The sequence below is a fragment of the Platalea leucorodia genome, assembly GCF_965183815.1.
Source record: "Platalea leucorodia genome assembly, chromosome: 10".
In the NCBI taxonomy this organism is placed as follows: domain Eukaryota; kingdom Metazoa; phylum Chordata; class Aves; order Pelecaniformes; family Threskiornithidae; genus Platalea; species Platalea leucorodia.
This window is the reverse complement of record NC_138832.1, coordinates 9,668,168-10,244,883: the sequence shown is the minus strand read 5'-3', so window position 1 is coordinate 10,244,883 and position 576,716 is coordinate 9,668,168. Positions and strand designations below refer to the sequence as shown.

The following is a 576,716-nucleotide window of genomic DNA, read 5'->3' as shown; positions in this document are numbered from 1 at the left end:
GGGGTTGCTCTGCTCTTGCTGAACCCCAGTGCTGCCTCTCAGCACTCCTGCTCACCTGGCACTGGGGGTTATTTTTTTCTTTGGTCGGTTTTAGTTTTATAAAGAATGTATAAGCTATTGTCTTCTTTTGGGCTAAGACGCTATCTTCAATACAGAGAATCAAGTCATTTCTACATTTAAACTCCACTGCGGCAGCATGGTCGTATTGAGTCCCTTTACCAACAACAGCATTGCTTAATGGCTCCAGTGCAAATAGAGGTCCAAGAACAGACTTTGGAGTTGGTTGCAACAATAGAGTCACACTTTCATTCTGGACGTGATGAATGGTTTAGGCATGGTAGGCAGGAAAATAAAACCTGTCACTGGAAGACAGATGAGGGCAGCATTTCCCTGTAGTGTCGGGACATGCATGTTTCTCTCTGAATATGTTTTCATCTTATGTTGGCTGTTAGTGTCTAAGCTCCTTCTAGAGGAGCCTTGCCAAATGTTCTGGTTCTTCATAAGAAATTTGGGGGCCACATTGCTTGTGAGGTATACAGAGAGTATAGAAAAAACAGAGGTAGTCTTTGCAGCTCTGAGAACTCATTTATGTTAAAGAGGTTTGCTCCCTTTTCTAATGGTTTCTTTAGCATTGCTTGGTCTTTTGATTTTTTTTTTCTTTTTTTAAATAATTGTGTACAGTGAATAGTGTATTTGCTGTTTCCCTATTTTGTTTTGGTTTTTTTTGTTTTGTTTTGTTTTTTTTAAAGGGAGGAATGGCCACAGTAGCCAATGGGGAACTGTGGTGATGAAACAAAGTGCCATGGAAGTGGGCAAAGGTCCTGCTACTGTGTTTTTCCATGTTGATGCTGTTACCTCTTTCTCTCTTGATGTCTTCCTTGTGTCATGACCAGGCCGAGGATGTTATTTAAATGTCAGGACAGTCTGGGAAGTCTTTAGCTGATACTGTTGGTCCTGGAAGGGTTTCCCTAAAGAGCCAACTGTCGCCCTTGCACCTATCACCAGTGTATGCAGACCATGTGGCGGATCTCCTATTCCTCTTAGGATGTTTAGAGTTCAGTTGTGTCCTCTGGGCCAGATAGGAGCCACGGCTTTCCCATAGCCAGGGTTACTCCATAAGACCAAGGCAGCAGTGGGTAAAACTCCTCTCTCATCTCACTGCAGTGCTGCAATGGATGAGTTCATGGTTTACCTTTTGGAATTTTAGCTGAAAGTTGGATTCTCTGGTCCTGCTTAGCATGCGGCAGCACCGAGCTGGCACTCCTCCTGCTCGTCCGGAGTGCTAAGATTCATTAGCCTGCATTTATCAGCTCTTGCCAGGGAAATAGTGAATAATGAGGCCTGGTTCAGGTAATGAAATGATCTCCCTCTCACATCTGATTACATTGCTGCTTATTATTTCCTCGGTGTGTAATTTTGCTTCCCTGGAAACTTGTTTTGTAAACACTAATGACTGTGCAGTTATGGCCCAAAGTTAAACCTCCCAGCAGTGCTGCAGGAGCCTGGTGAGCCACGTGGCCTGGCTGCTTGTGTTACCGCATGTACTTCAATAGCTAATGAGAGGATGGAGACAGCCCCTGCCCCTTTGCTGGAAGGTACAAGAAACGGCACCAGGAAAGCTGCAACCCTTGGCATCCATCATGAGCAGCTTATACCCTTTGTTCAGGTATCAGTACTGTGATTTAGCCTAACTGCCCTTCTCTGGCATTGAGTTTCTCAGAGAGATACCTACCATGATCCCTCTCCATTTGTAATTTGTTAGCCAAGAAAAAGACATATTCCTCTCATTTCTTCCTTCATTCCTTTTCTTCTTGAGTAACTTTCCTGAGTAAGCAGAGCAGTGCAGGCTATTCCAGACATCTTATATGAGAATACTGAAACTGTTTTCTCTCCACAGGAATGACTTTGCTTATCCATCTTTGAATTTCATCTGCTTTTTCCACAACAGCGTCTGCTTGGCAGCCTGGAGTCACCCTAAGTTAAACAAATGCAGCCAGACATCCTCATCCTTAGCCCCAAAGAGATGACCTTGCTCTTTGTTTTCTGTGTGAACTTGGTGACACCTGAAAATGCAGGACAGCTTTGTGTTATTGTCGAAGAAGTAAAGTCCTGTTTATGTAGGATGTAATTTCTTTTTTTGCAGCTCCTGGCCCCTTGTAATCACTATATATCTTCTCAAGACCAGTCTCGCATTACCCTCCTCCTCATTATTTCTTTACCATACTACATAGGAGCGCCAGTAGCTGCCTGGAACTCCCTTGTGCAAGGCACTATACAAACAAGGAGCAGAGGAGTCACCAGCCCAAGTCTAAGCCCTACAGCGGCATGCATAAGCCAGTCCCCAAGAGTGCAGGCAGATGTAGCCAGTGGTTTGAACAAGGCACCAAGACAGCACGGTTTCACCAAAGCCCCTGGACCACTATGCAAAGCCCTGTGTGACAGGAGATTTTTACTCTCTGCCCTCTCCATGCTGCACTCAGGGGACCGTGCATCTTTTAGGAGATGCATTTCCCCGATCGTCTTTTTGGTCACATTAAAGCTGCTGGGAGTAAATCTCATCCTACAGGTAGGCTGTGTCTCACCCAGGAGTGTTTGGAAGAGTTTTATGGTCTCTTTAGAGGGATTGTCAAGACAGAGTTCATAAATTTGAGGAGGCATCTGGCCCTGTTATGGACTACTGCGGTGTGCATTGCTGGGACAAACCGTCCCCAGGGCAGTGCCTCCTCCTCTGTTACCCAGGATACATTCGCTCCTGTATTGATTGCGTACATATGCAGCCAGGCACTAAAAGGGGAAATTTGACCCCACAGTGCAGGGGCTTGTAAGGATCCCGGCAGGTTTGTTGGCCTGATCGATGGTACATGACTTCTCTGCAGGAGCTGAAAAAAATGTAAGTCATCCTTCTATTAAAACAAGTGTGGGGAAAAGACATTTCCACAAAGAATTGTTCACCCTTTTGAAATTAGGTTTCTTTTTTCCCTAAACTATTGACTAATGGACTGAAACATTTCTAAATGCATCTGTTTTTGAAGACAATGCCATTTTTCTCAGGAAAGAAAATCATTAAGTGACAAGTGAACAATGAGTCTGTCCTTGTCAGTGTGTTTCTCAGGCTCAGCTGGGGAAACAGGTGTGGAAAAGGTTTAAATTAAATGCTTCTCCAAACTCTGAGTCAAAATGTAAATTGTTAGGATTCTGATGGTTTTGTTTTTCTTTCAGGGTTTTGCACATTTTTGCTCTATGGTCCAATTGTGCATTATTCCAGAAATCAGAGGCCTGGTGCAAAGCTCATCGACGCATTAATTTCCTTGGTTGTAAAAGCTGTAATTTCATCACAGCACCCTGAACACCTTGGAGGATTTCCCGTGGGTCCTGGGATCTGGCTGCTTCTCCTGGACTTAGGCAGCCACCCCATGTTTCAGCCCATCGGTAGGCGGCTGTTGCAGGTGCCAAGTCACCCTGGGCTGGAGGTGACATGCCATTTCATTGCCTCTGTATGATCATCCCAAACCCTGCGAAAGGTCATACCGGGGCTTTGCCAGAGCAATGACTAACTTTTGTTTTGCTGGTGTGAGCTTTGTCCTTCTGTCACCAGCTGTTATAAACCCTGCACTTTGTACCCAGGGCATGTCAGACCCATCCCAGGTCCCTTTTTAGTATTTGTCTGCAGAGGTTAGCAACTCTAGGTTCAGCTCACAAGCTCCACTGAATCTGGCTCCTATTAAGACAATTCATAGCTGCATTCCTGTGTCCCACAAATATTCTATTGCATCTTAGCTAAAAACCTGGAGCCAGTGGAAGGGAACAAAGCCAGTGTGGCTTATGGGTCCTCTTGGCTACAGCAGTGCCCCTTGTTTGTAGGCATTTCCCGTTACCATCATGAGAAGTAAGAGTGGGTTCTTGTGCTGTTCCAGACATGAACACACCTTAAGCAGCAAAACATCCAGGCTGTTAATTGGGGTTTAACTCCCTTAAGAATAAATGCGCTTAATGGCAGAGAAGATCATATATAGAATCATATAGAATCATTAAGGTTGGAAAAGACCCTTAAGATCATTGAGTCCAACTGTTAACCTATCACTGCCAAGTCCACCACTAAACCATGTCCTCGAGCACCACGTCTACCCTTCTTTTAAATACCTCTAGGGATGGAGACTCAACCACTTCCCTGGGCAGCCTGTGCCAGTGCCTGACTGCCCTTTTGGTGAAGAAGTTTTTCCTAATATCCAAGCTAAATCTCCTCTGGCGCAGCTTGAGGCCGTTTCCTCTCATCCTATCACTTGTTACTAGGGAGAAGAGAGCGACCCCCACCTCGCTACAACCTCCTTTCAGTTGAATCTTCCTAGATAAGGATCATTTGGAGATCCTTATCCTTGCCATGTCTGGCACTTCTGCTCAGACCTGACACACCCGGGGCTAAATCCTGCTCATTGCTGTGTTAGTGGCAGACATAGAGAACAGTTCAGGTCTTTTTCACCTGGGGGAAATGGCTGCTCCTGTTGTAGAAAATACCAAGTGTGTTACATTAATTACCTTTCCCTATTAAGAGACTGATGCCAAAAGGCTCATATGGTATAAATTAGGCAAGATTGACCAGCATCAGTGGATTTTGTGGGTTTGGATTGGGTTTTTTTGGTTTTTTTTGTTTTTTTTTTTTTTAGTGGTGTGGCTTAGTGTCTTATTTATGGTTGCTAGGCAAGATTTTTCAAATGGTAGTGATACTGTCAAATTTCGAGGAATAGGGATAGCATTGGTAGAAAATGCAGGACCTTCCAGTAACTGGATAGAAGAGTCCTGATTTCATTTTTTTTAAAGCAAAGCTGAAGTTTAACACAGAAAGAGGGGAGAGACTCCTTCATTGTCACTGCTGTCTTTTAGTAAATGTCTTGTTTTATTGATAACACTCAAGATTACCAAAAAATGAGTCCGAGTGTCCTGAAGTGATTAAAGCCTCATGCTGGCACTTGGTTTCAGAGCTCTTTACAAACCCTCTGAGTCTGTTTTTGCTGTGAGATGCTGTAACTGTTCACTTGATTTGACTTGGCCGAGGTGAGAAATACTTAAGGAGCTTTTAGTTTCTTGGGATTTGCATTTGAGTTTCCTTAGGGTAGATGATTTTCCGATATGGGGAGTATGTGACTCACCTCCTGGAGAGAACTGGAGGCCTGGAGTGCTGCTCCCTGGGGACCTTGGAGAGGAGGGACAGGCTCTTGGGCTGGGAGTTTGCAGATGAGTGAGACATTTCAAAGCAATTTATTGCTCTTGCTGTGTTAAATTGCGCTGCTGGAGAATACACAGTTGTGTGGAGGAATATTTCCAGACTCACTTAGAATTTCATGAGCCACGGCCCATCCAGGATTGCTTGTTTATCTCGTCTAGAAAACAAGACAGAGCTCTGCTGCATATTTAATTAGATGGGGGAAGGCAAAGAATTTTAAGATAAGATAAGATAAGATTATCTTCTGCTCCTCATCACAGCCCTCATGTAAAAAGTTTGCAGGGCATGCAAAAAAAAGAGTGATGGTAAGTCATTTGGTTTTGAGGACACTGCACATGAAAACAGCTTTACAGAGTAATACTTCTCTCAGTTGAATACTCCTATGAATTCTTTTGTGTATATGACTAAAAAAAAATCGTTGTGCAATCTTATGAAAATTAACCGGTGAGGGAACCTGGGGCTTCTGGAGGAAAAACTCTTTCAGTCCTGTGGTTGTTGAAAGCAGAAAAAGAAGAATAGGTGAAGAGCACCTGAGTCCAACTTTCTCATTGCTGTAATAGGCTGACGATAATCAGGACTAAGGTACTGGGAATGACAGTATAAAGTCAGTCAGAAAGCAAAGAGCAATGGATTTTACATTGTGGCCTTTCAGTTCCAGTTCTGCAAAGGTTTTTGTGTACATTTAGGGAGGGGAGGATGACTGGCTGCTAGTCCTTGCTGCGGAGTCAGCTGCAAGAGCAGAGTCCGAGGTGGCTGAAGGGGTGTGAAGATGATGCAGAACCGGGATGGAGTCCTGTGAGGTTTTGTGTTCAGTTTTCCATCTTCAGTGCTGGCACCAGTGTGCAGCAAGTGTTACAACTACATATCACTCTCGCACAGAAAACAGAAATGTCAAGAGTCTGCACCACTACCACAGCAGCGACCCATCCTCTGCTCTCTCTGAGCTAGCCTGCTCCTTTGTAACTCAAAAACCTTCAGATCTGTGCTCTCCCCTTGCAGCGAGGGTCAGAGGAAGCCTGGAGGACGTCTGTACAGCTAGTCAGCGTGTGAGTTGTTATCTGTACTGTCCAGGGCTTGCTGAGGAGCTGGGGTCCTGCTCTCCTCCTGGCAGAAGGAGGTGGGAGGAGGATAAGATGGTGCTTTAAGCCTAGTTTTGCTAATTCTGCGTCTCTGAACAAGTTGTTACTACTATACAATAAACTCCCTGTCTGGGAGTTTAATGGTCATGAAATAATGGTTGCAGTCTGCTAATGAGTCACTGATGGGTATCAAGTGATGGATTGGTGAGGGGAGTGAACAAATGAGCCTCATGGGGATGTTTTGTAACCTGGGGAGTTGTGCATGTACTGGGCTAGGCACAGAACATCTCTAAGGAGGACGAAGGCCATCAGACTGCACACAAGGCTACCTTGGTGCTAGAGCATTCTGCACCTCTCTGCTGTTCAGGAAAGGGTTCAAGATGCTCTGGGCCAGAGGGAGATCCCCAGTGCACAAGGGAAAGCTTGATTTCCTAATGCAGTGGTGTATATAGCTTTTTATTAGCTTTCATGCAACACAGTAAAACTCACGCTGGCATTAAGCATTCATGGTGCCAGAGAAACAAGTATAATTCAGGAACAAGTTACTGTCTTTGTGGCTTCATGAGGACCTCTGTGTCTTTGCACTTCTAAATGCTGGCATAATAAATCCTGAAGTGCTTTTTTGCTCACAGCAGATGTGATTAATATGGCTGTTAGCTGGTGTGTCTTCTAGAGGAAACAATTGGCAACCCCTAGGTGGATAAGCACTGGAGGCCTGAAAACCCCAGGATTTTCTCTGCATTTCAGAAACTAAGACATAAAATACAAATGTTCTTCTTTTTCTCTTCAAATCCATACATACACAATGTAAAGACAGTCACTTTTGCAATAAACATTTTGCAGAGTGCCTGTTAAAGTGAAAATGCTCTGTGCAGCTGGAGTCCCTGTGGGGCTGGGCAGCTCCAAGCACAACATAAGTATCGCAGCAGCACGTCCCATCCGCTGCCCCCAGCCCCTCCTGCCCACCCAGCTTGGGGAGCGAGGGATGTCCAGGTGTACCATGCCTCTTTTCCACTCAGCAGCATTTCTGCAAGGTGAGAAGGGGGCCTGCAGGGATGCTCAGGGGTGCTGAGCCCTGTAAGCTTCATGCTATAAATGCACCTTTCCTCCTCTTCACACCCATCCTCCCCCAGGGAAATCCTGAGCAGGACACAAATATCCTCAGTGACTTTACCAACTTTCCCTTCTGCTTCTTCCAGCATAATCGCATCCACTGATTTCTGCTTGTTTGCAGCTGGAAGATCAAACCACCATTTATTTTCTGTATGGGTTCCTAATCTGGAAACTGATCTAATTTGCCTTACCAAATTATAAGCAAATTAAGCTAAACACATTGTGTTATGTCTGGATGCATTGTAGAGCTTTCATGAAAGAGGAAAAACACTGTCATTACTGCAAGTTTCTTCTTTCCTCAGTATCAATCACTTTGTGTTCTCAAAAAATATAAAACTTCTCTATAAATGGTAGAGTTTTTCCTTGGGGCCAGGAGCCCGGTAGCTGAAGCTGCATCTGTCTCACATCTTTCATCCTCTCAGCCCTTAAAGAACACCCTTGCCAACATCCCAAGCTCTATTCCCTTGCAGTCCCTCCCCTTGCTCTTAGACACACTTTGATTATCTGCAATATTGCATTTGATAGTATTACTAAATAGTACGGAAAATTTTCCTTTCAGCAACCGCCGCTTCCTTTTCAAATGGAATTTTTTTCCCTAATTGTAAATCAGCTTTAGAGCCTTGTATGTCTAAGGAGAGTAAATACCCCACTGCTCCAAATGAGACAAGTATTTTGCATTTCCATTTCCTGACCCATCAGGGAGAATTCTGTGCAAAACGCAGGAGAAATGTCAAAGTGATCCAACAGCATTGTTTTTGGTTCATTCTCTGGTTAGAACAGCTGATGTTATGGAAAACATCCAGCACTATCCAGACTTTGTGGAGACTGATTTCAAAGAGGGCAAATACTTTACAGGTACTGCTACATTTCAGTGACAATTTTACTGACTGACAAATACTGCATCACTGGGGATTTTTGACATAATTTCTTATTTTACTGATTTAAACCTGAAATATATCTGAAATATATTTCTTTGCCAGGAAAGTTTGCAGTCTGGATGTGAGATGGACTCCCCATCTGTATTTATAGCCACAAACATTGGCTTGAGTTTCCGTCCGCCAAACCACATTTATTCTGAGATAGGGGAAATGCTGCTCCTCTTCAAAAAGTCTGTTTAATATAACTGATTTGCAAGATTATTTTTTAGTTGAGAACAATTAAGAACTCTAACAGCTTAACTGGCTGTGATAATTAGCAGCCACTAAGCCTATCTTTGGGGAAATATAGCAAGCTGTCCTATTTTTGTCCTACCATAGTAAGGACTAAGAAAATAATGTATATACCCATTGCTCTCCTGAGAAGCTCTTTGGGTTGGAGAGCCTGGGGCAGAGCCCGGGCTGGGCGTTAGCTGCTGCGGCGGTGATCTCTGCCCGCCTAGCTCAGAAGGTGTGTCGTTTTGGTAAACACAGGCAATAAATTTAACTAGTCATCGTGACGCAAGCAAAAACTGTTGGCAGCCAGGGTAGAAATGCATGCTACTCCCTTCTTACAGGAAGGGGTAGTTTTATGTTATTAACTCGTAGAAGCAGCCTTCTGGCTCCTGCTGGTCCCCCTGTGCGCTCCCAGGCCGGTGTGGAGGCAGTGGCCCGGTGCCAGCCGGCGCGGGATGCTGGGGAGGCTGCTGGGGTGCAGCCCCGGGCTGTGGCGGCGGGCGGCTCGGCTGGTCCTGCACCCCGCCAGAGCTGTCAGCGACAAAGCGAAGGGCGCTCAGGACGCGGCTTTGCAGACGGCTAATCCAGGTGGGTAGAAAGGCTTTGGTTGCTGTTTCACGCTGCAGCATGGAGGGACCCTTGTATTTGCAGGAAAGGGTGAGAAAATGACCCTTTTCTCGTCTGTAGCTGTGTTACCGCAGTGCTGCATCTCCTGGGGTTACAAACGCTCCCAAGACATGGAGCAAACTGAGAGTTCTGATTAGCACGGTGCACAGGGATAAAGTTTTTTGTGTTAAATAGTCCTCCTCCTATGGCAGCAAATACAAACTGATACTTCATGTCAGGGAACCTGTTAATTTAAAAAAATAAATAAATCTTCCTCCTTGTACCCAGCTGCCAGGTTTCCAGAGGAGGACCGGTGTGCATCTCTGCACTTGCAGGGCTGGTGCAAGCGGCAGATTTGCACGCCTCTGCTCCCCCCGACACTCCCTGCCAGACTGCATCCACAACTGTACGTGCTGGCGGCAGGCAGTGCCCTGGCTTACCTGGCAGGCAGCAGGCATGGGCTGCTCCCATGTGGCCAAGCTCCCTGGCATGGAGATAGTTTCTCTTTTTAATCTGTACCACCACCTCCTTGGCCATGCCTTTGCAGAGTCCTCACCCTAGCGAGGCTGGGCTGCATGGGGCTGCCTGTGCTCCTGCAGGATGGCTGTGCCTCTCCAGCATGGGTCTTTGCCCTTGTCTTTCCTGGGGTGGACCCTGTCCTTGTAGTGATCCATCCTAATGCTTGCTGCAGATCCAATTCAGACACTTGCTGATATTTCAGATGTAGCTCTCCTGGTCTCACTGGCACTCTGTAAGAGAAATAGGAGAAGGAGGAGATTAAATTTACCTGGGGGTCTGAGTGCCAAGACTTACACCTGGGATTTTTCAGCCATTCACATGCTCTGGCATACATGAGCAGGCCTCAGACCAAGGCACTTAATGTAATTTCACCATCTCAACACAGGCAGGAAGAGATGCTCCTTGTGCCCTGTGCTGTAGCGGCAGTGATCTCCTTCCAAGCAAAGCACTAGCAATCCAGCAACAGCCAGGGAGTGCAAGACACCGAGACTGGGGGCATCTTCATGTCCATCCCTTCCTGCATGCCCTGGTCACCCACAGGGCATTTCTAAACACCAGTCCCACATTTGCAAGCACAGGGCACTGTAACCTAGCATCTTGGGTGCACCTACCTGGGTGTGTGAACAGTCCCAGCTACCTCATGATGCCCACCTGTACAGGTGTGCAATGCAAAAGCCAGGATTTGAGCTAGCCATTGCTTACCCTATTTTTGCAGGGTGTCCCTGCCACTGCCCTCGTCATGGCCCATCATTGGGCTTGTTTCCATCAAGAGGAGCCAGAGTCCCTTTCTCACTGTGCTCATGGTGACAGCATGCTAATGGTATCACCATGGTAGTCTGGTGGGGTGTAATGTATCATCATTAGAGTACAGTAATGTGGTACCCAGCTTGCATGAGAACGACTGCCAGCCTCCCACCAGGCTGTATTTTAACAGATCTCATCTCTCCATCACACTTTAAGGAGATGCTGTCGAGGAGTTATTAGCGCTGCTGGCAGTTTGTTTAACTCACTAGTTGGGCCATTTAAAAGCAAGATGCTAGCAGGGTGAGAGCGTGCTGCGGCCTTGGGTGACTTCAGTCCCACATCCTTTCCTCCCTTAATCAGGAAGGTTAGAAGAGATTTTTAGTTTAAAACCTACCTAAACTAAAGGAAAAAAAATAAGCAAAATGAAATAAGCTGCAAATGTAACAAAGCACCTCACACCGGCTGCTGAGTCCTTTTGACATTAGAAAGCACATTTGGCTCTCACAGAACAGAAAAGTGCCATTCTGAACTTTCAATCCTTTTCCCCCTGTAATGACTGCTTCTTTCCTCTTCCTTTCTTTAAGCTTAGCTCATTGTTTTCTTTTATAAAATCTCTTACAGGATACAAAGCTTTAAAAAATGACAGAAGGCCTACAAATTTTGATAAAAAGGTGTTAGTATGGGCAGGACGCTTTAAAAGGGAGGAGGACATTCCCAAGCACATATCGTAAGTAGACCTGTCTGAATGATGCTTTGGATGGGATTACCCAGACTTGTGCTCACATGGGGAGGGTTAGTGCTCCTCCTTGCTGACGAGGCCTGCTGCTACTGGTGTCCAAAAATAATCTGAAGTTTTGGGAATGTGAACTTTTTTTCATGCCCTGTGAAGTAAACTGGATTCACTTATTTTAGGTATCATAAGTTTCAGACTAAGCTGAAGTGTCTTTTGCAAGACAAGTGTCTTTGTAACTCAGAAGTCACCATGGTAAAATACCCACTTTGGATTTTTGCATGCTTTGCTAGTTTTTATTGACTAGCAATTAATAGTGCTGCATACATTTTAAAAAGAAGTTGGGGCTATACACAGCTTTGGTGACAGACATCTGCAACGAGTTCCTTACTGCTGGGCTATGGTTTCACCTCCTTGTCAAGGTATTTTGTTAAAGGATTGTCACTCAGTTTTGAGACCTAATGCTTCCTGACTTGTGACAGCCTGGGGGCTCCTCCAGCTGCCCTTCCCCTTGCAGGTGTAAGTAAATCCATGGCTGGATATGATTTCATGAACGACTTATTGCCACACTGCAGTCTCTTGCAAGCGTGAATTGTCAGATAAATGCCGTGAGTCACTCATGGAAGGTGGTGGAGATTTCCCAGCGACGGCTGTGGCTGTTCAGCTGCTTGGGAATACAACTCCGGATGGACAGCGCAGTTGTCTGCTCCAGCTCAGGCTCAGCCTCCCGCCACAGGCAGATGCTTGTGGGGCTGGTGCCAGCTGCCTGGCAGAGGGCTACGCCGCAGAGGGAAAGGGCTTCAAAGCACCACGTGCAGCTGGGATGGGGATGTGGCCACAGAACCAGTCACCACTTGCTGTGCCTCTTCACTGTATGAAAACTCTCTGTTGGTCTTAGCCAAAATGTCATGCATGTGCTTTTATTCCACTGAGGGTGGCATTGCCTGGCCCTGGTGGCACGGCCCCAGCGTCTCCTGGGCCTGTGCAGCACCCCATGCCCTGCAACACCCAAAGCTGGGCCCCTCGTAATTCCATTATCACAATGAAAAGATTTTCCTGTCCTTGTAATTTTTCAGGTGTTCACTCTCATATGCAATAAAAGAAGGCAAGAGAGCAGGACTTGTTATTCCTGTTGTTATTGATGACTCTTGGGAGCAGCAATACCCCACCTGTGTGGGAGGGTGGCTAAATCTTTCATCCATAGGCCAATTTTTTGAGTCCTCCTCTAAGCACTTGCAGAAAGAGAAGGCTGAAACACATTGTACATTAATAGGCAGTTGCTGGAAGACTTGAGGATTCATTACCCAGCTCCCCATGATCTCATTTCACACATGCTGCTGCAGGATGGAAACTCTGCTCTGTCCTCCACAGGTCTGAGGTCCTTGACGCAGCAAGGAACAGCGTCAGGATAAAGGTTTGCTACATCATGATTGCACTGACCTTGCTGGGCTGTTTGGCCATGGTAATCACAGGCAAAGAAGTAAGTATAGTTTCTGGGTGAAGTGAACCATACTTAATGTATGGTCTATGTACGCTCTCTTTGTAAATAAGTGCCTGTGTGACAGATAGGTTTGAGAATAAGTCCATGTAAGCAATATTTGCACAGGATCTGTATCACTCCATTCTCTGGAGGAGAGATTGGCATGGGGAAGCACAATTTGCTGGTTAATGTGTTCCTTCTGACCCACTTTACCATAAACCCGTGCAGTGCAATGCTCTGTATCATGGTATCTCAGCAAGAGGCCGGTCCAAAGGTTGTGGAGTAGCTCAGACAACATCAATAGTGCCTGGTCCTGCCCTGCATCCATGGGCCATGAGGCTCCTGTGGTCCTGCCTGCCTAGCCTGTGTGCCACCATGGCCACCAAGAGCTGTAACAATCACTTCTTCCCATCCCACTGGTGGGGAAGGAGGGTCTCCAGCCTGACTTGCATGTCCCAGCGCACCTGTAAACAATTTACAGTGTCATTTTCCTGCTAATCAGAGCTGCAGGTGCTAAAAATTTGGTAAAACAAGGAAACACATCAGCTTCTGTCACCACAAAATATCAAAAAGGACAGTGGGGTGTCAAAGCAAGTGGTGCAAATGTGGAGAAATTTAGTGGTGGGAACTGTGTGCTCACAATGATTTTCACCATTTGTTTTCAAGGCTGCTAAAAGGGATCACACGCTGCTGAGGATGAACATCGAAAAGAAGGCCAAATGGAGGGCTGAAGTGGAGAAAGATGAGGAGGCAGCTGTTGGGAAGCCACAATGATTGGGAACAGATTTATTTTAGCAACAGGAGAGAAGTGATTTGCACACATGGCATATGCACCTGTCTTCATTTAACTCTGGAGCTTTTTCACTGAAACTCTCAAGGCAAAGACTTCACTTCTTAAAAACTGCTCTGTACAAACTGGGAAACTTCTACGGAAACTCCAACAGCTGCTTTCTGTGGCCTCTGGTCTTTGGCACTGGGTTCTGCTGAAATACAGAAATCTCTTCTAAACTGGAAAGTGTGGGAAGGACGGATGCAGGACCCTCCAGCTCAGGATCAGCTTTTCGTGGTGCTGCTGGTGCATACTGGTGCATGGCCTTGGGGCTGTCTCCTCGCAGCCATGAAGGATGTGGCCCCACAGCAGAGAGCATCCCATTCTGTGCAATGCCTCTAGTGCAAACAGCCTTGGCCAAAGTGACCCAGAGCAGGGGGAAAAGAAGCCTGAAATACGTGTTGCAAGTGCAAAGAGGTCAATTGTCTCTACCTGTGAGCCTGCTGCCATCACTGTCCCCTCTCCCTCCCCAGCCCCTCGTGGGGTCCCATGGCCGGGGGAGAGAGGAGACATGAGCATGAAGAAAGGCTGGGAGGATGGAGGAGTGTGAGCAGACCCTGAGGACTGATTTGGGCCAAAAGGAGCTTTGGGCCAGAGGAGATGGCAGTGATGTGGAGTGGTAGCATGGGCATGTGGAGTGGTTTGGTTGCTGCTGGGCAGCCCGGGGAACCCGTGCCCGGCACAGGGAGCCTGGCCTGGAGGCACCTCTCGTCCTGTTGCACCTCACTGGTTTTTCATCTGCTTCCAGTCATTGTTATGAAAGTTAGCTAGCACTTGCTTAGTTGTGATTTTAGTCAGGAGTAATTGCTAATATATGGTTTGCTAAAACTGGATTCTTTTTAATCATCATAGTTCATTAATTCATAATAAAACAGCTGTCCAATTACATCTAAACCAAATGCATCTCTTCACAGCTTCATTTAAAGTGTCACCAAACACTCTGGGATGATGTTTACCAGATGGGAGACATCCTAATGAAATATTGAAAGTTTTGTTTTCCTGAAGTGATTAAACTTCAAGACAGGCCCCAGTTCATGCTTGTGGGCCCTGACGGTCTGAGCCTCCGTGCATCATTCGTAACCCAAGACCTGTAAGACAGGCTGGTGGAGCTGGATGCGCTGCATGGGGTGCCGAGGGCCATGGAGTGACAAAATCCAGCCGTCTCACCCTGGCTGCCATAGAACTTAACCACGTTCAGCCTTTGTGCAGTCTCCTGAGCATCACACCAAAGCTTGGCCTTTGCAAGGTTTATTACTCAGACCAGTTGCACTTGTGCTCCAGGGGAGTCTGGAAGTTCCTGCTTAGGTCTCTGGGGTTTATTGTGTCAAAAATCCTGTCCACTCATTGCTGGTGTGTCACTACACGAGCAAGCTGCTGGCGAGGATGGGCTGGGGCATTGGCAGGCGGTCAGCAGTCGTTGGGCTCTCGGACTCCATCTCCTGTGCCTGTGGTCATTGGGTAGCTTTTTCCCTCTGATGCTTCTTAGGAGCACTTTTCTCCACATTGCACACCCGTTTAGGATGAGGAGCGTGTGTGAGGGGGATATTATATCTGTCACAGCTCGGCATTTGCAGTCCTTGTTTCCAACTCGCAGCCCCATGCAGTACAATTCACCAAAAGTTATGTCTGCTCCCTGTAGTATTCCTCACAAAGCGCATCTCAGGGAAGTGAAAATAATGGTCTAGGACAAGCACAGAGTGAACGAGTCTCTGCTGAGAAGGCACTTTTGCCTGCACAGGTAATATGGGCTCTTTCATTTTACATGACCTGGTTTTCTTGATTAGCGCAATAAACCTCAAGAATTACCTCAAAGTTAATGTTCATTTGGGGATAAACTAAAACAGCTCTGGTCAGTCTCTTAGATTATTTTTTTTTAATTCTTAAATGGCTTCCATGTGCTCTTTTGAAGAAGGCATATGTAATGCTTAAAGGAACCCATTTCAATGCTTGTAAACAAACCCACATCCATGTTGTGAGCTTCTCTGACTTAAGCAGGAAAGGAGATGACCATACCCATATATAAAGAACAAGCAAATTAACTGTGACTTGTTCCACTCCTTGCTCTGCACTTCCCTCTGCCTGGGACAAAAAAACCTGCTTCAGGTGTGAGCTAATATCAAATCCTCTTAAACAGCCTGGGTCTCTGTTGCCTAGTGCATAAAGCTGCTGCATTACACATCGTCATTAAGAAAAAGGAAAAATCAATTCCTCCCACCTGAGCTACTGATGATGGGCCACTTCTGATTTTGGGCTCTCGCAGAGAGCTATGACTACTATACAGGGAATAATCCTTTCCCAGTCCTGGCTACGTGATTATTCATTTTAATATCATAATATTCTCCCCAAAATCAATCACACTAATCACTGGCTTGCACCCAGTCAGTGGCTGCTGGCACTGGTGTAGCGCAGCCTCAGCTGGAGCTGTCCTCTGTAGTAACTGGAGATGCCAGCAGAGGACATTGCACTGCTGATGCCTCTCCAACACTGGGACTTATCACTGCTTGTTAAAATCGGTTTCCATCTGTGTTCGCAAAGTTCTTTGACTCTTCTCTTGAAAAGCTTCTAATTAACACAGCTTCCTGAATGTATAATTGGCTAATCCTCACCACCTTGGGGTTGTGTGGGTTTTTTTTTACTTCCCCTCCCATCTATATTGCTTCAGTGTCACACCTCATCCCCCAGTCATTTAAAAAAGGGATGGGAGCTGTTATTAGGTAGGAGCTATTCTTCCCTTTTTAATAATGTGCCCTGTGTTTCCCCAGCCTGGCCCTGAGGACAATGTGAGGGGCTGGCTCCTCTCTGAGGCAGAGGATGGAGCTGTGAGTGTGCTGGTTTGCTGTGATGCTCGGGGAGACCAAGGGTGAATCCTTTCAACTCTCACCTCCTCGTTTACTGCTCTGTACAGGAGGAAAGAACACTTCCTCCCTTGCAGGATTTTTGCCATTTTAATGAACTTCTACATGGAAATGGTTAACAATGTGCTAGAGGCTGGTGCCATAGAGATTTGCATTATAATAACAATTACTGGGGAAGATTTTCCCTAGTAGCTGGAGTTGATCTAATTCTGTTTCCATTAAACTCAGTACTGTGGTTCCTCCTGGCTGTGAGTTAAGGTTATCATCCACCATTTTTTGAAGTCTCAGTGATTTGCAGAAACTCAGCTTCCCCAGGGAGCCAGGCTGCTGTGGGCCAGAGCTGGGTGCACTGAACTTTCTTCTGCTCAGTGGTGATCTCACCATTGATCAGATGGTGAGATCAAGCTCGTACGGGAGGCTCTGCATTGTGAGCATCCCAGTGCCTTGGAGAAAAGGTGTGAGATGGGAAAGTCTGAGCTCAGGAGATCTCACTCCCTTCCTTGCTCATTTTACCCCTTTTTTTTTGACCCTCTCAGGGGGTTTCTAGTGACACTTGATTTCTTTCCATCCACCTGCCCTGGGCAGCTCTTCTGGGATGCAGCAAGGCTGACGTGATCCTGCACTTGCAAAGGACTTTTTCCCTGGATGCAGATGAAATCTTGCCATTCAGAAAGATCTCATTTTAAAGACTTTCTTGTTCTTTCAGTGTTTAATCTCCCACCAACCTGGGAAACTGCTGCATATTTTAAGGCTGAATGCACCCAGCTTCAGCTTGCAGGAATTGGACATTGTCTTCAATATGGAATATAAAACATCCCATCTCGGCTCTTTCCTGTGTGTAACTAGTCATCCCTCAGTTATCGTTTGGAGATGGATTCCTGCTATGTTCAAAACATCTGTAGTTTCTAACCATTGCTTGGTGGGTATCACAGGCTTGCTGGCCAATTAAGTGATTGACCCTATAGTGACTATATTCCTGTATCAAGTGATTTACTACATTAGGACCCTCTTAATAAACAATCCAAATAGAATTTTTGTTTAGTTTAGCATAGAATCAATAATCTAGTACTCTTGCAGAAAGAAAGGACGTAAAAGCTTTCCAGACTGCTGACTACCCTGGAAAATTGAAAAGCACAGTGGTGATGCATCAGAAAGTTTTTCTCCTCTTTCTGTGCCCAAGGGGTCAGCACCTGTGGAAGCAGCATGGCCAGCCAGTGGCTGCAAATCTGCTTTTGCTCCTGGGACTGTCAAGGGTCAGTCCAAAGGAGCTTCAAGGTTGAAGGTCTCCTCTGGGTGAGATGCAATGATGGTTTGGATCTGTAAAGGGACCTGCTCCCTCTTACCACAAAGATCTTTCCAGCTTGGAGCAGCCTTATGCTTTCTGCTTTGCTCAGCATCACTGCGGCAAATAAACACTGGCTGCTGCTGGCCCACAGGTACCTGGGGCCCTCATGCCCATCATGATTTCAGAGATGGCTTAAACACCACTCTCCTGTTTGGATTTGGCACGAAGTCGTTCTAGCCTAGCAGGAAAGCAAGGCTAGTGTTCAATAATTTGAATTAATTAATGGATTATTCATTAATGCATTGAGGTAGCATTAAAGCAATTTTCCATGGTTAAGTAGTTTGATGATCATTAGTGCTGTATGATTTATTGCAAAACCTCTGTGACAGTCATATGGTAAGTAGGTAGCTCCTGAAGAGCTCTTAAAGGACCTTAATTTCTTTGCTCTGCATGGCATCTGGACACAAACCTCAATACTACATTGGTCTAGCTGGCTCCACACCTTGTCTGTGCATGAGACAAGCTTTCTACATGGAAATCTAAAGCTGGGATCTGATTCTTCCTCTGTAGCATTGCGCTTCCTCATGTAGGGACCTTGGGCTATTTGGGAAGGGACTGCTGTTAGCTGGGTGTGTGAGGGCTTGCCAGAGGGAGGAGGTCAGTCTGGAACAAGATTTCATAGGAAATAGTTGGGCTCGCTCATGATTTACCTATGCTCTGCCGGTGAGACTAGACCAGAAAATCCAGGGATTTGCATGCCAGTTTGTAATGCGCTTATCCCAGATGACGTGTGGTCCTGAGACTTTTTCTAAATGAAATGGAAACCAAAATAGCCCAAGGAATTAGTCATATGCTAATTACAATCATTCCTAATGGTTCATGTTTCTGTTTCTGCAGAACGTATGAATGCAAACACAACTCATGTGGTGCACCATGAATTGCACCACCGTTATGTTCCCTGGTAGCTATTTTATTGTTGTCTAAGCATTGTCCTGCAAAAATTTCTAACAGGGCTATAATCTTTACCAAAGATATCCATTAGGGCTGTAAAGATGTCATTAAAGCAATGCTGCTCCAGGGGGGATGGAACAATCTCCAGAATGCAGTTTCAGACTGTACTAAGGGGCTGGAGTAAACCTTCAAAGGTAGGCAGTTAAATATCCCAGCATTTCAGTGCTCTAAGCCCTATGAGAGGGCAATTTTACTTGACAAACAAACCTTAATGCAAAGCAAAAATACAACTATTGCGTATTGTTCTCTCCCACTCATTTCCTTTTTTCGTCTCCCAAGAGCCGTTGTGCAGGTGGCACAGGGGATGCTGTGAGCTGGGGACCGCTGGGCACCCGCTGCTGCGGCACAAGCCCACGCTCGGGCAGTGGGATGCTGTGGGGCTGCCAAGTGCTGCACAGTGAAACTCTGCAGGAATGAGCAAGGAGCTGCCTGTGCAGCTGCGGTATCTAATGTGCCAATTCCCACAGCCTCTCTGTAGCTGCTAATGTTTAGTGTTTGAGGACTTTTTAATCTACTTACCTCTTCTTGCCTTTGCTGAATGCACCAGAGAGGGATTTTGAGCTCATTTCAGGTGAAGTCCAGGTGTCTGTGGGCTTCCATGGGTGACAGCTGGATGTGCGAGTGTCTCCTGCTGCTGGGAGGACACAGGTGTCCTGCCAAGATGGGCTCTGAGAGTCACGGAGGAAACTGCACGGGGTGAGGAGCAGAGACAGCTGCTGCTCAAATGGCACTTTGCATACAGCTCTCCAAAGGCAGCTGATTCCCTCCTGGTGTCCTGTGCTCCGGGCCAAACTCTGACCTGGCACCTGGGTGCTCTGCAGCAGATGGTGCCATCCTCCCAAAAGTCAGGCTGTGAGAGCCCAGCTGCTCTGGGAGTCCCAGGGCAGCATCAGCTCAGCCAGCACAGGTGACAGCTGCAGTCCCACGACCCAGGGCTTTCACCTGCCCATGGGGTGACTGGGCTGGGAATGGGGTGCCTGGCTATGGGGGAGCAGAGCCGTGCATCCACCCCGCTGGCACATCCTTTCTCTGCTCAACCCACCAGCACAGGCAGTCCCTGTGGTTCATCGCCCTCCAGACTTTCCACAACACGTGAACTCTGCAATGTTCATCAGGTGGGATGCTGGCCTTCTTTTTAAGAAGTTCTTAATGTACAGTGACTACCTTAGGGCTGGTCTTCATTGGGAAGAACTAGGACGAAGTGTTCAGCAGAGCAGCTTGAGCCCAAGTATTTTATTTTGCTTCAATTAGCCAGAGAGAAATAATACTAATAATTAAAAAAAAAAAAAAAATCCTGGCAAAAGTGTGCCTGCACATGAGCCTGAGTCACCCATCTCCAGATCCACTTTCCGTGCACAAAGTTATGCGCCAGCCTGGAAAATGATTTGCAATATCCCTCAGGTTTTTTCCTTTACACATATATTTACATAAAGGAAAGTAAAAATCTATGCAGCTTACCTTTATCTCAAAAGTAGTTTTCCCTTGAGACAGAGTGAAATAGTGTGGCTGTCTCATCTGAAGAAGGAATGATGTGAATTTTGCTTTCTGCCCTGTGGAAAGAAGCTGAAAGTTTTGCACTGCGAAGAGGTAGCCAAGATTTTACTTCGCTACTGCTGCTGGGGGATCTAACCCCTGCCTTCCTCAGCAGCTCCCAAAGCACACCCCAAAGGCAGTCAGTGCCATGTCATCCCTTTTAGAGGTGGAGAAGTCTGCACCCCTGGGAGCCCTGCCCTGAGAGGGGGCAAGCGCAAGTGCGGGCTAGTACAGGCATCACCCCTTCATGGGCTTCTTTTGTTTTTAAAGCTGAGGACTTAGGATGAATGAGGTTTAAGGGCTGGAGTTTGGGGTGCTGGGAAGGGGTTCCCCATCACCCAGGGGCCTGGAGATGCTGCTGAGCTCTGCATAAGACCCTGCTGCGGTGGCCAGCCCCTGTGGGGCTTTCTGGGAGTGTACCAGAAAGGGTCTCACTAATGAGTGGTGATATTTAATACAGAAAGTTGTGGAGTGCAGAAATAGTCACAAACCTGGAAGGAGAGATGGGGAAACAGCCCAAGGGTGACACGAGAGAAGGGAGGGCTTCTCCCTGCTCTTCCTCTGACTCCCTCCTCCCTGTTAACAACGTTTTCATCAACAAGGAAAAGTGATTTGAGTTGCTTTTACACATCAGCCAGGGATCATGACCTGGAAATTAAGGCAGCCCCCCACGTGCACTCACACAGTAGTCGATGCAAGCTCAGCGCTTCCCGGCTAATGTGCTCCCTTGCTGCTCTGTATGCAGGCATATGTCTATAAACAGCAATAAAACCATGTACTTAACCAATAAAACAGGCATAGGAGCTCTGACATCCAGGCATCAGAGCTGAGATAACAGCTCTCTTGGAAACTAACCCTCCGCGTAGGATGAACCGTTATGATTTCTAACTGTACAGCTATTATCCTCCATTATCCCACCCGCTGTCTCGCTACCCTTGCTGGAGTGTGTGCTGTGTCATATGCCAGCTTTCAGCCCATGGTTAGTGTTCCCGAGTCCCCAGCACTGATCCCCCTGGATGCTGTGCGGCTGGGGCAACTCGGGTGCTCGCCAGCTTGCGGTGTTTGGCTGGGTGTTGCTGTTATTTGCTCAAGTATTGCTGAGCAAGAGATGAGTTGTGTTTGCAGGCTGGGCATCCCTGGCAAACCCGGTTCCCGCAGGGAAGGGCTCTGCAATGTGTGCACTGCTCATCACACACATCGTGCATCCTGACTAACAACATACTTATGCATTTTACCGACCGACTCGTGTATCGGCCAAGAAAGCATGAAGCTGAAGGGGAAACCTGTCTGCCTGCTGTAAAATGGTGTGTTTAGATCAACTGTGGGCTATTTATCTGGCTCCACCAGCCCAGGAGCAGTTTTACAGCACTGGTCTTCCAGAAGCGCAGGCTTTGCTCTGGAGAGATGGAGGAGCAGGTAACGGCTCGTGGTCTGAGAAGAGGGAGTCAGAAACACAAGTTCATGTAAACTACCCTGCTAAGAAGTGCAGACTTCTGCAGCTTTGAACCATGAGCTATTTGATGCTTAATTTTGGAAGCATAGACCAAGTGCCTCAGAAAAAGGAGGATTGCGTGGCGCACGTCTTGGTGTCACAGATGGTTTTTGTAATACAGGCAGGGAGCGAAGCATTGGGGGACCTTAGGGCTGGGCAGCTCGGTGCTGGGGTGGAAAACTCAGTGCCCATGTCTCTGCCTGCTGCTGGAGAGCAGGACGCAGCAGTGCTGGGTGCACTCACATGTGTGTTTAGTGCTACCATGCGTGCTCCAAATTTGCTGCTGTAAAAGCCGGTGACCCCTTCCCTGTGCTCCCGGCGGGGATGGCACGGCTGATGATCGTGGGGAGGAGAAGCAGCATCACTCTACGGGCTGTGCAAGGGCTGACCCGAGCGCAATACAGCCTGACGCAGGGCTGGCAGCACCTCCTGAACCTCTCCTGAGGCTGAGAGCATGAAAAAGCCTTGTGAGCCTCTGGACAGAGGGTTAGTGAAGTTTTTGTGGCTGAAGCACTCCTGCTTCACCCTAGCTGCCAGCTGTGCCTGGGCTTTGGTTTTGGGCACTGCTCTGAGCTAGTGCCCTGCCGCAAAACCAGGAATTGTGTCCCAAGGCTGCGTCTGATCCATAGCTCTGCCCCATCTCAGCCCACCCACATCAACCTGCCAAATACTCTGCTCTTAGCCAGGTGGCATACATGCAGGCCGTCAGCCCTTGGTCTGGGGTGGGATTTTCTGGTCGTCCTTGCTGGGGGGGCTGCGGTGGCCAGCTCAGAGCAAACCCACTCCTCTGGTGCACCTGCACCAACCTCCTTCTGGTGTCCCCTCCCAGTCTCTTGTGAGAGAGGAATGGAACTCGTAGCTACATTTTAAAATGCAAAACCACAGCCTGACATGTATGGAAAGTTAAACTTGGTGCAAGAACCACTTTAGAGACTCTGATTTTAATTGACTGGAGAATAGCTTTTAGCCTAGGTTGAAACTAGAGGCAGATTTGCATAACAATTGATCTAAAAGCTCCACTACCTCCCACAGCCAGAACAAGGAAACCTGTTTCTGTTCGGTTTTATGTTTTAAGTGCTTCTAACAATGGAGCAATTCAGTGTTTAAGTACAATTTGCAGGCTCTACAACAATGGCCTGCTGCAGAGAAAACTCCCTCCTGGCATTTCCTCATTGCTCAAGTTCTGCTCGGAGGCCTGAGCACATTTTAGTAAAAAATTTCTCCTCCCTTTGGCTTACCTTTCTGTTACTTGTTTAAGACTTAAGTAGTTCCAGAATATACTGGTTTAGTGTTGTTTTTTTTTTCTTCTTGTTGCAGAAAAAGCCATTAAGCCCAGATTCAACTTCATGCACACAAGCAAAATAGCTTTTATTAATGTCTTCAGCTGTGATGAGTGAAAACTCCAAGCTGTCAGCTCTAACTGCAGGAAGAGTCCCGACGCTGTGCTCAGGTTTTATATTAAAAAAGGATGAGAAACCACACGTCAACATGTCAGTGAAAAGCCCGTGAAAGTGAGAACACACAATACGTTGTTTATTAATGTTATGGCTCAGTCAAAATGTGAAAGCTGGCAAGTGAGGAGGAGAAAGTGGGCCTGAGCTGCTATCCAGTCAGGCTTTCCAGTCCCTGTTTGACTATTTTTTGTTCCTCTTTCACCTTTCCAAGTAGCAAGCTCAGGGTCCAGCCGAACGGCTGTTTATCTGCCTCCTTCCACCAGCAGATATCAGTGCCTCTCCTCACTTGGATTACCTCCACTGCTAAGCAAATCTCTTCTGTGATTTTCTGTGATCTCTCAGGTAACAAAATCCAGTTTCTGGGTGTGGAAAGAGACCTGCTGAGCAGGGCTGCCTGTCCAAAGAATGCACGTCTCATTTTTTTCTACCCAGAAGCTTCATCTCAGCAGAACGTGCTGTGTGGCTGGCTGGCTGGGGTTTTTGATGTTGGGTAGCCGTGCTGAGCAGATGGGCTGGAGCCATGCAGCCTGGGCCTTGCGTGTCCCCTCCCAGGTATTACAGCCCCCTGCCCGGGGTGTCAGCCACTGACCACGGCGCCCAGGTCCCACTGCGGTGGCAGAAGCTAAACCTGCCCTGCAGAGTAGGGCTGAAAGAGGGAAACTGCTGTTACTGGGTTATCCATTCTCCATGGGGGCAAACGTGAGATGGAGGTGGGTTGGGAAGTGCTTCCTACTTTCAGTAGTTCACCTTGACAGTGACACCTTGACTGGCTCTTGGCCAGCTGGGATTCGTGCTTGAATATGCAAAGATGTTTCCTCTCCGGCTTAATCCTGCAGCCTTGTTAATAATGAGTTTCCATTATGCAGTTGGACAGAGACTGAATCTAGTCCAGATTTGATCAGGGGTACAGGAAGACAGCACGCTCACACCTTGCAGAAGCTGCTATCTCCTCTGCCAGAAATTCAGCGTTTCTTTATTTTTAAAGTAAATCTCTGGTTGCCATGGTTTCAGGGAAGCATAGATCTCGCATTGCTGAGAGCCTCGAGCAACTGCATGAGAGGTGTGAAGCTCCCTGGCCCTGCCATGGGACTGATTTGGCCACTGGTTTCCATGTCAGTGTTGCTGCCTGGGCCACCTCCAGCCGCAGGGGTGCAGGGAGCAGGGTCCTCTGGCCCAGACCTCAGGAGACTTCCTTGGCTGTAGAGATCTTTCCAAGATCACACCTACTCCATATGGTTGCAATGCATGGATACAGGCCAGGTAGTTTACACCTTCAGAGAAATATGGCAATTTGGTTTAAGGAAGCCCTCCTGTGCCAAGACTCTGCCTACAGGTTTCAGCAGGACATGTAAAATCTATCCTCAGAGCTGGAACATTTTCCCACAGCTGTAGGTTTAGTGTTATAATCTTTTTTTTTCAGCCTATTTAGCATCCAGCTGTCAATCCGTACATCTTGTCTCAGATAAAGGATTTTGACCTTGGTTTATTTTACACCTGTGGGTGAAATCTTGTAGCCATTAGAGGCAGTTCATCTGTTACACACCCAAGGAACAGGCATTAGACAGTATTATTAGAAATACCATCACCTTTGGGGCATCCGGGAGGATTGCAAGTAGAAGCAGCACATCCAGGTGGCTTTCAGAGGGAGGCTGGCAGCTTAGGAAATGCCCTTGGAACCACTCCTGCCTTTGCTGTCGGCCAGCACTGTGCTGATTAATCACTTTTAAAGTTCAGTGAATTCATAATCTTGCTTGGAAATGTTGAGAAAGCAAATTTGCTCTGAACAGAAGGCAGTGAATGGGCTCTGAGGGTAGGACTTGCTCCCATTTTAAATAGGTCTTTGTTGGTGCAAAGCTGAGTTCATGTAGGATCCATAAGTGTCTCTATTTTTCCTTCCCTTGGCCTTTTTCCCTTTGAGGGAAGAAAATTTCTCCAGTTTTTCGCTGTTTTTACCTTTCAGTGAGAGTTTTGGAAATGAGGGATGGTTTCCTTCTCTTTCCAGCAGGGACATGCCAGGAGTGAAGTCAGAAGATCTTAGGAGGACAGGAGGGTTCTGCTCCTCATCTGCCTGCCCTGCCTAATCCATACTGGCCACTGGCATCAGCTTTGCAAGGGAATACCCGTCCTTTGACTGGCACACTTTTTTGGGTGCAGGAGTGACACAAACAAGAGCTGTAGTTATGATGAACAGATATAAAAGGGAAGAATTTGCCCCTTTGCACTTTCTTCTATGAGTAAATGGCAACACTTCAAACCCAGCATTTTTAAACTGTTCAGGAAAAATGGGAGCTCATAGAAAGAGAGGTGGATTCCTGCTTCTGTGTGGACCGGAGCCACCAAAACAACTCTTTCTATGGCATCAGCTCCTCCATCACCAGCAGAGTGAGTCCAAGAGGAAAAAATAGTCACGGAGGCAGGAAAAAAAATCCACATCTATTTTTTTCTTACCAAATTAAATGACCCGCACTGGGGTGTTTCTAACACTTCTAAATGGTTGACTGAAGGTCCAATTTATTTCCTGTCAGACTCTCACATGCTTCAGTGTGATGAGGACTGCCCTGCGAGCGCTGAGCAGCCTCTCCCCTCTCGGAGCTGGCGTCCCTGGTGCACCACGTGTGCTCTGCCCGTGTGAGCTGCTCTGGACGACGAGTTCCTCACCCGCATCCCAAAGCCCTGCTCATCAAATGTGCTGCTTGCCCTCACCCCCTGGACATTTATTAGGCTTTCGAGCTTGCAACTGCTCAGGCACTGGGTGCAGTTTTTGGTTTGTTTTGTTGTAGCTGTTATTAAATAACTGCTGTGTTTGCAGCTTGTTTGGGGCTCCCCATGGCTTCCAGCAAAGGCAATGCAGCATGAGCTGTCAATATGGGTAACTCTTTTTTCTCTCAGACATTCAGTGTAGCTCTGTTGCTGGTGTAAGGACACCATCTTGCTTCTGTTGCAGGTATATGGGCACATGAGGCAAGGAGGAAAGTTTGGAAATGGATAGAGGTGGCTTTCGTGATGTCAGGGTGAGGCTCCTTGCAGTCTGCACTGTAGTCTGGACAGAGAGAAGGCAGCCAGAATGCAGCTGTATTTCTGACAAAAGTCATTTCTGAAGCATTTGATGATTTTAATAGCTTTCAGTTAATGTGAGCAGATGAGGCTAAGCCAGGAAGGGCAGCCCAAAATGTGAGGCTTGCTGCTTTCCTAGGGAAAGCAGCCCAGTGCCAGGCTCCAGTGGGCAGCTGAGGTGCTGCAAACCAGCCAAGCTCTGCCAAATGCGATGCCGTGGGGCCATGCTGGCTGGTGGGGGCAGGTATTGGGGGCAACAACAGCTTATCTGGGTGAAGAAAAAACCAACTCACAGTGTGTCCCAGCCACACAGACCTGCTGCTGCTCCTCAGCTGGCTCAGATGGGCCAGGAGCTGGCTATCCCAGATCCCAGCAGGTTGCCTTTGACCATTCACCCTCCCATGCTCCACAGAGGTTTGTGGGTGTTTAAAATGCTCCATGGTGTGACTGAATAATCCCAGTGGTCACGAACCTCCCATCCCCAATCTGGATAGAGCTTGTAGATAAGATAGGTCTGGATAGACCCCGCTCCCACAGCTCCCAGCCTTCACCTGAGACTCCTGTACTGCATGGCAGGAGCAAGAGAATGTGCCTGAATGCCTCCATCAGCTTTTCAAACGTGTCTGAGCCCTGAAATCTGAAATTTGGCCAATAAAATACTCTCCAAAGAGCTGTGCAGAAGCTGAAGACCGCATATTGGTAAAAACAGCATCACTCTCCTGCATTGCACAGGGCCGCAATGCTGAGAGCTGAACAGCACATTATGGCATGCATAAAATTAGTGACATTGTGTTTTTGTTTCCTCCTTTGATTAGGAAAGCTTGTTGCAAGTGGTGTGTTTAAACAGATATTATGCAGGATGGCGATAACCAGTTTTAAGTCATTATACAAGCAGTTTAATTTGATGTTGCTCTATAAATAATCTAACTCTATTTGCATGCATATTTTGTTGACAGGAAGATAAAAACCATAATTCCTACAAACAACATAATGATGTTATATCAGTGGAAAAAAAGAGGAAAAATCTGCCTTTCAAAATGCAGTGGTTCAATCATTAAAAAATAGAACTTCATCAAATCCAGTAATATTTAAAAAAAAAAAAAAAAAACCAACAACAAAGTACACCTCCATCCCTGACCTCCATGGAAGGAGAGAAAAGACTCAACCATGGAAGTTGGAGAGAGTATGTTTTGCTTCATAGCTGAAAATACTGGCTGATGACAGTGTTTTCTGGATCAGATCATTACGTTGTTATAGAGGGTGGTATGTCCTGGTACATTTACTTAGATACATAAAGTAAACAATGTTTCTTGTCTATTCTTTGTAAGAAAGACTATCACATGCTTACAAAAGAAGAAAAGAAACAGTTTCATAGTTCGGTCAAGAGAATCTTTTAAAAGAGATTTCTCTTTGTTGTGAGTCCAAATGCAAATCTCTCAGCCCGCTGCTGTGACTTGCGAAGCTCAGGGGTCATGTTGCCCCAGCACAGCTGCCAGCATTGGCAAAGATCTGCTGCCAGAGCATGCCCTGCTACTGCAGGAGGTGGGCAAAGCTCACAGGGAGTGGAAATAAGAGCCTAGCTTTTACAGATGGCAAAGAAAAATCTTTTATTTGGAAGTTTCTTGACACCTGGCTTAAAACGTCTACATCATACAGCCTCTAAAAATTTCATCCCTCTTGCTGCTGTTTCGCGAGCAAAGCTTGGCAGATATAAACTTGTACCAAATAGGGTAAAATTAAGCTCTACTGGGAGTCTTTTAAGTGTTAAGAGCTGACAAATGTGCAGATCTTTGATATTGCTGTCTTGTGCAAGAGGCACCCAAAGAGTCAAGCTTCCTGGACAGCAGAGTGCAGAGAAGCGCATCCATCTCTTTCCAGGCCAAACAAGCAAAAAAATGACTTTTCCTGAAATTTTTCACTACATTTTACAAAACTGGCTGCTCTGGATGTTTACCCCCCTAGCATCTGCAGGGGGACCTGGGCACCTCCTCAGATCTCTCCCTGTGCATAAAGATGAATTTGTTGAGCTCACACAGTGTTTGCTGCCTTGCAGTGAAGTTTTCTGGTCAAGTTTCCCTGTTGAAGTCCCTGCTCGGTGGTGAGTGCAGGATCCCCAGGACAGGGCATCCTGGCCTTGAGAGCTAGCTTGATGCACTCATTAACCGTGTTTTGTGTGGAAGGAAACCTGGGGTGAGGCTTAGCTGTGCCCAGCCATGCTCACCTCAGGGCCACCTAACCTGGCCAACATTGCAATGATGGATTCTGTACAAAACAGCAAATTTGTCCTGCAGATCTGTCTGCCAGATCCCAAAAGCTTCACTACAAAGAGGTGACAGCAAAGAAGACTCATTCTCATCAACCATGAGACAGATGCTGTCAGCAATCCTTTAACTGCCTTCTAACTTTTACTTATTAAGAGTTAAGTGTTGTTTGAAAAAAAGAGAAGAGTGTAGCCTTCTCTCACGTTTTTGCTCACTCCGTTTCTTCTGAATGAAACATTAAAGCTTGCAGCTGGTGCTGACAGTTTGGAAGAGGGACTCTGCTTTTAGTGTTGGTCTATTAGGTCTGTTGTTTGTTCACTATTTATTACTCCTTAAGACTTTGCTTTAATTTAACAAACAATTTCATCCACCTGCAATAAAAAAAAAAAAAAAAACCAAACAAAAAAACCCAAACATTTCTTTTCCAAAGCCACATTTGCTAAGTCAGGGATGTATTGCCATTTTGTTGAGGCACAGCACTGGTAAAAAAAGTCATTGTATCTCTGGAGAACACACTTCATTCATTTCACAGCGTGTGGTTCTTGATTATCCAAGTTGTGTTTCTTAAGAAAAGATGCCTGTTGTTGGAAATAAGGTGTAATTTAGCAAATATTCTTCGCAGAAGTTAATAATCCGACCATTTTAGAGGCAGCACTTTTTGGATTTTACATCTCAGTTTTGAGGCTATGAGAAAGCTCAGGGTCTCTCATCAGTTCCTAAAAGACAAACCTAAAAGACATTTTCTTGACTTGGACAGAACCTCCATTTGTTGTCATCTCAAACAGCTGAAAGTTTTTCTACTCTCACATAACTTCTCTCTGCTTTTTCTTGTTGTTTTTAAAACAACAACAAATTCCTAATAAGGAACAAAAAGAATTGAGAATGAACAGCATAGAAGTTCAAGCTGGCTCCAAACAGAGAGTTGCCCAAGCAAGGAAGTCAGCAGGAACACCAGGAGGTGAATTTTTAGCATGCTTATAGCTTTTGCAAGGAATAATCTTAGAAATGTGAAATTACTAAGAGTTAATCCAGCTGAGAGTTTGTGTCCCAGTCAATTTATTGCTAGTCTTCTACAGAGGAAAATCCAGATGCCCATCTTATTGGTACCCGGCGCCTCTGTTTGCGTAACACTTGGTGTGAGGCAGCAGGTGGGACTGGCACGCATCACCGTGGCTCATGTGGGAGACTCTGCCTTACATTCATTAAATTAGATTTTTCCAAAGAGGAGCACACACAGAGTTGGCAGCAAGTCTGGGTTGGCTTTATGTCTTCCTGGATCAAGGACATTCTTCCAGACTGGTAAACAATGACACTTTCTCTGTGCTTCACTGAACACATCTGGGTATAGGGTTATTAAGCAAATGCCCTTTGATTCGCGATGGGGAATGGTAAGTAGCTCTCTATGGGTTTACTAAACAGCATGCTATGTAAGACAAGTAATAATTTATCAACATAGAGTATGCATTTACTGCACATCAGGATTTAAATTAAATTGGTGCCAGATCTGAAATAAAATATGAAAAGCAAACATATGAGAATAAAAACAGTTCTAGTACAAGGCTTCTGATCCCATGGGTGCAAAGATGGGAGATGTGAAGTACTATCCACTGCTACTTCCATCCACCCGGGAATGTTTCACTGACCCAGGGAGCCCAGGAGGTGTCTTATTGGCTCTGCCTTTTTTAGCAAGTGAATAATTGATGGGTTGTTTGTGAATGACATCCTTATGGTTGGTTGGATACCCAGTGAAATCTGTCTGAAGTGACGGTTGGAGACACTGGCAAGCTCTGGTCCATTCGCAGAGGAGCTGTGGTAGATAGAGCAGAAGTTCACGTGGCCTCCTTGGGGATGCCCAGGCAGACACATCGGGAAGTGTGGCTTCTTGGGCCAGTTTCACTGTTCTGGCAAGAACAGGCTTTTTCACAGCCAGAACAGAAACCTGCTGAGCACAGGCCAGCCAGCCCCTGTGTGCTGACCTCCCTGCCCTGCAGCATCCCCTGGCTGGCAAGTGTTTGCTCTGTTGCGCTCTCTCACTTCCATCACCAGCATTTTTCACTTCCTTTCCTGTTTTTCCAGCTGCTTATCACTTGTTCTTTTTCACGGCATTGCTGTGTTAGGCCCTTTTCTGTGGTGCACAAAATTCCCTTATTGTTTGTGTTTGTCTTTCTACCTGCAGCATTACGGTGCTTGAAAGGACTGTTGTAAAATCCTGCAGTTTTCATGAATTAAGTGAAGCAATGGGAAAGCAAACAAATCCAGGCATCTCAGAGCAATTGCCTGGCTTACAGCATTGCTTGGGCTTTGCAGTTCACTATCTGCTGGACATGGAGAGAGTCAGGCTCCTGAGGCAGACAGTGTTGGGTTTGGGGTTTTGCTGTCCTTGCAGGAGATTCCTTGAGTGTCTCCCAACAGGCACGTTGGACCTCTTTACCTTCAAATTTCTTGCTTGGCTGCTGAACTGATGGTCCCTTCCTGGTCCTCTCTGCTCAGCCAAGGTGCTCAGGGACACGGCAAATGGAAATCAGTTTGGCTGGGGAATGGGTGCCAAGGAGACTTTCCAAAGGAAGCAGAAATGCATGTGCAGACTCATGTTTCCCAGTCCAGGCCTCCAGCAAGCAGGGCTGTGTGTCATGCAGAGAGCATGCAGGGTTGTCTTCACCAGCAGGTCTGAAAGGCCTCCTTTATCCAAAATATCTGTGCTGTGTTGGACTTAGAGACATTGCTGTCTGATTTCTATAACTCATTTGTCTAACTCATTTATATGAATCACTTGATTTTGCTATAGGAACAAGTTTGTCTTCCTTCTTCCAGGTATTTTTCTATATAGCAGGAAGCTAAGCTCTCCAGTGTTTCAAGAACCACAAAACTAAATGGTGAAATATCCTTAAAGAGGTATGGCATTTCATTGACGAGAGAAAAAATACTTCCTTCAATTCGAATAGCTCCTGGCCCTTCTCTCTGGGCAGCGTTCATACCCACCATGCCTAGCACATGCAATCAGGATTACAGGTCCATGCAGGAGCAGCTCTCACTGCAGAGGTACATCCACAGATGTAGAAAGGAATTTGACTGGAGCCTTGTGCAAGGAGTGATGCAAAGAGGACTTCTGTCCCACCAGCTGCTGCTGCTTGGTCCTGCCTTCCTCCATCTCTGTAGCTCAGGACCATTCTGGCCGCTTCCCAGACCCCTTTGCATGTATCCAGTGGGCCCAAGCTCCAGCCCTGGCACAGTGGAGAATTAAAGACAACAAAACCCACACTTCAGGGGACTCGTGTAGGATACAGGAGGTGTGGAAGGCTTCTGGGGATGGATGTCAAAACTCAGGAAGCAGCCAAAACACACAAAGGCAAAGGGAGAAACAAAATTTAGGGAACTGAAGGGACATAGAGTCTCTCTGCATAAGCACAGCATGGGAAGGATTTATCCCAGCCTTGAATATGTCAGAGACTGAAATGCAAGGACGTTGCCTCGGTACAGCACTCTTCATCTGAGTACCTGAAACCACAGTCCAAAGCATGAACACATGGCTTTTATGTGCTTTATCCTGTCCCAGGATTTTCTGATGTTTCTAATAGCTGGTCCACATGTAACTTCCTCAAAACTGCAGATTACCAGTGCAAATCAAGTTGGCTCGAGTTCCTCATGTCAGTTGCAGACTTTTTTGATCAGAAAGTAGAATTTCACATCAGAGAAAACTGTAGCTTCAAATCTGGCATGCAGACAGGCAAGTCACTTCTTTGCAAAAGGACTAGATCCTGTGAAATAATATTAATCTGCTTTAATTGTTGTGCAGCTGGGTTAAGCCTTGCCTCATTATGTTACCATTAGGTGCATTAATATTTTTTGACAAAACTACATTAAAACAGTAGACTGATCTTGGGGTGCTGTGGAGACCATGCTGGCTTTCTAGAGTGCTTGGAAATGTTTTGTGTTTTGATGTGAAAGAAGATGACAGGAATGAGAGTCTATTAGACAGATGTCCTGTGTGGTACTGTGCCATTTGGTATATCATGTTTTCAGAGAGGGATTTGACATGGAGCATGGTATGATGGAAGGAGTCCATAACCAGGATAAGTCAGGACACAGTAACAATAAGACAAAAGATACACAAAATGAAAAGCTGCAAGTTCAAGTTACTTCAGATTTTTAATGGAAGATCTTTGATTTATAAAAAGTCCAAAGTCTAGAAAAGAAGGGTGTGGATATTCTTAATTTCAGCAGTTGTCTGTTCTCCTGCATGCATACATCTAACATTAAGTCTGAAAATCTGTCTCTCCACAATAACTATGCATACCAGAAATGTCCCCATATTGCAATTTTTTATATTGGGATGTCCTTACTGGCTGGATTTTAGCAAGTAGACCAGTCAGGTTTCCTAGGACAGGGCAGCCTGGGTGAAGGGTAGTCCTGGAAATCGGGGGAAGCTCAGCCTTGCAGAAAGCTCAGCTTTGCCTGGTAGTTACGGAGATAACTCAAAAAGCCAAAGTCACATGCAGGAAAAAATCATTATATTTTAAAATAATGTTATTTGAAGAGGGAGGACAGATTATTTGTACTTTTTTTTTTTTATATAACTTTCAGTCAGAGGAGGATGAGCTTGAGATCAGCCTTATTGCCACCATGGGGGATTTGGGACAGGCTCCCTGATTTCTTGGCTCTGAGATGTTTTGTTCCTGGCTCTGCTGTACGCTGCTGTAAGAACAGCAGCGACTGAACTCTAAGAGTACTTGCGAGTGGGTTTTAGCTCTCTTGACTTAGCCAAGGGAAGCCAACAAGGACTCAGCCTGCATTTTAATTACCACAGCATGAAAAGTGTGCAGCAGCGATCGGGTGGTTTCAGAGGAGATGAGACTGGTATTTGACAGGAGTCCACGACTTGTTCCTTGCTGTTGTGCGCAGAGCAGCTCTCCCCTCTCGTGCCGAGGACACCGATTGTACCCTCACTTCGTCTCTGGTTTCACTAATCATCTAGAAGCACTTTGTTAGCTGTTGTTTAGGGATGTAACTAAATATGGATCCAGCCTCTCATCTTCATGCAGTGACTCTAAAGATGGCCTTTAAAGTGTGATTTCTTATTGCAAAAACTCCTTGACTGGGTGGAGTTTTCCCTTGTGCTCTGTACCAGCTCAGAGCATCATTTGGGTTTCCTCCTATTATGGTTGTGATCCCCAGTTCAGGTGCCTTCAGCTTATTATTTACAATATCTCTGAGCACTCTGTTCAGTCTTGGGGGAAAAAAACCCAAAACTTCCCCTCATAACATCATCTTTGCTCCATTTCATCTTTTAAAAATTTACCTGACCAGCTGGGATCAAGGCTAGAATATTTCTAACATTCATTTCTCCTCTCAAGCAAAATCAAAGCTGCTGAACTCCACAGGGCTGGCTGCTGATTGAAGTGCAATCACTTCTAATCATTGCAGCCTGTGCACAATTGACTTCTGGCGCTTCTGAAAGCCAATGGCCAAAGCTGACCACAGAGCAGGGTGGAAAAGACTCATGGAGATGAGCACCAGGTGGCTTTGGCCCTCTGGCTCAGGAAGATTAGTGGGAAAATACAAGCAGCAGCTGATGGACTAAGGGAAGAGCTGCAAGGAACCAATTAGTATGAACCTCAGGCCCAGAGAGAAATGATGGTTGATGCTGGTGGGCAGGAGCTGGAGCAAGCAGGAGGGCACTGGGGGTGGAAAGGTAAGCGAGAAACAAGGGCGAAAAGAGAGGGGTACAACAGGAGCCCCTTTCCTGGGGAGGTGAAGGGACCCAGCTCTTTCTAAGGTTATTTGCTGTGTATGAATCAGCAGCTACCTCAGGTGCTGCTGGGTTTGCTCCACACCTTTTGTTTCAGGGTGAGCTTGAAGCACCCTTGTTTTAGGGAGGAGGACCCTTCCTTAAGGCAGTAGTTGAAGCAACACTCCCCAGCCCCAAAAGCATGGCTTTTCCCTTTGCTACCTTTTGGTGTCAGCTCGGCAGGGGGGCCAAACCTCTGCTTCTGGGCCCCCTTCTCTTCAGCTCTGTGCCATGCAGGGGCTTGCTGCACTTGAACCCCAGAGCCCTGGGATTTCAAAGGTGAGCAGGGACCTTAAGCCCCTCTCGGAAAGGCAGTGTCCAGTTTCATGGCAATGAAGACCTTGCACGGTGAAATGGGTGGATTTGGTGCAGCGGTGGAGGCTGGCAGGGTGCTAGGGGGACGCTGCCCAGCTGGCGCTGGAGGGCAGCCTCCTTCGGAGGAGAATTAGCTCCTATTAGAACTAAGCTTCAACTTAATTATTTTAGCTACACTGGGATAATTTCAATTAGCTCTTCACATCTGATGCTATCTCTCCTGTTTTGCTTAGGCAGCATTTGCCCTGATTTTTTTGCTCTTGTGCTAGAGTTTGCCGTGATTAAAAGTCTCGCCTGTTTTCTAGGTGCTTTGTATTTACGGTCTGTGTCTCATTGTTTATCAGATTGTTCAGGATGTTGAAACAACTTATTGGAAGCAGTTTCTTTTTGATTAAACCTCATCTGTAGCATGGAGGTTGGGCTATTTCTCTGCCTCTCTTATCGCACCAGAATCAACTCTCAGCCGGGCACATCGTCTCAGATGATTACAAACATTCTTATAAAGTCCTGTCCCCCCCTCCCCGTGGCAGTCGCCTAGCAACTGCATCCCTGTCATGTCACACGTGTGATGGAGCCAATGTGCAGGCAATATCTCTTCATTTGGGGGAAAAAGCGTGCTTTGAAAAGGAAGAAGGTTAAGTAGAGAAAGTGAGCTTTGGTGGAAGTGACTTGTTCCCCTGGGGTAAGACATATTTAAAAACTTCACCCAAAAATCTTCGCTGGGACTCAGGGTTGTCTTGTGCTGGTGATGGGAGAAGTAGCCTCCTCTTGAGCAGGTCACAGTCCCAGAAGGGCCTCGTGGATCTGTTCTCTGATCAGGAATGGGGCTGCTGACTCCCCATCCCCTGGTTTGTACTAAGGTTAAAAGAAAAAAAAAAAAAATTGTATTTGGTTTCCCTTCCTCACACCATCTACAGCTCTGGATGGCTGTACCTCCTCTCTTTGTCTTCCTTCTTTCCTTTATTTATTTAGTTCAATTTCTAGGCTGATGCGTGATGCTCTCATTTTTGTTTTTCTTTTTACATATGCATTAGCTGTATAATTACATGATTTAAGCCACTCTGCCATTCCTGCCCTGCTCTGAGGGGCCAGTTGTTACACAGATGGTTAGGATTCCTTTACCCCACAGAAAAGTGCTGTGTAGCAGCATCTGCTTTGATCTTTCATTGAGGACAGAAGATCTGCCTGTGTTGGGTTGGAGACCTCAGCTCACTTGTGGTTAGGCTAAAAAAACCCGGAGAATAACTAATCTCCCAAGTGACTGGAAATGTCAGAGAGATGTGGTAGTGTGATCTGAAGGATTGTCTCTGTTCAATATCAAAGTAAACTTGTGGTTGTCTTGTAATAATTAAAACCAGCTCAGCTAATCGATATGTCTCAGTTTATCTAACTCTTGCTCAAGTTCAGACTTTCTCTTTAATTAAACTTGCTTCAGTGACCTTTTATTCCTTTGCTTGCATCAATAACGCCATCCGTTTGCATATATTAATCCAATAGGAAGGATGCACTCAAGCCACCTGCATGGGAAATCTTGATTAAACAATTTTATGAGGAAAAGGCTGATTTGCCAGGAAGGTTCATGATGCATTTTCAAGAGAAAGACAGACTCAGCTGGGAGAAACTAGTTCAACTCCTTCACCGGAATCTAGAAGGGCGTTCGCAGGGAGTGTCCTGACTTCTGATACTATGGAATATTGTGTGTTTCCTCTGGTGATCTTCCATGGGGTCTCACTTTGTTTACTCCACAGCCAGATGCTCATTTGATATGGAGTCAGCAGGGATCCCCATTTACTATAAATCTTGTTCTAGCTATGCAGAATCTAAGACCACATATGGTTAAAGCTAAGTAGGTCCATATCCAAAACCACAGAGTAGTTTCAATACCACGTTGAGGGTGATCTACCAGATCACCAGACTGCTCTGACATGTCCCTTCTCTTCTGCTGCTTCTGGGAACTGCCCAGATTTGCAGACTGGGAATTTACCATCTGTTAATTCTTTGCCCTGTGTGAAACTGGATCAATCAGGAAACCCTTTGCTATGACTGTAGCAAATTTACATGTTAAATGCTTCCACAGTAAGAAGCTGAGTAATACAGATGACATTTTGTCTGGCTCTGGATTTGCAGCCTCTGTTGGTGCATGCCATCCTGAGATCTCTTGGCGTTACACAGAGATGTCTATTGGACTGTTTTATTTCCTTTCCCTAGTAAACATAGGCTAATCTTTCTTGAATGCACAGCTGGAGAATTTCTAATGGAAATAAGTCTGCTTCATGCGAGCCAACACAAAAATCCCAGTTCTACATCATGACCCGCTAACACAGACATGAGAGTTCAGAGTGTCTTAATAAAGCCAGTGGGGCTTTGGGCAGGGCTTAGTGCTGGACTGGTGCTCTTAGCTGGTAGGCAAGTTCATCATGCTGTGATTCATCCTGAAATGGGGAAAACAGCTGAACTTTTAAATGACAAGAGGGTGGGCAGCTTCGAATTGTTTAAAATCACTGTTGCATAGACTGTACGTGAAGCAAAACGAATGTGTTCATGTTATACATCCCCTGCCAATCTGCTCCCCAGCCCTTTGGTATTAAAGGTCACTGTGTACTCTGCAAAACTTATCAAAATCTTACTACATGATGTCTTTGTTTCAATCTACTCCTCCATCATTGCAAAGCCCAATTGAGGGAGGCTGCCTAGGAGTTGGTTATAATTTCTCTGCACCATCTGTCTCCTCACGGTTCAGGGAAGGAGGAGCGGAGCCCTGCATGCAGCTCTGTGCTGGCATGGCGAGGGGCTGGCAGGCAGCAAGGCTCTGCTTTGTGGGCACAGCCGGGGTTTCAAATGCCACTTCTGTCCCATGCTGGAACAAAATGAGAAATACAGTGGTATTTTTGACAGCAGGGGAGAGAGGCTGACCAATGCTAGAATGGCCAAAAGGCTGGTGAGTGGGATTTGCACCCAAAATGAGCATCAGCTGTTAGCTACTCCGAAGCAGGATGTTTCTGCTTGGGGTGATGTGGGATGTGGTGCTTCTCCCTTCCTCCCTTTCCTCTGCTGCTGCCCATCCTGCATTACAGCAACCACCCAAGGTCAGTTGAAAAGACCCTATTCTAGAGGCTTAATTGCAAAAACAATTTTGTAAAATGTTGACTTTAATGCATTTTTGATGAGGTGGGGGTGGGACACAGGACGTGTTGTCTGCAGAAGGCTGTCTTATTCTGCCTGCCCCTGACCTGCCATCCAAGATCTCCTAGTCCCTCTATTTTTAGATGCTCCTGAATGATCCATTATACAGTTTCCTAACCGACTGTCAGAACTGGAGTGGTTGCAGGTACCGACTGTCAGAGGACAGAGTTCATGCTGTGTCATGAAATGACTGGCTTTGATGCCTACAAAGTAATGAGAACTCTTTATTAGGTTGCTGGTATGGCATGTTTTATTTTGTATTTTTTTCTGAGTGTGCTTGCTGTGCTTAGCTCAACATCTAGGTCAGAAACAAGGGGCTGCTGTGCTGCCCTGCCTGGCTCTTCCCCCAGCTGCAGCCAGAGGCGTGCTGAAACTTGGGAATGGAGATTAGAGCCCCTGTTCCCCCACAGCAACTTGCAGGTCTGTCTTGATGCTGGCATACACCTTTCTAAGCTTCTCTAATGTACCTTCTGATACTATCACTCCCTTTTCAATGGGATCCAGCCAGATCGTGTGTTTTCCCCAAGGAAGGGCAATGTGGTTGTGTTAGGTCTGCTAGAAACATCTCTGTTTTTACAAAGCACTCAGTCTGCCCCTCTGTGCTTTTTTTGTTGCCTGTCAGGGCTTTCTTCTTCTTTCTTCCTCATTTTTGGGGGTCTTGAGAGCTTCAGTTCTGGAGTTTTTTATTTGTTTGGTTTTTTTTTTAACTAGATGTTTCTCCTGTTCTTAGGGTTTGGCCTTAGGTTTTAAGGTCTCAGCGAAGGTGGGGCTGTGCAGTGCTACGAAGTCAGGGGAGGTGCCACTCCTTGCAGGTTTGGATCTAAAACTGAGTATTTAAGAAGAAAGTTCCTGAATTTTTTTTTTTTTTAACCTTCTACCTGTATTTCTAAGCACTACAAGTCTTAGACAAAACAGCCAATTTCAGAGTGGTCACACTATGTTACATTATACTGAACTACAAAGTGACTTGGGTTTGGCCACGAGCAGGGTAAGAAAGGAAAAAAAGTATCAAAACATGTAAACTTCACAGTCCAAATGCATATTCCTATTACTCTGAATTTTGCTGTAAAATATATGCATCCTGTTGTGTTGTTTTGTCTACTTGGTTTAAGGTCCTCCAGACACCAAGACCATTTAGAAAACCCATGCAGTATTAAAAAAATCAGTACACTAATGCTGTATAACACTTACCTTCTCCATCTGAAGGCACAAGCATCCGTGTGCTATGTTCCCCTTTCTGGAGGCTCTTGCTATGAGCTATGCTAAAGATTTCCCGGTGCTTAAAGCTAAAGATAAAACTCAGGCTTTCAGGGAAGGTTCTGAAGAGATTATTATTTATTTATTATTAAAAGTCCATAAGTTAATTAGTAAGCATAAGTTAATTAGTAAGCAATTGGTTAATTGTCTCTTATAAGCAGCAGGGTTTTCAGCACGGAGTGGTGACCTGCTAGCAGTCCTGTCTTTCCCAGAAAGCACCCCCACCTCCCAAAAGCCAGAGCACTTTCCTTTCTGTAGAGTTTGGCAAAATGTTCATCTGCACAAGTTTAACAATGTTTCTGATACATTTGACAGAATATGAAACCTCGATGCTCCCACCTATAGAAAACCATTTCTAGGCAGTGCTGGCAGCTATAATAGGATGCAGCTGAGGGCAGAGGTCCCAGGGGAACTCATGCCACAACTAAATGCTTTTGAGCCCTAAGAGCATCTGCAATCACCTAAAAAGAGCACTGCATGCTCTCGTGGTAGCATCCATGTCCCCTGAGCCAGCACAGGCTGGGATCACCCCCATTCCTCATCAGAGCAGGCCTCCTTCACCCTACTGTGCCAAGGGCTCACCTTGCGCCCAGGCTCCATGGCAGCAAATAAACACATGGGTGCAAGGTCACTTGCTCCCTGCCAGGCTGCAGACAGTGCCTGAGCAGGCATGGGGGGTCACCATGTGCACCGAGGGTGTGCAGCAGAGCTAAGACCCAGCCGAGGCTCTGGCCATCTGGGGTTGCACTTTGACAGCAACAAGGTCAACCTCTGTTTCTGCAGCTCTGCATCAAGCAATCTGTTGTTGAGGTGACAAAAGATGAAATTCAGGGCTGCTCAGTTCTGCTTTCAGCTTGTTGAAAAGAAGCCTGAAGGGTGGAAGCCAAATGAAGCAAAGGCAAATAAAATATTTTATGTGAATATTTTCGTAAGCTCTTAGGGGGTTGAGGGCAGCATCTCCCGTATCCCTAGATAATGGGGTCCTGAGCTGCACTGACAATTACTGTGTGGGCATACACTGAAAACTGCACTGAGTTAGCTCAGTTGAAATATAAAACAAGGAGAGATGAGTACGGCTACTCTGAAAGCAAAAAGGAGGCTCAGTTTTGCATTGGTCTGGGCTGAGCTCCCCACTGCTGTTGTTTCCCTCATAAATATCAACATACAGAAGCTGGTATTTTGAGGAAAAGCTGTGAGCCTTTTCTTGAGGCTCCTCTGTGATGACATTAGGGTGGGGAAAAATCTAATGCATTAGAGCGATTCTGCTTGATCTCTTATGTCTGCTGAATTTCTGTTTATTTAGATCTGTAACTGTAGATACAGTGCACAAAGGACGCCTGCACAGCTTGGAGCAAAAGCCTTTTTGCTGCCAAAGGGAGGGGACCGGGGATCACAGCCGTTTGGCTGCGTGTAGGAGGATGTGAAATGCAACATTTGCACAGTGGTGTGTGGAAAGGCAGGTAATGGCCCCGTGGAATGAACTGGGTATCGACCGTTGAGGGAAAATAATTACTGGGTTTCCCATTTACATGAAATATCCTCTTTTCTATGTGTGCCAGTCGGGGGTTGGTAAAGCCACTGATTATATTTAGCAAAATTGTACATTTCTTACCTGGTTCTCTTTTCATTCTCTGCCTCCCCATTTTGACACTAAAATTAAAGCAGAGTAGGATCTTTTTTGTTATTGAATAGGAAAGCTGTAATTAACTAGTCCTTCATGGTTGCTTTTTATACTTGAGATCATTATAGGTAAGGCAAAGTCACATCTGTTCCTATGATACGCTGCCATGTTGTTGAACGCATAGGTAAATTTTGAACATTTTCCTATGAGAGTGCTAATTTAAGTGAAAGTTCCTGCAGCCATAGGCCTTTTTCTAAGCAGGGAGCTTCTATGCATGCATATATTTATGTATGTACTACCTTAATTATGCAACTCTACCTTGGTAGTTTGGTACTTAATTATAGGGGGTTTTTTGGTTTTGTTTTGGGTCGTAACCTCTTCTTTTCACTCTGGATCACCACCAGAAGTTTATTTGGTGCAATACCACTTCTCCTAATTACAGTCTTAAAAATCTTCATTTGTGTTACTGCAGAGGTAACTGTCCTCCTGTTAGAAAGGAGAAGAGATTCTTGGCATTTCTGTCCAGTAAATGCTGCTTGGATTGATCAAGCCATGCAAAACAAAACAAACAAACAAACAAACAAAAAAAAACCCCCAAAAAACCCCTAAAAATTAAATAGATTAAATGAAAAAATCCAGTTCAAAAAGCCCCTCCACTCCCAGAAGAAGTGGGAGGACTCAGTGAGTTTGTGGTTAACTTTAGATGACGGCAGTTTTGTAATCCTTATTATGAACCCTGGACCTCTTGTGTATGCGCCTTTCAGCTGCTCCCTCAAAAAAAAAAATTAAGAAGAAAAAAACACCAAAAGAATACTCACTTCCCAAGAGCATCAGAGTTTTTCTCTTTGGCTCAGGTCTGTGTTTCACCAGACTGCAGCAGAGCCAGGCACTGCACCCCAGGTGTAACCCATCCCACCCCACCCTCCTCCTCCCCCCCTCCTCCTCCCCCCCTCCTCCTTGCCTGTAGGGATCAGGGGAAAAATTTTAAAGAAATATCCACAGATCAATGAGAGCTGTTCAGAAATTTTTCAGTAGAATTCTGTTAGAAAATGCCTATATGTCAAAACCAATTTTTTTTTTTTTAATAGGTAAGAGCCTGTTTTGCTGAAGTAACTTTTGCAACGCTTTCCTCCCTCTAGTGCCAAAGGCCCTGGGGCACTGAGGGTGCGGGACAATCGCCAGACCCTTGAGCTCTGCTCCTTCTACAACAAGGAGACCCCAAAGCCTGCCAGTCATGGGAGGGAGGGGGGAAATTCCTATTTTCCCCCATGTTTGCAGCCAGTTTAATCCCAGGTGTCCTGATATATGCTGTGAGACACGGCAGCTGGAAAATCCAGGTCATTGCAACCTCAAAACTTCAGCCAAGGCTGTGCTGCCTCCTGAGCGTAGTTGCCAGTTGCTAATACTTAAATCTGCCAACTAATTTGTGAAGCCTTTAAAAGATGATTCTTGATCACAACCATTACAGATTTTCTCTTCCCAGAAAGCCGATCTCCTGGAGGGTGAAAAACAGAGCTGATTTATGGCTGCAGTTGGGGATGCCCTGACAGACTTGGCTGAGGTCAAGATGCCAAGTACTTGTCTCTTCTCTTTGGGTGGGTTATATCTTCCCTGCAGAGCTGAATTGGGTTTTGGTTGGCCAATGATGTAAAAACAGCCCCGATCTGGCCTCTGCTCTCTCTGGGCTGGGTGGTCACTGGTGCAATGATCTCGGTCAGTCAGCAGCGATGTTCAAGAGGCTTTTTGTTTGCTGCACTCACTGACACCAGGATTTGGGGTGCCTGTTCCAGGTTTCCTAGTACTCTAACAAGCTGCAGTGCAGTGTTTTGCAATGTTTTTTGAGGTTTGCATTGGCCCTTCCTAACTCCTTGTGTGGGACCTGTTCTCATTCTTGCTCAGACAAGCCCCGGATACAGAAGATGTGCTCACAGTACCATAGTGCCAGAGAAGTGTGCCCCTGGGACCTGGCAGCCGTGTGTCCAGGTGCCTGGCTGCCTCTTCATTAGAACTGCCAGGCACCAAATGTGCCTTTTGCAAAGGTTGTGAGACTTTCTTACAGGGCTTGGAAATGTGTGAACTGCCTCCCCTAAATAAGAAGGAGCTCTGAATGTATCAACCTGCTTCAGAGGAATGCCTGAGAGTGGTGCTGCATCTCCTCTGGGAGCAGGGTATTTGTGGGGGATGTTCTGTGCTGTGAATGGTGCCATTTGTCAGACCTGCAGTGCTCGGGCCACGTCTGGGCCTGGGGGGCTGTTATTTAACAGCAAACTGAGAAGGCTGCATTTCCTTTGAGGCTCTGTATGTGTGAGAGGGGGAGAGGCAGGACAGAACCGTGCAAATATGGGAAACAAGATCAGAAAAAGAGTTTCGTTGCCTGTATCGGGAATGATGAGTCCCTCTTACAGCTCTCTAGGGCTGATGGCCCAGCATGGCTGCCCCAGGTGCCATGCTCCTGCCCATCAGCTCGTGTGAGCAACAGCAGGGGCTGTTTTTTATTGCATGCAGCAGATACTGGGCAGTAGCACTACTTTATCTGACACCAAAGAACAGTTTGTAGCCTGGATGCAATTTCTGCCCTTCTCCCTGTGTCGTGGTTTAACCCCAGCCAGCAACTAAGCACCACGCAGCTGCTTGCTCACTCCCCACCAGTGGGATGGGGGAGAGAATCGGAAGGGTAAAAGGGAGGAAACTCGTGGGTTGAGATAAGAACAGTTTAATAATTGAAGTAAAATAAATTAGAACAGTTAAATAGGCAAAGCAAAAACCGTGCACGCAAACAAAACAAAGCAAGGAATTCATTCACTCCTTCCCATGGGCAGGCAGGTGTTCAGCCATCGCCAGGAAAGCAGGGCTCCATCACGCGTAATGGTTACTTGGGAAGACAAACGCCATCACGCCCAATGTCCCCCCTTCCTTCTTCTTCCCCCAGCTTATATACTGAGCATGATGTCATACGGTATGGAATAGCCCTTGGGCCAGTCTGGGTCAGCCCTCCCCCCGGCTGTGCCCCCTCCCAGCTTCTTGTGCACCCAGCAGAGTAGGGGAAGCTGAAAAGTCCTTGACCAGTGTGAGCGCCACTTAGCACCTATTCAGCAACAGCTTAGCACTACTTAGCAAGAACCGAAGCATCAGTGTATCATCGACATTGTTCTCATTCTAAACCCAAAACACAGCCCCATACCGGCTACTAAGATGAAAATTAACTCTATCCCAGCTGAAACCAGGACACCCTGCTAAATGTTTCTATTACACTGGTGTGGGGAAGAGGATCGCAAAGGAGAAATGTGAAGGGTTTTCTGCAGGGGAGGAAGAGAGGAGCCATTGCAGGTGAATGTCCTGTGTATTTGATGAACTTAAGGATGGAGGAGGCTGTATGTCTGCATGGGTTTGTAGTGCAGCAGGGACAGGACGGGCAGCTTTGTGCCTCCCTGGTTGGCACGGCACATGGGAGCCTGTGATGTTCCTGCTGTCTCTGCTGCTTCTGCATTGGCGCTTATTTGTGCATTGGTGACCTGAGCTCAGAAGTGGTTGCAGACAAAAGCTCCTGAGCTCTGGAATTGAGCAGCCAGTGTGAAGCTCTGTTGGGATCCTAAACTGCCAAACCCAACAGCCCCTTGCTCCCAAGCTCGCCAGGGTAAGAATGTTGCTCACTGAGCCTCCTGCTTGGCAGGAGCTGCTGCTCACACTCACACCTCGGCAGCCTCACGCTTGCTGTGGTGCAGAGCAGGAGGGATAAACGACCTTGACACTTGTTGACAGCTACTTCACAGATGCTGGCTGCCACTGAGCCGTGGTGCCACCAGCCGAGTGTGCCAGACGAGGGGCAGAGCCAGGTTGCGTGTCTGGGTGCTGCTCAGCGCCAGACCACCCTTTCCAAAGACCTTCTGGTACCGTTAGCTTACTGAATTGAGAGTTTTCTTTCTGGTGAATCGGGAGGCAGAAAGGAGCAATTCCTGCCCTTGTCTTTCCTCATGCCACAGTCTCGGGGCTTCTGTCTGTGTTTTTAAAACCAGGCACCCAAACAGCCTGGTGGCAAGCCGAGAGCCCTGCTGATGGGTCCAGCAAGCTCTCGGCGAGGTGCTGTGACACGGATGGCCGCGTTTGCTAATGCTGGCCATCCAATGTTAACTAGGTCATAAAAACGTCCGTGGGTTGGCTGTAATGAGTCTCCTAACGAGCTGCTATTTCAGTCCCTTCTCCAGTGACCGTATACGCAAGAAGGACTGCTTCACAAAGGCTGCGTTTATGAAAATGTTTTAGGGTTAGTAATCATTTTGTTCTGAGTGATGGCAATGGCTGTGAGCTGTGAAATGGTTCTTTGCTTTTTCAGGGGTTGTTTTGGTCAAACGTTTTCCTGTCATTTGGCATGAAGAGATGGCGTGCAGGATGGCTTAGGTTACACGCAGACAATTGCGCTGCTCTTCTTAGAGCTAGATAGTGGTAGGATAATAGACAGATATATTTTCACAGGTCTTTCTTACCCCCGTTCTCCTGGATGTATAAATCATAGCATTTTCTTTTGAGCATTTGCAGTTTAAAAAAAACCACAACACAACAACTTTCCGATGCAGTGCGAAGCTGTACTGAGATTTTTGCAACCTGGCTTAAAACTCTAAACAACCAAAAAGTCCAAGTGAAAATGGTAGAGACAGCATTTCCTAGGCAGAAAGTGGTGTGGGAATGTCTAAGGGAGCTCATTATTTAAGGAGGCGCTGCACATTAACAAATGTTTGCTAAAGTGGCCCTTCCCTTGAGATTACCCCTCCTGCCTTCCCACAGGGAATATTGCACGGTGGTGGTAGAGGGGACCATGACGGACATTGCGTGTCTGTTTGTGCTGCTCACTGGTTCATCTGAGCTCTCTCCGTCCTCCCCGTGGAGCTGTGGTCCTGTAGCTGATCTGCAACGTGGGTTTTGCTGTAGCAGTGCAGAACAATTGCCTGCAGCGTTGGCCCACCTTTCCACTCCCACCTGAGCAAACAGATTTCATGTTGTCAGAAGGGAAGGAGAAGCCAGATGCGCGTATGCTGAAACCTCTCATGAGCTTTGCTGGAGAGCTGACTTCCCCTAGACAGAGTGGCTAAACCCCAAAGTGGGGCAGTCTGAATTTAAGCACCTGATCCCAACTCAGCAATTTGGGAAGGAGCCCAAGAGGTGGAACTGAAACTCCCAGATTACCTGTTATGAGAGGAGCTATGCAACTTTCATAAAGGGCAACTGAGGACAAAGATGTTTCCCTGGTTTAGGTCATTGTTTTGCAAAACATTTTTTGTTGTTGATTTTGCAGAAGTTTTCATGCATATCAAGTTTGTTTCCATATCAAGGTCCAGAGGTGAGGTAGGTTTGATGGTGCATCCCTCCACTCCTGTTCCTGCTCCCTGGCTTGGGGCAGCATCACTCTCGAGCAATGTGAGCCATTGCAGACTGCCCCAAAAATGAGCCTTCTGCAGATACCATGCTCCTGGGTTCCTGTGCACAGCTTGGCCACATTTCTCTCCTATTGGCAATTGCCTTGTCCTACAAGCAGTGTGTGCCCAAGGAAAGCCAGGCTTCCTCCTTCCTTTCCTTCCACCTTGCACTACAGAGGGTTCCTCCCGCTATCTAAAATAATTGAAGCCCTAATTCAAGCCCAGTGAAACAAGTGGGGGTCTTTCTGCTGACTGCCTGACATCTGCCTGCTTTGGGTTGCTCTAGGTACTCCAGGGAACTCTTGGTTTCTACCCTCATTGCACCTTTCCCGGCCTTGGGCAATGCCTTGCTGTGCAGGGCTGCGATAACTAGACTTTAATGAAGCATGAGCTTGATTTCAGCGGGAACCGTGTCCCTTTGCACTGGAGCAAAGAGGAGGAAGCCTCGCTGTGACTGCCTGGGCAGACTAGCTGAAATGAGCTCCAGGTGGAACATAAAGTACCACCTATCCTGCAGGGGAGGTAGAAGAAAAAAAATAAAATCTTTGGCTCATTGAATTCAGTAGCTTTTGTTCTCGTGATTGTCCAGATTTGGAGCACGTGTAGATTCCTGAGGGATGGTAAATTAAACTCTGAAAAAATCCGTTCTTCAGAATGGCTCATAAAAAATATCTTTTGACAGGAGTGCAATTTCTGCTATTATTTAATTCTGTCTTTCTGTCCTTTGGAGCTAAATGATCAGCCAGATTATGTGCTGTGCTTCGTTACTTGAGAACATTGCAGCAACGAGCTGGAATAATGAGTGCGAAGCTGCATTCAGGTGGTAGCTGAAATTCTCAGAGCTTCAAAAGATCAGATTTATCAATGAGAAACACTGAAACATCCTTATTTAAGAAGAGTACATTTTCTAGGATGGTTCTGAGAATTACACCACAATCAGCTGACGGGCATAAAAAGAGATACAAAGCCTGAAGATGGACCGTGTGGTTCCCACTAATGCCATCTGAACTGTGTCTGTCTTGGCTGCCCTTTCTGGCAGTCAGCGTTTTGCAGTTCTCGTTTCCAACTCTTTATGCAAACAGCCAGATTTGCCTTTATGTATGAGAGAGAGATCTCTCCACTAGCAGTGAAAATAGAAATAACTGACATGCAGCAAAATGCGAAGAATGTAATCAACTTTGCAAGCTTTAAAATCCTTTCTGGAGGGGAGTAACAGTAGTACCCATCAAACTATTCTCATCTCTCGTAGCTTCCTAACATTAGGTTTCAGGCACCATGTAATCCACAAGAATAAGAACAATATCCATTTCAAATGCGCAAGGCTGCCAGGCAGCTTTTGTTCACATGAGCTATTGTGTAAGGAAAGATTCAGTTTGTCCTTATCTCCTGCATCTTCTCTGAGCTAAAGTATTGGCATCGCTTTTCCAAAAATACATTTTATCTGTGCAGAAATGAATTTAAATGTGTCTTGAAATGATTTTTTGTAAGTTGTCTTTCATGATAGACTTTCAAGAGTGTGATGAGCTAACTGGCTTTGTTCCCCTTCTTCAAAGTGACACTAAGAAACTTTTGGCTTCATCCAGAGATATCTTGTGACATTTGTGTTCTCTCACTGGGCATTTTGGACATAATTTTGTCCCTTCCTGGGTTAGTTCTGCTTTACTGAATCACTCAAAGATTATCACTTGCACGTTGTGGCCAGTATGACTCCTAATTCCCTGGTCTATAATTCCCACAAAATAATTGATTAACTTCTGATGTGTTCTGGATAATGTTGTCCTAAGTCTGGTTAAGTATCCTCAAAGCAATTTAGCAAGCCTTGCTGCCTTCACAGTATTAATGTTCTCTTAATGTAGCATTCTGATGATAAACCTTATTTTAAATAAATAAGCCCACAACACTGAGTATGCATTTTGATCAGACTAACACTGATCTCCCATGCATTAATATGAATGAGCAGGATTAGCATGGGAAAATTTGCAATTTCTCTGAGTGCTGGGAGTCTGAGCCAGACTAACAGTGTTAAAATTTTGCCTTGGCTTGTTCATCCTTAAAGGGGTTTTTTCCAAGTTATAACCAAGCATATAAACTCAGTCAAAGGCCAAGAGCATGGAATATATTTAAGAAGCTGAAATTCTAATGATGTAAGTTGGAGATGTGATAATTAGCAGGTATTTTTATTCTGAATTTCCTACATGCTTGGTTTGTGGGTTGTTGGTTTTTTATTTGTTTTTTCGTTTTGGGTTTTTGGGCGTATTTGGTTTTTTTTGTTTGGTTGGTTGGCTGGTTTTTTTTTTCCCTTTAATTGAAACACATATCCTGTGCTGCATGGGGCTGAAGTGTGGGATGCATGGGGAGGGTTGAGGGAGCAGTTCAGCTTGGAGACGAGGAGATGAAGCAGGAACTAATTGCCATCTTTATCCAAAGTGGGGGCGATAAGGAAAGAGCTAGGCTCATCTGGAAGGTACACAGCAAAGGGCCACGAGGCACCTTCCCACCTAATTTATTCTGTGGCTATGAATTAAGCAGATATTTGCATGCGCACCAGTGCCTCCAGATGCATTTTTAACATGGTTTACAAAACATCAGGAATGACAAATGGTCCCTGCCCCAAAAGGCAGTGGGAAGGAGGATGTGCTGGGTGTGATGTGCTGGGTGTGCTGCTCACAGCCAAGCTGTGACGCTTGTGATCTGTGAGCTTGTCCACCCCGGCCTGCAGAGGGGCTCCTGCAAGGGCATGGGCTTTCATGGGTACCTTGCTTTCATGGCCTGTTAGTTCATTTGGACTTACAACCCTTCTCCCAAATGGAGACATGAGGTAAGCTTCTGGAAACTGCAGTGACGAATGGCATTTTTTTTTTGCTTCTCTTTGAGACATCCTCCTCTAAAACTCTGAGCAGCTGCAGTCTCATTGCAACTTAATTGTAAGCTCTCTGGTGAGCCAAGCTCTCCTCTTTAGGTCATTGCAGTGAGGAAACAGCTTTATCGGAGCATCATCCATCAAGGATGAACACAATGTCGGGGACAGCTCAGAAGTGGAACAGGCTTCACTGGTGCAGCCGTATGAGTGTCACTGCACTTCCCACTGCCCTGACCCTGATTTATCAGGGGTTTCTTTGGCACTTGGGCCATAACACGCATGGAGCTGGAAACTGGAAGAAGACACCATGGATCATATTTGCTACCCAGACCTCTCCTTCCTCTGATTACTGCCATCTCCCTCTGAGCATGTTAACTTTTGTTATCAAATATACATCAAAGCATTGTATGCTGTTACCACCCACAAATATTCCCTATCGTTATTAAACAAATGAGATGCAACTGCCAGATCAAGTTAATGAGTGCCTAGCTGGAGAGAAGGAAAAAAAGAAAGAGTAGGAGAAATCTCTACTTTTTGGGGATCTTATTTACTGTGCTAGGGACACTGGGTAATTAGGACATGGATTTTCTTGACATACCATCTTAGACTGTGCTGTCAGAAAGCACATGTCTCCCTCGGGGTCTGGAGCAGGAGTGGAAACACGGAGGCAGACGCCAGGTCTGCCAGGAGGACTGGCTCTGCAGCAGGCTGGCTCTCTCAGCTCCCTGCCCAGGTGACTTTGACCTTTTATTTGTTGTTCTTAAGTTGTGATACTTCTTGTCTGCAGGATTGGGGCTGATCCCGGAGCTGAGGACGTGCCGGGGAGCAGGGCTGTGCCACCTTTCCCTCGAGGGAGCAGAGTGCAAGGGATTTAAAATCACTTCCAGGAATACTGAATCTGTATCTCCTATGGAGGCTAACCTCAGCAACGGGCTAGAGCTGCCTTAAACCAATATGTTATGATTTTACCACAACTGTGTCATTTTGACTTTCCACATGATTCTGCAGAACAATTTATATGCATATAGATATGAATAGATTCAACTCCTTAGGCTGTTGCTTGGAGCTTAAGCCACTAGAAAAATCCTATTTTCAGACAGAAACAACATGAGAACAAGAAAATTCAGAAACTGTGGGATCTGTTTTGGTACTCCTGAGGACTGAGAGTCCCAGCTCCTTTTTGGGAGGCTCCATGGTGGCCCTGCTTGTGCAGAGCCAGCAAAAAGGTGTCTCCCTCACTGATTTTTCCCCAGTGCAGAAGTTGCTGCCGACTTGCTTTCCTGCTCTTGGGAAGTGTTGGCTGCTGGGGATGGCTGTCTCCTCCAAACCCTGTTGCTTGCTCAGCCAGGAGAAGGCTAAAAGAGGGCTGTGTGGAGGAGGAGGGTGCATGTGGGATAGCTTTGCTCTTTCTTCCTTTCTGCCTGTCTGTGTTGGTGCATTTGGGTTTGCAGCAGCTCTTGTGGGTTCCAGGACTGCAGGGGAGTGGGCAAATGCTGCAATCTGTTAGCGAAGCCACTCTGAATGCTGTGTAATTCTCTCCATGGAGAAGTGAAATACTTACGGGCACCATTAAAGTGCTGGAGGCAGCAAGTATTTGTGACGCTGACCTCCCATGATTTTTTTTTTTTTTTTTTTTATTTTATGGTATTGCAGCATACAGTGAAATATCAGGCTCCCCGTGACACAGCAGCCCTGCACCTGGGGTAGCTGCCAGGCTGCTGCCTGCTGAAATGAGCCTTTGTGTTTGAAGGTAACCAATGTGACATATCCGGCCCCCTTTTCTTTTAAATGTTAATATAGTTTTGTAATTAAAGGGAAAATGCTGAGAAGCACAAAATGTGAGGCATTAATGGGTTGTTTTGCGGGAATTATTTGTTTGTTAGAGTGATGGGGGGCTCAGTCTGGAGGCACAGTGAGGTTTCTCCAATTGCTTTCATGCTGGGTCAGGGTTAAGCCCATGGTACCTCTGGCATTTGGGGACTGGAAATCTCCAGCATTTGGGTGAGTTAGCAGGTGGTTTTGTGCTAACACCCCTGGTGATGAGAAGTCAGACACCTGTAAAGATTGGGTGGGATTGAAGGGATAGAGGTACAGCAAAGATCCCGCATTGCCTCTGTGCTGAACTTTTCAAATCCGTGACTTTCGCAGAAATCCTGTGGGACAAAATTTCCGCCTTTTTGGTAGAGAATGGCCCTGCTGCAGAGGAGATAACGCTGACCCTGTGCCGCAATCCCTCCTTCACTTTCTGCAGACTCAGTCACTGTCCACAGATCGCTCAGGGGCTGTCCACAGATTTCCAGGCAAAGGGCACGAAAGGCAAATTTGCAGCTGCTGTGGGGACGAGCCAAGCATACAGTGATGCAGATTTACCAGTCAGGGTGGCAGGGCAGTTCCCAGCCGCTTGGGTCTGTTACAAGAATCTCTCTCTGTCCTCAGGACAATCCAAAATCATGGAGAAAACTTTGCTGGCAGATGCCCAGCTTTGCAATGGACTGACATTTCTGTGGGCTGTGGGGCTGCATCTTGTTCTTCCTCCCCCCTTGTTAGGACAGCTATAGTCTTGGTGGTTCGTTACGAGGGGCGTGTGTGTATACACAGCCAGAAAAAAGCGATTTGGGACACTTATTCAGACAGTGCAGTGTAAATTCAAGAAATTGGACCATGGGGTGAGAAAGCAAAGCCCTTGCTGAGTGCGAAGCCTAAGGAAAGAGGGAAGGCAGGTAATGACTCTGTTTCTGGGCACTGAATTCCTGCTGAAGAAGCAGAGCTGAAAGCATGCAAAGTGACCGTATCCAGGTGAAAAACCCTCCAGTTCTTCTTGGTTTTCTGGAAATGGCCTCATTCACTGATGACGTGAGGGTAGGGGAATTGCTCTGTCTGCCTTTCCCAAAGCTGAGATGGGTTAAGTGATACTTGATTGTAATTTTCAATTGCTCTAAATGTTAGTAATATTTGGAGGTAAGATGGTAAAATTTTTCAACACGGGTCTTGTAGGCAGCGAACTATAACAAATAGCAAATGATAACTATGTGACTAATACGAATTGACACAGGTAACTGTGCTAAAACTTGCCAAACTCTGAAATTTGTGAGCACTTCTAAAAGATCCGCAAGCCAGAATTGCCCTTGAGAAAAGCCGATCATGCTGCCACCCTCCCCTCCTCGGAAGAGCAGTGGAGCAAGGCAAAGAGCTCTGAGTACCTAGGAGTAGAAATCAGCTCAGTAGAGGCAGAAATTGCCTTTTTGAAGCGGCATTGACATCCAAGGAAGAAGTGAAACAGAGGATGCAGAGGGTCCCCACGGCAGGCAGAGCAGGAGAAATGCAGTGTGTGCTGGGCCCCATGCTCTGGTGTCTGGAGGTGTTTTGCTGTTTGATCTCCCTAGTCAAGGCTGCTGTTGGTTTGCTTCAGGCTGGGATTGAGGGTTTGTCTTGTATGAAGAGGAGGGCGGATTTCCCTGGGTTATAGCATATCATGTGAGTAGAGACTGTGCAAGGTCACACAGGGGCATTGCGGCAGAAAGGGGAATAAAACTGGGATCTCCTCAATCCCAGTACGACTGTGAGCAACAAAGAATGGGGGGGGGAAGGGCATAGAGATTTTCAAGTTGATTTGACATGGGAGTTATCCATATGCGCTAGGTTGCACAGCATGAGGAGTTACTACACCCCCAGTGTAACCAGTATGAAGCCCAATGGAGCAGCAGCCTGGGGCATCCCCCGTCCCTACTGTGCTCAAGCAGCAGAAAAAAACTCACAGCAAGAAGGGTTTGCATGCTGTAACCTTAAACACCTCCAGTCCTTCACCCATAGTGCCAGGCTGGGTTGTAGTGGGCTCTAAGTTAAGAAGCCCAATTTATACTTAGGTTTAATTTGAATTAAAACATGCTCTTTAGATTTCCACTGAGAATTCTCTGATACCTGATGTGGATCATGAAAGATTGGAAAGGGGTCTCATTTTAAGCATTTTTATATTTGTCAGTCATACTGACAAATTCTCCTAAGTTTTTGATGCATGGGCTCATAAAAGTAACTACCTACACAAATGTGAGATCTAAATCTCATCTGCTGGAGAGACTGGCAGAAATATTAATGATTTGAATGGGAGCGGCATCGGGCAGGTAGCTGGACTGTCGCTCTGGGGAGCACGCTGCTCAATGCCTATAATCTATAACTTGCATGTAACAATTTTGCTGCCAGGGCTTTGTGGATTAGGCATATGAAACCAATCAGTTTATATGATGCTGGCAAGATTTCTAGTCTAAATATGGTCACCCCAAAGTGATGTTGCTAGTAAGTGGCTTGTTTCTTTCTGGAGGATTTTAGAGGTAGGAATTTATTGGTTGCTGTCTGTACAAACTGCATCTCTGTTGGGAGGGTTTGCTGGTAAAGCAATACCAGAAAACCACCTCTGATAGTGGCAGATGAAGGTGGTAAGTGGATGAGGTAAAGCACTGGAAGCAGTAAAGACATACTCACTTTCCTACACTACTTATAAATTAATACAGCCAATGTCCTGTGAGGACTTCAGATGATTTCAGCTCATGAGCTCACATGGCATTAATCACTGAGCCTTTCTCCATGTCATCAATGTGTATTGCGGGAAGAATAACAGCGCTGTTAATCAGCCATCATTCTGCAGGAACCCAGAGCCTGGCTATTCAAGAGGGTGGATTTCCCCCCCGCCCCCCCGTCTTCAAAACTGCAATTAAACTATTGGAAGAACTGTAGGACAGTTCTCCTGCTGAGGAGCGGATATTTATGCTCTGAGAAGCTGCCCACAAATACTCTTAAGTAACTAACAAAAATAACCTACCCGGTTACTCTCTCATGGCTCCATTTCAGGAGGATTTCAATAATCTCTCATGACAGGCTCTAAACATGATTATCAAGACAGGAATAATGTCCTGTTTCAAATAATGTCCATTTCACTCCTGAATATAAAAATCTAAAGCTGCTGAGAGATAAGGAACATGTGGTGATTATGTAGTGAATCACTTTGCTACTGGAAAGATTTTGTTGTTAGGTTTGCAGACAGGAAATGTTTGTTTAGCTCCTTTGATCTGCAGATGCTGGGTTGTCTTGGAGTGGGAATAGCCATTTCTAGTTGCTTTAGAATTTCAAAAAGTGTTTGATCCAGAAAGGTATTAGAGAGAAATTCTCTGAGTTTCAAAGGGTATGGATAATACATCACATGCAGTAGGGGACACCACTGTTGTTCTCTGAAAGATTAGACAGGGCTATCTTAACATCATCGGGGAATTTTAAAACAGGCATTGAAATGTATTTGTTCTGTCACTTATGAGGAATATTTGATGAAGCTTGTTTGATTTGATTGTTTCACTACTGTGTGAGCTCGTTTATTTAATTATGGTATTGACCACTTTCTCATTGTATTGAATTTTAATAGTCCCAAGATTAATTAGATGTGCATAAAGAGCAGCTGCAAGAGATGTGAACCTTTTGTTCTGGATCTTTTTTTGTCCTGTTTTGAGAAGAAAGAGATGGGGGAGAACTGAGTGCAATCAAAATGTAGTCATGCTCTTGATTAACAACATAATTAGTTAAAATCTGAAAGTTTTGCAGGAAATATCTCCACTTGATATATAGGGCTCTGAACTGACTAGAGAGAAAGACAATGCTTTATTTTTTGGTTTTGCTTTATTATTTATAAATATGATTGAATGTTTTAATAACAAACCTGACTCTTTTCAATAGTAAAATAAGTAAATACTAAATAAGCAGCCAAACCAGGAAGCTATGTTGGTTTCATTGGTGTTATGCTGACCCTGAAAGGAAGGGTTTGGTCTCTACCTGCAGCTATTTTACAGCGAGCTTTGCTCTAGCTCTTTTAATGCACCCCCAGTCCAGAGTTTCACAGAGAAATTCAGAGGAAAAAGGGCTTTTTCCTGGGATCAGGACCTTCTCTTTAAAATGCTTCAGCTTAGGTGGACGCTTTTGATAGGCACAGATGGAGGAGGGATGGTGCAGGTGGGAGAGCGGCGACCTGGGGTGGCAGCGGCTGGCAGCAAGTGGGGATGTGCAGGAGGAGGTGGAGGAGGCCATTATCTTTTTAGCTAAGGGCTAAAATGGGTACCTGGCCTTTTTTACAAAAAAATATTGTTGGTTTGTTTTTTTTTTTTTTCCCAGTCCTATTTAGGAGTTAGAATTAGGGGAAAAAAAATCTCCCAGCCTATTGCTGGTAGGAAAAATCATGAGGCTTTTAATGAAGATTTTTCCAAAATGTCCTCCTGCTTTAGTGAAAACTTTATTGCCAATGAGCATTAGAAAACACCTATTTTCACACTGAGTGAAAATCATGTCTAACATTAAAAACAAAACAAACAAAATACATTGTAATTGCTATTTTTTTTAAACGGAATAAGCTTTAAAAAAATCCTTTGAAATTGTGGGATGGCATGAACACAATAACAATGAATCTGTATGATCTCACAAAATAAAATATACGTTCTTACTGTTCTGCAGGTGTATGCTTCAGGATTTAAGTATCTCCACTCCTAAATTCATCCTGTATAAACCCCTGAATTCTCCTGGTGCGTTTGCATGTTTGCAGTGCATTCCTTACAAGCTTTTCACCTGTCAGTTTTAACTTATCAAATTCCACTTAGCAGCACTGCTGAGAATCGTAAAAAACGGTAGACTAGAAAGCTAGCAAATTTATTTTGTTGTGCAAGTGAAACCATTAATTTCAAAGTCTAGGGGAAACCTGGCTCAGCTATAATTATTTCCCTGAAAATTTTGATCTTATTTTTTTAATGAAAAGTAGATTGATTTTTGTTCAGTACATTTTCAGTGCCCATAAATCCCTATTGTACATGAAGTACTACTTTGCAGAAGGAATTAATGGTATAGATTTCCTCCTTTCACCATTCTTACAACTCATAAATATGCAAAACTAAATTCCAGTAAGGAAATGATGATACTTGTATTAATAAATGTCTTTTCTGAGAGTAATTTTGAGTAAAACACCATCTTCATTGATTCACCTTGTAGATTTGCAAATCGGAAGAGAAAGTATTGCCATACCTCGCACAAGAGATTCCCTGGGGGACAGATCCACCCTTTTCCAGCAGGGGCCTGGGGAGGACAGGAGCGAGGGTTTGGGCTGAGGAAAAGCCACGCCAGTTTGATTCTGTTCTGGTGTTGTCGATACTTTGGTTTGAAGCCTTTTCTCTATCCCAATGTGCTGAACCACAACACAGAGGGCTTGTTCTATTTATGCTGAGCGTCTGATAATTAGAAATTAACTGTGCTTGCAGCTACTTCTTGGTGGGCTCATAAAAATTCCTTTTAACTCTGCACAGCCCTTCAGTATGCAAAAATTCTCCAGTGCACCATCTGCTCAGGGCTTCTGGACATCTGCAAGTTACCTCTCTGTGACAAGGATATCTGAGAGCTGTGCATCTTTAGCATCCGTAACTAGCCGAAACATTTCAAAGCCGACCACTGGTGAGAATGCAAAAGGGATTCTAGCACAAAATTAATGCATGCTATGAAATAAAATACAGGAACATACTTGCAACTGTTTACCTTCTGCTAAGCTTGTTGCTACTGAATTCATTCTGGAAATGTGATCATTTCATTCTGCTAAACCTGTAATTCATTCATGGGATGTGTTTTCAGAGCTTCAGATCATCTGAAAACACTTACTTTTCTTAATTTATCACCTGCTTTCCAAAAATCTTAATTTGTAATTTTTCTACTTTGCAATCAAAAACCTATTACTGAAGAAGCTGTCACTCAAAATTTCCTCCTTTCCTCTTGCGACGTGCATATTGGAAAACGAGTTCTCTGTCAAATGTGCTTGTGGAATTCACTGGGGCCAGTTCTGTTCCAGACCTGCTCCTACTTTCACAGCTGTAAAGCATGAGAAACTCCTCTGAATATTCACTGCAAATTATCTGATCAGCTGTTACCCAGTCTCCTGTTAGCAAAACCAGAATGTAACAACTGTTGGGTGGATTTACAGGCAGCTAAATAGCCTCTTCCTTAAATCCTTGTGCTCCCAAAAAGGAGAGTCATGTAATGCAAGAGCAGAGCTGAGATGAGGATGCCCTAACTATAAGGCACCGAAAGGCCACTGTTATACTTTCCTTTCATCAAGCAGAGAGAACAGATCATTTGAGTTCTGTAATCTGTTGCTGTTGATAGCTGACCTAATTTCTGAGTGCAGAAATGACTTAGTAGCAATCCCATCTCTTTGATAAAGGCAGTGAGTAGAAGTGGTGTGCTGTTGAATGGCCTCTGCCAAGAAGGTCAGCAAGTTCTTAAGGGAAAATGTTTGATAGATGCTATTAAATGTACAAGGCTTCTGCCTATTGCTTATCGACGGGTTCTAAAATGAAATGGTTTTCTCTCAAGCCTGAAGGCCATTTCTGATATGTGTCTTGGCACTAAACTCAGGATCACTTCAAATTAAATGCCAAGAGCAGAAATGAAAAATTAAAAATGTTCATATTCTGCAATTACAAAAAAACAAACAAATCAATAAAGGAAGCGCGTTTAATGAGACTTACAAATGTCAGAAAGCAACTTCAGGACACAGCCACATCCATGGGTGAGTAAGACTTTGCTCCATACATGCCCATATTGCACAGCTGATAGAGAGAAAAATTGAACCTCACTGACACCCTTTATCTATTTAAAATAATTGCTTCCAATACGTTGCAGGGGAAACAAAGTGGATGTATAATTAGACATCTCCCTTGGTGGAAAGTCAGTCTATAGGCTTGAATGTCTTTTTATTTTTAACATCCCCAATGCCATCTGGAGGTTATGCTAACCCCCAAAACTAAGACTCCCATTGATAAGACAGCTCTAGAGCAGCTTCAACAGGGGTGGGCCCTGAGGTTCAATTATTATGCCTGGTGTAATGTCATAACTCATTACTTCTCAGAAACATAAATTTATAATGTAATACAGCAGGCATAAATATTTTTGGCATTTGATGCGATGGGGATTAGAACACAATCAGAACAGAGCTGTACTTGGAGTGGCCTTTTTGGGAACATCGATGCGATGCCTGCTCATCAAGGGAGCAGCCAACTGCCGGACGTGGATGATTGCATTGCTTTGTGTCTCTGGGAGGTATTTTTCTCTGATCCTACAAGCTGTAAAAATAGCCCCCATGAGTCTGGGTTCAGACTTCGTGCCGTGTTTTCGTGTTCCATTAGTGAAATAGGAAATTTGCTATTACAGTATGGAAGGTAAAATAAGGTAGCACTTTTTGCTTTAATGTATTTGTATACACTTATATAGCATGTCCTGCAAAGCGTTACTTGGTTTTCTCTCTGTGTGTATACTACTCACCCCTAAACATCCAGCTATCCTGCTACCCATTAGAAGGAAACTATGTAATATGCTAGATTTAATCTTACTGTCACCATGCTGGATTCAGGAAATCCCAAGAGACCTCCGGAGATCCCTTGGATCTTGACTCTTCCCCTGGTACTCCCATGACAATGTAGCCTCCATTTCCTCTGCTTCTGCAGCTCTGTGTAGATGCTTATTGCGTGCAGCAGTAATGGGCATGGGACAGACAGCCTGAGGGACGGGGTCAGGCATGATCCAGTGCAAGTCGCCTGGCTGCAGAGTCTGTAGGGTCTGTACACAGCCTTCCTGCCTCTTGTGCCCCTCCGCTGATTTTTGTAGCAAGGAGCATTTGGAGCTGCAGTGTGTGGTATTCATGGGTCAGCTCACCTTCCTTTCAAATAAGACTGGTGACTTGGAAAGCCCTTATCAAGAGTGATAATGCATTCTGGAAGATGGATGGAGAAATTCTTGCTATGCATAATGTATGTTCTCCCCCAAGGACAAAGCTGAAAGTAGTTCTTGCAGGATGCTAATGATAGAGATGAGATGGAAATTACCACCTTGAATTCAGATCCATGGTGCCATTTAGCAGCTGGTAAACCCTGGAAGCTGGAAGGCTGGTGTTTCCTGGTGAATGCTGTGCTGAGTGCTGCCAGGCTGGGGTTTGGGAGCAGGACGGCTATAACGCAGTGTTTCAGCTAGCTGCGCATCTGGATTCAGCCCTCTCAGCACCTGGGACCTTCCCAGAGCTGCTGCAGCATTCTGGCAGTGCTGGCGGCGTCCGAGGCCAACGATCACCAGCGATCATTTGTGCAGGGAGGGGATGGCCATGGCTCCACATCTGTGCCCCTAGATCAAAACCACCGAGTATGTGATCTACAGGCCTTGGGACCAGATCCTAGCTTCATGTGACAGGGGTTGGCTGCTGAACTGAGGATATTGCATTGAAAAGGGTGTAAATCAGTGCAGGAGCAAAGGAGATTGTGGGAAAGGGTCATGAAAAAAATTAATGAAGCAGTAAGACCTGTTTTCTTTGGTGGCACTGGGAGGGCTGGTACATGAATGGGCTCACTGTGAGGCTGGCAATCAGCACCTGAGGCTTGCGACATGCCCCAGGGTCTATCATTTGAGACGTGGCTTAGTAATCAGCTTTCAAATGAATGCAGCTTTAAGTGCACTAAAAATACTCAGGGAAGGAGCACTTTTTCTGAGGCTTTTTGACAAATGTGCTCCTTCTGTTCAATGGTGTGTCTCGGCGACACATGCGGTTGTGTCTGAGCTCGTCTCTGATTTACCAAAACCTACCTGCCTCTTAGAGGCAGAACTTGCAAAAGGGTCCCTTCAAGCAAAGAATCTCAATATAGATGTTTGTGTGTCCAAATACATTCAGGACTACTTTCATCCATATATAACAGGTTTGAATTTGTCCCAAACATGTGATATGTAGAAAACAAAGATCCCCACACACATTTGCTTTCTTGGGAAGAGAATTATCCAGCGTAGCTGTAAGCCATCCTGGAAAAACGAGGTCATCATCTTCTGAATAACATTTATTGAGCTGCTGCTAGAGACAGAAATTTTTTGCTGTTAGGTGTAAAATGTCCTTAATGTCCCCACGTGCATAGGTGTTTGAACAGGAGCAGATGAACTGCTGAAAAACCTTTGGCTGCGCCACTTCAGTATATGTGAGATTCACACAGAACAGATTAACTGTGGGACCATGGAACAGGTTAGCAGATGGCCAGCAGAGCCTCTGGTATTATTCTGGGCTGGGAATCCTGCCTGATATGGATGCTCATGTGGATGATGAAATGGCAGAATGGTGCACTAGCATTTGATGCATGAGTGTGCAGCCATGGTATTGCATGGCTCCTGCCAGCAGCGCTGGTAAAATAGCAGGTTTAGATTGTATTCACACAAATGACCACATGAACAGACCTTCCCTGGGTTCATGTTAAATAAGTATAAAAGCACAAAGTGATTAGCTATTGGGAACTTCTGAGTTTCCCTGTCCTGAGATCAGAAGTAACCCTGGCTGTGGCCCTTCGTGTGTCTTGCTCTTGGGTGTTGCTTCTCCAGTGGCAGAGTCCCTCGTCTTCCTCCCTTGTCCCTGGCTGAGCTGCCACCCTGCAATCATGGGCCTGGCAGCGGGGTGCTGGCGATGTAGGCTCTGCTCCTGTTCCCTGGGTATATACAACCCCTGGGACCTCTCCCAGGTGTGTATATAAAACGTGGCACAGAAGGCTTTTGGCACCAGCAGGGAAGGCAAGAGCCTGCAGGTCAGCTCTGAAATGCTGGGTTTGCACTGCAGTAGGGAAGGTCATCATCAGATATGTGGAAAAATTTTTTAGTGGGCAGTGTAGTGAAGTACTTGAATAGTCTGCGGAGGTGGTTAAGGACAGATGAGACATATCTCATAGGCAGAGGTTCAGCTGATCCTGCCTGAGGCAAGAAAATGTATGAGCTGGACCTGCGAGGTGCCTTCCAGCCCTGTTCTCTGTGATTCGGCAGATCTGTCATTTAGGCTCACGCAGCATTGCCCAGGGCGCTCTGATGGCCCAATGGCTCTCAGCCCTTATGGGCCTCTGCACCGTGTTCCAACACCAGAGCGTCTGAGAGCTGAGCACTACATGTCACGCTCAGCCTGAGGGGGCTGCTCAGGTCGGAGATGCCTTGTAAGAGTAAATCCAGGAGGAATTTTCTATGCAAATAAGATGTCCAAGACTGAGCAGCATGGTGGCACCGTGTCCCTCAGCACAAGGGTAAATACCTGGCCTTGCCGTGCTTGCGCCGCAGTGCAAGGTGAGGGGATTATCACTATACTGAGCGGCACGGGGGCTGGCAGTCTCCAGCTTGCCTAAAGGGCAGCGTTTGAGCATGGTGGGTGGGACAGCATCTTTCTGATCCTATACCCAGAGAGCACCTCTGCGGGGCAAGAAGAGCACAATGTGCACAGTGAGATGCAACAGCTTGTTTTTGGAAAAACTGCAGGAGCCATAGACTGGCTGCCACTCTTTATGCTCGGTCACCAGGATGAACAACTCTACTTAGGAGTCAGCTTTTATCCTCAGAGTGGCTTGCCACATTGTGAATGGAATAGCTGATTTACTCCCACATAAGCATATGACTTCATGTGCCACAAAGCATCAATAAACACTAATTAGCCCACTTCATGTGCAGTGGTTTTAGACTGATTCCAAGGCCCATTTCCTTTGTCCCTTAGAAATCCTGTTCACGTCACCAGGACTCCTAGTCAAGGCACTTGGCATGCTGCAGCAGCCCCATCGAAATGGAGATTTACTCCAAACTCTACTGTTGTTGCCTGCACTGTGGAGTTAGCAATTCTCCTTGTATCACCCCAGGTTAGAAAGCCTTTTTAGTTGTCTTCTTAACTTCTATGGCAATAGAAATATGAATGTTCACTCTCCTCACCATGGTGGAAAGAGAAGTTGTATTGGGTTATTGAGAAATGCTGTATATGTGGTTGGGCTGTAATAAAAGAAAACTGCTCTTTCCAGGCTGCTTGGGTCCAAGACTTTGATCCATGTACTGGTTTTGGCTGGGATAGAGTTAATTTTCTTCATAGTAGCTAGTATGGGGCTATGTTTTGGATTTGTGCTGAAAAGTGTTGATAACACAGGGATGTTTTTGTTACTGCTGAGCAGGGCTTACACAGAGTCAAGGCCTTTTCACCCCACCCCACCAGCGAGGAGGCTGGGGATGCACAAGGAGTTGGGAGGGGACACAGCCGGGACAGCTGACCCCAACTGACCAAAGGGATATCCCACACCGTATGGCATCATGCTCAGTGTATAAAGCTGGGGGAAGAAGAAGGAAGGGGGGGACATTCGGAGTGATGGCATTTGTCTTCCCAAGTAACCTTTATGCATGATGGAGTCCTGGAGATGGCCGAACACCTCCCTGACAATGGGACATAGTGAATGAATTCCTTGTTTTGCTTTGCTTGTGTGCACGGCTTTTTCTTTACCGATTAAACTGTCTTTATCTCAACCTGTGAGTTTTCTCACTTCTACTCTTCCAATTCCCTCCCCCATCCCACCGGGGGATGAGGAGGCAGCGAATGGCTGTGTGGGGCTTAGTTGCTGGCTGGGGTTAAACCATGACGATCCAGCATTGCCATTCTGGAGAAATGACCTGTGTGGAAACTGAAATCTGCCTCCATGTGGTTTCCAAGCAGTCAGATCCATGGCTTGGGTGAGGGCTGAATGCTGTTCAATTCTTTGCTCTTCTTCTGGTGTTTGTTTTTGTGGACTTCAAGGTGCAGATGTAATTTTTTTTTTTTTTTTTTTTTTTTTGGTCATCAGCATTGCCAGAAGTAAAATAGCTTTTGATGAAATCACTGATTGAGGCAAGCGTGCTAAGACCAATGATAGGCTGATGCTGGCACCTAGATTCAATTTTACCTCCTATGAAATACAGATTTCATAAAATGCTCCATGACTTCTCTGAGCTTTTTCAATGTTCTTAAATCAGTTTTGAAAAAATATTTTACCTTCTTCAGCCAGCCAATTTTCTTGACTTTTTGACCTTTAAATTCAATCTGCTGTATCGAAAGTAGTTGGCACAGAATAAAAATACAATACTGGAAACTTAGCTGCCTTACAGAAACAATGGCAAAATCCTCCTTGCAGTACAAATCTGGAGCAAATTTAGTGGCTTTATGCCAGATCTGAACTGAAAGCAAAAGGGGGCTGTTTATTTTGATGCCAAATTATATATAAATGCTGTACAAATTGTGTCCTTGCAGAACATCGCTCTTTCTACAGACCAATATTTACGTGATGAATAGACTATATAGCAGAGATACTGGGGCTAGACTTTCAGGCATTTCTGCTGGAACTACTATGTAGCATGTTGGTATTTTAAAAGATGCTGCACTTGTAAGCCTTTGCATCTCATTGTTTTGTAATGGCGAATTTGCCATATTTCTACATAGTTATAAATGTGCCCACAAGGCCATAGTAATTAAATATATAATTAATAAAGCATTATGCAATTTAAAGTTGTGTTCAAACTGTAAGTGATGAGATATTACATTTCAGTGCTACTTTCATTAAAGATATTACAAGGAAAAAATCAGGTATCTACCAGTGAAAAGCCCTTGGCTACCTATTGGGAGAGGGATTGTGAATTTTATTGTCCATCTAATTACTTGGCTGAAGATTCTGAGATTTTTAAATCCCATATCCCACCCCAGTAAGGATGTTAGATATTGGTTCCTGGCCCAAATCCAAGCCAAAGAGTGAGTTTCTGCATACCAACATGCCCCTGCTGTTACAGCTGAATATACTTCTTGATGTTTTGCCCTGAAAATATTATGCAGTATTGCCTTTGCTCTCTGCTCCAGAGGCAGGTGATGCGACAGAGTACCTGAGCAATATAGCGAATGACATTTTGCCAGTCTGTCAGAGCCTCAGCCAGGGGACCCTGTTAGGTGCAGACTGGTGGCCTGAGGGTCTCCTAACTCCACCAACCCATTACCCCACTTTTATGGTCAGCAGGAGCTGAAGTGAACCTAGTGTGTAAAGGTGGGATGCTGTTGGGGGCTGGCTGCGAGCCTCCGTATCATCATCCAAAACATCAAGATCCTTTGGAAAAGCTCTGTAAGAACTGATGGGTAATACACATTGCAGGGGAAGCCCCTTAAGTGTTATTGAGAGCAAACCTTTGTCCTATTTTAAATTACATTTATTAATTATTTGTGCAATTTTGAGCTTGAAGACAAAATGGTAATGTGGGAAATGGCAGTGTCATGTGTGTGAGTGTTATATCAGCAGCTCAGAACTCCTCCAGGTCCATCCATGGACCAGGTACTGCACCCACGTGGGGAAACCTGCCGGGAACGACACTTTACCTGCCTTCGTGCTCCTTGAGTTCAGGGCAGGGCTTGCGTCTCATGTCTCATTGTCAAGGCAAATCTATGGGATTTTCTATGTAGAGCAGCACAAAATTCCGAGAAACTCAAAGCTAATTTATTTTGCCTTTTTTCCTGCACGTGGTGCGGGCATTGCAGTGAGGATCTGGTCATTTAAATTGTGGGGACCTGGAAGCCCCACCACGAGGTCTGCAGCCACCCTGCTGATTTATAAAGAAGCAAAAAAAATAGCAAACTAGGCAAAACAAGGTACGAGACAACAAATATTTCAGATTTTCCCTCCAACGAGTAGTAATTTATTGAACATTGAAAGCTCCTAATTAAGTATATAAAACAATCACTCCTTCTCCATCTCTCTCTTAATAAGGTTTCTAGAGCAAAGCAAAGGTGTGAAGTTGGTCAGGCTCTCCTCAGAGGATTAAGGCAAATTGTGTAAGTTATATTTAATTCAATTAATCTTTCCTGATAGGTCCTAAATCATGTCATCAATCTATTTGATTCCACAGGCATAATCCTTAACATGCAGCTGCCTTGCACAATAAGCCAGGGAGACACTCGGTTGCATTCAAGGGAAATAAATTTAATTATAAACACATCATACAGTCGAACATTTCCTGAATTTGGAATTCAATGTCTTGTCAGCCTTCCAGCCGAGAACACCATCAAACTTTTATAGGGAAGCAGACTCTGTCCTGAATTTATATGTACTGGCAAGCACCTTAACCAGAGGAAAGCACAAAAACCATGTTTTCGTTTTCTAACATTTTTAAATTTAAAGATGCTTTTGTCTTCAGTAGAACTATCCACAGTGTTAAATAAAACCAGGAGTACCGTTATTAGAACTTGTCAGAAAAGGGAGAAATACAAAAATCTACCCGGTCCAGAAGGCCACGGCATCGCAGTCAAAATAGAGAGTGCTGCAGAGGGACTGGAGGTGTGGGGGGGTGCCACAAGCCATTCCCAGCCCACATGCGTGGCCAGAAACTCAATCTCTTACTGTATTTAAAACCTGGGGCCTCCTTTTGGTGCTGGCTGTTACTCAGCAATTCTACCAAGGACCTTAAATGTGGGGCTGCTCTCGCTGTGATCGCTGTGGCTTCGTAAGTTGAGGTATACAGGGACCGGGAGTCACCCAGTGAGCCATGGCCTGCTGTGCAAAGACGGACAAGCACCCTGCTAAGAGGGGCATCGGGCTCTCTCGGGGGTGAAGAAGCCAAGCTCTGGGTGTCCACAGGAGGATCAGAGCTCCCCAGCTCTGATACAGCCCTTGCTGACCAGCAGAGTCCTGCTAACACTAATTAAGCACATCATGGGGCATCTGGATTTATTAGAACATGAATAACTCTGTTTTCCTCTTTTATTTACTTGTTACTATAACTCAGTATTGTCTCCTCAGCCATACAGATGCCCAGTTCTTTCTGGATTCCTCTAAGAGGAATGATTGATAGCTTTTTTTACCACATTATTTTTTTCAGCATAACCCCAAGTTATGCTAAATATTCCATAATTTATAATGGAATATTATATAACAGATGTTTTCAAGGAATTTTATGCTTTGGAAATTCTATGAAGGGCAGAAAAAAAATGTTGCAATCCCCGAAACATCCCCTTCCAATATTTTCTCACAATGTTCCAGTTAGGAAGTCAAAATTAGGTTTCATTTTGAGAAGTTATACTTCGAAGACTTAACAAAATGAAGTGTTTTCGTTGTTCCTCCAGTGTTAAAGTGAGAGTCCGGCAAAGGTGTGAGAGGCCGCTGCCTGCAGTTCCGAGGTGCTCACAGAGGCCGAGCAATGAGTTTTAGTGTTCTCAAAAGAAGTTGTCTGTTTTAGTGTATTATATATCATAAATGTATAATGGGGAAAACTGTTCTGCTAATAGCTTCATTTAGTTCAAAATAAATTTTTAATCTTCACTTTTTGCAGACTTAATTATTAAAGCCAGTTTCACACTAGTTGGGGTGTTTCACGCTAGCTTTGGCCCCTCTTGGGGAGATAAGATATATTTATTTACGTGGCAGTTTTCCAGTGACCTGCCAGCTCCCACCTACCAATTTAGCTTCTCCCATCTTCCATGGTTTGCATTTAGCTTGTTGTTTCTAATGTTGCAAGGATAAATAGGTTTCATTTATAACCAAACCGAAGTTGTTCTGGTCTCAAGGGCTTGTGGTTGCTTCCACATTGCCCTTTTTTTCGCTGCCTGTGTGGGACGTATCGGTGCGGTTTTGTGTTTTCTTTTCCTCAGGTGTCCTGCAGACTGTCTTGTAGTACTTTTTAATCCACTGAGACTGAGAAATTCTGAGCTGAGGAATAAGAGATCAGACATTTTCCTCCTGCCAGGGAGACGCTGTGAAGCCGATGCTGGGGGAAAGGCACAGGCTGCTCGGTGGGGCTGGGGGGGCTCAGCCCCGAGCCCCGGGGCAGTGGGGAGGCTCTGGGTTGTGGTCTGCCGCCTCCTGCACATGGGTAGGAAGGTGGCAGCTCCCATGCAATAACCCCACTGTGCCTACAGCACCGCTCCTGCCTCAGCAACAGAGAAAAGCCCTGAAACTATAAAAACAAGCAAGCACAGAAGCCCAGGGGCAAACCTCAGGGGAGGAGAAGGCCACGTTTTCTCTGGTGTGTAATACCTGCTGCATCACTTTCTCATACAGGCTACCAAACATTTTCTTTTCATATTACGTTTTAATTTAGGTTGACTGCTTTTTCTAAGTGCCCTTTAAATATGCTTATAATGCAGAGGAAGAGTAGGAAATAGAGAGAGGTAATTATCTGTTCAACCCTCCACTGCAACCTCATGCATGAACTAGAAAATCTCAATTTAAGTCAGAGGAAAGGAGAGCCCAAGCACTGATTATTGGCTCTCCTTAATATGTAGCATTAGTCAGGTACAGCTATCTCACCAGATATTTTGTTAATGGTTTCCCCACGCTTGCCTGGGGTGGTGGCAGGGCAGGTGTAGGAGAGCAGAAACCCACCCACGTGCGCTGCCCGCGCTGTGGAGGAGAGGCAGCCATGGCTGCTGAGCTGCATCAGGAGCCATTAATTTTAGATGACGTTTTTATCTGTGCAGGATTTTCATCAGGTAACCCTGAGACACCTTGCCAGCAAATTCAGCTGCTTCCAATTTCTATGTTTTGTTTTTATACACTCGGTAGCTTCCCAGGAAGAGTTAAGCTTTCACTGACAAAACACTCGGCAATATTCATCATACTTTTTACTAAAGGTTCTAGAAAAATTTTTGTTACTCAAATTCTAGGATATCTTTCATTTAGAAGAAACTAGATATTATTAATGAAAAGCAGGTGCCAAGTATTTTGATGATGGTTTGAAAGTGTTTTCTTAAGCATCTCAATGAAATGGTTATTGAATCTGTAGAAATATTTTCCACAGCTAATTTTTCTATCATCACAATTAATACAGAATATTTTTCCAAACTCTAGGTGATGTCTTTGCTGTTACAAGTGCATAAAGCTAAAGATAGCATATATTGAGGTAAAGATGTCACTGTTGTCTGTGCTTAACCTCTTAGACTATAATCTGTTTATCTTGAAAACAGCAAGGATGAGCAGGCAGGTCTTGCCAGGGATGGCAAGATATTGTCTGACAGTGCAGAAGCAAATGACCGTGGCTGCCTGGGGACATGCGTGCTGGAAGATGGCCCAGAAACTGGACACTGACCGCGGCTGCGGGCCACCGCGTCCCACGGAAGAGCAGGGTGATGGGCTCCTCGTGCACCGTCCTGTAATCTGTGGAGAGGAAAGCTGAGCTATCACGAGGGACTTCAGTCTGACTGACACATGGAGGTCTCAGACTGTCAGTGCTAAAACGTCCTTGAAATATTTTGTAATTATAGATGACAATCTCCTAACTCAAGAAGTGTTGCATTTGGCACAGGAGAAATCTGTATTTGACCTTCTCGTGATGGATAAAGAGGAAAGATATGTGTCTAAGAACTGAAAATGAGTGATTTGCCTGGGTACAATTAATTCTGTCTGGACTACACTGCCAAGGCCATCTTTACTTGCCTTCGTGATGGAGGGCAATTTGGTAACAGCAGGTGCTGCAGTGTAGTAGACTAACTATAATAAGATTCAGTGGAAACCGAAGCTAATTCAAACTGGAAAAAAAAAAAAAGCATTGCTTTTTCTGGAGTGAGGAAAATTAACTCGGGGAACAATTTGCAGAAGAGTTGTGGTCAAGTCGTTATTACAGGAAATTTTCCCAAACACGACCAGATTTTTCTCTCTGAAATCTATGCTCTGGTTCCCACAGCAATTGGACTCGCGGCAGGAATTAATGCAGGGTGGTGCTGCGGCCAGACGAGGCACTGTGTCAGGAGGGATAATCACAGCGGTCCCCTCCGGCTTGGCAATTTCTGAATCTCCATCCAAGTGGATATTTCACTCTCTTCTGCTTTTCCCTGTTTGCATTTAAAACAACGTATTTAGATGCAGTGATATGGCTTCTTTAGACAGAAATGATGTTAAGGAGAAACAAGAGCTGTAACAGAAGGGCGAATGTTTTCCTGGTGCTCCTTTGCACCCATGTGGTCCCTGAGAGGGTCTGTTCCCCTCTCAGTGCTGGGCTTATTTGGGGTGACAGATTTTGATTATGACATTGCCTTTGCAGGTGGTGGGTGCCTCGCACCCCCATGTTGTGCTGGGTAGGTGTAATCTGGCAGTGCCTGAAGGGCAAATTTGCATTCCTCCCCCCTATTTTTGGGCCACCCAGAGCCAAGGAAAATCCATCCAGGCCCTGAGTTTGGCAGCCAGGGTTGTGGCACGTGCCTAGAGCTGGTCCAGTGCCCAGAATGGACAAGCCTGGCTCTAAGGCTTCATTTTCAAGGTAACTTCTACAAGTTATCTTAGAGAGCTCAGGGAACAAATGCAGCTTTCCAGACCCCGGCACTTGCTTGGGCACAATCTTTGGCATGAGATTTCATCTTTATGTGTTTGGGGAGGTTGGGGGTCAGAGCAGCTAATCAAGGTTAAAATAGATCCAGGTGACAAATCTTCCAGCTTCAGTGGCCTTGCATTTAGGTGCAGCAGCAGAATTCTGACCCCTGATTTTGAGGGAAATGGGAGAGTTTTTGCCTTCAAGATTAACTTTGCTTTACTTGGCTAATACACCAAAGTCAGACTGGTAGGTATACTGTTATGTGTTGCTTGTGCTTTACTTATTGTTAACAACCCTGCCCTTTACGTCATGTAACATTACCACTCTCCTTGAGTTTATTTCTGCTCTCTCAGAGACAGCAACATGCCAGTTAGTGTCTTTACTGGTAATTGCTGCTTCAAAAAGGGTGAGAAGTCTGTCTTTCGGAGGGCTTCAAAGTACACAGGCAGACCTGATCTCCTCAGTGTGTGTTTAACAGGAAACTGCTCCACAGAGAAAACCCAAGGAGAGAAGACCACCAGGCTGGAGAATGGGCTTTGGTGGAAGTGGAAAAAAAGATGGAGAAAAGGAGTTTCAAATGGTATCAGCCATGGACATGAATCTGGGTGGAAGAAGTTGTGACTCAGCTTGTTCAAGAGGGGTAATACGTCTAAAATATTGATGTAGCTCTCTGCAGAGGGCAGTTTCTAATGGCTTTAGTGCTGGCCATCACCTGCTTCTTATCCTTAGAGGAGTTACCAGGGGTGATGGTGCACACATCATGCTACTTGTGGGAGGCAGATATGAAGACAACATTATTTTACTCTGCAACCTGGTAGGCAGGTTAGCCAGTGCGGCTGGGATCCTGATATGGCAGGAGGGAGAGGTATCTCCCCTGCCAAGGAGCAGGAGCAGGTCTCTGACTTGCTCCCGTCAGGTTAGATAAGCCAGCCTGTGAAAGGTGTCAGGCTGTGCCTCACAGGGGCCTGAGAAAAGCACAAATAGCTCTTCTGCAGTCAGAGGCAGCAAAACCCATGGTGTCATCACATACTTGGTTACAGTCACACGACTGCACACTGAGTCATCTGCAAGAAAACTGCCCAGCCGGTCTGCGTGGGGAGGGGTATAAATGTGCCTAAAAGGCTTCCCTCTATGCAAACAGTCAGCAGTAAACACTTGGTTTTTTTAGCAAGGATGAAGTGCAATCTAGTCACATTCTGCTGCATTAAATTAACATGACAGATTAGCTCACAGCAATACATCATTGCGGGGGAAGATGTCTGGAACGGCACTCTGGGAGCAAAGTTCTCTGCAAGTTCTGCAAAAGGTCACCCTTTGACCAGTAAAAGGCCATCCTTTGATCAGTTTTGAGTGAAGTCCTCTTTGTCCATGACCTTTTAGCCTAAAGACATCACACATAGTTAATTCCTCCTCCTCCATGCTCCATCCTGGTAATCTCATAGCAAGAGAAGGAGACATAAATCAACTCCTACCCCCTCCCAATGTATAATATGATTATCCCTCTGCTTGATAAGCCCCTGACTAGTCTGGAAAGAGGTGTGTGCAAAGGAAAAGATGCTTCTGAGAGGTAACCGAGCAGTACTGGTTTCAGGGCAGGGCTTTGCTCTGAGATGATTACCGATGGCGCAGCAGGGATGGAGAATTAGCTGCGAGGCAGTAGATTTGCCAGCTGATGGAGGCTATAATTAAGCATAACATCTGCACGTAGACGCTGCCAGAAGAGGCTTCCGAAAATACCTTCCAAAAAAGGCTTCCCCACCCACGAGGCAGGAGCTTTCTCCTGTGCTCCCCTTTGGAGTGAGCCCGGCTCTGAGCAGAGAGGGACTGGGGGAGCCCAGGCCCCATCACTGGTAACTCGGCACCACCCTGGCATGGGGTAGTGTTGGGGTCCATCCTCCCGGTCTCCTTTTCTGCTCCACCTTAGCAGCCGTAGCGAGCAAGCAGCTCTGTTTTCATCCCATTGGAAAACAAAAGAGCAGAGAGCACTGCTGTGATTATGGCCCTTTCCACTCCTCCACACCTCTGGAAATGGATCTTTATTAGCATTATTGTCAGTCATAATGAATTCATTTCCATTCCCATCACTAAAACAATTTTGGTGCCTGATAAGTCTGATTATTTTCACTTATATTCAGAGCTAATTGATTCCCTGTGTTTATTTTCTCAGGAGCAGAAAAAGCATCCATCGCTCACTGCTGAGCAGAAGCTTTCCCCACCCTCAGCCCTGCTCTTCCTCCACCGTGGTGTGGTCTCTCCTCTATTCTCCCGATCTGTTAGAGGCAGATGGAGACATTGTGCCTCTGTCTCAAGGGTGAGCTCCCTTTCTGCACAGCGCTGAGGGGCTGGTTGAGGGAGATGTGGGGAGGTGACATTTTTTTCGTACTGACACCCAGGTCCTCCAAGTGCTGCCAGTCCCAGCTCAAGGTATACAGGAGGAGCACAAATGCCCACCAACTTGTAGGAGAGCATTAATTAGCCCATAGGAGATGCACAGACCCTTGCTATTCTTTGCCTAGAAAGTTATCATGTGCAAGTCTTGGAGGAGGAAACTGAAGACAGGTCCAAGACATTGCCCCCAGGCAGCCAGCCTTGCAAATGGTGATTTCTCTTGGCAGGAGAAAACAAAGAGTGGATTTTGCCCTTGGATGTCTGTGTTTAGGAAAATGGTCTCGTTTCCTTACAACTCTTCCTTACACTTCTAAGTCCTTAAAACTCTTATAAATGCATAGATACGTAGAACAAAAAGAAGTGCCTTTTTATGTGTTTTCTATATAAGCAGGATAAGGCCTGAGTTTCCCCTTTCAGCTGAAAGGGTCAAAAAAGCCAGTGCCATGCTACAACCTCTTCAGGGAAAAGACTGGAATCGTATCTGAGGCTTTAATATTTGTCAGATGATGGTTTCTTATTTTTGTGTCAAAGAATAGGACAGAAATAAAAGGAGGAGCACATTCCTTTTAAAATCTAAAGGACAATATGTTGAATTTTACATTTCTATAGCAACATACGCATCGGTAATACGCACACAGGGAGCTGAAAAACAATTATAGCAATCTAATATTAGAGATCAAAAGTAAGGCAAAGCAGGGGAATCAAGCATGTAATTTGTTCATTGTTCATTTATCACACTCAACATGAATATTTCTGTATCTGAGACTCGGACTCAGGGGAATTACATCACACAATCATGGAGCCTTTCTTTGAAAAGAGCTTTTTATATTAAAAAACAAACAATAACAACAGCATTCTTCTAACAGATCACAGCTGAAGCAAAGCAGTTTTATTTTCAGCAATAGAAATTGGTTAAGAGAATTAGTGGCTGTCTGAGGCATCAAGCTGTGTGTGATAATGAGATGGGTTATAAATAATGTCATTAATTCACATGTCCTTCTAACACATGCCACTCCAGTTAACGTACAAATCCCAAATCCCACAATGCAAAATACACTGACCTCCTCATTAAAGTATCTAATGGCATGAAGCCTGGTTTGCACGTATCTGCTGTCTAGTGCTCTGCATCAGGAATAATTACAGGCAGCAATTCTGCTCTTGAGCTAAGAGGCCAGAAGTATTTCTGTCACCAGAAGACTTTCTTCGTGCCTCGTGTTGCCTTTTCCAAGTGTTGGGGTGTGTTACAGGGCAGCACGTCTCCTTGTGCCCTGCAAGGAGAGGCTGCCCTGGCACCAGTGTGGGGGGGCTCCAGCATCTTCCGAAACCTCTGTCTGTCTCGCAACATCCCTTGACATCTTGCTTCTGGGCCCCTAAAGCTAAATATACCTTCTTCATCCCTCTGCTTACTCCACTAGCAGTAACTTTTCTGCCAGGGAAGGGTCACTGCTGATGGCAGCTGGCATTTGTCTCTGTTGAAGGCTCAGAGGCGTTCCCGGGGCTGCTGAACAGCAGCATTTTCTGCAGGCTGTCCCCATCCCTTGCAGGCAGCCCCAGGTTTGTCACTTGTTGGAAAAGAAACACTCTTTATGGGGAGCAGAGATTGGGTGCTTGCTCTTCGTGGGGCTATACAGAAAGGGCCCAGCACCTCAGTGTGCATCATTGCTAGTGAACAGCCTTATACCAGAAGGAAAGGAAGAAGCAACCGGGTTTTTTTTAGTTTTTTTTTTTTTTTTTTTCACCATTTTTCAAATGGGCGTCTGGAGAAGTAAATGTACTTCTGGAAAGTGCCTGGAGAAAGCAGTTAGCTTCAACAGGGTCTGGAGTTTCCAGCGAATGCATCCTGCCTCACCTCTCTTAGGGTGCTCCGGGATGTCAGTGCCGCAGATGTGTGTACAGCTGGTGCAGCAACCGAAGGAAACCACCGTTGCAACCCACAAACTGGTCTTTTGTTCTCTGTCAGCATAACATGCAGCCTGAGTAATACTTGCCCTGTTTCCATATTAAGAGAGAAAATGTGCTGTGTGTTTTCAACAGGCAGGCAAACTACCTCTCTGCGGTATTATGGCTTTTGTCAGTGACAGTTTCCATGGTGTTCATGGCCTCTTTCTCAGTCTCAGAGTTAGCACAATTTCATTATCGCCAAAGATAGTGTTTAAATTTTGCCCATCTTGTTAATAAATTAAACCCTGGTAATTATGGGCATTCTAAATAATCTAATAAGGATGCTTCTGCTTTGATGGGGAGAGTTTAACTGTAAAAGCAATATTTATAATGTACTTATAGAAACTGTGATCAATAGGAATGACTTGTTTGGAGAGTAAAGGTCGTCTCTGGCCGCCGCAGCCAGAGTCCAGCCTCTTCTTGATGGGAAAGGAGCTACTGGTTTAAACACAGGAACCATTAAGCCAGTGGTCATTTCATCAAGGGATTCAGGGAATCTTTGGTTAAAGCTCTCCTTTCCCACTCCTGATGCCTTCCCCAGCTGATCTGGTCCCACTGCAGCTGCACTGGGCATGGCACTGCCCATGGGATGGAATGCTCTGTGGAGTGGGGATGGTGCATCTCCACTGGCCACCTATGTCACGGAGCTACAGTCTGGGTTTGTTGGGTTTTTTACCAGTGGCATCGCTGATTTTGATGTTGCTGAGTGGATCTGCACTGTAGCAGAGCATGGGGCTGTGTCAGAGAGGTTGTGCTGCTCAGCTGTCTCTAATGTAAAATATTCACAAGAGCTAGAGCTACGGTGGAGCAGGAGACTTGTGCTGTGTGTCCCTCTCGTGTGCTGGCTGCACTGCCGTGATTCAGCTGTGGCTTGGAAAACCCCATTCAGAATGAACTCTAATTAGCCTGGTTGTTGTTTGAAAGAGCTATTTAAAATGCATGCATGCATATGGGTTGGAGCAATAGGATGATGAACAGTAAGTGGGTTGAGCGCTGCCCCAAGTTGATGTATAAACATATGTTTTGGGGGATTTCATTCCTCAAGGCATCTTCCTAGAGGTCAAGCCACAGAACCAGAAAAACCTGAAGGACCTGCAGGGATTGAGGATGCTGCTTTCTTTCCAGTGACTTTCCTGGCACTGAATGCTGCATCCCTCCCGACAGAGAGCACAGGCTGTTCCTGCAGTGCCGGCACAGCCAGTCTTAAACCCTCCTGCACTGAGGGATCCTTGCTTTAGAGGGCAGTTACTGCAAAGCCTAATCCCACAGTCACTAGGTCACTGAAACACATCAGCATTTGCTTGTGCAGAGACATAAGGATCAAGCCCGTGTTGGAAAATCTCCCTGTCCAGGGTTTGAGGAGGAGGATTCTGCTCTGAGACTGCTTGCCAAGCCCAAATGCCCTGAAATCATGATATTGGCTTACAAATCATGCGATTTAGAAAGTAATATAGCTGGTGTAACTTCTTTTTTTTCCTTCTAGGATTTAAGTCTTCAGAGTGCACATATTCAGGCTTTATTTTGAGCCTTTCAGGGAAGCAAAGAAGACACTGAGATCTCTCTGTAATCACCTGCCTCCAGGAGCTGCAGCTCCACAGACGGTACCAGGTATCAGAAGAGCTGGCAAAATCAGAAGGGTTCAGAGCTGGCTTATCTGTCTGTGGTGGGTAACGTGTTTGCTGTAGTGACAGGGAAGTGTTACTGGTGTTGTGCAAGAATATTCTGTATAATTCCCAGGGCACACGTTCAAGAAAAGAAGCCAGAAATCCGTAGCAGAAATGTGGAGAACAGGGGTCCAGGTGCTTGGGCACCTCCAGGACTATGGGGTAGTCGGGGAAAATGGAGTGGAGAGGGAGCTGGACTGTGATTTTTTGGGCTGAGGAGCTAAAAGTCAACTCAAGTGGCTCCTCCAAAACCAGCCCAAAGTTGCAAAGAGCCAATGTCTATGAAACATCCATGGATGCGTCATTATGTAAAATTATTCCCTTTTGAATCTATGCTAAAATAATCTGGTTTTGTAATATGATGCTGCTGGCTAGGCAGCGCTGGCTCGCAATGTCTGTGCCAGCGTTTCTTGTTCGGTTTCTGCAGCACTGGGATGAAGATGAGTCTGCATGTTGGGCTTGGGACTAATGCCAGAAGAACTGATTTCATTCCTAGTCTGGCCTCAGCAGTTCCTCCATGGATTAGGTAAGCCATTCTGCTTTTCGGTGTTTGTAATCTGGTCCTGAGGATAGTGGACTTTGCCTTCATGACAGCCGTGGGCCTACCTTCATCCTCCACTATTGCTGTGAGAGCTGCCGGTCCTGGAAGTGGCATAAAACATATATAGCTTTTTCTGGAAGAAATTAAAAGTGGCTCTTTTATATTGGTAGATGTCACACTCCAACTGCCTTATAAATATAACTTTAATGCCTAAAAAATGTGATAATCACCTTTATACTTGCTTAATAGCATCACTTTAAAGTGAATTACCGACATCATATATTACATTCTTCCCCTACAGTAAATGGTCTCTCCCTGCTGTATTTTATTACTTATTGTAAATTCATTCAAGCAGTATATTTTGCTTTCAGCAAGGTACCCTCAGTTACTTTTTCTGTCCAGGATAAATTGAGATAAATTTTGCCTGTACCTGGGTTTTGCTCATGGCATCCATCTTTGCCCATGAAAAGTTACAGCTGGAGTTGAACAGGACTTGAGAAATGATAATATCATACTGCAGAAAGTTACAGATCACCAGTCCACAGTCAAGCTGTGTACAGAGGGCTCATTGAAGCAGCCAGGAATTTAATAGGAAGTGAAAAACATAAAGAAATGTGATGTATTCTCTAATGTTTATCCTGATAAAGTAATAAGTATATTACAAGAAAATGACACTAGTTATTTACCATGCCATCATAAGATTATACAGTAGCATATCACCCCAGGCACCATTGTTTGTCACTAATTACCATTTTTGCCCTTGGAGGTCTATGGATTTATTGCTAGAGCTATTGAAATGTGAATTATTTTTTTAGGGGGAAGGGGAGACTTAGAATAAAAGAGATCTCCATCCCTTTGCTGACAATTCTGTGCTCCCAAGGCTTAGCAAATCTCATAGCTATGGCCACTGTGTTGTCAAATTGAATAAAAACCATGAGGCTGGCACTGATCGCCTTCCTGCAGAAGCTGCAGAGCCCCTGTGAAAACCACTTGATGGAAGGCTCTGGTTTCACAGCCGTGGGAGTAAGATGTGACCCCAAGGTTGGTCGAGCTATGCAGTGGCTTTGGGGAGACCAGCCTGTGGCAATGAAATCTCCACCTTTGCATGCCTGTTAGGAAATCCTACTAGCTGCACCTAGATACAACACTTTTATGGGTACATCTAGCCTTTGGTTTGTGCTTCCACCTCTAGAAACCCCAGGATCGGTCCATGGCGGGGTCTGGTGGCTGTGTTGGGATGGATGTTGGCAGATACCCCATCCCACCCACCCTCCCTGCAAAGCAATACCTACTGTGGCTAGTCAGAGCAGTAGCTCAAACGCAGAGTTCATATGGATCGAAAAATAATAATTATTCAAGTCCCCCAGGTTACGGGGCTGCCCGCAGCCCTGGGACGGGTCTTCGGCACTCAGCATCCCAACCGCTTTTCCTGCAGCAGTGGAGATCGCAAACAGCAAAACTGTTCTCTCCTGCTCCCCTCCTGAACTGTCATCGTTCGCTCCTCACCAACATCAGGTATTTTATTTAAAAGTGTTTAAATATGCAAAGCTCATTTTGGATTTGTATTATTAGAATTTTTAAGCGGACAGGGGTGCAATTTTCTCATTACAAGGGAGAAATGTCACATTTTAGCTCAAAGTGAGTTTTCAGTGCGAGGTTACGGAACACAGGTAATGAAATATGCAGACTTTTAACAACAGCAGTGAAAGCCTGGCAGGGCTGCACGCTCTCAGGGAGGCAAACCTCTCTTGTCAGCTCAAATCCACGTGGCAGGGGAACGGAAACCTTCTGGGACCTTCTGCTCATCTTGTGGCAGAGTGGTTCAAAACATATTTTGGGGGATATTTCTGGACATTGCTGGAAATCCCATTCAAACCTGACTCTTTTTGAAGCCAAGCAGTGTGTTACAGCCTACTGTGTTTCCAGTTCCCTCCGTGGGGGCTCACAATACGTTTTGCTCTGCAAATTTCCCTTATTTTAGTATGGTACTGGTGAAAGGGCAGGGCAGCATGCTTAGAGGAGACCAGAGCACTTGTGGAAGGAGATGCCTGGGTTCTGCTGGGCTGTCTCTGTTGGTTAACCGCTGTAAAACCTCTGAAGTTAATTCTGTCCACGCACGCTGCTGAGAAGAGAGGAGCATTTCCTCTGGAGGTTTTAGCATTCTGTAAGTAAAATCAATTGATTTTTAGATCATGGGGCTGAGAGTTGAAAGCCAGTTGGGATGGATTTTGTTTAACTTCCCTATTTAAATAGCTCATGCTGTTTGAATACTTATACTTGCCTTTTTATTAGCTCACCCATGTTAGTGATTTGTATGTCTATATCTCGCCTCTTTGAAAAAAAATAAGCAGCTGGCACGTAGGGCTACAAATAGGTATTAGCCAGTGTCTGTTGTAGAAAGAGTCGATGTTATGGCCTCCTAACCCAAGCAGGGCTTGAAAACCTCAGATCATCAGGTGCTACTGGGTCATTTTGCCATTCTTGCCAGCCCTTCTCACTGCTGATTTCTCCTGTGGTCCATGTCTTTTGGGCTGTCAAGGGCACCAGGATCACCACTGGGCTGTTGTTACCTTGCAATAACCCTGCACACCGCTATAATAGCTAAGCTGTGAAGGGCAAGGTCACCTCTGATACTTGCAAAGCCAATTAGGACTTACAGAGCACTAAACTCAGATTTCTTCAAGCCATTTGATTTTATTGATCAGACACATTTTTATTTCCAGATTGCTCACTCTTGGGAACCATCCAGGTTTCATAGTGCGAAGGACTGTGTAAAATGTAATGATTCAGCACTCCCAGCGTGGCCTTCTGTGGATTTTGTTAACCTTGCAAGGTACATTTAAGATACAAGACAAGGACTGAAAAGCACCATTATATATCCGATGCTCTTCTGAAAGAGTTCTCCAATTTGCATTTCCCTCTTGTCCTCTTTGAAATCAAAACACATCCTTCACCTCTTTCTTGGTTAAATCCTAGGATTTTCCTGGAGGGGAGATTCCCAGCACGTAAGAGAGTTCAGCAATTCAGACAGTGCATGAACTGACACTTAACTAACTCTTCTTCCAAAAACTTCTGTACAGGTTGGTAAGTTTTTCCCTATGGCTAATGGGTCTCAGATCAGACAGGTGGCACTTCAGGAGAGAAGCTGGAGCTCACCCTTACCCACAGAAAGTGCAGCACAGCTACACGCTATCACTGCTTCTTCACCAGCCTTGTGAGTGCTGGCTTGGCTCCAGGCACATGCAGGCATTTCTTGGAGACTCTAGTGTGAGCAAAACAACTTTACTGGCAATTTAATGCCTTTTTGCACAGAAAAGATATATTCTTTTTGCCTCAACTGAATGAGAGGCTTAAAATCCTAAGAAAGGAAATACAGTGATTCTAAATCAATAGAGAGAAATATACAGTAAACACTTTAGAATGTTGTGCAATAAAAAGGGCCCTCATGCCTTATAAATACAGGCACTTAGCTTATCACGTGCATGCAGTCAGCCCTCCAGTATCCACAAGTTGCTCAAAAGGCACACAGCTGAGCAGGTCTGAAGCAACTGAAGTTGCCTTTGTATGTGTTTCTCCCACTCGGTGAGGTATCTTGGTGTCCTGGTTTCAGCTGGGATAGAGTTAATTTTCTTCTTAGTAGCTGGTATAGTGCTGTGTTTTGGATTTAGGATGAGAATAATGTTGATAACACACTGATGTTTTGGTTCTTGCTGACTAGAGTTTACACTAGTCAAGGACTTTTCAGCTTCTTGTGTTGTGCCAGGTGCATAAGAAGCTGGGAGGGAGCATAGCCGGGACAGCTGGCCCAGACTGGCCCAAGGGCTATTCCATACCATGTGACATCATGCTCAGTATATAAGCTGGGGGAAGAGGAAGGAAGGGGGGCACGTTTGGAGTGATGGCGTTTGTCTTCCCAAGTAACCATTACGCGTGATGGAGCCCTGCTTTCCTGAGGATGGCTGAACACCTGCCTGCCAATGGGAAGTAGTGAATGAATTCCTTGCTTTGCTTTTGCTTTACCTATTAAACTGTCTTTATCTCAACCCATGAGTTTTCTCACTTTTACTCTTCCGATTCTCTCCCTCATCTCACCGGAGGGGAGTGGGCGAGCGGCTGTGTGGTACATAGTTGCTGGCTGGGCTTAAACCATGACACTTGGACTGAGAATGACTCTGAGAAGAGTCGTTGTCATTGCCCTGGACCTGGGTGCACTGGAGGATGCAGGGCAGAGAAACCTGTGCTGGCTCTGCGCAGATCGGGCTTATGTTTAAATCCAGTGGCAGCCATTCTCGTTACTCTAAGTAACACAGAAATCTCTCTTACACTGCTGATGATACACAGGTTGCCTGGATATAGGGAGCAGCAGCAAAGATAGGTGGCTGTAGAGTGATGGTTAGAGCATCTTCGTGTGAGGGATCTGCAGAAATATCTGCAGAGCTGAGAGGGCTGAGCTATCTGCAGAGTTATTCTCCTAACCAAGCACACTGTGCCTTTGGGGCTTACAGGTTTTCCTTGCTGTATGGCCAAGTAGTCCTATAGTCCAGTGAAATTTGGCTGATGGAAATATGTGCTGTCACACTTCATTAGAGGATGGCCAGGGACAGGCACGGGGAGCAAAAGCTGGGCTGATTGCAAACACCTCGTTTCCTTCAGAAATCAGACTAGAAATCTTCCCAGCACACATAGGCTGGCTGTGAGCAGCTCTGAGTATATGCAAGATGAGAAGGTGGCCTGCAAAGTCAAACGAGCAGGATGCTGAGAGCTGCTATAGAACCTTTCCTCAGCAGCAGCCCAGCCTGAATTTTGTGGATTTTCATGGTTTTTCTTTTCAGTCTTCAGTTATCGTCTCCTCCTTTGAGGTTGTTACGGCTACAGCTGCTCAGCTCCCCTTCTTCAGCCCATGCGAGTTCGTCCCAGGGAAGCACCGAGCCAAGAACTTGCACAAGCCCAGCCAGGCGCTTGCAGGGCTGCTGCTGGCACTGGGCTGTCAGAGGCCCTCTGCAAGACCATGGGCCACCTCTCCTCTGGAAAAAGTACCACAGTGCCTTATATTTTGATGTGGGATATTGTATTTCTGTACATCACAGAAACATAGGAATTGGGTGTTTTGTTGAGTGGCAAGTACAAGCTGCGAATTACCACACTTTCCAAGTATTATTCCCCTGGCCTGGTCTACAAGCCAAAGAGGAACTGATCCAAACAGATTTCTCCCTTTTCTCGCCTGAGGCTCCCATTCCTCCTTCAAAACACTTTTTCAAATTTCTTTTGAGAAACAGTACTTCCAAATACGGTAGTAGAGAATATATAATGAAATATGAGATTTCTGTGGAATCCATCATATTGTCATGTTCTCAGTTCACCTCCTTGCCTTGGATTCCCTTTGTTCCCCCTCCATCCTCCCACCAGCCTCCCTGTTTGTTCTTTTTCCTTTTGACTGCCCACTTTCACATTCATTTTGGCTTTCCTTCAGTCTTTTAATGCTGTATGTATTCCTTGAATTTACTATAGTTTGACATTCTGTTTCATGAGTCACCACTGGGGATAGAGTTTGAAGCGGATCAAATCACACAAATTCTTACAGCTCCCTAAAACTAATTTGAATTCATGCTCTTTTTTTCCCCTGATAAACCTTTGGGATTCTTTCCTCCACACATTCCCCCCCAAAAGATGATGAAGTAAGTACATGCATTTATTGCATGTGGTGATGACTGTATGTTGGGGATGGCGGGGACTCACAACTTCTTTCCTTTTCCCTCTGCACGGGCGCTAAGCTAACACACCACTGAAAGTCTGAATCATGTCTCCTTCCTCAGAAGGTTTCTCTAATCCTTTTTTTTCCTAATTAATTTAACTCTATGACCCATGGTGAGGAAATTCAGTGGTAGCAAACTGAGTATGCATCCCCATTTACATCTTTCCTAGTGAAATCAATCCCCAGCACTTCTCTGGCCAAAAATAAAAATTACTTTTCCCCACCTTTTCTTCCACCATGCTTTATTGAACTTGTTTTCTCTAATACAGTAGGAATAATGCTGGTGCTTAGAGGAGTGCATGCTCACCAAACAACAACTAAATTCTCCATACAACTCCACTTCGCTTTGGTGTTTAATCACCTTCAGAAATTGTTCCTAAGCTTGTATATGCTACTAAGAACATTAGTCTTTAAATAACTTTTTGCTATGGTGGTGTGTGATGATTAGGTTGGCAAAGATTTCTGTTGTGGTGTCATCATAATTTTCATTAGTACAGTGAATTATGACAGCTTGTTCTCTGCTCAAATTGATGTGATTACTACTCTGAAACCCTGGCACATTTCACTAGCACCTGACATCTGGAAGAGAAAGGTGGGAGGCAAAGCAAGCTCTCAAAGTTGCTGCGTGATGCACACTGATGGTCTCCTCATTTGTTCCAGCAGCTGCTGCAGCCAAGGGTAACGGCCTTTGTTGGTCAGCAGAGCTAATGCAATTCTTGCAATGATAAAACAAATAGCTCTTGTGATTAGTGGTGGAAAATACCATCAAACGATGTGTTGTGCTGAATAGGCAGAGACTGGAATTAGCAGCACATCCCTATTTAAACTAAGGTAACATGTCAGAAGCAGGTGGATGAGTTGGAGAATTATTTTAAAAAGAACAGAAAGCATGCATCAAGTGTACATCAAATTGAAGGCCCGTATCAGAACAGAAATTATTGTTATAGCTTGTTAAATGGAAGATTGTTCTACCAGCAAAACTGTAAAGGGATGAATTTCTAGCTCATCTAACAAGGATAAACTCTAGCCCTTGCATGAGCACGGTCCCTGGCAGGCTGGTACTGCACAGGTGACGTTGCTTCTGCAGGAGCCATGCAGACGCAGAGCCTGGTGCAGCACACCTCTGCTTTGTGCCCGGCTGCAAAGGGGGAGACAGATGTACCTCCTCTTCTCTGGTATGGGCACAGCTCAGCTGGATGCTGCGACCACCACGGGAACAGCCACCACCTCATCCTTATTCTCCCTTTAGGGGAGGCCAGTGACACTGTCAGATCAGTTTTCACACCACAGCTGCCTGCAGGAGACCCTCAGCGTGGGATGGCAGCAAGGGCTGCCCAGTGAGGCCAGGGACACCCACGCTGGCCTGGCCACAGCTTTGCCCGTGACCCTCGACAGCCTGCAATTCCCCAGTGTGCATCCAATGCTGCTGATAAAAAATGATGCTGTGTCATGGTTTAACCCCAGCCAGCAGCTAAGTGCTACACGGCCGCTCACTCACTCCCCCCCCGCCAGTGGGATGGGGGAGAGAATGAGAAGAGTAAAAGTGAGAAAACTCGTGGGTTGAGGTAAAGACAGCGTAGACAAGACTGTCAGATTACTGCCTTGGCAGAATAATCTGCTCTGACACTGAGGAAACCACTGTATGGGTAAAACCGAGCCCTGAGCCAGCCAGGGACGCGCATGAGTGTGAAACACCAGTGCTGCCACTACAGGACCTGGGGACCCCTGGGTGTGCCACACGTGAGACACCGCTGCCCAGGGACTTGGCCAGCATCATGCATCTCCAAGCAAAGCCAAAGCGTCTTCATGCAACCTTTGTGCATGAGTTGCAACTATATGAAGCAAACCCTCAAAAACCCCAGTGGTGTGGTCTCCCTCACAGAAGGTATCTTGGGCTGCTGGTAGCAACCACGCCTGTGTCTGGCTGTGGTGCAAACACTGGGGAGGCTGCAAAGGGCCTTGGCAGTGCATCCTGCTCTTAGCAAAGTTGATGTGCTCTTAGCAAAAAACACACGCAACTTTCACAGCTCTACATCAAACTTTTCTTACAACAGAGTGAGGTCTTGTGGCTGCCATTATCAGAGAGATTTTCTGTACAGCTATGTATTAAACTTTTAAGAAGGTAACCAAACCCCATTAATCACTAGCATATTTCTTACTACTGTACTGGCCAAGGATTACTTCAATATTTATTTTAATGGATTGCTCAGTTATGAACGATTTTAAGGTTAAAGGTCTTGCAAGACTCTTTTTATAAGCTTTCTGAAATCTAATCCATCACTAATTTCCATATGTCTTGCACAGCACTAGGCTAATGTAATGCATCACCACATAAATCCCTCTCTGATAAAATTATCTGGGGTATTAAAAAAAATTCAAAACATTGTTCTTAACTACGAGTGCCTTTTTCAGATGTCTCACTAGTTGAGACATAAGCCTAGTGTTCAACATTTTTTTTCCTTAATGATAGCTGGTACAGGAAGTTGAAGATGACACCTGGCAGCTTAGATTTTCCATGCCAGCAAATGTCACAGACAGAAGTGGCATTTTTAATGACACCTCTTAATAGAGGACAACTAGCTTCCTACTCTTGTGTCCCCAGACTGAAGTTTTGGCCCCAGTTCCAGTGTTTTTCATCCCACAAGTAAACCTGCTTCATCTAGCACCATGTAAAACACTGACGTGACTGCTTTGCTCTGTCATCATTGATTTCCCAAAATAATTTTGGTATTCTCTACTACCCAGGATGTACAACCACCAGTCTAAGCATCAACAGTACTCTGCTTCTGATGTGCTGCAGATAGGTTGGTACAGAGCCGATGGAGCACAGCAGCAGCAGCATTGCCGTGTTGGTTATCCAGCCATGATCTCCAGCAAAGGAGATGACAGGGAACAGCATCATCTGACTAATTCTGTTACACACCACAACTGTATGCTGAGCTAAGACCAGACAGCTTTTCTCCTTCTCTATCCTTGAATTACTAAGAAATTTCCTATAAATAGTGGGAGAAGGGCAACATGAGATGCTAGGCCAGGTCTACCAAGGTGTATGCTATGTTAGGGGAAAGTTTGTGTCCAGATGCAGTCTAAGAGAGCAGGCAAAAATTTGATTTTTCCAAGAAGCATAAGGAAAGCTTGAAAATACAAGCCTGTTAGCACCTCACAAAGTCAATACAACACCTGCAAGAGTATAGAAGAGGAGATAAACAAACTGGAAAGGATGCCTTGTTAGTATGTTGGTAAAAAAATATGGTAATGGAAAAAGTCTCATATGTGGAGTCATATGCAATGATTGTGGCAAGAGAAATCGTTATATCAAAGCCTGCAGACAAGAAAACACAAGAAAAAAATATACACTACATTAAGCGAACAGTGATTCAGACACAGAGACCGTGGAAGCATCTGACATTACCCCAGCAAAACAGCAAAAATAAATTGTGTACATTAAGCTATCTTCAGATGCAAGAACTGGCCCCACGTGGCCTCACGCAGCCCCCCGGGAAGCAGCACGCTGAGGAGGAGCTGTGGGAGGTTACCTGCAGGCACTTTGAGTAACTTACCCAGGGATAAGTAAGTTCAATAGTCTGTAATGCAGCTGTATCACATCATCTGTACTATGCTAAAGCAGATTGGAAAGCAAAGCTGAGCCAGCAGTTCAGATTTAAAGGTGGCTGTAGAAAGCAAAGGCAGACATGAATTTACAGAGAAACCGAAGGCCTCAGAAAACATCTTTTAAGAGATTTTTGTTTTGTTTTAATCTAATACACCTGTCACCTTAAAGTCCTTGAATACCATCACCAGTACAGCTGCGCTGTACATGAAAGGAATACAAAATTCACCTTTGGCTGACTAAGTATCATCACCTATTCAAGGCTGCTCAGTGCTTCTGGGTGCTAAGGTATTTCAGGTATTTCTGAAATTATGAGATGCCCAGGCAGTCAGGCTCTTGACCTCAGCAGCACTGAAGGCAGTTACTTTCTGAAAATGAACTTTGTTGGGGCTTACAATAGGGACGAGTCTCCCCACAAGGTTATTTCATGCAAGTCCCACAACAATTCTTAAAATTGCAAGCTGCCAGCCAGGTTTCCCAAGCCAGTATGTTTCCAATAAGAAGTGCTTGTTTTATTTACAGGTTACCATTAGAGACAAGATTCGCATCACATTATTAAACTAATATTGCTGAGAATGATGTGACCAGAAAAGCTATTCATGCCTCATGGCCATAAATGGTTTATGCTGAGCCCACCTCCATCCCTTCCCCTGTACTGCCTTGTCTGTGCTGACATTTCTTTGTGAATATTTAAGGTAATGCCTGCTTTCATCTCTTGTTCAAAATCAAACACAAGCACACTGTAGAGCACGACGGGCAGTCACTATTCAGCACACAGCACACCAACATGCAATGAATGCTGGCAACAAATGGATGCAACAATGGTTTATTTGCTGAAAAGTAATGTTTGCAAGGCTGCATTGGGGTGTGGGTTGTATAACTCTCACCAACAAGCCTTTAAAACTTTACCTGGAAAGTGAATGCAAGTATTAGAACCCTGTTACAGCCTTCCCTTAGTTAAGTACAGGAATGTTCGATGAGGCTGGAGTTAAGTGGTGGTGGTGTGATCAAATGTGAAGGGTAGCTGGTTGGCTCAGCCTCTGGTGGGAGATTCACCATCCCAGAGCATGAGTGTGAGCAAGGGCTGAGCCTTTCGGAGAGCTTCCCTCCATCCCAGGATCTGTTCAGGAGTTTGTCTTTCCCAGAAGGGCAGCTCTGCTGCTGGAGTGCCGGCACAGCTAGCTGCATGTTAGCCAAAGAAATGACAGTAGAGCTCATTCCTCCACAAATGCACTGACCTTGCGTGACAGTGTTGGTAGCGAAAGACATTTCAAGACAGTCCTGAATAGGGACACCAGGTCATTTGTTCATTTTTTTTGAAACAACACCTCGCTGCCTGCAGAGCCATGTTTTATGCCACTTTTAAACCTTCTCAAGCAATCCATAAATATAAAGCAAATTCTGTGCAGCTATGTTAGTGTGTTCTTCTCATTGCGACCTCTTGGACATATTCCTGGCCTATGATCGGGCTGTCAAAAACACAGTAATCTTTCCTCAGTGCCTGCAGGGTTTGTGCTGCAGAGCTACCAGGAGATGCGCGTGATGTAGGAGGGACTGAGGCACTGGGGTTATTAATAGCACCTACCTTTGCCACGCAGCTTATTAGCAGAGCACCACACATGTGAAAGCAATCTCTGTCCTGCTTCTGCAGATCCTGGGTGAGGTATTGGAAACAATTCAGCCTGCAAAATAAGGACAGGCTTGAGGCAATGGGGCTGTCACACTCATGGGACACTCTGTCCTGCTGCATCCTCCCTCGTTCTGCCTGCTCTACCTGAAACCTCCCATGGACTTCGATGTACCCTGGGCTGAGTCATGGCTCTGCTCCCTCCTTGGGGATGAGGACTCTGCCAGAGCTGCACGGAAATGGGATTGCCTCAGGGTGTTCCTGAGAGCAGCAAGAAGGATGCTGAACACCCTCCAACTCCACATCTCCTCCCTCCCTGCACACCACATTTGCTTTGTCCCCATCCTCCAGCATCACTCTTGCACTGGGCTGAGTTTACGGCTCACCTTCGTCAGGATGCATGCCAGTGAAAGGGAGCGGGTTCTGCCAGCTTTCCAAAGCCTTTGTATGTTTTAGGCACTACAAGGAAATACCAATATTTAGGCAAAATACTGTAAGTGTGTCATCCCTCTCCCTCCATTTTCTTACCATAGCTCAAAGTCAGGTGGAAGCCCTGCTCCTTCCTCCTGGCTTGCTTTTCACTCTCTGTAAGTGGAAACTGGGGTGTCACAGGACCATTTGTGATGGAGGGAACGGCTCCTTTCCATCTCCCCATGCTTCCTTGGTTCATTTGTTGCAGTGACTCTTGCTTGGAGAGTGCTCCCCACATCTGAAAACCTCTCCCTGCTCTTCCCTGGAAACACCACTGTGAGTAGCTTTACCCATCACACAAATTACACCTGCCCCTTGCAAGATTTAGAGAGTTTTCATCACCTCTGGCAGTGTCAGAGCAACACCACAACAGCCACAGCTGCAGGCAAAGTCACCCAACTACTGCCCTTGGGCCATGTTGGGACGCAGACAGGAGCCATGCAGGTGACAGCCACGCTGAGACGAGGGACGTCCTTGTGTGCCATTGAGACCATGGGCTCTGGCTGTAACGTTACTGTCTGTTCAGAACATCCTCTAAATAAAATCCTGTGTATTGTTCACAATTTTTACATCTGGGAACTCTCCCGGGAAACCTCACATTATGCCTTTGGAAGAAAAGAAATACTGTAAGTGCTCCTAAGATTATAATTGATATAAACATCTCTATTGTGCAAACCCCTGAATATTCACTCACATGAAGTTGGGCTTTTGTTATATTCAGCTCCTGATTAAGGTGTTGGACTCTCCAGGATACTTCATACATGTATTTGGGAGCTAAATAATAACCTGCATCATTGCTGTACTTGCAAATATTCATTTCAATGTATATGGGAAATCACGTTCTTCAAAACACAAAAACAAAAGTTAGGGGGATTTTGTGGTCATACAGTTGAAATATGCATGTAGAAATAGCTGGAAAATGTTCTGGTGGTTGGTGTCAGCTTGTCTCCCTTTTAAGGGGAAATAGTGAAGCAAGTACAGGCCAGTTTGAACCTGCAGAGGATCTAACAAGATGTTGGTACTCAGCAGTAGAGTTTACAAAACAGTATGTTCTGTTTAACTTAAAAAAATGTTCATTGCAAGTGGTGATATAGTGAACCTACCAAAGAAGAAGGAGAATCCTTTACCCAAACGGTGATCAGACATTAGAACAGGCAACCTCCTCAGCTTCAGCGTGATTTATTCACAGTGCAACCTGCAAATCCTCTGTGCTGCTTTACTGGCATAAAAAGCCACCAAGTGATGAAGAGCTTTGGGAGAAACTGAGCAAGGCATACTGTGCCTTTCGGGGCCTCTCCCCATTGCTCACCAGTCCCTGGGCAGCAGCAGAGCTGGGTACCGCAGACCCCTGGCTCTGCTCCAGCTCAGCCTTTGCTGGCACCCTGCGCCATACAGCAAGGGAGAGCTGGTGCCAAAGAAAATGCACTGTAGCGCAGTCTGCTGGCAGCTTCTTCTCTCTATTACAACTGAGATGTGTGAAAAATATCCCTGTTTTTATTCACCGGAATGTTGGCAACAAAGCAGGGAATCTAGGGGAACATCACATGGGGAATAATGACAGGCTAAATGTTATTTTCATTACAGCGACATTAGCGTGATTAGAGAAGGTGGTCACAGTGCAAGAGGAATTTTCTGTCCTCACTCAGTTCTCCATCACTGGAGACATTAATCCAAAAACAAACCCACCCTTTCTTCCCAAAATCTTACTTGAATCTTTCAGTCTCCTTCCCTGCTTCAGTCTGCGAACCTTCAGCTTGCTGGCATGCTTCAGATGATTTTTAGAACATCATCAGATGGTAGCCATGGATAGTTAACACCCACGGATGTATTTTCTGTGCATAGGTTTCCCAGCACAGGGACCGTCTTCCTCACTACACACCACCTAAATACAGAAATCTTCACCTGTAAGATGGTCCCATGGTATTGTCAAGAGAAAGCAGCTTTTGAGTCTTGTTCTCTGCAGTCATACACCATGCTTCACATCCCTAAAGCATCTGCAAAATGGGGAGAGGTCTCCCCCTTTCAGAAAAGGGAAAAAGAAATCCTCTAATTCTGAAGGACAGAAAGACAAGGAGCGGGCAAGGGCAAATGGTGCCCAGAGAAATAATCACCCAAACTTAGGAAGCAAGAACCTTGAAGGAAACAGAAAATTGAGCTTGGATAATTTTCCAATTCATTAACTGTTGAAACAAAACAAGTTCCACATCTGGATCTGGCTTCATTAAATTGCAGGTTTGAGTCACATATTGACATCTTACTGCCTAAGCTCATCCATCGCTAACCAGATTAGGAAGCCCATCCTTTAGAGAGGCAGTCACTCAGCAGTGCTGTCCCATTGCAGACATGTCCATCAAGCAGCTCCAGGTTGCCCATCCGAGATTTACTACCAGCCTTTTGAACCCAGCTCTGCTTTTCAAAGCGACAGCAGCCCACATTACCTCATGCCCTGAAATCCTGGAGGTAAAACAAGCATCATCTGCCTGCACAGAGCTAGCATAGCTTAGAAATGCTGCTGCTCCTGCTCTTTGATCCCACTGAGATGGTCTGGAAATGCTGCACTGTGGCAACGCTGGGCGATGAGGAACAGACCCAGAGAACCAGGCTGCAACAGGATGGTTGGCTGTTAAATTGTACAGCACGTAATTGTCTCCGTGATTTCTGACAGCTCAAAAAGTTTGTGGCCAGGAGGGCCAAACAAAACAAAACAAAACAAAACAAAAAAAAAGGATACACACATTTAGTCACCCTCAGTCCATATTTAGGCACCTACATGCATTGCCCACTTTCCAGCTGGGACAGACAGGATTTTAGTTGCAAGGAGCTGAGATCAAGCTTAGCAGGATGCCCACAGATTTCAGCATCCCACACACTTAATACCCATGATTGTTACAACATAGCAACTAGTCTGTAATTAGTACAGACGTTGCCAGAGCTGCCTTTGTATTACTTATGAGTCATGCTACTAAAATATTCTTTATTCATTATCCAAGTCCTTTTCATTTCAGTGCCAGCCATTACCATGTTGCAGGCTACATAGGACTCTGTCAGGCTTGTCAAAGCCAAGTGCTTTCTGATAGGGATCTTCATATTTAATCTGACGAAGAATTACTTTACAAAAGAGCGAGATCAAACAGGTTCGTCTCTGCACAAAAGAAGAAAGAAAAACTTAAACGCGTCTCAAAGTAAGGGATTTTCTCCTTGTTGCTTCTCCAGGCAGACATCTACAGTTAGAAGAACCACTTTCAAACTTGGCTTAAATTGTTCTGTCAGTTAATTAAATATTTGTATTTTAATGCCTTTCTAGTTAACTAGTGAGGAAAAAGGCTCATGAAAAACTCAAACTCAATATGAAACTTTTTTTCATCTTTAATATAATATATGGAATAGAAAGGGGAAAATGTAGCTGAAATGTATTATGACAAGCAAATAAAAGTAATATCAGAAAATTCCTTTGGGCAGATTCTATTCTAGACCACTAGTATTTACTTTATTTTTTTATTCACCGTGTTATTAAATCACTGGGTTGGAAAGTCCTTGGGTCATTTCAAACCACTGTCTCATTGATTTCTTATTCCTAAAGCATCCTTAATATAGGTTTGTCATTAGATTGTCATCCCTCGATTTCCCTCGGCAGTGGGCTAATTGCCTAAATGTTCTTACTGTTGAAGAGGAACACTGACAGATTAATTCAGGCCTCAAGATCAGGTTTGTAAATAAATGAGTAGGTTAAAAAAAAAATAATCTGACATCATCAGAAAAGTTCCTATAAAAAACACGGTAGAGAATGAGTGCCTCGACTTTGTTTCCCAGCTTGCACGCAGCCAGCCGGATGCAGGGACTGCAGCACGGCAGGAGAGCATCCCGCCGGACAGCCGGGCCCTTGGGTGCTGAACTACTGCTGGTTTAAAGACTGTACATTTTGGTGCTTTAGATTGCATCTATTATTTCTTACTGCTGGAATGCAAGTTGCAGACAGAGGTGTCTCCCCTGAGTCTAATATTTTATGGGAAAAGTGTTTTTCTATTCAGTTCATTTCATAATCTCACCATGTTCTGCATTTCTAAAAGCTTTTAAAGTTTGTCTTGAGTGTCGCTATTCTTCTCAGATTTAGTTGTATACTTTAAAGACTTAGTTTTACCACAAAGTGGAATTCATTGCTTTATATTTAGGAAAATACACTCTCAAATGCGTCTGCTTCTGAAGTCAAAAGAGTAGCTTCGATTTATTTCTGAAGTTTCTTGAATCCCTTTTCAATGAGCATAAGGCCTTTGCCCTGCAAAAAGAAATCTCTACACTTTCCTGTTTAGTCAGTCTAACTGGTTAATGTCTTCTAACTTTATTCTTCTGCTTTTGTTTTCTACTCCTTTTTACTCCTTGCTAATTTACTTAGCATTTCTCTTTAGCCTTTGGAAACCTGCTGTATCTATGCTTCAAAGAGCAACCAGTCTCCCTCCCAGATCTGCACTAGAGCTGGAGCATTTTTTTCTGAGCCGTGCAAACACTGGAGAAGGGAAAAGGCCAACCCTGGTGCAACGTTGGACCAATGTAACAAGATTACTGATGCTAGTGATGCCTGAGACAGGCCTGTAACATGTTACTTGTGTCAGAGGAAATCAAACTGCAGTCAAGACTAATCTTTGAACTATTCAGTTTAGCAATCTAATTATTTCCCAATTAGAAAGGACATGGCAGAAATGCAGTACAGAATGCTATCAAGAAGACAGAAAGAAAACTTCCAAAGCATTAATCTAGAAATAAAATTAAATTTCTATTTTTAAGCCAAATCAAATTTTTTTCCCCATGTCATTCGTCTTCTTCCTTTCAATAAAAATCCCTGGGTCCATCCGTTTCTGAAAGCACAAAAGCTCGGCACTAGAGTGTACCTACTGCCTTCCAGGAGAAACCAAACTCAGTGGCATCGTTTCCTGCAAGCATTACAGACCCAGAAAAACACATCCATGTCTATATGGGGAATGGCACCAGCTCCTTCTCCCAGATCAAAACCCAGTGGCAGTGGCTTGCCAAGGAGCTGAAAAGGCTGGGCTCTATGCTGCACAGAAACAGATGGATGTGGATGACTTGGCCCACACTGGAAGAGCCCGAATTCACATCATGCAGGCTACCAAACATTGACACATTGCAGCGTGGACTGAGCAGGTTGAGGGTCATGTTTCTCACCTTGCTCCCATGCTGGGACCAGCCTGCATACAGAGAGGCTCTCTTCACCGCTGGGAACGTACCGCTGCATCAGTACAACAAGGAGGGACAGGACCAGAGCAACTGGGCTGATCCATCAGATGGGCAGCCAAAAAAGTGCTGCTTTTATTCAGCTTTTTTCTTCTCCCTTTTGCAAGTGCTTTTGACCCGTACTAAAAGCACATGTGCCTGGTTAAAGACCCAGCGGTCAATTTAGGGCATCAATACGCTTGAGCAAAGAGAGATAGGTAACTAAAAGGTTCAGCTGCAGGAATGATCACAGCTGCTGTTTCCAAATCATGGCTGAAGGAGTTTAAAATAATGGAAAATAATACAAAACTACTTTTGAGAGCCAGAGTAAGCTTTTCTATAGCACTAACAGACACTAAATTGTAAATTTCTTCATTAACTCATCTTGCTACAGAAGAAATGGGGTTTCAGAGGGAATTCAGAAATCATTTCTTCCACATGAAAAATTTGTGCACTTAATTTGTTGCAGTAAACCACCATTCTGAATGCTGAGGAGTTCTGTGTTAGCCAGATGATGAAACAGCATCTGCTTTAACTGCTTTTTTCTCCATTTAACTAGTAAAATATTTCCATTTCAATGATGAGATGAAAAGCACAGTGGAGAAAATCACAGAAGAAAAGAAATGCCCAGTTCTCTAACCAGGGCTTTAGAGTGAAATAGCTGATATTGCCAGATTCAGCACAAAGGAAAATGATGGAGAATTCTTTAACTTGTTACAATGAACAAATACAATAAGAGCGTTTTGGAGGAGCATATAGCACACAAGTGGGATTTCAAAACAACGTAAGAGACTTACAGATAGAGAGATACATCTCTTTCATTACCCAAACTGCTAGACTTGTCTTGGATCTAAAAACAAACATTGACAATGGAAGGATTTACAGACTCAGGAGTCTGAAATCTGCGTCTGGTTTCCATAGATTTCCAGGTATTCAGAATAAGAAGGTAATTGGAAACTACAGCCTCATAATTGTTGGCTCTGCACAGTGATAACATCTGCCCCATTGAAATGCCCCCCAGTAACACACGTGCAAGATGCAGCCTGTGTAGAAGGGGGATGGTGAGGTCAGTTTGAGCTCTCTCAGTACATTTCTGGTGCAGCATAAGACATATTAAGGATCCTGGCATTTTTTCCTTAAACAATATCCCAGATACTGGGCTTTGACCCTGCTCATTTCATGTAGAATACGCCTTTTTTTAACAAATTCTGAATAAAATATTATTAAAGACTTCTTCCAACTGCTCCTTCCTTTTCCCCTCCCTCCAAATATTCAGTTCTCATATATTATGTCCAACGCCTTACTGCATACAAAAATACGTTATTGAATTTGAAGTGAAATCAGAAGAGTTTTAATTGCTCAGAGTCTTGGGAGGCCCCAGCCCCATCTGCAGCAGGAATGCATTGAAGGATTCAGCCGCTGGATTAATCCCATGGCTCAATGGATGGATCCAAGGTTCACATTGATGAGGCTTGGAATAACCAGGTCACTGAGCCCAGAAGTCCTTACGGCCAGTGATGTCTGGCGTTGGGCTCTCCCCACAGATTTTTTACTGCAGGGTTTTTAGTGCAGTCCTCTTCCTTGCACTGAGGTCAGTGTTCAGTGCGTAATTGCCCCACTGCTGTTGCACTATGTGCAAGGGACCCATAGACCAAAATTATCAGGGAATAACTTAATTGTTGTGCCAAGGCTTTGAGAGCTGAGAAAATGGATGACTGCGGAGCATATTTCTTTTTCTTGCAACATTTTGGCAGAGTTCTGAGCACAGAAAAGGCACCATTCCCAACAACGATCAGAAGGGGCAACTGCTATCCACTATTTATTCTTCATGGTTAACACAATATTTCAGGCTTAGTCACAGAGTGGCAAGCTCTCTTGGCATTGCAGATGCTGTTTAGCTCTTCTCCCTAGTGCATGTAACACATGGAATTGGAGAACCAGCACTTACAAATGTTCACATATTAAAGATGTTATACAGAGAAGCAGTGAACATTAACGTGAGGGAGCCCTGACTGAATCCCCTGCTCCTTTGGGGGAGTTTCCAAAGCCTTTCTCTGCCTTTCAATATTTTATCTTGCTGGGAGATGGTGTCTCAGCAAGGTGCTTTGTACCGTTCTCTGGAGGAGTGAACTTTGTCCCTATAGGAAACTAGCCATAGATATCAGACAAAGTCGGCGTGCAGCTTTGTAGCTTCATTATCTGCTTTAGCAGCTACAAGTATCACAAGGAGAAATCATGGAGGGAAATGGATGTATGTCTATAAACGGCCAAAAAAGCAGAAGGCCGCATTGGGCAGAACTTTTTGCTGTAATTAGCAAAATATTGTTAAAAATTGGTTACCGAGCATACCCATCTGATCACTATTATAATTTCAAAACACCATCCTGGTTATACCCTGCACACTCTGCTTAGTAGCCGTCTCAAAGCACTCAGGATTTTCTCAGTAAGGAGAAATCAGAACATGCCAATTCATTTACTACAAGCTTTGCTGCGATCAAATTGCATCTACCCATCAGAGTTGCTTGAGTTACAGAAAGCACAAGATAGTGTCAGGGAAGAAAATATGTCCCTAGGAAAAAGTTACAGAAGTGATCTTGTTGGAAACAGCCGAGCAGCATGGATAATGGGAGTCCTCCTGAAATGTCAGCGGGTTGAGTGGGGAGTCTCAGACCAATGCTGGTACAGTTCAGCCACCTCTTGCCATTTAAATGTTACCACAACAATTCCTCTTAAGTTTCTAAATTGAAAAAATAATGAGCAGTACATAGAAATTAATCATTGGCTTGTACTGGGGAAGCAGCTAGCCAAAGTATAAAGGACCTTTACAGTGTCACAGAGATATTTTTGACATAGTAATGACTAGTGGGAAGGGTTTATGTTTGTCTCTGTTCTGCTGCCAGCCTAATCAGATCAGCACCACCAATAAAGCATATTTCCCTCTACCTGGGCTCGAGCTTGCAAATGTGTGTGCAGCTCAAGTCAGGGCAGAAAGAAAAAAACAGTTGCCCCCCACTGCTCTTCACAGGTTTCAGAAGAGGGATGACACCGACTTTTTAGGAAATCTAGGTTCAAATCCTGACAAAGCTCCACAGAGGCACGGGTGAATGGGGTGAGCCCACTGCTGAGCCCTGTTTCACCCGCCTTTGCTAAGCTTTGCCTATGCAGCGAGCAGCCGTTGTAGGGCCCTGCCCAGCTGTGCTTGTGCAGAGGAGCTCTAACCTCGGCATGGCCTTGCAGGAGTGGGGTGTCGGTGTGACCGATCCCACCTTCCTCGCTGTCCCTGGGCTGGACCAGTCCTGCTTGGGCATGCTCCAGGCAGACACACTGGCTTAAATTGTCTGTGCATGAAATTCCCAGCAGAGCTGATGGTTTTATTTTATTTTATTTCCCTAAACCACTGCTAAGACTGGTTTTATCAAGTACCTTTTGCTAGTCTAATAAAATACCGTTATCATTTATGAAGGAGAGCCAGATGCGCAGCAGATGAAGCTGTCCAGGAGAGCACTGGTGACAGCACTGCAGATGCACTTAGATGCAATCAATTTATGATAACAATGCTGAGCAAAGGAGCAGATGTGCCAATCTCCCAGCTTGGGTTTGGATACTGCATCTCCTGACACCTTTAATCCTCCTTCTCTCCGCCACGTTTAGCTGTGAATTTAGCCTGTCGCCAGGCTGAGGGTTACCCGACATAGACAGCAGCCACACCTTCCTCACCATGCACTGACGGTGAAGAGCAGGCGATGCTTCGGTGCACGTGTGGACAGGCTCCTGCCGTGCTTCGCTCAGTGAACAGATTAATTTTTTCTTGTTGCAGCCCTGAGACAGTTTACTCTTGCCTCCGTGTTGGGCTGGATGTCAGTTTGTATGACTACAGAAACTGGCTTACTGCAGAAAAGCAGGTATCATGCTGATTTTCTTTAAGTGTTCCTATGTGGCCTTTCATACAAAATATAAATTACCTAGTCCACTGCTTCCTTGACAAATACCTTTTCTAACCTTTTTATTGCACAGCTGTAAATATATCACTTGGTATGGTACATATAGAGCCTGCTCAGAGATCTTTCCACCAAAACAATCTTCAAAAAGTGGAATATTGACAAAATATGTGGTCTTTGAGGTAAGGTGTGGTGGCCAGCTGGTCTGAACCCACCACTTTTAGAGGAGGAACAGTCCCACAGAAATTCAGGAGTTTCAGAACAATCATGCTACCTTGGCTCAGTTTTCAAGAATACCTGGCTGCCCATAGTTTTTATTACACCTGAAGTTGGCAGTATGATGGACACCAAGGCTATATATTGTCTTATGGTAGTGGTAAAACTAAAAATTACACAATAAATACTGTATTTGTGAATTATGGCATTTCGACTGACTGTGAGTCAACTTTGTAAAAGCAACTAAACAGGCCACATCACACCTTTGGGTTTTTACCTAGTGAGGGTTCCTAACCCCAAGAGCTGCCCTGTGCACCATCCCTGACAGGGCCACACTCAACACCGCTCCTCGGCAGCTGGCTGGCCTTCGTATTTTCCAAACACCTGGATTTGCTCTCAGAGAAACTTAAACACAGCACCTCCAAGTTGCAGTGTGCTCAAAGGAGCCCCAGGGTGTGTGACACTTGCTGGGACCAAAACACCAGCAGGACATTCTGGCTCCATCTCCCTGCACATTTTGCTACAGCTCCGTCACCCAGGATTTCCCAAACACAGGGCTGTGATGTGGTCCCTTTGCACGCTCCCCCTCTTTCCACACTTGCTAGCCTGAAAGAGCCCTCTAATACGTATTCATTGAACTAAACCACCAGGCACCAACACCTTGGTAAAAGCTGCAGTTGATGCCTGAAAACAGGGAATCACCAATGCCATTAAGGGGATTTCATGTGCTTCATCATCGTTTCTGAAGAGGAAGCCGAGTTGTCTATTTAGATGTGTAACATTATGGGATCACGCATAGTGTATAACCCTACGGCAGCTGCCCCCTGACAACGTCACATTCATGAAGTCAAAGATCATTTTGCCTTTTGTGATACCTTACACTAGTCCTAAGCATAGGAAGAAGAAAAAAAAAATGCCTGTTTTGCACATCACTAGCTATTAGGCTATGTCCAGTTACATCACATCAGTTGACATAATGTAAACCAATGTAAGTAGATAAAATGTGACACAAATGTCATGTTGCATCAGATTTTAAAGGAGTTGGCAGCTTTTACACCATGGATGAAAAATACCAAGTTCAACCATCATACCTGTAGGCCTTCAGGATAAAGCAATGCTAGCCACCAACTGCAATCCATGTTTTCATATTCTAATGGCACATTTCTAGCTTATGAAATGACCATTTTTACTCTCTGTTATGCTCCTATTCCTTCCCAAAAGACATACAAACACAATGAGGGCTAACCTTGACAAAGCACGCATCAGCAGGGAATTCATCTACTGAAAAATGGATAAAACATAGAGCCTGTCTCAAAAAACCACCAAAATCAATAGCAACCTTTCTATTGATTCAAACAGGAAATGCATCAAGGTCTCCATGCCTCAGTAAATATTTTTGCTGTACAACTAATTTCCCATTAGAAGGAAAAGCATAGGTTTTTTGTAGGCTAGGGGGAAAAAAGCAGAGCAAATTTTATGTAACAGAGCAGAGAGTTTACAAATGAGAGGCAGCACTAGGTGATGTATCAAGTGCTAATACCATGTTTGGTTTTTTCAATGTTTGTTTTCTTCATTTTCCACTCACACAGAAACTTTACACTGAGGAAAGAGCGAGCCTGATGTTTGCACCAGCAAGAGCACCATGAATGACTCATGTACATGTCCCTCCTAGCTACAGCTGGCAGAGAAAACGTGGTACCTGGGCATCACGGAGCCCACTGGGCACTGGCCACCTTCTCACCCAGCTTCTGGAGCAGACATCAGCTCTGGGACCTTTGGAGCTCCCCTACTCCCTCTATACTAGTCATTTCAGGACTACACATCGTGTAGGAGCTACAGAGGAGCCTGACAGTCCTCTGCAGGAATTCCCCTGAGCCATGGCTGCAGCTTATAGCAATTACTTTCAGCCACCTGAGGGTATTTATCGTGCAGTGGCTTGGTAGGATTCTGCCTTTACAGCAGATTATTGACATGAGGCTGGAAACTCTTGTGCCACACTAATAAGATAATGCTCTGGTAACACAGTTGGTTAATAATATAAACAGAAGCCAAGTCAAAACTACAGAATTGCAGCCTGACAAAGGAAAGAAAATAGAAAACAGCCAGCATCAGCATTGCCTGCATTCCTCACATATCATCTGCTCACCAGCACGCTGCCTGCACACTGCAGCAGGGAGCCGCAGAAGCACGGGGAGGGCATGAGCTGGCTGAGGGATTCTGCTCCCCAAAAAACATCACCGGAATGGTTTTCTTACATGCTGATTTTCCTCCTCTCACAACATCATGTATACATCAGCAAAATTTCCCTTCCCTGGTTTGCATGTCTTAGTGCGAAAGAAAAAGGACAGGTATCCCTGCAGGGGTAGGGATGCTGAGGAGTGAGCTGAAAGTGCTTGTCAGAGGTGGCAGGGATTAGAAGGACACTGTCCAGGTTATGTGGTTGTCTATAAACTTTCAGTAACCTCCTTCTTGGCTTTGTGTCAATCACATAATAACGCTTCAGGACAGGAGCTGTGTTTAACACCCTTCTGCACATCAGATCTTGCTCTGCCACGCCACTCATTTTGCTATGAATCTTCCCTTTCTATTTGCTGAAAGCAAAGGCTCATCTCTTGCTTGCTTTTTTTTCCTGAAGGTTCTAATAGCTCCACTCCTCAGCCCAGTTCTGGGGGAAGAGAGCACACACAGGGAGATGCTGGGGGCAGAGGTGCAATTTGATAATTGTTGAAGTAATGTTCAACTAAGATTTTCCGTACATTACAAAAGGTATCTGTGCTCTTCTGCAGGCTCCCCGCAGTAGCTGCTGTGAAGGGCAGGCTGCACAGAAGAGAGACCACGTCGCTGAGGCCAGTACTGCCCGGTGAGAATTCGCCTTTTGTATGGAAACTCCGATAAAGGGCAGTTGAACAAATCAGACATTTTCTCTGAACTGAAAACATTTCTGGCTTATCCTCTTGATCCTTCAGATTGTTCTTCATCGTGTGCACGAGGGCAGTGCCTGTGGATGGACCCAAGCAAAGGTATTAATTGAATAATGAATCCAGCAGTTTACAGTAGACTAAGACTCAAATTGCAAAACGATTAATCTTAGAACCTGTTTATAAATGAAAAACAGGTATCTCAAGGCTGGTAACCTTTTAGAAACACCATGGTGACAGATTCTGCCTGACAGGTTTGATATGAATTTTGCCCGCTGTATAAATATTGATGGGTTTAATGCTTAGCATTGCAGACTTAACCTTCTTAGCAGGTGTTATTTCCAGATCTAGCGCTGTGCTGAGTGCAAGGTCCCCCCACCCCGGTGTGGCAATGATGCGGTGCAGTGCTCAAGGTGTTTAGAGTCATGAGTCCTAGAAAGGAAAAAGTTAATTGACAAGTGTTCACAAATGTTGTGTACTTGAGCGTCTCAGGAGAATTGCCCAATTAATATACTCTCAACCAAGCAGATTCAGGATCATTAAGAACGTCTAACGTGTTGAAGAAGGCATTGGGGAAGGCACACAACTGAACGAGGACTCGCATTGCCGTCGTCGTAATGGGTGAAATGAGCCACCCTGGCACTGCCACTATGTTTCCATATTCCCTACAGATCCCCTGGAGATCTCCATGATCAGGGTGAAAAGGAAGCAAAGAAGAGCAAGATTTCAATGTAAGTGTTTATGTTTAGACCCTGATCTTCTGACCAGCTCTTCTGAGAAGGTCTGTGTCCATAGAAGCTCAGAGCCCATCTCTCTCTGTGTCCATGGAAGCTCAGAGCCCATCTCCATCAGCCAGACATGTAATTTATAACTCCTTTTCTTCAATGTCAAAGCTAATTGCACAAAGGACATACAATACTGAGAAAGACTCAATTTTACTGACACTATGAAGGACTAAGGAAGTAAGACAGGAAAAGAATATTAAAAAATCGGTGCAAGGGTGTGCTTTGTTTTCTGGCTTCTTGATGACTCCTGTTTGTTTATTCCACGCGTACATCTCAGTTCACCTTTAAATAACTTAGCTGATGAAAGTTTATTCTCACTTTTAAAATAAAGAATGTTTTAATCTAATTGTTGGAGTTAATGAGCTGCCCTGCAAATTTTCTGTTTTGAACCAGAGCCACTCTCAGTTGGTCCTGCCAAACCAAATTCTTTGACCTAATTTCTAAGAATATATTCTCTCCTGAAAGCCGAACGCAGCTGCACCAATCCATATTGTCCAGCCTGCTGAAACTGGGTTTTTGTAATGAAAATATGCGGAGCCTTCAGCGACAGTGATGCAAATTAAGCTACTGTTTTTTTTTTTTTTTTTTGCCAAGGCTATTCTGAAATTCTGAGGTCAGTACTTACATGGCTTGGTGACAAGGGAATTAACTGCATAAAGATCAGGTGATATTAGAATGCAAAAAAAAGCTCACTGGGGAAAAATAGAAGCATTCAATAATGTATGAAGCATTGATATGCCATTGTTTAAAGTAAAAGACCTGCAATGCTATTTTTTTACTTTTACACTGACAAATGGAAACAAGAAAAAAAAGGACTTTGTGTCGTCTATTAACAAAAATTCTTTGAAAAAAATACGATCAGATCTCTATGATCTAACTTTTAAAGATGTATTGTACAGAATGAGATAAATGGCTATCATATTTTCACCGCCAGTTACCTGCAAACATGCAGATCATTTCCCCTTGCCTCTCCTTTCTGTTTAGGCTGCAAACCCACGTGTTGTGGAGTGTATCTCACTGTGACCTCTTGCCCGCACCATAAATCAATGGTAGTTTTGCTGCTGAGCTGCTGTGCTTAAATCAAGCCCTGTGTGTATTAATAAATATAAAATAACATAGCAGCTCGGTGCTGTAATCCTGACAGGACTCTGAGGAGGCTGTCATCAGAAGCATTGTAGCCTGGTAGCAATTGCACCCCAGCACTCAGGATTTGTACTTCCGCTCAGCACTGCCTACAGCAAGACTCCAGTTTGCTTCAACTAATGTAGATTAGGCCTGTTTAATCTCTCCTGGTGATATTTTTACATGCTATGTTTCAGGGGAGGTCGGTAGACGTGGTGCTTGAGGACATGGTTTAGTGGTGGACTTGGCAGTGACAGGTTAATGGTTGGACTCGATGATCTTAAGGGTCTTTTCCAACCTTAACGATTCTATGATTCTATGATACAGGGAGAATACATGATCAGCTTTCCTACAAGGGCTGATCTTGCAAACTCCTCATTCAGCGAGACCCAGGGGTACCCAGTGTAGAGCGAGCTCTGGCTGCACTAAACCAGGGATAAGAGGAGCATCTCAAAAAAGAGCTGTTTGCTGCCATGTCCCTAAATCTCTCTGAGCAGAGTTGGAGGCTGCGGCAGCACAAGCCCAGGCTGTCAAAGAGCAGAAATCACCGCTCTCCCAGCTCAGCACTTGCTTTAGACGCAATAACACATATGATGCCCAAGTCTGGTAAGATGCTGGAGCGATGAGGATTTCCAGGCAGAACTGCACCCCTGGGAGAGGACTGGCAGCAGCACCTTAAATACTTGCTGCAGAAACCAGGTTTCCTGGTTGAGCCATTTACCTCTTTCTGAAGATGCAAAGACGCAAAACAAATTTTGTCAATATAAACATCTCATGAAACATGGATGAAACCCTCTGTAGCTGTGTTCCCATCCATGCGTGCTGACACGTGGTAGGACAAGGCTCAGGCTGTGCTCCAGCTACGCCAAGCTCACCCACTGCCAAGGAGCCCAGCACAGTCACCCAAAAACACCACCCAGAATAATTCATGATTTGCTTGTGCTCTGCCTTGTCTCTCAGAAGTACTTTTTTCTGCTGAAAGTATACAAATATATTTAGTAAAACTGATATATCTTAGGACTAGAAACTTTGCAACTCTGTCATTGCTATTTGCTTCAGAGAGAGGATGTCTCTCTGAATCAGTGCAAAGAAGGGACTTTTCTATTTGATTCAGAAAATGGTATTTGTACATTTCAAAGAGAAATATTTAATAGTATTCAAATGGGCTAAAAATGTCACTGGAAGTTCTTGTCTAGATTTATAATTTTAAACCAAAATAGCTAAAAAGTCTTCCTTAATAAAACCAACAAAATAAGACAGCTTTGAAGGAAAACCAGACAGAACTGTGGTTCTATACAGCAGCAGAGATACATTCACAATTTGGAAGAAAGAAAATACCCAACTTATTTGCGCTCTTCTTTTTAAGCGAGAAAGAGTTTTCTGTCTCCGGCTGTAGAGCAGAGAGCTATTTCCAGTCCATCAAAGAGAGAAACTCGGCACAGACCTGGCCAGCCATGCAATCAATTTCCAATTTTTTTTTTTTTTTTCTGAAAGCAACATGCTTCTGTGAAGCTGCCTTTGTTCAATTTTTTCTTGGGTGAATGGTTTTGCATTAATAACAAGATTATCAGTAAAAGTTATGCACATACTGATTTCTCAGTGTCCTATGTATAACTATGGGATTGCTTTCCCTTCAAAGACAAGAGGTCGATAGTGAAAACTGTGGTGCATACATGATGGTCACCTGCTCTGATCACTAGAAGACAGAGCTGAGACGAGAGAGAAAAGATATGTTGGAAGAACCTGCACAGCTGTATAAGCCAGTAGACAATCTTAAGGATGTTGCTCAACTTGGATCAAGATAGCTGCCATTATTGCTTTAAATGGCAAGATTTGGTTAGGAAGATGCTGGGAAGATTTGCTTCCATATGCTGTCCATGATCCTGTTTGGATTTAGCTGATAGAAGCATCAGTGCTTGACGAAAGACCCCAGCGGCAGTCCTGAGGACCTACATTTCCTCCAACCAGAGCTACTCACCATGTACCAGCTGGAGAAGAGCTCTCCTGGCATATGGGACTGGCATGATGCTACAGCTGAAGTACTGCAGGCGAAGCAGCAGGTCTTGTCAAATCAATATCTTACTTTCATCCAGAGTCTAAGGACATATTCTGACCACTGCTATCTCATAGAATCATAGAATCGTTAAGGTTGGAAAAGACCCTTAAGATCATCGAGTCCAACCGTTAACCTAACACTGCCAAGTCCACCACTAAACCATGTCCTCGAGCACCACGTCTACCTGTCTTTTAAATACCTCCAGGGATGGAGACTTAACCACTTCCCTGGGCAGCCTGTTCCAGTGCCTGACTACCCTTTCAGTGAAGAAATTTTTCCTAATATCCAATCTAAAACTCCCCTGGCGCAGCTTGAGGCCACTTCCTCTCGTCCTATCGCTTGTTACTTGGGAGAAGAGACCGACCCCCACCTGGCTACAGCCTCCTTTCAGGTAGTTGTAGAGAGCAACAACGTCTTCCCTGAGCCTCCTCTTCTCCAGACTAAACAACCCCAGCTCCCTCAGCTGCTCCTCGTATGACTTGTGCTCCAGACCCTTCACCAGCTTTGTTGCCCTTCTTCAGACACGCTCCAGCTCCCTGGTCCTGCTGGCCACACTATTTCTGATACAAGCCAGGATGCTATTGGCCTTCTTGGCCACCTGAGCACACTGCTGGCTCATATTCAGCCAGCTGTCAACCAACAGCCCCAGGTTCTTTTCCACTGGGCAGCTCTCCAGCCACTCTTCCCCAAGCCTGTAGCATCACATGGGGTTGTCGTGACCCAAGTGCAGGACGCAGCACTCAGCCTTGTTGAACCTCATCCAGCTGGCCTCAGGCCATCAATCCAGCCTGTCCAGATCCCTCTGTAGGGCCTTCCTACCCTCCAGCAGATCAACACTCCCGGCCAACTTGGTGTCATCTGCAAACTTACTGAGAGTGCACTCGATCCCCTCATCCAGATGGTTGATAAAGATATTAAACAGAACTGGCCCCAATACTGATCCCTGGGGAACACCACTTGTGACTGGCCACCAACTGGATTTAACTCCATTTACCACAACTCTTTGGGCCTGGCCATCCAGCCAGATTTCTACCCAACGAAGAATATACTCATCAAGCCATGAGCAGCCAGTTTCTCCAGGAAAATGCTGTGGGAAGCCATGTCAAAGGCCTTACTAAAGTCCAGGTAGACAACATCCACAGCTTTTCCCTCACCCACTAAGCAGGTCACCTTGTCATAGAAGGAGGTCAGGTTAGTCAAGCAGGACCTGCCCTTCATAAACCTATGCTAACTGGGCCTGATCCCCTGGTTATCCCATGGCCACCGCATGATGGCACTCAGAATGATTCTGCTCCATAACCTTCCCCAGGACCAGGGAAGCCATCTCCATGGCTTCTCCTTATTCTTTTGGAAACAGCAGCACTGGTTTACCACCCTGCATCGCCTCCCCTTGGGAAACAGTGAGGTGTTTCTGCAGAACGGGGCCCATCATTAGCTTAAACTCTGCTGCAGGGCACAGCTCAGTCAATCCATTGAATTTTCGTGCACTCCCTCAAAAACCTCTGGGAAGCCTCAGGAAACTTAAATAATGTGAGGGCACTGAACGCTGAACCTACTCCCTTTATTTTTTGAGTTCAATCACTTTGTTTTTAGCTTCATCACCCAGTGGGTTGAAGAAGAGGGAAGTGGTGTTGGCAAGGTTTGCCTTGCAGCAGGGTGACAGCATGCGACAGGGAAGCGCTCCGATGCGTGGGCACGCTCCTCAGCAACATCCATTTTCTTCTTCTCGCTTCTTAGGGGCTCGGAGTCCTCCTGGGTCTGGGCATGCAGTGAGGCTGCATAAGAATAATTTGTTTGTACAGGGACTTGCAAGGAGTGAGAGGACCAGCAGGGTAAACCGCAAGAGAGAGCCAGGGGAGGAGAGTATTTCATGTATTGAGGTGATCTGGGCTGTGGTTTTGCTTCCCTACCCTTGCTGGAGAGAAGATACTGTAAGTGTTTGTATCAGTGGAGAAGAAAACCATGGCAACAGAAACTTAGTTCGTACTTTAATTTATTGCCATCGAGATATTTGCCAAGTGCCAACTCCCTGGGAAAAATGCATTTTTCATCAGTACTACACAGAAATTAGCATCAGAAGAATTAATGCACTTAATAACTGTCAAGGAACACTAAGAAATATGCCTGAGACATGAAGACAACTGTATTTATGAGTCCTTTCAACCTATAGCAAACATCAGCTAGCTGGATAAATGCCACTGCACGTTTGAATCATGATTTGGTGTCATTTTAAATTTAAGTGAAGCAAGGATTTTCTTTATTTAGCTAACGCTGGCAGTGACATAATGAATAAAGGGCACAAGCTCCTGTTTGTGTTGCAGATCTTTCAACCTTAAACCTAGAAGAAGGTGAAAGCATTTTTCAAACAGGTCAAGTCATAAGCAAAGGTGGCTATTTTGTACCCAGAGAAGAAGGGTCATGTAACAGAGATGGAACCAGTCAGACCCTTTAGCCAAACAGCCTTGGGACTCACCCCATCTCCTCCTCCTCAATTTTCCTCCTTCATCTAAGCAAGGAGCCGCTGAAGCCCTTGGCATTGCTGTGCAAGCACCTCCCAGCCAGGGGAGCTCTCATGAAGCCCGTGCAGCTAGCTGGCTGCTATTTCATAGGTGGCAAAGCAGCAACACAGAATATTTATGGGTGGCTATAGGAGATCCAGCGGTTAGTCTGCTGGGCTGAGTGCTCCCAAGCCCACTCTGATGCTCCGTTCCCTGGCTTAACTCCAAGGTTATCCTCCTGCTACCCCACAGTCCCCAACAGCACAACTTCTCTGCATCACTTTGGTATCTCCCCTCCCTCCATATCACAGCCTGCTAATTTGAAGTGACAGAAAACAAGCAACCAGCTGCCCAGAGCATCTCCAGGCTTTACGTCCTTATCTCGAGAGAGTCCATGTCTTGGTTTTGGCCCAGGGACAGAAAGTAGTAACTTTTTTCCCCAACACTAATGTTGAATCACAACTAATGCATTAAATGTACAACACACGGACTTCAAATACAATTAAGATGACTACAGGTACCATTCATATTTCTATGAATATTTTTGAAGGAATGTCAATCTCAGCTTTTTTTTTTTTCCCCAATATACTGCATCACCAACAGATAGCAATACCTACTGTCAGACACATACTGCAGAACTGAGAGTCCTGGGTTTTTAGGAGATTTGGGTTGTGATGGGCCTATTTTCCCATCTGAACAACAGCTTGTTCATACATTTCTAGAGGATGGTGTTTTCAGACATCTCCTGACCTGGAGACAGACTTCCTCCTCCAAATTATTAAACACCATTTGCTTACACTGAAGGCTGTATTGCTGTAATTCGTAGTGTCTGTCAGTCTGCAAGCTGGTAATAAACTGACCATTTTATTCAGCCTCATGGTTTTAGCAGGGAACAGTATTTAGTGCCACTACAAAATGGCATCTTTACTATGAGAAAAATAGCAACTGATTCATTGTTCAGCTGATAGGAGGAATTACCTCCATCGCTGTATGATTCATCTTGATTCATCCCACGCCTGGAATCATGAAGGAATAATTTAAAGTCAGCTCAATATATCGGTAAGCTCTAAACTAACTGCAGCCACTGGGCACCGCTATGGGCAGCTCAGGAAGGCCTGTGCTTGGTACACATTGCTGAGGGACAGAAGCAAAACATGAGGGTATCTATCTCAGCTGCAGAGTAACAGTACTGCAAAGGTGAAAGTATAGTTATAAAAATGGATGATGTTCCCTCACCCAAGGTTCATGGTGGAAAGCCAGCTCTCAAGGAAGAATGTAGAAAAAGAAGCAACCTGGAGAAAAGGACTCAAAATTTTATCGTAGACAAAGCAAGATCTGTGCAGGGGAAAAGAGTGACAAAAATTGAACTGTTACATGTGCTGACAGGACAAATAGGACAGGACATGGTAGATCATCCTAAAATAGTGCAAAGCCTGGTGCGTGCCTGCTTGCACGTAAGACAAGCAGAGGATAGGTAACAAAAGGAAAAGCATGCAAGCCAGAAGCAAATATGGGGAAAAGGGAGTTAGTTAGAAAAGCAGCAACACAAAGCAGATACTCCAGGAACCAGTAACACTGAAAAATGTAAGATAGGGATAACAAAAACAACAGCCAAGAAAATAACTCAAAGACCAGAAGGATTCGGGTCCCCTGATGGGATCAGGTAAGAGGGGTGACCTTATAGACAAATTGCAGAGTACTTATCTGCCACAGAGCACCATTTCTTTCAGGATCCTGCTATGGTCTGGACAAAGGGCTGCATGAGACAATAAGACAGTGTCTATTGTTCCCATGGCACAGCTTTCGCATGTCCAGAAACATGGGGTTTTCTAACACTGTTCTAGCACAGGCTAGAAATCACGCTGTGGTGCCAAGGGGAACACACACAGGGCAGCCCTATGGAATGGACCAGATTATTGATTCACTAAGTGAATACTCTGAAACACTGTAATTGCTGTCTGGGATGCATTATTGCAATATGAGGGTTTTAATGGAGAGTTAAGAGCAGTGCTGACCTTTAAATACCCTACACATTCTAAGGCTGCACTAGATGATTTTACACCAATTATTTATTAGCATTAGAAGTAAATGAGTTATTATCATTCATGAATTCTGTAACAGTCAATTTGTTTCTCTGCCCAGAGCCTTGAAGTGCCTATTTCACAATTTCTTAGAGATGTAACCATAGGAACTAAGTGGTTGCCAACATAAACCTTCATAATTAATGATGATAAGCTTTCACCCTATTGAGTGATACTGAAATGTATACACAGTCGATGAAATACACCTCAAGGGCCATGGGACCCTGAAGGCAGCAGTACATCAACTTACTGTATGTAACACTTACATACTGCCTAAGTGAGTACATTGGCTCAGCTGTGCATTTTTGAAACTCCCACACAGAAGCGTGCTGTGAAATGGAAGGCCAAGGCCGCAGATTTTCTGCCCTGGAAAGCAGAGATCCCTCTGAGCTGTAATAGAGAGCAAAGACACTGCCCCTGACCCTCTCCCTGAGCATCACAGAGGAATGGGAAATGGCAGTGGAGGGGGGGCACAGCCCCCCCAGGGACAGTGGGAGCAGCAGGGCCGTGCCAGGTCCCATGCCCTGGGTCACTGAAGGGTCATGCTCTGCCATGCAGTTTGGAGCAGCCCCCAGAGCTGAAGTTAACTCCCTTCCCATGGCGGAGTACTCACCTCACAGGAGGTATTTAGCTGTAGATACCCCCTGCAGGGCCAAGCACAAAGAAGCAGTCAAATAGCTTCTGTGGGTATCCTTCCCATCCCTGTCACACTGGGATGAATACTTCTGCTCTGTCCTCCTCCAAAGTTTTTTTCCTAAGCATCTAGTGCTGGAGGATAGGCAGCTCCACTGCAGGTGATCATCCTCCGGTGGGTGTGTGGGTTCCAAGCAATAACTTGGCTTTTCCCTAAGAACCTACACAGGGACATAAACACTCCACCCCTGGAGGTGATAATTTTATATACAAGGCCATGAAAGAATGCTTTTGCTCTTGCTTGCCTGCGACCAGCAAAGCACAAGACCTTCTCACAGTGAAAATTTTTCAGTAACCCCACAAATTAGGCTGGCAAACTGCTTTCTTGCAGAGGACGGGATAGTCACCAGAAGTGAGGCAGGGAGAAGTCAGACTTTTGCAGATTGAGCCTTGCACCATGGGTGCAGAAGGCTCAGCTGCGGATTGCCAGCTGGCCTGATCAGCCATGAGGACCGCCTGTTTGAATGCAGTTAAAAAATGCAGCCCAGCCAAGGTGCACTGCCCACTTGCAAACCGGCTCTGCAGTTACTAGCAGCAGATCACAATACTCATTGGGGGAAAAGGGGGAGAAACCTACAGGGTTGAGATGCCTGCAAGATTCCCGGTACACTTTGCTTAACAACAACTGCAGCAGCTCTCACCGAGCACAGCACAGGACAGTTCAGTGCAAACTGCACGGCCCAGACAAGATAGCAAGCGACAGCATGAGCTGAGAAGCAGTGCGTGTGCGCAGAGCCCGGGTCCAGCCCTGCTCCCCAGCCGGCTGGGCTGGGAGTGCTGGAGTCTCTTTTGAACTGCAGGCAAGATGCACGGGAGCTTTTGACTGTTGTGATAAAAGTCTCAGAGCATGTTTTGCAAGACATATTCATTTACTGCTTCAAGAGAAATATCTATAAGGATCAAATGTCCCTTAAAAACCAGAAACAAGATCCAGGTGACTTCCCACAGCATGTTAGTGTGGAAATTGGAGGCATCCTTGCAAATGCTTTGGGGTTTCATGAGGTGGCTCTATCATAAGAAGACATAAGAGACTTTCCCATTTTTGAGATTCTTCCTAGGGGATGCTGTAGAAGAAGATCTTGAGTGTGCTCCAGTTTCGGAGATGGAAACTGTTATTTGCCCACAAGGAAGTGGAGAACACAAGAACGGTCACTTGGGGCCTGACCAAAAGCGATCGGAGCCTCTGTGCTGCTGGGGAAGCTGCTTAGGGAGAGAGTGCAGGGCAGTGCAAGCAGCAGGTGAGGGGCTGCAGGGGTATCTCCCACCTTGCAGCATACAAGGAGCAAGGGGCTTCCTGAGCCGATGGGATCAGCCTTGTAAAGGACCAGAAATGAGAGCTGGCCATTTAAGTGTTTTCTGAAGGAAAACATCTGCAAATGGACACAGCAATAGCTTCCTTTCATCTTTGGGGAGTGCTACTACAGAGAAGTGAAGTGCTTCAAAGAGAGACAGTGTAGGCTGGGTACACTTCTGCACGTAGATATATACATACACATCAATTTCTATCTATCATCTAAGCTGTCTGTATACAGCACCTTGCATTAAAAAGCTCCCATTTTGCTTCTGTAGTGCAATAATCCTAACAATAAAGAAGCACGTTTGAATATTTGACTTAATTAAGTAAGATACACTGATCCTTTAAGCAGGTTATTGGTTATCTTGATCATCAGAAACACTCAGAATCCTCTATGTTTAAATGTATCTGTCTTCAGTTTGGTATAGATACACAGTCACTGGCAGATAACGTTGTCACACAAGATAATAAGCTCCTGCTGCTAGATAAACACTTAGAGGAAGATGCACATTTGAATTTTTATTCTGTTGGCTTTAATGAGATGCCATCAGCTCAAGTTTGGCCCCATATTTAGATATCATTAAGAGAAGCTCTATACAGTCATAACAACAATAAAAATGTTCCCAATAATTTTTAGAATAATTCTACTGGAAATAGGCTTTTCTTGCAAACACACGTTTCTTTGCAGACTTCATGCAGCATTGCGTTGGCAGATAAGAAACCACACACAGCAAGGAAAGAAACCACACACAGCGAGGATGGGACTGAGGGATCTTATGGAATGACCCAAGACTTGGCCCCCTCGTGGGGGCCAGGTGCCCCCCACAAGCAGAGATGCAGCCTGTGCACACATGGTAGCGATGTCCTCCGTCCAAAGCACCGGTGTCAGTCCATGACATGATGCTGGTGCACTTACATTTGGCATGGGCATAATGTACAAATCTGGCCACCTAGCCACACAGGCAGGAGAGGTTTGGGCTTGCTGAGAGCCCCCATTTACAGCGGTTTGAGCTCCTTCATGCTCTGGCACACAGGGCACTGTCCATTGCTCCCCAACAGCGGCTGCTCCCTGCAGTGACAAAAGGCTCAAACCAGCCAGGTTTACTGGTTTTCTTCTCTTTTTCTGCTTCATATGCTGCTGAATTCCAGCGTGTCCAGCTCCACATCCCTTTCTTGGTGACCTCTGAGGATTTTAAGATCTCCGAAACTCATTTTCTCCTTCATGTTCCAGCAGGGATAACTTGGAGGAATAATAATTTGCCCATATACATATATTTATATCCTATCATATTATACTCTAAACAACTGCCTCTGGGTACAAGAAAGCACATTAAAATGTATGCAAACTAAGTTAACAAATGTCAGCTAGAGGTCCCAAATACGAACTGTGCTTCTCAGCCCCCAGGCTAGAAATCTGAATAAACAGATGTTCTTTGCACTGTGCCCTGACGGTTAAACTTAACCTTTGTTAGACAAACAAAGGACACTGATATTCTTTTCTAAATAAGAAGGGTTGATGGCACAAATAATCGAGGCTTAGACCATTTGACATATTTTAGGTTAAGGATTTCAGCAGAGGAAGAGAAGTTATAATATTTCTAGGAGAGGAGAAGCAGACAGATTGTACACAATAAATCAATAAATCTAGAGGTCAGAGGCATCCACTGAGAGACACCATTGCCCTGTTTCCATACCTATTTCCTTTGCAGCCCAGGGTCCGTACCAGTTGGAGGGATGATCTCAAAGTCCCCTGGAGGAACAGCTCCCCTCCGACACCCTGCTCTTGGCAGGTACCCAGGTTCACTCAGAGCAAGACCCAAGTTTTCCTCTTTCACGTACCAGTGCATTAGGGCTTGAGATCTGGATGTAATTCTGCCAGAGATAAACCTTGTCAGAAATACTCTTATCCATAAGAAGAATTTCAAAAGCCAGACCCATGCCCATGTTGCAAAGACCCCAGCTCAAGTTCTGGGCTTAGCCCACTGGTTAACATCCATCTCTAAAGTCTGGTAGTTTTAGACAATCTCTACCTAAGTACCCAATCTCTTTTATGCATGCCTCTCCAAAGTCAATGCGTGTTAGCAGTATCCCGCCTAACACAGGTAACACTTAGACACAAGGTAAGAATGATATAACATTTCCAAAGACTATTGTCCTTATTAGCTCAATATGATGTTTACCTGGAAAGGTATGTCCAGCCAGGACTTTGTTAGATGCAGCATCTGTATCTCTCCTGAGCAGCACAGACTGGCTTGTACCAAGGTCACATCACTTCTGTGAGCTGCACAGTCAGTGAGATGGTGCCTCTGCGGGCTCTGAAACCTCCACACCTTTGAGAAAGGCAAAAACATCACAACCACAAACTCAGTTCCACCTAGCAAACACAAATTTATATAAAAATATGGTCATGTGCAGCTGCTACTCACATTTATATAGTTTGCATAGAAGTCATCATCTCTGAGCTCCTCTCTGTGCTTCTCCACACACAAGGGAACTGTTAAAGTCACGGATATGGAAAAAAGAAGAGAAGCTCTAAGCGCTTGGTGGTGCCTCTAGCTGATGGAGGAAAGGTTTACAGTCTAATACTCACAAAGAGCCTTAAAGAACAATTCCAGAACGACCTATAGAGAAAACTGTGCAACACTTTCCCATTAACATAAAAACTGAAGAGAAAGTTGGGGAGAATCCTAAACATTGTGTTGTTTTTTTCCCCTGGAAACAGGAAAACTAAATGTACTGAAAGACCATTTGCTTCGTCACAGGTTGGTCAGCAGGATTTCCTCTCTTTCTCGGGCTCTTTTTGGGCTTTGCAATATGAAATCAAGGCACAGGTTCTTCTTGCTTTTTTGGCTGAGTATCTGCATTGCTTCATATTTCTCTGGGCTGTGCTGCCTTTTCCTGCCTGTGCTTCTGTTCTGCTCTAACCTACCCTGGATGGCTTTATCTGTGGATTTTTTTTTTTTTTGTCATCTGAAAACTTTTAACCCATGTACATATCCATCTTTCCAGCACAGCAATAAATAACATGAATATGAGCAGTCCATGTTCCAGCTGTAAAGTGCTGTGTGTGGTAGAGGCTGCCTCCCACACTCGATTGCTTTAATTTACCCATTTTATTTCTCTTCACATAACTAAGTGAATTCTTTCTCTACCTGGGCCATGCTGGCTGACCTTGGAGATAATTTTTTTTAGTGGTTCTTTACAGGATGCTTCAAATTCTGCTGAATTAGTTCCAAATTTTCTCAAGGTCTACCAAAAGACATTCTTTTACTCTGTATTTGGCAAAGTGAGATAGGCTGCTTTATTCTACATGCCTGAATGCTCTGAAGTGAGACATGAGAACCTGCTGGAAAACAGAAACAAGTGGTCCAGCTTGGCACAGCCCTGATGGAACAGCAGCCCCGTCCTAATCTAAAGGAAGGTGTTTGGCGCATTCTCCTAGGAGCAGGGGAACAGTGTAGATTTAAAGACTATGTGGGCTTAGTTTTCATAGAGAACCAGAATAAAATATATACCCCACTGCTGCTCACCATGAGGGACTCTGTGGCCTGAGGCTGGCCAACCCTACGAGGGCAAGGGTTGCAGAGCCAGGAGAGCCATTAGGACAGTGACATTCCTTGCTGCTTTACTAAGATGAGTTACACGTCACTAACTAATCCATAATGACTCTCATGGACCACTGTTATGCAACAGAGGCCAATGAACATGATTTTTTAATGTTTTGCCATGTTGTTTCAAGAATAATGGATTCAGGTGCAGAGACAATGCCTTGTAAACTGTCTGCAATAAGATACTTCGTATTAGGAAAGTACAGAACTATGATTGTTGATCATCTAATTAAATTTCAGGCTAAGTTTGCTGTAATATGAGTTACTGATGTGTTCTGAGTGAATCACAAACATTTTGAAATAAGAGGGTAGTAAAACAACTGTGCACAATGATACAGAAAATAAAGGCCTTTTCCATGCCAATTGGAAATAAATCCACAGTTATTTAAATAAAGATATGAATTATTTATGGAACTTCTGTAGCACAAAGATGCTGATGCAGACACTATCATAACAGAGAATATAAAAGCAGAAACTAAATATGTGATTTAACTGCCAATAATTCTGTAACATGTCTAAAGAAATAGTACATTTCTTACTACAACAAGCTATTCCCCTCAATGGACACTAGACATGAGTTTTTCTATATTACATTCATGCAATCAACTGGACTACATTAATATCCTCATACTAAATATTTTCATCCTAAAGCTGAATCTTTGTTAATGTTATTGTACAGAGAAAGTATCTGTTGAATACATCCAGCCAGATCCAGTTTATTTCCATCATAAGCTTTACAACAGTTTTAATGGCTCCCACTGAAAAGTCAGCATTTTGCCAAATTTAAAAAAAAAAAGTTGAAAACAATTAAAAAATACAAATTTCATAGCCATTTTCCAAACAAACCTTCCTATAGTGAGGGCAATTATGCCTTTTAAAGCATAGCTTCCACTGTTCTGTTGTGAGTTGCACTTAAATAGGGACTGAACTCATCATCTCAACATTTAAACATCTGTAAATAGTCTAAATAGAGGACATTAGATCTGGATAAGAAATCTCTGCAAAAACATTCACTGATATTTTGTGCAAATTAGAGCTAACTCCATTTTGTACGTGACAGCATCAGCACTCTCTGCTCCTCACAAATGACCTGGAACGGTAGATATTTCTGCTAAATGGTGGCATTTTGGCTGCCTTGAGTGAAAGTTGAGGGAGTATGGCTGATGCAAAGTGTAGTTAAACATTGGTTAAAATCAGTAACGAGGCCTTGGTAGATTCAAAACAGAATCCATGGAAAAGAGTGTGAACCACACTACCTTGCTTCAGAGACCCACCGCTAGGGTTGTATTATTTCAATTATAAGCTGCCCTGCAGCTATTAATGAAAGAAATAAAATGATAACCTAGAGATATTGCACTTGCTGCATGTGTAGCATTAATGACGGTCTCGTCCCATCTCATCCCATCTGTAACAGGGCATAACTTAAATAATATCATTTTAAAACACAACTGGACTTCCTATTTTTAAGAGAGAGAATCGGTCCCCTGGTGCTCACGGGAAGGCAGAGCTGCCACACAGGAGCACAGCAGCTAAACATAATTTCCAGAGGAGCTCTTTAATTGACTGCACTTGTGGGAGATGCATCAAAATGTCCCAAAATGAGCACGTTGTTCCTTTTTTAATTTGCTGACAGTTTGCCCCCAGGTAAACCTCTAGCACACTAATAGTTTTTCTTGGCCAAAATAACCAATATAGATTTAGTATCTTTCTTTGCTAAATAAGAGAAACATTTACAATAGCTGCTGGCTAGAAAATTAACCAAGTGAACTCTTCAATTTGTCTGTCCCTGTCTGTCTCCCTCATTAATTTTTTATGGAAATCAAAGACTAATTCTGTCTCTCTGCTTGTAATCACATTCAAAACATGCTCATGACTCAGTAATCTGCTTATGAACATTGCCGTTCTCTGCAGTAACTCTGCAGACACCCACATTTGGGGCGGTCTGAATGCTCACACAGCTTGCAGTTGCCAACACGATTTTTTTTCCTTGCTGTTTTTGTCGTCTTAGACTCTCCCCTCCCTTATGAAAGCTAACAGGATGAACAGGAAACCCATCAAGCCAAAGTTAGCAGTCATAAGAAGCTATTCACCACACTGCAAAACCCTGGTAAGCAATTTCTGATGGCCTTATTCAAAAAGTGAAATTGCTGCTGGTGCCTTATCAAAACAAGCCCAGCCTGAAAGGCCAGATGTGAAATCCCACACTTATTATCTCAATGCAAGGGAAGTCTGATCCAAATTTGATATTTTGGCTTGAGTAAATGCAAATAGCACAGTTCCTCTGCATACAGAACATACTGTGGATGAGGGTTTATTTTAAAATTAAACTAGTTGCCAAGATGTTAACTTTCTGAGCTGTGTTCAGCATCATAATTACCTGCTTCAACCAGTAACCGGTTGCCTTCGTATAGCGGGGCCCATCTAGTTATTATTCCTCATTCTGCCCCAGTCAAAAAGCCTCTTGGGAGGAACTGTGAGCAGGTACCCATGTCACCTTCCCACCAGCTACTGGAATAAAAAGTGGCCAAGGTGAATTCACATTTAATGGCAATACCATAATTTGTGTGCTCCTCGATGAGAAGAGACAAAAGGCAGCGAGGAACAAAGGACAAGGAGCCGCTCCATGGGAGCACAAGGTACACAGCTGGGCTCATCATTGTTATCCTTTTAGCTGCATTTTGATGGCTTAGCAACACAGCTAATTTTACCTAAGAGAGAAATGTTGAAGCGAAGTGATAATACGTCCCTATTAAGCAAATGCACTTTTATTTATAGCTGGATTTTGGTTCACAAAAATAAAAGAGAGGAGCACAGAGCTTCTTTTCTATTTTTGTGTATAATCAGTATAAATGGTTTTCCACATTCAAAACATGCACCAAAATCAACTATCTTGCAGCATGCAGATTTTTTTCTGACTCTGTGGACAGCACAAAGACACTGTTAGGAGAGTTTGTAGCAAAATGATTTGAACATTTCTACTTAAAACCTTGCTCTGTACACAGCAAACATACATGTATGTATTGCAGAGAGCTCTGGTAGTGTATTATAATGTTCTCTCATGCTTCCTGCGATCATAGTCCCCAGAGCATAATATTTTGGAAGAAGCTAATTTGTCGTATCATCTAAAGAAAACAAGCACAGTCTTCCCAGCTCTGCTCACACAACAACGCATAAAATCAGAAAGGATTTCTTTATTCCTAAAGAATGAGGCATGAGTTGCCTAAAAATAAGCTTTGAGAAGCACGTGTAAATAAACACCACAAATATGAATGAGAGAGAATTCTAAATGAGACAGTTATTAGAGCCAGGGAGGCAAAGGAATAATGCAGCAACATGTGCCTTCTCTTCAAAACTAATTCTATTTGATTTGACATGTTCATTTTTGTGTGTTTACAGCTAGGCAGGGATTTGCTGAAGAGATGTGGTCATGGGGATGTGCAAGTGGGTCAGAATGACATGTTTCTGCAAGTTGAATCACATCGTTTTTTAACAATTACCTCCTGGAGAAAGTGTAAGGACCAAAACGTGCCACTGCCAGCTAAGCAAAACCTCTTCTGAAAGTTCTTGTGCAGAATGTACTGTACTTCTGCTTATTTACCCTGTTCCTTTGTTTTATTTTGCCAACTACAGTATTTCCATATTAATCTAGAGCATGCTCATTTTAGGCTTTAAAACTGGGTCAACACACCCAGAAAATTCACACCAAACTGCAGTTCCTGAGCACAGATAGGCAGAGTTGTCAAAATATTCTCATCACTGAGTAAATTTGTGCTTGGAGCAAAAACCAACAGCCTGGAAAACACAAGTGCCCTGAAAGCTATCAATTAGCCCTTACATCAGGATAAACTTGTGTCAAGAGGAAATTACTTCTATTTTTTGTGAAGAAATTCAGCTCTGCTCTGACTTACAGAAAAGGACAGCTTAGGAAAGACTCCACTTGCCTAAAGAAAAGCTACATTCTTGCTGTTTGAAAAGATCCTATAGGGAAGCTCCTATACCCTCTGTGGGCTATGATTTAATCTGAGCATCTTCTGAGATTTCAAGGATTTCCCATTCCTCATCAAGATGAAACAAAAATTCTTTCAGGAGATGCTTTCACAAAATCCATAAAGTCTCCCCAGAGCAACCCAAAGTTTCATGACTGGGGCAGCAATTTGGATGCTGGACTTTCCAAACAAACCCCTGGTCTAAGTCAGATGTAGTGGGGTGATAAAGCAGTTCTCCCAGCCCTTGTGCAATTGCCTGTCCAAGGCTATTTGCAATTTAGTGAAAATACTGGTTTTCAGGGAATGGATATTTTCCAAAGAAAATATGCCTCCAGACATCATATTGCATAAGGTGCTTGCAGTATCTTTAGATGAACCAGGCATTGCACCTCATCCCAGTGTGCCTGTCGGGCTGTTTGGCAGCTGGCTATAGTGTCAGGGCTGCAGATTCACGGGGATTTCTGACAGTATAGAGGGGTTTCTGCTCATACAGCCTGTGCTGTACTGGACCTTGCAGTTCCAACAGGGAAATTTAATTTGCCATGTATTGTTAATCTTGGTAACCCTGCTTATGGATCTGGCCGCATGACCAGGGACCCAGTATTTTTGGAAATGCGAATGACGTAGGAGACTAAAGAGCAGCCATAAGGGAAACCTCAGTGTTGGGTGTAGTATGAACTCTCATCTTTCTGGGGTCATCCAGATGAGAGCACCCAACACAAACTGTTCCAGTCCACCCCAAAGTCCACTGCTTTCAGCAAGGGTCACTGCTCCAGTGGGCTCTTCACCAGGGACACATGCCAAGCTAACAAAAGCTCTGTTGCCAGTGCATCCTATAGATTAAGTGTTTTTCAGTGAAACCAATTCTCCACAACAACCTGGATGTCAGAGAAATCCACCTTCCTACAAATACTCTGGAGGGCCCCCTTTTTCCCCATCTGGTCTCTCCTTGCTTACAGCCTTCTGCTCCCATAATAAGATGAATCAAAAATACTGAGATCTAACATAACTAAAGCTGCAGGAAGAATGCAACATTTTTTAAATTTTTGAAGTTTCTTTCATTTGCAATGGCTCAAATTGGACTTTCTTTTTTAAGCTTCTCTTACTGCCTCTAATTAAAGAATTATTTTTATTTGACTAACATATGCAGAGACATATTCCAGAAAACTGTACCTGAACCACATTTTTTTTCATTAACCTTAACAAAATTGACATCTGTTGGTTTTTTTTTTCTGATCTTTGGAACAGATCTAAGATAAGAAAATATGTAGAGGACTGTTATCCCAGGTTATACTTACCAACCGTGCTCCTCAGCCTCATATCAAACACAGAGCCAGATGGTAATAAGCAGGTGAGCTTCTCCCTTCCTGTAGGTATTCACACAGGCCTGTATGGGTAGTAATGAAGTTTACTTAGAGTGCGTGAATCTAATAGTGGGTGGTTCAGATGCAAAGATTAAACCTTTCATCTAAAAGGTAGGTAGAAACTTATTAAAGATGATTTCATTACCTCCAGTTATGGGAAGTGTATTACTAACTACTCTAAGTTATGCTTAGATGGAGAAAAGCATCTTGCTCATGATTCAAAACACGGCACCACAAGCTAAAAGGCAGAAATGTTGGCTCCACAGAATTCAACAGAAAAATTCCCATAGACTTGGGTGAAGCCAGGGCTTCCTCCCACAACATTGGCCACATCTCTGCCTTCCTGCGCTGACATTTTCCTGCTCTAGTATCACTTTTTCCTCTTCTTTTACATGACATTCTCCTAACTTAATCCTTCCTCCATTTATGATGTCTTTTATGATGTCTCTTTTCAAGGCACCACCTTATCCCAGTACATCTTAATCTGCTTCTCTTTCTTTTCTCTTTTCTTTTTGCATCTCTTTTGGAGCCACTGAAAAAAAATATAACCTTTATAGTGCAGTGTCTTCCCAGCCAAATGAGGCAAGAGAAATCAAAACCCACCTCCCTTTTCTCAACCAAGGACCTTTCAAGAGTTTTGGTCCTATGAGAAGACTGAACTCACAGACCTGAAATTTGCTCAGATGTTTTTTCCTAACTAGTCCTAATTTAGTGTTATTGCCTGTACATGGCTCCCAGTCCCAGTCCTGCTGGCCTAGTCTCCGAATAGCACTGCAAGACATTTCTGGTTGAATGTCACAGGGGCACCTCTGTCTTAGACTCCAATGGGATTTAATGAACAGGAAAATATCCCTTTTGAAACACATGATGGTTTTCAGGCTACTGCATGGAGTAAATATAAATTGAGTGCTCAAGACTGGCTGATTTAAAAAAAAAAAGTGTAATGGATAAAATAATTTCTAACAAGATAACATTTTCTAATAAGACATATAGTCCATCTCCAGTTTCAGTACTGCCAATATGGTGCTACATCTGTTAGTATGGCACATCGAATGGATGGTTCAGAAGAGTTCAGTCTTAAATTTGTAGGAAAAATGATGCTGTATGTATGTTCCAGTTCTTGTCTGTGTTAAACTCTCCATCTTGAGATATGCAACATTTACCAGCTTACACGTTTGACATTTCCTGCAGTCCTTGCTTTGACTGAGTGCCCATTCTCCTTCTGCTTTGGACTATTTCAGAGCCCCTTAACAAGGAAAAATAGAACTGACCAGGAAAATAAATTACTTTTTGAAGAAGATCACAGTAGTGCAGATATGTTTCTGAGTAAAAGGATTGAGAAAGGGGACAGCAATTGCAAACCATGTGCTTAAAAGTACCTGGACAAAGTGACTTTACATTACAAATTGGGCTTTGTGTTTATTCAAAGGCATCAATTTGTCTTGTGTCAATAATTAATTCAAGTAGTAGTTAATAATATTCAATAACATTTAATAGTTAATGCAATTAAAAATAATAAATATTATTATTAAATATTATTTATAAATATTATTTATATAAATATTATTTGAAATTATTTTAATATAAATATTAAATAATGAAAATCAGCAATAGTTACTAGTTAATTCAAGTCACCTATTTAATGTTTAAGGGACCCAAGGAAAAAGAACCTGTTTTCAAGACTACAACATCAATGAGCTATTGCAACATCACAGTATTTCCAGGGAAGAATTTGCACCAGAGCCAGAAAACTGCTCACCAGAAATTCATTACAAAGATTCAAAAACCCTCCTAGCCCACAGGCTGTATCATGTTATCAGTTCATACACAACCCTTTCCATTGATATCAGTGAGGATTACTGCTTTAAAACTCTCCTGAATTGTTCACTGGTAGAAATAACGAATCTTCTGCTGCTGACACTGTGAAGCTCTCCCAGACCAGTGGCATGACATAAAACTGAGCCCTGCGGTCTCTGCACAGGGGTGTGTGCACTGGGGACGAGGGCGGCTAAACACCTCCCCTTAGCCAGCCCCTAACCTACGTTGATAGCTAGAGCTTGTGATACCGAGGTCTATATTTTAGAGGCATGTTGGCCAGGTAATGCAATCCTAACACCTGTAGTATAGCATTGTTCTGTGTCTTTGTCAGAGCTTTGTAATGCATAGAAACAAGGCTTACTTACAAAACATCCCCCACTGAGAAGGGGCATGCCCCATTGGAAGCAGCTGGGGCTGCACAGCTCTATTGCAGAAAGTTTCCGTGCTGCCTGGGAGTGGGTAATTTTTTTAGCTACCCAAAAGGGTGATTTTAAAAAGTTAAACGTAAATTCCTAACTTTACACTGTTACCCAACAAAACAAGAGTGCAGCCCTCTCTGGTGCAATGACCAGCACAGCACTAACCTGATTTTTAAGGAAACATTCAGCATTCATCTCCTTTTGTCATTAGAGAAGGAAATGAGATGGGCCATGCACAGCTTTTACAGCTGCTAGTGATGAGCTTGGCAGGATAAGTTGGACCGAGTCCTCTCTCCCCAGACCTCAGAACAGGCTGGTGTATCTGTGCTCCAGCAAACTGCCCCGACCTGCCCTGGCATGGGGGCAGAGAGGTCTCAGGTGATGGGTTTCCCTTCCTCGCCTCCTCTGCAAATTCCCACTGGGTAAAAGCCACCTCCATAGACTCCCTCCCTGCCCCAAGTGCTCAGGTCAGACTCCTGTCTCTTGTACACGGCTCTGCAACAAAAAACCAAGAGAGCCAAGTGCCTCTTGCTGAAGAAAAATTTGCAAGAAGGAAGAGATTAATGTGGAACAGCTGCGCTATGGATTTTATGAATAATTTGCTGAAAATAAACTTTAATGGCAAATTAAGAACAGAGATTAGCTCTGCAGTTCTGTGTTCTCAGTGGGTAACTTGCTTGCACAAAAGTACACGACAAAACTTGGCACCACGAGCAGCTCAACTGTCGGTGTCTCCCCGGGAGCAAGGCAGCGATGGCCTGCCAGGGCTGCTGCCTGCTGGGGTGCGGGCAGGCGGCTGGCAGGGAGCTGCTTTCCCACAATCTGCTCGGCTCTGGGCAGGCTTTTGCTTTTGGGAGCTCTAAATGCAGTGAGCTCAGTCAAGAATAAAAAGGAGACGATGGCCAAGTGGATCGGCTCGGCTGCTCCTCTCCCCTCTGCATCGCTCCCAAGAGGTGATATAGTTTTGGGCAGTGGTTGAACGCTGTCGCCCATGGCAGGGAAGCCACTGACTCTGCCCATTTCAGCCTTCGCTCTCCTGGGTGGAACTATTTTCCCCTATTGCATTTGGGAGGGCATCACCAGTTCAGAGACCCAGTGGAACCAACACCAGGCCTTTCAGGTCTCTCCACCAATTTTGGTTCTCACCCCAGGTGCCATGGGGAGTCAATAACTAGCAGGCAGCGTGCACTCCACTGGCCTATTTGAATGCATTTTCTGAGCTCACCAAGAACTCAAGTTCTTCAGTTTACATCTCCTAAATACTCAGCAGCACAAAACCCCCATTCTCCCTCCTGCTTTCCCCTCTTGCCCAAGGTCTTTAGCCCCTTCCCCAGCAGCAGGGCATGGGGAAGGTGGGTTCAGTGGTGTGACAGCCCCTTCCCATAAGCAGCGGGATGCAATGTAAGGCACGCTCTGTCCAGCTCATGGCATCTCTGCTACCTCCAGCAATGCCCATTTCTAGGACCACACCTGGCTCAGTTTGCCCAGCAAAAGCCTTCCTGTTGGAGGCCACAATTTTGGATACAGCACCGTGGATGCAGAGCGTGCCAGCTCCCCTCCTGCTACCCCGTGCCCAGGGCCAGAGCACATGGGAGGTGCCTCCTCGGGGAGCACGGGGGCTCAGGTCCCTGGCTGGGAGGCAGGTGGAGGCTGTCCCCGTGGGAGGGAGGTTTCTCTGCTGCATGCCTGTGATCTGTGCATTAAACCCCTTGGCTCTATCATCAATTTCTCCCATAACAGCTGGGCACTGACAGCAAGAGGGATGAAAAGACCAAGTCATTCCTTCTCCTCTGAAAGGATAAAGGCCAATAAAAAATGGATATTGGCAGGCTGGCATGAATTACCATGCAGGCTGGCGTTCTGAAATGTCCCAGATTTGCCAACATGCCTGACTGCTTCATGGACATTGAATAACATGACCCCAAACACAACAGAAACCACTTGTGTCTGCAGAAATGATGGCAATTCATTTTGTGGTTCATTCAGCCAGCTCTGATCACTGCTTTTGCTTCAGTTGAGAAAAGGCATTAATCTGCCTAATTTTTTCTCTCTGTAATTCAGATCAGACAATCTCCATTTACTAAACGTGATTGATAAATGAATTAATTGCACAACATTCATTCCTGACACTAGTTCAGAACACGCAAACTCGAAATAAGTCACTAGGAACCCCTATATGTGGAAGGTAAATTATGGATCATTCAGGATATTTTCGAGCTCAGTACCAGGGGAGGATTGAAAGACTGTTTAACCTTGTCCACTCCAGTTCTTCCTCATCTCACACCCTCAGCAGCCATAAGAGATCACTGGAGTTGCACAGCCAGACACGAAGGCCTGATGTATTGCATCTGGCAGAAAAATTTTCCCCCATATTGCTTCATGCTTTTCTGAATTGTGTTCTTATTCCAACAAGCACAATAAGTCTTTTTTTTTTTTCCTTTTTGAAACAACAGTATCCAGCCAGCAAGTAAAACAAAAATGTTTTCTCTTCAGTGCTAAATTTTTGTCACTTTTTATGTTTGCTTGCTTGTTGAAAGAAAAAATTAGAAAGAATTAGAAGAATTACATAGTATATAACAGAAGAGAGAATCACTGGCAGGAGGCAGTGGTGGAAGGTTCCCAGCAGCAACCCAGGCTCACAAGGAAATGACACTTGCTCCTTTAGTAACCCACACAGGCACACAGGGCAGGTTGTGGTTGAGATACACCCTGATTAATGGAAAATTGTTCCTTAAAGCCGATGAATCACTCATCAGGAAACATGAAGCACATCCAGTTCCTTCCAAACAGGAGGACGTTTACTAGCTGCTCAATAAGCTTTATTACAGTATCTCCTACAAGTTTTATGCATGCAATCAAAGCATCTACATCAAGTTCTGCACATTTTAAACACCTCCATAAAACAATGTAATGACCTTCACAAAAAAGTTAATAAAGGGCAATAATAATCAAGTTTTACGTCAGTGAGGCACAAATATTAACCATATGCAGATTGCACTGACAAATCTGAAAGGAGCAGGCGGCATCCAGCGCTTTGCAGAGTCACCGGAGATACTGGGACCAGAGACAGCATCAGGAAAGACTCTGGTTGCCAGTCCTGCAAGACAAGACATGGGGTAGATATGCGTCTCGAGTGGGGAAACTAAATGCAAACATGTTCATAGACCCCCCCTTTAGAAATGAAATGAGCAAAGCCGTAATTCAAATGTCACTTAATTTTTATGACTTCAGCAGCCAAACAAATGCCCTTTCCCAGGATTGGTTAAAGCTCCTCTAATGGCATACAATTAGGAAAGGCATTTAATAAATCAATGCCACCCCCTGCACGCCTCAGGCTGACTGGCAGCTCCGTGCAGGTCCTTGCAAGCTGTCCTGCTGAGAGATGGAGCTGTGAGTGGTCAGGGGACACAGAAAGGACTGTCACGGTGAGGAGAGCAAAGCGGGTACAGCAGCTCTCTGCAGCACTGCCTCTGGCTTACTGCATGTTCCTGCTGAACAACCCTTCTCGCCCTGAGCCCATGCGGTCGATCTCTGGTGCAAAAGCCCAGCAAAGTGCTCCCTTTTTTTTAAGCCAGAATGATAGTATAAAGATGTACAGGTAATCCCACAGCTCCTCCACAAAAAAAGGCTTGATACACCACTGTATTTGCTGACTGTCTGCCACTACCCAGCAAAGGACCTGTATTCTCATGTCTTTGTGCATTTAATACATTGTGCATCTAACAGCAACATTTTGGCTGTTTTTCCTTGCACTGCACTACAAGCTCATCAACAAAATAAAAAGATCTACTTATTTTTTAAGTATTGATAAAGAAAACTAAAAAAACCCTGTCATTGCATGATTATCCCCTTCTTCATCCCTGTTCCTTCTCCCGTGCTCCGAGGATGCAGACATCCAACAGAGGAGGTGTCTGAGACAGAAACAGTTTACCTTCAGCACATTGCCATGACCAGGGCTGTGAGACCCTTGCCTCTCAGACCAGTGCTGAGACCACAAGAGGGATAAGTTTCAACAGCAGAAGCATCATCACATCAGACCACGAATCAGATTTAGCCTGCTTTATCTGTATACTCACAGCAATGCCACAGAGAGCATGCTACCAACCTCACAGACCCACCAAGGATCATCCCAGGGCCAAGCTGCTCTGTCCACATTAGAAGACAACATTTCACATGCATTTCTGCTCCTTCTGCATGTTGTCATGTGCAATCCAGCAGGAGCCCATAGGACTTAAATAGTTGGAGCAAGGCAAGCAAGGCATTGTCTCTCCTTCCTCTGCAGAGAAAAGGCAACCACCCGCCCCACCCCGCCCCATGGTGAGAATGCCCAAGGCAGTTTCTACCTCCATGCCTTTGATGGTATCAGCAGATCTATACAGTTCATGTCGGGGGCTGCAGAAGCAATCTGGCAGCATCAAGCCTGGGTTTTAGAGAAACAATTTCCCAGCCTGCCTCCAAGTCCAGCCCTTGCCCCACTTAAAGCTGAGTGAGAGGTGACACTTTGGAGTCACAGACTGGAGAGCAGTGCTTCCAGAGGCCACACCGCCTGCCATCGCAGCACAGTCACAATTGATTTTCCTTAGGGGTCTTCCATGCTGCTAGTTTGGTCCTATAATTACATTTCAAAACAAAGTTGCCTGTCAAGATGAAATCTGCTTTCCTGATGATGCTGATTTTCTCTTCCTTTCATATTGCAAAATAATAAAAATAGGATGAGAGAGTCTTTTTTTCCCCAGATCTCTTTTTTTCCATCTAGGCTACATAATTTTAACCTCCAAACTAGGTCAGCTCAGAGAGGGAGCATTTAATTTAATCTGTTACAGTGATTAACAAAGCTGTTTTATTGTCAAAGATTAAATGTGAAGGATTTACCAAAATACCAACCAGTTGGTGTAAATAGTTCCTAGATGGTGCTAAGAAAAAGCAGCCAGGATGCAGAGGAAGACTAAAGAAAAGAGCCTGACAGAAGCCCATCAGTTTGAAGCTCTGACATTTTGGGCATCTTATCACTCCCTGGGATTTGAAATTATGTTATCTCACCCATTAAAAAATTCAGCACATTCCACAGCACACATAATCCTAATGTACAACATCGGTGATGGGTCAAGGGTGAGGAAAGCCTTGTAGACTCCAAGATTAAATACAGCGGGTCTCATACCTTCTGTTGTTAACTTACATCTTTTTAAAATTAATCAGGCAGTGTAGCATCCAGCCCTTTAACATAAATAAAATTGGAAACAAAACCCTCTTCTCCCTCCCTCTTTTCCTGACACTTGTGCTACCTGAAGATACAACCCTCAGGGTGAGCAGTTTTGGGGGTGCTTGCGAACAAGTTCTGACATCTTTATTTTGGCTATAGAGCAATAAGCCTCAAGCATAAGACCACTGACTGGAGACATTTAAGCAGGCTTGGAGTCCTGGCTGGTGCAGAAGGCTGCCCATTATTACCGCTGTAATTTTGCTTTGGCATGGCTTCATTTTGGTTTGGCAGTCCTTGCTCTGTGGGCTGTTGTACTTTATTTTCTTACTTAAAAAGAAACACTCCCTGTCCCGTCTGTGGTCCTGAAGGGTCAGGTACAGTCACAGATGGACGGCACCTCTGCCTGCAGCCCTGCTCCCCACCAGGACCCTGCAGCCCCGGGGACGCTGTCCGTAAGGGAGCGCTGCCTGGAGCAGAGCACACACTCATTGTCTGCATCCTTGGTTCAGTTATGGTAATGGAGAAGCATTTTATTAGCCTTTTATTACCTTCATTAAGAGTCTCAGCAAGGGAAATGAGCATTCCTATGAAAAGCTTCACTATTGTGTCCAAGTCAGGAAAACACTTGTTGCAGCAGACTCCCATAGGTGTCTGTCCATGCCGCAATCTCCGGTCAGGAGCAGTATTTGCTGCCTTGTCTCGCTTGCTCTTCTGACTCTCCTCATTGCCTCAGCATGCCTGAAATGCTGGAACAAGTGTGCTGAGAAGAGCCTGGAGCCCAGTCTAGCTTGCTGTGAAACACACACCTCCATCGACTTCAACCGGAAAAGGAGCTGACCTTTAAATCTTGTGTTGCATTAGAATCATAGAATTGTTTAAGTTGGAAAAGACCTTTACGATCAAGTCCAACCGTTAACCTAGCACTGCCAAGCCCACCACTAAACCACGTCCCTAAGCACCACATCTACCTGTCTTTTAAATACCTCCAGGGATGGGGACCTAACCACTTCCCTGGGCAGCCTGTTCCAGAGCCTGACTGCCCTTTCAGTGAAGAAATTTTTCCTAATATCCAACCTAAACTTCCCCTGGCGCAGCTTGAGGCCTTTCCCTCTTGTCCTAGGCTTGGAGTAACTAAATAACTTTAGGCTTGGAATAATTCAGAGCTCTTTCTGTACAATGATTTTCAAGTACATTAATCACATACAACAATTCAGGGAGTTTTTGTATTAGTTCACTGCCTTCTTATTTCCCCAAATCCCTGGCAAATAATCTCCTCCACATTTGGTGGTGTCTGGAGTACAGATGCTCTTCAGGTGCTGTCCTCATTTCTTGCCAAGGAGTGGGGGATGTTTTACACCTTGCAGTCAGGGATTTTCCTACTTTTGCAGATATGTTCTGCAAAATCCTTAACTCCTTTTAGGACTAAAATTAAGCCTCCTTCATTGTGTGTTTAATTAACTTTTATTTGCTTGACATTTCATTTTTATTATTTTTAAGCAGTCTGAGGTTCTTGGCATTAAAAGCACATGTAAACTAATGCAACTGATAGACTATCTTCACAAAAGACTTTTTTCTATCATGCCACTAGGAATATTTTTTTGGGGAAAGAAAGCAGCTGCAAAAATTCACCTTGATTACCTTGGTACAACTGACACCATGCAAGGCTATAACAACAGGAGGGGAGAAAGTACCTGCTGAGAACACGTGGACACTACATCAGACACATTAATGCTTCTGGTTGAGCTCCTCCAGGTACCAGTAAGGGATTGGAGTGACTGCAGAATATTTATATTATTGGAAAGAAAACATTTATTTCCTGAGTATTTTAAAACCTGATTTTAGCCTGGTTTCCTAAGGGATCAAAGAAGAAAAAAATCTCTGAACTCCTCTGCCTGGTTACTTCCATGCTTCTCCTCCCTCCCTTCCCATTTGGGGCATTTTTAGGAAAGGACCTGGTGCCTCCAAGATGTGAAGCCTCTTCTGCCTGGGTGGACATCAGTGGCCACGCAGGAGCAGGAACAAGAGCCCGTCCTCACTCTGCGCACTGTGGAAAGGGAGCAGGGAGCAGCCGGGCTCTGCTAGCATTCACCATTCTCACCCAGGGCTCGCTCGAGAGGAAACCTTTCACTGCAACAACATCCCCTCCAGTGGTCCCATCAGCTTCTAGCCTGAGCACAAATGACCCAAATAAAACAAAGAAACAAAAAAATTAATCAACGTGAGGACTAAGCCTGAGGGGAGCACAAAATCCATTGCCTTTGATAATAATTTTTTACATATATATATATATATAAACACACGCACGCACATGTGAGAACTAGAGGAAGAGTTTAGGAGATATGTTGCGTATCATAAAAAAATTGAATCAATTAATATACTGGGCATTATCAAGACAACAGCTTGCTGAAGTGCTTTCATGAGAGTCAAGAAAAAAATACTACTTTTGCATTTACAGATCATCTCAACCCACAATGTTCCCCCTATCCATTTCAAAGAACTCATAATTCAGCAAAGAGAGGAAACCTGGCACTTACTGTGTATGAAATATTTTTGCAATGGCACAGTTGGTATATTGATTACAGTACTTCTTTTTAAATATTTTAACACAGTCTTTGGCTAATGGAGTATTTAATTAAAGGGAAATAAACATTAGTTTTCAATTTATGGTTAAGGAATGCCCTTACCAGTATGGGCTGCAGGATATGATCCTCACTGTCTTTGCAGATTTATCACTTGTACCAGACATGGAGGATATAAATAACATCAGCCTTAGACTGGTGGCACCTACTCAGTCTTCAACACTTCCTAATATTCTGTTGAAAAATCAGTGTTCTCTGAAACTTCTTCTCAGCAGAAATTAAAAATTGTTGGGAGATGAGCAATGTGGGTACAGTTGTCATTATCTAGCCATATAGACAACATAGTCTATTTGAATAATGATAAAGCCAACATGCTGTTTCCTGAGAATAGAAAATAATGTTTAATAAGCATCAGGTTTGCAAACACCCATTTTATTCCTGTTTTTTAAATTAATTTTTGCTTCTATTTCCTATAATCTGATGGATCCAAAGTGAAAAAATCAATTTGCAAATTCCACACCCTTACCAAAAAATGATATTCCAATCTGCATGGATGTGGAAAAGAAATATTCAAACGCGTCGCTGCAGACAAATGGGCCCTTTGGAGCCTTTGTTGCCAACACCTCCACTGAAATCAAACTAACTGTGGCCAACCAAACTTTTCTGCAGCCTGACAATAACTTCAGTCCTCACCAAACCCAGAGGAGAGACCTCAGAGATCAGGGATGCCTCCTCCCCAGCACAGCACTTGGGGCAGAAGATAGAGCTGAGCTCTTAGAAAAGAGACTTCAAAAAGCAACTTTGGGCAAGAGAGAAAATTGAGGATGATCAACCACAATGGGATTATCTTGGCCACTAATGGTATCTGAATGCAAACACATACTTACTTGTGGTTTTCACAACGTGACAAGGCTGACACAGGGAAGGGATATCCATGGTCTGAGGTGGCTCAGATATCCCCACATGGACCATAGAAAGGAGTCTGAGCCCTTCAGAGCTTCAGCCCTTCTCCGGTGGCTCAGATCCAGGCACCCACAGCTCCCTGTCCCTCTCCATCAAGGTGTCCCCACGAGGCAGCGTCCTTGCGCCAATGCTGAGGTGATCAGGCTGGGAAAGCTCAGAGCTGGAGAAAACTGAGGAAAGTGAAGAGTTACATAGGGTCAAGCCAGAAATGTCCACCTAAAAGACATAGCTGTTTGCTTTGAGGTTGTTCACCAAAAGATGGGAGCAGGAACCTCTTCTGAGGCACCCTTAAGCTTTGGGCATACTATTTAACAGTGTCACCATAACATTTTGAGGGCTGTCACCTGTCCCATGATTCACATGATGACATTACTACTTCTGCACTTTGAGATGTGGTTTTCACACAGCTGCCAGCAGTGTGGCCCAGGTGTCTGCAAATAATCTGGAGCTCTGTGCCTGCAATTCAAATTCTTCTTGTGCATTACCTTGCAATTGCCAACATTGATTTTCAAAGCTTGCCGTGCAGCATTAACCAGGAGCTGCTCTTTCTAAGGGATTTCTGCTGGTTGTTCTTCTCCTTTTCTTTATTTTTCTCCCCTCAAACAGACCTTTGGGAGAGAGCGCCTCAGCACAGAACTACTTTGTTTGGGTGCCAAACCCTCATCACAGCAGGGTATAGCCAGGAGCCTCGCATCCCTCTGCCAGAAAAACTCTTTGCTTTTCAGTAGCTTTCAACCCCCAGCATCCGTCTGGCAGCCAAAGGCAGGAAAGAGCAACCTTATTCCCACCCCAAAGCACTATTTTTCCCCCCTCCTCTGCAGGCTTCAACTCCACAAGTCGCATCCCATCTCACAGGCGTTACTCTGGTCCAGGTCTCTCCCCACAGTGCCTTCACACAACTGGCCTCCAATTTGTTGCTCTGGCTCCAAACATAGTTTTTAAAATCAAAAGGAAAGCCAAGGCACAGAGGGAGAACAAGCAACCCAGCTCTCAATCTGAGCGAGCCATGCAGCACAGCCAGCCTGCCCAGTCCTCGGCACCGTACGAGGGGACACGGCTCCCCCCATGCCTGCTGGCTCACCGCCCTCCTTTAGAGCAGATTAGGTATCCAGAAACAGAAGAGACTTTTTATTTGCTACTTCTCTGGAGAGCTCTTGAGTTGCTCTCTGAGCAGCACTCATTTAAGAGCTGGCATGGCAGCCATTCGATTTCTTTTTAAGCAATCAGCAGTGGAGGCAATTTTAGAAAAAGAACGTAATTCTTGTGAGAACAATTTCTGCCTGGGCAAATGCTGCTGTCAGCAGTGGCACAAAGAAAACCAGGAAAAGAAACTTCTGCCTCCCAGGAGGGGCGGGAACAGCAAAGGCTGCACCAGCGCACTGTGCCCCATGGCTTGTGATCTCCCCAGGACCGCAGCCATACTCACAGGACAAGTGAGCTACCCTGAGACATGGAGGTGGCATCTCATCCAACAAAGCCCACAATGTCCCACAGATCCTTCGCCTCTCAGAAAGCAAGCAGATTATTTGCCTTTCTTTTCTGCCTTTCTTTCATTGCCATTTCTTTCCTGGTTTTTCTTTCCCCAGCAAAGAAGCAAAACCTTCACAGCACTGCATCAAGTCAGAGGGTTTTACCCCTTGCACCATGGACCATTTTCAATCGTGCTGATTGCTCAGATGCCCTGGGGAACAGCTGGGTTGCGGAGCCCCCCAGGCTCCCTCTGAAGCACTTCTCTCGGGAACGAGAATCACACAGGGTAATTCGGCACTGTTTCTGCTCTAGTAGCACTTTCTTTCATGCTTTGAGACAAACACGCTGTTCCCTGTTTCACACCCCTCTCATTCATTTGCCATGTGCTGCTGGCTGAGAGTCCAGCAGAGCAGCTTGCTGGTGGAAAAGGTCTGGATGCAGCAAATAAACAGGATTTTAGATGATTAAATTATTGGGGGGTTAAGGGGAAATATATACATATAGTTATCCATTTTACTAATTCTTTCACATTATTTTTTATGAATACCTATACGCATGTTGAAAAAGAAGGAAAAGTAGAGACAAAAAAATGAAAACTGCAGGAAGGGCTGGGTGTGGTATTCATGACACAAGAAGGGACCGTGCCATGTGGCACCACGGAGAGAAGCAATACTAACAGCAGCATGAAGCCCAGCAAGCTCCTCCACTGGGGTCCTGCAACCCCCTGAACAAGCAGCCACAACAGGCGCTACCTGCAGAGCTGGAGCTGGCACTGCAGCTTTCTGAGAGATTTTAATCAAGCCACTGCAGCTATTTTCTAATAGAAACAATGCAAAGAGATTTTTAACCAACATATCCACCTGGGAAGGCACAGGGCAGGAAAGAAAAATTGCCCCTGCAGAATACACATGAATGCCCCAAGGGCATGGCCCCAGGGACTGGCCAGACCTTCTTGCACTTGCCAGAGACTCACTGACTAAGTAACCTAGTGCCATTTTTCTTTGCTTTCCTTATTTTCTGCTTTCATGACAGAAATCCCTAAAGGACAGAAGGTGAGGGGAGAAAGGAGAGGAGTTTGGCTCTGGTAGAACACTGATGTGCAGCAGCCCCATCCTATTCCTTCCTCAGGTTCATTCCTATCCCTTCATCACTTGACAGCTTCTGGCTATTATTAATTTCAGCAGGTAAAAGAGGACAGATTCTCCCTCCCCCTGTCCAAAAGCCTGACTTCTAAAAATCTGTGTAATGAGCTGAGAAAATAAACCTCAACATGTCACATGCAACTCTGATCTGGGCTATGCTGAAGAGAGCTCTGCCAATGGCAGTGTTTCTCCTAATAAAGTTTTGTAATGATGCATTTGCAGCAAAAATATATCAGGCCCCAGGAAAGAACTAAAACTGCTTAAATCAGAGTCTCAAAACATCCACATTTTCAAGGCTAATAGCTCTGAGAAATGGAGCACGCTGCACCATAGAGCAGACAAAAATGCCTGATTCACGAAGCCCGACAATGAAAACCAGTTTGCAATTTCCCTTTCCAAAGGGATTTGGAGATCTCACTCAGCAGAAAAGCCAGGGGAAAAAAAAAAAAAAAAACCAACAAACAACTTTAAGACCCTTTCTTTCCCCTTGAAATGCATGACTCTGGGGATCAGACGGCACCTGGATCCATCCAGCACCAGCAGCAGTCACTTGGTGGTTTGTGAACCCAATGGAGGCACAAGCCTTGCCCAGTCTGCAGGGACCACCGGGCTCTGGACCCTGTTTTGGCATATTTTGGTTGTGGAGATCTGCCCCCCATCCCCGGGCCCCCACATTTAGCAGATATACTCCTAAAACCACATTGGAGAATTGGAGTTTGCATAGCGTTTCCTCTCCCAGATGTCTCTGGGAACAAGGAGCGCTTTGGCAGGGCGTTTAAGAGGGGCTTTGCCTCTGCTTAGTGCCCTCATTAAGCTTATCAGTGAGTCCAGGAAAGATCTGGTATTTGCTTCAATCCTTCCCTTAGCACTCCAGGGGCTGAGGGAATTGGCATCTCATGCCAGGTTTGCACCAGGCTCTGCCAAGCTCTACTAGTGGTGGAATTTTTAAAAAATACACTTGCTTCTATCTGCCACATTTCGCTGCTGGCCAAATACGTAGCAGAGCTGCGTAGCGCCAGCATGAATTGCATTTGCCAATTGAGCTTATTTTGCTCGCTAAACAGCTTTGAAACTGTGTTTGTGTTTTTCTGCAGTGGCCAAATTTCTCAGCACATACAAAGCTGAATTCCCAGCTCCCAGCTCTGCCGGGGTGTGGGAGGGGGTCTGGCTCTGCAGACCCTGGGGCAGCCTGGGAAGCTCTCCCGCTCCTGCCTCTTGCACGGCTCCTCCATTCCCTGGCTTCCCTGCTTGTGCCGATGGGGAGAACTGACCTCAGATGGGTCGATTCGAGAGATGATTTTTCACACTGTGTATTTCATTTTGCAGTTTGTATCAGCTAAAAGCTGCCCTTCTTGCAGTTTTGAGAACTAAAATATTACCCAGCAAAAACCGAACATGACTCTCTGTTAATACAATCTAAAAGACATTATCTTTTTAAGGAAGGTTTCGAAGTGAAGATGTATTCTGGTTATAGCAGCAAAGACAGTTTTAATCAATGTTGAACAGTTCAGTTTCTCCCCTAACCCTTGATTAATGAGCATGAAATACCATCTACCTTATATCTACTCCCAAACACCTAAGTATGTTAAACAGCCTTTTGATTCTCTCCTGCTTTTTGAGTGTGCGTGAAGCTTCAGCTGAATCCAATTTGTACCATCAGCAACTGGAGTTATTCTGCATTTGTCACTGTTGGCATTACATTTCTCTTAACCGTAATGAGGTGACACTGAATTATAGAACTCTTTATACTGTTTTAATACTGTGATCATTCGGGTGTTATGAATCTGTAGGAATGTTAAGGCAGTTAAGCTATACATCTGCCCAGATGAAAAGTCAATAGTGTTTCCAAGGAATTTTTGACCGGGTAAATTTAATCACAGTTTAAGCCAGAAATGGCTCTCCTGCACCTCCCCTGCAGGCAGTCAGGAGGGTGTCTTCCAAGGGACTTGCTAAAACTTCTCAAATAAATCTCAGGTACCAGTGGGAGCAAGACAGGCATATGGAAAGCAGCTTTTGTCCAGAGACACTCAGGTCTAGCGAAGCCGTGCACTCACAGGCTGGCTAAAGACACCTCCCTGACAAATTTAGGATCCAGTGGCTTGCTGAAGGTGTAGGGTGAAGCCTTGCTAAACCCCATAAATGGATGCCCCTGACCCCAACAGCAACTACGTCCTCCCACCCACCTCCTTCCAGCTTCTTTCACGCTTTGGGCTTGTAGCAGCCTCAGGGTGCTCATCCCTGCTCTGGTCTTCAACCTATGACCCTCCTTTCCCTGGCACACATGAAGGGCCAGGCATTTGTCTTGGACCATACAGCCAAAACATCCTATCTACCAAAACAAATGCAAGATTTCTCCAGTGCAATTACAGTCTGGGCTAACCACAGTGTGCCCACAAAAGGGCTCCATGTAAGCCAAAAAAATCAAGAGCATTGTATTTCAACAGTCAAGAGATGTAGGCATGTTCCAGGGTAGAGACAGAATGAAACAGTGGACAGGCACAAACATCTGCATGAACCTCTGGCCACAGGCACAGCACATGCTGTACATTGAGCACGCACGCAGATGAATGGGGCCATTTTTAAATTTTGTGCCAAGAAGGAAATATGTGCTATCTTCTTACCTAGAGAAGAATGCAAATATTCATGATAAAGCATGAACGAAAAAACTACTAAATATTTTAATCAACTCAGTCACATGTGAAACAGAAGTAATTTTCTCCTCTCAGGGCCGCATGGATGAGTGCACACTTGCTGCCTGATGTAGCAGCGATCATCTATTTAGGCTGCTTTAGCTTAATAGCAAAAATTCAGCTCTTTTTGACTTGTGTGCTTAGGAAAGAAATTGATATACATTTTTTAAACCTTGAAGTAGAAAGAAGCTAGTAATAACCACAAAGAGGGGAAAAAAGAAGAGCATTCAGTGCAAAACACAGCCTAGGGTAATCCAGAATAGGTTTAAGAGTGTTTCCTCTCATATTGCCCATTTCTCTCACTCATTTAAAAATCTCTCTTTGAAGATCTCCACAGTCCTTCCTAAATCTTTGTGTTGCCTACATGATGGTTATGTTATTCCCTATCCAGATCATTAAAACAGGTGTTGAGCAGCATGGTACCTAGGGCAGAACCTCAAGGTCCTGCATGCCAACCTTTGCCGTGAAGAAAACCAGCTATTTCATCTCAACCTTTGCTTGCCATTTCTTTCTGAACTTTTGATGTGCATCTTTCACCCTGTGGGCTCTTCGTTTCTCCAGCACTCCCTTGCCAGCAGGGCTAAACACCAACTTCTGCCACAGTCCTTGTCCAACAGCAACCCAGGGAATGCTGGTCCCTACCACCCCAGATATTTTTCTCTATAAATAAAAACATTGCAGCTGCTTCCCTAGCTTTCTTACTGCTCTCATCTAGCTTTCTTTAATCTGTGCATGTATTTTCTAATATTTACCACGTGCACATGAACAAACAGTATCAGATCTTCTTTAAAAGCTTTAGTCTTTCTGTTAATCTAACTTGAGGTTTTTTTTGGTCTCGCCTGCCTTCCTACTCCCTTTCCATTGCCAAATAAAGAAAAAGAGCAAGCAGGAACCTGCCACCCATTAAACGATCTTGACAGCAGAGAGCCTGAAAACAGACAATCAATCCAAACGCAAACTACAGAATGCTTCATTTTCATCATCCTTCAGGCAAACCTCATTTGGTTCTTAATGGTAAATCTTAACTATTTAATCCATGAAACTAGTTAAGCAATTGATGAGAGAAGGAAAGCAGAGATAACAGGGAAAAAAATGTATTTTCAGATGGGATACAGAAAAGACCTAAAACATCCCTTAACTTTGAGCTGCTTTCAGAGGTGCTGTGCACAGTGAAGCCAGCTCAGCCCAGTTACTGCCCTGCCGCCCCCCAGCTCCGGGGACACCCCGTATCAGCCCGTAATGCTGCAGCAACAGTTTCCCTTTTCCGCAGTGCAAGGCACTGACTTGCACGTTTAACTGGCTGTTCCCCAGTGGAAAGGCCAACATGGAAAGCGAGCTTCTTGTCTAAGAAGAGGGTTTCCCTTTCATCTTAAAGACACACATCAGACTTTATGTTTTACCTGCCAGGATGGTAAAAAATTCCACTGCAGAATCACAGCTGCCAACAGCTTGAAACGAGCTTAGACACCCATGGGCAATTAGCAATTTTACATTCATTACCAGGTTCATGATTTGTCATATGACTTCTTTTTTTTTAATTCTCTCTTTATTAGTGAATTCAAGTACAGATAAAAAATGCAATGAAAACTAAAAAACAAAGCCAAACCAAACCAAACAAAACACTACAGGCTGCATTTAGAATAACCATAAACTGGATTTGTAGACCTCCATTTAGACAAGTGCTGGGCACAAATATTTGTCTAGACAAAGTGCACACAAACTTTCGTCATCTTGCTTTGCTGAGGATAGGAAGAGTGAGAATGTCACAGGTTATATTTCAATTACATTCACCCAGAGCTCACGTATGTCTTACCATTGTCACTAATTCAAATTTGCAGTATTACAATATAGATTGTAATAATAACTTAGACTGGAAAGTACTTCTGGAGTTTTCTAGTCCATCCTCTGCTCAAAGCAGGGCCAAATTCAGAGTTGGACAAGGTTTCTCAGGGTCACACACTCAGACAGAACATTTCCATTGGAAACCCTGTTTTGGGCTGTATTCAGACAACCATTTACAAGTTTCAGATGTGGCAGATGTATTACCAGTCCAAGTAGATTTTGCACCTCACTACTATGTTCTTAGCAAATTTCCATACAGGTTGAATAATAGAGCAGGGAGAAAGACATGACTGTCACCAACCAAGATGCTTTTTGCAGAGATGAGAAGAAACTCCACCTGAAATGGGTCTTGCCACAGAGCCTTTCAAAAGCAGTCCAAAAGAGACTTACATACCAGCAGGGGACCAGGCTTAATGCCCATCTCCATAAAAATACGTGAACCTGAAGGTATAGGCAATTAACTTCCATGCAAATGAGACATAACAGCAGCAAATTTTGGCTCAGTCTGCCTACTCCTGAAATCAGTCAGCGCTTTGCCATTGGCTTCACTGGCAGCAGGACCCAGATCTCAGTTCAATGTGAAGCTCGTTTTAATTCCCCAAAGCAGGCTGTGCTGCAGGCTGGGTGCCCTGTACCGGCCCCACGCACTCAAGCTCTAAAGCTGTGCCCAAGGCTGCCTGAGCCCCGGCGTGGGGACAGAGGGCAGTGCCACATGTGAATGCAGCACATCACAGACTGCTGGCCCTTTGCCCTGGTGCTCAGCATCACCTGGACCAGTTCAACCCCTCCTCGTGGGGTCTCCTAGGGGACTTACTGAGCCTCAGATGGAGGCCACGGAGTCCCTGCAATCCCCTGCCTGGGAACACATCATTATTGGCACCTGCATGGCAAATCCCAAAATGCACAAATACCCAAACCAAAGCAAAGCCCTTCATCCTTCAGATGGAAGAACAAAACCAAATGCATCACTTTTTCCATATTTATTTCCCATTTCCTTTGTATGTTTCTTCTTTGCCAATGTCTCCAAAGTCAGTTTTCCCTCTCAGATTTTGCAGCAATCCCAGTTCCCACCAACAGCAGCCAGACTGGCAGTCCACGAGAGAGGTGGGACTGAGAAAACTGAGCAACAAGCACATTTAGGGCTGTGCCTAAAACTGGATGTTTCCCTGGCAACATGGAGAACTTGGTACATCTCATGACTTGCAGCATGCACAGATTTCCTCACTGTAGCATCAGCCCAAGGAGCTCCAGGGAACTGGCTGGAAACAGTAATTCCTACAGCTGCCACAAGCATCCAGGCACCTCCAGCCCAGCACGGGTCAAGGCTCACTGCTATGCACTGAACAACATTTGGGGAGACACAGCCCCCCAGAAGGACCACGCAAAAGCCATTATGCTTTGTCCTAGCACACAACAATGCGATAAAATGAAGAAAAAATAGCAGCAAAGCACAGCTTAAATTCATTTCCACTTGAAAAAAATTATATATTTTACTTCAAGGGCTTTGAAACCACCAAGCAACTTGGCTTTTAGTAAAGCGAAGCCTGTGAGAAACAGAGACCCCAAATCCTAAAACTATACAAATGGAAAACACAGGCATGTCCTCGCTAGGAAAATTGCCCCAGTTCCCATAGCACAGCTGGAAGTGGGACGACATCTCCTGACCCAAGACAAACGACACAGAGGCCTTGCCCTTTGGTAATAGGTCCTGGCTTCCCAAGCTGTAGTGTCACAGGCAGTGGCAGTAAATGTGTATTTGGAGTCAGTGTTTGTAGGGAAAAATGCATGCAGTGCAACTAAATTAATTAGAAAACATAAGAACTGACATGATGATGTACAAGAAATGAACAAAAAGGAATCCAAAATCATCTCCTTTGCTGCTTCTCGCTGATGATGTTTTAGCGTATTGTTCTTCAATACAATTCAAATTATCAGCTGGTAGAACAATTATCTAACTAAAAGATTTAACCATGATTAAAGTCTAAACAGTCTGCTGAACAAACATGTACTCAGCCTCACTTGAACTGAATTTCAATTCCCTGCACGTTTAGTGCTTTACCTACGGATTTGTCTGGTGATCAGGCTAGCAGGGTACCAGGCAGCATCTCTTACCCTCTCACGCACAACTTACTTACAATTCATCGCATCATTACCAGGAGCACCAGCGCATTGGTTGCATTTCTTGGCCTGGTCCCATCCATGCAATTAGCTCATACCGTGTTCCAGGTTCCCATCTGTATGCAGTTTATTTCTCTCTGAGCGTAAAATCCAGGGAAGCCTAAAACCACGTTGGTATGTACACAAGACAAACTGCAACAAAACAACAGGGCACTCCAGCTATTTCTCTTAGAGGTACTGCAAAATCCCCCACCAATGCCTTTATGAATACATGCATTCAGCAGACGGAAATAGAGGTATAAGAGCACTGAAATTCCATTTTCAGATGAACAGCAAGAGCAGACAGTAGAGGGTAAGCAGGCAAAAATGTGTGTTTACTGTGCTGGGGAGAGGCAGCGCTCTTGGCTACACTTTAAGACGAGGGCAGCATCCCACAGCTAAGGGGATGCTCGCTTTTCCATGCCTGGGGCTGTTGCCTGCACTCACCTCATGCTGATGCAGCAGTATTGACTATTATTTCCATCCGCCCATAGCTCACAGCTGGGTTTTGGGGTTGTTTTTTTTAATTTTTGTTATTTTTTTCTGATAACTTGCAAATTAATGAAATATCAACAGAAAAACCTGGGGATTGCACAGAGAAAGGGAAGCAGTCTCACCTTTGCAGTAGGTGACAAAAAAGAGCACAAGGGCGATCAGCAGCACAGCAGGGCATCCAGGGCTCGATGGGCCTGCTTAAAAAGATGTTTTAGGGACCCAACCCTACTCTCACCACCTTTGTGATGCCAACCACACCCCAAGGACAGCAGGTCCCCTCTGCAAAGCCCCAGATGGTGGAGGGGTCTTAGCGATGTCAGCAGGAGATTGTCCAGAAGGTTGCCATTGATGTTCTGGAGTTTAAATTGTTGTTTTCATTAAAATAGAAATGGGCAGAGAAGTGTCCTGATTTCAGCCACACTCTGTTCATGTTGGGATTTTAAAAAGCATTTGTTTCAAGGAGTGTTTTCGTATGCAATGTGGTAACCTGTTTTAAGACAAAAAGCACTTTTTCAATAAAAAGCATTCTATAAATATATTTTTTTTAAAGTTCATATCACACAAAATTTAGAAGCTTTGATTTCATTCTGTTACAAGAAATTATATATTTATTAATTGAAACTGAACAATAGTTAGTGAAAGTAAGTTTCAGCTTCCTTTTATTAAGAAGATCCTTAATAATCAAACTGTGAATTCAGGAGACTTTGAAATGAGGTGGTATAAGCTGGATCCACTGCTCAGAATCAAAATCACTACGCTCACTTTACACACCGCACATCGCATGATTCTTTTGTTGCGTTGTTTGAAATTTGAACACCAACTCCATGTCTTATAAATCCTACTTTGCTTTGAGGTCATTCTAGCTGTTCATTTACCTGATACATTCACAACTTCTACGCAAGTGCTCTGCCATGATGAAAGGAAGAAAGAAGAAGGATCAAAGACAAATTTTCTCGTCCTTTGTACTCAGTAGCGTCCAAACAATTAGATATATTGTTTATGGAATAAAAACCTATTAAAGATACTAATTCCTTACTACTATAAACATGATAGAATATTATTACCCTTACATTAGTGCACTGATTCAAACAGGACACATCTGCAATAGCTGTAGCCAAGTATCATGTATTCAATACCCACATTTAATTTTTTCTTTTTATTTCATTATCAGTAAACAAATTACAGGATAAAAGTCTTATAAGTAGGCCACTATTATACACTAGTGAAAGGCAAACCTGAAATGTGTAAGCAGTGTGTTAATTGTATAGACTTAACAATGAGTGTTACTACAGGAGTAGCAACTTTTTCTAACTCTACTTAATTTGGTGACTAAAGCAGCACTCATGATGGCTCCATTAACTCAGTGCAAAGGACATGTGCCCATGTGTATTTTGCTCTTTACAGTGCAAAAAAATTAATCACATTAGAGGATCAATGAGTCGATAACAGGAATGACTATCTTCAGTTTTTAGCTAGATGAACTCAAAGACTTCTTTGTATTCTTATGGAGGTACAAGGAAACAATTGGCTTAACTGCACTTTGATAAAGTCATACAGTAATTTTTTGCTATTCTATTCAAAACTTGTTTTATAATACTTTTAAATTATTTTATGAAATTATCTTAACGAATACTATTAAATAAGAAATAAACTTCTGAAAATGCATGAGTGCATTTATATAAAATTATGTAGTACCGCAGAAATGAAGTGAGAAAACTTCAAGCCCTCAAAATTTTCCTTTCATTAATGATGGTGAAATCACTGTGAAGGGGTGAGAGCCACAATGCACCCCACTGGGATGGAGAATGGTGATGAAAAATCTTCCAGTCCCGTTATTACTGAGGCAGTTACAGCTGTGCTACATTTAAACCTTCAACTATCTAGAAAACACAGAACCATCTCCCAGAGCTAAAGCCCTGTGCTAAGGGGCTGTCAAGATGGGGCGGTACTTTCCAGCAGTCCAAGAAAAATCTAGAAAACTTCTTAGAGCTCCCATTAGAAACCGCAGCCCTCTGAGTTAGATCCAGATAATCACTGGTAGGTACGTAAACACCAGTGGCTCCCACAGAGCCTACATGCAGGTGTCCATGCATGCAAACTTAGAAATTGTATTCCTATTTTCAGTTTAAAATCTTTCAAATGATAAAGCTGAACAGGGCATTGGCACAGGCTGCCCGGGGAAGTGGTACAATCAGAGTCCCTGGAAGTATTCAAAAAACATGTGGATGTGGTGCTTTGGGACATGGTTTAGAGGTGGACCTGGCAGTTAGGTTAACAGGTTGGACTCGATGATCTCAGAGGTCCTTTCCAACCTTAATGATTTTATAATTCTATGACACAGTCAGGCATCTACTCAGGCAAGTTGCAGCTGGGAAGAAACCTTATACGCAGGTAAGTGCAGCACAGGTGTTTAAGTCAAAAGAAGACTGGCCAGGCAGCAAGTCTTTCTTCAAATGTCTTTTCACAGAGCCATCGTAAGACATTTAAACGGAAACTTATTCAGAGAGCAACAGAACTCCTAACAAATTTGGCAATGCCAAAACAGCCACACGCCCCAGCAAAGCCACGATGCCAGGAGCCACTCGGCACTGTCAGTGCCATGCAGGGCACCCAGCTTGGTTGTCAGAGCTGAAATGATGCAAGGATGTCACCCGCAGCCGAGGTGACATTGTTCTTCCCATAGAGAGGCTGCAACATCCCCCCATGCCAGCTAACAGCCCCCCACAGCAGCCACCACATTCAATCACCCGTTTCTGGAGGTCCCGCAGAGCTCTGCAGATCCCTTTGAAAAGGACCAATGCATTTTAACGGGCGATTTCTGCAGAAAGAGCCAGCCTGCCCAGCCGAGGCCTGAAGCAGAAAACAATTTCATAACGCTGTGTAATAAACAGCATCCTAATGAGCGATGGCAGAAGGAGACGAGAGCCAGCACTCCTCCTCGCCACACGCTAGCCTTCCCCAGTGAGGCAGACGCGGCTGACCTTTCCGTGGACAACAGGCGAATGAACCCATCAATTTATCTGCAATAAATGATAGAATGCATTAAATTGAGAGTTTTACAGCAGTGAAATGTCAATATACCAATAGGCACTAGTGACTTTGCATACAACTAAACAACACATTCATATCCAGAAAATGTCACTGTCTTGTGGCAAGAGCCGACAAGCGTTCAAAAGACATTTATTTAGGGACCCATGCAGCCATATATCACCACGCTCATCATCACCTGCTGCCGCACACGGTTCAGCCTAGGAAGACACCAGCAAAGAGCAGGGATAATGCACTGCTGAGGGCAATAAGAAATACAAATGCAACCTGGGCTTACTGCAGCTATTGGGCTAACTTTGAAGCGCTTTAGAAACTGTTCATGCCAACACAATGTTATGCCATGGGTGCATCAGCTGAAAACAGAGAAGATTAAACTGACAGTCTATATTCTGATTTATGCCATAAAAATGGCAGGGTCTTTATTCATTGGGCTTGATAAATAGTTATGCTGCTTGACTTTTTAATTAAATTCTGAAGACTATTTATTATATGACCATAAATTGTTTGTATAACTAGTTATGGTATTGAGGGATCTGAGAGCAAAGGCCAAATAAAATAAAAACTAATAAAAATGTATTTTTTTAACCATAAAATCAATAGTAATTTAAGCATACTAGGGGTCACAATTCTATTTGAGAAAGATTGATCATCTCACAGGAAGAATTTTTAAACATTTGGCTGGTTTCTTCCATTTTCCTAGAGTTGCTTTCTTTTGGAAAACCGACAGCAATATGTTGAAACATGTTGATTTTAAAATGGTGGGCTTTGAAAAATCACCCACATTTCCACATATCAGGCAAATGATGGAGGATATATATCTAAACAAAACTGCCCGTAAGCTTGCTAAGAAAGGTGAAACGCACCACGATGACATACTACATGTTCACATGCGGCAATAAAAATAATCTCTAATACCTATTTCCCCACATATTAATTCAATGCCAGGTAATAAAAATCAATACATCATAGAAGGGGATCTACAGGCACAATTATGGATCGGATTTTGTACTGCTGATATAAAAAAATCTGTTAACTGACAGTAATGTTAGGAGACTTTAGTGCCAGTTGGATGACAGAAAACTGCAAGGAAAAACTATAGCTGAAGGAAGCTAATTATGGAAAATCCTGTATAACATAACACTGAATGCAGAAGTGAGTATAGCTTCCAAACTTTTCTGCATTACAGATGTACAGATTTGTTTAGGTAGATATCCCAGAACAGTAAAGAGTACTGTGAGCATAAAAATGTTAAATTTCTGTAAAGAAAATAAGAAAGAGCAAGCTAGCACTGGTTGGGAATGCCTCCCTTTCCTTCAGCACATCCTGACACATACGCAGGGATCTTCCCCACAAGGACCATGTCTTGACAGACACAACAGGTTCAGTATAATTTCTTACTTATGATGTGCACAAGTAAATAGAAAGTGCTGGGGAGAACTTTACATCTTATGAAATATTAGACATGCAGGTCTAGGGCATGAAGCTTACAGGGTCTCAGCTCATTTAGTCTTTGAGAGGAACACTGAAATCATTACTGCACCTAAAGCCTGGAAGCTGTTATTTATGGGAACTGGATTTGAAAGCAAACCAGCTCAGAGCACTCACCTTTCCTTGTAACCCATTTCTTGGGTTTGTCTAATACTTTCTATTAGAAATGATGCCTGCCACCTACTTCTGAGAAGGTCTTACACCTCTGCCATTTGCTGCCAGACACTGAAATTCAGCGGAGAGAAAAGCCCCCAGCTAGGCAAGCGCTTTTTCTTGGGTTCATTCTGTTTGGGGCTGCTCATGTTCCTTCTGCTCCTGGTGCCAATAGCAATATTTTTTTGCAGCCTGTCAAAACAGTGATTAAATCCAAGACTGCAATCTAAAGTCAGGCCTCAGCAGCCCCAGAGAGCCTCAGCAGAGGCAGCCGGGTCCTGCCTGCACCAAGGGTTTCAGCAGGCACCTTGCACAGGGAGGGATGGGAAAGATGCAGGGACCGAGCCCAGCAGCACATCCCACCCACTCGGTGGGATTAATGTGCTCCTGGAACAAACCCATCTGAGGGCCTCGCTTCTCTGTGGGCACTGAACCAACAACACTGCACCTCATCCTCAACTCCCCTGTATGGCCCCCATGTGTTGCACTGCTTTTTACGGACTCCTGTCTGATCTATATTGCAACAGAGGAGCCCCAGCCCTGCCCAAGCAGTTTTCCCAGCTCACCCTCTGCGGGGAGGTGTCTGAGATGCAGAGGGGGGTGGCAGCAAGGCAGCATCCCCAATAGGGCATGAGGGAAGGAATACATTTGCCAGCTGAACCTTCTTCAGAAACGGGCAGAGGATGCTGCTGGTAGCTTGGAGGAGGGCTGCACAACAAGGCAGATGCAGAGATAGAAGTACTCAAAGGAATGTTAATTTACCAGCAGGCAGAGGCAAAACCTGCTACTGAGGAGATGATAGTGATTATCTGTGCATGAAAAGGAGGGTCTGGAGCATGTAAATGTCTAGAACACACCTTAGCAGCCTCTCATGACATGCCACCTGTGGCAAATTATGTGCCAAGAGCCCCAGTGCATATTGTAGCCCAGCCCTGGGTGCTGGGCGCACCCCGACCCCTTGGGCCCATGCATCAGCTCTGCACTGCTGCTCCTGCACTGAGATGCACATGAAAGCAAATCCACCTGGAGCAGATACCTTTTCCCAGGACACAATGCTCAAAACCCGCACCTACTCACTATCTCTCCAAGGTATTATTGCAGTAACAAAATAAAGCAGTAATTTGCTTTTGTGGAAAGCGAACTGTATTTTATTGCAACATCAGAAAGCATTGACTTCTGCAAAGATGAAAAAGCACCAGCCTAACAGAAAGTGATGCTGTAACTTCCTGAGCTTCTCTAATGTTTGAGATTCCTCTGGCAGAACCTGGTGAGAAAGCAAAGATTTTACATTATGCAGGCCATATTCTTTCACTAATATGTCTCAATCAAAGGCAAATTGATGCACTTCTAAATACTTTGAAGATATTTCTATATCCACACGCATTATTGTGTATCCTTCTCCTCCTTACAAACTTAATAGTGTCAATTAAGTTTAAAAAGTTGTGCAAGCTGGATCAGTGAGGCTTAAAAATGTTTTGGCTGATTAGGTTTGGAAAGATGCCTTGCTTTAAAAATATTTTCCTTGTCCCTGTGCGCAGAGCCAAAGGTGACTCCACTTGGCAGCATATTCCAGCTGAGCTCCAGATAAGTGGGCTGCTGGTACAACAGGAGCTCCTAGAGAAGATGCGCATTCAGATACTGCATAACTTCCTTTCCTCCCAGCCCGTTTCACATTCCTTACACATGCCAAGTCATGTTTGTGCATGCACAAAGTCCCACAGAGGGACTTTTCAGCACAAATCTTGAAGAATTTGCCCCTTACCACCTGCTACAGATGTTTAAAAGGATACATGCAAGCCAGGATTCCAAGAAAAGTGGGTGTAGAAACCCAGGACTCTCAGCATGCCAACTGGCAAAGCAACAAGGAAGGGTCATACATCTTGGCAAAAGCTCTGTGAAACATTTCATTTTCAATGTATTGGCATTTTCAAAGGAAAAAATGCTTCATCAGAATAGTCCCCTTTAGCTCTAATGTGAAGCCACACCATAATAGTTTGATTTGCAACAAATCGCTCAATAAAAAGTGCTGAGCTAGCAGGGCTGTTTGCCTGAAAGGTTATATGAAAGATTTGTACAAACACCATCAAAGATGAAATGACGTGTTAACTTCTGGATTATAACTAATCCCTCTGCAAATAATAATTTATTCAATCAATGAAATAAGATCAGTTACATTAACCTTGAAAGATCTAACAACAGCTACTCTCCAAGCTTCACATACACAGACGATGAGGTTTAGCACCAACAGTTCCCAGAATCTGTTTCCTCACTCTATTTTCATCATAAAACAGTGAAAAATATCCTCAGGCCTTTTTACAGTTTTGCTTACATGGAATGAAATAATATGGAAGCTAATTTTCTTCTCACATGCCCATGTTTATCTCAGGCTCAACTTCAGCAAAGTTGCTGTACTTCATGTAAACGTAAGTAAGAAAGCACAGAGGGATGCAATTTCTCTGTCCAGCACTATGGATTTTTAGGAAACCTAATTCAAAGTGCATACCGGAGTTGGGTCCTGGTTTCAGACACATGTACAATTTTTTCAGGTATCCAGGAGACCTTCCCAAACTCAGGCACCACCAGGTATCTCCAGCCAGACAACAGGTTTTGAACTCCTTATGCCCCCAAAACACCATGGATAAGGGACTCACGGTGTTTTCAGCATGTGCTGCTGAGCTGCAGGGCAGACGGGCAGAAAGCAGGGAGAGGGACTTATTTTATTTTATTCTCCCTATCATCCATAATTTAATTGCACCATCCAGTGTGGTGTATTTTTGTCTCAAGAATAATTCTGACCAGAGATAGCTTCCTATGGGAAGTGTCACACTGTGGTGTCCTTTGATTCATGCTGTGCTGCTGCTCCCGTGCAGGCGATGCTGTGCCTTCCTACGCTGCACCAAATGCCTGCAAAATGAGAGGCTTTGCAGCAATCCCAAGCTCGGCATGGCCATTTCTGGAGTGTGGCCATTCCTGGCACTGGAGCACTCCATAAGCACCAAATGGATGAGCACTGGGATCTTGGATATAACCCATCTTCATGTGAGCAGCATACACAGCTCTGTGACCTGGCTGGTGGGAAAGGCGAGGATATTCCCTCAGCCATCTCCTATTTCTGAGTCCTTGATTTTTTCTCAGAAGGGAAATTCAGAAAAATGAAACAGAAGAGGTGATTCAGATCCCCTGGCAGGTAAAAACAACAGGAACATCAGAGCTTTTTGCAAAGCCAGGTCCTACCCTGCCAGAGCTCCACAAGTGCTCCAGAGGAATACACCGACAACAGAAATTGCCAAGAAAGGATGGTTCAAGAAGAGCCACCGTCCAACTGGAAGGCAGCACAAAGCTGCGGTGTACTGCAGCCAATCTTCAGCTACACTCACAAAATTGCAAGAAGTCAGCTTTGCTCAGTATTCCTGTAAAGCAACAGCATTTAGCTACTGGCTATGAAGAGGCACCAGGATGGCAAGGTTTCCTGGAGAGCTGGAATTACTTGGGAAATGGTTGCCAAAGGCCAGATCCATAGAAGGGTTTGAGTGCTGGACTCCATCTTAAGCATGGTACCTGGTTGCCACAGGATGGTTTCTGCAACTGCTGCACGGTTACATACAGGATCTGCCTGCAAAGATGTGGAAGAAAAGCAGATGTCTCCTGTTGGCTAAGTCTTGGCTGCAGCATTCACATGCCCAGGTGCAAACTATAAATATGGAAAAATGTTGTATCTACAGGCTGGCAGCGCCCCTGGAGACAGGCAGCAGCTGAGCAGAGAGCAGAATTTCAGCACTGAAGTCCAAGTCCAAAGGCTCAGCTCTTGGGTGCTCAATCCAGCTCTGACTGAAGCCAAAAGGAAAGTTCATTTCAACGCACTGAGGAGCAATCTTTACTGGTGTTTATATTTCTAAATACATAATTAATATTTCTGAAAGATTCATTCTGGGAGCTCTGGAGAACAGCAACATCAGAAGAAAGCAGACTTGAAAAGAGAAAGGAGAGGCTGAGTCAATAACAAAGTGTCTTTATCATCCATATATTTAACAACTGCACCTTTCTGGGCTGTTTTTAAAAGAAATCACCCTCATTTGCTATCTGTGCATTTGTGAAACACCTTTACCCTGCAATCCTCTAGGAAAATAATTAAATTTAATAGAATCCACCCACGCTCTAAAGCTGAGATGGAAAGTACTTATATTTAATAGAAACTACAGCTTCTAAATGATTATGGTATTTAATTTGCATTCTCTTTGCTATTTTAACTGCAGCTTTATTAGCACAGCATTGTTGGCTGCAGTGTTTATCTTTTACCACCATTGTCATGATAAGAAAAACACAGAAAGCAGATTAAAAACAGGGAAAATATAAAAAGACAGAGCATGAGCAGAGTAGGCTGAACATTTGTGTTTGGGGAAAAAATATCTTAGATCTCTGCAAAGCTCAAATCCCCATTCACCCTCCCTGTGAGCTTCCAGGAAGAGAAAAGAAGATGTAGGATGTTGCTGGCTCATTTCCATACCAATTAAACATCCTTTTGCTTCGGCAGAGAGGGGCAGACAGTCAGCAGGTGAAAACAGCCCTCCAGCAAGCTGTGCACATTGGCACTGGTGGAAGAGGCTGCTCACAACCTGCCTGGTTCCTCCATCCTTAGATGGTGGGACCAGAAATTCCCTTTTCTCTCTCTGCTCTGTCCCTCTCAGGACCCACTAACCTTTGTGGGTTGGACCCGGTGCCAGATGTCTGTGTTTCTCCAGTTCAAATCCCCAGCCAGAAGATTACGCACGTCTGCACTGAGAGGATCGTCTTGAATTTCTGTTAATAAAATCATCACAAACATCAAGAGACAAGGTTGTAACGCTGGGCCCAGCGCACCCAGATCGTTTGGCAGAGGTGAATCGTGAATGGGTGAGAAGGGAGGTGGCCGATGGGGTCGGTGAGACAGGACCAGGTGGGTGCTCAAAGCCCCCCTGCCCTCCTGAACCCACAGCCCTGCTCCAGCCCCACCAGGCTCAGCCATGGGGGTTATTAGGAGTCTGAGGATAAATTGCAGAAGGGGAAAAGGTGAGCAGAAAAGACAACTTGATCACAGGCCCCACTAATCACTTCCTGCACTGGAACCAAAAGAGTATTCACCACTGAAGTGAATTATCACCCTGAATACAGGGTGATAATGATGCTATGCAAACTGAGCTGCAGCCTCAGCATCCACATTCCCCTTTGCTACCAGTTCCGTACCGTTCCCCAGATATTTTTTAGAACAGCTCTGCCAGCTCCCCAGCATGTTCTTCCTCCCTGTCCGAGTGCAGATGCACCTCTGCCTGCTTCTAGCAGCGTGGTGCCAGCCTTGTGCAATGCCTGTGGAGCTGCTAGATGAGGAATATGGATCAGGCCGCTTGCCTAGAAATCAGCACCATTCAGTGCTATGGAAAGGGCCATCATCCGTCGACATCCCCCAAGCCCTTCCCAGGCAGAGAGCAAGGAATGGATTTAAAGAGGGAAGTAGGGAAGACTCCAACACTCACCGCAGCATGAGACACTGGTGAAACACAATATTTTCAAGCAACCAGAGCACCCCAATAGCATTCACAGCTCAGGTACGCAGGAAGACCCATGTGCATGCAGCCAAAAGACTGTCCCTGTCCTGAATCCTGGTACAGGAGTCTGGTTAAAAAAGGAGGGAGACAAGAGGAAGCACTCTGGAGTTACTCAGCCCTTTGAATTTGAAGGAAACATGATACTGGACAAGCAAAATATCATATAGGAGCCTTATCTCTGCTGATTCTGCAAAATTAGTCATTAAATTCTCCTTCAACTTTGTCCGTAGGTGGGGATTTGCTCGGATTCATTTAGTCATCTTTGTTGCTTGCTGGATGGAGCAAGGAGCACCAGCTCAACTTTTTACAGATGTCACTGAGCTTATGGCCCCATGAAACCATGCTAAGCAGACAAGGCAAACAAAGCAAATATTATGTCTCCATTTCCTAAGAAATCAGATTCAAACTAAAAAGTAATAAAACTATCATGATTTTTTTTACTGGTTCTCTTTTTAACAGAAAAAAGTTACTACAGTGACTACTAACTAAAAGTTACTACTACTCTGTTTCTGATGAATGACAGACTTACTGGAAGAATAATGTGTCTGCTGATAAGATTTTGAGAGAAGGGACATGGGTTTTTTTGTTAACTGATGCTTTTGAAAATGTCAACCTTTTGCTCACTGCAGTCACGAGTTTAGACAGATCCCCACCAAAAAGCAAACTTTGATCCAGCATAACACCCACCAAACCTGGAGCAAAGCCAAGGATGCCTGCAATGACAGGAGAGCACTATGCCTCTATCCTGAGGTTCCTGCGCTGCAATACATACAAAACATTTCAGACAGCATAATTCAGATAATATTCCAGATAGCATAATTAATAACAATTGTTTTAATTAACCCTTGTCAAACACAGAACAAAGCACCGTAATACCAACACACCAAGGCTGGTGCAGGTTTTTTAAGATTTGCTCAACAGGTTGTCATCAACAGCTCTGTCCTGGCAGGAAATTCAAAGAGAGGAGGGTAACTGGAACATTGATGTAGAGACGCATGAGCCTGCAAGTATTAAATGAAAAACCTAGCAAAGAGCTTACTAGAAGGGGCAACAGAGGTTCAAACCAGAATTAGCCCTTATTGCCAACCGAGAACAGTTCTTCAATGGTTTCTCTGTGCTTACTGTATGTCTGTCTTCAGCCCTTCTCTAAATATATTCCATGTCATCTTGGAAGAAATATTACAAAGGAAAAGAGACCTTTAGTACTTGTACTCTTTCTTGTGAAAGGGCTGCTACCACCTCCACCTCCCTCTTAGATCTGCTACACAAAGTGGGTCTGCTGAGGGGGTTTGCATAGCAAAACTTCTTAAGATGATGATGGCAGAGCACAGAGCGCAGTGGGCGCACCCCTGGCCTTCACTTGGGAGCAGGAGAAAACGAGGTGCCTTCAGCTTTTGAAGTCTTTTAAGCAGGTCAGTTCTGATCAGACATCTGATCAGAGGCAGGCTGGCTACTCGGAAGTAGATTTTGTCAGAGATTACAATGCCAAAGAAATAAAATTTAAATACCCCATTTCAATTTAATTAATTGACTTGCAATTATCCAGCATAATTCATCCGCAGTTCTGCCAGGATGGGACACAGCATACATCAGCACACCAGAGACAGACACGTGGCCTCAGGAGCGCCCACACTGGCCCCAGTAACCCTCAGCGACTGAACTGGGACTCAGTCCTGTCAGAATGCAAACCTTGGGGAAATGCAAAAGGGTTCAAATCCTCATTGTGGCTCCTTTCCAGCATGCAATTTGAACACCGCAGACCGTTCGCAAGGGGTGTGCATGGTCAGGGTGGGTCCTACCGCCCATTTCTGACCTCTGGCAACGCACCAAATCACTCCACTGGCACGGATGACTGAGTCAAGCTGGGGGTTGCCATATGTGAAGATGATGTCTGGAAGGTACCTTTGATCCAGAAGAGGTGTTACAAAAGACCACATCCCGTTACACACCATTACCCCAGTTCTCAAATCACGGCTGCATCCATCAGGCTCCAGCTGTACTTTGCTCTTTTCTAGCAGCAGCTCAATAGTTTGTGTTCCCTTCAAGGTGAGCTCTTCCTTTAATTGTAATTTGACCGTGTCGGCATGTTTTTGTGCTCACATTCAAGTGAAGCTAATTTTACATGGCAATATGCCAGTTCAGGAAACCAATACGCAAATTCATAATTATTCATGCATAATTCAGGAATTATTTGCATACAGTAAACAGGCCATCATCCTGATGAAGTGTCAAATGATATAAAGTGCTAATGAAAGAAAGGAGAATAGACAAGAAGAGATCATGAGACCAAGAGACAGAGAAAGTGGGAGTGGAAATATATCCTCTAATGAACTTTTGGAAGTCTCTCCAGGCTCTTGTGCATGACAAGAGACACCCAAAACACCTTTAAGCGCAGCCCCAGGAGCCATCCCCTCTCCCACATTTGTGTCCAGGACAGTACAAACATTCCCAGCAAGCAAAGATACGTTTTCTGTGCGGCCCAGGGTTTATCTGGGTATAAATCAGATCTTTTGAATCAAACCAGAAATTATTTCTACCAAGACCTAGTCATTCAAAAGACCCATCAGTTGTTACAGGTGAAGAGTTTCATTGGTCAAGCATTGGAACAGGCTGCCTAGGGAAGTGGTTGAGTCTCCATCCCGGAGGTATTTAAAGAATGGATAGATATGGTGCTCAAAGACATGGTATAGATGGACTTGGCAGTAATAGGTTAACGGTTGGACTCGATGATCTTAAGGGTCTTTTCCAACCTTGACGATTCTATGATTCTATGATTCTACGATTATTAAAGGGTTCCTCGGCTGTCTCAGGAGGGTACCTATACTCTTATTATGTGTTATGTATGGTGAGATTATTTTAATCATTTCACTGCAAGAGCAAACATTTCCCACTCTCATTCAAGTCTCTCTTTCACGCTTATGCTGGGGTCTATGAGTGAGATGGAGTCCCTGCCTCCAGCAACTGCGAAAATATTCTATATTACTAAGAGTGCTTGCTAGCAACATGTTATTCACTGCGGAAGAAAGGGAGAAATGGATTCACACTCTGATACTCCGGCACTGGATTCATTGACATTGTTTCACAGTGAGTGTTACATCCAGTGGAGAGACCCAGCTCTTACTGAAAGCATGCTATTCGCAAGGAAAAACAATCAAAGGTTTTTGCTTACAGTAAATTTTTCCTTTTTAAATATGCAGACTTCATTATTATTACTTTGAGCTTTAAAATGTAAATATTTCAGAAAAGGGCTTTTAGCTTTCAAGATTCAGAACAAATGTGCCTTCCTTTTAATGTGTTTTTATGTAGATTAATATTTCTACCAAACCGTAGGTCTAAGTAGTTTCAATATTCATCTTAATAAAAACCTCAGAGAAAAATGTTGAAAATTGTTGTGAGAAGTACGCTTTTTAAAGACATTTTTCAATGTTTAATTTTAAAAACTTAATTTTTTAATCATAGTTGCTAATGAACAATTTGACAGCGCAAGGAACACCGCAAAAACAAATTAGAAAGCACGGTTCCTGTCCTGATTTACGGTGTATGACCCTGTTGCTTTGTGCACATTATAATTGGCATAAAATTAAATAGAAGTAATAATGTATTACACCTGGTAGTGACTCCTGCTAGACTGAATGAGGTCCAACCAGACTGTTTTAGGCTCACAGGGGCTATTGGACTTTCTAGCACTTTTTGTGCGTATGCGTTATTGGGTGGTTTATCATTGATCAGGTGTCATAAAAGACCTGACTTTGCTATCTGCTGCCACTGAAGTGGAAATCAGTGTTATCTACCCAGACTTGCTATAGATCTATTATACTTCCACTGAACTGAAAACATACCTATTATTAACGGAGGGGCAGTTGACATTGTCACTAAATACAGGTACCAAAACATTCATTATCTCTAAGCGTTTTGATTATATTACGGTTTGCTCATTTCTACTCTCACATCTCAGCAGCAGCCAGGCTGCATTCAGAGGACAAAAGGAGAGACAGGCTGTCTTTGTGTGCATTTTTGTTTGTTTGCTTGCTTTTTAAGCAGATAATATTGCCTCTCCACAAAACCTATTTACAATCAAGGCTTCAGTCTTTCTTTCTTCTTGGTATTTTTTTTTTTTTGCTTTCCCCGTGAATGGACGGCCAGGGGGAGCTGAGATAAATACATCGGCTGCAGTAACTCTTGAGAAGAGCTGACGATCAGCGCAGCTCGCTTTCACGCCGCTCTATGCATGATAAAAAGGATCTTTTCTGGTGAAGACGCTCTAGGAGAAAATGTTCTAAGCGTGGTGCACAGCGGAGAGAGAAGGAGGGAGACAAAGTCTGGAAAAGAAGGCAGGAGCACTTTGTGTCATAAGAAAAGATATAAGCTTGTCAGAATGAAAGACAGGCATTTTCAAAGTGCATAATTTCCAGAGAATTACATGGGATGTGGGTGGCTTCAAGGCTACAGCTCCTACTCTGCCACAGAGAGGTTTCAAGGTCAGAGTCTAATTTTATCCTGTGATATAACAGTCTGTATCACGAAGCTGCCGAGGCATGCCTGAACGCCTGTTGCCCAAAGCGATTAGCACCTCAGTTTCCTTGTTTCTCTGAAGCTGCAGACAGCGCGAGAACGGGGCAATTTGGGATCGCTCCGTGACTTTTCGCACGTCGGCCTCGTGAAGTGCGCGAGTGACAAGGTCGCAGCCACAAACACCGCTCCGAGCAGCAGCACAACCACCGTTGGTGGCTTTTAAGATGAGCTGAAGGTGATGAAGGGGAAGGAATGAAAGCAGAAAATCCTGCAGTGGACAGAAGCTATGGAAGATGGCATTTTTTTTTCCAGTTATCCCACAGAAGCCTCAGCTTGAAACTTAACCACTTCAGTGCAGGAACTAGAAGTGCAAGGCAGGGAGATAATATTAGCAGTGATTTTGTGCTCATGAATTCGAGAGTTAATCTCAAACGAGCTTGGAATTGTCCTGGGAGAAGCACTGGGATGAAATTTGATTTCAAGCAAACTTAACCAAAAAAAGAAAGCGAAGAAAAAGCAAATTAAATGCCAACGAGACAGACCTTGAGGAAGCTGACAAGGATGAACACTTTTTGATGTCTGATCCTCATAGAGGAAAGGAGGGTTTGACAGGTCCACAGGGCTGGGTGGTTATGACCTCTGGAAATTGATCCATTGGGATTCCTGGGATGGGCTCCCTGAGATCAGGGCAGGCAGAGACCTTCACATAAGTGGTTCCTGCCTTGGAGCACGCATGGGACAAAATGACTTTCTGCATTCCCTGCCAACCCTGCTATTCAATCACTTCTTAATATCCACAAATTCCCTCTAATTTCTCTATTGGCTTCTGTAAAGCATCCCAAAGAGACACAAGGAGCCCTGTGAAAGAAACTCTGGTAATGTTTTTTGGTGCTTAGAAGGCTTTGTCTGATTGTCTGGGGTATCTCATGATAACACGTTATTGTTCGTGTGCTTTCTAACAATGCATTGACAATCCTTGGGAGATACTGGTCCTGTCAGCCCTCAGAACTTTAAAAAAAAACAAACACAAAAATATCTTGATTCTGGGAGACTTACTGAACACCAGCAGAGAGATCAGCAAGCGGCTTGTGTTCACACACAATATGGATAGACCTAACTGAAAAGAAACAATCAATAATCCCCTTTACTCACATAAAAATGACTGCTATCAGCACATGAGCTAGGAGAGCTGTGTGGAGCAATTAGAAAGGAAAAAAAAGAAAAAAAAAAGAAAAAAAAGAAATAACTTCTCCCTTTGTTACTTTTCCTATAAATAACAGACACACATGCCAAAAATGAACACAATTTTTTTTTTTTTTCCACAAAAATAAACCTACAGATCGCAGGGCTGTGCAGAAAATGCTGGAGAGCTGAATACATCGCTGCAGCCCAGGGCTGCTGCTCTGCAATTGTCAGACAGAAAACATCAGGTTTTGCTGTCACCACTACTTCCAGGGCCAGCTCAAAACATGGTTAAACAGAAAAGCAAATTCTGCGAGGGTGGTCCCTTCCTAGGGAAACGCAGCCCATCGGGTGTGTGAGCACCCTCGGAGGGGTCTGCTCCGCGCACCCACAGCTGCCTGCTCAGCCCTGTGCTCGCAGCCTCCAGACACACGGGGGTTTTTTCATACCTTGCAAGCCCTTTCGCTGCTGTGAGCTTACCTGTAGCAATATTAAAGCGGTCTCCTAACGACAAGCTCAGAGACAGAATTTTCCTTGCCTACGCAAGATCACTGCCAATTCCACCCACCAAAAGTATTGACCGCTGCTGGGATGAGGTCACACCTGGAGCGGGGAGACAACAGAGAGCTGCAAATTGTAAAAGACAAATTAAGTCTCCATTGACAGTTCTGAGCACTAGCACAAAGAAAGCTTTTCCTCCCAGCATAAGGCTTTGTAAGACTTTGCTAGACTGAAAAGAAAAACAACACAAGGCGACAACAACCTTTGGGCAAAGGAAGAGCCAAGGATGAAGCTGCTGCATCTGTAACGGCCGGAGGAGGTGCAGGATGATGCTGTGGAAGCACCAATGGTGTCGAGAGCTGCGCGGCCACCTCTCACTTCTGCAGCACAGATGACAGAGATCAGCCCAGGTTTTTGGCTCTAACCGAGCTGGCACCAGCCACCAGCCCCCCAAGTTAGAGACCCAAGGCCATTGCAAACACTAAAGCATCTGGCAACTGCAAACCATAAATTCTCCTCTGAAACACTCTGTTAAAGCAAAAACTTCACTATCTTTCCAGCACAGCCTACATTTATTTTGCCTTGTACCTCACCTGGTATTTAGCTGTATTAAAATCAGCTTACTCTACACCAGTCCAGTGCTGACTATAAATCATGCTGCCGATGATTATAAATTCTTCATGTTGTTATTTTCAAAGTAGGAAAGATTCACAAGGTGGGAGAGTCTCTCCTGTAATCCTTTTACCTTAATCAACCAAGCTTGTAAACTTATTATAAAGAAAACAATCAGAAAGCCAGAATCAAATTTGTCTGACAAGGTTATCTTGCCCTCCTTTAATATTTTACTGGTTATGAAGTAGGATTTAAAATCAAGATGCCTTCAAGGTACCTTCACCACTAGCAGATGGCAGAAGTCGCAAGGCAAGAGCTGTAATTGAAAAATCAATAGCAGTCTCATCATTTACTGCCTCCTACATCGGTGCTGAAAAGAAAGAGAGGGGTGTCTGTTTGCTGATGTTGAGGGTACCCTTTTTCTCGTTTGATGCTCCTTGCCCATGGCCTCTGCGGAGGATGGCCACATCCCACTGCAGTTGTTTTGGAAATCTCAAAACTGCTCCGTTGTTTCCAGGACTGAAGCCAGGGGAAAATATATCACTTTGTCTGCTAATAAGTCCCCAGTCGCTTTTCTGTAATGCCTTTGGAGCCAATTCATGAGGATTGGCAGGGGAAGGGCACTTATCCTGGAACTGTGCCTTTTGCATCCCCTGACAAGTGACCAGGCTCAGCTCAGAATTTCTCTAACACTAAGGTGAATGCATGCAGAAAACCTGCGCTCCAAGAAGTGCTCCATGTGCATATGGGTTAGACCAATTTTAATCACATGCTCTCGCACTATTTTTCTCCCCCAGATTCCCAGGCTCATGCAGGACCAGCAGGACATGCTGCAGGGCTGGCTCATGATCCACACGTTTAGAAGGGAACTGTATTTGTAAACCATAAGGATAAGGTCAGACCTGCCTCATCCAGGCCTGCTTTCTAAAGTCTCAAATCCTTAGCAGCAACATGGAAAGCTATGGAATGAGTAGCAGTTTGCCAAGCTTTTCAGCAAGGGCTGAGACCAGCTGGCCTGGCTCAAAAAAGATGCAGAAGTACCCGAAGCACTGGCTGCGCTTTGGCTGCAGCGCTGCCCCCAGCCACAGGCTCCTGCATCTCTGCTTCTTGCAACCAAGTCCTACCTGCTGGCAGGCCACCAGTGCATTGCACAGCAGGCTGGAGGGGTGGGAAACCAGCCCCAGAAAAGGGGTACCAGCAAGCAGAGAGAGTAACATGTGGAAGGTAACAGGGCAAACGGTGCAGGGTTACAGGCAGCGTTCACTCAGGAGCAATTCTGGAAACATCCCACAGAGTGGATAAATGCCAGAGAAGAGCATTTTCCTTTAATGGCACCTTCATTTCTCTTTTATTGCATCTGAAGTATGCAATAAAAGGAAAAATATTTGAAGCCATAAACAGCCACAAGAAAACAGCCTGGCATCTCCTGAAATGCTCTGCAGAGCTGGACCCATGCAATTTCAGGAGTGAGCAGGGTGTTGGTACAAAGGAATAGTATCAATGGGCCCATGCTAGGGGAAACCTCATCCTCCCCTGAGATGTCCATGTGAATGAAAATCCCACACTGTCTACTCCTCACTTGTTCTGCTCCAGGACACTTGCCTGCAGGCTCCATGGTCATCGCTGGGGACCATGATGCTACCTGGGGAAGCGGAGCTGGTGGATAGACACGGGGGTGCCTGCAGTGGGACAGCCCCACAGCAGCACCATGTGTTGCAGGTCCCAGAGATGCACCAAGAAGAGATGATCCAGGACAAGGTCTGTGCCACCACGCTGCAGCATAAGGAATCAAAACAGCAAAATTTCACCCCCATGAACAGTAATAATGCAATAATTTCAGAGCACCCTTAACTGAACTGCACCTCACTGGCAAAATCTTGGCCCTATATCTGAAATACCAATGAAAATTGTTTTGGTTTGGTTGGTTGGTTTTTTTTTTTTAAGAAACTAATACGGTAGCAGAGATCCAGACTATGTGGGATGCTACGGAGCCCATCTAGGGGGTTAGGATATCTGCTCCAAGCAGTACGTGGAGCAGAGCTGCAGGATGGGAGCACTCTGTGCTGCAGATACTACAGCACAGCACCACCAAGGCTCAGAGGGACCAGAAAGCTCCAAAAGTGAAAGGTTTCAGATGTGACTCTCAGTTTCAGGAAGAGTCCGTGCTGAGCTCACTAGCTACTTGCAAGAACCTCATTTATACGAAAGACACAATAAGCAATTTCTCTGCCTATAGATGTGGGACACTGCTGCGTGCAAGGCATACCTGTTCTCTCCAGCTCAAGCAGATACACCTTCTGGACACATCATACACACTGCAGAGCTATAAAAGGCTTTTGATTTGGGGAAATTAAAGCCTGGCTCTGCTGTGTTAATGAGCAGTCATTATTTGAAGATGCTAGCACCAAAGTCAAGGGAGAGGGATCCTGGAGCAGGGTGAAAACAGAAAGGGATGTCAGGGAGAAGCACAGTTGCCTTCCCTTCGGAAGGAGGGTGCTCTCACCCAAAGGCTGCCACAGTATGTCCTGAAAAGCAGCTAAAATGAAAGAAGTTACCAGAGAAGGTAATGAGGACGTGGCTGAGCTGGAGATGGAGCAGCTACGACCCAGCATTTCCAATTCCCTGGCTCAGCTCTGCCTCGAGCACCGAAGATGCTCGCCGGCTCCAGAAAGAGGGAGCGGCTGCAGCCGGCTTGGCTGAGTACAGCAATTTGATTGGGGTGGCCCTGGTGCTGTGAAGTTTGATCTTCTCCCTCCTTTCAGCTGTACTCTCTCCTCATCCAGTCTGTGCAGGCTCTTGCTGCCATATTTTCCCCTTCCAGCAGCACTTTCAATAACAGGTAAATATCTGTTACCCAAAACTCCTTCTTCCTCCTACCCTTTATGCCAGGGGCTAGGGAAATCACAAGAAAATCAACCTGCAGTGAGCCAAAATGGAGGTGAAGTCCCTGGTGAGGAGCAGGGGCTTTGCGCCAGGTGCTCAGTGGGGTAGCCTCCAGCTCTTGCCCAAGCAAAGCAAGCAAGGAAGGGAAGGCAGGAGCAGGAGAGCCTTGCCCAGGGCGGGCATGGAGGCAGCAGGAGGGGTGGGAGAGCACGGAGGGGGCTGAGGAGAAGGTGGGCACCTACACCAGGGGTGGCCATGGAGAGGGCAGGTTACTCACTGGGGCTTTCTGGGAGAGCCCATCCAGCCGGGTTATTCAATCCTACTGATTTTTGCTGTTAGAAGAGCTTCATAAATCCAAGAAGGGAGCAAACAACATAATTAGCAAGCAAATTACACATCGCAACATGATGAAGAGTGAATAGGGGAGAGGTAACTCATTGAGATCTATCTCCCATTGGAGCAGGCTACATAAACAATTTCTCAGAAATTTATTACATCTGCATGAGTCAGAATTGGCTTGAAAGCAGGGAAAAAAGGTAAAAGTTCACCGAATCCTAATTGGCAACAAACATTTGATCAGCCTCAGAACTAGTATCATAACTACAGTGATATAAACAACACTGCCTTTCCTATAAAGTGTGTAGAAAGATGTTAAATAACATCTACTGCTGTTTTTAATTTAGTTGGATGCTGTAAAATAATGCCAAAGTAGGAAAAAAAAACCAAAAACCAAAAAAACAAAACAACCCAAAAGACCAATTTCCAGTACCCAAGTGTCAGTAACCAAGGACATGAAAGAGTTTAATAATATTTAGTGTAGACATGCATTATGCCATTGGTTGTCCAGCCAGCAGCACCTAATTGAGCTAAAATTATTCACTCTGTATATCTAATTAGAAGGCACAATCTCAAGGCTGTGATATAATCAGTCACTCAATGTCAGGCTTATATATGAGACACAGCTGATGACACTCGCTTGTGCATGGCATGGAGGAAATGCCAGTGCTGGCATTGCAGCTTTCATTTCCAGCAGATATTACTGTTTATGATAGCCTTGATCTTTTTGTCATAAATTTACAGATCCTACTGCTGCACACAGATATCACACGCTAAATCTATCAGAAAACATTACCCAGTATAGCTCTTGGCAACACCAACTCCGCTATGTCGACCAGCCAAAACAGGGCTCTAAATGAGGAGAACAACTTGGATCATATGTTTTACTAATTATGCACAAGCAGAAGACGTAAACAAGCTCCATTAAGATTATTATGCATGAGTTCATGTTTTTGCACAATTCACAAATTATAGATAACTGCTCTTCGCAGATAAATAATGTTGGAACAATAAAGCTGACATTTTGTGCCGAAGACTATGACTTCATTATGGCTTTCAGAGAAATTACCCTTAGATTTACGGTCTTATTAACCCATGACCCTGAAAAATGTCTGATGAGACTTGTTTATCATCCTAGTCTGGTGGCTGAAAACAGTCCTTTTCTTGATCCAGATGACTCAGTGCAGAAGCAATATGGCTCTGAACTGAATCCTTAACAAGGTGGTCTGAAAAAAACAGCCCCAACTGTGTACAAGCATGGGTGTCCCAGTATTACCTAGGAGAAAAGCTGTCTCAGGAGCATGAACATGTAGGATATCTTTCCTTTTCTGATTAAAATCAATCTTATACAAAATGGGAATGCTAAAAAAGACAAAACTTCTAGAAAGCATTTGTCCAGCAGTATCCGTGGATCACACCAAGCTCGCGATGCTCCTGCAGAACGATGCATGGAGCAGCTGTGGGGTCAGGACCAAGACACAGGGCTCCTGCAAGCAGCATCTCCACATCCTGGACAAACACAGCTCCAAATGCATAAAGCCGTGGCCTCTCCCTGGGGCTTAGATCACAATGAATATGTTGCTTTGCAATATCATTCCCCTTTTAAAGCCCTCCATCCCCAGCGTTTCTGGCTTCACTCCTAACTGCATGCTTGTTTGGGGTTTTCTATTGAAAAATGTCAGGAAGCGACTGCACTCAATTTCTCAGCACCTCTGTATTTTTTAACAGTGCATAATCAGATCAGGGCAGACTTGTGACTTTTTTCATTAACCATATTATTATTTTGATACTATTTTCTTCTGGATTGTTAGATAACAGGAATGCCTTTCTAACCCCATCTTACTCTGCAAATTGCTATAATTTGTACCTACTAAGCACTGGCCCAATGTCCAACACTAGAAGGAATAAAGTCGATATGAAGAGACTGCCTGTTTTTCTACAGTATCTCCTGGCAGAGCTAGAAGGAAAGTACCTCCCTGAGACGAGAGTAACACAGGAGAAGTACATCGTTTCAGCCAGCACTGCAGGTGGCTTTGTTGGAGGAGAGCAGCGGTCAGCAGGCTTCTTCCCTTGACTGGGCTTGTACACATGCAGGAAGCCTTAACTAACATTTGTTAGATTTGTAAATCCCTAAATGACCTTCATGTGTCTCTTTAAAATAGTTCTGAAGCACTGCCACATTCACCAACCTTTGTCATTTCCAAAATAATACTGAGAGCCTTTGCTTAAATTGGTGCATAAGAGCACCTTGTCCCAGCTGCTCCCTTCACACCTGAAGGGCTTTAAAAAGATAATTTGAGGATTTCTGCAGAAGTCTCATCGATCTTCCAAAACTGGCCACCACATGGGACACAACTGCTGTAATACTGAGTGCCCAGTGGACTGGACAGCAGAGCAAAATCCAGATAGACCCAACAAGACCTGGGCGTTAACCCAAAACTAACCCACACCTCCACGAGCTGCTGCTACCGTCAAGTCCGAACAAGCGTGTGCTTTCCTACGTATGTGTTCAGGCATTCGACTTTCAAATTCAGCTTGCTCAGGGGCTCCTGCTCTACGTAAAACTGCACCCAGACCCTGAACATAACGTTTGCTAGTGGCATCCGTGTTCTCCTTGACTATGACATTCATAGCTTTTAACTACAGGTATTTTAGAATTATATTAATGTCTCCTATATTATGTAAGGCAGATTAGAGTTCTGTTCCATTTAATCTTGCTCATCCATCATTTATTTAACTTTGCACATTGTCATTCAAAGCAAGCATTTTAAAATCAAGGCTCCATTAAACCTATTCAATTATCTGTTGTTCTGGGTAACTGTTATCACTAGGTGCAATAGCTTTTAATAACTGAAATAGAACACTATGAAAATAAAAATACAACTGTTAACCTTGAAGTATCCCCAGGTCCTCATTTTAAAGCAGCTCAGGCATTAATCCTACAACTTATAAATAAATGATTATTAAAAAAAGACTAGGAAAAGTTGTAGAAACAGACAACTAAGCAGTGTCTTCCATCATTGATTTTGCTTTTTTAAGCAGGTAGGTCTTTTTTCCATGCAGCACACAGAATGGCTTTGATGTTTTATGTAATGCTGTCGCTCACTGAAAGGCAACTTGGAGTTCAGCATAAAATTCAGACTGCACGGAGAGTCCAACCTCGCAGCTCCTGCACTCCTATTTATGAAATGTTTTATATTTAAGAGTATTAATACGGCTTGAAAACTCTGTTCAGAAGAGACACCATTGTGGTGACTCAGTCTTAATCATTTTGTAATTAGATGTCGGTTTAGTAACTTCAAAGTAAGGGGAAATACTGGTCTATTGCCATACTATTCTTACTCTATGTCATGCTTGCAAAAACTTCAAAGTATTTAAAAAAAACAGTCTGATTTCATACATAATTAGTTATGGAACTGATACTTCCAAACAGAAGCCTAAGAGAATAGCAACCCGCTTTCTAGCATTTGGCAAGGAACAAAACAAGGCAGAGACAACAGCAAGAATTAACCGATACCAGAAATAAACCTCCCTGCTTTCCAGGGTGGGAATGCTTGGGATCAGGCAAAGCACGTGGGCTGCGCATCTTTAGACTTCTCGTTTGTGCCAGGAAGTTAGTAAGGAAATCTTATGGACCAAAACACATGAAATGGTCAGAGATAGGTGTCTAGGTCCAGAAACACAGTTGAAACACGGAGGTGCAGAAAAGTAACATGCTCTAAGGGGAGATGCTCTCAGCCCAACTCTCTGGAGGCCAAGGGTACCTGGTACAGCAGCACCCAAAGTAGTTAATAACAAGGCAAAATTGCAAGACTGACTGTGAAATTTCATGATGCTTAGATACAGTCATTGGCTTTATCCAGGGACAAGCGTTAACCCAGGCCTCCTTGTTATCCTTCCTTTTCCTAATGCTGGCCAATACCACATCACCCAAATAGCCCATACCGCTCTTCCATGGACAGCAGCGCTTGCACAGCACAGCCTACCATCGCCTCTGCAGTTCTCTGGTGCAAAAATCAATGCAAACTGGTATGAAGGCATATTTTTTTCTGTTGCTCCTCCATCACAGCGCAGAGAACCAAAAAACTACCGTTGAAAAGATGTAAATATGAGATTAGATGAATTACAGGTGATATGAACAAGAGATGTATGTGGGTATTGACTAACCTTCTTGCTCAAAGTAATTATTGCAGGCTACAGCGAGGAAGCTGCAGTCTCCCAAATACTTTCAATCATCATATCTCATTGGCCTCCAGCCAGATCAGCCTGCAAGAATCTTTTCAGTCACACGATCCTATAAAAACCAATTTGGTTTCATAACGGTGATGAATCTGTCCTTTGACTAACCTTATTATTTTTGAGAGGACCCAGATCAGACAGCTTCAGATTTATCCATACATTTTCAGTGTTTCGTTAATCACTATTGCTTTATTGATGTCCTCATATTGGACAATTACCTCCATCCGAAGAACACTTGCTAATTGTCAATACTTGGGACGCTGGGCATTTGTGATAAATCTAATTAGGGGGACAGCATTTCTGTTGTTCTGTCAGAACGTAATAATCAGCTGTAAGACAACAGGATAAAAACAAGTGGAAAACAGAATAAAATGCCATGTGTTCTCATCCATGGGAAATCATGCCAGACCAACAGCACATCATTCCTTATAAGAAAACTACCTTGTTGGACCAGGGAAACGCACTTGTCCTCATCTATCCAGAGCACGGCAGTCGGTGAAATCTCCCTGTGTGAGTTACTGCTCGGAGGTGGAGCAGTTGGGAATTAACAGTAGGAACCAGCTCCGTGGGGACTGCCACCAGGCTGAAATGGGACTTCTCAGAGCAAAGGCACTATCAGTGATGACAATCCTGTTCATGGTGGCCATTAAGGATTGTGGTCCAAGAAGAAGCTGTGATGTTCAAGGAGCACGCCAAGCTCACGTTCAAGGCAATAGCTGTCTTACAGAGGAAGACGTAACACCAAACCTGTGTGAAGCTGCACTGTACTACCAGGTTTTTCTTTTCCTTTTTTTTAAACCTTGAAACAGTCAGCCTGAGAGTCAGAGAAAAGGTGGTGATATCAGGGGGACTAATACAGCTAAAGAGCAGAGTGTGCTGCAAAGAGACACGGCTCACCTCTGCTCTGCACCGGGCTGGTAATTACTGCCCCAGGCCCCTGGGAAGGGAAGCAATAAGAAACGTGTTTCATCTCCTGAAGAATCAAGATCGGGGGGGGGGGGGGGGGGAGAAATGTAATCAACAGTGCAATTTGCTTCTAATTCAGAAACTTTCGAGGTCTGCTGCTGCTGTGAAATAGTTTATAATGAAGCAATTTCTACCACCATGCTGAAGAGGAGAGACGTATGGGCCAGGAACAAATCGAAAGCCTCTCCACCAGAATCATCCCTCTTGAAGAGCCATCAGTATTGCTGCTGAAGTGTCTTCAGTGCATGTCACTTACCATTTATTACCCACACTGATGCCGTGCTAACCAGCCCTGCGCAGGTCGGTGTATCGCTGGCTCATCTCTGCTGTCTGTGCTGCGCTGAGCCTGGGGGCTCAGACGGCATTTGAGCTCCTCTGTGCAAGGAGATATGCAGGACACGGAGTATGAGACGCTCCCATTTGCCTCCTAGGAAAGCTTCACGTCTAAATAATCAAGCAGTAGAGGAAAAAGGGGTTTTATAATGCCAGCTGCTGAAGCCTGTGTTTGCAAAGCTTCTGCCCCATAGGGAACACTAGCAAGGGCTCAACTCGTGCGCCCACACAGCGGTGACAGCAACTCCTGCACCAAGCCAGGAGGGCTTGCAGTGACCTGCCTGTGGTCACCAAACCCTTGGAGGTTTGTAGGAGAGACCACTGGGGCTCAGGGGTGAGCAGAAGCAGTGGCACAGCCAGCTGCCAGGATGGGCACCCAGGGCTGAGGCTGCTGGTCCTGCCCCAGCACCGAGAAGGCTCGGCTGGGGCAGCTTCTGGACCACAGCATCCTGGTGAGGCAAGCTTAGCACTCACCCTAATGAGCTACCAATTACATCAACAAACAGCATTAATTTTAATGCTCTCCCATTTATGCCAGAGTCATTATACTTTCGCACTCCATTTACCTGACGGTGTCCGCGGAGACAAACAGCAGTACATTAAAGTACATTAAAGCCGTAGCATCTCCGTACCCCCATGAGCCCCAGGTTGGAGGACCAAAGCTCAGGCAGGAGCTCACTGAGACCCAGATGCAGCACGGGGGATGCAGAGGAGGGTGGACAGGCACCTCGGTCACTGCCACTGCTGGATTTCCCCAGGGCAGGATCAGTGCTTGGCTGATGGGAGGTGATGTTTTGCATCCAAAAACATCCCAATCCCTCTGCAACTGCAAGGCAGCTGACGGACCGGAGCAGGATCCCAAGTGGCAGCGTGCTGAGGCTGGGCACAGAAGCAGCCTCGGGCTCTTCCATGGGCAGGCAGAGCCGCCCAGCCACTGTCATTGAAGCACACGTGTGGTAGAGGATGTCTGCTCATCAGAAACTGCAGTTTTCACAGGAGAGAAAAAAAAAAAAACAGTTGACATTTTTCACTCTTTCCCATTGAATTTTTAAACTGAAAATACCACGATTTTCAAAGGAGGCCAAAAAGAAAAAAAATATATATTACAAGGCAGTGCATAAACAGAAAGTATTTCCACAGGATTTTTAAGCATTAAAAAGCTCTTATAAATATCTACGGAAAAATTACTGCTATTTTGGATCAGCTGTGGAGTCAGCATCGAGCAACAGATTTTGCTGAGCATCCGCTCCTCTAGAAACACTTCCCAGGATAGAAAGCAAAACCCCCCGACTTCTCAGCACACTCAATTTGCTAATTTTGTCCAAGGAAATCTACCCACCAAACCGATCCCTTCATGTTTTAGAGGGAGCGGTCCCAAGGAAGACCAACAGCACTGCAGACACTTTGGTCACCGATCAGCCCTTCCCAAGGCTGCACTACAGTGTATGTACAACACAGTGTACATACAATACAGTGTAGGTACCATATGGTGTACGTGGCCTGATCGGGGTCTGCCAGAGCCTTTCCCTTGCCAAATACACATTTTTAACCATTTTAATCCTGATACTGCCTGCAGCCCTCAGCGGTAACAAGGGGCTGAGACATGGGCAAAGCACGGAGGCAGCGACGAAGCCATTCACAAGGTGTTGGGGAGCACTGAACCCTCCCCGAGAGCCTCGGTGGGAGCTGAGCTCCTCCTTGGAACAAGCGATGGGAGTCAAACAGTGGGAGAAGTTTGGCGAACTTCTTCCAGCTGCCCAGAGGTGGTCAGCATCGCAGGCAGCTGCACTGAACTGGGGCTATCCTTAAAGAAAATCCAGCAGCGAGCACAGAGAACGAGACCCTTGAGAGAGGGTGGAACAAACTGCATGGCCATGGCTGTTGACTGACAAACAGCGGCTTATTACCTAACTAATGATCAATTAGTGTTAAAGGACGAGGCCTGTCCCATTTCATGAGCCAGCGGCAGCAGCACCTCCCTTCAGAGCCTGCGGCACCCGGGTGCACATGAAAAGGCCTTTCTTTATGGGAATTACTAGCAAAACCAGCAACCTCTCCCATGCAGACAGAATAATAATAATAAATAGTGGAACTAATGTGATTTGACCACATGTTTGGGTTTTTCCCCTTCCCTGGATAAAGCCCTTATATTATCATTTATTTATTAACATAAGCCCTTCTTGTAATTGGGATTAACCTCCTGCTTTGCACTGCTGGGAGCTGAACGGACACAAGGGACGTGAGTGCAGCACAGGGGACCCACGTCTGAAGGTACCCAGGGTTTTGTGCAAGCTGCAAGGACCGGAACCATTACCAAAATGGCACTGCTGGTCAGCGGGAGGAAAACAGCATCAGTGGTGTCCATGGATGGTGCTGGTAGCTGCAGTTTCACCCCCAAGGTTGGTGCTGCATCTTCTGGATGAAGACAAGCGATGCTCGCCTGGGCAGGGCATGATGCACCAGGATCAGTCAGCATTTGTCCTGAGCAGCTCCTCCAGGCTCGTCATCGCCCACACATTCTTCCACATTTTCTGCCTGTACCATAATTGAAAACAACTGCACTGCTGAGACACATCACCACATCGTCCACATGCAGATGCAAACACAGGGGAGAGAGCAACTTCCAAAACTACTGCAGATTTTGGACACAAAAACATTTTTGGGGATACAGTAAATCAGTATACAGTGACAAATCTCCCCATCTACTGATAAAGTTTCCTTCCAGTTAAATCAACGGAAATACCCAGAAAATAATTTAGTCCCAAGAGTTAGTTCATATTCAGCCAGACGGGACGAATGACAGTGTGGTTCCTCACTTGTTTGGTTGTTTTTTAACAAATTTATTGTCTGGACTTGAGTAATAATCCACCACCTGGACTCTTAGTAGAGTATTGATGTATTTTTGGTCCAGTCCTAAATCCGCTCAAGACAGAAGGACCATTTGTACTGACTTTGGAAGGTGTTGGTCAGGGCTCAGCTCCTGGAGGCTGTGCTGCCCCAGGCACAAGGCGCAGGGAAGGGGCTTTGGTGCTCGTCCGCTCGCCCGCCTGGACCGAAGCCAGCACCCACCGGTCCCAGCTACCGCTCTGCAGAGCGGGAGCTCCATTAAAACAACCAATTGGTTAAGGATTATACAAGCATACTTTTATTTTTTTTTATGTTTGCCAAAATTAGCTCTGTAAACTGTCAATGCCACAGAAGAGCTCTGCAAGGCAGGATATTTGTAAGGTTATTTTAAAGATTTTAAAATTGGGAAAGCGATTTAAAAAAAAATGGACTTCCAATTGAAAACTTTAAAGCCAGTTCACCAGCTAAATAATGCAAGGAAAACAAAAAATAATTTAAAATAAAGTTAGCAGGCCTTTAATACTACATTTATCCGACAAGCTAAATATAGCAGCATTAGACTAAAACACTGTCATCTTTAGTAGGCTTAAGTTTCGACAATTCATTTGCTATTTAGCATCTACATGAAATCACTCAACACCTTGATTTTTTGAAACAAAGACAAATAGTAAGTTTTTATCTGTGTAAAGAAGCCCAAATCATGGCAGGCTAAACGTAGAAAAGGAGAGTGAAACCAGAGAATGATGTAAAACATAATTAAAGACCTTTGGCTGCCGCAGAATTGAAAACCAATTAAAAACCTCTTTTTGCCTAGGAAAGTCCCAGAAGAAATTCCTAAATCTTAATTTGCTTCTGTCCTTATCTCCATTGTGACAGGTCTCTGAAGCCTCTTCTGCCAAGCCAGGAAGATAAGAGAAGCGAGCAGCAGCGCACAGGGTCTGCCTCCCCCTCCGCAGGCAGAGCCGGCTGGACCGTGATCTTTAATTATGGAGCACAATCAGATGCTCCATTAGAGAAAGGGCTTTTAAAACCCTATTTAAAAATTTATATACAAGCCTCGATACCTTGCTGCTAAGTATAGCCCTCGCAGACGACAAAGGATGATGTTCAGCCCAGGCCATGCCTCGAACCCACCTACTCCGGCCAGCAGTTTCAGCTGCTCTGAGCTCGAGCTGCTCTGGGTACACCGAGGAGGCAAACTGAAATTTTCAAGTTTATTAAAAAAAAAAAAAAAAATTACATTATAAGGATCAGCACATTTCTGTCCTGCTGCTTGGGGGTAGTGCCTCAGCACTTTGCCAGACACTTGATACCATTTTGTTTTATGCCTGCAGAGAATTATCAAGGAGACAGGCTGGGAACACTCAGAAAGCCTTTCTACAGGTTTATGTTTAATTTAAGAATCTAATCTAATTTCTTAGTAGCCTTTCCTTTTTGTTAAATTAACACTTAATTCCTTCTTTGCTATTTGAATGGATTCATATCTGTGGTCAGCCAGAGAAGATGAAATTGGAAAGTACAATTTTGGGGGTGTCATGCTGCATATGAGTAATGAGAACTATAGTGTTTTTTTACATAGATTTTGACTTTTTTTTTTTTTTTTTTTTAAATACCACTTTTTGTTCTGTGTGACAATCTCATTACAACCTGAGGTTTGAGATTCACAACCACGGCAAGTGCAGAGACCAGAGGTAACCAGAGGGCTCAGCTCTGCTCCCAGTTCCACCACTGGGACGACGTAGCCTGCCCACTGTGTACCCACTGGACACAGCAGTTGTCCTCCCGAGCATCGCCAACACACGGATCAGAAATGCCAGGCCATCGAGCCCCTCCGAAGCGTGATCTGGGAGCTGGTGTCGTGCCAGAGGGGGAGCATCCAAGGGCAGAGACGCTGCGGTGCCAGATGTGCCGGGGGCCCTACGCACCCTTGGAGTGATACAAAAGCACCTTTTCTCCTGCACATCTTTCCCTTTTGTTGAATGCTCCCTTACTCCTGTTACTGCACTTTTTTCCTTTACTTTTTTAGACCTCTAACATACTCTGTTTTCCTTCCCACCAAGCCAGACTCAATCATCTTCCCTGCCTCTGCTGAGCCACGCAGCCGGGTCAGCTCTCCCCACTGTGGGCAGCCAGTGACCCTGCTCACACCGTCCCTCTCACAAGCTCTAGTCTTCTCATCTGGAGGAGGGGAATAAAAATTTTCTTAGGAAAACCCTACAAGATGATGGACGACTGACCACTGCACTTTCCCCCTGGAGATCCCACAGGGGTTGCTTGAGCTGGCAGCTTGCTGGGATTTTCTTGTTTTAGTGTGTATCCACGAGCTTCTCAAAGAGCAGCTTGGGCAGTGCAGGTCCCTTCAGTATTTTTCCTGCTGAAGCCCCAGTCTCCATCCAAGTCACCAGCTGCAGAGAAGCAGCCTGCGCCTGTTCAGACACAAGGAAATATCACAGTGCTAGTATTTACCAGCAATTATGTAAAGCAAACTTGCACCTTGAGAACATATTGACATTATTTAAAACTTGTGCTCCCAGTGGCTTTGCTCCCTTTGCTTGTGCACGTCACGATGGAGGCTGCAGCGGATTGTTGCCTTGAGCGTGCCATGCCGGTGGGGCTCCGTTTCCTTCTTGCTCCCAGCCCCAGCGCTTTTGCTCCCCATGGACAGGGCTGGGTGCTCCCCTTTAGGTCCGCAGCTCCTGAAACAACTTACACATTTGCTCGCCCAGCTCAAAACCCTGAAAAAGAGCTGCTTTCTCCCATACAGGCACAACCTGCCAGGCCACACTGGGCACTGATCCTGCTGGAAACATCCCCTTTTTGCACAGGTGCCTTCCCCACATCCAGGTTTCTCAGTGCAGGAAGGAGGCGTCAGGGACTGCTTTGCTAGTGCCCGCCAAAGCAATGCCCACATGGCCTCAGGGCAGGGTAAGTGGCCCCCGGGTTTCCTGCAAGCTGCTGCCCAGAGAAGGGAAATTTCTGCCCCAGCAGGAGGGGATAGCAGCTATAACATGGGGGGACGCAGGGGAAGATGAGCAGCAGGGCCCAAAGACCACAGAGACATGTATCCCCTCTTGAGCAGATAAAAATCTCTGCAGAGAACCGGGTACCAACCTGGGCTCTTCCCCTGCACCCAAGGAAGAGGGTTTTCTGCTCATGCAGAGGTTCGCAGTCCCTGCCGCCGTCAGGGATATGCACACAGGGCTCACTGTGCAGGGACCTCACTGCACACATGAGCTCAGTGACACGGTGCCACTGCTGGCGACGTCCTCATGCGAGCGGTGCAGGCTGGGGCCCCTCCACACAGAGGCCAGGCAGCTGCCAATGTTTACTGGGCAGGTGCTGCTGTCTCAGAGCCCAATTCCTGAGCCAGAGGCAGCAATGTGTTGGCCATCAGCAACTCTCTTGCTCCTTCATAGGTGTTATGCACCGAGATGAGTTATGAGAGCTGGAAAACCTACCTGCCCTGGGGGCCAGCTTTAATTGCAGCATCTTGCCCCCAGGACAGGGGCCTCGGAGGGCAAAGCTTTTTCTCTCTGGGGACCAGCTGTGATCCTGAGCGCTCACCCTCTGGCATGCTGGGCAACGTGCTCCAGGGCTCCGGTCCTCCTTTTGCTTCAGGTAGGTGCGCTTGTCACCGCTTAGCATTTGCAACCAGCCCTCAAGGATCATTTCCGTGAATCAGGGCAATGAGTCATCTGATCGGTTTGCTTACCATGCCAGTGAGTTTTGCTGCTGCACTCCTTACATGAAAAAGGCAGCTTTAATTTGAGGAAGGCAGATTTAATCCTGCTGGAGGAGAAAAGCCATCAGGAGTTCATTTAGTGCAGTTCGGCAGGAGCTCTGCGTGTCAGCTCTCACGCCATCAGACGCTTAGTAAGAGGCAACTCCGATTAGGAATTAACCCATTTTGCAGTTACTGCTAAACCTCTGGGTTTAATTATTTTAAAGAAAGTACTTTAATCCCCATTGCTGGTCTTTCCCAGAGACCTCCCAGCCTCAAAACAGGGTCCTTTCTACAATGACAACTTCAGGACCTTCTCTAAGGTAGGCTGGATCCAGAGCTCAGGGGGCCCCAGGCCATCAGACCTACCCAGGTATCCCAAGACCATCAGCCTCAAGGGCTCTTCTACACATAGAGGTAGGCTTCCCCGCCCCCCCCCCCCCCTCCACTGGTACAGCTAAAGTTTATTTTTCTTTATGCCAAGCCTTTGTTCCTGAACAACAGACTGCCCTGAGAGAAGGATGGAGAGGGACTGTCTAGAGGTTTGTGTATTGTAAGGTCACAGCAGGCTTTCCCTGACGTAAGTCACTAATAGCATGGCTAGACACACTAAATGACATAAAAGTCTAGAGTGGACAATTAAATATAATTTCAGAGTGATACTTATCCTACTTGGAAAGAGCACCGGATTTACAATGTCTAATCCTTTGCAAAATGTCTGTATATTAAATAGCAATAGTTAATGCGACCACATATCCTCTTGGTAGTCTCGTTAGTCTATCCTCTTGCTAAAAATACTCCTGGTTTCTCTCTGGGAATACAGTAATTCTCATTAGCAAATCATGGTTAGTCTTATCTAATGCAACAGCACAGACTAATATACATGGAAAATACATCAAAGAAACTAAACGACGGCTTTATGCCTTTCTGAGTGGTAAAAATAGTCAAAGCAATCAGTTATTTTCTTGTGAGAATATAACAAAAAAAAAAAAACAAAACAAACCACTATACGCAAAAGCTAGCAATGATCTTGTGCATGTATAACTTAGACCATACACCTCATTGTGCTCAGACCATGCATCGTACCCACAGCTACATCCTTTCGTTCCCCTTATGGCATCTCTTGGAGGTCCTCAACACGAGCCACACCGACCTAGCAGGGTTATGTGCCAGATGGAAACAACAACTCACTGAAGTGCTCTACGTCTACGCCAGGCTCATTCTGGTTTCTTAAATCGTAGCTTTCCAGTGTCTCTTCATTACAAGAACTTGGCCTCCAAATTGCAGGCGGTTGCTTGTTGAATTTCTCCAAAGTAGGTGTTGCTTTCATATCATCCCCATAGAAATACTCCAGCGGGCAGGAAGAAGCATGAGCCCTGGGTTGCCCTTTCATACAAAGGCCTAATTTGCAAAAAAGAGTGTGTTTTACAGAAGCATTAAAGCAAACGACTGGGAATTCTCAAGGCTGTACAAAGCACCTCCCATGAAGCGTGCTGGTCACCGGACCCCGCTGTCAGACACTGGTTTGGGCTCAACCATTGCATAAATCGGTATCTGCCTTTCTCCCTCCCTGCCCCTCAAGGTCAGTTCCCTCATTTACCAGCAACTAGGCTGTTTGTTTAGATGACTTATAAGCAAGAGAAAGCACTAATTACCTTGCAAAATAGCATCCGGAAGACAAAAACAACCACACCCACGGGTTTATTTTTATTGTCATAAAGACTACCCATCAGCAAATAAATGTAATGATGCTTTTTGAAATACATGGCAACTCTCGGGGTGGGGAATATCAAAAAAGCCCCTCAGACTTACAGATTTTGCCTGGCAGTGGGACCCTCTGGGGATCTGGTTAGCAAATACCACTTTGCATACAAGAGCTTGTTTGCCTTCTCTGCTTCATTTAGCTTCTATATTGAGAAAACGAAGTGACCAAAGTAACATTCTCCAGAAGGCATCCAGTTTGGAGATCACCCACCCAAGCAGCACAGCTGAGCGAGGAGCAGCCAGTACCAACGGAGGCAGCCCGGGGCTGAATCCGGCCCCTGTTACAAACGGCAGCAGAGGCTGCGAGCGCCGGGGCCGAGCGCACCGGCGGCGAGCCTGGCTGCAGACGAGATGCTCCCTTGTCTGGAGGAAAGCTCTGCCCCGGGAGGGCGTTGAAGCTCTGGGGTTCCAGGCACCCCTGCAAAAGGCCATGCAGAAGGCCGGCGCGCTTCCCTGGCCTCCACCACCTTTAACTAGCAAAACCCTAAGAACCTATCAAACAGGCTGAAAAGTAAGCAGTATTTTTACTAAAATTGCTTTAAAAATCACTGTAGCTTTCATAAAACTCTCATTTTACCACTAATTTTATCACGTTGTTGTGGTTTTTAGCACAACAAAGCTCCCTCACTGCTTGGTGACAGCCATAAACAAAACTTGCACCACCCTGTGCCTGTAGTAAGGCTAGGAATACGCTCCAGGTTTTTTTTGTGAGCCTAAAATTACTCGAAATGGCTTTTCATCAAGACACATAAATCTGATCTGTGACCCGCACACAAACATCTCACATTGTTCCTCATCATTCACTGGAGCTGAAAGGGAGAGGGACTTTAAATGAACATTAAACATTGCATCTGAGTATTTAACAGTGCATCTTTTTCAGCTGAGGGAAGCCAGTTCCCCCATTACATCCTGCTTCTTTATCACTTTATTCAGCTGTGAACACACAATTTTTGGTGATAGATACTCTAATAAGTAACCAAAGTTACTTTTAATTAGTAAGCAAAGTTACTTTTACTGAATAAGTAAACTGTAAAGCTTTCTTGTGTGCCTACAGAATGTATTTTCTCTTATATTGTCTGCAATTATATTACCAGAGTCCTCCTATTACGCAAACCTGGTAAACGAAGCACAAAAATATCAGGCAATTTGAAAGGTCTGAATAGGACAAATGTTGCTGGTGAAATGGCTGGTGGGACTGTAGTTTCCAAGAACAAGTTGCCGCTAAACTACTGCACCTCTTTCCAGGGCCTTAATGATGGAAAGCAGAAGCAGGAGCTTGCTGAGAAGTGGCAAAGCATCCTACAGGCCACGAGAAGGAGCAGGGCTGAAACCACCACGGATTTGCCGCTGTAGTGCACATTTTACAACCGAATGTTGATGTATAAACCATCATCCACGATGGAACAAGCACTAAAAATGGAAGAAAGAACATTTAGCTGCTATTTAGCCGCTCAAGCTTTTTATTTAGCCGCTATTTAGCCACTCAAGCTTTTTATTTAGCCATTCAAGGTGGTTTGATTTTTTGTCTTTTTTTTTTTTCATAAACAATTCATCCCACTCCACCTTGACAGCTTGTTTACAATTTGTTTCTAGCCACAGACAGCTGACAGATGTGATGTGATTAGCAAGACAAGGCAGCCTAAATACAGAGCAGACAGCACAGCAGAAGACACGCAATGGGACTGCAAGCTACTTTGCACGCTTCAACATACCTTGAAGTTTTCATCTGAAAGTGGAGATGGGCATTAACCCCTGCAATACCAGGCAAGGTTACGTTTCAAAACCGACTGCACTGAGGAGCAGACCCAGTTTCTGATGAATTATAGAGGAAAAAGTTAGGTGGCTTTCTGTGGCTCGACTCTTTCAGACAAGAACATTTTCAGCTCAGTTCCACTATCGTTAGCAGAGTTACTAAAATAATTATTGCAGCTCAGCTTGTGCACTGGTGACCTTCTCCTTGATGCCACCTCCGCAGCGCTATGGTAACAGGAGCCCGCGACAGTCACTGCGGAGCGCCACAACTGCTCTGATCTGCAGGAGCAGAGGTGCCTGGGGGGAAACACTCCCCTCCAATATTCCGAGTTGTCAGATGTGAAGTCATCTGGGTATTTTCCGAGCAAAGGGGTAGGGACCAGGAAGAAGAGGAAAAACAAAGAAATCACCTAATAAACCCAAATAAGTACGTCTAAGTGGTAGTAAATTCAGATACCCAGGGTCTCCCTTACTAAGGTCTTGACATCGCACGCTTTGGCTTCTCAAAAAAACCCCAAGTAATACATCAAGAGAAGAAACCACTTTGCAGTCTTTTGACTGGGCCCTTTCAAAACATTACTCTCCAGTTTTGAAAGGCGCACGAAGCTATCCGATTCATACCTCAGCGTAATGCATCCGAGAGCACGCTGCCCAGGATCTGCAGACGAGGTCACGGGCCTGGTCAGACTGCTTTACTTACCAGTCTGGCTGAGGAACTTTACCTAAGACTGTCAAGTCACATGGATAAAGTCTTCAGTTAGTGAGCAGACACTGACAATTGAGCAAGGGGCATATCACCTTCTGCAAGAGCAGCACAGGTACCTTCAGGGGCTGATGGTTCACATCACACTGCAGCAACGCGCCGCATTTTGGCAGAGGCATTAACCAACAGGGACAAGCATCTCTTGGCTCGGAACACAGCTGGCTGAGATGCCACCACATTTTTTTAAGGAGTTACTCATCTGGAAGATGGGGAAGCCCTCTCACCCCATGTGTGGCAGTGCTATTTCAGCATGGCAACCCAGCCAGGTTGCAGCCACCTCCCGCACTTGAGCAGGGATGGCTCAAAGCCAGGAGAAGCAGCCTGTACCGCGTTAGACGTTTAATCTGTACCACACCAGGCTTTCAACCAGTTACTCCTGCAACGAACCCAGTTACTTGCAGCAATTCAAGAACTGTTTTCATAAAACAACCAGTGCTTCCTCATGAGGTTCTCCTATGCCTTCCATGTGTGGTCAATACAGCTACTTGACAGTGTAGTCTTTGCTGTTGACATCAAAGAGCTCTGAACCTGACCCATCATCTACCTTCAGGCAGATCACAAGATATTAGGGGTTTTGAGAAAGAAAACAATAAATAATACCAATAAACAGCCAGAGAAAACACGTACTTCAAACCTTAGATGATAACCAGCATCAGAAGAGTGTGATAAATTATTTGCTCCCATTTCATGCATAAGGGAACACAGACTTTCCAGGTGGCTTAAAAAAGGACAGGAAAGAGAAAGCTCTTCCTTTAGCAAACAGGAGAATTAGGAAAATAAAGATGTATCACACCCTCCTACCAAGACCCAGTCCCTGAACTCAGCTCATGGACAGCCAGGGCCAAGGGTGCCCCTCCAAGACTCTCATCCCGCTCTCCCCAGCAGCAGCGCTTGTTCCCGTGAAGCTGAAGAGCCGGGCTCTTGGGTGGTCACGTACCGCTGGAGACTCACCATGCTCCTGCTCTCAGGGCACTGCTTTTGCCCACCAGCAGCAACATTCGGGGCTTCTTCCAGCAGGTCCCTCCCACCACTCTCAGTGAACATCGTGCCAGCAAGAATTAGTAATATAGAGGAGTCTTTTGCCTGTTAGCTTTCATATTTGCATCTTACACATTGAGCATTCCTCTGTTTAACTTCAAGCCGTTTCCAATGGCTGAGTAGTAAGATGGACACAGGGTTTAATGGCTTGATACCGCAAAGTCAGCTCTGTGCGGGGCACGGGGAGGCGGAGAAGACTCAGAGCAGGGGCTTCTGTAAAAAGAAACTCCTGTAATTTTTAATTTGTTTGCTAATTGATAGGCTGATTTTATACTGCTCAAAATAGTAACTGCTATTTCCCTTCAGCCAGTGGACTGTTAATGAAACTGGAATTTGTCCCAGTGACCATATGGCACACGTCATCTCTATCAAGTTATCTAAATTCCAGAAAGTCCACATTTATAAGTGTATAAATATGGAAGAGGAAAATGAAATGTGATTCCTTAAGAAGTGCATTTTCTGGAGTAACCCCAAGCTGCAAGATGCAGCTGCTTGTTGAATGGCAGGGTTTCTCATGCTACATGGTGTTAATGGAAGACTAAAAAATTCATCTTAATTTGGAATAGACAGCAAAAATGAGGAGTGAGATGTAGAATATGCAACACCTTTTAAAACTCTCAGATCTCATGCCCGGTCTAATGCAAATGTATGTTTACTAATAGGATGGGTTTTCTCTGGGGAGGAAGCAAGGAGAGGGAAAGCAAACAGAGCTTTTTTCTCATCAGCATCACTAAGTACAGGACATACGCTTGGTGACACACGGAGGCCACAGTGACGTTCCTAACTGCTTAGCCTCTGCATGCCCCAACCTGCTTAGAGTAAGAGACAAAATATGAGAGAAGTATTTAAGGACTAAGCAGAAAATGGGGGGAAAAAAAACCCACCAACGCTCTCCAAAATCAGTGGCTGACGTGTGCTAAAACCGAGTGGTCTCATCTAGACATCCTCTTACAGTGACCTCTACACACAATGATTGCAGCTCAAGTTTGCCCTATGCTTTGGAGAGCCAAGATTCAAATTATTCCTATGAACAATCAAGGATTAACAAAAAAATATATATATCCTTCTTCCACGCTCTCAGATGAAGATATTTTCAGGACTCTGCTGTCTGCACCACACGATGGTCCTTGGCTTTGGGCGGCCGCTCTCGCGGTGGGGAGCAGACCTGTCTCCCGGGCAGGTGCATGGAAATGGGATTTGAGGCTTGCTGCCTCGGTGCAGATGTGTGTGCATTGTTATTCCACGGCATATGACAAAAGTCACAGCTCGGGGAATAACTCAAAGATGTTTGATTTTTTCCTTTCCCAGCACTGTGTCACTGCAGGCCAAATGGAAACCTCCTGGGTTATTAAACAAGATCAATTTGACAGGATGGTAAATCATAAAATTGTCCCAAATTGCAGAGGTGCTGACAGCATACACTATAATCTGGTTGGCACCTGATGTTTCGTTTTCTTTGTTTCTTCTTGCCACAGGAAGAAACATCCCCTCCTTAAATCTCTCCAGCGAAAAGCAGCAGCAGCAATGCCAAAAAGCCTGAATGATGAACCAAAACCTGGCGTTCCATGTCATCTTTGCTGGGTTCAAGTAAATGCAATAATGCTTTAGTAGTTAGACACAGAAAATGGCTTTAAAAATGGTTTTAAAAAAAACTCAAAAGAGTATCTTCTAATATTCTATATAATTTTAAAACATTATTCAGAATTGACTATAAAGAACACACCGTGACTTGAGGAACTAAGGCATCATTCATGTGATTACAGCAGAAAAGCGAGGCATTTGTTGTGTATGAGCACTTGAGAGGTCCCATACATGCACACGAAGTCAAATGTTAACAGTGTTGCACATCAACAGAAGCAATCTGTTTGGTTTGGGGACAGACTGGGGGATTTACTTAATTGTCTTTATTTACAGCAACAATCCTTCCATTGTGAATACCCTGAACTCCGACAAAACGTGCCTGAGGGACAGCAACTCCCCCTCCCCCCTCTAGAAACACAGGCTTTGAGACGTTGACTTTTCTTTCTTAACTGCAATTAAGCTGCTGCTTTGATTTTCCATCCAAGCTCCGTTCCCGTCCCTGGTGCAGGTTCTGTAGTTACCCAAGGTTGTTCTTTGAAGCTGGGCGAGCACCGCTCTCAAGGAGCCTTTGTGGGCAGAAAGGGAGCCTTTCGGGCAGTAAACCTCACAAGCCAGTGCTCTACCCAGCTCTTAGCACGGAGTACACACTCCCTATAAAACAACTACATAGAACTATTTCCAAAATTTATCTGAGAGTAAAATATTCCAACCTGAAGTTAATAAGCACAGGCCCAAATAATCTGCATGTAAATGTCTGATCCAGGGCAGGTCTGCTCTCCAAAGCAAATTATTTTTTCAGATTTATTCCATCGTTAAGAAAAGGGATGACCCCTCTTTACCATACCTAACGATGCAGCACAGGAGCCTGTGCCCATTAGCAGGAGTTCTACGACTTTGTAATATTTATTGACAGCTGTCAAAGGTTTGGGTAAAACCCTGGGAAGATACACTGGCAGGCACTGCGTAAGAAACATGGGGAGGGGACTCGGGTGATCAGCGGTGTGTTTATTTTGGTGCATAAAACACATGAAGGAAAATTATTTCCACACTTCTACGAAAAGAGTACAAGCAATGAAAAACAAATGGAAAAGAAGCCAAGCAACTGTTTTTACAATGATGTTGAACGAGGGAGGTAAAGGCAAAGTTGTTAATGCAACAGAGGCCAAGTATTTTGGAACAACACTGGATACGCGGGGACACAGGTTAAAATGGACCAATTTTAGCTTTTTCCTTCATTAATTGTCACTCTTCCATGAGCTAATGTTTAAAATCTTAAGTGTTGCTACAGTTCTTTTTCCCCACAGTGTTGTGCAGACAGATGAGAGTAAACAAGCTTGTGAGGTCTGGAAAGCCTGACCAAACCCTGACCCTCCCTCCTGCAATTTCCATATGGGCACAGAAGAAAGAAAGGGCAGAAGCAATGGCCAAGAAAGTAGTATTGCATACCAATGAGTTGCTGTATTTCTACCCCTTCCAGAGGACTCGGCAGCTCTGGTGCTCAGCCCTCCTTGAAAAAAGAATGAGGAGATTCTGGTGGTCTTTAGACACCAGGGTAACCAAAATTTTAGGTCAGCCCTAAGAGATTTGCCTCCTGCACACAGATTTTAACTGGGTTTGGGAATATTTGCTTGCAGGGCAGCAAGGGGCCGGTGGGAAATTAGATGTCAAAGCCATGGTCCTCATTCCACAGCTCCACATGATCCTTAGCAGGCCAGAGCCACGATGTACTTTAGACAGAAGAATCAAAGCTCAGATTTATTTTGGAACTCAACCAACGGGCAGTATGGAAGACAGGGGAGGTGCTTTTACGCTTGCCCAGAGATAACAGACCCCAGCCAGCGCAGAATGCTGCGGTCTAAGAGAGACCACCTGATGCCCACACAGCAACGGGCGAACCAAGAGCCCAAGCAGATATGAACAGCTGAGCTCTGGTTCACCTAAGCCATGTATGAATTATTTATAAGAAAAAAAAAAAATCACTTCAGACAGCCTGTGGGAGCTCAATGTCCAAATGAACCTCTGAACCATGCCAAACTCTAAAAAAAATGCCTTTTTCCTGCCTTGAATTCTAATTTTACTCCACAAATTTACTAGCTTTGTGTGTTTCCAGTCCCAAACACATTTTCATCTGAGATCTTTTCACATTACAAACTGAATTCTTCTAAACCCTTAGGAAACAGAGCTCCAAATAGAAAACTTTTTAATGAATATGTGGATAGCCTAACAGCATGTAGCTCAGGAAGAAACAACCGAACCTTTCACTCCCACTACAAGTTCAGAGAGGCATTACTCATTTCATGAATAAAAAGTGACAAACCCAAACAGCAGCAAGAAACACTCCCAAAAATGGGGAAAAAAACCAGCATTCAAGAGCCAAAATACACAGAGGAAGCGGCAATCCCCATTCCAGATCATCCCTTCTGGAATGTCAGCCATGCAGGGCCCCTGCTGTCGCACCACTCCCAGGTTATCTGGGCTGCATCTTCTACAAATCACCTGGCCATTAAATAACTCTGGAGGACTCCTGTGTATCACCGACGCTGGAATTCCTGACAAAAACTAGCCATGTCGCTTTAATGAGTAAGATACGTTGTGGAACAAATCCGCCACATTTTCCCCAGAACAGGTAATGAGCAGGTCCAGCAGAGCTGGACACCAAAAGATGGAGCCTATGGACTGAGAAAGGAAGTTCATCTCATGATGTGTAAAAGACTGGCAACAAAAACATGCAAACCAGTGCCAAAGTCATCCTAATTCCCTAGGTTGTTTTCAAAACTGTGATCACTTTTCCACAGCTGAATGGGTCCTGCAATACTCATGGGACCAAGAACTTTATCATTAAGCAAAGTATACATAACTCTGCATTTTAAGACTTTTTTCCTGACCACATCTGTACACAAAGAGCAATCATTCACATTTTAAATAAAAAACAAAAGAAAAAAAAAATTTGAGAAGCTACAGGTGCTGTGCAAGTAAAGAACACTTTCACAGAGCATGGAAAGCATAAAGTGCTATGTGAGATCCTGACTCACCCTCCAGACCTCTGGGTAACCTACGACTACACACAGCCTAAAACACCACGTAAGGTGCAAGCCAGGAGGAAATGGGACACCCACGACTCCTTCAACACACATGTACCTTTTACTAGGTTAAAATGGCTTATACATTTCCAAGTATGCACAAGCTGAATTATGATTACATTTATCAAAAGCACGTTACATACCAGCAGTGGGCTATTTTCCCCCTTGACGTGAGGTCCATGGCACTAAAAAAGCTTCAGCTTTATCGATTCTGGTTAGGAGCAGAGGAAGTAACAAAGATGTCAGCTACAAAAAGGAAGAATTAAAAAACTAGCAACCAGCAGAGTCAGACACCAATACAAAGATGAGGTAATTACCAGCTGGAGAGTAAATTAAGAAATAACAATTCTCTTAGGTAGCGTGAACTTTGCAAAAAAAAGTGCTCTGATCTTTCCAGGTCAGATAATCCCCAAATCTTTGACTATGAACTCCTCCAGACGTTTGTATTACACTTATTGCTGTGGCATCAAATTATTTTTTGATGTCCAACCAGCCCGTCAGATTAAGACTGTGAGCCTTTGGGGAGAATTTTATTTATCTGTATGCAAACTGCCCTAATCCAAGATTTGCATTATTCCGCTAAAGAATCAGACTATTGGTTTGAGCTTCTGACTGTTAGTAAAAAGCTTCTCCTTGAAGATTCCCCCCCTCAGGAACGGAACGGGTGATTTAAAAATAGCATCGGTGTGAGAAACAGTTCATTTTTGTCCTGAGAACAGGTTAAGACTCTCAGTGATTCTTCAGCACAGGGGAACTCCAGAGCCGCAGGCCGGGCCATCAGCTGCCTTCTGCTGCTCCAGTTCTCACCCCTTCAGGACAATTCCATTACCCCAAGGATGCCAAGACTGCAAATGCCCCAGGATAGGTTGGGTCCTGCCATGAACTGCTTTCCCTGGGCCAGACTCTTCAACTTCATACAACTTTCTAAGGGAAGGGGAACCACGGAAAACTGGACATCTGCAGATGATCAGCTCTTTGATGTGAACAGGGCAAAGAAACTTCAAATAATCTCAGCTTTCCCAGGTTTTCTTCCCCATCGTTCTTGTCCTATTTCAAAACACAGCGCAAGGGAAATGTCATCCCAGATGTCTCGAGTCATTCAGAGTGCTGTGTTTCTTTGCAGGGATATCAGCCGAGCCTTTTGACAAGTTGTATATGGAAGTGAGCACTTTTAGCATTTGCTGCTAATTGGGCACCAAAAAAAGCAAAGTCCAAAGGAATTCTGAGATTGCAGTGTGGGTCTGCCATCATCAGGAGAGGGCAGACAGCTCCAGCAGCTCTCCCTGCTAGCACACTAATGTAGTCTTATTCGCATCCAGGTCAATTATCTACTAATGGCTTTTTATCCAGACGCTTTTCTAATTTAGGTACTATAACTGCAAAAATGAAAGCATTCATGATTTATGAAAAAAGAGGTGGCTGCTTATCATCTGGACACTGCTGGCTCTAAATACTATGACAGGCTAACTCTTCATAAAAGCAGCCTTACTGAAAATGGAGATTGAATATCTGCTCTATCTATATGTACACCTACAGCTGTGGATTCAGAGATGGAAAGGGTTCATTAGGCTACGGTTAAGATAGATGTAATGAGCATCAAGCCATTTTACACTGCAGTAGAGAAGAAAATGGTTTGCAGTTTTTGGCAAATCTTTGATGTTTCCTTTTCCATCCTGGTGAGTAGACGTTAACTAATGCCATTATGAACATTTTAATCCAGAGGGAGACATAAGAAAAAACCTCAAAGATTAATTTGATTGAAGCACTACATTTAACCCACTATGCTATGTCCAACACTGATGACAAAATGACATTCAAAAAGAATTCTTCCACTTTAAGTAGAATAGATAGAGTCAATAAAAAAAAAAATATCTGTATGTTGTGGCCATATACCAGCTCCTGGGCTATTCTCAAGGCTCAGACACAAAACGCTGACATCCTGACTTCTAACCATCTCATAATGGTTAGAACCCACCCTAAGCTTTTTCCGAATGGAGAATAGCAGTGAAGATACCCACTTTTACACAGTGCATCTCCTCATCCCCAGCATACAGACAGCAGGCTGTATTTACATTATCCAAAAGGAGCTGGAACTACTTCAACTACTTTTTAGATTAATTAATAAATAATTAAAATAGAAATGGAATATGGATTTCAGGGGATTTAAACTCAAGCAGGCTCTAAAATCTGGTCTCTGAGCTGGAAAAAAAAATAGTAGCATGTGACACAAATGACTGATACGTACTTAAACGACAGAGCAACATTTTCCTATCTGGTGCTTTGCACAGCATTAGAAGAGTATTCTTAAGGTGATGAGTCAATTCGTCTTGACTGGCTACTTTCCTAGAGCATTCGCTGGTGCCACTATGAACATCTGTAACAACCTTGCACAGCTATGCAGAATTAAGATTATTATTTTTTTAAAGAGGAATTGCTTTTGATTTTAACCAAAACAATTATAAAACCTAAAGCTTACACATACATTTTGGTAGTGATCATTACTAGTAAACTGCATAAAGAATAAATATCAGTACTTCCAAAATTGACACCATAGTAATACTGCTGCTTGATGCATCAAGCAGGGACAAAATACAAATAACATAGTCCCAACAAAAGTCTATTAAGCTTTATGTGACTATTGGTAATAGGTAGCACAAGAAAATAAGCTGATTTAAACAGTTTTCCCCAAATGATGCCTCTCTGACTGTGTTCATTACCAAAACCGCTTGTAACATAGGATGGGAAGTTCAGAACAAGCGCGATGGTGTTAGCCTTCTATAAGCACTCAGAGCCGCAACTTGTCAGCAGTGCATTGTATTTTGGAGCAGATCAAGATTTCTGTAAATTTGCACGGCTGCACACATAAGCAGTAGTTCTCCAAGGACAAAAAAAAAAAAAAAAAAAAACAAAAAACCAACACTTTTGTCAGGCCTTAACAATAAAATGAACACATCAGGCCAATACAGTTTCTTAAAAGTAGGTAAAAAAATACCCATTCGTGATCACTTCTGCATTGGTTTCCTAGCAAATTAATCTATCCACACAGATATACGTAATGCTTATCCTGGAGACAGTGAGGCAGAGGAAGAAAACCAAATACATTAATGAGGTAGCTTAGACTGAATAGCTGCAGTTAAAAGTTTTATTGAACAAACGAAGGTAAAATGTGGTAGTCCAAGTTCACTGAGCAAAAGCAGCTCTCTCGCTGAAGCTGCACTTTGTGCTAAATAACCTTATTAACTGAGACTATACAGAGGACACGTTATGCAAGTTATCTCAACAGCAAAGGAGAAAAGTTAGATTAAATTTGATGTGATGGAACAATTTGGTCAAATTCAGTGGCTTAAGTTAATGTTTCTAGCCCTTATCTACCTATATTCAGTACAGGCATACAACAGAATATACAACTGCACTGAATTCCCATTTGTTAATAGTGTGTGCTCCCATGCAAGCGGAAGCCAATTCCTGAAAAAAACCAAATTAAAAAACCCAAACATTTTAAATCTTTTGTTTGAAGCATCACTCAACCGACTCAGGAAAAACACTCGATATATGTTATAAAAAAACTCCCGGCCTTTACAAGGTCTGCTTCCTGTATAATGGTAGTGTAGTATTTTAAAATTACTTTATTTCTCCCCTCTGCCTAAGAAACTTCATATGCTCTGAAAGCACCCACAAAGTCAGGTGGGCAAACCGATATGTCAAAAATACTCTGTGAAAAGAGGGAGGTAGCTCAGGCCCCTTGGCAACCTTCTGTCATAGTTCACATTGATGTGGTCTACCTCCCCTTGTCAGTCAAAAATGAAAGGAAAAAGGATTTCAACTATGAAATTTAGTGAAAGAATGTGTTCAATACAAAGTCTTCAAATTTGACTCATTGGGCTTCCAAATGTAAGCTATAAGGTACCTCACACCCAATACACAACATTAATAACGTACCTAGTTCATCCATTTTACAGACAATATCTTCTCATTTGTTAAACATTTGGCTCGGGTGAGTACATCTTTTTTTGTTAACCACTTGACAAACATTCTAGGTCAAACAAACAGCACAAATAATGTCAAAGTCTTTTTTTTTTTTCCAGTAATTGTACGAAATGCTGTAGGCTAAGCCTAACAGAAACTACTGAAGAAAAATAATAGACTCCATGATGCAGTGCAAAGGTGTTACTACAACATCATAAGTCAAGGGATGTTTCTAAGGTGCTGAAAGAGGAGATTCTCTAGACGGTGACCCTGTATTGTCCTCCGGTGGGAAAACAGTAAGAGTGCAAGCTCGAATGCCACCAAGTGATTCTGGAAGGTCAAATACTTTATGCCACTCATCTTTTTCTGGATCATATTTCTGAACTATTTCCACCATACACCGATTATTCCAAGAATATCCTCCAACAACATAGATTTTATTTTCAAAGACAGCAACCCCAACATCACTTTGCCCACGTAACATGGCAGCGATTGGAGTCCACTGGTCTAGAGTTGGTGAGTAATATTCACAGCTTAGAACATCATCATAATCACTCGTTCCTCTGAAGTGATTTCCACCAATAACATAGAGCTTGTCTCCTACAGTACACATGCAATGCAGACCTCTCACTGTCGTCATCGGAGCTTTCTGAGTCCATTTGTCTGTGTCAGGGTCAAAACACATAAGTTCCTTTTGGAAAGTATCATGGGTAATTCCCCCTAGAGAAATACAAACACATGTTAGAGCAATGCTCACCCTAATAAGCAATAAATAGCAGAAAAATACATTGTCGTGAATGAATTCACCCTTCCCTAAAACTTTTTCACATTAGCTTAGCTTACTATCACATACGTGCTCCATTTCAAATGACATTTTAAACGTACCTTGTTCCTTTAAATCCAAATACGGAAAGAAGCCTGTCTCATACAGTACTTCATTACATAAGATGATACCAGCAGATTAAAAGAACAAAAAATTGTTACCAATGCTTCGTTTTGGCAAAATTATTTCTTTGCTTACATTTGTTTAGTTTGCTAGTTTTGCTTCTCACCATCAAGAAAACAGGGATCCATTTCCCCTTCAAATTTTGATACTATGCTACTGTGTTTTAAGTGGTCCTATCACATAACAGCTTTCTTCAGAAAACTTTTTTCATCAACTTGAACTGAAGAGAGAGAGGACGCAGATTTCAAATATTTTTCTGTTAATAGATGCCTATGGTTCTCTCTATATTTACCTTCTCCATGGTTCCCTGCAAAAGCAGTTGGAGAGGCTTCAGGGGAAATCACAGGACAATTTCCCCCCAGTGGATGATATGTCCCACCTTTCCGCAAGGTCACCAGGCAGGTCAGAAAGCAGTCATACCAATTTCAGACACTGTAGGCTTATTAGCTATGGTTTAAGACCATAATGCAACTATATTTGAGGTGCTAAAAAATATGCAGAGAACACACTGCTACTGAACAACCTCCTGCTGGGCTAACCATTCAACATTGAATTATCACACTTGGATTATTAGCAGACAGAGATGGCACGGTGTCTACAGGAGTTATGCAAGGAAGTACGTAATTCTTCAGTTGGACAGTAAGAATTAAATACAGAAAAAAATAGGAGGACTCTCCGGCCCTGACATTTAATGAAAGCCATAGTAGTGGCAGGGCTTGGAAGCCTGTCAGGGAGAAGAGGCTTTAATGACAAAGGAACCATTCTTCACATTTTCGACCCCAAAAGTGTCTAGACTCACAGGGATATCTGAGAGGATAGGAGGAAAAGAAAAATCTGTGGGAAATACACAGCATCTACATGAAAAACACACAGCAGGGGGCATATACACATGCCACCTGCAGTAAAACAAGCAAAATGGGCAAAAAAAGTACAAGTAGCAGCAAAATGATTAGAAGCTAGCTTAATGGACTTGTTCATAGAAAAATAAGCAGCTGTACCTTATGGTAAATTTTAAAACAAATCTCTCGTAGTCTACTGGCACAAGGCCCCCTGATTCAAAATCCCCAAGGATCAATCTGCTCCAGTGCATCTCCCCACCAGTTCTTTACAGCTAAGCAACCTTGTCCCACCTCCTGCCCTGAATTTCAGCTTAGTTCTTAGAGGACATCCCTTAAAATCGCAGTAGGAGAACATCCATAGGTCTGCGATCTCTGTAGAGATCACTGACAGATTGAATCTTCCTTAAAAATTGAGCAGATACCAGCTTTTCAGAAAACCTATTGCTCCCAGTTTGGAAAAAAATGGAACGAAACTATAACCTCAGTGACATATAGGACTGAGCATATAAGAAATGAAAGACCAGTGAAAATACAGACATCATTCGTATATTGTGATTAACATGAAAACTTATCCCATTCCATTAGCTCAATGAAGGCAGATGTTCTTTACAGTATTAAAATTTCCAATGCCAAAATGTATCAGAGGATTTGTTTAATGGTTATTGCTATATAAATGCATATAAGTGGTGTCACCACAGAAAAATGTATTCTGACAGTTAAAGTGAATAACTACTTTGGAATTCAGAGCTGTCATTTACTATGTAAACGCGTAATATTATCTAAAATAATTTTCTCAGACTCTGCAGTATATCTGCTATTTGACTGGCTTCATATGACATTGCATCACTGCTTATACCACAGCAAACCTACTGCAACCAGAGACTAATTTTTATTGTCTCCCACTGAAATACAAGAAGTTAGATAAGTAATTGTTTCATACAGATGATATGATCGTAGGAATTATTTACCTGAAATATACATTAATCCCCCATACACAGTTCCAGCGTGACCATAGTGGGGTTCATTCATTTTTGCGACATAGCTCCATTCATTCATTCTGGGATTGTAACATTCCACAGTGGCTGTTTAAAACAAATGAGAATATAAAAATGTTGAAGCTAGCATGGCAGTTTGGTTTTGAGTACTGTTGCAGTGGCAGTAATATATTCATAAACAGAGGAAGCATCAATGAGAAACACTGTTCAGCTGAGAAAGCGTCAGGGGAATTATTGAGCATTATGTCGAGAGACAATACAGAAAAACCTCAAGCTTCGTGCCAGAGGAACAAAAAGGAAGAAAAAGCCCTCTTGCATCCTTGCCTTCCACTTGTCTCATTCCCATTCCTGCTTGACACAACACCTGCCCCGGCTCATGAACCCTGCCAGAGGTACAGCTCTGGGACATCAGAGAACATGGCAACGAAGCTGGGGGAATTCAGCTTTTCCACCCTTTCCTCTTGTACAACTCCCTTCAGTGTCTGCTGTAGAGAGATAGGGAATAAACTTAAAACCTATCTCAAAGAGGATCAATATATCTGGCAACCAGAACAGACCCATGTCTTCAGCAACATCCCACCCATGCGGAAAATGGGGCTAGATTTCCTTCTGGGAAATGCAAAATAGCATTGAAATGGTCCTATGCCCTCAAAAGGGGGCAGCAACTGTTGACCGATTTTCTGTTGTCTTACAATGTTTTATTAAGTACTTGCACAGCAATATACAGCACAACATATGCAAGTCACTAATTCAAACAGTTTACAAAAGACAAGCTTTAAAAAACACAAGACAAAACATCATTGAATCTCAAATGGAGAGAAGCAGCGCCTGTGTCGATACACAGCTCCATTTGTGCAGTTTTCTTTGTGAATTGGAATGTTAAAATGATCAAAGGATTTATCAAATCAGAAATCACAGAGGTTAGTACTAAGTTAAAAAGAAACCCAGAGCCCAGATGTCCTTGAAGAAAACATTTCTGAGAAGGAATCCTCTCTTCAAAGTGGGTTGGAAGAGATGTAGGGTTGCAGGAAAAGGGCTATGCAATAAGCACAGAGAATAGAAACAGAAAACAGATTTAATAATGGATCTAAGCAAGCTGTAGAGATTGGCAGCTTGAATACTACAATATGACCAGAGGGGCAAGACATCCTGAAAAAACCCTGTAATATAGTGACCTTACGATGCACAAAGCAATTATCAACAATTGTATTATCTTAAAGACAAATTAAATCTCATCTTAAATAATTAAAATTAAGAATCAATTTCTAGTGCTTGTTATGCAATGCTTAATCTCTGAAGAGAGATGTTTACGAACTATGTGTACAAAATTGAATCTGTCTTTGAAAGTGGCATTTTACTTGCTCTAGAACAGGCTTTTCATTCAATCAGGGGTAAAAAATCTGAGCCAGCTTTATGGTGACTTACAGTCCAAGATTACACATCAACTGAAAGAGACAAAAAAAAATTTAGAAGCTAAGAAACTTTCTGTTTTAAAGGCAGAAACTAGTTAGTGTTAGTATAAGCCTGCAGAATTAGCAGTACTGGCCAGGCCAGTAAAGTCCATCAGTCAGTAACACTCATACAGTGACTATAAGGTACCTCACCCTAACTCCAATCTGTCTCAAAAAAAAAAAAAAAAAAAAAAAAAAAAAAAAAAAAAAAAAAAATCCTTTGGAGCATTTTGGAAGAGTAAGGTCTCAGACTACCACCAAAAAATCCCTAGTCATGGAAAAATTTAGCAGGGACCAGACTACAGCGACCTTCTGAATTATATTTTAGCTGCTGTAAAATGCACAGCCTCCTTATTGCTGCAAAACAGGATGCTATTGTGTAATTCCGTGCAATTAGTATCTCAAGTAGACACACTCAAAATAGAAGCTTCCAGTTCCAGTGTCAGGAATACTGTTTGACAACCAGTCCAGCATCCTCTAAGGTTAAAAATAAAAAAATACAAAATTTAAAAAAAAAAAAATCCATATTGCACATAAGAATTGCTAAACCGTTACAGCACACTGGATTTTCTTCAGCTTTTCCCCACCCAGGAGCTGAAATTTAAATTTAAGAAATACAGAAAAGTGCTGGTCCAGAACATTAAGTTCATGACCAAGTCAAACACACTAAATTCCTGTTTCTTTCAAAGCAAATTATATACATTGATTCACAGGCATGAAATGATTAATTTCATATTCATGAAACTGTTTAAAAATAGTAATGAAAGCCTGAAATGCTTCTGGTTTTGTAAGAGTGCCTTGCACATGGACTCCCAGTTATGCCAGCCATCTCAGGGCTTTGGAAGATGGACAAAAAATAAAAAACTGATGCAAAGTAACTGAAGTCAAGTGTGCCTATACACTACTGTTGACATGCCAAATTTGTGATTTAAAAAACCTGCCCAATATGGGCAGGTTCTCAAGTTTATTCTAAGAGATGAGTCCTTCACTAAATACTTTTCTTACAATGTAGCCGCCTTGTTTCTGCATTTCCTACCTCAGCCCCTTGAGATGAGCCTCGAGCTGCCTCTCACATTACACACATGTATAGGTAGTTAAAAGTCTGCATAAGGAAAGGTACAAAGCAGCATTCAAGAATTCTTCTACAATGAAAATTTTTAAAGTCAGGCTTGATTATTTTTTTATTTTTCTAATAAAGTAAAAAATCTCTTGAAAAATTTTGGTATTTTTCCCATTTGATATCCTGCAGACTTTGTATATCCATCAAGGACTTACACAGCCCTAAAGCCAGTGAATACTGAAGACAGACTCTTGCCCAAATAAAGGTACAGGCACAAAGAATCAATTCCACAAATTATACCTAAAATTAAATTTGAGTTGTATTTCTGTGTGCTGCCATCTTGACAGCACATGCAGTATTTGCCCAATCCCCAAATAAACCCATGCTCTTTCTTGTATAAATGTATTCATCCATTCCAATATTCTTTTCTAAAAATGAAAGCTCCTTTCTACTCCGCTCTATTTAGCAATCAGAAGAAAACAAAGATGTGCAGAAATTTCAAGAACAGAGAAAAACAGATATGACATGCAAGTAATTATAGCTGTCCCAGTTCTACCCTGACAGCAGACCCTTCAGACCTGCTGTTCGCTGCTATGCTGCACCGAAATCATCGTTCTACTTGCTTTTACAAAGGCATCCTCTTTCCCATAGCACTTCCACTCTGTGCTGAGGTGAGGAACTTAAATTTCTAACACGCTAGAAGGACAGGAAGAGTGGAGTACGTGCAAAGCAATCGCAAAGCCAGCAGCAACCAGATTAACATGACATTCAACGCTGGACAACTCTTTATCTCACTCTGCACTACGGATTGCATTTCAGAGAGAAACCATAGCCAAAAGATCACTTTAGCAAGAGAAGACAAGACATGCAGAAATTGGTATACGTTACTGCCATCACTATCACCATGTTGTAAAGACATTAGTTATCTGAGAAAGGACGCTGTTGAGTCCAAGACCCCTCACTTTCTGATGTGGCTTCAAAATTCTCTCGAACATCACCAGTAGAACTAAAGTACCGTTTGACAGTATTTCAGACAGATCATTCCACCTCAAATCTCAAATCTAACATGCTCTAAAACAAAGCTAATTCTTTCCCAGCTGAAAAAAAACCCTGCTGTTCTGTTTGGTTGTTCTGCGTAGCTGTTTCCCTGTCTCCTTGCAAGGTCATTCCACTTTTCTCTCTTAACAAGATCTCCCTCTGCACTGAAAAGGAATAAAAATACACAAAATTTCAGCTATTAAAGGTGCCTGTTAATTTAAAAGAGGCATCAGGATGTTCTATACATCATCTCCAGACAGAGCATCGTTCACAAAACACTCAGATGAACTGCTGCTTTACTGAACCTAGGTATATATTCTATATACTATGAGACTGATGGATTCATTCTCCCAACAGCAGATTCAAATCAGGCTTTATTTATGTTTAACAGTGGAACTTCTGATCTGTTCATTACCATAATCCAGGGAAGACAGGCCTCATTTTAATAGAATTAAGCAATCTCAAAAAGACACAAAGCTTTGGCAGTCCCAAGGGATGCTCAGTCTGCACTCATTTTATAGTGCCATCTGTGATGCTATTTGAGGAGTATACAGATATTCACCCCTCCTCTGTCAGTAGCTTCTAATGTGTCTTGAGGTTTATTACAGCAGCACTTAGCAACTGTGTGTGATGTCCCAAACCCCAGGATCTTCATTTTGTTATAGTATTTCTATAATACAGCTTGCTTCTGTAGAACTCAAAGCTGACTTGGTTAAATTAAACAGAGCCCCGAGTAATTTTGTCCCTAGCATAGCAAGGAGCCACTTCAAAATAAGCTCCTATGCAAGAAGTCCTCCAGTTCACCCTTTGGTTTGATATTCACAGTACTACACAGTCAGCAAACAGCCCAACTGGGTAGCGATGCATATTTTTCTTCCTAACCAACACATTTAAAAAATATATGTTACATAGACTCACAAGGGAAGTTTTTACATAAACAAGGAGTTGTTTGAATTGAGGGCTAAGCATCATAGAGGGCACCTGGAAAATAAATGCCTTCCCACTTGTTGGGCAGGAGGTCAGAAGAACATGTAACTGTCCTGCCCTGGACTAGAAGTCTTCTCTTTCTGTCTTTACTGCAGCATGATGATGAAGGTATCAGTGAATATGTGGTTTAGTCACAACCCAACATCCCCTAAAGTGCTTAGGAAAAGCCCATATATAAACATCTCAAACTCCACTCAAGCCTATCAACAGCAGAGCCTGAAGTACCTGCAAAGTACCTAACTGCACAAGTTTTCTAATAGTTAAAGGCACAGCTTCTGCCATCACCATCAAGCACCACAACCGAACTCTTTCAAAAAAGAGCTACAAAAATCTATTCGTCTGAGAAGAGAAAACAGCACCCAGTGCTCTGCACAACAGCACAGCTGGGAATTACCAATGAGCTCTGCTTCATGACTATCTCTGTGAACCACGCCTGGTTTTCCCTTTGTCTCCTTTGCCAAAAACTCTTGCCTTTTGCACACCTGACTTCTCCAGGCTGGTCTCCTCCTTGTGCCGGAGTGCTGTTCTCCCTGCCTTCTGGGAAGATCTTTGGCAGGTGCCTGCTTTGGCATTTAAAAGGAACCAACCAGAATGATGCACAATCCTTCTAGGAGTGGTGCATGCTTCTGCACAGCCCTAGGCTGGTACAGGGTTAAAAAAATCTGAATTATAATTTCATAATTCGGCATGTTTCAAAGATACATTTACCATATTCCAATGAATGCACCACATACATGCAAATTCAGCTGTCCTTACAATGAACCGAACTTTTCTCAGTGGCGTGCACTGTTAAAACAGTAGCTATTTATTACTGCTGAAGCACATGCTATTGAGGTACAAAGTGGTATTTACAAAGTTCTCAGAAGAGTAAGCATTTGAAAACTGTTCTGGGAAGGCTTGATAGAGAGCCTCAAGAAAGTATAATTTTTATTCCAGTGAATGTCAGGGAAAAAAAAAAAATAAAGAAATTCATTTTAGTAACTTTAATCCTTTGGCCCTTTTCCATAGGAGCTGATCTTCCAGAAAGTTGAATTCAGGTTTGGGGAATTTTTCCTCTAACAACAGATTGAAATTAGTTTGAACCCAAGGGCAACTTCTTTAATACCTGTCCAACACACATTTGACCTTCTCTTCTATGAAAAGCTTGAGAGTCTTTCTCATCTGAAGAGAATGGGAAGTTTAAGCTGGATTTCATCTTTCAGCTGTCAAGGTTTATGAAAGAAACATGAAAATGAAAAGTGACTTGCCTCACAATTAACAAGAAAAGAAACTGAAGCCCCAAATCAAAGCATCAGACAGCTACAATATTTATTAGCATTTATAGAGTACTCTTCCCGCAGAATGATCCAATGACATTTTTCAGGTCTGCGTGGAAATCGCTGCAGCATTTTAATGATATCTTTACAGCAGAATTTTAGACAGGCAATAGATTTTGTATTTTAATTAAAGCTGCAGAAGAGTTGAGGTCAGCAGAACGATACTGCTTGATCTAATTTAAGAAAAACACTGAGCTTAAATTTAGCCTGCTGTACACACAGATTGCACTGGCTTAGTGACAGTATTATTTCATATTGATTTTGTTAGACTTGCAACTTTTTCACTGACATTCTTATAAACCTACTCTGTTTAGATGGTACTGTACACAAGGACAGCAATCTGATTATCTCCTATTAATTCATACCATTAGAAAATAGCTCAGTGAAGGTCAGGTTTTCTGATACTCAAGATAAAGATCAATACACATTAGTTTGTACATTTGGTCTTTTAGAGAGTATTAAGCTTGCTTTTAGAATGTATTTTCAGGTAGATAAAGTGACATGTAAGAAAAACTCTGAAAACCTCTGGATCTGCACCAGAAAATGGCTGCCTAGGGAAAACAAGTTATTGCAATAAAGTTTCCCATGTTTTTTTTGGAAACAGGAGGCATTTTTAAATGTCTCATTTCATCAGACATTAGAATGGATTTCAAAATTCTAGCAAAACCAGCCCAGTTTTGTGGAGTGGAAGCAACGCACTATGTGTTTCCTGAGAAAGTCTCCAATTTGATCATGAAACAGTGTGTATGTGAAGGACCGAGCTGCATTAATTAAAAAAAAAAAAAAATCACAGATGCTGCAGCACAAGTTAGGTTTTGTATTGTTTCAATTATACATGTTTCTCACTGCACTTGAAGATACCAGTGCATTTCTAAAAAAGTAAATCCTAAGAGCAAGAGATACTGCCACAAAGACTTGGCAAGACACGGTTAAGTATTGGGCTGAAAGCAGCAAACAAAATAATGAAATGTTACATCTGGTTTAGATATAATATTATGCTAAAATTCCAAGTATAATCACTGTAGAATTTCAATTTTAAAGCACAGACAAATTTACAATTGAGTGTGCGCTCCCAGACTTGACTGCAAATGCTAACCACTATGGCTTTGGAAAATGCAGTGGATTAATAGTCATGTATCCCTTAAGAGTGATACATGGGTGGGTTTGGTTTCTCAGCTTAAGTAATGATTTTTTTTGTGTTTAGTTGTGTTATATATATATACACACACACACGCTTATACAGGCAGACATACTTATTTCATGTTTGATGATAAAGACACTGGATATCACGCATCAGTACACAAGATACATGTATTTGGAAATTTTTTTGTGGAAGCCCTTCTAAAATTAACTGTGAATAGTATCCAGCCAAATTTCTCTATGCATTTGCAGTATTTCCAGAAAGAAGCTGCACACCAACAAATTCAACTGTTTCCTCTCTACCCATTCACAGGGCAGCGCAGTATTGCAAGGCCTAAAAAGCAAGGCAAGAAGCCATGCTTCAGGAGAAGCACTCACCTAGCTCACCCGCTGCATTTCGACCACCAACTGCATACAAATGTCCTTTGAGGGCACTTAGGTGGAAGAAGGTGCGCTTCTCATTTAAAGATGCGACTTGCATCCACTTGTTGTAGCGAGGATCAAACCTAAAGACTGTGTCAACCGCTGTCTTTCCTTTTGTGTCGTAATTGCTCTGGCCCCCAACTACGTAAAGAAAGTTTCCGATGACAGCGATGCCGTGCTGGTACCTTGGTGCATCCATGGGAGCTAAGGATTTCCATTCGTGGGCCTTTTCGTCATACATCCGTAACTCCTTGCTGACAACCAGCTGCTGCCTCAGCACTCCCCCCAACGTCACCAAGTGAGTACTGTCCGATCGAATGGCAGTTCTCTCCGACTGCATAACCGGTTGCATGTATGGCATCATTTGGTAATTGCTGGCTTCCAAAAGCAAGTTTACACAGGTGTTGTCAGTTCTCATGAAGTCCACTGTTTGAACATAGTTAATAAGATCCTGGGGCGTCATCAGTGGAAACCTGATGTTCTTCATTAGCTTTGCAGCGTACTCCATCCGAGGCTCCTCATATCGTAGCCAGCGACAAGCAGCCTTGAACAGTTCGAGTTCAGTGCAGTGCTTAAGGCTATTACTTGAAAGCACAAAGGCAAGACGTTCAAAGGGGAGTTTCACAAATTCACCAGTACTTAATAATGCGGGGAAGTTCTTCAGGATGAAATTATTAACATATTTATCCACTTCTGTGAGATTGTATGTGTTGGCAATTCGCCCAACCTCAACACAGTTTTCCAACGAAACCTATTAAGTAAACAGAAAGAGGAATCAAAACACTTTCTTAATTTGGTGTCTAAATGCTAATGTAGAATTTAAGGAATACTATAGAATCAGCAATAGTTCATCATTTCGCAATGCTCAAGGTGATTTACACATGAGCAAATAAATATTCAATGTGATGTATATATTCATGACTGCAAGGGGAGACCCAATGTATTCCTTATTTTGAAGAAAGAAATGAGACAACTACCAAGCAGATGGCATATATTAATTATGTCAAATACATTATACAATGATGATACATAGCAATTATACAGCACTTCATCTTTGAAAAGCTCTTGCAAACATCTTTGTAAGAAAGAAATGTGGAAAATACAGTGAAGGGAGAGGTGATCAGCCCAAGGTTACAGAGAATAATGCAAAAGTGGGTCTTGCCATTAGACGTTTTCTAACATTATTAAAATTGTATTGTCATAATGCAGCTAAAGCGAATGGCACAGCTACCTTGCCAATGCCACATATTTCAGACAATTTACGGTGTTCAATCCCATGAATACATTCCTTAGAAACGAACAAAATTGCATCTTTAGTAAATCAAGGTGGTGCTCTATTGGAACATGTTCAAAATTAAATACAGGTCATTGTCAAAAATAAGACAAAGGTAGTGATTTTTATAATATATATACCCACACTTTTTAAAAAAATGATGAATCTAGAAAGATTTCCCCTAGAAATACCCAGCACATGAAATGCTTTCACAGTATGGATCATACCCTAATTTCATTCAATACTTGAGTGACCATATCTTGGTAACCACATCTTCTACACTGTTTCTGCATCTATATTCCTTACATCTTTGGCTCCTAAATTTCTGAGGTCACTTGGGATCCAAGGCAGAGGAAGGAAGAAAGATGGGAGGGACGGGACATAACTTAGAGTGGGTCTCCAGTGAACGCGGCCAATTCATTTCAGCAAGCTCTACAGTACATAAGCAAAGCAAGTCAATTTTCAGATGCTTCTTGCTGAGAATTGCAGCTTTTTTGCATTCAATCCTTATTCTAAGCCAAGCTTCATTTACACATGGTTTCTAGTATCCGTGCATGTCAGTCCTACTCAATGTCGACAATTTCCACAATTTTGTGATTCTCATTATATTCGTAATGCCAAAAGAATTTAAGCTTCTGAATCTCATGGCTATTTTTAAAAAGATTATAAAGATTGAGGACTATGACCTGATTGCAGCCTAAGAATTCAAAAACCTTCAAATGACCTTCTGGTCATTACAGAGATTACAAGATTTTAATACTGTATAACTCAATCTGATCATTGCCCTTTAATACTAGACAATTCAAAAGTCTAATGAGTATGGGAATAGGAGATTTTTTTAATTCACTAGAAACTGATCTAACTTGTCCTAGAGTTAAGATCTGCAGTCATCAAAAGTTTTCATTCACACATCCTGAAATGCCTTCAATCAGTCAAAAGTTCCAAATCTTATTCTTCATCTCCAGGAACACTAATCCTGTAATCAGGTCCTATGTGCAAGATGACCGTGTGGCAGACTGTTGGGAGTTCTATTCTAAAAATATCTGTGCAAAATATACACAGAAATTATTTTTGTATTACAAGACAGACCACATTGCTAGCTGACGTGATTATATTTGGATATAAACAATGCCCTATAAAACATTCTCTGATCTTTAAGAAACATTTTTTCATATGAGAGTCAGTAGTGAACTAATTTGTGTACATTTCCTTTCAGGATTTTTAATTTACATAAATTAATTGCATAATGCAAGTAACAGCATACCTTAAATTAAGTAAATGAAACAGGACAGTCTTACTTCTAAGATTTCCTTCAGGCTGTACAATAAAAATAAAGCAATGGAAAAATCACCCTTAACAAACAGTTGGCTTACAGTATGCCACAAATCTTAACACTTGCTATACAGTTATTGTATTTAAGAACTACTTTGGAATACGTTTACTGACATCAAACTACAGAGATGCAGCAATTTCTCCATATCAAGGTAAGCAGACAAAGGTATTATTGCATACAGAAAAGGCATGCTTGAAGTCAAAAGATCAAAGCAAAAAAGGTACAGACTACGCACCGTTGGTACATGGTGTTCAGGTTGCAATGAAGTATCTAGAGCTATTGCAGAATGCATGCCGGTTATCAAGTGCCCAGCCTGCATCCAGCTGATGTACTATCATAACTATGTTACACTGTAAATCTATGCAATTGAATATATTCCCGGAATACTTACAGTTGAGAATTTTACTGACACGTTACGCACTGTTAATGACTGATGTACGCGACATCAACAGTTTCCAGTCACCCCCTAATTCTCGGAAAATTTACCTTATACTGCCTTAATTAATCCACTGGAACTGTACTGCACTCAGGGTTTTAGTTCATACTACGATTGCAAGTACTCCCCATTATGCTTATGAAATTGTGCACTTTGTTTGGCTTACTAACAAATTCCACCACTCGCCTCAAATCAGGGTACCACATTAAATATTTTCTTAAAGGCTACTTTCCTTGCCAAAAGTGCTATGACCAGTTTTACTGTGCTCTAAGATAACAATCAATGTACCAAGCTAAATTATATTGCAAAGATTTCACAGCCATAAAAATATATACTCTAGAGATTCTTAAATCCTGAGCCAAAAAATAATCCTTCAACAGAATGAAATGCAATAGTTACTTCTACTTAAATATTCAAAATTGGATGGCATTAAGTACAATAATGCTATTTAAACACTTAAGTACTTAAGTTACTCAAGTGTTGATTTAAAAAAAAAAACAAAACAGTTTGACTTATGCTATGGTACTTATGAGAGGTGTAGAAACCATTCTCTATGGAAGGCAGTCAGTCAGGAGCTCATCAACAGAAGGAACTGCTACTTCTGGAAATCCCACTGAAGTGAATGGGAGGAATGGAAATATCAGACAAAAATACAAGACTGATTGTACAGTGAATCCAGTAACTAGTAAAGATATTCACGCAGAACCAGCTAAAAGCCCTATCTGGACAAAGAGCTAAGCAACTTCATAAGTAGTCAAGAATTTTAGATAAACACTATTTTACTTGGGCTTTGACTACTGCGCAGAGCTGCTCATTCACATTACTCATTGTAATTGCTCGTTACAAAGCAGAAGTAAAGGTTCCAGAAAATACTAAAAAGCTTTTAAAAAACTAAAGGTCAAGCACAGCACAATGTTATTACAGCCTGAAAAACCAAATGGAAAAGCCAAAGCTTTTTTCTCAAGAAAGCAGTTGATTTAATTCTTTGAAATTTTGAAGCAATCACCCAAGCTCTGGTAAAAAACTTAACTGACTATAAAATACTACAAAACTGGACACAGAGCAAAATGATTGCAAGCATAAGAACCCTGGAGAACAACTCAGGAAAAACAGCATGCACAGAAAATCAAGTCCTCAAGCCCAGTACCCCAACATATTTCGGCACCTAACTCTCTGTTTCAATGACTGTTAGACACCGAAGTACTTAACATGGTGTTTCAAAGGGTCTAAGTTTAAAAGAGCTTATGTTCCCCTGAAGTCCTTAGTTTTTCTGTGGGTTCACATATACACAAGTCCAGAAATAACAGCACAGAAATTTGACCAGCTTGGAAAACAGAACCAATCGTACCACCACATTAGAAAAGGTGGATTTCTGGCGGCTGGCAGAGCCAGCCCCGGCGTTAGATCCCCCGCTCCCACAAGACTGAGACCGCCTTGCTCCATCCTCATTCATCCAAGTTCTTGTGACAAGACAGACTTCCAAATATTGAGACCCCAATATTTGACAGTTTGCTAGTTGTTACAAAAACGTAAAGCACAGAATTATAGAAGGAATAAAATTTTCTTATGCAGCTATATTAAGGTACAAAGACCTTAATTTTCAGTGTTTTGGAATGTTTTCTTTAATTACAGTATAACATCCCCTTCCCCATTACACTGTGATTTTCCCCTGAGTGCTGCAATTTACTTGGATAGGTTTCTCATCTTTCTCCATTTTGTATGCTGCTGCTACTCTTGCAAAAACATTACTGTGTGTCCTCTAGCACTCACTACTCTGAAAACATTTCCATGGCATTTTTATTAATTTTAATTACATTACGGCTCATTGAGATGTGAGCCTGGGAGTAGGCCTAGTCTATCATAGAGCTATAAATATTTAAAACCAATACTAAAAGACTGAAAACGTCTTAGGAAGTATTCCAGTGTTTCTCTGGGAGCCTGTTCGGCTGCAAAGATCACCAGAGCAATGGGCTACTTGACCGGGGGGGGTGTAAATGCAGAACAAGTAAAATAACACTTGCAAGTCAGCTACGAGTCAGAGACAACATACACCATTCTTTGAAGGTCCCACTATTTTTTACACGAATTAAGCTGTTACCTTAGGCTTATGTTTTTCTTTGTACCTATTCCCAATACCCTTTTATGAAGTAACACAGTTACATTGTGCTATACATAAACTGACTTCTATAATCTCTTTAATAATGGACTCCCTAGACAATTTAAAGACAATGAACTCTGGGAATGGTTACAGCAGCTCTCACATGCTGCTCTCAGCTAATCTTAGTAGAAATAAGATCAAGACTTGCTCAGAGAACTCATTTAAATTACTGAAATGCTACTTCAAGAATGAAGCGAAACTAGTATAATCTCTGTAAAGCTAAGATAGGGTAATTAAAAAGGAAAAACCCACCAAGTTTCCTCACCCAGACTTGTTCCTGTTCAAACAAATTCCAAAGAAAGTTCATTCAAAAATTCTTTATACAAGGATGCTGAGATCATAACTAGGCTAACAGCAAAAACTTAGTTTTGTACTTTCTCTACAGTTATACAATGAATGAGATGATGTTCCCTTAGACATCCATATAAAGGAAAATATTTAAGAAAAGAGATAAATTAAGAGAATGAATAAAGTCTTCCTGATTCTGAACCTCACTCTTTTCAAAATGTGTATCAAACAAGGTATTTCTTAAACCAAAATAGCGACTGACTCAACATCATAAGTGAAGGAACCTTCAGAAAACAAGCATTTCAAACAATGAAAAATAATCTTCCAAATAACACAATTTAAGATGAAAGAAGCTCTTTCCCTACAAAAGCAAAATAAACAAGCAGCTGCCCTACCCAGAAAGGGCAAATGGCAACACAGCATCCCTGGGGCTCACCTCCCATCGAAGGGAGGCTGCTCCAAATCCCCGATTCAAAAGAACACCAAGACCTTATTCCACGTTGGCATTTACAGCAACGACAACCCTGGAGAAGCAGACTGCATCATTTTGGAAGGTAAAAAAAACCCCAGAAACATAAAATAGGTGGTGTAGGACTTAAGAATATTAAGATTAATGAAACATTATCACAACACTCTTGGAGAACTGGCCAATTACAAAATATGCTAAAATTAAAACCAAAACAGTAACGTTATAGAGCCTAAACATCTCTAACGCTTTCCTTATGAAACAGATTGCTGTTATTAGCAGCTTGGAGTCCTCTTGCTTGCACAAATCCCAGTACACGTCTTCATTGGGGAGGTCGCATTTCTGAGCCTGTACGCTGAGAAGCAATGGGAATACCTGCTTCTTTATTTCTCAGAACGGACTATCAGAAAGCTGAATTCCAAATAATATTATAATTCACATAGAACACACCAGTTTCCCTGTTACAGGCAAAGTGAGATTTCTACTAAGGTATATAAGCAATTAACATTAACATCAGAAAACCTCCAGGAAAATAATGCCAAAGCGTCTCTCTCGGCAGAACTGCTTTGACAGCACAGCTCTTAACGGCTCTCTCATCTGCAACCCTGCAAAGCAGGTGCTCCCTATCGTTGGCAGGACAAAGAGTTATATTAATGCAAGACAGCAGGGCAAGAACTAGGAAAGCTACTGAAGCATCACATATTGGCATTGCTTATATACTGTGTTTAAGTTAGAAAACAGGTAACTGCACCCATATTTTGAGACAGCACTGTTTTAACTATAGAAATAAAGTTAACATAACTGAAGCATACAAAATGCGTGCAGTAAGTTGACTGTAACACTAGAACGAGTGCAGTCATGCCGTGAGACCCTGCAAGCTCTGATTTCTGAGATTTAAGAAGGATGTTCAAAAAATAAAACCTCTGAAAAACAACCCAACATGTGTATGTGAGCTATGCTTAATAAACAACAAGATTAAACAGAGCAGTATAAATCCAGTGCTTTTAACAAGAGGTTGGAGCCAGATAAATGAAGGGAGTGTTTTCATGTGACATCTCTTTACTTACATGCCTTTTCCCACCCATGAAGACAGAACCCATGAAAAAGCTTAGAAGAGGAGAAGCCAGCTACCACTTAACAAGCTGAATCCCTAACAGCTCTCTTGCCTTTGCAAAACCAGAAGTTTGTTTCTAATACAGAGAAAACTGCAAAACTGTTTGACATTCAACTTGAAGGGAGCGTGGCATTCTTGTCCAAAGCACAGCCTCGAAACAAAACAGGACACCAACTCTGAAGGAGGAAGGGAAGGAGGAGAAAAAAAGTTGTTATCAAAGTTCCCCCTCCACCCAGAGTGAGTTCAGGACCCAAGATTTTAATCTCTATAATAAATAAAACTCAGCAGGGAAACTCTAAACCATAGACAGACTGCATTGCATTGGAACTACAGTGTACTGCTTTGCAGGGCAAACTTTTTATTTGTTCCAACTGCACAAAAGCAACTGTGCTACAAGCTGCATACTACTACTTTTTTTAACTAACCATTATTAGTAGAAGAGGAGAAGGTTGCTACTTCGGGGGTTGGCTCTCCCCTGCTTACAAAAGCACTTATTTCAGTGATTGTGAAAAAAAAATATTTCCCAGTGGGTCATTTTTAATTCTAGCAAAATATGGCAATCAACATAACATCCTTGTAGCTACTTTTCTCATATAACCAACATTTCTGTAATATCCTTATTAGTCATCCCTTTAGAGGATAAATTATTCTAAAGGACTGTGACCAAGTTCACTGGTTTACACAGAAGATGTAATGGTCTCTGTGATGATCACTACAATTGTGGGCTTCATTCCTCAAAACAAAAAGGTTTCAAGAAAACATGTTCACAGACAGCAACAGCAGCTCACTCTTCTATTATTTTTTTCAGTTTAACTCACCAAGTAGCTTTCTTATGGAACGATATCGAGTGTGTGGGCATGAACTAAGAAATCCAGTAAGGAATCTGGGAACTATGATTCAATCATCACTGCTATCATCACTGCAATATGCTCAGGAATTAGAAGAATTTTAATGTGGTATAACATTTATATCAAACTCACACTGTACATAATACTTGGAAGAAAGAAGACTTGCAAGAAAACTATGAAGCAAACTCGTTCTCTGTGAATCCAAATTATGAATAATGGCAAATTTTAGACTTAACTTTGACTATTACATAGTCATTGTTCTTATGAAAAAAAAAAAAAAAACAAACCATACTGAGGCCTTAATCATTGTAAATGTGAAACATGTAGTAAGTCTTACCCCAGAGATAAGAAACACTTTACAGAAGTCCAAAACAGGTAAAATCTGCAAAAAACTGGCAGCTTCCAGAGTGTCCTGAAGGTTGTCCATGTTAAGGGAAAGTTTTGCAGTATAAATGAAATCAATGATCTTCTTTAGGCCTATTTTGTTCACACCGTGAAGCTTAATGCACATCAAATCCTGTTCCTTCATTCCTCCTGAAAAAGACACATAAGTAAGTTTACATGATCATATTGATTGGGTTGAAATAATTTCATAAACTTACCCAAAATTAAAATATAATTTAAAAGTTTAATCAAAAACCCATATGCAACAGTAGGCAGAGTACAACTACATAGAGTTGTTTGCAGTCCTGGGCTGATTCACACACAACACTGAACATGTGTCTGAGTGTCCAAACAAAGGCAATTTGGAGATAGCAGTCGGCATTATTTTAACAAAAACACCACCTGTGAACATAGCCTTGAAGTAATCACTTGCAGAAGCCATCATTGCTCTGTGAACAGGAAACACTTCGTCACCATCTCCTGGAACAAGCGTCACATCACAAAGCAAACCTTCCACGCGCAGTTGGTCAAAACCCTGCGAGAAGAGCACAATGCAAAGATTTGGGACAAGAGTAGAAGTGTCTTTCGTTTGCCTTATGTAAATACTTACTTACTTTATGTACACATGTACTGTAGTTCCAAAAAGTCACTAAGAAATAATTTGTCATCTTACAACCATTACCTCTAATATATTCAGTGATAATTATTCATTGGAAAACAAGCAGAATAATTATTATTTTCCAGAAATGGTTGAAGAATGCAAAGCACACTGGGCCTTAGGAAGTAGCTTTATTCTGCTAATTAACTTATTTTCAAGAAGGAGTTTGTTTTGTAACCTTGCACTCCAGCAATTGTTTCAGGTAGGGACTGATACCTTTTTTGGACCTACCCTTTCTGGATATACATACATTCTAGACATATTTCTGTTCCACATCAGGTTAAGTGCTTTGCAGCCTAAGAGGCTGCAAAATACAGGAGCCTCAAAGGAAAGCTGTCACCTGGATCTATGATTATCAAATTTATCACCAAAATTTACATGGCAAAAACTCTAAAATAAAATAAGCTCACGTTATATATCTGATCTTTTCTGAATTACTTATAATGTCTAAGTGTAATAAAAAAGAAAGTCAACTACAACAGCATCCTAGAGTAAGATTTTCCTCTAAAGATATGCCCGGTTGGGGATACCGGACAATGGGTAGAATACTCAACTCCTTCATGCACTGCAGAACAGAAGCTCAAACATAAAACAATTTCCTTCAACTGCGCATGTTTGATGTTTTTCTAGTACTAACAAGAATGTAAATATTGTCTTTTTAGATTTAACACTTAGAGATGTCTTTGCATCAGCCCACATGGTTTAAAATTTAAGGTATCTTAAAGCAAGGCTGTATTTTTAAAACTGCAAAGGTAAGTAGAAAAGAACATTCAAATCTGTCGCACAGAAAAGAACAGAGTGCAAATAAAAAAGTATTAGCTCCAATAACTTAGGCAATCTATTTAGGCAGCTGTATTGGGTTTGCGTGCTGAGATTTTGGTAGTGGTGGGGCTACAGGGGTGGCTTCTGTGAGAAGCTGCTAGAAGCTTCCCCTGTGTTCAACACAGCCAGCGCCAGCTGGCTCCAAGACGGACCGGCCGCTAGCCAAGGCTGAGCCCATCAGCGATGGTGGTAGTGCCTCTGGTATAGTGTATTTTGGGGGGGACCTGTGAACCCATGGAGAGAGAAGCCCACACTGGAGCAGGTTTGCTGGCAGGACTTGTGACCCTGCAGGGGTCTGTTCCTGAAGGACTGCACCCCGTGGAAGGGACCCACACTGGAGCAGTTCATGAAGAACTGCAGCCCGTGGGAAGGACTCAGGATGGAGAAGTTTGTGGAAGGGACCCCACACTGGAGCTGGGGAAGAGTGTGAGGAGTCCTCCCCCTGAGGAGGAAGGAGCGGCAGAGACAACGTGTGACGAACTGACCGCAGCCCCCATTCCCGTCCCCCTGCGCCACTGCGGGGAGGAGGTAGAGAAATTGGGAGTGAAGTTGAGCCTGGGAAGGGGGGGGAAGGTGTTTTAAGATTTAGTTTTTATTTCTCATTATCCTACTCTGATTTTGATTGGTAATAAATTACACTAATTTCCCCAAGTGTGTTTTGCCCGTGGCGGTAATTGCTGAGTGATCTCCCTGTCCTTATCTCAACCCATGAGCCTTTCGTTATATTTTCTCCCCTGTCCAGCTGAGAAGGGGAGTGATAGAGTGGCTTCGGTGGGCACCTGGCATCCAGCCAGGGTCAACCCACCACAGCAGCAAACCAAAAAACATAAGTGGCAGTTCCCCAAGGAGTCATGCCATACAGAAGTTATCTGCACTCCTGAGAAAGACTGCATTGGAAAGTAGCAGGAGATATGCAAGTTGTAAGCTTGACTGTGTACGGCATGTAAAAGCTCCAGCAGAAATGAAAAGATAAAATTACTTTACTTTTAAATTCTTAAAGCTTCAGAGAGGATAACATTTTTATCCATTAGATAATATTTTTATCCATTCTACCATATGGTAGTGCCATATAGTCAGACCAGCACAGGGTGGTACACTAAACCCGGCAGGGCTCTGCCATCTTAGGGATGTGAAGAAGGAGCATGGAGCTCTCCTCATTCCCATCCCTAAGGCAGCTTTCACACAGGAGATGGTACAAGTGTTTGCCTAACATAATTACATGATTATATTCAAGTGAGCTTCTTTGATACAGCTGTCACTTCATAGTTTAAATGATATTACCTCTTAGAAATTGAGAGTGGACAGGGATATAACCCAAGGAAAAGGTCAGGGTTTTTTTTTTTCCCAAGCTGTTGCTACAAGTCAAACCTTTAACTCACGGGAAAAGAAGTTACAAGCCATGCTTGCTTGTGGGCACTGCCAGCACAGCACACTAACATGCTTTTTTTTTTTTTGAAGCCTTTTAGGAATTACTAGTCTGATAAAGTCTATTGAGTGGAGACATTGTTCAGAGCAGCCAAAATTCTCAGTACAGATCAATACTGACACAAGAATATTTAATTACCTGTAATACCACAGAACTGTGAGTATTGCTGGTGAAAAATCTTGTGGTCCCTGTCTTCGAAGACTGTAGATGGGCAGAGATGCCCATATCGCTGCTACCAAGAGATACTTTCATATGAGGATCCTCCTCTTCCACCAGAGATCTAAGAATATTAGAACAAAGAAACCTTAAGACCAAACTCATTTTCATTCAGTGCTCTTGTGTATTAAAACCACAGTCTTCTGGGATGAAGTGTAACAGCGTAGAGGTTGTAAGTCAAAAATCAGCAGGCGACAGAATCAGTCCTTAGTGGTCCCCTTCAGCTAATCTACAAAAGTGAAGCATTAACAGTCTCTAAAACAGTGTCACTTCAAAAACTTCCTTTTCCGCTAATAATTTTTTCCTTTTCCTTCCACCCCCACCTCCCCGATTAAGACACTTGCCCACTATTTTATTTCTATGGGGGTTTCAAGTATTGTAGGATGCTTGCAGGGGTTTCATCCAGTTTTCAAAATCAAGTATCTTACCAGATGGCCAAGGAAAGCTAAAAGATTGAAACTCGAAGTGTAATATTAAAGTTCAGTAATTTCATTCTTATGGCTTGCATTATCTTGCTTAAGTATGAACATAATAATAGAAAATATACATAGTGGAATTTCAACCTGTAACTTTAAGCTATCTTTAGAAACACACAACTGGAAGAACTCCTTTAGGACATGATATCCAGTATTTCGCTACTGCAGGCAACCACTTCATAATTTTAATTTAAGATTTGTTAGCATGAAGTCAATACTTATGTTTTTGATTCTAAGCCATTACTGTCCAAATCTAGATAGGAAGGGCTAATTTTAGGTAGAACTGTTAAAGAATTACTGCACTATTATTAGCCTTCCATTTTAATCTTGAGATGTAAATTAAGTTTACATAAAGAGATATGCATATGAGTTTCTAACTACCCTAACCTGTGATTATTATAAAATGTAAATAAATTTCATCTCCAGAAATATTAACAATAACTAGTTCCTGTAATTTCTGTGATCTAATGTACTACCTATTAGCATGCATAGCTGTATAATGCATATATACACAATATTAATTAGCAAACACAAGCTGTTAATCCACAGATGAGGGCATCTTTATTATTAATAAAGACTCCATATTTCAAAAAAAGATTTGCAGCAGTTTGACATAATTGCTGCAAATCTCAGATACAAAAAGGTTTCCAAATTTTAAACGTGCAGGTTAAAACATTGGCCTCCAAGCTAGTTTCAGAAGTTACTTTAAATAAGTGACAAGAATGTGCTTAAATTCTGCCCCCCCCCCCCCTTTTGACTGCAATCACTATTAAGCAGAAATTTGGAATTTGAGGATGAAAAATAACTTTCATAATTTTTTCCCCAAAAAAGGTTTGTTTCTTTTTTAAAACAACATTTACTTCCACCTTCTTTGGTACACGGACTATGTAGAGCAGTTTCTGAAACTCACACAGTACCCTGCTAGCACTGATGTGCCTTGTTCAAACCCATGAGTACATAAGGTCAGCTACAAAAACATATTCAAAACAAATTCACCATTCAACAGCGTACATGGGTTTGAAACAGCGAGATTTTATGCACACAGACATAACAACAGATTGTAGGAACAGGGGTACATCTAAATAGCTTTGACTTCTAATGTAGCAACCCAATACTCAGACATTTGAAAAAAATTAATAAATGTGGATGTACTGCAGCATGCAAGAATTGTGTCATTTTTGAAACAGAATTATCTCTATTTTATAAAATAAATCCGGAGTGTCATTTAAATAAAGTTTTACAGGGTGTACCTTAGAAAGGTGCTCTCTAAACTACCTTTAGCATCCATCAAATGCATACAACACTGTAACACAGCAGCAAAGCAGTTGCTAGCTCATGACCCAAAATATTTTTGTTCACTTTGTTCTAGGGTGTTTTGGGGTTGTGGGGGGAGAGGGTTGTGGGGTTTTGTTTGTTTGTTTCAGTTTTAATACAATCACATCAAGGAAAGAGTCTAACATAATTTCAAAGGACATCCAATCTCTAAATTTGTACATGTCTTTAAGAAGAAATATAAAATAACACGGGGAGACTTGTAAGCGTGGGTGGGAAGAAACCGCAGATGCAACTAGCACGAATCTGACTGTATTTGTTCTTGAAAGATCGTCCTGAAATGTCAGATCAGATAGCCATCATATGAAAGGGCTTTTAAAAGACTTTCTCTAAACTCAGAAGAAAACAGAAGATGTACACATCAGTTGAAATCATTAGGAAAAGAAACGTACAAGTAAACCAACTTTCTTGGCTGTTTGGAGTGGGCTTTTTGCCATGTTTGCCACATACACCATGCTACTTTATTTCCTGACAGCTGCATACTTCGTAAGTTTTACAAATGAAGGCAAAGACCTTGACCATGATTCATTTATTCCAAGAACGGCAGTGATAATGGAAGAATTTTTCTGAATAGGACACATTACGTACAGCTTCCCAAGCTTCGTCCTAAGAGGTCCTCTATAGCATATGATGCCTTGTTACAACTGCACAGCCAACAGAGAGGACAATATATTTCAAAATATTTGCAATACTTAAGTATGCATTCGACACGCCAAGTGTGGCTATAAGCAGTTATTTCCCCTACCTGATTTTCAGTACATAATGGGCAGTTGTCTAATACCTATATCACACATAGAAGCTGAGCAGCTCACAACTTGATGCTCTTTTGCAGAAGAGATTTTCACTATTTCTCTTCCACATTTGCTGTTATGTATATGCAGGAACTTGCGTATGCGAATTAGACATTAAAAACTGCAAACTTCCACACTATAAAAATCCACCAGAACATAAATGTTACCATTCTAGTCTCAAACATTAACTTGGCTGCATATGACTCCACAAGAATAAACTTAAAGATAACCAAATTGTATTATTCCTATACTGGTTTTTGCTTTATATTTAAACAACTATGACGAATTTAAAAAAGAAGTGGTTTTGTTGTTTTGTTTCGGGGGCTTTTTTGTTGGTGGTGTGGGTTTGTTTTTGTTTTTTTTTTTTTTTTTTTTTTTTTTAAATACACCATGTTTTTTACCTACAGCTTAACACTGCAGGAAGGCAGAGTACCTCTCCCATCATGCAGAAAGCGACATTCAGGAGCTGGTTTTGGCAGAAGTTACAACGCAAGTCAGCAGTAAGACCTGGCAACAGCACACTGATCCCCTGAATCCCAGACTTGTGACATTCACCGAAAGGAAAAGAGCACTCCCGGAGCAACCAGAAATTATGAATTTGTCCTTGGCTTTGTACCAGTTTCAACATTTATCTTCACGCAATAAGAGAAAACGCTCTTTGTAATACAAACTCTTACATGCTGTGTTGATACTAATACACAAAGAACCAGCAAAACCCAAACACTATATCATATACAACAAGAGTAATTTCAAACTGTCCTGCAAAGAAATTTTAAACTGTTCAGAACATAACTTCTGTTTGGGGAGCTGTAAAGTGAATGTTCAGAAATAACTGCCATTCACACCCAGAACAGACGGGTAACACGCTTTATATGCAAACGAATTCCCAACAAAAACACAGTTAAGTACATCTGTCCTGTCTGGACGCTTACCAAAGGCGTTATTTACATTCATTAACACAGGTCTGCTAAGCACTCTAAATAATTAGATACTAATGAATGTAAACATATTGATTTTTTTACTTCATTGTAAGTACAGTATATCACAATTAAGCATACTACCAAAGAAGAAAGCTAATTCATTTTCTAATTAATTTTATTGTTCTGATCAATAGAAATCATTAAAGAAGAAGTGCAGCAGTAGCATTTTTAACCATAGTTTAAAAAAAAAAGTTGGAGACAGCTAGAACTACAATAACACATAGTGATAATTCACCACAAGTTGCTCTAAATGTGGATATTAACCCCACTTTCAATGCATACACTTGGTCTGGAGGGGGTTGAACCCCTGTGCGTTAAGAACAAGGGAACGGTGGAGTTTAATGTGAAATGAATATTAACATTGCAATAGCAAGGCGGAGGAGCTGCCTGACTCTTTCTGCAACCTCTGGGAAGCAGTGGCTCGCAATTCAGAGGGTATCGGAGGCTGTTGCTATCCCAGAATAAGCTGTCACTCAGCATCTTCTTTCTAACCTTACCTTGATTCTCTGAAGTACAGCATAGTTTTTTCCTAGCTACTGTAACCAAACGTGCTTTTCTCATGACTCCAAGTTAATCCTCCGCGTACTTCCAACTAGTATTTTTGTAGTGATGAAATATGGAGTGTGCATTATATGGATATTAATTATATATCTTAATTTCCTAACTTCCTGACAATTTTGAAGGAAGATAGCTTTGCTTTTTACCATTAAAGAGATGTAAAAGTTAAGTTTTCTTTCTGTAGATGACTGCCCACTAGATTTGCTTTCATTTATTTTCTCTCTAAAGATATTACTTTTAATCTTGTTCATCTGCTAAAAGGTACCTAGACACCCTCTTTGACAATCTGTGCAATTAGCAATTACTTTAGAACTAGAAAGAAGATCATAAGCCAAATGTTGAGCTATGGGGAAAAAAAAAAAAACAAAACAAAACAAAAAAAAAAAAAAAAAACCACACCGCAACAGTTCAAGACTCTTGCCAAGCTAATGTGAAGAAGCTATGCTGACTTTTTGGGTTTGCGTTTGTGGTTTATTTTTCATAGCGCAGGCAAAGGAAAACCATAGCTAAGCACCACCCTAGTGGAGAAAAAGCGCAAATGGAACAATTCAGTAGTAGTATTTAATATTTCATTGATTTGAAAGATACAAGTTCAGCGGCTTTTAAGTACTAGTCAGGTATATAATTCCCTACATCTTGTCACAACACAGGACAAAATGTAGTGGGGTAACAGCAAGAACACCTGACTTCTATTAATGAAAAGACAACTGGAAGGTGAAAATCATCTCTATGGGTCTTCATGAGTTTCTAGGTTTAATTGCTAGCACCCACACACAGAGAAGTGGCTTGAGTACATATCTAGACTGGCACAAACATTAGGGAGCTTAGTGTTTAAGAAGAATACTAAATATGCAATTTAAAAACGCACAGACTGACCAAAGTATTTACAGCATCCGTCCATTACTGCTCCCAATTCTGTATGCAATCTCTCTAGATTAAATGCAGTGAATTATGGAAACTGTGAACTGGCTTTAAAGGTTAAAACAGAAATTTGTATACAGCAGAAGAGCCACTAACCCTGTGACCAGGGCCAGGATACGAGACCCTGTAGTCACACCCAGAAGTTGAACCTTATTCACTCCATCCTTAGCTGACAGCTTGCTGACAAACATAGCTGTCCACACCTCTAGCATAATTGCCATTTGTACCTTCCTTCAAAATATGCTTTAAGTACTGGAACTTTCTAGCAAATACTGACAAATATTTTTTAACTGGCTGGAGTTACAACGTGATTCACAGAGGCAAATTGCTTTTTAAAGCACTTAGAAAATATTAACCTGTTAAAACAGTTCAGAGACATCCAGGTGACCCATGAAAGCAGGCATCTGTGGAAACCAAGACAAGTTTTACTGTCGATTAAAATATTCAAATACGGTGTTGCCATTTTGTATAGCACTCAGTGGCAGGAATGAAATAAAACAATATTCTGTTATGTTTTCTTCAGAAATTAAACTCATTCTGATGCAACAGAAACAAGGCAACTATGACTCTTAATGGGGATTTGTTCATTTCCATCAGTAAAGCACTGATCTGTTTGAAACTGTCAGAGCATAGTGCACAGTCTTTGAAAACAAAGTAAGGAGATCAGCCTACAGCTACAGATATTTTTGAGTGCGTGTTCTCTGATTTATTTAAAACCCACAGTCTTTACATAACTCAGCAAAAGCTTGCCAAAGCCATACTGGCCAGACAGTGAATTCTTAATTTGGTGAAGCTCAATAGCTTGTTTTTGAAAGGATTATAACCGTATTTTCTCTGTCAAATTACTGTCCAATGAACCATGACTGCAAGTGTTCTGGTCACTGGTAAATGGCATCTTCAGCAATCACTCCTGGCATGTGCCAGTGCTCTGGTATTCATCAGCAAAGAGCGAACCAGATTTCAATTTCGTATTAAGGTATTCTTATTACAAGATAAATCTTTACTATTTTATGATCTATCAAAAAAATCTGGTCTACGACAGGGCTATCCTATACTGCATGTATTTTGCTAACAAACCTATTAATGAAAAGGCCAGTGAAATACAATGAAAGTTTCATTTACTATTAGATCTAGAGTAATTATTTACTTTGTATGCATAATCTGCCAAAAAGTATTTTAGTATGCTTAGTCTGCCAAAAAGTCATTTAAGTATTGACTATCTTACTGTCTTCCCATTATGAACAGATGTTCCAGCTTCGTGACTAATGAATCTAGGAATTCCCCAAATTACATGGCCACCTAGGAGCTCGGTAAGCATAACTGATACGGCAGCATTGCATAAAGGAAAATCTCATAATGCTTCTGCTAAGAAATTCAAATATTAATATAATGTAGATGAACAAATTACACAACCATGGTATTTCACATTTCTTCCACTCTGTATCTTCTACGCATACAATTTCAGGAAAACCTTTATTGTGGCAAAGAAGTTGCTTTTACACTTGTCCTCCCCTAAAATAACACCTCATCTTTTTATTACCAGTTTTTAACAGGAGTTTCTGCCTTAATTCCTTTGTGGTATCAGTAACCGAGTAAAACTAGCCAGTTTTGTAATTTGTTAATGGTTTCTCATTACAAAAATACAGCAAAAGTTTCTATAGGAAACACAAGTTTACATTTTAAGATAGATACATGACTCCAGCTAGAAGAGAAAACAAAGACAAAAGGTCATTTTTGTTCCAATAGGTTGACAGAGCAAGTTAACTCCTCTCTTAACAGACCAACATGTTCAGCAAACTTCAGTTCTTGCTTTGGGGGCATACAGACTGCTGCTAAAGATCTGAAAATAGGATGAACACAACAACAGTGCTGGAAGGCAGGACCAAAATGACCTGTGATACATACAAAGCATTAGGAGATGAATCATGGCTTTTCTTTCTTTCATATTATGACCACTTGTCCCATGCCATCAGCTTCAGATATGACTGTTTTTACTGAGCAGTTTAAAGGCTGTATTTTTAATAGATAAACTAGAGGCTGATGATGTGACTAGAAACACTTTGCATTTATCAGGTTACCGCATTTCTTAAAAATGCCATTTTAATGCTGTTTACTTGAAAGGGGCCACCACAACCAGACGTCTGCAGACCTTTACCTCAAGTGAATTAACGCTGCATTTTAACTACTGTGGGTACGATTTTCAAAAGTAGCTACAGCAGCTAGTGCAGAATAACGCACACCTTGGGCAATGCTCTGATGTTTATGTTTGCCTATCTCGCTTTTTACACCTGACCTTGTTTATAGATTATAAGAACAGCAGTAACACTAAACAAATGATTAAATGTTCTGCTAACTTGATACTGAGCTCTTCTAAATCTCCACTCCAGGAGAAAGGCATAAAATAAAGCTTACTGTTTCTTGAATTAAAAAACAAATAGATGTTCCTATATCCATTTTCCACCTTTCCTCTTCACTAAGGGTTTTCTGTAAAAGGAGAACAGAAAAACAGGCTCTATATAGCAGAGCAAACCAGTGAGAAGTGGCACGTTACTTTCACAAGGCTCTGGCCAAGGGCAGCAGGAGAGGACATAGGGCTTCCAAACGCCCAAAATCAGCACGGAAGGACAAAGACCGTTTCTGGACACATGCTGATGAGCAGCAAGCAGAGGTAGGGAGGTCTCCAACTTGAACTGCTGTTTGGACACAGTTACAGCACGAGATGCTCATTGAAATGACCACATTAAGAAGGTGTCTAAAGGGGAAATTAAGTACCAAAGCAACGTAGCCTGAGCAGCTCTGCAAGCACAGTCACCAAAGGCAGCAGGGCCACGAGGGGACCACCACAAACTGACTTGAAGGACAGGGACACCAAACCTTGTTCAACCAGAGTCAGGCTCGAGGTAACCTACTTAAGCTATTCTAGAAGCAAAAGTTTTGAGGACTAGTGCATAAAAGTCAAGCCTTTAATCTTTTTTTTTTTTTTTTTTTTTTGAAAATACAGTCAAGTCTCTTCAGACACCAACACACAATCACCAACTTGACAAAAAGTTTCTGCCCAAGCACACAAGCCCGCAGTGCAAACAGAAACGAAGAAAGCTGTTAGAAGCACTCGGATGATTGAAGACACAATCGCTGTTCCAAACACCAATGGATCCGGGTGGAAAGGAGGACAACGCAGAAACAAGGGTAGTCCCAACATCACTTGAACCTTTTTGTATCACTTCAAAGTAAGGCCACGCTGTGACCAAGGGCAGCACAAAATTAGGTCCCACAGAGCCAGCAGAAGAGGACTGAGCACCATCACCAACCGTTGTGGTATGATTTCCCAAGGATACACGCACAGAAAACATTCTCCTCAAAATTCCCTCTTAAACAACTAAACTATCAGAGGTCTCAAGCTGTTTGCAGCATAATTACAGCCCGCTGGTTAATTCAAATTTGTTTTCCACAGAAACAAAGCAATATTTGGCTCAGTCATTGCTATAAAGCTTTTGTTCCTAACAGTATTTAGTCTCTCTGAGAGCCTCAGTATCACATCCACATTTATCTATTTGACAAAGGGTTTACATTCATTGAGCCATTTGTAGCTTAAATTTGCAGACTCAGATTGTTTAATGATGCTAAATTAGAAATGGTTCTCTAATGACTTTTTGCCAAAGTTGGTGTTAGGCTATTGATTCCTACTATTAAAAACTGGAAAAGCAAAGCAAATACACATGCTTTGTAGCTTTTCTACAGAAGCAGAACTACCTTATTTCCTTGATGTTCAAAAAGGTAAAATACAACAGTCACCCAGAGGTTTCACAGTTTAGGCTGGACTGACACTCCAGGTCCTATTCTCTGCCCTTTATATTTGGTCTTCAGTGTTCAAAAGGCAAGTCATAATTTTAGCTAGGCAGCTTAATGCTTCCTGTGCATTACAAAACACCTAAGAAAAATATTTTGCATGCACCAGCAGATTACAGTTCTACCCGATGTGTCTTTAAATCTTAGTTTTCATACACATAGAAATTGTTAAGTTTACAGAATGGTTCCTTAGAGACAAAAACCTATATATGTTTAAGGTGGCACCTGCACCTTCAAGATTCGGTCACAGAATATACATCGCACTGTATTCCTGTAACAGATTTAGAAACAACTCCTTTCCAGAGTCTTGGCACTTTTTTACCCTATATACTGCACAGAAAAATTTTGATTGCTTAAAAGCCAGCAAAAAAAAAAAGGAAACAATATTCTGACATTAGGGTTTGGTAATTAACCCCTGTTCTTTCTGCTGCCTAGGTCTGCTCTACCATTCCTCTTGCTTTGTCACTTCTCACAGTTGTTTTAGCGTTCCTTTATTACAATCTCCTGGGGAGAATGTAGGGGGGCATTAATTACTTTAAATCATAAAATATTTTCCCCTACATAATAAAGAGTTTAAATCTAAGCATGTCAGGTAACAGGTGTGGGTGACTTGTCCATCCCATGAAAAAACACATTTTTGCAACTTAGATATTGCAACAATCTCAGTCACTGCTGGACAAACTATTACAGCAATAATACAGATGTGCACTTCCACTTCAGTGTTACAGCTACACATTATTACACTACAATTCCCACTATTACCATTTAGAATAAACGTCTATTATTTTAAAAACCCAATATTCACCGTGTACTTTATGAAAATCCACAGGTATCCCCATCTAAACTTCAACAGAAAATACTGCATAACACTAGAAAAGCCAGCGGGTAGAAAGTGATTGCGCAAGAAGATTTTTTTCCCCAAGAAAAAGGAAATAGTGGCAAAGATGACAAACTGGCAGAACTGACATTCTGGCACAATAGACTGAGTAACATATTCAAGATAATTCAATAAAGATACTTTAGCATGTCACAACATAATGTCAATATTGCAACATCACACTGTATAAGGAGAATGTGATTTTGAGGACACATAAGCCACAACATCACCTATAAAGGTCTGCCCAGAAAAAATCACTAGTACTGGGAAACTTCATAAAAACTAGGTTTGGTTTTTTTTCCCTTTGTTTTTGCCAGTTTATTACTGCAATGAAATTTCACATTTTGAACTTACAATAATCTACTGAAATACCCGTTATGTAAAAAGCAAAAGTAAGATCAACAGGCACAAATAAGAACTCTATATATGAAATTGCTGGGATTAAAAGCAGTCTTCTATTTATAAGATATAAGCCCCTTCTATTCCCCACCCACCCAATTCATCTGTTTGCATGCATTGTCAGATTAGTTTAAAAAATATGTGGGGTGACCTGCACATTGACTTTCAACATGTTGAAATTTGAAATATCTAGGAAGTAATTGCCTAAAATGGAAACATTGCCAAAGACAGGCGAGTCTGTTTTGGTGTGAATACCACGTAGTCTGTCAAACGCTCAAGAACCCAACAAAAGGGTTTATTTACTAAAAATGACCAATGAAGACGGTAGAGACACATAGGGTGGCTCACAAAAGAGAACTGCCTAATGCAGATGATCTGATGAATTACGCATACGCACCTTTTCCCATTTAAGTATGTATCATTGGATAGAACAAATTCAAAGAGCTCATTGTAGAGCAAATCAGAGATTTGAAAGACAACACAAAAGCATTAACCTATATAACCTATATAAGCAGCTAAAACTAACACTGATTACTCCAGAGAATTAAGAATTTATTCTACTTTTCTGCACAGTAACTGATTGCCGTTACTGCAAAGCATTTCCTATCGGAGAAATTTCACAACCACATGACTCAGGACAGACAGAGTGCTGCAAACCCTTTGATAGCAATATATTTGGAACATAGCATTTGTTTAGATAGTTAGTTATTAGTCAGTTATTTATAAACATATGCAAAGGATAGTTTCCTTTTAAAATATCAACACACTATTCCACATAAAAGGATAGAAGGCACTAAGTTTGCAAATGGATTATTCTGCATTGTGTTTGTTTGTTTGTTTTCAATTTTACTTAATTCTAGACATGGCATATTGGAGACTAAAAACACTTAACTGAACGTTTAACTTTTCAGAAAACAGATAACAATCATTCTCACATGACATAGGGTTATAGAGTAATCCTATGTCATAGTATTTTTGAAAATAGTATTTTTGCATTGTTCAATTCTTTGTAGATGTCCATCATAGTACTTTAATCTCCAGAGTTTCCACAAATGTTTCTTCCATTCGTGTTAACAGAACATGTGCACAACTTTGGAAAACAATATAAATGACATTGCTAGTGTGAATCAGAAATAATTCTCTTCTTAGTTCTTCACGTATGAGATGATGCTGCCCGTGAACAATAATTGGGACACATATTCCTTTACACCTCAAAGCTGTTATATATAACCAAATTCTGAACTGTTCCTCACCCTCTCTGAAGTAGTGCTTCAATTCTTAACCTCTGCTTATGTCAGTCACTGTTTTTTGTTTGTTTTTAACATGTGGCCATCAATACATAGCTATGATACCAAGGAATACCACTTTTCCAACTCGGTATTATTCCCTTTGTCCTTTCTTCCGATTCACTTGCTGAAACTGCTCACCTGCCCACATAAATATATTAAGTCACCTAGGTCTCTGTCCCCACCTAGTCAACACAACCACAAATATGAATACCATTTCACTAGCAGAGAATAAACTTGCTGTAGCACCTTTCATGCTCATTTTGACAAAAGGAATCTATATTCTAAACCCCAACACCAGAAGTGTCATGAAAGAAAATGTAAAGCAGCTCGACAAAGGCATGCGCGTGCACATATATCTGCACACCCTTAACTCGTGCGCTAAGCCAGGCTGCATTACACCCACATATGTTGGTCACATGCCAGTACTCCAATTCTAATACTATCTAACTTCCCCTATGCAATGTCACTGGATCTCTCCATCAGCTTGGGGGAAAGCTCAAGCTACTCTGGACCAGTTCCACCAGAAGCCAGGGGATGGCTGCATTTCCCTTCAGAGGGACCCTTCGTCTTCCACGTTACGTGAGAAGTTACCTCTTGCAGTCAGGATATCCTGAAAATATCCCAAATAAATAACTGGTGGGAAACAAAACCACCAGCCAAGCGGCAGTGATTCACTGCTGCTCCTCTCCCATTGCCAGGAAAGCAGTACCAGACCCAGCAAAACCAGCAGACTTCCCAGTAACAGAACCACATCCTCGCCTACAAAGCCATCAGCTCAACCTCAGCAGGTCCTTTATTTCATGTACTACCCGGCCACAAGTTTCCCCGCAGCAGGGGACTCTCGGGGACGAGCTCTTTGTACTCATTCCCCACCTCAGCAACTACCGCAAACTTTTCAAGCAGAGACGGCAGCTAAACCGCCCCGGCTGCACAGCTCGCAGGACAGTTAACTGTTCGACAGCGGTACTTTGTACGTAGATGCCAGCTTCATCCAAGAAGCCAAATGTGCTTATAACCACCGGTCTCTCTCCCTCTTCGACAGAGGGAAACTAAGGCAGAGTTCAGGTATGAGGTACACAGAGCAAATAAAACACTAATAAAATCTATGTTTAACCTCTAGATAAGTTACCTGTAAACCATAAGCAGGATGAAGCTTTTAGGGTTAAGGTCAACTTTACTAGAAAAACCTGAAAAATTGGAATTTCATTTTAAGTACAAAAAAAAAATTCACCTTTAAGACCTCCCTACTGTACATTCCAAATTATACTACAAACCTATTTTAGAAGATTAAGATGTCAACTATTAAAGGGATTAAAAGCTCAATTATACCTTTGTATACTCTAGATCTAAAATATCAAGTACAGAAGTGTTCATCTGTGAATTCAAGAGTTTTATGGTCACTTATTTTACATCAATACATGTTCCATTTCACACGCTACTTATTCCTGAATCTTTTCTCAAAACACAAGCCTTTTGCCCGTGCGCAGAGTACTACTTATGAAAGAAAACTTATAAATATGAATGTGAAAAACATCAGATCACATAAAACAGTAGCAAATTTACTGTAATCTCTGCAATGAAGATAATGAATTCCATCACCTATTTTACTGGTCAACCTAAATGACAAGGTTTTTTTATCCGTTGATATATACTGCCTCATCAAATAGGTGCCATTTTGTAATGTTTCTCATTTTTTATAATAAAGTATATGAATAATTTTAATGTTAGATTTAAGAGTCCTGCTTATGTCAGGACTGTATGCCAGTGAAGAAATGTCCCCATAAACATTGGGGTACATTGACTCACTATAAAAAGATGATTAAGGCTGCTGATCACACATTTCTCATGCTCCAGATAAGCTCAGCATCATATAGTTGAGCATGATCACTAAATCTGTTCACATACTTTCAACACACTGACATAATCAGCTACACGATCCCCATCATAAAAGCCAGAGCACACACAGAGCTAGATTAGCAATTTAAAGGTGACACACAAAAGAAATGCTCAGTTTCAGCAGCAGATAGATCAGACTAGGCTATTTCTGATTTTTCTTGCATTTAATAAATACTATAGTTTAAAAAACAAAAATGTAACATACAACACTAAAGACAGCGTTTCCCTGAAATAGGTTCAAAAGCCTCACAACTCTTTTTTTAAATCATTATACTTTCTTTGTATTTAGCCATATTTTTTAAAAAGTCATAATAAGTAGCAATTTTTTGGAAACACCTTATTTCTGGTAGACTTAAACATATTTGATGCATTCAGTGAGTGAAAAGGCTGAAGCACTACCATGAAAATTAATCTTAAAATCGGAGCGTGCACAGCACAGGTTCTGTACAGCCAGGTTAGCTCCTTAAACCCCAGCCCTTCCGACCGAGAACAATAGTGACCACGCACACAGCCTTGTATTGTTTCAGCTCCACTCCTTATCAATGCAATTCTCAGCAACAACCAAAAAAGATGACATTTAGAGGACCTGTAAATACCTATTTCTTACAGCATGTCCCTACAGCAGCTGGAGCAAAAGCTTATCTGTAAAAAGACAATACAAGCTTTAAAAGTACCAATATTGTAGATATTAGGCTGGAATACTATTGGAAAGCAATAGTCTTTATAGTAATTTCCAGATAGGGAAGTCATCTACACTGCTACTTTTGCATTTTAAAGCAACTCTTCTTCATTTTCAAAAGAGCTGTGACCTTAAATAAAGGCAGAAGCAATTCAGCATCCTATGCTTAGTTTTATTTCACAGAAGGAAAAAAGCCACCTGTATATGCTAACACAGAACTCACAGCAACAAAAGGTGAACAAAAGCTCCATCAAGATTTGGCAAGACAAAGGCATATTGTTTCCATGTGTATTAAAATACTCTTTTCTGTGAAGCTACTTTACGTGGACAAACTGCATAACTATGTGAGTATTCAGATATGAATGATTTATATTTATGTTTTAAGCTTTTACTGTAACTTTGTAAAAAGACATTCAATTTGTATTAAGGCTAAGACTTTCAAGAATAAAACAAGACCAGAGCAGGATGATTTCTTTTATACAAGAACTTACACAAACAAAAGTGCAGTACAACACAGCAGGTGATTCCATGTTTAAATTCCAAGTGTACTAGTCAGGAGGAAATGTTAGCATAGACACTACAAAGAAAGCCTGCCTCAAAGCTTAACTTGGCAATTCAAGATCAGCGCTACAAATTAACAGCAACACGAACTTTTCAAATGAACATACACGATATTATTATGAATATGGCTTAATCTGCACAATTTCTCTATGTTTCAACAAAGAGGGAAAGACTCGACAACATCCATCATGAAACATCCAGGATAAAATCCGGGGGGGTCTACATAGAAAACAAGGTAAAATTCCGAGTGCCAATGTCATTTAATATATAACAGGGTATTTTGCCACAGGGTAGTCTCACGAAAGCAATCCCACCTTATTATCCTCATTTCTCTCACTTACATGTATGCTGGAGAAAGTGGCGATGACCTGGATGTTTTAAGCACAGGAACTGGGAATTTCCAGATAGCAGGAGAGCTCGTTTTCCATTTCAATGGCATGTTGTCACCACGGTACTACAATAACAGTAAACAGCGTTTCCATAACAGACTACCAACTAGGACTTCCATTCCACACACTACTGACACAGCAGTGGCTGCTGCGAAGGATGAGGAAATGATTCTGCCAATGCCCTTAAACCGATGCTTCCAATCTGTAAAACAGGGCTGCAAGGCATCTCCTTTTAAATCCTGCTGTCCCCTAAAGCAATATGATGATTCTATCCTTCTAACTCAACAATAGTGCCACCTCGTTAGGGAAGCGCTGACTGCAGTATATGGTTAAAAAAAAAAAAAAAAAAAAAAAAAGACTGCACTGTGCACACCAGCACAATGCAGCTTTATTTAATAAAAGCAGCTAATTTTTAAAGAACTGTTTCTGATGCTATTGTTCTGCCTTAACAGGGACACTGCAGCACTGTACTATATTCTCTTCCTATTAACCTCATTTCTGACCAATGGAAGCAGAAAAAAAAAAAATTGGGTTTCATATGAAAATGAAACAACATACCTACTCAGAATACACTTGTCATCCTCTGAACATTCTTCTTTTGAGCTGCAACAATACAAATGGGATATAAATCTCAGCATAGCCTTAGGCCACGGCTAATAGAGATCAGTGACTAAATTCAGCAGCCTGTTTTCCTCCTGTGCAAGCTCTGACCAAACAATACAAGAATGCCATTATGGAAAAAGCCCATTGCAAAAATCAGTCCTTCTAATCCATAGCTAGGAAGACAAAATAAAGCACAAATCGCTGCAGGTTTCTGCATGCTCTTCTAATAGCTTCTGGTTCAGGATGCTCTCATTTTCCTATTCTCATTTCCAAGGAGGATGAGCAAAATCTCATGCATTTTACAACATGCTATGGGAACACAAATATCACTCTGTCTTCTGCAGCAGAGAAGCAGAGAGTAGCACGCTGTTAATAGCAGTCCTGGTAGGGACGCTATCAACAACCTAATTCTGAACGCCCCCCCAGCAGCTCACAAATTGCCTGAAGAACTGACGAAGCAGACGGTCACGCAGGTGTCCGTCAGGGACCACTCTGCAACTCTCTGCCCCACTTGGTGACCTCCCAGGGCTGAGGACAGCAGGGAGTTTAGAAGGCAAAGCTATTAAAAAGGGAATGGAGAGTTTAATAGCATATTTTGCATAAGCAGAGCAGGTTTCTAGGGAAAATAAGGTACAGCTTCAACTATATTGACTCCCTTACAAGAAAAAAAATTTTTAAAAATCACTTTTAATGTATTACCACAGTAGACCAGAACAACAGTGTTTAAGATGTTCATTCTATAGATTTCAGAATAGTATTTGTACAGCATGACAATTTTTCTGTTCATGAGGACAGCTTAATCCTATCACAGAAAAGCCAACACCCTGTCACGCTACGCAGCAATAAAGAATAGAACCAGGGGCAGAATTTCTGTAAATTTAAATGTTTTAATAACATTTAGTAATACTCTGATATGTTTTTCATAAAGGTAAAAACTATATTGTTAAATTTATTTATGGGATGAAATTACCGGGGAATAATTGCTGCTTCTGATCATTATTATTGAAAATGTTTGCCCAAAATAGTTTTGGGCATTTGAAGCTGTTACCATAACCACAGGCAAGGAACTAAAATAACCCAGGATGATCAGAGCCGAGGATTAATTCAAAACCAGATGCACCTATTCGACAAACAAGTGAGGAGCTCTCTCCCACTTCTTTGAATAAGTTTTAAATTACACAGGAGCAGCATTAACACAGGCAACAACTTTCACAGAAACTGCTACGTGAATGCTGAACAGACATTTGGGTGTAGGACAACACTGCTTACATGCTATAAATATTAAGAAACACTAGCCCTGCAGAGAGCAAGTATGCAGTTTTAGCATAAAGAAGTCTTACTTTTAGTAAAAATTCACACATTTACATGCCAACAGCCATGCTTGTCTGCAGGCAGTGTTGCAGGCAATATTTACAGTCTCATACATATACATAACACCAGACGACTAGATCATGCCTTCTCTGCACTGAAGGCCTAAAGTTAAGTTGAGAGAGATGTTAGATAGCAGCTAGTATAACCACAAAGAAAAATATCACAATTTTGAATTCATACACTCGGTTTTGCTTTTGCATTTCCCATCATACAGAAACTGTCTTAAAATACAACAAGCAAATGCTGTTACTCCCTTCCTCAGTTGAGCGCACAGCCAGTGCAACCAACTGGTAACCGCTTTTAAAGTCTGTATCTCCCTGCTCTGCCAACCCCGAGGAGCCGATTACACATTTTATTTATTAACAGCAGCATTACTAATATAAAAGAATGAGGCTAAGGACAAGCAGTGGGCCACTTTTTCAAAAGTAACTCTTGAAATACCCTTTTGACCAGTAGAATAAAAGCCAGCTCAAGCCACACAGTCATTCCCAAGCATTGACTGGTGTTTAAGTCAACCAATGCACATCCAGAAAGCAGAGTTACTTTCCACTGCTGACCCCCACAAGATCATTCAGCATAGAGGGCAGCATTAGTGCTCAAATACCTGCTCTCCTTTGGGTACTTCTAGTCTCATTTATTTTTCCTTTAACTTACAAGCAACCTAATTAAAAACTCTACAAAAAAACCCAGTAGCAGTAAACTTAACATTTTTTTTAAAGTGTATGAATCCCAAGCACTGCCCAAATTCATCTCCGAACGTCCAGCACACACCACTTGATCAAACAGCCAATGCACAAAATACAGAACTGAAGGAAGTAGCGGTGCCAGGTACTCTAAAAATAGGTAAATGCTTTTCACTTGCAAAAGAAGAACCACATGAGAAATGAATCACCTATCTGCACATAAGGAGGAAAAAAAAAAAAAAAATCAAATACCATTTTCTTCCTGACAGTCAAAAATCGGTTGTTTATTCCCAGGGAAAAGATTACCTAAATGTATTCTATGCTTTACATAAACTATTCCTAAGACAAGAGAAAATCACAGTATATTATTCTGTTATTTTAATTAAGACTTCAAAAATAACAGTTTAGTTACACATTTAAAAATACGGGAAAAATAACCTGATCTCCTGGAGTGCATTGTACCAACTGAATATACTACATTTGCTGTTCTCACATTACATTGCTTTGCCACTCGTCCCCAAATTAACTGGTACTGAAGGCCAAAAGCAGCATTAAAGCTCTGTGCAGAATCCTGCTTGCCAAGGAAACAGTTATTCCTAGACAAGTGCTAGGAAAACACACCAAACCGGAGCACCAAACTGGAGATCTGCTTTTCTTTAAGTTTAAAACTCTTTTAAATGCTGAAGACCCATGATAACTGCACAGATTAAACAGCTTCTCGGGACCATTCAAGGGGCTTGTTTTTTGTATTTTTCTCACAAGCAAGTTCACATTCAAGATTAAAAGCATCTACCAGTTATAACTTGCTTAAAGTTATATTGTACTTAATATCTGAGTCTCTTACCTATCTTTTATTCTGTATACAAAAGATGAGAAAGAGGAAGTCTTTGGGTTTTAAGCAATCGTTTCCACGCTATTTCCAAAGCTGCTCAGAGCAGACTGGCAGCAATAACTGACAGGGTATCGAGCACTTCTGCAGAAAACTCCTCCATAAAGTAACTGAACAGGTGGCATAAGAAGAAAAAAAAAAAAAAAAGAAAATAAAAAGACCAAAGGCAAGATCCTAAGCTGCCATTTTACAGACCTGAGCTGTTAGCAAGGCCAGAAGCTATTGATTGAGGCTGTACAGCAGTGCAGCTCTGATCCCACAAAAAGAAGGTACATAGAGTGCTTGAAGGAACAAGGCATTTCTTATCGCTCTTCCTCCACCCCCCACCCCAAATCCTTCTTCATTATTGACCAACAAAGAAGATTTGGCCCCAAACGTGGGGAGCAGGCACGTAGCACCGTACTCTGCAAGCACGTGAACGAACCACAGACGGAACCACCCCTTGCAAGCGTGCTGATCACAGCACCTTTTCCTCTGCAAGCTTTCCCTGATCTTCAGGGTAGGAATGCAGCTAAAACCACTTCCCTTGAGATTCTCCTCCTTTTTCTTGTGATATTCTCTTCTTTCCTTTGTGCAACCTGAACGCCAAGCTGCTACCACGTTGTTTTGTACATACCGACTGTCAATACGTATGCCTTTGCTGCCTTTCACCTGCATTATAAAATACAAGTTCTTCTCTTACAGCCCAGGATGCTTACATTTCTGGGACATGTATACTTCCAACAAAACTTTTAAACCATCTCTGCATTTCCCATAAGACTTCCCCTCATGGTTGTTCAAAGAAGGAAAAGTCACAGGCAGAAAGGTGTATCGGAGCCCAGTGGCAACATAAAACTATACTAGTGTGAAAATATTTATTGTTAGCCTTGACATGAATTGTTGTAGGAAAACTAAGCAGAGTAAAAGTTAACTTCTAGACATGCCACTGGATTTTCATCAGTTCGCACAGATTGACTTTAACTTCTTATTTCAGCCCTGAAACTGTTAAAAACAAAACTAAAAAATATTTACTCGGTCAAGTGATTTGCTGCGGTTAAAAGATTTGCTGTTCCACTCTAACAAGCTGCTTACCTCCCTCCTTTTATTCATCTACTGAGCGTCGGAGGAACCCAAAGCACTAGGTGGAAATAGGGTTACGCTATATGGAAAATTTCTCAAGTCTTGCAAATCATTTCTAGCATGCCCTGAAAAGTCTTCTGCACTTCCAGAACCCCAGGCTTATTTTAGCCTTACAGAAGAGAAAAATGTTCAAACTTACAGTGACCATGCGATTTACGTCTCCCATTTTCATCTAGACATGTAAACAGAATGGTCTGAATATTTGTGTCACAAATATTACGTTTTCTAACATTAGACTATTTTTCTACTGATACAGTGTTTATTCATATAAGAAAAGGTGCCAACAGACAAAAATAGATGAAAATGGTGGTGTTAAGACCAGTAAACATCTTCAGACTTTTGAGATTTTTTTCCGAACACCTATGTTTTAAAAATTTATTGATTCAAAGCCATGTTTCCATTTTAAAACAGATACATATTATTATATGATGAAACCTCTATTATAGGATATTAGCACTAACAAAGCTCACTCCAAACTGAAGGCAGAAACTCAGTTTCACATCGGAAAGAATAGCTCCAGTCTTTTGCATATCTTACAACTACCAGCCCACTGAGCTGATGCATACTACTACGCAAGACCATTTTGATATAGAAGAAAATAAAACACAACCCCCAAAATCCAGTAAAATATTCACATCAAAGCCATAGAGCTCAAATGCAATAATCATTTCACATCGATGCTTCTCATGCCTATACCTCTGGCTTTTCAATCTATTAAACTACAGCTGTTCCAATTACTAGAAGAGAATAATTAAAAGATGGTGTTGACAGTACTGCCCTATATACAAGTCAGTTAATTAATACAATTTCTTTGACCATATATTATGAAAATATTCATACTGGTGAGGCTGCACCTTGAGTACTGTGTTCAGTTGGGCGCCTCACTACAAGAAGGACATGGAGGTGCTGGAGCATGGCCAGAGAAGGGCAACGAAGCTGGTGAAGGGTCTAGAGCACAAGTCTTATGAGGAGCGGCTGAGGGAGCTGGGGTTGTTTAGTCTGGAGAAGAGGAGGCTGAGGGGAGACCTCATCGCTCCCTACAACTGCCTGAAAGGAGGTTGTAGTCAGGTGGGGGTCGGTCTCTTCTCCCTACTAACAAGCCATAGGACAAGAGGCAACGGCCTCAAGCTGCGCCAGGGGAAGTTTAGGTTGGATATTAGGAAAAACTTCTTCACCAAAAGGGCAGTCAGGCACTGGCACAGGCTGCCCAGGGAGGGGGTTGGGTCCCCATCCCTGGAGGTATTTAAAAGACGGGCAGATGTGGTGCTTGAGGACATGGTTTAGGGGTGGACTTGGCAGTGATAGGTTAACAGTTGGACTCCATCTTAAGGGTCTTTTCCAACCTTAACGGTTCTATGATTCTATGATATCAAAATTCTTATGAAGGGAAAGCAAATCTCTGCCTAAAGAGGAATCTGAAGGAAACCAGTGCAGTTATGCCTGCAATCCCTTCACAGTGACACTGTAGCATTCCCCAAATATTGAAGTACAGAAAAAAATTGGCAATATATACCTTGCAATACTCTTATGGAAACTACAACTTTTCTAGAGACCTGAGGGATCTATCTTACAAAGAAAAAGTATTTCAATTAATTTTTTTAATTAAATAAGAAATAAGCTTTAAAATAGCTGAAGACAGTTCTGAGAATTACACATGTACTTTGACTTACTATCTACTACGTTGTTTCAAAGAAGCTTTTTTATAATTGGGGGGAAAAAAGCCCTCAGACACCAGATATAAGTTACAGCATCTTTTGGAAGCAACTGCACTGTAGATATCAAAACGCATGTGGCCTCATAAATGGAGCAGAGATGCTTACAAAATAGTTACTATCAAATATATTTAATTCTTTTAAATTGGGCTGATTGCTCAAGGAACAAGAAATAACCATAAATTGTAAAACAAAGGAGTGAGAGAAACTAGGTTTGTAGCCAACCCCTCCTGCTTTCAAAATGCTGGAAGCAGTACAGGTTCATGGCTCTATAGCAATATGTGTAGGGCTCTTTCTAAAATAGGAAAAAAAAAAAAAATCCCTAAATCTTTAAATATTAAGTTAAGCAGTCAGGGCATGTACCACATGTTTAACAAGAAGTACTGCAGTTTGCCATCCACCCACTCAGCACTTTTGCCTGTATAAATGAGGAAATTGCTGCAGTAACATTTTAGGATGCATCATTTCAGTGGCAATTATTTTTATACATAAATATACATATGCATACTATATATACGTATGTGTTCACATATACAGCATGTGTATATACACACACACAGACAATATCTATGCACTATACGTGTGTGTGTGTATATATATATATATATATATAAAAAAACCAAAATGTATACATATCTATCTATATATATGACAAATGTATTTTACCCTGCATCTGACACAGCCACTTCCCCTTACCTCCCAACACCTCAGTTAGGAAAGATTCAAGTTCTCACATGATTTTCAGACTACCAAAATGTACGTTCTTCAACAAACCAAAGAGGTAGTAGCAGTTGGCTGACTGAGAAGTAATCGGATTGAATAATGAGTTTCTCCATTACATACATTCTTCAAAAACCCACAATCCTGGTCCTTGCAAGTATCATTCATTAATGAGAAAAATGTCTTCATACTTGCCTAAGTATGAAATTTCTGAAATTATTCAGCAACACTAAACAGTTAAAAAAACCCACACTGTTTCCTATCAGGTCACAATCAGATATTTTTAAAACTATTTAAAAAAACATAACTTAGGTTAAATCTTAAGTCAGCTTCCCAGAAACTTGTGGGAAAAGGGGGACACACAAGAAATGAACAAACCTAATCCCTGTAGCATTTACACTTCTAATATTTAGAAGGGTTAATTTATTAAATTCTCTTTCAGGCACATTTTGTAACTACAGAGCCTCAGAAAAATATCAAATCTATTCCTAAGTGTGTGTTTCAGTCCATGAAAGTAGTTTTTATTTTATGCCACTTATGGATGTCCTGCATTTTCTTGTGTGTATTCTTGAAGAAGGCTTTGCTCTAAAATTGAGGTAAGATTTCTAGCAAGAAATCACTTCCAAGAATCAAGATGCACTGTTAACTAAATGAGAAGCTACAGGTTATAATATGGAAAAAAATAAAAATTCAGCTTTGCTTGGGCGAACTACTCTTACATAAAAGGCATTAGGTAAAATAAGGTCTTAAAACACTTAGTAGGAGGTAAAACCAAAGTGAGTTAATGAAGCTTTCCAACTTTTGATCTAAGCCCATGTACTCTGCTGACAACATACTAAGAAGAAATGCTTTTGAACTAACACAGATTTATTCAGAGAACTGTGCTCATCTTCCCCAGGTGATTATATTTAATAAATCACTACAGAAATCTGAATGCACAGTCACAGCAGCCAGACTGACCCTGCTGAAAATAATTGGTCTGAAGCAACAGTTAGTTTTATTAGGTCAAACTGTGAGCTACAAAGAATTTATTTCTAAACAACTTCTCCACAGCTGTTATGGTCTGTTGGCTGTGCAATTTATTTTAGTAAAGTATGCCTAAACACATTTACACATCTGACTCATATGATGCAAATATATTAAATAATTTGGTAATTAAAAGGAGGCTAGGACTGAGCACCAGCCACTAACAACTTCAGTATTTCCTGCACCGCAGACAGCAAACTGCAAATTACATTAGTCATGTGTTGATTAAAGTATTTTGAAAATATTCTTAGAATAAAAGTTTGTAGGCCTTTTCTTTCATTCTTCCACTATTTACATTGACTCTGTTAGTCATTTTGCATTCCCTAAACCTCATTGTCTTTATCCACTGGAGTGAGTTTTTGTGGTCCCGCACACCTACGCAAAGCAGTCCCTACTGAAAAGAGCAGGCATGGGGAGGCAAGAACAAAGCACATCGATCACTGCTCTTGTTGTGTGTTTCTGTAATGACTCAATTTCTTTAAAAGACAGAAAGATTAACTTTTTCTGGTCACAGGAATTCCCGCTGCCTGGTGACCTCTGATGGATTCAAGTCTGCTAACCCACAGTCCACAAAATTTCCAATGTGGGCAGGCTGACGTCTTTATCTGAAGGCCAGAGTCCCTCAGGGACGACTGACAGAACAAGATTGAAAAGGTTTCGAGAAAGATGCTGATGCTTCAAGTCCAGGTTGTCAGAAATTGCTGTGTGCAACCTGGGAGCCAACAAACAGTGGGAATGCATCTTCTAGGAGAAGACCTGAAGCTGCTGCACCATGCTGCCCATAGTCACTGCACTGCCGCTGGCTGGATTCCTTTAAGGAGTCACAAAAAAAAAAAAAAAAAAAAAAAAAGATACTTACATAGATTCATTCAATTTAATTATTTGCCATCAGCTAGTCTTAAGCATGTTAGTTACAAATTTTTATGAAACAGCAACTTGAAGTTCAGCTTGCCTTCACACACAAAGGCACGTGAAAGGCTTACACAGCAAAAAGTTCAGTTTCAAATTTATCACTAACATAAGTATTTCCCCTATTCAGTGTAAAAAAAAACAAAAAACGTATAATTTCTCTGTACTAGAAAAGGAGTTTCAAGCCCACAGATCATTCAAACTAAATGCCATGAGAACAGGTGGAATTAGTACCGAAGCTGGAACAGCTGAATGGGCCACATGGGACAAAGGGAGTCTTGTACTAAACCTCCATACTTCAAATTTCTTCGGGGGTTTTTTTGCCTATAAGCCAGAGGCTTATCAGGAATCAACTCCTCCCGCTTGACAAAGGTACATGTAGTCCAAAGACTCCTTCCCAAAAGACAACGTGGGGGAACTCCCTGGTTTGTTGGCTCAGGATCCTTCCTCCCTCAGCAAATCAAGGCAGTGATAAACCTCCACGCTAGCTGTTCCCAAAAGGGAGGCAAAAATTGAATAACCAGGTCTCATTTTGATGCTATTCCATTCCCAACAGCAGCAGTGAAAATTGACAAAAAAGGATAGTTTCCACAGGTTCTTTCATTTGGGAGCAGGCCAGGAGCAAAGACGCTGAAGATGTGTGTGCACACCTCAAGGAAGATTTATACCTCAATGATATCTCTAACCGTCCTTGCAGTTCTAAGTGCATGGAACAGCTTTAATTGCATAATTGGAAGACTTCTGCAGAACTGGATACTACCTCTTCAGAAGATATCTATTAATCTTCTATAGCAAAAAGATTTTCTGTAAATTCCCCCTGTTGACTGCTTTTATGCAAAGGACCCAAAAGGTGCAGCCTTTAACATTCAGCTGAACGGGGGTGTAGGGACGGTGTACAAGCAGTAAGTATGTTCATGCCACAGAATTAGCACAATCTTAGTGGTTATTAACATTTAATAAAAAAAATACATGAGACTTTCAAAACATATACCCTGATTACATTTATGTTTTTCCAGATGATAAAAAAAGAATGATCACAAAAATGACACTTCATGTTAAACAGTTCCATTTCTCTGAAAGACATCATCATATTCTATTTCTAATTCACCAAATGTCAAAATTCCCGTGTCTAAATTAAATTATAGAAAGAAAATTACAAACTGCTTTCTTCTCTAGCATCTATGAGAACATAAATTTAAAGAAAACTGTACATTTCCTAGCCAAAGTTTCAAAAGATGAGAGTTATTTATTTCATTCGAGTTTGTTATGGTGGGCAAACGTACAAGCTATGAATTAATTTCCAAAAGCAGATTTAAAGCGACAGTTTTAAGATATTCACTTAGCAGACTGGAACAACTTTGCAGTTACAACATCCCTATTTAGTGCCAACATAACTATCCGGATAATTTAGGATCAAATGACAACATACTGCTTTGCATAAAATAATTGTATATGGCAAGAAAAGTCTAAGCACGAGCTGATTTTAGAAAGGCCCACTGAAGAATGCTAATCTTATTTGGATTTTTAAAAACTATGAAATATTTAAACGAAATAAAGTTTCCTGATAACAAAACTTTATTTCATAAAATTTTTGGACCATTTTATAATACAGAGGACTGCCACACTGAACTTGAAATACCTGACTCCTAATGAAAATTGAGGTTCAGTGCTTTCACAAATGTCCATGTTGTGGGTTATACAGGTCCCACCGCTCAGCCATTTTACCAGTACTACCGTACACTTTAGGCAGTTTTCTACATCTTTATAGTGTCGTACATGTGACTGTATCACTCTGTCCCGGCAAACCACCTTTTGGAAATGCAGAACCGAAAAAAACTGGCGAAGCCCTGAGAAGGAGAGGGCAGCAGGGAGGTGGGTCGAGGGGCTCAGCCCAGGTGGCAGCCACCAAGAGCAGAGCTGCACCACTTCCCTTCCACCCGCCCTCCCGGCACTGCAGTCAGCAAAACAGAAAAGGGTCTAACAATTCTGCAAATAACACTAGACTTCTATGCAAAACAGTCACATCGCTCTCATTTCTGCTGCTCTAGTGAATCACAGCAGGCTCAGGAGAGACCGCGTTATAGAAAAAAAATATCAATAGATGAGCATGGCGTAGAGGTCCTTGGGTGAAATGGCATTGCACAGCTGTGATGTGCAAAAAGACGGTACAAAAAGTCAACTAATATTTGTATTTCAGCACCTCCTGCAGCTGCAGTCATCTACTTTTCTACAGCTGAAAAATCTCTTTTTGATGCATACGTATATAACACCAAACAACTGTGGTAACTTTGAGTTGGGACAAGCCTTTCTCTGAAATAAAAAGTTTAAAATAAACCAGTTGTAATTCAGGTGTTTGCCTGCCAGAGGGAGCTGAAGGAAAGAAAAAAAATCCCATCTATCTCAATGCTTCAAAAGTTTTCGTTCTGTCCTACACCAATTAATTTAACTATTCAGACAAAAAAAGGTTTTAATGCAAAATCAACCCCAGCTGTGTCTGGCACAAGTCACAGCCTCATCCCAAACAGGGCAACCCTGCACCAACACCCCCACTACCAAAACCTTGCCCATTACGCCCAATACACTCGCTCTACAAGTCCCCCTGGATCCTTGAATGGAAACAATACCTACCTTTGAGGTATATTTAAGTACTTTTTGATCCACACCATAGTGGAGATGACTGCCCCAGATATAGGCTTCTCTAGTAAGGAAAGCATCACATCTAATGCTTTATTACATCAACTTGTCATTAAATGCATGGCAACACTGCACAAAGACTAAGTTTCCAGTTTGCCAGAACACAATACATACTATGCTGAAAACAGATTTTCATTTAAATGCTTATTGGTCTTTTTTGCACACTCTTTCCACTTACTGCTTCTACCACTTAACATTGGTACACCTATAAATCTGCATGTGGCTAGAGTTGCTACAAAAAAAATATAATTTGTAAATTTATAATTTGTAAATTTGTAAACTATAATTTACAAGTTGCAGATTAATAATTCATTCTTGCATAGCACCAGCTAACCTGAAGAGCTTAAAACAGGCAGGAATTGGTCTCATTTTGCAAATTGGTAAAGCAAAATGTCTAAACAATGTGTTCATGGGAAACCGGGATTCTGTAAAACAGCTCAGGAAAGAATTCCAGCACACACATGATGGACAACCCCTTCTTTCTATCCTGCACTTCAGTTAAACTACTTCCAACAGCAAAAACTTTAGATCTAAAAGCCAGCATGAATCCCACCAGAGTTTTCACATTTTTAAAAAGAGCAGAATGAGTATACCATTAAATAGCTCCCTTAAAAGATTTAAGGGTAAACTGATCCAACTTTCCTTAGATCAAAATTTGACCAACAGCTTTAAAATAAGCTTAGTAGCATCCTGTGTATTTCTTGCAATCAAAACACTTTTAGGAAAATCAGTTATGCCACCTTCTGGTGTTCATAAGAACCGCTCTACAAGACAAATACTCATTTTCATAAATCTCCATTTTAAATGGGAAAAAACATAGCATAACCAGAAAACTCACTTGACATAGGACACTGACGCAAAATATGACTTTTTTTTAAGCTTCAGTTGATTTGTACAACATCATTAGCTTGGACTAGCTTGTGCCCAGCCTTAAAGTTCCTAAGCCTGCACTACCTGCTGACAAACGCAGCAACATTCCCTCACGTTACCTGGTTTGCGATAGGAGCTATTCTGCTCTTTGCCCCATCTCACCAGCTACAGCAATGGAACTGGGAAAGGTAGAGAGTGAAAAGGATGAGCAAACTTGTGAAATGGCTTCTGTACAAGGAACAACTTGTAGATTGGACTTAACAGCATGGAAGGCAGACAGACAAGAAGAAATACGTTAAGAGTCTATAGAGTCACAAAAAGCATGGTGAAGGTGAACAGGGAGTCATCATTCACCAGCTCTCCAACACAATAAAGAGAAAGCTTCAAATGAAACTAGCAGATGTCTGGTGAAAAAAAAATAAAGAGGAAACTTCTTCACGTAATATGCTTCAGCTATCACACCATCAGCTTTTCAGTAACCATTTCTTCTTACGACAGATTCACAGAAGCAACTGTGAAAAGCAATTAAAAAAAAGTGGTTTGTACTGAGAGGCACGGTAGGCAACTCAAGCAGAGTCACATAAAAGGCCAGCAGTCAAACTTCTTCACTTCACCTCCCACTACCAAAGCATCATTAATACTATAGTAGGACAAATGTATGGATATGCAAGAACAACTCTAAATACCCTTCCTTCTGTATTATACCTGGCTCTATGCAACATAACCTGTACTGCTAAGTACACAAGGAAGGATGAATTTAAGGTATGACTCCATTTCAAGAAATTTTTGATTGCTTCCAAGCTAAGCCTTCAATATAAAATTGTTTCTAGACATCAAAGTTCCACAGACAATTTCTCAGGCAGAAAAAGCAGTGCATCTTCAGTAAAGGAAGAAAGTAGGTATAGAACTAGGTATTAAATAACATTAAAAAAGAGTATGTGGATAACTGACTCCAAGCATGTCAAGTTTGATGCTCCACTGTTTCTTACAAGACATGCATATCTACCAATTCTCCAACTTTAGTCAAACTTTGACCTACAAATTAGGTATTTCTGGCCATAATTTTCCACTGTAACTTTGAACTACACAAGTTTAATTACATGAATTTAAAATGTAATTAGGAAGTTTGGTGTAGGTGTCGGACAAACCCAATGCCATGCTCAGGTACTTATGCACAAGTAGCAGAACCAACAGAAGACACAGCTGAAATACAAGGACATCTATAAGTGTCCCCACTTGCTCATGACACCTTCCCACAAGCCTTTGCATATTCTTGCAGCTATATATATTCAGCCCTTCGCAGTATGTGTCTCATTGTATAATCATTTTCTGATCTCTAAACAAAGCAAATCTTATGTTAAGCAAAGCTTTGCTCTAACGTGTTCTTACAATTAAGGGTTTTTTTATTCATTCTTAAATTCAGCATTTTGGTTTCTGGAGATGCTGTAATTATCATTTTGCCCACACAAGGCAGAATGATAATATGCAGAAGGCTATACACACACAAGAAGAACAAAACATTACTTTAATCACAAACACCACCAGAAGTCATGCTGCAACACCACTTTAGTTGCCTGAAAGATTTTCCAAGAACCTCAGAAATAACTAATATAACACCAAAGTTGCACAATAATACCTCAGAAGAATCATGATAGTAACTAAGACCAGGCGTAATGTGACTGCGGCCACCCGAACAAAGTCTTGCTGTATATTCCATTGCCTGGAAAATGCAACACTACCATCCCACATAATTAAGTGTTACAATAATCAAATTAAAAAAAAGAAGTCAAGCACTGACATCAGTCATGCCTGAACTGTTTCTGCCTGCCCATGTATTTACAGACATTTGTAACTGCCACTGAAGAGATTTCTGCAGTTTAGCAAACCTTAAACTGGAAGCAGTGATGGTGTCTAGCGATTCAAAGGCAATCTCAAATGAACTCAGCACTTTCATGACACTAAAACCCTTGAAAGCTGAAGCTTTTGAGGCCTTTCAATAGCATATACTGGAAACATGAAAAGGCGGCAAGATTAATTCTGGGGACACCTGGGACATCTCTGCTGAGCCAGCCATAGGCTGCTCCAAGTCCAAACGCACAGGATACAGCAGCCAGATTAGGAAGGGAGGAAGACAGGGCAATAAGCCAGATATTTATTCAACAGGGTCAGTACTGAACTTGAAGCAAAATGCAATTGGTAGCTCGATACAAGATGAACATTTGCCACAAGAGTCTCTGTAAACACCGAAATAAAAACTGTCCAGTGAAAAATAAACCTATGCAGGGAAAGCAACAGTTACAGCAACTACTGGACCACAGGAGTTTTACATAAACACTATTCCAGAAGAGCGTTCTTTCTTTAATGCTTCTCATCAAATTTCTGCAAACTTATGTTCTGGCTCATATCCTGAATCAAGCAACAACATGCACAAACATACCTTTTTCTGTTTGATTCTTTAGCTGAAGTAGAAACATAAGCAAACTACCACCACCTTGCTGCACAAAAAGCAGCTGCTGGGAAGAATTTTTTTTTTTAAAAAAACATGACAAAATTTTGCTGGGTCCTGAAATGCACTTTCAGGGATTTGGGAGGGAACAATGGCAATACCCAATTTAAGCACAAAATACTGATTTATTAAAAAGACCTCTTTGAAGACTACCAGGGATGTTAAATAATTACATTCAATAAAGAGTTAAGAAGAAGTTGTTCAGGATTCTTAGCCATCGTATCAAGCACCTCAACGTAAAATAACTAAATTCTAGTATTTGCAGATAAGCAGCCTATTTAAGATTATCTTTGATCAACACCCCAGAACAATGCACAAGGCCCAGCGTGACTAAGCTTTTACTTCACTGCTGTAATCTGATGAAAGCATACAGAATCCAAAGGGCACATATTCCATTCGGAAAAAGTGACGTTAAATACAATTATTGAGCTTTAGCTTTCAGTTGTTGAATGCACATAATAAATTCTTTTTAACAGCAAATTCCAGTAATGTGATTCAGTTCATTTACCCTCCTTCTCCCTCCCTTTTCTCCCAAATTCTGCATTGTAAATGGTCTTATAACCCAGTACGTTAACTGTCCAGAGAACAAGGCCATTCCTGTTCTTAAACAACACTCCTCATTACTCCTAACCCATGCATAGCAGACAGATGGCTGGTCTAACTTCAGATCAAGCCAGCACGCATCACGTAATTACTCCTCATCAGCCAACGTCTTTGTCACACCCCACTGAACAGCAGCAATGAAAAGGATGTCCGGTTTACAATGACAGGCCAGTGATGTCCTGGCAAAGCCCCTGAGCAAAACCCAAGACAGACTACTATGTATTTTATTATATGGGCCCAGCTCTAATTATCTGAAAACAGAACTGAACAGTCACATTGGTGCTCTAATTACTGGGGAGATGGAACAAGAGAGGAGAAAATCTCACTGTGAGAGCCAAGAGGAACCCAGACAATAGCCAAAGATGCTGCTCTAGCCAGGAGAGAACAGCTTTACAAAGCCTGCGAACTCCTCTGCTTCAGTTTTCATGTTCTGCTTTACTCCCACATTGCTCTGACTCACTCAAGTCACATCAATCCACATTTAAGCAACTGCAAACACAGCTTTGCTGTCCTTGTCCAGCTGGGGTACCGAGGAACTTGCTGACTTGTTGGTACACGACCTCTACGCGCTTGGGACAACAAAAATAAATTGAGAGCATCTGAAGATTTAACACATTCACTTCAAATTAAGTTTCGTTCCAGATCCTTGGCTGCTACACCTCCACCTACCTGGTTGTCAGCTTTGATACAACTAGCCTGTAACAGGTGAGCTGGAGCAGAAGAATGAACCTAGAAGTCTGGAATTTGGAACAGGGCAGTTGCACGCTGAAACGTTTGGAATCCAATGTCATAGAGCTGGATGTGACAACATAGCTTGGGAAGATGGAAGGAGATTAGCAAGATGCTCAGGTTTCAGAAGTGTCATAGGAAGGTCGGGCATAAATATACATACAATATTGTAACGAGGCAGAACAGTAGCAGTTCCAGCTGAAGGTTTTCTGTGACGGACATACTTCTACATTTTAACAACGCACTGTTATCTTCAGTTGTTAAATTTACTATTATCTGCAGGAATCATACTGATATCTGGATTTCAGATTTCAGTGTGCATCTATTTATGGGATTGGTAGTCACCAGGCTGTAGAAGAACATACTGTCTGAAAAATTGAATTGTTTCCCACAGCAGCATTCGCTGGTCCTGCAAGATACTTCTCTAATACCTCTGAAGATCATGTGAAAACTTAATAGTTGCTTCAGCTTTCACTGTCCAGGGTAAGACACTAATGCAAATATAACCTAGCACTTCTTATTTTTACAAGATATCCTTAACAACATTAGCAAGCTTGAAGTGCAGCTCATTAAAACAAATCAGTTTCAGATGCAAAACCTACTGATATCTCTCCATACAGTGAACACGCAAGCCAGACTGGGTACCCTGTTTTTCTAGCATAGTCTCCACCACTGTGCAATTATTTTAAGATATGCCCGATTTTGCATCCAAGTGAACTAAAATCTGAATCACAGACACATCCCAGATGTCGAAAGACAATGGAATCATCAGAAATGTATTGCCAAGCTGCACACATGAACATACACACGCAGAACACCTCTAGCATTAAAAAAAAGGAATATATAAGTGGGTTTTTTTGGATTGGCTGGGTTTTATAATGCAAGTTTTTTTGGTGTTCAGGTGTGGGGGGTTTTTTTCCCTTCAAGTAAGGCACAAATATACACATCCTTCAGTTGTGTTGAGGGGTTTTTTGTTCATTTGTTTTTAAATGTAGGAAGTACCGACAAAGTATTTAGCACCCACAAAGAAAGGTATACTTCCCTTTTCAAAATTAGGCGACTTCTTTTCTTATCAGCAAAATGAAATAAAACCGATCAGATCCACCCACAAAAAAGTTTTATGTTTTCTTCCCCTTTCTTTTATGAATAAAGAACAATGTAATTTTTCTATATTTGACTATATGGGAGGACATTGATTATAGCTGAATGTTAGCACTACAAGTATTTTCTGGGAGTAAAGAATTTAAAGATAGCATTGTTGCTTTTCAAGATGACAACTCTATTTCAAAAGTGTTTGGTTAGATGATCAGCTGCTAGCTAAGGCAGATTAAGCTGCATATTAAAATGATTCATTTTTTAAACAACAGGAGTTATTTAAGTTTTTGAATATTCTGTGTATTATCAATTTAAGAATTATGCCAGTCTGTACCCAAAAGTGATATACTCAGCTTAAATATAGGGTCACAATAGATAAATTATGTGCAGAAAGGGAGAATGCTATACATGCTATTTGAGCAGATTTTAGATTTAGGACTCTAAAGCACCTTACCATAAGCATAAAGCCACTTTGGATAAAGCCCCTCTTTTTAACTTGATGCATTCAAATAAACACCAACCTGAGCAGGGGAACAATTACTCATAACACTACACCCACCACTTGCCATCAAGAGAACAGTTCTAACCAATACACATCCACCCAAGCAACAGAAGATAGAGATATGGAAACAAAAGGGAAAAATGACAGTCAGCATGAGATTACATTACACCGCTAACAACACGTCACCAGTCGGAGAACTTTCCAGAGTTGTATCTTTTCTGCAAAAACTGCTCATGTGGTATTGAACACAGCACAAACCAGCCAGATGTTCCAAGCAGCTAGCCTAGTTTGCAAGCTTACCCATCCCATTAAAAGCAGTAGCCTTGCTTCCTTCAGAGAGAAAATAAACTACTGTAGATCCACACCTATTTGCTGCCCACATCGAGATCAAGTTGCAAACATTTCATGCGTCAAAGGCACCGCATTACAAATATACTAAAACTACATTTGGACAGATGTTAGGATCCAGAAGCCATGTATAGAGGGAGTTTAATTGCAACTAACCCAGAAAAATACCTGAACCAAAAACAAAAAACAGCTTTTAAATACACAAGAGGGTGTTACTACTTTGAACCACCATTCCTTTCTTTGGGGGGAGGAAACCAAACAAAAAACCTTTTAACAGTTAAATGCTACAATTTATTCATCAAGCCTGCACATAAATTTCTAGTCATACAAGAGCAACTTTTGTTTTTTATCAAATACTCCATCATCACAAAGAAAACATTACTTTTGACTAGTCAATATTGAAAAAAAAAACCTCCAGAGATTTTATTTAAATGCAAGTCAACATGAAAGCTGCGAGTTTTTACTTTATTAATACTTAAGTCATTTGGAGTGGTTGTTTAAAAAAAAAGTAATTTGGAAAGCTAAAAGCATTTACTGGAGAAAAACTTTTGACTGAAGAGGTTAATTCTTCCGCTGAGGTTAAGAAATCATTTCCTTCTAAACAAGCACAAACACTGTCACACGCCCCATGCTGAGACCAGATGTGACCAACACAAGTGTCCAATAAATGAGATAAGTAACTTGTCATCTCCTCAAAAAAAACACCTACTGGATTTTTTCCAGTTCTTTATTTTCTAACTTTAGCTCTTACATGAATATATTCAAAAGGCTTTATATGAAAATGCCAACATTCCCATTTCAAATGAAAACATACTTGTTCTAAAATATTCAAGTGCACATGCCTAAGAATGAAGGACGTAAATGCATCGACCTAATGAGAAGGGGAGAAAATACAGGTAATGCCACTGCTACCAACAGAGCATTTAGCATGACTGCTAAATAAAATCAAGTACAACAGAATAACTAGAGGGAGATAGGATGGAGTGAAGAAGTACTGTTTGGGATTACTAGAGACTAGAAGCTTTTGAAGATGGAGAGAACACATACATCATAATTCTGCTCTAAGGAAAGCTTTTATAATTTTTTCTTCAAGTTTCACGGCATTATTATTCATTAAACAGCCATTCTTCATGCTAGGCAGAAATGTGCCTGACCAAAACACTGCTAAAAGGCTGTATGCATTCACTGAGCGACAGCAGTATACAAGAATTTCACTCACACAGAAGTCTGAAAAGTGAAACTTGAGACCGAATAAGCTCGACACCATAAATGCATCCAGCAGACAAAAGGCACTTGTGTGCTTGTTTTAGGGGAGGGGGGGGGGAAAAAAAAAAAAAAAAAAAAAAAAAAGGCAGCAAATCTGTTGCTTCTAATCCAAGATCAAACATGTAGTGAAAAATCCCCCCGGAAGCGGAGAGCAGCATACTGATGAGTTTGATCATTCTTCAAGAATGATTTAGCTACTGCCAAAACATAACTTCAATAATTTAAACTGTTGTCCCATGAATTATCTGTTTAGACTGAGATCAAAGTACACAAGATCAGTCAATGAAACTACAGAAACAGCTCTATTAGATTTCTTTAGTCTAAACTTGCTAAAAAATAAGGTTGCTTAATGTCAATACAACCTTTGGAACAGAAATAATTGAGCATTTATTCTTACGAAGAATGCTCGAAACAGTTCTTTAAATATATTAATCTAGTTAAATGAAAGGTTTAAATGTCATTAACAATCAAAATGAAGAATGTGGAAGTCTTAAATGGCACTAACAGAAAATTGCTAGTCATGAACGATGCCATTTGATGCAGCAGTATTTTTCAACCACCTACAAGGGAAAACAAATCCTACCAACACTGTTCCCTTACTGAAACCCTCTTATTCATGCTGCTATATTGCATATAGCAGTGCAGAAAAGGACCCAATAGATCCCTGTCACATCCTCAGAAGAAAAAAAAAAAAATGAAATAAAAACTAACATTCTTGGCACAATGAAGCTCCTTTACAAAGGAATGCCAGAAACTTTTGTACCAGCAGCTATTTCATTACAAACTTAAGGCATCTAAGCTTATGTTTTCTTTTTTATTTAAGCATGAAGTTCCTAATTCAACTACAAAAAGCATGAAAACTAACAAAGGTATAGCACACATCTTAAAAGATTTACTACAGAAAGATACTGCCCTAGAAACATACTGATTTTTCTGGCTTCTTTGAAAGAATGAAACCAGTCCCGCCAACAAATTAATCAGATGAGACAAAACTACGATTACAGGTGTGCAAAGTACAGCACAAGATAAAAAGGTAAACAATTTTATTATGGCTTCCTGAAATCAGGTTCAGTTAGTTAAAACACAATTGTCCCTTTATTAAGAACTTTATTTCCAGAGAGGAAGACACTGAAATAAGGTTGCTGGAATTTTTCCTGGTACAAGGGGATCACCTCAACTCTTGCCCTAAATCTGTGGGTTTTCTTTCTAAATAAAAGAATAGGCACAAAAAGATTAAGTAGCAGGTAGAGTGTAATCAAGAAAGGCAGAATGGCTGATTTCAGTATATTTTAAGACAGAAATCCCCTTCCAGCCATGTCAGGAATGTTTTTAGCCCACTGAAAGATTTGATAAGTAACCGTTACTGCCTCCTTGTTCTAAAATTGGTCTTTGGATACCTAAAAGCAGATGCAAGGGCAGCTGGATAAACTAAATCAGAAAAAGCCACAGAAATCATGGATTAGAGCACCAGTAAGACTAAAGCTGGGGGGTTTGCTGCTTTGTTTGAAAATCAGAGAGTCCATTACTTGAGGAACAAATTAGCTTATAACTCACTAACTAGGTCCTTTTGTTTCTTAAAGGCATTTGCTAATTAGCTCTTCCAGAATTCCTCAGTTTTCCAGACGGGGAAAAAAGCCTTCCAGGCTGCCATCCTGAAGAAATCCCACTGACATCTCTGCAGGAATTCCGGCACTCGCAACATACCTGTCACGAAGCACTGCTGACACCTCCCCTCTGAGCACAGAATGATCCATGCCGCCCAGGTTAGTAACTCCCCTGTTGACCAAAGGAGATAAAATGTAATATGTAATTTTAGATGGGAGTAGCCACACTGAAGTGTGCTTAACATGGCAGAACACGTGAAGTTGCAGCAAATAGATGCCAAAGACCTGTGGAGTCCATCTTTTGGGGTTTTTTTTAATAAGAAAATTAGGGGTTTTGTTTGAAGAAATAATAACGAGCCACATTCTAAAATCTGTGCAGGCACAACAGTTTCTGCGTGCTGTCCATCTCCATACCACCTTTTGAGGTTTTTAGAGAAAGATGCCAAGGCTATCAACAGCAGAACTGACTCAAAAATAAATTCCATCAACTGAAAAAAGGAAAAACAATTGTGACAATATAAAAAGCGCCAATCTCAATGAAAAGCCTTTATCCCAATCCTCCCCAAACCTAGTGCACACAAACTCTTTCTGCATGAATTTACTATCTACTGCTCAGCTGCACGGCCTGTACTTCTGCTACTCCCTTGACTACCATAAACTTCAATTAGTCTTCTTTTGGCTTGCAAAGACAGGATCTAATCTAGGATGCTAATTTCTAATTAACTTGTCTTGTATTCATGTGTGCTTTATGAACAGAAGGAGAACATCTAGGAGGAAATATAATCATAGTATTCCGTTTCAGTGCAAGGACCAAAGCTTCAGCGCACCAAAGCTTCGCTGCTCCTTAACTGTTAAAAGTCTGAACAGACATGATAGCAGACTTGGGCCTAATTTGAAGCACAAACAGTAAATGAAGTGAGAAAATTGAATTGCTCTCTTATTTAATTTCTCATCTTTGTTCAACTTGGAGAAGAAAAGGTTGAGAGAGAAAAGGTCGACTCACAGGTTTCCAATACCTGAAATGTAGTTGTAGAGAAGATGGAGGTACTCCCTTCACAAGGATGCACTTATTTTTTCCTTTTTTCTTCGCTAAAAAAAAATCTTTCTTGAAAATGTGTTACGAATTTAATTACTTTCCAATGAAAAATCAACATTAAGTCACTTTTGTCACCACAAAGCATTCCAGACAAAGAAAATATTCTGTATTAAAAAAATAAAACTCACGGAACTTTACTAGTTTTTTTCTTTGCCAACAAAGCATCAAGAATGAAAATGAAATTCAAAAGTTGAATTAGGACTTCAGACATTTTAGTATTATGAAGCCTTGCGTGAATGTGACAATATTTGTATCAAAATAATCTCTTCATTTCTTCTTTTCTACCCACATACTACTTCAAGTCTTTGGACAAATCTACATTTATGCTTTTCATCTCGCCTGCAGTACTACATCATTAGGGATGTGCAATTTTGCCTGACTGGTAATTTGTTTCCTGGGGGGAGTAAAGAAAGAGTGTTTTGTTTGCAGGATCTTTTCCCTTGGCAAGAGATGGAAGATATAGGAAACACAAAGGGTGCTGTTTCTCTAAAGAACTTACACATTCAGGCTAGCAAGAGTCTTAAACAAATACAGTTACATTGATAAATCACTTTTATAAATTTAGGTCATCAAATCAATAGGGAAAAACTGGGAAAAAAGCCATCTTTCACAAGTGTATACTGCCTGTATAAAGAGTTACTGTCAAATATACAACAATTTTTTCCAGGATTATTTCTCCAACATCTTCAAGATGCAACCTTTTCTCCCTCGTTATCTACCCAGGTAAAATCCATCTTTCACAAAATTAAGTTATTCCAGTTTCAGAAAAGCTCCACATTTCTTAAACCTTTGAAACTTCTGCAATGCCTTCCTGCCTTATCCCTTCAGCCACGTTAATTTACTACAGCACATCCATCCAATACTCCTGCTTCTCTCACCACATGGAGCATGAAAAGCTGCTTTCTAATGCCCTTCAGGGCTCAGCTTTGCTGTTTTTGCAACATTTGTTCCCCTTAATTAGATCAACCTTTAGCAAGCCATCCAATAAGCACCTCTGGGTTTTCTTTCATGTGACCCCTTACGCACCTAGGTGCCTTAAAAAAAAAAAAAAGCAGCAATAAGTTCTCCTTCAAAACAACCACCAAGTTGGCAATGACACATGGCCCTTGACATTGCTCAGAGTGCTGATACACTGCAACTACTTCTTAGTCGCTCGGTTTGATTTTCTATAGATCTGCATCTGTACCTGCTCTCTTTTTGCACCCTGAGTTACAAGCACCTTGGGTGAAAGACGTTTTCTTCTATCTTTGTATCCCAGCATTGCTTCTGAGGTGAGTATTCAAACAACAAATTACCTAAAGGAGAGTTTCTGCAAATTAGATATTGAGCTGTACTTTTCACAGCATTTTCACATAGACACAAAATTAAGTAAAAGCATAGGATCATTAAATTGGAAAGAATAAAAGATCTAAACTCATTGCAGAATCAGTCCTTCATCTAGATGAAGTAAAAAATGAGAACTCTGCTTCACAGGAAAGTTCATAAATTTCTTCAATTTGTTAAATTTTTATTTTTTAGTTTAAAACATGAGACTGCATCCAGTAAGGTAGACTATCCGTAAGCCTTTGCAGCAGGAACCAGGAGCTCAAGGCTGACAGAGCACAGGTAAGCATTACAAGGGCAAGTAAGCAGCAATTGTTAAGGCAGCACTTCGCCTCTTGCAAACCCAGTACAAAAAGCAGATTATCTCTGCTCAAAAGCCACCAAAATTAAACATGACGAGAGAAGCAAGCTGATTGCCGAGAACTCTGCTAGCACGATAACAGCAGAGGCTCAGGCCTTTCCATCAGAGGCTATTATGATCCAGCTGCAAACACCCAGATGCAACATCTGTTGAGTCAGGGTTGCTTAGGAGCAAGTGTTAAAAAGGGCATCAGACAAACATTTTATAAAAGATTCCCCATGGATTTTTCGCTTTAATTGAAAAGACACTACGACAGTGTTCCTTACTACATTTTAAAAAAAAAAAAAATCAACATACCATTTCCAAAGCTATTCAGTTTTGGTTCCTTGAAGCAAAAGCAAGAGATTGTTGTTAAAAACAACAAACAAGTGGTGTGAAACTGTCCAAAGTCTAAAATTTAAGGAAGCTTCTGTTACTAAAAAACCAACACACTTCATATTGCACATAGGAGTTCATTAAAACTCAGCAGTAGGCATATGCTGGATCAGTTCAGACTTCCTGAAATGCCATTTACAAGCACCATAATTTCAGGTAAACCGCATATACTAAAAAGGAAGCGAGACTGTTTAATAGAACAGGATCCACTACACTGAACTCCATAACACAAAACCGTATTTAAAATCAGTGCAAGTCATTCTTGTTTTATGTAAATCATTCTACTGCAAAACTAGCTTGCACAGCACACAATAGAGCACCATTAAGGCAACGTATGCATCTGGCTTGTGAAAAATACACTCTAACATGCGGGATGCAAACTGGCAATGGAAATACTACTAATCTGCAGAGTATAAAGCCCCAGAAGATCTACTGCCTTGCCCTCATCATCCTAAAACATGTCCCAAAACAGTCCAGAAGGACGCCTGCACCACATGAGAATAAAAACTGTTTCACTGCATAACTACAGCAACCTTCAATAAGACATTGTACAGACAGCAAAATAAGCCTCTAGAGCTGTTACATGGGGAAAGAAAAACCTTTAGAGAGTCTTAATGCAATCAAACCTATAATCTCAACATCATTCAGCAATTTCAACCTCTGCATAACATTTGTAGGAGCACAATCATGCTTCTGTGCTCCTGAGCTAAAACAGGATTATTTCATTGCGTAAGTACACCGGCATCTGTGCCCTAACGGATCTTGGCTCTCAAGTCAGTCCGTGTTTTGGCAGTTATGGGCTTCCTAATTTGAACTCTGAGAGTGACAAGTCTGACAATACCAGAGTCATTGTTCAATTTCAAGGCAAGCACAGAGTGGAATTTTATATAAAGATTTATGTAACTAAAGTTTAAAACCAAACCTGTCTGCTTATACACTCATTAAGTGACATGCAGGATAAAAGCTGGACTTAAAAGCTCGGAGCGCACTTTCACTCAAACTCCAATCCACTAGTTTGCGTGAGCCACGAGTCACCATCAGAGATCCCTCCTCTCTTTGTACATTATTTCTATAGTTTATCTGAAGCAAATCAGCTACTCTTCCCACGCCAATGACCTTGACGATGACACTGCCTCCAACCTATACCCCTGTGTCTAGACTAACCCCTCAGCCTATCTGCTATGGCTTTGTAGCCGACAGCCTCACCAAGAGCAGAGACAGAGAGCTCTTCCCCACCAATACTTCACATCCAGTAGACCCCACAGACACGTCTCACCAGACTCTAGCAGAAGGGGCACCTCTTTCCACATCCACCATTTCAGATTGTATTTCAGGTTTTGGACAGTAAGCTGGGAAGAACCAGGCTGGCGAGTCCCACGCACCTAACACGCCTTAGAGGTGGCAGAAGGGTTCTCCCTTGCCCCCTTCCCTTCCATTCTTCAATGCCCTTATTTTACTGCCAGCAAAGTTAGCTTTTACCTGAAGATTTCCAAGGATGAAAAAACTACCCTGTTACACAGCATCACATTTCCGGCACTTGCAACATACCTGTCACAGGCTGCCCAGGGAAGGGGTTGAGTCTCCATCCCTGGAGGTATTTAAAAGACGGGTAGACATGGTGCTCGAGGACATGGTTTAGTGGTGGACTTGGCAGTGATAGGTTAACGGTTGGACTCGATGATCTTAAGGGTCTTTTCCAACCTTGACGATTCTATGATTCTATGATTCCCAAGACTGGGGCAGGGACCTGAAAGTCACCCATTTCCACAAGCAGCTGCATGTGACACCAGGTCAGGGCACTGTGCAAGACAGGCTCAACCCACTGCACTGAAAGTAAAGTAGCGGAAAGCAGAATTTTTGCAACGCTGAGATGCGTGTGTCAAAGCATTGTTTTGAATGAAATAGTCTTTTAACTTCAAGTTAGCTGATCAACTGTTTCATGCCTGGATTTGCACAATGAACCAAATGTAAACTCTCACATAATTATGGCAAGATGAAACAAACTTTTATCAAGCTTATTAACTGGTCCAAAAATATGCAATCGGTTTGATGTAAAAGTTTTCTCAAAACGTTTACATCCTTCTGTAAAGGACTTGCATTTCATCTGCATTTTTCATCCCTCATAAACCCTTTCTGCAATATAAGTCACCTATGGCTACAACTTCAGCATCTTAAAGCTCATTCATCGCCACCTACGCTTAATAAATCCACGCTGGTGAAACTGATTCCACCGACAAAAGTTTGATTAGATGAGCATTGCATTTAAAAAAAAAAAAAAAAAAAGGGCACACAGAAGCAATGCATCAAATATAAGTTAAAAAAAAACAACTGTATTATCTCCAATAAGACAACAGGACTCATGACATTTGGATCCCACTTTCTCCTCACTCGCGGTGAAAAAAATCCTGGTAAGAAACCAGCTGCTGACTGTCAGTTATTTTAAGAGCATAAAGCTTTATGTGGTTACTAAGATCAGGGAAGGCCAATGGAACATATTAGTCCATTCATGAGGAAACTGAATAGCTTAGATACAGCATGTCCCTTCGGTGTCCAACTTGTCACATACACCCCTAATCTACTGATTACCGAGGGCACAGCTCAAGTACCTATTACTATTGTACAAATTAGACTTACTCAGACATGGGCAGATGTCAAGTAGAACAAGGCACCCTCATTCAGCCTGTCAGGAAAAAAATCAGCATCGGGAATGGGCGTGCATCTCTGTTTTGGTTGAAGCACTTCATTTCTACAATTTTAAGTTAAATATTATCCAATATACTTATGAATTAATATCTTTTAAGTCTATGAATGTAGGAGTCAATACTACTAGGTGAAAAAGCTTTTATTGTACATTCTCACTTTATTAACAAAGCCACATTTGAACTTAATGGACTAAGTTGCAGTATATATTTTAAACCCTTTAAAGCTTGCTGCTTGAGCAAAGGTGAAACATTTTTCTACTTTTAACGAGAAATCCTGTACATTCAAAACTGCACAGTAATAAAGCATGATAAAAACTATAACAGGTAAACAGCTATTTCCATTGTACATCCCACAAACTTCATATAACTGCATAAATACCACTCGCAGAAAGACATACTACAGCACAGAGGTTAAAGCCAAGGTTATGATCATGTAGAACTGGGAAAAGAAACCAGTTCCTGCACCTCGGACTAAACTCTATTCAATTCATAAGCTATCCCATTATATCTTACCCATATTCGCCCTTGCAATATCCCATAAGAATTAACGAAACTAGCCACATAGATATTACCTGTTATCGCAGCTACTTACGCTGACACAGAGGAGTCTTAATGTAGGCAAATCCAGAAACACTGTTCACAGCGGGTGTCATTGGCTGTAAGCCTTATCCGCTCTCTGAAGTATCAGAGCACAACCTGACCCAGCCATATGCTGAAGACCATGAAAAGCTGACTGCTATGCAACTAAAAGGTCCTTAACAGCAACCATCTGTACAAATTCAATGCTAGCCCCACAAAATAACTGTCATGTAATTTTCAGAGCCTTTACTGAAAATTACCACACCAAAAGATAGTCAGCATCTGCAAATACACTCAAAGAAAAATGTATGTATTATCAGTAACTGTGGCATCACTATAAAAATATTTTAAGGTATGTAGACTGATACTTGGAACATTTATACCTAAACTATATTTCTTGTAAAAAAAAATAACAGTACAATCAAGTTCCAGTTTTATTAAGTTGATAATAACAAAGATATCTTATTTAAAAAAATAATGCAGTTATTTCTCAACTGCAAATTTTTCCAAGCTCTATAGAGTGATACCCAGCTGGCAAGTAAATACAACTGGAGTTGGCTAACACACTGTACCTGTCTAAAGCACATCAAACTTACGCAAGCCTGTACAGACCAGGTGGCCACACAACTTCTACTTCCTTCATTCACCCTTACACCTTCTAGAAAGCTACAGCTAGAGTTTAAAGAACGTTTTTATTTTTAAAGATAAAGATTTTTAGTTATGAAAAAGCTCCTTTGCCCTAAGGAAGCAGCCTGGAAAGCTGAAACAAAAGAATCCGAACCAAACCAAGTCTTTGGTGATATCCCCTCACCTCATTACTAACAGCAGAAATCTCTGTTGTTGAGTTTGGAGAATTTAAACAGGGACACTTTTAAAAACAGTGTTATCCACAAGGGAAGCAGCCTAGGGAAGTAGTAGACCCCTGCACAAGTCCTACCTGACTTACAGGGTCAGAGGTGGGACTGCCAAAAGATGACTGTCTCAGGGGCAGACCAGAGCAGTTCAAGGACCTGCAGAAGGAAGCTGTGCCCACGAGATCTAATCCAGGGACTCTGCTTGAGCCCTGACCAGAAGCTGAAAACAAGGAGAACAACGCGTGCCATGACTGAGAAATCAAATACTCCACTACTCTGGTTATCCACAAAAGGCATCACAGAACGCAATATTTTTATTTAAAATATTAATTATTATCCTTAAAAGTTATATTATTATTATTATTATTATTAAATAATATTCTGTATTATCACTACTACTCAGCCAACTGTGACAAAGCCTGCATGGACTTTGGCCACAAGAGAGTGATCTCAAGGTCACAGAGTAAATCAAACCAACACTGTATTTCCTGGGTAAGTCAGCTGGACCAGCACAAGGATTCCTCCTGTTGCTTCGTAAAGAATCCAGCACCTGGCCAGGACACCACTACAAAGAAACCCTCCCGCAGCCTTCCTGAACTGGCAAGCAGAGGCTGGAAGAAGCCAAGGGAAAGATGACTGCAAGCCAATATTATCTTGAAGCAGATTTTCTCTTGACTGAAAGCAAGACAGACTACCAGCCACTATTTGCAGGTGCCGAACCTCATCCCAGAATGAGGAAATTAAGCATGAACAACAATTTTTTTAAAGGAGTTACTAAACTACTAATCACAAAACCGTATCTAGGAAAATATGCAAAGGGCTCCAGGATGAGGGAAGCCTAAAAACCATTTTAAAACTTTTTTCTTATATCTAGGTAACAAAAAAGTCAAATCCCATGTAACAATCGAAACCAGCTCCTACCTAGGAGTTTAGTCAATGAGTAGGCTATTATAATAAAAGGATATTTTTCAATTAAAAAAAAGAAAAAAATTTCATGGTGTAGCATTAATACTACACATGCGAAAAAAAAATTTAGAAATCGAGGTGCCTGAGGTAAGACCAGCTCTTCTAACTTGAGCTCTTCGGTGCCAAGAAAAGCACTGAAGTTGTCCACAAAGGCACCATTCTCCTAGATAATTATCATTAGAACAAAGCAGTAGCTCCAGAGTATCAAAACTTATGGTTTAAAAGAAAGCACTCAAGACCACATTACTCGTACTATACTTAAAAAAAATAAGCACAAAGACTATCATGGAAAATCCTAAAATAACATGCTGCTTTAATTCTCAACTGTTACTGGAAATTTGGCAAAAAAGGGAAACACTGGGACTAATCGCCCCAAGGGGAAGAGCTGGCTGATGAGTCCACAGCACTAGAAACATAGTGTATTTATAGAGTCCATCTGACAAATAAGACATTGCATCACCTAATTACGATCATAAAAAATGCCCTTGTTTCCACAAAAGTAAATCCTTTAAGTACTTGTGTAGCTACAGTTATATTCTGACATAGAGGTTCTTCCTTTCCCGTAATATTTTGGGAGCGCAGTTTAACTGCATGCTCCCAGAACATTGTTGTGTTCCAGCAGACAGGAACTGAAAACTTTCAGGAAAGCTTCTATCGACTGCTACTATTCCCATCTTCTGTACAGCAAATATATCAGACTTCCAATCACAATTAGACAAAGACAATAAAGTGTTAATAACCTGTCATGTAGAATAGGTAGCACCTGTAAGCTTGACAGAAGAGCTTCTGTAAGTACAGAGTTAACCTTACTAAATAAAGTAATATATATATATATACATACGCATACACACATCCCCAATGTCAGGGCTTTTTACTAATGTCTAGAACAGCAGTCAACAGTAAAAGCCTTTGGTAGACTGATCACTGTAGAAAAGTTCGGCATCATGGTTAAACATTTATGAAACCATACATATTCTATTGCCCTGTCTTCCAGCTCTTTATTTCAACCATCAGCTTTGTCTGTGGTTTCCATGAAGGGCTCTGTATTCACAGCTTTCCAGAACCAAATGAAACTGTTAGGCAAATGGCACAGTTACTCTAAGTTAGGAAAAAAAAAATCCCACATTAGCATTTTGGGCTTTTTAGAACACACACAGCAGTTACTCACAAAGTGTCTCTCCACATCATCTCTGATAAGCGGAAATATCTCCTCTGTTCTTCATGCACCTGTAGTCAAACAGAAAAGAATTGAAGCAGAGTCACAGACAGACATCCCGAAATAGCATCTGCCTCTCAGATCCCACGGATTTTCACAAAACAAACCAAGATTCATTCCCAACATTCACACAAAATACGACTTTTTCCCCATTTGACTAACTTTCTCCAGTAAAATTACAGAGACAAAGGAGCACAAAAGAAAACTGCTTCTTGTTTGCATGTATTACACTGCTCTGTGCTGTGGAAACAAGGATGAATTATGAAAACTAATCAAGTGAACAGAGAGAGCACATGCCCTAGATTTTTCAAATAATCTCTTGGTTTAACCCAGTTGTTCCTGAGCCTGCCTATCCCATGAACAATTTACTAAAAAGGAAGCTGTGACTGATTAAAGCCACCTTTCATTTTAAGAGGGAAACAGCTCGAATTATTTATGTGCAAGACGTAATCACATTAATTTGTACAGAAGAGGCCAAAATTTTAATGAGTTCCATTTTTAAAGTCTAATATAGTTGATCAAAAACTCCTTGTTCAATTTTTTTTTATGTCTCAAGAGTACGATATCTTACAGCCATTAATCAAAGACTACAGACTATATTCGAGTCTGTGAACTCGTACTTCCACTTGAAGGGACAGTAATAAAGTTCATGAATCATAGAACTGTTAAGGTTGGAAAAGACCCTTAAGATCAAGTCCAACCGTTAACCCAGCACTGCCACGTCCCTGAGCACCACATCTCCCCGGCTTTTAAATACCTCCAGGGATGGAGACCCAACCCCTTCCCTGGGCAGCCTGTGCCAGTGCCTGACTGCCCTTTCAGGGAAGAAGTTTTTCATAATATCCAACCTAAACTTCCCCTGGTGCAGCTTGAGGCCGTTGCCTCTTGTCCTATGGCTTGTTACTTGGGTCACTGCAACATTGGGAAGTTGTAACATTGCAATTCGCTGACATCATTTAGCAGCAAACATTGCAAAATATAAACTACGCAATACCCCTGAAACAAGCCACACTTCTGATTTTTGGTCTTTTATATATTTTACATTGATAAACATAAGTGAAAGACAAAAAATTAGTAGCCTTATGAATTTGATATTTCTTTAAAGCAATTTACTGTTGATTCACAATCCAGAGCAGAAATTCCTATTTCTTAATTAATACTTAACATACAAAAGTAAATTAGTATTTTTAAATATGATCAGAAAACAGTAAATCTATGTAACAGATTTGAAGTCACAGGTCAGTTTACATATAACTGAAAACAGAAACTTCTGCAAATCATCCTCTCCCCTCCAATTGCTCTGTACCGTTACAAATAAAATCCTGACTTCAGAGAGTAGTTCACAAGCAATGCTAATTTAAGAGCCTGTCTACAATTTTATTTTGTTAAAGAAGATGTACTTATTTAGTGGAAAGAAATCGCACACAATATTTGTAAGCATGAATTACAAATTCAGTCAGTGCTTTGCAATACTTTAAACATGCCTAACAGAGACGGCATCAAACAGAATTGTTTAATAGCATCTGACTTGCCCACTGCCTCCCACTGATGCTAGAGCAGTGGTAGAATAAGGTGGTTCTTAACTCCTGGTGTTGCTGCACCTTGGGACATCCTCTTCTTTCAAATAAACTCCAGGTTTTCCTCTATTAAAGAAGTCTGCCGAGTAAATAGGATATGTTTTATCTATCCTGCATCATAAAACTAACATGTTCAAAAGGTACCATGTTCATCTCAACTGCTTTCCTACCATCATGCTCAGAAATAGTTACTCGCAAAGTCCTACGTGATGTGCAGCGTGGTTAATGTAATTAGGACAGATACTGCAGTCTCACTCCTTGTTTTACCATCCTGTGGGCATTGCACGGGCTGCTCTGATGAGGCAAATAAGCTACCCAACAGTACGAAGGGATCAAAAGACAGGTGGCCCTCAACTTCGCAAAACTCTAAGGTTGGGATTAAATTAATTCTAAGAAATAAATGAAGTTGGCCTCCTCTTGGGCAAGCGTACACTGCAGATGGGTTTGTGTATACAGTTAAGCATCTTCATTCCATACACCTGCTCAGTGAGGTCAAAACCATCCTCCTTTGATGTGGGCTTTTATAGGGTTGCTTATTTGTATGTATCAACTATACTGCTCACTCCAGCTTGCTTAAAGATTGGGAAGGAAACCTGACCTTTCAGCTATTAACTACACGTACATTTTTTTAATCCTTCCATTTCACGTAATTTCCCTAAACAGGTCACTCCAAGCCAACTTAGCCGCAGGTTTGTTAAAGTTTTTGGAGAAGCAACTGTTAGTAGCACACAGTAAATTCATGCTGTACCCAACAATACTGGACCTGAATTCCTGAAAAGATCAGTTTCATCTTCTTCCAGACACTGTTTAACACATTAGATGGGCCAAGCTATTTACATACGGTCAGTACTACCTCTAGTAACTTTAACCCTGTTGCCTAGTTTCAAATAAAAAGCCATTAAGAGTGACTTCAAAAATGAAATCCCTTCTATCTGTGTATCTCCTCCCCTCACCTGAAGGTTTCTCTGGGATGAGGTTTTAGCAGAACAGCTTATGTTATCCGCTCACATTACTCTGCTTGTGAAAGAAAGCTGAGCCAATTATACCACAACGTGAAAGCTGAATTTTTCTTTCTTTAAAATTTGGGGCTTTTTTTTTTTTTTTTTTTAAACCACTGCTGATGGGACAGATGAAACTACCTCTCTGGAGCTGTGTGGCTGGCTTGCAGTAGAAACTCATGAGAAATGCTACAGGTATTTTTTTTCCTGTACATAGGAGAAAACTAAAGATTATAAAAATGAATAGTGCAGGATGGGCAAGCTGATGCACAGAAGTTCTAAAAGTGGTAACCGGCGGATTTTCAGCAAGGGCATGAGGAATATTTACCAAGTCTCATTGCCACAGAAATTCAGATAGTTCAAATTCCGTGTTAAAAAGAAAACTTTTCATACTCATTTCATACGGAAAAGTTTTAGTTAACATTCAGCTTCAACAACAGAGCTGCTATCAACTTTTCCATCCTCTCACCATTGATTCCACATGCCCAACACACAAACACGACAAATTCACACCTCCACTTACAACTTCATGGCTACTCGCTATGTCCATGGAAAGCACAACTCTGATGGCCAGCACTAACTTGCCTCCCTCTGCCAGGCGCTGGGGGCTGAATTTCTCACTGCTGTGCAAGCCCCACGGATCTCTTTGGTTTGTGGTGTTTGCTCTTGTTGCTGTTGTTATATTTTGCCCTCATTCTTTCAGATATGCAAAAGCAAGTATATATATTTATGAATAATTATTAGTTTCCTATATAACCCGTTATATTTGTTTTAACGACCTTCAGCATGGGTTTAGAAAGATAATTTTAAAGGGGTGTGGTTAAGACCCATATAAAATTGATTAGCATTTCGCAGAGAAGTTAAACTACTTCTACTTCCAACTCCACAGAATAAATAAAAACAGTACATGTGTTGGTCATACGCCAGTGCACACAACTCCTATAGCGGACACCCTGTGAAACTATTTTATTTTTATGCCTATATTTCATCTTCTATCGGAATGCTCTAGATATTTCAGAGTTGACAGACAATGCACATGGCTTATATAGGTTACTTGTATCAATTACAGTCAGCTCTTCAGAAACAGCAAGTTAGTGACACAAGACATGTCAAAGTGTACAATAAAGTGTGCGGGGCACAGTCTAGGAAGCCATTAAATGAACAAGCCCATGCATCCTCAGTGGAAATCATAGGAGCATACAGTGAATATGAAAAAACCACTCGTCAGGTCAGAGGACCGACCTCAGCAAACTTGTCATTTCTACAGAAGGCAAGCTGTTTTCAAATGATGCTCAGAAATCACAAAGCCAGAAGATGCTGTGATTTAGCCTGACCCACAATGTTAACGCAGTCCTTTCTCTAGCACAGTAGCCAGTGAAAATCAAAACCATAACAAAACAGAACTGCTGAAAAACAGACTGTTGACTAAATCCACAGGGAGCAAGAGGCTAAATTCTAGCCTGGGAACACTAACGAAGGACACAGTTCCGAATTACACTTAGTCTGACCTAACTACCACTTGCCTACCCCGTGCTGAACCTAACAAACCAACCAGCTCTACATTTCAACAGAAAATGGCTGTGGGAGGGCAAGCGGTGCCCAGCCCAGCCAGTGCTGCCTCCCACCAGACCAGCAAGGCGATCCCACTCTCCGGGCGGCAGCCGCACATCCCCGGCACCCACTGAGCAACCCTGCGGCGAGCAGAAGAAAGCAGCTTTGTCTCTTTTAGCAGCAGCTGATTACATCGGACATTGAACCATGCTCTTAAAAGAGCTGCTTGCATCTCTAAATAAGGAGCAATAAGAGAATCTTTCTCTAAATACAGAGATGCCTAAAAAGGCATTTTTATCTTAGAAGTAGGATGTAGAATAGCCTGACATAGGCATTTTCAGCGTGAACTTTGTACACGTTTCTGGACCTTAGCATAGCCTCCCATTTTTTATAATGGGCAGAGCTGCATTACCTGAGAGCAGCATTAACATATATCAAGTATCAATAATCAATAATTGACAAGTAGAATCGTTAGTATTTTCCACCTACAAACTAGTAGTATATAAGTATTTAAACATTTTCAATAAAAATCAAGTCCATGCACAAAAGACACCCTGTATCTTAGACTACAGAAGATACAATTGAAGCTACCAATTTGCTTCAGTCAACCAAGGTACTGCATTTTGAAAAACTCAGTGTCATAAAGGAAGCCAATAAACTGTTGAAATACAACTCTAGGTAGAACAGATCTTATCCTAACGGAAATTTAGCAATTGCATTAAGTGAAGCAGTTTTATCCACCAAAAGCAATGCTACCAAGCTCATTAACTGCAGTTACATAATATCCTTTGTTAATGTAATTTACAAATAGGTTAAAAATTTTATTTGACCTATTTTAGGAACACAAAATAAACCAAGCTTCAGCATGTTCACACAAGCTTAGAAGTCTTTGGTACTATTTTATGTATAAAAAACAAGCTCCTCATTAGTATACTATTTCACTCATATAGCAAGAGAAAATAGGTCTCTGAAGATCGAACCATTAATACACTGCTTATAAATCACATCCAAGGAAGACACCTGCAGTTTAAAATGGCACCATAGGCAGCAGGAAAATGCTATGCCATATTGGATGCCCCTATATTATGCTCTCAAAATCAGGAGCTGCAGCAATTACAGCATAGAATAATCCAGCCCCAGGGAATGGGCATTTCTCCAGTTAGGTTGAGCCCTAACAAGACCAGCTCTACACACAGCGATCCTAGCCTGGGACCAATGGAGAGGGGGACAAGGAGGCAGCTGCAGATGACACGGCATAATGACAAGGAGTTTAAGGTGCCAACACGGGGAGGGAACAAGGAGGCAGCAGGGACCAGTGTCCCAAAACACCAGACAGCACAAGTGAGACAAGCCAGCTCCTGCCAGAGCCATGCAGACCTGACAGGTTAGTAACTCTCCTGAGTTCACACCGGCTTTGCTGCTTGGACAGCAGCAATGCTGGGTCTCTTCTGCCCTTGGCCCAAACATCTGCACCATCTCTTCATCCACAGCTGCAGCTCCAAGCATTGTTCAGAGCTGTGCATAGCACCCAGATGGTCTGGCAGTGGCAGCTGCCTAAAATGCTGTTGTCCTCCTACTGCTGCCACTACAGCCACAATCCGGAGCGGGTCCCTACTGATGACGATGCCCAAACTCCCGTTTGTGGGTGTCCAGACTATAAAGCAAGCACCTTCCATGCCACTCCTCTACTAAAGGCAATGTGGGCTTCTGCCTCCATGGTTATGACTGGAAGGAGGTTTTTAATCATTATCTCTCGAGAGCCCTGAAAGTACAGCGTTATGGCTCTTACCCTACATGGGTTGCTTCTGTTTGTCAGGAGCTCCATTCTGTGGAGTATATGCCACAGATTTAGAGGCATCAACTAAATACTGCTCTGGAAGGGTTAACGGAAAGGCCAGTTCATACCAGGCTGAAAACAAGTGATAACAACAGGGGGTGAAATCCTGTGAAGCTTCCTAGTAAAATAATGCACACTTCAGTAGACTGAAATCTTCCAGTCTTCAAAAGTGACTTTTGGATAGCCAGCATACATTACCCAACAATAAAAGCAAAAAAGGTCAGAACATTAAAGCCCACTTTCCAACTTTCTGCTGTAAAACCTTTTGGTACCCGTCTCCTATATCACGCACCAGAGTATCAGAGCCACCTGCTTCACTGAGAAACTAAATCCATGGTATTTCCTTAAGCTGCCATTCAAGTATCCATGTGACAAGCCACCTTGGAATCACTTTCCACTGAACTCCGAGCCTTCCCACCTGCTGTTACTCTCATCAGCCACATCCTTTACCTGCAGGCTTCATCTAAACCACATCCTTGGGAAAAAAAAAAATCTACATATGCAAATAAAGGCCTGGGAAAAATGCTTCCGGACCAAGTTAGTCAGCATGATTTCAAACACCAATCACCGTCAGCAAGCTTACTAATTCCAGACTGCTGTTAACAGGTGAAGGTGGAAGCTAGGGGAACACGAGGCTGCAGATCAACTTAAAGGCATTCGTTTTCCTTTGTTTTCCAACAGGTATTTTGACCATACCTTAAAAAGACACAACCACTGAACTGATAATTCAGGAAACACTAGGTCATGAGGCTATCCAGAGCACAACATAGCACACACCACTCAGTGGCTTATCAAAAGCCAAACAAATGACATGAGAGTTGAATAAGATGCGTTTCACATGTTAGCAATTTAGCTTATTACTTAGTAGCATATGAACATCTTCTAACACTACAGCATTAATAGCAAAGATGAGATTTGGATTTCCAGTGCTACTTGTCCTAGAAACAGACGTTAAGGACCTCCCAAACACAAGGACCTTGAACACCAGTACAACAGCAGTCCAGCTCTTTTGGCACCAATTACCACCTCAAAAGAAGAAGAGCCAGAGGAGAAGCCACACAACTTTTAGGTAACTGACTGGCAGGGAACAAAAAACTCAAGATTATTCTAGATGTCTCAACTTGTACCAAGAATAATTTCCATCCTTAAAATTCCTCTTAACTACACTGTACACGCGTGATTATTCTCTAACATTACATACATTTGTTCTCAACGCCACGAGAAATCACACGGTTTCGGTCTGAGCAAACCTGTGAACAGCAAAGTTCCCTGGCTTACCTTTCAGGCAGTGAAGCTTGCTAAATGGGACAGTTTAAAATGAATGAATGTTTTACCTCCAAGCAGCACAGCTTAAAATTGTTAGCTCAGTCTATCCATGATCAGAAAAAGTAAACTGAAGCTTTAGCTGCATTCTAGTAAGATTTCAAAGCCATTTAATAATCTACAAATATATACATTTGTCTTTTTCAGCTAAGCTGAACAAACTTCTCCAAAAGCTGAAAGCAGTCTTAACAGCATCTCCTTGTGTTGCATACACTATTTTGTACAAAGAACTAAACAGCTTCCTATGTCTTTATCAATTGTTCTAATAAATGACCTAAGGCTACACAATTTGATCCACAACAATTTAACAATTACAGTGTTTTCATCAAAGGAGAGTTATAAGATTTTCAAGATATTAACATTGCCTAACATTTCAAGTATATCAACTAGCTTTTGAAAGACGTGGGTAAAACACTGCTCCCATGGAAGAATTAAACATGACACAGCCAGAGAGTTCTACAAAAGAAAACGGAACATTTTTCATTTGAACATTTGCATGTTAAGCATTTAAACCACTGTGAAGAGTTTAGATACAAGAGTTTCCAAGAGCTGTTCATTTCCAATTGACTATATCCAAATCATGATATTTAACAATACAAAAGCCTTCTAATTTCTGTCCCGGTATAGGCTGACAAATAGCATCAACAGCGTCTGCTGAAAATTTACACTTTAGAAGCATGCTACTCACCCACACAGTCTCTCATAAGTCATCTATTTTATACTGGGAAAATTCATCAGAATAATTTTCAATGCATCAATTTAAGGATGCCTACTGCAACATCTGGAAAAGGCTATATAAAGAATACAGAGCATGTACATACATAAATATTTATTTATGTATCCTTCAAACTAGAAAGTTTCAGGCTACCAACAACACAAATATATGAATATTTTGATCAGCACTCAAGAATATCTTTAATGGTGTCTGCTTTCTTGGATACATGAACCATTTAATCAACGTCTATTAAATGCTAAGTTTCGTATAAGGAAAGCACCACACAGAAGTCAGATATGAAAGGTCAAACCAAAGACCTGTTTAGCCAAGCTACCTGCCTAACAGCAGTCAATTCAGGAGCAGCGCGAGTAAAACGACAGCTTCCTTCAGCCAGCGTTTCAGGGATTTCCTCCCACAAACTGCATCCAGAATGCAGTCTTTACCACTCCACAATTCACTTTTTACTTCCGCTAATTTGTCTAATCACATTTCAAACTAATTTGTGTTCAAGATATCCCGTGACAATGGAGTCTCGATATAATTATACACTACATAACAATGGAGTCGCACAATATAATTACACATTACAGGAAAGCATCTTTCAGCTACCACCTCAATAATTTCATAACGCACCACCCACAGAAGCCTTCCCACCACCAGTGTCACACTGGCTGCCGAGACTTCCCCAGCATTGCTTCCCAAAGAGTGCTCCCCTACTGAGCCACCCCTCCGACTTACTGTACTGCCTCTTTATTGCATGAAAAGCTGGGAGCACATGCACATTGAACTACACAATGTGTTGCCTAGTTATGTTAATTGAACAGGAACAGTTTCATTGGGCTTTAGCCATTAAAAAATAATTATTTGCATACACAAAGCATCTCAACTTTCTTACTGTTCATGGCAGGATCCCAGGGCTATGTTTCGCCATTCCCAAGTAGTCCAGGTTAATTTTGACATCTAGAACAAGGTTCAGGAAGAAAAAAAAAATTGTCACACAAGTTTGCACACTATTATTCACTGTAGATGTTATTTTAAAGAACTGCAGGGTACAGCATCTCCAACAGAGTTAACTATTGGCTTCTGCAGCTCTTTGAGCTCTATCTCCACTGTGAGTGGAAAATTGGATAGCACCACTTCTTGCCTGGAGGGAAAGTTCACATAACTCACTACAAATCTGTGGCATCCCGCTCTTTTCCATGTATACAGAGTATTTCATACACAATTCTGCAAGACCACAGCTTCAAATAAAAATCAATTTCGACAATAGTGAAGAAGAAAAAAAAGTCAGAGCTAATTTTTGCTTTTAAGCTAGTCAGACAGTCTCTCTGTATATGTCAGAAGCAGAGCCACCATTTTACGTAAAACACTAAATACATACAAGTCACAGGAGGTACAGAAGTCCTGACAGAAGTAATACCTTGCATCATGGTACTAAGCCAAGCATGCTTTTCATAAATTCACCCCACAGTTGCTATCACAGCAGGAAGCTATCTGACTGAGCTTGCAAAACGAGCACCCGTCACAACGGAGCTGAAATAGCACAAAATTACAGCAAAAGGTTTCACAGCCATTTGGAAGCCAGCTTACTGGCCAAAATGAACAACTGGAGAGCAGGATTTGGGAGGAGACACTGCTTTTCTTTTTAACGCTGCAAAGATAGCATGTCCAATTGAAAAGGAAAAAAGCAGCCAGTCACCCCAAAATGCAAAGAGCGATTAGCAGTATTGTCATTTGCAATGGCAGTCATTTTTTTTATTCTTTCTAACGTAAAGCAGAGTGAGGAAACGCTGGCAACAATGCTGCCAGCTTTCGCTTCCTCTCTGTTTCCTCTCAGAAAACGAGAAAATTGAACCATTACACTTGGCAACTCATATTCTCACATTCAGTTAGCACCAATAAGTGAGGGTCATTGGTATAATTCAATGAACGAACAATATTTTTTCAGTTACAAGCCCTTGCCAACCTAAAGTTATTCATCCAGTTAAAACAATACTAACAATAAAATCACATAGGAAACCACAAGTTAACCCATAGTAACAGATAAGAAACACTATAGGACATTCAAACTTCTTAACCAAAACAAAGGAGTTACCTGAAGATTAGAAAGGCTACTGCAGTCTTATTTCATGAAGCTTGCTTTCTTTTGATACTCCTCCTTGAAATGCGTCAAACTATTTTGCTTTTTATATACGCACATCTGCGCATGGCAGCCATCAGAAAGACCCATGTTCCAGAATTAAAATGTTAATGCGTCAGGAATGACAGACACCATTCATCAGAAAGCATCTTACACAGGTCATTTTGGTGAAGAAAGCCAGAAAGGCAAGAAGTTACAAAGTAGTTTCTGGTGGCAAGAAGCCCTCTAAAAGTGGGAGTAAGATCCAGGCTTCCCGCCATCCCCTGTCAGAGCCTTCTGCATAACCTGCATCTCTGCAAAGCCGTGTCAGGCTACTCCAGTGGCACACACAAGCGTTACACTGGAGGCCTTATGAAAGGCTCTCAGTAATGAAAATCTCAAACAATGTCAGACTTGTTAGACACATCTGGGATGGCACTGAAACAATAAAGTCAATACAAAGAGAGCGTTTTTTTCCCCCCAACCCACTCATTTTTTCTCCTCCCATTTCTTTTTCCACCATTATTTATTCTTGACTCCATGTTCGGGATTGTAAAGTGTTGCCATGCAACCTCTTCTCTTGCACATTTGCATTTTCAGGCCCAATTCCCTCCTACCATTAATTTTACTAATGAATAAGCAATCTGAACTAGTAATGGGAGCTGGTTATAACCATAGCGTGGACTTTTCTGCACGTGGGGAAGACAGGACACCATCACACAGCAACCCCACACCACGTCCCACAGCGCCCGCCAGCCTGGCAGGACCATCAGAAGAGTGCTAGCACTGCTGCCATGCCCTGCATCTCCATAAACCATGTCTAAATTTAACTACTACTTCTTCACTCTACACCAGCAGATCACTACAGCCTAACCAGAAAATGCACTCATTCCCTACGAGGATGATGAACTGGGATTCTCTTACTTCACCGATAATCGCAGGGTTATTTGTAGGGGAGAAGCCACATTTCTGCCGGTCGAGCAGCCTGTTAGCTTGTGAACCTCTGCTTGGATCTCCTCCTCTAGATACAGCTGTGCCCTGGAAGAGCTAGCACCCTCAGCTGCAGGTCCCTGCTCTCCGCCAGAAGGCTACCAGCTGAGCTGCTCTTAAGTACTGTCTAACCTATTTACTCAGATCAACCGATACAAAGAGTGATTATTTAGGCTGTTTAAACCACTCCAGCTTATTTTTGTTGGCATTCTGCAGACGAGCTCTCGTAATTGTCTAAGCTGCCAGAGGTAAGGTTTACAGCCCCCTTACTGAAATATTTTCTCCATCTACAAAACGGGAATGATGTCCAACAGCAAAACCAGACAAGAAGCCCCTGCCGGCATCCCAGAAGAAACTAGGGCTGTTGGCACACTCATCATCACCCAAGGAATGAATTTTAAAAGGAGAGCAAGTCTTGCTTATGTCTGCTCAGCTCTTTCCAGGGAAGTAATTTCACCTAGCTCTCAGAGAAGACATAACTCAGAGCTCCACACGCAGGGACAGCCACATGAGCACCAACAGTAACACAACATGCAAGCCTCTGCCTTTGAAGGAAGGCAAGAGATGCTGGTAAAATCCATCAAGTTGCCTTAAGGCTACAAGTTTTGAAAGACAAAAATGCTACCACCACAGGCTAAAGTTAGACTACACGCATACTAAAATGTTGCCAACAACGTTAACCATTTTTTTTATTCCGTTGTACACCGCCCCCCCCGCCGCCACACACAAACCCCCGAAAAATAACAGGTGGAAGAAAGACTACCGTAGCATAACAAGATTTGGGAACAGAAACTGCCTTTTTGTTCTGCACATGTAAAGCACTATCATACCAAGGTCCATCACTGTGGCTCCTAAATGCCATCAGGTATACAGATCAGCAAGAGCATTAAGAAAAAAAAATTAAAATTAAGATTGTGGTAGGAAAACAAAACCTCAGGGTCTCTATCTTCTTGCTAAAAGGAGATGCTAGGGGAGTTGTACCATGGTCCATTTAGAGCTTCACAGCAAACTCCTCCACGTATTCAACCTTTCATTAAGATAAGCTACTAAACCATTCCTGAAAAAGATTAGCCTATTTGCAAAGATACGGGCCAGGCTCTCTCGTAGCAAGCGATACTACCAACATCACTAAGATAACTGGTTGAGTTAATAACACTTCCACAAGCTCTAAGATAGCTGATAACATGGTCATCTCATTACTGCTGTCCTTTAAATAACCAAACTCCCTGTTTGGACATTAAGGACAAAATTTTCAGACTCAGGGGGAAAATCTGGTACCAAGTCTCACCTGGATTACAAACTCCCACACTATCCCTTCTACTATTAAAGATGTCAGTGTTTTATATTGCCCAAGTCTAATGAAGAAGAGAGACAGTGAGCACTTACACATTTACCGTTACTCCTCCGTGACAAATGTGAGCCGCCACAAGAGACCGCTCCGATTTGCATAGGCACTGAGGGAGCAATGTAAGGCAACTCGAGCAATCTAGTAAATTCAGATTCACTATTGCTGAATTATCTAGATTCATCCTTTGATTCTTTTGCAGCTCAAGTGTTTAATTCATAATTTCCAGTTTGAATGTGTAACCTTGCAAAGTCTTTAGTTTATATAAAATATCTCACAGGGCATATACCCTGATGGAAATACTTTAATTCCACTGTATAAAAACAAGCTTAGAAAAGCAAACACAAGAGCCCAGCTTAAATTTCTAGATATAACATCGCTGCTAAATTATAAATTCAACATTAAAGAGAACAAAACTGGTTACATTCTGTTCCTGTTAAAAGCTTCCAACACAAACAGGCAATAAAATATAGTTGTTAATAAGTGACAGAAATACAACCACATATGTATTTTGTAACTTCTAGTTGCTACTACTTAAAAAGTTACTCACTAGCAGGGAGCAGAAAGATGATCAGGGACGAGGGGGGAGGGCGGATAAACTATTAATACCAGTCTTCTACAACTCTGGCACCGTGGTGGATAATCAGCTTCTAAAAAAACATATATCTACAGAATACATGCCAACGTCTGTAGGATTCTAGTACCACTCACGGCTTTCTTTAAATAACGGATGTGCTACTCACTTCCTCTGTTCTATTCAGAATCTGTGGGCAGCCATAAACTTGCCCAGAACCATGCCTGTTTTGTAACGCAGAAGCTACTTCAGAGTCAGGCACCGAGAAGCCAAAAGTTGACAAGGCAGAAGAGCAACCCATTTCTCCCTCTTGGCTTCCACAGATAACATCTGTGAGCAGGATGCAGGCCAGTGTTTTGATTCCTCCAGAGCTGAGACAAAAGCTTTCCCCTACCTTACTGTAGTGCCGAATTCATGCTTTCACGTAAAGATTTTACTGAAAGCATGAATTTATGTGGATCATTCAGCTCCTACACAGGTGGAAAGCTAGCTGGAGAACCACAGTCCCAGGAACATCTCTTTAAAGACATCTGGAAACATGACTCGTTTGAAGTGGGAGCACCGCCCTGGTCCTGCTGCGTTGAGTTGGATGCTCCATCCCCAGCATCTGCTGGGAGCAGCAGTCCTGCTTTCCCTCCACTCACCCCCAGCCACACCATCCCTGCTTCCACCTGTGAGAGCAATAGCAAGCTGTAGCCACAGGGTGAGTTAGTAAACTGATAAAACATTACTGAGTGGGTTAGTTTCCCATGAGATAAGCAGCATGAAAGAAATCACCCTGCAATCACACAAGCATTAGCTCTGCCAAGGGAGCTGCAGCAGGAGATTGGGGCACAAGGCAGGACCACCCAGAGATGCATCAGAGGAGGTACCTGCAGCACCAAACTGCCTCCAAAGCTGCTAGCATCAGATTTTGCCCTCCAAGTGTGAATCTTCTGGTTAATTTTCAATCCGTAACAGGTTTATGAAGAAGTTTAAATTTTAAAAGAAATGTTTTTCATTTATTTCTTACAGAATTATTTAAATATGTAGAAAATATACAACAATGTATAACAGAAACAGAGCTTCAACTTTAGAGAGCTGGGTTTTGTGCCAGTACAGTAAAAACCTGCTGGATATTTCAGATCATCATCTTAACATACTGCTGGATATTTCACATTAGCATTATCAGATAAGGTCAGTTATTCAAAAGAATCAAAGTTCCCACGATGCTAAATGAAATGCATGTGGAACACATACAACTTGAAACGAGAACAGACCACTCACATGGAGATCCCAAAAAACAATCAGGAAAAAGGAACTGGATTGAAATTCATGTGTTTATCCTTGCTTTCTTCAGCCTACAGGATTCTCTCTAATATTTAATCATTATCACTCTCATACCTCACAAATTCTGCTTTATTTTTTTCATGACATGGAACCTCACCTTCCTCGTAACAACAGTTTGCACTTTACCAGATGGAGGTGCCATCAAGCTCGTTTACAATGTACCACCGTTTTCATTTGGCATGTTGCTAAATCCTGGTCTGCAATTTCTGAATGATACAGACTGCTAAAATTTGCCCTCTCAGTTTATTTTTCTTACCAAGAATAAAGGAACAAAGTCCTCCTCTGGCTTCCCTGGAAAGATGGAGATTTACATTAGTAACAGGACGAACACCTTGACATGCTCAGCACTGCAATAGCTGTTAAAATGTTCACTTTTAAGTCCTCGGAGCTAGGACAGGCACTCAAATCATCCCATCCCTGGTTTTAACCATGAGACCTGCACAACACATTCCCACATGCTTTGTACCGACTGTTTTTCTACTAGCAAGGTGGAACAGCTTAGACAGGACCTCCATCCTAAAGCAGCTTATACCTCCCACCTTCAGGCAAATAAAGAGACTTCCGAGAGGCAGGACAAACAAGTACGTACGCCAGCAGGCAGAAGGAGCCAAAGGAAGGTGTCTGACATCATGGGTAAATAGTCCTGCTGCTTTAACTATTGACAACCAGTTCTGCTTCTGGTCCCATCCACACCCGCACAAAAAAACATCAGGAGTTCTGCCCTGTCGATAGCCTTCCATGTGCACCACTGTCTGGGCATCCCTCCTTTCCCCTTGGAAAGGACCAGCAGCGCGCATAACCTGACAGTTCAGGTAGGCATGGGGCACCTGGTAAGACTGATGCCCTTTAACATGGAAATGGAAAAAGTTTTCCCCAAAATTTAAGCAACTACAAGTTGCAAAAGCTCCGAGAACTTCTTTGAAAGCAAAGCTGCCGTTCACCATCTATTTTCCTTTCTACTTTCACCTGTACATAAGCTTTCTCATATTTTAAATATTTCATATTAAAGAAACCAAGCAGAACAGCTTTAAAAATGGAGGGTGTGTTGGCACTGCCAAATCTCACACATTTCACAACTACAGAACACACCACCAAGCAGCTGCATCAATCACAAAGAAGAAGTTAAAACAAAAGCCCCAAGATATCACATGACCAGTGTCATTAGTATTTACAACAAAGCACTGTTTCCACAAAAGGAAACAAAATGACATATTTCCCACAGCAAGTTTAAAGCAAAAACACTGACAACACGAATCAGTAGCTGGTGCATTCTTCAAAAAATTAGGACATCTGATTCACTTAAAAACAGCTTCTCAAAATAGGCATGGAAGACATCAAATTCATTATAGGACACTGAACATGGGAAATCTTTTGAATTTTCTCATTGTTAGTCTTCTGAAACACATGGGCCAACTAAGCTCCTCTTGGGTTCCCTTCTTACCTCATCATCCAAAAGATATCTTCAAGAAACCCACTTCTGAAACACTCCTGTCACCCATACCAAGTCAGACATTGCAGTTCCCTGTATCTCCCGTCTCAATGCACTTACAGCTGAGTTCCCTTGTCAGATCCTTCTGACGCAGGCTATCCCCGCTATATGGCACAGGCACGCTTTCACTCCGAAACACGTACTACTGTGTAAAACCCTTACAGACAAGGTTTTATGAAAATAATTCAGATGAAACCGGCAAATTTATCAACTACCCTGAACTCCCACTGAAAGCATGTCTTTTCTTCCAGAGACTACTATCTAACATTGCTTAATTATTTCCTAGTTTTTCAAAGATACTTTGCTTAGGGATAACAAATATACTAAGAAAAGTTTCTTCTACACTACTGTTTTTAATTTATCCATAAAGTTCTAACCTCCCAATTTTAAGAAACTTGTTACATCACAAATAGTTAAAAAGAAAACCATAAAAATGTTTCCATCCAGTACTCTGACAATGCAATACAGCTGTGAGAATGAAAAAAGCTGAAAGTAGAGAACCTTGAAAGGAACGCAGAACATATGTTGCCCCATCTATTTAGGCTTTTACCTCCCACTCACGCTGACACCCATATACACTGTGCCAAATCTGTGATAAAGGTGGCTATCCCTGTGAACCTAGCCTGAGGCCATCAAAGTCAACTTTCACAAGCTATTAAGAGTCATTAAATAAGTTTTGTACTATTGATACAGTGAAACAGCCAAACACCAAATACGCTCTGAGGCTGCTCACTCTTAAAACAAATGCTTCATAATTGTTCAATTTTTGCCACAGTGCCGTTTCTCAGAAAGTTTTGCCAGCACAGATATATCAACTAAAAAAGTACAGAAAAAAAGCATCACAGATACTTCAGCAATATAACAACCATGAAAAAGCAGAGCATTTTTGACAGCTTTGCTTGTAGTGTTTGTGGAGGTGATATAGCAGTGCTAGCAGAAACACGCCTAGCAGAACACATTGCAGATTCATTTGGAGTCTCTGCCAACGTGTTTCTTCGTAGTGTGAACTCATTACCCCTTTCTGATAGCTGGGCCACACTAAGAACACAAGGCCCTTGAGGTAACATCATTGGAACTTTTAAATCAGACAGCGGAGATTATGACTTTCGATCCAGATATCCTGGGCTTGATCACCACTGTCAAAGAAACATATACAAGTATCATATTACACTGAGATACACTCAGCAGGAGATAGTTTGTTGATTTTTATTTTTTAAGGAACTCCAACATTTTTCTCAGCTTGTTGCAAAACAAAAGAAAAAAAAAAAACACATTTCAGGTTACTAGAATTCAGGGGGAAAAAGCAAGGCTCTACTTCGTACGCCCCATCCCACAGTGCTTCTAGCCAGTTCACGTGCCAGCACAAGAGCCCCTTCTGCAGCAGCTACATTTCACCTCCCCTCTGAGCCCCCTTAGAGATTAATGCAGGATTCATCACCAATCTCTCACACACCGCCTCTGTAGCGATATCAGCTGAACATACTCCCTTCTCCACTTCACCCCGCTCAGCCCGGCTTTGAGCCAGCCAAATCCTCACAGGCTGTTTGAGATGATCCTGGAGCTCATCATCTCCCCACAGCCATGCTGTCCTATCATTTCTGGGACCGCACTGCAAACCGGATCAGGGAGTCTGTGCATGATCCTTTTTTTCTAGCTGGGTAAGTTTGCTGATCTGCTTCATGCCTGGCATCACCAAAAGCTGTGCTGGTGACACAAGTTGCAGAATTCCCCAAGCCACCATTACTGCTACAGATTAGGTACAGCTGAACTACGGCCTCAGATGACTTTCAGTTTAGTGAATCTTTTACAGAAGAGCAGAAGAAACTCTTTAAAATTAAAAAAAAAGAAATGCTCACTGGGGCAAAGTCACTTTAATTCATTTTTGACACCTGGTGTCAAGCCAAGGCTCACTAGAAACAGTCTTGCTTCTTTGAAGCAGAGCAGCATGCTAATTTGTGCTGGCAGCTCACAATTTTTTGAACTTCAGAAGTGAAGGAAAACGTTTAGAAGCACAATTTTGAAAATCACAGAATCAAAGAGATCACAAGAAGTGCATTCAGGATAGCATTTAATCCTAGTTACTACTCAAACTTTTTTCTTTTTACTATCAACACTCTGCAGCGTATTCTAGTACTAAATGGGACTGCAGAACAGGCTTTACCATGAAATCAGAGAAGAGGGAAGAGTGCCCTGAAGGTTCTTCATTAGCATTATCTCTATGTGTAGCTCACTGGGGAAAGAATAAGGAAGACTCCTCTGTGGCATTCTATTCAAATGTATGGGCCATATTTAAGTGGGTAAGGAAGATATTTCTGGTGCAGGCTTCATAGCAGGTCCAAGTCAGCATCAGTTTCATTAACACTCAGAACATCCAAGCTAAAGAGCCCTCTGCCATACAGAACTGAAAAGGATGTGCACCTTGCATCTCCTGAATTACACAAAGGACCCGAGCCAAGACTCCAAGGGCTCTCAAGTTAACATCGCACTTTTCATACGGAGGCAAAAAGTCCTGAACAGTACCTAGCAAAACCAGAGCTTGGCCTAAATTCTATGCGAACGGGGAGAAGAGGAAACCGGCAAGTTAATTACAACCTAAAATTACATCCCATTTCTAATGGCTGCATCTCAGAACTAATCCCCAAAACTCCTTCCTGCACCCAGACCTCAACCAGCCTATTTAAAGACCAGGGAACAATAAAGAGCGATGAGCAGAAAGGGTGGGGGGAAGGAAGAAAACGATTACAGCGACTGCAAAACAATGCCTGGAAAAGGAGAGGTGAAGACACTTTTCCAGCGAGGCGCAGAGCCCACCGGCCCGCTCCCGAAGCAAGCCGCCGGCTCCGAGCCCCAGCCGGGCCGGGGCCGCCCTGTTCCCCGCCACCCCCCGGGGCCCCCGTCCTGCCCCCCCCCGCTGCCCGCCTCCCCTCCCGGCCGGCACCCCCAGGCTCGGCACGCTTTCGCTCTCCCCCCGCACACAACGCACCCCTCCCGCCTCCCCCCGCTGCCCGCTCCCGACTGCAAAGCCCACACTTTTTGTTTCACCCCCCCCACAAACCGGGCGCCCCCCGTTGCACCACGCCGGCCCCCCCTCTGCAGGGGCTCCCCCCCCCCCCCAGGTGCAACCGGGCACCCCCCGCTGCAACCACCGCTCCCTTCCCCCGCCCGGCAGGCACGGAGCCCCCTCCCCGCCGCCCCGGCCCCGCACCGCTCACAGAGGCCGGCCCCGCTCCCCCCGCCCCGGCCGGCCCGCGACCCCCGGCCGCACAGGCCCCGCAGGACACAGGGCCCCCGGTCCCAGCGGGACCCCGAAGCGGGGCAGAACCGGAGAGCGTCCCCGCGCACCCCTCTCACCTGCGGGCTGCGGCTGCCCGCCCGGCCCCGGCCGCGGGCCCCGCTCCGGAGCGCTCCCAAAGTCCCGAGCGCGGCCCGGGAGCGCGGCCCCGCTCCCCGCGCCCGCCCGCCGCCGCCTGGCCCCGCCCCCCGGCACAGCGCGTCACCGCCAACATGGCGGGGCGCGGGGCTTGCGCGCATGCGCCCGGGAGCGGCGGCGGGGGCGGGGGGCAACGCGCGGCAGGCGGGCGTAGAGAGGGTGGGCGTGTCCGGGGCGGGGCGGTGGCGGGGAGGGGCGGGGTTAGAGGAAGGGGGCGTGGTCTTGTGCCCGCGGGGCCGTGAGGGGGGCTCGAGGGAGGGAGGGAGGGCAGGATGGATGGAAGGAGGGAGGGAGGCAGGGAGGGAGGGAGAGAGGGAAACAGGGAGGAAGGGAGGGCAGGCTGGATGGAAGGAGGGATGGAGGGAGGGAAGGACGGATGGAGGGATGGAGGGAAGGAGGGAGGGAAGGACGGATGGAGGAAGGGAGGGAGGGAGGGATGGACAGAGGGAGGGAGGGAGGAAGGGAAGGACGGAGGGAGGGAGGGAGGGGCGGAGGGAGGGGCTGGGGAGCACAGGGGCAGGAGCTCTGCCAGCGGGGGCTGTCTCAAGGTGCATCAGGAGAGCTGCTGGAAGAGCAGGGAGGACAGCCAGAGGCACCGACGGTCCTTGGTGACTTAGTGAATGTGAGTGACAGATGTACAAAAACATCTCCTAGGGTTCTTCAGGGGATTAATTTGGGACCAGCATCACTAGCAAGAGAAAGGCCAACCCCAAGTTGCTCTCCTGACCATAGCGTTTGCTACTGGAAAGCTCAGAATTGCTTCACCTGCTCCTGGAACACTGCAGGATGGTAACCCTGAAGTGTCTTCACCATCTTCTTCCCTCTTTCATGTGGCTGCAGCTCTGATTTGGGAACTGTTGTTCCTCTGCCGTTCTGCCTGTATTGTTTCCCGTAAATACACCTTTAATTACTGAACGCCCAACATTCAGCAAATTTTTGACTGTAGGTAATGTTAGGGCAAATAATGCCTTAGCTAAACCCAGTCAACCCTAATGAAGTTATAGGAATTTCAGCAATGCAATTCAGGGCAGAACTTGATGGAAAACTAATTATGAAACCATAGGTAGCCTTCCAGCCAAGACTGCAACCATCTCCTCATAGCAGCTCTGTAACTTTAGCTTGGTAAATGCCCTTGGCTTGAGAGATGCCAGCTTTAACCCTAAAGGAAAGGTTAAATAACCTTTGTGACCATACCGCACCATTTGAGAGTTGCATATTTCCAACACTGCTTGCTTTTAAAGCTGTCTTTTATCTAGAAATTTTAAAAATTGGCTTATCAAAGCCAGCACATCACCTCTCTCAGAGGGAAAGAGATTCTGGTTAAGTAACTCTCTAACAGATCTTGCTATGGGCAGTTTCAGATTCACTTCTGTTCTCTTCACATCATTAACAGCAACTGAAGCAAATTCAGGAACAGAGAACCAACTCATTACTATGCTCAAGGTGACAAGGGACCCGGTATCTCATGTGCAGAAGAGAGCGGTTTTGTGTATATTTTTCTTACTTCTGCCCTTTAAAATGACCTCTTGCATGAGCCAGTGCCAATCTCGACTTCTCTTTACACAACTTTGGGAGGAACGCATCTCCGCTGAGAACAGACATGGACATAACGACATGCTGGATGTTTCAGAAATGTTCCCAGAGTAACTCGAGTCTTGGAATGTGCTCACTCACAATGTTTTACAAAAAGCAGGTTGTAATAGTCACCTTTTTACTTGTTTATTTCACCTTTTTACTTGTTTATTTCCATTAGAAAGTAAGTGAAATTTGCCATTTAAATAGACTGTAGCTATAAAACACTTGCCCCTCTAGATACAATGCTCTTGCAGCTCTTTTTACTCCCAAGGCAAGATGATGTCGGTAATGCACATTTAACATGGGCTCTTGTCCAAGTTTCAAACCAATCCCACACTTCTAACCACACAGAAACTTTCTGATCCTCTTTGCTTACTCACATGGCAGAAGGTGGTTTCTTTACAGCTCAGGTTCCATCTCATTTCACAGTTGAATATACCCACTTTTTTTGCTACGGACTTGGCAAACAAATTGAGTGCTAATAGTGCTCCAGTGTTCTTCTAATGGTTCCACCATGAAAACCAGGCAAGTTTTCCCAGGCTTTACCTGGGGGTTCTCAGCACCGAAACCCACGGACGTGCCTCTGGCAGCCCCCGGGAGATGACAGCCCACCTGGGCAGGGGAAAGCTGGAAAGCTCTGTTCAGCAGACCTAGGCTTTGTCACCAAGGATTTCTTATTGAAAATACATGTATTAGGGTCGCTCAAATGTTACTTTGTGGTTAATAAAATTGTTCTAAGCACACTTTTCTACAAAGCTTTGATGTCTATTAGGTATTTCTCCGCAAGAAATCCGCCTTAAATTTGCTGTAGACTGTGACAGGCATCTCACAGTATAAACACAACATAAGACAAATACACAAAATTACTAATATAAAGCAATTTACAAGGTAAGTTCTTTATACCTAACTTTACCACAAGACTGTAATCACAAGCATTTCCTATTAAAGTCTACTTACAGCATAGTTCCTTTCAAAACATCATTCAAAGTATTTATGCCCACAAATCTGACATTCGATAACTATACTGAACACAATTTACTGTGGCAATGTATGTTCTCAGCATCTAACAGCAGTATAAAGAATGAACAAAATTACCAGCTCAGACAGAGCATGTTTATACTCACCTCGCAACCATTTTGCATTGATATTACAGATTATATAGAGAGAACAATATCCATTAAGCAACAATATTTGCTGTTCAGAAATTTTACAGCTTGATTTTATCTAAAAAGAAAAGATAACACATACCAACCGCCACCTGAGCTAGGAACAATTCGCTCTGAACATTTGCCATAAATTATAATATATAACAGAACGTAAATTATAACATTATAACAGAACCTATTACGAAGCCGAACACAGAACTTGGGTAGAAGAGGAACTAAGCTCTATTAAGGTTCAATCGCTTGTGACGAGGTAGATTCACTGTTTGCAGTTCTGCAGATATTCACTTGTGAACTTAATTTGAGCATGTGAGGAGTTGCTGTGGGAGTACCCATAAACATCTATTTGCAGCAGCGTTTCTCCAGCTGTTTCGACTTGCGTCGCCTGCCAAAGTGAACTGTGCCAGCCATGGCCCCTTCTCCAAGTGCAATGCTGTAGATGGAGACGCATCTCTCCGCTTCCAGCTCTTGAAGCGAGCTTGTGTGCTGCATGAGCACTTTTTATGTCCTCTTACATTTTGCATGCTGCAGTTTAGAAAACAGTTACTTTCAGGATTTATACTTTATACTGAAAATGCCCTGTATCGGATAGATCTGCATATTCATGCCACAATAACAGCCTCAGAAAATTAAAATCATTCTAAAATGAGAGGCGAGGTGCATATTTGTCAAGCAGTAAACACTGAAAATATGTGATAAAAAATCATTCATTTTAAGTATTTTTAAAGCCCTTCACTTTCTCCCTCACCCACAGCTATAGACAGCTTGATTACAGCCACACACAGTGCATTTCCAAAGTTCCCTGACTACTCTGGTCCCTGCTAATGCACAGCAAATCCTACAGAGCAGGTTTTTCCAAGTCATTTTATTAACCTGGAGTAAAAAGTAACATCTGCTGAGTGCAGGCAGCCGGTTCATGGCTGTTCCCACAGGCTGGCATCTCATCCCGAAGGCTGGGATGTGCAGACGGAAGCTGCTCGGCAGCCGACCATCTGGAGCGGCTCCGTGAGTATTACTCCAGCCTCCAAGAGGGAGAAAGGGATTTCAGTAGCAATAAACCATATTTGCTGAGGCTGGGGAAGCCGCATAAAAAATCTTTTCAGAGCAGTGCGTACCTACGTCCTATTCTTGCTGTTTTCCCACAGTGCAAACTGGAAATTTCCCCAAGGAGGTTACCGAAATAAAAATCTCTAACGGGAGGTTCACTGTCCCAGCAGTGCTCTACCACGTTGTCCTACTCTATCTCTGCTTCCAACAGCACCCAGGAGGCACCAGCCGCTTTCCAGAACACCAGCAAGGAAAGCCTCTCCCATTTCCCAGACATTTCCTGCAAGGAAAGACGGCCTCTCTCCCTGCCCAGAGACAGAGACACTGTTCAACTTTGGGAGGCTCCAGAAAGAGAGAGTGCTGGTGTTTGTGGGGCTGTGAATGGGATTCCCTGGCTACTTGAAGAGCAGCAAGAGCTTTTGGTCCTGGCACCTTTGGTGTGGGAGGAATCCCTGGACGTTCGCAATTGCTGAGCTGGGCTCCAGCTGTACTCAGCGCCCCAGGGAGAGAGACACCCTTGCTGCCCACAGTGAAAAATGGAAACGCCAGCTTCCAGCCTCATGCTTTAGGGCAGAGAAATAGGTATTAGTTTCCACACCATCCCGGCGCTGGTAGGATGAGAGCCAGCTGAACCTCACCGAGCCATGCGAGAGAGCTGCAGGCAGCCCTCAAAAGAAAATTACACTAAAAGCGTATCAAAGCTCGGTGAAAAAGATACTTGAAATGTCTCTCCTTGCAGAGTCAGTGCTTTCACATTACACACATACCAGATATCAGAGTTTTTCCCTGTGCTTGGAAGAGGAAATAACTGCCTGGTGTGTGCTGGCACACATTAGCATTTTAAATTACAATTATAATACAGATAGACCCTGTGTGTGCAAGTCTTGACTTTCAACCTTTTTTCACCATCCACAGTCATTTCCACAAACGTGAAAATGAGGGCAAAACACCAGCCTAACGACTAATTTTTGTTGATACCACTTTTAATGTCTCGTTTCTCTTTGCCCTCCGTACAGTCTCCCACTGTGGAAATGACAATTATTGGGGCAGCAGAGAATCACAGGCTGTTTTGACACCCTGCCCTTCTTTCCAGGCAAAAACGCAGCAGAACAGGGAAGAAATCAGTGTAAATATCACTGCTCTTCTCAGAGAAACATTTCCAATGTAAATGGAGCATCTCACTCGAGAGATGCAGTCAAAATATTAACATATGTAGGAAGGGGGAATTATTTTGGCCACTGAGCATTAAAATTCATCATGTATGGGGAGAAAAAGCAAAAAAACATTCAGTGCACAATTGATCCAAACCTTAGGAGTCTGGGAAGATAAATGACGTGTGAAAGGAGTGGAAGGAAAGATGGGGAAATCAGAGGAGACTACTGCAGGGAGTGCAGTCAGTCCCTAACCAACACGCAGGCAGAAAGGAGGCCATCCAGTGCAAGCAGAGGTTTAAGTGCATCCTGAATTTGGATTGGTTGCAAAATTTAACATAGCAGCTACAAAGACAGTATCTGACCTAAATAAGCCACTTACATCTTTATATTGTCCGGTGCTACAATAACCTCTATAGTTTGAGAACACGAAGGACTAAAATAAAAGTAACACTGACATTTTAATCCTATTTTTTAAACTCATACATGATAGGATGGCCGATCAACTCATTCCTTTTAAGAAATACCAGTAGATCTTACCTGCTGTATCATGTCAACTTTGTATAAATGGGTGAAGTGAGGATCAGACAGTCCATCACTCCCTTTCGTCACCAGAGGTCCATTGCCCAGAGTATAAGTTATCACGGTGGACACACAAAACGTTTTACCCACTTTCTCTTGCAAATTCTTGTATGATTGCAACATTTACATTTGTAACAAGGACTTTCTCATCTTCAGTTGACTAAATTGTTTTGGAAGCCTTCCTTGGGCACATAAGCACTGACAAATAACAACCTTTACCAACTGCAGTCTGCCAGTCCCAGCCCGAAGTCTTCCCTTACCTCAAAGGATTTCACTCAAAGAAAATAAACAGCAGTGGAACTTGTCATTTCCTCCAAACTCATTTTGGAGTCTATCATGTTTTTCCTCCAGCTAATCTCAAGGAAGCAGAATTTTAGATGCAGAGGAATAGCTATTTTTGAAATAGACTGCTTTATGCTGTAAAATATTATAATAAAATATGACTGTCAAAAGACCTGTGAGTACTTTTCCTTATTGGCAGAAGTGAACCATCTGGGGAGCTGGGGAAGGCTGCAGGTTGTGCCCGAGAACTCAGTGCAGGACTCAGTCAAGACATTTCTTTAGTAATTCAGGTGTTCTTCCACAACAGCCTTCATTTATAAGTCATACAGGAATTTTCTTGTAAAGTCTTCCCTTGCTTGCTCTCTTTGCGATATATGTTTATAAAAAGGAGTGGGGCAGCGTAATATTTTAGTCATACTATTTCCCTACATTGCTCTTTTTCTTAATTTTGTATACGTGTTTTGAGACAGTCAGGAGGGAGGTGGAAATTTGAAGTTTGAGTCACAGATTTTCAGAAAGTCCAAAGTCTCAGCTATCTGGGTTTTTTTAAGCCAGCTTTGTATCTTCATCATCTCTTTTCCAAGGTTTGGCTTTTTCTCTAGCTTTTACTATCTTGGAAAAAAATAGCCAAATGTAATTCTTTTCCACTGTTAGGCAATAAGTGAAGTAGTGCAAGCAAGAAAATGCTTCCAACAAATGTCAGAGGAAAAAAGCAAAATACATTACTCAGCTTCAACTCTACACATTTCCAAAACACACTACAGCAGGGCTTTTAATATCATCCCCATCAATCTCCCTTTTTTTTTTAAATGTCTATACAGCAGAATGTACCAGCATTGAGCTTTGATGTGCTAGCATGGGGATGCTTTATGATTCATGAAATAATTACGTTCTCATTTACCATATACAAGTTTCAACAGCCAACAGAAATGCTGGGTTAATCAATGTCTTCTGCAAGTTCTCACTGTTCTTCTAGTTTGGGCAATAACGACACCACCACTTTTTGCACAGGATTACTAGTCACTGCAGATAACTACTGCCACCTCTGTAGACTATATTTTCCAGGGTAAACAGTCTATCATTGCGTACTTATATGCTTTTGTTCCCCGCTGGCAAATGGTACTAGCTCCCCTTGTATGACTGCAGGTCAGCTTTAAGAACGTGACAGGAATTAAAAAAAATATATTTTTTTTTCTCAAACTTCAGTAAAATCACCTTGCTTTTAACTCCTAAAACTGGTGACACAGGTCTTTCTTATCACAAAGAGCAAACGGGGAGCTCAACACTCCTCATCTTGCCAGGAATGCGGCAGGATAAAGATCACTTTCATCTTCCTTCCCATTCCCACAGGTGGGGATGGACAAGGAGCAAGTGCCAGCAGAGGAAACTGCTCCAGCCAACACAGTTCAACCAGGAGGCAGGAAAAGTGGCCTGTGCCAGACGGAGGGCTTATGTATACAATTCCCCCTGGAGCAATAGGGAGAGCAGTGGCTTTTGATGAGGCAATATAGCTGTGCGATACAGCACTGCACTGCTTTTTTGCTCAAGGCACATGGCACAATCCATATGCTAGCTTGGTGCCTGGGAATTTCCTTCCACATAGAAGAAAGCAATCCACCTCTCTTTCCTTGTAATTAGCACTAAGGATAGAGAATTTGGAACTCTAACAACCCCTGTATGTCTTAATAAATTATCATTTATCACTATGATATCAAAACAAGATACAAACTTCTGTCATATATTATTTTTACTATCACGAGAGAAGTATTGAAAGCCAGATTTTGCTTGCCTGTTGCAAACACTCACGCTGATCTCTGGAGCACTGCTCATGTGAAAAGTCAGAAGAGCCGACCGAAGTTGGTTATGACACAACCTAGCTGTGCCCTGGCAGAAGAGCTCCCTCGTACCTCCCCTTCAGCACAAAAGCGGTGCAAGCAACTGTATACTTCTATTCTCCAGAATGTAAGCTGCTAAGTGGGCTTTCTGCGGCAATCAATAGTTCTTATATCCAAGCAATCCATCTTTAGGTTCACTCCCAATTAAAGATCACAATGAATATAAAAGAAATTATTGATTGCTGTCAGAAAATACATTAACAAATCCATCTCCAAGCAAGAACAGCTCAATGGTTCCAAGTGGAGCAAATTTCGTAACTGTCAGTGATGTGGAAGGACTCCATTCATCAGCTGAGCTCACCCAGTAGTAAAGCAGCTTAGTACCTTCCGAGCTACTCCTAAACCTGGCCCGGGGAACAACGCGGGACTATTCAGTGGACATTTCCAAAAGCAACGCTTCAAAAATAAGTTTCAAGTTGCCACAGGATAAAATGTAGTGCCTCATCATGATATTCCCAAAAGCAAGGGAGCATATGTTAAACTCACGTGCTCTCCTGCCCTGAGGCAGATTTAGGCACATCTACTAAGGCTAAACTGCACTGCAGGACCAACAGTGAAGGGTTTATTTGCTAAGTTATTTCTTCAGAGATAAACAAATCATCATGAAATGTGCTTGCACCACTGAGATACTGCAGCGCGCACAATATCAGCAGAATCTAATGAAACCAGCTATCTCGTTACAGGGTATTTACTGCAGAAGCTGTATGGGTATAAATCCTGAGTTTTGAGTTGTGACTGCACTAAAAGTCTGTGCCCTTATCTTTCTGTCCAGCAAAAGGATATTGACTGTGGAGGGAAAACAAATAAGCCGTTCAGTCCAATACTTTAGCAACAGGGGAATATTTCAGCTACTTGTATACTGAATTGTTAAGATCGAGATTCATAAGACCAGAGAGGACAGAGGCAAATTTTAGAGACCCCCACTGAGCCTGAGTAAATGGCACAAGGAAGGCAAAACTCACAAACAAAAATACAACACGACACCCATCAGAAGAGAAATAACCTGAGCTCCTTGCAAGGTTCACAGCCCAGCTCCTGAACAGACGGATCGCTGTGCAAGCTGCTCCAGGATGTCTGTTCTGACCACCAAGATTTAGTCCCTTCATGAGCTTTCTAACCTGGGCTTCATTTAGTGAGACACGTTTGGCCAGAAACAACAGCAATCAGGCAGTAGGATCATGGTTTCACCAGTTCTACTCAATCTCCCATAAAATGTGTTGCCATGTAGAGGATGCATGAGCAAAAGTTCCTGCGTATATCAGCTCTGTATCTGTCGAAAGGGCACCCCAAATTTTGTGTGTGAGAAAGAGGGGCACAGTGACAAGGGTCAATGCTGACAGAAATCTTGATCGCTACCAGCCCTCCTTGCTGTGGCCCGATGCCTGTAAAACCCTGCTTGTTTTGTGGCTGGGGGGTGGCAGGGGAGATATTATTTTAATTTTAAAATGTGATTCTCTGTGTTTTGGCAGGAGTTCTCAGCAGCGTGCAATCCTCCTTTCAATGAGACAAAATCAATTACCATAAAGTGGGGGCTGTAAATTACAGGTCATCAGTATTGGCAGGGAAATTATAGGTGCTCGGCAGCACCGTAAATACTGGAGGTGAACCCGGCCAATTGCTTTTGAAACTCCTTATTTACTGCTGGCCCCAGCTGCAGGGTTGTGATGGCTGTAAACATTGCTCCTGAATAATGGGACCGGGAATCACACAGAACGTCTGTCTGTAGGCTACGGAGGCAAACCCATACACAAAACAGTGAAATGCAGTATCGAAAGTAACACAAACATATAGGGTGTCTGTGTCAGGGAAGCTGCACTTCATTTGGTTCAACACATCACTGAAAATAATTTCCATTAAACTATACAGCAAGCATTTTCCAAATATCCTTGAAAGGCTCCTGGAAATAGTTGCAAGCTCCTGATGAGGGAGCACAGCTACTGCTCCTCTTTGTGCCATTAAAACCAGAGGTGCAGAAGCAAGCCCGGATTGTCTTTTCTCCAGCGTTTTGTTGTCTGGGCTCCATGCCAGTGTTTTTTATGCAACAACTGGAGCCTGCACAGCTGGGAATTCAGGGGGGTTTGTGAGGCAGATATTCCATTTTCTTTCAGGCACCCTCGATATCTGCTCTTTAGCAATCCCTTCAGCGCCAGGGAGGGATCCTTAGGGAAGGTGTAATCCAGGTGGTCAGGCAGAGAGGGGAAAAGAAAACTGGTTCTACATTTCCCTTCAGGAGCAGAGGTTGCAACGTGCTCAGTCCACAGGCTGTGCCTTGCAGGCAGCCCTGTCGAGTCCGTGCTTAAAGATGCAGCTAATGATCCTTTGCCCTTTCATGGCCGAGCACAATCCCTTCACATCGCAGGTGCCTTCCCAAGGATGCTGATCACCCTGTCACGCCTAGGTGTATTTATCACATCCATTTTAGACCAAACCTCTGCCTCCCCTCCCCGCCTTGGCACACTTGCCACTATCCGGCGGACAGGCTCTTGCTGTTCCCTTCCACCCGTGTGCCCTGGGTACACCAGCGGCAACCCATTTTCCTTGCAGATGTGCACCCAGGGGGGATCAGACCCCACTGCGCATGGTTTCCAGCCTGCTGGGATGCTCAGAGCCACTCTGGGTCATGCAGGGCTGCCTGAAAATATTGATTACTTCATTCCTTTTTTTATTCAGGAAGGAATTTAGAGCACCTTTTAAACATATTTTTAATATCCAACTCCATTTCCTGGCCAGCCCGTGCGTCCCGGTGGGGTGATGCACCTCCTCTGTGACTCCTCCTGGCAGAGAGTCAGTTTATTCAAAAATGAAATGAGGATTCTCATTAAATAAGAAAAATCATGTCCATCCTCAGAGCTGCTCTGTCTCAAGGCATCATCGCTGAGCTGATTAACCCTTTGTTTGGTCTCCTTGCATGAACCGTTTTTATGCGGTGCCCCAGAGGCACCTCCCAAAGGCCCTGCACTTTTCAGGAGAAAAAAAGACATTCAGGTATTTCCAGTGGTTTTTGTTTTCATCAACAGACTTACCATTAAAAACACACATTTCTGACAGCAGAAACTTTCACTGGTCCCACCACATTATTGGCAAGGAAGCCTGAAAAGAGAAATAACTGCTCCTGCCTCACTGCATCCTTCATACTTGCCCGTGGTGCTGCTGATGCTCAGAAATACAGCAGGCGTCCTGGATGCTGCCTGCTTTTTATTAGGCAGCTCCTGAGGGGCGGTGAGGAATCACACTTTAATACAGTGCCTCTGAATTTTAATTGAATTGTAGCCTGCAGCTAAGAGGAAAGACATTAAAATCAAACTTCAGTGTTTCACTGTATCGTTGATGTTTCTCATGGTTTAACCCCAGCCAGCAACTAAGCCCCACAGAGCCGCTCGCTCAGTCCCCCCCGGTGGGATGGGGGAGAGAATCAGAAGAGTAGAAGTGACAAAACTCGTGGGTTGAGATAAAGACAGTTTAATAGGTAAAGCAAAAGCTGTGCACGCAAGCAAAGAAAAACAAGGAATTCATTCACTGCTTCCCATTGGCAGGCAGGGGTTCAGCCACCTCCAGGAAAGCAGGGCTCCGTCGTGCGTAATGGTTACTTGGGAAGACAAAATGCCATCACTCCAAACGTCCCCCCGTTCCTTCTTCTTCCCCCAGCTTTACATGCTGATCATGACGCCATACGGTATGGAATATCCCTTTGGTCAGTTGGGGTCAGCTGTCCCGGCTGTGTCCCCTCCCAACTCCTTGTGGCCCCCCAGCCTCCTCGCTGGTGGGGTGGGGTGAGAGGCAGAAAAGGCCTTGACTCTGTGTAAGCCCTGCTCAGCAGTAACAAAAACATCCCTGTGTTATCAACACTGCTTCCAGCACAAATCCAAAACACAGCCCCATACTAGCTACTATGAAGAAAATTAACTCTATCCCAGCCAAAACCAGCACAATGTTCCACCGCACCTCTGAAATAACTGATCGTCTCTATATATATTGTCTCTTTCTTCACCCATGGCTCTGCGAGCCCCCTCCAGCAGCCTGGTATGTCTTCCCAGGCAGGTCACAGAAACGTGGAGCGTGTCCCAGTGACACCCGCTCAAACCACTGACTGATGCTGACAGTGCTGGACCCCACGTATTTTCTATGTAAACTGTATTTTAATGAGGACTGCTGTAAGGATAAGGTTTTACAGATAATCCCTGAGTATAAAGAGGGATTGTGACAGCATAACCTGAATCTAAAAGAAAGGCACCTCTCTGAGGCTGTCTAAAGGAACAGCAACCTCTAGGTGGGAGGTTTTAGGCACTTCAGCTTACTGCTTTTCTTTCAGAACAGAAGGGCCAAAACGGTGCCTAGTTTTTTTCTAGCTAAAGAAGTCTAAGAAATCATCTCTCCCCATCACTTTCCAGCTAAAAGCCTCCACCAGTGTGGAGCCCCTGTTTAGCCAAAGCAGGACAGAAATCGGCATCGCTCCAGGGGAAGGGGTCTGGCCAGCAACGCGGGACGTCTGTCGTCAGTCCTGCTACGAAGTGTTGGCAGAAAAGCTTTTTCACAGAGCCACAGCCCTCCGCTCCCTTCTCGATGCCACAGATGGGAGGCAGCCTCCAGGCTGGCACCTCTGAAGTAGCCAGGGAGCGTGGACCACAGACAGACGCATATACACACTGCGGTTGCAGAAATCTCCTGCAGAAATCAAACAAAAAAATAAACATTAGATATGCTAAAAAGCATAATAAATAAATAGCACAGACCTCTTCAAAAAATATATGAGTCACTGTGCACTTTGTAGCTCCCCAAATCAATTGCTCTTTGAATATGATTCAGTGGCAGCTGAAAATTTATTTGATTTGAGTATATGCTGGCCCACTTAATTCATCCTGCCTGGGTTTTGCAGCGTGACTCTATCCTGGTGCTGCAAAAAACAAAGTAGGTATCAGAAACAAAAAGGTATTAGATACACTCATCCCCATGCCTGGCATTTTGGGGCATGCAGCACCCCAGAGACAAGAGCAGCGGGGATGCCCAGTCCCCAGCATCCCTGACAGCTTGCCGATGTGTGAGAGATGCCGGAGGTGGTGACCGTGGTGGTCAGTGGCGGCTCTGGCCCCTCCTGAGCAGCAATTTAATATAACCTCCTTCTGCTACAGCAACCGTACCCGCTCTGCTTCTTTTCTAGGCATGATTTAGTTCTCACCGCAAGTGCTATTGTTCTCAGTTACCGCATGTGTAGCACAAACACGGAAAATGTGGAGAGGAGGGTTGTAAAAGTTGCTGTTTTAGCTGGAACTCAACAAAAGAACAAGAAAAAACACAATCAGCGACACGGAGCAGCTATAAATGGACACACCCTTGCAAGAGTGGAGATCCAATAAACAAATATTTGAATATACTGACCTCCAAAATCAAAGTGCTAAAAATAGTCTCTAGCTTCTGTTTTTCAAAGGAAGACTATCCTGTTGCCAGAAAAGATTTCTCTAGTATTTGAGAGGAGAGGTTCACATCACACATCGCAGCTGACTTGAACCTGCTTCTCACCAGGAGCAACAGGAGACATTTGGGTTTTGCAGAAGCTGCTTCCCACAAGGCGTAATTGCAGTCACCGCACCACGTCCGTCCCCACTCTGTCCCCGTCCCCGTCCCCATGAACCGCAGCGGGAGGAGAGGGCCTCTCTCCTGCACTCCCAGCCACTTGCTGGGGCAGGCGAGAAGGAAGAGGAAGGGCTCTGGCAGCTCTGCTCACTGCAGAGGCAGCGCCTGGAAGGAACTGTCACGTTTTCCCTATGGAAAAGGTTGAGGTTTTTTCCCAAAGCTTTGAAACCATCTGCAGAGCAGGAATGTCCCCCTCCAGCCAGCCCTTGTCCATGTGAAATTGCGAGCACGGGTGCAAGATGGTGGTGCAGCGCAGCTGCCCATGTCACCTCCCGTGCAACGCATCGCTGCTGCTCCGCGGGGACGGACCTCATTTTTTCTTCCGGACAGTTTAACTGCCCAACATCATCAGTTAACCCCAGGGCACTTCTCCACTTGCACTTGAAGACTGTGCCTGCTATTTCAGACCTGAAGGGTGGGTGGTGTGTGCAAAAGTGTGTTGGTTTTTCCAGCTCTATCAATGTCACAAAAGAAACTGCGTCTTCAAGAAACTTGTCCCACTTCCATTCTCAAACCACCACAGCTCCAGGAGTGCCTCTGCTAAGCATTTTCTAGCCATTTTCCTGTTTTTCCTGTTTTTTCAGGGGGGGTTCTTGCTTTAAAGAAAGTCATAACAGTATAAGGAGCAACTTTACGTTAAAGAGCAAAACATCCTTAGTATGTCTTGCTTCACCATTGGAAGAGGAACCGTTTTCCTGGCTTAGCTCCAGGGATCCTATCCAGCAACCTACACAAAGATATTTCATAATTCATTTTGTATATTTTATGAGTCATTTAACATGCATGGAAGAGATGAACAAACAAGGGTCCACATGCCAATTCCTCAAAATACTCATGATGTAGAATATAAATATTATTTGTATAAAAGGAAAAAATAATAGTCCTAAGAAATGAGAGGCCACTGAGGAGCCTTGCACCACGGCGTGCCAGCTGGCTCATGGCTGGCTCCACTCCTCAAGGCGGTGAGGAGGGATTTAAGCCTTTCTGCCACTTCCAGCCAGTGGCACTGGGGTAGAAATTGCTCACGCTCCTGGGGCAGCATCTGGAGGCTGGCCCGAGCTCGCTCCCCCACTCTAGCGTGCTCAGGGGGTGCCCGCAAGCAACGATGACAGAACAAGGCTTGGATGTGGTCCTGGCTCACCCCAGCTCCGTGGAGGGGCCCCGGCACAGAGCATCTCCAAGGTCACGGTGGGAACGCCGTGAAGGGGAACCAGGGACAGCCAGGAAAGCCCCAGTTCCTCCCCGGGAGCCCCAAGATAAAACAGGCAGAATTTTACAGATCTTTAATAACGGTAGAGCAGCGTTTAATTGCAGCAATTAATATGGAGGGTAACAAAGGCACAAAGCAAAAGTGCAAAGGCACCGGTCTCTGGAGAGCAAACTGAGGCATTTGTGTTAATCATCCCGAAGGGCTCCCCACGCCTGCTCCGTTCGGTGGGAGCAGAGGACAAGTGACAGTCCAGGCTCCCCCTGCCCACAGGAGCCATTTCGGACCTTGGGGGACCCCAGAAGACTGAGCTGCGCTGTCCTGGGGACACGTGCCAGTGTCCCGCACGTTGCCTTTGGCCCTTGTGAGCATTTGCAAGCTGCAGGAGTAACAACTGACGCTAAAATTCAGCCAAGAAAAGCATCCCCACAAAAGAGGTGTTACTACCTGCACTGGAGTGCTGCACAACTGCAAAAAGCTGCTCTCTGCAATACTGTATCTTACTGGAAAAATTGTAAAGTGAGAAATGAAAAGAGACCGAGTATCATGATAGGGAAGAAAACATGACTGGCTGGGGAAAGGAAGTCTTTAGGAAGAGATACACAAAATGCAGCTGATGATAGAGGTCAACTGCTGTCCTGTGACAGCTTCTGGAGGCTATTGAGCAATGGGACCTACAACAAAAAGCACTGAAGGTCAGAAAAGAGATATTGAAATGCCGGGCAAGGAAACATGCGGAGAGAAAATGCAGGTTGATTATACACACGCAGAGGCGATGCCCAGTGCAGCGCAGACCACTGCCTCTGCCAGTGAACTCCTTCGAAGGGAGATGCAGGTCTGAGAAAAGGCGAGCAGAGATGGTTTCCACTGAGATGTGGTTACCTGCCGCTGCTGGCTAATCATCGAGAAGCTTTACAGACCATGCTGAGGCTTCTGCCAGGCATCGTTCTTGCTGCTGCTACTTCTGTAGCAGCCTTGACCTGTAAAAGGACATTTAAAATTATTTTTACAAAAGGTTTTTACTTTCTCTGCCACAGCTTTAGCTTTTGGGGTAATGCTCTCAAATAGGAATTCCTTGCATTTTTTTTTAAAGAAAATGGAGATAAAGTGCATAATCCAAGAAATAGAATAGACGTGGCCAACAGAAGCACAGAGAAGGCTACAGGAGGTGGACGCAGGCAGAAACATGGGTGCAGTGTGCCAGCCTCGAGCTTCTGCTCTGAAATGTGCCTTGGCCTCACTGAAACGTGCTGCCGCTGCCTCTGTCCCGCTCGTCTCGGGCACGCTTATGCCAACAGCCACAGGCATTAACGTGCTCCCTCGCTGCAGCCGTCCAGCAGCGCTGAGCTGCATCCATACTGGTTTTTTGCATCAATTTGAAGTGCTTTGTGTGACCCCCATGTCCTCTGCTCAGAGCAGCTGCCCCACTTCGAGGAGGATGGGGCATCGCCGGGGCTGGGCTCTGCCTGCTTTGGGCGTCTGCCTGGGGCTCGTGGGGAGCCGCGGGGAGGAGCGGTCCCTTTTCATTCTCCCATCAGCCTCGGACTGAGGTTCATTTGAACATACACATACCATCACAGAATGTAATTGCGTTTACATGCGTGAATGAATCTCATCAGTTTTGCTTATTATTTCAAGGCAGTTTTGCTTGCTTAAAGCTCTGTAGTTATTGTCTCCGCTGTAGAAGAGACAAAGCTATTGCTCTGTTCTCAGTCACAGCTATTTATATCTTGTAATAACACTCCTCAGGATACAAGGAAAGGTATGAAACCAATAGTGTAAAATTAGGACAAAGACACAACCTCCAGGGCCTTTCTGCTCAAACGCTGTCACTAACATTACCACCTTGCTTTTGTTTTCTCTGCTAGATTGCTCCCCTGCAATCTCTCAGGTAGATGCTCTTTAATTCTGTCTATTTAAGCTTAATTCAAAGCAAAAGGAGTCCGTGTCTTTGGGGAGATCAGTCCCACGTTCAGCACTAGACATGCTGACACCTCCAAGATGCCAGCAACAATAAATCTTTTAAGAGCCTCTAAATGCTGGGAAAATCAGAGGTAGCTCTTGCCAGCACTGGTCAGGTAACATGCCAGCCCTGCCGTTCATCGCAGCCGCCCTGGGTTGGACATGTCCGAGCCTCCTGGTCGGTGTGAAGCCATCCACTGGGGAGAGATTCCCCAGGAGAGCAAAGGGAAAAGAGACCCGTGGAAATCCAGCCACCTCTGAGCACTTGGCAGGTGCTTATTGGGCCTTTTTAAATGCTTCCTCTAACTTTAAAATCACAGCTTCTCTTTTCGGGAGTTTGTTGAGATATTACTTTGCTGCCCTCGGGATGTTTTTCCCTTAGCGAGTCCCTAAGGAGAAACTGGCTGACAAAAATAAGCACTTAGTGATTCTTTGGAAATCAGATGTGGACGCTATTCCCTTAAATCTCAGCTGCCAAAATGTATATATTTGTAGCATATATGTAGTTCCTTGTGCCTACTTGTATTCAGATGATTTTCTAGTTGTTTCCCCTGCTATTAAGCCCGTCTGCTGAAGTTTCACAAACATAACATCAGAGGACCCCACTCCTTCAAAAAAATTTCTGTGCTTAAACATGACTCATGTAACCAGATGTGCCACAGTGTGTTACGTGCATCCAGTGCTATTTTTATCCTTCTCTGTTTTCTTCAATGATTAAAGCTTTTATCATATAACCTGGCACTTCGAAAGGGCTGCTCGAGTTGGACACCGCAGTTCAGTGCTCCATTCCCCATTAATCTCTCCCTGACTGCAGGGAGATGCTGCCCTGAACGGTCTGGGCAGAGAGAGCCCTGCTTTGAGCCAAGCTGCAATGCTGCCTTCTCCGGGTTTTGTTTTGAGATGTGTCTCCTCTGGATGGGGATGAGCTGTCTGGGATGTCCTTCCAGGTCTCCTTGGGCCTGAAGGAAGCCATTTCAGCCCAGGACAGTTACAGGGATGTTCCCAGTCTGCCTTCACATCACGTCTGCCCACCAGTTGTGACCCCAACATCACTCACCATTGCTGTGTGCCAGCCAAACAGCTCCACAGCTGCCAGCCAGGACAGTGAACCGCAGCTCTTTTCCCTCCTCTCTTCCCTATATTTTTTTTCTTTCAGAACATATGCAAAGGGCGATTGAAATTGTACATGGTTTAAAAAAAAATCAATTACTTAATAAGGGTATCAGAAAAAAGTCAGTTTTTAAAAATGCAGCTATCATGTAAGGTTTTTAGAAAAACACATTAAAAAAAAAAGCTGTCAATATTTCAAACCCCAACGCTTGTGACCAAGAAGCACGGAGCGGAGCCATGGCTGTGCGTGTCCCTGTGCCTTGCCCCGTGTCCGCAGGGAGCGCGCCTGGGGCTGTCGTGCCAGGGCAGATGTGTCGCTCCTGAAGCCACCTACACCTCCCTGGTTTCTCCCATCGGCTCAGAGCTGCTGCCTCAGCACCCGGCTGCGGGAGGGGGGTGCATTGGATCTAGATAACAAATACGCCTTGTTCAACAAACATTTGACTAGAAATGTAGACAGCATAATCAAGATACCCATCTGCTTCAGAAAAGGCTTCTGAGGAGTTAAGTTACACCCTTGCTACGTCATATATCCAATTATAATTCAGCTGCCTCCCCTGGGAATTAGCATAGAAGCTAATCACTACGTAAACTGCAGAATGTGTGGGAAATTGTCTTTTATCAGCACCAGTGTTCCCCCTGGGAATGGGAGGGTTCAGGCACCGGTATGCAAGGTCCTCCCTACAGCAATGCCGCCCGCTGCTCTTGGCTGCTGGGTGTTTTGGGGCTTGGGGAAAGCAGCTTGGCCCAGGGTTTTCCCTATCCCAAGCCCCATGGGGTGGACACCGCAGACCCCTGACATGGCTGTGGTCTAAGGCCAGGTCTGCTCCTCGCTGTGGGTGGTAAAAAAAGGTGTAAGGGCTGGTGGTGGTGCCTGAGAGCCCCTCTGGAGCCTTGCAGCCGGTGGTATGAGGATGGCCACGGGGGCCAAACTGGGAGGAAGGCGCCAGTGCCCAGGGCTAGCCCACTCCTGGCACACACGGCCCACCCCCAAAGGGCAGGTTGGTTCACCCTGAGCATCGCCAGCGCATCTGTAATCCCCACGGCGAGCACTGGAGCAAGCTGTTGCTCTGTAGATAAAGACGAGTCACTCCCCTCCAGAGCAGCAGCTTCCGACTACCAGGCAGGCAGGATTATGTTTTTTTTATAATGTTGATTTTTTTGCTTGATCTTAAAAGGTGCAATCAAGAGAGTGCAAAACAAATCTATGCGCATGTGAGAAGATGGTGCAACTTCACCCTGAGCAAGCCTTGGGAAGCCACTGTGTCCATGCATTGCCAGCAGGACTCAGCTCCGGATTTTCTAGTTGAACTTTCTTCGGAGATAATGTGGTATCTACTAACTCAGTGTTTTCCACTGAACCATTTTGGTTGTGCTGAAACACTTCGTTCCCACTAAGAAATGAAATACTTCATTTTGATCCAGGTCTTTGAGGTTTGATGCCTGTCATTCTGCAGTATCAAATCAAAACCTTTTCCATCCTCCCTCTGGCTGAGCCACCATCGAGTCAAGAGGAGGGTGGTCCTGACCCCAACCAGGGGCTGTCTCCCATGAGGAGGATGCAGGCAGGAGGCCCTGAACTGCCTCTGCATGAGCGTGAGCAGGTATGTGACACACTGGGCAAACCCCCAGCCGTACCCATGGAGCAAGGATACACTTTTAGAGTGGCCGATGGCTGAGGAGGTGCCTGGCACCCCAGGAGGGATTGGGAGTTGAGTCCTTACATGATGCCTCCCTGGGCATCGTGGCAGGGCAGGTAGGCCCAGCGCAGCGCTGAAATGTTTTGGCATTTCCCAGTTTACTCTTTTTTTTTTTTTAATTTAATTTTCCATTTAACAAAGGCGTGATATGTGCACAGTGACCTGATCTGGGGCACAATAATATATCAAGCTGCTGGCCTCTCCCCAGGCCTCTCCCCATCACTGCTGACCTTTGCTGAACAAAGAGCTGCCCAAACATCGTGTTCTGAGGCAAGGTCTCGGCTCCCACGAGGCTGCTCAGGCTGAAGGTACAAACTGGGGCTGGAGCTTTGCTGATGGATGGTGTGTCCCTGGGTATGGCAGCAGTGGGGACAGACTGGTGTTGGCTCTCCAGGACATCTGGAAGAGGGTATGGGTACATTTGTATGCTGTTACTTTACAGAAAGTCTGTGGGTCATGTTCCTTGATTTCTGAGGTCGCTCTGCAGAGTTGCCTTCATCTTTTCTACAGCCAGCTATAATTTGCAGTTTCTTATTGCTGGTGTTGACCCACAGCAAATAAGCAGCAGAAGTCAGATTAGCATTTTCCCACAATAGTCTCCTTGCGAGCCAGGACTGTGGTGTTACCTGCATCAGAGCAGCAGTCAGTCCCTGAGCCAGGGCCCTGATGTTCCCTTTGATCAGTACCGTGGTGCTGTACAGGAGCGCTCGGCCGGGCACAGTGCAGCACCAACGCACTGGAGAGCCCTGGGGTGGGCATCCAGGCACGGTTTGGTCCCAGAGTACTTCAGATTAGTGGGCCCAAAGCAAATATTGCCATAGTTTCCCACTCCTGACTGGTTTTATGTCAGTGTACATCAGCATAAAAAAGCAATATGGTTATTCGTTAGATCTAATGAATGAGCAGAAATACAGAGATCATTCCTGGCTGAGGAGTAAATCAAATGCAAATGGCTGAGATGACACTGGAGTCTAAATTTCAGTATGTTGACAGCCAGATGCATCCACCAAAAGTACGAACATTGTGTTTCCTAACAAGCTGCTCTTCCCAGCACCCGCCTGAGTTAAGCACTTCGAAACACAGACTGAGCTATGCTTTCTGCTGCGTCCCCGAGACCAGGGCTCTGTGACAGCCACCCCCTGTGAAAGTCTCTTGCACGCTCATCACCTGCACAGAGGTGAACAAGTCATTTCTGCATGTGAGCGTGCAGGGTTTGGTGCGCTGTGCTGGGGTTTTGCATGGACTTTAAGCCCCACTGAGCTTGCTTTATTCAGTCCTTGACTAATGGGAAGGAATTTGGTGTCACCCCCGGGTTCAGCAGAGCTGCTGCCACAGACAGGACTGGATCTGGCCCGACCGTCGTTAGCAGGAATAAGGACAGACTGCCACAGTTGCCATCAGAAGTCCCTGCCTGGCCCTGCCACTGCACCCCAAAGGTTTCCATCCTGTGTAAATAATAAATGCAATAAGCCAGGCTTGAATTTTCCTCTGGAAGACTAGACGAAGCTCTGTTCAAATGAATTAAATCTGCTCGCTCTCTTTTGGTGATGAACTTGAGGTTAATGAAAGCGAACTATTTTTAGTGCTAGCTAGAGGCACAAGCGAATGGCTGGCAAAGCGCGGCGCAGGTTTCCCTGCCCTGCCAGTGCATCCAGCCGGGACCTGCACCGCCCGGGCACCAAGGATGCCACAAGCCTCAGCGCTGTTACGCAGCCCTGCTCAGCCTTGCCCCTTTTCATTTAGAATATGCTCTGTGGTGCCTTTTTCACACAAAGCAGCTCCTTCCAGCCCAGATCCCCCTTGGGTCAGTGGGTGCCTGTCTTGCTTCACCAGTGGCAACATCGCTGTGTTCAGCATTGGGGTGCTGGTGTGTGAACCCCATAGTTTTGCCCCTGGGCAAATGCTGCTCTTCTGCCTTGGAACAGCTCAATGGAAAATCCCCCTGGTGCAGCTGCTCTGTGCCACTAAGCAGCACATTACCGACATTGCCGTGCACTGGAGAAGGAGGAGAAATCACCTGCCTTTGGTTCAGGGTCATCCTCAGTAGCACGAGCTGGAAATTGGCTTCTGCTGCACGTACTGCGCCTCGCGTCATGACGGGGGGATGCTGGTACGGGGGCTCTGCAGAAGCAGCCTCTATTTCCTCCACGTGCTCTGAGGGCTGCTGACGATTTCAGCTTTACTTATTGTAATGTGTCCTTTACTGTGGTCATTTGTCTTTTTCTTTAAAGGCTACGGTCTGACATTTGGTCTTTGCTGGATTTCACATTGCTTGTGAGCCTAAAGGTTCTGTCTGCTTAAATAAAGTTTTATCCCAGATGCTATTTACACGTTTCTCTTCCCTCCTTACCAAAATGTCAATATTTGCTTTTACTGCAAGCCGGCAGGGCACCTCACCCTTATTGCTGAATAGCACTGCAAACGGCATGTGCTCAGCTGCCAGCCAGTGTTTCTGAGCCCCCAGAAGAGGCTTTTGGAGACCTCGTGCCCTGGGGAGGAGGCAGCCGGCGCTGCCGAGCGGCCCTCCGCACGTCCAGCTGGGGCTCCTCCGGGAAGGGTCTGGCTCCTTTATTTCAGGGTTCATACTAGTAGTTACTCACTGGGCTTTTTATGCACAGCTATCATCGCTTAAAGTGTCTTCTTCTGTTCCTTGACATATTTCTTTGTGCTGCCTGCATGGAGCTTATCTGCCTGGAGATGTATACTCCGTCCCAGAAAGGGCAAGTCTTCCTTTATGGGCTTGGTAGAATTAGCTGCTCATTTTGCTGTTGTAAAAACAAATGAGGGGTTAACATCTGCAAGGCAGGAGGATCTTGTATTTCCAAGCACCACGTGGGCATGCACAGCCTGCACTGCGGGAGCAGGACCGCATTGGAGGTGGTGGCCCCAATGGCCAGAGGGAGCAGCGAGGGTGAAGCAAGGGCCCTGCCTGCAGCAGCTGCCAGATCCGGGCCAGCACAGGCAGAGATGGGTGCGTGGCTTACCCTGCCGAACGGCACGGTTGCAGCATTGCACCGTGATCTTTCATCCATCCCATTTATGCTGCAAGGTTTTATGCCTAAAAGCAGTGACGGCTGCACCACCTGAGAAGCAATAGAAAAACAATATCTTGCAGAGAAGCATTTGACAGAGAGAGATAAAAACCATAACGAATGTGATTTTCTACATGATGGAGGTTACTTGGTCATTTTCTGCACCCCTGTCTCAATTACAACAACGTACAGAGGTCCTTTGGTTACAGAAAATTGCCTTGAACTCACAGGAGTTAATCCCCTTACATGACTCTCTCCTGCTGTAGGACACCAGACAGACTCTGGACATCAGTGCTAAGGCCTTCTCTCATTTACCCTGTGCTGAGGGCAGACAGTGGATTTACCACTGAGAATCGCCCGCAAGCACACCACGGATGGGCATCTGGTAAGTTCTGCAGCATTATTTGGGAGATCTAGAGGCTGGGATAGCTGCAAGAGTGTTTGCTAGGATTTTAACCATGCATTTGCAGTAATTTTCCTAACATTAATGACAGCAGTTGGTAAAAACGTGGTTATTAACATAAGGCATCTGAAGGCCCTCACAGAGTGTTCCCATGGTGTAGCCCACTCGCCCTTATCCCTGGCAATCCTTGCAGGATTTACTGCGCTGCAGCAGTGCCCGTTCTCCTGATGCCAGCATCGCCCTGCGAGCACTGCGCCAGGTAGGAGCAGCCCTCCACGGCTTTGCAAACTGCCTTCCAAATCAGGTGTTCAGATAAAACTCCAGCAGCCTGTATGCCAAATGGAGCATGATCGGAGCCTGATGCTGCTTTGGCTCCAGAGGCAGAATGACTCCACGGGGGATCTGGCAGCAGATATCCCCCCTGCCTGCAGCGTGACTCTTGCATTCATGCACACATGGTCCCCCGCCGCGGTTCCATCTGCACGTGGCAGTGCTGTAGCACTGTGGAAACTCCCAAACCCGGGTGGGGGAGAGGAGCCCATGGGTGCCATCCTCAGCACGGCACCCAGTGTCGGACCCCCTCCTGCCCCTGCTACCCAGGGGCTGCTCTGCCCCAGCGCCGAGGAAGGGGGAAGCTCCATTTCCACTGCACCAAATTGCATTTCTTCCCCGTAGCAATACGTTTTTCCAAGTCATTACTGCAGAAGCAGTGGTGCTTTTCTCTTATACCAGAATTACCTTTCACTCCTGCCTGAGGAAGGGTGTAGTGAAATGCTGTTTGCTCTGCTTTAAGACATTGTGAGGGGAGATAAGCACCAACCAGCAACCTAAGCAATACAGCAAGCTCCTTCTAATAGACACTGGCCTGCACCGAGACCTGTGCTTTGTGCGATGAATCAATGTCCTTCCCAGAGATCTTATGAAACAAGATTTCCTTAATTCCATGGTATTCAGGATACAGAGCTAAACTCGCAAGAGTTAATCTATTTAAATTACTCCGTGATATATATTCAAGAAAACAGAGGTACACTCATAAGAGTTAATCCATTTAAAATTGATTTTGTCTTTCAGCCTTTCTGAAATATCTGTGCAGGAGAGCCTGTGGGCTTTCTGCGTTTCTCAGTTAGAAAAGAGACCAGCCAAGGCAAACAAGGCAGGGGGCAGGGGCAGACCTCAGCTTGCTTTACTGCAGACATACTGCATCCAGTATTTCAACCGGTACCCAGGAACCAAACTGCTGGAAAGGAACTGTGAAAAGCCGCCAGGGTCATACTTCGTGCCATACAGGGAGAGAAGATCAAAACAATTTGGGAGCTGCCGCAAAGACGAGCAAGCAGAAAGCTCCCGAGTGGGCGAGCACACCCAAGCTCAACCCTCGCGTGGAGGCAAAGAATGGGCTTTGAGTGAGTTACTTTTGGCATCCTCTGGAGGGAGGCATCATCCATTTGCCCTTAAGGATGGCTTTAGCCATCAGATACCAGTGGCAGGACACGGGCCCTTTCCCCTCCGAGTATCAAACCCACGTTGACCCAGGGGAACCAGTGGCCCCAAAGCTTCCAGAGGGGTTTGAAACTGGGGCCCCATGGAAGGACGGGCTGGTCAGGGTGGGCAGAGGCGCTGGTGTGGGTGCAGGGCCTTCGTGCTCCTGCCAGGTGCTGGGGGCATCGCACCCACCCCGCAGGCGGATGAAACATTTTTGCCATATTTTGAAACCTGTAGCCACGGCCCTCTGCCTTTGTCGCTACAGCCCGGTTAATGTCTTGCCTCTCCGGCACGCCCTTGCTCCGGGCAGTGCCCCGCAGAGCGCTGCGCACCCGGCGCTCCCGGGCCGCGGGGGAGGCCCCCGGGCAGCAGCGAGCCCGCGCTCCCGCTCGGCTGCCCGCCTCCCGCCGGGCCCCGCCGCCGGCGGCTGAGCGGGGCCCCAGCGCCACCCTCCGGGGAGGCGCCCGGAGCCGCCGCGGCCCCGCCGCCCGCCGCGGCCCCTCCCGCTGCTCCCCCCGCAAATGGGGCTTTGCTTCCTTTCTCCAGCACCCCCGTCTCTGCGTGGCGGGGGCTCAGCCCCGCGCGAAGCAGCCGGTTGCCGTGGATGTGCCGCGCTGCTGGGAGATGGGGCTGGGTGCGGGATGGGCTCCGGCCGAGCCCGGGCTTCCCGGCAGCGCCGGCTCCCAGCCCGCTCCCTTGCCCTGCTGAAAATGCCCAGGTTTGCTGACCGCCTGGCCACGCTCCAGAGCTGACCTGTTTGCTCAGCGGTGCTGGGCTGTGCTCGTTACAGCCCCTTGCACGGCCGTGTGTGCGGCGCTGGTTGTAAGGATAATCATGCATTTAATCACAGCCGCGCTGTCCCCGGGACACTTCTAGAGCGGAGCCAGGTCAGGCTGGCCGTGCTCTGGCACGTTGCTGCTGCAAAGCAGCCTGGCCCTGCCGGCACGCAGCGAGGGCACCAATGCAGGCCACAAGCCCAGCACTGGCCATCGCCCTCGGTGCGAATGTTGTTTCCACGACTGATGCCGCTGGGCAGAGCGACAGCCTGTCCCGACATGCACCCCAGCCCCGGCAACAGGACACCTTCACCCAGTAAACAGCACTTAGTCTGGAGTGTCTTTATATGCAATCCCGCGTGGTCAGCAAAATACTGTAGACACAGGTTATATTCTTCTTTTTATGGAGTGAGGCTGTGCCCAGGAACAAGTGCAGGGTTGGTTTTCCAGTGTGCCTTCTACCCCAGGAGCTGTGCCGGCAACACAGGACTTGCTTTGCACCCTGATTTCCCAGTCTGGCTGAGTGGGGCTCCATGAGAGTGGGATGCAGATGCTTTTCCAGAAAAGGGCATTGCGAGCAGCTGGCATAAGCTGCTCCAGTGGAACTCAGAGCAGCCCTGTGACATGCAGGGCTCTGCATTGCAGGGTTTAGAGCCGGAGCTGTAACACCCAGGCAGGGACTGTAAGTTTGGGCTGGCTCTCCTGGCTTGTGCTGTGGCTCCACAAACAGCTCCTGCTCCCCACAGCTGGGGGACTGAGCCTCTGCACCTCTGTGCTGCCTTTTCAGCTGGGGAAAGAGGATATTTATTGGTGATTGCAGAGCCAGCTGCACCATGCTGCTGTGATACCCCATGAACACCCAGGAGGAGCAATATCTGCAACTGCTACACACCTGGAATTATCCCCCCATATCGCAGCGCCCTTCCCCGTGCTGCCTGCACGGGGACCTCCTGTCTCCAGTCCTTACTCCTCTCACTCTTCACTGGGACCAGCCCTCGCTCAGACCCCTCCAACCTCGGTCCCTCCCCGACCCCTTCCTCCTCTGGCCTCCTTCTCCCACATCCTCAGCCCCACGGCTGTCCAAGACCCCCGTCCCACTCTGCCAGGTGATCACTACTGCTCAGCACTAGATTTTTTCCTGCAGCACTTTTATCTGCCTCCCCCATTTCTGCTCTGTCCTCAGGGACACTCCTGACATCTCCAGGCCTTCTGCGGCGGCTGCTGGCAGCGCTGGTGCCAGCCCCTGCTGGGACCAGGTGCTCTGCATGTCGTGGGCCTTTGCTCTTACTGCTGAAAACGTAGCGTGCACAAAGCACCCAGGGGCCAGCAGGGATTTGGATCATGCCAAATAGTTGCCATTTATCCAAAACATTTGTTAGAAACAAGCTGTTTAAAAAAAAAGATCTATTTACAAAGATTCTTAACTCTCCTGTTCTTTTAGGTAAAGAATCTTAACCTTTTTGAGGCTTGTTCTAAAAACCACCGTAATTTTATCTGGCTTGATCTCTTTTCAGATAAAATGGTTTTTTGTTTGTTTATTTCCTGAGCAGCTCCAGCTCAAGGAAATCACCTCCAGGAGCAAGGACGCTGCCGCAGAGGAAACCTTGCAGGAGGAGTGAGACATTCTGTAGCACGGACCTATCCAAATGTTGCTCATACCAACAGATACTCTGGGAAAAAATCACCGTGTAACTTCAGTAACATGCCGCGGATGTGAGTACTTTATATCTGCTTATAAAAGACTCCTCTTGTTATTTATTGTCCCTTTCAGGATTTGCTGAGGAAGGAAATGGGAAATTGTACTCGCTGGCATGTCACGGAGATGGCTGAGATGCTGCGGAGGAAAGAAAACAGAGGCCAGCTGAGAACAGCACCTTCCAGCCGAACCCCGCAGGGTGGTTTTGGCCCCTGTGAGGAGGAAGGCGGCTGTTGAAAGACTCAGCATTCCTCGAATGAAAGTTTAAAACCAAACCGGCGCAGTGGGGAGCATTTCTGCTGCTTCATTCCATAACCACCACCCCCCGCCCAGTCACGAGCTCAGGCTGAAGATCGCACTGCAGGCCCGAAGATGGTGATGGGCTCCCAGCTGCCTCAGACCAACAGTGACAAATGCACCATGTTGTCCCCAAAAGCCAGCAGAGATGCGTCCCTCACCCCGCCGGTGAAGGTCACTGCTGTCCTGCATGCTGGGACACACAGAAAGGAGGGTCAAGCACGCTGCCTTCCTGCTGGAGAGGGTGTTTCCCTCCCGTACTAAATATGGGAGCAGACATAAGTAGCTCTCTTGTTCTTCCCAGGGTCGGCTGGGGCACAGGAAAATCTGGAGGAGGCTTTTCCTTAGCCTCCGCTCCCAGCCACTTCCATCCCACTGCCGGCAGGGCCAGAGCCGGCGCAACGGGGAGGGCTGGCCTCTAACACCCCTCTGCTTCAGGAGTTTTAATTTTCCCCCAAACGCTTACCTGAGAGCATGCCTTGCCTCTGGGCTGGCTCCGTGCAGAGGACATGGCGAGCAGTCACAACCAGATATTTATGTGGGATTTCGTTCCCTGTACCCAATGAACGTTTGCCGAAACTCTGACCCCGCAATGCAGCACAACCGTTGGCAGGGTACTGACCGCTATGGGAGTGAGCTCCTCAGTCACTTACAGCAAGAAACAGAGAGGCGATCGCACAGCTTCAGCGGCTTTGCTGCGAGCAGTACCAAGGCCAGTCCCACCACATCAAGCACCTCGGGATGTCTGGGATGAACACACCGCACCCACGCAGGGGCCAAGCATCCTCCCCGGGGTGTACCCCCAGCTGCGAGCCACCAGAGCCTGGGGCCGTAGCAGGAGCTGCTTCTTTCCAGCAGAAAGCTGGATCTAAAATAAGTTACGTCTCCTTCATTGTTTCTTGGCTCTAGCCTTTAAAAGTTCAAACTGTTTTTGTTTTTCCTAGTGTTAGTCATGCACACAGATTGGGAGCCTAACCTGTAATTCTGGCTTTGCTGCTGCTATAAAACATTCACACTGTGCTCTTCTAAACCAGGAGCAGAAACCTTTAATTTAATTCCACTAGAGGAGTTTAATCTAGGACTATGACATTTCAATTACTTAGTAATGCATATTTAACATTTAGCTGTACACATTTAAAATTAAACCCAGAGAAGAAAAATGTTGTATATAAGCAACTACAAGGATTTTATTTAAAGCCAGTAAAAGCTGTAAATTTAGAACAAAGATCTAAACAAAGACCTTAAAGTAACCCCTTTTTGCCTATTAGGCTGCATGATTTATGGAGCTCTGTTCAAAGCGCAATGTCTGAGATTTCCATTTCTCCCTAGTTTTGAATTTTTGGCTGACGAGGGACAGAAAAGTCTAAAATATTGACAATTTTCCCAAAATGGGAAAACCACTTCTGCAGGACGCCAGTCCTAGCCTGGAGCACACAGATGTTCCTCATCCCCAGGGGTCTGGTGCAGGAAACCACTCGGGTTTGTTCCCATCGCTGCCGAGGGCCAGGTGTGCTGGTTTTCAGCCTAGCAATCCATAAAATAACGGGGTAAACAACACGCCGGTAGTTTTACCTCTCACAGAAAGAACACAGGCTCATTGTTCCCTTCTTTGGCTTTGTCTCCTGGTATCTATAGGTCCCCCCTTGGTTTTCAGTGAGTTCTGTAGGGCAGGGTGTTTCTCGCTGTCCCATGATGGTGCAGATGCTGGTCCAGCGAGGTTGCTTACCTAGAGCTTGGCATTGCCGTGCTGCAGTACGTGAAGTGCTCAACACTTCGGCTTTCACAAATAACCACATTATTAAAAAATATCTTCAATTTTATATTCTTTGACATTGCTGCTTTCTGCATCCCCATAGATGATTGTTTATTGCCCACTGCCAGAGAAGTTTTTGCTCCTCTATGATGAAGTAAGCACAATAAATCAGGCTCTTTTTAGCACAGCCTCAAGAATTCCCAGAGCAGTTTCAGCTCCCCCAGGCCCATAGCGTGACTCAAAGTGGTGAACAGCTAACTAGACTTTCCCCGCCAAATCCTGTTTCTACCCAAAAGTTATTGCTGGATATGGTTTGGTTTCATTTCCATGGTGGTTGGTACCGGGGATCTCCAGCCTCTGGCTGGGCAGAGCATTGCAGGGGAAGCAGAGAGGCAGTCGTGGCCCTGGAGAGCCCACGCAGCGGGCGCCAGGCAGGCTGGAGTGGTGGGTGAGCAGGGAAGAGCTGATGAACAGCAAGGAAACCTGGGGATAAAGGAAGAAAACCTGCTGGGCTGCAGCCGTTTGGAAGCAGCCGCACGTTCGGGGGGAGAGGGGCTTCCTGGCTTGGCCTTATGCATACACACTGGCCCACCACGTGCAGGATGCAGCTGGGTTTCTGCACGTCCTAAATATTTCTAGGATTATTATTATTTTTTAATTAATGCAGGAAATAAGGGAGGCAAGAATGAAAGTGCAGGTGTCAGCAAAGGAGATGCTTTGTTATTTCTCACCCAGGGCACAGCAGGGACGTGGAGTTGCCGGATAAGCCACGACAGTATCAACACTAGATTCCTGGAGCTGCTTTTACAAATTACTATTGATGTCTCTGTTAGCTTCCACAGCAGATATCAACACCTGTAGAAGGAAAGAGATTTATCCCCACTAAGGCATTCTCTGCTAGCAATGGAGACTAAGTCAAATGCTAGAGCGCGTCCAAAGAAGGGCAACAAAGCTGGTGAAGGGTCTAGAGCACAAGTCTTATGAGGAGCAGCTGAGGGAGCTGGGGTTGTTTAGTCTGGAGAAGAGGAGGCTGAGGGGAGACCTTATTGCTCTCACCAACTACCTGAAAGGATGCTGTAGCCAGGTGGGGGTTGGTCTCTTCTCCCAAGTAACAAGTGATAGGACAAGAGGAAACAGCCTCAAGCTGCGCCAGGGGAAGTTTAGGTTGGATATTAGGAAAAACTTCTTCACCAAAAGGGCAGTCAGGCACTGGAACAGGCTGCCCAGGGAAGGGGTTGGGTCTCCATCCCTGGAGGTATTCAAAAGATGGGTAGACGTGGTGCTCGAGGACATGGTTTAGTGGTGGACTTGGCAGTGTTAGGTTAACAGCTGGACTTGATGATCTTAAGGGTCTTTTCCAACCTTAACGGTTCTATGATTCTATGAAATACTGTTATATTCGCCTAAGAATAAAATATATAGGCCACATAGTGGCCTTTTAAAGCTCAGATGTGATGGTTGTGCTAAACTCACCGCCACCGAGATAGGGCAGGCTGCTCTCCTGGCTGCCGGAGTGTACAATGATGTTAATGTGGTCCTCAGCAGTCTTTAGAGGAAAAGTAAATACTGACTCTCATTAAATGTAATAACATATAGTAACCTGATATTAATTTACTTAATGCTCAAGCTATGAATAGCAGATATTGACCCAAATGCGGGAATAGCCTTATCCCATGTTCTATCATCTACCATTAATCCTTATCAGCTTTGTGGTCATGTTCAGAGATCTCCCTCGGGTATGTTTCCACTAAACAAATAAATTGCTTCTTCTGGCTATAATTAAAAAAATATATTCAGCAGCAAAGGGGCACAAATGGAACTGTACGTCAGGAATTTGCTGCACCCTGTGTTATCCTTCAAATAGAGTGCAATGGCAGAATAAGGCACACTCCCCCCTGGCAAGGAAAAAGCAGAAAAGAGAATGAGATTAAGCACAGACTAACGCAGTGCGGTCTCCGGGGTGCGCTGGAGATACCACAGCAAATACGTCGTGATCTGGGAGGGCTCCGGCTCATTTGACCCCAGCCCCTCTGCTTTCCACTGCCGCTATTCCAACTTTTACTGCCACCCTTTATGGACACCTCTCTGCTACCACCTGGTTTTCTCTACCCCTCGCTGTCCTCTGCCAACATCACTTCTTGCACCAGCTCATCTCCAGGAATGGGGCAGGTGATTCAATGAGCGGGTTTTTGGTAGATTCTTTCCATAAAAGCTCAAAAGGCCCATTTCAGACCATCCTTTCACATCTGGCCAGCCAGGTCTGTAAATATTCACCATGCGCTGTTTCTGGGCACTGGAGAGAGCAGCAATGGACTATTTAATTTCCTCTGGGATCTGGAGTCCATCAAGAGAAAAAGCAGCAGAAGGCGGCACTAGAAGTAAATAGTAATTATCATCAAAATACAGATATATATATAAACTGGGGTTAAACTAATACTAAGGTTGAGGCAAAAAACCATGAAAGCATGAGAATTCAAAGCTGGGGCTGCCATGGCAACCCTGACTCACACCGGTGTGGTTGGGCATTACAGCATTTCTATGGGACCTCCCAGAAAATGCCGATGTTTGCTCGGTTTGCCATAAAATGGACAGGTAATGGAGCTGCTGGAGAAAGCGGCTGGTGTATTTGTGGAAGAGGATGCAAGTTTTGAGGGAAGATCTGGAAACGCAGTCCTGGAGGGTGCAAATACAGGCACAGGGAAATCCGGGCTCACAAGTGAGGTCAAACATGAACTCCTGACCCACAGCGCCAGCAAGCCATGGGACCACTAGAAGCTGGTCAGGAAAGAAAAAGTTTTAGTAGTGCAACTTGGAATACTGAAATCCCAACTGCAAGCCCTAAATCAGAGCCAGCTCCAGCACAGGTCCTGCCTATAGAGCTACTAACCTACAGCTCCTGCTCTGCCCGGCAGATACCTTCGTGTGACAACAGCTTTATTTTTCTCCAAGTAAAAGTCCTTACAGGCATTCTTCTCTTCATGCGACTGAGTCCCGTTTGCAATCGTTCTGTGGAGGAACGGAGTCTAAACCAGAGACCGACAGCTGATAAAATCTCAGCTAAAAACCCTGACCTGCTGGTTGTAGCCCAAGAGAGCTTGGGTTGGTTCTGCCTGAGCCACATCAGGGAGCAGCGTCCACGCAAGCGGCTACAGGTTATTAGACACAGGCATGATGACAGGAGCCAGAGAAGTTTTCTTAGGACTGACTGTCTTCGTGCTAATAGCATATATAAAGTTATGACTTCCAGACACCACAGTACTTTGTGGTATTATTGTATCTTTAGAAATATAACCAATTTTTGTGAGTGTTTTTAGAATGCAGCCATTTTGGTGTGAATTTGGGTCTCATACAGAAAATGTATGCAGTGTAATTCCTTGACTGTAATGTTATTATCTTTTCTATTTCTACTTTTCTTTCAAACACAAGAGTGTTCTGTAAAGCCACGTTAGTAAAAGCTACTTATTTGCTTCTCATTCAACAATTGCATTAATTTTGGATTCTTTTTTAATCTTCACAAGTAGCAAATTACCTTTTCAAACCTGACAAAATTCAGTTCAAAGCAAGCTGCTCACAATTCTTCCTTACAAAAACAGCAAATGCACCCTCTTTCAGCGTGCATTGCTTTTATCATGACTTTTGGCAAGCTGCAATGAAGAACAAAAGTACATCTCCAGAGGAAAGCATAACTCACGGCTCTGCTATACAGTGATGCACCAACTCTGATTCATAAACTAGCAGTACGCTTTTAGGCATTTAAAGATGGAGCATAGAGAAAACAAAAATGTAACTATTGTATGTGAAAGCATATGCATTCACTGAGCATCTTCAGACAAAAATAAAACATGGCAATTTGGAGGACAGAGCGTTTGCATTGGCAAAAGCTGAGACACAACTCATCTGCACATGCAGAAATTGTCAGTATGCCAGGAAGAATGAATAAAGAGCATGTCTGTGTAATTAAATTGGTTTATTTGTGGGAGCAGATGATGTAGTGCAAGTCAGAGCAGCAGGAAAATTCTTTGAATGCAAATCCATGTGCAGCCCGAGTTTTGGGAGGGCACTTCGAGAGACAGCCGGGGCTTTCTCCACCATTTCTTACTCCATTCAGCACGCACCGAGTCCACACCTCACCTTTGGTTTAGTAGCTGCACTCCATCCCGTTTCACACTTTGGTTAGCTCCCCATAAAAATAACAAGGCTATTTCACTTCCAACAAACCAGTTTGATGCTCTGGTTCGGGAAGCAGGGAAAACCCTCAGACATTGCCAGTTTTGCTCAGCCCATCCTGGCTCCTTCTTGCGAGGGACCAGCCATCGCTGCACAGCTCCAGGCACCGCGTCCCCATGCCTGCGGGATGGAGGCAGGGATGGAGGCAGAGTCCGGTCTGGGCTCACCCTGTGCTGGGAGCAAAAGGGCACCGTTCTCCTGGCAGGCACTGACCCCTCTCCCTCCCACCTCTTGGGCCATGGAAAGGTGACTCCCCGCTGCATTTTCCCAGGGTGGTACTGGCCTTTGCAGAGAAAAATCAAGCCAACGACTTCAACTGCATAAAAAATACCCTGCTGAGCACCTCCGGGCACGGGAAGCACAGCTCTGTAAGGAAGGAGACTGCAGCCCTGACTGACCGCTCCTTTCATGGCTGCAGGGCTGCACTGGGACCGCCGAAGGACCAGAGAAGTTGTATTACGGCAAAGTCTCACCACCCATCTGGAATCATCTGTGCCTCAGGTTATGTCCTTCTGCGACATGACTCCTCCGGCCTGTCATCTCAGGAATAAAGGGAAATCTGCCCTTCCTGAAGACATTCTACTTCGTCAGGGCGGCAAACAGAAGAAAACCCGCACTAAAGAAGGATGCTGCAGCCTGCCTTGCTCACACAGTTCGGCAAGAGCCCGAAGCCTCCAACATAACCAACTCTTCAAAGTCTCTTTACATCAGAACACCTTTTCCTCTTAATCACAACAGGAAAAGACTATCCAGTCCATTCAGGGAAAATATTTTCCACATCTGCATTTCACAGCTATGTGGGATATTTTCTTTCCTACGGCGTGCCTGGTGCTGAGCACTTCCCATGCTCCCACACACGTGTTATAGCACCGTGCGCTCTCTGCCAGCCTCATAACCTGCATGAACACAAATCTGTTTCATCGCTGCTGGTGTAAACAGCCCAGGCACAGGTCTTGCAGCGTGACTTAGTGATCAGCAGCTGGCGAATGCCACTGTCTCTCCCTTTCCACACCTTCTTAAGGAAACATTTGGCTTGATATATTTTTGTCGGTATGTTTGCAGGGATCTGATTTGGTATTTATGTGGCGTTTGTCGCTGTTGTTACCTGGATGCCCCAGGGAGGGCTGTGTGGGAGCCCTCGGCTGGGTACGACGCATTTCCCAGCACAGGTCTTCCACTCCTCCGTGCCTGGAGGCGGGTGCTGAACCACATTCCACCGGTTGTCCCCGTGTTTGCATTTCCCAGCACATTACTTCACCCCCTTGCAGGATGATTTGAGCTCCCCATAGCGTTTGGCTCCTTGCTCGCAGGGATCCTCCCTCCCTCCTCCAGTTCCCCCTGTCTCCTCTCATTGCTGACACTCTCCCAAAGCTGCTCGCCCCTCCTCATCCTCCCACAACCCTCCTGGCTCTCCCGCACCATTTTGGGTGGTGGTGATTTCTGGAGGCTCTGTAACAGCCTGCAGCAATGGGGCACATCAGCACACTGGGATATCACCAGGGAGCAGCATATCTGCTGGGCCTCCGCCTGGGACCAAGGTGGAGGAAAAAGCAAGGGAAAGCAAAAGGAGATATAAATGATGGAAATCCAGACCAAAACACACAAGCACCTCTGAAAACAAGCTCTGTCCGACTGCCCAAGCCGTTGGATGATTGTAGCTGGGCCACAGCTCCTCATGGTCTGCTCAGCCTCTGCTGTGTCCTGCATCATGCTGCCTTGCTCCCTGGCAGGCTTTCCTGGCGTGTCAGCTCTAACAACACGCTGCGTGCATGTGTGTCTGCATACCTACGCATGTGTACTTCTGTGCCCCTATGCACGTGCACACACACAAGTACAGGATGCTATTTGCTGCAGCAGAAGTCACAGGACACCTCTAAAGACAGGGCCAGCTGTTGTTAGCTCAGTGCATAGTTAAACCTCATCCTGTGTGACCACTGTTTGCACAAAGCTGCCTGTGCAAGACAGTCGTGGCCCCACCAAGCTTCCCAGCGACCCCTCTCCCCGGGACGGCGCAGGGCCGTGGTGCTGCCGCGTGACGGCTGCGGTGGCGGGTGCCGGGGGAAGCTACCCGAGCGGCAGCGGTGAGTCAGCAGCAGCTTGCAATGCTGGGAAGGAGCAGTTCTCACAAAGAGAACCAGAAGTCATGATTTACATCAATGGGCTGTCAAACGAGTTGGCAAAGATAGATGCTCCTGCGTGCGTGCTCAAGGTATGCAGCTTTTCCTGTTTTCCTGCTCCTCTGAGACCGGCACAGGCTTGGTGCTCAGGACTTTAAATCAGAGGGAATCACCCTCTCTTATCTGACCATCGATGCCATTCCCAAGCCATATCACAGCTCCACATAGCCATCACAGCTGGTCATCTTTGTGTCTCCTACCCTCACCAAACTCCATATCCCAGGGGAGCAAGGTCACACATCCCAAGCCCTGGGATGCAATGCAGTAGACCTTGGTGCGATTCTTGGTTCAGCCAGATGTTTTGGGCCTGACTTTGATTCTCTTCTCCCCATGGGTGATGCGGGACCAGCAGTTCTTTCAGCATATTTCCCCCTTGCCTCTCTCTGCCCAGAGAGCACAGATCGCCCACTGGCTATGCTGCAGGAGAGAACCAGCTCCAAGTTCTCTCTAAACATACTTCTTGCCCTTATTTTTTTAATGCAATGATAAAAAATAATTTTGCTTTAAGAGCTTATGTCCCTAGGTGACCAGATGAATCAGGAGACCAGTAATATTTTGCAGAGGCTGCAAATCTACCCTCCATCAGTCTGCAGTGAGTATATTAAGATTGAGTGGGAGCAAGACCTATCTGCCAACATCAGCACTGCTAGCAAATGAGCTAGGAGACAACTGAGAGGGACTCCTGTGCTTGCTGGGCCTCTGAACTAAAAAAGCAGCAGCACCACTTAAGCAGACACAACCCTTCATGCTAGAAGTCAGCCCAGCAGTGGTGAAAGACTGTGAAGCTTCTACACATCAGTGGTGATTTTAGTAGGATGCAGGGTGCTTGGGACAAGCTGACATGTGAGCTCTGATTCATGGCAGTCCTTGGGGGAAGTTCACGCCTAAGCCAAAGAAGATAAAAAATATCATCACCTAGCTGGGAGCGGAGCGGGCACAGGGCTCAGCCATGGGGTACTGGGGAAGCACTGGGACCAGTCTGTGCTCACTCGGCTGTGAAATCCATAGACTATTTGTTGAGCAGTAAACAGAAGCCAGAAAGTAATTCAAGTAATTCAATTGTGTATTATTTTATGTTAGAAAATCCTAGCAAATGTACTATGCGCTATGCCGAAGAGTCTGCCATTCATAAGGATTTTCACCCATGACCTCCTCTTTTTCGTCATGTGGGTTTGGCTTTTGGGACAACTGGTCCGGGGTGATGGTGGGTATAAGTCTGAGGACTTAACAGCCCAGTCCTTACAGAGCTGGCCACCGCAGCCCCTCGAAGCCAAAGCATGCCACTTTTCATCAGGGCATGCAAGGCACATCCATAGCAAGGCGAGAGGAGCCCTTGCTAACGCTCACTGCCACCCTGGTGCTCATCCCTGCCTGCAGCCTGGGAAAGGGCTGTGCCAACCCTGGGGAGAAAACACCCGGGTCATTTGTAAACACTAATTATAACCTTTATCTCTGGCAACTTTGTCCCTGTTGCACCCAATTGTCCTCTTGCTGATCTCTACACACAGCAAACATAGCAGTCAGCCCTGGCTGACAGCAAAGATAGCAGTCACCTCTGCAAACCCTCAGCAACAACCCACGGAGTCAGGAGCGAGCGTAACCCCCCCAGCACCTGCCAGCCAGAAATAACACCTTCTTCAGGCTCTGTCTTGGCCAGTGGGTTTCCTGATGCTTAGATGAGACCTTCGTAGCCAAAATTATATTCATCTCTGTGGTCAAAGGCAGGCTGGGCTGTGTCACGGTGGGGCCGTGGTTATGATCCTCCTGGTCTAGGGGCTCTACCAGCCTCTGAGAAGCCACTCCGATGCAAAAGGCAAGCGAGTTTGGAGTAAGAAGGTCAAAATCACTGCAGTTAGGCTGAGTTTTAATCACCATGTAGACCTGACTAAATGCCAGAATTGGGCTTTTATTTGAATGTTCCTTAATTCTGCAACTATATAATTTCCTCTGCCTAACAAAACATGAAATCGTACAGCTGCTGTCAGTTACTGACAAACTGAGAAACAACTCAAGATGCTTTTCAATAGCATTTTTTTCCCAGTTTCTAGAGCTGTCTGCCTTCCCAGCTAAGGTTACATCATTGTTGGCTTTAATAATTTAGAGACCATCCTACTAACGCTAATGCAATTGTCATGTTTGGCTGTCAGTTAGAGCAGGAACAGTGAGCAACAAGTCCGTAATTTTCTGTACTACTTATTTGCCCAAATTCTTCAACATTAAGAGCTTAAGGTGTACGTTAGGCTCATGCGTCCTTGTTTACAAGAGGAATCAGAGGAATTGCTCACGCGTTTATAATTCATCTCCTTCCTGTCATCCCAGCCCTTCTGCTGGTTTGGCTGAGAAGCTTCATGATTTTTTAAGGGAACAGGGGGGATGTGGCCCCACACCACCCGTGCATGCGAGGGCAGGGATGTGTGTGCATGCTTGCATATGCACAAGCACCTCTATGTTGAACAATTTGACAACGGCAGCTGTCTCAAATATATTAAGCTTTTACTCATTTTACAAAAAACAAGTGCATAGAGAGCTCTAGTTTGTGTTGCTACTTTGGGAAACCCTGTGCTTTTTAGAAGTCAGAGAAGATGCATGAGAAAGAGCTGTAGCCCAGCTAAGGGTGCCGGAGAGCAACAGGGACGGGACATCAGCACATAGAGAACATGGAGGGAAGCCTAAAATCGTAATCAACCTGTCATTGTCACACATGTCAATGAAGGAATACTGCTTTGGTTCAGAAACAGGTATTTATGGCTGTGCAAGTATTAAAAGGAAAAGCATTTCAGGTCTCAAAGGGAAGCCTCTTTCCCCCATGAGTTATTGCTGCCTGATCATTCATAATTCCACGGCAGAAGAAAAATGACTGGAAAGTCACGTGACAATTTATTGGAAGGCAAATCAAATACGGAACCATATAATTTAATTCCTGCGACCAGTTTGAAACATTCGTTACAGAAGTTAATGAGAAAAAAATCCTTTAAAAAATCCTTAGCAATTCATCTAATAGAGTGTCTCAACTCTTTATCATCTGACTCCATTACCTTCGTTCTGGTTTCCCCCTACGGCCAGGCCGATGGAGGAAAATCGGAGTTTCTCCTTTTCCCTGCTCCAGCGTATGGGCTTGCCTTTACAGCCGAGTGTTGTGGCAGCGTTCAGCAGCAGGGACAGGTATGCGCGGCCGATTTATCCACCTCCATTTACACAGCACCAAGGCCGCAGTCCGCGCGCTCTCGCGCGGGCAGCCTCCTCGAACGCGGCGTCACGCGGCGCCCTGACGTCACGCCGCGCCCCTCCCTCCCCTCGCCTCTCGCACTTCCGCCCGGCAGGGGGCGGGGCCGGCGCCGCTCTCGCGAGAGCCGCGCGGCCCCCGCCCGCCCGTCCTGCCCTGAGGTGGCGGCGGCCGCCCCTGCGCTGCGCTGCGCTGCCGGCGGCTGGGCCCGGCCCGGCGCGGTGCGGCTCCCGGCCCGGCGCCGCCATGGCCTCCGACAGCGACACCGAGGAGTTCTACGATGCGCCCGAGGACGTGCACCTGGCGGGCGCCTCCCCCGCGCCGTGAGTCCGGCGCGGCCGCCGCCCTGCCCTGCCCTCCCCTCCCCTCCCCTCCCCTCCCTCAGCGCGGCCCTGAGCGGAGGCGGCCGCCCCCGGCCGTTGGGGAGCTCCTGGGGGGAGGGAACGGGGGGCTGCCCCCAGCCCTGCTGCCCCCAGCCCTGCTGCCCCCGCCTGAGGGCCCCCCGGGGAGCGGGGCTCGGCCGTCCCGGCGGCGGGCAGGCGGGGCCGCGCTCGGCGCTGGGTCGGTCGAGCGGGCGGCAAGCCCGAAAGCGAGGGGCTGGGAAGGAGTCGGGCAGTTCTCGGTGCACTTTCTGAGGCTTGTGGGGATGGCAGTAGCCATGATCTTGGTGAGATCATATCTGCCTTCCTTGGGCTGGCAACATGTAGTTTTTAGAAAAGCCGTGCGGACATGAAATCAGGACCGACAGAACTGATCCCTGAAATATGATAAAAGTAACAGATTTTCTGAGGGGGGAAAAAGAGAGCGAGCTTCTTCAGCAACAGGCTGACAGTTGCTGCGTGTGAAACAACTTCCAGTGTGCTCTGCCATTTGTTTTTAATGGTGTTGCTTCGATGCTTATTGTATTTAGCTGGCGTATTCTGTGTACTGAAGTTTTAACGGCATTTTATAATGTAGATTCCTGGTGCTGTTACCTCAAAACTGTGTCACCATATTGTTGATGTTAGCCAAATACGCTCCCTCTTTTTAAATTGTAAAGATCTCCTCCCGGTTGTGTGCTAAACAGGTTATGGCTTGTATCAGTTCTGTTTTTCATGTAGTCTGGACCAAACCTCTCCATTATTTGACCTTGCAGGATGAGGTTTCATGTAGCTTGTTCAAAGAGCAATAAGATATGGATTGTGGGATCCATCCATTTGAAGCTTTAATAATTGACTAAGGGCTTGTTTTCATCTGTGTGCCAGCGGTCACTAGATGCCTAGAACAAAGGAAAGACTAGATCTGTTCTCCTCACCCACACATCCTGTATCAAAGCTTTTCTGAACTTAGCTTTTTACATAGCCTGGTGAAAAGCACGTCTTGGCATACAGTTCCGCCAGATGTGGTAAGCCAAATTAACAGTGCTTGTGCTGAAATGAGGTTTTGCTCCAACTGCTTACCTTGCTCTGGCACTAGTGATCATCAGACTCTTCTATGAGTTGCTGTAACTCAAAGTAATTGAAAACAGCTGAAAAATTGAACTGTTTTCGCTGTTTCTAGAAGTTAAAACAGCTGGAACGTGGCAGAGTGGGGACAGGAGAGGGTGAAGGTGTGGGATTTGTGTGGGTAGAAGCCATAGGCAGGAAGGGGGAACCAGACCTTTTGGTAGAAGTGAGCCATTAAATCTCGCCCAACTGCACACCCTACCTTTTATGTGATACAGGTAATGCCATATGTCCTGACTTTGCAGGTGTCCCCCACCTGTATCTAAGCAGAACTTGATAATACAAAGTCACTCACTAGAAATTAAGATGAAATATGCTTTTAATTTTTCCATTGCTCTTCCATAACCTGTCAGGATGCATCATTGACTGAAGTCAGTAGAATTCTGCCAGCTTGAGTCAACTAAGGAGGTGATCTTGGAGGGCTTAGTTTGCAATACAGATACTGAATCAGTAATTCAGCCTGCTGTTGAATCTGTGCTAACGAGATGGAGAGTATTTTCTTTAAATAAGCTTTGAGATTTCTTAAGAGCTGATTTCACGTTTACATTGGATACTTCTTGGAAGCAGTCTTATAGATTGTAGTTTTGAGACCTGTGCATGTGTAATGGCGTTGAGTTGGGACTCAAAAAAAAAAAAATCAACACCTTCTCATGGGAGGAGGGGCAACTGAAAACAAGTGCATATTGCCCTCTGCAGTTTGAGGCATTTCCTTGTGCCTTCAGTGTTCTGACGATCTGCAAAAACACTTGGGAACCCTTTTTGGCAGCATGTGCTATAGCCAGTTTTCAGCAAAGTGGTGTAGATATATTTGCCCTCATTAAAAATATGGGTTTTGTAGGTTCCTCCCCCCTACCCTGAGTTCCATGTGGGGAAGTTTAATAACTGCTGATATAGAAATTCTGAAAGTGGTGACAACTGTTTATGTAAACTTGCTGGCTTCTTTGCTATTTATTTGTTTTATTAATTGTCTCGTGTGATGTGGAAGAGTAGAATTTTCAAGTTGGGGGTAAGCTCCCAATTCCTACTGTCAATAGGTACTGATGCTTAAGCCTCTCTCTCAAGGAAAGCACCGTATCTGCATCCTCAAGTACGTATATAACTGGCACTCTTTAAGAATTAATTAGCAAAAATTACAGAACTTGTTACAAAATGTTTCTTTCAGATGATAATGGACTGAGATACCTCTCCTTGATTGATGACTTCCATAAGGTGAAGTGTGTTTAAACCAGCTGTTGGGAGACTATTGTATCCCCTCTGGCCAGGCCTGTATACTTCACTTCTGCTGTAGATCTTGCCTTTGACATGAGGCAATTCTACTTTTGACAGGATGTGTGGAGTGTCCATCTGTTGGATAACCAGGTCCCAAACAATGTGTATTTCTATATGCATTTCTAGACCCTGGAAAAAAGATCTAGGTGCCTTTGTGGACTGGTCAGTGAAGGCATCTATTTGTTGCATAGCCAGAGGAGCGGAGAGGTGGTGTGACAGAAGATGCCCTTATTTAACCTCTGTCACTCTGCTTTCAAAAGACTATAACCATGGAAGAGATTTAGAAAAAGGCCTGAAATTTAGAGGCATGAACCGTCCCATGAAGGAGAATGTCAGTTTTGAGAGAAGGAAAATACAAAGTAAGGCACACTTGTTTGGATGCAGGCATGTGACAGGCTGTCTTGTATTTTATTTATAAGAAAAGTGATCCACCCACTCTGAAATCAAGAACTGCCAAACCTAATAGTTTGAATGTCATATGCCTAACAGTAAGGGGCAAGTTTGTTCCTAGTGTACTTGTATCCTAAAAATTGTTAGGAGAAACCAAACAAAAGGCACTGGATTCAAGAGATCGTGTAAATAATGAGAAATATCTTCTGGTACCTTAATTTAAATTCTTGAATTCTAACTTCAGTAGTGCTGTCTTTTTGAAGGTGCTTCAGTGCTTTTCCTGAAGAATCTAGTTTTCTTCTGTGTAGGAAGCTAGATAATGTTAAGTTGTGCCCTGTTGACACACGGGACATGCTTAGTACAACTTTTTTATTGGTGTGTATTTTAGCAAACATGCAAAGCTGATCTTGGCAGCAAACAGATGGAGTGTGAAGTGTTAGTTATGTTGATGTAGTGACTTGCAGCACTGCAGACAAGTTTCTGCGTTCTGAGCTAGCTGAAGTCCCTGAACGCTTTCCAAGAGCAGCCCAAACAGTGCATTGCAGTAATGAATCCTTGTGGTTTTGAAGGTGTGGACTGCCACAGAGAGCTGCATCAGGAATAATTGTAGCTTCCAGGCCAGCCATAGGTTAGAGGGAGGAAAACAGCGTGTGCCTCTGCAAGCTGAAGGACAGCAGTAAATACAGTTAGTGGGCTGGTTGCTGAACCTGTATGTTCTGTGCAGCGTACCGCTACTATGCACGCACTGTAAACTTATTTTCATCTGCCTGTTAGCACACCTGCTTTGTAACAATGTACATCCTCCCAGGAAAGCAGGCAGTGTGGTTCTGGGATTTGACTGAGGCCGGCCATTCCCATCATTGTTTTTTTTTTTTTTTTTGATGGGCTAAATGTTTTGTTTTCTGTCACGAAACTTAGCAACAATGTGTTGAAAATGTGAAGCTTATTTAAGATAGGTACTAGGCTGGAGCTACCTGATAGTGGCAATGGCAGCTTCCTATAGTCTGGTCAGTATTAGGATGAATTTGACAGCTGAATAAATAAAAAAAAGAAAAAAGTTCTTCAGGAGTTTATTTGACTTTCAGATTAACCAGTCATCTGGTTATGTCTGTGCAGGTGAAATGGGATTTTTCTTTGAATTTTGTTTAATCTTTGTAGATAACCTTGAACCCCTCCTTTGTTAAACTGGTGTTACAGTGGTATGATGTAAGAAAACTTGTTAGAGGTGTTTTATGTGAAATGCAGTCTACAAGATCTACTGTTATCAATTTTTAAATCATGCTATTTACTAAACAATCATACTAGACAAAAAATTAAGTTTTTGCCTTATGTTTTCTGTGGCAATCTCAGTCTTGATGTTCTGCCTGATAACCCTGTAAAACTACAGACCTTTCAAAGCAAAATCAATATTTGAGCATTGGATTTATCTTCATATAAATCTTTTCAGACACTTTTGCCACTATATATACTCGTTAAAAAATGCAAACATGTCAGATACTGCATCCATAAAACTAGTGGCCTTAAAGTAAAACTAGGGAGTGGGGAAGGCTGGTAACCTCAGCTGGCTGGGAAGGTGAGACCATTCCAGAGTAATGTTGAACTACAAGGGACTTGAGTTACCGAACTTATTCTGTGACTGACTTTGTCTTTATAAATGTAATAGCACATAAGCAGCAACTAATCATGACTAAGGCAGCGATGGTGCTTATAAACACATAGCTCAAATAATCTCGGGCAAGGCACTAAACTTGTTTCGCTATATTATAAACTGATCTGAAAGTGGTCCTATTGCCAAACAGTTATGGAAACTTTGCAATGTTTTAAAAGCATGTAATTTCAAAGACAAAGCTTCACCTTAACGTAAGACATATATGTGTGCTGTATCAAGCTATCAGCACTATGTTATATTATATACTTGCTGTCTCTGTAGCCTTTATCACTTGAGCAGCTTTTTCCCAAAGTAAAGCATGGGAGTGGGAAATAACATCTGTTTTAGTTTGAGTGCGGATTTTCCACAAAACTAATTAGCTAAAGAAGGCTGAAAGGGTAGCAATATCTTTTGAACTTCATATTTTATGCTACCAGTGGAGGAATGATTTGCCTGTACCAGAAGTGACATGCTAATTGGTGGTAAATATCACAATAGAAAGCTAAAGTATCCTATTTGCAGTTGAGGGATTTGCATTTTATTTTGGGTTGTAAAGTCTTAGCGGTGCCTTGTACGATAGGACCCTATACCTTGCTGAAGCCTAGGCATTAATGTTGTAATTATAAACGTATTTCATTGTTAAAGTCATCTTGTGGATTTAATGAACTGACACACATTTCTGACATTATTTCTAAGGAAATCCAAGAGTTGATAGCGGAACTGAAAATGTTTCAGTAACTAGAAATTCAACACAGGCTATGGCCTTTCCCGACAATATATTTTGGAAGACAAAAGATGCATTTGTTTTTTCAGGTCAAAATACTGCTTTTGCTCTTTTTTGCCCAGTGGGGTTAGCACCTTCTCGGAGGATTATGCCTCAAAACAGTGTTACAGATTGTGCATCTTAAGTGTCAATATCTGGACAGAAGCATCTAGGTTTAAGGTGTTAAATTAGTTACAAATGATACAGTCTTTATATACCAATCCATTGTACTTTCCTGTTCACTTAACTCTGCTATATAAATGGGATCTTTTCTTTTTGTGATGAAATGCTTTCAGCAGTAAAGAGAAGAACTGAAATTCTTAAAAATGAAATGGAAATAGTTTTCTTTTTCAGAAGGTGTTGTCCCTGGAAACCATCATTTTGGAGGCAGGAGGGGCAAATTAGACTGAGATCTCTATATTTGCCTGTATTGCTTGGTACAAGATGACACTGAAAGTTGCCGAGTGTCACTGACCTTGGTAGCCAGCTGGGACGCGTGTACAATCCAGGTTGTAGTGCATTTGGTAGTAAGCTTTTAAGGAAGGAATCTGTAACTTGGTCTCTGCTTGTGACTGACAAACTAATAGAATCGTGGAACAGCCCAGTTTGGAAGGGGCCTCAAAGGATTATATGGGCCAGCCTTTCAACATCTTTATATACGAGTAAGGTCCTGTGGTCAGAGTAAGCGGTGTGACTCAATATTTAAATATCTTCTAGAATTCTGAAAATCTTGTGGAAAATGTGAGTTCAGGCTATGGTAAGAGTTGACCGTTCACTGATTGGATTGAGTGGTGACCTAAAGAGAAGTAATTATTTGATACCATTCCCCTAAGATACCTTGTCCTTTTATGTAATTAGTGAAATGAGAGGTTATGTGTGAGTGGATGCTAATGCAAATTCACCGTTTCAGAGTATGCATTTTGGAAAGTAGTGCAAAACTAGTTCCCTCCTGTTATAATGCAAATACTTATATTTATACCGAGTGTCACGATTAGAAACAAGACCTTACGTTTGCTGGAGAGGCTGAAGGCCAGAATGGCTATGATAATCTTGACTTTACCGATTACAGTTCGGGCGCTTGATTTGCAAGCTACTAGAGCATTTGTACTTCTGCTTTCTGAGAGTTTTGGTTTCTTTTGATGTCCGCCCTGTGCTCTCTGTACATGCTAATTTTAAATTCTCTGTAACGCGAAATGTTTTTAAACCTGTAGCTGGAATAGCATGAATTTATTAGAAAAGGGTGATAGAAATATGATTTCTGCAAGATTCTCCTGGGAAACTTAGGCATTGTAGAAGCTGTGGATCTGTGCGTTGTAGAGAGTTGAGCACTTAAACTCCATTTGGAGCCTTTTGTGTAAAGGAGTGGTATGAGCAGCACTCACTTTGTTGCTGGTCCAAAGTATCAAGTATACATTCACTGTAAAGGAAGACTGTATTATAGACTGTTTAATAGGAAACTTAGTGTCAAGAGATTTTTTTTCTTTGAGCTGTACCTAAGTCTGTCTTCTCTTTCTAACAGGTCACCAACGAAAGTTGGATCCCATGTATTAAAGGTGAGTTTTGTATTAAAATCAATCAAATGCTTGTTGAGGAACATAACGTTGAGCATTTCTACCTAAAGTAGATGCGCTACAGTAGCCTAACATCTACAGAGACAGGAAATTATAGGCTTTCCTTGTTGTAGGTAGCAACTGTTGTGCTTATGTCTCTTGAAGTTCCGACTTTACTTTTATTTAGGGTATGTTAACATGTCTTGAAGCTAAGTTTATTCTGAAGTGTATATATGCAATTTAATTGAGCTCTACTTAATTACTAGACTACCCTCTTTCAAGTGATTTGTGCGTAATAAGCAAGTCTCTGCAGCACTTGGGTTTTGGTCTCGATTTATATGAAATAGTTGACTTTGCTCTCTTCTGTCTTCAAAATAAGAAAAATCTTAGTGTTTGTACTTCAAAAGCCTTCCCTCTAGGTTATGTGAAGATAAACCACTATATTTAGCTTAATGAGACAGCGTTGCCACTTCCCACGCAGGTAATTGGTATGCTGCATCTGTGCATAGTGACAGTTCAGCTGAATCTGGCACACATTAAAAAAGTGAGGAGTTGGAACCTTGTAAAAATAACACTCATTTCCTGGTCTCAGAAGGGCCAAAGGTGATGCTATGCAGCGCTGCTACATAGAGTAAAGGCAGCTCGACATTTTGTCTGCAAAGTGTTGGGAAATCGTAGTGCAAATAGTGTTTCTGATTTGTCAGCAGCACTCTGCTCTGAATCAATAATCTTTTTACAGTGATAGCATACCTTACGGTATTTTTTATGGAGCAGAGACTTATCCCCTATTTTGTGTTGTGTTTAATGTCCCTTTAATGATTAAGTATTACACGTGTAAGCCTTTCAAGAAATGTCGCTCTATCATTCTGACTAAACTCAGTGCAATCAATGAACTTCAAAACTAACTTTAATGTCTTGTTGACTGAATTGTCAGCTATGAAGTTCTGTATGTTGCTTGTAGAGTTTTTATTTTTTTAAGTATCTTCCTAAGTCACTAGTTCAAAGCTAAGTTTTTGAAGGTGGAAAAAGTACTTGCTTCTCTGCTTGGTACCATATCAGCTGAGTGAATGTGTGACTAATGGTATCGTTTGTCTTGGAATGGGTAAGAAATACTTCCTAAGTCCAAAGTTTAACAGGTGTGTGAGTTTAATGTCAATAAAATTAGAAATTAATATAATGGGCTTCTGTAGACACTGATTACACTGCAGTATTTGAGTCGTCATACCTTTGAAGATAGATTTGAGTGATAAAGCAAAGTAGAACTTGCATTTAGATTACAAAAGCTTTGTGGAAGGAGGGGGAGGGAGTGGAGAAGGAGGAAGAATTTTTCTATAATTGCAGCTGTCTCTGCATGATACGGCATTTCTTGAGGTCAGAACTCTCAAAGATGGATGCCTACAAGAGTTGTCTGTTTCTTTTCAAACATAGTATGTTAGTATGCTATAAAGATTCTGTTTGACTAGCTTAGTGTCTAAAAAAAAAGCATAAGGAGAAATTTCTTAGATATCTGTACTAGACAGTCACTCTAAATCTTGTCAAGGTCCAAAAAAAATGGGGAGATCTTTTCAAGTGCCTGTTTAATATGGAGATTAGGTATCTTGTGCATATCCACAACTGTATAAGCGGAATTAAATTAATAGCCTAACAAAAATAGTTTATAATGGTAACAGCTAGCTTCTGGGGGCTTTAACATTGTGGGGAGACAGTTGAGTACTGCTGACCTCAACAGAAGAGAGTTTGGTATCTGTAGACAGGAAGGACGAGTAGAACAGCAGTTCTGTATCTCAACTCCAGGAATCAGTTGAAATGTGTTTTTTCTTAATGTTTTAAGCTCAGTAACTTAATTCTTTGAGACAGTTGTGAGGAATTTTTCTCTTTTGGGAGACAAATACAGGCTTTTATCTGGAGCTTTGGTCACCAAATAGGCTGTGCAGGATGGTCAAACAGTGGAACAAGTTGCACAGAGATGATGTGCAGTCTCCATCCTTGGATGTAGTCAAAACCTGACTGGACGCATCTCTGAGCAACTTGTTCTAGTTGGCTCTGCTTTGAGAACTACAGGAGCTCCGCAGGTCCCTTCCAACATCAAGGATTCTATCAGATTCCCCTTTAGGTATTGCTAATATATATATGCTTATAGGCAATGTGATCAATAATTCCTATAGAACAAAAGGCATATGATGAAGTTCCTACTAGACCATATTAACTGAGATTAAAGCAGGCTTCTGGTTAAAGTAGCATCCTTCTATGGTATAAACTACTTGCTTTTCTGAACCTAAGATTTTTCAGGAATTGATGAATATGTTCACTCACAACTAGAATATTTGCAGTTCTGTTTTAAGACTTTGTATAGAATATCAATACTTAACATGCCCAAAGTGTAATCTAATTCTAATATTCCCAGGGCTGCCTATTTTAAGTATGATTTATTTAATTATTTTTTTAAAAATTAAATAAGACTTAAACTATTACAAATATTTACTACATTATTTTGGCACGTGAGGCCACCTTTAGCGAATTGCTTTTATTAATTCTTTGTTTGGTAGGATATGCCAAAGTGTTGATGCTGTTTGCACATCTAGAAACTATACTTCTTAATCTGCAAGCTGACTTCACATCGGTAGTATAATATCCTTGTAGTGTTGATTATACATATATACAGTATAAATAGTATACTCGGTTTTGAGTATTCATGCAGTCTTTCATCCAAATGTTCTGAAAATGTTCTTGTGTTTTGCTTAAATCCAGTCATTTGTTCCGCTGCAGCTTATTTAGATTTTGGAAGGATCTGCATGAAGATGACTGATGGCGAAAATAGACAATGTGCACTAGGAATAAATTGTAGAACATAAGATTCCGTTTAAGAACCTCAAAGGCATATTTGTGACCACTTGATAGATCTGCCTGACTTAATATGGAAATTTCTAAAGAAGTTTCTATTCTATGTTGTGATAATACAGTTCTTGCATCCTTTCCCACAAGCTGATGGGAAAAGAAAAAAAATATTTTAATATAGATTTTCCTTGCTGCAGATTATTAAGTGTGTATATTTCTCTAAACTTTATGCTACCTTCAATTTTATTTTAGTTGAGGTTGAAACCTCTTAAAGATAACTGCCTTTTTTGTTTAATAGTGTGCAGGCTTTCTGTGTACAGTGGTGTGAAATACTCTTCATGGGTACTGTGCATTACTGTTTAAACATCTATCTGACAGCAGTAACGTGTGAAAATGTAGCAAAATTCTTGTCCTTTATGCTATTTAATTTGTTGTAGCTGTATTTTTGTTAGATCATCTTACTGAAGGACTTACTACCATCATCTTGTGGTATCTACTGTCTTTTTCTGTAGGATATGGACAGCAAGCTACACAAAGCTGGAAATGAAACCTTTGTACAAGAAATGAAACAAGATGATTCAAAAGAGGTTAGTTAAATATTGCTTTGCACTTCCAGCATCACACTAGAAATATTAAATAATTTAATACTCAGTCTTCATCCTGAAATTAACATAGGTTAGAATTTGTTGTTATTGTTGGTAAGCATGTCCATCTAAAGGGTAAATATGAAACTAAGTGTTCTAGAAACATATTTAGGATTCACCAGTGTTGAATTATATGTGTAATTTACAGGATCATATTTAGCAGTGCATGAGAACTCTGAAGAGTGAACAGCTCTTGTTTCTTAACTTTCACTCAAAGTGTATTAAAGAGGAATGGAAATAAGTCACTTTGTTTTATTTTTCAGTTATGCCTATTTCTGACCTAGATCTCCAGAATTTTTAAACAAAATACGTTTTGTATACAAAGCAACTCTTCCCTTGAAGAGTTCTTGTGGGTGTTGTACAGACTGACAGGTAAGCGTATCCTAGAAATGCCTGCTCTTTAACAGTAGAATGTTTTGGGGTTTGTTTTTTAGATTATTGACAGTATTATAGAAGAAAGCCAGAAGGCACAACAACTGGATGATGATTCTTTAGCTTCTAGAGGAAAAGAACTGACTGTTCCAACTTCAGATGCAAATGCTTGGATTTCTGGAGCAGATATCATGAGTAGTATCCCAGAAGTGTTAGCTTCTAAAATATCATTACAAGAAGACCCTAGAGAACCGGTGTATCAGAGTGAGTGTAAGGACACTGAATTGGAGTCAGGAAAGCTTTTGTTTACTTCTGAGCAACAGGAAACTCATAAACTAACAAAAGTAACAAATGCAACTGACCACAAAATGGATGAAACTGAAGCACAAGAAGAAATATCAAAAAATGAGGACATAACAGACAAGAAAGAGGCAAATAATTTAGAACAAATGGCTTCAGATTTATCTACCAAAGACCTTTCTACAGCAGAAGAAATGCCTCCAGCAAAACCACCAAGGCAGGTTACTGTAGAACCCGATATAGTTGCTAGCACAAAGAAGCCTGTCCCAGCACGGCCACCACCTCCAACAAATGTTCCTCCTCCACGACCGCCACCACCTGCACGGCCAGCTCCACCACCCCGGAAGAAGAAGAGCGAACTGGATTTTGAAGTGCAAAAGCCTGTTTTAGAAGGCAAGTGTTCTATTTTAGATGGCTTTAGTTATCTACATGGTTACTATTTTTGTGTTTTGAGTGAAGAATCATGTAATCTTGTGATTTTTAGTTTAGTTGACATCTAAATGAGGAAAAAAAATTCTTCAACAATCTTAGCTTCTTAAACTGGAGAAATACCCTTTTGCATTACAAGTGTTCCTAATTCCTCGACTTGCTTGTAAACTAACGCTTCCTACCAAAATAGCTACTTCTGTAGCAAGGAGAAGTTGCCTCATCAATACAGAAGCTAAAAAAAGTTACACACTTCAAATAAATGTAATGTGTATCTGCATAGAAATAGAAGTCCAGAGGTAGACTGAGGTCTCATGAAAATCAGTAGTCCTGGGTTACTAGGGAAATGACTAAAAAAAAATTATTAATAAAACTAAAGAGGACTAGGTGTGAAGTTGTGCCTATGCCTCCAACTATATACGAAATATATAATTGATAAGGCAGATTTGGTGGCAGTTGATGTTTAAAAAAAAAAAAAACCAAACTTGTCAGAAGGGGTGTTCGGGAGTATGATGTTAGTCTACAGGTCATTAGAATCCTATGGCAAGCGTTATGCTCTTCTTTCTAATATGAATCTCTTTTCAGTTTCTCGAGAGAACTTCACAGCTGGTGGTCTTTTAACTCCAAGTACAGTGACAGAAGGCATGCCCAAAGATTCTCAGCCTTCTTTGGATTTGGCAAGTGCAACTAGCGGAGATAAAATAGTCACTGCACAGGTATCAGGAAACGATTTTAAGTTCAATAACTGTAACATTTTTGATCACTTTAGTGTAATGCTAGAAATAATGTGTTCTGTCTGCAAAATTTCAGGAAAATGGGAAAGCAGCTGATGGCCAAACAACAAATGAAGTACTTGGACCACAAAGACCCAGGTCTAATTCTGGAAGAGAGCTCACGGATGAGGTATTAATGAATGTGATCTGTACATAGTACGTTCTTCTGCTTGCTTTTCCAGTCTGTCAAATGAATTGGAGTAGTCACATGTCACTCTTTGCACTCCGTACCACTATATGCTGTGACCAGGGACACAAACAGGAGTGATGGCATGCTGGCTTTGTCCACCCAAGCACTTTGTGAACCCTGAGTCATATGTAGTATTAGTGTTTGAAAGTGTGAGCTGTAATAGATCTGAAATGCTACGAGTTTGTGTTTGTAGCTATGCAAACATGTTAGAAGATTTCAGTGTGAGGGAACACCAGCAAACTTGGTGTTTTGTCATGTATCTAAAAGGTGAAGGAGTCAGCGATAGGAGAATTATTTTCCTAATATTAAGAAATAGTTTCTTCAGTTAATAACTTCCATTAATCCTACTGATGTTATTGAGCTGCAGCCAGTTTTTATTTGTGTATAGCTTTTTTTTGCTGCTGCCAAACAGATGTATGATCATGAACAGATCATACCAAAACACTTTTCCTTTACGTAGTACTAGTTAGGTCTAAATGCTTTTTCTTTGAAGGTAAAGGTTGTCTTTGACTAAACCTAAGCTACAGCTGTTACAGTATCCAAAAGGGGAAGATTTTGAAGTCTTTTAATTACATAATATGTTTGATATTGGCATGGAAGGTGTCAGGCAGTGGCTGATGTTTGTACAGCTGCATTTCTGATTTATGAAGTTGAGGCTTGTGATGACATGTAATTGTTCATCTGTATATAGTGGTTGATAATGTTTGCCCTAACATGCTAAAGGCAATTTTAACTTAAACTTGGTCTTTGTAAAATAAATATATAATGAGCTACAGAATTTCCCATTAAGACAAATAATCTGTAAGATCGTATGATTTATATTTTGCCCTACATTTTGGAGTCTAATCAAGTCATCTTGATTTCACATCTTATTTTTTCCATAGGAAATTCTAGCAAGTGTAATGATAAAAAACCTTGATACAGGTGAAGAAATACCCCTGAGTTTGGCAGAAGAAAAGTTGCCAACAGGCATTAATCCCCTAACTTTGCATATCATGAGGAGGACTAAAGAATATGTCAGGTATGAGTGATGATAGCTTTCAGCTTTTTCTGATACTGTTACTCTTGTAGTTTTTGCATATGTGGAGGCAGCTCTTATGCAAGTGAAGAGAGACCCAATTCATCTGTCTCCGACTAATTTGAGTGCTAATTCCCAGGTCTCTATGAACTAGGCTGTTTATTGAATTCTTTTAAGTTAACTAAAAGTTGATGATATTGCTGGAACTTGACAGGCAGGTATCTGAAAATCCAGCTGAACTGCAGTTAGCACTTGATGTGTTAAGTGTTGTCATTTCTATACTGAATTAAACACAGTTTATGTTCAAGTACTGTATGTTGTTCATGCTACCACCTCCTGTAGCTTTTTCAGTGTTTCATTTATTAGACTTTGGTGCTCTGAAGATCTGTGGCCATCGGTATAGCTGACTACTTTGAGGTTTTCCTGTCCTCAGCAGGGCTTTAGGCCCTCTTAATGTTTGAAACTGAGTCTGTTTGTAAACTTTGATAGAAAAATAGAGTTTCTTAATGATCAGGAAATTGTGTCAGTCTAGCTGTTTTTTTCAAAGATTTGTGTGAATTATACATCAGACAGTTTTAGGTTTTTTGCATTGCCGTATTGTCATTGAAATCTTCTATAGAACTGTACTCTTCTGTGTACAAACTTCTGTTTCAGAATTAACCAGTACTAATTTGATCTATGGAAAGCAAGGTATGAGAACAAGGTGGCATGTTACCACTTCCTAGCAATGTAATGTATTTTGTCTGCTCTTAGCTTTCAAAGCGTCACAATAAGCTTAAAGTGTTGAATTTATGGAAGGGAGTAATGTGTCTTTGGCATCTGGGGTGTGTATACAGTTTTAGTATCAAGATGCCTAAGAATTGAAAGATCTGTTTTATTACTTGATTAACATCACGTCCATGTATTTCCAATATATTTACATGAAGGAATAAAGATGGATCCTAAAATGTAGATCCTACTTTACTAATGTTTCATTCAATTTAGATTCATTATGATTTCGTATTAAACAATCACTTCTCTATTTCCTAGTAATGATGCAGCACAGTCGGATGATGAAGACAAAATGCAGACACAGCAAACTGATTCTGATGGAGGGAGGTTAAAACAAAAAACGTAAGATGCTGTTTCATGTCCCTACAAAGAAAAGGCAGGTTTTGTTTTTTCTAAGCTGAAGCTCTCCTGATTTCTGCACAAGTTACCTTTTAAGTACAAGCGATACCTGAATTTACGTAAGCCCGTTGCTCTGCAGTTAAACTGAAGATTACATGACTGCTGGCAAATTAAATGCTTATTTTAAGAAGCAGTAATGGAAAGAGATAATTGCGTTTCAAATGAAAACTGTTGATTCATAATAGCAAAAACTGAGAATTTGCCAGTGTCAAGTGTTGAAAAAGTGCCCTTGCTTTTTAAGGACCCAGCTGAAAAAGTTCCTTGGCAAGTCTGTAAAGCGAGCAAAGCACCTTGCTGAAGAATACGGCGAACGTGCTGTAAATAAAGTTAAGAGCGTTCGAGATGAAGGTCAGTAACACTGACTTTTTGGTTTTTTAATAGGATAGTCTGTTTATCCTTGGGCTTGTAGGAATCAAAGGTGTCTGAGGGACATATGCTGCTCTATAATACCACGGTGCAGTTGATGTGGCTTTTTAGTGCTAAGGCTTGTAGCTTGGTAGGCATTCCAAGACTAGTGGGTTACAAGGATGAATTCCTGTGAAGTAGCAGTTGAGAGACATTTTCAGCTAAACCAGTTGAATACTACAAGTTTTGTTGTGCTGTTAGAAAGCTGTCTGGGTATCAAAATGTAAACATTTTTGGGAAGTTACTCCAGCAAAGGTAGAAGTGGGGGTTGTCTTCATTACTGTAATAAAATCAGATTGTTTTCTGATAAGCAGTGCCACCATTAGAGTTCTCATATGGCTTGAGCTCCTGTTAGAAGATTTCCCAGCTACAACTGTGTTCTCCCCTTCTTGTTTCATCAGTGTTTCTTTGACAGACTTCTAGTACTGCAGTAAGCCAATCTAACCACAGCCTGAGATAATTGCTGTAGAACTGCTGCACTTTAGCATCGTATGCTGCCACTGGCTGTTTGCCCCAGCTCTTTCGCAATTCTTATGCTTTGTGGGCAAATCACCAGGCCATTTCAGCATACTCAGTCAGAAGAAACCAATACAACAAAATGGATAATTTTCAGCACGCATTTAACTGACAGAAATTGCTTAGTGCAGGATCTGCTGAATGCGAGACCCAGTGCAAAGAAAAGGGCAGAATAAAAATGGATAGCAGTTCTTATTTTGACTGTTAAGTGTTTGGATTCACTGCAACCTAAAACTAGTGTAGATGTATTTGTAGACCTTGATGCAACCGTATTCTTGTTTTGCTTTAAGATCTTAATATTGCCTATAAAGCTTGCTAATTCAAGGATAATATGCAAATACAAAAAAGTATTGGCAAATGCTTACTGATAGATTAAATGTGTGCTGCGATATGTACTGCTGAATTTGTGTTCCTTTTAGTCTTCCATACCGATCAAGATGATCCCTCTTCCAGTGATGATGAAGGGATGCCATATACAAGACCAGTTAAGTTCAAAGCAGCACATGGCTTCAAGGGACCTTACGATTTTGAACAAATTAAAGTTGTTCAGGATCTCAGTGGAGAGCATATGGTAGGTGTTTCAAATTTCATCTGTGGTTTTGCTGAATCTGTTCAGCCTGAGTTTCAACTTTTAGTTTTCATCTACTTGGTGACCTCCAGAAATTACTGTCAGGTTTATTCTTCTTGAAGAGCAGTTTCATTCTGGAAAATAACCTTCTGGCAAGAAATGAAAATTTGGCTGGTTTGATCAGATCTTCAGGGGGAAAAAAAAAAAGTCTGTAGATACTCAGGCTTCAGGGATTCTCAAGAGCTTTTCCTTGAAAGAGTTTTGGTATCGAGTGGTACTTGGTTTCTTGGTTCCTGCAATTACAAATTTAGGCTGAAATAGGCTATGTTGCACTACTAGAACTAAGCACAGAGCAGCAGTATTGACCTACTCAGCAAATAAACTAGTCTGCCTATTAGAGATATGAACACAGGTATTGAACAGAAATACTAGATAGGTTCTGGAGGCAAAAGTGGGGGGGAGATTAATGGGGTATGTGGATCAGAATGATAAGGAGGGGAGAGACCGGGATGTGTTTTTTACAGAGATGCCTGTGAAGAAAGAGGCAGAAAAACTACCTATTCATCAGTGTTGGAAGTGAGCGTGTTCCCCTGCAGAGTCTGAAATGCGTTCTAATATCCCTGGCTTCCCAGATTCTTCTGCTGACAGCAACTGACAATAACTGAAATAGTCCCCCATCTTTAAGTGTTAGGCTAAGGATAATGACTTTGTAATGACAGCAATCAGTTTGGTGACTGGAGAGTTCAAGCTTGTCATCTACAACTAAAGTTTCCAGTCCTACTGGTAATCCATCTGTGTTAGTTTCCATCATGCCAGTATTTGACCTCTTAAAACCTAGGAAATTCCCCAGAAGCATCCTAAAAGGATGCTAGGTTGGTGGAGTCAAATGCCTAATAGCTGTTCATTAAATAATAGGAGGAAACGGCATATTGCTTGTGTGGTACTGTGTTTTATTGACTACTGACTCTTCAGACTTTGCAATGGAGAAAGAATTATTATCTTCACAGGCTTTGCAAAATCCTCATGCCAATTCTGAATTTAACATACATGTAGCACTCATTTTGGTTGCAAGAATTGATGTAACCAAGCACAATTTCTATTTAAAAAAAAAAGTGTTAGCACAGCTTATGCTAACTTCAAGTGCAGCTACAAATACTTGCCAGTTTTACAAATCAAATGGCAGGTTATAAGTCACTCAGAACCCTGGCTTGCCGACTGTTACCAACTGTACCAGTTTTACGTAGAATGCTTTGGTAGCGCTGAGCTCCCTTAACTCCTCTCTTACAGTAATCTGCCTTGTGGGCTGTTTCTTTCAAACTGTTTTTGCAAGTCTGTTGCAATCCACCAGTCTTAACAATTACTTCTTGGTGTTTTGACTTACAGTTTATTTTACTTGTGGTATCTTGTATATGTCCTAAATTTTATCAGTTTACATTATAGAAAGACTTTTTGGTACGGAAAAAGGCACTTTATGTAACTTAAACAACTGTCTTTTTATTTTGACAGGGTGCTGTTTGGACAATGAAATTCTCTCACTGCGGTCGATTACTTGCATCTGCAGGACAGGACAACGTAGTAAGGATATGGGTTTTAAAGAACGCTTTTGACTATTTCAATAACATGCGAATGAAGTACAACACAGAAGGTACCTCTCTATGCATCACTAGAGGTCTAAAACACTAGAAATTCTAGTTATTTGGGAACTTAGAGTTTACCATAGTGTTTCTGCCTGTGTTCTAGGCCGTGTCTCTCCCTCCCCATCTCAAGAGAGTCTGAATTCTTCCAAGTCTGATACTGATGCAGGGGTATGTACGCTAGGTTTTGGGAGGGGAAGAGATGGGGGGTTGCATGGTCCTGTAGTGCCAGCTCTTCATTGTTGCTTTATCCAAACACACATTAAAGAGTTCTTGGCCTGCGTCTTTGAGGCATAGACAAACTGTCTTTATCAGTAGGCACCTTCAGTCAAATACTGTTATCCCATGTGTATGGGGTGCAAGCAAGAAAGTACTTTACTAAACTTAATGCATTACAAAATCTGCATAGCTTCGCTGTGGTCTTCTGCCAGAGTAGACTTCTGAGTGAAATGCTAAAGGGGAAGAAACCTACGTTGTTGAATTGCCTGTCTTAGTGTTTTGCCTCAGAGTATTACTTATGCTTAACATCTGACTTGATGATGTCTTTTCTGAGGAAGGCCAAACTTAACAATGGGATACTCAGAAGCGTAATAAAATCTGATGGTTTTAAATTTTTCACATTTGTGTAGATTAAAATGGAACATGACTGACCGAAAGTATTAAGACACCCTTACTTGTAGAGTGTTCAGCTACTTTACTAAACTTGCCATTAAAATGAATGTATTTATGTTGGGTTTGGGTTTTTTTTCCTATTTTTGGTTTCCAGTAGTGTAAGAAACATGACAAAATGAGAATTTAAGCAAAGATTTTAGCAGTAGCATTATTTAATGTGCACTGTTCGGGCAGCGGAGGGCCAGGAATCTTTCCTTGCCCTTAGGTAAGTGGATAGGCTTGCTTAGCCACGCACACCAGGGATGTTGTTTTACGTGGTTTTTTCCTGGAGAGCTTTCGTATAGGGACTTCTAGGGGTTTTTATTTTATACCTGTTTCTTCTGAAAGGGGCTCTTATTAGGAAGTTATCATTCTTGATATCCACCAGAAACATGGAAACTTTTAACTCACAGTTTATATTCTAAATTGGAATGCAGTTTTCAAGATTGATATACTTTGTTCCAAAAGCTTATCCGCAGATGTTTGCTGAAATTGCTGTCACACTTATGCCATTGAATAAAAGCTGTATGGATGGAAAATGTAGAGCTTCTTAGTTTTGGAATTTCAAGATGATGTTTCACAGCCCATTGTACTTGAAATTTACTTTGGTTGTTTATTACTGCAGTGTTGTTTATTTTAAAGTCATAAGAGTTGTTCTTCAAATTGTTATTGGCCCTGTGTTTTTTGTAAGCAGTAATTGCTTTATTGTTAATTTTTCCAGCTAACATTTTGTGATGTTTCTATACACTTCTCTGATAGATTTGCAGTGGAGTTGAGGAAGACCCAGATGATAAAAATGCCCCATTCCGTCAACGACCGTTTTGCAAATACAAAGGGCATACAGCAGATCTTCTTGATCTTTCCTGGTCTAAAGTAAGGCACCTTAATACAGACTACACACTTCTCCTGTGTTTTCATTGTTTTCTTTTGTCAGTTGCCATTGGAATCATAGATCTAAACAATATGAAACAATCATTGAAGTGAAAAGATTTGTAGAGACAACACTTATTCCAGCCTAAATAGTTGGGATAAAATGAGCAAACTTCTTGAGCTTCTCTAATTAAAAGTCATCTTAAAAAAATTAACAAAAATCAAGCTAGTAACAATTATAATTGTGTATTCAGTAGTGAAGTTAAATTGTTTGGAGTGGGAGGAATTTCCATTGAGCTGTGTGATTTCTGATTTATGGTGTTACCGCTTTTGTTGTCTTCAGTATGCTTCACTGGTTTTATGCAGTGTACAGATTCTAAAGTTGCTGAATATACACATATATCTTAAAATTAGAGAATTGCCTTGTGCTTAACTTTGAAAATGTCTCACATAAAGCTTATTCAGTTAATTTTCCACATTGGAATACAGTTGTAATTTTAAGAACACAGTCTGGCTGAAGGATCTTGGGCAGGAGAGACTCTCACCCCTTCTCTGAAGCTTGTTGTTCTGTTTCTTCTCTGAATACTTTAAGTACTTCCCAAGTATTCATTTCCATTGAGATTCTTCCAGAAAACTTTTTGTGACTGAGCCTCAGTGTACTGGGCTTAAGGAAAGGACCAATGAGTAATGATAATTTGGATAAAACATTTTACGTGAAAGGATAAAATGTTGAATTTCATGGCAACAGATAAATTGGTAAGACTTTACCTATCAGATTGCTTCTGTATTTTCTGTTACTTTTGTGTCTGTTAATGACCATGGAATTCTCTTGTTTCACAGAATTACTTCTTGCTTTCTTCTTCTATGGACAAGACTGTAAGATTATGGCACATATCAAGAAGAGAATGTCTTTGCTGTTTCCAGCATATAGACTTCGTCACTGCTATAGCGTTCCATCCAAGGGTAAGTGTAACTGCCCTGTTTCTTCTTGAGAAGCAGAATTTGAAATTACAAGAGTCCTCCCTCTTTATTTTCAATTTAAAAAAAAAAAATTGAATAATAGTGTTTGTGCACTTTAAAAATATCCTTATTGAATAATATTCCGGAACCTTAAGTGTTCATCTTCCTTAAACTTCACCAGGAATGTCCATGTGGTTTAACCATTTGTAAGCATGATGTGGAAAGTGTACAGGTTTGAGTAACTTTGTGAAAAGTCAGAATTTCCAGTGAGGGATGTTGTGATTAAATATTAGTGGAAAAAATCATAATGAAATAGAACAGATTGTGCAGAGACCACAGACTGCTTGGGGCTGTTTAAAACTTGACAGGATATAACCCTCTACAGGCTGATCAACTTTTGAGGCTGTCCTTGCTATGAGCAGGGAAGGTGGACCAGAGACCTCCAGAGATCCCTTCCAACCTATCTCATTGGATGATTTTTAAAAAATACTGTAATAGAGCTTCCTAATATTAATAAAACTCAAGTAGAGGAAAAGCGTTTTTCAGTGTTTCCTGAACATACGTAACTGGTAGATATATCAGGAACTCTGAAAGGAGCTTTCAGTTCCTGACAAGATTAGTATTTTTCTAACTTGTGTTGAAAGGGTAAAAAGTAACTGGTAACAGTGAACAATTTTTCTAACTTGAGGTATACACAGTGCATGTGTGTAATCTTGTCAAAAATCCGTGAGAAAGTGAACTCCATTTACCAGTAATTTTCACATTGTCTTTTCAGCCTTCTTAAACATTATAATCAACTCATCTGAGAGCTCTTATTTGGGAGGTTCTGGAGAGAAGCTGTTTGGAAATGGGGTGGGAGGCTTTAAAGGAAATCGGGGCATACTCTTAGCGCAAGCAGAGATTAATGTAGTTTGTCCTCTCAGGATGACAGGTACTTCTTAAGTGGTTCATTGGATGGGAAACTCAGACTCTGGAACATTCCTGACAAAAAAGTGGCATTATGGAATGAAGTAGATGGGCAGACAAAATTGATTACAGCTGCCAACTTCTGTCAGAATGGCAAATACGCAGTCATAGGCACATACGATGGAAGATGCATCTTCTATGACACGGAGGTAAAAAGTTTTTGAGATGATGTGGTTTTTTATGTTAAAAGTCATGCTTATTTAAATATCAAGAAACAAACCTATTAGAACGTGAAGCAAAATAGTTTAAAGTTTTTACACAATTACTTGAAATCAGGATACATTTTAATATCTTTTCAGCACTTGAAGTACCATACACAAATACATGTGCGTTCTACCAGAGGCCGAAATAGAGTTGGAAGAAAAATTACTGGCATTGAACCCTTGCCTGGAGAAAATAAGGTATTGTCTTTCAGTGCAATGTTGGCTCAGTACTGGAGTCTGATATTTATATATAATGCTAAATAAGTTTGTGCTAAGTCTTGTTTGTAGTCACTGACTTAAATCAGGCAGCTTTTAACACTGCTAAAACCAACACTACAATACTAAATAGTGGTAAAATAGACTTTTTTTTTTTTAAATGATATTATGCTCTGATTAATGTAAAGGTGAGAAAATGCTTACAGATGGCTTTCAGTGGGAAATTCTTTGGCATAACTAGCCTCTCTTGAATTTAATATTCATTTGGAAATGTGCTTCATACAGAAGCTGAAAAAACACTGAAAGCTCAGAAGCTGTTATCCAAACAAGTGTACTCTGTTCTTCAGAATCAGTCCTTTTGTTTAGCTTCAGTCTAAGCTGAAGTCTTAGGTTGAAAGGGTCAAATTCTCATCAAGCAAAGAACATGCTGTTGAATATTAAAGTCATAATCTAAAGCTGGAGAGTTTCTCACTTGTATATAAAGTTTCAGGGGTGATGTTGGGTCAACAGCTGGTTCTGTTAGAGTAGGTGATCAGCAGCTGTTATCACCTACATTGTATTCTTATCAATGACACAGAAATTAATTCTAAAGACATGCAGAAGATTCAGAAATTTGTGTCAAATGCTGTGCATTGGCGTGTTAGGTGATGCAATGAAACACCGCTTAGCATGAACTCTTTTGAAAACAAATAGGAAGTTCTGTAATCTGATGGTAATGGTGTTCCAAGAGTTGTCACAACCTTGTTGCATAAATGATTAGATAAGTACGGGTCGGTATTTCACTGCTACTCTGCTATACCCTTTTCCTAGCGTCATCTCGAGACTTATTCCTAACCTGTAGTCTGCTCTACTTCTAAGGTACCATAAAAAGGCTAATCAGCTGAATGCCCTTATTATGACAACCCTTTCATAGACTTCTCTGTTCCTTTATACATACATGTAAGCTTCTGATCTGGAAATTGTGAAAAGGAAGCAAACTCACATCAACCAAGAAAAGCTCAGTTTGCTAATATAGCAGATAATGGCCTCTGATCTGTGCTTCACGTTTGATAGGCCATGACTCTCCAGAAATTTACCTCACTAGAATAGCCGTTCTGCTATTGTGGAATGTGTTCCAAAATATCCTTCGCAAATTGATGACTGTTCTTTGGGCCCACATTTTACTTCAGTAAAGAGCAGCTGTTCTGGTTCAGACCAGTCAGGATGATCTTGACAGTGAAGTTGTCTTCTATCCATTGACAGAAGAAGAGAGAGAGAAATGGCATTGTCCTAAATCTTCTGCTTCTTTGGATCTATTCTTTGTCTATGTCACTTTTTTTATCAAAAGAACTGGGAATTCTGACTGTTTGAATGAGCTCTGTTGCTTGTTTTCAGGCATGCTAATGGTTTCCACTTCTAAATCTTATTTATTTCTTTTCTAGATACTAGTGACATCAAATGATTCCAGAATCAGATTGTATGACCTAAGAGATCTGTCTTTATCTATGAAATACAAAGGTTATGTCAACAGCAGCAGCCAAATCAAAGCCAGCTTTAGGTAAGACAGTATTATAGCAATGGAGTTGTTGGATTTGGGAAATGCTGTGACTCAAGTACAGAGGCTTTCGTTTAAATAATCTGTTTACCTTGGTATGCAGCTGAGCCTCTGAAATGTCACTTGGCTCGGAACACAAATGTAACAAAAGGCTCTGGTCAAGAGTGACAAAGCTGCCTATGAGCAGGGAGCTTCTGCGGACGGGTGAATCCTTTCATATTGACAGTACGATGCATGTCCATTGCTATTGCTGTAAATACAGAAACTGTGCTAGAACTGGTGGGGCTGGGACACCGCATCTTTTCTCTCCTCCATGATAAACAGGTTTTATTTCCTGAATTTTGTCAGGTATTGTTGCAGATGTGTTGGTCACCCAAGCATTGCCCAAGGCTGTTGGTCACTGCCTGTGTATCATTGCTGTCAGGAAACAGCATGAAAATCCGAGTTAGAATTTTTTTTTTTCTTCTTTCTCTGTGCTGGCCTAAGATGCTTTTCTGAGTCTATTGCTGTGACTGTCACGGGAATACTGGTTTTTAAGGTAGTAAAAGAGAGGGAGTAGAAGGAGAAGAATATTTTATTATATTCTGTTATATATATTGTTATATATATAAGATAAGAATATTATATGCTGTTATATATTCTGATATAGATATATAGATATATAGATATGAATATTCTATTCCATCTTTGAGAAGCTAAAGGGGAAAAAGGCTTGGGTATCCTTTTAACCTGGATGTTTGAGCAGAGGAGGGCAGCAGTACTTAAGGAATAATGCCAAGTTTAATCTTGATTGTCAGCTGTTGGCCTTTGAAAGCACCTTTAAGGCCGACCCAGTGTTTCACAGAATGGCTGAGGCTGGAAGGGACCTCTGGAGGTCATCTTGTCCAGCCCCCTGCTCAAGATTAATTTCTCAAATTAAGCCATCTCTACTTACAAGGCTGTAGCATAGTTAATGTTAGAGTTTAGAGATGTAGCATATTCATGCAGTAGGTAAATTAAAAGTAAATACTTGGGCTGGATTTGCAGGTACTGTTTTGTCTCTGTCAGTGTGCATTATACAGTCATCTGGTTACAGTCTTATTGAACGTCTTTCATCTTCCATCTGTGTGGAATTTTTTTGCCCATGATTGTATTGTAAATGATTCGTGTTACACAGTCTCAGATGTTTACGCAGGTTCCAGACTCAAACAGATGCAAATTGCACTTAAAGATTATGCCATTTTCTTGTTGCTGAGTATAGCTGTTAGACTAACCCTCTTCTGTGTTGGAAGCTGCAGGAGAACAGCTGCTGTGGGCTATTCATGAGAACTACTTTTTCTTTCTGGGGGTTGAAAGGAAGAAAGGAATAATGATCACACATTATGTGTGATTACACATAATGTGATTAATGATTACACATCAGGAAGCTTGCATGCACATTCATTTAAGGACTGTGTATTTTTTTTGAGCTGCAGTCACTAAAATAAAGGATCAGTTTGAATTGTGAACTTAGCCTCATTGCACTTGTAAAGCTGCAAGTCCTCTGGAGAGCTATTGTAGCAGTTGCTTGAACGGCTAAGAAAAGTAATGTGTTCCCTTCTTTGAATCTTTAGCCATGACTTTACCTACATCGTAAGTGGTTCAGAAGATAAATACGTTTATATTTGGAGTACATACCATGACTTGAGCAAGTTTACATCTGTAAGAAGAGACCGTAATGATTTCTGGGAAGGCATTAAAGGTAAAAATCAACTTTTGTTCTTTGTTGTATTGAAGTTCATATGATTTCAAAAATTAAATATTTTATCTTCTAATTTTATTTGCTCAGCAGTGCTATTCATTTAGTTTGAACAAATTATTAGCAAGATGCATTGTAATTGGTGCATTTTCAATAAGTGGACTCTGTCAGAAAACCTTGTCCACAGGAGACTCTTTACAGGTGCATGATGGGGATGGCAAGAGACAGAGTCGCTAAGACTTTGTCCCGCGTCAGTAAGAGATTCTGAATGAATGTAATGTTTCATTGGCAGAACTTGGTTGTATAAGTGTAGTAATCAAAATAATTATCAGTCGTTAGATCCTTTATGGAAAAGTGGCTTTGAAAACAAATGCAAACATTTTTTTCTTTCATGGCAGGAATTACACACACATAGTGCGACCACGTTTACATCAAATGTGTTTTGGAGCTCTTGTCAGTTAGTTTTGGACACTTACAGGAACTTCTGAGATCCCTAAGCTTATAAAACACTGACAGTTGCTCCTTGAATGATAAGCTTACCTGGTGCCACTAGCACTGGTATTCTTGGCTATTTCCTAAAATTTATGCCTGCTATTCTTGTAAAATTAACAATTCCTTGAAACACGGTAATCAAAATTGGATTGTCTTTTTGAAGCGCACAATGCAGTGGTCACATCTGCGATTTTTGCTCCCAATCCTGGTTTGATGGTGTCACTGGAAACTTCTGAAAAGCAAGAAGCTGAAAGTAAGGGAGAAGATTCTGAAACATCAGATACCATACCCTCCGGTAGGTGTTTACGATGAGCTCTGCTTGATACAGTGGTATGAGGAGGAAAAGATTATGAAGAATACTTTCAGTTTGGGAGGGGAGTTTCCTGAGGGTGTTTTCCTACCTTAGCAGTTGAACATTTTGGCAGCTGTTGCATTCTTAAAACCTGAGAGAATGCGAATTGAGGGACGTAGCTGTTGTCTCGCGTACTTTAGGATTATTGTTTTTACACTTGAGCTGTTAGGAGGTGGAGCTGTTCCAATATATAACAGAAAAAGTCCCTCTCCTGGAAATGCAGATGTTCTTGAAGTATTGGCTAGAGTGTGATAGAGGAGTGGGACAGGAGTCTGATAGAGGAAGAAGGGTGTCACAGTGATAGCTTATCTTTTAAAGAGAGCTTGGGTTTGTTTTTTTTTTAAGATTTTTTTAATGAACTAACAGTTTATTCTCTTTCCTTATTAAGGAGCTTTGAAGACAGATCACACAGAAGTGCTTTTATCGGCTGACTTTACTGGAGCAATCAAAGTCTTCATTAACAAAAAGAAATATGTATCTTAGTTACTATTTTGCAACTGACAGCATAAAGCTATGGTACTGTGGGATTAAAATTCCATAAATAATGCGGGCAAAAGCAAAGTATCTAATATAATAATGTTACAGGCTGATTTATTTTTAAATCTTTATTTTAAGGCTACTCAAATATTGGATCCTTGGAAAGCAGTGTCTACCTATTAACACCTGGGCTTGTAGAATAGAAAGGAACGTGTAAGAATAATCCTGCCAAACGTTAGACTCTAAACTCTCTATGAACAGTTGTTTTGCGACGTAATTGTGAACCTGCACAGGTTTCTGCACGAAAACGTATTCACACATGTGTGTGCCTTTTGGTTACGTGCACTAATTTGAACATATATCACAAGGATTTTAGTGGTGCTTGTGGCCACTAGAGGTCAGGAATGGGGATGGGAGGGGAAGGTTGGAGGCATGGCTGGAAAAATGCTGAATGATCGGTCTGATCTTTGCACAAAATTCCATTGGAGAAAGATCTTGAATTTGTAGTAGCTATTGTTCAGAATTTTAAGTTATGCAAGTTTTTGATGGGTCAGCAACCATGTGTAAATGTTTTTATAAATTTCTCAACTTAAGGACGTGAAAATCTTTTTGTTGTCTTTTAATTGTTGTGGACTTTAGATTCCTTTCTTATATATGATTTTTGCACACTGGAGCACAATACTTGTGTAAAGAATTCTCTCATTCCTTGTTCACGGGCACCAGGATATATTCACCTTCCAGATAAAATTAAGCTGCATTAGAAAGTTCTTATATTTTACAACTATGTAAAATAAACTGTTTACATTTTTTAAGCATTGTAGCTTAAAGTTTTAAGTTCTTCTCGTTTGTTTAGTGCCACTGAATTTTGAAAGTCTTTGTAAATATTCATATAAAACACCTATGAAGTAACATTCAGGGCATCATAACCCATGAAATGTTATTGATGGTCAAATGTTTCAGAGAACAGATGTATCATTAAACTTGGTCACACACTTGGAAATTGTTGCTTCTTTTCCATTTTGATTCATAAATTTGCCTTTTGTCTAAGTAGTTTTGACCTGTTTCTTGGATCATTGATCTTGCATGCACTTGTTAACTTTTGAGTTCTACTTTTCCTGATCTTGCCACTTTTTTGATGACAGCTTTCTTTCTGAAGTGATGGGGAATAGAGTACTGGAACTGGATATTAAGCAGAATTAAGAGTAGTTATATGATAGTTTAGTGTGAGGAGACTTCAGAAGTGTGTAAAGAGTCCTCTCCTTCCATTAGTGGAAGAATGAAGGCATGGAAAGGCTGGAAATGAGTCTCACTCTTCTTTTAATTCTTTTTTACTGAGGTGAATTTGACCATGACTTTGTGTAAAATTGTCTTGAACAAGAAGGCACTTGCAAGGGGTGTATCATCAGACAAAAGAAATACAAAAATGGTACACACTATATAAAATTATTTTCAGTTGGCACACTTGAAGTAAGTTTGACTCTCAGATTTGAAGATTTAAACATGACTGCTTTGGAGACCTAAGTTGAACTGTAGTTTCTCCTTGTAGCTGCCAGAAGCTCTATTAACAACAGGTCCAACACAACACCTTAAGTACTTGGGTGATCATAAAAAAAGGTTATTATTTTTTTTTTCATTTTCCAGGATCTTGTGCAGGCAGTAAACAAAGCAGATCTTGAGGAAGATGTTTGACCGCCATTTATCTCAATATTTAGCTTCCAGCACTCACGGTTCTGGTGCTCCTCTGCAGTGATCTAGTGTTCTCTATGCTTTTTCCCCAGTTGAACTGTGCTGCACATTTTAATGGTTCAGAAATCAGTGCCTCTTTCCCTCTCCTTCCAAAAGTTGCATCAGTTAAGTGGTATTCCAGTCTGAGTGGTGCTGTGTCCTGTCTAATCTTGTCCACTACTGGGTCATAAGGCTTGTCTGGTACCTTAGACAGCGGGGTTCTGCTTTTGTCTAGAGCCTCTGAGTTCTCCTTGCGAGTAAATGTTAAATGGCAGGTAAATGTCAGTTACTCTGCTGAGCCTGTTTTGTTCAGTCAAGTGCCTTCACTGTATGTACCGCAGGCAGTGCCCTTGCACTGGGAAGTGATTTTCCCTTGGAGACAATCAAAGCATGGGTGGAGGTGTGTTAAAATAACACACTTCGTGCTGGAGGGTTCCCCTCTGGACTGCTTCTTCCAAGGGCCTACTTCACCTTTTGTTCTTTAACAGAAGTTGTTGACATCCATGTAATCAACTTCTGCTTACAGAATATGATTGAGAATTCCCAGGAGGCAGACGTGAGGAATTGCCATTGTACTTGGGGCCTTGGTGCAGGAGATGTCTGAATTAACTCAGTCACTTCCCAAGAATCAATAAAATGAGCTGATTGGAGTGTCATAGATCACTTGAACTCTTCCCTTCAACACCTAATTTCTACTGTAACTGGCTTCTGTCAGCTACTTCTGGCAGCAAGCAGCTATGAATGGAAACAAAGCTGTTTCTCTACTACCTTTGTCTCTTTCAGTGCTGGGCGTCAAGCCCAGTGCATGTGCAGAGGACAAAAGCAACAGTTCAAGTAGATGAATAATGCTAAATTGGATCTTGAAATTTTGCACAAGTCATGTTTTCTCAAGTTAAAAAGGGTGGGGGTATTTGTTGCTTTTGGTTGGTGAGATTATTTGGGTTTTTTTAACTGAAAGCAATGCTGAGCTCAGCCACTGACATGATGCTAATACTATTAAATATAAGAACATTAGCCATAGACGTGGCAGAATCGATTTATCAGGCACAGGGAAAGCTGCTGTATGCATTTTTGCCTGCCATTAGCAATATGCTGCACGCGTGTTCAGGAAAATGTTGGAAACTGGCCACTCTTCAAACTTGATTCAAAGTGAACTTGCAAACGTAAGTGAATGCTGCTGTCTTCTGAAGCAAACTTGCGTGCTGCTTTCTACTGGAATATCAAGCAATGCAAATTTACTTGTGTTTTGTCAATGTCTGTTTTCTGTGTGTTTTGTCTCTCTAGTTATATATATGATAGACGTCTTTTTATTTGAGAACTGCATATAAGCACATTGTTTCATTTTGTGAATGTGGGAACAAACTGGGAGGCTGTAGGGAACTGGTGACTAGTTCTGAGGCCGTGGTACTGGAGTTGTGGTTCCAGGTTCTTTATGCTAATGGCTATAGCTGCTACTTCTGCTTTCCTAGTAGTTCGCTAATAGTATTGGCCTGCTTCCAAGATGCTGCGGAGGAGGCTTTTCAGTTCACGTGATTAGAAACTGGTCATTTTTTTCTCTACGTGTTTTAGTGACAGTGCTTCAGGCTTCTGTGTGGAAATCTGATCAGAATATAATGCTAAGTAAATGGAGCATGAAAAACTAGTGAAGCCAAGTGCTACAGACAAAAGAACAGACAAAGGGCATTCAGAAAAGGACCCGAGTACGTGTTTAAGCCTGTAGGTAAATTTTTCTTTAACTGCAGTAAGTGATGAGCATATGCTTAGAGCTGTGCAAATAAGTTTGTGCTTCCAATAACCATAACTCCTTTGACTTTTGTAGGGTTCGTGCATAAATTTAAGCATATCCTTAAGTACCTTCCTGAAAAAAGGCTGTCACTGCATTATGGTGATTACCAGAACAGCTTGTTCCAGAATCACACAATATTCAAGGTTCAGGGGGACCTCTGGAGCTCTAGTCCACCCTCTTGCTTAGCCGGGGTCAGAGCAAGTTGCACAGGACCATGTCCAGTTGGGCTTTTCATATCTCCAGGGATGGACCCTCCACAGCTTCCCTAGGTAACCTGTCCCAGTGTTTTCTTGTCGTCTTTCATTCCTTTTCCACTTAGTTCCTCTGGTTGTATATCTAAATGTCCCAATGCCATTTTTGTCTTTTTAGTCCTACTGGGCTTTGCTTAGGTGAATTTGTGTCTAAGTTGTTCCATTCTTCAACAAGCTCTCTTTTTATGGAAGGAACGGCTAAATGGTCTGACACAAAGCCGGCATCAGTGTTGACTGGTGTCTTTAACAGTCACTTCATTTTCATCTCTGTTTTTTCAGTGTTCTTAGTGACTTTGATTCACAGAAATCTGTGAAAGACCTTGTGCAATGTTTTCTCACACTCAGCACTGCTGGAGCTTCACCTAAACTGTTGTCAGTTAAAGGGTTCAACAGTTGGAGGCCTCGTTAACTATTACAGTATGTACCTTCTCAGGAAAAACTCTTCCATAACTTATTACAAATTCAGTAGGTTCTTATTGAGGTCATGCTTCTTGCAGGATGTTATAGACATTCTGAACTGCATTATCCCCAGTGCTACTCAGATTGTACTTGGATTTGCTTTGGGGAAATTTGTGAAAGGTGGGGTTTGAGACTGCAGTGGAGTTGTTTTTCCCCAATTACGTGGTGAGGTGGTAGGTTTTATGCTTGTACCCATGGTGATGACTTTTCTAGTACTGGAGGTGAGCACGGTGTCAAACACGTTCTGCATTTCCCCAGTGTGTGCTATAGCTGCTAGGGTTGTCTGAGGAGGACACAGACTCCTCCAAAAATGCGTAATATTTCTCTAGTTCTGTCATCTGTCACAGGTGTAGGCAAGATTCTTCGTACTTGCCACAAACCATATCAGTATATTCCCAGTTATTATTTGGCTCTCTGCTTTTAATCTCTTCTATAACAGAAACAAGTGATAGTTGATGAGTGAATGTGTTCATTTACTTAAATTTAAATTTGTTTTTTATTCTCATAGTAAACTACTGGGTATTTGTGTTTAAAGCAGTCAAGCTTGGAAAAAATGTGATTTCAAATGAGAAATATGCTAATTCAGAGCAGAAACAGACCTTGAAGACCTGTTGTACTTTGAAGAAAGAAAAACTCTAAGGGGCACTTCCTATCAAATGTTGCTGGGTGTTCTAAAAATCATTAAGATTAGGTAGTCTTTTTTTTCTTAATTCAAAAGATATGGCAGCCGATAGGAGGACATGCTTTTGGATCTCATCGAGATAGGCAAAATTAGTCAGGCACTGGACTGGAAGTTAGTGGTTGCCTGAGGAGCGATGATCATGGCCTGAATAGATTCATTGCCGGGGTTGTTTAGTCTGGAGAAGAGGAGGCTGAGGGGAGACCTCATCACTCTCTACAACTACCTGAAAGGAGGCTGTAGTCAGGTGGGGGTCGGTCTCTTCTCCCTACTAACAAGCAATAGGACAAGAGGAAAGGGCCTCAAGCTGCGCCAGGGGAAGTTTAGGTTGGATATTAGGAAAAACTTCTTCACCAAAAGGGCAGTCAGGCACTGGCACAGGCTGCCCAGGGAAGGGGTTGAGTGTCCATCCCTGGAGGTATTTAAAAGACGGGCAGACGTGGTGCTGGAGGACATGGTTTAGTGGTGGACTTGGCAGTGTTAGGTTAACAGCTGGACTTGATGATCTTAAGGGTCTTTTCCAACCTTAACGATTCTATGATTCTATGATTGTGGAACAGCCACTAGCCTTGACAGCTGATACTTCAAAATGGCTACTCACTTAAGCTCAGGAAAATTATAAAGAAAATTGATTGTGGGGACGAAGTTGTTATCAAAATGGAATCTTTTCTCAGTTCTGTCCAGTCATTGCTTCTGTCTGCTCTCTGGGCACTTTTGGTCATTTGGACCTTTCCTGATACTCAAATGCTATTCTTAAACCAGAAAAGCCTTTTTAAAAAACATTTTTTATTTTTGGTGCGCCTGGCTGTTGCCTGTAAGCATAAATAAATTTCTGTGGCATAGGATACAGTCTGAAGAGGGCAGCCACCCAGGATGCTGGGCTAATTCAAAGCACTGAACAATTAAGGGGAGTACAGACGCAGACGGCAGGCAGGCTGATGGTGTTCTATTCCATCATTCTGTTTTCAACCCAGATTTTTTTTATGACAAAAGACCGTTAACCTTTGGCTCCGATGCCAACTCAGGAAATTCTTACAAGACTTTCAGGATCCAGGTAGCATTTGACAATCCCTCTGTAACATGAATTTAATGTCAGGCAACAGCAGGCTCTCTCCTCTAAGCTAACCTTTGATTTCCTTGGTTAAGAATCTAGTCCCTGAATCTGTGTTTTCACAAGTGTGAAAATCCTGTAGTTACATTATCCAGTTCAGTGGGGTTTGTGCTCCTAGACACTTGGGTGCCTTGAGAATAACATCTGCCTACCAAATCCTGAAGAACTGAAGTAAGCATGTTGTCATCAGTGAAGCATGAAAGGTCATGGGCAAAAAAGAAGAAAACCGCATCAGTGCTATCAACAGGTAGACCTAACCTCATCAGGCCTCCTCACATGAGAACAGCCATCTTGTGAGACGTGGGTGGGAGCTGCTGTCATACCTGCCAAAGTGCTCTGCTTTACTTCAGGACAGTGTCAGGTCTGCTGATGCCACTGAAGCTAGGGAAGTTTTTGTCTCTGGAAGGAGAGATGGCTGCCTGCAAGAACTCACTGTACTGCCTTCTGTGGGAAAACCCCAACCAGCCATCGCTGTTGTACCGCTGAGGAAAGACGTGGAAAGCTTGGGAGGGTAGTGGGGGTGCTGGCCAAGATTTTATTCCTCCATGTGGAAAAGTGGCTCAGGAGTGACATGGAGCTCCAGAATAAATATCAGTTAGAGCTTCTTTTAGACCAGACCATGCTGCAACCTGTTCTGTCTACAGTTTCCTCGTCTGTGATCAGCGCACTTCTGAATACTGTGATAGAGCCAGTTCTCTGTGCCTACTTGACCTGTCTTGCTTCTGAGCTTGGTCAAACCTTTGCCTGTGGAAGCATCCCTTTCAGAACAGGACTTCAGCCCTGTTCCTGCCTTCTTGTCTTCAAGGTGAAGACCAAGCATTGTGCTGGCAGGGAAGAGCTCTGTAATGGATCTAGTGTCATACACAAACCCTGGAGGGTCGCATTTACACAGGGCTTTGAGAAAGCAGAATTGGAAAGGCCCAGAGCACTGCCCAGCCTGCCACGGGCACAACCTCAACTCCTGGTATATGTGTTCCTGCACAAGCAGCAGGGGATCCACGCAGCTGCCATTGTAGGTCCTTGCTTTTGCTGTCTGGAAACGGATATTCAAGAGCAGTAACACAGTTCAGAAATTGTGAAAAGCTGAGAGATTCTTATATTCACCTGATTTAAGTGCAGTACTTCGTGCTGTAGAGCATACTGCGAAATACTTATTTGAACGATGGTGGCCTAGCACATCTGTACAAGGAAATAAACATCAAGAGATTTTCCCACGTTTTTCTTCTGCCTTTTCACACAGACTTATCCTGTAAAATACTGGGCTGAGACCAGGCAGCAATGGCGTTTTGACCTCAAGGGGGATGTCCAGCAGCTGTGCATATCCTCCTCTTAATTGCTGTCATCTTTGTCTGAGCTAGAGAGTTGCTCATGGGAGTTGTGCGAGATCTTAATAATCCTCTTGTGTGGCAGTTACTGTAAATGATCATTAAAGACTTCAAGCAGAGAAAGATAAATAGGGGAGTACTCATAAGCTGGATTCTGCTTCATTACTGTACAGCTCTACTTCTTAAATCAAACTCTGTACTTCCATACCATCACTCCCACCTGCTTAGCTGTAAGCCAGGATGCAGAAAAGAGAGCCAACATGAATATGAGCGTTGCCAGCAGTTCACAGGAGGTAGTCTTTCCCCTCTCCTCAGCACTGATGAGGCCACGGCTCAGTCACCTCATCAGTGTGCAGTGCTGGGTTCCCCAGTACAAGAGAGATGAGGATGTACTGGAGAGAGTCCAGCAAAGGGCTACTCGGATGACGAAGAGCTTGGAGCATCTGACACGTGGGGAGAGGCTGAGAGAGCTGGGGCGGCTTAGGGGCATCTTACCCATGTGTATAAATTCCTGATGGGGTAAAGACGACTGATGCAGACCCTTCTCAGTGGAAGGACAAGAGACAATGGGCACAAATGAAATATAGGAAATTTCATTTAAACATAAGAAAGAGTGGGGGTGGTTTTCTAGTCAACTGTAGTCAAACACTGGAACAGACCCAAACCTCTGCCCCTTCAAGTATTCTCCATCTACCACAAGTGGTTTTCTCACTGGTGAACGTGTGTCTTTGCAATGCTCCCCTCCCTAGGGTTAGGGAGGTAGCCTGCACCCGCAGTGAGACAGCCGAGGCAGCGCTGCTCCTGCTGCGTGTGACCATCCTGGTGCAGGCAGCAGCTCTGCAGTAGCTGTCAGTGCTCTGCGCTTGTACGGTCAGCCCAGTAGGTTCCTGCTGGCCCTCGCTGACAACCCTGTCTTGACCCCTCTCCCCTCCACTGTTGGGGTGTACAGAATACCTGAAGTGATTAGGGGAGGTTTTACATCTGTGCAGTTCTCTGTGGCAGAAGGAAAAAAAAAAAAAGTCATCTCTTAAGAAAAATTAAGAAGGGGGGATTTAGGGACGTTTGTAGTTCTGTATCTGAAAATAGTTAACACCAGGTGTTTCAGAAGCAGCACATCTCTCTGTTTCATTTCCTTAAATCACATTTTATGATAAAAGTATCTTATTTCCCAGGAACTAAACCTTGGGAGAACTTTTATTTGTTGTACTTCAACAAAATATAAAAATCCGGTGGCCACTGGGCCAATATTGTCTGTTTAAGGCTTACAGCTATGCTAAGGACAGCGTGGTACATCAAAGGGATTCACCATTACTGGTGGTACCTCTTAGTGCTACTTCGCTGACCCGTGGTGCAAGGAGGAGCTTACCCATGGTCCCTGCAGACCTTTGTATGCTCTTCCATGAAGGTGGACGCTGGTGGGAGCTCACGGGGTGCACCAGCAGCCGTGGACACGGGGCAGCTGTCCTGAGTCCCATCCCCAGGAGCTGAGGCAGGTGAACGCAAGGAGCACAACAGCCCAGGCACGACGTGCAGCGGTGTTTGGTCCTGCTGAGCGGAGCGCTCACCCGGATGGGGCCCTTCTGGGAAAGGCAGTGCTCGGACTTGGCATTCCTCCCATCTTCGAGGAGCTGTGCCCGTGCAATCCTGGGTAAGTCAGCAGAGGGCAGCCCTTTAACAGCAAGGACTGCGTAGCCCTGAGTTAAGCACCAGTTCACTGCTGCACAGCTGGAGCGTGCTCCCTGCACAGGCACAGAGAAGCCAGCAGTAAGCAGCTGCTCACGGACAGTCCCACTGACACCTCTAGGGGTAACGACACGAGGCAGCAGGCCGGACAGATGGCACATAAGGAGTAACAGCAGCAGCTACGGAGTCCAGACGGCTGCTCTTGCCATATCCAGCCTTGTGCGGTGTTTGTAACTGTCCCGGTGCCACAACTGGACTTCTGAGCGCACCACAAGTACTGGCTGGCTTAGCTATACAGCTAAGGAGCGATGTCTAATCAGATTACCCAAATACATAGTTTTTCCCTTTTTCCCTTGCTTTAACAGGAGGCAGGAGCTACACAAAAAGCATTGCTTAAGGAGTTCTTCACTTGTGGACCTGGAACAGTCTGTGTCTTGGCTTTATCAAGAGAGGTAAATGTGCAGATGGCCACTTTTTTTTTTTTTTTTAATCTTAAAAGTATTTGAAATGCATTAAAACATCACTGCTGCATCTCACAGGAATTTTGAAACTGGGAAACTGAAGATATAATAGCATTTATAATCCTCTCCCTCCCCAGCAAAAAAGCATGTCTGGATCTGGGTTACTGAGTCCTGCAGGTTTGGTGCAGGAACACAGGCCCGTATCCAATGGAGTGAAGCACTGGGATTAATCACCTGCTTAAGGTTAATCTCATAGTTAAGTGTTTTTCTGGGATAGGCCCATTTACACGTGATAAAAAGGCCCACAGATAACCAGTGAAGGCAGTGCAAAACAGGATTATTGTCTAATGATATTAAGTGCCTTTTATCTTGGATGGCTTGTGAGAAATGAAATGCTAAGCCTGCCACTAACACTTCACCTCATTTGGGAGGTTTTCAGAGGTGGTCCAGGAGTCCCCTATATGTGGTTCCAGACCTTATATCAGCTGCAGACTGACAGATGTTAGCCAAAAAAAAATGATTCTTCCTTAATGCATCCTCTATGCTATAGTGCTACTGGTAAGTGGGAAGGATTCTGGAATCAGTCTAATATGATGTCCTTTGCAAATTTTGTTTTCTTGTAGTCTGTGCTGTCCATCAGACCTGGGGAGGAGGCGGCAGGAGAGCCGTTTCGCCCATGTTGGCTATACCTTTCAGTGTGTTTCCTCAAGCTGGTGCTGCTGCTCAGCCTCTGATCAGCCAGGCAGGTGTGGATGCCCTGATGGCTTGGAAAGCCAAGCCTGGATGGTCTGAAGGCTGGAATGGATGTGGTTAAGAATTTAACTTTCTAGAAAGTCATGTAAAGATGCATATGTCTCCTTTTGCAGTTATCTTGGGTTGCCTGACTATGCTGTTGTCTCTGGGAACATTAAGATTTCCGAGTGAAGAGACTCTCTGTAGTGTGGCATCATCCATCCCTTCTTTCAAGTCTCCCCCTTGGCTGCTGGCTGAAGTAACCTGGGCAGCTCTTTGCCCACACCTTGATATTGTGGGTTTTCACCGTCAACACACATAATGCAAAACACTGAAATTCCCACTGGTCTTCTAGTGTCATGTCATTAATTCCGTGCTTGCTGTAAGGATGGTTCAGGTTTTTTAAAGTTGGTAGTCAAAGTCAAAAGCTGCTACAGGCTGGGAGTTTTGGATCAGCCAAGAGCTCCCTTTTGCGTGTGAATGCCGTCTTGTTTCAGCAGATCCACTTCTCTTCTTTCCTTTTCTCTTCTTTCCTTTTCTCTTCTTTCCTTTTCTCTTCTTTCCTTTTCCTTTTCCTTTTCCTTTTCCTTTTCCTTTTCCTTTTCCTTTTCCTTTTCCTTTTCCTTTTCCTTTCCTCTCTTCTCTGAGTTGATATTTATGTTTTATTGAAGTTTCCTCTTGGCTGCGTGGGTCATAAAGCCTGGCCAGTAGCAGAGCACATTTCTGTTGAATTTGATTCTTTCCTCAGAAAGACGAATTCCCTGTCTAAACTTGGTGAGTAGAGGGTGACAGACAAAGGAAGCAGGAGGAGCTGCCTGTCCTAAAAACAGTCTCAGCCTGCAGCAAAGACTCTTTTCTTTCTTCAGATAATCTGGTGTTCACTGCTGTTCCTGGGCTTCCAATAAATGCATGTGCCTGGGAAAAGGGCAGTCAGTCCATCAGCTGTAGCCTGGTGCTCAGGACTCTTGACTGAATCTGCTAAAGGCAAAAGAGAAGAAAATGAAAGTGATTTCAATTATGCTTATGCTTTGGAAAGGCCTGGGATCAAAATGACATCGGAGACCTCAAGGCTCTAGTCTCAACGAAGAGGTGAAAATGTTGGTACAGTTGAGTCTGTGAGTTCCCCATGGAAGGCTGAGTTCAAGAAAGTTTGGTTATCTGAGGCAGCACAATTCCTCTGCACCTCCAGAATGCCCCTGCATGTTCTTGGGAGCCTTTCTTATGCTGATAAACCATTACTGGCCTTTCTTCCCCATGAAAAAGGAGATTAAAACCACAGTCCTGGGGCTCCTCTTGTCACAGTGGTGCTGTGGCAGCTGTTTCGCTTTAGTACTCCTTGTGCTTGAGACTCTTATTCTGATGTTTGGTCTTCTTGAGAGGGAGTCACAGCTTTCTGCATGTTGTTTGCATGTGATGTGTCCTTCCCATTGCTTCTGTTTTCCTTTTGTGTTCATGCTTAGCTCCAAAAAACAGCCTCACTGTTCACTGCTCTTCCATGGCTGCTCAGCTCAGTTGAGTGGGATGCTGATGGGCAGCTGATCGGATGCAACCCCTCGCTGGCACCAAACCAGGCTCATAGCCTTAGTAGGAACTTTTTTCTTCTGAATGGATAAACAAGGGGATAAGCTAGGGATGATTTTATTTCTTGTCAAGTGACCCGTCACAGCACTCTTCTCAGCCCCTTGGCACACACTCTCGTTCTCAGAGCTGTTGCTAATGTAGCAAACGGAAGGCCAACACTTACGGCAGTGCCATTTCTGCCTCTGATCATTGGCGTTGTGCTGGCTTATGCTCTCCTGCAGTGCGCAGCCTGCTCCGAGGAGCTGCAGGGGCCAGGGGCTCTCCCCAGCAGGCGGGGTGAACAGGGCTACCCCGTTCTGTGACCAGCATCGTTGTGTTACCTGTCCTCTCACGGCCGGGTGAATGAGACCCAATGATTTTACTTACCAGTATAGCCATAGCCCAGTTCATCGCAGTGCAGACGCTGGAGCTGTATGGCGTGACGATTTGAAGTGGTTGGTAAAATCTCCACAAGAACATGCATGGGTGTGGGGATAAGGAAGTGAACCTCAGTGCGCTGCAGCTGGAATTGTGCATCACAAGGTTTTTTGCTTCTTAATTTAGACAGATGTGGAAAAGCTTTGTGTTTGTGAAAATGCTAAATCTCTGGCTGATAAACTCTTCTTTTTCCTGTCCCTCATCTAGTAGATAGTTGATAATTAACAACAAACTTTCAGATTTGTTTTGCCTCTGGTGTAAAAAATCAGAGCAATGTTTAATATGAAATAATGTCTGCTGCCCCTTCAGTGAACTGCTAAAAAGCAGAACAATAACTGGCTTGCATGCTTTAGAAGTCACAAATAACGTTTTGAATGGTTTGGATCATAATAGCTGTATTCATTACCCCCTACAGATTAGCCCTCGCTATCAAAACAATTTCTCTATATGTTGTGTGACTTATGGCATGCCTATAATTCCAATGAGGTCCTTGTAGATACTATTTAATCAGCCATATGGCACGATGTGTGTAAATTCCTTAAGAGTATGACTGCATGGCAACTCTATCCAATTCAGTATCTTGCTGTGAAGACACAGCACACAATAAGTAAATAGATTGAAAAGTAAGGCTTTAATGTACGAAACATAAAGGATCAATGGCTTTCTCTACTTCTATTATAATTTCATAATCGCCATCCTTAAAAACAGTGCACAATGACAAATTAACAAGGACTAGGAATTAACTTCAGCCCTAAGGAACCTTCCTTCCACAGCCTTATTTCTTGCTTTTGCAGCTGGGCAGGCACATGGGATCACGGCCTCTATAACCAAAGCGCTTTCCTATAGCAAACCCTGTAGGTCGGAGATGCTCAGTAGTAACGTCTTGTCCTGGATCCAGCTTGGCCTTGCGGGAGCGCAGCTAGTACAGCGGGGACACGCCTCGGGCGGAGCCGCGTGGCGACCAGCAGCCCAAACGGCCTGGTGCCCCATTCGGCGCGGCGCCTCCTCGGGGCAGCGTTGCTATAAATGTCCGGTGGCTTCGTCTAGCGGCTGGCTGCCCCTGGGTGAGCCCCAGCACCGGTGTGCCCTTGCTGGGGGCCCTGCTGCTGCGTCCCTGCAGCTCCATCGAGGGCGCATCCCCTGCAGCTGTGCCGGGCCCGGGCAGCACCCCCCGGCCCGGGGGCCGCCGCCTGGCCCCCCCAGCCCCGGCCGGGCCTTGGTGTGCCGGAGCGGCACGGCTGCCCGGCCAAGGCGGGGGAGCGCGGCACCTGCTGCGGGGACAAAGCGGGGCCGGGGTCGGTCGGGGCGGGCCGAGCCGAGCAGGGGCCCTCCCCGGCTCCGTCCCCGCCCAGCGGCTCCGCCCGCCCCGGGCCCGGCCCCGCCGCGCCCGCCCGCCCGCCCGCCGGCAGGGAGGCAGCAGCCCGCGGCTCGGCTCGGCCCCGCAGCGATCGGCGCGGACCATGTCGCCATGTCGGAAGTGAGGAAGTTCACCAAGCGGCTCAGCAAGCCGGGCACGGCCGCCGAGCTGCGGCAGAGCGTCTCGGAGGCGGTGCGCAGCTCCTTCGTCCTGGTGAGCGCCGCGGGGCTCGGGGGGGGCCGCGGCCGGCAGCCCCGCATGGCCCGGCCCGGCCCGGGGGTTCCTTGGGCAGCTCCGGGGCCGGCGGGAGCGGCGGCGGGGCGGGCAGCGGCTGGGGCAGGGGCAGGGGCAGGGTCGGGGTCGGGCGGGGGATGCGCAGAGCGGGGGAAGCGGAGAAGGAAGGGGCTGGGCAGGGGATGGAGAAGGGGCAGAGCCGGCGCCGGGCCGGGCTGGGGACGCGCAGGGCACGGCTGGGCAGGGGATGGGAAGCGCTGGGCAGGGGATGGGCAGGGCGCGGCTGAGCAAGGCAGGGGATGGGGAAGGGCAGGGCAGGGGCACGGTTCCCTCTTGAGGTCCCCCTCCGTGGGCGTTGTGTCATGCCACCCCGCCATCCAGCCCACCTGCCCGGTGAGGGCCCGTCCGAGCGCAGTTCAGAGATGGGAGGATCGCAGGGAAGCGGCACTGTTACCGCCCGGGGTTAGTTAGTGCTTGTGTGGTGGGAGCAGGTGAGGCTGGTGAGACTCCCTCTGTGCAGGACATTGAGCAAGCAGGTAACGGAGCTCAGCCTGCATAGGGCGCAGGCAATGTAAAACTGGCAAATAAATAGGGCAGGACTGAAGGGCACGGCCTGGCAAGGCGAGAGAGAGGCATGGGCATTGGCGTAAGCCAGGAGTCCGATGTATCCCGGGAATCACGCTCAAATGTCTGGGGCGACGGTCACGTGCCTTATCAGATGCGTTTCATCCCTGCATGTGGGATGCTGCAGCAGGTTGTCTTTGTTGTGCTCACAGCTGTGCAAACGTTGGCTGCTGCACCCTGGGCGGACGCTGGGGTCAGTTCAAAGCTTCCCCGGGCTCTGTTGGATGTATTTCACTGTTGCTCGTTGAATTACTCTAGCATGTAATCAACTTTGACCTTGACTTTGATGGAAGGTTAGTCAATGGGATACGCAGAAAGTGCAGTACAAGTTCAGTGAATAATTCCTGTTAGTTTTCTACTGTCAGATTAAAGGGCATGTGCTGTTCAATAAATGGTGGCTTTTAAACAGTTCTTTTAAAAACATCATTTTCTTGTAAATTTACTGATTTCTAAAGCTGAAAAAAGCCATGGTGATAATCCAGCCTGATTCCCTAGTGTCACGGCTATCGCTTCCTATGTGCAGTTGTTCAGGGATCCTTACGGGCTCCCATGTGATTTGCTTTCCCTCTTTCATCAACAATAGAAAGGGACAAATGCTTTGTACAAGCTGATGGAACCTCTCATTAAAAATGAAATTGTATAGGACCTGCAGAGCTTTGGTATCCTACAGGCAAATGGTTACTCGGTGCCTGTGCCAGGTGCCTTCTGTCAGAAAGGGAAGGGATGGGTGGAACTGCAGATGAAAATAAATAAAACCTTGACATCAACCCAAAGGAGCCGGCAGAGTCCAGCATCCATCAGCAGCCGCTCTCCTGATCCTCTCTAGGGTTTCATTGCCCACACCGTCCCTGCCAACTCCTCTCTCTTTCTGACAGGCAAATCCCCCCGAGCTGCTGTGCTGCTGGGTGTGTTTGCAGCCGAGCGCTGGAGGAGGCTGAGGGCAGGTGTCTCTGATTCCTAGGTCTTGGCAGAGTCTCCTGCTCTCGACAGTTCAGCAGCAGGGGATAAATCCCAGCACTTCTGCATCACTAGGAAGAGCCATAAGACACTGCAGTGTTCAGGGAGTGGGGAAGGAGGTGGCATAAGTTTATAGGATCGTCTCAGATGGTACTTTGGCCGCCCTCAGTGATTAAGGATGAGGTTCATGCTTTCCAGGTTGCTCCAAAAAAAAGGTGCTTCCTCTCCATCTATCAGGTCATCGTCCTTGTGAGGAAGGGATGTCTATGTGCTGGTGTGCTGGCTGTCAGGAGGGTGGAGAGGGCATCCCGGGAAACGATGGCAAGGAGCGGTGGAGAGAGGAGGAGACTGAAAAGCCATAGTTTCTGATCCTGCTCCCAAGGCAAGGCTCAGCCTTGGTGCTGCTGAGCTGGGCAGCTGCAGAGCGTGGCGTGAGCGCATCCCTTGCCCGTCTGCCACCTCCTTGCCACGGGCAGAGTGGGGGAGACCGAAGGCCCCAGCATCAGGTGTGTGCCAGCAGGCTGCAGTCCCAGCTCTGCCTCAGCCTCACCGGTGCCCCTGGGAGGCAGGGGGTGGTCGATGGGTACGTGGGGAGCAGGGGCTGGTGCTTGGTAAGTGGATAGAGCAGGCTGGCAGCGTGCGGTGCGGAGTGTCCCAGGGTGTCTGGAGTTGGGGCTTTGTGGCAGTCTGAAGCAGACTGGAGGCACACTAGGGACCTTGCTTGGCAGGATCCCATCCCCTTCCCACAGCCTGGACACAGCAGGTGATGTTAAGTGAATAAAAGCATGTGAATAGTTTAATGCTGGGGACACCCTGCCTGTCCCTCGGTGATCCTGTCAGGGACCTTGGCTGTCTGCTTGCGTTGGGGCAATCGTAGCTGAAACCGTGGGTACCTGTGGTGGTGAGCATGAATGAGATGAAGGGGTGGGGAGCAGAGCTAATGCTGTGGGTACCAGAGCACGCGACTTCATCCGCCGGAGGAGTAGGCACTATAGGGCTCTTTCAGTGCATAGATTGAGCTTGGCATTTTGGGCATCCAAGGCACTCCGTTGAGAAAAGGAACTGTCTGGAGTAAGAAGCTATTTGTAGTCCATGAATGAAATACTAGTAAATGAAAACATCTCAGTGAGGAAAGCTTTTAACGTCATGGAAGCGGTCAGCTTGTATGGAGCCATAATTTGTGTGTTAAAGGAGATGCATCTCCAGCCAGGAGCGCTGTGCTCCTGCGTGGCCAGCCTGAGCAAGTGTGATGTCTGGTACAATGCAGCCCCGAAACTGCTGTCCTGCAGGTGCAGTGAAGCCTGTGTCATCTTATTTCTGTTCCTGGTTTTCTGTTTATGCTTGTCTAGCACCAGGAGAATATTTACACTTCTCTTTCTTTGGTTTGCAAAGCTGGAGTGAAGTTGGTGGGCGTTTCGTCTGTGACTTCTAGCAGGGCTTTGCTCCTTTGTGCTTGTGAAAGGGAGGCATTGGATACGGTGGTGGTTGGACACCAGCAGCAAAGGGAGGTTGTCCCTTTCCAAAGTGTCCTGGGGTACCCGTGTCCCACCCATTGCCCTTTGGACCAGCCGCTAGCGTGCAGTCAGTGCTGTTCCTGTCATGGTATAAGCAGAGCTGTAATCTGGAGCTGTAGCAGCAAAAGTAAGCGTAGGCTGCGGTGGAGAGCTCAGAGGCCCTTCGGTCCCCGTGGATGGGGAAGGATGAAGTGCAGCTTTCACTTGGGGCTCTTCTGTTTCCTCTTACTGCGCTGGTGTTCCCAGCGTCCTGGCTGTCATTCTGGCCTTGCATCACTTTCACAGACGGGCTGTGTAAGGGAGGTATGGGCGAGGAAAAAGAGTTCAGCGGGAATCCCTTGAAAGCGTGCGCAGCCCTGCGGAGCGGGGTTGGGAGCGCCGGGGTGCCGCAGGCAGCCAGGGTGTGTGGGAACCCTGGTTCTCTCTGTGCACTTTTCTTTGCAGAGCTGTAGGGCAGACTGTATCAATTTCAGCTGTATCAAATTCAGAACGGTCCCTAATGTGTGCTACTGATTATAACTCATGGATGGAGTTTTGGCAGAATAACTGACAAACAAGGTCACTGTTTAAATAAACAGACAAATTTAGCAAAAGCATTAAGCTGGCAGGTGGGATAAATGACATGCTAAAAGATGAAGGAAAATTTTAAGATTAGGTTAAAGAGAGGAACAGTCAAAGCCTAAGTGTGATAACTTAAACCATTCTTAACCAAGAGCTTACCAGCAGCTTAAACCTTGGGGCACCAGCAGTAAAATACTGTGTTAGAAGTGCAACTTCAGAGCCAGAGTACAAAGTGCTGATGATACCTGGGGGAGACATCTGGGCTAGACCTCGCGGAGAGCAGCCAGGGACCTTTGGCAGTGGATAGACATGGGTGATCTTGGCTCAGACCTTCAGCGCAATCTCCCTCCTCCCATCCTCTCCACGCTCAGGATGTTGCTGAGTATTAATGGCAAAGCCGTGCAGCAAGGCAGGAGAAACCGGCACCGAGGCGCCGGCCGACACGGGACCTGGGCGGCCGCAGGAGCGTTGCAAGACGGAGCTCAGGCCTTGCCAGAAGGATGCACGCGCGCGCTCTGGTGTGCGGTCCCCTGGTCTGATGGAGGTGCCTGTGCACCTCTCCTTCGCCCCATCTTTGCTTTCCCCCTGAAAGTGTTGTGGGGCGTTGTAAAGTTGAGCAGTTCAAGAGCGCACATGCGTGTGAATGAGATCTGTAACCTTGGGCCTTGTGGCACCGCCAGGAAAATAGCAAAGGCTCTACCTTCTGCCTCAGGACCTGAATCAGCTGCACGTGGTCACGTGTTTCGCTGTGTGGATGTAAGGCCACTCTGAGCCAGAGCCTCCCTGGGCCTCCCCTCTCTCTTTGGGAGTGATGTGCTCGGCAGCGGCTGGGCCCCAGCAAGGAGAGGGCTGTGTCTCAAGCCAGTTGCAAGTTTTCCAAAGGTGTCATTCTCTGTGTCATGACAGAGAAATAAAATATGTGGGAGACATGAGATCAGAGGAGCAAGCGCTTGACAAAACCCAGACAATCCATTTTCCCATAGTGCTGCCAAAACGAGTCATCTGGTCACAATTTTCCTACAATTACTCTGATTTTCTTTAGATCATTTCTATACAGATTAACTGAAGATACATTTACTGCTTTGCCATAGAGATTTACAAAGGATGCAGACCCAGAGCATCTTATCTGAGAAGGAGCAGCTGCAAAGGGTTTGCCCACATTGAATGTCAGCCAGCCCAGTGGTGCATCCCCGGGCACCCCAAGGCACAGCCCGGTGGCACCCAGGCACCCTCCCAGCTCTCAGCCAGATGTCTGCCAGCACGTGAACTCCCAGCAACTGCGGTGCGGGAGAACCTCTGCCTGCAAACAACTGCATCGATTCTTGCCGTGCAGAGGTATTCAAACCGAGTGTCTGCTCTCCTGTGCTACGCGGTGCTGTGGGATGCACTCCCTGAAACCTCACCGTGAGACGGTGGGCAGCATGCCAGGAGAAGATGGGTTTTGTTTGATCCTGGCTGGGCTGGGCTTGTATGGGTGGCTCAGTTTCAGGCAGATGCAAAAAGGAGATAAAAAGCTCCTTAACAGTGATATTAAGAAGGTTTTGACTGGAGGCAAAAAGGCATTTTGTTCTTTCTGTGGTTTATTTTCAGCTTAAACTACATTGTTAGTGTCTGAATTTATACCCATGCAGAGGAAATCAGCTTTCTGCATAGAATCCTCTTTTAATAAGCTAAATTCACTTTGATCACTGTGAAGACTGTTGATATGCAGCGTTTGTAGTGATCTTCATGCTCAAGAGAGACACAGAATATATGCATGTTCCCCCTGGGTGTAGTCAATATGCTGTGTTTGCATAATTTACATAGAAAAAGAGATGTATATGAGACATGGGAGGAAATTCTGCCTCTGCGTAAGCGGGTGGGAGTTTTGCTGCCGGTTCAGCCAGGGCAGGTTTTGCTCGCTGCAGCAGGGTGCCTCCGGAGTCCGCCACCGCAGCTCACTTGGGTGACTTCTGTGGAAGTGCTTACGGAGAGATTATTGCTCACAGGGGCTTATTCAATAAAACACTTAAACGCATTCTTAAAATTAATCACATGCTTTCCTGAATTGGGGCTCGTGTGCTGTAAGGGGCTGAATTTAGCTCAGCGCTGGCTGAGTGCCGTGGCACGGCCCTGGGCAGTGCGTGCCGTGGAAGCGGCCGGGTTTGCTCCTGCCTGAGCACACAGCGGTTGTGCAGTGGATGAAGGGTGCCGTTTTATGGAGAGGAGCAAGGCCCCAAGTACGCTGTGCAGCTATTTGGGGCCACTTAGCAAATCTCTGGCACGTCTCCTACCGATAGCTGGTCCAGAAGAGCTGAAGCAATACCCTGCTCCCCCACGCACGCCTGCGTGCTGCAGAACGGGTACTATAGGATGAGCTGTGGTCAATGCATCTCAATTAAACCATTTCTTGAGGTTTTTGGAGACTATGACAAGCTTTTGATGGGCACTAAATCTTATCCTTCCCAAGGCATCATTTAAATATATGCGTCCTCCTGCCCATTATAGGAAAGCTCTAGGAAGAGAGCAAAGTATCCAGCCCTTACGCGCGTGTGCGTATGCCTCTTATCACATTTTGCCAGCCGTGTGGCCAGGGTTTCAGCACTTGCTGGGCAAGGCTGAGAGTGGTTTGTTCTGTGCCAGGGACAATGTCATGAAAATGCAGGTGTCCCTGCATTGACAGCGTCTGCCCCGACCTGCCACTGTCGATGCAGTGAAACGCCTGGAACAGATGGTTGTTGGTGGTGCCTGCAGCTAATGCCAGCAATGCGGCTGGGGATTTGGTGCACTCAAAATCCAGTGAGGGGATGGCTCTCGGGCTTTGTTTCAGCCTCTTTTGGTATCTGGAGATATTTGCAGAGACCTCCCCCAGGACCAGGAGCGTTTGAACCTGGGCTACATGCTGTAGTGCATATTGTAGCATCCTTTTATACAGGCAGCTTGGTGGCTCTTACAGCATTTCACTTAGCCCTTTGCACGCTGGTTTATTATCTGTAATGACGCAAAATTACACAAAGCGTTTGACATTTCTGTGGCCTGAGAATGCAAGTCACAGTCACACACAGCGGCTGAACAGCAGCCAGGCTTGGGGCACACGTGTGCTTTAGCTTCCCTGGTTAATTGGCCTCCTCACTCCTCTTCTGTCCAGGGAAGAAAGGGGTAGTTTCATGTCCCTTTGTGGGCATTACTATCATCTCAGAAATGCCGGAGTATGTTTCCCTGCCACCATCTCCCTCCATCTCTTTCATTCCCTTAAGAAGTACAGATCAAAGCTCTCTCTTGCTGGCTCCTCTTTCCTTCCAGCATGACCCTGACTTATCTTTACAGCTTTTCCCTGCCTCCTGCTGCTTCTCTAATGGGGTCAGGTCTGCTCATTCCTGACCCCTTTCTCACCCCTCTCTCCTTTCTTGCTGAAATGCAATTTTTTCTCTCCCCTATTAATATCTCCTGCCACAGGGTTGTCCCTGGGGAGCGGCTGCGGCTGGAAGGAGACCCTCCCTGTTTCAGCCCAGAGCACTCCCTGCTCCATCATCTTGCTCCTGGCTCCGTGCTGGGTGACATCCCCACCGCAGCCCGTTCCCTTCGTCCCCAGAGCAGGGACATTGCATGGGTGCAGCCAGAAAGACGACATTTCTCCTGTGCAGTATTAGGACCTGGTCATGTCAAAGTGCCGTACGTTGCTCTCTGTAACAGCCATATATATAACTGTATTTTGGCAGTGGTCAGGAGCCTGGGATGTGGGCTGGAGCTGCACTGCAGTGTCTGTGTGGAGCGGGGCACATCTCCCGGCAGGTCTGGAGGAAGCCATGGCTCAGGATGGAGGCTGGCCCCATGCCTGCCAGGGCTCTGCCAGCCTGCCAAGCCCGCGGCTCTGCGGCTCGGGGACACAGGGTTAGCTGGAGCGGGGACTCGAGGGAAGCGTTGTGCCAGCTGGAAAGGGGTGGAGGAGCACAGGGAGATGAAAGGCTTGGCAGGGACTGGGTTGATGACAGGGACAGGTAGGAAAGGCATGGTCAGGAGAGGAGAAAGAAGCCTCCATCTCTTGGAGGGAGATGATGGTAGTGGCTGGGGTGGGCTGAATGCCCACCAAGCTGGTTTTCAGGGAGGCAAACCCAGCTGCCAACAGACAGCTGCTTTCCGTGGTATTTTGGGGGTCCAGGAAAGTTGTATTCGTCTCAGCCAGGTTTCCCTCACAGTTCTGCCTTTTCCTCTGTGCCCGGAAAGCCCTAAGCACTCCCTTGTTCCTTTGCGTAATGCTGGAGCTTGTATGGATGTCTTCATCTGGGGGAAACTTTGAGGCGCTTCTGTCGACAACAGCATTTTGATGGCGGGTGGGTTGAAGCACTGCAGAGCCTGCGCACTGCAGAGTCCGGGCATTGCAGAGCCCGTCCGCAGGCCCTCCTGCCTTTGCTGGGGAGACTTCTTTTTAAAGCTTAACTTTGCAGCCGTCTGCACCTGCGGCCGATGCCTGCAGCCCGAGGACAGAGCATAGATGGGGCTGAGACAAACAACTTCCTGAGCTGGTTAAACCGCCACTGACATCCCTGGGCTTTGACCTCACTGCTGGGGCTGTTTGCTGTATTGCTAAGGCAACCCAAAACCGTCTCACGCCTTCCTGCTCCGTTTTTCCCCGGCCTTGCTGTATGGGCTTGGGCAAGTCGTTTCACCGTTGCCTGGCTCGGTTTATGCCCCAGCAAAGCCAAGGAGCGTTTCGCCTGCTTGCCTTCGGGGAGGGGCTGCGCAGTTGGTTTGGCCCCGTGTGCAAGTGGTTTCTTGAGCGAAAAACAAGAGTTTTTAAGAGCAGGCAGGAAAGGGAGGGGTTCTGCTTATGTGAAATTAATTGCTTTAAGATGTTCCGAAGCTGGCTATTCTGGAACTGGATGCTAAATATAAAACTGATACTACATAAATAAATGATGAAATACCAGTGACATCTGAAAAGCACTTTGGGATGCTCCAGTTAAGAACTTATATAAATAACATGTATTATTGTCATTGTAATGACTATTTTCCTTTTTTAGCATGCCTGTGCTTACAGAATGTTTTGAGAAGTCATATCTGGTGGAAATTCAGCTGTCCCATAGAAACCAGCACCCTTTTGCCAATTTCTATTAATGCTGTTATTTTCGGAGGAGAAAGTCAAAGCTGTGCTGTGTTTCCACATCTCTCATGCTCTGCGGCAGATGCTCAGCTGGATGCAGGTGCAGCTCTGCTGACGTAGAGCTACGCTGATCCCTCCCTCCGCTCCTCCTGCAGAAGGGCTGGATTTGAGCCAGGAGGTACCTGTGCAGGCAGGGACACGCGGGGCTTCAGGTGTTGTGTCTGGGGACTGGAGATGCCATGGCACTCTGTACTGAGCTGCCGCTGGTGTCTCTCACACAGGAGCACTTGCCGATCCTGAGGAAGGTCAGGACGCAGGGTACTGAAAGCAATGCCAGATGCTTGCCCTACCTGTGCAGGAATGGTGCTGGATCACCTCAAGTGTGTGCTTATGCCAGAGATGGGCCGCGCCCCCAGCTACCACTCGCCTCCGACGGCGCTTTTCTTATTGACCCTGCACTTGTTCAGGGCATCATTTTCGGAGGTGACGTGCGAAGGTGAAGCGCACATGGGCTGGTGTGGCAGCACTGCCTCACAGCCTGGGCCACTTGCAGCTTGGCTGTGAACTCTCTGCTTCATTGCACCCCAGCTGCGTTCTGACACTGTTTCCTTTGCTTAAGTGATTATGCAAGAATCTCAAGCCTTCAGGAAAAAACAGTGTTCCTGACCCTCATTTCAAAATGTGATCTGCTAAAGGCTGTGAAGTGTGGACTCTGCTTCTCCTAAATAAGTGGAAGGGAAATGAGGAGCCATACGCTGGTTATCCTGACTTCTTGTAATTTCTAAGCCACTTTGAAGACGTTTCAAGGCCTGACTTAATTTTATTTGCCAGGCCTAAGCAGCGATGACAGGTAAATGTTTGTATGTCTACACTGACATCAACTTTTTGACTGTATCTTCAAGCCTTCTCCCAAGCTGGTGTCTTGCACTGATGCTGCACCACTCTTGGAGACAGTGCTAATAACTGCAAACAGTTGCTTTGTCACTAGAGAATTGGGCATTACGTTGAAAAAGGAGACATCCAAGTTACAAAATACCCCGAACCCTGTCTGCCCTTCGTAGTGCTCAGACGAGGTTCTGCTGCCACCCGGAGCCATCAAGGCAGGAGGAGAGAGGTGTGGGTCAGTGAGATGCTTTTGCACGGGCCTTGCGCAGGGTGGAGGGAAGCACAGGAGAAGGGGCAGGCTCTTGCTCCGCGCTTTCGGATGGAAAGCGTGAGTCATTTTCACCGCAAGTGTTTTCTTGCAGTGTGGCAGAACTGTGCACCCATCCTCCCCTTCCCTGCCACATGGCTTTTTATTTCTCTGAGAGCTCCTGTCAGATGCAGCCATCTCCGTGTAACACAGAGCAGGAGGAGAGAGGGGTACAACAGCTTTGTACTGTCTGTACTGTGTTTCAGAGCTGGAGCGTGGCACAGACTGGCACATAATTCTGTATGGAGATGGGACTGTGGGGGCTCTCACCCAGATCCCCGTTTAATGAGACCCCAGAAATGATGCACTTGCAGCTGTGCCTCCTGCTGTCCAGCCGCTGGGCTCCCTTAGCCCCGTGCACCCACTTCTGGGTGTAAAAGAGACAAAGCGAGTCCTGCAGCTTGTTGTGGGAGCGCTGGGGACTGGGAAGGGGGAGTCTGCTTGCCTGGACCGCAGCTGGGAAACATTTCTTTCCAGGGTATAGGATGAGCACTGCAGGGGAAAAAGGAGGTGCTGGGGTACCCTGCTGAAGGCATCATCTAACAATTCCTTGGGGAGACCATGCTGCCCGAAGGAGAATCTGTTTGCTGCTGGGAGAGGAGAGCCCTCGGAGGGCTGGTGTGCCATAGATCTGCGCCTGTGTGTTGGTCTGGCCCATGTAAGCCTGTGTCCTGCTTTCCTCTTTCTGCTCTGGGCCACGGGGTATCCACGTGCATCCATGTGCTGTGAGCATCCATGTAAGGCAGTGCTGCCGGCTTTGCTCTGGGTTGCAGGTTTTGGGTGAGCAGGGAGTGGGGTGCAGGGCGGGCTGCCCTGCAGCAGGCGGTGCCCACGGGGCAGGCACATTGGAGCTGTCAGGAATGGTGCTGTTTCGGAGGTTGCTCGCCCGCTGCCTGCAGGAGGGCTGTGCAGAGCGTTGCTCTGAGCTGTGTTGCCACCCGATCTCGCCATGTCAGGCCCCTTTTCCTCACCTCATCCTTCTTCCCTTCCTGGTTGCCGAGGGGGCTCCTCTCTCCTGTCTGCAGTGCACACCCATTCCACCGTCCCCTCTCGGCCTCCCTGTCCCCATCTCCCACCTCTCACAGCTGCACAGCCCCAGCCTTTCCGCTGTGCTCACCCGCCTCCAGCGCGGCCCCATCCCCAGCTGAGCAAAACCTGCATCCCCCATCCCACCCACCCCTGCACCACCTTGGGCCAGCTCCTGACATCCTTCCCTCTCCCTGCTTCCCCTGCTCCTCCTCCTCAGGAGGTTTTCCTCCCTTGGCGTTTCACAAAATGCGTTCGTGTGTCCATCTTACAGCCCACCTCTCTCCCCTATCCAAGGTGCAGACGTTTCCCCCATGGTCTCAAGCTCAGTGTTTTTGTCCCCTCAGCACAGCCAGGATTCCTGTCTGGGCATTCCTCTTGTGGTTTTAAACTTCATTCTCTCTGACCAGTATAAAAATAGTTTTGGCCTGCTCATGCCCAGCTTTATTGACTATTTTCCTTCCTTGTGGTTTTCCCATAGCCCATCTCTGCATCTTGCCCTGGGCCCTGCTGTCACATCCAGCTGAGCGCTGGGCTTGCAGCAGGCTCATGGGCACAAGCTGCCCATCGCTTGGTGAGAGCTGTTTCATTGCCTCCCTTCTGATTTCCTCCCCAACTGTGGCTTCGCTGAGAAGCCCAGAAACCTTGGCAGCGGCAAGGCTGCGTTGTGTTGTGACTGCTGCCATGTGTGCTGACTCACGCTGTCTCCCTGTTTGCCCTTCCTCCCCCATTTCTCTTTCCACCTCTGCCCTCTCTCCTGTGCTTTTGAATGCAAAGTCTTTGGGGCAGAGACTTTATTCCGGCTTTGCACAGGGTTGTGGTGGTTCCAGGTGCTGGATAGCCAAGCTCGGGGTTTCCCGCTTTTCATTGTTCTTTCTTATGCCAAGGTTCCTGGAATGATGAATTATGTGTGAATCTCAGCTTTTTTAAATGAAGCTCTGTAGCCTTCCTGCAAGCTTGAGTTAGAGCGTGTAAATGGGATCAGACAGCAGTGCAGGAACTGGGGACAGAAAAAATGAAGAGTCACGAATGTGCTATTTAAAAAAAAAAAAAAAAGCTATTAAAGATCACAGAATTTGAGAGCGTCCTGACCTGAGATCTTTGAATCCCTGGCTTTGGAAAAGCTTTTCTGTGGATAGAAATTCCTGAGTTCCATGTGCCCATACGGGTTGCCAAGTGAATTTTCTCAGTTCCCAGGTGCCATTTAAATTCTCCCATGTACTGTCAGGTTTCATGAGCAAAATAAGAAACGGGGAGCTCTCTTCGCTGTCTGTGAGGTCTCTTTGCATCTCCAGATTGCACATTGCAGTGGGAAGTGGTCCCTCTCTGCCCGAGGCCGTTGCCAGTCTCGGAAGTGGTGTGACCATGACGAGTATGTCCAAAGGGTAGTTGTACACTTCCTTTTTTTTTCCCCCTTTAGCTTTTAATCAAGACCCCAGATTGACTTTGCCTCCTGGTTGCTGTGTCTTTCACCTACTTGGTCCTTTGGGTTTTGTTTTAAAATTCAGGCTTTGCCAGGCTTTCCATGTAAATGTATTACAGGGTTGCAAGAGATGAGGCAGTAAGTAGATAGGCTGTAAAATGCTTGCTAAATTTTGGGGAACAGTTGTACAGTCTGAGGCAATACATCTATATGTGCATGTGGTCGGTGCTATTTCCTCTTCTTTCTTTAGCTAAAGAACCATCACTTTTAATATTCGGATCACTTGTGTCTCTCTAGCTGCTTTGTAAGTGTGGATGCATGCACTGGGTAGAGCTTGATTTCTGAGGAAGTGAGAAAACGCCATGTCCCGCTGCTGCCGAACCCACAAGTTTTTCAGTGGAAGGCACGGAGGAAGCGTTGCAGGGCCGGCTGCGCCGGGCGGCGATGGGGCGGCGTGCCCGGGGCGTGCGCTGCCCGTTGGCCCCGTGAGGAGCGCAGGTCGAGCGTGGTGCAGCTCTTGCGCTGGGCTGGGGGTTGCTCTGGGCTTGGCTTCCGCCGTGCAACGGGAAACGTGCGCTGGCAGCCGCCGCGGGGCTCGCGTCAACGCAAAGGCACGGGCAAATGGGTTAAAGCGGAGCCAAACCAGTCGGGTTTGCCATTTTCTTCTCTGGATATGATTTTAAATGAGAGCCAGCCTGACAGGACTGAAAACACAAAAGCTTTCTGATAGTTTTCTTTTGGCTACTGTTTTAAAAAAAAATCCTCAAATAAAACATTTTTCCTTCGCTTTCTGTACGTTCACATCAGTTGGATTGTACCTGTCGCCATTCTGGGAGAAAAGGATCTCAGAAAAACATTAATCATACAATAAAAACATTGGCACGTTTGTATGGTATAAAAACACAGGACACTAGAAGACAAGTGGCTACCATTTTTCAGGCAATAAAAGTTTAAAATAGAAATGGCCTTTCCTTTACTTCCCCACGTGAATATCTCCAGCTGTTGTTGCGAACCTTTGTTCACAACAAGCAAATATAAAGAATTTTATAAGCTTTGCAAATAGATACAGAAAGGTGACCATTTAATCTGACTTTTTAAGATTCCCCCCTCTTGGTTAACGGGTAATTCCCTTGCTAAACCTTCCCTTCAAACTCTCTCTGGCGGTTTCTCTCCAGTGGGGGCTTGTGCTCGGGCTGGCAGAGGGCGGTGGGACAAGCAGGGCGCTGAGGATGAGGACCTTTCCATGGGGTTTTTCTTGTGCCGGGCTCTTTGTGCTCGCGCTTGGCCAAAGGCAGAACCTTGCGTTGGTGTTTGTGGGCATGTTTCTGTTGAAGTAATTTCATTGAATTTCCTGTTCAAATGCCAGCCAGCTTGCTTGTTGGTGGAGAGTCAATACTCTAATAGATAGGCTGTTGTTTCGGCGGTGCCGTTGTCGAAGGGGAACCTCGTGACTCAGCCTGGACGGGGGCTCGAGCAGGGCAGACAGCCCTCTTCCCCGTGCTCCGCAGGGCCCTGCGCTCGGGGGAGCAGCGGTCCTGGGGCCGAAGCAGAGGGACAGGGAGAGCAATGTGTGGCTTTGGGAACAGGCTGGTGTGCAGGGCTTGAACCGGTGTTTTTTTTAAGAGAGGTGAGTGGGCTTATCCAGGAGGGTACACTGCTCTCTCTCCTGTTATCTTTGTTTAAAATCATGTTTATGTTTTTCCACTCTGAGGTGTTTCCCACGGGTCTTGAGTTTTGTCCCAGTGCAGTGGGCTGCGGTGCTGCGGGCTGGGAGCGGCTGCCGGGGGTGCTCGGGGTGCTGCAGCCGCGGGGGCCGCCGGAGAAGGCAGCTCACCCCAACCTGCCCACACCACCGTTGTGCAAGAGGTTGGAGGAACCCGAGGAGCATCGCAGTGCACCCGTCCGCCTGCCCTGGGTAAATAGCTGCTGTGTGGATGCCGGAGAACAGGGTTGCTTTGGCAGCACTGCATGTTTTTTCCTGCAGAAATGGGTTGATTTTGTTGCTGAACTGGTGGCATTTCTTTGTACTTGGATATTGGGTTTCCCTGTGGACTAATTTGTGGTTTCTAAGACTCTAATTGCTTTAGTGTAATAGTTTTTCCTCTACTTTCATAATGACTTTGGTGGGTGCCATCTGCTGTTGCGACAGCACCGGGCAGTGCGAGGCTGAGCCCTGGACGCCGGGAGGTGCGTGCTTTAACCAAGCTTGTCAGAAAAACTAAGACTTTGAAATCTGATTTTCAGGGCTTAAAGCTTTACCTCCAGCCCTCTTGGGACACTGGGCACTGGGCCAAAGGGTGAAAAATATTTGTGATGGCTCCCTCCTTACTCCGCAGGTCTGTTTGCAGGGGCATAGGCATGCCTGGCCAGGCAGCCAGCGTGGTTTGGGATGGACGGAGGAGTCTGTGTTTCCTCGATGGCAGGCAGGGGACAGACCATGTCCTTTCATGAGCGGATGCTTCGCTTGCAGACAGCTTGACCTACATCTTTTGGCTTCACTTTAGAGACATCGCTGTGGTTCCTGTCGTGGCCTGTGACAGCCTGGCTGCGTGGTGCTGGGTGCGAGCATGGCCGGCGTAACGCCGTGCTGCAGGTGAGGGAGGGCTGCTGTGTGCTGAAACAGGGAAATCTCACAGCTTGGGTAAGGAGAGCTCTAGGGACTGCATTTCTAACAGCTCCGGAGGAGGAATGCCTGTCTGTGGGTGCTGCAAACCCAGCTGGGTGACAGCTCTCTGCAGCCCTGCAGGCGTGCATCCCTCACCTCCTGGAGCTCCCTGGGTCGTTGGCCCCGTGTCCCAGGACTCAGCACGGCCTCACGGGATAACGATCACAGCACCAGTCTGCACAACACGTTTTGTCCAGTGTCACTAAATCCAGAAGAGTAGAAGGGCTGTAGTGAGTTATTTTAAGGAGCTTTTCCATACCTGTGGTGGGCAGTGCTGTATGGGTTTTGAAGCCTCTCATGTGAGGATGTGGGATCCTTTTCAGTCCTTACCCATTAATTGTCATTGAATCCCACGAGGGTCACTGCCAGGACTTTGTCCTGCTGGTCATCAAAGATGCCAAAGCTAGAGAAGAAATGTTATCAAAACCCTAGCTTTTAAAAAGAACAACTTTAGAAACAGAGTCCCAGTTTCAGGACCATGTTGCAAAATAAAAAAAGATTAAAAATATTGTGTAATTGGAAGGCCTGAGTTCTGCATGCCCAAAGCCACTATTTAATGCCATCGTGATGTGAAGGGCTCTTAGAGGGAATCTAATTTACCGTTACAGCTGCTGCCGGGGCGAGGTGAGACGGGGAGCTGGTGTAAGCAGTGCTCGGGCTCATGGCGCTCCTTTGACCAGCTTACACTGCTGAGGTTTGCTGGGATTGCTGCGGTGATCAGCAGCGAGAAAAGTAAATTGGACAGGTTGGCAGAGAGCCGTACGCCTGCTCTGTAGGGTCCTGCCTGGTCTCGTGGGGCGGCCGAGCTTTGGCGATGCCTGGCCCCAGACCTGCAAATGGGGGAGCAGCTGGTGAATGTCCTGTTAATGCACACGGATTTGCAAAGCTTGGCAGATTTTTAGAAGTGCGTAGTGTTATCCTGAAATAAGACCAGTGTTTCAGATGATTAACCAAAATCAATTAAGCGTTTAAAGAACATGAGACTAACTGAGAGAAAATGGGTTCCTTTTCTCCATCTAGCTGTTGGTTTTGGGGATTCCTATTTTTCAGGTTATCTCTTTCTTTTTTATGAGATTCCCGTGCAGCTCAGGTCCTGGATGCAGGAGCAAGAGGCGCTCCACATGCAGTGAGGCTGGCAGCACGCAGCACTGGGGCTGGCAGCATTCGCCACCCCGTGCCCCAAATCCCCCGTGGCCGGGGGAGCCGGCAGCAGCACCCGGCCACTCTGGCACCCAGCATGGGCTCTCTGCCAAGTGACCTTTGTCTTTCCCACCGGTAATCTGGTGGGCTTCTCCCACGATGGCTGCATGCTTCTGCTGGTGCTAACGCAGCACTGAGGCTTGTGAGGTTTCTTTCAGGACTGTGCGAGCAGCAAAGCAAAGTTTCCAGGGAGCGATTAAGAGGGAACTGCTTCAGATACCTGAGCTAATCCATGCTGGATTCCTGCAGCATGGAAAAGAGACATTTTGAATGCAAAACTGTCTGGGGCAGGAGGTATGTTTTCCACAGCCAAGAGTAAGAGCTTCTTTGTGGGCAGCCAGAAGCACGGCAGCGCGGGTGCTCGGGAAAAGGCTGTGCAGAAATCGCTCTGCCCAGAGGCTTGCATGGGACCCAGGCATCGCTTACATTAGTAAAATGGGCCTTAATTGCACATAGGCTCTGTGCTGTCCTCCATCAGAGAGATACCGGGATGTTGTTCTGCTGCTGGGATGCAGTCCCGGGAAACATGGCGTGAAAGGTACCCGCCTTGCATTTCTGAAGTGCTGTGGGGCAAAGCTTTCATCTCGGTTTTGCTTTTTGAACGTATTAAAAGCTCACCAGTTGTGCACCTGGGACAGAGGAATGGCCTCTGCTCGGTGGGGCTGGTCCTTTGGGTGAGAGGAGCTAGAGGCAGCCTAAGATAGGCAACTGCCTTTGCTGCTCCAGCCCAATGGACCGTCCAGGTCTGCTACAGACCCTGGATTTTTATTCTCTTTTTACCATGTGCCAGAGTATGGCAAAAAAGGAAAGAAAATGTATTTTCAGCTCTTTGGTTTTTTTAAAGGTGATGGTATATGAGAAGATATCACCATACGGATATTTTCTGCAACATTTCAGAAAAATATTAAAACATGACCATCCCCAAATAGCCCTTGCCTGGGGCCGTTACCCCCTTGCGTGACAACTGCCTCCCCAAAGTCCCAGCACCAGCTCCGCTTCAACGCAGGAGATGCTCAGCTGTCATTAAAGCAAAACCCTGGCTCACATTTGCTGCAAAGGGCTTGAAAACATTACTTAATGCATCCCAGAGACTTGGAGCCAAAGGTACAGGGCAGAAACCCTTTGGCTATGATTGTTTTTGGAAGAGCAATATTGATTTCTTGGCTTATCTCATGTGTCATAGGCAATATTGGGCTGGTTGGACACTTGGTGGTGCAGCAATTTACCTCGTGGTGTTATATGGTGCTGAGCTTTTGATCCTCATTTTGGACTCGTTTTCTCAGGGTGCAGGTTTTGCTGTCTTCAGCGAGAGACCTTGTACTGGTCTCATTTTTAACTCAGGGAGCATGCTACGGGAATAGTTCATCCTGGCAAAACCATTCAGCTGGGGGGTAAAGTTTGCTGCCGATGGGGAAGCATCTGACATTCCTCTTCCGAGGGTGGAGAGCCCAAACGCACCATCTTGCAAGGGTGTTATCACCAGGGGCACGTGCCATCCAGGCATCACGAGGCTGCTAGAAGGGTTTCATAAACACTGTCCGTGACACGGCCAGGCATCAGCAGCCTCTTTGGTCAAGATTCGAAACAAGGCAAAGTTGATGTATCCAAACTTGCTTCCCCTTTTATTATGACCACTCATATACTGAGTCATGGGTTTGCTTTTGCTGTAAAGTTTAATTTTCACAACGGTAGGGTTAAGTGCCTGACTCTTGCTTATGATATCTGAAGTCTTGGGCTGAGCAGCTGAGATACATTTTCCTCCTTTGGAAGTTTGTGTTTTTCTCACATTTTTTTTAAGTTCTGTTTTCTGGACTTGTAACAGGGACAAAAATACTGCAATAGCCAACATAATGGCATTCTCCTAACAGTTTTTACTCTTGACTCCAGGGATTTTGGAGAAGTTCATCTTGCTTCCCAGAAATGTAAGTCAGAGCAAAACCAGGCTCCAGATTTTTCCAGCCTTTGTCTCTGGCTGAGGTGTGATTTATGGAGAGGGCTTTCCTGCCTTTCCAGAGGGATGGTGCTTTTCCTTCCATGGGGCGAGATTCCTGCTCTGGAGGTCGTAGCAGCCGTCTTGCTCTCATCTCACCAGCGGCACGTTGCCAGAGAGAGCACGGCTCTCATCAGCTCCTCTGGCAAAACCAGCTTCGAGCTGAGTGGAGCCAGCGTGGGAGGCCGTATTTCTTCTGATCTGTACGGATGAGCTCCTCATACATAAAGATGCTGAAGCTTGGAGCTGTTAAAGCTGTGGCCTGTCCAGGAGGATTTCTTGCTCCATTAAGAAATTAGAGACTGTACTTGGACCAGAGCAGCACAGTGCTTTGTTTCTTCCCATAGCTTGTTACCAGGCACAAATAACTTAACCCCTCCTTTCCCTCTCTGCACAACATGCACATCAGTGGTTACCTGCATCGCATGAGTATCAGATCGCTGAATTAACAAGCAGTCCATTGGTGACACGGTTTGAAATTGTGAGGCTAAATTAAGCACAAGATGTTGGCTATTTTATATATTACGTATATGTAAATTTTATCATCTTCTATTTTTCCTGCAGGAAAAAACCAAAGTGGTTGAACCCTTGGACTATGAGAACGTGATCCTTCAACGCAAAGTTCAGATCTACAGTGATCCCCTCCGGGACCTGCTGATATTTCCGATCGAAGATGTATCTGTGAGTTTGTGCTGGCTGTTTCTCATGTTTGAGGCTCACTCATCTCCAGTCCTGCTTACCTTGGAAAATTTCCACTGTTAACCACATGTTGATTTTGGCTGCATTACTGACACATAAAACTGAAATGACCCACTGGTGATTTGGGCCCACCACATTTATTTAAAGCCAGTATCAATCCCTGAAGATCCAGTTTGCACTGAAACCCTGTTCTTCTTTTCCCTGCAGATCTCAGTCATCGGTCGCCAGAGAAGGACTGTCCAGTCTACAGTTCCAGAAGATGCTCTAAAGAAAGCTCAGAGCCTCTTCGTCAAAGAGGTAGGGGCAAAAGGCCGTGCAACACCTGCCTTCAGCACTTTCTCCCTCAGGCAAGATGCTCTGCTGTAGCTCCTGGTCTGCGAGGCTGCAGATCACTTAGTTTTTCCCACGTGGGAAGCACCGGTTACTGGCAGGCTGGCCGCAGGAGATAGTTCTCACACGTGCCTCTTGTGCGGTGCGTCATTCCAGTGGGTTTTGTACGCAGCAGACAAGGTGTGGGGCTTTGCACCGCCTGCCTGAGCGGCAAGGTTCGGGGCCTGCAGCAGGGCAAGGGGTGGACTACACAGCCTCCCCGGAGCATACCGAGCACCACGGCTTTGTTCTGTAACGTGCCGCTCTCTAGGACCATTCCCTCCAAGTGCAGCGAAACTAAATGCCAAGCGATGGTCCGTGTCGAGTTAGAGGCACTACATTTCCGAGGGCAGAAAATTGGTGCTTTCTGGAAAACAGTCCCCTCCCAAATCACTACTCCTTTTTTAAAGCCTTGGAGTGATCTAAGTACAAAATCAGTAGCTGTGTGGCAGGCCAGATGCTATGTGATTTTTGTCTCTGTGCTAGAAAGATTCCTTATGAAATTCTGTATTGCAACGCAAAACAAGTGAAGCAGCTTTGTCAGACCTTTTCCACTTGTGCTTACCTCACCCAGCAGTCTGTAACCTTTCAGACTTGTGCACGGTTTTGTTTTGCTTGGTGTAGCTTTCAAAGAGCTGTATTGTTTTCCTTTCAGTGCATCAAAACCTACAGCTCAGACTGGCACGTGGTAAACTACAAGTATGAGGAATACTCAGGAGACTTTCGGATGTTGCCATGGTAAGTGTCGCGCTCCCTTGGAATACTAATGCGTGGTCACAGGACGGGGGTTTGATCAGGCTTAGGAGAAACAGTCTGCCCTCTTTCCCAATGCCTGTCCCACAAGCAGCCTCCCCTCCAGAGGTATGTCACTCTGAAGGTTAGAGAGCCTGAGGTTTGTGGTGGTGTCACTCAGCTGTGTCAGGGAGATGCTGCCAATATTGCCAGCGTGGGTCATTACTTCACATCCTATCCACCAGCGTGCAAACAGCCCCCTCCATCTAGGATGAGGACGGACTACAGTCTGGGCACGTGGCAGGATAAGTAGTGTTGGCAGTGTCTGGTCGTCCTAAACTGGGGGCCTTGTTGTCCCCCTGGGCTGACGTTCTCAGCGTGCTAGACGCGTTCCCATGCTGAGCAGATCCTCTTTGTGCCCCCTGTCACTGAGACAGTGTTTTACAACTTCAATCCGGTGGCGCAGTATCGCTATTAATGCTGGCAGTGCTGAAGAATTATGTGCTCTGAAATGCAGGGTTGTGCCAGTGATTCCAGCCCCAGCGCTAATCGGGTTTTTCAGGCAGGCATATACATCTCGGATTTCTGCTGGATTGCTGTTTTTTCAGTGGTGGCGCCTGCTCTGCTCTTGCTCCCCGTGCGCTCTGCATGTCTGGACCACTGTTCAGGCTGCTCGTGTGCTGGCAGCTTGTTAAATGCTTTTTCTGGCTAATTGGCTGAAGTGGGTTGGTTCTGAGGATCTCACAGTAGTGAAGCTGCAGTGGGGCAGCACTGTTGATCAAATCATATTAAAATTTGTGAATAACCTTGTAGTCTGATCTTGCTTCTTTTTAAGCAAGATGGAAGATAGACTGGCCTGCTGCATTGCGTAGACGCAGGTCAGCAAAAACTCTGCAGAATCAGACAGCTAACACAGAGAAAGCTAATTACATACTGCTTGTGCTTAATTTCCATGAAATGCACTCAGAAGTTAGCTTTCTCCAGCTGTAAGGGGCTGTAGGTCTCTTGAAGTGTCTTCTGCAGGAGGACAGTTCTGCTGTGCTCTGTAGTCTGCAGTTTGGCTATTGGTTCTGGATCCAGCATCAGCTGCTGGCTTGGTGAACCCTCATTTCCCAGTCATTAAAAATAAAAATGTGTTGTGATTTCAGCAAATCCTTTAGGCCAGACAAGATTCCAAGCCATGTGTTTGAAATTGATGAAGACTTTGAAAAGGACGAGGTAAGGAGATTTTTTTTTTCACATATTCCGCTCTAAGATCTGTTAAAAAGCAGATTTAACCAGGCAAAGTCAGAATTCAGTTCCCAGGAACGGTTTTCTGGTGAGATGCTTCATACTGTGAAGATGGGGCCAAAACTGAGACAGTGATGTATTTCCAAGTATGACAAGATAATCTCTTGGAGCCAAGGGTCTCCTAAATTATCTGGAAGATGAGCCATAATATTTCTTAGGGCTTTTTCACTTAAACAGTGCAGCAGCAAAAGAGGGAAAAAGGGAAGCCAAACAATTGCTAAGTAAAATTCTTCATGTCCAGAATGAGAAGTGGGCAATTTGGTTTTCAACTATGCTGTGATATCGGTGTCCACCTCTTAAAAAGCTCTGTGCTCTGCCACATAACCTGCAATTCTTCATCAGTCACTTCTACCCAAAATATGCACAGGTCAGTCCCATTCTGCACATACTGTGCAAATGTTCAGAGGCGTTTGCTTCCTCTGGAAGTTGGCATGTTTGTGCTCACCTGGTTGCAGGGAAGATTTGCTGCCCTGGAGCTCTTCAGAGCTGGGGGCTCTGCCAGTTGGGACATCTCGAACCTGGTGGTCATTTTGGACGATGCAGATGCCATGTTTCCCTGTACATATAGCATTTTCTACAAAAGGGAGGGGTGGCATTTTTCTGTCTCAAGTACCACGTGAAGCTTAATTCACGCACGTGACATTAAGAACTTCTAGTTTACAGTGGGAAGAGTTTAGCTGAACCGTTTAAAATCCACACGGCACCAAGATGCTGTTGCTGAGGGACTTACAGAGGAAAAGGGAAGTTTCTTGCAGAGCTGAAGATTTGAAGGGGCTGTTTCATGCACGTTTCTCACAATTGCTGTGTATGTCCCAGCACACCTCAGGTCTGGACTGGGATGGCTTCTTCATAAATGGAAATGTATTTTCAAGTTTGGCCTTAATTTTTTTTGGCTGTGTTGTTGGTTTGCATTACATTGTTAACTTGAGCTGTTACCTCTTTAATAATATCTAGTTTGGGCTGGAGACAGAGTTGTGCACTGTGTTATCAGCATGCCTCTGAAAAAAGTAAAAGGACAAAAATATGCTATCAAAATTTGATGGAGACCTTTTTTCTTCTAATCAGTGTCCCAAATAAGTACTCAAACAAGTGAAGTTACTGAGGTTGGCTGTGGTAGGGTATATCCAGTGCATTGGCAGATATTTTGGCATTTATCTCTTTTGGCATAGCCGTACCTAAAGGATTCTGTTACAATTTCCTGATGGAGCGTTTACATTAGAATTGTGTAGTGGAAATTCAAATAAAAGAAATCTCTTGATGAAAATAAGATGAACCATTATAGGAACGCTTATAGGAGAAATCATGGGTTGTTTTATCCAAGGATTCATAAAGCATTAGACAATTTACTTTGTCATTGGAAGTTTGACAAGAAAAGAATGAAACCCTGCCATTTGGCATATAGGAGATGATATAAACCAGTTCCTTCATAGCGCATCGACAGGCAGCCCAGGTCCACCTCTGCTGCTGAGTCACTGGGAGTCCCAGGGCGAGTTGTTTTCATCAGTCTGGGATCTCATTTCCCTCCCTCCCCCGCGGAGGTCACAGTTAGGTATGGATGGAGAGCTGTTCTCCCTTTCCAGCGTCACGGGACAGAAGCAAAGATGGAAATCCCCGCTGATACACCAAGAACAACCTGGTTGTGTGACTGGAAACTTTTGTTTTGATAAATGTGAAACCAGTCAGTTACATTTTGGCTGTTGGAGTTTGGTGGATTTTGTCTTATGTTTAAAATGGAGAGTGGATTTATACAAAAGGAAATGACAAAATCAGTCTGGAGTTCTGCATTTTGCAACTTTCTAAACAGGCCATTTTGAAAATTTCCTTCTTCCCCAGGTTTTTGAAATACTGCTGAAGAACCAGCGTGCATTTCCTCATTGCAAAATTGCTGTGTAGCTCCATCAGCACAGATGTAATCTTTCATGTTTAAAGGTGACCCAAACTAGCCTGGTTTGCCTCTTTCTTGGAAAGAGATAACCCTGAATTTTTTTGTGATAACACCGTACTTGTAGCTGTACGTGTAACACGTACACTCTACATGTTACTGTATTCCTGTAGTTAAAACTGTTTTGCTTTCCAAGGTGGACATATCCCTTGTGTCCAAGGGAAATTTTGCTTGGGAGGCAGTTCGCCTGACCTCCTTTTTTTCTGATCTTTTGCTCTGTTCCAGGATTCCTCGTCCCTGTGCTCCCAGAAGGGCGGTGTGATAAAGCAAGGCTGGCTGCACAAAGCAAATGTAAATAGCACAATCACTGTTACCATGAAGGTGAGTTTGATCCAGTGTTCTGTTAATCGTGATAAGTTCTGACCACATCTCTAAAGCCAGCAGGAGTGCAACGGGTGGGTTTGGATGGGCATCCGACCCTCTTGCGGAGTATCCCAAGGTGGACTGGAAAACCCAGTCTGGTAACAGCTTTTGACCCTTCCCTCCCCAGAGTATAAGACCAATGCACTTCAAATCATGACAGGCAAGCTGAACAAAAAGGCGAAGCAAGTCCTGGTAAACCAAGATTGTTTTCTGAATGAGCAGCTGAGGCCCAGGAGAGGAAGGCAATTTAAATAACTGAAACAGCTGCCCTGCAAAGAAGACTTTCTGAATTGATAGTTTCCTTGCTGGTAGGAAATATGCACAGAGGCCAGCTTTAAATGGAAATGCCAAGTCTTTGCTTAAAAAGCAGGGGTGATATCATTGACGAGATGGAGCATTACTGACCCAGAAGCAACAGCTGCGTTGTCTCCTGTTCTCTGCTGTACATAATCCGGCGTGACATTGCTCAGATTTTGCAATGGAGGTTTTTAATAGTTCCACTGCAGGTTTTTGCTGTGGCAATGAGCCCGTCTGTTGTTCCACCACGCAGCTGCCTTGTTACAGCATAGAGAGAATATTAGGGAGTTATGCTCAACTGTGCAGCTGAAGGATGGCTGCAGTGAGGCTGCTTTGTTAAGGATATTAGTAAATCTCAAAAAGCTCCGTTGTTGTGAGGCTCAATTCAACGAGTTATGCTTTCATCAGAAGTGGAGCAGGACTATTTGTAAGGCTAATTTTAATTTGAGTTTTAAAATGACTATTCATGAGCTTGAAGGCAATCGCCAGAATGGGGTTTTCTGATCCTCTGCTTTTCCAAGCAGCAAGGTTGAAGCCATTTCTGCTCCCCTAACTTCTGGAGGAGGTATCATACATGCTCAAAGCAGTTAGTTGGGTCCATTCTTGACTGAGCCTGTTGTGGTACTGTTGGCCTCGGTGGCCAGCACCTCAGACCCACCTTTCAGAGATGTTATCTGAACTACACTGGCTTCAGTTCAATTAATAAGATCCACAGAGTCTCTCATGAAACTCAGATATCAAAGCACCGAGAACCAGTAGCCATTTTGTGAGCTGGTCCTGGTCACTTGCGTGTCTTACAAAACCCCTCCTAAGGCACGTGTGAGAAATCTGAGGACTTTGAACAGCTTCACCCTATCACCACTTTGAGGGGCTGCTGCGCTAGCGCAGAAGCAGACACACCCATCTTTTGGGTGCTGGTTCTTTCATTGCTGTGCCGTGCTGAGCTGTTGGTACCTCACACTGTTGCTAAGCATGTGCAGGCTGTATTTTGTGGAGAGCCAGCCCATGAGCAAAGTGTGATCAGGCTACAGCTGCCAACCTTTCTTTCAGAGTAACCTTTCCTTTGCAGAGAACTTCCCTGCTTTGGCCCAGCTCTCTTGCTGTCTGTTTTGCAGCGTGTTGGTGTGCTGCACTACCACCACGGTGTCAGGATTTTCACTCTTTCTTTCTTTCATCTCTGCCCAAATGGACCTCCCCAATTCTCTAGCCATCCCTCTGCAATTGCACTGCTCACCAACGGCATCTGTAGCCTGATCAGAGGGGATGTTCCCTCTGCTCCTAGGTTTATAGTACTCATTTCAAATGATCGTAGTCTTCTGACAGTTCTTTCTGACAGCAGTGCTTACGAGGGGGAAGATCATAGCAATAGTGTTTGCTACTTGCTTCTGCATTTCCTTTTGAACAGAATTCAGAAGATGCAAATGGTTTAGCATGAAATCCCATATCCACGAGGGATATCAACCCTGGAATATGTAGAGAGAGATCTATCATGTGCTTCTGTAGCATCCACTGCCAAAGTTTCTGAGACTGATTCAGTGAAGTGCTAAATCAGTGTTTAAGTTGGCTTAATGCTTAGCATACTTAGATTTCCATGTATTTTTATGCTTTGTTGAACTAAGGTTTAGTTAAACTTAAACCTCAGCACCCCTTGGAGCATCTCCGCAGCTAACCACTCATCTAAATGATGGCAGAGGTTACCTTTCAGAGGGCTTGGGTTAACGTTCAGAGCGCAATGCTCCCTTCCAGTTCTGTGCAAGTGAGTGGTTTTATTGAACATGTGCTAGTGTCAGTAATGATGGGAGCAGGAATTTACTAGTAGTCTCCCATCTGGGATGAAAAATGCTGTGTTTATTCATAGATCTTCCAACAGTGGAAATACTCACAGTGCTGCTTGCCCTGGCTTCCTTCGTGATTCTCCTAACGCAGATATTCAGCGGCTGTGAAATGCACCCTGCTCCTTACAGACCTGACAGCATATGGTGCTACCATAATTGCTGCCAAAATGTTCTCCTGAATTATAGTCCAGTGCCTTTTCGGCTGACAAACATGATATCTGAGATACTGGAGAGCTTTTTCTCATAAAAAGCAGTAGCTCAAACATAGGAACACTTCTCCCAAACTTACTGCTTTTTGAGGTGAGAATTGAGCACTAAGCCAAAGCTAGTTCATGAAAATAGGTTTGTATGAAAAAAAATACCAAACCCACAAAAAACCAAGCAGTTGAATGGATTACAGTGTCCCTTGGCTTGCATTTGAGTGCTAGGAATTTCCACATGTCTGTTCCAAAGTCTTCTGGAGAATTGCTTTGTAATTCTGAGGCCTTTATCAAAAAGGCTCTGGAAATACCTGCTCTAGGGTGGGATGAATCTTCAAGCGATGTGCTGATCTGAATTTACCATGCAGCCTTACTTTGTAAGGATAAATGAGGCTGGAGCCAGCTGCAAGACGAGCTGGAAGCCCCGGGGCTTTGCTTTAGATGGGCAAACTTATAATAACAACAAGGACATTAAAATTAAAGAAGATGACAAAATCTCTCTATAAAAACAAGTCATACTCAAAGGGGTGAAACTGCAACACTCTCGGGTCATCAGTGTTTCTTATTACAGTATTTTCTCAATAGCCGGAGGACAGATACTGAAACTGTGGCTGTGGTTTGTGATATACAACAGAGTGAATACTTGCATGAGCAAGACTTTGTACTTTTGCAGGTATTCAAGAGGAGGTATTTTTATTTGTCACAACTCACAGATGGCTCCTATATTCTTAATTCCTACAAAGATGAGAAAATTTCAAAAGAATCCAAAGGCTGTATTTTCTTGGACGCTTGCAATGACGTTGTTCAGGTAGGTGTGCTTTCTGCATGGCTGTACGTGGGCTTATGCATTGCTAGCTCTGAGGTGGACATGTTCTCTCTAGGTCTGTGCCGTCAAGGGGTAATGGCATGGATTTACAAACTAACCCAGAGCTGGTTTGCTCTGTCAGCTAATCTGATGAGAAGGCAGGCAAGGCGTTTCATAAGGGTGCCATACTTTTGTCCAGGAAGACAGAAATGGAAGAACTGTTGTCAGAATAAAATGGAAGCATTTCATCGTTACCTCATCTGCTGTCTCCCTGCTCTGTCCATCTCCTTTCCCTGGTTATCGTGGGTCAGGTGCCTTCCAAGACACCCTGAGGGTTGAAGCCAGTAATTGGTGTGACTTCGTCTTGGGCACCTTCCTCCTCTGTTCGCTGCTCACACCAGCTTCTTGTTTCTTAAGTTATGTCCTGATAGGTCCATGCAAACATGCAGCCATGTGGGACTTACAACCTGCAAAGGGCTTGTAAGGTTTTAGGAGCAGGTATTTGTACAGAGCTTAAACCTGGGTTTGCTTTGTTATGCTGAGAGTGAAGTGCAGCAGTGGATTGCTGCTGCACCTTCTGCCGTTGCTGTCTTTGCAGAAGCTTCAAGCACTGAGTGTGGTGGAGCTGGTAGAGGGCAGCTTAAATTACTCCAGCGGTTTGCTTCTGTATGGATGAGTCAGAGCTGTGCGTTTCCGTTTATCTTTCTGGGCACATTAAAAGGAGCAGTGCACATGCCTCGGTGATGTACAGGATGTACTTCCAAAGTTGCATCAGATTTGCCTTGGCTTCTCATTGGAAAATGCTGTTTAAAGGCCAGTAGAGCTCAGAAAACTTGTATTGAACCACTTGCTTTTAAGATAGATGTCTCTAAGTGTCCTGGAGTGCAACATTACTTACTGTGTCACACAAATCCAGTTCCTGGCTTCTCTGGGTAAATATTAAAGGACTAATGACATAAGAAGGAGCTTGCTCCTGCTCCTCAGTGCAATGTCTGCGGTTCAGTCTGGCTTTCTTCCACTCTCAAAGTAGCTGGCAGCCATGGAGCTGCATACTGCTTGATCGCAGGCGAGAAGCCTGGTTTGATTACTGCAGGAGAGACGCTGTGTCAAGGAGGGTGCTTGCATTGTATTTCATGGTATTTCAGTTCAGGATGCTTTCACAGAGAGGAGCCTTATGGCAGGTACTGTGCTGAGTCATTGAGAAAAATGTAACACAAATCTTTCTCTTTCTTGTTTGCTTGTTCAGTGTCCTAAAATGCGCCGTTATGCGTTCGAACTCAAGACAATCGACAAGTACAGCCACTATCTCGCAGCTGAAACTGAGCAGGAGATGGAAGAGTGGCTGGTAACTCTGAGAAAGATCATTCAGAGCAATACTGAGAGTTTGGTGCAAGAGAAGAAAGATACTGCGGAGTCTGTGCAAGGTCGGTTTATAACCAAAAACCTACCTTCACCCTTCTCCAGCAGGATGCAAGCAGTGTGCTTGGAGAAGTGTATACTTTTCTTTCTGGACGAATAGCAAGAATTGGGGCTGACACATGATATCATGCAAAAGGGCTTAGTATAATGTAGACAATAGTCTGAGGAATAAAAGTGGAAGGAAACGTGACCCTTCCTCTGGATGGGAAATCCATGGCAAAGTTTCAAGACTCCTGGAAAATTGGCTCTGTGCTGAAGTTCTGCTTTGGAAAGACCTAGCAGGCTGTAATAGTACACTCTGGTGCTAGTAATGTATGGAAAAATCTTTCTCCTGAGGAATGGAAAAGTCTCCGTAAACTGTTTCTGTGCTATTGTAAGCAAATATTGCAGGATGCTTTGTGGCAGGGAGGTGCTCCTGCAGTCGTTTTGAACATCTGGGTTTTGTGTCCTTGCAGATGATGAATCAAGCACACAGGGAAAATCAGAGAATATCCTGGAGAGCCTGGAGAGAAGCATGCATCCGGAGCTGATGAAGGTATCGTCCCTGCAGAGATCGCTCTCCCAGCCCATAGCTAGTTCTCTCCACCATGGTTATAAAAGGGGTTTTCCACTTTCTGTGTCTTCAGCTCTGGGGGAGCTGAGCAGGGACCAAGTGCTGCTGGGCTCTCTGTTATCTCTCTGCCTGTCTCACGGATGGAGCTCCATGGTTTGAGGCTGCATGCTCCTCACCTCCAAATGTGGGGCCCTTAAGGAGGAACCAGACTTAGAGTGAATCGAGGGCCGTTGTGGTCGGTACTGCTCATTCCTGCTCAGCAGGGCTGACCAGCCTGGCCGAGGGGCAGTTAGGTGGCAGCCACCTCCTATATGATCCAGAGTGTGGTTGTCTGCTTCTATCTGCTTTCTCATTTGGCAGAGCCACATCGCTTTAATGTCATTGCACCGTGTTGGTGACTGCAGCTGAGAAGCCTTGCATCATCTCACGTATCACAAAGGGGACCTGAAAAATATTTATTTTGTTTTGCTTCCAGTCTTTCCAAATAACGACTGTTTGCCTCTGTGTGGCCAGGCAGTAATATCAATGCTTTCCTTTGTCCTAGTACGGAAGAGAAACAGATCAGCTGAACAAACTGAGCAGAAATGATGGAAGACAAAACCTCTTTTCTTTCGACCCAGAAGTCCAGGTAAACATTCCCATGTTTGCAAATTGAGGTTTTGCTCTCTGTAAGAGCTCCCTTGGTGTTGCGCCTCCCCTGTTCCCTTGCATGGCCACAGTGTTTGCGGGCTGAGGCAATGTGTTTTTCAGTGGACTGGAGAACAGAAGTGCAGCCCATGTCCCTGTCAGTGAGAGCTGAACAAGATGTCAGCACTCAGGTGATAACTCAAATAAAGGGAGGACTCACAGCAGCCCCACGCGTGGCCTCCCTCCAGCTTTGCTAGTTTCTGTGTGATGCACCTTGATGTTGCTGGATTTCAAACCCATCATCTGGGCCTCTGGGAGAGGCAGAAGCAGCAAAAGTGGTATTGCAAGGACACCTGCAACGCTGCGTGGGCTCAGCGCGCCTGGAGCAGGGAGCAGCGATGTTAAAGACCGTGACGGGGGTTTACAGGGAGAGCCTCAGCCTTCAGGGAGTTTTCAAATGTAGGGGACATACAAACACAAAAACACACCTCATGATGTTCTAATGCACTGGAGTAAGGTTTCATTGACTATTGGCTTGTTTTCTTCTCAGCTTTGACGTCTTTGCTGAGCTCTCTGCCAAGGTCCAGGTGTGGGATTTCAGTGGGATGAGCTGCAATTGTTAACACAGTTTTAGAGAATTGTTCCAAATTATTTCATAGTTTCTGGTTCTCCTCCTGGCATGCTTTGGCTTGTTCACACCTGTGAAAAAGAACATTCTGGTTTAACAAGGAGATGTAATTAATCTTTAAAAGGTTTAGTTGTACAAAATGAGCTTTTCTCTTGGCACTTCTTTAAGGTCTTTAACAGGAAGAAGATAAGCGTCCAGGAGGCTTTTTTTTTTTTTTTTTTTTTTTAAGAGAAGCTTTGAGAAGTTTCCTATGTTCTAGTCAGATAATAAAAATGGAAATATTATTCAGTGCAGAGCGTCTAAGATATCTTTTTTTACTTAACCAAGTGGTTAGGCTGAATTCACTGCCCTGCCTCTGTACCCAGAGCTCTTCATTCTGTTGTGGGTCAGTCAGATCTGCTATAACACTGTTCAAAATCACTGCCCTAGGTAGCGCTAGTGTGTACGCGCACGCTTGTATGCCTGGTGCTGAGGAAACTGGGAGCAGGAACATATACCCGTAACGTGCTTTCCTCATCGAAAGGAAATAGGGGAAACAATGGAAGAGTTTCCCAGGATCGGATTAACAATTGCAGCCTATTTTTCTGAAATTACTTGATCGTGAGATATCGGTGCCCTAAGCTGGGCATGCAGGTTTCTGCAGGATTTGAGGGGGAAAACCGAATAGGACTGTGCCAGATTGTCACCGAGAGATGTGCTGGTATTTAGGGGTATTTGGTAGCTCTGCGTGCCCAGTATGATGGGTACAGTGAAGGCTGAGGGTCCTTATCTGGCCAATGGTATTTTGGTCGCGTATGTGTCTGCTCTCTGGGAAGGGCGGATGTCGAGGCGCAGACCAGGAATGGGTGTTCTGGGTTAGGAAGGAGGTGATTATCATCCAGACTGTTTGGATTTCCCAGCCGGCTCTGCAGACAGTCTTTGTTGTTTCTAACCACGCCGGTTATTGCTGTGCATCTAGAAATTCCTTCCAGTTCGAGATGTTTTGCACAATCCCAACGGCGTGTGCCTTCTCTCTATTTCAGGCACAGGGACCGTCTCTTAAACTAGTCAGATCTTCAAAGTGGAAGATACTTATCTGAGTGTAACGACGGCTTACGTTCCGCTTTCTTCCCCAAGCTCTAAGTGGTGTTTGGGAAGATCCCCAGGGTTACAGCAAAGCAGGAAGGAACTGAAATCATACTGAGGTTTAGTTTTCTGTGCTCTACAAACCAGATTGCTAAAAATTGATACATCCCCATGAATTCATGTCTTGAATACATTTGTGTAACATCACCAAATGGCACTCATTTGTGAATGTCTTGTACCTTTTGTACCACTTTAAAAAAAATGTGGTTAAGATAGCATTGGCTGCAATGTGATCCCTTAACATTATTCAGGAGCTTCTTTTCTTTTTTTAATGAGACCAGATTTGTTTGTTTACTGTCTAGAGGCTAGACTTCTCGGGGATTGAGCCAGATGCGAAGCCATTTGAGGAAAAGTGCAGCAGGCGCTTCGTGGTGTGCTGCCAGGACTTCTCCCTCAACCTCCTCGCTCAGCTCAGCGACAGGTCGGAAGGAGGACCCACCAATGTAAGGGAGCTCTGTCGTGTCCTGCTTTGTCTTCTTTCTCCTCACCAGCAAGAAAAACCCTTGGCAGATTAATCTGGGTGGATAAAAACATCATCCCATTTTGCCATGAGCTCCAATGGGACCTGGGCAGGCGGTGGCTGCTGGCCTAGGGTCATTGCAGGATTTGTCTGCCTTGGTATTTTGGTGTTCCAAAAATGTGTTTGAGGACAGGGTCTGTCCTGACGTGCCTCAGCCTGCCAGGAACTGGGACTGCTGGGAAACCAGTGGTTCAGAGGCACAGGGAATGGGGAGCATGTGTCTACTGCGTTATGGGTCCCTGTGAAAGTCCTGTTGGTAAATGATTAAGCTCCATCTCCAAACCACTCACTGCTGTGTTTTATTTCATTTCCTCTAATGGCAAGGGATTTCCCTGCTCTGAAACCTTCTTCTGATTCACAGCCACTTTATTATATGCATTTGTTATTGTGCCAAAGTTATGCCTTAGCCTAAAAAGCTCTTCCTTGTATTTTCTGAGTCTCTGATGTCTGTTGACAGCTATTACATCTCTCCTCAGTCTTTGCTTTGCCAGGCTGAACAGACCAGGCTCCTCCAGTCTTTCCTCATAAAACATAATCCCTGTTATCATGTCCTGCATTTGCTCTGGCTGGAGTCAAGCCTTTATGCAAGGGTGCCAGAGCAGAAGATACCATTGGCAGCGGCACTGGCGCTGACCGATCTCTGCTGATGGTATTTTGTCTGATGCCTGCAAGGACTGAAAGGCTTTTGTGTGATGGTTTCGTGTTGGCAGCTCGCAGCTAGTACACCAGGCTCATTCTCCTCAGTAACTCCCAGAGGATGAAGGCGTCACTGATTCTTGTTATTGATCTTTAATCAGGCCCAGAGTCAGACCTAATCAACACATTTTTAGTCTTGATGTAATGCCTCCAAGATATGCTGTAATGTCTTGGACACACGACAGTCTTATCTTCAGGCCTTCACTTTTATCTTTACATGGATGCATGCCTGCTAGGGCCTTTGAATTAAAAATACATGGAACTGTTGCCACTTGCCTTGTGCTGTCAAGGTCAATAGCTACAAACAAGTTGGCAGATTTTGCACATGCAGTTCCTCAGCAGTGGTAGCCTTGTATTTGAGCTCTCCTGGCTGGGAGACCTAACCTTGCTCCTGTGCTGCCTGGCATAGAGCAGCTGAGGAACATTTTGAGTGTCTTCCAGAGCTGATCGACTTTGGACAATAAGTGAAGTGGTCTTTAGCGTGTGAACATAAACACTCTTATGTTGATTTCTTTCTCATTGCAAAGGGTAAACAGCTCTAACTGATGGACTGGAGTCATCTTTTCTTCCTAACTTCATAGTTTATCATTTATATAAAAAACCCTATGGATTTCATTCTTTATATTTCATTGATGGTTTTAAAGTAGCTTTGTTCAAATTGACTAGATCAAAATGCAAGAAGATGCAGGAAAAAAATGGTTTTATGTGTTTATAAACATGGATTGTCTGTAAGAATTCTGTAAAATGCTGGTGTACAAAACTGAAGGAACAAACAGATGCAGAAGGCAAACCTAGCAGGGAAGGCAATGCATGTGAATACTCTTGAGCCTGTACCATGCATTTTTTTGACACATATATTCAATCAAATTTCCAGGTTGAGCCCTTTTTCCTAAGTTTGGCATTATTTGACCTGAAAAATAACTGCAAGATTTCAGCTGACTTCCACGTGGACTTGAACCCTCCGTCTGTCCGTGACATGCTGCTGGATAACTCCGCGTCTGGAGCGGAGGGCACCAAGGGATGTTCGCCAGGCGAGAGCCTTGTGCACGGAGTCCCCGAGTCTTGCCTGCGCTACATAAAACGGGTGAAGACCTGGCTTTCTCCTCTCATTCTGTATCTCCGTTGAAGCTGTGGCTGTTCAGTAGCCTTGTGGTGTGTTGTTATCCACTGTGTGGAGAAGCAGAAGTCAGCTTTTCTCTTGAGCTGTGGGGTTTTGTCATGTTTTGGTCAGTGTCTCAAGCTGATTACCACTTCGGGCTCACTGGCAGCAATAGGCAAAGCACCAGGTAGAGTCTTTCATGACTTGACCATGCTCAAGCCTTGTGAGCCCCCATGGCCTATCCACAGCAGCAACCAGAGCAGGGTCTGTGTGGGTTGTGAGAGGGGACAGCAAGATGATTGGGGCCAAACCCAGCAGCACGGGTAGGGTGTCCTGCTCTCTGACAGCCTACTGTCTGTCTCTTGCAGGGGGTTTTCTCTGTGACTGACCCACATGTGGAGATCTTCCTGGTGGCCCGCGTGGAGAAGGTGCTGCAGGGCAGCATTACGCACTGTGCAGAGCCATACATAAAAAACTCGGACCCAGGGAAGGTATGGGATGGGGCTGTGAGAGTATTTGCTTAGTGATGCTGTCTGTGCTGCGGGGAGTAGTGTGGTCTGAAACATGGGTTGTTTCTGCTGCTCTTTAGCTGCTTTCTGGCAAATACTGGTCTTCATCCATTCTGCTACTTGTGCTGTTCCCAGGCTGGCGTCAGCTAGGCTGTCCTGGGAGAATCAGTTCCTCCCCCTGGAAGGAGGCAGAGGATTTTTAGAAAGATCCAAGCAGTTGGGGCAGGGCAGCCTTTCCCCATTACACTTCAACAAGGCAAAGCCTGGGCTGGCAGCAAAAACGTGGGACACTTCATCCTCAGAGAAAGGGGCTGCACTGCTACATGGTGCTACACGCAGTGTCTTGGACTGGTCCCGGCTCACACCAGCTGGGAACAGCAATGTGTTAGTAGCAGCAGAACACAGGCTTCGCCCTTTTTTCTCCTCGCCCTGCCTCTGTCTTGCTCCATGCAGAGTGCCCTGTTCATATGGGGGAACTTATGCAAAGGGTGGTCGTCGGTCCTGGTCCTGCTGGCATCAGTCGCTGCATGCCAGGTGGAGCTGATGCTGCCTTGCTGCAGCCAGTCAAAATTAGTCCCTGGAAAATCAGCATATGGAAAACCTGGTATGTGATGGCATTCCCTCAGCACACTTTGTAAACCTGTACAGGATAAGCCAATTACATTCAGTTTTGGAAAATAACTACTAATAGCCTTTGGAAAATAAAATACTAATACCCTGACAGTTTAATGCAGAATCAAGAGGAGTTGTAGTATGCCCACAATATGTTTGCTGTTGCTTTGCAAATGTAATAAATGTGCATGGTGTGAAGTGACAGGGATGTCTATCGACTGCTTTGGCGACTGTTGTGCTGTGTGCCTGGGGAGCTGTGCATTGCGGAGTACGGAGAGTTTCTTCTCCCTGGAGAGTGCAGCGATCTTTACTCCTTTTCCAGGGCAGCATGGAAGCCGTGGCACACGCTAACCTCTCTTGTGTTTTGCAGACTGCCCAGAAGGTCCATAAGGTGGCCAAGCAGGTGTGCAGCCGTCTGGGGCAGTACAGGATGCCCTTTGGCTGGGCTGCCAGGTTAGTCACCTCGGGCTGCGCTTTGGCCGTGGCAGGAGCTGCTGCTGCGAGTTAGCTGGGACACGATCCGGCCGAGTGGGCACCGGGCCAAGTGACTGAAGTCAGTGAAGTTGGAGCCAAGGGCAGAATCTGGCTCCAGTTCCCAAGGCAGAATGGGGGTTGGCCTGAAATGCTCTGTCTAGAATTAGAAACAAAATATTAAAGAGTAAACAGTCCTGGGAAGCCAGTAACCTTCTTGCTGATCTGTGGCTACTGCTATCAGGGCAGAACATGTCTGGGGACAAATTACCCTGTCCCATGCTACTGCGGGAATCGGTGCAGAAAGTCCCTCCTGGCACCAGCCATGGCCAGGGTCAGGATGAGAGTGGAGGACCTCCTGGCCTGGCGGTGGCAATCAGCTAGGCTTTGTCTCCCATCTTAGACTGCTTTAATTAATGTTCTTCGGAATGACTGAAGATAGGGATCCCGTTCCCTTGCTGTTCTTTTACTGTGACATCAGTGCTACCTCCCTTAAATCTCACATCAGAGGAAGGCCTAAAGGGGAGTTCGTCCCTCTGCTACTGCCTCCTAGTGCTAAATTGATGTTTGGTGCTGAGAAAAGGGATAGTGATGACATGGGAACACCAGACGACTGTCACAGTGGGCTAGGATTTGGTGGTACACAGCTTGCAATGTGTCTTCGTAGAGTAGAGTAGAGTAGAGGTGCATTTTCCTGTGGCGCTGGCTGCTCAGCTTCAAGATGGTATTTCTGGGATGCAGCTCACTCCTGGGAGCCAGCGCACAGCCTGCACAGTGCCTCAAGCCCTCTTTCAAGCGGTGCCCCAGCCTAATGGGTAGCTCTGTGTGGGAGTTGACTTTGACGGGCTTCAGATTTGTTCCTGCTGGGTAAAGCCCTACATTTGGAGACCAAGGAGTTGAGGGTGGGGAGCTGCGTTGCTCTGCATCCCTGGAACAGTTTCCCTGTGGTTTTCAGAGGAAGCTATTTGCACAGAAGGGGAATATGGATGCTTTAATGTTCCTGCTGTACACAGACACCTGCAGCCTTTATATTCAAGGGCAAAGATGCTGGTATTCATCCAGGGCAGAGTCCAGTCTCCTGCTCTGGGTTCAAGAGGAAGCTGCTGTATGTCCCGAGACTGGTCTTCATTGCACACTCCTTTCCTAGGAGGATTTCCATGCTCTGACCCCATGTGCAACTAGGAAGATACTTTAGCAGTTGGTGTTAGTGGGAGGGGATTGAAGGGCGTTCGTGATGGTGGACCAGGCTTAGGGCTGGCTGGGTGTGTGCTTCTCGCCCAGCTAGAGAGAAGGGAAATGGGTGATGTCCCATCCAATTTTATGTGACGCAGTGGACTGTAGTCTGTGTGGGGTCTAAGCACCACGTGAGGATGGGGGGCTGATCGGGAGGTCTGGCGGTGTTCAGAGCAGTCACAGGCCAGTGAACCTCTCGCCTGACAAACTGCCCTTCAGCCTGACGTGTCAAAGACCTCAGTGCCTGCATATTTACCAATATTTAAGAAATGTGTCTCTTCTCTTCTGCAGACCTGTGTTCAAAGACTCCCAGGGCACTCTCGATGCTGAAGGAAAATTCTCACCTCTGTACAAGCAAGACAGCAGCAAACTCTCGAATGAAGATATGCTGAAGCTTTTAGCAGAGTATAAGAAGTAAGTGTAAGAGACTGGTGCAGAGGCTGGGCAGGCATTTTAACATATGTTTTTAAACAGTTAAGCATAAGCATGAGATGACAATTCCTAAAATACTCAGAGGGTAACAAAAAGCCCTGCTGATGTGTTCATCACTGAGTTTTCAAGGTTCACACTCTTGTTCCTTTCTCCCTAATGCAGACCAGAGAAGACAAAACTACAGGTCATTCCAGCCCAGTTAAATATCATCATTAAAGACATCCCGCTAGACTTCACAAGTAAGGATCTTGGATCTTAAAATAAATGCTAATGGCTCTAGCCTCAGGAGTTAACGCTTCTATGGGGAGTTTTGCTGTTTCATTAACAAGAGTATCTTGGGGCTGCAATGAGTAATTCAGTACAACCCCTGACTTGTAAGTCTTTCTGATGGATTCTGTGGAGGGATGTGGTCCAAGTGCAGAGGTTTACCTGAGGGGTGCATCTGCTTTGCAGTTTGGCCATCACACCCTAAATCTAAAGGAAGCCACCTGCCTGCTTTTGCTGTTATTATTACACTAATCTCATACAACATTTTTGATCCATAACACCAGAGGGCTTCACAAACACGGTCAGTGTGATTCTTCACTTCGCATTTAAAGAAACTGAGGCAAAGAAAAGACTTGTGATGTGTTCAGTGTCACTCCATGGGCCTTTGGCATCTCCTGTCACAGATTCTGTAGTCCAGTCCCCTGTCCTAAAGGCTTTTCTGGTGGACTTAATTTTTTCTATTCTTTGAAAGGCCGTCACTTGAGATGAACTCTCCCTCATAGTGGATGTGAGTCTCAGTGAATTAGGTGGGGCTTGTGCACTGGTATTTAGAGGCAACATAACCGTCAAACATCTTTCTGAAGCGGAGAGTGGAAAAGGACTGACACAGTGGGACTGACGCACTTTGAGACGTCAGTCTCAAGTCATCATCTCAGTAGCCTGTCTGCTTCAGTCAGGTGATGTTTGTATGATTTATAAAACAGTAACTTAATGGCTCACATTCCTGGAAGTCTCAAGGTGCAGGCCCTGGGCATAGCAGCCAGCTCTGCCCAGACGTGGGTAGTTCACAAGACCCTTTGACTTTGCCCAGAGCTGCAGAAAAGTGCCATTTCTGCAGTCCCCACTGGCAAGGAGAGCAGAGCCCTGTGGTGCCTGTGCACCCATCTTTTCTCAGCATTGCTAATGCAGTTGGAGACCACAGATGTTGCATGAGCAAGGGGAGAGTTTTCCCTTAATCATTTCAGTGGGAGTGGTCCAAGTCCTGCTGCCTGGTCAACATGCACAGCCCTCTGATGTGAGGAGAACTGTATGCTCGAGAGCAATGGCAGAGTTTCAGGCCCACGAATTTCCTTTCACGTGGGCTGTACTTCTCATGTTTGTGGGGTGTGTGCTTAGCCAAGCTTTCCTTCTCTTCTAGATTGTGTCACAGCTTCTTATATTCCTATAAAGCCTTTTGAGAAGAGCTGTCAGGACATTGCAGTTGAAGTGGAGGAGCTTGTCCCAGAAGTGGCAAAATACTGTTATCCCTTCACTGTCTACAAAAACCACCTCTACGTCTACCCCTTGCATTTGAAGTATGAGAACCAGAAGGTGTTTGCAAAGGTGAGCAACCTGGAGAGCAGGCTGCAGCCAGCCTCGGCGTGGTCTGGGGTGATGCTGCTGACCTGTGGCAATGGCTCATCCTCCTGTTCTCCCCCATTTCAGGCAAGGAATATTGCAGTCTGTGTGGAATTCAGGGATTCAGATGAAGCTGATGCCAGGCCATTAAAGGTGGGTACCTGGGGCTCGCTTCTGTGTACTGTATCCCAGCCAGGCTGAGCAGGACAATGAGAAAGCACTGAGTTTCCATGCTGTTTTAATTTGGCTGGCTAATTTCGGGTGGCAGCAACCCTGAATCCAGCTCTTCATTTGTGTTTCCAGTGTATATATGGCAAGCCCGGAGGCCGTCTCCTGACCACAAACGCATATGCTGCCGTGCTGCATCACAACCAGAGTCCGGAGTTCTACGACGAGGTAAAAATGAAATGGTTGGAAATAACAGATTTTCCTGGATGCTACAAAGCCAAGGGGCCTTTCAGGATATCTCTTGTGCCAGGGCTGGGTGAAATATGGGTAAAAATAATCATCAGCCCTTTGCCTCAGAAGGGCTCAGCAAAGCCAGAGACTTTGTCAATTTTTAATGCCAGTTTGTTTTCTGCTGTCTTTACTGTCACGCTTTGTGCACTCCAATCACACACCCCCATTAATAAGTAATGTGCAAATGTGATGAAAATGTTAGCCAGGAGTTATTTAAGTTGAGTAAGAATGTGTCTTGTGTAACTGCATACAACATAGCATTTGTGAAATAAAATAGAACTTAAAATATTACTCCACAGTTAAAAATACAGTCTTATCTATCATGATATCATTTTAGATTAAAATTGAGCTTCCAATTCACCTCCATCAAAAGCATCATTTGCTTTTCACCTTCTATCATGTCAGCTGTGAAATTAATACAAAGACAACATCGAAAAAACAGGACACCGTTGAAACTCAAGGTATGTTCATTGCTTAAATTACTTCTGTTGGAGTGTAAGAGTCCAAGACAAAATGAATGTGAGGATATGAAAAAATATTTGATTACAATACTAACCTATCTCAATTTTCTTTTTTGAAAGCAACCTAATACAAATTGTAGGTCTAAACTGGAATAAAGCACAATATTTTTAGTGTATACTAAAGCTCAGATTTTTGCTGCAGTCTGACAGCTATTTCTGCGTGTTCTTGGCTTGGCTTGTATGAATGGGCCTACTGTCAGTCAAGTCACCAACAAAAACTTGACGCGAGATCAGGGCCTCAGGGGCTGATCTTGCCAACACTAGGCATGTATAAGAGACTGAGCGCACCCAGGTCCCACTCCCACTCTCCATTCAGCCAGTCCTCAGGCGACTGGAGGACCCTTGTCATGATGCACAAGACTTGCACACCATTTCTGCCCCTCCAACCCACTCCTGATCTTGGTTGAGTTTTGTCTGAATTTTGTTCACCAAGTCACCCGGTAAAACGTGCTTTAACAAGGCTGACGTGCTTGATCTCGGCCTCGTTGAAGCCACTTGCACAATTGTGAGTTGGATTTTCTCAGGGTGAGACACGGCTCTTTTTGGATCTTGAGCTAAACATGTATCGCTGTGTGTCTGCTAACTCTGGTCCACTGGTTGCCTCCACAGTGGGATATGCCTGGGTCCCGTTGCTGAAGGATGGACGGATTGTCACCCTGGAGCGGCATTTGCCGGTCTCATCCAACCTTCCACCTGGCTACCTGGGTCTCGCAGACACAGAGTCACGAAAGGTAGGAAGGCCATTGAAAATGGGCTTAAACATAAAGGGAAGAGGAAAGCTGAGCTTTTGTTACCACTGTAAGTTCTGGGCTTCTGTTGGTGCTCTGCTCAGGTGGAAAGATCCCTACTGCAGGGCAGCCCCCAAAGCTTAAGGTTCTTAGGGGTGGGAGACAGGACATCTTTAATTCCACCTTCCATGGTTATATAGGTTGCAGAGAACATTTTTGTGGCAGGCTGGACTGGGTTGTTGCAGATGGTGCAGAGCAGGAGAGTGGGCACACGCTCTGTGTGCACGTTCTCGCAGGGACCCCTCTGTCCTGCCGTGGCTGCAGTCATGCCACTGGTGTTTGTGCTGGGCGGGGGAACCCCTTCTTCCCCCCCCCCCAAACCGTACCTTCTGACCAGGTGTCTGGCTGCACAGAGCCACCTTCTCACCGCAGTCTGAAACCAAGTACTTGAATGTTGTCTGTTCACAGCAGCCCAGCGTGGATGCAAAGTGGGTGGATGGAGCAAAGCCACTGTTTAAAATCAGAATCCATTTGGACTCGACCATTTACACCCAGGTAAGTCGAGCACCTCGTTCTTAAAGACTTTCAACACAAATGCAGAGGAAGCGATTGCTGTATCTCTACTACTGCCATGCCATAGGTGCTGTGGGAAAGAGGTACCTGTGTTTGCAGAGCAGCTCTGAGATATTTCTGTAGCAGCAGGTCTGGGATTACTTGCAGGGATCTGCTCCTTCGTCCAGATGTGACAAGACAGTTGTGTGAGTGAACGAGCCTAGGGAGAGGTGATGCTTTCTTGGCCAATTTCACTGTAACTGGCAGGACCAAAGAAACATTTGAGTAAATGAGCTGCGTTGATGATGCAAAAGAGAGAAGAACTGGTGGAAATGGGAAGTTCCCACAAGTATTTGACCGTTCGTGGAGTTTTAAACAAAAAAAAGTTTTCTAACAACAGCAGACACAAGAAAACAAGAGTCACAAGAGTCCTCATCTCCTTTTGAAACCAGTTCAGGCTGTTTTACCAAGTCCTCGCATGTTCTGCTGTCTTATGGTAGGGATGGACTTCCCCAAGCTTCATGTGATGTGCAGCAAAGATCCCCAGCACGTGCTCTGGGGCACCTCCTGTCAGCACTGCTTACGGGGACGTGCCCTTGGCGGGGCTTGTTGTCCCGTGCTGGGTGTCATCAGCTGCATTTACATTCACAGCAACTTGCTCTCAGCATTGTCTAAACCTGTTTTAGGGTCTTACTGATTCTGTACAGCACAGGGAGCAGCACAGTAGTTCCACTCCTCACCAAATTACATTCCCAGATGCTTTTCAGGGTTAAATAACCCAGTAATTAAATTTAACCTTGGAGGAGGAGGGAGAGGAATGGAGAAGCACGGGAAGGAGAGTCTGCCTCAGCTGGACAGTAGGAGGTCGGTGAGGCAGATGGTGAGGCAATCTCGAAGAGTCGCAGCTGGGAGAGAAGGGCTTCTGCTTCTCCAGGCCAGTGTTGGGGCTCAGGGTAGTGCAACCACAGGAGAATTTTAACACTGGTGGCAGTTTTGCACTTAATCTCAAGACTAGTTGGGAGCCAGGGGATGGGCAGTGGCTGGATACATTGGAAAAGGCAGGGAGCAGTACTGCAGTCCTGGGAGCTGGCAGCTGGGGACCAAGAGTGCCACTGGCAGTGACATGGGGCTTGCTAGGGACATGGTCTGCTGCCGCAGGTATGTCAGCAGATTTTAGGGTGTAAGCTGCAGGGCAAGAGTTGACAAATACTGAGGCTGCTGCATTGAACTTCTTTTTCTTCTCTTCCAGGACATGCACTTGCACAAATTCTTCCAGTACTGCCAGCTGGTTCAGGCGGGAGCTAAGGAGGTCCCAGGAGAGCTTGTTAAATACCTAAAGGTGAACAGTGCCTGTTGGAGGGCTTTGTTTGTGTTTTTATGGACCATCGGTAAATACCCGGAGCCCTGCTCTGTAGGAACACACACTGGCTGCAGCGCTGGGACCGGTGCATTGTGCAAGACCCTTACCTTTGCTTACTGACACAACTGTCTGCGTGCTGCTTCCCGCTGCCTTTCACAGCAGGTTAAACCAGTGGGCAGCATCGCTCTGCCGCGCTCATGGCAAGCCCTCCTCCTGGCAGGCTCGCGCACTCCTCCCCTGCTGCCCGAGATCTGACTCAAACCTTTAAACTGTAGCACAATTCCTTGTTTTCAGGTATTTATCCATTTGAAAGAGGAAATTTTTTTCAGGCTGAAAAAACATCTGTGAGATTATCACTTAGTTAAATTTCATCACAGATGACCTGTGACCCAGACCCAGCTTTTTGGCAATTGCTGCGACCTCGGAGCAGGTCCAACAAAGGCTTCTGCAGGGAATATATTTCTTGGCTGTTTACTGTCCTTGTTTCCTTCCATAACTGCCTGTTTTTGAGAGTGCTGCCGTAGCAACAGCTCCGCTTCCAGTGGTGGGGATTTATCATCACAAAGTTCCTGAGTGTTTTTCAGATAATGTATAAATATTTTAAGAAATAGAAATAATGGCAGGTTTTGAAGCCAAGCACTAAAAGAACAGTTGTCTTGTTGTGAGCATTTTGTCAAGGGGCTGGGTAGGTCCCAGCCCTGCCCAGCCACAGCGACCTCACTGCAGCCTGCAGACAGCGAGGCATTTACATGCTAACCACAAGTGAGGGCTTCTTACCACCAATACCTCAATAACTTCAGTAATTTAAATAACTAGATACAGATTTAAGAACCTTTCGTTAGCTTTGCAGGTTTGAAAACTGAAAATGAAATGCACTGTCTTTCCTAGACTCGTATCACGAGACTCAGGCAAAAGAGGTCTACGAGATGGGTGGAGAGTGTATGCACCAGATGATCTTGACCTTCACCAAGTCACTTAAATCCCATTTCTGATAGTAAGCTAAGCTCTTTGGAAAAAAGTCTCACTGCAAGTCATCGGGCATCAGGTTTCCATGCTCCAAAGGCATTTGTGGGACTTAGTCACTTCCAAAAACTGTCACAAGAGATGAGAAGAATTGGGAGCAAAACTTCAGCCTTAAATTCTGGGTTATTGGGATCAAATCATAGCATGATTAGACCTCTAATTAAGTCATAGCTGCCTGGGCACATCTGAGAGGAGGATTAATACCTGCCATGAGTGATTCATGTTGCTCCCCGAAGGCATGCAGCTGGGATCTGTCAGCTGGAAGGCAGGCAGTAAGCGCTGCTATGGGTCCAAGTTCTCCTGTCCTCTGGCAGGCTGAAGCCCACACCCTGAAGCATTTGCTAACGCCTGTCCTATTGCCACAGAAATGTCTGTGGACTATAAATATTTAACATCTGCAAAATGTTGAACTAAAAGTGTCTGTGTTTTGAACATTTGTTTTAGTGTTTGCACGCCATGGAGATCCAAGTAATGATTCAGTTTCTACCTGTAATTCTTATGCAACTATTTAGAGTCCTTACAAATGTGACCCAGGAAGATGAAGTAGCTGTCAACTGCACCATGTGAGTGTCTGGTAAACCGTCCAGTTTTCTTCAGTTACAAATGCAAAGCCACGAACTACAGTGCAAAGCAGAGTGTGGTCTCCCAGTACAAGGTGCTAAGTGACAGCGTTGGCTGTCCCCTGCTGCTTGCTCCCATGCTGTGAGACACCAGCCACTGTCTTCTCCTGGCACGTCTGGGTGGCATGGGGCAGCATGGGGCCCTTGACCTGGGAGCTGCATGGGGAAAAATGTGGTATTTTAAAGATACTCTTGGTTTGTTTTTCAAAAGAAGAAGGGTTTGCTGGTGGGAATGGCTCTGGGAGCTGAGTTATTGGGGTGTTGAAAGGCTCTAGAGCTCCCGGGCACATCCCAGCTGCCAGCAGCACATGTGGTTTCCCAATGGGAACGATGCCCCAGTCTCATCCCTGCATACCAGTCCCCTCTGTCAGAAGTATTGCTAAAATTCCTCTGGAGCTGGGTGTGTTACGGTGCAGAAGTAGCCGCTACATCGGTGTTGGCTCAGGATACATGGCCAGAAGCGGGCGGTGGTTTGTTTAGCGATGCTCTGCTGTGCCTGCAGCCCCAAGAGGGCAGCACCGACTAGGGCCTGGCCCCCGCAGAAAGTTTCTGCTGCCTGCCTGCTTGTGCAGGGTCCAAAGGGAGCAAAAGGTGCAAAAGCATCTTTCCTGCCTAGTTCTGGCCACGACACCGCTAAACTGATGGATGCGTTAAAACATCTATCCTCCTCCCGTGGTTCTTCCTCTGTGAAGTGCTGCAGTGCAAAGGATGCTGGATGCCACTCCATGGAGATCTTCCTCTGACTCCAGGAGGTACCACACATCCATGTACCAAAAGCATCTCGCTCCCATGAAACCAGAGGTCGGAGGCTGAGCCCTGATCCCTCAGAGATGCAGGGCCTGAGCCCTGGTCCCCCAGGGATGCGGGGCCCATTGCAATCGCAGTCCTGCGCCTTGTGGTGCAGACTGTGGGGACTTCTCCTGTGCGGACCACTGTAATCCCACTCTGCTTGAATCACCAGAGGGCGAGGACAGGGTAACAAGTGACCCCGGCTACCTGTGGGTGACCAGCTCTCACCTTCACTTCCAGAGATTTTTTCAAAGCTTGGCCTGATGCCTTCCAGTTTGTCAATAGCTTTCTGTTTAATGACAACTGTTTTCTCATTCAGACTTCAGAGTGGAATTTAAAACCCTCTTTATCTGATAAATGGCTTGTAAACTCCTCCCTGTGGTTTGGCTGTGGGGTCTGTGACAATGTGCAATAGTTTGTTGTTCCCTCTGCCTGGGACTGGAATGTAAATCCCTGATGTTGGCTGGGGAAACCAGGCGCTTGCTGCCTTCATCAGCTGCCTGGCGTGCTTCCAGAGGGCTGGCATGTTCTCCAGGGTTTGCCTGTCCCTGGTGAACTGCAAGGCAACAGCCCGAAAATAAACTAGTGCATGTAACAAGGAGCATTGATGTAAATTCAGTAAAAAAGAGCCTTCCATAATTAATAAATTCAGGGGATGCAGGAAGGAGTATAACAACGATGGAGAAGTTTTTCCCCACTTCTCAGCAGAGATTCTGTGGGGTTTTTGTGTTCATTTTGCAGACTTGATGTAGTAGTATAGTTGTTCATTGTCACTTGTATTATCACTAGGAAAGGGCTCCCAGTGGGACAGACTCAACACATGATAAGCTGTACAGTGTGGATGAGTCTGTATCGTGTGCAGGAGGGGCAAGTGGGCTTGCTCTCCGTATAGCAGGTCCATAGATACAGCCAAAGAGAACTGGGTGCAGAGCAGATTACCTTAGTATTTTTGTTTTCGACTTATCTAACACCTGAGCATTGTTCAGGTGCCTAATGCTCACTGCAACATGAATTTAAGTAGCGGCAGGCTTTAATCCTGGCATGCAGGGAGGCCAAAGAATAGGATATGTCCCCCGCAGAGAGATGTTCCACCTCACCTCCTCGTGCAGGGAGCCTCGAGCGTTGAAGGTGGCTGGTCTGGGCGACACCTGGTCCAGCACCAAGGTGGAGAAGAGGCTTTGGCCACCTCAGCTCTGAGCACTCTGTCGAGGAGCTGTGCTGTGGCATGGATGGTTCAGCCACAGGAGCTGTGAGGGGTGCTAGCCTGCAAGCACTGACTCTGCAGATCAGGCTGTGCCAGCGGTGAGGCTTTTGGGGTTGAGCACAATAGGGCACAGATAGCATCTGCTTTTGTGAGCTGGAGTAACTTGCCCTCGCATTGTGTGCTGAACACAAACCACATTTCTCCCTAGGGTTCTTCTGCACATTGTGTCCCAGTGCCATGAAGAAGGTCTAGACCACTACTTGCGCTCCTTTATAAAGGTCAGTCATGACACACCGCTCTGCAAAACTCCCTGCTGGGAGCAGGCACACTGCTGACGCTGTTCCTCTTGCCTCAGTACGTCTTCCGAGCTGAGAAACCCGGTGTCGCACAGGCGAAGATGACCCATGAAATCCTGGTCCTTTCCATGGCCACAATCCTGAAGCAGTCGGCAGATTTTCTAGCCATCAATAAGCTACTCAAGGTGAAGTACTGGCAGTACTTGGCTGCCAAGGGTGGAAGGGAGGAAGAGGGGGTCTCATATAAAGCCCAACGCTTTCACCCATCCCAACCCACCACAGGAGCAAAGCTAACAGGGCAGCTCCTCGCTTCCACGTCCTTGAGGTTTTCCCCTTAAAGCAGAGATGAATTCTTGCAGGGAACCTGGCTGTGTTAAGGCTCACGGCAGGACACAGAAAAGGGCTTTTCATTTTGCCGGGTTTATCTGTTTTCTTCAAGCCACACAAGAGGGGTGACTCATGAGAGGAAGATTGAGTCTCTGCTTCTCTGGGCCTTTGCAGGGTTTGCACCCCAAACTCTGCTGGCTCCTTCCAGGGTGCGCTGGGGTGCAGAGGGGATGGAGCTATTCCCACCCCAAGACTGGCAGGACTCCTCCAGGTAGCAAAAGCACCCATGCCAAGCTAGCTGTGCAAGCACAGCTGTGCTTACAAAATGCCATTTGAATGTGAGCTCTCCCTCCCACACTGCTACTCCCCCACATAGTCAAACATGTTCGATCCTGCTGAGAAAAGTAATAGTATTCTTTGTTCATTCTAGTACTCGTGGTTTTTCTTTGAAGCACTGGCGAAGTCAATGGCGATGTACTTACTGGAAGAAAACAAAATCAAGGTAAAAACAAGTTCATTCAACGCTGCATTACAGAGCCATCACAACAAACTCTTCTCCAAAAGTTTTTCTGAAAAACTATGTAACTCTTTATTTAGAAAAACCCTGACAAGCTGAACAGCTAGGCAGATCTTTCTTTTTTCTTCCACTTTACTTTTCCCTTCTTCCCCTTTTCACTCTCAATTGTAATTTAAAAACTTCAGATCTCCTTATGGCCCTGCAGCCTTCTTTTCTGTTACCAGCTACTGCAGTTTCAGACAGTGCTTTCTTCGTGCCAATGTTTTATTAGGAATCAACATAAATAAATGCTAAAGGGAACTTGTGCCTGCGCTCAGTTCTCCCCAGCTGCTTGCTTGCAGCACTGAGCGTACGACGTGCTTTTGGTTTCAGCTGCCCAGAGGCCAGCGGTTCCCCGACTCCTACCAGCACGCCCTGCATTCATTGCTGCTCGCCATCATTCCGCACGTCACCATTCGCTATAACGAAATCCCCGAAGAGTCCAGAAATGTCAACTTTAGCTTGGCTAACTTCCTGAAGGTCAGCAGTTTCTTTCCTTCTCCCAGGCTTTTATCAGAAAAAAACCTAATTAGAAATAAACAGCAAGCAAACAAATGTTTGTGTTCTTTCTCATCTCTTTGGTTTCTTCAGTGATGAAAACTCAAGTGGATGAGCATTCCTAGGAAAGAAACTTTCCAAGAGAGAGATTATGATACTGTATATAATCTAGGGGTTTCAGTCATGCCTAGCAACTATTCAAAACCTGAGAGGAAATATGTGTGCTCTCATTTTAAATATTTCTGTTGTCCACTGGAGACTTAAGTGAGGTCACCCAAATAATTTCAGAGAAACAGGATCAAGTGCGTTTTGGAAAGTCAGCAGCAGCCTAGAGAATCAAATCCGGCTGCTGGTAGTATGGAGATGATTTAGGATGATTGCTTTTATTTTTAACAATTGGTCACATGTTGCTGTTTCTTCTCCAGCGTTGTTTGACCTTTATGGACAGAGGATTTGTTTTTAACTTGATAAATGATTACATTTCTGGATTCAGCCCAAAAGACCCTAAGGTAAGCAGTATGTTTCTTGAAAGTTGGTTTGCAGTTGTACCTATCCACGTCAGTCAAAACTCTGTAGTGATTATTTTATACAACTCTTGGAGACCTTTTAGAGATTGTTACTGCAGAGTCTTCTGGAGGCAGAGACCTCTCGGTCTGGGCCAAGAGCCTGTATGCAGCTAAGCCTTAAAACAATGTAAAGAGGCAGAACTAAAGGAGAGATTGTCTGGATGAAAAAGTTAAAGAAGACCCAAGTGACATCCGCGTGCACTGACACTTAGCGGGAACAACACAAAAATTTGCCAAGTATTACTGAGTTTCACCAAATGCTCTTTAGATTCCCCAGTCCTTGTGCAACAAACACATTGAACTGGAAGCAAACGAGTTAAACTGAAAACATAGTTTGTGTTTGTCTTTTTTTTTTTTTCTCAGCTGTTGGTTGAATACAAGTTTGAATTTCTTCAAACGATTTGCAATCATGAGCACTACATTCCTCTGAACTTACCAATGACGTTTTCCAAACCCAAGCTGCAAAGAGTTCAAGGTATGTCCTTTCTCAAGACTGGCTAGAGAGCTGTAATTTATTAGTCTTGATGGCTTCTGACCAGACGGAATTTGCTTTGGTGTCAAGGAAATTTATGGAACAGATTGCCCAGAGAAGTTGTGGATGCCCCCTCCCTGGAAGTGTTCAAGGCCAGGTTGGATGGGGCTTTGAGCAACCTGGTCTAGTGGAAGGTCTCCCTGCCCATGGCAGGGGGCTTGGAACCAGATGATCTTTAAGGTCCCTTCCAACTCAGATCATTCTATGACTCTATCTCCTGGTTAGCCTGATTTACATTACCCTCAGGAAAAGATGCTGTTCTGGCAGGTTTTACATCATTTTGCTCCAGAATGGTATGCAATCGGTCTTTTCAGTATTTCCTATATTTAAGTTTGCACGCGATTAACAATATCCAAAAGAAACTGCCCCTATTTCAGTAAATACACAAATTATGCAAGCGTAATCCTTTGTTCCCATGACTGTCATCATCCCCTGAGAAGCTGGGTGTCTCATCGATTGGTGCTGTAGAGAATGGAGATACAGGAGAACAGATTGAATTCACTGCTCCACTGCCAGCTCCCTTTGTGGCCACAAGAAGGTGATTTAGGTTACCTTCTGCTTTCATTTTGAACAAGAGTATAGCGGTACACAGTGCGTTCAAGCTAGTACTCAAACCTGGGCTGAAGGCAGCCAGTGGAGAGCTTGAGCCCATGCCAATCCTTAGCGCATACCAAGGGCATATGTTCTGTGGAACCACCACGTATCCAGGCTGCTCTCGCTGTCACACCGTGTCCCCTTTGGTCCTGATGCTCATCACAGGGCAGATGGGGTTTGCAAGGGGCTGAGCTGAGGCACTGTGCAAGTGTGGATGGCTGCAGCTGTGCTACCGATGGCAGGGCGGACACACAGCGCTGAGCCCAGCAGCGTGCCTCGCCGGCCTCCTAAGATTGCTATAGACATAGCCTCATTCTCTCTGGGTCCTGATTTCTCATCTCTGCTAGATAAATACAGTAAAAATTGCCAGGTTTGGGTGCTGATAGCCTGGCAAGATAAGTACTGAGAGGAGAGTGAGGTCTGGGATTCCCCCGTGTGAAAGCCCAGTGGATTTATTCTGATGCAGACGAGGGGATCTTTGGTTGTGCCTCAGGGTGCAGCCATACAAATCCCAAAGTGGTTCCCTTTACAGCCAGGTGGCAGAAGCAGCAGAAGCTGTCAAGTTTCCTTTATTTTGGTATGTTTCTGACCGGTCAGAGCTTTCTGGACCAGCTGCTAATGTTACACTTACATCAGTTTGGCTACTTGCCTGGCATAGTTTAACAAAGTGCACTGCTAGAAATGGCTGAGAAAGAGAAAACACACAACCACAGTGCCTCCCCATTGCTTATTAGTGGCATGATAACATAAGGATGCTCTTTCTTGGTTAACATTCACCTTTGCATTTGCGATGGTTAAACTGAAAAGCTGTAAGAGCAGCTCATCTTTCCTCCTCTGTTTTACTGTGACTAGGACCTACCACTTGAGGTTTTATTTTTAAGATATATATTTTAAAATAGTGGTAGCAACTGTCATTCACACACATCTCTTGACAGTAGAGCAGCCTATCCTCAGGTAGTAGAAGTGCCTTTGCGGTGGTGCCTGTGCCCTGCCTGCCATGGTAGAGACATGTAGTGATGCATCCCCACTGCAAACTTGTCTGGTTTTATGGACAGACCTGTGACTACAGGGGGCCTCGGGCTCGGAGATGGGGAGGCACGATGTGCACATCACCAAGGAGGTATCCTGCTGGTGTGCCTCACCTGACTTGACTAAAGGGGATGTGCCCAGGCCCCTACTACTCTGTTTCTGGGAAAAGAAGGAATAGCCCCCAGAAAGGGGGATCAAGAGGGCTTCTGCAGCAGAAGCTGGTGCAGATGGGCCTGCAGGCAGAGCCCATCCCTGTGACCACATCCTGTTGAGTTGGAGCGTTGCATCTTGGAGCAATTTCTCTGAAACGTCTCGACTAATAAGGCTGGTTGCTGGCCTGCATCCCTGCTGCCTCCCCTCGGGGACATGTGTGTTTCATCAGCCAGAGCAAACCCCCGAGCCTGTCCTCACAACCAGCATCGCAAAACTGTTTTTGCAATCTTGTGGTAGCAAAGGACCCAAGAGATTGACAGAAGCTGGGAGTTAAGCAATAGCCTTACGAGTAATATTAAAACATGACGTACTGTCCTCTTTCTCCAAGATTTAGAGCATTATTTATTCCTGTTTATTTTTGCTGTCTTTTTATTTGTCCCTTTTCTTTTTACACATGAATTAGATTTTTTTTCATTTGCTGTGGAACGGTTCACTTCAGTAGGTAGGTCCAACTGGGATCACCGACTCCTCTAATGTCAAATTAAACACGCAGCTTCTAATCAATTAGCTTGCTTCCAACTAATGAACTAACCATGATGTGTGACACTTAGGCATTTGCTAACATGACTAACAATGAAACCTAGATAATGCTCCAGATTGCTTTCTCTTTCCTCTGAATCAGACTTTCACAAACCAGTAAATGCTACTTCTGAATCAATGAACTTAAAAATATCTTTTGCAGCCACAGAGCTGTTGGAACGCTTTGGCTGGGATTTTCAAAGCTGTTCATATGCACCCTGCCTTACCACAGAAAAACTTTCACACCTGTGGGGTTTTTAAAAAAAAAAAAGTCTGAGCTGAGCAGACAGCATTTGTACCCTTTGGGGGAAGAACACGCAGCTTTGGGCTTATCCCTCTGGGAGGCTTAGTGCCATAACCCAACAGTCAAATGGTGCCTGTTGCAGCTCTGATTAGGCAGATGGGTTGCCTGACAGAGATAACGGTGTCAGGGCAAGGTCATTTGTAGCAGCCCGAGTGCACACGCACCCTGCACTGAAATCTGTGTCTCTGTCGCTTCTCTGCTGCGTTATCCAGGCAAATCAGTGAAAATGATGCCTTACCCTTGTAGCAGGCGCTCCTTTGATCACAGTATATAGCCTGAATCTATGTGAGATGCAGGGTACAAGTTGAGTTAACCAAGGTCATTAGGTACTGACCTGCCTTTCTCCTGGCAGTCAGTGCAGCTTTTAAGGAGCTGTGTTCAATATCTGCTGGTGGGAAGCTAAGGGAGTCTCGCAGCTTCTGGCAAGCAGCTGCCTGGAACCCTGCCCTGGCTCCCCGCTCCTTGCAGTGGGGCTGGAAAGCCCAGCTGTGTAAACTGCTGGAGGATGCAGTAGCGGTCATGTGGCACCACGTCCTTGTTTGCATTCCTCATCCCAGCAGGAGTATTTGCCTTTTCTCTGCTCTCTGATCTGGCGGGAAGGAATGCAGATTTCACGGAGGATGTGGAACAAGCTGCAGAGATGGCACTGCTAGGGCTGGGCGACCGTGATAACCGCACCATCTCCGCTGCCCGTTACCACCCTCATAGCTGCTCCGTGGAGGTTAGCACCTCTGCTGCCTGGGTAGTTGGGGGATTTACAGGATCATGGCCAGTCAGGAGCAAAGCAGCCCCCCAGCAGTAAGTCATGCTGTCTTTCCCCGTTTCATCCATCTCTGACTTTACAAACCACTCTTGGGAGCACTGAGCTTTGCAAAGCATCGCACTGCAGAAATCTGCTGATTCAGCTGCTGCTGAAATGGCGAGGACTGAACTTAATGATTACCCTGAACTGGAAGGTGCCAAGTTCTTTGATATGACTGAACTCAGTGGTAGAGAAAACTGTAGTCAGTTCAGGCTTTATTAAAAGATCAGTGCACTGTAGGAGAGACAGTGATGAACTGTAGCCATGACCATTATGTTTTGCTTTGAACAGATCCTCGGAACAGTTCCCTTAACCATTGCCTTGCTGTTTCTTTCAGATGTAAATCTTGAATACAGTTTAACTGATGAGTATTGCAGGCATCATTTCCTGGTGGGGATGCTTCTCAGAGAAGCCTCTGTTGCCTTGCAGGACAACTACGATATCAGATATACGGCCATCTCGGTCTTAAAGAATCTCTTGATAAAGCATGCCTTCGACAACAGATACCAGCACAAGGTCAGGCATATTTTGTTGGCTTTTAAAAGTAGTGTTCTTGAATTTTATGAAAAAACACATATCAGCATTCTAGATCTTGCATGATGCACTAAGGGTATTCTCTTTACTTTTTAGGGAACTGTTGTAAATAACTGATAGTTATGGGATTACAGTAATAGCTCTGAGAAATAATCTAGGAACACAAACAATGCAGTCAGATAACTGCAGCACTGTTATTCATGCTGAATATTTAGATAATAAAGCCCAGAGCCATTAAGGAACTTGAGAGTGTTGTTAGCCAAGAGGTTGTTCAACAAAATTAAGCAGCGCCAATGTCCTTCTGGTCTTAAATTGATATCCTGCGTTAATATACTATAATTAGGAAACAGGACTGATCTCTGTTACAAGTCAGCTGCATGTTTTACTAATTAGTGAATCAGAGGAGAGGATCTGTGGATTGTCAGGAAATGCTGGATTTCCACTGGATATTTTTCAGCTTTCTTCAGTTAGAGGCTCAGCGTGTGGTATTGCTGAAAGAGCCTGGAGATGGGCTTGCTTTCTTTCTTGATGCTGCTCCCTTCTGACTCATATGTCCTTGAAAGCGCTGAGCTACCTGTGCAGATGCTACCTGTCCTTGCTCTAGGCTGAAAACATGCCTCTGGTTAGAGTTTAGCTCTTCAAATTGCTCCTAGTGTGCTGCCTTCCTGGGTTTTATCTGGGAATGTGGATAGCCTCCTGGGCACAAAGGGTGGGAGAAGTGACCCGAATGTGCCCAGGGCTCCTGCCCTCTGCATGGACCCAGAGCCAGCTCCCTCCTGTCCCTTCTCTGCCTGTTTGGAAGGGCTGAGCAGGAGGTGGGCTTGCTTTTCTCTGCAGCGAGGATCCCCAGTGATTTGCACAGCTTGGAAACAAAACTGGGACCCGTGGTAGTTGGCAAGGCTTGATATTTCAGCAGAGATTTGCCAGCTCTCTGCCAAGGCTGGGTCAGAGGCAGCCTGGTTTTGCTCTTCTGGGTGCCTGAAAACCCTCACGCTAACTCAGGAGCTGTTTGTCCCCTTGGCGTGCAGCACTCTCCCTGCCTCCTCAAAACCACCGCCTGTCTTACTGGATTTTTGTACGTGCGTTGTGCTCCGGGCTGTGTGACCAGGAAACTGCCTGGAGCCAGGGCAGGATGCTCAGTTGGTGTCCCGAGACAGGAGGAGAAAAATCACGTCATGGGCAGGACAGGCTGTGTGTGGCAGAGTCTGTTGCTGCAGTCTCGCTCCAGCCAGGAAAACCCCGGCTCCATCAATGGTCGAGAGAGGGTTTTCTCAACCCACAGGCATTTTCAAGATTTCTTTTATCTTTTTTCATACTGAATCAGAAGAAAAAATGAGTATCAGTCAAAACATAGCATTCAATTTGCAAGCCTTAAATTTTTTTTTTTTTTTTTTTAACCTTCCTGTCAAGTCCAGCATAATAAATTTTTAACAAGATAGCATTGGATGTAAGAGAGCCCTGCATTTAGAAAACATCAACCGGACTATTTTTGATCTGTATCACTTAATCCAAATTAAGCTTTTCCTGCAAACTGTTTTAAGTAGAAGCATTTGCTATGGAGAATCCCTGACTAGAAGCAATAGCCAGCACCAGGCAAGGAGCAAATGATTTTATTTCATTAGTCCTGGGTGTGGCACTTGAAAATCAAGCCATGTGACTGAAGTGCCAGTTAAAAAGTTAGGAAATCCAGGGTTTAGTTTGTCACACATCTGGTAAAGCTGGGAATGTTATTCAGCCTCCAGAATCCCTGAGTGCCCCAAGCTTACTGCTAGAAGGGTAATACCTACCTGGCAGCTCTGGAAGTGGAGATGAGGAGCCAAACCAACCCATGTCCTCAGACACCATATGCAGTGTGTAAATATATATATGTATATGTGTTTTGGCTCAAGAGTTTCCCTTTTTCACTCCATTGAAAGCCTGGGCTCTTACTTACATTTTTCTCCCTGTCATTTTTCAGAACCAGCAGGCAAAAATCGCCCAGCTCTACCTGCCGCTGTTCGGGCTGCTCCTGGAGAACCTCCAGCGAGTGGCCAGCCGCGAGGCGCTCTACTCCTGCACGGCCGCCTCCAGCCCCGTGAGTAAAGCCCAGCCATGCCTCTTTGCCCTCCTCCTCTGTCCTCTCCCCGCACGCCCCCTGTGCGACTTCCACTGCCTGCAGCCAGGCTCAGCTTTAGAAATAAGTTTGTTTTTCTTCTCCCCACAGCCCCGTAATGTGCTTGTTTCTTTTGGTTTGGCTTTTCCTGTGACTTTGCTCTGCCTATAGCACTGGGTACAATGTCTCTGCCCTTTAGCTTGCTATCATTTATTGTTTCTTTACAGTATGCATAGTGCCGTGAGGTGAGGTAAGTCCCTCCAACTGCAATGAGTTGCAACAGGACTCAGCCTCCGACTCCAGCAGCTGTTCTGGGGAGTTGCCCGTCTGCCTCAGGGTTGTGTGTGGTTCCCAGGTGGGATTAGCCTTGCAGACTAGACACCTCCTTGTTCGGGGCAAAACAACAACAAAAGAAAGACATTTGAGAAAAACAAATAAAAATTTCAACTAAAATGATGAAAAACAAAAGGGAAAAAATTGCTATGACTTACCTCAATATGTTTTGCTATTCTTTGTACTCCTCCCCAAGTCATTTGTCTCCTTGTTATGGAAGTAAGGAAATAGATTTTTTTTTTTTTTTTTTTTCCCATCTGCCTTTTAAAAGCTGCTCTAATTTGCCTTTTTGTATTTCAGAATAGGTGTTATCTTCCATTGGTCACAAAAAACCTTATATTGCTTTACAGGCATCCAGGGATGAATTCGTGTGCAGTTTTGCATCCCCCTCAAATAGATCCAGCCTGATTGCAGACAAAGATCCAGGTAAAATAATTTTTGTAAACTTTAACTTTCCCATTTATTTTGAACGTAACTTATCCATCCCAAAACCCATTACCCAAAACCTGAAATAGTCATCTGCCAAAAGACCTCTCGGAGTTTGTATGCTTTTCCCTGGACGTGGTGTCACCCCAACTGTCCTTTCCAGATCAATCAGCTTTCGACATGGGGCTTTGGCAAGCCCCGTCTGTACTGTCGGAATCACATCCTCCACTCACCGTCCGTGATGCGCTGAGCAGTGCCAGTGCAAAGGGGTTAATTGTGGGGTTTGGGTTTTTTCCAGCCTGCGGAGCAGCACTTCCAAATGGCCACGCAATAAAGCGAGAAGACTCAAAAGGATCCCTGAACTCAGAAGGGGCAACCAGTTCCCCGGATCAGAGTGAAAATGTAATGTATCTGGGGTTAGAAAGAACGGTGCTCACTGTACCAGTCTGTGGGCTCTGTTAAATAAGGGGGAGGGAAAAGGAGTTCCCTGTGGTAATGCTCTCAAAAGCCAGCTTATAAATATCTCTGTTTGGAAACAAACAGATTCATATTAAACAGAGGAGGTCAGACTCATGGGTCTGGTATGCTTCACCCGTCAAACATCTCTGAGCCAAAAATATAACCATTGATAGATTACTTCTCAAAAATGAAAGGCAAAATCCATGGGGAAAATCTCTGCTCCCATGGTGCATTTATACATAATCAGACATGCTCCCTGTGCGTGGATGGGTCTGAGCCTGGCCAGTGCCCAGTGCACGGTGCTGGGAACTGATTTCCACATACAGCTGGGAGGCAAAGCACCGTGATGTGAGATTGCCAGTGACCGCTGACTTAACAGATGAGGTATTTGTAGGAAAATCAGCACAGGGTAGTAGCCAGAGCCCCCAGACTTGCAGAAGGTGACCGTGGTCACACGACCAAGAGCTCTGACCCCACTATTCAGAGAGGGTATACTCTCCTCGTTGGCAGATTGCACGCATGGAAATCAGATATTTGTGCAAACCAGCCCCTGGTTTTCCTCAAGGCGCTTTCCAGATGTCTTGGGTTGGCGTGAATCGTTGATGCATCTTTAAAAACTTTGGCCCTTACAACGAGCAAGGCAAAGATTGTCTGGGTGCCTGCTGGCTGCGTCCCGACATGCTTAGGAGAGGTGGGGCCTTTCAAGCTCTCCCACATGAATCACGAAGCTACAAGACCAAGTATAGCCAAACACTTGACTATCAAACTGTTCATATTCACCAAAGCTCTGAGCATATGCTTCAGCCCTGCTGGCGGGGTTTGCAGAAAGCGTTATTGCTTGCAGCTCAGCTCTTCCCCACAGTTAGATGTCCTCTTCTGTGTCCTTGAAGGTACGTTTTTCAGAGTCGTTGAAAAGAGCTTTTCTGGTAGGGAATGCAATATCCACAAAAGCACGTAAAAGCAATGCCACGTGGAGGAGCACAGCTTTAACGCTGCTCTGCAGAGGTAGACGTTGCTTATCGCCTGTTCCCCTGGAGTTGTGTGCTGACTTGATAGTTTGGCATGGTCAACAGCAAAGTTCTGGCTATAGCACTGTATCTCCAACTCTAAACTGAATGTTTAGTTCTGTTTTATTGTGACTCACATCCACAGCTTGTCCCAGAATAAACAACAAATAAGATCTGTGGATCACTCTCCAAACATGTGAGGCACAGCTTTAAGAGAAATGTCCTGCTTAGAGCTTAATCGTATCCATTCGTCAGAGGATAACGGCTAGGGCGAGCACAGAGAATGCAAAAAATATTGATAAAGCTTTAGAAGTCGTGTTTCCCACCACACAATGCCCAAGCCTTTCCCACACAGATTGACTCACCGACAGGATTTCACTTATCTTTGCCTAAGTCACAAGTAGGAGGAAAAACAAGAGACGCTTCCAAAAATCAGGGGAAAAAAGAAAGTTCTTAAGCTAAAATTTCCTGGTTTTTTAATAACTGACATTTTGTTTTGAAGTGTACATCTTTAACAGAAAGTTAGATTCTTGCTTTAAACTGTGACAGCTAATGAACTATTTGGTTTGAAGAGAACTGACTTCAAAAATGTCCAGGAGCTTAGATGCTGCAGAGAGCAGGGGAGGTGAAAGCAGAGCTGCCACATGTTTTGCTAGATAAGCCACCATTCTCTGCCCAGACTTTTTTTTTCTGGGCAGAGACGCGTTCGGCCCTGTGTCCAGGATTTCCAGACTGCTCGTCACTGGATGGGCAGCAGCCCCAAAGGATGAGGTGTCTGCAAAGCACGGTGCTGTGGGGGTGCACATGTAGGGGCACAGGAGGAATGCTGGCATCTGGCCCCGCGCTCCACTCAGGCACAGCCCAGGCACCCAGGGCCACTGGGTCACATCTGTGTCCCCTTAGATCCGCAGAAGCTCCACGAGGAGCAGTGTGTCGCACTGCAGCCGGCTGGACCAGTTTGAGATCCGGATGCTCCTGATGTGCTACCTCTACATTGTGAAGATGATCTCTGAAGGTTGGTGGCTCTTGCTCGCTGCGGGGCAGCCAGAAAGACAAGAGACCATCACCAGCTGTTTTGGTCTGTAAAGTCCTCCTTTAATTTTTTCTAAATCTCATGTACCTTTTTTTTCTTTCAGATACTCTTTTAGCTTACTGGAACAAATTCTCCCCCCAGGAGCTGATCAATGTCCTTGTGCTCCTGGAGTGAGTATCATGAGGCTGCAATTCAAACACGGCGCCTTTGTGCGGGCAGCATTGGCCCAGAAGAAGACAGGAGTGCGGTGTGCCTCGCAGGGTGCACGTGGTCCTGTGCAGCACTAGAGGTGTCTGGCCAGGTTGTAATGAAATGCTCCTCCTCCCTGCAAGGAGAAAGAGGTGGATATCGGGGGAGCACAGTGAAGTGGCGGTGCACTGTGCTCGGTCCGGGCTGTGCAGAGGGTGTCCCACCACCTGCGGGTGAGCCGGGCTCAGGCACAGCCTCCCGCTGTAACCAGCACCACCTCTGCTTTGCAAGCAACTCTGGTGGACCAGATGGGTGAGGAGGCAGGGATGTGCCACAGGATCTGGAAACCGAGGGTGTGAGGTCAAGTGACTTGTAAATACAGACCCAAACCCTCATGCACAGAGGAGTGTGGTTGCAGACAAGGACAGGGCAGATTTTAAATGTTCTGGATCATTCCTGATCTGCAGGATCTGTAACAGATACATATTTTCTTTTCTTTCTAGAGTGTGTTTATTTCACTTCAGATACGTGGGGAAGAGAAATATTGCCAGGTACTGTATTAGTCTGTCTGGGGCCGTGGTGGGGGGCCGTCGCTGGGCTCCCTGCCGCAGCCGAGGCAGGAAGGGAGCACACACACCCACGCCGGGCAAACCCAAGCAGGCAGGAAGCCTGCGGGGCCGGGACTCTGCTCAGCACCATGCTGCGAGCAGAGTCCCCTCGTCTTAGCACCCTGCCCCTTCCCTCCCCTCCAGCTCCTGCATGAGACCCCCAGGCCCAGGCGCTCCTGGCTGCCCGCGCAGGTTGGCTGTGTCCCCCACAGTCGGCTGCAGGTGAGACACGAGTCACGGCTGCATCTCTGCTCCCCGAGCAGCAGCACTGCGGTTTCATTAGCTCTAGGGCCATCTGGTGCAGGTGAGACCAGGGTAGCCTGGTCAGTCTTGCTGGGATTGTCCAGGATAAACCAGATTAGCGCACTGGAGGGAGGCCAGGTTTCCATCCTGGTGCCTCATGTAATCCTGTAGTGGTGTGACCGCCGCTGCTTGTCCAAACCCACAGTCTTCACTTCCCCTTGCAGGGTGCACGATGCCTGGTTATCCAAGCACACAGGAGCCGATAGGAAATCCCAGACGATGCCAGCGCTCCGCAGCAGAGCTGGGGGGATGCAGGTGCGGCTCCAGCATCTGGGCAGCTTGGACACCTCCTTCACGCTCAACCACAGTATGTACAGCAGAGCGAGATGGGACTGTGGGGTATTAGCCTGCTGAACACTGCATGTAGCCATTTTCTGCTTGCTGCTTATTGCTTCAGGATATTCAAACTGCAGAATTACAGTTGTCACCACTTCTCCCTGCAACATTGGTGGGGGTGACATTTAAGCCAGGCCCTTAAAAATCACCCCTGGGACTTAGGACTTGTGTGGCTTCTTCCTCTCACCTGTCTTGGCTCAGCTCTTTGGCTGAGTGTGCGTGCAGGCAATGCCTTGGTTTGGGTAGTGAGCCGGGCAGGCAGGAGAGCTGCCCTGCACAGAGACTGGGGCCGGGATCTGCTCTAAGCCTCTCCGCGTGGGTGAGTTTTGCCCCACTGAAGCACCTCGTCGTTTCCCCTCTGTGGACACAACTTGGACATCTCGTTCTCTGTCTGGCTTTAAAGACAGTGAGATTAGGGGGAAATACTGACACTGGTTTTCTTGGTTGGCATCAGGCTGAGGCAGCTTCTCTGAATGGAGCTGGCAAATTCAGCATTTTGCTATTCTTACCTCCCAAACCCAGTGAAGTGCAAGTGGAGAACCTTATCTATATCAGCATTTAGATCTTGTGGGAGCTGGAGCGTTGAACACTGTTTCCTCCTGATTTGCTTTCCATCCGCAGATGCCGGCACCTCAGAAGCAGATATTGTGCACCAGGCGTTACTGGAGGGCAATATTGCCACTGAAGTATGCCTGACAGTCCTGGACACCATCTCTTTTTTCACTCAGAGTTTCAAGGTCAGCATTGAAATCAAAAGTATTGTAGAAAAGTGTGCTGTATTTCTGTATGCGTGTTGATTTTGGTGATCCGTTCTCCTAGAGTGGCAGATTATGGAAGGCTTTACAAAAGCAAATCATTTGCAGCTTGTTTATTTTCCAAAATGCCGAGTGTTTCATGAGGTCTCAGAGTAATTATGCACTTATGCAATCTTGCAATTTCTTCAAAACTGCAAGACCAGAGAAAATTACGTGGATGTTATACCATGAGTGTAGGCATTACAAAAATAGAATAAGAGGAAACATACATCATATAGAAAGGAGGGACTAGAGGAAAGGGAAACGAGGTCTAGTGTTCTTAGAACAGTCAAGTTTTCTACCGTAAATTGCCTAGAAACAAGGCCCAGATTTCTTTGAATCGCTGTACATGCGTGTCTCCGGAGCTGAGACATTCCAGCTGTGGTTACCAGTTCAGATAGGACCAGTACCACTGGTAGAAGTCTTCTCTTCCATATAGTGATTCACACTCCCAGCAGTTATTGCCATCTACAAGAATCAAAGCCTCTGTGGTGACGCGAACCCCAGGCTGGCAGCAAAATACTGAAATACTGTTCCAGAAAAGCTCTTCCTCAAAGTGTGGTTGTAGGAATGCTGCTCGTAGCGATGTCTCTTGCATAATGTCACAAGAACAACTCTGGATTTCGGAGTAAGCACAATGAAGGTTTCCTTTTTAGATGTATTGAGCAACACGAAGAAAAAGGTCACCATATCCTCTGCTTCATATCATTTGCTCTTTTTTGTTACAGAGCAAAAAAGCCCTCCTAGTGCATATTTTAAATTACTCCTTAGAAGTCTGGCAACAGCAGAAGGATGTAGATGCAAGAGTTAAAACGTGCTTGACTTTCTCAGTTGCCTCTTTTTGAATATGGCTGAACCACAAAACAATGTGATTTTCAAACCACAGGATAGACTGGATTCCCTTCCGCTTTAATGGACTTCTGCTTTGCTTTTATGGTCATACAGTGTTACCGCACAGAAGCGTGCTCTATACTGCAGTAAAAGTGCTGATGCTGTTCTTACTGACAGAGTAAATGAGTTCAGTTAAAAAGCATGGATCCTAAAGTTACCCTGCTACAAGATGTGTACAGGACGTCAAAAGACAAATCTGAGCCAGCCCAAGGATTGCTTGGGCTGGCAATGAGATGGGGACCATTGATCTCCTATTGATGTGGGACATCCACATCCTTGCTGGGTGGCCACGATGCACCAGGCTTCCTGCGCAGCGGCTGCAAGGGTGGCAGCAGGCACAGGCAAGATAACTCTGATACCAAACTGTATTAATCCTCTCCAAGTAATTCCATTTTACCATATCTCCAGAAGGTGCAAGCTGTCAAAACTTTGCAGGAGACAAGGGAAGTGTACTGACCTACTACAGCTACGAATCTGCCCAGTGAAAAGATGCAATAGTTTTTTTTTTTTTTCCCCTCTCTCTCTCTTTTGGGCTGCAAATGAAACACTCACCGAGACAAATAAAAAGAAATGGAAAAAACAGTGTGATAGTTATGTTGGTAACAGCCTGTTTTGTTTAAAATACCTCTAGGCAACCAGTGAAAGTTGTACAGATTACTGAGTTAAGTTTTGGAATTAGTGATGCAAAAGTGATAAAATATTTTTGTTTTATTCTCTGCTATAAAAATAGCCTCTGACCAACTAGTGTAAGTTTGTACTGGTTGTCACATTTATTGGTTATATTTTTACTGAAGGCCCTGTTCGTTATCTGGCTCAAGAATTGATGTGATTAATTATGCAAAATGATCTCTGTCATTGCCAGCTTCAGGCACAACATTTCTGCAAAATAAATTCTCTCGTTGCTTTCCAGACCCAGCTTTTAAGCAACGATGGCCACAACCCACTCATGAAGAAGGTTTTTGATATTCATCTGGCTTTTCTCAAAAACGGGCAGTCAGAAGCAGCTCTCAAGCATGTGTTCGCCTCCCTGAGAGCTTTCATTAGCAAGGTATGTACTACATGACTCCAAAGGTGCAGAAGAATTTATATCAGTGTGACAGAAGAGACCAGTATGCTTAAGCTCCTGTTAAACTGGTATTTCGTGCTGTTTGGACATGTGTTTTAGAAAACAGCTTCTTCACTGATTTAAAAACCAGCCCAGGTTAAGTTATCTATTTCAACAATTATTTATTATTTGTGGGATATCAGGAAACAAAAGGAGAAATCAGGAGGAATTCCCTCACTTGCCTTGGTCACAAAACTGCTGTTAAAGATTTGTATCTGTTCAACCAAAAGCTGGTGCATTTTGAATCTTTGCCCCAAACTGTCAATATTGCTGACAATGCTATTGCTCGAATACTACTTGTACTGACAAGCTGCTCCTCTCCCACTGTGTTTGAAAGAGAATAGTACTTGCTGAACCTCTTTCTACACTTTCATGACCCCTGGTACACAGTAAGGCTCTTCAATCCCCTGAGCTCAAGCAGCGTCAAAGCAGCTAACCACGTAAGGGCATGACTGATCCTATTGCTGACATTTCCCTTCATGCTTGTCAAAACCTGCCGCTTCTCATAAGTACATTTTTGAGACCAGGTGTACATGCAAACTCCATTCCTTCCAAGCTGCACGGTTATCATAAATTCAAAATGAATTCAAACCTCTCAAATCATTTGAATGCAACCGTTCATTAATGAGGTAAATCCATGTGGCATGAGATTGCAGCCAGGCAGAGCACAGTATGTAAATGATATGCAGCAAAGTGTTACTTCCAAAGGAGGTCTTGCACTAGCTGCTGAGCAAAGTTTGATTATAGAAAGAGACTGCTAAACTGTTTTTCAAAAGTGGAAAAAGTCTGTGCTATGTACATTTTACTGTAACTCCACAGAAAAGCTAAGAACTAGTATGAGTACGTCTGGGGCTGAATTTTGGTTTGTCCTAAGCAAACACATGAGAAGCAGAAAATGCAGAAGTCTTGCTAGCTACCTATCTGGCTCCAGACAGCGTGGTCTCCTACGAGATGTTTTTCCATGGGCCTTTTTAAAGCCTGCTAGATTGGCAAGTGGCACTGGCAGGAATCGCTCAGTTTTTCTACGAGGTCCATACCTGTTTATTGCTCTGCCTTTCTTTTGAGGTTTCTGCTTGCCTGTGATCTGCTTAGCCTCGAGATCCCTCCTGCTGCGGATCTGCACACACCCCACTCAGACACAGTCTCTCCGCACGTCCCTTCCTCTTACTAGTCAAAAGTTTGTTTAGCTAGAAATATTTGGGTTGTGCCTATAGCAAATAAGAGACCTTTCTTGCCTACCTGACAAATTTTTTGGTTGTTTAAATGTGAGGCCAAACATGCACACCTGCTCAATTTGATCTCACTATCAGCCTTCAAAACCTGGAGCCCTTCAGGGGTTGCACGCTCACTTTCCAAAATGCCGATTGCAACTCTGGCTGCGTTCTTGGCTGCTGCAAGGACAGGCAGTGGGGTTGTTTTCTTGGATTTATGCCAGCCTGAATCCATGCTGATTTTGGCATTGTAGGTCTTCAAAGATATGAAAGATTGATTTCAGTTAATTTCTCGCATTTCCCCTATGACAGGACACAGTGTTACTTCTGTAAAAGTAAGATATAAGCCCAGCTGATGGTATCTATAAGGAAGTGTTTTGTTTGCCAACTCCATAACCACATGAGTACCAAAGTTCCTTTTAAGTCCTCTGAAGGACTTTTCAAAGGCCCAAAGTGACAATTAAATAGCCGGGGGGAGTCACTGCATTTCGTGACAAGTGCAAGGTTGAGTTTAAAATTGTCAGTGTAATGAGAAAAAAGGACAGCAGAGTTGCTAGCCTGGACTTTGAGAGAGCAACCGTCAAGCTCTTCAGGGAGGTACTTAGCAGAGTCCCCTGGGCATCTGCTGTTGAGGGCTCAGGAGTCAGCGAGTGCTGGTCAGTCTTTAAGAAGCACCTTGGAGAAGCTCCGGAGCCGGCAATTCCCCTGTGTCAGAAGTCAAGCAAGCGGGGCAGGAGACCGCTTGGCTGATCAGGGAACTCCTCGTGGAGCTCCAGAGGAAAAAGGAATTGTACGATCTCTGGAAGCCAGGTCAGGCTTCGCAGGAAGATGACCGAGCCGTGGTTCGCCCATGCAGGGAGAAGACACGAAAGGCCGAAGCTCAGTTAGAGTTGAACTGGCCAGTGCTGTGTCAGACGACAAGAAGGGCTTTTTGAAGAATGTTCATAGCAAGAGGAGATGTAAAGAAAACGTTGGAGCGATACTCGTTGAAGATGGTCACCTGACTGATAGGGATGGAGAAAAAGCGGAGGCGTTCAGTGCTTTTTTTGCCTCCGTCCTTAGTAATAGTGATAGACCTTGCGCTGCCCGGTCCCCTGAGTCGGAGGCCCACGAGTGTGGGAGCAGTGACTTTCCATTTGCGGACACTGAACTTGTCGGGGACCATCTGTATCAGCTGAATGTTCACAAGTCCATGGGGCCTGATGGGATTCAGCCCAGAGTACTGAAGGAGCTGGCAGATGTTATGGGCTTGATCATCTGCCAAAGGTCTTGGGAGTGTGGGGAGGTCCCTGCTGACTGGAAGCTGGCCAACGTTATTCCAGCTCACAAGAAGGGCATGAGGGAAGACCCAGGCAACTACAGACCTGTGAGTGTAATCTCAGTTCCTGGAAAAATGATGGAGAAGATTACACTGGGTACTACTGAAAGGCGTTTAAAGACTAATGCAATCACCAGGCACAGTCAGCCTGGGTTCACAAAGGGAAAGTCCTGTTCAACCAATTTGATGTCGTTCTACAATAAGGTCCTGCGCCCAGTGGATGAATGGAAGGTGGTGGATGTCATTTTTCTGGATTTTAGTAAGGCTTTTGATACTGTCTGTCACAGCATACTTCTGGGCAAGTTGTCCAGCTGTGGGGTGAGTGGGTTCATGGTGCGCTGGGTGAAGAAGGGGCTGGACAGCAGGGTTGAAAGGGTTGTAGTGAATGGGGCTACATGTGGCTGGTGACCGGTCACCAGCGGTCTTCCTCAGAGCTCAATCCTAGGGCCAGTGCTGTTCAATCTTTTGATCCATGATCTGGATGCAGGAGTTGAATGCACCATTACCAAGCTTGCTGGTGATCTCAAACTGGGAGGTGCTGTTGACTCTCTGGAGGGACAAGAGGCCTTGCAGAAGGTCTAGATAGGTTGGAGCATTGGGCAATGATTAATGGGATGAAATTGAACAAGTCCAAATGCCAGATTGTGTACCTGGGAGGAAGCAGCGCCAAGTCTAAATGGGGAGAGGACTGGCTGGAGAGCAGCCCTGCAGAAAGGGATCTGGGGGTGGTGGAACATGCTTTAACTTTAGGTCAGCCCTGAAGTTTGGGTCTGGGCTTTTTCTTTTCTTCTGTTTTTCTCCGTCTCTCGAGCAGAATAACTCTCTGCGGCCCCGAGAGCTGCGGGTGGTGGCGGTGTGGCTGCTGCAGGGGACAGGAGTTTTGGGGCAAGGCCGATGCTCGGGGCGGGTGAGCATGCGAGGCGAGATGCTGAGTAGCAGCGGCACCAGGTGCCCGTGCTGACGCCAACGGGACTGTGCCTGCCGGGGGTCCAGAGCAGCTCCCACCGCCCCAGCAGCGTCACTGGGACTGCCCTAAGGAAGGGGCTTATCCCCCGCCCCGACCCCCGGCGCTGGGGGGCTGCCCCAACGGGGACCTCACCTTGCACCTTCTGCAAGCCAGACCCGGAAAGGTGAGGCCGCTTCCCGAAGGCACCGTTGGCTGCACTGGCCCCAAGTTGTGGAGCTCAGATGGGAAATGGGCAATCAAGAGAAGAAGCTTCCAGGCGCTTTCTGGTGCTGGTGCAGTGCCTTTTTTATTATTTTTTTTCCCTCCTTCCTGGTCTTGCAGCTGCCCAAGGTGCAGCCAGTCAAGGGGAGGAGGGTCCCTGCCCGGCCTGCAGCTCCCTCCCTCCCCATTCTTGGGGTGATTTGGGGTTATTTTGCCATGGCAGTGAGGCAAAGCCGGGCTCTGGAGCTGAGCACAGTGGGAGCCGAGGAAGGGCGTGATTGTCTTGAGGCTTTGAAGGGCTTTGCACCGAGCCCTGTCCCTGCTGGAGGGGATGCTGGTCATGCTCAAGACGAAGGCCTTGCAAGCCTTGTTGTTGTGTGTGTCTGTCCCCTCCCCAGCCCCCAAGGTCTGTCCTTGTCCCAGGGACTGCGCACTGCGTTCTGTGTGGGGCTGTGTCCGTGAGTCCTGCAGGGACCTGTCTGTCCTGGCTTCCCCGCCAAAAGGCTGTTTCCCTTGGGGAACGGGACAGGGGAGTCCCCTCAGCCACTGCCTGCCCCACTGGTGGTGAATCAGCCCTGGGGGTGGCTTGGTGCCCATCGGGGTTCACTGGCTCTGAGTTGGGGCTCAATGGGGATTTTGCACCTCTTGGGTGCTGTTTCTCAGTGGCCCCTGCTCTCCCTCCCCCTCCCACAAGGGCATGGAGCAGTTCTGGAGAAACAGCTTTTAATGGTAAAAAAAAAAAAAAAACAGGGAAAATGTCCCATCAAAGCTACTCTAACCCCCCAACCCCCCAAAATACATCACCCTCCTCCCCCATCCCCTACTCCCCCATCTCCATCTCATCCCTGCGGTGGGTCTAATCCCCCCCCTCCACCCCCTGTGCTGGCTGCAAGAGCCCTGCGCTTGCTGGGTGGCTGTGGCAAGGTGCTCTTCCCCCACTTCTGGCCCTGCTTCTCTGACATGGCAGGCTGGGAAGGTGGCAGGGGCATCCCCTCATCCTCCCACAGCTCCCGGGGCTCCATCCCGATGCTGTAGAATTCCTCGAGGCTCAGGATGGCGTCGGCGGTCTCGGGAACACTGTAGTCAGGAGTGAGCAGCTCCTCAGGCAGCAACAGCGAGGCAAAGTCACAGTGCGGAATGGCTGCACTGGTGTCACCAGCGTCCCCAGGCATGGGGCCGCTGCTGGGACCATCCTGGCTGACCCCTACCACATCCAGGGAACAACCAAAGAGCCTTAGGGCCTCTTCGAGAGGCACGTTGTCAGGCACTGCAAGGTGGCCTCCCAGGTCCCCAAGGGTTTGGTTGTCGGGGGTAGCAGAGGGGCTGGTGGGGACGTTGCTGCCTGGGGGGATGCTGCTGCCTGGGGATGCCGCCGCAGGGGTGTCCGTGCTGGAGATGTTGATCTGTGCAGACTGCCCCTCGGTGTGCTGGTAGCCGGGGCTGGATGTCGGCAACACTGGGGTGGCTGGGGCCACCACTCTCCCCACTCCTCTGGTGCCACCAGGGTCCCCAGCCATGGGGCCGCGGGCGGGACTGTCCTGGCTGACCCCTGCCGTGTCCAGGGACCAACCAAATGGACTTAGGGCCTCTTCAAGAAGCATCTCCGTGGGCACTGCAAGGTCACCGGCCAGGTCCCCAAGGGTTTGGTTGTCGGGGGTAGCACAGGGGCTGGTGGGAATGTCGCTGCCCGGGGGGATGTTGCTGCCCAGGGATGCCGTGGTGGGGGTGTCCGTGCCGGAGATGTTGATCTGTGCAGGCTGCCCTTCAGTGTGCTGGTAGCTGGGGCTGGATGTCGGCAACACTGGCGTGGCTGGGACCACCACTCTCCCCTCTCTGCTGGCGCCACCAGGGTCCCCAGGCATGGGGCCACGGCCAGGACTGTCCTGGCTGACCCCCGCCGCGTCCAGGGACCAACCAAATAGACTTAGGGCCTCTTCGAGGAGCACGTTGTCGGGCACTGCGAGGTCACCGGCCAGGTCCCCAAGGGTTTGGTTGTCGGGGGTAGCAGAGGGGCTGGTGGGGACGTCGCTGCCTGGGGGGATGTTGCTGCCCAGGGATGCCATGGTGGGGGTGTCCGTGCTGGAGATGTTGATCTGTGCAGACTGCCCCTCGGTGTGCTGGTAGCCGGGGCTGGATGTCGGCAACACTGGGGTGGCTGGGGCCACCACTCTCCCCACTCCTCTGGTGCCACCAGGGTCCCCAGCCATGGGGCCGCGGGCGGGACTGTCCTGGCTTACCCCTGCTGCGTCCAGGGAGCAACGAAAGAGCCTTATGGCCTCTTTGAGAAGCATCTCCTCGGACACTGTGGGGTCACTGGCCGGATCCCCAAGGGCTTGGTTGTGGGGGGCAGCAGAGGAGCTGGTGGGGACATCGCTGCCTGAGGGGATGTTGCCATCCGGGGATGCCGCCGCAGGGGTGTCCGTGCTGGAGATGTTGATCCGTGCAGGCTGCCCCTCAGCGTGCTGGTAGCCAGGGCTGGATGTCGGCACCACCTGGGGGTCTGTGGCCACGGTTCTTCCCTGATGGTTGTAGGGTGGGAACTGTTGCGGTTGGCCCTGGGGGGTCCCTGGGGCTGCCAAGGCCAGGGGCATCCCGTAGACCACAGGGCCACACAGCGCAGGACCTGGCAGAGAAGCGGTGCCGTGGCCAAGCGTGGTGGTGGCTGGTGGGGGCAGGTTGGTGCTTGTCCACTGGATGTGGAAGACCCGAGGGTCGAAGAAGCAGCCGCATGGAGCCCTCTGCAGACCTGTGTGGGTGAGTGGGAGCCGTGCTGGGTCGCGGGGACCCTCCAGGGGCTCCTGCTGAGCTGGCCCCCATTGCCAATGTCCCCCAGCTCTGCACCAGGAAGGTGGGGAGCTTGTGACCGAGGTGCTTCCTGCAGGGTGGGCTGCTGCACCAGTGGGATGGGGTTGCAAATCAGGGAGGAGACTTGCTTCTAGGAGGTGAAATGGGAGAGATGGCCCGAAGTATTTGGGAAATTCTCTGGCAATTGGATTTACTGGCCATGCAGCAGCCAGGCGAGGGCAGGGCTGCTCGCCCGGGCTTGCTGAGCCCCCGTGCCATGTCTGCCAGGGGGACGGGGGTGGTGGGGATGCTGGGAGTGCCCGGGGGTCGGGGATGCTGAAGGTGCCGGGGTGCCAGCACAGAGAGGGGTGTCATACCTGCTGGCGGTGCCTGGGGGACCGGGGGTGCCACCTGCACTGGGGGTGCCCAGGCTGTGAGCAAGGGCTGCTCCTGGCCGGGCAGTTGGCACAGGTTGGCTGAGCCTGAAAGAGAGACAGGAGCGATGGCCAGCGGTCACCTCCGCTTTTGCCCCCAAGAGTGTCTCCAGGCTGCAGGGGTCAGGTCGGTCCCTACCTTGGAGGTAGAAGGTTTGAGGGAGCACAAAAGTCTGAAGGAGCCGGGGCGCCGGGGGGGCCCAGCGGCCGCGTGGTGCGAGCCACAGTGGTGGCTGCGCCATGGTCTGTTGTGTCTGCTGGCTGCTAAGGACTCTCTGAGGTCTCCCAGGAGGGAATGCGGGGGCTCCCCGTGTTCCATCCTGCCCCACCAGCCTCCCCAGCTCCTCCTTGGGAGGGGAAGGGTTAAGGGGGCCTGGGGTGCCCCCGGCCCCTACAGGCAGCTCTCAGGGGCTGTGGGCGCAAGTGCCTTTGGCTGGAAGCCTTGTTCCCAGACCTGGGATATCATTGGGATTAATGAGACTAGGTGGAACAAGTCCCGTGCCTGGAGTGCAGGGATGGACGGTGCAGGCTGTTCAGGAGGGGTAGGCAGGGCAGGCGAGGTGGAGGCGTCGCAGTGTTTGTAAGGGAGAGGTTTGACAGTACAGCCCTTACAGTCAGTGATGATGTGGTTGAGAGCCTCTGGGTGAGGACTAGGGGGATGTAAAACAAAGCAGATGTTACAGTGGATGTCTGCTACTGATCGGACAGCTGGGATGCCAGCACTGGGGAGTTCTTCTGTAGGAAGGAGAAATCTGTGGATCGGTAGCCCTTCTCCTGATGGTGGATTTCAACTTTCCAGACATCAGCTGGGAATACCATACTGCTGTGTTGAGCAGGTCTGGGAAATTCCTGAATTTTGTGGGAGGGAACTTCTTGTCACAAGTACTGAGGGAGCCAACTAGGAAAGATTCCCTCCTAGACTTGCTAGTTGTGAATGGAGGAGGACTTGTGAGAGATGGGATGGTCTTGGCCACAGTGATCATGAAATGGTTGAGTTTAAAATTGTCAGTGTAATGAGAAAAAAGGACAGCAGAGTTGCTAGCCTGGACTTTGAGAGAGCAACCGTCAAGCTCTTCAGGGAGGTACTTAGCAGAGTCCCCTGGGCATCTGCTGTTGAGGGCTCAGGAGTCAGCGAGTGCTGGTCAGTCTTTAAGAAGCACCTTGGAGAAGCTCCGGAGCCGGCAATTCCCCTGTGTCAGAAGTCAAGCAAGCGGGGCAGGAGACCGCTTGGCTGATCAGGGAACTCCTCGTGGAGCTCCAGAGGAAAAAGGAATTGTACGATCTCTGGAAGCCAGGTCAGGCTTCGCAGGAAGATGACCGAGCCGTGGTTCGCCCATGCAGGGAGAAGACACGAAAGGCCGAAGCTCAGTTAGAGTTGAACTGGCCAGTGCTGTGTCAGACGACAAGAAGGGCTTTTTGAAGAATGTTCATAGCAAGAGGAGATGTAAAGAAAACGTTGGAGCGATACTCGTTGAAGATGGTCACCTGACTGATAGGGATGGAGAAAAAGCGGAGGCGTTCAGTGCTTTTTTTGCCTCCGTCCTTAGTAATAGTGATAGACCTTGCGCTGCCCGGTCCCCTGAGTCGGAGGCCCACGAGTGTGGGAGCAGTGACTTTCCATTTGCGGACACTGAACTTGTCGGGGACCATCTGTATCAGCTGAATGTTCACAAGTCCATGGGGCCTGATGGGATTCAGCCCAGAGTACTGAAGGAGCTGGCAGATGTTATGGGCTTGATCATCTGCCAAAGGTCTTGGGAGTGTGGGGAGGTCCCTGCTGACTGGAAGCTGGCCAACGTTATTCCAGCTCACAAGAAGGGCATGAGGGAAGACCCAGGCAACTACAGACCTGTGAGTGTAATCTCAGTTCCTGGAAAAATGATGGAGAAGATTACACTGGGTACTACTGAAAGGCGTTTAAAGACTAATGCAATCACCAGGCACAGTCAGCCTGGGTTCACAAAGGGAAAGTCCTGTTCAACCAATTTGATGTCGTTCTACAATAAGGTCCTGCGCCCAGTGGATGAATGGAAGGTGGTGGATGTCATTTTTCTGGATTTTAGTAAGGCTTTTGATACTGTCTGTCACAGCATACTTCTGGGCAAGTTGTCCAGCTGTGGGGTGAGTGGGTTCATGGTGCGCTGGGTGAAGAAGGGGCTGGACAGCAGGGTTGAAAGGGTTGTAGTGAATGGGGCTACATGTGGCTGGTGACCGGTCACCAGCGGTCTTCCTCAGAGCTCAATCCTAGGGCCAGTGCTGTTCAATCTTTTGATCCATGATCTGGATGCAGGAGTTGAATGCACCATTACCAAGCTTGCTGGTGATCTCAAACTGGGAGGTGCTGTTGACTCTCTGGAGGGACAAGAGGCCTTGCAGAAGGTCTAGATAGGTTGGAGCATTGGGCAATGATTAATGGGATGAAATTGAACAAGTCCAAATGCCAGATTGTGTACCTGGGAGGAAGCAGCGCCAAGTCTAAATGGGGAGAGGACTGGCTGGAGAGCAGCCCTGCAGAAAGGGATCTGGGGGTGGTGGAACATGCTTTAACTTTAGGTCAGCCCTGAAGTTTGGGTCTGGGCTTTTTCTTTTCTTCTGTTTTTCTCCGTCTCTCGAGCAGAATAACTCTCTGCGGCCCCGAGAGCTGCGGGTGGTGGCGGTGTGGCTGCTGCAGGGGACAGGAGTTTTGGGGCAAGGCCGATGCTCGGGGCGGGTGAGCATGCGAGGCGAGATGCTGAGTAGCAGCGGCACCAGGTGCCCGTGCTGACGCCAACGGGACTGTGCCTGCCGGGGGTCCAGAGCAGCTCCCACCGCCCCAGCAGCGTCACTGGGACTGCCCTAAGGAAGGGGCTTATCCCCCGCCCCGACCCCCGGCGCTGGGGGGCTGCCCCAACGGGGACCTCACCTTGCACCTTCTGCAAGCCAGACCCGGAAAGGTGAGGCCGCTTCCCGAAGGCACCGTTGGCTGCACTGGCCCCAAGTTGTGGAGCTCAGATGGGAAATGGGCAATCAAGAGAAGAAGCTTCCAGGCGCTTTCTGGTGCTGGTGCAGTGCCTTTTTTATTATTTTTTTTCCCTCCTTCCTGGTCTTGCAGCTGCCCAAGGTGCAGCCAGTCAAGGGGAGGAGGGTCCCTGCCCGGCCTGCAGCTCCCTCCCTCCCCATTCTTGGGGTGATTTGGGGTTATTTTGCCATGGCAGTGAGGCAAAGCCGGGCTCTGGAGCTGAGCACAGTGGGAGCCGAGGAAGGGCGTGATTGTCTTGAGGCTTTGAAGGGCTTTGCACCGAGCCCTGTCCCTGCTGGAGGGGATGCTGGTCATGCTCAAGACGAAGGCCTTGCAAGCCTTGTTGTTGTGTGTGTCTGTCCCCTCCCCAGCCCCCAAGGTCTGTCCTTGTCCCAGGGACTGCGCACTGCGTTCTGTGTGGGGCTGTGTCCGTGAGTCCTGCAGGGACCTGTCTGTCCTGGCTTCCCCGCCAAAAGGCTGTTTCCCTTGGGGAACGGGACAGGGGAGTCCCCTCAGCCACTGCCTGCCCCACTGGTGGTGAATCAGCCCTGGGGGTGGCTTGGTGCCCATCGGGGTTCACTGGCTCTGAGTTGGGGCTCAATGGGGATTTTGCACCTCTTGGGTGCTGTTTCTCAGTGGCCCCTGCTCTCCCTCCCCCTCCCACAAGGGCATGGAGCAGTTCTGGAGAAACAGCTTTTAATGGTAAAAAAAAAAAAAAACCAGGGAAAATGTCCCATCAAAGCTACTCTAACCCCCCAACCCCCCAAAATTCATCACCCTCCTCCCCCATCCCCTACTCCCCCATCTCCATCTCATCCCTGCGGTGGGTCTAATCCCCCCCCTCCACCCCCTGTGCTGGCTGCAAGAGCCCTGCGCTTGCTGGGTGGCTGTGGCAAGGTGCTCTTCCCCCACTTCTGGCCCTGCTTCTCTGACATGGCAGGCTGGGAAGGTGGCAGGGGCATCCCCTCATCCTCCCACAGCTCCCGGGGCTCCATCCCGATGCTGTAGAATTCCTCGAGGCTCAGGATGGCGTCGGCGGTCTCGGGAACACTGTAGTCAGGAGTGAGCAGCTCCTCAGGCAGCAACAGCGAGGCAAAGTCACAGTGCGGAATGGCTGCACTGGTGTCACCAGCGTCCCCAGGCATGGGGCCGCTGCTGGGACCATCCTGGCTGACCCCTACCACATCCAGGGAACAACCAAAGAGCCTTAGGGCCTCTTCGAGAGGCACGTTGTCAGGCACTGCAAGGTGGCCTCCCAGGTCCCCAAGGGTTTGGTTGTCGGGGGTAGCAGAGGGGCTGGTGGGGACGTTGCTGCCTGGGGGGATGCTGCTGCCTGGGGATGCCGCCGCAGGGGTGTCCGTGCTGGAGATGTTGATCTGTGCAGACTGCCCCTCGGTGTGCTGGTAGCCGGGGCTGGATGTCGGCAACACTGGGGTGGCTGGGGCCACCACTCTCCCCACTCCTCTGGTGCCACCAGGGTCCCCAGCCATGGGGCCGCGGGCGGGACTGTCCTGGCTGACCCCTGCCGTGTCCAGGGACCAACCAAATGGACTTAGGGCCTCTTCAAGAAGCATCTCCGTGGGCACTGCAAGGTCACCGGCCAGGTCCCCAAGGGTTTGGTTGTCGGGGGTAGCACAGGGGCTGGTGGGAATGTCGCTGCCCGGGGGGATGTTGCTGCCCAGGGATGCCGTGGTGGGGGTGTCCGTGCCGGAGATGTTGATCTGTGCAGGCTGCCCTTCAGTGTGCTGGTAGCTGGGGCTGGATGTCGGCAACACTGGCGTGGCTGGGACCACCACTCTCCCCTCTCTGCTGGCGCCACCAGGGTCCCCAGGCATGGGGCCACGGCCAGGACTGTCCTGGCTGACCCCCGCCGCGTCCAGGGACCAACCAAATAGACTTAGGGCCTCTTCGAGGAGCACGTTGTCGGGCACTGCGAGGTCACCGGCCAGGTCCCCAAGGGTTTGGTTGTCGGGGGTAGCAGAGGGGCTGGTGGGGACGTCGCTGCCTGGGGGGATGTTGCTGCCCAGGGATGCCATGGTGGGGGTGTCCGTGCTGGAGATGTTGATCTGTGCAGACTGCCCCTCGGTGTGCTGGTAGCCGGGGCTGGATGTCGGCAACACTGGGGTGGCTGGGGCCACCACTCTCCCCACTCCTCTGGTGCCACCAGGGTCCCCAGCCATGGGGCCGCGGGCGGGACTGTCCTGGCTTACCCCCGCTGCGTCCAGGGAGCAACGAAAGAGCCTTATGGCCTCTTTGAGAAGCATCTCCTCGGACACTGTGGGGTCACTGGCCGGATCCCCAAGGGCTTGGTTGTGGGGGGCAGCAGAGGAGCTGGTGGGGACATCGCTGCCTGAGGGGATGTTGCCATCCGGGGATGCCGCCGCAGGGGTGTCCGTGCTGGAGATGTTGATCCGTGCAGGCTGCCCCTCAGCGTGCTGGTAGCCAGGGCTGGATGTCGGCACCACCTGGGGGTCTGTGGCCACGGTTCTTCCCTGATGGTTGTAGGGTGGGAACTGTTGCGGTTGGCCCTGGGGGGTCCCTGGGGCTGCCAAGGCCAGGGGCATCCCGTAGACCACAGGGCCACACAGCGCAGGACCTGGCAGAGAAGCGGTGCCGTGGCCAAGCGTGGTGGTGGCTGGTGGGGGCAGGTTGGTGCTTGTCCACTGGATGTGGAAGACCCGAGGGTCGAAGAAGCAGCCGCATGGAGCCCTCTGCAGACCTGTGTGGGTGAGTGGGAGCCGTGCTGGGTCGCGGGGACCCTCCAGGGGCTCCTGCTGAGCTGGCCCCCATTGCCAATGTCCCCCAGCTCTGCACCAGGAAGGTGGGGAGCTTGTGACCGAGGTGCTTCCTGCAGGGTGGGCTGCTGCACCAGTGGGATGGGGTTGCAAATCAGGGAGGAGACTTGCTTCTAGGAGGTGAAATGGGAGAGATGGCCCGAAGTATTTGGGAAATTCTCTGGCAATTGGATTTACTGGCCATGCAGCAGCCAGGCGAGGGCAGGGCTGCTCGCCCGGGCTTGCTGAGCCCCCGTGCCATGTCTGCCAGGGGGACGGGGGTGGTGGGGATGCTGGGAGTGCCCGGGGGTCGGGGATGCTGAAGGTGCCGGGGTGCCAGCACAGAGAGGGGTGTCATACCTGCTGGCGGTGCCTGGGGGACCGGGGGTGCCACCTGCACTGGGGGTGCCCAGGCTGTGAGCAAGGGCTGCTCCTGGCCGGGCAGTTGGCACAGGTTGGCTGAGCCTGAAAGAGAGACAGGAGCGATGGCCAGCGGTCACCTCCGCTTTTGCCCCCAAGAGTGTCTCCAGGCTGCAGGGGTCAGGTCGGTCCCTACCTTGGAGGTAGAAGGTTTGAGGGAGCACAAAAGTCTGAAGGAGCCGGGGCGCCGGGGGGGCCCAGCGGCCGCGTGGTGCGAGCCACAGTGGTGGCTGCGCCATGGTCTGTTGTGTCTGCTGGCTGCTAAGGACTCTCTGAGGTCTCCCAGGAGGGAATGCGGGGGCTCCCCGTGTTCCATCCTGCCCCACCAGCCCCCCCAGCTCCCCAGCTGGCAGATGTTATGGGCTTGATCATCTGCCAAAGGTCTTGGGAGTGTGGGGAGGTCCCTGCTGACTGGAAGCTGGCCAACGTTATTCCAGCTCACAAGAAGGGCATGAGGGAAGACCCAGGCAACTACAGACCTGTGAGTGTAATCTCAGTTCCTGGAAAAATGATGGAGAAGATTACACTGGGTACTACTGAAAGGCGTTTAAAGACTAATGCAATCACCAGGCACAGTCAGCCTGGGTTCACAAAGGGAAAGTCCTGTTCAACCATTTTTATATCCTTCTATGATAAGGATTTAGGAAAGCTAAAGCCCTGATAGAAATAAATCTGGCCAGGCATGTCAAGGGCAATAAAAAAAGCTTCTGTAAGTATGTCAGTGGTAAAAGGAAGACTAGGGAAGGAAGACTCTCTGGAAGGAAACGGGAGACCTGGTTACCTGGGATATGGAGAAGGCCAAGGTATTCAATGACTTTTTTGCATTAGTCTTCACCAGCAAGTGCTCTAGCCACACTGCCCAAGTTGCAGAATGTAAAGGCAGGGACTGCGAAAATTAAGAACTGCCCATTGTAGGAGATCAGGTTTGAGACCCATCTTAGGAACCTGATGATGCACAAGTCCATGGGACCTGGTGAGATGCATCTGCGGGAACAGGTGGATGATGTTGCTAAGCTACTGTCCATCATATCTGAGAAGTCGTGGCAGTCTGGTGAAGTTCCCACTGACTGCAAAAGGGAAAGCATAACCCCCATTTTTAAAAAGGGAAAAAAGGAAGACCCAGGGAACTACAGGCCAGTCAGCTTCACCTCTGTGCCCAGCAAGATCATGGAGCAGATTCTCCTGGAAACTATGCTAAGGCACATGGAAAATAAGGAGATGATTGGTGACAACCAACATGGCTTCTCTAAGGGCAAATTGTGCATGACAAATTTGGTGGCCTTCTAGGACGGGGTTACAGCATTGGTGGATAAGGGAAGAGCAACAGATGTCATCTACCTGGACTTGTGCAAAACATTTGGCACTGTCCCACACGACATCCTTGTCTCTAAATTGGGGAGACATGGATTCGATGGATGGACCACTCGGTGGATAAGGAATTGGCTGGATGTTTGCATTCGAGTTGTGGCCAATGGCTCGATGTTCAAGTGGAGATCAGTGAGGCGTGGCGTTCCTCAGGAGTCCATCTTGGGACCGGCACTGTTTAACATTTTTGTCAGCGACATGGACAGTGGGATTTGAGTGCACCCTCAGCAAGTTTGCCGACAACATCAAGCTGTGTGGTGCGGTCGACACACTGGAGGGTAGGGATGCCATCCAGAGGGACCTTGACAGGCTTCAGCAGTGGGCCTGTGCAAACTTCATGAAGTTCAACAAGGCCAAGTGCAAGGTCCTGCACATGGGTCAGGGCAATCCCAAGCACAAATACAGGCTGGGCAGAGAATGGATTGAGAGCAGCCCTGAGGACAAGGAGTTGGGGGTGTTGGTTGATAAGAAACTCAACATGACCTGGCAATGTGCACTTGCAGCCCAGAAAGCCAACTGTATCCTGGGCTGCATCAAAAGAAGCATGTCCAGCAGGTTGAGGGAGGGGATTCTGCCCCTCTAGTCCGCTCTCGTGAGACCCCACCATTCAGCTCTGTGCAGTTGTACTGCATTCAGCTCTGGGGCCCCCAGCATAAGAATGACAGGGACCTGTTGGAGCAAGTCCAGAGGAGCGCCACGAAGATGATCAGAGGGCTGGAGCACCTCTCCTATGAGGACAGGCTGAGAGAGTTGGGGTTGTTCAGCCTGGAGAAGAGAAGGTTCTGGGGAGACCTTCTAGCAGCCTTCCAGTACCTGAAGGGGGCCTACAAGAAAGCTGGAGAGGGACTTTTTACAAGGGCACAAAATGATAGGATAAAGAGTAATGGCTTTAAACTGAAAGAGGGTAGATTTAGACTGGATATAAGGAAGAAGTTCTTCACTATGAGAGTGGTGAGGCACTGGAACAGGTTGCCCAGAGAAGTTGTGGATGCCCCATCCCTGGCAGTGTTCAAGGCCAGGTTGGATGGGGCTTTGAGCAACCTGGTCTAGTGGAAGGTGTCCCTGCCCATGGCTGGGGGGTAGGAACCAGATGATCTTTAAGGTCCCTTTCCAACCCAAACCGTTCTATGTTTCTATGATTCTATGTTTTCCTGCAAGTTTGTTTTGGAATATCAAAGTTGCACTGCTTTGTTTTGGGTTGCATATCACTGATAGCTATAAATTAGTGTTAATTTCAAGAAAACCAGAAGTGAGTTATACCTTTGACGCAGCTAGAATGGACAATTTGTCATTTTTATGGCCTTCTATAGCTAATAATTACAATGAAAAGAATCTCCCTCTTAGCTAGGGTCACAGTAAATGGTTGCTGGAGGGGAAAAAACTCCTGAGATTTATTCTGCATCCCAAAATCTGTCTTAAAAATAGCTTTCTTTCCACATTACATCTGGTTACTTGATAGGCAAAAGACTTAAAAAAAAAAAAAAAAAAAAAAAAAAAAAAAAAAAAAGAAATGTCGCAAGAAAGCAAAGAACAAACAAGTTCTGTAATTGTTTGCACGTTTGGTTTTGGTTTTAGAATGAATCCCTCTTGCATGCATGCGTGCTGGGAATTTGGGAAGAAAGCTGTCTCTCTTTTACTGGCTGGGAAGAAGCAACAAAAGCTAGATTGCTCTTGTTTTATACTCTAGGTTTTCTCAACAACGAAATCCTTCTTCTCAGAGCATCACTTACAGATAAATACATATATACGTACTTGGGAATGGTCTTGAAATTAAAGGTTATGAAGGAGAACATGCACGGACGAGGGGGCTGCAATAATTTGCCCTGCTTTAGAGAGCAGCTCAGACACGTGGATGTGAGAGCGATGGAAACCCCATGTAGCTGCCCGCTCCATGCCTGCCTGTCCCTCGGTGCGTTGACACTAGCAGGGCGCATTAGAGGCATCATAAATCCCAGGCCCTGAAGGACTAGGGCAGGAGAGCCTTCCTGCAACAGCTGATTTGGGAAGCTTTTCCCTGTCTGTTAGCAATTTCCCCTGACGGTGTCAAGCTGTGCTTTCCCTCTCCATTAGTACTCTCAGGATGCAGCATCGTTACAGCCTCCCATGCAGTTGTGAAGGGCACTTGGCATGTCCTGCCTGCTGCTGTGGCTGCCCTGCCCTCACGTCCCTTGTGTGCCAGGGCCTCTCTGGGAGCTGCTCGCTGCGTTGACTCCTGCTCTGGCCCTTCATATTAGGGCTGGATCAGAAATGGGCTCCTCCAGCGCACGCAGAGTCATCGCCACGTGTGCTGTTTCGCAGCTCTTCCCAGCTCGTGTTCTCCTGCTAGCTGGAAAGCTGCAGGCAACACCTGGCCAGATCTCCAGCAGGCATACACCCTTGGGTCTGCTGCCTTGAACCTGGCGCCAGGCGTGATTGCATCTGCTTGTGCTTGGTCTCCAGAAGGATCTGCGCGGGGACGCAGGTTCCCTATGAACAGGGCACAGGTTTTCCTCCAGAGCTGGTGCAGTGTGGAGGGGAGCGCACAGGGAGGGATCTTCAGCTTCTTCTGCAGCAGATTCCCAGGCAAAGTTTTTCTCCCTAGCATTGGGTTGGAAATGTCTGAAAAGCCTCTGCAGGCAAGCAGTGGTCCCTGCTGAGAGCAAGCGCCAGCCGTATCTTCTTGGGTGCCTGTGTGCTGCCTGTGCACGCCCAGTCGCACATCACCGTGGCCAGCTCTGGGCTAAACCCAGTTCTGAGCATGACACCATCTCGCTATGGGAGAAGGATTGCATTGCAACAGGCAGTAATTACTTAATAGCTCCCTTCCCGAGTGCACAGATGATCGTCTTGGCCCTGTGTTACTATGGTGTTTATTTACTTCTTTTCTTTCTTCCATTTTTTTTCTAGAAATATTTTTGGCCAGAGGCAGTGAACACCAAGTATTTGGTCGGTGTCTTCATTCTGCCTTGTAACCTGTGTGGCTTGGTGTAATCCCAACAGTGCAGTCTTGCTAGCCACAGTTCCTAGATTCCTCTTTTGAGACCCTTTCACCAACACGCTATGGTGGTGGCCACAGCAGTACCTACGAGCTTGTCTGAATCATATGGACTATATGCAAGGAGTAGAGGGCCATGGTAACAGCTCCAGGCTCTGACTTGGAGGATGCGAGTGTATACTCCTGACAGTATTTACTGTCATCTCCCATGGGGAGAAGGTAGTGGGGCAGATAGAAGTGGCTCATGGACCATGCCCCATGAGGACCACTGGGTCTTGAATGAACTGAGCACATCTTTCCTCTGAACCGATAAAAAAACATGGTTGTCTCTGTTGCCTCTTCATGCCAGTAAATTCCCTGGGGCTGGTCCCCCACTGCAGCAGAGGGAGCAGAGTGCCACTGTGCGATGCCTGAACAGCCTCCACTCCCTCCGGGAGGTGTTGGCATGGCCCCTCTCTGGCCAGGTTCCTGCGGTGGCTGTGGAGGAGGCTGCATGCCAGCACAAAACCCTTCCTTATTCTGCTTCCCTGCTCCCAGCCCACTGCGGTCGGGGTAGAAGGAAGCTGAGTGCGGTGCCCCCTCCCCACCAGCCACCACTGGTGACCGCAGCCAGATGGACGCACGCTGGCGGTCACCGCTCCGGCAAGCCCTGCATAGAGGCTGCTGCCTGCTGGGGCAGGGCATCGCTGCAGCTGTCGGCTTTTCAGGCACGGCTGAGCCTGCCCCTGCAGACATGCTTGGAAGTAGATGTTTGGTAAGCTGATAGACGTGCTACAGCAGTACAGGGTGCTAGTCTTCCCCTTCTGCTTTTCTTCACCCTGCTGCAAATCTCTGAGCCCCGTTGCTAACTGAAGTAGCTCACGCTGCGGTTTGGCTTGATCCTGCTGCTCCCTGGGGCCGGCTCTGTCTGGGGGGCCAGGGCAGGTCACTGTGTATTTTAGGCTCTCTGGGACAAGCAAGTCTCTTGTTTGCATTCCTGAGGGCAAGTATGATTTTAGGCTTTTTTTGGGGGACATGTAGAAGTAGCTGTGCGAACATTGCAGGTCATGTTTCCCAGTGAGGTCGGACTTCTGGGTGGACTCTGGAGGATTTTTTGATGTCCGAGATGGCAGCCTGTGGTGGGAATGTTCATGGGACCTCTCGTCTCTGCCCCGCTGCTGGTGTTTATGGCTTTTGGAAGAACATAAAACTTCTGTCTGTCCAATTTGGTGAGAATTTGCCAATGAACCCAAAAGTTGTTGGGGGAGGGGATAGACAGACATACACAAGCACATCCCCCAAAAGTGTGACAGCAAAGTTCACATTGCTGTAGGAAACGTGGTTAAAAATAGGCCCCGAATTCATTCCCACAAATACTTTCAGGCTCAGAACTCTGGCAGGAGTTTTATTGAGGCTGTCCAAGCTGGAGCCCAGTGTGTTGCCCCATGCCCCTGCCCAACTGAGCCCTGTGTGTGTAATTTAGTGGTGTATTTTCTAATATTTGCATGCCTCTTGTGAAGTTTCCCTCAGCGTTTTTCAAGGGAAGGGTGAACATGTGCGCTGCCCTCTGCTACGAGATCCTGAAGTGTTGCACTTCCAAGGTGTCCTCCACGAGGAACGAAGCCTCGGCTCTTCTGTATCTCCTGATGAGAAATAACTTTGAGTTCACCAAAAGGAGAACGTTTCTGAGAACACATCTCCAGGTCAGTGACTGGAGAAAAGCTAGAGAGCAGGACACCTCAGATTTAATGAACAGATATATGAATATAACTATGTCGCCTCATATCTGCAAAGGATCTTGCCATTGTTATATGGACAAAAATCCTCTTGATTTCCAGGTTTTGCCTAATTCCTGTTTCCAGTGATTGGCCCAGGGCCCTTTGGGTAAAATACACTGCCATCAAGTACTCCAAGCTGTTGAGTTTTTGGAATCGTAGCCACAAGACGCATCTCTGCCCCAGAGGCTGGCTGGGATGGGGTGGAAGGGACAGCAAGATCTGCCTTTGAGGCAGGAGAAGGGATTGTCCTGGAGCTGCTTTTGCAGCATTGGGGTTTTTTTTGAAGCAAATTTAGATACCTAGTGGGGCAGATGAATACCATCTGGGTTGTAATGAGTCACAGAAGAAGGTAACTAACTAAGGTACAAACAGGGATTTGCATGGCGATTGTTATATTGTTCATTCTGTGAACTCACTGTTCAGCAAAGCAGTTTGGTCCTCTGGGAAGTATTTGTCCTTGGGACATGTGGCAGCAAAGCCACAACAACAGCTGTTGCTTACGTTGCGGGAAAGACATGATGTTGTCCTATGAAGGTTTTATGTAACTGTGACAATAAAACTCCTCTATTAGGGCTCATTTAAATAAAGCCCCAACCCTGTCCCAACAGATAATAATTGCAGTGAGCCAATTAATAGCAGATGTGGCACTCAGCGGTGGGACAAGATTTCAGGACTCCTTGCTCATCATTAACAACTTTGCAAACAGTGACAGGCCTATGAAGGTAAGTTGGGGATGTTAAATCACATCACGTGCTATCAGCCATTAATGCAAGACTGGGGACGCACTCAAGGAAATCGTGTTTAAGGGTAAGGCTAATGATTGGAACTATGATTTATAAACTCATAGTGGGCTGTGTTTGCTCAGTAAACAAGTATTATGCCAACAGCAATAGGGCCAGCTGCACAGGGAGGTCATGCTCCATCCATGAGGCCTCACGCCAAGAGGAGGGAGCTCTGCAATTCAGGTTATGCTTTGCAAAGTGTGCTGCTTGCAAGGGTGTCCAAAGAGCTTTCCAAGAACTTCCAGCTTTGAGAGGAATGACAAGGGAGAGTCTGATACTTCTGTTGCCTGAAGGTAATAATTAGCAGGAATTAATTTTAATTAAGTGTCAGTAATATTAAGAAAGCACTCTTTCATGGAGATTAATGGTTGTATTTCTTTGGAAAATAATTGTTTGTCTTTGCACTAGAATTAACAGCTCGTGCCCAACCCATTGAACAATATATCATCACTGCAGCTTGCTCCATTGCACACAGTGTAGCTGCCAAAGTAGGATAGAGGAAAACGGGAGGTGTTTTTACAGGTCTGTGATTATCCTATGACCTAAAGGTGGAATGGGAACCTCAGTTAGGTGTTGAATTGTGCTATAACAAAGTTATAGTTAGGATATACCTGGAAAAAAAACTCAGTTCTCTTCTATACACAGGTGTTGATAAGGGTTTCACTGAGCCATACTTTGCTGCTTGTATTTTACATCACAAGACCATCATTATATCCAGTTTATGTATTTATATAAGTGCAAGAGTACAAGAGAGATTTCAGTACACTGGAGAGGATGCCATGCACAGCCACAGAGATAGCTAGGGAGCAGGACCCCGAGGAGAGGGAATGTGAGCCAGGCTCATCATGGAGGAGAGGAGGCTGAGGGGACACCTAACTGCTGCTTTCCACTACCAAAGGGGAGGTTATAGAGACGAGGAGGTCAGGCTCTTCTCAGAGGCGTGGAGTGGCAGGACAAGAGGCAACGGGCAAAGTTGCTGCAAGGGAAATTCCAACTTTACTTAAAGAAAAAATTATTTCCCAAGAGCATGGTGCAGCCCTCAGGCAGGGCCCATAAAGGAGGTGGAATTTCTGTCCTTGGAGATGATAAAACCTGGCCGGACAAGCCTTGCTCTAACTCAATAACGGCCCTGCTCTGAGCAGGGGATCAGACTGGAGCCTGTGTTTCTTTCTCTATTTATTACATTCCTGTGGTGGGAAGCTCTACAAATGCCTTTGGTGCTTTAGGAATTGAAGAGTGACCACATCAGAGACTAACAAGCCGGATGTTGAATGATGTGAAAAATACTTCAGGCATGGTTTACGGTCCCATCCTGGGACATTCGCATGCACAGAGCACTTCTGCCTCCCTCTCACACCAGCTCCTCAGGGTGCCAAAGTACCTGCCTCGCTGTAGCACGGGAACAGCCAACCTGGCATCCTGCACACGACCAGGAGAGATTGGTCCTGTGCACACCCGGATTGAAATGCCTCTAATTGCATATGAAATACTGTACGCTGTATGCAGTGTGAGTTCCATAAGTAAAAGCTAGTTAGTCTTCTCTCCTGTGCTCTCGGTGTTTTCAGATTGGCAGCAAGTGGAGTGTTGGCTGAAAGGGTAGCGATGGTCTTTCTTTGGCAAAGCCTAGAACACCTTTTATTTCTGTATTTGCTTCTAATTGGATTTGTTTTGTGTCAGGCAACTGCTTTTCCTTCCGAAGTCAAAGATTTGACAAAGAGAATCCGTACAGTGCTTATGGCTACTGCTCAAATGAAAGAACATGAAAAGGATCCAGAAATGTTGATAGATCTACAGTACAGCTTAGCCAAATCTTATGCAAGTACCCCAGAGCTCCGGAAAACATGGCTGGACAGTATGGCAAAGATACATGTAAAAAACGGAGACTTTTCAGAGGTAATTCCTGTAATTAAAAACACGGTGCACAGTAAGACAGATGTACAGATGACATTTTAATTTTCCCTTTGTACTTTGCAGGCAGCCATGTGTTATGTTCATGTAGCAGCTCTCGTTGCAGAGTTTCTGCACAGGAAAAGTAAGTCTGTGCTGTTTGGGAGACACAAGGACCACAATGCAGTGATGGGTTTCGGGGGGATCAGAATCTTTGTAAAGACAAGTTTCTCTCGATTTGGTAAATGATCATTTTAGAAACAAGCTACAAAGAAAAAAAAAATAATGCCGTGAATAAAGCTAGAAGAAGGTGAGTATTTTTTTTTAAGAAAGGAATCTAATTGTTCATACACAGGCATTTACTAGGCTGGCCAGGTCCGCTTCGAGAGTCATGTTGGCACGTTGCTGAGTGAAATAAGAACTGACACATCATGTCTCGGTTTAAATGTTCAGTTGTATTTTACATTAGGACATGTGCTCACAGGGAAAGCCCATGTTAAAAACTCAAATGTCAATATGTTCATCAGAAGTATTAGTATAGGCAGTACAGAAAACTATAGAATAAAGCAGTCAAAATTCAGTCAAAAAATGAGACTGTAGCCTAACTATACAAATATGTAAAGAACAATCAGAAAAAAAGGGAGTGTTGTGGTTTAATGCAAAATAGGAAGGAAGTCAAGTAAGACCACTTTGCAGGTTTTCTTTTGAAAAATCTGTTCCACGGTTGATATATTGACCCCATTTCTCATTTCCATGTAAGGGAGTCATTGTTGAAATGGACACTTAACATTTCAGAACGTTAAGTCTGCATAAAAGCTGATTACAGGCACTGCCTTGGCTGGAAAGGTCTTAAGTGCCTTGCTCAGGGGGCTTGGAGTACCTCCAAATTCTGTACTTTGTGTTGCCTAAGTGGGAAAAATCAGGACTTGTTTTTCTGATACGTATACACATTTCACATGGCTGCAGAGGGGAGGGTATTGAAAGTTGGCAATTCTTTATTTGTACCCTGGAGGCTGCTTACCACAACCGGTGGTAAAGGAGAACTTCTAAAAAAAGAAGAGGAACATATCCAAAGGAATATGAAGTGAATACATTGAGTTATGTCTGTCACTGGCACTCTTTACGTTTACGTAGGCTGGAAAGGGTTCAGTAAAGGCTGAACTACTCAAAGTTTTGGGATACAAAACTGTGCTTTCTGCTAGGAGTGTACAGTCCTGTTCACTTACCACCCAGCTGTCCATCCAGCAATAGCTTTCTTCTTGCATCTTCTGTGCACAGATATACCCTTCTCCTCTCCTGACTTTCAGTTGGTTGCAGCCAGTTAGGTTGCTCAAAGATGACTTCCAGAGAGCAGACTGGGAAACCTGTTGTGCTTGGTGTTAGTTACGTACTAGGAATGACTCCCACGGCAAATGGCTGGGGAGGTTCTGATGTGTTCAGTCTCATACAGCAAATCATTAGCAAAAATGGGAGTTGGGTCCTCTGCTACTTGTAGGAATTTGCTATCAGCTAGACTGCTTCCCTGGCCATTAAAGCATGACGCATTTGAGGTATGTTATTCTACTAATCCATTTGCTTTTGTCTGCTACAGAACTCTTCCCCAGTGGATGCGCTGCCTTCAGGAAAATCACTCCCAACATTGATGAAGAAGGTGCAATGAAAGAAGATGGCGGGATGATGGATGTACATTACAGTGAGGTGGGGTAGTATAGACTACAGGCTATTTGATAGCTGATTAGGATTTAATTTTAGACTTTGCTTGCGTGAGCTCTAACAAATTATAGTTGTGCACTGGCATCTGTAAGGAGGACTGTTCCACAGCAATTTCCCAAGAGAAATCTGCATGGAAGGATTTTCTGTGTACAATTCAGATAGGTAAAACTGGTGTAAGTTCTTGGTTCCTTTGAAAGGCTTTTCTAGACCTGAGACTGAAAAAGCTACACCGCAGTCTTTGCCTGCCGTGTTATGCAAATACTAATTCTGTCAGCACAGGGCAGCGCAGCATGGTATTTCCAAGGAGGGAGAGAATGCAAGTCAAGCTCTGCTGAGTGAGAGGTCAGCTTAAGTTCCCCTTCAGTTAGGGCTGTGCTGCAGGACACCGCATTAGCAGAACAATCCAGAAACCATAGCAGGGCACTGGGGAAGTGGGTAGATCCTCCCGTGAGTCATAACGTTTCACAATTACTTCTGCACCATCCCTGTACAACTGCATTGGCTGGGCCATGTGGCTGAGCAAGGGGGCCTTGCAGGCCAGTTGCCCATTCATCAAGACTAGGCTTGAGGATCCTTAGCATCACATCCCACTGCTATTGCACACATGTTCCTTGGATGTGTTTCTTAGACATGTACCTCTGACTTCCAGTGCTGTCATCTCTGTATCCTCCCAGAGTTTTGGCATTCTCCTGGAGAGGCAGCTGGCATACCAAGGCATACTTGCTGGCTATTGTGCTAATGATTTATTAAGAATGAATGAACTTTTAAAAAATAACTTGCGTGGGTTTTTTTGTTTGGTTGGGGGTTTTTCCCCAAAATTTAGAATACCTTTGGAAAGGCCAGGAACACACAGGGTTTAAACTTATGTAACTGTGGCAACTTATACAGGGACCTGTTAAAGTATCTGAAGGTTTTCTCTTCTAATTTTGACTGTTACTAACAACACCCTTTTGGTTGCTCTCGTAGGAAGTCCTGGTGGAGCTGCTGGAGCAATGTGTAGATGGCCTGTGGAAAGCAGAGCGTTATGAAACGATTTCTGAAGTTTCCAAACTGATCATTCCTATTTATGAAAAGCGGCGTGAATTTGAGGTAGGTATTTTGAACTAGTTTGCATATACCAGGTAATTTTCTAGATCGCTAAGAAAAAAACAGGAGGCTTTTTTATTTTTGAAGTTATGAGTTAATGAATTGGTGTCAGTAAAGCACACACTGTGCTTCATTGCTGGTTATTAAGCAAATTAGTGAAAGCAATGGTCTGGAGGGTAATTGTAAAAGCTAAAGACATGGAAGACTCATATTTAGTGAATAATTCCCACCTTCCTTCCCCCAAAAATAAAGGTGTCATCTATGCCCATCAAAGCCAGATTCTTTTTGAGACTTGAGCACTCTAAGGGTTAAAAACTGGGTGAGAAGTGTTCAAAGAAAGGACTAGATCTGCAGGTAATTCAGGGGCAAGTGGAGAGGAAGGAAGGGAGCTGTCACCCTCCGCCCTCCTCCTTCCCAACACCTGCTGTGACCCCCTGCTTCGGTGAGGCTGTTGGTTGACTGCTGAAGAGCCTCTTTCCCTCCTTTCCCATGACCCCCTCCACATCAGGACAGCATCCAAATATATAGTTGATCCATTCATTTCATCATAAAGCTGTTTTTAATCAAAAAATAATTTCTGGGTAAAGCACTGCAAGCTGCTCTACCCTTAAGGGCTGACTCAGGGCACATGCTGAGACAGTAGGCTCAGCCTTCTCTCTAAGGATAGTGCCGTTACTGCCGTCCGGGTGCCTTTCAGACCGGAAGCTAAGCATGTGCTTAAGACTGAGGTTTTTCAGAGAAAACTGCACGAGTTCAACCTCTTGACAAATTCAAGTTTGAATTCTCCAAAGGATTGTGATTAAATACCGCAGTAGCTTCCAGTGTTAGCTAGAATCTCCTGCATGCAAAATTCTGCTTTAATGATGTCAAGATCTGATTTTCTAGAAACTTACTCAGCTGTACAGAACACTTCACGGAGCATATGCTAAGATATTGGAAGTAATGCACACAAGGAAGAGGCTTCTTGGAACCTTTTTCAAAGTGGCCTTTTATGGACAAGTAAGTATATACACCGGCTTGCCAGCTACTCCTCACCAGGCATCCTGGCCCCTAAAGCTGCTGCTCTGTCAGACCTGAAGCTGAAAAGCCTGCTAGCTCCTCTGGTGCTGCCGCTGGCACGTCTATGTGAGCGTTTCAGTATTGCACCCTTGGGGTGAGGGCTTGTGTCTCTCTGCAGGGGCATTTGATTTATAATAAAGTTTATGATTCTGCTGGTGGGCTTTTCATAAAACAACTCAGCAGTTAGGAAATGGTTTAGTGGGTTCAGAAAACACGGGGGGGGGTAATTATAGTTATTATAAGTTACAAAAACACAATTTAGTGTGTATAGTATATAACCACTAACAGTATATAACCATAGTATATAAACAGTAGTAGTAACAGGCATTTTCTTCTACAGACAATTGCTGCCCCCTTCTAGGTATTAGTAGAGTAAAAGGTTATGGGAGAAGCTGGAGGCAAAATATGTATCAGTGTTGGTTACATACTTGTAGAGAGAGATAGTATTTGTTGTTAGCTGAGGTAGTTGGAAAAATGGACACGATCTGGGGCTCAGAGTCCCAAGAAGGAGCGTGATCGTATCAGGAATAGTGTGGCCAGCAGGACCAGGGAGGTGATAGTGCCCCTGTACTCGGCACTGCTGAGGCCGCACCTCGAGTGCGGTGTTCAGTGTTGGGCCCCTCACTACAAGAAGGACATCAAGGTGCTGGAGCGTGGCCAGAGCAGGGCAGTGAAGCTGGTGAAGGGTCTGGAGCACAAGTCTTACAAGGAGCGGCTGAGGGAGCTGGGGTTGTTTAGTCTGGAGAAGAGGAGGCTGAGGGGAGACCTTATTGCTCTCTACAACTGCCTGAAAGGAGGCTGTAGCCAGGTGGGGGTCGGTCTCTTCTCCCTACTAACAAGCAATAGGACAAGAGGCAATGGCCTCAAGCTGCGCCAGGGGAAGTTTAGGTTGGATATTAGGAAAAACTTCTTCACCAAAAGGGCAGTCAGGCACTGGCACAGGCTGCCCAGGGAAGGGGTTGAGTGTCCATCCCTGGAGGTATTTAAAAGACAGGTAGATGTGGTGCTCGAGGACATGGTTTAGTGGTGGACTTGGCAGTGCTGGGTTAACGATTGGACTCGATGATCTTAAAGGTCTTTTCCAACCTTAATGATTCTATGATTCTATACCTGATGAAGTCTTCTGAGCCTGAAAGCAGCTGTGCTTTTATTTTTTTTTTCTCCAGCTAGAGCAGTTAATCTAATAAAGTGTGTTACCCCTCATCTCCCTTGTGTCTCTGAACTATCTGCTTCTGTTTGTGGACACGTAACCATGGGGGAGATGCAGGACCCCTCTTTAGAAAACGATATGTAAATTATATTAGCCCTGCCTTTCCTCGTTCCTTCTTTTAGAGGAGATGATGAATACCCCTGAAACTGTCTTGGGTTTGTACCTTTGAACACCACTGTCATTACATGTACAACATATCAGAGCATTGACTTTTGTTGCAGCAAGCATACGTTTTATTTTTGTCCTCATCTTATCTTCAAAAGTAAAAAGTAAATAAGGTTAGCAATAGATAAAAGGAAACAACTGCTAGCTTAGTTTTCTAGAAGCTGTAGAAATCACTGGATCAGCCCCTAAAATTAAGCTATGTAACGTATCATCCTGACAACCAATACTTGATCCAGTTTTGTACTTTAAAGCTTTGCCAGCTTTATATGCTGTCTTAACACTCTGTCACAACTTCTGACTGGAACAGCTCACCAAAGCATGAAGCTTTCATGCTGTTTCCATTAAAGGGAGGACTGGTGATGCAGGCACAACTTTTAACGCAATTTTGTGTCTATTTACAGCAAATACACCAAGTTCCACTTCCCTGAATACAAGAGGAATCAAAGCAGAGGAAACCCATTTCTTTATTTATTGCTTGAAGTCCCTTTCAGCCTACACAAAATCCTTCTCTTCAGACTGTTCATGTGGCTCTGCTATCAGGGCTTCCTCAACTTTTGTGTCTTTCTGCTCCTTCTCTATGCCTTGTTTTTGTGGTTTTTCTCCTAATTGCCTCTTGCCAACTTTCCAAAAAGTCAACCATTAGCCAAATCCATCTTCCACATTGTTTAGATTTCTCACTGGTCTTCCTCAAGCCTTTGTGTTCAGCAATGACATGTTTGTGTTGGTTGAGGAATGTTATGATTTTTTACACAATTATTGAAGGAACCTATTAAACAGGCCAAGTTCAGTCAGACTTTATGCAAGCCATAGCCTTCTAAACCTTCTTGCCTTTCTGAAATGTTAGTAGAAAGTTGCTTTCAAAGTAGCAAATCTAAAATAAAATTTTCCAAGTGAAGAAACCCAGCTATTCCTCACTACTTTTTTGTGATTAATGCTAGACGTTCTTTGAAGAAGAAGATGGGAAGGAATACATCTATAAGGAACCCAAGCTGACCGGCCTCTCAGAGATCTCCTTCAGACTTCTTAAACTTTATGGAGAAAAATTTGGGTCGGAGACTGTAAAAATTATCCAGGATTCTAACAAGGTAGAGTTAAACTGCATGAACAAGCTAACGCAATGCTATTAGCAGTGAACATCAGGGCCACGTACTAGAGAGTGCACTGATGAGTGTGACAAAAATATCAGTTGTATTCAAATACTGTTCAGGGCCTGGGACTGTACTGCTCTAAGCGCTGTGCAAACGGAGCGCAGGAGGATGAGCTTTGCTCTGTGGAGCTGAAGGTGGGAGATGACAGAGCGTCCCTTCCTTCTGCCAGTAGCAATGGAGGAGTGAGCCCTGTCTTCCACCCTCTTACAAGCACCTTGCTTCCAATTGCCCCTTGCATCCTCATACTCCTGTGTGGACATGTTGCACAGCTTGACGAGTTTTGGTGCTGATGTGGCTCCCAGGTGGAAATAAATGAATTGGGAATTACAAATGGGAAATTGCAATCCACATCTGGCTGAGTCCTGTTGTTGGGAGGTGTTAGGAGCCAGCACAGAGGAGCAGATGATTGGAAGCAGAGTTACTTGTTGTTGCTTTGACACTGCAAGTCTCAAAGAAAATCTTTTGTGCCCTTGCAGCCATAGCTCCTTCCTTTTCCTATTGAATATTGAATACCCATTTATGTTCCCTGCAAGGGCTGTTCACACCCTTAGGTTGCAACTGTGGATATGTCTGGGTTACTAAAGACAATACTGGTGATCCCAATGTTTACTTTGTGCAAGCCCACAGATTTGCATGCCACAGCGCAGTACTGCATGAACGCTAGCTCGTGGCCTGGAAGCAATATGGTCATATAAGAAGGACTAAGTAGCTCAGTCATGTGCTGCATTAATTGATAATAAGGCGATACGGCTACCTGTTCCAGATGCAGCTTGTTTGGCCCCAGATGAGGTATTTCTTGTGCCACACATGATTGTCTTGTGTGTCTGCTAGCAGACAGTCTAGACATCACAGCTGAGGTCAAAGGGAGTGTTTTGTGTGTCATTCAGCTGCATGCAATGGGGCTGGGGCAGCAGGGAATCAGTTTAAGTCAGATCCCAGTAGATAAATGAACCAATTATAAGTGAAGTTATTAACCTTTGCTCTCCTCATGAGTAACCCTCTTATTTCACAGGTCAACATTAAAGACCTTGATCCTAAGTATGCCCATATTCAAGTGACTTATGTGAAGCCCTATTTTGAAGACAAAGAAATCTCTGAAAGAAAGACTGAATTTGAAAGAAACCATAACATCAACAGATTTGTATTTGAAACTCCTTACACTTTATCTGGAAAAAAGCATGGCAGTGTGGAAGAACAGTGTAAAAAAAGGACCATTCTAACTAGTAAGTACAAGCATCTGAACATGAGACAGTATATATCAGCAACTATTTTTAGACTATTTTAGCTCATAAAAATATTCCAAAGGAGTCAGAAATTTTCTCAGCTACTTAATCAGAATTGTGATACAATATTCTGATTGGGAGGGGGAATTTACCTTATATTTCTATGTGTAATTTTTTACAAATTAATAAATCGTGCCGGTAAATTATAGCCTTATTCGGGATTTCACACACACTGACTAAAACCCTGAGGGCATGGATCTGCCTGTATATGTTCTATGAAGAGTACTCCTGTTTGCTGCATGACTTTTAAATCATCTATAAACTTCCTTTGCTGTTTCTGGTAGCTTTGAACTCCTTTCCATACGTAAAGAAGAGAATTCCAATCAATTATGAACATCAGGTTAATTTAAAACCAATTGATGTCGCTACTGATGAAATAAAAGACAAGACAGCAGAGCTGCAGAAACTCTGCTCTGCTGGTGATGTTGACATGATCCAGCTGCAACTCAAATTGCAAGGCTGTGTTTCTGTGCAGGTAAGACTTGATGTCTATTCAAAATTACATTTATATACACATCACAAGAGTGAGTCATCTTTTCATGACGCAACGCATTTACTTTCCAGAAATCATTAACTACCTCATTTGCAGCACTGCAGCCATCAGCCTGCCAGCAGAGCTTGCCCTGCCGCATACGGTGGTACATTAGTGGGTGGCTGATGGTAATAAGCATTTTGTCCAGTGGTGTTTACAGTGTCAAGCTCAAGTGTAATTGCACATTAGTTGGCCATGGGTGAATGCTAAAATATTCTGAACTCTCAAAGATTGTACTGTAAGTATCAGGCACAAATAGCCTTTTTGTGAGCCTGACTTCTCAAGCTGGATAAATGACCTTAAGACTCAGACCATACTGCTTTTCCAAACAGAAAGAAGAGGAAACTATGAGGAAATAGATTGCATCTCTCTTTTTATCTCCATTTATCTTTTGGTCTTAAAAAAACAAGATAGAAAAACTACTACTCAACTTTTGAAAATTCAGGTGCCTCTGGTGACATTAGTAATGCAGAGTTGGTGGCATTCAAATAATATGCTAATGTTGGGATTTTAAAAAAAAAAAAAAAAATTTATTCCCTTCACAACTGCCTTTAGCAACTCAACAGAAGTTCTAGCATAAATGATTTCTTACTTCTTTGGTTCTAGGTTAATGCTGGTCCCTTGGCCTATGCCAGAGCTTTCCTAAGTGACAGCCAGTCCAGCAAATATCCTACTAAGAAGGTGAATGAGTTAAAAGAAATGTTCAGGTAGGATTTCTAATGTAATAAAAGCTAGCCAGCTGGCTGGAACAGGGTACCTGCTTTGCTTATATTTTTGTCTGTCTCCAAAATCAGCAGATGGTGAATGCTTAGATGTGCCATATAAAGATCCAGGTCTCACAGGGTTCTGGGTGCTCAGGCATATGTAACTACATATGTCAAGAGTTCCCAAACTCAGGGCTGTGATCTCCATGGGGAGACTGGATTGAACGCCTGCTCCAACAGTTTGTGTGGGTATTTGAAATTAGCATGTGAAGAAAGTATGTTTGAAAACCAGAGGTCTGACAGTTTTGTGTTCGGGGATCTTTCATATTGTGCATTGTTTCCCAGTCTTTCCAAAGGGATTTTTTACTAGATAATGATGAACTTGAAATGTTTTAAAGCAAATCCCTTCCTAGTTCATGTAGGACTGTCCTTCTTGTTTCTGTTGCTAATTTTTGAAACTATGTGACTTGCACAGGCGTTTTTCTAACTCCTGTCCCTTAGGGTAGGTTTTACCTCCCACTTGAAAGTGTCCCCAGAGATAGAATCAGGCAGCTCCTGCTTCACCTCAGGACGATGAGCCTTTGCCACACTATTTTCTGAACCTCTCAGGAGCAACCAGTTGCCCACCAGCTCCTGCATTCATTACGGGGTGCTGGTGACTCCCATTTCGCCCATCAGTCACTATATGGAGAAGGCAGCATTTGGGCCAATCCTGTTTTCCTTCAGTGTATTGAGTAACCTAGCAAACCATGGAACAAATAAGGGAACAATCCCTGCAAACCTGCAGCACATGGATGCAGAACAGAGGGAAGTCAGTTTTACTTCCCAGCCTTGCAGTGCAGCCAGGAGGACAAACACAGTCTCTATTTCATGCAAAAAATCCTGGAAAATCCCAGTTGTGCTTGCATTTTCATCATAGTCCATAAAAAAGGAGAAGTATGTGTGTGAAATGAAGCGAAGAAAGTGGTAACCCAGAAAACAATATTAGAGCTCCCCATGATCTAAATTTCTTTCTAGAGGGTGTGTCTGCTGTTAGCAACTTGACCTCTGAAGCACACGTGCTACATCACATACATCCAGATCTGTCAACCCTGTATGACTGAGCTCCCCTCTGTGCCTGACCATGGCCTCCCTCTGTTTTGTGACCCTATGTGCAGCTGGTTGGGCTTATCTGGGATCTGCAAGCTGTGTGTGGTCCCACAGGTCGGGGTGAAGGTGTGAGACCACTGGGTTGCACTGCGGGTGCGCGTGTCCCATCTACTGGGGATCCAGGCTCGAAGGCGCTCCAGCAGAAAGCCCAATGCCTGTGTTGCAGTCCCTCCCCATTCCCTGATCCACTTTGCCAGGGATGCTCCTAGAATGTGACTTGTCCCAAACAAAGGAGAAAAGGCAGGGGGGGAAGAGATTTGCCTATCTGTTTGCTTTTGTAGAAGACTGGGCTATTGTAATGCCCAAAGTTCATTCCTTTCCTCCCCAGGAAGTTTATACAAGCCTGTGGAATCGCTCTGGAGCTCAACGAGCGACTCATTAAGGAGGATCAAGTGGAGTACCATGAGGGGCTGAAATCAAACTTTCGGGATATGGTGAAAGAGCTTTCTGACATCATCCACGAACAGGCATGTACCGCATGTCAGGAGCCCACAGAGGCGGTTCTCTGTGCTCGAAAACTAGCTAATGCTGAAAACTGACTGAAAACTAGTTGAAAACTTGATCACTCTTCATGTTATTTAGCTAAATAGAGAAAGGCGAGTAACTGACCGTGAAAAGTAAATGATACACTTAGTGGATTCCTAAAGCTGGTTTGTTGACTGAAAGTCTCAGCCTGGTGTTGGTACACAGTGTGCTTCAGGGTGGCGTCTTTGCTGACACATACCATTAGTTTTCTGGCTGCTGTGGTCATCAGAAATCTTGTGCCATGTTTTGCCTCATGTTTTCTACATCGTAAGAATCCTGTGATAAGTCACAGGTTGAAATTCTCTGGCAAAATTTCCATTTCCTCAGTTATATCCAGCTATAGTTCCTTTTGTAAATTATTTTTCATTAAAGGATGTTTTCTTTTAATTTTGGCCTAATGCCAACATGCTATTTATGTTAAAATATTTGTGCTCAGTTATCCGACCTACATTCTAATGTTTTCTTGGATCTTTCTAGGAAAACACATTTGAATAGTAGCATCAGAGAGGTGAGAGATTCAAAGAACAGTTGCACTTCTACCTAGTATCATGCTGTGAAATTAGATGAAAACTGGCTTTCTGAAGTAATCTCCGTACCTCTGCTCTTCAGTTTTGCCTTCGTTATGACAAAAGAAAGCTCATTGTAGATTTATAGTACCAAGCACATAAAATGAATGGTACAGACTGCATTGTGATTCATAGTACTTGAAATTTAGAAGAATGTTTTCAGAATCTCCCAGTTACTCAACACACAGTCCATGTGTGACCATTAATTAAAAATGCAACATTTGACCTCACTAAAAATGTATAGGCAAATTCCACAATAAATTGAGCAGTTGTTCAAACTAATGCAAAAATGTGCAAGTGTCAAAATAATACAATGGCACCAGGCTGCTATTTGTAAGTTAGGTTTATTTACAATAAAATAATGCTTATGGGAATCAAACAGAGTCTTGTTATGGAAGAGTACAATATAATTTCAGGGAAACAGTCTCATGATGGGGATGAATTTTGTTGTAGGAGTATAAGGGAGGATCCGTTTGAGAATACGTGACTGCAGCATCCCCCTTGCTTTTGTTAGATTTCCCTGCTATTCTGCTCATGACCACCATTTTCTTAGTGTGCAAACTACTAATTTTGCACATTCGGCACACTCATTTTTTTCATGTACATTCCCTACCATGTATACTCCACTGCTGAATTTTGCTCAGAGATGTTCGTTCATAGGAGTTGCCACCTGCTTACTCTAAGCCATTTGCAAGTAAACCTTTCCAAGACATTTAATTTGCATGCAGCTGCTGGAACTTCTGTGGTTTCTGAATTCTGCAATAGTCAAATCAAAACCAAATCACTCAGTTCTGCACTGTCGCAGAACAACAGTTAAGATTATCTGAGAACAAAGAGCATTGTTAAAGCACACTCCCTATTATCTTGATAGATTTACAAATCCACTGTCGTGTTGTCTTTGGTTAATGGGCAAAATATTACAGCAACTGAAATGGCAAAGTGAAGGGCTCACTGGGAAGGATATACTTTTCATTTTCTTCTTGCATTAGATCAAAAGACAGCTTAAAAGATCATGTTTACAAGCACTGTTCTTTATGGTTGTACAACATTATGTAGATAACTGCTGACTTGAACTTTGTATTGCCCTCAAATGACCCTAAGTATCTAACACATTAAACTTAATAGAACATGTTTTCCTCTTCTGCAAAATTACTCAGTTAAACGTAAAAAGTATACTACATTAATTTAGGGTTCTCACTGCAAATAACATATGCTTTTCTAAATACTGTCAGTGCCCCAAAACAACACAGACAGCGCACTTAGTTGGAGATGGTAGGGCAGATGGGTAGCCCGCTGGGTCAGCCTGTGACCTATCTACAGATCTTTTAAGTTAGGGAAATGTAAACACAAAAAATTGATAAACTGCAGCTGAACAGGTACAGGAAGCCTCAGGGAGTGGCAGAAAACTGGATGTCCAGAAACTGTTTGTGATGGCCAGTGATCTCAGTTTCACTAATGCAAATTCAGGCTAACTTACTTATTGACTGGGGAAGCACGGGGTGGAAAACAAATACACAGTCAGCTCTAGAGCAGCTCTACCGGTCCAGTTAGATCCTGTGCTGTAAAACCATCCTTCAGGTTATAAAGTACAAAATCTTGGCACATGGCACGGAGGTAGCGAGTGTTTGTTGTATTTAGCTGCAGGTAACCCCCCATGCTTACCAAAAAAACGATTAGAATTCTGTTGCTACTAAGATATAATAAAAAACTGGTGTACAGAGAATTGTTTCTTTCCTACAGTGGACAGTTGTAACTAAAAATGATCCAGTAATACACAGAAGAGTGTATATATGAATGCTACAGAAATTGCTAAATTGCTCTTCTTTCTCGTTTCTTTGTTATGCTGCCTTTGCGAAACAGCTTTGAAGACAAGGTTGGATATCTCTTTGCATACCTTTTTAAACAGCTTGATTATAATAATGAACTGAAACATTTACTGAATTTGTGATTATTTTGTTTTGTCTAGATCTACCATGAAGATACAATGCATTCGCCGTGGATGCATGACTCCCTACATGTCTTCTGTGCCATCAGCGGAACATCTGGTGATGGAAGTTACTGTTCGCTCAGACCCACTGCTGAAATATAAACATATCAGTCATATTTTACAGAGCTTTCTCAGGAATACTTGGAACTTTACAAAGGATGTTTAAAAAAATCCATGATGAGCAAAGATTCTTTTTTTTTTTTCCCCCAAAAGTTGCCATGCTTTCAAACAGGGTGCTTGCTTATTTTGCTGAGCAACATTGAAAGTGCCTGGACATTGCACCACTGTGCTTGTTTTCTACTGTTTTTTTTAAGCTAAACGTGTAACAGGACATGGAAAGGCAGTTATCTAAATATGTATTGAGTTGCTGAACTACAAATTGAAATGATAATGGTACTATGTAAAGTTGTACAATGGAACATAATAAAATGTAAAACTACTTTGTAAATAGAAGGAGCATAGAGTATATAGAACTTAGCATTGTATCATATTTGCTGCTAAAAGCTTTGTTGGACAGGGAACGTGAAGGAGAAATTGTAGTCACTAGTAAGAGACTTTCCTCTTCTAAAAGGTGACTTGGGGTCCAGATGCCCCTGTTGCACTCAGAATGAGCGTGAACGTGCCCTAGTCGGGAATAACTAAAACCGAAGTCAGAAATGATAATTTTCATACATCCTCTGAGCAGATAATTCTAAAGTAACCTCCGTGAGAGCTGAGCTTACTATAGCTGATTTCAATTTTGGCTAACCTTTCACAGCTGCAGGAGGCTGGATTGTACTCGCTGAGGACAGCCTAAGAGATTTGTCATTTGAAGCGACTTTTTCTATTTACCACTCATGGGCTCACACAAATAGAAACTGAGGACACCTTAAATTGAGTTGGGAATTATAAAGTACTTTAACACCTTTCATTAAAATTCTAATAATCTCTGAGATGTACTTTAAAAAAAAAACCCGCAGCACATCAAAATAACTTATACAAAATTGAGGGGTTTTTTAACATCATATGACATGCGTGTTCCCTCCTGTTAAACAGAGCTGGTTTCTGAAAGCCCACTGGTTTTGTCTGACAGCCGGTTGGAGAAAATGTGTTTTCCAGAATTCTTTTATTCTTTCTTCCCCTCCCCAAAGCTTTAATACATTATCTCTGTCTCTTTTTAATAAGACACTTTGAGATGCAGGAAGAAGAAAACAGATCGGTAATTCTTTTATCCAGCAACATCTTTAACATCTGTGTTTTTTGAAATCACGTCAATTGTAAATATGGTTCCAGTAGTTCATATGGGAAGGGTGGGGGTTTTTAAGGATATGTAACAAAATGCCATAATAAAAGGACTCCAGATGGGTATTTAGCTTGGCTATAGTGTCTATAAAATGTTAAGCTTCTAGTTTCTGTAACAAAAATTATCTTCAAATAGTAACTGGAACACATTTCAAAATGTTTATTATGCATGATTCTAAATTGTCTTCTGAGAAAATAATGTTGTGATCCGTAAATTCACCCATTAGCTGTTGTAAGCAAAATACAGATGTGCCTATGTAACAAACAGACCACATTTCTGCTTGTATGTGCTTTTATGCCAGGCAGGCTCTAAATTTAGCTTAACAGAAAGAGGAAGAGAGACTAGTATGTTTAAATATGGTTACTACCTTATTGATTTTCATCTTTCAACAAATAATATTTAAAGGCAGATAGTGAGAGTTTTCCAAATTACTTTACTAAAAGGTGATGAAGCTGTTTAATAGTTGGATACATTACAAGATTTTTTTGGAGGTAATTAAACTCTAAACGTCAGTACTAAAGGCATATCTTGAATACCATCAGCAATGATGAGATGCGGACATCCGAAAGCTCTTGCACTATAGCTCTTAAATACTACAGCTAACCTAGTAGTTTTCCTGGAATTGCAGTGAAATTCTTATTCATGTTTGTTGATGTCTTTAATGTTCTGAAATAACATTGCTGGCTGAATTTTCAATCGCTGTTCCTTATTTTTACTGGAACTCCAGTGAAATTCTTACTTATATCTTTGAATGGCTTTAATGATCCAAGATGAATTTTTATCTGAACTTCTCAATTTATTGTTGATATTGGAGTTGTTCTGTCATTTCAACCTAGTATACTGGAAAGCTCTCTCAGTAATTCAGCCAAAAAAAGTATTTAATACCAGTCCAATTAGAGTATACACAGTCAGTAGATTTCAGAATACACGCTTACATGCAGTTTTGATGAATAACAAAAATGATCATGCCTTAAGTATTTGCCTTCTCTCCTGCAGGTAAATAATTCGACTGGATTTTTAACAGAAAAATCTCAAAGGAAAATTTGTCCTTTTTAGATGGGTTATAAAAAGGCTGGTAACAAACCAGCTTGGTTTTTCTTTACGTTTTCACCAATCTAGACATGAGAGGGAGTGGTCATTAGATATTTTACAGCTGTATCTGGACAACGGTGCCAAAAGGATGTTCGCATTTTCTCTTCCTATCCTTTTACTACATAATTATCCCAGTTTAAAGAAGTCCTCCAGATTTTTTCTTATTTCTGGCTGAAAGAGCTTAACTCACAGATGTATGTGGGGACTGTACTATATATGTGCCTGTTCTATGTCGCTGGCACTCACATTGGGTACTTCCTATTTGCTACCTTTTTTGAAGAATATAAATGGGTTTTGTTCATTAACACTTCGGGTTTTCTTATACTGTCTAAGGAATGGTGGGAGTTTTTTGGTTTGTAAAAATTAGTAGACATACTTCAAATTGCAACCTGGGATGCACTCTTTCTATATATCAATATAGCTACACATACATATTTTATATGTACACCTCCAATTACTTTTGCTGCAAAACTGCTGTATAATGCATCAAGTCTTCAAAAGGGATGCATTGGTAATTTTGCATAAAAGGAGAAGAAATAGGATAAAGTATCTGTGCATGAGCATTAAGAGCACTTGGCTGCTGTCACAGTCATCGGGACTGTTTTGGATAACGGTATGTGGTAGAGCCAGATTGTTTGCAAATAGGACATATAAAGCAACACAGGGTCTGCCAGCACTTAACGTACAAGAACGTGTTTGGAGATTTAGACACCTGGACAGAGTAAGCAAAGTGTAAACATTTACTCTCTTCTTTGACTTACTGCTTTTCCTTCTGCAGAGAGATTAGCAAGTAGTATTTTAAGACAAATAACTTCAGAGTTTTACATTTCTTTCCCAAAAAAATCTGGAACCCAGAATTTACTGCAGCCAAGGATCTATTTCTACATACTACTCGGTGTTCTACATTTCTTCTGAAAACAGAAATTTTCATGAGATGATAGGCCAAGAAATGGAAAATCATGGATGGGAGAATATCTGTAGTAATGTGTTTATTTTGTTTCAGAAGCCTTTCGAACACATACCACATGGTATTTTGACACAGAATAAGAGATCACATAAGCATAATGCCTTTTATCCCAAAGTAGCTAAATATGGTTGTTTTCCCTTCTTGTAGCGACAGAGTCCCAGGGACTGCACAACAGGCTTCAGAATAACCCTGCAATTTGACGTAACGCAGCCCTGGAGGACTGGAGAAAAACCTAAGAGGAAATCATAGTCTCAAAAGTCTCATACAAATTAAACCACATCTTGCTCAATTTACCCACTTTAAGAGAGTAGCATGTGTCTAGGGTGTTTCATTTGATGTTCGTTGATGTTCGTTGAGCTGAGTTCTTCTAATTAAATAAGGGGGTCTTACTGGATTTAGGAATACTGTATACAGCTAATTATTATGCAACCACAGACTGTAGTACTTAACCTTTAAATAATATGCTTGTGTCAAGCAATGAGGAACCAATTATGACACACACATAATATTTCAGCTATTCTGGATGTAATTTACTCTCTTTTTATGTAAATTTAACACCTGCTACTCCATATTCATAACAGAAGTGCTTTTATTGTGCATGTTGTATATATGTGTGTTGTACAAGCCCTGTTTAACCTTCTGTGTGTGGCGACAGAACGGTACGTCCCGCTTGCCTCGGCCGTTGCCCGATGTACCTGTGACCCCAAGTAATACACAGTGCTGCTCCAGAGCTTTCTGAGACCAGCGATCCTATATTGCTCTCTTTATTCTCGTTTTCTTTTTCTTGAAGGATTAATAATTTTGAGAAGAAGCTAGGGCAAAATCACATTTCAGTCAATCCAGATAAAAGAGAGTTTATTCCAGGTCAAAATAAAAGACTACAAAAAAGAGGAAAAGTAAGTGTTGCAATAAACATGTTTTGCTTAGGGGTTTTTTTTTCCCTTCACAGAACGGGATGAGTGATCTGAAGCTCATAGCTGTGTAAGGTTCACGGGACTAAAACCTAATCAAATGAGCTATTGCCTATGCTGCCTCTAAAGAAGATTACTGTAATATATCTTCAAATACATAAGTACACCAAATGAAACTGTTAACACTAAATTATTCAGCAGCAAATAGAAGATGTTGATTCAGAAATACTGAAGGAGCACAAATACCACACATCCAGCTCGGAGGATCCCAAAAACATTGTTCACCAGGAAACCTGAGGCAGACACAGAAATGCATGCAAGTTTCTAAATAGAAACCAGGTGTGAATCACTAGGGAGGAGATGTCCCAGCACATCCCCCTACTCTCCTAAAGAATATTCAGTCAGCTTCTGATCAGGTTTTTGCTCTGGTTTGTAGTGCCAATTTTCAAACCCAGACTTTTGGTCTTTGGGAATGTATTTACTGTCGCTCTTCAACTAACTCAAGTGGCTAGCATGCTAATACATACGCCAAGCTCAGGCAGCCGTATGGGCTATTACGTGATGTCATGGAAGTCGGGTGTAACTACTGTTAGTTACCTCACCCGCAGGTGAAGGACAAACTGCTTTATCTACTGCCATCTTCTACCGCTGAGGCTTCCTGTGTGGGGCTCTTGCAAGCCCTGGCTGAGCAGCTGCAGGACCAGGTTCATGCCCTGCCTCCGTTGGCGGATAAAGGAGTTACTCCCTTGCCGAATAAACAGACGAATTAGATAGACCTTGGTATTTAGGGAACTGTGAGCGGAGAAGTTGATGCATGGACTTGCAGTAGCAATTTATTGGAGAGGGATACAATTTTTGCACAAGCGTACTTGGTTCTACATGTACCTCAAAGCGCTCTTCAAAGGACGTAGTTTTTATTCCGCTTAATGTCTGATTTCCGGTGATGCTCGGGCAGCAGCCCGGAGAGAACTTGCAGAGTTCACGGCCGTTTTGAACACATGTATCACAAAACTCTAGATGTCCCCCAAAGAACACCGAGGTGGAAAAGGGAGAGGCCCCGTGAGTCAGACCAGGTTTTTCAGCTCACAATTTTGGATTTTTGTGCCGCAGATCCAGCTGTATTCTAATTGAGCCCTTTTTTGAACTGACCCCAGCCACCTTCTGAAGAGCCCGTAATTATGTCAGTTGAGACCTAAAGTATTGACAGAAGCTGCTGCAAAATCAGAACTTAAAAAGGAGGAATCTCGCCATCGGTGTGGGGCAACTGAGGACTCTTCTGCTCCCAAAAGCAACAATTCCCCACAGCCCCATGCTGCTAATTACCGCTGCCTCTTGTTGGACCTAGTAATCATGCAGCCACACCATGCATCAGCATCATTTGTTAATCTGAGTTAGGGAACACGTACAGGAAAAAAAATGTTAGTCGGGGCTTTTTTAAGGCATTGGCAAACTTGCTGCACGGCCCCACGATCACCAGCTTTGGTTGCGTGGGTGGAAAGAGCAGGAACGCATGGCCAAAGGCAGATCACCAGCGTGACTGTAAATCAGTTTACACCAAGCATGAAGCCATATCCCAAGCACTTATTTAACAGATCATTTTAAAGATACCTCAGGTGTGTCTACACGAGTTCCAGTCACTACCGCGTAGGCGTATTGTCTAACAAGAACTTGAGCGAGCACAAGGTTTGCAACAGAAAGGTGCGAGACAGGACTCAATGAGCTTGAGAAATGGGAAGTCTCGGGTAGGTGGCAGGGATCAAAGGCTTTGGCAGGAGTTTTGATTGCCGTGCACCGGGAGGGGAATGGGATGACAAGCCGAGTGCTCGGGGAGGGGGGAAAAAGCCAGGGAAAAAAACATTTCAGCTGCCTCCGATGATGGGCAGGTAGCCAAAAGCGCACGAACCATTGGAGGTGCGCTTGGCACTGGCTGTCGCAGGAAAAACAGTGGACAAAACAGAAACAAGGAAAGAAAACATTAGCAAGGAAACTGAAAGCAAGAGAGAGGTTGCTGTATCTCGGATCAGCTTTACTCTCCAAAGGTCATCACTAGCAGGCACAGTCCATGCTGGTTCTAGGTAGTCGCACTGTCTGATCGTAGTCACGCAGCTTACACATTCCACGTCCTGGAACTTTAAGCCACAATTTTTATTTGGTTATAATTGCGGGCCCTTCGGCACTTTCTAACAGCAACTAGGAAATTTGCTAAATCCTCGTCTTTTCCCAGGAGTATAAAAACAAACAGGCTGAAAAGAAAAAAAAAAAACATTAAAACAGGATATTCCCCGCCCTATCATAAAAAGATCCGCTTCCCTTTTTCTAAAATGAGTGTCTAAAAAGCAGATGAGCTCTTGCAAAACTCCTTGAAGAGCTGAGTAAATACCGAAACGTTCTGTTGGCTTGTGAATAAGTAATTTTCACTAATGAATTTTGGTTTGCCTTGAAACTTAGCCAAAGTTTCCTCTCTGCTGGATCTGTACTCTTTTTATAATAGCCGTATTTGGGTGGCAACTAGGAGCAAGCTTGCTAACTACCACAAAAATCTAGTGCAGAAGAAAAAGCCTTTACCCCCAATGTTTTCTTATCCTGAAATGTATCAAAATATCACTTGCGTGATATTCCCATGTCTGGGAAAACTTGGGAAAACTACTTGCCGCATCACACCCGTAAAAGTGAGAGCAAAACTGCAAGTGACCATATCATGTTTGGAAGGGGCTGAATCAGAGGGCGTTTGGGGAAGTTTGTAGAAAGAAGAATCTGTACTAGTGGAGCAGAAAAAGAACAATATGCATTTTTAGTACAGATGAGAACTATAGCGATAACCTGAACTTGCAGGAAGGCTTTTGAAAAGAGGAGTCCTGCCGGGGGGGGGGGTGTGTGTGAATAATTAGGTTTACCACCACAAGAACCGGCCGGGGATGTGCTCACGCAGTTGCTTTCCCAGTGGGAGGATGTGACCGCCTTGGGCGCCTGCCAGGAACAGCAGCAGGAGCTGCGGGCGGACCGGCTCGTAAAAGCAAAATGACTTTGACTCCCAAAACAAGATCTTTCAGAGTTTACGGCCGAGCCGAAGTGCAAGGAAGGGGCGTTGGCAGGGCGTTGCTGGAGGGCGCTGTGCGGGGCGGGGTGCGGGGCGGGGTGCGGGCTGCGGTGCGGTGCGGGGTGCGGCGCCGGCCGCGGCCCCTGCAGAGGGCGCACGGGAAGCGCTCGGGGTCCCCCAGCAAGGCGGAGGTCCGGGCTTTGCGGCGGGGCCCTGGCGGGGCTCGGGGAGGGCCCCCGCGGGGCGCAGAGGGCTCCGGGGGAAAGAAAAGTGTCCCTGCGGCGCGGGTGCGGGCAGCGATGGGCAGCAGGGGCCGGAAGCAGGGGGTGACACAAGGGGGGACACAACGGAGGGAGGGGAGCGGGGGCAGGGGACGTGGTGGGCAGCTCCCCCGGCAGCAGCCCAGCGCCGCGGCAGCGGGCGGCCCCGGGGCGGCGGGGGCCGGGGGCCCGGGAGCGCCGCAGCCCAGCCCCGGGGCGGGCAGGGCGGTGCGGGGGCGGCGCTGCCCAGGTAGCGGGGGCGGACCGCCGCTCCGCCGCCCGCCCCGGCCGCCGCTCCCCGCTCGGCTCGGGTTACCTGGGCGGGCCGCGGCGCGGCTCTTCCCGTCTGGCCCGGCCCCCGGGACGGGAAGCGGGAGCGAGGGGACGCGCACGGCCGGCCGGGACGCCGGAGCCATGGATCTTCCCGGAGCCTCGCTGCGGTGCCGGCTTCTCCTCGCCGTCTGCTGGGTGGTCGCCGCGGGGACGGCGGCAGGTAGGAGCGGGAAGGGGAGCGGGGCCCCCGGCCGGCTGCCAGCCAGCCCCCGGCCGGGCTCGCCCCGCCGCGCTCCCGGGCGCTCGCCCCGGCCGGCGGAGCCGGGGCCGCTCGCTGCCGGCCTGAGCCGGGGCCGGGGGAGCCGCTGCGGGCACCGTCCCCTGCGGGGGTCGGGCGGCCGCGGGAGCCGCGCTGCCCGCCCGGCCGCGGGCCGGGGGCGTGTGCCTGCGTGTAAGTCAAATGCTTTCGCTTTGTAGTAGAAATCCGAAGCGCGTCGGCTGCGTGCGGAGGAACGGCGATGTTCAAAAATGTGCTTTTCTCCCTAAGGCAGCGTTTGGCAGGGTCAGCAGAAACCCTTTAAGCTCTGTCCCGGTTCTCGGGACCGTCTCTGCCTTAAAAACCAACGCAGAAGCCCGCCGCCCTGTGCGTGCCGGGGGGGTCCCCGGGAGCCAGGGGAGGGCGGGCGCCGGCCGCGCTGCGGGGCCGCTCTGCCCGCGGCGGGGTGCGGGGCGCGGCCGGGGCCGTTCGCCGTCCGCCGGGGCCGTTCGCCGTCCGCCGGGGCCCTTCGTTCGTTTGCCGGGGCTGTTGGCCTCCCCGCGTTTGGAAGCAGCAGCGTTTAGCTGCAGGAAAGATGCGTGTGCGTCTGAGAGGGTTTCGTAAGAAGCGGGGCTCGGAGGCTTACTAGTTCTCTCTTGGCTGACGATAGGCAAAAATACAGTTGCAAACAGGGAATTTTTCAACTGGCTACAATTCGTTTTGTAACTATGAAATCAACCTTAAAAAATACAGGAGGACAAAACACAAAGTACGATACTTTACAACGCTTTCACGATACTGGATGCAAAGTATTTGTTGATGTTTCCACAGTATCGCTTTTAGAAATAAAATGTTATTTATGCAGGATTGCCTCAGCGGCTCTCTGCTAGCGACTGCTGCGCTTTATTTTCTTAGAAGCATCACTGTGGTTTTGGTTTTTAAGAGCGAAATAATGTCTTGCCTGTGTTTTGTAGTTGGTCTTTGAGTAGTTCTGCTAAGTTGCTGTAGCGATGAGATTTTAATAACCAAAGTATTAAACTGTATATATATATATTTTCTACAACAAAAGTATGAGACTGGCCAAGCCTATGAATAAAAGCAAATCTTCACTGAATATAACATTAAAGCACAAGCTTCAGAATTGTATAGACTAATCTAAAACCTACTAGACTTGAACTTTTTATGCTAATACAATTATTAATTTATTTCTAATCCTTGAATAGTCCCAATTCTTACTTTGTGAGGTTAGAAATCTGCAAGCTTAAACACAACTACTTCTAATCAAAGCTATTAAAAGGAAATGTGGAGAACTTCAGAACGGCAATTGGGGATGACACTATTTTTTTAAATGGTTTGCAGCTTCTGTAGGTAATAAAAGCATGATAATGAAAAGACAATGCTTGGAGCTATGTAGTTTGTTGAATAAATATTTTTTTTTTTTACGTGATCTAAAGGACTCAGTATTTGCAAATTTAAGCCCCCAATGCTGTTCTTAAAACCCATCATAAGTTTTTGTTAGCGGAACAGGTCGTAGGCAAAGATGCTCTGGCTAGGTTCAGTTTTCTCAGAGGAGACTGTATTTTTGTGAGAACAAAAATTTCTCTGCTGCCAAGGTCAGCTATAAAACTGAACAAACAAACAAACAAATGTCAAAAGTTTTAAGTATTCAAAAAAGCTAAGCATATTCAGACTGAAACAGTAAATCCTAGTAATTATTCTTATTTTCTGTGCGAGCGTACGCTATCCGCGCATACACACGGACGGTAATAATGTCTGATCTCTACCATTGCCTGTCCTTCAACTATGCAAAGGTCTGAGAAAGCTCAAGGAGCTTGATGGATTTTCTCCAAGCTTTGGCAGCTCTGGCTCTCGGGAGATGCAAGATAATGGCGTCGTGGACGCTTTGAGCAGAATTCTTGCTGAAAGAAGCTGGTTTGCCTTTCTGTCTGCCCTCTTCCCTGCGCTAGCAGAAGGCAATGGGGCTGCACCATGACCTGGATGGGAAAACTGATCTCGGTGGAATTATTCTGCCCTTTCCCTCCGTGCTCCCCCAAATGCTGGGGCAGGTCGAGCCTGGTTTCCTGGAACAAGCAAGTTTCCTGGGATGAGCAAGACCTGCAGCCCCTGCTGATACCAGTTGGAAGTGTTTGTGAACCTGCTGCCTAACAAGGGTGCTTTCTTTCCACAGACAAATAGGTGGTGGTGCCTCAGTGATGATACCTGTAGCTACCCTTGAGAAGCAGTCTCATTTGGCCTCTTATTTAATATCTCCTAATAGGACACATTAGAGTAGCCCTTTAAAAAAAAAAATCACTTTCACTTTCTTAGGGAATTACCAATTGATACTTTTTTCTAGAATTGGAGTCTGACACATACTTTAATTTTTACTGGCAGTTTTCTGTTTTCTGCCGTATTTCCCTTCTTTGTTTTCTAATACGGCCTTCAAGCTGTGTGACTGGGTATCGAGTGCCCTGTGACTCAGGACTGCACAAGAGTAAGGAAGGGTCAATGCACAAATGGATTTATCCCAGCAACTGTCTCTGAGTCACGGCTCTTCCTCTGCTTTTGTCTCGCTTTTGGGGAGCTGAAAAAATGTACCGCTGAAGTGCGCCAGCAGCAAATTGCTATTTGTCCCACATTGGTTTTGCTCGCTGTGCCAGAGCGTTGCATTAAAAGTTTAATAGGTGAGTAATTGAAAAAGCCTTGTGGTTTCTTGGTTGTTTTAACATTCTCGGTTTTGCTTGGATTGGGCTAAATTGTGGTTCTAACGTACAGCTGTTGCCTGCAACATGTAATCGCTTGTCTTTTTGAAGTTTTCTCTCTAAAGCTGCACTGATGGATAATTTGAGGGTAGAATAAAGTGTTAATTGCTCCACAAAATGCATATACTATATTTACTAAAGATTCAGCATGCGTGATGCAAACTCTCAGCAGAAAAGACCTGAAAAATTAGACTCCTCTTCCCTCCACGAGCGTAAGTTTCATTACCACAGCCACTGCGTTGTTGCGTGCTGCAATTTCTTAAAAATTACTTTTCAATGATTTTTTTTTTTGTGTGTGTGCATTTCTTAGAATTATTTAAATGATTGATAGACTGACATAACAGGAATAGCAGAAAAAATTTAGTGGGCAGTAGCTTATCTGATAGCAAATACGAGCTGACGAAGTTGAGAAGTTATTTGTGTTCTTTTCTGTTGGAGAGTTAAAAATCTGGTCAATATTACTAATGGCAAAAATGTGGACCAACAGGATTGTGACACTGATAACTTCTTTCTTTTAGGAGCAAAAGTTCTTCCGCCTCCATCCAACCTGGACTACTCATTTATCCAAATCTGCACCCTGAACTGGACGTGGAACCCCCCCGAGAACATCAGCAGTAGCTGCGACCTGGAGTATTCCAGCGACATCGTCGTTGATGAGGTCCCTCAGTACAAAACAGTAAGAGCATCGCTTCTTTAGGCTCTGCTATGCTCCAGTAAATGTCGTATTGTGATAAAACTGTGTGTAAGCATATATACATATATGAATATGTATAAATACAGATTTAATATAGCCTTTAATTCTTGTCATGGGATCAAAACCTCAAAAATGAGTCATACCAGCATGTGGGATCTTCTGATCAGAAAAATCTGTCTGTTGCTCTCTGATAACTGAGCTGCTACCGATAATACAGAAGAACCATAATAATAACATGAAAAGGCTTGTTTCAGTCTTTGTTTATACAGCTTTCTAGAAAAAATAAAATATATACAGGGCAGTCTACATCCTTAAGACTTAAATGGGAATTTGCAAAGGCTGATCTTCTTCACTTTGAACTCAATTTAGGAAAGAGGAGGGCACGTTAACCTTGGTGTAGCTGTGGTTTGACAGCGTAGCGTCTTTTGGAGGTAATGCCAAGTATTCACATGTTCCTGCATTTGCCCTGCCCCTGCGTTTGCGGTTATTCATGGGGGTTGTGTTATGCAGACAACGTGGAGCACATTTGTTCCGGAGAACGGAAATTTTAAAACTTCTTTGTTTTGGGCTTTTGTTTTTATGCCTGTGTTAGATGGTTTGCAGCCCAGATGTGATCCTTGGTGTGGATTAACAACTGTTTGGTCAGGACTGAGAGCAGCATTGCCATGGTACGGAAGGGGCTGTAGGACAAATACTTTTACAATTTATTGCCAGTAAGATAATATGCTGACAGTCCGTAATTCCAAACCATCAGAATTTGAAACCTTGAATACACAGCGACTGTGGGGTCAGCAGTGCCGCTATTTTGGATATGGTTAAAATCAATGCGATGCCTCTTGAAACAGGCCGTTGTTGTTGAGCCCTTTTGCCATTTTATGGCCTGATGTTTGCAATGGCCTCTTCACGGTGACTGCCAGACTTTTCTGACAGCTCCAGGATATCCTGGAGTCGAAGTAAGGCTGTAGTTTCGCCAACAGCTGGGCTGATTTAATGGCTTAACACTGCTAAAAGGGTGATATTTCATTTTTGACACCCCTTTCTCTAATGATCTTCATCGGACCTTTAGATGAGCCAGTTGAACTTGCTAACTCAGCAGAAACCTGTTCACCTGTTCTGATGGGTTCATTGACAAATTAACAAGTTGAAAGTCTGCTTGGTTAATGAGCTGAATGAGTTTGTGGAAGGGTCTAACAGATGTTAAGGTCAGCAGCAGTGAAGGAGCTGTGGGACAGTGGTTTCACGCAACAGGATGAACCAGACTGCATATGATCTTGCTCCATCTTTTTGCATTGCAGCTGGTAGAACCTACTCTGTTCATTGCTGTTTGATTTGCCCTTTCATTAGTGCCAATATTTTTTTTGAAAACTTGAGTGGTTACACCATTCTTTGGTCATAACAAAGTTGTTTTGTTTTGTTTTGTTTTTTTAAATCCTGTTTCCAGTTAAGTAAAAGACATCCCCTTAGCCCAATAAAAGATGCTCAAGAAAGCATATGAGAAAAGGGTAAGCCTTTTTCTCACACAAACACATACGCTCTTCTGAAAATGGAAGCTCATGGACTACTTGGTCCTGATGTGGTGTCACTGTATTAAGTAATAGCCATTTGTGGATTTGTTTTGATAATTTTTTTTCCTTTGCTCCTTAAATCCACGCAAACTCTTCTCATTGCTTTTTCATTATGTCTTCAAATGTTCTTTCTTCTGTTTGTCATACACACACAGAAAGATGAATATTAGATCTGTAAACTCCTGTTTATACAGCTGTAGTATAAACATGCCTATTTTGCATTATTCATGAAGGTTTACTGTAGGACCAGTTCCCCCCACGTTCCCCCAGTTATAGTTGTTCCTTGATCTCTCTATTGCCATCGCTCACGTCTACAGGTCACTGGAGTAGACGTGGTTTTCCTTTGGTGAGTTCTGAGTGTGCCTGATGATGAAAAGGAAAAGCTAAGTGAAGCTGAGGCTTCCCATGTTGTCAGACACTCATTTCATTTGGCTTTGAGTTGCAGTCTTTCTGAGGGGCTGTAATGTATTCTTACATTAGTAGTAATTCCCATGTGTCTGGTATGGTATTGCCAAATGTTCTGGTTTTCTTTCTCCCCCATCTAAACCCAGGAATGGACCAAGAGTCGCTTCCGCGTGACGGACACGTTCTTGAATGAGGAAATGCGTTTCAAAGTGAGAAGTGAGTGCAAGCACGATAACACCAGCGAGCCCAGCCGATGGGTGGAGACCTCTCTTCTGCCAAAAGGTAACACCTGCAGCAGCCACACCTGAGACAAGCCTGCCTCCCTTGGCCTGCGGAGACACGGCCTAGTTTTCTGTCTTATCTTAACAAAATATCATAGAAATATATCATAGAGAAATAGGGAGATACCAAACACGAGGGCTAGTTCAATTGATAGAGCTTAAACAGAACGATTACACTCCATTTAAACACAGCTGGAGTCTTCTGAGGCTTAAAACCTTATGGTCAAGCTTGTAAAATTTAAATGCTCTTCCAAGGCAATGATGTGATTCCTGTCATTCCTCTTGTCCCTGCCATGCTGTGGCTGTGGGATAAGCGATAACGTATGTTGTATTAAGCCTGCTGACTTCATTACTAAGATCTAAGTCAGTTTATTTTGTGTTATTTTTCTGTACAAGCATAAGTCCCTAAAATAACCCTACATTTGTAAATGTTAGAGGGATGAATCTAGCAAATTTAACAACTTGTTGAATAAATAAGTGACTTAATTAAATAGTTATAGTAGGGTTCTCTCAAAAGAGATGACTAGGGTCTACAAAGCTGTGCATAGCAAAATGAACGGAGAAAAAATATTTTTTTGTTTCTTGACATCCAGAGATAAGGGGTCTATAACAAAATTGTTAGGAAGCAGACTTTAAGGAATAATGTGTCCTGCTGGATGCTGGAAGTTAGGAGGTGCAGCAAGGAAACAGAGCCTTTTGTCTTGAGTAGTAGAAGTCTGTCTAACCCAGGAGCATGACTCGATGTGGATGAAAACCACATGTGGACAGGAGACTCTGAGACCTTACCAGGCTTGTCTGCGTGTCTGTCAAAAGGCCATTCTGGAAAATCAGGGAAGCAGATCATTAGGACAGCATGTACTAAAGAGGTTGGGGCTTTTAAGTCTGCTTGCAGATAAAATATTTTTAAATACTTTTTGGAACAGGAAAACCAGTTTAATTTTCCTGTCCTCTTAGACAGTCGCTACTTCAGAGAGAATGCAAGCTCAGAAGTAGGAGGTAGTTTGGGGTTTGCTATCAACGGAAGTCTGAACTCTTAATAAAATTAACTTTTTTTTTTTTTTTTTTTACTTCTTGGAGACATTGTGACTTGTTAAAAGGAAAAAATATCTAACGTGCTGTAAATCATAATACAGTATAAAGAACTTGTACCATACAAAAATGCAGGATTGAATATGAAAGACTTTACTCCATAATCACTCTGCCTGGGAGATACATTGACATCTCTATTCACAATTGTTATGTACTTATTTGTATTTATGTTCTGTAATTTGGGTTTTCAATATGTTGAAGATAAATGTCTAGAGGTAATGGCTCTCAATTAAAAATTCAACTTACCCTAGTGGTGTTTTTGTCCATATTTAAGATCTGCAGGTATTTCCATATTTAGAATACCGAGAAACTAATACTGTATCTGGAGAAGATACTAGCATTAAATGCTGCCTATTTTTAACGTTGATGGCTGTAATAACTATAACAAAGCGAAGTACTATCCCTGTAATTGCCAGTTACTTTAACTCCTTTTTAAAGTATCTGTACTTTAATAGAACAAAATATTTTCGTGACTCAACACCTTGTCCTTAGCATCAGGTAACTCGAAGTAGTAATTCAGACATGGTGGAAACTGAGGTTCCCTGTTACGATTAGCTTGCATTCAGAAGTTGCCCTGCTGAGATTTCAGCTATTGCAAGCAATAAACAACTGGAATTCAGCACTGGCTATGCTGAGGCAGGCAGTGCAGGCTGAGAGGTAACTCATCTTTGCTTTCCAGACAGTTTCAGTTATGTACCAAGGGATGTTTTACTTCTGGAAATTGGGGAGAAGACTTTGCTGGCAGAGTAAATCTTAAGAGACCTTTCCAACTTGCCCTGTAGGTCTTCCAGGTACTGCTGCTGTTGACTTGAGCTGCGTTTGGCACAATTTGGAGTACATGGTTTGTACGTGGCGTCCTGGGAAGAACGCAAGCAGTGATACCAATTATACGTTGTTCTACTGGTTTGTATGAACTTTTTATTCCCAGCTCTAAAGTGCTTTAGAGCTAACCTTTAGTTTTATGTTACACGTTTTATTTGTCTGCTTCCTGTTGCTTTGAAAGATCCAAGTTAGTGTTGGGTCCTGTCCAACAGAAAACTTCACTGCTGAAGGGTCAAGAGGTTGCTGTTGCTGAGTCTTTTTGGGAAGTTAATGTAACTATTATGTGAATCACTGGCTGCTTCTGTAGCCCATTTTAAAAGAACTGTTGTTGCTTTCTAATTTCTTGTAATTGTGGATTCAAAGAGGGAAGAACTGAGAACTGAGCTAGAACCAATATATTAATTGCTTTCTTTGCAGCCCAACAAACATGGGCCGTTCAAGTCAGAATCATTCACTAATGTATGTGTCAGCTCTTAAATGACTGGAAAATGGTACGAAAGCATTAATAACACTTAGCAGCGGTTTTGTTTGTATCTTCTATGTCACAAGTAACTGATTTACCTTGAAAGTTATGGAGAACATCTTTTTATCATCATCCACGCTTGCCAGCTGACTGCCATAAATAGACTCTTGTTCCAAAGGGACAGAGTTGTGGTGTGAGCAAAAACTTGGCAGCAAGATCTGCACACACTAATCTATGCATACTTCTGCATGTTGATGGGGCTTGTGAAATGCCAGATTGCATTAGCTTCTGTAGAAATATTGAAGTTTTCTTTCTGAAAGCCCCTTGTTGCAGTTTTAAATCAGCTTTCTGTCTTATCTGAGTTAACTACATAAACTTTTTCCTATTCCTCTCCAGTGGCAGTCTCACTGGCTAGCTGTTCGATTTAATGCATTTGGACAGCAACCAGCAGAAAACTTGCTGCTTTAGTTAAATGCGGGGAGGACTGTTCTCTCTCTAAACTGCTACTCAAAGAAATTTTTTCTTTAGTACCAGTGAGGCACTGAAGATCTGAATTTCTGGGTGGATGGATACTTAGTGGAATAAATGCTTTAATTAGAGCTATATATTTTCAACTTACCCCTTAGTTTTAATGAAAGATGTAGTTGCAGCGACAGCAAAGTGTTTTGATTTGTGCTGCTCAGAAAGAAAAAGACTTGGTTTTTTAGTTTTAAAGCTGAAAACTAAGGAAATGCTTGATTTTTGGACTGAAAGATGCATTTTCCGTAATGCAGGTGAGGGTTTGGTTTTGGTTGTGTGTTTGGGGTTTTTTTCTTCATTTTGTTTTTTTGTTTGTTTCCCCCCCCCAGAAATGACTGAACGATGACCTGCAAAATTATGCTTTGTTCCATTTTTTATTCTTCTTCATTGATATTTTCCTCTAAAACCCTATCTTTTCATTGAAAGTGAACATGAATATGACATTAGCTTAGAACAAACAAATCCGGTCAGTGCCCAGTAATACTTGCTGAAATGGAGGCCTAGGAGAGCAGGTTGATGCATCGGCAAGGTGCTGTCTGCTCTGAATGCCTCCGTCTTCATCAGCCCCAGGGCGGGGAGGTGAGAAGGGTGGATAAAAAAGGGGTCTGTCCTGAAAACAGGACAGGGTTTTGGCTTCCCCAGCCCCTGTATATTGAGATGCGAAGTAGGGGAACGTCACTCCTATTGTGCTCCTAAATGAAGCTTTGATTTACTCTATATGACTTTTAAATAAATAAATAATCCATTTTCTCAGGAGGAAAAGCTACTGGCGTATTTTCGTTGGGATCTGGGGAACAAAGAGAAGCAAGGAAGAAGGTTGTCATAGGTTCTCTGTTACTGGGAGTGAATACTGACATTTTGAAAAGCAAATGCAGGCAATAGGTAAAACTTGACCGTCTCAAGCAAGAGCTGCAATACCTGAGGCACGGCTAAAGGAGATTGATCAGCTCATCCTATCGCAGAAGTGAAATGCTGTTGGTGGGAAGTGATCCCAATTAGTTGGCTTTCTGAAGATTTTTTTTTTTTTTTTTCCTTAGAATTGTTTTCCCATGTGGAAAATGTGAACCAAAGCTGAAAGCAGCTGCTATATTTGGTGCTTGGATATAAAGCAAACCTGCCTCTCTTTCTGCTACTTGACACTCTTTACAAAAATAATATTCCTTCTAAAGCTTGAGATAAATGAAAAGCTTCTTACTTTGCTTAGCTTTACTTTTATATATGCTATAGCAAAGCTTTAATGCAAGATCAGTCTTTAGATTTTGTAATGGGTTTAAAACAAGCTTGCCCCTTGCTGTCCTATTCTTTTGAAGTTTAAGAAAATATTTTTATTCGTATAGGTTTGATGGTTTGAAAAACCGTAAGAAGTGCAGCAACTATTCTATACACCAAGGAACCTTTGAATGCATTTTCAATCTTAGCTTCCCAAAAGTCACCAATACTTACCCAGCTATAAGTATTTTAATTAGAGATGATTCTGAAGAAATAAGGCCTGTGTGTGCAAGTAAAAATCCTACCACCCTTGGTAAGTTTAACACCACGTTATAAAAAATAATTAAAAAAAATAAGTTTGCTAGTATATCGTTGTGTTTGAGAAGCTTGCAGTTCATAAGCTGTCATGAGACAACATGATTAGATGCTCCCTTCTTCTGTTGATCTTTGATTTAGGAATTATATAGACAGGGTTTGTTTTTGGGGAGGGGTATTTGGGGGGGGTGTCATTTTCCACTCATTTTTACTCTTTTTCTTTAGTTGATTTAATTCTTTCTTGACTTTTTGGTGCTAACTTTTTCCTCTTTCTGTTCCTAAACTGGCATAAGTGTAATATTATGCAAAACAGGACTTGAACAATTTTTTTAAGCAGTGAAATATACTTTTTAACTAATTCTTCCATTTTGCATTTCAGTAAAACCTGCTACACCAAGACGCGTTACACTGTCAAAGGTTAATGATGCAATACGTGTAGAATGGAGCGAATCGGACACCTTTCCAGAAAATTGTTTACTTTATGAAGTTGAATATCACAATTGTGATTTGGACACTGCTCAGATAATTAAAGTAATTTTTCATTACTTACAGTTAACTGATTTTTTTTCTATGTATCTGTTATCATTTGTGTTGATATTCACAGTAACTCAAATATTTGCTCTTTAAAAATGAAAAATTAGATATGCCGCATGTGAATGGGTCTGGTGCACTAGCTGGAGGTGGTGTGTGGACGTAAGATTTTTTTTTTTCTCCCATACAGTAGGTTTCTGGTAGTAATATCTATACAACACAATTGAGACGAGTCTTCTGAATCCTTGCTGTTGTTTGTTATGGCAAAGCAGTAATGTGTAAGAACAGCCTGATAAAGAAGTATACACTAAACTAAACAACACTTATCAGGAAATAACACTGCGGGGGCATGTACCTGTTTGTTTCTCAGTGATATGGGACTTTGTTCTGCTGGTGTTGGGTTCTCCTGTCGTTGGCCTGCCCTCAGTCAGATGACTGCCTCGTTCTTCAATGACGTGACCTGATTACCATAAAGCAAAATTAATTGTGTGTGCACACAAGAACACAGAATGTTATACAGACAAGCAAGGGGATAAAAAGACTGAGGATGGGGGGGGGAGAGAAAAAGGTGTGCACTCTTAGACTGATTTTAATGTACGTACAAAAAGCATTGACTTCAGTGTCTGGATGTACTCATGCCTGTATCCGCATAGCCAAACTGACTGTACTGTTTGATCAGAATGGTAAACAATGTGATAAGTTTAAAAGTAAGGTGGCAGTCTTCTCCTGTGGAGCATATTTAGCTGTTTGTCCTACCCCAAATTTAGCAAACTCGAATAATATCAACATTCCTCAGGAAACTGGCATTTTGGATCAAAAATAAGTAAAGTTTGATCCCAGCTGGTGTATTTGCATGCCTCTCTAGAGGCATCACAGAAGACTTTTGCATGGTCAAAGTTGGATCAGCACTGCTGCCCTGACAGAGGGGAAGGCAGCGTAAATCACAGATGTTTCTCCCCCCCAAAAAAAAGGCACTGTTCCAGGCACTGAGTCTTAGTTTAATCATTGATGCCAAATGCAGCATGATAGATGTAGCAGTGAATAAGTACATCTTAGCTTTGGAATCTCTATTTAGCCAGTCTGTGCTGGTTAAATGCTACTATGTCCTTTTTTATGAAGTTCGGTATTCGCAAAAAGATCTTCCATCAAAACATTCAGAATACATTAACTGCAGAATGAAAATAGGCTTGTAAATGACTGAGAAGATGTTGGTAATTGAACAAGGCAAATTACCTTGTCTTTTCGCCTTAGGTTGATCGTAATCATACGTCAATCCCTAGCGTTGATCCTAATAGCAAGTACATCTTCAAAGTGAGAGCAAAACCAAAGTCCGAGTGTTACAGCAGCAAGCTCTATAGTGACTGGAGTGAAGAAAAGAGTATTGGTGAGAACCCTTGTTCCTGCAATTTGTTGCACTTTATTCTTCATCTGTAAGGCGTCTAATACCGTTTGTCTGCTAAGTAAATGAGAGTTGAAGATCATCTTCCTATGTATCTATTTAATTTTAGGTGAAAAGAGGGCAAGAGAGTTCTAGTCCTTCAGCAGTGCCATCAACTACTGCCTGTACTGCTGTACATGTTGATGGGGTTGCCATGCGCGTAGCTGTGCAATAACCCCCTTCCAGCGCTGTCAGTTTTTGAGCCCTGAGTCTCGCTGGTTTTCATTTTCTTGCCAACTGTATCCACATTATAATATCATGCTTTGAAAAATGAGTCCTTGCCTACAAAAGTGCTAAGTATATTCGAAAAACATTCAGTCTGCAAATGAATTAGAGAATTAATTAATTCGTTGTCATTATTCCTAAAAAGTCTCCCAAAACATCCCTAAGTTTCTACAATTTTTGTTTTCCAGGTGAGAAGACGGACTCTACGTTCTATTTTGTTTTAATAATCACCATTCCATTAATAGTAGCAGTATCTACAATAATTCTACTAGTTTATCTAAAAAGGTAAATAACGATCTCCATTTATTTACAATCCCCTAATTCTGACTGGTCTTTGACTTGCGTTACAATTCATCTCTCTTCCAGGTAACTGTCCGTGATGCGGCACGTTTCAGTAGCAGCATGTATCTGTAACATGCATTGCATAAAAAAATGGCAGCACCGTTGTGCCTCAGTCATTAAAATTAGGCTTATAGACCAGATACATGCTGTGGTTACACTTGAGTAACGTTGCTTATGTATGCCTACAGTTAGATCCTTGTTGCACAGCTATTGCATCACCTCTCTTTAAGCAATGAAGTCCAAATTAAAAATTGAGCTTATATAGTATATGTTACCAGATTTTAAAAAAAGTCGACTTTTGCTGCTGTCTTTGTCAACAGTGAAAGTTATTTAGAATCTATCTGTGTGAATATTCCCATTTCCTTTTGTTTTGGGGGAGTAAAAATGAGAATTGGGTTACAGCTGCAGAAAATAAAAGCTGGCCAGTGATGCCAAAGCTGACTCCACGAATTTTCTTGACCGCACCCAAGTAGAACATTGAAATGGTGATTTTAAATTAATACACCTTTCATCTAAAGCTTTTCTTTTTCATTTTCTGAAGGCTGAAGATATTAATTCTTCCACCAATTCCACACCCTAGAGAAATTCTTAAGCGCATGTTTGGAGAGCAGAATGAGGATTCCCAGGTTAGTAAGAAGCTGTTGGGCCAACTAATCTATCTGGAATCTGTAGGCTTCCGATTTTCTTTTTCCTAATCCAATTTCTTTTTCCCCTCCAATTGCATATACTTTTCTAGATACATTAGTAGAATTGCATTTTTCTGTTATTTCACAGACCGCTAGTCCCTTAAATGTGTTTTGAGTTGGTTTGGGGTTGGCTTTTTTGGGTGGGGGTTTTCTGGTTGTTGGGGTTTTTGGCGGGGTTTGGGGTTTTTTGGGGATTGGTTGGGGTTTTTTGGTTTTTGGTTGGTTTGGTTTGGTTTTTTTTTTGCAACTCCGTTAAAGTACTTCTCCTGAACATTCAGGTCTTTCTCTGCTAGTTGCTTCTATATATGATGCTGAATAAAGCTATTCCTGTTTGACTTCCAGAAACTTATATTTTTAGTGCTTTCACATTTATCACAGGCAGTTAACTATGAAGTAAATCGGGACACACAGCTTCTCATTGGCAAAAGAACGCAATAACTATAGGTGCTTCAAGCTTTGGTTGATGAAACACTTGCTATGGGCCCTTATTTCAGGAAAATTAAACATAATACTGATTATTGAAACTCTTATTTCTAAACAAATCTAACTCAGTAGCTCTTTATAAAAATCCTAAGGGAAGTACACTGACAAGCCCTAATTCAAACCTGGACGTGAGGCACTGTACGTTGTTCTCTGAACACAGTCCTTGCACGGAAGGGACCTTCTGACTCACTGTGGCGTCTCAAAATTGGTGCCACCTCTGAAGCGTTTGTAGAGGATAATGGCTGTTGGGGTGTTTGGTGCTGCATGTGCATTGGATGTTCTCAGCCGAACAGGAGTTGGAGGAATCACTGACTTTTTGAAAATAAGTTTCCTTTTGTGGCCTCCCAACTGCTAATGGAGTCAGAGTCCAAAAATCCGTTATTCCCTTTTTCTGTAGGGGTATTCTGAGATCACCTAATAATAACCCAGAACTATGTGGAAAGCATGGATCTGGCCTCCTAGTTTACTATCTTTTGGATAATATTTCAGCATGTATTGGTCCTTATGGGACTAAGATGGGAATCTTGGCCATGAGGATCATAAGTATGGTAGTTGTTACACTTTGTCGTGCTTTGACAAGTGCTTTGTTACTGCCCCAAGTAACGCTATGTTCTTGCCTCTGAGTATTATCTTGATCTTCTCTATCTGCTCAAGGTGTCAGTGAAAACTCTACTAAGCATGTATATCCTCACTTCTCTGTCCTTCTGCCTGCACTTCACCCATTAGCGGTAGTTGGAAGCACTCTTAAGATGGGGGCCAACCTTCAGCTCTTCCTTGTCTCCAGAGAGGACAGCTCGTCTGTCAACCAGGCCTAAGCCATGTCCATAATAAGCACAGTTTGTTGCCCAGCTGCCTTGGCTTTTTCACCATGATTTAGGCTATACGTTGTGAAACAAGTCTGTCTTATTGGGCTGAAAAAACAATGCTCGCCATGAAGAAGCGCTGTTAAAAATGTTGTTGTTCTCTTTCAGAGCTGTGCAAAGGATGATTCTGTGAATGCTTACGACAAGTTAATTAAGGAAGAAGAAATTCATTCTTTAATTGTAACAGAAACCTCAGAGTGCTCTAATTCTGAAAAAGAAAACCGATAAACTCTGCTTTACCAGTTAAAGATGAGGAAACTTTCATTCCTGCTCCCGTACCTCAGGTGACAACATAGATGTGAAGAGGCCTGCAAGACATTCGCCAACTTTCACCTTACTGAGTCCTTTCTGTGCCTTACTTCTCTGATGCTCAGAAGATACATCACTAACAGTGGCCATTCCTCCATCTCTGCTAGAAATACTCAGCTTGGATCTTTTAAGATAAGCGTGTATGTAACTTTCATCTGACTGCATTGCAGCATCTCTCGTTCTGGCTCCAGCCAGCTCTGCCCTATTACTTTTCATTTGCACTTATGTTTTTGTGCCTCACATTAGACTATAAAGGAGGTTTTTGGAGCAAGCACTGACTTCTCTGAAGTATTTGGCTCGATTTTGCAGCAGGTGAGATGGGGCTCGTTTACAGTAGATGGCTCATTAGTGCTACTACGTGGAACCGCTGCCAGAGCATGGACCGTGTGTGGATGGCCTGTTTCATGTGCTCCAGGGCAGGGCGGTTTCCAGAGGGCATTTATGGACTGACATTCTTACACTTCTGGTTGATGTGTGTCAGCTGTGGCCTGGTCTAAACCCCATACAAGAGGGTTGTTTTTTCTATAAAAATGTGTATGAAAAGCCTCTCTGCTTTCCAGCTGGTATTCAGACTATTCATAGAAAAGGCTTAGTTTTTTATCCTTTCAAGTGCCTGTCCTCAGATGCCTTGCCTTCATGGACTTCTTGAGTTAATTATAGTTTGTTTAAAATGATAAATAGTTTTGTTTTTTTTTTTTTTTACCTGTGTTGTTGTGTGACAGATAACTGTATTGAGTCTCAACAGACTGTGATTCTACTTTGGCCATATTGGCCTGAAAACACATGATTTTTGGAAGCTAAGTCATCCTGAGCCTGTCCAGCAAAATTACCAGGATGGATGCATGAGTCTAAGGAGCTGTGGTCAAATTGATTAGCAGGTGCTAAACCACTGAAACCAAATTAATTCAAAGACTTCAAGACCCATCCTTACTGCTGAGCTGATGGATTTGGGGGAAGAGCGGATGACAGCCTTGGCCTGCTTTCTAAGGGATAAGCTTTATTCTTTTTATAGTGATGAGGCTGTGATTTGAGCTTCCCCTCTAGGAGCTTAGCAATTTAAAACAAGGTGCTGATTTGACTTTTTTAAAAAATTTTTTCTATATTTTACTGCAGCAGCTTGATGACTTTTTTTGGTAAATCATGAATAGATTTGTTCACTTTTTGATGGTTTTGTTTTGAGGTTGCTTTACCCAGCAAAGCTCAGCAGACGTTTTGTGGCACAACTGTGACATTTCTTTTCTCTGAATTCTGAGCATTAGTTTCTACCCTGTGCTGCAAGGGTGTTAACAGCAGTACCTTTACTGTGCTGGAGGCAGAAAGTAATGTAATGGGGAAAAAGGGATCCACACAAGCTGGTTATGGTTAGTGTTCAGGAATTTCTTGCTCCTCCCAGCTAAGTGCAGACACATTAGTCATTGATACAGACAGTCTTAGCAGACTGGGAAGAGATCTCCTCAGAAGTTTGCTAGGAACAAACTCTATAGTCACTAACCTTTTGAAGTTCAGCCCTGTCCTCAAACTCAATTCAATCAAATACCTGAAATGACATGCTACGTTTTTAGAACATACTGTTCTGCGAGAAGTAGAACTAACAGAGCTTGCTTTTTAGCTACAAATTTACATCCTATACCCTCTTACGTATTCCCTCCCCCTTAGTAAATCCAATTCTTCCCCCAGTCCCCACAGAGCCTCTCAAATACAGTTTCCTCCACATCTCTTAGCCACCTTTTGTTACTGGTGGTAGACAGGGGAGGAGAAATGTAGCAGAACTAGCAGACCCCACATTAGCTTAAATCTTTTACTTAAAATCAGGCTAAAAAAAAAAAAAAAAAGACATTATAAAAATTGGTTAATGAGACAAAACGAGAATAAAGCCTCAGGGATTTCGGTGAGATAAAACAAAACTCAGGTTATACAAAGTCAGCTGGCAGCACTATTTGATATTCCAGAGGTAAAGGAATAGCGTGGGAGAAAGGGTTATTAATTTCCTGTGCCAATTTCACTCCCTCTCCCCTGCAACATTCATATCATTATAGCAATATAAATATTTCTCAAGTCTACCTCATCTAGAATGTTGCTCATCATAGACCACTAGACAAACAGAAATGTATAATATCAAGATAAATAAGCATAACAGTATAATGTAAAGTTTTGTTGCTTTCAGTATAGCAATCTAGGAAGATGATCCTCGGTACTTTACCCTAAATTCTTTTGACTTTTGTTTTGGTGTTTATGATAAAACCAAAGGTTATTTGTTTGAAAAACAAAAAAAAAAATGATAAAGCCAAAGGAGTGGAAAAAACAGACGGAACAGACGGAAGGTGCGAGGCCAAAAGGAACACTTAAATGCAGAGGATGGTGTAGATCCCTATATAGAAATGCTTTGCCTAATTCTTTGTTTCCCAAATAATAGTAATTGACACACTTCTAATGGATGGATTTCTTGAGCCTGTGTTTTGGCATGCAAAGTAAGTGTCTGAGTATATTTTCATCTTTAACATGTCTTGTTTATTGCTAGGGGTTTTTTTTAGCTTACAATTTTCCAAGTTTTGCTATCATTTGTTTGTTCTTCATTGCAGTTACTTGATCTGTAAGTTTGTTTAAAGAATGAATAAATATGTTTGAATGTTTTTCAATATAATTGCATGGCATTTTGTTCTTGGATTGAGAAGATAAACTGAGAAAGAAGAGATGGTAATGGTTTAATGAGAAACCATGTTTGAGGCATGCAGAACCCAGAGAAGGAAAAACTGAGTGTTGCTTTGCTCTCTTGCCTTTCAAAAGTGAACTCAGCCCATGCAATCAGTGGGCAATGGAACAACTGTAGTTTTTTCGGCTGGGGTAATGAAACTGAGATGGAGCCGTGCACAAGACTTGTGCTCTCGCCCCATGTGTACTCAATGCCACGCTATTTTCTTACATTAGCATGCTTTTTTCATAACACTGTAGAGAGCTAATAAATTCTCAGACTGGAATTTGACTGAGGTTGCTGTAGCCTTAGCAAACGTAGCTTCAATATTTTATGTCTCCGTTAGCTGCTGAAGTCGTTGAAAATGCCAGGTTGCTAAACTGATGAAAGCCGTTATCTAGTTGCTTAGACCCAAATGTGTTCAAGTGCCAAATAAACACATTAGCAATGGCTTCTTTGAAAGATTCAGCAAAAGCATATTTTGTTCCCTTCAGTTCAGCGACCGGATCATTTAAAATTAAGGAATAAACTGTGAAGTTAAAAAGCAACTCTATTTGAATTTTTCTTTTCTAATTCTACAGTTTTTGTGGCAGTAATGATTTTAATTGCTCCCCATAAGTGACCTTTTCCTATTTTAATACACTATGTTAAATAATTTTTCTGTCTTTGGCATGCTAGAAAAATTAAACACTTTATTTCTTTTTTTGTGAATTTTAATTTGTTTCAATTAAGGAATGCCATGACATCGTTGGGTAGCTTTAAAGGAGTCAATAGATGAACACACCGAATTGTAAGCCGTGGTTTTTCAATGCTTACTAGGTAGAACTGTTCACATATTGGGCATTTCCATTCACGGGAAAGTATTCAATAAACTTAGTTCTGAGTTGGAACTTCAAATATTCAGAATTTCCCCTGGAAGGGAAATGTTGATTTATTTTTTTCATTTAAAAAAAAAAAAAAGAAGAAACTTTCAGTTTTGGAGGGTTTTTCCCTCACTCAAGCAAGAGCAGGAGGTAGGTGAGTGGAAGCCCAGGTGTGGTCAGAGCAGTGCAGAAACCTCCCTCCCTTCTCGCCCCAGCACCGTGGTCGGGCAGCGGCTGCGATCTTCAGGTCCAGGAACGGGCATGGTGGAGCTGGGAGGAGCAGATCTTCCAGGGTTACTGAAGGCTCATCAAGATGATTCTCAGATACTTCAGCCTTGCTCGATATTTGCAAAAAATGTTTTATGGGAGCAACCCCCCTGGGTTGTACTGCCAGCTGTAGGAATGTGGCTTCTAGTTAATACTTAAAATCCAAATGCAAAACCAAATTAAAATCTCTCTATTTGGGTGAGCTTCCTGCTAGCTGTGTTGAATCACAGTGAAAGTAGGAGACTTGAGATCACTTTGATGTAACTAAATCCACGCTGTCACCACAGCAAAGCAATATGGGTTTGGGTGGGAGGCACAGGAGAGAGACAAACTTTCTTTCAGGTCCGGAAACTCTGCCTCGGGTTTGTAGCGTGTAGGAGCCTGAAATCTTGCTGATGACTTTTGGGTTGGTTTTTCTTTTTCTCTCTCTTTTTCTCTCTGTTCTCCCAGCTATGTTGGTTAGGTTAATGAAATCCTTTCTCTTTGCTTGTAAACCTTGTGGTGTTTATCACTAAAGTATCCCTTCTACAGCTGTACTCTGATTATTGCCAAGTAGTCTTCTGACAGTAATAACTCAGCAGGGAAAGATGATCGCTGCTGTCACCGCAGAGCTGTAAAACAGCCAGTGTATTCTAGTAATGCTCTCTGCTCCTTGTTTTGCTTTTGCCAAAGCACTGCAATTATTTTGATGACTCTTGCACAAAGCATCTACAAAGAGATGCTTTCCAGTTAACCAGTACTTCCAGTAATGATACTCTTAGCTTATTATATTGCAGTTTTCCTCTATTTAATTTGGCTCAAACTGCTAAAATGGGCTTGGCTAAGAGCATGATGAGATGGAAAGCTTAGTGAGAAAGAGGTTTTGTTAAGCTCAGGCACTGTCACTTTTTGGAACCTGGACAAAATTTACTAAGCTAGATCAAAAGTTAGGAGGAGCTTGAACCAGGAGTTAAAACTGATGTCTTGCTTTAAAAGTAGAGCTGGCCCTACATCTTCTGTGGGGAAAAAAAAAAAAAAACAACAACAAAAAAACCCCACACAAACCAAAACAATAACCACAAAACAACACCCTGAATATGTACTTCATGCTAGGAACAGTGGGCATCCTTTCCTGTTGATCTAATGAAAGATTGATTAGATCCCATGCCTTCAGCAATTGCTGTCTCAGAGCTCTCTGCACATGTACAGTGTAGTTCTGTAAAGTCTGAAATACCAGAAGTGAGGCCTTTTTAAGGCACTTAGCTATGTCATTGCCACTTCTCCTGAACCTGTTTTAAGGCAGCAAGCTGAAACAAAATCCACTGAATTTTTGACAATGGCAGTGAGAGCACCAAAATTAGCTTGTGTCTATCTGTTTTGCCTGTTGGAGCCTTTCTCCCTCCTGCACTTCAAAGCCTCTTAGCCTCACTAGTTTCCTTCCTTCACACAAAATGTCAGTGTAGAAACTTCAAAAATGCCAGCTGGGTACTCTTAAAAGGTGTGAAAGTGCTCAGTCCTTCAAATGTCAGAGCCAGCTGCAGTGAAAGTTATTCAGGGTATGGCTATTTAGTTTTAACTTCACATCCCATCATGTTCTAGGAGAATATTCAACTGTAGATAACCCTGACTAGATTGGCAGGTACTAAGGCAGAGCCATTAGCTGACATTTTTCCACAGCTGATTTTCATAGAGCTTTTATTGCCTACAAGACTTTGTCTCGTTTTCCTAGGGGGAATAAAAGGTAGAAAAGCTGGTAACATACCAGTCAGAGAGAAGGGCATCTGCCTTTCTGTAGGTGGGACTTTAAGGGCTGCATTTGAGCTTGGCTTGGAGCAAAAATCCTGCAGCCTTGGAAACAGTGGGCCATTTGTAGTAGGTGTGTAACATTAGGGTTTTTTGCTTCTGGGAGGTATGTATAATGGTATTGATCATCTGTTTATTAAAGCTCAGGTAGGGCTGGAAGAGTTGTCAGGGTACCACCTGCCCTGTTCTCGGCTGCTGAGCAGTGCCAGGACAGAGCGCTCTTGGTGGAGGTTTGTCCAACTTGTAAAAAAATCTCTAGCAAAAGAGTCTCCCAAATATTCTGTCTCACTGCTGTATTCTTCTTAATTAGAAAACTCGCCCAGCAACTGACCTAAATTGATTTTGCTGCAAATTAAGTTGCCTTCTCCTCCTTCCTCCCCTCGCCAGGGACCATGGTTGTTTAGCATCTGGTTTGCACTCTGGTCACGCTGCCTTGAGTTCTGTCTCTGCTCTTTTCTGTTTTGAAAAAAAAGCCTGAATCTTTCAACCTCCTCTCCTAAGTTATGTTTTCTAAATCATTCATCGTTCCTGTTGGTCTTCTGTAGAGATGAGTGTGTTGCTATCTAAGCTGGACTGCATCATCCCCAAACCAGCAGAACAATTACCTTATTTGTCTCTTGGTCCTCTTTTCCCCAAGTTCATCCAGAACGAGTAGCTGCTTCTTTCTGTGGCAACGGGTTCTTGTATAGCTGCTCCTCAGGTTGTGGCTTTCTGTGATTTCTGAGCTTTTTAGCAATGCTGCTGCCCTGTCAGTCACTCCTTACTGCAAAATTGATTTCTCCTGCCTAAGAGGAATGCTTTTAACAATTTTATCGGATTGCATTTTTGTCACTTGTGTTGCTGTGCCATTTGGAACACTGCTGCAGTTTTTTTTTTAGACTCTAATGGTGTCCCTGAACATCTTTCTGACCATTTCTCCTTTGACATAATCCATGCAGTGCCTTCTTTCACATGATCAAATTGTTTAAAACGCTGAATAAAGCTGCTAACCTGCCAGATTCCTGCAAAATAGCAGCATTCGCTGTCCTGCTGGGCGGTCAAGTGCTCTTTAAGAGTGTTTTTTTTCAGCTAGCTGCATATCCATTTTGGTGATTAACTGTTGTATTTCCTCAAGCTGATTAGAAGGATATTGCCTCATACATTAGGCCTGTCAAAAAGGGAAACTGGATTGGTTTGGCACAAACTGTTCTTGATGGCTGGTAAACAACACAAAGAAGGGATAAAAAAAATTGTTTACTTTGTTCCAGAATTACTCTAGGGATGAAAGTTGGACAAATGGACTAATAATTTCTTGGATGCTTCCTTTCTGAAGACAAACATGATGTTTGTTCTTCAGTTTTTAAAGACTTCTGTTTTCTGCAGGCTTCAAAGAAAACTGCCCACATTTCAGGTTGTGTCAGTGTTTAGGTCGTTATGTGCTGCGAGATGAATAAGGCCCTGCCTACCTGAAGACATCCACTTTATCTGACTGTTCGCCAGCCTGTTTATCTGGACGTATGTTTATTTGCTTGTTAATTTGCTCTGGTTATAGATAATCTTTTTTGTAAAGTCTAAAACAAAAGAAAAATTGACTGCACCAAGCTTCACTGCAGCTCGTTCTGATCTTTCCCATCTGGTCATGAGCCTGCACTTCATCTTCCTTTAGCTTGTAGGGTATCCAAAGGCTCTTTTCTTGTCTGTTTTGTCCCCTGTTAATCAGGACTGGTTTTAGCTTGTTGTTTTCCTGCCCTGTTTTCCTGGTTGTGCTGGAAGCCATGGTTCAGAACTCCGTCCCCAGTGGGGTGAGAGCTGGAGGGCAGAAGAAGGGCGCACTTGGAGCGAATGAAAGGCATCAGCGCTCACTGAGATAGTGACCACAAATTATAGCATATACAGAACAGGCTTTATTGTCAACTGCATGCCAAGCCAGGCTTTTCCTTCTGGTCTTCCGTCCTCATTACCCTACCAAATATGGTACAAGTGCCCGGTGGGAACGCGGGGAGGCAGAGCCCTGCCAGCATGCACGTCAACCCGTTCTGATATGCAGCTTTCCCCTGCTCCGAGTGCTCTCAAAGGTGGTTCCATGTCGCTCCTAAATAGTTCGCTGGCTTGTTTTCTTTACACGCCATGTATTTTTGCACACTTGCCAATGGTAATTTTAAAAACGTTTTAAAAAAATATTTGAAAGTGCACATAATGCAAACTTTTTGCTCTGTTGCTGTGCTCTTGAAGAACAAAAATGGGAAGTGTACTCTAAAAAACAGCAGCCAGAGGGTCCAGGGCTCTGTTGTGCTCATATGAGATGCACTATAAGTAGTAAGAGATTTTCAACTTGCTAGGACCCAACTTCATGATACTGGTCTTTAAATGGTCTTATTTACACCTGCAACCTTTTATTTTATCTGTGAGTGGGGAAGCTGTATAGCAACTTCTTAATGCACGTGGGTTTTGTAGCGTTCATTTTCTTTATGTGAAAACTTCCAGAGCTACGAATTTACCATAACAAGGGGGTAGTGCATGCGGATTTGTGGATGTTCGTAACACCGGGGTTAGAGTAGATGTCTCTCCCTTGGTGACAGAGGTGTAGTTTACACAACCCGGGGCTGATTCAGCTGTTGTACAGTGTTGCTTCCTCTTGAGGAAAAGTAACACCCTGCCTGGCATTGGGAAATGTAACTTTTAAATTTTTTTTTAAGCAACTAGGAAGAGGAAGCAGTTGAGAGCTTTGTTGCTAGTGCAGAGCAGACCTTCACCAAGCTATTTTACCTCCTGCAGGTACAGGTAGGCAGACCAGAAAAGGGTGCGATACCAGCTGGTTCAGAGCAGAAGTAGCTATAGCATTCCCAGCCCCTTCAGCTGAGGAGCGGCCGAGGAGCCAGCATGCATCCGCTCCCCTCGGCCTGTGGCGTGGGCCAGCCAGGGCAGGGAGCCGGAGGCAGCTGGTCCCTGCTTGCTGCAGCCCTGCGATTCCTCCCCGGGCACCTCCCGGGGTGCTCTCCCCTGGCACGGCTGCTCCCAGCCTTTCAGCTTTTCGCCCGTCTGGACTGACCCGGCTCTTGAACACCAGTGTGCAAGGGAGAAATTTTTGTCCTATAACAGGCATGAAGTGTCTTTCTGGATGATCTGGAATATGACCATGATTCTTCATCTTCAAATGACAGACATGACAAAGCCAAGTCATTCTCTGAATGACTTTATAAATGTGCTTCTGCTTATGTTGTCCTTCTATTACATCTATCTCCTGACTTGTCCCTTGTGTTTCCACTTTTATTCCTTGCTAGGTCAGATAAGTGACATAAGCTTGCAAAAGAAGCATTTTCTTCAGCATGCATAGCTCATGCTACAGGGACAGCCTCCTTAGCAGATCCTCCTACCAAGGCCCCTACTGCTATTATAAATGAGCTGTGTGCGGCCTCTACAGGAATTGGTACACAATTAACGCTTTTATTATACTGCTTAACTGTTACGAGATGCCTCTGAATGAGTGATAGAGAAACAACTAAGGAAACTCGCTGCTGTGTGTAAGCTAAAACAACACATTTTATTTTGTAGTCCTGTTTTGAATCCTGAGCAGCAGGAGTAAAACCTTCCACCTTGACAAGAAAAAAAAGAAAAGGAAAAAAAAAGCCTCTATTTTTAAAGCTAAATCCAGATAAAATTGAAAGCTTTAGCATGTTGTATCTCCAGAAGCACAGAATCCAAACTGGCTGATCAGGATTGATGCAACACAGATACAGATGGGACACATCATACTGATTTTTTTTTTTTCCCCCTGGCTTCTTTGTTTTTTTGGAGCAAGCCAGTCAGTTCCTGGCTCTGCCTTATTATTAAGGAAGGTAAAAGCTTTTCTTTCAAGGCAGAAGCTGTAGCCATTTGTCTCTAGGATGTGGAGCTCTGGGAAAATGTCAAACACTGTGAGATTCATGGCAGGCCATGGTGTTACTTGCATCTCGTTTACAGATACTCTGAGGCAATGCTATTGCCAGCTGCAACTTGGACATGTCTGTCTGTAGTTATTAATGCTGGAGGATAACTAGCTCCTCAGGAGAGCTTGGGCTCCTGTTAGATTTTATTTTCGTAGCTCGGAGGGTGGACGGGGGAAAGGTGTCATACTTCCTGTGCCAACGAAAAAGGCTGTGAGCACTGAAATGAATGAAGCCTTGATTCGCACAGGTTCATGCTGTGTGCTCCCTGACAGCCCCTTGGTGGGTAGATGTGCTGTCATCCCTTGCCTGGGACACATTAGCAGGGCTCATCCCTCTCATAGAACCGCAGAATCACAGAATGGTTTGGGTCGGAAGGGACCTTAAAGATCATCTGGTTCCTACCCCCCTGCTACGGGCAGAGATGCCTTCCGCTAGACCAGGTTGCTCAAAGCCCCATCCAACCTGACCTTGAACACTGCCAGGGATGGGGCATCCACAACTTCTCTGGGCAACCTGTGCCAGTGCCTCACCACCCTCGTAGTGAAGAACTTCTTCCTTATATCCAGTCTAAATCTACCCTCTTTCAGTTTAAAGCCATTACCCTTTGTCTTATCACTACATGCCCTTGTAAAAAGTCCTTCTCCAGCTTTCTCGTAGGCCCCCTCCCGGTACTGGAAGGCTGCTAGAAGGTCTCCCCGGAGCCGCCTCTTCTCCAGGCTTCTCTCCTGTCTTCACAAGCTGGTAGGAGCAGATCCATGAAGAAGCCCTTTCAGCCCTTGAACAAAGTCAACTGAAAGTGGCCAGAAGGTCCCAAAGTTACTGCGGAGATGCGGGGAAGCACTCAGCCCCTCCCCTGCACCGCCGAAAAGTCAGGTTTCCACAAGAAGTGGAAATGTAAAATTTGAGTGCAAAGGTGACTAATGACCAGAGAGGGGCAGGACAGGCCTGGGGGTGCCACTGTCACCAGCCGTGAGAGCAGAAGGCACGGCCAGCATGGGGGGACAGAGCTAGTGTCATCCACGGGCAGTTTGTCCCTGTCACGCACACCTTCGGGATGCTTCTGTGGCTGTGGGTTTGGGTTGGGTTTGGGGTTTTCTTGGGGGGGGGGGGGGGGCGGTTCTTGAGGGTTTGTTTGGTGTTTGGGGGGGGAAGGGTGTTGGGTTTTGTTTTGTTAAACTAATGTTTAAAAAGATGCGTGGCTGCAAAGGCAGCGCCAGCCCAGCGGGCGCGGGCGGGAGCGGGGGAGGGCAGGGCCGGCCCGGCCCGGGCGCCCGGCGCTGTCTGGAGCCGACACTGGGGGGCAGGAGCCTCCCGCAAACGGGTGCTCCCTCGGCTGCCCTGCGCCTTCCCAGCCTGCCCCCCCCGGCACAGGCCGCGCTGTGCACCCGGCCACCCCCGGGCATGCCCGGGCCACCCCCATGCGTGCCCAAGCACCCCCTGTGCATGCCCAGGAACCCCCGATGCACGCCCGGCCACCCCCGCGCACGCCCTGGGACCCCCTGTGCACACCTAGCCCCCCACCCATGCATGCCCAGGCACCCAGCAACCTCGCGGCCGGGTGCGCCAGCAGGGCTGGGTGTGCAGGCGTGCTCATGGGCGTGCAAGAGTGCTCATGGGCGTGCAAGAGTGCTCGGGGGGGATGCAGGTGTGCTCCTGGGCGTATATGCATATTCCAGGGCATTGCCAGCACTGGGGACGATGCTGGGCACCTGGATTAGCGGGTGAGCAGAGGGAGCACATCCCTCCAACTGTTTGATGAAACCGAGGGATGTCTGGCCTTGAGGGATTAACAGCTCCAACAACTTCTCAGAGCACAGGGACCTTCCGTCTGGGAATGTCCCTGGTCTACAGCCTCCTGCCAACCTCCTGCTCTTGTGTGAGAGTCCTCCTGCTCTTCCCGCTTCTCCGCTCGCCCACAGCCCTCGTCCCAGGCACAGAGCAGCACCCAGAGAGACCAGAAAGGGCTTTGATCGAGGTGCAAAATGCAGCCCAAGAGGGAGAGGGGAGCAGACGGATGGATGGGGCCCTCGTGGTGTGCACCTGCCAGGAGCCACCTACAGATCCATCTCCTGCAATTTAATTTTTTTTTAAAGCAAGTGCAGTGGGTGAGAGCAGCCCATGGCTGCATTACCCAAGAATTACCCAGTGTCAGCAGCAGGTCTCATGTTCCCTTTTGCAGAGAGGGCTCTTGCAGCTACCTTCAACCCTTACTCCGTGGCAAAAGACAGTCTCTGATACTTCAACAAAATCTGTTTTCTTTGCTTTAACTGAATCTGTGTTTTCTAACAAGCAGGAACGAGCAGCCTGTGACCTGTGACCAGCCACCCTTGGATGTCTGACAGTGTGCTACACCCTGCTTTAGGGCTCCCAGTAGCAGAAGATGGGCGCTGTGGTCATGCAGCATGTGGCACTGATGAAGCCACTTCTGCTGCTGCACACCTCTCTGCGGTCGGCCGGTTACCCCTGCACCACGGGCTTCCTATGGTGCCTGGAGGAACATCTGTCAACACAATACAAACATGATTTCTGCTCCTGCCAGATGAAGAAAAATTGGTGCAATGGGACAAATAAATAGGAAAGGACCTGGGGCTGCTCCACCAGGACAGCTTGAAGTAGTAAAGGTAAAGTACACTCGGGAAGTCCCTCAGGGGCAGAGGGCAGAGCGGGGTGCCCAGGCCCTGTTCGAGAGCCTGAGATGGCAGGGAAGGGTGACATTGTATTAATAAGCTACTAATGATCATCTCTCTGGCATTTCCTGAAAACTGTGTGTGTTGGCTTTGCCTTGCCGTCTGTTGAGGAGCGCTCTGATGTCAGCAGTCAGAAATCCTGCTGAACCGGCCTGGCTTGCAAATGAATGAAAGTCAGCTAATCTGCTGTCTTATCTCTCCTCCTCCGCAAATCGCCATCCACTTCAGGCATCAGAGGGAAGCTAATTGACTATTGAGCTTCCTTTTCGTGCTCAGACACCTCGGGTGACTTAGTTATTTTCTCTCATTTTTGTTTCCTAAACAAATGGCTTCAAAGGCAGTGCTGGTGCAGGTGTCAGTGTTATGTGATAAATATCTACCAAATAACTGGGGGAGAGGCCTTGCTTCACCAGGTGCTCGCTGCCTCTTTGAGAGATCTGGTTGGTTGCAGTTTTGCTGCCTCTCCCAGCTAACCAGGACGAGAGTTAATGCTGGGGAAGGATATCGGTTGCTCTTCACCTTCCCTCTTTTCCCTTATCCCCCAAAGCAGAGGAAAGTGGGGACTTTTGGGTGGAAAGGGCCAGTGTGGAGTGGCTTTCCAGGGAATGGGACCTTTGCAGGGGCATGGCACCGTTCCTCAGAGTGGCTTTGGTAATGAGAAGGGCAGATGTCCATGGGAATGTTCCCCTGATTGAGGGCTGGCTGGGAGGAGGAGGTTCGCATCTCCACCTTGCCTGAGCCACTATCATCTGATTGTGACCCTTGTCCTCCTCCACCCTGCAGAGTGCTGGACCGGGCATGCTGCCAGGCTGTGTTTCCCTTTCCCAGGCTGGAGACACAATAGAAACTTGGAGGGAGGTGGGAGATGCTGAGCTCTGGCCCTGGCACCAGCTGGGGCAAAATGCTCCCCCATCCCTGCCATCTTGCTGGACTGAGAAAATAGGAGCAGGTTGCAGAGAGCTCCTCACAAGGGCCCCCCTCTTCTTAATGCCCAGGGAGTTTCAGGGAGCTCTGCAGGGAAGGAAGCCGTAGCCCTCCCTGTTGGTGTGCGCCAGGGGCCTGCACCGAGCCAAGGGCCGGCTGGGCATCACCGCTGTCCCCGGCAGGGAGAGGTGCACCCAGGTCTGCACCAGCCACCCGTGGAGGCAGGTCCCAAAAGCCAGCCCGGGGCAAAGTGTCACCTACGTTAGACCCCAGGGGACCACACAGGGTCTTTCTGTGCCATGGCCCGCTCTTCAGGTCCCTCCCCGGGAGCCAAGCCCAGGCTGGGGCAATAACTGGGACAGAACCAAAAGGCTGAGGAAGCTGTGCTGTAGGATGCGTCAGGGTGTTTATTGTGGCAATGGAAAGCAGGGACTGCAGGCCATGCATACAAATATTTGCATACGTGTGTGTGAGCTTTGGTGTTTCATTTTGATAGAGTACCAGCAGCAATGTCCAGCTGGCACGAATGGCTCCAAAATTCAGGCACTTGCATGCCCCAGGAGTACCAGCATGGGCACACTGCGGATGGAGGGAGGCAAGGTGCTAGAGCTGATAGCAGAAGCATGTTAATCAAAGTGGGCTAAATGGGATCCACCTATACGGGCACCTCTGGAGCACAGCAAAGCACCTACAGAAACGACCATGCAGAGCGCTGGGGAAATCCAGGGGAAGCGCTGCAGCCACAGGTGAGGTTCAGCATGGTCCCGGCTGCAGTGTGGCAGCGCTGGATGGTCAGGGCTGTGCAGAGCCGTGGTGGGGACGGGGAGGTGGGTGGGAAGCAGGATACGCTGCCAGGCCCTTACCTGCCCACCAAAACGTACCGCGCCAGATGGGGAAGCACCAGGAGAGGCTTCAATCTACCCCAGCTATAATTAGCCAGAAGGTGAATGCAACCATGCAGGCACGGCTGCAGAAGTGCTGTGTCTGTCTAGCCTGGACGTGACAAGTTCCTGGTGACACTGCCTGTGTCAGGAGCAGGAGGGCTGGGAGGGATGCGGGCATAGGGGCCAGCGGGACTTGGCATGAGGAATCATTCTCGTGAGTGCAAACCCACAGCTCCTGTGGTACTGTGTCATGGTGTGCATCTCTGCCAGGGGTGATCCACTGCTGCTGGCCATGTCCCTGCTCCCTCTACAGCCCTACACCAGAGAAAAGGAGCTTTCCACCCCCTTTGTCCACTATGTCAGGGAGAAGTGAAAGAAAAGCCCTACAGATCAAAACATAGCCACAGTGGCTGTCCGTCCCTGTGGTAACACAGCCTTGCCAACAGCAGGCAGTTCAAAATCTGCTCGTTAGGTTGGGATGACCACCCAGCAGCCATAAACCACCAAACCGCAGCATGGGAAGACATGCCAGAGAAGACATCTAGGATGATAAGCTGGCTAGGTGGGACCTACCTAATCCATGGGGGCATCAGACCAAATATCTGATGGCTGGGCCTCTTTCTCAGGGCTTGGTGCTGCCTTCAAGAAGCTCACAGGCTGCGGAAAGGCTGTGGGAAGCAGCTGAAGCATAAACCTCCACAGACGGGCACCATGTTGGGCCTGTCTGGGTACATTACTTGTCCTTTCTGACCTTACACTTGCAGATTGGTGACCCGTCTTCCCCCAGGAGCTGGCAGGTGAGGGAGAGCACTTTGCAGGATTTCCCCTCCTTGGCAGCAGCATGTGGGGCCCAGAGGACATTTGAGGGCGTCTGCTCACCCTGCCCAGCAGCACCCGCACCGGTCCCTTGTCCCCATGTCGGTGGCACAGTGCAGGCAGCATGGGCAGGCAGCGGTGACAGAGCTGAGATGCCCCATGCACCTCATTCCGCTCACTGGGCCCCATGGCCCAGGCTAGTACCTCCTGCCACTGCAACGTTTTTCCTGTTATTTAGCCTGCTTCTGAAAAATTCCTTCATTTATTTATTTGTTTGTTTTTGTTACACATGCCTATATGGCCTAGGCCAAACAGTTCATCCTTTTGGCTTGTGCAAACCCTTTCAGGAGGCTGGCTTGTTCCTTTTATCTGTGAGTTGATGTTTAACCAAGTCAAGCATTATTATGTTGTAATCTTTCTGCATTGGCACCATTGCCCTTGAGCCTTCTCTCTTCTCCTCCCCTGATTTTTTCAGTCTGTCAGCATCTTCCTTGACTTGCCCTGCCGTAAACACAGGCTTTTCAAGGTGACGCTGTGCTTCGCGTCTGTCCTGTTTGGCTTGCACAAACTTCCAGATCATCTCTGGTCTTCTGGCCATGTTGTGGTATGGGCAGAAAGTGGAAGGTTCTGCTAGAGAAGGCTCCTGTGCAATCCTATACATTTCCTATGTGATCCGTAAGTTGCCATTGGAACTGTAGAACGGTATAGTCTTGCTTTCCTTTGAGTGCAAAGAGGAGAGGACAAGTGCAGGAGAGGGGGAATGGAAAGAGAAGAGAGGCCCTGTTGTGCTGCACAGGAGCAATCAGACCAGCACAGTGCAAAACTACAGCAGGTCAAATTTTCTTTCTTCAAACTGCAAAAAGAACAGTTCTTTTTGCAAGAACACACAGCTCTGCTGGGTTCGTTTCCTCCCCGGGGTTACAAAATCTGCTCCCGGGCCCCCGCACGACAGTCTCGGCTGCAAAGGCAAAGCCTTGCTCTGGTGGGCCACTCTCATGGTAGGAGAGCTTTCAGGGAGATCACTATAACCTTAGGAAGGAAGGGTGAGCCCACCTTTTCACAGCTTTGTTGTGCGTTTTGTCCTGCATGCCATAAATACAATTTTGGTCCATAGAATCGGTGTGTGAAATAAGGTTAGTCACAGGACTTCCTGGCCAAGCAGCTCATAAACAAGCTTTCCTCACTTCCCTCTTATGAAAGTTCAGCTCTCCTCTGCGGCACTGACTTCTTTGCTTCCTTCTTCTCCCACTTATCCCCTGACTTCCAGCAGTATCTGAGTCAGTCCAGTAAACATTTTGCCCCGTGGCAGCCTCTCCAAACATAGCAGGAAGATCAGGCTCTGGAGCGCGCTCTTGACACGTCTCCCGGGGATCCTTTCGCACTTGCTGGCAGGTTATTTTGCTGGCGTTCCTCATTCACACATTGAGAAAGGGGGAACAAATCGCCCATGTATTCAGCAGCTCATTAGCAGTGAATGGTAATAGTCTGCGATGCTTCCTCTTCCCTCCTTCCCTTTCTCACTCATATCCTCCCCATCCTTTAACCTTTGTAGCAGCAGTTTCCTGGACTGAGTGTGCAGTTCAACATCTGCTGGTAGAAGGTGGTACTTAACTAGGCCTCACCCTTATTTATGTTTTACCGAAAAATACGACCACTTTCCTGGATGCAAAGGTGGTCAAGCACTAGCACACACGAAGGACGCACAAACCACTGGGTGTTTTATAGATGCAGCCTTCTAGCACACAGGTGACACTGTCACCGTCATGGCATTTACAGTCTCACCAGTAGCCTTGCTGGCCTTGATCCACATATTTATGTCTGACTTCCTCATCAGCACAAGGGATAAGTGTATGTAGCAGTTAGACCAGATAGAGGAGAGCTCCCAAAGCAGCCAGGAGAGTTGTGTACTTATGAGTCATCTGCTCTTCGATTGCTCCTAGTTGGCAGAAAAATGACTCCGTACGCACAGGGTTGTACTGGAAATTTCCCTTCCTTGCTGCAGCCTCTGTCACTGAACCCACTCAGACCCACACAGCTCACCACGCTGGTGCCTTGGCCTCACCCATTCACCTGGAGAGACCCTGGCCCTTGCATGGAGCTATATTTTACCTACCAGGCTCTGCCTGTACCAGTCTGATTGCAGAACTGGGACTCAGAATTGTCAAGCTTGTCGTCACCCCATTTGCCCCCCAGCAAGTTGCAGCCCGGGCTGGCAGCTGGGTTGGTTTGCAGCATTGCTTGAGGGTTCATTTCTTGGAAACAAGAATTGCGAAGGGAGGAAATTTTCCAGATCACCCCACTTACATATTCAAATGGAGATGAAAACCCAGCAGGATTTTCTGGTAGCACTGTGTTTCCTTTTCACTTCTGTTATCCTTTTACTCTGTCTTGCTGTAAAACTAGTAAAACTCTAAACTGTCCTCACCTCAGCTTCTCAGTGCCCTCCCTTTCCCTCTTACTGTCCTTTCTGAAGTCTTGAGCATCTTCTGGTTTTCTCTACACAGGAGCCACCATCTGTGATGTCTAGCAGTGCGCCCAAAGCCGGGCACTTACTGTTCTTGTCGAGCGACAGCCCAACTGGGACACAGATGTTGAGCCTCATTTCCCACAATCCAGTGGCTTTTGGACATTTTTCCAAGAGATTTGTTCCATTCTCTCCTCTTGCTCAAGTTCCCTTTTAACAACCAACTCAACTTAGTATGTCTTTTATGCAAACAGCAATTTCCTTTTGAAGCTCTCAGTGAAGGCTGTGTTTGTCACTTAGTGCTCTGGGAGGAATTTGGGGAAATTGGACCGGAGACAAATATCTCTCTGTTCCCTCTCCCAGGAAGGTATCAGATTCCTGCATTTCGTGTGGGTTTCTGCTCTGAGAAGGAGCTCAGTAACAGTGGTATTATCAGGCTGCCCCGTCACATTGATTCCTGGCTCAACCACGTCCAATTCACTTCTTACAAAGACTTGTTGCCATCGTTACTAAGTTCCAGCTGGAGGCTCAGGTGGGTCTCCCTGAGCCGAGCTGTGGTCCTCCCCCTGTTAAGGCATCGTCATTAATAGCAAAGGCTACACACGACAAGTACAGCGCTTGGGTCCACTGCCTGTGACAGTAATACTGTCCTGATGGTTAGAGCTCACTGCTCGAACTTGGCTCAGCGTTGTGTCACAGTGCTGACACTGCAGGGTTATGGGAATGCAAAGCTAGAAACAGGGAGCAGAAGGGTTTGCATTTCATGTCCCAGTTTGGCCTTGCAGAAGCTGTAGGCAAAGACAACCGCTCCTCAGGGAACTGCATGTTAACTGAGAGCCACCAAACACACAATTCTCCTTGCATGAGCTCCAGGGGCAAGTGCTTTTCCACAACCGCATCCCACTGCTTTCTTCCTCTGCCTGCATTGGGGCAACTGGGAAGAAACTGTCTGTGGGCTGGGGTGAGGAGCACACGCCCCAGCCGCATGGAAGGAACCGCGGTGCCGCCACCTCTTCCTATCTGCCAGCATCGCTGCAGGGGCGGTGGATTTCTAAGCCGTATTCCTCCAAGGGAACTACAAAGTTATTTCGAGCTTTGACCAAAGTTTTCTCTTCTGAGCGTCCCCGTCTGTGCTCCCCACCGTGCCGTGACCGCTCCGCCAGCCTGTTTTCAGCAGGTACTGATAGCTGTGATGTGCCAGGAGCCCTTGGAGGGTTGCCCGTGCATTTTGTGAGCCCTGTTGCCACGATACTGAACGCAGAGCAGATGTTTATTTCAACAGAGATGGCTTTGATTCCTTTTCAACTTTTCTCTCGAGCTGCCATCGTGTGTGAATGCTTCTTCCCAGGAGCCAAGTACTGTCAGGGCCCAACAGGCAGGCGTTGTCGCTGCAGCCAGCACGGAGGGGAACGGGGCTGAGCGGCATGTGGCAGAGCGGCACAAAGCAAGCTGATGGCCCTGGCCTCTCAGAAGGGATGGTTGAGGCTCTGGGGAGACTGGCCGAAAATGGGTGTGCGTGTGCGTGCTTGTGTGTATTCACATGCGTGTGTGTGTGTGCACGTACGTGTGTTTGTGTGGCTTCGTTTGGTGCTGAAAGCCTGGCAAGGCTGGGGAAAAGCAGTCTCCTGCTCACAGCTAGTGCTCCGAGCACCTCATTTTTCTGTTTCCTCCCAGTTGCTTTCATCAAACCATTGCTGCCTTGCTGCAGACGTGGACCAGCATGGCTGGGGGCTGAGCTGATGAGACCATCCTCTTCTTCAGAGCATGAGAAGCCAGGCACCAGAAACCACTGAAGATGTGGTAGAAAAGGTAAGGAGATCGCTTTCTTTAGGACAGTAATTCCGGGTGAGAACTACTGAGAAGAGATACCACTTCTTCCTGAATTTATTGTTTCCCTTTCCCCTTTTCTTTTGTTTTCTCCCTAGTTTTCCTGTTGGAATATTTTAAAAATTCTCTCTTTCTTTTCTCTTTTCTCTCTCCCCTTTAGCCCATCTTGTCTCCTTCTTTCTCCCCACCCATTTCTTGGTGCTGGCAGAAGCGGGTGCTAGGAGCAGCCTGCCCCCACAAGCACCCTGCCCCGAGCCCTGCCCGGGGCTATCAGCCTCACACCCCTGTGGAGCGGGTGCTTTGTTAGTATAGGAATTCCACAAGAACCAGCTTCCTGTTGCTGTTCCCTTATATAGAAATGTTTTTAATTCTATAAATACTATATGTATTTTACTAAAAAAAAATTTTAAAAAAATGGTTGGACCGGCTATGCGAAGACGCTGTGCTAATGGGGCTGGCATTTTGTTTGCCCACTGGCAGGGCCTCTCACTCACTTCCTTCACCCCTTCTACTGTTGTGGCCAAACTATTTTTGGTATTCCAAGAGCGCAAGCTTTGCTGAAATTTTGGTTTCCTGCTAAGGGGGAAATTAGAGCAGGGAAGAGTTATTTAAAAGAATAAAATATATTTGCAAGCAGGGAGGAGAATATATGCGAACATTAATTTGAGAAGACCGATGTTCTGTGGTGTTAAACTACTGAATTGGATATAATTACCTATAAATATGTGTGTGTGTGTGTGTATGGTTTATTTTACAGATGGAAGTGTAAATAGAGTATATTTCTAATAAAGAGGTCAGAAACACAACACTAACCCCTTCTCACTTATGTTGCAATCTTGGAAGCACAGGACTATCCTACAGAAGACTGACTTCTTTAAGCCAAATCCTATATGGAAATAAAAGTTCACTGGTACAAGGAACTTTTTGTGACGAAGGTGGAAAGGTTGCCCTTGAACTTGTAAACAGTCCCTTCAGTTTATCATAATCCTTAGTCACGTAGTGATTCACCATTCACCACACTGGTACAATACACGTTCACTATTAGCTTAGTACTTGCGTAAAGACAACTTATTGATTTTTGTTCCTGCTATGGAAAATTAAAGATTATGTCAATGAAGAATTCCCAGGAAAGAAATGAAACGGTGCCACAGACTCACCTAGTACCATCGGCACCATGTCTACGTGTTCTGTTAGCAAGTAGATTTGCCTGCCATCGCAGGAGAGTTCCTCCCATCTCAGCTGGGTACTGTTTGGCCAAACGTTGACCCTCTAGGTTGAAACTTCAACGTGGGAACAGGCTGATTGTGCCAGAACAAAGCCCATCTACCACAGCAGCTCCTCTCTGGCTGGAGCCAGTGGCAGGGGCTCAGGGAAGCGCGTGAGAACGGAGTGAGCAGGGGCAAGGCTTGCACTCGCCTGCAGGGATTTGCAGCTCACGTACTTCCTCAACCAGAGGTGCTAGTTTTATAAACAGTGTTTCCCAATGTTGTTTTTTTTCTTCCATTAAATTGTCCAGTCACTCCTGGCCTGTAGCAAGGAGTTCGCCAGCTTAACTATACCCTGTGTGAAGAAGTGCCTACTGCTGATTGTTTTGAACTTGCCACCAGCTTGTTTGATTTAATGATCCTTAGTCCTTGCATTGAAGGAGATGGCAAACCAGCATCCCTCACCCACCTTTTCCATCCTAGGCATTTCCCTCAGCATGATTATTTTCCTTAAAAGTACAGGAAGTGTCAATTAAAAAATAGTTCGGCCATTTCTAAGAAGATTGCAGGAAGATGTATCATTTTGCCTTGCTAAAAAATATCATTTTGCCCCCTTGCTTTTGAGGGAGGACGTGGAATGTGGTAAAGCCATCATCCTTGTGTCAAGGATGTGTCATTGTTGTCTCCTGGAAAAAATGTATGAGTTGGCTACGTTATGTGAAAATCTCCATTTATGAACACTTAGTTGACACTGTCAGACTTTGGCAGAGGAATTCTCTAAATAATGCATTTGTGGTGAAGGAGCTCCTTGCACCCGCTGTCCCGCAGAATGGCTGAGCTGGCTCCTCTGGGGAACCCAGAGCTGGAGAAGCCAGACAGTTCTCCTGGTGACATGGGGCTGCTGTCACCGTGCTGGGAACAAGGGGAACCTCTGCTTTATGTCCTGGCACTCACCTGCATGCACCCAGGCTGCAGGAGGCTGGAAAGAGCCAGGCCAGGTCACAGAGGCAACAGGGAAGGTCGGATGCTGCACGAGCTGGAGAATGAGGGGAGGCAAAGAGGATGGATACAGGGTGTGGGAAGGAAAGAGGTGGGCAGAATGTGGGTGTTTCTAGTCCAGCTTCAAAGCTTTATAATTTTAAATTATTAACTTGATACAGAAATATCAAACTTGTAATATGGGATTGAAGAGAGCTACATCTATCTCCCATGTTAGTATCAGCAGTTTCTAGAGGCAGTGCTGGAAATTCTGCAGCTGCTGAATAACTTGCCTCTAAGACAAAGTGATTTCCCTAATGCCCGTGAATCAGAGACTGATTTATGTCGAAGAACAGAGAAATTATATCCTTGCAAAAACATTTTCATTCTTTCTTTTACATCTCTGGTGTTCCCATTAATAACATAAATATGCAGCCCTTTTTTTCCCAATCCCAGTCAACTTTTAACCTCCACAACATCTTTGGCAGGGTGTTTCAAATATAAAAACATGAAAGAAATTGAATTTTACCAGTCTGGGATGCTGTATTCCACTTTTATGTGATGACCCGCTAGCTGTGCTGCTTGCGTTGAGAGAAAGGCGTGAGGAAGATGCATCACATGGGATCGTCACCACAGCCCGGGTTGGCGCTGCACCGGCCGGCTGAACTTTCCAAAGGCACTAAAGGGTTTCAAATACCCAGATTCACCCTGACACATAGAAACTGGGCATCACATTTCCTAGACAGATGTGTGCATCTGATGGGGCCTTTCCTAATGTTGAGTTTGCATCAGCTCTGCTGGAACCAGATCAGACCCCCGCTCCTTCCCTCACCCCGGCAAATCACTGTGAGGAGTCCCTGGAGTCCACAGCTATAAGTTGCAGTATTTTTCTATTTAGCAGTGTAAGTAATTTGGTTTTATTCATTTACTTTTGGAAGTTTGAGAGAAATTTCTACCACTTTTTGTGGTGGGTCGAAACCAGCTGACATGGTGCAAGCACTCTCAAAGAGCCCAGTGTTTTTACTAGCTCCCTGCAGTCTTCTGATGTAAAAATAATTATATTTTCACACGAGCAACACAAAAATAGTAGTTAAACACAGGAAACAGTAGAAGGTCTGACTTGGGCCACATCGCTACTGTGAGGCCCTGCGAGCTGTCCTAAGTGAATTATAGACACATTTAAGTCTTGGAAAACAGCAGCACCAGGTATTTACAGGGCGGGCTGGGAGGGGGCAGGGAAGGTCTTTCATACGGCAATATCAGGAACTGACCCACCTGACTTTCTTAATGCACAAATTAGAACTTGCTAATTACAGAGTGGCATATAATATTACAACCCTTTTCTTAGATGTTATGGTGCCAGCCTACCTCACTTCACAGCCTGGCTCGGTGATTCAGTCATTATGTGACCGGCTGATTACTTAAGATACCCTGACAGATTTTCCTCCCTGGCTTCACTCACTGTATCATCCCAGGGCTTTCTGAGTGAGTACGGCATAAACAAACGTTGCCTTTTTGCTGAGCATTTTGCTCTGTGTTGGCACTCCAGTTCTCTTGGCCAATCTGCCATGGGCGGGAGATAACTACAGGTATAATTACTGGGGATAACACCTTCTCACATGCATAGCAATTGTCCTGCTCGTACTCTTTTAAATACATTTATTACAGTCCCTTTCATGTTATATTAAGCTGCATGCAAGTCAGAAATGCATAAAAGGCCAAAAATCTCAGTATATGGCCCCAAAACAGGAAGCGTGGATTGGCAAATAGTACTTGCTCTGATACAAAGTAAACAGGTGCCTTCGGGAGGAAATACGTGAGGGAGGGTATAAAACCCAGGCGAGGCTGAGATAACCAGTTAGCAGGATTCTGGGGAGAAAAATGAAGGTAACAAATGGACAGAAAAAGAAAAGCAGAGCCTCAGAGCCAGAGGAGGAGCAGAGGGATGGTAATGCATTAGCAGCGTGAAACAAAAATCCTCATATTTCCTTTGTCAGGATTTTTTCAGGCGTGGTGTTCTGAAGATCATTAAAAGGTAAGAGGGGAAGTGATGTAAGTGTGTTTGAGCAGAATGAACTGGGCAGGATTCAGAAGCTCCATGAGTGCATGTTCATTCATTTATTTACTGAAGCACTGTATGTAATTAAGAAAGCTTTTTGTCAGTAGAAATCCCCCTTTCTTTCCAAAGGTTTATTAATCAAAAACATTTTTTAATTTAAGTATATGGTATAAACTTACAGAAAATACTTACCTTAAATATTCCACCCATTAAAATGAACTCCTTATAGGCTCCTAGGCAACTTAGATGTATAACTATCACATAGAAGCCTTTTAAAGCTATGTTATTTTTTAAAAAGGTGCAGAAGAAAGTAAATATTTTAATAATGCTAAAGGCTTAACAAATTGGCAAGTTGGAAAAAAAAATATTCCAGCATGAGCCACAAGCCTGTCCTTAACTAACACCACTGTGAGTTTGTTTTTTGGTTCAAACCACAGTGAGTTAAGGATGGAAAGACTGCCTAATTTTGAAATTCTTGGCTTTGGCCTGTTTTAACACAACCTTACCTTAAACAGAGGTGTTTTGTGTTCCTTGCCACAGTGCGATATTTCTCGTAAGGGAGGGAGACCGCTTTCCGTCACATCCTTTCTGAAGGGACCCACTGTCTGAACAGGGTAGCTCCGGTACATACAACAATCCAACATCTCCAGCTTATGTTTTCTTGGGTTTTAGACCCATAAACCTGTGCATTTGAGGGAAGTCCTCGCATACCCATGAGAATATTTGCGACAGGCCCATGTGATTTCTATATTCTTATTCAGAAGGGTGAGGGGAAGACCAGTGTCATAAAAGATGTCGGTTTTAGCTTTGCTTGAGTAACTGGCAAAGCTTGCATGTATAGGAATGTGAATCACATGCACGACTAGGTGACTCATGTACGAATGGGAAAAATGTCACCCCGAACCAGTTATTTTCTCCTCTTTAGGCCCCGGCAGAACGTGGGGGGCAGCCGACCCCGCCGGGGAAGAAGGCGGCAGCGAGGGGCCCAAGGGCTCCGCAGCAGCTGGGGCAGGGCTGGCGGAGAGCTGGGCTGGGTGGGACACCCTCCCGGGGAGGCAAGGAAGCCAGCCACCCCGGCTGGGACCTGAACCTCCATCGGGCTTGCCCACGCTACCTGTGCCACGGCTGGCTGCCAGGAGCACCCCCGAGATGAGAAAACACCACCTCTTTGTGTCACAAAAGCAAATAAAACCCATGAAATACCCACTCGATTATTTGCACCGATGGGCGCAGGAGCCAGGGGGGACAGGCGTGGCGGTGGCGGGGTGTTTGGGGGGTCCAAGGGGCTCAGGCCGCGTGTCCGGGGGTACAGGCGCTGGGACGGGGCGGGGGGCAGGACGGGACCCTGCGACAGCGCCCGAGGGGCCCAGGGCGCCGCGCACCGTCGCGGGCGGCCCCGTCCCCGAGCCCGGCCCGGGCCGGCGCTGCCAGCTCGCCGGAGCCGAGGTGCCGCCGCCGCCGCCGCCCCTCCCTCGCTCCGTCCCCGGTCCCTGCCCGCCCGCCGCGGCCGAGGAGGCGGGGGCAGCTGACGCCGGGGCCCGTGCGGCGGCGGCGGCGGCGGCGGCTCCGCCCCGCGAGGCCGGAGCTGAGACGGAAGAAGCCGCCGCCGCCGCCGCACAGCAGTCACCGCCTCCTGCCGGAGCCCGACATGGCGCTCTGAGCCCCGGCCGTGCCCGCAGCCGCCGCCACCCCGCACGCCTCTCCGGGGGGCCCCGAGCAGCCGCCCCCGCGCCGGCACCGGGACCGGGGAGGGGGGCATGGGCAGGGCGAGCGGCGCCAGCCGGCAGGGCCGCTGCTAGGAGCCCGGCGGGCATGGGAGAGCGGCGCTAGGGACCCCCTTCCCGCCCGCGTCGCGCAGCTCGGCCCCAGCCACCGCGGCCGCGAGGTGAGCCGGCGGCGGGCGGGGGCTGCCGGGCAGGGCGGGCCGCGGGGAGGGAAGGAGGGAGCGCGGCCCGCGCTAAAGCCGCCTCCCCGCCGCTTTGTCCTTCCAGGCCCCGCCGCCGCCGCCGCCCAGGAGCAGGGAGGCCGAGAGAGGGGAGCAGCGGGCGGCGCCCGGCCGCCGCAGCCCGCCATGGCCCACTCGCCCGTGGCGGTGCAAGTGCCCGGCATGCAGGTGAGCTCCGCGCCGCGCCGGCCCCAAAATGGAGGCGACGGGCCCGGGCTCGGCCGCGGCTCCGGAAGCGGCGCTTGCGGCCCCACCGGGCGGAGGCCGCCGCTGGGGCGACGGGTCCGGGGGACCGCGGGTGGGCGAAGCGGGGCGGGCGGCGCGGCCTGGGCGCCGCGGGGCCGCCGAGAGGCCTCGCTCGGCCTAGGGAGGAGCGCGGGCCGGAGCCCTCGCCCAGCGAGGGAGGGAGGGAGGGGGGTGCTCTGAGGTAACGGGAGGCCCTGGAGGGGCCCCGCTCCCTCGGCGTGCCCGGGGGGGCCGCGTACCTGCAGCCAGCCCCTCGGAGGCGAAGGGTTCCCCTCCCTTCCCCCTTTGTTCAGGGTTGGCCGCGCTGCATCCAGGAGCACGTAAGAGCTTCTAAAACTGATTAAAGGCGAAATGAAGTTAATCGCAGGGTGCGTGGGTGTGCAGTCAGTGCCATCTCAGGCTCGCTGGCAAGCGTACCTCCTGCAGGGCTTCCCCGCCAGCCGGCGCCGGGCACAGCTGCCCCGAGCACCTTGCGGTTCATGGGAAGGGGGTAAGCGCCGGGCCGGGGGGGTGCAGCACCGCGGCCGGCTTGCTGTGGAGCCGGCATCTGTCAGACGCTTACACCGCGCTCCGGCTGGGAATGGCACCTGGTGCCGCTTCTGTGTGTTCGCAGTATCTGCTTAGATAACAAACAAGCTCCTACATAATTGATTTTTTTCATCGGAAAGGTGGGATACCTCTGACTTTTTGTTTTACTCCACTGGGCAGCCTAACACAACTTTGGTCAGAGATCTTTATCAAACGTAAAGGAGCTGAGGGCCAAACTCATCTCGGTGTTGACTTTTGCGTGTCGGACGCCAGCAGCTCAGTCGGTGTTTTGAGCTTCCTCTTAACTTGTGGGATAGTCATGCCTGTGTAATACTGGTTTTCAGTTCAAACAACATAGAAGCCTTTATGATACGTCTCTGTGTGTGTGAGATGTACAGTTAAGAGTTTGGGAGGTTTTGGAACAGAAAGTTAAAATTTCTCTTCTTCAGATATCCTCTTCACTTTTAGAAAGAGTAGAATTGATGTATAAACAGTATTTACATATTAATTTAGGTCTGTTACAATACCAAGTTTACCTCTCTGATTTCTAGTAACTTGAAGGCTTTCTGAAGTCAGTTAAATTTTTGTCAGCCACTGACTTTCTGCTCATAGAAGAGGACATAAACCGCCTCAGCCTCCCTGTTCCACTGATATATCAGGGTTACTGCTGTATTGGTACATCCTTAACAATGGCAAGCTAAAGAAATGTTTGATAGAGAGTTTGAGGCTTTAGCCTGAGCTGCTTTATTTATATCTTCTGTCATATTTAGTGTGTTTGTATCTGGGAGACTTGTATTTCAAAATCCAAGTTTATCAATTCCTCATTTTTCCATCTGCTTAATGTATTGCTGTCCTATTTTCCTTAGCTGCCCTGTCATCACAAAAGGACCTTGAAATATTTTAAGGTCCTGTTTTCCATTGTTAAACCAATAAACTTTATGTAATAGCATCCTTAGTTCTACTAGTATCGTTGTTAGTTTAACCCAGACCCTGTAACATATATCTATAGGTTTAAAGCATTTTTTTAACTGTTAGATATGTACACCTGCATAGAATTAAAATATATTTTTCCCTTGGTGACTTTTTTTTATGAAGGTTATTACACAAGTCCTGAAGATCTTAGAATACAAAGAAATATAATTTGGTGCAAAATTATTCTGCTCATGCTTCTTTTAGAAGAGTCATAAGGGTTGCTTCTTTTGTTTTTTAACCTACTTGAACTCTTCAGTCAGGATCATCCAAGTGATGATAAAAGCGTCCCTGCGTTCAGCGTTAAAGTAAATGCATGGTGATCGACTGAAGAAGGCATAAACAGTTTCTTCTCTGATGGAAGAAGATCTAATAGTTAGTTAAAACTATCACTGTGGGAAAGAGCCTGTAATGTCAAACCCCTTGTTTTGTAGCCTGTTTAAGGGAAGCAGTTTATTGAATATAACAGTTGGAAACTGAATTTGCCAGAGAATGTGTTACAGGTTTGAAGTTTTCAGTTTTATAGTAATCATATACTTTCAGTCCCATTTCAGTATACAAAAAACAGTATCAACAAAAATCCAGAAGTCATTTATTATGTAATTCCCATACTCCAAGAAGAAGACTTTGACAGTTCATCACCAAAGTATAACAGAAGCTCTTTTGACTGTTTTAAGATCTTTCATCTTACAAAGAGTCAGGTTCCCTTTAAAAAAAGAAAATCCAAACATGGAAAATTACAGAAATTCACAGAGTTATTTTTGTGAACTCAGAGTCTGACTTTCAGTACCCTGGCAACAATGGAAGACGCAGAGGTAGTATTATCTGTTGCCCTTATGAGTAGTTACAGAACCATTTGTTTATGTAGTGGTTGCGTTCTATTTAACCTGTCTCGTGTCCCTAACAAAACCAAATTTTATACCTAACAATTCTTGCCTGTGCAAACAACTTCCTGAACACATTCATTTTCCTCACTCCTTTGGAAGGGCTCCATTTGATCCAATTGTATGATGTTAACTTACCAGCTGCCAAACTTCTAAGCCCATTCAATAAAATCAAAGTACTCAGTGAATGTATAAAATGAGTGCTCTGAAGCTGAGCGTGATAGCCCAAATTGTGGCATTTTACACAGAATCTAAGACGAGAGGGAAAAATGAAAAGTTGATGGAGCTATGTGAACACAATTAAGGTGTCCTGGTTACATGAAGCACAGTTTGCAGTGAGTTTGAATGGCAGGTTGGAGTTTTTATTCAGTAATGTCACTGTAACTTTGTTCCGTGCGATAAAAATATTCAAATTAGTTCTTAGTCTGGAATACTTTGAGATCTCACAGTGAGAAACTTGTCCACTGGCACTATCTTCAAGGAATCCAGCTGAACTCATACACAGCGTTTCTGGATATGGCTTGCAAGAGAGGTATTAGAGCTTACCTGTGTCTTTTACCAATCCAGGGCCTGTACTGAAAACAGAGCTGGAGTGAAGGTGTTGGACCCCTTATTAATAGTCCTATGCTACTGCTTTTCTCTTGCCCAGAAGGCAGAAGTATAGTTCAGAGGGTTATGTTCATTTCAAGTGATCAGAAAGTTTAAAGTGTGTCAATCATTTTAGAATGGTGCATTTCTGATGAACTTACCTTATTGGCAGCATCTCATACAGTACTCCAAACCTTAACACTTTCCAGCCTCTCTTATTTGTAAGCTTACAAATGAGCAACAGTTAACCTTTCTAAGGTGGGCAGTGAGGAAATCTTGCTCTCTGTCAACATCCTAATTTTCCAAACTGTTCAGCAATGGAACATCACTCAAGTAATAAAAGCCTTTTTATAGATGGTAGAGTTTTTATGTATAAACTTTCCCTTTTTCTATGCTAATTTGTTGTGCAAAATCTTAAGTCTGTGAAATATTCATTCATGAACTGATGGAAATGTTGATTCTTCTCCTTTGCATTTCTTCTTCTCAGTATGCGTGTCGTTGGAACCTGGTTTGAGGCTTTATTTCTCTCAATCTCTGCTATCCTGCTCACCTAAACACTTTTTGCTTCCTTTCTCATGGCTTTGTTGGTATCTCCTGATCCTGTATGGCAAGTAGTCTTGAGCGCAGCCAGAAAGGTTGTTTAGAACTGATCTCGATCTGTTTTTATTGGCATTCAGACTATCTTGCAATAAAGAGCCTAACTTCCTCTAAAAGCAGAGCAGCCAGAAGCATGTGACCTGTCAGCCGGTGTACTCTGCTTCACAATGGAAGGATTGCCTGATTAAATACAAACTTGGATGTAAAGGTGAGCTTTCCTCTCTGTGCTGCCGATTAACAGACTGATTGATGGTAGGCTGCTGCTCGCTGAACAACCTGAGCTTGGCAGCTGGAGAGGCTCTCCCTGCAGGATGCTCAGAGGCGGACCAGTTAACATCTAGTTATTGGGTGGGTATAGAAAAATGAAAAGAGAGGTAGCATTTAATGTTGGAAGTGGTCTTTTTCGTAGACCAAGAAAAAAATACATTTTCTCTTAAATTAGTGCACCTGTAGAAATGGGCTCTTCGTGTGGTGCCTAAAGCTAGTCTGGAAGCCTGTCAGATTTCTAGTAAACCTTATGCATTATAGTTACAAGAATACGTCTTCTGTTAAGAGCAAGCAGTCTGTTACTGGCAAATTCTTAAATGTTTAGAAGGTGGGCATTAGAGGAACTTTGAAGAAAAGATCCATTCAAGGATCTGTTAATTTATTCCTCTCCTAGGAACTGAGCTGTATCCAGATGCTTCTACAGTGAGCTTGAAAAGGCTTTAAACTTTTATTATTTAGATACGTGACTTACTTAAGGGAAACTGCACAGTCTAGCACTTGCAGGGCACCAGGAGGCTTCCACAGCGCCTAGAAAACAGGGATTTCTTATGATTAATCTAGGATGGACTCCAGTGTTTTGGTGATGAATATATTATCCAGTTTCAGTTCCTTGATTTGTACTTTGAGCCACAGTGCAGGCAGACTGCAGGAAGATAGTATTTTAAGACCTGTGGAGAACATGCCTCTTTGCCACTTGAAGCAGATATGCATTAAAATATTTGTGGAATTCAACACTGCAGTTGTTCCTTTCCTGGTCGTGCTTGATGCACAAGCTGTATCATACCTAATAGTAGCTGCTAACTCAGCTCAGGCTTTATTAGCTGAACTTGGTTCTTCCATCTTGTGCGTTGTGTTAAGTTATTCTGATGACAAAGAAAAGTAGGGCTCAGTCATACTTGTAAGTAAGTAAGACAGTACAAGTCTTACTGTTATCAAAGGAGGAGGATACAGTGAGCTCTGGAAAGTGTTTGGTACACAGGAGCTGAGTAGGTATATAATCAGCTGGAATTCAGCAGACACTTTTATCAGGCTTAGAAGAAAAAATCCACAGCAGTCTTTTACTAGTATTTTTTGTGCAGATTTTACAGTTTTATACACGTGTTAAGTGAACTGACCTGGAATTCAGAGGCAAATCTGCTGAAGCTGCAGAGAGCACGTAAAGCAACCTCAACTTGTCTCACCTTAATCTCTCTGCTGTTCTGTACCTGTACCATCATATGCTCTCAGTTTTGGGCAGAGGATCATTTCCCCCAGAAGGTAAAAACATGACACCTGAAAGCAGACTTTTAAAAATATATAATTGTTACTTTGTTCTGTAGTGGTATTTTTTTCTGTTGACTTTAACATTAAAAAGATTCACACTGGCTGTTCTTGAACTCCAGTGCCTTACTGTCATGCTTTAAAAGTCCTGATGAAAGCTTTCCTTTTCTTTTTCTTTTCTCCGTTTCCTCGAAAAGGAGAATATATAGCAAGTAGTAGCTCAGTAATATATTGCAGTTTGTTGTTAAAAAAATGAAACAAAATTCTTTAGATGCTTATTTTGAGGGAGGATTGTTTCTTTATATATAGGAACTTTGTGGCACACCATGAAGAGTACATATGACTGAATGTGCCTCTGCAGCAGTATTTGTCCTGTGAGACCCATGAAACAGCTTAGTAAAGATAGGCAAGCGTATTATCTTCAGTTTTCATTGTTTTCAGTCTCTGAAAGTGAAAGGATGAATTTTAAAACTGTTAGTAAAAGTACCACTCATTTGCTCTTTGGTGATTACCTGCAGATTTAAGAAAGAGTCACCAACTCTGAAAAGTGGTAAGAGACTATTGTTTTGCCTTTCATTTATTCTTAGGGACTGAGTTTAATAATTGACAGACACTTGAAGAGTTCAGGGATGGGTTTGGGGGGGGGTGGGGTTGGGGGTACACAGTACAAAGCTGGTTTTGAAATTCTTCTGTAACAAATAATTTTCTGACATGCTGTAATTAGTGGCTACATGTATGTTGTCTTTGCAGAGATAAAGAGTTGGTGAGGTATCTATCATGTCAGGAACTACTGTTCCAAATCCTGCTATTTCATTCTAACTTATAATAATTGAAAATCAAATTGCTTCCTAATACTGCCTCACCAGTTTTTACTCTATTTAAAGAACTGTCATTTGTTCTTTAAATTTAAACTTCTAGCAGTTCTAGAACAAGTCTGTTCTGCTGATGAGGATCAGTGAGCACACTCCTTAGCTCTGAAGGAGAGACTTAAATCTCATGGGAAGGCTGCCCATCTAGTGATATTCACTGAAATCCATTCTGCCAGAGGGATTGCCAGCCAAATAAGTCTGGCAAAAAGAACTCACTCAGAGAAACTATTAATAAAGGGACTGACAGGGTAGCAGTAGCTCGCTGGTCTCATTCTTCCTCATAGCTTGTGCATGTGGTTCTGCAGAGGTAGGCTATATTGGTTACGTCCATAGCTTGGGAAAGAGCATGGCTTCAGCTTGGAGCTTTCTTTATGAAGAAAGCTTTGAAGAACTGCATAGTTGACTCTTAGAAGTGTGAAGCCAAGTTTGTCTTGCCAAAATCTGTATTTGAATGGTCTTGATTGAGATAGCGTATCTGGAAAAGCTTTGTGGCGTGATCTATCCTATCCTGGATCTGCATGAATTCTATATGCGTTGATGGAGGACAAGGAATGAGAAATGTTAGTTATCTGCAGGTTTCACACTTGAGCTGTGTGTGGAAGGGGGAGCCTAGGAGCCCAGGGTGGCTTCACTGTTTTCATGAACCAGAAGTCAAGAACCATCTGTTCAGTCTTGAAGAATGTGGGGTTTTTTTTCTGTTTCCACCCTGCTCCCTGATCTTTTGCAGGCTTTCTTCTCCACTGGGTACTGTTGTATGTTCTGAATATTTGAATAATGTTGACTGGGGGGGATCAGAGGGTGTCTATGCTTTGCTAGATGTCAAGTTGTATTTCAATGCAGGCTTCTGTGTTGGGAGCTGAATGCAGAATAATAAAAACACTGTACAGCTTGAAAGGACCATAAGTGTTGTAAAGTGCCTAAATGTAAAACACTGAATGAAAAAGATGGAATTTCTACTGACATAAATCAATTAAAAGCATATAGAGAATTATGAGCGGAGCAAGATGAGCTTGCTGTTGATCTCTCACCTAGGAAGGTGTCATCTGGCAACCGGTCATAGCAAGAACATTTTTACATTCCTGCACAGCTTTATTCCAGCCTAGTTGGCAAGAAGAATCTGAATTTTTTTTCAGGGTGTTTCTCTTCCTCCCCTCCCCCTTCCCCTCGCCTTTTATGTAATGAGATGCTTTGCCATCCTATGAATGAGCTGCAGAGTAATTGAAAAAGGAGTTTCCTGAAACGGGCAGGTTGGTTCTGGCAGGGTAGGCTTCTTGCTTCTTTTGTAGCTCCTTTTGGAGTTGTATTTCTGGTTTTTCATTGTGTGCTTCTTGTAGCTTCAGGTCCGGTATGATTGATATGATCAAGGGCCAGTATTCAAGAGGAGAGTACAGCTTTCAGGCTTGTGGTAGTCTAGCCTTGGGGAGAGGACAGAAATTGAGGATTCTAGTAGACTGGTGTGTTTGTGTTCCTTTCTCAAAATGCTCCCTACCACAGCTAAAGGAATGGTGTGATATCCTCTAACTGTGGGTTCCCACTCGGGGTTCATTGCAGGCAGTGATTATGCCTGGAGAGTTATCTGTGGTAAATAAACTTGTGGCCTGCTCTTTAACCCACATTGTGTTTTCAAGTCGTCCTTTTTCAACCAATGTTTTTCTGCCTTGCTTTAATTTTGTTTAGCCTGAAAATAAGTAATGACTACCTCAGTAGAGAGATTTAACAAAGATACTTACGTGTGTGTTAAACTTGGTCTTGTGGATGCTTTCTAGTTTATGAACTGGCAAGTTAAAAAGCTGGATTTTGTTGTTATTTTTGTTCTATCTGGATTATAGTACGAGTTTAATCTTATTTACAGGAGGAAAATCTGTGTATCAAGTTCTAACTTGCACAGAAAAAATGCTAAAATGGCTTCTAAGATAGAGCAATGAGGAGGCCTGTAAAATTTATGTAGCAGTTGCCTTTTAGCTGTAGATACCGAACCTCTAAATATTAGGAAAACGGTCCAAATGCCATAATGATATAGTTTATTGCTGGCAGAGTTTTGATGTAGTTGTTCCTTTAAATGGGTGTGGCAAAAATAAAAAAAAATTGTGTACTGATAAGCAGGCTGCTTGCTGAAAGGAAAGGCACACTGCTGAAAGTAGGCTGCAGCCCATAAATGGTTATTTTTCCATATTCCTAGTAGACGTGGCTTTTGTAATCTCTCTGCAGATTTGGTTTTTCAAAGCGGTTCATAAAACGGAGAGATTATAAATGTTCTTCAGCAATGAGAAATTGCAGTAGTCCTGTGTCTTCTGACTTCGAATTCAGGTGGGCGGGCAGTTAGTTCATTGAGGTGGGTTAGGAACCCATTCAGCAGTTGCTGGTCTGTGCTGTTCAATAAAGGAGATTATATTTGTTTAGAAAGATCAGCTTGTTGAACTCTAATAAATGCAGAACGGTGTGTGAACACTTTGGGATACCAGAACCTGTTGATTTCTTGAACTGACTTCTGTCTCCATCTAAGGGTGTCCATCCTTCCTGGCTATAGAGTGCTCAGTCACTTATGTCTTCTTCAAATCATAGTAAAGACCTAGCCACACAATTTGTGCCCCCCTCCCTCCCCTGACTCTTTTGGTAGGCCAGGCTCCTCAGAGATGTGAGCAGACAAGGATATGCAGCTGTATGCGGTGGTTTGAGGATTTTTTTTTTTTTTTTTTAAGATACTAGGTGGTTAAAAGGTATTGATACATAGAATGGAAGCTAAGTGGGACTCCGTTTGAAATGTAAGGATATTCAGTTACAGAGAAGCTCACTGGCATGAGAAATTTCTCTTTGTGTTTCCTTTCCTCAATGCAGAATACTCTTCATAAATAATTGGTGTAAACTTTTTTTAATCGCCTGTGTCAAAGAGCTAATCTTTGGGAGATGTGTTGTTATTCTTTCTTTTTGCTTATTTATGCTGTTTCCTAAGCTGCTTCATGTTGTGTCACCAAAGTGAAAGAATGGCTAAGAATAGAGGAAGTGAGTTCAGTGGTTTCCATTTTCAGCACAACATACGATTGACAGCTTGCATCTGCCACAGGTCAGAGACAGTTTGAAGATGAAGGTGATTCCTTAAAAATCTGAGAATGGGTGGGTTTGAATGCTGATTTTAAAGTTTTGGTAGTCATATGAATTTTTAAGCAGCTCGCCTTATGGCTGACTTGATGGAAACAAAGCCACATGGGTTTTTTGCTTGCCTATTTTTGCTTTTGTTTTGTATTGAAGTTCTCCAGGTTCTCACTAAAGATGGCAAGGAGTCTTGGCCTTGTCAGATAAGGGACATGTCTCATACAGGGTGTAACAGAGGTTGGGTCCCATTTCAGGACAGCAAAGCTCAGATCTAGTTTTTGCTACCTACCATTTAGAAAAGCTTGATACTGTAAAAGTTTGATACCTTACAAAATCAAATTGTTTTGTTGTTAAAATAATGTTCTTCAGTATGTATCATACAGTTCCAGTAAATATAACGAAGTATCTACTCTCCTGGTGTTTGATTCTTGAATAGAACTGCAGGGTAGCATCAGAGCTTAGTTACATGCGAAAGTCTCTGAGAAGCAAGAGTGTGTGTGCAAGATGGAGAAAAAAGATGTCTACAGGTTCCACCCTTGTTTTGAATGTCTGCAGGTGCATTTTTTTTTTTATTCTTTATAAGTAATAATGGATCTGCACCTGTGTCTTCATTAACTTCAAACTATTTAAATTTATATATGTGTGTATATGTATATACGCACACACACACACGCCTATGGCACTGTTTGTGTGAGTAACTTTAATTGTAATAGGATTTTTAAATAAAATTGGCAAGGGGAGGTAGGGAGGAGCTCCAGGAATTAAAATCTATCACTACATCTGGTGGCTTTATTGTAAAGAAGTAAAACATTCCTTCTGCAGGTAAAATACGGAAATATATATAATGTATGTGAATATATATTGTTTTATAATAGAATATGGTGTATAATTAATGTATATATATAGTATCTGAAACTACATGCAGATAGTGTATGGAAAGAAAATTAAGGTGAACGTATCTGTTGATTAAGACATGAAGAAGTCCCATAGCCTATCAGGATTATCAATCTTATTCCTTCTTAATTTCAGTTCTTTTGGGGGTCTGAATAGAAGAAAAACTTAGAGGTACTTCTGAGAATAGATAAATGTCTATGAATGGACTGATTACCTATGATTTCAGTGTGCTCAACCCAGATGCAGTATTTTCTGAGTCGGGTAAATGCTGAGACTAGATTAAATGTCTTAACTTTTAATCTGTTTTTCTTTTATTGACTTTCAAGTGTCTTTTTTACTCATGGTATTTAAGGTATTCCTTCTTAAGACAATAAAAGGTATCTTGGAGATTTTACAGATAATAAACTAGGCCTCATAATTGCTATTTAATTTTATTGTTAGCCATAATTCAGACACTGCAGACGGTGGGACTTAAGAGAAATGGTGCAGTGCATGCTGGCTTCAGCAGCAAAGCTGGCATACATTTCTGATCTGGCATTTTAATGCTAATGTAACTGTGAGGCTGCACAACAAATTAATTACTGGGGTGGTTTTTTGACGGTGTGTTGTTTTTGGTTTGGTTTTAAATATTTTGCTATAACATAACCTTCTTTTCCTCAAACTTTCTGTAAGATAGCTCTTTTTCTTGTTGTTTTTCTTTGACTTCTCCCTGGCTTTGAAGGTCAGGTTTTTAGTTTAGTGAGCAATTGCTTGAAATGGCAGTCTTTTAAACACAGAGGTAATTCTGATGGCTTCCAAAGATGCCAGTACATGTTAGGGTGCCATAGTAGCAGATACTTGAAAAACATACAAGTAGACACTCTTAGTCTTGCTTTACCAATCTTTTCTAAAATCTTTTGAGCTAATTATTGCATCTTTATCTAATGTGTATTTGAGTAATGTCTCCCAATGTAGGTGAGCTGTCCTGTAGTACTGCTACAATTTTAAGGGAACTTCTGTTCCAAGTAAAGCCTGGGAGACGCATGAAAATCCAGATAGTATAACAGCATTTCTGGGTCAGGTTTTAGAAGTACTGTTGAGACAACAGGATCTATGTTCTCACATTGACAGACTACTTCGAACAAATCTCACAAGGCTATGTTAAATTACTTGCTTTGGGAGACCTGGAGGATCCTGGTTTTGATTTTGTTAGATACAAGGCATTAGCTCAGTCTCTGTCCAAGATTCTTCGAAGCTTTGTTTTTTCATCCAGTTGTACTCAGTACCTTTTAATGGAATTCATTAATGAACCTTCTTAGAAGACCTGTTTCTGTAAAAGGGCTGTGCTGCGCTTACAGATCCTGAAGCAGTCTAACATAGATATTGTTTCTTCTAATTTGGTGTGTGTCATTAGATATCCGTATAACCGTGGAAGTTAGGTATTTGGCGTGCTTTAACTTTGTTTCAAAGGAAGAATGCAGAATTTGGAGAACAGGTACGTGAAAGGCTCAGGGGTGGGAAGGTGAGTCAGCCAGTCAGTCTCTTAGCAGAATGCAGCCAGGACATTGCTGCGTAGCTGCAATTTTTATCAGAATAAAAAGAAAATGCTTATATAAGCCGTATTGGCAGAATACTTGATGCAACTACTGCAGGTATGCTAGCAAAAGTTATGCTATAGTGGTTTTTATTTGGGGCTTCTGAGCAGGCGATTGGACTAGATGACCTCCTGAGGTCCCTTCCAAGCCGAATTATGCTCTGATCCTGTCACTATGTGTATAAACACATACAGTAATGGCACATGGTTGGATAAGAGGAGAGATTTTACCGAACACGAGCGCAGGCTGTATAGTTGTGCTGGACTGGTGAAATGGTGGACTTCCGAAGCTATGCAGAGGGCTTGTATTGTCACGCTCGCGCTGGTACTGTTGCTCGTGCTGGCGAGACTGAAGCTGGCATGCGAATGTGCCTGTGCTTGTCATACTTGTTGCTGCTTTTGTCTGTGGAAATGGGCTTAGGGAGGGGAAGAGCAACAGATTCTCTTCCTGATTTGTCCACTTAGGGGTGTTATCATCGGAGAGGTGATGATGGAGTCCGTACGCTGTCTATTGTATTGTTACCATCTGCTGCCCAACAGACATGACTCCCCATAGAAACCAGTATTTATTTAAAAAAAAAACAAAACAAAACAACCAACAATTATTCACGTAGGCAACTTTCAAAACTTCTAAAACTTCTTCGCGTTCAATGAGAGATCTGTGAAAGAACAGGGAATAACGTTTGGCTGTTTTGCTCAGGAGTGTTAATAGTGTTAGAAATCTTAAGTTCTACCATATTAGAAGCTTAGCTGGCAGCCGTGCTGCAAAAATTTACTGGTATCTATTGGGGGTGTGCATACACACATACATACTTTTATTTATATAAAATATATCTCTATCCTTTTCTATACCAGGATAGGCATTACTGCATTATATAAATTTACCTTTGTTTAAAAAGTAGTCTTTTAAAGTTTTGGTGTTTTGGGGTTTTTTTTATTAGTTATAGAAAAACATTCCTGTAGAACAATAGTCTGAAAGATAAGGAAATTAAGAAAGGTAAAAGCAAAGCTGTTTCAAAATGCAGTCTTTGTTCTGAGGCCGTATTTTAAGTTATGTAGTGTTATAACTTTGAAGCCTTTCCAAAGGACATTATCTCAATATTAGCCATAATTGGTCAGAAATATTTGCCCTTATCCTGGAGTGTCCTACAGTTCCTTGTCAGCCTCGGTGAATAACAGAAGCTGTAAAGCTGACTTTGCTTGCTGTGAGAGGATTCTCTCAGAATAGAAAGATGTGACTTTTTCCTCTAGTAGTCCTGCACAGTTTGTTCTCCTCTGCTGCCCCTCTGTTCCACCTCTCCTTCCCGGGATGTACATGGAGTTCTGCAGTGTCGGGAAGTCCAGCCATGGCCCATCTCTCCCTATACTCCAGCACTCCCACGTAATGAGTTAAAATAGCCTTTAAAGCTCTGATTCACCTGAGGTGGCTTGGGGGAGAGAGTTTGGAGGCCTGGCTTGTTTTGCTGATGACCACGAAGTGGGTGTACAGGATTGAGTGATGTGCATTTCCACCAAGGAGCCCAGAGGAATCTTCTGCTTAAGGTTTCTCCCCAAGCAAAAACCCAAGTGTTGCCCTTTGAGTTCATCAAACATTTGTGAAGGGTTGGATTAGCTGTGATTAAAGTGCTTTTATCTGTCTGGAAGTGTTTAACAGGTTTCATCTCAAGTCAACAATAGCTATTAGTTAGCATGAATGATTCCCAGAATCCCAGGCTCCAAGCGAGTCCCAAAATTAAGCTAGTTTTTCTGAAGACGAGTATTTTAGAATTAATGGAAAGTTCTGCCAATCGTCTCTCCTCACTCTTTTGGTTCTTGGAGGGGGGGTGTGTGCGTGTGTGTCTGCTTATTGTAAATGGAGAACTATCAGTTAATTATTCGTTATTGCAACTAATGTTGTAGTTCAGGAACACATGAGGTTGCCAGCTAAATGACAATTCTGCAGCTTTTCTAGCAGCAGGGAAAGGCCGGGTGGTAGTTGCTGCTGCTTTTGCCACACGTGTCCTTACAATATTTTTTTGAAACACATCTGAAAGTAGATTTTAAATTCAGGGGTTTTTTTTTATTATTATTATTTTTTTAGTCTTAACAATGTAAAGATGGCAGGAGCTGATGCAGTAGTGTATGGCAATATTGCTATCTTTGGGTACTTTGAAAACTTACTGTTGTGTTTTTTTTTTTTTGTTTGTCTAACTAAAAGCTTTATGAGCACCTGAGGCGTACAATCTTTTTCTTTCCCAGTATAATAATATTAGTTGTCCCAGATTTCAGATCAAAATAGTACTCATCCTGTCTTTTTTCATTTGCTTTGATTATGTATTTGTTCATCTTTTAAGTCTTTCACTGGATCTATCAACAGAAGAAAATACAAAATTTGTTGCTTAATTATCTCTCTGAAGGTGGTGTGGGTTTTTGTATTGCTTGTTTGTTATTTTGTTTTGTTTGTTTGTTTTTTAAATAGAGCAGAGTAGCAACAAGCTCATTGTAGACAAAGAGGAAATTCCTCATTCTTCTTGCCTTAATGTGCTGCTCAGGAACAGCAGTGTGTCTTGTATATTTGCAAAATCTAAAAATCTTAACTCCACAGATCACCATGAATCTGCCATATGACTTCATGTTCCCTCCTCTTGTGATAGCACAAATGACAGCTTGGTATATATGAACAGTGAACTGATTTCGCTGAAAATAAACCTGACAAATCATATGGTTAACTCATAGCTAAATCTGTTTCCTGATTCATCTCACCATATTGTGGAATAAATTCTGGTTCTGGTGGAAGGGAAGAAGCGACAATAAGGGCCCAGTAAGGAAATGAGATTGTCCATTTTGGACTAGGTTACAGTAGTAATGTGTTTTTTTTCCCTAGTAAAGATTTTCACATCCATTTGCAAGAACACTGGTGTAAAGATGTTTTCTGGAGTTTCATGTTGATACTTGGGTATTTTGTTATGTAGGGTAATCTGTGCCTTGAGTTGAATGTCTGCTTTTGCCAAAATTGTCACTTCTTTTGCTGGTTCTGAGTTTTGGAGTGTGAGAAAGATCTAAAGCAAAGCATCCCTTTCATATTTTCAAATGTCGCTATTGAAGCAGAGGGCTTTTTTGGGCAGATGTTTCTTGTTCAAAGATTGATTTGTTCAATGAGTTGCCCAATTCTGACAGCGGTAATATATTTAATTCTATTGTTCTGTGAAGCATGGGTTGTTCTGTTAATACATCTGTCTTGCCTCCTAAAAACACCTTTCTGCAAACTTTCTTATTCTGGTCTAAAGATTTGCGTTCTTAAACTGTGGAGCAAGTCATCCGTATCTTTCAGAAGTCACTGCTGTGGTTTTTGGATACACAAGGTTCTCTAAGCAGCCACGTAGCATGCTTTATCTTGAAGGGAAAACGAGAATTTGCTTCTTTTTTTGTTTTCTTTGTGACTACTTGAATGGAGCTGACAAATTTAAAATCTTTATGTAATAACCAGTCTGCTGAACTTAGTGTAGTGAATCAGCAGAGACTTGTGAGCCAGGTGTCCTTGGCAGCGCCATGCCCCCCTTTAAGGCATGCTTGGGTGATACCAGCCAGTTCTGATCAGCACCCCAGTTTCAGTACTGTGCTGCAGCCTTCTTATTCCTTCTTCAGACATCTCTCAGTCCCTTTTGCTCTACTTTCTGTCAGCACTTTTAGCTGCCCTGAAGACGCCTGATCTTATCAGAGCTCAGAATCTGCGGATGAATACTGGGTAGCGCAGTCCTCTCCCAGCTAGCTCCCCGCTGTATTACTTGATACGATGCTTTGTCTGCCCGAGGTTGTCGGCCAGGTATAAAGCTCAGCCTTTTCTGCCTGGGTGATGATGTTAGTGCTTCTGTGCCAGTAATTGCATTCCCCAGTCTTCTGAATTACTGCACAGATAGGATTAATATTAAGAACAACGCTATTCTTTCGTTTTAAAGGGTTGTTATGGGGGAAAGTGAAATGAGGTTTGTACCTGACTCCCTTCCTGGTGAGGCTCATTTACCTTGGACATAATTGCATAATGTATGTTCCGTAACTAATAGCTGACTTAAATTTATTTCCTGCACACTAACTTCTATCTGATGCGAGTCTTCTAGTGATGATAAATCTGGATGATGTGCTTCTTGGGAAGTAATGATGGCTAATAACTTGGAAGTAAATTAAGTAATTCGTATCTTTTTTTTTCTTTTCTTCTTTTTTTCTTTTTTCTAGAACCATAGAGCAGACCCAGAAGAACTATTCACAAAACTGGAACGCATTGGGAAAGGCTCCTTTGGTGAAGTCTTTAAAGGAATTGATAATCGGACACAGCAAGTGGTTGCTATAAAAATCATAGACCTTGAGGAAGCAGAAGATGAAATAGAAGATATACAGCAAGAGATAACTGTTTTAAGTCAGTGTGATAGTCCTTATGTAACAAAATACTATGGATCATATTTAAAGGTAATGTATAGTGTTGCACATAGATTTGCTAGCACCCAGTTGTTTTGTTGCTAGGAAAAAATTCTAAAATTGGGGAAGAGTCATCGTGCCAACTTGACTTTTTTTAGTAGGTTTTTGTTTTTATTTGAACAGAGCTTTTCACTTTGTTTTGCTCCTTTTGCTGCTCGGTCATTGAGGCTGAAATCTGCACAAAATGGCTAAAGAATGAACAGTCGATAGTGGCTTCCTCTTGCCATTGCTATTGCTGTTGGACCTTGGTTTTCTCTCCTCCCTCTGCAGTCCCTAGCACAATTTTTTGGCCTTTCTGGGAAAGAAAAAGATACCTTCATAGCTATAGAAATGAAATCCTTTCTCTGATGTGGAAAGAAACCCTGCACCATGTAGAGATGTGTCGATAATTATGCAGCATAGCAGGCCCGAGACAAAGCAAAACTGACATCAGCAGTTATGTAACCGTGTGAAATGTTATCTAAGGCATAATTTAAAAACAAACAAACAGAAGTGAAAACCTACAGAAATCCCAAATGTTGAGTAAGTCTTTTCAACTTGCAAAACTCTCCAGGTATAATCACCTTAAATATTGCTTAAATGATCTGCAGTGCTTACATGTTTTAGATGATTTTTAAAAAACTAAAACCATTTAATAAAAGCTGAAGTGTTAACCATAGTTAGAGCTGTCTTAAATGTCTGGGGTTTTTTGTTTGCTTGCGTTTGGTTTTTTTGTTTATTTGTTTTTGGTTTGTTTGCTTGCGTTTGGGGTTTTTTGTTGTTTTTTGGAGGTTTGTGTTTTTTGTGTTTGGTTGTTTGTTTTTTTTCCTTCCCAGGCATTTCTGGCTCTTTAAGGTATAGTGGGTTTTTTGACGTTATTCTAAAGACAGATCTCTGAGAAACGTTCTTGTTTCACATTTGTGCTGTGTCTTTCAGTGATACTATAAAAGTATTTGCAGAATTTATTTAGTAGTGTTCGTTGTAGATTTGGCTTTTTTGCTCTTTAAATTGGTAAAGTATTCCATTTTTAATACTTTAATGCTAAGTGGGTTATTTAATTTTCTGTACTCCAAATACTAAATTCTCATTTTGACCAAGATAAGACAGCTATGGTGGCTTTGCTGTTTACTTACTTAGTGTTCTGTGGGTTCTTCATGCTGAAGTAAACGTACAAGTTGTCACTGATGTCCCATCTTTCCTTCTCTTTACTGGGCTCAATGAATGGGATTTTTGTTTTGTTTGTTATTAAGTGATAGAGCTCTGAGATGTAGTAGAGTTTACTTTCCTGCATCATAGTATATTAGAACAAGCTGGTTCTTCTCACGATAACTTTGAATTCAGCTAACAATGTTCCCCTGGAGCTGTGCACAAATGGTACTGCAGATCCGGACGTGATCAGTCTTTTTTACAGTCCTTTATTTTTCTGTGATGAGCTAAGTCCTGAATGTTACCCTCCTGGGTATCCATCATTTTAACTTTGTGTTGTAGAAACCCAGTTGTTTGCCCTGAAGTACAAACAGCTTGAGGTAAATATTGGGAAGTGTTTTTGCTTGGAAGTGTTTTTGCTTGGAAAAGTGTTTTGTTAAATTTTAGAATTAAACATCGATTTCAGCAGGTGTAAATGGGGAAATGAAACCTTGATTTGGTGGGGGTTTGGTTTTTTTGTTTGTTTTTTGGTTTGCTTGTTGGTTTTGGGGGTTTTTTTGAGGGGTGGTGGGTAGAAAAAGCTTTATACGTCATGGATTGAATAGGGAAAGAAAATAGGCTTTTCATTATTTACAGCAACATAGGTACTGAAAGCAAAAAGGGTATTGCAAATCTGCCTAAGTACCTGAGCATCACAGCAGTTTGTCTTTGGCCTTGTTTTGCAAGTCTTTCACTTTTTACCTCTTTTCTGAGATTTGTAAGTATAGCTATTCTATCAGTGTTATAAAGCTTTCAACTTCTGGTTAGGGTTTTTTTTACTTTTTAAAAATTCGTCACAAATATAGGATCATGTTAATGCTGCAGTACTTTCCTCACTGCTGTTTGAGTTCTTTCCATTTCTATTCTAAATGGATAAATTCTGAAAGATTAATGCTGATCTCCTGTTTACTTTTCACACTTCTAATGTTTTGGGGGAAGGAAAATTTCTGTGTGTAGAGCTTGGGGAGGTGTTTGTGGAATTTTGGTTACTTTCCCATTCCTTCAAGAAATTCCTCTTTTAAAAAACCCCCAAAACCAAAAAACAACCTGAAAAACCCCTAAAAATGGTTCACAGGAATGTTTGTCATCCCAGCCCAGCATGATAGGTAATTCTACTGCTTTCTGTTCCCCAAGTGAATGAATAAAAATGTCCACAAATGAATGAGTACTTTAGTTCCGTAATTAAAAATAAATAAATGACTGTTAAAGTAATAGCTTGGATCTAAGTTTTTCTTAGGCTAGATTTATCCTTGGTTACTAATACTAGATCTTTCAGCTTGAGATTCCTCAGGGAAAAGAGTGTATTAGCTTTGTTAAATGTGTGAAGAATCTTTTATGCTACTTTTTCATTTTAGTAATAACAGGTATTTTGAGAGTTGTATGTGTCTTTTTTTTTTTTTTTTTTTTACTTAATTGCTATAGCTTTTAACTTTTTATTAGCTATTACTCTGAGAATGGCTGTCAGCCTAAGTATTTAGCTCTGTAGTACTTCATTCACAATTTCTCTATATACTGTAGACATCTCTTGGAGACAGTGAAGTAGATACAGTTGTGTACCAAATTACTTCGTAATTAAAGGTTAAAGAACACTGAGGGTAAATTCTGAAGATTAAGACATCTTATTTCTTACAAAGCAAAATCCTAGGCTGCAGAGATTTATAGCGGTTTGCTATGGACATGACTGGTATGAAGATCGCGTTCAAAGTGGTCCCATGGGTTTGTTGGAGAATACTTAATCTTATGTATAAAGGTCATTGAAAATATTCCTAGAAATACCTTTTAAGGTAGTGGTTAAAAAGAGCATAAACATACAGTAACTAGCAGGTATTTCAAAATTTAAGAGAGTTTTCCCCTTTTCATCTTTATTTACAGGAAAACGGAACAGTTGAGCCAGTCTGCCCTCTTTCAGATCATTCTTACGGAATAGAAGTAGTTTACTAAAATATATTAACAGTACATGTAGCTTTCTCTGAAGCTCTAAGAATGGCATTAGAAATGAGTTTTGTACTGTTTAAATCAGAGACTTAGTATTTTCCCAGTTATATCAAAGCAAACCCTCAGTGCAAAGGCATTCAGGTTGCCTACAACACTTATTGATATTTCTTAGTTGAATAATCTAGATCTGGTTTAAATTTTTAAATTTGATAGTTTTTACTTGGAAGAGACTGCAGCTGAGACCATGTGTTGGCTTCAGCTTTTTCATGTGTGCCTCAGTTCATCCAATTGAACTGTAACGGAACATCTTCTGTTGTAACTTATTCTTGTGTTTTTAACCAATTTTAAGTAAGCTTTGAATAAGCAGATCATTCGTGTCATCAATTCGTAGTCAGCTTCAGTTTTTCCTCTGGTAAGATAGCGTATTTGATAATTAAAAGTTGTTTATGACTTAAACATGAAAGAAGAGAGGTTAACTGTTTTCTAATTGCAAGCATTTCAAATGAGAGATTTTATTTTTGTACAGTCTGTTCTACATATTCTGCAGCTTTACAGTTTCCTCACACTTTAGGATGCAAAGCCAGCCTTGTGGCTGACTGCGGTGGAGTGGCCCAGTCTCAGGGAGCCTGGGGCTTAGCAGCTACATGCAGATGCTGCTGAAAGAGGGAAGGGAAGAGCATCTTTATTTCAATTACTTGACTTACTAATTTGTAACTTAGTCAGCTCAGCTGATGTCATGTTAAGATACTCTTTATGTTCTGCAGCCTAGCTGCTCATTAGCTACAGCTTGGACATCTGACTTGTAAATGTGATTTTAAAAATATGGACAGTCCCTTAATATTTTTACCTAGCAGTTCAGTGTATTTGTCTGTTATCAGATACTTTACTCTTTAAAAACCTTGTCATTGGTACAAGATGTCAAAGTCTACTTCCTTGAGGTTCTTGGGATAAAGCTGATGCCAGTTTTCAGTTATTGTGACACAAAAAGGTGCAAAACCCCCATATCTTTGTAATTTGGGGTACCTGTATATCTTGAATTTTGGAGTTTCAATGGGAGTTTCCCGTTGAATTCTTCTCTTAAGTATTCATTGGCTATCTGGCAAGATCAGTAGTAATTTTTGAACATTGGTAGGTGATGTACAAGCCTATAGTCAAAGAATGCACTGTGATACACACATTTGTGTAGGGTAGTAAAATGTTTTACCTTTATATCGTGTCTTTCACAAATGTATGTAGAATTGTACAAGCTTACAGCTGTATTAATGCAACTTTTGTAGCTGTAAGATAACTTAAATCCTGATGTGGATGTCTGTAGATGTTCATATTTGTGGTAGGCCAGGATCTAAATTTGTCTCCTCATCTGGTATTGCACTTTGATTGCAATTAACATCACATCTCAATAAATAAAACATTGGTTGTGGAGAGTACCCTTGAAAGTCATACTATATTGCAGCACAGCAGTGCAAGTTATGTTAGATAGCTAAAATGAGTGTTTTCCTCAAGCCTAATGGCTTGTCAAAATGTATTACTACCTTATCAGTTCAGGCAAGAAAAAGATGAAAGGTACTAAAAGTTACCCTAGTTCTGGCTTGTTTTGGTTACACAAATTTGTGAAGCTTGATGAAATACTTGAGCTGTACTTTCCATCTGATCCCATAAAGATAGATCTTCTCTTGATGACTGAAATTTCATTACAGCCACCTGGGCTTGCTCTTTTCTTTTGCAATTAAAGCAAGCCTGAAGTTATTCTCAGTTCTTCAGCTTTGCATATGGAGAACTCCTATAGTAGTATCCAGACATTTCCATCAAAATTGTACAGCACTTTGTGCAGCAAACCTTTGAGACAATCTAAAGATACTGTTTGTTGTACATTGTCTATTTATACTTGGTTGACCCAAAAGAGCTAGGAAAAAGGTTGTTCATGCCTGGCTAGAAAATATCCACACCCTGTTACAGTGGATAGTAGCAATTTCTTTGAGACATTATTTCAGAAACACAGTACTTATTCATTTTCACCCTATACTGTTTTCAAGTAATAGTCAAATCCTCCAAACATGTCTGGTAACCACAATGTTTGCCTTAAAGTGGAGTTCCTTGCAGGTCTTCTCAGCTGACAAAGTTGGGCTTTATAAAAACTGCTAAAATTAGCCAGCCCTTCCCTGCTGATCTCATAATATTGGAATAGACACTCATAAATGGTGTGGGTTTTTAATTCAGTGTAAATCTAATAGAGCACACTTTGTTAAGATAATTGGATCTGGTACTTTCAGAAATTGCACCTTTATTTGCTTGTTGAGTTTTCTTTAGATTTCTGTCGCTAGTCAGGTAACAGGGTGGGAAAGCATACAATGTAGAATGCAAGAGGCTTTAGAAAGTGCTTCTGCCATAAGCTTGTGCTCTGTTATAAGAAACTAGCACTAGTAAATATTTGCTGGAGACTTAAACAGCGTGCATGGTACTTCAGGTCTGGTTCAGTTGCATATTTTTAATAACTGGTTTTTATTTTAAGTAAATATATGGTTTTATTTGCAGAATTTCTTAGAGTAGTAGCCCATAGATTAATATTTGGGTTTCTTCTGAAATGTGAGGGGACTCTGGAAGCAAAGAGCAGAAGATCCCAGTTTTGAAACATAGAGTCCGTAGATCTGATACCAAATCTTTCTGGGTTTGTCTGTACCTTTTGCAGCTACATACCAAGGGCAAAGTCAGCATCTAGAAATCAGTGTTAGAAGAATTTATCAGTTCTAGTATTCTAGTAGTTGAGACATCTCCACAAAGAAAGTGTAGAAACTCACGTATTCACAGGGGTTGAGATTCAAATAGCATATAGTGAAGGAGTACATGAACTTTGCAATATTACTAGAAATAATTACAAAAAAATAAATTCCAAATATATGAGCCTTAAGTCATACTTTTTATTGAACTATATTGCTCTTACCTTTGACCTTTTAATGGCTGGTTTGGAACCTCTGATCTAAAAACTTTGGAAACCTGAAGGTTTTTGTAGGGTTCCAGGTCTGGCAGTGCCATTTCTCCTGGCTGGTGGTTGTAGCGCTGCTTTGTATCTCAAAATCTGAGCTGCCCCTGTGGTAGCAGGCATGTTTTGTGCTAGGATGTAAGGTACAAGCATATTCAAGGGCTGTCAATTCTCACTTTTTGCTGGATCTGACAACTTAAGTTGGAGCTTGTGGACATGTTAGATACACAGGTGCACAGTTACACGTAGGTGAAGAGACACCTAGCAGCTACCTCCATTAGGCTTTAAATTTCTGTTGTCTTGAAGCGTGTTCATGCTCACTGTCTCGCTCAAAAGCAATTTTAAGTTCTGAGTGCTTTCCTCAGATGAGGGGTGTGGTGATGTTACAAGAAAGTTTCCTATTAAAATTGCAATGCTTCTGTATCACAAATGGCTGGAATTAATAATTGTAATGCAAAGACAGTCTTTTGTAAGAACTAAAACCAAATTCTTTTTGTTGCTTTTTTAAATACAGAAGTCAAACTTTAATTGATATTTAGACATCTTGCACAGGAGCTGTGTGATCATGGTACAAGAAGTAATTACATGTAACTTGGTGATTAATGGGACTCTGCATTTGCATTCTCCTAACAGTATGCTGGTAGTCTATTGAAATACAGAATTTTTTTTATGGCAGCCTTGGACTTCTAACAACTCACGCCTTCCTTTACAGGGCACAAAACTATGGATAATAATGGAATACTTGGGTGGAGGGTCAGCTTTGGATCTTGTAAGTATATGGTTTTTTGCAATATAAGTACTAGTGAACCTTATTTCATTGTGCTTTCATATCTCTCTATAAAAATCTAGTCTCTGGAGGCAGCTGATATTACATCACTGCTGCGTTGTAATGCTCCAAAAAATGTGAACTTGCATGGTAGTTCTGTTACATTGTGTTGATGTTGATTTTTTTTTGTTGTTGTTTTTTGTTTTTCCTGTTTGTCTCTAAGCTTTAGGAAGCATCTGTTTGTTCTCAGTCAGATGTGAGGCTTTTTTTTTTTTCTTAGTATGAGGAGAAGTACTGTTCTTGCCGTATGTGGTAGGTTTTTGGGTCGTCTGTCCCCCACAGGTCGTCTGCCCCACAAGTGGAATATTCATTACACTTGAATAAAAAATGTTTCCTTTGGGATTGGGTCTCAGGAATGAATGAAGTGTGTGCCCACAGCGTACAGTTAATTTTAACTGGTTAAAAGGTGTTGGATTTTCCATTTTCAGGTATTTTCAGTTAAGCATGAAAGTGCCTTTTACTTAAGATAGTGTAGCATTCATGAAGGATGTAGCTTAGAGAGTACAAGAGCACAGTCCACTGTATGTGGATGTGGTTTCCCCATACTTTCAGTACAGCTCTGCCTCAGCTGTAAAGCGTAGACCCACCCTTTCCTGTGAGATCCTATAACTCAGTCTTTGTCTGATTCCGAAGGAAAAAGACTGTGTCTTCAGTATTACAGAATGGTGTTAATTATACATTTGCTAACAGTGGTCCTGTCTGCAAGAGCTGAAGTATGTGCTTAACTTCACAAATCTATTTAAACTTCTTTATGAAATTATATCACATCAACTCCCCTACGGGAATGCAAAAGCATAGTAATTATGTATAGCATGTAGTAGTTTGTAGCTCTGGAACTTAGTCTTTTTGAGGAAGGGTCTGTGAGATACATACTCTTTAACACTTTTGAGTAATTGGTAGTCTTCTGTGGAGTGTCAGAAATAGTGAAATAGCTTTTACGAGTGACAATTGAAACCGCTGAACCTTTACAAGAATAAAACTTTTAAGTATTGCCTCGTTTGCCTCACTTTGCTGTGGCATAATTTCATGGTGTTCTCTGTTTAGTGCTGTGTTGTTGGTATTTTTTTATAGTGGAATCACCCACCTTAATTGTTTCTGCTTTATTTACATAGCTTTCTAATGCGCAAAGTTTACACATATTTCACCCTAGCAGCTTTATAGTAGCGCATTATGTTCCTGATGTAAAAGCAAGCGTGGAACCAAAAATGTTGGAACAAGAAAAAATTGCATCATTAAATTTAAAAACCACAGTCAATAGACTAATTTATTTTGAAATAAATTGAGTTTCTTAATTTGCTTAATCTAAAATGCAAAATTCAGTCTGCTGTGTTTACTGTCTATAGGAAACTATAACTTTGTGGAAAGTTCTAGCTTTTCACGTGCACTGCATGCTGAGGGGAGTGCATGCTGTATATACATTAGAAAAGTAACAGCATATGTATTATCAATAGAGGAGATGTGAAGATGACCATTCCAATGGCACCTATTTCTGATAGAATGTTGACATACTTCATTGTGTGAATTCTGTTCTTTACTTTAAAAAAACTCTTTCAAGTTTAAGATTTTATTAAATCAGTAATAAGGCAAAAATTAGACACAAGACTAAAATTATTTTAATGTGTCTTTTCTCTAAAGCTGCGTGCGGGCCCATTTGATGAGTTCCAGATTGCTACCATGCTAAAGGAAATCTTGAAAGGTCTTGACTACCTACACTCAGAGAAGAAAATTCACAGGGATATAAAAGGTGCATAACATTTTAAATGTTTTTGTTTGCTTTGTTAAAGCCCTTAAAAATCATAAGAGCAGTATTCTAAATCAGATATTATGTTATTTCCCCTTGGCAGCTGCCAATGTCTTGTTATCAGAACAAGGCGATGTTAAGCTTGCTGATTTTGGAGTTGCTGGGCAGCTGACAGACACGCAAATTAAGAGGAATACCTTTGTTGGAACTCCATTTTGGATGGCCCCCGAAGTTATTCAGCAGTCAGCGTATGATTCAAAAGTAAGTATGAGAGTAGAATACCTTTTCTTGGTATCTGCAGATCCAACAGAAATTACTTTGTTTTTTGTCTTTTTAGCTCTATCAGTATGGAGAAAAAAAATAATTGCAAATTGTAGGGTTTCCAATAATAAAATTAAAAGTACAATTACATTGCTTTTTATACAGGAGTTGCATGTCACTGTACTGACATGCAAGACCTGTGTAAACTCACCAAGTAAACTGATGCTTTCACGTTAAGATTCTTTCAGAGAAGCTGCCTCGATGCTTTCAGTGTTGTAGGTTGGTTGGTTGATTTGATTTTAATTTCAATTCAGTGTTTCCAATTTCAAAGAGTAATAAAGCTCTCGCAAATTAGAATGCAACCAGAATTTATCAGCTTATTTAAAGCCAAGATGATGGCTGAAATTTCACTCTCGTCTCAGATTTTTATAAACAGCTCTGGATATAATGTCTTTAATGGTGTTTCTGAGGACCTGTGTAATGCTGAAGATTTTAACACAGGTGACTGATCTTGAGAAGGAAAAAAGTAACCTGAATGACAGGATGGGTAGCTGTGGTAGTATTGTGGTAGCATTATGGTACCTTGTACATTTCTTTTTCGTGGGAGCTATTGATGGATGACTAAAGGAGAGTTGGCAAAGGAGAGTTTCCCTGTGTGAACTAGCAGCAGAAAAGCAGCCCTCCTCCATGTTTTTCTGAGGGTTGGGAGCTGCTGCTAGAAATGACGATAAGGAGGGAACAGTCCCCTCTTCTCCCATGTGTATGCCCACAAGATAACCGAGAGCATGTGGTTAGTGAAATGGCAGTGTACTTTGGTGCTAGCATTGGACTTTCTACACTCTCTAGATGCAACCTGAAATAGGAGCAAGAAATCTAAAAAGCTTGGTATATGCAAAGTAATACTTTCATACTGGTTCCTCTCAAATAGTAAACATGTAACTGTACTTGTGATGTGCACATAAAGAAAAGACTGTTGAATATTTGAGATGTCCTGAAGATATTCACACTCCAGGAGACTTTCCCAGGATCATTCAGACTTGAAGGAATTTGTGTACATATCACAAGGGTTCTTGCTGATAAGAGGGAGCATGTGCATGCAGTTGGAGTCCTCATGTTTAGGGTTTCAGTGGCACAACTGTAATGCGCTCCCTAGGGCATTTTCAAAAAGCACTCTACCCTGCTTTAAAAATGTGTGTTGTCCAGTCGAAGTGAGAATAATTCCTCTTCTGCTTGCCCTGTGAATAAATCAGCTGTACCACCCCTTCATTTACTTTCTGCCAGCAATGCAATCTCTTGCCTTCCATGTCTCCTGAATATGTTGCAAAAGCAATGCCCTCTGCCTTTTCTTTTTATGCCAAAAGTCTGTTAGGAAAGCAGAGAGGATGCAAGCCTTTGGTAAGACAGCTGAAGGGTTTTGGACAGGATACACTTCAATTTCGAGACTAATACTGATGAATCTTTTGACAGCTGGACTGAATTTCAACCTTTCTTCTTCTCTCCCTGCTTCAAAATGACAGAAAATAAAATAGAAATTCATACATTTTTGTGGTGGCAGAGATTTACAAGCCCAATCTCTTCTTTCAAAACATTTTGCTCCAATATACAATTGTTGGTTATGATATTTCAGTAATAAACAATGAGCTAGTTTAATTCTTCAATATTAAATACAGATACTTTAGTTCTTGTCAATAGAAAACGAGCATCGGAGAGATGCAAATTGTAACCCTTGTTTACTCTATGGGCAACTTTGGTTTATGACTTCTGTGCCAAGTATAGTCAACCATTGCCAGCTACTTTTTAATTAGAAACACCCTTAGTGACCTTAGATGAGCTACAATAGCTATTAAAGTCATGCAAGTAATGTATATTTCACTTGGGGAAAATCTCTAAATCGGAAAAGAATTTTATATTTCCTAAGATATTTTGATACAAAGACAGAATTCGTTTATAATGCTTACCTTTAGCTAAAATAAATGCCACTTCATTATTCTTCAGAAACTCACACTGTGAACTTGGTGTTTCAGGTCTAACTAGTTGTTGATAATGTTCTAGCTAAATTCATCAAGCAGTCTGTTAGGAAAGCAATTAAGTGATCACCTGCTGGACTGAAGTCTCTGCCTTGTTCCTTTAGAGTGAGGTGCCAAACAAGGTTGGATACCTCAGTGCATCTACAGTATAAAAAGTAATGTCAGCGTGCAGCTTTGCTATCTAAACAAAAACTGAATTAGACAGGAAATTTATGGCATGTTGTAGTTCTTTGTACAGAAAAAAAATCAAAGGAAGAATAATGTTTCTGAAGCTTTTTCCAAAAGCATGTGTCTTTAGGTGCATGTTTATCTTGCAGACAATGTTACAATAGTGACAAAGTGTGGAACAAAAGTGATGTTGTAGATGGTTGTTGAAGTTATTAAGACTGATTAAGTCAGCCAGGTCTTTGGGAATTACAGCCTTCGAGTATTACAAAGGAATCTTTGTGCATTATCTACTTAGACCAAAATGAATTTTATTAGATAGATGGAGTATATGTGAAGATTTCAGTTATTAAATACTTAGTCACGATAGCCCTTAATTTTGTGTTAAAAGTAACTTTTTCCTTTCTCAGGCTGACATCTGGTCACTGGGAATCACTGCTATTGAACTAGCCAAAGGGGAGCCTCCCAACTCTGATATGCATCCGATGAGAGTTCTCTTTCTCATTCCGAAAAACAATCCTCCGACTTTATTAGGAGAATTCAGTAAACCTTTTAAAGAATTCATTGATGCATGTCTGAATAAGGACCCAACATTTGTGAGTAGATATGTGTGTGTGTATATGGATGTTTTGGTTTTTACTCTCTCATGCTTGCAAAGCATTTTGCTTTGTTTTTGCTTTAGTGTATCATAATTGATGGAAATAATTTTAGAGACTCTACTTTCCACTGTTAATAGTAGTGGTGTTTTTTTAATAGCTATGTCTCCATCCTAGTCTCTTTTGTTTAAAATACTGAAAGGGGGAGGGGGAATGCTGAAAGAAATGATGGTGACAGAGGCAGCTTCCTAAAATGCACTCAAAGCTAGGATCATGTCAGAAGAGAAGCTTTAACAAAGGAGAGAACTTAAATGTTTTTCTTCAGCAGAACTTTTGCTGTCTGTTTGAACTCTGCTTACAAGGAAACGTTGCACTGGAGAATTTTGATTAGTCATTTTCCTGGGTGTGTACCTCCGAGCATGGAAGGATAACCAGTATAGTCTGTGTGCGACTTGGTCATATTTTTAGAGTGCTTGTCAATGTGGATTACTGGGTTTTCTTCACTTCCTGTTTCACTAATTTCCTGATATTATATGAGTTAGCTCTAGAAGTCAGTTGTCTTACTAAATCTCCCCTATTAACATTTAAAACCATGAAATGTTAGCATAACATTAAATATTTAAGTGTTTCTTACAGCGCCCTACTGCAAAAGAACTTCTGAAGCACAAATTCATTATGAAAAATGCCAAGAAGACTTCATATCTGACAGAACTGATTGATAGGTTTAAGAGATGGAAAGCAGAGGGACATAGTAGTGATGAAAGTGATTCCGATGGTTCTGATTCGTAAGTTTATTTTCAGTTTAGTCTCTTTTGGGCTTTTTTTTTTTTTTTTTAAATGTTAATAAAGTAGGTTTGTTGCAGTTTCTCTGTGTAATTAACTCCTCTTCTGTATATCTGTCTTTGTTCCAAATGTTTTTTGTTGCCTTCATTTGAGAAAACCCCTTGTATGAACCTGAAGACTAATGCATAAGTCAAGCTCTGCGCTCGTTAATGTCTTTAAACTTTCTCTGAACTCAATTTCAGTTCTGTTTAAGTGCTGTGCATTTCCTAGTCTAGGGCTAGTGGTTATACCAAAAACAATGAATCACAAGTAGAAATATTGCAGAGCAAGGTTGAGGTGTATGACGAAGTTGCACAATGCCTGTGGAACAGCATACGTTCTGTAAGTCTCTTGCTTTTCTGGATATCGGATAACTGTTTTAAATGGGATGCCATGGGAGAAGGTAAGCTTTGTGGGTAGATAACATCTGTTTGCTTTGATCGTGTTTCAGTTTATTCAGCCTCTGAAGTTGTTTTTTTTTTTAAGTTCAGTTAATGTTTCAAGACATGTTTTTCTTCTTATTTTAAGGAATAGGAACTAATCCATATAGATTATTATGTGTTTGGGTTACCTGTGCTTGCTTAGTGTTCTGTTGTGGCTAGTATTATGTACATCGTATCCTTTTTCTTCAGGGAGTCCAGTAACAAAGAAAATAACTCTCATCCTGAATGGAGCTTTACTACAGTTCGAAAGAAGCCAGATGCAAAGAAGCTGCAGAATGGGACGGTATGTACAGTCTGAAGAGTTTGTCTTTCTAAGTGCTGGTTTTGAAGCCAATTTAAGGAAGATAGTGGTAGAACTTAGTAATTATTCACTTTTCGTAAGAACTGACTATCTTTTTTATAGTTCAAGGGATGATTGTTAGTGATACTTCCTTTGCCCATGTCAGCCTTAAATGCAAAAGATACCGCATACTAGTAGATCAGTATGTGTTCATGGAGATGGGAATTTAAAGGCTTATATAATATCAGAGAGGAAAAACAGAACTGTTTTTCTGATGATATATGACATCATCAGGCATCTGTTTCCACACCATGTAACGTTTGTTGATGTACTGTGCCTTCCTTGTTTTTGTAATGTATTTCAGGTGCTTTGGTGGATTTAACTGAACTGTCAAAATCACACATGCTGTGTTAAATGCAGCGTATACATTGCATAGGAATATGCTAACATAGTCCTTATTTGTTAACTTTTAGGATCAGGATCTTGTTAAAACCCTGAGTTGTTTAACTATGATAATCACCCCTGTGTTTGCTGAGGTAAGTCTCGACTTAAAAAACTTCTTTGAAAGTATTACCCAAGTGTCTGATGGGTTTTATAAGTTTTTTTCTGTTTTGGTTTGCTACTCAGCTCAAACAGCAGGACACAAATAATGCTAGCAGAAAGAAAGCAATTGAGGAACTTGAGAAAAGCATCAATATGGCAGAAGCAACATGTCCAGGGATCACAGATAAGATGGTGAAGAAACTTATGGAGAAATTTCAGAAGTAAGTTAAGGAATTTTTTGTATGCAGTATAAAAGGGGGGGGAGGGGGGAGCTTTATTTTAAAATTAAAAAAAAAAAAAAGGAAAAAGTAAAAGGAAAAAGTACTTACGTACAGCAAAGGTTAGTTGACACTGAACTTCATATGTTGGGGAAATTTAAGTAGTTTAGTGATAAGTGAAAGATCTGCTGTTTCCAAGGATTTAAACTTTTAGCTTCGGTAGTTAGATGTAACACTTCTGTTTGAGACTAAAATTAATAGTAACAATTACTGTATCTGTTTGGTCTTATAGCGCTGCAATTTTACTATAGTCGTTATACCTTGCTTCCTTTAATTTAGCCGGCATTTTTGTTGTAAGCATATTTATAGCAAGTAAGGGAACAGGAGAACGTTTAACTTCTCTTTTTAGGGAATATTTTCTTGAGAATGTCACTTCTGGTGGTTTTTTCCTATGATCTGTTGAGATGAAGGCATGTACTAGTTCAGTGATGCAAAACCAGTTATGTGCTGTTTGCCAAGCTGAAACAATGTAATTAACAAAATTCCTCATTGCTTTTTTTTATCCGTAGATTTTCTGTTAATGACTCATCCTAAGAAACTTCACATAATTGACTGATGTTTCGTATGGACCCAGTGAAACCCACCAAAACTACTTCAAGCTTGGCAGTGCTTAGCTCATGAGCTCCTTGTGCCTTTTGGATCTTTGCAACATATTGATGGTGATTGAGGATTTGAAAGAACCTACTCAACTATTTTGTGGCAGTGCACATGGTTTTATATTTTCAGGAAATTATTTTGTAAAGAACAACTTTTAATATTGTAGTTTCACCTGTTTAATCTGATAAATGTTGAGGTGCAGTTTTGCTTTTAGAAATAACCATTACTTTAGTTAATAGAAAGTGCAAGTATGTTTTGATGCTATTTTGTTCCTGTACATGGGGATGTACAGGTCTTTTGTATTCATGAGTTAAACTTTTGTAAATCACTAACAAGCTTCAGAGAAAATAGCTTTTTCACAAGTGTATTCAAAACATGTAATGTAGTGGCAAGGGTATTGCTGTAGCACCTGCTTCAACCAGCATATAGTTATCGTGCCCTGAAAAATAAACCTGCAACAGTATCTATTATAATTCTAAATTGGTACAGTATTTTAGGCAGCTCTATGATTAAATATATTTGAGAGCAATATGTCAATAGTTTGCAGGTGATATGTAGCAACAGGTATATCCTGATGTACAGTATATGTATTACCTTTTAGAACAGGTTTTGAAGTAGTAATTCAATCTTATATCATCATGGTAGGAAAATTTAAAGCAATACAGTTGAGGGGGTGGGGCTTTTGGCAATAATGGACAAAACCTGAAGTCCAATTTAACTTAATTTAATTTTTTTCCTCTGAGTATACATGCCTGGGTGGAAGGGAGCCAGAGAAGCCGAGCGTCGCATGATACATACCTCACAAGCAGGTATAAGTGTAACACCAGCGTTCTGTGTGGTGGTGTTGTTTCTCCTGTAAGATATTTATACACATTTTTGTTCTTAAATACCTTAAATACAGTACATCAACATAACTTGTTTATAACTTTCTGAAAGTGTATTTTAAATATGTATTTACCAGTTAATATGCAAATAATTGAGTTATAGATATTCCTTCACAAAAAGGTAGTACTGTGCAGTACGGAGTGATTTTTTTTGTTTTGTTTTCCATAAAAAGTAGTTAAGACTATAAAGTTGCTTTCAGTTATATATTTATGGTACTGCTAGATGGGTAATCTCTTCTGTTTTTGTTTTTTTGGTTTGTTTTTTTTTTTTCCCTTTTTCAACCCAGTATGTATATTATGCTGAAGTTTTGAACTTGGATTGTTTTTCAGTACTTAGCTGTGGAGCTGTTGGTGTAAATTTATTTTTGATAAAGGCTGGGTGTGTTTATTTTATGGTTCAGACCTGCACATTTTGTTTTTGCACAAAAATCATTTTAAAGAATCTGAAATATATCTGCCAAATACTGAAAAAGTAATGGTGTGCAAGTAAATACTGCATTTTTAGTCAAATGTTGCCATTACATTGTTTTTATATAAAGGACACTTGTGAGAGATGGTGGTTAGATATGCCAAGGACAATTATTTTCAATGGTGCCTACACTGTAAAAAAAATTACTTTTAACTCCTTGTTTTAATTTTAAAAAAATGTTTCTGTTTAAAACTTTCATCTGCTATATAACTGAAATTCGATTAGAATTTATATCTGAGAAAAAAGTCTGGAAATAGTTTTTGAAAACAATAATGTTATGGATTAAATAAATATTTTTATAAATGTGTAAAAGCAGCAAAAGTTGTAAATACAGTTGACCTGAAGCTTTACAAAATAACTGCATCACAGAAACAAATTGTAGTGCTCCTTTAGCTTCTGTAGTTATTAGTCTTGTAAATCTGTTTATAGATGAAGCTGATCTCAATGTTTTGGGGGGTTTTAAATGGTTTAAAAATAAATATTTAAGTTCCGTAAACTTTCATGAGCTTGTTCTGTTGTGCGTTTTATTCTGGATTTTAGTGGATGTGCAGAGGTGTGGATATACCTCTTACAAACTTGTGTTGTAGTTCAAGAAAGGCGTTCCTTGCACAGAGTTGCACGGTTGTTTTCAAAAGGTTTGGGTCCCCCCATGCTGTTCTTGTCCGGAGGACACCTACCAGCTGCTACGCCACAGGGAATGCTATAGACAGATGGAGCAGCCCCAGGGTTCGGTTTGATTCCGTTCCTAAAGAGGAGTCTTCAGGATCTGTGTGCTCAGACGAACGTGACAACATGGTAGAGATGTCAGAACGCTCTGACTTCATTGTGAACTCGGCGTTGTGGAGTGAAGGTACAAAAAGGCCTGTGCCACAGTCACCTCGGCTTTCACTTCGGCAGTCTCAACCCAAATCTCATTTTAAAGAGCTCCATAGACATTTCTGAGAATTAAAAACATGGTTTTTACTTCCATGTCACTTCCCTTATGGTGTTCTTTTTATGTGGGAGACCGAGGGGAGAGGTGATGGGAATTCTGAATTTTTAACTGGTGGCTCCACCCTGTTGACACAGGGTCTTTAATCTATGCAACTCTAAACGATTCTGGGTAGGTAGGGTTAGTGAATCATTTGGGAAATTGGAACCTGTCCTATCTGTGATATGACTGTAACAAGATGCTGAATTATGGTGCCTCTTCTTTTCCTGTGAAATGGGTGGGATGTATACCTACCTCATAGGACAGCGTGGGGAAAAACTCATCCACGCATGTGTAATACAACCTCGTTCTCTCCAAGTCCATTCAAGAAGGTTTTTATTGTATCACATATGGCATTTCTGCGCCTAAAGTCTCTGTGCATCATAAGACTATAATCTAACTCTAAAGAATGGACGTCTGTATTACTGGTTTCCAGAGAACAGTTGTCTTTTTCCCCACCACGGGCTAGGTATTGATGAACTGTGTAACTTAACCGGCAGTATTCTGTTGCTGGCAGATAGCTAATGGAAAGATACATCAAAATATTCATGCAGGAACCATCTTCTTGCTTGTTTGGTTTGCAGACTTCCCACTGTAGATTGAGAAGAATTGATATTGAAGTAGTCTTATCGAAGTAGTCTGAATTGCAGAATCATGTATTTGTTCTTGGGTAGATGAGTCCTTTATCAATGTAACCATTCTTAAAACCCTTGGTCTCCGACTCCTCTAGTACGCTTCTGTACAGTAAGCACGTAGTATCCTGTTCTTGCATTCAGGTGAATGTCTATAGCTGAATAGGGAAGTACATAGGTTCCTCATGTGTTTGCACAAGGTTTAGCAATTGTTAAAGGTCTGATTTTTATCACACTGTTTTATGACTTAACACTGGAATAAAATTATTTTCCTCTTTGCAAAGTTTTAGTGGTATGTATGTTGGCTTGCCTTGTTTCACATTTTTCTAAGAAATGAAGTAACGCTTAATACGGAGATGAGGTAAATACACTGAAACCTGTCTTAGAAGTTCTTTGTATACTGTGTACGTTTTGCTTCTTTTTATATCCTAACATACACACCTATGCCTAAAGAGTTGCTGAACATCGTGCGTCTGAATTTCAAGATTACTATAAGTGATAGATGCACCCCAGTCACTGCAGTCTGAATGCGTTGAGTAGCTTAAGGTTTTGGCACTGTAACGCTGCTCTGCCTCTGCCCCCGTTAGTAATCCTTGCTTGTTTACCTTTTCCAGGTACTGCTGTCTGTCTTTCGCTATCAGCAGACCACACCACTCCATGTCCTCTCTCCATCCCCGTTTTCTTCCCTGGTGAAACTCAATCACTTGTTCTCACCTCATTTGGGTGAATAGGGCTGAGCAGGGACCATGGGGAAGGACTTACTCAAGGGTTATTTCAGTTGTTCCTTGACACATGAGGGTTGTTCCTTTATTTTAGTCAGCCCCAAGAAAGCTAGTTTACGCAATGAATTTAGCTTGAAGATGTTAATTTCTGTCACTTAGGAGCTGCTTTGTTCCTCTGCTGTTGTTGACCGTGGTGTAGGATGTGCTAAGGCACCGTGCGCACGCTGTGCCACAGTGCTCTCTAGTCAATGGAAAAATCCCAAAATAGTTCCCAAGCCCTCCTTTCTCCCTCTCAATGCTTTTTTCCCAGTCCTGAACGCCAGAGCTGGCAGCTCCTGGAGATGTGGGCAGCGTGGCTGCAGGTTCATCCCTCTCGGTGGGACTGTGTGTTCTGGGATGTGCTCGAGGTAAAGCTGAGCTGGGCCAGCCTTCACCTGTGTCTGCATGTGCTTTCAGGAGCTAACGGCGACTGCAGGTTTGTCTGTGTGCTTGAGGTACAGCCCTTCAAGGGACATTCGCCTGTGCAGTCTGTATTTGAAACACTGCTGCTTTTTTCCCCCCCTCTTTGGCACAGGGTAACCAGGAGCAAAAGCAAACCTCACAGTGTGCTCTCTTGTTGATCTAATGCATTTCTTTGGGCAACCAACCAAGAATGGGGTTGTTTTCAGCAGCATTCGGGGATCTCAGCGAGTCTCCTCAGTTGCTGAGCCAGTGAAGGCACAGAGGGAGCCAGCAAGCGGCTGCAGGAGAGGGAAACCAGCCTGGCAGCTCCATGGAGCAACGCGGGCTGCTGGGGAGACGCAGGGGAAGGTGCGCTGGGGGTGCCTGCAGGGCTGGGGGTGCCGAGGTGACGGGGTGGAAGGAGGAACCCAAACCTCCGCTGTGAACAATTGAGTTTTATTGTCCAGCTTCTAAAACAAGGAACAGCGACACGCAGGGTGAGCAGTACCCATAAGCCCAGTTCTTCTTACATTTTAACCTATTTTCTGTCTTTGCCCCAGCTTCCTTGTTTCTGAAATCCGTTCTAGCAGGTTGCAGTAGTTTCTCAACTGTGGAGTTACTGGGCAGTCCCTCTCCTTACAGTCGCGTCCTACAACGTCTTGCAGGGTTCCTACACAGAAGTAACACAATCCTCCCCTAAAATCTTACAGAAGTGTCATCATTCTCCAATTTCCTGAGTAGATTTCATGTAGGTTTAGGGTAATAATAAGTTTTTGTAATAAAAGTACTTCCAAGAAGTATCTTTGTGTCTTTTCCCTTCAAGGGAGCAATGGATAAATTGGGAATTCCGCCTCCTGCTGCCCCATGGGTGGTGAGCAATCCCATCTCCTGCTCCTTTATACCTAGAAACAGCCCTGGTAAAAATAGCATTGCACTCGTACACATGGAGCAAACAGGAAAGTTTGGAAGCACCATGGTTACAGCAGACTTCCGAATGCCAAGGGTGAGCACCAGCTGCCTGTTTTGTTCTTCTCCTCTCCTCTCCTAAGATCTTTTTCCCCATGCTGCTTAACTGAGGCCTGATTTGGGGGAGCAAAGGACCCCCTTGCATGCCTCGCTGCCCCAGATTTAAGCAGGGCACTGAAGTGCCGGGGCTGTGGAGCTGCTGCTAGAAAATGACAGCTAATGGACCTAAGAAAAGCAGAGCTATACCGTATCGTTCATTAATCCGCTTCCCAGAGCTTGCTGTTGGATGCTGCTAAATGATTTACAAGCACCAACGGGCTATTTCTTGGGGAAGGATAGTGCTGTAAAGTGGCTGGGGAGAAGACAGAGCTGTTTGCTTCCTCCGTGGCTCCAGGCGTCGCAAGGAGCACGCCACACGTGCAGCCCTGTCCTCAAGGGCCAGGGGCTCCCTGGAGGAGAGGCAGGATGGAGGAGGTGGGCTCTATGCTGGGGCATTGGCTATGTCCACGGGGCGTCAGCTCCTGGAGCAGCCTCCCCTGGCCATCCTGCTCCTCTCCATCTGGGCCTCAAACACCCTTTCCATCCCTGCAGCTGTGACAAACAGATGTTCAACCTCTTCTGTGAGATGTCTCTTGTCTTTTTCTCCCTCCCTCTGATGAAGACTCCAGTGGCTGAGCTCCAAGCATGGCCAGCAGCTGCCCGGCTGGGGAGGACACAAGGTCCTTGCAGGGCTTTAGGAGAACCCTGGCCCCTCTCCCTGGAGCAGGATGCCACATGTGGTGGCAGAGACACTCCAGCTCCCACGCGTGGTGCAGGGGATGGGTACTTCTGAACGCTCCCCTGTTGTCCATTAACATCCTCTATAGCTAAGAGCACTCACACAACACAAGCCCATCAATGTTTCGCAAGCTGGGAGCAGTCCTGCAAGCATCACCCTTCTGTGGCCCCGGGTCAGTGTCTCTGCTCCCTCTGGCCAGTGTCAGGCACCTAGGTGAAATACCTGGAGGCCCCCCTGGAAGTCCTCTCTTCAGCGGTGCTGGTGGCGAAGGACACCTCCTCATCCTCTTCATCCAGCTGGAGGCTGCCGGAGGACAGCCGCACCCGGGCCATGGATGACCGCAGCACCCGGCCGTACAGGGAGCAGTAGTCAGCGGCCAGGAGGTCGGAGTCGGAATCGCTGGACTCAGTGCTGCTGCCCACGTAGCGCTCGGCGGAGTGCCGTGGCCCTGGCGCCAGCCCTTGCTGGGCTGGCACGTGCCGAAAGATGCCTGCTTTCCGGCTGCTCAGCACGGGGCACGGCCCCAGGGGCCTGAACTCGGAGCCGTAGGGGAAGCGGATGGTTTTCATGTCTGACTGGCTCCAAGACCGCTTGGGAGGCTGCTCTTGAAGGCCATAATCAAGGGAGCGAGCCAGCGACCTGCTCTCCCCTGTTGGGGCCACGCTCACATCTGCTGCCATAAACGCAGCCTCACAATGAAAATCCCCAGCCCGGGTCCCACTTGGGCTCCGCCTGGGGGGTTTTGCTGTCATGGGGCCACATCCACCGCCTGTTCCTGCTGTGTCCTCGCCAGGTGCCGGGGCATGGCAGGGGGGCTGTGGGGGCCTGTCCAGGTAGAAGAGGACCTGCGGGGCCGGGGCGGCCACAGGCGGGGGGCATGGCACGTCTGTGTACACCAGCTGCCGGGCGCTCACCTCCCGCATGTTGCCCACTGAGGTGCTTTTACTGTTCCCGGCAAACTGGTGGTGGGGCCGAAAGGATGTCAAGGGGTTCCTGGCACTGAAGAGGTCGGCGGGCTCCCACGCCCGCTCCAGCTCCAGCTCGGCGTAGAGCAGGGGGAAGGCGGATGAGCTTTTGGAGTGGGATAGGAAGGCGGGGGTTGCTTCAGGCTTGGAGCGCTCCAGCTCGGCAGCAAACGTCACCTCCACGGCGGAGCTCCGGCGCTGGCTGTCCAGCATGGGCTCGGAGGCGTGCACCCCGTTGGCATGGTAGGAGCCCCGGCTGCCGTAGGCCAGGCGCAGCTCCTCCACCTGAGCAGGGGCAGAGGGTGGGTGGGTGCCCAGAGCCCCGGCGGGGCGGGGGGGCAGAGCGGGGCTGCCAGTGAGCCCCAGAGCCGAGGGTCTGGCTTGGCCTCCAGCTGAGCTCTGCCAGCCGGGGCTGCAATGCCAAGACCCCCTGGGCGCGGCACTAGCTATCGCCGATGCCACGAGGACATACCTGCTTGGAGACATCCGTCAGGAGGTCCGGCGAGGAGCGGCACTGCCTCTCATCGTAGCGGGATGTGTAGTGCTTCCTGCAAGGCCAAGAGCATGGGTAGGTGCATGGCCAGGAGGGTCCCATCACCCATGACCCCTGCCCCCCAGGCACTGCACCCCTCCATGGCCCCCAGTACCTCTCAAAGGGCAGGCTCTTCATCTTTGCCTTCCTCCCATGCTCCAACAGCTGCCTCTGCGTCCTCCCACTGCAGCAAGGGGGGAAAGGCATGAGCAGCACCATCAGCCTCGGCCCTGGGCATCCCCGCATCCCAGAGGAGGTGATGGGATGCAGCAGGACCGAGGCAGCGGTATCTCCAAGGAAAGCAGCTGTCGGGCACCATCCCCTTGCAGCCAGCCAGGGCCAGCACAGAAGGCTCAGAGCCATCCCCACACCCTTCCCGGCCCCAGCAGTTTGGTTTTCCCCTGGAACTTTACCTGTAACGGAAACTGGAGCCCTTGCTGCACAGAAGGGCTTTGGGCTTTGACTTGGGCTCTTCAGACAGCCTGAAGAAGGCGTGGTACTCCACACACGTCTTCCAGAAAGCCTTGCAGGTGTCCCGGCTCGCCATGGTGAACTCCAGCGTGTCCTTGCACAGTGCCTGCGCAGCCGGAGACAAACGAGCCAGCGTCAGGGGCGCAGGGCCAGGCTCTGCCGTTTGCCCTTCTGACCCCCCCCCAATAGGACCTGTGCTGCTGGCGGCTCTGGGCAGCGCAGCATCACCCAGCGGGGGTGGCACATGCCATGATCGGGGCCAGGGGGAGGAGAGTCACCCATGAGCAGCAGCGATATATTTTATTCAAAACTGGGGACTTAGCGTGGCTGATCCTCGGTCCACAGCTGCCTGCAACACAGTACTTACAGAGATGTTTGCATGGAGCTTGATGAGAAAATGCTTCCTCTTGAAACTCAGTTTGCGAATTTTGGACCAGTTGAATGTGTTGATCTTTGTATTGCCCTACGAGGACAGACACAGCAGTTAAAGCAGGATGGGGCAAGTCAGAACTGCAGAATTACGATGGGCCAAGCCCTGAGCTTTCAGGACACTGCATGAGACCCCGGCGCAGCGCTCACTGCTGCGGGGGTCTGAGGAAGGGGTGCCAGGATTTGGTCATTGACCCTCCTCTCCATCAGTTGGTCCCAAAAACGGGAATTGAGATTCAGGGTTTAACTCTGCCCACTGAAGCTATTTGTAAAATGCTAGGATCCCAAGACAAACCTCACAGAGGTTAGAGGAAGGCAGAGCATCCCATCCATCCCAGCTCACGAGCCAGGTGAGTTAATGCAACATCAGGCCCCCCAAAATAAATAAGACCTTCCTCTCCTTTGCAGGGAAGCATGACAGAGCTCAGCTCACTCTGATGCCTTTAGACCCAGCTTAAGCAGTCTGCAAGCATACCTTGCCTCTCATTATCATTATGCATCAATTTAGACGCAGCCACACAACACTGGTGTCACAGCAGGCCCAGGTAAAACTGCATTACTCCATGCTGTGGCACAGAGACCCTCTCAGCTTTCTGGGAGAGCCCAGATTTTAATGGGCTCACAGATGCTCTAATCATGCGTGAGGGGTGTTTATGGCTCTGAATAAATAACCAGGTCTGGCAGTGCTAATTATGAACAGAAGACCCACGGTTAGGATTTTTTTTTTTTTTTCTGCTCCGGCAAGATGTTCCCAGGTTGAAATTAGCCGGTGTGGGAGGCAAGCACTGCTTCACGCTGGCTGCGAGGCAGTCTGTATTTATTCTGCAGCTACACCGTGATTACAGCGTTATGTAATTGCACAGACGTGAGGTGGCTATTTTCGCTGGAAGATTATACGGTGAACACATGTGACGCAGCCGTGTAACCTGTGGTGCTTACATGGCCACGCTCGCTGTGACAAGGGCCAACAGAGCCGGGGCAGGCACAGCGGCGAGCAGCCGGTGCTGATGGCGATGGAGGGGCCAAGCCCCACAGCGATGCCCTCGAGCATCACCTCTGCGCCCAAGGTCTGCTGGGGCGTGCTCCCTTTTGTAGGATTTGGGAAGGTCTGGAGCACACAGTGGGGAAGAGAAGGGTCCCCCCCAACCAGAGGTGATGTCCTTGGGGAAAGGCCACCCCACCTGGGTGCTGGCAGCCCACCCCAAGCCCCAGGCTCACCCGCAGGACCAGCACCCCCATGTGCGTCACAGCCAGGTTGATCTGTGTCCCCTCGCCATCGCTGGCAGGGTGCGGGCGAATCCCGTACATCTCCAGCTTCCTGGCCACATCCAGCAGCTGAACGTCTGACTCGGCTGGCGTCTTCCCACTGGAGACACAAACACACCGGGAAGCAACAAGAGTGTGAAGGCAGCCGCTGAAATGGGCTGAAAAAATACCATTTTGGATGTGCACATGCTGGCATCGCACCCACCCCACTGCCAGCCCTGCCTGCTGATGGGAGCGGCCCTTCCAGCAGGCGCCCATCGCGTGCTTTGGGTGGGCGGCCGTGGTGCGGAGCAGCCCTTACTTGTGTCTCCGGTGGTAGTGCATGATCTTGTTGTCCAGGTACTCCTGGTTGGGCAGGTACCTGTGGGTCGCCAGGTGCTGCTGGTCCGTCTCCTCGTGGAAGTCACCCAGCTCCGCTGCGGGGGACACAGGGAGAGCGGGGTTAGGCTGCAGGGTCACCGCAGGGGGAACCCCAGGCTGCACAGCCAAAGCAAAGCCCCCTTGGGCCCCCTCCCCAGGGAAGGGGCACCGTCCCTGCGGCCACTCGCCTGCCCTTACACTGCAGCAGGTGGGAGACGAGCAGTGCCGCGCTCTTGTCGCTGCAGGGCAGCTGCCCCAGTGCCAGGTCCTTCTTGACCTGGAGGGTGAAGAGGTACCTGTGGAGGAGGACAGGAGCACACCCTGAGGCTGGGCCGGGCTCAGCAGAGAGCCTGGCGCTGGGCTGAGCCCCGAGGGCTCTGCTGCGGAGGGGCTGTCTGCCCCATGCCTCTCCCTGCGCTCGCCCGTGTTTCAGCCCAAGGGACACAGGTCCACGGGGGGGAGCACGGAGCCCCCGCATGACCGGTATGCCCCTGCCATTGAAATGCCCATTAGTAGGTCTCAGAGTTAACATCCCTTTATGCTTTGGAGGGTTTTTGCGTCTCTCAGGGCTAATGTTCTGCAGAAGCACTGTCTTTTAGTTTTGTTCTTAGTTCCTGTTCGCAATGCCTGCTCTAAAACATAAGAGCTAACAATGTCAGTTTTAAAAATAAAATTAAAGAAGTTCTTCGTTCAGAACACAGCTTGAGGCAGGAGCTAGACTGAGCAAAGTCAGACTTGGTGCCCAACTGCTAAAGCATTTGGCACTAAACAAATTTCAGCCTCTTAAGACGGCAGACCCTTCAAGTGGATTTTGTTTAAAAACAGGATCAAGAAAAGATACTTTCTCAGTTTTTGTTTTGCAAAGTACAGAACTCTGTCAATTCTTAGGATAACCACTGCCCACAGACAGGTTCGGGTGGATGAAGATAAGGAATTAAATGCATGCTTCGCAATTGCAAAAATATAGGACTGTGTGGTAAGAAAGTAATAGAACAAGTACCGTACCTGGTCAGCTCTTCTCTCAGATGGCCGGGGTCCACTGGGAAAAATTTCACCATAAATTTGAAAAGAACCTCCTTAGGATCTTAAAACACAACATCTTCATAAGTTTTCTTTTACATGTCTCTTGAGAACATTTACAACTCTCTTCACACATGCTGTCTCCTTACAGAGTAAATTACTCTGGGCCCTTACAAAGCAGGGCTGGGAGCCCTGAGCATGAGGGACTCCAGCCTGCCCCCAAGGACCAGCCTGCCCCGACCCCCAGCATTACCAGTGGAAGCGAACAGGGAGTTGGGCGCCTCAATAATACTAAAGAGAAAATGCCCCAGCAATTCTTTAAATTGCAAAGACCCCTGCCAGGAGGGGGGTTTCCGTGGAGGGGTGGCGTGGGTGCTTGTCTGGAGTGTGGCCATCAGTGGGGCTGTACATTAAATCCAGCCCTCCAAGCACTTGGGATGTAACAGCTCCGTAGGATGCTGTTCGAGCAAAGCTTTTTTGTGGGATGAGTGAGAGCAAGCAGCCAAGCCCAAGGCAAAGAGCATGGAGGGAGGGAGGCAATTTTGTAGGCACCGACTGTCCCAGGACACCGTGGGACAGCTCCGGGGCTCCTGGAGGGACAGGGTCCTGCCAGAGCAGGCCAGAAGGGACGTGGAAAAAGAAATTGGTGCTTGAAATAATCCCACTTCTGGTGCACCCAGAAAGGGGAGGCTCTTTATTGGGCTTTCCCCTTACAGGGAAATTCACGCAAACACTTTACTGCAGCCTCCCCGTGGCAAATGCTGGGGTCGTGGCTTTGTGCTCTTAACCACCTCTTGGTCATCACGCATTTGGGGAAAATATCATTTGGTTCATTGCGGGGGTGGAAACAGGCATAGGCTGGAAGGGGCACTGTGTGAACATTGGTTGTGGCTATGGCAGGCTGAATTCAGGTCAGGCTCCGCAGCATCTCTGTGCGGCGGCACGGGGAGGCTGGGGGCTGGAGCGGCGCGGGGGAGCCTGCGAGGCACACGGCTAACCCTGCTTCACGCAGGGCTCGCGCCGCGCGGGCGGCTGGGCTGCCGAGAGCTGCAAAGGGGAAAGGAGGGCACGCAGGGAGCGATGCCTGCCGCTCTGCCAGCACAGCAATGCGCGCACACGCAGCCGCCCCTGCTCCTCCGCCAAGCTGTCAGGTTATTAACAGCTCAAGCCTAAAATGGTGCAGATACCAGATTGCAAAGGCAGCAGCATTTCTACAGGATTTTATATGGGCTATGGTGTCTTTGCAAACAATCCTGCCCAGCCTCACGCTATCAAATGAGCTCAGGTAAATGCTGGAAACCAGAGCTCCCGTCCCCAGGCAATAACACTGCACAAATGTGTCTGCACTATTCTGCCACTGGCAGTGGTTTAGAAGAATTTTATTCTTTAAATACTTACTTTTGACTTGCTTTGTTATAGGTTTTAGTGGTTCCAACCAGACCTGAAATAAGGCAATGAAGAACTGAATGAATAAACAGCTCAAGAGACAGGGAATGAAAGCAGCAGCATCATGCTAGAATGCAACACAAAAATGTTGGCCAGCTCGGCTGCTGCGGCAAGCTGTCCCGCTGGGCAGCCTGGCACGCATCGCTACGGATAAACCCTGTGGGCCGTGGCCATTACCAGGGCTTTGCCAACCGGCTTGTGGCTCCCCTCATAACTCCCATTTTCAAGGGGTCTTTGGCATCATGGCAAAAGTTTCCACTGAAATTTTCTATCTGCTATTTCAGGGAGGTGCTAGCAAGCCCCCAGCCTCGCGGGCAGCTGCTGCGAGGATGCGGCACGGTGCAGCACCGGGGCCCCGCGCCACGAGCCGCACTCACGTGGTTCCCAGCCTGGCTGCGAAACTCCAGCCCAAAGTACTCCTTCTCCACAAGGTTGAGGTGGCTGCAGGTAAGGTTGAACAGCCCTTTTCCGCAGGATTTTTGCTAGCAAACAAACACACCACAGAAGCAGTGGGTTAGGCAACATTGACAGCAGCAGTGATGGGATTTCACTGAGATGGGAGAGAAGTTGTAGCTCCCTGCCTTCACCCCGAGAGGAGCTGTGGGATTTTTCCTGCAGCAAAACCTTACTTGATAAATGCTGTTGGCTCCAGCATGTGGGACAGGACAACAGCACGCTGTGTGCCCCTTGCCTCTGCTCTTGGAAATCAGATTCCTTCTCATCACTTCTCTCCTTTATTAAGGAATGTAAACCAGAAAGGAAAGAAAGAGGAGAGAAACCTTGCTTTTGACTCACCTTTGGCAACCATTGCTGCCTGGGCTGCTCTATCCCTGGCAAACCAGTGAGCGATCCCCGGGACGAGCATCCGCCCGAGTCGGGGGGCCGTGGCAAACGTGCTCAATTAAGAGCAAACGGGAGCACACCTCCAACCTGCGCAGCGAGCCTGCGTGCCCTGGCAGCCCGCGACCGGATTGCCAGGGACGAGCTACTATTATGGTTAATGGTAATTAACAGCAACAGGACCCTGTGGAGATCCTGTGCCTTGGGCCCCGGGTCATCCGTGTGCTTTAGCAATATTAATTAAGTGGCACTACATGCTGATAACGTAGGCCAGGCTGTAGTTATTCCCAGTAAACAGAAACACTCGGCCAGTGTTTTGCTTGACTTGTTGCCGTGCTGTGTGACACGGCTGGGGAACAACCCGGGAGGCCCCCGACTTCGGAAAATGCTCCAGAAAGAACTAGAAATGAACCTCGCAGTGACCCACCCCAGCAAAAAACCCTGCTATTCCTTTATCAGCTTGTGAAAAGCAGACCAAAAATGAGCGTGGGTTAGTGCAAAAGCAAGCCGGAGCAGAGAGGCTGGGTTAGACAGCTGCTGAATTACGGGATTTCGGGTGATGGAGGTGAAGGCAGGCTGCAGCTCCCCGTGCCAGCGGCTGCTCCCGGCAGGGACGGGAGGGACCCCGGCTGCTGGCGGTGATGCATGCTAATAACCACCTTTCACGGCTTCTCCTGGGATGAAATTGCTGGCTCCGTGCTGAAAGGCTGCTGAAAAGTGATAGGGTAATAACAGCATTCGCTCTGCAGCACTCCCGGTTCTCCTCAAAATTACTAGATCACAAGGGTAATTAAAACAATTATAAATGTTTATTTCCAAGCCAGAATTTTCTAGCATGAAAGGCCTGGCCTTTGTCAGGCAGCCAGGAAAGACAAGCATTTCTTACCGGGTTATTACCCACCACGTGTCTGCTGGGAGCAACCCACTCTCCTCCAAGCCCAGCGCTGCCCAGGGCAGTGGAGACGAGCGGCTCCATCCCCAGGAAAACCTGCTCACGGGGGAGACGCAGCCCTGTGATGCAGGGGATGGTTTAAAAGCAGAGGCTTTCCTCTTGCCAAGTTGTGCTTGCAGGTGCCCCATCCTGGGTTTCTGGGGTGCCGAGGCCCCATCCCATGCTGCTGCAAGCACCGGGGTATGGTTGTGCTCAGGACAGCATCAGGCAAGAGCAGGGGGCTGTGCCGGGGGAGCACAGTGCGAGGCAGGAGCGTGACATGTGGGCCTTGGCACCCCACGTCCAACCCAAAATGTGCCTTTGATGACGTGGCAGAGCCAGGTATCACCCACAGGCACAAACCCCTGTGTGGTGGAAAGGAGAGGCTGCGCTCGTCCCTCCTCTCCATGGTGGAAGCAGCTGGGACTGTAAGCAGGCTAAGAAAGCAAGAGGCACATCCAGAGGAAGACAGCAACATGTGTGACACACGGGGACGTGCACACCCGTCCCCAAAGGACACCCTGGCAGCACTCGTGCTCCAACGGCAAAGCCACATTTCTGCAGCGTTCCCGGTGGCACGGGCTGCTGCACCCAGGTCTGTGATTTAGTGGGAAGCGACAGCTCATGGGATTTGGTGTGATCTTCCCCCACCACCTCAGGAGATGTCCCCCGGTTGGTGTCTTCTGCATGGCCATAGCTGGCATGCAATGCCATGCATCAAAAGCCACCAGCCTCGACGCTCCCCATGCCCTCGCTGGACCAGTGCACGTGTAGCCAGCTCTGCACACCTCCTGGCAATGAATTCCCGCCTTTACTCATCCTAAGGGACACGAGACCACAGGAGACTTTGTCCTTCACTCAGCCCCAGCAATTAGTTTGTCTGGGCTTGTTTGGTTTGCCTTTTCTGTCTTTTTTTCCTTCCCATTGAATCTTGCCCTGTAGCAAATTCCACTAGCAGAGATGCCCAGGCTTTGTCTGCCCAAGCTGCAAAGTGGTTCCCCCTTTCTGTGATGCTCTGGGAGGGCTCCCGAGGCTGCCCAGGCTCAGGGCTGCTTTGTTTAAACGCTTTCCAGGGAGAAGAGGAGTGACTTTATGGGCAAGGGCACATGCCGGGTCACAGCTCTAGGTATCCAGAAGGGGAAGGAAGAAGGGAGGGAGCTCTGCAATAGCTCCTCTCAGTGCAAGAAACCCATTAAAGGCTGACCTGTGACTGTCCCTGTGCCCAGGCGCTGGGGCAGGGGATCTTGGTGCCCTCCCAGCGCAAGGTACAGGGCTCGCTGGCATGGTTGGCAGCATCCCAGCAAGATCCCGTCCACATCAAGGCTCAACCCTGGGGCGTTCAGCAGGGAGGGCACAACAGCGGACAGTTGGAGATGTGCCAGGCCCCCCCCCCCCCCCCCCGCCTTCCCCTGCCCTGGGGGCTCAGACCCGGCTTGTCGGTGCCATCCCGGGAACCACCTCCAGTGCCCAGCTGAAGGAAATCCTGGGAGCTCAGCGGCCGTGGAGAGGGTGCCAGGTCCTGGCTGTCTGCGAGGATGCAGATGGAGGCAGAAGCCCTCCTGCGCCAGCACCCAGCACCGGGCAAGGAACTCATTCCTGTGCAAAGCTGGACTGGAAATGAGACCTCGCTGCACGTGCCGGCAGCTGTGGTACCCACGCGAGGCAGGTACAGATTCATACACTGAGCGCGAGGCGGAGGGGAATCAGGCCTGCCGTGTTTTCTCTCTTTTGTCCTTTTTCCTCCCATTATACTGAAGTACCGCACATTCAAAAGAGCTTTCCAAAGTCAGGAGGGGTTTAGGAAGAGCTGCTTGAAACATCTGCTCAAAACTTAGCCCAAAGCAGTCCTTTTATAATGGAGAAGTCACTAATTCAACTACTCATTTATCGTACCCATACAGCATCAAATGCATGAAATGCCTAAAAGGGGTTTCCAATACCATTCCATGCTAAAAAAGGAAATGACCAGGAGTTGCTCTAATGAAAGCTATTTGCTGCAATAACATGTTGTGCAGAGCTATAGTGCTGTGAGGGTTTGGGGCAAAAAAGAAAGCAGAGCTGGAAAAAAATGCAGCAACATTGTACCAGCAGCATGTTTTAAACTGTCTCTGGCTATGCCCTGATCTAATCAATACGGAAAAAAAAAAGGCATTTTAAAATGACTAGTCTCATTTTTAAGCTGACTCCAGGTCTAGGATACATTAATTAAACTAAATCAAACAACTCCCATACTGTGCCAAGGGATGGAATTGCTTTGCAATCCTCTTTTCTGCAAAATGCTACCGCAAAGAAACGGAGCAGCGCTTCCGAGACCAAGCAGTTCTCAGGCTATGCTATAAAACCAGGGGACGGGACAGACTAAGAAAGGTAATAGAACTTGAAAAAAACAGTTTTATATTAAACACTCTGGTCCCATAGGAGATGCAGGTAAGTGCTAGAACAGCTCTACTTGAATTAGCTAATTCAATTAGCTACTGTGACTATCAAATCTTAACCAACAGCAAATGCTCAATCACACTTGTAAAAAGATATGTTTCTAACACAGAGGCAAGATATATCTAGTTTCAGTTATCTATATACATATATATATATATATAAAAAAAAATCTAACACCACAGATGTTAATACTTAACATTTAAAACCTATCATCTCAGAGCTAGCATTTATTAAATGTGAATTATTAATGACAGTGTGTTGTGGGACACTGTCATGCAGAAAATAAGATACAGTGAGTTTTTTTCCTCAGCTATTCACAAAACCGCACAGTTTTCTTTTTCAACTGAATGCCCAGGAAGAGATGCATGCAGATATTTCTCACCAGGGGTAATTCGGTTAAATATGCTATTTTTATTCTGTTACCAGATTTTTCTTCCTTGTTGAATGCTTATACTGGCAGCCAGACAAATAAGAGGAGAACGCGATACTTGTCAAAAACATCACTTCATATTACCTGATTTCCAAAAGATGACACCAGATAAGTAAAAGCCATTCCTCCTTCTTTATAAATAATGCCAATAAGAGGGGAGAGCAGGAGTGTGTTCGTGCTGAAAGACACTTAGCAATCAGCGCTACAACCTTTTTTTGGTTTTTTTTTTCTTTGTTTTTGTTGTTGTTGTTGTTTTTTAAAGCTGAAAACCAGAAGCCATCAGAGACCATGCAATCCTTCCGAGCAGCAACAATTTCATTAACTAGCACAAAACCCCAGTAAGAATACAATACCCACTTACATCAACTACAAAGATCTTCTGGGAGTCATCCAGAAACTGGACTTTCAGGTGCAGCATCCTCGAGCATGCGGCTGGGCGTGCGGCAGGCGCGGGGGTCCTAGCGATGTGAGCGGCGTGCCGGGAAGGGAGCCCTGACTCCTCGTGCACACATAATTTCCCTCTCAGCTGGATGGAGAAGGCTGCAGTCACAGATGTGGAGCAGAGGCTGGAGCAAAGGAACAGAATGCCTAAAAACAAGTGCAAAAAAAAAAAAAAAAATACTGATACCTCCCCTGGTTTAAATATCACCATTGCGTTAAAGGATATTTTCCCCCTGTGAATTATGGGTGTATTAATAGGGGAAAGGCTGTGCAGCAGCTCTACAAGAGTGGCACTAATGGGGCTGAGACAAACACTGAGCTTTTACAGCTGGTGGTGAGCAATGTGAGGGCAAAGCGAGTCCACCCTTCACACCGCGGGGTCAGGGAAGAAGAGCCGAGCGGCTCTCCTGCCAAAGTCACCGAGCAGCGAGTGTCACCTTTTCTCTGGTCTGGTTAAGGTATGGTGAGTCTCACACTTGCTCCGTGAGATGGGCAGATAAGGTCCGTGAGATGGGCAGATAAGGTCCTGTCTGCTGAGCAGATGTGTGCAGACCTGGCCAGTGCGCTGATGTACTTTGCCAGAGACTGGGAAATGTTTCCAACTGAATTTGAAACCAGGTGGGTCCTTCCCAGGGAGGCAGAGGAGGACCTGCTGCTAATTCCTGGCTCTCACCCTGGTTTAGCAGCTTAGTGAAATCTCACAAGCCTTTGAGACAACCTGGTTCCCGTTTCACACCTGAAAAGCCCACGTCCCCGCACATTAGTTCATCCTCCGAGTGCCAGAGCCAACTGCCCGCCCTTGAAACCCCTGGGGCTCAGCCCAGGCTGCCGGGTGCAGCCTCCCCGCGGTGTGGTGGGTGCCTGGGGCTTGCACTCCCACTGTTTCTCTGCCCCAGCTCCTGCGGGGCCGTGACGAACTGCCTGAACTCTCTGCCCACTCTTGTCCGGCAGAAACCCCCTCACTGAGCATTTGGATGAAGGCAGTGTTTGGGCAGGAGCCCTCACTTGCAGAAATAAATGCACTGAGTACCGCCAAAAGGCAGGTGCTGGACTGTCATAGGGGATCGTTATTGCTGCTGCTGCTGCTGGAAAAAGCCTGTGGGACCCAGAGCAATGGAAACACATCCCAGCAAACCGAAAAAGCCACACTAAGTGCTGCGGAGATTTTGCTTGTTGCTTCCTTCCCAGTTTCCAATGAAACATCCACTGTGAGTCACTCCAAGCCATTTGCTGTGGTCCCTCTTATGCTTCCCAAATATTCCTGGGGATGCCAGGGCAGAGCCTGTCAGGGTACACACTTAGCTTGCCATCTGGGCTGCAGAGAGGAAGAACATAGAGCTTTTTAGCTATAGAAAAACTTATTAGTCTTCTACTGACTGGGACAGAAAAGAAGCATGGATGTTAAGGCAAATCTGCTTTTCCGTGTGAATCTGTTCCACAAAGCAGCTGAGCTCATCTTCTGCCAGTGGCCGGGAGGGGCTGGCTGCACCGAGCGTGCAGGCACCGCATCCAGGGACCAAATTTCCAGTGCTGCCCTTGGCCCGGGTCTGAGCTCTTTGTGTCACAGGAGAAGGGCGGTGTCACATACAAAACATCTGGGGGGGCTGAGGGCACTTTCTCTCTGCAGTTTTAAATATTCATGCCATCAAATACTGATGGGCATTGAGGAGAAGAGCAGCGCTCCTGGGAGCAGCTCACACATCGCAGGCACTGCTCCACCACGGCAGCAATGGGAGCATGGCAGGAGCACTGGACCAGCACAGGAGTATGATGGAGGAGCCCCCAAACCCCAGAAGAAGCCAGACCTCCCTGCTACAGGCTTTCTTGGCATGCTGGGGTCACCGAGCCTGGGCTCCATGGATGCTATTAGAAGCTGAGCACCAGCCAGCCAGGTTGTGGGTGGAAGAAAAGAGTTTTTCTCACTACCGTGGCATGAAGGAAGGGGACTGCGCTGGGTTTATCAGGGCCTCTAGCCACCCTATAGAGGCATTCATGCAGACAGTGTGGAGCCAGCAGAGGCAAAAAAGGTAAATGAGGACTTTTTCGGAGTAGGAGAGTAAGGGGTGACCAGAAGAGATGTGGCCTGGGATGTGGGGATTGTTGCTGAGAGCAGAGGAGATCCACCGCCTCAGCAGACAAGAGACCCACTTTACCCCCACCCATCTCCTTCCTTCTGGAGGTGACTTTGGGGCCGGCCGGAGCAGGACACATGGGGAGCACCAGCGGCCCAGGAGGAGCAATTCTGGCTCCTGGCCTGAGTCAGTGCTGACCTCCAGCCAGGCACATATGTCCTCCTTATCGACCGGGGCAGGAAATAACGTGAAAATGGTGCGGGAAAGCACGGAAAAGGTGAAGGGTGAGCACAGCCGTACCGGCAGGCAGGGAGGGGATCCTGAGCAGCAGCACTGGAGCACAGCAGGGTCTGAGCAGCAGCATGTTGGAGTGAGTACCGCTTCAGGGCTGTTTGCTCAGCCAGCTCGGCCCTTGGTTTTTAATACTCTGAACCCTGCTACCACCATCCTGCATCGCACCAGCTCTCCCAGGGAGGACTTCAGTCCACTGAGTGCATCCGATCCCATATTAGGCTGGATGGTATTGCCTTGAATCAGGGTCTTCTTCAGCCTCTCAAACACCCCAGTGTTTGCCAGGATGGACTGAGCAGAGCAAGAAACAAGAAGTCTCCTTCCTCCCAAAGCCCATTGCCCCTTTTCCAAGGTGAATTTTCACACCGATCATTTAGGGTTCACTCGTTTGCTCCCCCGTTGGCCCTGGAAGCGGGGACAGCCTGCAGGGTGTCTGACAGAGAGCTGAGTCACTGTGGTTACAGAGCCTCCCGAAACGGTGAGCCACCGGCACCGAAACAGTGAGCCACCGGCACCAGGCAGCAAGAGAGTTCAGCAGTCTTCCTCCAAAAGAGCTCGCTTTGTGCCCTGGGGATGGGCGAGAAAATGCCCCAAACCTCCCCAGCCCCTCCCCGAGTCACTCCTGGGAGAGGAGCAGGCTCTGAGAGAGCAAACTCTGGCAGAGAAGATGCATAATGCGCGTGAGTACCTGCGGCTGCGAGGGCAGGCTCCCGGCAGAGCAGAAGTGCCCGGCCACCAAGGGAGCACACGCTGCTCCCCCTGCATCGCGGCGGTCCCAGCTCTAGCCCTGCCGTACTGTCTGCTTTGGCATGCTTATCTTCAAATTTGGTTTAGAGGAAAGGAGAAGACAACGGCTAGATAAAGCCATGGAACAGAGATCTGCCAGGGGATTTTAAACACCAAGACAAGAACCCGTACCCGGCTCATTGCTGAGGAGAAACACTCATCCTGTTTTTCACACTCAAAGCATTTGCTGTTGGCAGCTGCTGGAGGCAGGGACTCACCTAGGTGGACTTTGGTCTGTGGTGGCCTTTCAAACACTTACATTACACCTCCTCTTCCTCAGCCGGAGCTGCTGGGAGAACATCCACATTCACTTCTCACCCAGCCGTAGCCCTCCCGACCGCAGGGCCAGCGAGCAACACGGCTGCTTGCCCGCCGCCGCTGGGAGCAGGCTCAGGCACAGCCAAAGTCCTTCTGAACCACACTAGGCACACAAGAGGAATATCGTCAGCTGGTTAATAAATCCAAGGCACAGCACCAATACTGCAAAAGAGGGAAATTTCTTTCCAGAATAGGGTACCTACAACATTCCTGCTGCCACACCAAAAGGAATTGTTTCATTCTCAGCTGTGGTCCTGGCTTAGGTATTAGTTGCTTTAAATTTCTTTATAAAATATCCCCCCAAAAAGGCATTTTCAAAAAACAATGCCTGAAAGAACTGAGTTTGTTTGGCTTAAAAAGAGAAGAAAGAGGGAACAACAAAGGTCTCCTGACACATGCAGGACCATTGCAGGAGGACGGATCGGCTGTGCTCCCAAGCTACAGGGAAAACAAAGAAACTGCTGGACATTGCAGGAAAGATCTGAGTTAGGTCCTAGGAAAGACCCTTAAACTGTGAGGCAGGGGAAATACTGGAGCAGGCTGGAAAAGCCAGGGGTGTCTCAGACAGCAGTCTGGTGGGGACGGTCCAGGCACACTTGGTCCTGCCTTTAAACCTTTAACAGTGACTATCATTTTGCATTCACTTCACAAGTCCTATTATATCTTGAGCATATCTCAACAGTTACAGTTGACTCGCCAAGTCCTGCCCTTCTAAAAACTTCTGCCCCAGAACCGTTCTATTCACTGAGTATAATAAACAACGATACATTTGCATTTCCATCAAATTTTGCTTGCCAAACATCAGCTAAATAGTCTGACATCGCTGTGCTGTAACTTATTACTCATAAGTAATTGCTGTGAAAATGGAAATGATTGCATTTTTAATTTTGTGGTTTCGGTGGATTTTGCCCATTGGCTTCCAAGTGTGGGATCAGGCCTCTCTGACCAGCACTTTGTTTTGATACCAGCAGGTGACATTACACAGCATCGTTTTTTCTCCAGTTTGCCCCAGTCCTACCAAGAACATCCTACCGTGGTGCCTCCTCATCTCGCTAACATTCCCACCGAGAGCTGTACTTACGGCAATGCAACATCACAAATATTATTTGCTGAAAGCAGCTCCGCAGACACCCTGGTGTTCAGCAGTATTAATAACTTGTCTGCAAAACCGAATGAGACTGGCAGGAGGGAACGGCTTCTGCGTGTGAACACTGACAGGAGAAGTGAAGGTGAACACCTTAGCGTTAGACTGGAAATTAAGACAAGTTTAAAGAAGAATTGCACCTTCTGACGGCCTGACACAGGGCGGTCGTTCCAGCGCAGGTGATGACACGGTTACACGCTAGCTATACAAATTATTTGCGTCGGTGTTCAGCTGGTAAGGATTACAAGATAAACAGGGACAGGGCTTTTGGGAGCCGTCTGGCTGCTGCGCAGGCAGCTCTCCTGCAGGCAGGCAGCCCAGCAAAACCAGCAGACCCGAGGAGTTCAGTACCACGCGCAGGCACGCGTGCGGGAGCAGAGCATGACCCTGACGTAGCAAGAAGCATGGTGCTCTTTCAGCTGCTAGACCCGGTTGCAATAATAAAAAAAGAAATAGGTTTAGCTGAGTTTAAGCACTAAGCCAAATTAAAAGTCAATCGCCCTAATCCCCTGCTTTTTTTTTTTTTTTTTAGTAACGGTTTCTGATGCTCAAGGAAGCAGAATCATATCAAATTTTATTCTTGTGATTATATTTTTATTTCAGTTTCAGCAGCTGAGGTAAATGGCTCTTTTTACCTACCTGTAATAACAGAGTAGGAAATAATGAATGACCTCGATTATGCACTAAAGATTCCAAATACGATTGCAATTCCAGACACCCGGTACACAAATCAACTGTAAGTGCAAAACTTTCTTAGAAGTCCTATTAAGATATACACTCACACCACGCTACCAAAGTCCTGAAATAAATTCATATTTCCATTTCTCTTCTGTTCGCAGCCTGCGCAGGACCGGGTTTGGTTGCCAGGGCCAGGGCTCTGAGGCCAACTGCCGGGACAAAGCCGAGCTTTGCTTCCCTCCCGTGGTGGCCGTGCCCAACGCCAGACACAGGTGACAAACGGGGCTTGCAGGGCCGAGCAGCTCAGCGCGGCACTAACACACCCTGTCGTGTCGCAATATGGCTATTGTTGACTTTTCTTCCTTTTTCAGATTTTATATGCTAGGTGAAAACTATTACCAGGCACCGAAGAAGGCAGTTTGCTGTAAGCAAATGCAAATGACAGCACAAGCTATACAAGAAACTAAATAATAGCCCGACTCTGGTATTATCCAGCACGCATTATCTCATTTTTAATATGCCAGTTGCGCTTTGTTGTTGGCACAGCTATATAAAAAGCACTGAGTGATGTTTAATTCAAACAAATCACTTCAAAGACAGGAGAAAGCAATTTATACAGGAAAAAAAAAGCCTCATGACTATACTGAGTCAAAGGAGCGCTGATGCCTCCAAAGACTCAGGCATCTCAGCATTCTCCCATTCCTAGCTAGGGAGATGCACCTCACTACATCTGTGTAGTAGTACAAAGCACAGGACTTGCATATGCTGTCCTCAATTTGTTTCAAGCACGAACTGTTCCAGGTCCACTTGCACATCCCCACGCCAACAAGCTAAAAGCAGCATACGCTTACCTGTAACCCAGCAGTCCTGCGACGAGGTCTCTGGATGCCCAGGCTCTCTGTCCTCGCGAGCACTGCACAAAGTCAGACCCACCAACCTCCTCCCTAAGGCTCTCCAGGAGTCACGTGCAGATCTTTCCTAGGTTGTGCCCCAAGGGAAAAATCACAGACCCTACATACCGCACCACAGAAATCTGAATGACGGGTGGGTCCGTCAACAGGGAGTTACAAGACCAGAAGCAGCAGCAACTCTTCAGAAGGGAATTAAAGGCCAGGATGGTGAAAATCTTTGCTGGCCATCATCAGGAAGGATCCTACGGCCAAAGGCTTCATCTGAGGAAGCTGCCAAATTGAGTCCGCAATGCTGGGTGAAGAGACTGAATCCTAGTGGAAAGGATGGAGTTCTAAGGAACTATCTTGCTTATTTTCATGACAGATGTGGTTTCCCTCTTGGCTCAAGACAACTAGCTCTGGTTGAGTAAGCCTTGATTACATCTAGGCAAAGAAATGCACGTGTTCTCCAGGTGCCTCCAGGCCAATGGATCAGACCCATCTCACCATATGGATCTTGATCCTGAGTTTTGTTAACATGTTTCCCTCCCAGGTAGCCTCTCTTCCTCTCCTCCCTTCTTTTGCTTTTCTTCTTCCTCAAAAGACCCTTATCACACTTCAGTCCTACCAAGGCCCGCCAAATTCCAGGTATGTAGCTCAAAGCAGAGCTAAAATTGTGTCAAAGCCGTTCTTCAGAGCAGGCAGTGGAGGACAACAGAGCAGCATCCATCTGAAGCTGGGAGCTTGGTACTTTTGTAGTGACCAAAGGTAATCCCAGTCTCATGGTTCCTCTTCCAGGGCCTTCTGGCAGATGGTGGTAGCTACGAGACAGACGTTTCAAAGAACAGGAAACACTCCTGCATCATGACTGGGCTGAGGTTTCAGGGGTACATTCATAAAACCTTTCTAAACTATTAATTTTGGCGCCGAGATGAAACAATTTGGATGGCTTGAGATACCATGCTAACAGCTAATAGAAAAACAGCTTAGATGATAGTTAAAAGGGAAGGAACACAGCTGGACTCCAAAGTACTTGTAAGCTCAGTCTGACACTGGAGAGGCCCTGAAGCTAGAATCTGTCTTCCAATCTATTAAAAAACACATCCGCATTACTGAGATGAGACATAGGGCATTTGGCAAGTCTGTGCGAACTCCTGGGACACCGAATGGAAACCAACCCCAGGATCAGTAATGTGCTGCGGTCACGGAGACGCGGGGCTGCCCGGGACTTCAGGAGATCACACCTGACGACCCAACGTATGGAGGCAGGAACCACAGAGGCCACACGTGCTCCTTCCTCCAGCGGTGGTTATCCAAGGGCTGAAAATTCTCCACCACCTCCCCACAACCGCAGCTTGCTCCTGCGCTTCAGCCCTGCTCTGTGAGCAGCTCTCTTTTCCAACATAAATCAGCTTTGCTGAAAATTCAGTTTAGTTCTTGTTTTCCCACAGCAGCTATGCTGTTGCTGATTACATGATCATTGTTAGTTTGTTTTTAAGAAAAAGGGTCTAAGGTCTGTTACAGCAGTAGGATGAATCCCAAGCTGACAATTAATCGTCCTATCTGCCAGTTCCCAAAAGGACAAGTAGCCCTTAAGGAATGTCACAACCAGCAAATACATCTTCTGTTTTCTGGGCTGACCAGATAATTTAAATCTAATGTCAAGGCAGATCTTCTAAGGACATAAAACTGGATGAACTAGTCAGCCTAGAGGCAGGAAAAAAGAAAAACAAAAATTAACTTGAAGAGCCAGAAATTTCCCAGAAAGCTGATCGTCTGTTTGGCTTACTGAGTTGCAGTCATTTATCAATTATACCTTTTAGTAGAAGCATAAGAAGTCTAAGTCTGAACCAGTTACATTATAGTATCACATATGTATGAAAGATACTAACGCTTTTCATAAATCCAGACATTTTTAACTTTGTTTTTTAGGTTCTAGCCCACTTATTTATTTACATGCAAGAAGTCCAATTTGAAAACTAAGTATTCTACAGTGCTGGTGCATCTGATTCCAGGTCAGTCCAAGCACCTCCCCATCTTTAACACAGCCTTCCACGTTTTTCCCCCAGGAGGGAAGTGCTACGATTACCATTCTTCTTCGGAGGCAAGAGCAATCAAGGTCACCCAGTAACCGGCAGCGTCTCGGAGTCTCAAATCCCACGCAAGCCTAATCACTGGAAATATGATTTGGAGGAAGTAAGTCGCTGTTAGAAAGCTGTCGCAGCCCACTCAGGCAGGACCAGCGCAACACCAAGGAGCACAGACACATCACAAACCAAACACAAACAGCAGAGGCTGCCCGTCAGGGAATATTTTGCAGGTTCCTGCAACATGAGAGACTCTTCCCCATCGATTATTGCAGTTATTGCTCCAGACTTTTTGGGGGGACTCGAAGAGAACCTCAGCTTTGAAAGAGAGCACCAGAGGCAAGTAAGTTGATTCCATACTAAATACACTGTTTTCATGGAGAACAACAAATTTCATCCCCTACGATGTTGCAAACGAACTGTAGGGTTGCTGCCAGCCAAGCTATTGTAAGCTCAATGCTGCCCTCAGCAGAGCCAGCAAACCACTACAGGTAGGATTTGACCTTTGAATCGAACAACGCTGCTGCTGATTTACAGCTGAAAGTCCATCTCTGCTCCTCGCAGCTGTATTGACCAGGCAGAGATAAAAGTGGCTGCTGAAAAGCCACACAATTTCACTTTCACAGGGCGCGGAGCACAGGGCCACCTCATCTCTTGACAGAGCTCGCCTGCAGCTACGGTAGCTCCACGCGCACTTCCTCCGGCCGCCCAGCAAGCGAGCGGTGACTCACCCAACAACCCGCGCGCCGATTCACCCAACCACCCGCGCGCCTACCAGCGAACCAAGCTACCAGGACTGCTGACTTTTCAGCAGAGAGAACTTCAACAGGTCAACATACGTTGTTTTAGAACCCGTATCTCATTTTAATTAAGACTAGACACTTCCACCTAGTTTCAAACTGTAATTATAGCCAAGCCTCTTAGAGCAGATAAGAGCGCACTGCTCGACACGAGGTGTGGCCGGCGGTTCGCCCTCCACCCACGCAGGGCATCTCGTGTACTTCCTCCCAGGGCTGTCCCCACGGCGGGGTTCGTGCCGCCGGTGGCTCATACCCAAGCGCAGCCAGCCAGGCTGCAAGGCCCGACTCTGCCCTCGGTAGCGATTCATTTCCATGTCACCCGTGCTACGTGGGAGCAGGGTGGGGAAGAGTCCCCGAGGCTGTGCTGCGGTTAGCTCCTGCTCTCCAGGCGCGCCGGGGGGACATACCTGTCCTCTGACTGCACAGGGGAACGGGACACCGGGGAGCTTTCTGCACGGCCTGTGCACTTTTATAGCAGGAGCTGCTAAACCGAAGAAAAAGCTGCCTCTGAAACCCTATCGATACAGCTCCCAAAAACAGCTAGCCCGGGTTTAAAGCAACATGACGCTGTGACACCTATTTTACGAAGGACACTACTCAACCATTTGTACAGCAGCAGCTGAGCTCACTCTCAGCACCAGGACTTCTGAAAGATAACAGCCTTAAACATAAATCTTACGTGCTTCCTTAAAACCCCCAACCCGGACTACGCTGTACTGTCCCTTTGAAACAAGTGGTGCGAACCCACAGGGACTCCCTGGCCGTCCTTGCGTTCACGTCCCAGCCTCCGAGGGGGAAGAGGAAGCATCTTGCTGAGTTACACCGAGTGCCACAAGGAACAGGGGATATTATTGCTCAATTACGACTTCTTTTAAACCTCCTGAGAAATCAGACTCAGACAGCGATCAACCCACTTGTTACATCTCGAAGCAGAGCAGTCCTGATGTGTCAGCTACCATGCTCACCGAACCGGGCATGCTTCACCCCCAGCCTCCTGGCGAGGAGGCTCCGGGAAGCACACGTTTTATCCAAGAGCACTCAGAAGGGCAGTCTGCCCTTCTCTGTCATTCTCCTCTCGAGATGGAAACTAGTCCTCCGTCTCAGCGAAGGAAGTGCGAGCAGGAAGAAGAAACAGCACAGAAACCTACCTTCAAGATAAGGCTAGCGCTGTTTTAGCTGGAGGAGGGGTGGTAAGCACACTAGGCAGTTTTGCCTGTTGACACATCACTGAGGACTGAAGGTACTAAGGTAGCAAGTTTTTCTAAAGTTTAAATCACGTTTTACATTAATGCATGGCTTTAGTTACAAATGCAACATTAAAGGTCAGTACCAAGACTGCAAGTTCTGAGGAAGGTGCACTTTTTGTTACAGGGCTCAGATAACAATCATCGCCTTAGCCAACTCAAGGCTTTTACTGCACATTTAAGGTAATTGTTATCAAGTTGCTTTGGGCACTCTCCATTGGGAGGTTTTCTAGAAAAATCTTCTGCTTCTCCTGAGGCAGAGCTCCAAGAGCATTTACTTTGCTAGTGTGGTGGAAAGATGCCAGTGCTGGATTACTATGGTGGAGAGCAGCTACAGAGCCACGGTAAGATGATGTCAGGACCCAGAGCCATCTTCACACACACAAAAGCCTACATGAAAAATACAAACGTTAAAGACTTCGACAAGACAAACACAGATACTTCTTTCGAACAAAGCTTCATCATACTGGCCTGTGAGGAGAGGCAGCACCACGGCTTTGAACAGGCCCCCCAGCTCACAGGAGCCCCTGCCTTGCGCAGGAAGGTAACGCACGGCCCTTGCTCCCCCTCCTCTCCACTCAGAGCACCTGCGACTGCGAGCTTTACGCCCAGCCTGGGCACAGTTGTACACCCTGTTTCCCAGAGCTGGAAGGAATAATTCATGACAATTCAGATGCGGTTGCTATGTTTAGAATAACCAGTATCTCAAAAAAACCCCAACCAACCAACCAACCAGGCAGCTTGTCAGTTCAGCCCACTTTAGAAGAAATTGAACACAGACCAGTAACCCCAGTGTGGTAATACAGGTATCTATTTTATTAAAAAAGTTACAAACAGGTGGACTGTAGGGTTGTCTTACAAAATGACAAGAATGAATTCTACTGGAAAAAACTTTTTACAAAGCATTATAGGTAATTGTTCCATTTTTGCACTTGTTATTCCAGATTTCACCTATCACTGATAAAGATACAGTACATTAGATACATGATGTTAGGTTACATTTTTATTTGTAGAGCCCTACTGCAGTGATTTGAACAACTCCTAAACAGATGCCATAGTAAAGACAATACATATTGCATTTATTATTAGCCTCTTACTCTAATAAGCAACTTCACATGCAATCTATTGAGGAAGCCTAAAATAACTTTTGGTCCCTTTTTCCCCCCAAAGTGTGCTGAAGAAACCATCTCTCGTTTTCCCACTCCTGTCACTCTAAGCTAGTTCAAGTTTTTTAAGTTTTTTTTTTTCTTTTTTCTTTTTTTTTTTTTTTGTTTTTGCGCTGAGGTCAATGAAAATGAACACTGGTTTGATAACTACCCATAGGAATGAACCACTGATTAATATTAACCAACTTTTTCCCCCTTAGACAAAGGAAAACTAAGATCTTTAGGAATTACTTTTATTTCCTATTACTTCCTTACAACCTACAAAAAAGATCAACAACCACCACTTAAAAAAAATCTACTTTGAATACAAGGTTTGGTTTAATTCTGATATTAAAGTGCAAACCTAAGTATTAGCCTCAGCCTGTTTATAAAGTTTGTACAAACAGGGGGAAAAAAAAAATTTCAAGTAACCCCACAGGGAAAAGAAAAAAAAAAAAAAAAAAAAAAAAAAAAAGGTGTTTCAATACCCAAGCAGAAAACCTGGCGTCCTCTTCTTTTAAGGATTCAAATTCAACGCTGAATGTAGACTCAGAATCTTTATTTCCTGCTAACACTGTAAAGTCAGCCTGCGTTATTACCAATAAAACACATTAATGTTGAGATACTGTACCGGTGATCTTTTATTGTTTTAAATGCCATCATCCACAATACAATTCGTGAGTTTTAAACTGCTTAACCTCATATATCCATCACTGCTTTTACTGGAGCTTTTCTCAAAGTTATTTAGCTATTACAGGGAAAGAATGTACATTTCTAGAAGCATGTTCAAATGACTAAAGCTGGGCTCCTAAAAACCTAGAACTTTGGTGCAGTAGGTGAGCTGCAGTTATTAAATTTCTGCAAAAAAAAAATTACACATTTTAAACCACCACTAGAAAAAGCTCTCATGTATGCAACATGTTAATAAAACTGAACAAAAAGATTTCATCTGTTCTTTGTACATTTTCATTCTGCTCTTTATACCTGTGTTATTGTTAAAATTTTCAAGTATTCAGAGAAAATGTTGATCAGGTAAACAATAAGGAAGGCAATGGCTGTTTAAAGCACGCTTGCAGTTAGTATCACTGAAACCTGGTGCTTTTCCCCTTGTTACACCAACTTGTCTCTAATATTAAACTTGTTTATTGGGAAAAAAAAAAAACAAAAAACAAACTAAAAAGCAATTTGTGACAGTGCAAGAAAAACTTTAACAAATATTGCTTTAAAATATTATTCAGAAAGACAAATATTAGGAACTATAAAATGTAAAGTGATCTTATTTGCATTAGATTTACATGTGCAGAGGTCTACTAGATGTCTCTTAACGTGCCAGGCAAAGCTGAGCTGACCGACTAGGCCTACAGCCCATTTTGAAGGATACATTATCCCTTTTCAAAGGCATAGAGAAGCTATTTGTAAACAAGCAAGTTTAGAAACTCAGTAGAAGGAAAAGTGTGCTGCCATTTTTCAATGCTACAATTGTCATTTTTGATTAAATGAGTTTAAGAAACCCACGATTGCAAGAAAAGAAACATCAGCTGGAGACTGTACATCCCATTCCAAGTAATCAATCCCTATTGTCAAATCAGACCAGTTACAAACACAATATCACAGCTGCATTTGCCAAGAAAAGGGATACTACATCCGTACAACAGAGGTGCCTTCAGTATCTTGTCATGACACTGTCACACGTAAACAAAAAGTCTCAAAGAATGACCAACTACATCGTAGGAGAAAACTTTGCAAATAGAAATAAGCACTGATGCGAGGTAATATACAGAAGTAACCATTTGTTTAAGGCTCAATTTATTCTCCATTAAAACTCTCTTCTTTTAAAAGGCATTGAGTAGGTAATACTGAGTTTAAGTATTTAATAAATACAAGTTCAGAAATTGATTAAAGAAATCAATTAAAATATTAAAAATGAACTCTTGCATATTAGCCATTATATGAACTTAGAAAGCTATAAAAGGACTGATAGATAAAGAACAGATTTTTAAACTTATGGTAAACATGCTAAGCATTCTGATTAAGGTGTGTGGATCCTGGAGGCCACCAACCTTACGCACTTAGATGTATGGCAATGTGCTGTAATAGAGACAGGTTTACCAAGGCTCAGCTCTGCAACCTGGGCTGAAAGTTCTCCAAAGCAGCATCTGTGCAAGTTTCCTCTGAGTTTTATCTGCAATTTAAACAAAATAACTAATGAAAGCCATATTCAATACACATTCAAAGTGAACTCAGCTTCTCCCACAGTGCGGAACAGCTAGTTTTCCATACTGAGCTCCAAAGCACTGCTTTACACAGCGGCATTCTTGAAGTTCTCCTCCTCTAATTCTGGTAATCCAAGAGGCAAGCAGGGAACAACTTATTGCCATGAACTTTGTAACAGCTGCCCCTGTGGGATACTAAGTTCCTTCTAAAGATCTGAAATGGCTAGGAAATTTAAGTTCTCCTGTACGTTAGGCTTTGCATTGGTGGTGAGGAGGCACCCAGTAACATGAAGCAATGGCATTTTGCACAAGTTCTGGAAACAGGTAAACGAGCCAACTAGTTCAGTTTTGACATCCAAGTTCTCAGCATTCGTATCCTCTAAATTACTACTAAAAAACACCCCTTCGCGTTCATCAGACAGCCTCAGCAGGGACAGAACTGTAGGCCACTGCTCTCAATCAAGCACACAAATGTAAGTAGTGTGACCAATACATCTTTGTATTTCTGATAACTTGCTTGCGCTTCACAAGATTCATCTGCAGACATAGCCTAAAAGCCTCAGTCAAAGCTCAAAGTCAGTAGAAGCCTGCCCTTCATATGCACATGCATGCACTTCATTGAAGCTCGATGCTTGGCTTTTTGGGGATTTTTGAGGAGTCTTCTCTAGTCTTGAAGTCATTCCTTTGTAGGAGTCAGGACCTGACGTTTCCTACTGTATCATTTCTTTTCAGCTGTTGATTTGCTCTCAATTAACAGTTTGTCACAACAGAGTGCTCTGACATAGCCAGGGTTCTCCTCGCCTAACAACGGGTCACCCCCGACATTCAGGAGCAGTACTCCTGTACTGACAGGAGCAAACAGCCAGGTTTTACTTGCTTGTTTGTATGTTTTCCAACTAACAGTAATTCTCACCCAGTCTGGTGAGCACGTGTACCCCCACACACTGTTGCTGGTCCATGAATTTTAGATGGGGAGGGACCCTGTATTGCCAAAACAGCAAAAAAATATTTAGCTTTTAATGGGGACGAATTAGACCTGCTTAATAGGTGTTTTGTCTTTGCTTAGAGCACAGGAGAGGCAACCCATTTACAGTGCAGCTCCTCATCCTACCAGAGTTAGATCCATCCCAAAACTTCACCTAAATCCAGCACCCAGTGCTGTCGCCAGCAAAGAATTGCTGGGGATAGTAAGGACAGAGAAAGCAAGTAATGGTATTTTCTTCCACATGCTCTTTCAGCAACCTTGTATTTGCAGGTTAGGGACCTCCCAATTCAGATTTGTCACCTTTCCATTTAACTTGTGCTTCGTTACCACAATTAGCACCATACAGTACCTTATCTGGCTTCACTTTCCCATGAAATTTCTACAGCACTCTCTAGTCTCTTCTGCAAGCAGGCAGGAGAGAGGGGGATGTTAAGACAATCTAGCAAGATAAATTTGTTTGTGCTGCATAGCCACACAGACCAGAAGACAGTATACTTTCAGTTTTTATCCTTAGAGCAGAGTACTCTTCCTTCAGCGCTTGCTTGTATCAGTTACTCACAGATGGAGGGGACAGAAATCACTAATCAGCATCAGTCTTTCACCCCAATATTACGGTGTTCCCAATCCAACTAGTACCTCTACAGAAAACCTTTAATGCACCAGCACTGTAACTGGTGCCATATTTTAAAGATTTAAAACACGAAACACTGTCATACTGACAATTCAAGGAGCAAGGAAGAGAGAGCAGCTACTGGAAATCTCACATCTCTGAATGCAATACTGAAATGACAGAAGACCACTGCAGAAGCAGGAAAGGGGAGGGGGGGAAACAGGATGCAAGAACAACGCGCATTTTTAAAAGGAACTATGGGTTATCCTGCTTATGTAGTTATGTTCCATCCTTCACTTCACCCAAGGCAGCTGACTGGAACGGTAATTTAAGCAAGCGCTACTCGAAAATGTCATGAAAGAACCTACACAACATCATACTTGACAGATACTTCTCCCCCCCAAAAGAGGGAAGTGATACCTGCTAGTTAAAACTGACACTGAAACAGCCTTAAATAAAACCAGGCCCAGCATATAATCCACCCCTCACCCCTCCCATTAGTTTCTCCATCAGAACTGTAGAGACACAAACTGTTTCTACATACTTCAATCTGAACCAACTGATCCAGACCTAAGACTCCTCCGGGACACAAACAGGTCACAGAACTCAGAGATGACGAAGATTATGCTAGGACAGAGCTATAGTTCAAGCCTACTCCCTACACACAGGTTTTCAGACAGCTGGTTCCACTTCCTCAGTTTCACTTTACCTAGGAGGGGCCACTGCCCAAGCAGATGTTTGAGAAGCAGCAATTGTTCCCTGGATCACAGATAAGCAGAAGAATTACAAAGCTGATATCACAAGACACCATCAGCAGTTCTCCTACACTAGAGCACATCAGACAGAAATTATCAGGCAGCAAAGGCCTATCATAAAGTTAATGAGATCCTACACCTACTCAATCAAAGAACAAGGATAGAATGAGAGACAGGAAGAATAAAATATCCCGAAAGTGGGAGGCTGAAATGAAAGATACAGAGCATGAAGCCTGTGAAGAGCCAGGACGAGTAACACAAGAAGAGGTTCCAGACGTGGCGAGATCTGGACTGAACAGGAAGCTGCTTAGGAAGGAAAGACTTACTCGCTTGGCCCAGGTGACAAGACTACATTGGGCAGAAGCAGCATCTCCTAGAAGCAAGGAAGTATTTTGCTGCTAGAGGCTTGATGCGACACTATGAGCTGGGCAGAACAAAGGAGAGGAAATCTGTATTACAGAAGCTTAGGATCTTCTACCTCAAGAGATCACGAAGCCATAAGAATACAGATGTTTCTTCTGAAGCAAGAGCATGCTTAGGAAACACATCAGATCTAGGCATAAGTTATGATTCAAAGGAACAACATATGGCCCTGCCCCCCACCTCGATTTCACCTTTAATCTTAAACTTGATATTTAATGCTAAACCCAGAAGCAGACAAGTTAAAGACGACTCCCTTAGAAGTAACCAATTCTGGAAGCACAAATTTCATGGGTAAAGGGCCTGATTTTGGCAGTTGAAGACAGCAACCTGCACAAGATAAACCACTAGTAACCCAGGGGATTGCCATAACCTTTGGCATGATGCTTCAAGTCCACATACTCTTATTTGTGAAACTACCTTAGAAATAGCTGAAACATTGCATTACTATACGTGATTCAAGTTATTAACCTTGCAGCACTCCGTTAAAAAAGCAGCAATTCCTTTGATTTACTCCTTCCTATAACCCTATAAGGCTCTGCACGTGTTAAGGATTAGTGTACAAGGAAAGACTATTTGTATTTTTCTCTGCTCCAATACAAGCAGTTTGCTCACCTTTCAGCAAGCAAATTTCGAACTTAACACACACCTCTTACATGGTGACAGCAGGCTTTCCTTACTTCACAGAACTGGAGATAAAAACATCATGTATAATCTTTAGTATGACAGTGCTAGGGTCATGAGTATCTAAAATTTTACATTCACAAAGCACTTGATAACAATCTCAAAGACAAGCTTTGAGTGCAAGTCAGAGAGAGAGTTCTCAAGATCAAAGAGGATACATGGTCCAAAGCTTCCAGCAATAACCTATTTTCCCTCTTGTCACTGAGGGACAGAAAGCTCCTTTGACTCGAGCCGGAGTTACTAACACGGCAGTCAGAGCCTAACCCTCAATCAGTGCAGCTGTCAAGAGGGACAATTCTTTCCCCTGAATTTCCATGTCCTCCCTCATTCCTGCACTTGCCCTCAGATCACAGAGTTGTTTGCCAAGACAGGTCCAAGAGACAACTGAAGGTCTCATGGACCAGTTGGCTGCAGGCAGAGTGTACCAATGGCGTAGAAGAGCCCTTTCCAGTAACGTGGATTCAAGCCGATGGTGAAACCAGACCTGCAAGGGCTACAAGGAAAAACAAGAGCAGGGGTAGCCCAGAACCACCTCGCACAGGAATGACAGGGGAGGAGCAGATCCATTTACATAATCAGGTGAAGAAGGTACTGAAAAAGACCACCATGTGGGTGTGCCAAGAGCAGCTATCCTTCGGGAAAAAAATAATGATCAAAGCAATACCTGAGACAGGGGAAGCTTTACAGAGGCCCCCCTGGACACTGCACTCTTGCCACACCTCTTATGAGTCACTGGGAAAGGAAAGAGTTGTGCATTGGGAAGCCATTTTATAGTGTGTTCTCTGCTCTGGAGATTTTAGACGAAGAGCACTTTGCACAAGTCCTTGACTAGTACGTGTGGGCTTCAAGCCACTCCTCACAACTCAGGGTGGTTCTCTTTTAAACTTATTCCACTGATAAGGCAGAAACGTACTCTAAGTACATTCGGCTTCTGTACCATGTAATTTATTTATTTATTTTAAACAAGCTCAAAGCCTTCTCAGCAAAACTATTGGGAAATTTGGTCACAATAATCCCATCGAACTCCAAGGTAATGCCCATCACTTGAAAATAATTCAGATACTAACTACAACCAATAACGAAACCCACTGCAACATCACAAAACATTATTGAGGATAATGTAATGTCAAATACAGCACTGACAGTCAAAAATAGGTGGAGATGAGATCATACACTTTGTCTCATTGTAAAATTACTGCAAGTAAACGCAATGTTCCCTGACTAATCCTGTTGAAGTAACACAAGAAGTCCATTTGACTCAAGTAATCGTGTGCAACCAAAGGCACAAGCTTCCATCTGTTTTGGAGGAAGGCTACCTCCAGGTTAGACTACTTCATTTCAGGCTCCCTGTCATGCTTTATCTGCTTACTTAAACAGCACGCTTATGCACCTCAATTAGTTATGACTGTTCCACCAACCTGCTCTGTATGGCCATGATTGAGGTTTTTCTTAATTTCTCTCACTGGACGATGCAAGTTGTACAACACTGATCTTGTTTTTCAGGCAGGGAGGCATAGTTCATTTGCCTGACGATCTCAGCAAACAGTTCATCCACCATTGTTTTGCTCTTGGCTGACGTCTCCATGAAGGGACAGCCCCACTCCTGAGCCAGGGCTCTGCCTTCTGCAGATAAGACCTCCCTCTCCGACTCCAGATCCACTTTATTCCCCACTAGGATCAGAGGAACTTTCTCGTATCTCTTCACCCGGACAATCTGGTCCCTCATCGGCTTGATGTCCTGATCAAACAATCCAATCGGTTAGTACATGTAAGTAATCATGTGAAATTGCTATATAACCACTACAGAAACACATTTTAAGAACCCTCACGTGCAACTGAACATTCAAAATACATCAGAAGACTTCTTAAATTCATATTCATGCGGATCTAGAACTCAGAGAAAGTTTACTCCCTATCTTTAATAAAAGTTATTTTTTATTTTATATAAATGCATACACATTTTATAAAACGTATGCGCACATACAAACAGAAAGCAACTGCTGTACTCTTAAGAGAGATTTTTGGTTCATCTAGAGGAAGATACAGTACAGCTGCTTCAAAAGTTGATTTCAGTTTTCTGAAAAAATTGTCTCAGGTCTAAAAACCTGTAACATTAGGAGTAGCATGCCATTACACAATCATTTAGGAAGCTCATGTTCAGTTTACAGCTTGAGAAAGCCAGTAATTTAAATAAAGTCTTCTCACTTCTGGAATGCTTAGAATAATTCATTGTGAACACATTTAATCACACGTAAGTAACCAAATTAGATGGTGTAAAGAGATTTTATTACCTAGAGATGCATTTATTCAAGTCTGAGCATCGGGAGTTTACACTTGGAAGTCTGAGTCAGCTTCCTCTGCCCCCTGACTGTTTTAAGTTACTATCAGTACTACTAAGTTCTACAAATTCTTGCATAGTTCCAAGACAAAGCAATTTAAGTGTTTGAAGTTACCACTGTGTAAGAAAGAGAACTGCAGAGAGTGGTTTACACCTACAGGCTTCAGGGTAAATACGCTATAAACAGACACGAATAATTAAATATTAACAGCGTGGATTACTAACTGTATGTCCATTCCTCGAATAATGGGGACTCAATGGTCCCCAAAATAAGTGAAAACAAGGGGAGAAGCATCCCAATGTCATTGCTGTTGTTTTCCAAAGAAAGTATGTCTTCAGCTTGCACTCGGGCTATTTTGAGGCCTTTGCTAAGATAAAGTTTAGCCTTCAGCAGAAGCAAACATTCTGCTTCAGTGGGGGTGTGCAAGGTTTTGCCAAGCAGCTGGAATACACCCAACTCAGCAACTGAAGCCAACGCAGTAGTTGCAAATCCCTGTGCTGCATGCAGTGCTGCTAAATCCACTTATTCCCCACAAATAAAGCCTCATTTCCAGAGGCAGCTTAGACTGGCTGAGATATTTCCATTTTTTTGGAGAGTTTTAATAGTAGAAATGAAATCCAGACCCACAAATGATCACATATGGCTTGCCTCTCTCCTCTCCAGTACACCTACGCTGTGAAAGCATCCAGCTTATGCTGGACGGGAATATATTTGGGGGGGGGTGGTGGTGGTGTAGAAAATACCAGCTTACTTAACAAGTCACAACTGCAGAACAATAAGACTGTCTTCAAGAGCAACTGAAGAAACAGGCTTTTTAAGAAGGCGGGGGGGGGGGCGAAAGGGGGAAGTCTCGATTTTAATATCGAGTGATTTCTTCATAAAAGGGGATTGCCAAAAGATTTCTGTTGGGGAAGTGGGAGCGAGTCATTGTTCTCCGGCACTGCGTGGGATTGAACACCCTGATAAGTACCTGCAAAGCAAGCAGTTTTCCATCAGGAAGCAGGGCTGGTGAATGCACTTCCAAGCCGGGCATTCTCACTTTTGCCCCTTCGCAGATAAAGAGCCCGTGCGCACCCACGCTAACCCCACAGCCTCCTGCGCGGCTCAGCGCCGTCCCCGGGGCAGGGACGGCTGCGTCCCCAGAGGGGAGGCCGGGGCCGGCCGCCTCCCCGCCCCACCGAGCTGCCGCCCCCGCCCAGGGCCCGGGCGAGGTTACCTGGAAGGACTGCTGGTTGACCAGGCTGTAGACGAGGATGAAGCCCTGGCCGTTTTTGATGTAGAGATCGCGCATGGAGGCGAACTGCTCGGTACCCGCCGTGTCCAGGATCTCCAGCACCGAGGGGGACGAATCCACCTCGATCTCCTTGCGGTAGAAGTCCTCGATGGTGGGGTCGTACTTCTCGATGAAGGTCCCGGTGACGAACTGCACCGTCAGGGCGGACTTCCCCACCCCCCCGCTGCCCAGCACCACCACCTTGTACTCCCGCATCGGGCCCCGCAGCCGCTCGCCGCTCCCCCGCCGGGCCCCCCGCCGCCGCCGCGGCCCGGGCCTAGGGCAGGCGGCAGCGCGGCCCTCGCATAGCCCCGGCCCGCCTGAGGAGAAGGGCGAGGCCCCGCTGCTCCCGCGCCGTCCTGAGGGGGAGAGACAGCCGTTAGGGCCCGGCCCGGCCCGCCTCGGCCCCGCCGCCCGCCGCCCCGCTCCTTACCGCCGCGCCTCACTCCATCCCGCCGCGCCTCAGCCGCGGGAACCGCCCGGCAGCGGCCGCCCCCGCCCGGAAGGGTTATGCTGCGGCACCCGGAGGCGCGCCCCTCCCCGCCGCTTTCTCCGGTCACTTCCGGCGCGGAGCTCCGTCAGCGCAGGCTGGGCACGCCCCGCGACGTGCTGCGTCACCGAGCGCCCCGCCGCGTCACGCGGCGACACCCGCCGCGGGGGACGGGTTTGCGTGTGGCACCGAGGCAGCCCCGCCGCGCCCTGTGGTGGGGGGACGGGTTTGCGTGTGGCACCGAGGCGTCCTCCCTTCCCGGCCCCGGAGGGGGGGCTCCGCCCCAACATGGCGGCTGCCAGGCCGAGCCCTGCCCGGGCCGGCGGCCGCGGTGGCGGGCCGTCCCCGGGCCGTGCGGCCGCACACGCCTCCTCGGTGTCACCTCACGCCAGGCCCGGGAGCGCCGGCCGCCCCCGCGGGGGGAGCGCAGGCCCCGCGGCCCATCGGGCCCGCCGGCCGCCGGCTGTGAGGCCGAGCTGCTCCCGGCGGCACCGGAGCCTGATCGGAGCCTTCCCGCGCACAAATCATTCTTAATCGCGGCAAAACTCCCAGAAAAAAAGCAGTTTTCTTGAGGAGGTTTTGCTTTTTCGTCCTGCTTTCTTCCCCTCGCAGCCCTTCGCACGAAGATCCCCGCAGAGGGGCCCCGGCTCTGCCCGGGCCCGGCGCTGCCGCCGGCCGACAGCAGGTGTCAGCCAGGCACCGGCCGGGCGAGCGGCCGCCGCCGGCGCGGCCTCCTCACCGCTTCGATGCCCGTCCCAGGCAGGCACCGCCCTCTGTCCGCCCTCTGTCCGCCCTCTGTCCGTCCCGCGCTTCCAGCGGGCCTGGGGAGGCGCCTGGGCAAGGCCAAGCGTCTTCCAGAGGCGCCGCACCGCGCCGCACCGCGCCGCAGGGGCGGCTCTGCTTGCGGCCGCTTTCCCAAATAGCATCGTTTCATTCGCTTCTTTCCATCAAGAGAGTATGTGCGTTACGGGGAAAGCTCAGTGAGGACTTCTAGCCACCAGAGCAAATCTTACACCAAATTCGAGTCACTCTTCTTTCTTACATGTAAGCAATAACCCCTCTCCTTCCTTTGCCATTGCCTCCAAAACTGTTTTGTCAGGTGAATTGCTGGCATGAGGTAGACCTGCTTGGATGGAAGATATCCATGTGGCTGGCGAATCGGCTCGAAAATGTGCAAAGGCGAGCATTAAAACAGGCTGCCTCCTCCTTCAACCCTATTATATATCATGAGTAGTTGCAAAGTACCTAATGCACTCAAGGTGCTCAGGATAAAGGAAAGATGCAGCTCGCAGAGGAGCTTCCCATCTAATTTTAACCATGACACAATCAGGGACAGTGACAAATGGCAGGGAGGGAGAAAAGGGGCAAAGGAGGATGAGGGTGACAATAATGAGATTACACGGTCACTTAGGTTCATTATGTGCATGTCTTTGTGGCACTGCTGGTCCATTATGTTTGCAATGGGTGGAGGAATGACTAAGGGAGAGGAATTGGGGCAAAGAGCACAGCGATGGGGCAAGCAGAAGGAAAAACACATTTTTGTGCAGTTTGACTTAACCAGGGATGCCTCACTCCTGGTCTAAGTGGACAGCCCAAGGGGGTGGGTGTGGGATTGGGAAACTGGTTTTTTTTTTACCTCTGGGTCCTTGGTGTATAATCAGTATCGGTTTGGATTCCCAGAGATTTATTTCCCAACTCACAGCACTTTATACCTGGCCATACATGTCTACAGCTGAAAAAAAAAAAAGGGCTGATCTCAAAGTGCACCCGACTGTTCATTATCCTTAAGGTGAGTCGTTCCCTTCATTAAATAGTTTGCGCAGCTATTTCACCGCCTTGTACGCTACCATGTAGTCGGAGCCACAAAAATAGCTGGTGATGTAAAAGGTTTTGAAACCCTGGATGGGAATAGCTGCTGCTGCCATAAATGGCCAAGCCCTGAGCCAGCCACCCAGGGCACCTCCTGCCGATACCGCCGCTCTGCCGCTCCCTCCCTGTCACCACCTCGTACGGGTGAGGTGCGGCACATCCCGGGTCAAAGGCCTGATTTAATCTCTGCTGCCACTTTCTCCCCAGCTCCTGCCAAGGAGAAAGGTGCAGGCTCGGCCCTCGGCACTGCCCCAGGAAGGTTTGCCCTCTCTCAGCAAAACAAACCTCCCAAATGAGCATCTGGGCAGGATTTGATTGCTGCCAGAGCCGCTCTGTGCTGTTGATGGACTCAGCTGCTCTATGCCATGCCCACAGCCAGCAACAATCAAGCAGGCTCTTATTAAATTAACCTGCTAAGACACAGATCCTGCAGGGATGTTCAGGGAATGGACAGATGCTACAGGCAGGGGCCAGGAATAATTGCAGTCCCCATCTCACCAACGTGAGAGGCGGATCCTGCCCGGTGCTGTGTCCGGCAGGGAGGCAGGAGGGAGGGCAGGCAGCGCCCTGTCCTGCAGAGCCAGCCCCGAGAGAGAGGTGCCGGAGGAGCATCCCCAAGCTCTGGGGGGAGAGAGGAGCCTGGAGCATCTCCTGTGGATGACAGCGTGGGACCGCACCACCTCCTCACTCCAGCCACGGCGTGGATGCTGCCCGGCTGCTGCCTCTTGCAGGCTGTCCGTGCTGTGATTATCGACCAGCTCGCTGCTGTGACTCACTGTGTCTGCCCGAGCTACAAACCAGGCTCGTCTCTGCTAGGAAGCCTGCAGCAGCCTGCTGAGCGAAGGCGGCTGGGTAGATACGCAGCAGGGATAGCCTGGATTTCACCTAAGTTACCGCCTAGCTGGGCACATCGTTTGCATAAATACATGCAAAACCAGCTTAAGACGTAGTGTTGTTTCTTCTCCGCCTCTTCCAGCGGTTTTGCTAATCCACTTTTTGTGCCTTATGGTGTTCAGTGTGTAAGCTGCAGGGTAGGGACTGGCTCCTCAGGGCTCGTATGGCTGCCCGAGCACTGGGGGCTGCTCTCACATGCGGATCTTTCAAGGGGGTCCTGTCGTACCAGTTGTGTAACCATAATGACAGCTTTCGATTTCAGCTCTGCCAGATTACAGTGAGATATGTCTTACGTGTTGGATGTGTTCACCTGGCCCAGACTCCTAATTCTGGGGCTGTTTCAGGCAGTACGACCTGCAGAGATACTTTTCTTCTTTGGCAGCTTTTCCTGCCAACATGGAGATGACTCAGAGGAAAATTCTGAGGACCTTTCTCAGAAATGTCTTATTTTTTGCCATCTGTCAGCTTTTAGCCATTACTTCAGTAGCAACAAAAGGCACGCTGGCACTTAAAAAATGGTAAAGGACATTTTCCAAAGCAATTACTTATTCTGGGGCAGAAGAGGGGCCATGCTGAATTATAATTGAAACAACAAGGAGATTATTGGGATTTCTGGGAGGAGAAGCATCTCTCTTTGGTCCTCAGGCATGGTACCAGATCGTCAACCGTTTAGAAAAGCTTGGCCCAGGAGCTGGTTGTTGCTGACGAGCAGCACCGCAGGGGAAGATGCTGTTGCTACACCCTGCCACGCTCACAGCCTGCAGCCCCTCACCTCCGCTCCAGCCCTCTCTCCTGGTTATCCCCTCTGATGCTGCGTCTCCTGCCTGCAAGATCAGCATCCCGCGCCGGGGCCAGCAGGCAGGTCTCCGGGTGGTGACAAGTCACCGCTGCATGCGAGGACGCTGGTGGTGCAGCGAGGAAGATGGTTTCACGGCTCACTCTTCCTATTTTCTCCAGACATCGAGCTATCTCCTCATTGCCCTTCACGGTCTGAGCTGATATAATCCGTACCGCAGTGCCTGGGAAGCGCCTCCAGGTATCGCTCACCGGATCCGTGTTGGGCTCGTGCCGAGCCGCAGCTCCACGGCTCCCAAAAAGTGGCCTGTCCTCCAGGCGCACAACACAATGCCAGCACGGCGCGCTCTCCTTGGGTACCAGCTTCCAGGAATTTCTGCAAAGCTGAGGGGACGGGGCTGGCCTCAAGCTTTACCTTGTCAAATCACCAACATGTGTAGCAACCCTAGAAATACGTACACATACATATCTCAAAGTTTCTAGCCAACACGGTAGTAGAGTAGAACTGAAAATACAGCTCCTTAAGGTTCAAAAGCCAGAAGGCAACAATGAACCCATAAACCAAATGTGTTGCCTTAAACCCCAAGTGAAAAGAAAGGAGGGGGAAGGTAAACACACCGTCAAGATATATATTTTTAAGATTTGTGAAAATAAAGCAATTTTAAACTGACATCTAACAGAAGAGTTCCCATTCGCTTTTAAAATTTCATGGGTTTTCCTCTTTTTATTATATTCCTGCAGTATTTGCAATTCAAACGCTACAGAAATGTGCAAACTTCTGCATGAAATGTGCTAGCAAAATGAAGCAGCCAACAATTAATTAGTGAGACTCTCTGCTTTATTCTCATTGCAGAGAGAGAGAGAAAACGTAAAATTCAGCCCAAATGGGGTATTGAGAAAATAATTTCATATGATGTTGATCTTAATAAGCAAAAATATTTCTTTCTTCTTTTTAATAAATTATTTTTCACTTGACAATTTCCTCGTAGCAAAGTGACAAGTATTATCCCGAATCGTTAATTCCTCCGTGCGGACTCCAGCGCTGAGCTCATTAAAGCGTGCTGAATCCCCAGGCGGGAGCTGCCGGGTTGTGCTCCCGTCCAGCGCGGGGTGACCTGAGACCATTAAAACTGCTGCGCAGTCTCATCTCCAGCCCTGCGACGGGCGGTGCCACCGAGACGGCCGAGTGCCTCGCTTTGCCGGCAGGACCTGGGTGCCTCGGTTTGGTGACACGGGGACGTTTCTGCTGAAATACTGGTTCCTCTTTCCCAGGGCAAGCTGGAGCATCCCTCCTGGTCAGGATGGGATGCACACACACACAAAACTGGGTCCTGGCAGCACTCATGGCACGTGGGAGCTACGTTTCCCAGGTGGGCAATGCCACCGTCACCAACTGCTGCGGGGTGGCACATCCACATGGCATGGCCTCACTCACCCACTGACGGCACTCGCTTTCCCACCCATCGCTTTTCCCCAGCCTCAGCTGAGGACACACGTACACAACAAAGTCACCGGAGAGTCCATGTGCCAGGCACACGTCCCCAGGTGGCTGTCATGAGGGTGGAGGCAGGTCATGGGCTGAGATGCTTCTGGAGGAGATCAACCTGAGGAAAAGGCTTTCCAGACAAGTGCATTGGCAGAGCTGCGAGCAATGGCCAGCCAGGCAGAGCTCCTCCCCAGACTGCATTTGCAAAAAGCTAACAAAACGGTCTGCAAAGTGAGAACACGGCGAGCTCATTACGAGACACTTTACGAGCCTTCCTGGCAAGGGAGGCCGATGGTGCAAAGCTGCGTGTCCTCCATGCCAGAACCTGTCGGCTCCCCTGGAAGCAACACCTGGCCACTCGGAGGCAATCCAGGCACCGGCGAGGGTCTTCACAACACCCTGGAAAGCTGCAGCCTGGATAACGTGTGGCATTCGTCGTCGTCATCCAAGGGAGCCGAACCAGCAGGCCAGCTGCTCCAGGAGCCTGGCACGGGAGCTGAGGGGTTAAAGTGCTCAGCCAAGGAAGGTCCTTGGAGGAGAAAAGCACTGAAACTGCTTAATTAGAATATTCAAATTGGATGGGGTTGCAAAGCAGTTAATTTCTCAACTTGAAAAAAACAGAATTAATATTTGCCAGCCAGGATCAGAAGCAGCAGGGGCCGTCAACAGCCTTGCTGGGGCTCCCTGTGCTGGGGAGGACTCCAGAGGTCTCTGCCGTGATTGCCCGCGGTCTTTAGTATTTTGTTCTGCAGTTTAAGAACTTGCTTGAGTTCATTTTGTGGATAAAAGCCGGTGATCCAAACCCCAGCTGTATCTCTGCCTTCAGCAGCAAGGGGCTGCTGGCTGGTTTGTTTTTACAGAGCAGCTCTTCGGCGTTTCAAAGAATTTCCTAATGTGCACGGTCTGGAGAGGATCAAACCCGTGGCTGGTGAAAGTGCGCGTGGCTCTGCTGGGGCCGGCACTCCCTCCGGGCAGCCATCCGCCTCGCCGTCGGACAGACGGACAAACAGACAGAGCACGAATGGAACGGCCGCTCACGCCAAGGGTCCGCTGCCTCGTTCATCCACAACCAGGGGCACCTCGACATCAGCAGCCCCCGGGCGAGCCCGGCTATGCCGGTGCTGGGGAGAGGACGCCCTCGCCTCTGCCCTGCGCCGTGGCAGACACGGCGGCAGGACCAACGCGGCGGTGTGGACTCGGGATGCTGTGGGGAGAGTGCCGAGGCTCATCCCTGGGGCAGTCCTTGTTCACGGGCTGGCAGCTCTCCTTGAGCTGGTCCATCTGCCTCATCCCTCAGGCTTTTCTCATCTCCTGCTTTTCACTTTTCTAATCTTCTCCCCAATATTTAATCCCATGCCAAATTCTTCCCCATCCTCTTAAAATTCTGCAAGTCTCTTAATTTTTTTTTTTTTTTTAGCTTGGCTGCGTAATTGCAAAGCGTTTCGAATCCCTCTGTGTTTAGTCTCCATACCTTGTGCCACCACTATGTTCCGATCACTTAAACATGAAGTCTTAGCACATTCTGCCTGCTTGACACAAATTTTTGCATGTTCTCTAGAAAGAAAATCATCCTCCATTAGCCAGTGCGTTGTGGTGAACGAGAAGGGAGGAGGAGCAGGAGCAGAGGCGGCAGCTGAGGGTCCCCACCCTGTGCTGCGCCTTGAAGCGATGCTGATGTCTGAGCTGAGCTGGGGTCTCTTTCCCAGCAATATCTAGTTGCTCTTCCATGGCCACGAGCGAAAGGCTTTGACGCCCTCCATCAGCACTGCACCAGGCAAGGGCTGGCACGTGGCCGGGCTGCACGGCCTGGCGGGGTCCCCTGCTGCCCTCCCGCCATCGAGGTGGCTGCCACCATCCTGGCGTCACCCACCAGGTCTCAGCATGATGGGAAGGGTGGGAAAAAAGCTGCTTCCCCATGCACAGAGACGTTGCGCCAAGAGCAGAGAAAATTGATCTGCGGCTGCTGAGCCTCTCTAGCGCGTCGTGTTGCTGAAAGGAATAATGAAGCCCAGCCCTGGAGAAGAAAAAGATGGAAAGAAAATAAAAGCTTTCCCCCTCTGGCTGATTTCTGCCTGGGGTTGGGGCCCTCCCCGGGGACCCCAGTGGTGGTTGTGGGAGAGGATGCGCTGAGGCCGCTCTTGCTCCTGGGGCTGGTTCAGCAGCGGATCTGTGAGGAGCCCGCAAAATTTTGCTTTTCCGGCTCCTTCCCACAGGGCTGGAGGGAAGGGGAAGGGGGAGGGCGGCTGCCGGGGCTCCCAGCGGGGCTGCCCGTGCACTCACACTGGGCTGGGCCAGGGGACGTCACCTGAGCCACAACCACAACTTGTCTCCTGTCCTTCTTGCAAAAGGCATGTCTGTCTGATGCAAAAGCCTGGCTTTCACCAGGCCGGGGCCCTTGCATGGCCGCACATGTTGGAGTTAGGAGACAAGGAGTAAAGTGCCAAAGTGCTGCTCGGGGGGCAGAGCAGGGCATGAACGCGCTCAAGGGCTCCTCGCCCACCAACGCAAGCCAAGGGCTGAGCTTTTCCCTCCACAAAAGTGTGGGACATTTGCAACAGTCACCACCACCAGCAGCTTGAAATCTGGATCTAATACCCCATTGCCTGAATGATTACCAGATTAAAGGAAAAACCCATACCAAAACAGGGGAGCCTGGAGGCTCCTCCTGCTCCCAGCAGCACACCCGGAGCTGGCCCAGCCCCAGCTTCAGCTACTTGCAGTCTGGGGGACACACGTTTCGGCAGGCAGCCCCCGGCCCCATCCTTGCCAAGCTGCCCGACAGCGGTGGGCAGAGCTGTAGCAGCGGTGGGCACCCACGAGCAGGGGTGCGGGGGGACCACGGCATCCCCACGCTGGATGAGGAGAGCGGTGCTGTCCCCCCAGCCCCAGGAAAGCACTGCCGGAGGGACGCTGCATCATTTGGTGGCTGGTGGAAGATGCAGGCCGATGAGGCTGGAGGTGGGGAGAGGCAGAGGAGGAGCGAGGCAGCTCGGGCTGGAGCAGCTCTTCTCTCCCTGCTCCTGCCTGCATGCCGCAGCCCTGCGCCAGGACCGGCCGGGCTGGCTGGCGGTGGGCGTTCGTGACTCATTATCCCTGATCGCCATCCGATGACACATTTACTGCCAGCAGGATGGGCCTCCCGCCAGCACGGCAGCCCTGGAGCCTCGTGGGAGGGCGGCTGGGCTCTGCCAGCGGCTGTGCCGATGCAGACGGGCTGGGAGGTCACCGGCTGCAGCCCTGGGATGCACAGCCCCATGTGCAGCCCCGGCTGGGTGGGTAATCGGGGCAGAGCAGGTCCCTCTGGCCTGGCAGCAAGTGCCCCGACACCCAGGGTGCGAGCGCAGGGTGCAGGAGCCGCGTGGGCAGCGCACGGCAGGGTACAGGCGGGCCAGGGCTGAGCGCGGCAGCTTGCGGAGCCGGCCCAGCACCCTCACCCCCCACAGCACCCACCCCACTCGCCCCAGCGTCCTGGCTCGTGGCACCGGGCCCACGACAACAAATGCCTTTAAAACACTCTTTATTAAGTGAGAAATCTGACTCCGCTCCCCATGCCAAGCCCTAATACAGTGCAGACCTGAATACAGCACTAATGCGAAAGCTTAAAGGATTTCCCATAATTGAGCAAAGCTGGCAGAGGGGCGAGAGCCTGGCGGGGGAACTGCAGCCCACCTCCCTCCCCAGCATGGGCCACCCGCTGCCCAACCCGCTGGTCCAAACCTGGCCACAGCCCCCACCCTTGGACTGTGCGACGTGGGGAATTAAAAACACTTCCAAGGCCTCATCCTGCCCAGCCCAGAGCCCCACGTTGCTCTCATTACCCTCTCCAAAATCCTCTTGATTTATGCAATAGCACAAGTAGCATCGCCACATGTGAATTCGCTGCGGGGCACGACGGGGCCGGGGGAGCAGGACCGGGCACACCCAGCTCCCAAAGCCCAAAGGATGCTCGGAGCAGGGGAGCTGCCGAGCCAGCGCCCGCTCCTCCCACACACCCCGACACCACGGGGCTGGGGTGGCTGCCAGCACCCTGCAGCCCAGCAAATACACGGACTCACCTTTGCATTACGCCCGCCCTGGCGCTGCCGCACACCGGCTCTGAGAACAGCGATGATTTAATGGGCAACGTCCCGTGTCTCCTTACCGGCATGGCAGAGTGTGACCCTCGGGCAGGCTCACCCAGCATGGCAAGATGGCCGACGGCTTTCGTTCAGGCTTGTGTTTCTGCAGGGGAAAGCAAACAGTATTTTTTTTTTTCAACAGGAGTTTTCCAGAAGCCTTGCAAAGTCCCCATGAGCACCTTTGCTTCGGCACAGACATGCGCACCCCAAAACACCACCCAGCGCCCCTTGACACCCTGGTGCAATCACCAGGAGCTGCTGGCCAGCGGGAGCCCTTCCAGGCACCCGGGTGCTGCCGCACTGCAGGTGTGGGGCCGGTGGGGCTGCGGGGCGAGAGGGGCTGCCGGCGGGGACACGGCCGCAAAGCCCTCCGCCGGCTGCCACGGCGTGAGCAGGACATACAGGAGCTGCAGCAGAAATGCTGCCACAGAGATCAGCTGAATTACGGTGGCATAAAGCATTACAGCAGAAGCCGCATCGATTACAAACACAAGCTTCGAGCACGCGATGGCTGCAGAGGGGAGGAAGGCAGCAGCTCCCTTGGGAAGGCGCAGATAACATTTACGAGCAAATAATTTACATGCACCATGGAGCAAAGCAGAAATACCTCTGTGCAACCCAGCTGCAGCTGCGAAGAGATAAATGGTGCAGCAGCATCGTACCACGGCCTCCTGGCTGGCTGCGGTGATCCTTGCTGCAGCAGCCGTTGCGGGTGTCGCAGTGCCGTCGCCTTGGGGCTGGATTTACACCTTCAGATCCAGGGCAAGGGCAGTGGGAACAGCCGGGGAGAGGATGGAGCACGCTGCTGCTAAATGGACTGGCAGAACCACCCTGAAAAAGGCAAAATGAAGATGAAAGGGCAAAGGCATTTGCAGCAAATATCTTCCAGCTGAGCCAAGCCTGGCCAGGACCCCATCAGAGCCAGCTTGCTGGGCGCCTGCTCCTCCAAGCCCATGCCCATGGCCTTCAGGCTGCGGCAATTTCCACCTCTGTGCCGGTCCCTCTGCCCACAGACACCCCAGAGGATGTCCTGACCCTTCGCAGGGATCGCTTTTTGGGATGCGCTGCCATTTCGGAGATGCACCCGAGGCAGGGTCCCAGCTGGGCTGGAAGGGGCACTGGGCCACCCTCTGCAGTAACGGCGCAGAGCACAAGCGAGAGGCGTCGGGCCATTCCTCGTGTGGCACCACGCTCTGGCACGACCCCTCCTGGGAAGGGCTAACTGACTGCTTGCGCTGGAGACGATATTTTAGATCCACAACTCATCAGGGATTAGCCAAACATTTCTTTCTCTGGTCTCCTTTTTCTCATAATAAATAGATCAAAGTGATCTATTTATCCAGCACCAAGTCCAGATTGAATAAAAACTGGCTTTCGACCACAGAGGCCCATCTGAATATGGGGCAAGCTTTGAAAAATAGGTATTTTCCCCCATGTTTCCCACTGAAGTTTCAACAGCCGAAGAGCTAAATGGAGTTTTATATTAAACTTGGCTTTCCTGCACAAACGTGCCCCAGTGGAGAGGAAGATAGATAGGCTAGGTGCTGTAATATTTCCAAATGACACATGCTGTAAATACAGTATCGTGTATAGTTTGCTCAGATCCTTTAATCCAACTTAATCTATAAAGCGGTTTGCAGCAGCTCCTCCTGTGACTTCTACAAATGGACCCTAGGTAAAAACCCCCAGCCCTGGCCCAGGGATGCTGTTCAGCCTTGAAACACAATT

The 576,716-nt window shown here is 44.8% G+C and overlaps 8 protein-coding genes and 1 long non-coding RNA gene across 25 annotated transcripts; 5 read left to right on the top strand and 4 right to left on the bottom strand.

The window, feature by feature from the left end:
* The first annotated feature begins 8,857 nt into the window (after positions 1–8,857).
* Positions 8,858–14,362, top strand: LOC309595683 (protein FAM162B-like). Its single transcript, XM_082322939.1, has 4 exons — positions 8,858–9,149; positions 11,052–11,157; positions 12,532–12,640; positions 13,307–14,362. Exons 1-4 carry the CDS (start codon positions 9,017–9,019, stop codon positions 13,412–13,414), a joined length of 456 nt encoding a protein of 151 aa, XP_082179065.1. The 5' UTR covers positions 8,858–9,016; the 3' UTR covers positions 13,415–14,362.
* Positions 14,363–185,027: 170,665 nt separating this feature from the next.
* Positions 185,028–272,488, bottom strand: KLHL13 (kelch like family member 13). Of its 6 annotated transcripts, none has more exons than XM_082323143.1 (10): positions 272,396–272,488; positions 262,094–262,158; positions 253,150–253,208; positions 243,826–243,897; positions 207,405–207,546; positions 204,763–204,895; positions 204,314–204,510; positions 196,016–196,811; positions 188,619–188,732; positions 185,028–186,585 (listed from the first exon to the last, which is right to left on the bottom strand). In XM_082323143.1, exons 3-10 carry the CDS (start codon positions 253,167–253,169, stop codon positions 186,098–186,100), a joined length of 1,962 nt encoding a protein of 653 aa, XP_082179269.1. In that variant the 5' UTR covers positions 253,170–253,208; positions 262,094–262,158; positions 272,396–272,488; the 3' UTR covers positions 185,028–186,097. The 6 variants fall into 6 exon arrangements, with proteins under 6 accessions (XP_082179269.1, XP_082179270.1, XP_082179273.1 ...); XM_082323144.1 differs by lacking the exon at positions 272,396–272,488 and adding an exon at positions 267,812–267,836; XM_082323147.1 differs by lacking the exon at positions 243,826–243,897.
* A 28,036-nt stretch (positions 272,489–300,524) lies between these two features.
* Positions 300,525–310,881, bottom strand: LOC309595960. 4 transcript variants are annotated; one of them, XR_014229416.1, is made up of 5 exons: positions 310,655–310,881; positions 303,724–303,990; positions 302,279–303,587; positions 301,947–302,070; positions 300,525–301,698 (listed from the first exon to the last, which is right to left on the bottom strand). It is a non-coding gene; the product is annotated as an uncharacterized lncRNA (long non-coding RNA). The 4 variants fall into 4 exon arrangements; XR_014229419.1 differs by lacking the exon at positions 310,655–310,881 and adding an exon at positions 304,103–304,217; XR_014229417.1 differs by lacking the exon at positions 303,724–303,990.
* Positions 310,882–311,012: 131 nt separating this feature from the next.
* WDR44 (WD repeat domain 44) lies at positions 311,013–338,235 on the top strand. Its single transcript, XM_082323655.1, has 20 exons — positions 311,013–311,165; positions 317,916–317,949; positions 321,294–321,368; positions 321,860–322,490; positions 323,109–323,239; positions 323,334–323,426; positions 324,371–324,507; positions 325,534–325,617; positions 325,916–326,022; positions 327,015–327,166; positions 328,670–328,808; positions 328,904–328,968; positions 330,208–330,321; positions 331,159–331,281; positions 332,202–332,393; positions 332,544–332,645; positions 334,085–334,200; positions 335,790–335,917; positions 336,570–336,701; positions 337,147–338,235. The coding sequence occupies exons 1-20, from the start codon at positions 311,089–311,091 to the stop codon at positions 337,239–337,241; spliced, it is 2,727 nt and encodes a 908-aa protein (XP_082179781.1). The 5' UTR covers positions 311,013–311,088; the 3' UTR covers positions 337,242–338,235.
* A 12,618-nt stretch (positions 338,236–350,853) lies between these two features.
* On the top strand, positions 350,854–449,737 carry DOCK11 (dedicator of cytokinesis 11). 7 transcript variants are annotated; one of them, XM_082323506.1, is made up of 55 exons: positions 350,854–351,015; positions 369,833–369,949; positions 370,175–370,264; positions 370,992–371,074; positions 372,217–372,286; positions 374,526–374,621; positions 377,669–377,803; positions 379,047–379,224; positions 379,675–379,754; positions 380,317–380,400; positions 382,455–382,595; positions 384,243–384,452; positions 384,836–384,958; positions 385,959–386,041; positions 387,584–387,706; positions 387,887–387,963; positions 389,130–389,314; positions 389,417–389,482; positions 389,633–389,725; positions 390,126–390,249; positions 390,919–391,040; positions 391,509–391,592; positions 392,839–392,928; positions 394,417–394,535; positions 396,794–396,863; positions 396,941–397,066; positions 397,639–397,710; positions 398,098–398,244; positions 398,688–398,771; positions 399,192–399,303; positions 401,600–401,638; positions 403,159–403,337; positions 405,313–405,429; positions 406,131–406,206; positions 406,505–406,608; positions 408,576–408,687; positions 408,809–408,875; positions 409,398–409,445; positions 409,647–409,724; positions 409,970–410,112; positions 410,763–410,878; positions 412,737–412,874; positions 431,877–432,059; positions 432,743–432,856; positions 434,594–434,809; positions 434,891–434,948; positions 436,395–436,501; positions 437,483–437,605; positions 438,488–438,601; positions 440,975–441,121; positions 442,197–442,407; positions 442,752–442,942; positions 443,606–443,706; positions 445,181–445,319; positions 447,910–449,737. In XM_082323506.1, the coding sequence occupies exons 1-55, from the start codon at positions 350,914–350,916 to the stop codon at positions 448,030–448,032; spliced, it is 6,330 nt and encodes a 2,109-aa protein (XP_082179632.1). In that variant the 5' UTR covers positions 350,854–350,913; the 3' UTR covers positions 448,033–449,737. The 7 variants fall into 7 exon arrangements, with proteins under 7 accessions (XP_082179632.1, XP_082179631.1, XP_082179633.1 ...); XM_082323505.1 differs by having other exon boundaries at positions 391,506–391,592; XM_082323507.1 differs by lacking the exon at positions 401,600–401,638 and having other exon boundaries at positions 391,506–391,592.
* Positions 449,738–455,827: 6,090 nt separating this feature from the next.
* Positions 455,828–473,535, top strand: IL13RA1 (interleukin 13 receptor subunit alpha 1). Its single transcript, XM_082323087.1, has 10 exons — positions 455,828–455,972; positions 459,289–459,446; positions 461,581–461,716; positions 463,587–463,707; positions 465,946–466,130; positions 466,512–466,663; positions 467,915–468,047; positions 468,515–468,611; positions 469,210–469,294; positions 470,809–473,535. Exons 1-10 carry the CDS (start codon positions 455,894–455,896, stop codon positions 470,926–470,928), a joined length of 1,266 nt encoding a protein of 421 aa, XP_082179213.1. The 5' UTR covers positions 455,828–455,893; the 3' UTR covers positions 470,929–473,535.
* A 22,464-nt stretch (positions 473,536–495,999) lies between these two features.
* On the top strand, positions 496,000–530,347 carry STK26 (serine/threonine kinase 26; the record flags this gene model as incomplete). 3 transcript variants are annotated; one of them, XM_082323037.1, is made up of 12 exons in its annotated part: positions 496,001–496,244; positions 496,351–496,472; positions 512,279–512,509; positions 519,307–519,363; positions 521,056–521,164; positions 521,265–521,422; positions 524,025–524,210; positions 524,847–524,995; positions 525,665–525,758; positions 526,229–526,291; positions 526,383–526,519; positions 527,086–530,345. In XM_082323037.1, the coding sequence occupies exons 2-12, from the start codon at positions 496,431–496,433 to the stop codon at positions 527,108–527,110; spliced, it is 1,251 nt and encodes a 416-aa protein (XP_082179163.1). In that variant the 5' UTR covers positions 496,001–496,244; positions 496,351–496,430. The 3 variants fall into 3 exon arrangements, with proteins under 3 accessions (XP_082179164.1, XP_082179163.1, XP_082179165.1); XM_082323038.1 differs by lacking the exon at positions 527,086–530,345 and having other exon boundaries at positions 496,000–496,244; positions 526,383–526,523; XM_082323039.1 differs by lacking the exons at positions 496,001–496,244; positions 496,351–496,472 and having other exon boundaries at positions 527,086–530,347.
* A 2,060-nt stretch (positions 530,348–532,407) lies between these two features.
* FRMD7 (FERM domain containing 7) lies at positions 532,408–544,660 on the bottom strand. The gene is made up of 12 exons (XM_082322948.1): positions 544,523–544,660; positions 539,902–540,006; positions 539,477–539,519; positions 538,064–538,097; positions 537,257–537,354; positions 537,000–537,114; positions 536,651–536,798; positions 535,371–535,466; positions 534,946–535,109; positions 534,648–534,716; positions 534,473–534,548; positions 532,408–534,285 (listed from the first exon to the last, which is right to left on the bottom strand). Exons 1-12 carry the CDS (start codon positions 544,577–544,579, stop codon positions 533,245–533,247), a joined length of 2,046 nt encoding a protein of 681 aa, XP_082179074.1. The 5' UTR covers positions 544,580–544,660; the 3' UTR covers positions 532,408–533,244.
* An 11,045-nt stretch (positions 544,661–555,705) lies between these two features.
* Positions 555,706–565,863, bottom strand: RAP2C (RAP2C, member of RAS oncogene family). Its single transcript, XM_082323106.1, has 4 exons — positions 565,770–565,863; positions 565,280–565,695; positions 563,143–563,462; positions 555,706–558,239 (listed from the first exon to the last, which is right to left on the bottom strand). The coding sequence occupies exons 2-3, from the start codon at positions 565,550–565,552 to the stop codon at positions 563,184–563,186; spliced, it is 552 nt and encodes a 183-aa protein (XP_082179232.1). The 5' UTR covers positions 565,553–565,695; positions 565,770–565,863; the 3' UTR covers positions 555,706–558,239; positions 563,143–563,183.
* Positions 565,864–576,716: the final 10,853 nt, after the last annotated feature.

Excerpts from the sequence above, each read along its gene's own strand:
- LOC309595683 (XM_082322939.1), top strand. The coding sequence starts at position 9,017 with ATGCTGGGGAGGCTGCTGGGGTGCAGCCCCGGGCTGTGGCGGCGGGCG. Across the intron at positions 9,150-11,051 it reads TTTGCAGACGGCTAATCCAG|GATACAAAGCTTTAAAAAAT; the intron begins GTGGGTAGAAAG and ends AATCTCTTACAG. Across the intron at positions 11,158-12,531 it reads GACATTCCCAAGCACATATC|GTCTGAGGTCCTTGACGCAG; the intron begins GTAAGTAGACCT and ends TGTCCTCCACAG.
- KLHL13 (XM_082323142.1), bottom strand. The coding sequence starts at position 262,100 with ATGAACAGTAAGAAAGTTGAGATGCTTTGT. Across the intron at positions 243,898-253,149 it reads ATGATGTGGAGAGACACTTT|GGGAGTTACTAACCTGGGCG; the intron begins GTGAGTAACTGC and ends TTTGGTCAACAG. Across the intron at positions 188,733-196,015 it reads AAATGCAGCGGGTGAGCTAG|CCACTGTGGAATGTTACAAT; the intron begins GTGAGTGCTTCT and ends TGTTTTAAACAG.
- WDR44 (XM_082323655.1), top strand. The coding sequence starts at position 311,089 with ATGGCCTCCGACAGCGACACCGAGGAGTTCTACGATGCGCCCGAGGAC. Across the intron at positions 323,240-323,333 it reads ATAAAATAGTCACTGCACAG|GAAAATGGGAAAGCAGCTGA; the intron begins GTATCAGGAAAC and ends GCAAAATTTCAG. Across the intron at positions 332,394-332,543 it reads GCATCTTCTATGACACGGAG|CACTTGAAGTACCATACACA; the intron begins GTAAAAAGTTTT and ends ATATCTTTTCAG.
- DOCK11 (XM_082323505.1), top strand. The coding sequence starts at position 350,914 with ATGTCGGAAGTGAGGAAGTTCACCAAGCGGCTCAGCAAGCCGGGCACG. Across the intron at positions 389,726-390,125 it reads GTCCGGAGTTCTACGACGAG|ATTAAAATTGAGCTTCCAAT; the intron begins GTAAAAATGAAA and ends ATATCATTTTAG. Across the intron at positions 398,245-398,687 it reads GCTTGGCTAACTTCCTGAAG|CGTTGTTTGACCTTTATGGA; the intron begins GTCAGCAGTTTC and ends TTTCTTCTCCAG.
- IL13RA1 (XM_082323087.1), top strand. The coding sequence starts at position 455,894 with ATGGATCTTCCCGGAGCCTCGCTGCGGTGCCGGCTTCTCCTCGCCGTC. Across the intron at positions 455,973-459,288 it reads CGCCGCGGGGACGGCGGCAG|GAGCAAAAGTTCTTCCGCCT; the intron begins GTAGGAGCGGGA and ends TCTTTCTTTTAG. Across the intron at positions 459,447-461,580 it reads AGGTCCCTCAGTACAAAACA|GAATGGACCAAGAGTCGCTT; the intron begins GTAAGAGCATCG and ends ATCTAAACCCAG.
- FRMD7 (XM_082322948.1), bottom strand. The coding sequence starts at position 544,579 with ATGCTGCACCTGAAAGTCCAGTTTCTGGATGACTCCCAGAAGATCTTT. Across the intron at positions 539,520-539,901 it reads GCAGCCAGGCTGGGAACCAC|GTCTGGTTGGAACCACTAAA; the intron begins GTGAGTGCGGCT and ends GCCTTATTTCAG. Across the intron at positions 534,549-534,647 it reads AAGAGCCTGCCCTTTGAGAG|GAAGCACTACACATCCCGCT; the intron begins GTACTGGGGGCC and ends TTGGCCTTGCAG.
- RAP2C (XM_082323106.1), bottom strand. The coding sequence starts at position 565,552 with ATGCGGGAGTACAAGGTGGTGGTGCTGGGCAGCGGGGGGGTGGGGAAG. Across the intron at positions 563,463-565,279 it reads TCAACCAGCAGTCCTTCCAG|GACATCAAGCCGATGAGGGA; the intron begins GTAACCTCGCCC and ends TTGTTTGATCAG.